A 451,286-nucleotide genomic window follows, 5' to 3' on the forward strand; every position below is an offset into this window, starting at 1 on the left:
CGCAATTTTAAAATTATCAGCAAGAGAGCAAGGAATAACATGTGGAAGAATTTCTTTACTCAGAGTTGTTCGGATTTAGAATGCACTGCCTGGGAGAATGGTGGAAGTGGACTCCGTAAAAGGTTTCAAAGAGAATTGAGTATATATTTGAAATAATGAATTTAGAGAGTGGAGATAGGGCTGGAGAATGGGCCAGCTGAGTATCTCTTTGAGGTGTTGGTACAGACAGGATGAGTCAAATGGCCTCCTTCTGTGCTGTAAAATTCTATGATTCTACAGTTCTATGACTGCTCTCTGGTCAGTTCAAAAATGTGCTCCTCTAAAAAACTATCTTAGAAAGCATTCTATGAACTCCTCTGCCACACTACTACAATCTGATTTTTCCAGTTTATATGTAAAGTCACCCATGATTATTGCCATTGCTTTATCATAAGCACCCAATATTTCATCTTGTATACTTTATCACACATTGTGATTCTGTTAAGGTGCCTGTGGGCCTCTCCCATTAGTTAATTCTTTCTCTAACTAATCCTCAATTTCAGCTAAACTGATGGTATTGACTCTTGTTTTGCTAAGGTTATTTGACAGCACACAAGTCAAGTTTGGCCTTGATGTCAAAGCCTCTCAACCTCAACCCAGGAATTCAGCTTTCTATGTTCGTGATTGTATAGAGTGGCTTCTGCTGTTGGTCAGGTAAGAACAGGATCCAGCTTGGTTGTGAGGCTATAATTGTTACATGGACTCCCAAAACATATCACTGAGTGTGGGACAGCCAATGCCTGTGACTGAATAATGCCAAGAAATACTCATTGTAAAGTGGTGTTGGATTTCACCCAAAGTGACTCCAATTGAAGGTAATACTTTTGAACTGGGAGAGTTATGTGCTTTTGTTGGACGGCTGTTCACGTTCTGCATTAAAGTGCATCACCTCAATGGAAATGTTTTCAGCTGCACATGGTCCCCGTCCAGAGAATCCTGTTCGAGATCACCTAAAGATCCTCTTGCAAACTGGCTCATTGCTGTGACTGAACAAGGCCCTGGGCAGCCTGTGTGAATGGTAACCACGGCAACGCAGCCCGTTACTCCTCCACGCCATCACGTGGCGGCTCAGCCCATGTGACCCGGCTCTTTCGAGCGTCCAATCAGGCTTCCGTTGGTCACGTGACGGGGTGTTGCGCGGCCTCCGCCGATTGGGCGCCGGCCCAGTCGAGGAGGGCCGTGTTCGCCTGCGTGCAGGGCTCCTGGCGTATCCTCTGATCGTCAGGAATAACCACTCATAACATCAAGAATGAAGTAACCGCTCATCAGGCAACGACAACAGCCCCGACTGCATCAAACGTGTGTACGGAGGTGGGGATGTGACTCGGAAGTGATCCTGCCGGAAGTGGGGTTCCGTCTAATCAGCTGATGGTGATGGTGAAGAGGTGGCTGTTATTGTTCGAGGTTTGAGAAGAAGCCAACGGCCCCTAGACGTGGATAAGACCGCCCTCCGCTGCCCCTCACCTTGCGATATCATTCCCGCCGGGGGCACAGTGGCACCCGGGTCCTTCTCCCCGGGACGGATCGGCATCCGACCATTTATACCGGGGACCCAGCAGCTCCCGGGCTCCTGTACCCGGGACAGAGTGGATCCCGGGTCCCTATCCCCGGGGCACAGCGAAAGCCGGCTCCTCCTCCAGCAACGGGACAGCCGGGCCTGGATTCACCCGCCCCCTCGCTTGCAGCCGGGCCAATGCTCGATCTGGAAGTGGTGCCCGAGCGGTCTCTGGGGAACGAACGATGGGAATTCGCTTTAGGTAAATACAATCTGGTGTGCACACTGTGCACTGGACAACAGCTTTGTTCATGTGAGGTACATCTCGCTAGAAGGGGAGAAGTGGAAGGTGAGGGGACATCATCTCTGAGTCATATGGAGAGGAGGGGTCGTATTGTTCTGCAGAGGTACATGCAGAGCGATTGCTTATGTGACGGAGGGAGTAATAGTACACCCCCCGGGGGTTGGGTGGCTGCTGCAATTCCTTTGAAGAATCTGGGGAGATTGTTCCGTATGAAGAGTTTCCAGTTGACGTCGATTATATGGGCGCTAGTGTATTTTTAAAAATTAACTTCATTGTCTATTATAGCACAGCATTTGGCCTCTCTTTCTTCTAGATTTCAGATGTAAATCTATTGTTATATCAGAATTTAGGATAAGACTTTACTGCATTTTCTTGGACAGCACTTCATCAACCAGATGAGTCTATTCTGTGCATTTAGCAGACCATCCTAGAAAATTCCTGAAGAAGGGCTTATCCCTGAAACATCGATTCTCCTGCTCCTTGGATGCTGCGTAGCCTGTTGCGCTTTTCCAGCAACACATTTTTTAGCACTTCATCCTAGAAAATGGACAGGTGCAGAATCCTCTTTGAGACCAGTTGCATCTTGCTGTCTGAGACAGTTATGTGTAACTTGTTGGACTGGCTACAAGTCCTGCCATGTAAAGAGAAATATCTATTTTCTGTTAATTTGCCAACTGCTAATCAATAGCTGTGAAGTACATTTAATTATTGTAATTGTGATAGGATAGTTTAAATTTATTGCTGTTTTGCTGTCTTACTTGGCATCCCTGATGCTGGAATTTAGTGTAATTCACTTTGTTTAATCAGGAGCGCATGTAATCGTGTATTTAGTGGTGCCTTCTGTTGGCCTCTGTGCTATTAGCTGCTGGCCAATTTCTACCCAAAATACATTTGTTCTTTGGAAATTAAATGGAGTGTCTCTTGGGAAATTGGAATGCTTGTTCAGATGATTATATCGTGATTTGAATTGGTGAGCAAAGCAATCGCTGCCTGAGTGGTCTCTGGGGAACATTACAACTGAGCTCAGTGGTTTCAAGAATGGCTGGCTGCTGGAGCAAGTATTGTCATGGTCTCCCAGGATCCATGTTGGACCATAACTATGCCTGGTTAGCGAAATGTGCGATTTGGTCAGTTCTAGGACTACCTCATTACAGGTCAGTGCAAAGGCGGCCAACCACTTTGCTGTTCTTACAGCTGTTATTTTGTATTCCTGACTCTCAAAGTCCGTTACCTTATTATTCCTCACTAAACCACCTCTTTTAAAATTCCCTAAAATCCTTCTTTTATCCTCTGGATCTGCAATCTCCTTGAGTTAAAAGCCCTCTGAAATCTTTGCCTTCATCAACCTGGTGTCTTTTGCTTCCTTTTTTTCTGTTTTGTTTTAACTCGTTTCAACATTGTTGACTTACGAGGTCCAAAGGTCTGAAATTTTCTCTTAAACTTCACCACATTTCCCTTTTTTAAAATGCTGCTTAAAATTTACCACCTTAACCCAGCTTTTTGTCCATATCCTAATGTTTCCTTGTATAACTGTTAAATTTTGTTAATTGCCTTGAAGGTACAACATAAAAGCAAGTCATTGTTAATGGGATTCATTTTTACAGCTGGTATCTGCTCTGTGCTTGAAGTGGGGAGGATGAAAACACTTTTTTCCTATGCATTGAAGTGTCCACCCTCTGAAATATTATGATATTGAAATGAAATTTCCACATGTATTTGCTGCTCCATGCAGCTAATGAATTAACTGGTTGGCCCTGTACAATAGTGGCTTGCATTGGTAACATGTTTGCCTCCCTATTTTATTTAGTTTTCTGACTTTTTTTAAAGTTGATTTATAATATAACTTCTGATCTTTGCCTTTTTATTTCCAGCTGTGACTGTGTTCCAACCAGTTCATATCTATTTTCTTGAGCTATAGTATCTACGAGTTCACAGATCCTTGACTCTTCACTTTATCATCCTTTTAATATTGATCCTGTGCAGTATTGTACTCCTCTTGACAGAAAATAGTTAGTTGTTCAGAAGTACATGGAAGAAACTACTAAAATAAATTTGGTTGAGGTGTTTTTGAAATGATGCAGTGGCTGTGATGAAATCTTCCATCAGTTGTAATGCAAACCCTAGTGTGTGCTCTTTTACCAATCATATTAGTAAAGAAGGTTGACCTTAATTAACCAATTGACTTGTGAAATGTTATGTCTTGCCAAATGTTTAGGCACTTGTCTCTCTCTCTATGTAGTGCTCCAGCTTTGTTACCCTTCTGGGAAATCATTACAGTCTATAATCAGATTTTTGATAGGCTCATTTAATAATGTAAGCATACAAATAAATGCAATGTAATGTGCCAACTTAATTTGTTTTTTAACTGTGCATTTTTAATTTGTTTTCTCAAAATTAGGTGCTGCCTGGGTGAGAACCTTTTAGCTGTTGAAGTTAATAGACTCTGTCTACTCTTGGCTTCCTAATACAGATCCCACATTTCTAATAGGCAAATTCATATGAACATGATTTGCTGCTTATAAGTGGTCCAAATAAAATATATGCAACATATAGTGCTTGATGGTGACCCTGCATCGTATTGAAAGTGTTAGAGTCCATTTGCCTATTGTGTCTGTGCTCACTCTCCAAATGAGCAGCATTACTTAGTGCCATTCACTTGCTTCTTCATCCAACTCTTGTATGTTGGATGGTTACATAAATAGAAACAATACCCTCATGAATGCCTCTGTTGAACTTGTCCATACGCTTCCAGGCAGTGTATTCTAAAGCTGAAAAAGTGTTTTTTTTCTCTCATCCCATTAGCTTTATAAAATTACTTCAAACTTGTGCCCTTTAGCCTTGTAGTGTACTCCTGATACCAGGCACCATGACAGTCAGCACAGAACTGTTTCACTCCTTGTCACCTGCACCACTCCAGTATAGATGACAGCTCAGTTATTTCTGAGCATGATTGAGTACTGCCAGCAAAAGGTTATATTGTTCAGCCACATAGTATGGTAGATTATAATAATGTTATCTTATTCATCAAGTATCTACACTGCCCTGACCTGAAGTTCTTTACTACTGGGTGTTGCAGCAAGGATTTCCAGCTTCACAATGGTAAACTCATCTTGATCGTGGGTACTATGTATTATTAAACTGAAAGAACAAAGTGTAAGACAAAACCCAACCACTTGGGTTGATCCTCTGAAATGTTATGTTAATTTTTTTAAGCTTCAAATTTTATGCTTCAAACATTATGGAAGAGTGTGACCATGGCTGGTTATCTGTTGTGCAGTAAATACCTAGCCGGTGGTGAGATTAATGTCAATGGCACAGTTTTTGATCCCCATTTTGACAGACCGAGCTATATTTGGGTTAACGTCATTACACTACCTGTAGGAAACAAATCGTGATGCTTTTGTTATTCAACAAACAATCGCCAAACACTAATTTTGGACAGAAAACGCAAGGCAGCGGCAGCTTCACAGACATTAGAGATAAGTGAGCACAATTGATTCAGTCCAAAATAGTTATGACCTAGGTGCTAAAATAATTCATTACAAATTACTCTTTAATGGAAAGGATGGTTGTTATTGTGTTTTGACTGATTCAAATGACTGGATGTTTTTAAAATGGGTATTTTAACAGATGGGAATTTGACCATCTTTAGCCAGCTACTACAAACATGTTAACAATCTGGTTTCCTCTTTGCCTCCCAGTTCCCTTGGAGGAACAATCCTAGCTTTTCCTGCTTTACTCTTTTGATCCTTTTCAGTCAGACCTAGTAGATCTTTGGAGTTTGAACAGTGTGAAAATTAGCACTGTATCTGAGTCATTTGCCTGAGTAGCAGTGCCTCTGCTTTTATCCATGCTGTGGGCTATTTTTCTGTACATCATAAATCTGCTCATGTGCCAGTTGTGAACCTAAGGAAAGTATCAGTGATGCTAGCCTGTTGATGGGAATGAAGCTCTGTTTTCAAGTATATTTGCTTTTTCTAATTTTTTTTTATTAAGGCTTCTTTTCAATTAAAACCCAAAACAGAATGACTCAGTTGTTTGTTCACCAATGTTTAACAGGGTAAGTGCGTAGTAAATTGATGCATTATAACCATGCATAAATTCAAAATCTTCTATATTGTGTGGTTTCAAATTTGAGTAAAACTACCATATGAAGCTGTATTGTTTCATTTTTATAATTACTGTCTGTCTGTCTGAAAGACCTTGATTCATTCCTCATGCTAAGTTAACTGACCTTAAATGAGAATGTCCTATCTTTTCTTCAGAGACCTGCATTAGTGTTCAAACTAATAGATTGATGGTTGGCTTCCCATGCTAGTGTGGACCATCATGTGTTTGAGTTTGTAAGATAATAAAGTAGACATTGTGATTTCATTAAGTGATTTCACCAAGATAAGATGGGTGTGTGTGTGAGTGCGCACACATGTTGGACTGGTCTACCATTTGATCGTGGCTGATCTGTTTTCAACCCCATTCTCCTGCTTTCTCCCTGTAACCCTTGATCCCTTTAGTCGAGAACCTATCTATTCTTGTCTTAAATACACTGTGATTTCTCATTCAGAGCCTGCATAGTTCCATAGATTCATTATCCTCTGGCTGAAGAAATTCCTCCCATCTCAGTCTAAAAGGTTCTCCCTTTGCTCTACGGTGTGCCGTAGGGTCCTAGTCTTTCCGAGAGGCAACATCTTCTCCAAATGCACTCTATCCAGTCCTCTCCATTAAACTCCAAGTACAGATCCAGAGTCCTCACCTGTTCCCCTTTGTCTCCAGGATAATTTTTGTAAATCTCTCCTGGACCCCCTCCAAAACCTCAGATATAGGGCCCAAAATTATTCATACTATTCCAAATGCTGTCTGACCAGAGCCTTATTCAACTTCCTTGAAATGAGTGTGAATATTGCATTTGCCTTCCTAACTGCCAATTGCACCTGCATCTCAAACTTATGAGAAGCCTGAACCAGGCCTCCCAAGTCCTCTGTACTTCAGATTCCTGAAGCCTTTAGAAAATAGTCCACACCTGTATTCTGCATAATGTTATGATTTGCTAAATTGTATGCTATCTACTGCTTTGCCCACTCTCCTCTTCTGTCCAAGTCCTTCTGTAGATCCCCGCTTCCTCAACGCTACCTGTCCCTCCACCTATCATTATGCCATCTGCAAGCTTGGTAACAGTATCCTCAGTTCCTTCATCTAGATTGTTAATATAAACCTAAATTGTATTCCCAGCACTGACCCCTGTGGAACTCCCACTCGTCATCAGCTGCCATCCGGAACCACAATTCTTTATCCCCAATTCCTGCCTTCTGTCAGTCAAATCCTCCATCCATGCTAATACCTTGCCCCGAATACCATAGTTATCTTCTATAGCAGCATCCTTACAGCATCTTGTCAAAAGCCTTCTGGAAATCCAAATAGATTGTATCCACTGTCTCTGGTTTGTTTAACTTGCTTGTTACCTCAAAATAATTCTAACAGATGTATCAGACATAACATCTTCTTGAGGCCCCATTTTACCATGCACTCCACAATCTATTATTCTTTATGGACTTCAAAATCTTACTAACAATTGAGGTCAGGCTAACTAATCTATAATTTCCCAAATTCTGTCTTTTTTTTTCCTCCTTCCTTAAATGTGAATGTTACATTAGCCATTCTCCAGTCCCCTGGGGCCCTACTGACTCCAGTGATTCCTGAAAGATCACCATCAATGCCTCCACAATCTCTGAGCTCTGGGATATAGTCCACCTGGTCTGGGTGATATCTCCACCTTTCAACTTTTAATCCAGTAGTCACTGGAGGGGTAGTAATATCCCCCTCCTGAGAGATGTGAAAGATTAGGGAGAAGTCGAATGCCCCTGATGACAATACAGGAACTGTCCACCTGCAACTCCTCTCAGATTGCATGGATCAGTTGGAGTGGTAGCCGGACTCGGGCATCCAGGAGGCAGAAAAGTTGATAGATGGGAATTTCATGGATGTGGTTACAGTAGAGGTTCATCCAGATAGGTGATTCTCCTCTTGAATAAGTATGCCATTTTGTATAATATTCTTTGTGGTGGGGGGGGCGGGTATAGCTGGGTAGAAGTGTAGCTGAGGTAGTAATTGAGGACTTTAGTCATGGCGCACGTGTTTGTGGCCACAAGTGAGGCTCAGGATGATGTGTTCCTTCCCTGGTGCCAGGGTCAAGGATGTCTGAGTTGGCACAACAATCTGAAAATGGAAGGCGAGCAGCCAAAGATCATGGTCCATATTGGTACTAATGACAGGCAGGAAGAGAATTGAGGTGGTGCAAAGGGAATTTAGGGAGGTAAGTAGAAAATGAAAAGCAGGGCCTCCATGATTGTGAACTAGCGATTACGCCTTGAGCTAGTGTGGCTAAATAGCTGAAAATGTGTTGCTGGAAAAGTGCAGCAGGTCAGGCAGCATCCAAAGAGCAGGAGAATCGACGTTTCGGGCATGAGCCCTTCTTCGGGCTCATGCCCAAAACGTCGATTCGCCTGCTCCTTGGATGCTGCCTGACCTGCGCTTTTCCAGCAACACGTTTTCAGCTCTGAACCCCAGCATCTGCAGTCCTCACTTTCTTCTGGCTAAATAGCTGGTCTGGGGGAGGAGCGGAGGGCTTCATTTATCTGATCATTGAGATTTCCTCCAGGACAGGAGACACCTGAACAAGGACACCAATAATCTTATAGGGAGGTTTGCTAGTGCCACTGGGAAGGATTTAAGCTAATATGGTAGGGGGGTATGAACCAAATCAGAAGGCAAGCATGTGGACTGGTTGAGGAGAAGGTACGCTTAAGTCAAGTCTAATAGGGAGAATAGACAAAGCCAGTTTGAATACACTGGGACTGGCAATCTAAAGTGTGTTGATTTTAATGCAAGGCATAGAACAGATGAAGCTGAGAGCCTGGATTAGTATTTGGAACTACCATGTTGTAGGCATTACAGAAACTTGGTTGAGAGACTGCTCTATGGTTTAGATGTTTCAACTCTGATAAAGAGGGATGTAAAAGGAGTGGAGGAGTTGCAATTCTAATTAAGGTGAATGTCACAACTGCCCTAAGAGAGGATGTCTTGAGGGGCTCATTCAGTGAGGTCAAATGGTTAAACTCAAGAATAAGCAAAGTGCACTCACTATGCTAGCATTACACTATAAGTCTCCCAATAGCCAGCAGGAGATGTAAAATCAGCATGGTTGTTGTAATGGGTGCTCTTAATTTCTCCAGTATGGACTGGAACTTACCTAGTGTCAGGAGCTTAGGTGGGCTAAAATCAGGAGGCTTCCTTGAAATAATACAAAAGTTGTCCAACTAGCCTTGTATTGGGGAATGAGCCTGGTCAGGTGATCAAAGTTTCAGTTGGGGAGCGTTTTGGAAACAGTGATCATGTTCTGTGAGTTTTAAGATCGTTATGGTTAAGGATAAGACTGGTCATCAGGTGGAAGTACTAAATTAGGGAAGGCTAATTACAACAATATTAGGCAGGACCTGTGGAAAATTAGATTGGGGAAAGTTGGTTGTGTAGATTCACATCTGATGTGGGCCTTTTTTTTTAAAAAGGCCAGTTGATCAGAGTTCAGGACTGGCATGTTCCTCTGAGGATAGCAAGATTTGGGAGCCATGGTTGACAGCACTTCCTCAATGTTCAGTCAAAGAGAAAATGGAAACATGTGTGAGATTTCGGGAAATCAAATTAGGCAAGGCCCTGGAGGATTTAAAGAAAAAAGTAGGAAAGAACTTAAACAAGGAATTAGGGGCGGCTAAAATGGGCAATGAAATGTTCTTGGCAAGTAGGATTAAGAAGAATCCCAAGGTATTTTATATGTATATTAGGAGTAAGAGGGTGACTTGAGAAAGGGTCAGTCCACTAATAGACAAAAGAAGAAATTTGTGTGGACCTGGAGGAAGTGGGTGTGGTCCTTTTAATGAGTACTTCACAAGAAGGGCACGGTTGATAAATTAGGGAGGGGCATGTTGATATTAAGGAGGTGGTGATGTTGGATGTCTTGGAACAAAACATTAAGTCCCCAAGGCCTGATGGGATCTATCCCAGGATACCAAGGGAGGCAAGGGATGAGATTGTTGGGGCCTTGACAGATCTCTGTATCCTGTTTAGCTACGGATGAGACTGGAGAAAAGCTGATGTTCTTCTTCTGTTTAAGAAGGGCAACAATGATAACCTGGGAAATTATACCCCATACAGCCTGGCATCTGTCATAGGGAAATTATTGGAGAAGACTTAGTGGCAAGATTTATTCACATTTGCAAAAGAATGAACTTATTGGGGATAGTCAGCATGGCTGTGTTGGGGAGTTCTTGTCTCAATTTAATTGAGATTTTTGAGGAAGTGATGAAGATGATTGTGGGTGGGGCAATGGTTGTTGTCTACATGGACTTTGCTGAAGCAGTTGACAATATCTGTCATAGTTGTTTGGTCCAGGAGAGTGTTCCATGGGATCCATGGTGAGTTGGTAAGTTAGATACAAAATTGACTTGGTCGTAGAAGATACATGGACTATGATCTGCAAGGATCAGTTCTGGGCCCTCTGTAATTTATATGCATAAATGATGTGGATGAAAATGTTGATCTAATTAGTGCAGATAACACTGATATTGATGGAGATTTGTGAGGAAGGCTGTAAAACAGCAGAATAAAGATCAGTTGGAAAGTTACGCAGAAAAATGGCGGATGGGGTAAGTGGGAGGTGATGTATTTTGGAAGGTAATAGGGAACCTGTACATAACTCGCATTAGTGTCATTTCCTTTGTAGTTTCTCAGCTCAATCTATACAGGTTCTATGCCTGCTCGTCCCATGTTGCTTCCTGCTATCAATTTAACTTAACTTAATTAAACCCAGCCCCCTATGCCCATCTCTTGATAGAATGTGTACCCTTGGATATTTAATTCCCAGCCACATCTGTGTGGCACGCAACATCATATCCACCAATTTCAACCTGTATTGCATTCACCTTGTTTTGTATACTGTGCACATTTAGGCACAACATCCTCAGTCCTGCATTGACCACCCTATCTTATAGTTTTCCCCATATCTGCTGTAGCTGAAATTGGCTTCCTGACCCTTTCCAGCCACTGTCCTATAATATGTTGTGCCAGCACCCCTCCTGTCTCCCCACTTTAACTTAAAGTATTTGCAACCACCCTGTTTAGTCATTCTAATGGGACCCTGGTCCTAGATGGAACCTGTCCCAATACTGATGCCAGTGTTCCACAAAATGGGATGGATATCTCTTTTTCATTCCTTTAGCTATGCATTTCCTTCCGTAATCTTGTGTCTTTGTCACTGTGCACATGGCTCAGGTAATGATCCAGAGATTACAATCTGAGGTCTGTTTTTTAAGTTTTGTTCCTCAATCCTTATATTCCCAAACAGGACCTGTTTTGATGCCAACAGAGATCACAGCAACTGAATCCTCCCCTTTCTCTCCAGTCTCGTGGTCTGACTTAGGTTGTGGGTAAATTGTTGGAGGTGATGAGAAAAGATTTATGGACATTTTAGAGTAGATAACAATTGGTTAGGGATAGTCAGCACAGTCTTGTGCAAGGAAAATCACATCTCAAATTTGTTTTTGAGGAAGTTACCAAAAAGATTGAGGACAGAGCAGTATATGATGTTTACTTGGACTTTAGTACAGCCTTTAACAAGATTCCACATGGTAAACTAATTATTAAAGTTAGGTCACATGGGATTCAAGGGGTGTGTGTCAATTGGGTACATAAGAGACAGTAATGGTGGAGGATTGCTTTTCAGACTGGAGGCCTGTGACCAACAGTGTTCCACGGATTGGTTCTGAATCCTCTTTTGTTTGTCATTTATATAAATGACTTTGAGAATATAGAAAGCATGGTTAGTAAGTTTGCAGATAACACCAAAATTGGTGGCATCATACAGTGAAGAACGTTTTCTAAGATTACAAAGGGATCTTGATCAAAGGGTCAGTGGGTTGAAAAATGGCAGATGGAGTTCAATCTGGATAAATGCAAGGTATTGCATTTGGTACAACGAGCAAGGGTAGGGCCTATATAACTAATGTTTGGGCCTTGGTTATTGTTGTGGAACAGAAGGGTCTAGGGGCGCAGGTGCATAATTCTTTGAAGTTTGTGTCACAGACAGGGTGGTTGAAAAAGCCTTTTAGATTAGATTAGATTACTTAGTGTGGAAACCGGCCCTTCGGCCCAACAAGTCCACACCGACCCGCCGAAGCGTAACCCACCCATTCCCCTACATTTACCCCTTTACCTAACACTATGGGCAATTTAGCATGGCCAATTCACCTGACGTGCACATTTTTTTTTTTGGACTGTGGGAGGAAACCGGAGCACCTGGAGGAAACCCACGCAGACACGGGGAGAATGTGCAAACTCCACACAGTCAGTCGCCTCAATCGGGAATTGAACCCGGGTCTCTGGCGTTGTGAGGCCGCAGTGCTAACCACTGTGCCACCGTGCCGCCCACTTTGGCATGCTGAACTTCATTGCTCGGTCCTTTTGAGTGTGGGATTTGGCAAGTCATGTTGAGGTTGTACAAGACATTAGTGGAGGCCTCTACTGGAGTACTGTGTCCAGTTGTGGTTGCCCAGTTATCAGAAGATTATTATAAAGCTGGAGAGGGTTCAGATGAGATTTACCAGGGTGTTGCTGGGTATGGAAGGTTTGAGTTAAAGAGGCTGGATAGGCTGGGACTTTTTTCACTGGAGTGTAGGAGGTTGAGAGGTAACCTTACAGAAGTTTATAAGATAATTTGGTGGTATAGTTAATGGTAGTTGTGTTTTCCTGTGTGTGGCCGATTTTGAGATGAGGGATCATGTTTTTAAGGAGAGATTTTAAAAAGACATGAAGTGGTAGATGTCTTTTAAACATTGTAATTGTACCTACATTTGGATAGATACATGAATAGGAAATATTTGGAGGAATGTGGGCCAAGAGCAGGCAGGTAGGGTTAGTTTAGTTTGGGATTGGGTTTGCCATGGACTATTTGGACTGAAGGATCTGTTTCTGTGCTGATGACTCCAGTGCAGCAATAGTTGCTATTCTGAACTTATCCTTTGGCACTGTTGGGCAGAAAACAGGAGCTTTGATCTGCATCTAATATCTGTAAGCAATATGGAAATACTCTGCGTTGCTGAAATGTCATTGTTCAACACTAATAGCCTCAAAAGTTTAAAATATTGACCTTTGATTACCCTCATTCTGTAGTCATGATGAGTAATCATTTCTATTAAATCTCGATCAACAATGGCATTAGTTTTAAGAGAATTCTACTAGATTTTTAGAAATGATAGTGAAAGTGCTGACTTCAGAAATGTGTGGGTTATAAAATGCACATCTATGATTAACTTGCTCTCCATGAGCCTTTTTATTTTGCCTAAATCTGTCGTCTTTCCTGCTCAATCCTTTTGTTTTCTTTTGTCTGTGTTTGCCTCCATAGACCCTTGGACCTGCCTTGCAAACTGACTGGGACTTTGTAATTGGCTGTTAAGATTTGTAAATTATTAATGATTTTCAAAAATAATTTTTATTTTTACTTTTTCCTCTTTGTTCTCTCCTCTCTTTCCACCCCCAACACCACCACCAGCGCTATCTTTCTTTGCCTGGTTGAACTTAACTTGTTCAGTGTACTAAAATAATTTAAGGTTTCATAATGTCTAAATGAAAAGACCTGTTTACAAGCTAATTCTTCTTTTTTTTTAGGAATGCCATTGGCTCAGGGTGTTGCTATTCTCCAAAAGCATTGTCGTATCATCAAAAACGTACAGGTTCTCTACAGCGAACAGGTGAGACACCAATCCCTGTTGCCCATATATTTCTCTCAGTGCAGTTTGTTATCTTACACGCTGTACAGTTATCTTACACATGTACAGTGGCCCCAGATGATTGATACTGAGCAAGTGAGTTTCTGGTGTGAAACTCAGCTTGGTAAACTATCAGCTTTAATTTTGCACTTTGATTGCTGTGGTGGCCAACCACTGATGTATTCACAAGAGGCTGCCAAAGCATTTTTAACAGTGTAAGTTTACACAAGAAAAAGATATATGAAAGCAAATAACTTCAATAAACAACAAAGATTAAATCCTATTTCCCACTAATGTTCTTTATAGACATGCGATTGCACTCCTGTCTGGTCTCTGAAGTTACTTGCTCAACTGACAAGGTTTCAGGCAGTTTCCCTTCTTCAGATGTGATTCTCTGCCGTCTCCTGCCTGTGACACACAGGCATGAGCTAACTTGTCGAATTCTAAGGAAGGTGGACTTTTCCTCGCCCCTTGGATTCCCCAAACAACTTGAGATGCCTTTTCCAGTTCTGTGGCCAGGAGACTGCCAAAACTAAAGTGCCCTTCTGTTAATATGGATTTTTCATTTCTTGAACAAACCAGCTTGTGCAACCTCTCCATCTGTCCTTTGAGTCATAAATCTTAAACTGAGGAACACTTCAGCGATTATCTCACTTCGGTGGTATTTAAACTGTATCATATGATTTATTGGAAAGGCAGCTTTGACCCAAAGCCAGAAGCGTTTTTGATCTTTTAAAGAGTTACCTTACAGAATTAAACCCAAAACCCATTTATCCATTATTTTATGCTCAAATAATAACATTGTAGTATAAATCTTCTTTGCATATCTCCATTAACGCTATCAGGTTTGCTCTAGTTACTAGTCAGTATTTCACATTTGCTGTCCAGCATGATTTAAAATGCCATTCTGAATGAAATGGGAGACAGAGAAACTTCTGTGCAATCCTGTCTGGTTCTTCTCTGCTTAAGAGAGTAGTGGCAAAGACTAACATTCCTCATTGACCTGGCCCACAGTGATGTACTAATGGAATTGCTTTCCAGAACTGGAAGAGCTTGATTTTGGATTTAAAATGTTTGATATTTCCAATTACATTCAGAATGTCCAAGGTTAACAGTTATGTATAAGGAAGCTGCTTTGTATGTTGTTTTCCTGGCATTAGTCCATAAGGATTAGGCTGGAAAGCTAATTTGCTGGCTGACTGCCCAGTAGGTCTTCAGTTGAACTTGTCTAAACCAGTCACTTATTCAAATGGCTGATGAACTGAGATTTTCCCTAGAAGAAATAGCCCCACAAAAATTGTAATAAAGTACAAAAGTTTAACTTGCATATGAGTTCCATAAGTGTCTGTGAAGATATTTTGTGGTTAATGAAACAGTTTAATTAATTTTTCTTTGCGGTTCTGGGAAGATGTGCTGTGTATTCCTGGCAGTTTTCTTGTTGAACTATTGACATTGGTTTGAATGATTTTCATTATTAAAGCTTTCCATGTCTTTCAATGTATCATCCTCGTGACAGTTTCTCCTGAGAGGTGCTGTTTTGACTGGTGTGGGATGGAATATGACAGCTGAGACTAATCCTCCACTGAATACCCAGACATGCTTCTGTGATGAAAACAGTCCTTTTTCCAACAAATTAGGGGAAACAATATTCTATTTTATAATATCTTGGTGCTACTTAAAATGGATGTTTGCTGAATTTTAAGATAGCTGAAGCTGAATTGGCTTTAGGACTGGTCCAGATTTGATCTGTAAACAATTTTTGGAAGCCCTGTTCCAAGCACTAATAAATGAATAGGCAAGATATCAGTGGATATACTCATGTGTTGAAAATGCTATTGTCACCCTATTGATAACCCTTTATTCAAAAAGGTGGTTGGAACTAACATTAAGTATGTGCATACCATTGCAGAGTGGAGAACTCCATGCTATTACACAAGAGAAATGAACTTTTGACAAACTTACTTGAATTACTTTGGAAGCAACTGACTGTCCAGAAGCATTAATGCAAGCTAAATGCACTAAATCCAATCCAGTCCTAGCATTGGACCTTGGTTAGACCTAATTTGGAATGTTGTCTTGTTTTAGCCCTTTGCGAAATTTGAAGAGGCCCAATAGATATATACAACAAAAAAAATTGCAGTTACATCTCTCAATTAATGTAAGAAAATAATTGAGCTCAAATGTTGCATAATCAAATTAAAATCACAAAATATTAAGAGGGATTTAAGCTTGATTTAAAAAGTCATCTTCAACTGAGATGAGAAATGCAGTGTAAATTTGCTCCATCACTAAGCATGCCCACTTGTATCGCCTATAACGTTGCGTATCGCCTATAACGTTGCGTATCGCCTATAACGTTGCGTATCGCCTATAACGTTGCGTATCGCCTATAACGTTGCGTATCGCCTATAACGTTGCGTATCGCCTATAACGTTGCGTATCGCCGACCCTGTCTGAGTTTAATTTCATTTTATATGCCTTAGTTTCCTGTAGATTTAACAATTCCAATGTTTCCTCCTCTAAACAAGAGTCTCTGGATCCAAAACATTAACTCTGCTTTCTCTCCACAAATGTTGCCAGACCTGTGTTTTCCCAGCAACTTCCAATTTTGTTTCTGATTGCCAGTATCTTCAATTTTTTAGCTTTATTTTCCCCCCCCCCCCCATGTTTTCCTGGTTGACTTTCCATTTTTCAACCTCTCCAAAATTGGACAGAGATTTAGATGAGTTAATGTTCTAAGTTTCACCAGATCCTATTTGTCCGTCCACCCCTGTTATCATTGCCCTATGTTGATTCTTGGTCCAGCAATATTAGTATTTACAATTCTTTTCCTTTTCACAAAATCCATAGGTTTACTGCACCCAATCTTAGTACAGCCCTGCAACCCTCTAAGATATCTGGTTTGTTCCAATTCTGACCTTCTGCCCATTACTGGTTTTATTTGCTTCACCATTTGGCTGTTCCTTCAGATGCCCTAATCTTTGGGATTCCTTCCCTGCATCTCTCATTTCCTGTGTTGACACACCTTAAAACCTACCTCTGAATCTTTTATTCACTTGTTTTTATACTTGCTTGTGTGACTCTGTGTCATGGGTTTTGTGAATTGTGCCACTGAGTATTAAGGGTATTATCTAAATGCTTGCTGTTGTAAAGAGTATGGTTTCAATTGTTTTCAACTTGTGTTGTCTGTCTTGCTATGTTGCTGTACACAACCTTCCCCTTGCCCATTTTATTAAATTTTATCAGCATAAGCCTTTTTCTTCATGTACCTATCTAAATTGCCTTTGTGAATCTGGGCTATAGCTAACTGTTGCTTGTGACAGCAAGTTCTACGTCCTAATCATTTTCTCTTTGGCTATGTTAGTGACTGGCTTCTATTTATGGTCTATAGAGGTAGTACTGCACAAAAAGATTGGCCAACAGTATTTCCTATTTTGTGTTTTTTGCCAATCTATCAATTCACCACCTTTTCCTGTTTCAGTTCCCAGATTTATGATTCTGCTTCCAATTTTAATGTCTGCGAATGTAAATGCCTAATCTTCTAGAAACATATCACTGATGTAGAAAGTGATCTTTAAACCATTCCAGAACAGAAATCGTACTGTGTACACACTTCAAAAAAAAATTGCAAATGATTCCTACTATTTCAACCCTTCTAAGCAACTTTGGATCCAGTTTGTTAGTGTTTTCCAAGTTCAAATAGTGTCTTGAATGACCCCAGAGGTATTGTCAGGGTCTTCTGGCAGTTCATATACATTGCATTTCCTCCATATCTGTCACACAAACAGCTCAATTGAGCGATAAATCTGATGGAACAAGTATAACCAGCCCAACGCCAAGCAGGGTACATGCTATAATTCTAATGTGTGCTGCTTTGTACCAAATCAAAGTTTTGAAAGTTTTTAAAAAGCTCAAGGCTTACCACTTCATCTGATCTAATGGATGCATTCAATATTAAGGTTAAAACCTGATTTGTTGACTTTTCTTTTCTACCTCTGGTCTTAAATTTCAATTCTCTATTGCCAAAGGTACAGAGTGTACAATCTTGTGGTTATAGAGCAAGGTTAGTCACTGCACCTAGATAAGTTTAATAGATTTACTCTTGCACCCACTCTGGGACTCATCACTTAAGTGGACGTAAGTGTTTTTATCATGGGAATATCATCTGCAATTTTCCTCCTCTTCAACTCCTGAACCATTCCAGCAGGCTGGTATCTTGAGTCTCTGCCACCTCAGCATGTAGAGACAGGTATTATGTGCTGTCTTGCCACAGTTTGCCACACCAAGTCTGAAAGTAAAAAGAAATACTCATTTATTGCTGCAATGTAGATAGCTGCAGTGATTTGTAACTTTCTAGGTCGTCATGGAGTTCCTGGGTTTTAATGAACAATTATCCAAGAACTTAAATGCAACAATTTGCATGTAATTCCACAAATCTGGTGTATGATGTTGTTATCTCATTGATTAATAGGGTTTTCTTTTCTCTATACAGTCGCCACTCAGCCACGACCTCATCCTTAATCTCACTCAGGACGGAATCAAACTACTCTTTGATGCTTATAACCAGAGACTAAAGGTCAGCGACATGTCTATACTTTGCTTTCCTATGATGGATATTTTGTTTACAAGTTAATTCTAGTGTGAAACATTGATATGACAAGGCATTAGCTGTGTCATAATAAACCAATTGGTTACCATGGTGTAGCATAAAAATAAAGCTGACAGGTAGAAGGGAGTAATTGGGCAATAATTCACAGGCATAACTCATTCCTTCATTTAAAAGTCATCTATGCTTTAATACTAAACTAGAAAATATCCACCACAGAATATGAAAATCTAATTAGGAACTGTTGTCTCCTGAATTGGAAAGGCTGATTTGCATGGCATTAATATTTGAGGAAATGTGCCTGTTATAATTTCAGCATCTTTCATGAAGGGGGTGGTAGCTTCCTAACAACGAACTGTGTTCCATAACAATCTCCTAGATTGACATTCAAGTTTTGTAACCTTGTACTTATTCACTTCTGGACCTAAGTTGATAATATGGCATGCCCTTTTTTGGAGTTGAATGGTGTGGAAGTTTGAAGTTGTTGACTTAGCATGTTTTGAATCAGTGCTGGTGTTTTCTCAAAAACAATTTCTCCAGCTAGCATAACTGCATTCCCTGAACTTTAAGCAGTTTTTGTTCTCCAACTGCCCTTTATTCTGTTGCCAATACCACCTGTTATGTCACTTGTGCCACATGCTCATCCTTCATGTGGCTTAAGTTTGTGATCACATCAGGCATCACTCGCCTGTAAAGGCACCTCACCAACCAACTATCCAACCAATGCCGTGCGGACAAAACTAAATATTACTGTAGTAGCAATGTTTATAGAAATTTGGAAAATAGAGATTGCATCTCAGCAGTGTTTCTCAGCAGTATGTGGGGAGGGGCTAGGAATTGCAAGGCTGATGTGTTACAGCTTCAATTTTGGCAGAAGGGTATAATTACTGTCTGGCAAGTTTACACTACACTATAAGCATGCACATCAGAATTTTGTAATATGGATATTTTTACTTCGTGGGATGTCAGCATTCATTGCCTATCACTAATTGCTCTTGGGAGGTTGTGAAAACCGAATAGTGTCCCTTCCTGAGTCAGACGCTCTGGATTAGAGTTCACCACAGACCTCGTCAAGGAAGCTGTAGCCATCATGACCGCCAACATGCAAATCCTTAGAAAACACATCAATGGCCAACAGTAAGAGTGGGAGCGATTCCTTGTCCACTTTAGATAAAGTAAGTTAGAGCCACGACTATCACTATCCATGGCTTCAGATTGCATATATAAGTTAATGTTGGCACATCAAGTTGTTACAAACCACCAATTGCATTTGAAAATGTGGTACTGAGCTGGTTTGAACTACTGCGTCTGTTGTGTATAGCTGTAGTCTTTTGTAGACTATGAAGGAATGGTGATACAATTCCAAATTAATGGTAACTTGGCAAGCAATTTGCTGGTGTGTTTCTTGTGACTGCTACCTCTTGTCTGCTATCTTATGAGGGGTTAGCAATGGTATTCACCATTCTAATCATTAATGATTATCTTTTCTTCTGATCTTTTTATGATGAAATGTTAATTTGAATCGGTGAAAGATGGTTGCATCTGAGACAATATGCTGAGGAACACCTGGTGGCTGTTATGGTGTGGTAGTGTGCCAACCTCTGGGCCAGAAGACCTGAATTCAAGATCCCACCTGCCCTAGCCACGTTGTCATTGGTCTAAACACATTGATTTAAAAAGATTTACCCTGAGGAACTCCTGTAGTGATGATCTAAAGTTGAGATGATTTTCCTCCAACAGCCAGGGTCAGCTTTCTTTGTGCTGGTTATGACTCAGCTAGTGGTGAGGTTTCCCTCCATTCCCATCAATTTCAGTTATGTTGGGGCTCTTTGTCACGCACTTGGTTAAATGCTATCTTAATGGCAAGGGCGGTCACTTTCATCTCCCCTCTGAAATTCAGCCCAGATACAAAGTTTTTGAATATAACTTGTAAAGATGTAGTGCAGTAATTCTGTTGGATAAATTCTAGATTTTGCTGCAGTCTACAAACAGTATAAAAGCCTACATCATATACTCGGAGGTGAGCACCCTCATTCTTTTTTACTGTGCCACCATATCGTTTTAATAGTGATATTGCCCTTGTTATACTCCTGAAGCTGAAAGCTATGCTATCGATGCCCCTCATAATTTTATAAACCTCTATAAGGTCACCCCTCAGCCTCTGAAGCTCCAGGAAAGTCCTTAGAAATGATCCCAAATAACTGCAGTAATCTTTGTTGAGATGGGGCTGATTGGCTATGGCTGCTGTGGAATGGAATAGGATGGGATTGTGTTCACATTTTAGTTAGGATTGGTTTGAGGCCTGCATCATTGCCATGTCTGCAGCAAAGATATTGGCAGAGTGGATCAGACCTGTCTTCAAGTAGAGAGCCCAAACAGAAGCATCTAGGAAAGCTTTCAATGCTGAGAGGAAATTGTTGACAACTTTGATTCTTTATTAGTCTGGCAGTTACGAAAGTACTGTTAATGTGAATTAAGTTTTCCAGATAGTTGAATGATTTTACTTAATGCTGATGTGTTTGGTGTGAAAAAACCAACTGGATCTTTTGTCTAAGCGCTTTCTGAAGTGTTAATTATCTCTACGGCTCCTTGAATGTCGTAAGCATAGAGGTTAACAGGACAGAGAAAGAAGACTTGAAATAATTGGATGGTTTGTAGTACAGTAGGAAGCCATGTTGAATGTGGTAAGTACCAAGGAAATCTGAAGAGAATCAGGAAGAATGACAGAGCATGAGTAGATTAATGGCTGGAACAAAGCCAAAGCCTTTTATAGATAGACAGCTATTGAAAGGTGGGAACATAAAGGAGGAATTGAATTTCTAGGTCCATTGATATTGGTTTGGAGGGCAGGAATTCTGATGTGTTGGTGGGGGGGAAGCGTTGGGAGGGAAGCCTGATGTCTACCTGTCCCCATGACCTATGGAGTCAGAGATATACAGCACAGAAACAGACCCTTCGGTCCAACTCATCCATGCCAACCAGATATCCTAAATTAATCTACTCCCATTTACCAGCATTTGGCTTGTACCCCTCTAAACCCCTCCTATTCATATATCCATCCAGATTCCTTTTAAGTGCTGTAATTGTACCAGCCTCCACTACTTGCTCTGGTAGCTCACTGCATATGCGCACCACCCTCTGCATGTAAAAGTTGCCCCTTAGGTCCCTTTTAAATCTTTTCCTTCTCACCCTAAACCTCTCGTGTTGAAACCATCCAGGTAAATGATCTTGTCTATTTATCCTATCCATGCCCCTCATAATTTTATAAAGCTCGAGAATGTCACCCCTCAGCCTCTGAAGCTCAAAGAAAAATAGCCCCAGCCTATTCAGCCTCTCCCTACACCACCGACCCTGGCAACGTCCTTGTAAATCTTTTCCAAAGCCTTTCAGGTTTCACAACATCCTTCCTATAGCAAGGAGACCAGAATTGCACACACTATTCCAAAGGTGGCCTAACCAATACACCTGCGATATAATCTCCCAACTCCTAGGTTCAATACACTGTCCAATAAAGGCAAGCATACCAAATGCTGCCTTCACTGTCCTATCTACCTGCGACTCCACTTTCAAGGACATCTGAACCTGCATTCCAAGGTCTCTTTGTCAGCAACGCTCCCCACGGCCTTCTCGTTAAGTGTATAAGTCCTGCTCTGATTTGCCTTTCCAAAATGCAGCACCTCCCATTTGTCTCGATTAAACTCCAGCTGTCACGTCTCAGCCCATTTGCCCATCTGATCAAGATCCCGTTGTACTCTGATGTAACCTTTGCTGTCCACTACATCTCTGTTGCCATGAGTAGACACTTTAATGGCTTATCTGCCCATTAGGCTGCCATTTGAGCCATTCAGTTGTGCAGTTGAGGCTCATAGCTTGCCTTCATGTGCATTTTGTCTTTGTTGGGAGGATCCACAGTCAAACAGAGAGACAAGGAAGAAAAACGATAGTGATCTCCCTTTTGGGGGTTTAATTTATTGGCACTCCATGGATCATAGAAGGGCATACCCCAGCTGCAATGTCTGCACCAGAACAATGGCATTGCTGGAGCCTGACAACAATCCATCATCTCTGGTGCCTGTCAACTTCATGCCTGCTCTCAATAGCCTATTTGCGTCCAAAGTCTCCTTGATATTAAAATCCACTCACCTCCGTGGTGCAACTATTGCAGAAGATGCCATCATTATTGACACAGCTGGGTTGCTGGCCCAAACGGAGGGCTGATTTGCTGTGCACAATTGGAAGATAGCCTTGGTAATTGTTTATTGGCCATTGCCAGCAAAATGTCATCCCAAGGTCCTGCCAAACTGGGGTTGGCTCCCACTTTCTATCTTGTTGATGGTACATCAACATCCCCCAAACTGTGCAGCCAGCAGCATCATGTAGTGGTGGTGTGCACCGCTGAGCTATTCCTCTGTGTTCACTCGATGAAAATAAAGGAAGTATTAATAATTATTGGATAGGGTAAAAATACATAAGAGTTTGGTGCGCAAAGTGGATCAGTCATTTCAATGAGAGTGCACTCTTGTTACTGAATAAAGATAGAGACTTTGAGCCTTCTCGTACATAGACGTGGTGCCAAAGGGCCAGAGGTTTGCAAATGTTGCAGCCTTCTTAAAAATGGCAGGTTGGAGGATTTAACCCTGAACAATTGGTTGGTTGCCCTAACATCAGCAAAAGGGAAGTTTGGCAACAATAATCTGTCATTTAGAGGAGTTTGTTTATGCGTTAGAGCATACGTGAGGGAGTGTTGTCCAAAAGCAGATACTTAGCTCCTTTTTTGCTTCATTCTGAATTGTAAAACATCGATCAGTGAAGATTTGAAAGTGATGTGTGCTATGATTTCTCCATTTTTCATTGGTTTATGGAAAATCAAACTTGTTCAAAGAGCAGCTAGAAGATTTATAAAATGTAATGTAAAATAACCTGTTCTTTCTGAGCATGGATACACATCTCTATTCAGACCTAAAGTAATGGGAAGGTTAACTCCTCCCGCCCTTTCCTCTCGGGCCATCGAAAGTTAAAATGCAGGTATGGTAAGCAATAGGGAGGCAAAAGCAAGTTCCCCTTTTCATGCAAGGGGATAGATGTATCATAAGAGTCTCACTACAGTTATTACAGGGCTTTGGTGAAACCACACCTGACCTACTGTTTGCTCCCAAATCTAAGTAACAATATTGCATTGGAGGTAGTGTAGCAAAGGTTCACTAGACTGGTTACTATGATAGGAGACTTGGTAAATTGATCTTACACGCTCACTGGAGTTTGAATGAGAAATGAGTGGCACATTGGCACAGTGGTTAGCACTGCTGCCTCACACATCCATAGACCCGGGTTCAATTCCTGTCTCAGGCGACTTCGTGTGAAGTTTGCACATTCTCCCCGTGTCTGCGTGGGTTTCCTCCGGGTGCTCTGGTTTCCTCCCACAATCCCAAAATGTGCAGGATAGGTGAATTGGCCATGCCAAATTGTCCGTAGTGTTAGGTGAAGGGGTAAATGTAGGGGAATGGGTCTGGGTGGGTTGTACTTCAGCGGGTCGGTGTGGACTTATTGGGCCGAAGGGCCTGTTTCCACACTAAGTAAGTAATCTAATCTTAAAAAAAAAAGAAGAGCTCGTTGAGCCGTAAGATTCGGAAGGGGTGTGACATGATAGACATTGAGAAATTGCTTATGCTGCATAAGTTCTGTAAAATGTGAGCACATTTCAGCCTACGGTACTGACTCATTAGAACTAAAATGAGGAATTTCCTAACTCGAAATTTTCAGAAATCTCTTCTCCAGAGGTTATAGATCCTCCATCAGTGAATTTAAGGCTGAGGTAGACAGATTTATAGTCTCAGAAATCAGGGATCTGAAGAGCAGGTGAGGAAGTGGAGTTGAGCGAGATTAATGGGTCATATGGTTTTTCTCCTATTTAAGTTCTGGTGTATTGTTATTTCTTTTACTTTTCCGACCTTTTAATAGCAAATGTTGCATTCCTCTAGTATTAACCCTGCAATAGAAAGGACACTTTTAAGTTTATCCAATAGTACTTCTGATTTTAGGAAGGGGTTGTCTGCACTTGTTGTAATGGATGCTCAGAACTAGATTTCATTTTTAAACATTGTCAATGTTTTCTGAATTCTTGCTATCCACCTTTTATCTTCATTTCCCAGCAAAAAAATTTCCTGGAGTTCCAATTTTTGTGTCTCAGCAGACAGGAATTTTGCTGCATTGCCGGCCATGATTTAAAGAATATCAATAAAAAGGCAATGAGTTGAAACGGTTCCACTTCCTTAATGAGATATAGGGCCTACTGATCACAATTGATACATTTCCGGCAGCATTGTGTTTGTGGTTAATTACCTGAGATGTGTAGGCCATCGATTCCACAAGCAGCGTTTGGATGTTTCTTGGAATGATGCCTTGAAAATTTGAACACCTCATCGGAACTTGCCACACCATCTGACAACTAAGCATGGGACTCCTATTGATTTGTAGCTGTTAAATTTGTCTGGCATTGGACTTGGCTGCCTACTGTATTTGTTTAGCTCTTGTAAAATTATGAAATAATTCTTCTCCAGGGAAGGAGAAAACATTATCCTATCCTGAAGTGTCTACTTGTTCTTGCTCAACTCTGCACCCAGATCAGGAGAAAGTGAGGACTGCAGATGTTGGTGATCAGAGTCAAAAAGTGTGGTGCTGGAAAAGCACAGCTGGTCAGGCAGCATCCGAGGAGCAGGAGTCGACATTTCGAACATAAGCTCTTCAGGAATGTTCCATCAGCTTTATCAGCACCCACTTCTCGTGCAGTATAAAACAGTGTCTCTTTCTTTCAAATCTGTTTCTAGCATCCTTGTTCTAATCAAGAAAAAACATCAACTTCTAGTCTTTTTTAAATTTAAATCTGCTCTGTTCCTCAGTATTTATAAAGAACAAGGAACAGGCTGAAGCCATGTCCGTGTCCCTCCCTCAGCTTCCAGTCTTTGTCAACATTACTCTCCTACACAGAGTGAAAACTCAATTTGATTGAAATCACCCATGCACCTCACTCCATGATAACCTGTTAACCCACCTACCTTCCATTTCAGTGCCCTATTTACATCCACATTCCTGAGCAAGATCTACCAGCATTCATCCTTTGGATCAAGGAATGGGAAACGTAGTAAGTCACTAACAAGTTTTCTTGTGACAAACCTTGCCTGCCAAATGGGGGGCTTTGAATTATCTGGGTGTGTGTGTGTCTTTGCTCAGAACAAGTCAGAGCCTCTGTGAAGCCAGCCTCCTCCAGAAGGGCCTCTGTGCACTTGTGAACTAATCATCTTAAATTCTGTCAATGAGGGGACTATTGCTTGAGTTGGGGATTTGCATTCACAACATAATTGTTGAAAGCACTCCCTGAGAAAACAGTTTCAACAAAACTTGGAGTTGAATACTAATATGTAGAAATGACAGGTTACAGAATACTGTAAAGTATGCAATGCCTTTGCATTTTGACAGAAATGAGCTGATGGAATATATATGCAGTATTTAAATTTACATGGTTTTCCAAAGGTTAATGGCAGCAGAATTTAAGAGTTTCCTTTCTCTGCTTGCCCCTTCCTGCCCCACTTATCCCAGTCTCTGGTGTCTTCCCACACTTGCTTTTCAAGCAGAGTAGAGTGGTCTTTACTCTGAACTGCTCCCTCTGAAGAGAAGTGCACACATTGCAGTTTGTGGTGAGGCTTTGTCCTTTTGAGGCAGACAAGCAAATAGTTAATGTGAGCAATCACTCTTAGACCCCAAAGATTACACCAAGTGGGAATCGCTGTGAATGATGACCAACATTTGGGTTGGCAGTATAAAGCGAAAGTCAAGTGTCCTATTGTCAAATAAAATATTACAGCATTTTCTTTAAGTTGTTTTTATAACTTAATTTGATAAAATATATTGTTGACTGTTACTTGCTCTGAACTCTATTGCTGTGATTTTTCAGTGCTACTTGAATGAGCAAATGATTTTTTTTTCCCCCAGAGCTGCAACGCCTGACTACTTTTTGATTGTTAAGTAAATTGTTATTTTCCTCATTTGGACGGCGTGCGAGTTGCACTTCTGGTAGAGTGTGGTGTACTGATAAACCTCATGTAATGGTGTTTCATATATTCAAACCTTTTTGCCTTTGTCATTTCAGCGGAATTGAAAGACAACAGGCATGTCCTGCATTCATGCTATTTTGAGTGTTGATCATGTCTGGGGTGAACTCCATTTGCCCAATTTCGTTGTCAAGTCAAACTGGTAGTGCTGCACATCTCAGAACTGCTAGCCTGAGATTTGAATAATTAGTCCAGACACATGGCTGACTACATTTCTCTCCTATTTTTAAACTAATATCCAGCTTCCACTATTAACCTTTTCTTAAGTGTCAGGTTTAAGGAACCTTGTCAATTTGGGGGGAAAGGGGAGTTTTGGTGTAATAGTCTGGGTAGCTAGTGGTTTTAAGTGTTCAAAAATGAGCAATAATTGTGTACTTTCTACTATTTGTCCTTGAGGTGCCTAAATTTTCCAACAATTGTAAGCTATTCAGCAAACAATAGAAATTGAATAATTAAACTTGTTGGCCCAACAGAGGCAAGTGAAGCCTGCAGCTGCTTCATGAACCAGTTAGTGCTGGGAGTGACACATCAACCTTAACAGTCTATTATCAAGACTGCAAATAGGCAACTTTTGCGAATATGTAAATAATGAGAAAGTGACTCTGCTTTCATGTACATCTTCCTTTTAATAAATTGGAGAATTTTAAAAGGAATTTTCATTTTCTGTCCTTCTCTTGCGGTATCCTCTCCGATTGCCTCAGTCTTTGGTTAGCAGGATTGATTGGAGTTACTGCTGTGCCAGGAATGTGCTTAACTGAAGGGGTGTAGGTGGGAAGCCTAGGGCTGTCTGCACATAGACAGCAGTGAGGTGTTTGTTTTTGGCACTGACTGGTATTTGAAACTGCATTCTCCGATTGAATAGTTTGTTTGCTTTGCCAACTTTTATTGCATTTTGTTGATGTTGCTCAGTAAAGGCTGCTCACTAAAGGCTGATATAATTCTGTTCTAAGGTTTTCTACCAAAACTTATCAGAAAATATTAGGATTCTAAGGTTCACAGTTCAGTCCGGCACATTTCCAGGGATTCAACCTTGGACAATAAGAATCAACATGGATGAAGATTGGCCACTGATCGCTCACACCCATGCTGCAGAAAGCCAACCAAAGCCAAGAGGAAGTTTCACCTTATGACCCTGCAACCAGTGCACAAAAGACTGATAAGTAAAGTTACAATAGTCATATCGTGTGGAAAGAGACACTTCAGCTCGTCCATGGAGACCAAATTTCCTAAACTGAACTAGTCCCATTTGAGTGCATTTTAGAGAAACATGGGGCAACCTTTTTTTTCTAACAATCTGAAGGGAAAAAAATGAGGGAGGCTGGAGTTGTAAAGCCAGACACTTCTGCCCTGATTGAGGAATCGACAGCTAGACTATCAGCAGCAAGGTCCAAGAAAGGAGAGCAGAAATGCAGTGAGAGCCTGCTTGATAGGGAATCATGGGAGCAAATAATAGGTAACTCTGACTGAAGCAGCAAAGCTCCAACTGGGAGACCATTTTCGGCAAGGAATCGTATTACATGTCCGATTTTGGTAGGGTACCACAGGCTGACAACAGGAGGAGCCAACTCTATTCAGACTCTTTGAAAGGCTTAAGCTTTTTCATTGTCAAACTATCATGGAGCTGCTTCGGGTATGTATCATGCTATTTCTAGAATTTGGTGAAATACCTTTTTCATTAGTAATAGTTTTTTTTGTTTTACATTAAAGTGTCAGAAGTCTTCATGACAAGGATAGCTTGGGGACAGAAAATTGAGGGATAGGTCAATTGAATGGAGTGTCGAAGCTTTCATCACATGTTACAGACCTGTGGTTCCCCACTTTGTGTTTATCCATGTGGTTCATTCAGGACTACGTCAGGAGGCGAATCTTTTTTTAGCTTTATGACAAGCAGTGTCATTCAATCTTAGATGAATTGTGACTGTTGTGTTGATTTCTGTTTTGACACTGAAACAATCTTTTTCAATAATCTGAAGTTGATGTGTCAATTTTGTCCTGTTTTTTCAGGATTCAGCTAAGGCATTCAGGAAATTCAACTTTGTTTTTGTCAAATAGCACATTCTGTATTCAAAACAATCTTGTTACATTCCTGGTCTCATGGGGAATGCCACAGTGTCTTTTGTTTGTTTCAACTTGTGCATCTGCCTTTTTGTTTACTCCTTTTTTTGGTTATGAATTGACATTTTAAAGCTTCGAGTTTTGTGCAGACAATGAGAAACCAGCGTCGTCATGGTTCAGCACTAGTGTTCAAGCCTCTGAGTCAAAATCATAGTTTTGAGTTAAATTTGAGTGTATAGTCCAGTGCATCTGTGCCAGAGTTCAGTGCAGTATTGATGCTTTAAACCAAGGCCCTGTCAGCTTCGAATAGTTGGAAAAAGTTTTTTCTTTATTTGAAGAACAGTGGAATTCCCCAGGTGTCCCAGGGAATATTCATCCCTTGTTCAAAATCACAAAACAGATTAAATGTCTTTTAACATTGTGGGAATTTGAACTCTTGTAAATAAGACCAATTTGATAAACAAGATTCTATCCCTGAAATATAGATGCACGATGAGAGGGTGATTTGACAAGAGTGGAGTAGTAGATTACTTTTTTTGCATCAATGAGGAAGTCTCAAGGGAGAATGTTCTTCCCATACTCCTCATTCTCCTGTGGTTGTCTTCCATTTTCTACACTGCTTCCTCCAACCCCCAAACTTCAGCATGTTACCGTCCAGTTATGCAGGAGTAATTGTTATAACTCCCTTGGGCAGTGTGACAAATCAAGCTTCGCTATTCCTGGAATTATCACCAAAAGTCAGATTTTGATAAAGTATACCAAGTTTGCCAATTTACCTTACTTTCTCACCCAAATTAATACAGAGCGTGGATCGGGTTTCTTCACTGAACAAGAATCACTTTTTAAATAAAAAGACTGTAGCAATAGGTAAACAGTTGTAAACCAGTGGCATATAACAATATTTTAATCTCTAATCCTTGATGTCTTCCCAAATGAAGTAAAATAGATTATGGAAGAAGGGGGGAAATAGGAAACACTGCCCTCTATTCTTGGTTCCCAGGTTATATTGTTGAGATGATTCTTATACTGGTTAGCACGTTTCTTCAACTGTCCGGATCCTTTCACTGGTTGCATAGAAACCATAAGTGACTGGTTCACTTGATTTAAATGTCATAGCTGACGACAACCTTTGCAGGAAAGATAAATTTGTTTTGAACATAGACAGCTTCTGAATTGGGAAAGAATTGAACATTTCTCACAGTGTAACTTGTTCTTGGCTCCGAGCTGTCTAGTTACTTGTGAACCAGTTGCAGTTGTTGGTGAACACCATGATCTCTCAGTGGTAACTAGTCACGAACTACTTGTTACCAGCAAAAGCAATATCTGTACACCCCTCAGTCTAAATCATCTGCATCTCAAGCTTCAATTACTGTTTGTTCACACAGTTGTTGACATGACGTTGGCTGGTTACTTTTCAAAACTACAGCCCCTCTATCAACACTGTCATTTGTGGCAAGGCTTGCACTACAAAATAGGCTACAAAGCAAATTCAAATAGAATTGCAGGCAACAGTACGTCCCTACTCGAGTCCAATGCATTCTGTGCTTGCTTTGAAAAGGAAGACTGTGAAACGATATCACCTCTCCCATCAGCCTCTGCACTTGTACTCCTGGTTACTGCTGCAGGCATTAGGTCAGTCGTCTTAAGGGTGAGCTCATGGAAAGTGAATGTCATGAATGGAGTACCTGACTGTGCACTCTGATCCTGTATGGATCAGCTGGCAGGAGAATTTGCAGATATTTTCAACCTCTCCTTGTTATGGCTTGAAGTCCTAATGTGTTTCAAGAAGACCACCGTCATCCTAATGCCAAAGAAAACTCATTGTAGTGTTGCTCAATGATTACCGCTTGGTGGCTCTGACATCCATAAGTATGAAGTGCTTCAAGATGTTGTTCATGGCTCACATCAAGCTGAGTCTTCCAGATTGCCTTGATTCCTTACAATTCACCTACTGGCACAGCAAGTGACCCTACATTCATCCCTGGAGCATCTGTACAACGAGGATACCTACGTCAGGCTCTTACTTATTGACTTCGGTTCTGCCTTTAACACCATCAATCCAAACAAATTCCATGACCTAGGTGTCTGCTCCCACCTCCTAACTGGATTCTCTACTTTGTGACCAGCAGACTGCAGTCCGAAATGATAGACGACAATACCTCCTCCGTGATAATCCTTAACTCCAGTGCCCCGCAAGCTGTGTACTCAGCTCCCTACACTACTGTTGTAGCTCAGATCATCAAACAACGATGAGACAGAGTATTGGGAGGCAATAAAGTGCTTGACAACATGGTTTAAAGGTGACAATCTCTCCAGCATCAGCAATGTAAAGGAGCTGGTCATTCCCTTCAGGAGTAGAGTGAAGGGCACACCCTGTCTGCCTCAATGGTACTGAGATGGAGATGGTCAAGAGCATCAAGTTCCTGAGAGTAGTGATCAACAATCTGTCCTGGTCCACTCACGTTGGCACTACAGTCAAGAAAGCTTAACAATACCTCTACTTTCTCAGGCTAAGGAAATTTGGCACGCCCATAAAGACTCTTAAAAGTTTTTATAGATGCACCATAGAGAGCATCTTATCTGGGTGCATCACACCGTGGTATGGCAACTTCTCTTCCCAAGACCAAAAGTAACAGAGTTGTGAACACAGCCCAGTCCACCATGCAAGCCAGCTGTTCATTTATTGACTTCATCTAAACTGCCTGCTGCATTTGGAAAGCAGCCAACATGATCAAAGACTCCTTCCACCCTCTTCATTTGAGCAGAAGATATGATGTTTGTATGCACGTACAAACAGATTCAAGAGCAGCTTCTTCCCTGCTATTATCAGATTTTGTTAAATAGACCTTTTTTATAGATTTTATTGTAGAATCCCTACAGTGTGGAAACAGGCAGTTTGGCCCAACAAGTTCACCCTGACCCTCCAAGTAGCCCACCCAGACCCATTCCCCTACCCTATTACTTGACATTTTCCCTGACTAATGCACCTAACCTACACATCTCTGAACACTCTGTGCAATTTAGTATGGCCAATTCACCTAACTGGCGCATCTTGGACTGTTTAATGTTGATCTCTCTGCACTTTTTGCCAGCTGTGGTATTGTATTGTATTGTATCCTTCTATGACCCTGACTTGTATGGTACGACCTACCTGTAAAGTACAAGTCAAGTGACACCAGGCTATAGTCCAGCAGATTCAAAACCTGTTGCACTATAATTTGGCGGCTTGTGCCTTCTGACTTTGTCCACCCCAGTCCACACCAGCACCTCCCATGTAAAGCTCATCAGACTACACTTTCACCCTCAGTACATGTGATAGAAATAAATAATTAAGTCCAATCAAATTGTTGGTTTTAAAACAGCTATTTGTCATTTCAGTCCACTTTTTTTTAAAAGACACCAGTTCTTATGTAATCTTTGGCCATCCTGAAGATTTGATCAGTAGTCTTTGTTAATTTCATTGCTATTAATTGCAGTGGTGTCAGTAAAGTATAAAAGAGGTTGTGTACAAATTGCACAGTTGAGCCATGAAAAACACTTGAGTACCGTGCAAATCTCTTTAACCTGTGTTTGGATAAAGTATACACTAATTGGTTGCGAGTATATGAAAAGTATATTACACAACACTAAACAATGGTGCCTTAACTTGATTTGAGACTTCTCCATGCACTGTTATTAATAGACCAATTATGCTGATACCTGCAGAGTTTTTCTGAAAGAGCATCATCCTGTTGTCTTTACTCCAAAAAATGACTATTTTGTTCACTAATTAGTTTGATACTTAATTGTCACATTTTACTAACAATTCATTTTTAATATCCTTAATTTTTCTGTGGCCTACCTACAGCCCCCACCCTACTGCACAAGTTAGATCCCAGAGCAAATAAACTGTTTGCTTAATTTTTGTAATTTGGCTACTGTGGTGGTTAGTTACTGAATATATTCCCACAATTGTTAACTAACTTCTGATGAGATCATAAGTTTATATTAGGAAATAAAGAAAGCTACATATACATGTGACAATTTGGAAAGTCCTTAAAATATACTTCAAAAATATTGAGTAGTTTTCCCAGTAATATCATTTAAAGCAATTTAATCCCAGTGATGTAATGCTTCATGCTTAAATTTCTTACTCATCTGACAGTTGTCAGTAAGTTCCTCTTGGTGAATTTCTCCACTCACACTAAATGTGATTCTCTCCGTGTCTCCCTAAGACATTGGTACAGACACTAATATTTCTCAGTGAATTTAGAAAGATTCGGGCATTTTCCACTTACTTCAACCACCTTCGATGGATTTTTTTTTTTTTTTTTGTTCTTCAACAGGGTGCATTTTTGACCTAAGTCTTGCTTCGATTACTCCAGGATTCATGGCAGATGCTTAAAAGTACAACGTATTTGTTTTCCATGCCCTATTATTTACAACTGGGCAGTAGGGAGGAGTCTAAACAACACAGACATGCAATGCACATGTAGTGCCACCAGAGAGGGATCTCACTCTCCAAATCTAATGTAATGTGTGAGACAATAGTAAAACTGATTTTATTTTTATTTCCCACCCATTTAGGTCATTGAAGTTTATGACTTGAGTAAAGTTAAATTGAAATACTGGTGAGTATTTTTACTGTTTCCCTCATGACAATTTTGCTAGAACCCTATGTTTTGACCACTAAGAGTGATGTTGCCAGTGCTTTTGAAAAATGGTATTCTCTGGTAAAATAATCCCAAGACACAGCACCCTATATTCACATTCACCTTTTACACCCTACCCTTTTTAAAGTTAAAGGTAATTAATTGAATCATTTTTCTCTGGTAAACTAAAACTATTTTTTTTTTTTGTTTTGCATTTATGTTGACTTTAATGGGCCACCATGGTAGCATGTAAGGGCAAAGTAAGGTTTATACTTGGACCGAGCAGAAATTTAACAAGTTGAGCACAGTCAGAGACCAAAACTCAAATCCAACTTCCAAGTCTCTCATTCTCACAACTGGTCATTGTAAATATGTCTAAAGTTTAACAGTTTGAGAAACAGAGACTTTGCATTCCAATTTGATCCTACACTAGCTATTAGTGCAGCACTCCAATTACTCACTCATTGCTATAGACTCTTGCAGATTTTGGAGTTAGTCTTGCAATGCTGATACCATATTTTGTGCCTTTAGAAAGTAAGTTGGTGCTTCTTTCATTTCAAATGAAGACCTATAAAGTTACTGTAATAATTCCTTGAGTACGTTGACAACAGTATCATTCCCTCATCAATTTAGAAGTTCATAGTCATCAAGTTACACAATACTGAAACAGACTTGTCGGTCCAACTCATCCGTGCAGACTAGGTGTCCTAAACTGATCTAGTCCCATTTGCCAGGATTTGGCCATATCCCTCTAAACACTTGCTATTCGTACCTGTCCAGAGCCTTTTTAAATGTTGTAATTGTACCACTTTTCTCTGGCAACTCATTCCATACACGCATAACGCTCTGTATGAAAAGGTTGCCCCCCACATCCCCCTCAAATCTTTTCCCTCTCACCTGAACATACCCCCTCAAGTTTTGGGCTCCTCTATACTGAGGGGAAAAAGACCTTAGCAATTCACCCTATCTATATTCTTGATCTTAAACCTTGAAAAGTTCACCCCTCAGCTTCCTACGCTCCAGGGGAACAAAGCTATAACCTATTTAGCCTTTTCCTAAAACTCAACGCCTCCAAACCCCAGCTACGTCCTTAAATCTTTTCTGAACCCTTTCAAGTTTAACTAAAATCTTCCCTATAGCAGGGAGACCGGAATTGAATGCAGTATTCTAAAAGTGGCATCCCCCAGTGTCTTAAACAGCCTGTATGTGACGTTCTAACCCCTATTCTCAATTCACCTGAGCAATCAAGGCAAGCAAACAGATGCCACCTTAGTCGTCATGTCTATCTGAGAGTCCACTTTTAAGGAACTGTACACTTGCACCCTTAGGTCTCTTAATTCGGGAACACTGCCCAGGGCCCTACCATTAAAGGTGGAAGTCCAGCTCTGCCTTGTCCTACCAAAATGCAGCACCTCACACTTATTTAAAATAAATTCCCTTCTCAATCTTCATTAGCTGTGTACTAAAATGCTTTATTTTAAGCTAAGCTGCTGAGATTTTCCTGCTAAAAAACATTCCAGCTGATTCTTTCATGATCAGTGGAGCTGTGATTTGGATTTCAACTCCGTGGAGCAGGACTTGAACACGTTTTTTTTTTTCTGGCTTATGGCACTTGCCTATCCCATATACCCCTAGCTCGCCAAATCATGGCGGGACTGATTTTTAAGAAACTCTGGAAAATGACACATCAAAACATTGATTTCAAATAAAAATCCAAGCATTAGAATTCATCTGAGGTGTTATGGTTTATTATCCTTCCCCAGTTTCTTTCTTGAAGGATTTTGATATTCTCAATTGCTGGATTGAACATTCTTGATATTTGTATTCCTGTAGCTGTACTTGGCAGTTGGGGTCAGTAGGTTGGCCTTGGTGAATGCTGCTGAGACGTTTCCACCAAGTGATTAGTGAAGAGCACTCAGGATGCTTCAGAGTCTCAGCTCCCACTATGATGCAGCTAAATATAAGATCTCATTTGAAGAATTTGCACTCTGGTAGTATAGCCATGTTAGCATAGTAGTTTTATTGGCCATTTATGTACTGTCTTTATTACAGTTTATTCTCACAACTGTACAGAATATTTATTATGGTAATTTACCAGCATTTGTCACAGATTAATGAACCAAGTCTAATGTAACAAAGATGCCTTATCTCTGATTGGTAATTAGTATTTGCATATCACTGCTATGGGATGAGTATTTCAGTGCATATCCACTGTCAATTGAGGGAAAAGTTTATGGAGTTTTAAGCTGGCAGATGAAAATTTGTGGATGTTGACAAAATGCAATGTATAGAAAAGGCCGGGTGATTCTAATGTTAGTGGTAGTAGAAGTTAAAATATCTGGCAATAACAGATTGGCGAAGAATTGGATAGAGGGAGGAATGACGGCAGAATCAAAAATTGTAGAGAACAAAGGGGAATGTTTTGCAGTCCACAAGGTCTCTGGCTAATTATGGATGAAAGATGAAATATGAGTTTTTAGGGAACCACACTGGATTGTTTGTTTATGCGAGGAGTTATTTCAGGACCTATAATTACTCCACAGATTCAAGACCTTTCAATAGGTTGCACTGAACCTTTTATAAAGCTTTTGATTTAGACCAAATCTGGTGACCACACTTAGCAGGATGTAATGTCCTTGATGCTGGAGAGGAGATTTACCAGAATAGTTGCAGTGGTGAGTGATTTCAGTTACCAGATTAGGTAGAGAAGCTGGGGTTTAGATAAGATAGGAAATAAAACTGTTTGTACTAACTGATAGTACAAGGATAATAGAACTCGGGTAAGTCTTTGGGCAAGTTTTACGGGGTGGTGGTGGAGCGGAGGGGAGCTGCGTTATGAAGCAATTTTAAAGCAAAGTGATTATTTACAGCTGCAAGGGATATGCAACTGGACACTATTGATAACTTCAAAAACATAAATTGTCTAGAAATCTGAAGGAATTGAACTTGCATGGCTACTGGGATAGAATGGGTTTTGACTGAATTCCTCTGCAGACCCCACATGGATTTGATGAACTCATTGGCTACCTTCAGTGCTTAATGACTGATTCAATGGTCACGGTCTCTTTTTCTACCACTTCAAATGTTATAAGCACCCGTATAAGTATGAATAAATCTTGTAAACATAAGAAATGAGAAGAGGAGAAGGCTCGTTGCTACTTTGAGCATAATTCACCATCGCTCAAGATTGCAGCTGATCATCTACTTCAATGCCATTGTCCTACTGAAATAGACTCTTCGATCCAACTAATTTATGCCGACTAGGCTTCTTGAACTGAGCTAGTCCCATTTGCCTGCATTTGGCCCATATCCTTCTAAACCTTTCTTATTCATGTCCATACCAAAATGCCATTTTAAATGTTGCAATTGTACCCACTCTACCACTTCCTCTGGCAGCTCATTCCATACACCACCCTCTGAAAAAGTTGCTCTTCAGGTCCCCTTTTAAATCTTCCCTTCTCACCTTAAATCTATAGCTTCTAGTTTGAGCCCTCTTCTCTTCCTCCCCCCACCTCCAACTCCTTCTCTGCTCTTTCCCCTTTCATCAGGGCTCAATATTATTGAACCAATGCACTTTCTTGAATGCAGATATAATTGGGGATCACGGTATTCTCCATAATCCACCATATGTGAGAGTTTCTGAAAGAAGTTGTGATGTGTGAAAATACTTCAATTGGCTTTCATCATAAGGTCACTTGTTTTCAAGTTAAAAGTCTCAATTTCTCAAACAGTTTTTTTTTTTCAGATCTTGAATGCATGATCTACTCCACCCACAAATGCAATTTGATAAGTTTTCATTCTGGTTGTTCAGTGCTCAGTGACAATTGTGAAAGCGATTTGAGAGCCAACTTCATGGTAACTGATCAGAAATTCTTTTACCGGCCTCCTGGGTGGAGTTTCAACCTCTTAGTTTAACCATTAGACACCTAAACCACCAGGAATGGCCTTGATTGGTGCTAGCTAGTCCCCTCCAAAGCTCTCCATTCATGTTTGCTGTAATTGATCTAATTGCATCTGGATCAGGAAATAGGGAGGAGGGAAGCACATCCATAATCCTGCTTCAAATCATTTAAACAGTGGCTTTTGGAAGCACTAATGTAGGTGCGATACAGAGCATTTAATTCTAAGGGCATCATAATACTCCCCTATAAGCTTTCACAAATATTGGAGCACTTGGAAGTACTGAAATTCAACCATGTCTTTGGGATGACCTTTTAAATTCTGTAAAGCAGAAGCACTGGGAGAAAGCAAGAATTTGCATTCCAATGCAGTACTTTGCCTCTTCACCACAGGGAACTCTTTTTCTCTCTTTCTCCCCCCCCCCCCCCCCCCCCCCATGATGTGGTGGCGAACAGTGTGTAGGCTGTAGAAGGAATGACCATGTCACTGGGAGGAACGAAGAAGTGTCTCTTTACGTTCTCAGTTGGTAGCAAGTGACAAAGCAATAAAGTATTTTTGCTGTCAGTCTGCGTGATTTGTACCTGTAATACTGTACATCGCTTGCTTGAGGTTGATTTTATTTGGTGTGGTGTGGGAGATGGGAAGTCAAGAACATGAAACCATTCCCCCTCCTGAGTTAGTCTGCAACCTGTAATTTTTTTCTAAATCTTTGACTTGTTCTTTATTCCACTGCAGTGGTGTGCACTTCAACTCTCAGGCTATAGCTCCAACCATAGAGCAGATTGACCAGTCATTTGGAGCAACTCACCCTGGAGGTACGTGAGATCTGTGTATTTACAGGAAATTGAATACAAATATTATAAATTCTAAGCCTGAATTAAGTGAGTTGACTAAAGGTGAATATACTTTTCTATACAAAAACGTTGGGAGGGATCTAAGAAGATACTTTGTAGTTTGTATACTTGATCTTAACCTTTATCGTTGTGCTCCCTTTCCCCCTCATTCTAGTGTACAATGCAGCTGAACAACTTTTTCATCTCAATTTCCGCGGGCTTTCCTTTTCATTTCAACTGGACTCATGGAAAGAAGCTCCAAAATTTGAGGTGAGATTATCTCCAAAGGCTGTTTTACCGTCAGGAGAGTAACAACTTTGTTCAAACTTGCGCTGAATTGGCCATTGTTTTCACTGTATCTTTCACTTTTTTCTTGTGCTCAAATCTACAAGTTCCCACCACTCCCACCAATGATGGCTTGGTTGGTAATCTCGCAGCCCAGTTTGGAACTGACATACATCAACCAGGAAGCTCTCAACTTGATCACCAGTTTTGGGTTAAGTTTACATCATGGAGCTACCAAGATAGTGAAAATTCTTTACTTCAATTAGAGAGAAGATCGGCCCAGTTTTCTACTTGCGTTGCTATCCCATTGATTCCTGCTATGACTGTCAGTTAAGGATTTTGGATAAAGCTAACTATCATGCACGCTCAGCCTACAAGCCTGTCATCACTCATTATCTGGAAGAATAGCTATTTTGGGATGAGTGAAACAAAGGATGAGAATTCTTAATGCTCAAAGAGATTAGGAGGATGTGAGAAAATACTGGCAGGCAGCATTAAGGACATCTGAAAGGGGTTTTATAGGCATGTTGGGGCAAGAAAATTGCCAATAAGAGTTGGGTCCATTAGAGACTAAAGTGGCATTGTATTCCAGGCTGTAGTGGGAAGAAAGAGAGGAGAATGTAAAGCTCTGGACATTCATTTTCAAATTCTCTCTTGCCACAGGAGAGATGCCAGAATACTGGAGCACTGCTAGTGTGGTAGTATTAGTCGAAGAGTTGTAAGGATAAAGCAGGCAACTATAGGACTGTGAATTTAACATCTGTGATGGGGAAACTTTTGGATAAAATTGACAAACAGAATTAGCCTCTGTTTGGAGAGGCAAAGATTAATCAAGCTCGTTAGCATGGCTTTGTCAGGGGAGAGTCAAGTCTAACATTTGATTTGATTGTTCCAAAAGGTGACTAGTTGTGTACCTGAGAGAGTGCTGTTTGTAGACTGCATGGATTTAAAGTCTTTTGATAAGGTCTCGCAAGATCGACTGGTTAAGCTAAAACCAATTTAGCAGTTTGAATGCAAAATTGGCTCAGCGGTAGGAAGAAGGTCCTGTTTGAAGGGTGTTTTTGTCACTGAAATCCTGTTAAAGGCAGGTGAATTCAAATCCAAGCTCTCTTTTTTTAACCACTCCTCCCCAGTGAGGTTCTTCCACCGGTTTGCTGTATGTCTGTCTTGGATATGAAACATGTCAAAGTGGTAAGACATGCTTCTTGCTGGTGAACCTGCATTGGTAAGTGCAGTGAGTGGAACCGAAGAAGAGTGATAATCTTTCACCTCGTTCACTTCTAGGTTCAGTATCTTTCCTGGTTTCGCTTCCATTATTGTGCCAACCACCCCTTTGGGAGTATTCTCTGAAGAACCTGAGTAATGCAGAAATAATGAACATCTGGGGTTATGGGTCAATGCCACTTTTACTTTTGTTTTCTCCTAGAAATTAAATGCTTCCTGCAAAAAAGGGGAAGATAAATTCCACATTGACTAAAACTGGGCAGGGCATGAAGGGAATGGGAAATTGTGTCCCAGGGCTGAGATTGAGGTATAACAGATTTAAGGTGTGCAGAGGAGAGACAGTGAGGCAGGATGCATAGTGCTGGAATAATAAGTGAGACCTGCTTTGGATTTTAACACTGGAGAGGCAATCCTGAAGATCATGTTCAAGATCTGCATGGGTGCTACTGGAGGCTGTATGAGGACTGAGAATGATCTCCGTTGTGGATTGGGTGGAAGGAGTGAGTTGTTGTAATTGGGCTTAATACTTGGCTAAGGGGATCAGGGCAGTTTTATTTCCCTTTTGGCTGTTTGCTTTTGCTGATTTTAATAAAACAAATGTTGGACTAATTTGTGTTTACACAGCCCAAATTTGCCCATGGCCTGGCTTCCCTGCAGATTCCCCATGGTGCTACCGTGAAACGCATGTACATATACACTGCAAACAGTCTACAGGATACAAAGTAAGTAAACTGTCCAAGAGATTAATATCCTGTGATTTCTCTGTTTGTTGCCTCTTGTCATACGCTCATTGTGCGACATATTTTGTACACATCTTTCCAATGTACAAGAATCTCTGCTCTACATTAATTATAATGAAGTAGAAAATCAAGTAGCAATTTCAAAACCAGTTCCTAAAGTTGCACTTGTCTGATAATTTCTAGATTGGCTTTGCTTTAGAAACCTGGATTGTATTTAGTAGCCGTTCCCCTTTAATGGGCAGCGCCTTTGTGATTATATTTTATGACTGCCCAAAGCCTTGGGGGGTTAATTAAAGTCTCGGCTTGGTTGGTTGAAGCCACTTGCTGTGTACTTGCATAAGAATTGTTCTGTAAAATATTAGTCTAATTAAAGTCATGCTACACAAAGTATTCTCGTGGTAGAGTTTAATATTATCTCCATGTTGTCCAGACAGTAGTAGTTTATAAAAACGGTGTTGAAATCATATAGCAAGTCTAAGCATCTGAAAGTAATGTATTTAAGTGGTGTTTTTTTTTGTAATCACATTTACTAAGTGCAATAATCTGGCTTTTATAGAGCTCCCATGATGCCACTGAGTTGTTTCTATGGTAACGTGTATGCAGAAACTGTTGAAGTATTAAGCAATATCATGGGACCCCTGGGCCTCCGTCTGCGACTACTGACAGCAGGTAAAACCAAAATCATTCATATCGATGAAGGAAGAGGATATCTGATCCACTTAAGACCCCTAAAATAGTGCTTCGTTAATTCTGTTTAGTGAATTCCTGGGTACAGTAGTGGTGTAGAAGAAAGCCAGGAAATGTCGTCTTTGTCTGTATAGAATGAGTGATAGCATGTACACCCTGCTGATGTTCAGTGCTTGTCATTGGCTGAGGTGAATCTTCCAAGCATTATTCAATGAGGTCAGCCTGATAAACATGTATACTTTTTCTTCTGTGAATGCTATCAACAGTGTTATCTTTCATAAATATTAGTATACACTTGACTCAGTTGGCAATCCTAGTTCTGAGTCACATGTTTGAGTTCAAGCCTCACTGTTGAACTTCTGAATCTAGGCTAATGCTCCAGTGGATTATCATAAGGAGAAGCTGCATTATCATAAGCCTCAAATTGAGACTCTTATCTCTATACTGGTAACTGAGGGGTTTTGAGAGCCAGTTTCTTTAAAGCAGAGCAGGGAAATCTCTTTGAACCTTGCTATCTCATACAATGTTTTTTTTATCTGCAAGTGTTGCTTAGCCTGGACTACTAGTGGCATTTGCTTCAGAAAGTAGTTTGTGTTTGCTACATTTCAAAACCATTCAGTGTCTAGCTTTGACTGCTTTTAGGATGTATTTTTTTCTGATTTCCATGGGTCTGAAATATTTACACTAACTGAGCTTAACACATGGTAATCTGAACACTGGAAATCTCTCCTTGCACAATTGTGAAAATGAGTTAAGACTTTACTAAATGTTTTGATCTATGTCAACATACACTATATTTATAGATCGAGCCATTGGGTCCTTGTTATGACAGGGTGGTGAACACCCCCCCCCACCCCCCAGTTAATTAAACAAAACACCCAGAACAGCTCACCTCATATCGTAATCTGTTGGCTCTCAATGGCAGTTACTCTGACTTTGAAAATGGCTGTTTTTATATCCCCAACATTGGATCTTCTCATTGATTTGATGTTGGCAAACGCAATAAATTCAAACGCTATTGGGTTTTAGTATCCTGGGGCATAATTTACACTGGTTAAATTTTAATCATTGTCAAAACATCAACCAACTCTAGTACCTATTTCACAGCCAAATGTTACACACTATCAATTTTCCAGTACATTCTGGGACTGCCATCGAATGATATACACAGGTGCTTGTCAGTGCAAAACAGCATTCACTGTTTCTAAAGGTACAGTACACACTTCCAAATTCATAACACTTTGCTGAGGCCAGACTTTGATAGACGCAAGTTGTAGCTGTGATGGTTTTCCGACTGAACTCCTGCAGCAACAAAACAGTTTGTCTTTCCAGGGTGGTGCTGTGTGCTTCGTCTTACTGTTCCATCCTGCATGAAGCAAGAAAGGCACCCCAGAACTTTACTGGTATGACAGAATGGCATCAGGAGAGTTTAAGACTGGCAGCTTCTGTAGTTCTGAGTAACTTCAAACTGACAGAAGTTCTTCACCAAAGTAAGAGGACCATATTTTTGAATTTCTGTTGGAATAATGCTCTAGCTCCACCTGCTGGTTCAGCGATTAAATGCACTGTCTAGCTGAGTCCTATTCTGCAGCATTTAAGCTTAGGAATGTTTATTGCCCACTCTACTCAGTTGATTAAACGGTAGCCTGAAGGTACCACAATTGATCTATCCGTAGTTTAGAAGAGGAAAGTTCATTTCTCAATTTTCAACAATTCTGATGATTTGAAAAATGCATATGACCAGCGTATATGGATAAGATTTACTTTGGCTATGGTGATTCATATGGTTAAGCGGTCCATTCCTTCCAACTTGAGCAACTACTTTGGACCAGTGAGGTGGGGAAGTTTCTTCTCACAAGTGGAGCAATGTGCAAGTAAGAATCTTTTATTAACAAGACAAATATGAGAGTATTTGTACAACTATAAATGTAAGTTTAGCTATCTTTGTAGTTTATCTGAAGGGCAATTAGTAAGTGTTGAATTCTTTCGTTTTGAAGAATGCTCAGTGCTTAAACTAGCCATGTTTTGTGATGCCAAATCCTACGAGCCAGGAAGTTTTCACATGACCTTTTGAGGTTTATGAAATAATGAGGGGCATGAATACAATAAATTTCTTTGGGGTGGGGGAGTCCAGAACTAGAGGACATAGGTTTAGGGTGAGAGGGCAAAGATATAAAAGGGACCTATGGGGTGGCAACTTGCAGAGGGTGGTACACGTATGGAATGAGCTGCCAGAGGAAGTGGTGGAGGCTGGTACAATTACAACATTTTAAAAGGCATTTCGATAAGTATATGAATAGGAAGGGTTTGGAGGGATATGGGCCGGGTGCTAGCAGGTAGTACTAGATTGGGTTGGGATATCTGCTCGGCATGGACGGGTTAGACCGAAGGGTGTCTTTCCATGCTGTACAGCTCTATGACTCTACGTAGGCAAGAACTTTCAAAAGTTTATTGGGGGAGGATGTTTGCAAGTAAAGGGATGGCTGGAAAATGGAAAACCTTCAAAAATGAGATAACTAATGTCCGGAGACAGTCTGCTCCTGTCAGGGTGAAGAGCAAGACTGGTAGGTATAGGGAATGCTGGATAACTAGAGAAATTAAGGTTTTGATTAAGAAAAAGAAGGAAGTATATGTCAGGTATAGACAATAGAGATCGAGTGAATCCTTAGCGTATAAAGACAGTAGGAGTATAGTTAAGAGGGAAATCAGGAGGAAAAAAGGGGACATTAAATAACTTTGGCAAGTAGAGTTAAGGAAACTCCAAAAGGATTTTATAAATCCATTAAGGACAAAAGGATTACTAGAGAGAAAAGTGCCTCTCTAAGATCAGCAAGGCAGCCTATGCATGGAACTGCAGGAGATGGGGGGAAATACTAAATGAGTATTTTGCATCAATGTTTCCTGTGGAGAATGATATGGAAGGTATAGAACATAGGGAAATAAATAGCAATATCTTGAAAAATGTCCATATCACAGGAGGTGGTGCTGAACGTCTTAAAATGCATAAAAGTGGATAAATCCCCAGGATCTGATCAGATGGACCTAAACACAGTTGGAAGCTAGGGAAGTGATTGTGGGCCTCTTGCTGAGAGATTTTTGTCATCAATAGCCACAGTTAGAGTGGCGGAAACCTGGAGGTTGGCTAACATGGTGCCACTATTTAAGAAGTTAAGGACAAGCTAGGGGACTATAGCTCGGTGAACCTGACGTGAGTGGTGGATGAGTTGGAGGAAATCCTGAGGGACTGTATTCACATGAATTTGGAAAGGCAAGGACTGATTAGGGGCTGTAGTCATGGCTTTGTGCGTGGGAAATCGTGTCTGACTAGATTGAGTTTTTTTTTAAGTAACTAAGAGGGCACAGTCGTGGATGTGATTTATATGGACTTCGGTAAGGCACTCAACAAGGTTCCTTGTGGTAGACTGGTTAGTAGACATGGAATACAGTGAGAACTAGCATTTGCGTATGCAACTGCCTCAAAGGTAGAAGACAAGGTGATGGTGGAGGTTTGCTTTTCAGACTGGAGGCATGTGATCAATAGTGTGCCGCAAGGATCGATGCTGGCTCTACTGCTTTTTGTAATTTTATATAAATGATTTGGATGTGAATTATAGGAAGTAGGTTTGCAGATGACACCAAAATAGGAGATGTAGTGGACAGCGAAGAAGGCCATTTCAATGTAATGAAACCTTGCTCAGATGAGTCAATGGGCAAGGAGCAAGGGGTGGCAAATGGAGTTTAATTTAAATAAATGTATGGTGCTGCTTTTTGGAAAAGCAAATTAGAGAATGAATTATACACTTGATGGTGAGGTCCTGGGGAGTATTAGTGAGCAAAGAGACCTTGAAAGTGGAGTCACAGGTCGATAGAATAGTGAAGAAAGCATTTGTTATGCTTGCCTTTGGTCAGTGCCTTGAGTAGGAAGGGTTGAGGGATATGGGCCAAATGGTGGCAAATTAGACTAGATTAATTCAGAATATCTGGTCGGCATGGGCGTGGTTGACTGAAGCGTCTGTTTCTGTGCTGTACATGTCTATGACTCTTTGTAAATACTTATTTTGTTGTGAGGATAGTATGAGGGGATATATTATTGTCTCTTGTCCTTGAGCAGTGGGATTGGGCTTGGACTGTGTACAATCAGTGCCTGACTCCCGTGTGCAGGCCCTGTGCTATGGGAGTGTGCAAAAAGAGTTAATGTGAAGAAAGAAAAACAATCAGCACTCATCTATTTAATACTCTGACATACTCCCTGCTATATCTGGTTTTCTGCTCCAATATCCTGGTTTAGAGTATTCTAAACATTTTATCATTTTTGATGTTCTTCCTTAATACTTTGACTTCTCTTACTGCAAAGCAAATGTGGAGAGAATGCATATTTTTCCATCCATATATCACCTTAATATTTTACATCTGAGTGCTTCCCTTTGCCTCTTAATAGATTTAGAGCTCGAGCATCACGAGGGGCAGGAATTAATTTACTATACATCATTAAATATTTAATCTGTTAATAGTAAGGTAGTGCAGAGCCAAGAAATGGAAACTCTATAATTTCTGAACCTTGACAATTCTGGAGCTGACCTCAAAGTTTACAGTTTTATTTTTTTTCTTGATAATTTGTGGACGTTGGATGGACCTAGATTTAGCACTGATACTTCATGGGTAGGTAAATCCTAAATGGAAGCTCCAGTAATTATAACACAATCCTATCCTTCAGCCTTGGAGGGGATGTGTTCATAGCTTACTTTGCTACTTCATATGGTGGTGTTATTCAGTCAACCTGTACTTGTTACTGTATGAGAGTACCACACCACCAGGAAATCTTTTCCTTTTCTGTAAGCTGGAAAGCAATTTGAGTGAGTAATTTTGACAAATTATTCAAAAGCATCTCCTGTCCCTAGTGTGCTTGTATCCCTTTTTGGTTCCTGTGTCTTTCTGCTTGGCCTTCTAACTAGGGCAGAGTATGATCAGTTGTTTGGAAAGAGATAATGTCTTCCTGACGCTACTTCTGAGGTCTAGTCACATGACAGCGTGATAAAACATGGACATCATCGGTTATCAATTAAGCACAGTCTGCCTCTAATTGCTTCTGGTCTCTGCTGGGTACATTAGATGTGCAATGCTTGCTGTCCTTTGGGATTTTGCCCATGCCTTCAATAAATAATCAGCATGTCCACAAATTAGATCCAAATGGAGGTCTTCACTCAAGTAGAAATGTAGCAAAGTCGCTGTGTGCTTCCTGTTGTCCTACGCTTTCTAGTTATTCAGATAGGTATTACTGATAGGATCAGCATTTATTGTGCAGCTGAAGTCTTTTCTGCAAGCACATTCAGTGCTGTAAGGAGTGGGGTGGGGTGCAAGCAGGGAGGGGAGGAAGATGGGATAGAAGCAACTTCGGGGATTTTGACCCAGTGACAGTGAAGGAACAGCAATAATATTCCAAAGTTTGTGAGAAGATTTGTAGCTCGGGTGCTCGTTGTGGTTCTGTTCGCCGAGCTGGGAATTTGTGTTGCAGACGTTTCGTCCCCTGTCTAGGTGACAGCCTCAATGCTTGGGAGCCTCCTGTGAAGCGCTTCTGTGATGTTTCCTCTGGCATTTATTGTGGTTTATACCTGCTGCTTCCGGTTGTCAGTTCCAGCTGCCCGCAGCAGTGGCCGGAATATTGGGTCCAGGTCGATGTGTTTGTTGTTAGAATCTGTGAATGAGTACCATGCCTCTAGGAATTCCCTGGCTGTTCTCTGTTTGGCTTGTCCTATAATAGTAGTGTTGTCCCAGTCGAACTCATGTTGCTTGTCATCTGTGTGTGTGGCTACTAAGGATAGCTGGTCGTGTTGTTTCATGGCTAATTTGTGTTCATGGATACGGATCGTTAGCTGTCTTCCTATTTGTTCTATGTAGTGTTTTGTGCAGTCCTTGCATGGGATTTTGTACACTACGTCGGTTTTGCTCATGCTGGGTATTGGGTCCTTTGTCCTGGTGAGTTGTTGTCTGAGAGTGGCTGTTGGTTTGTGTGCTGTTATGAGTCCTAGTGGTCGTAGTAGTCTGGCTGTCAGTTCAGAAATGTTCTTGATGTATGGTAAAGTGGCTAGTCCTTTTTTGGGTTGTGGCATGTCCTCATTCCGTAGCCGCGTTACCATACATCAAGAACATTTCCGAACTGATAGCCAGACTACTACGACCACTAGGACTCATAACAGCACACAAACCAACATCCACTCTCAGACAGCAACTCACCAGGACAAAGGACCCGATACCCAGCATGTGCAAAACCAACGTAGTGTACAAAATCCCATGCAAGGACTGCACAAAACACTACATAGGACAAACAGGAAGACAGCTAACGATCCGTATCCATGAACACTAACTAGCCACGAAACGACACAACCAGCTATCCTTAGTAGCCACGCAAGCAACAAGAGTTCGACTAGGATAAGCCAAACAGAACAGCCAGGGAGTTCCTAGAGGTATGGCACTCATCCACAGATTCAATCAATAAGCACATCGACCTGGACCCAATATACCGGCCACTGCAGCGGGCAGCTGGAACTGACAACCGGAAGCGGCAGAAACAAACCACTATAAATGCCAGAGGAAAGATCACAGAAGCGCTTCACAGGAGGCTCCCAAGCACTGAGGATGTCACCTACACAGGGGACAAAACGTCTGCAACACAAATTCCCAGCTCGGCGAACAGGACCACAATAATATTCCAAGTTAGGGGTTGTGAGTTGCTTGAAGGGAAACTTGCAGGTTTGCCCATGTGCTGCTCCCTATGTTCTTGGTGTTTGTGGGTTTGGGAGGTGCTGTTGTAAAAGGCCTGGTGAGTTACTACAGTGCATATTATAGGTGGTACACAGTACTGTGACTATGAACCAGTGATTGAGGGATGAATGCATGACATGGTGATTAGGATAACCATCAATGGGCTGCATTCTTTTTGGTGTCAACTTTGAATGTATTGGAACTTCACTTATTCAGGCAAGTGAAGTGTGTTCCACCATACTCCTTGAGCCTTGCAAATGATGGCCAGAGTTTGTGGTACCTGGATGTTTTAGTTATTGCAGGATATCCAACTCTGTCCAACACTAACTAGATTTTTGTGATCTGAGTTTCCAGAAGCTATCCATTGGCGCAGCTTTATCACAGACTTTTTATTATTGAAATTTATGAATTGTCAAAACCTCAATTTTTGACTTATTCCTTTGGCATGTTTCAGAATGAATTCAAGAAACAGGAGAATAATTTAGTTCATGGTAGTTACTTCTATGAAACATGGCGCTGTTAAAAATGGACAAATCGTGCTGTCTGTCTCTTGCCTGCCCTCTCCTCGGTTGTGCCCCCATTTACCCCTGTTTTCTGAAACAATTGACTTTTTTGAGCTGCATCTTCCAATGGCAATTCAGTTTATAGCCTACTGCATGACAGAAGCCATGTGTGTGATCATTGTTATTGACTGGGAATAAGTTGGAAGATGAGAGATTGGCCAAGAGAACGATGGAGTGATTGAATATGGAGGTAACAAAATAATCGGTTGTTTGGGTGAAGATGCTAATTATAACTTATGGGATAGAATTGTATAATCCTTACAACCCAAAAGAAGACAATTGATCTTTTGTATTTGTGATGGCTCACAGCAATTCCAGTGCAGCTCCTCACTACATTCAATTAACTTGGTTCTGACCTTGGTCTTTTTGGCTGTGGTTGTTAAATCAGAGGAGCTCCAAATGTACAGATTGATTACAAACTAGAAATTATCGAAGGCTGCTTAGCACTTTCCAAAGTCTATGGCCACTTCCATCTTGAATGAGGAGGGCAGCAGGTACGAAAGAAGACCACCTGCAAGTTACCCTCGAAGCTGCTTACTACCCTGACTTGGAAAATTGTTACCATTCTTTCACTGCAGTTTCAAAATTCTGGCATTCCCCCTCCAATTGTGCTTCCGGGGTACCTGGACCAAATGGAGTGATTCAAGAAGGTAGCTTGGCACCAACATGTCAAGGACAACTGGGAAAGAGCCATGAATGTCCAACCAGAGAAGCTCGCATTCCCTACTGAAGTTCTTTTTAAACAAAAGATCTTGGGTAATAGAGAGTTGGTGGTGTAGGGTTAATGCCACTGGACGAGGTTTGTCGGTTTTCTATATACGCAGGTTTGTAGTTCTCCGTTGTCCTTTCTTTCGACTGTGACGTCCAGGAATGCGAGTTTGTTGTCGGTTTCTTCCTCCTTGGTGAACTTTATGCCTGTGAGGGTGGTGCTGATGATGTTAAATGTCTCTTCTATTTTGTTTTGTTTTGTGATGACAGTGCATGTTGCAAGTTGCCATCTACGTAGCGGACCCAGATTTTTGGTTTGATGGTTGGTAGGGCTGTTTGTTCTAGTCTTTGCATTACTGCTTCTGCTATGAATCCTGTCATAATAGTCTATGGATAACGATGCTATTGCTATCTCTAAAACTGCAGATCTGCTAGTTGCACCAGAAACATACATGTAACTGCTGAATGCAATGAGCAAAAACACTAGCAATCTTTTGAGTTCCACACAACAAATGAAATTTGGTTTGCTCATTCACTGCATTTATTGGCTTGATTGAAAGAGCAGATTTTCAAGAACAGATTTCTAAAATGCTAGTTAAAAATATTGAATGCCATGTAATGCTTGTGGAATTTAATTTAAATTATGCTGTCTTTAGTGTAACTGAGATTGATTTGCTACAGAATTTATTACTGATTAACACAGTAGCACAGCTATAGAGAATGGGGACTTATTTAGGAGTCTTCCTCCATCTTTAGCATTTGAAGTTAGTCGCTTGTTTGAGAATGTTGACGGGTTTCCCCTCCCCTAATATCTGCAAATGTTTGTTTAAGGCTAGTGCAGTAGCCTTGCATTTTCACTTGCTGAATCCAGCTGAGACCTTGCTTCATTGGGAAGAGGGCAGAGATTGTTTGAAATACAAACATGGACAATTCATGGTGAAAAATGTTGAGGCAAACTGCTTTGTCACTGGGTGCCAATATATTCTTAACTCGAATACATTTTGTTGTCTTTTTCAAAAGCTGCCATATGTTTCCTTTGCTGCTGTCTGCTGAACTGATTCTAAACTGCCTCTGTTTCTGGTTGCAGGTTGTGCCCCTGGAGTATTGGCAGATACAAAGATGCATACATTTGAACGCTGTGTGTATTTTGGGGATTCTTGCCAGGATGTGCTGAGTGCTCTGGGATCGCCACACAAGGTTTTCTACAAGTCAGAGGACAAGGTAATTCTGACTTGGGGATCAGATGCAAATGATGAATATGTCATGGATCAACTTCTATCTTGCATTTGTGAAAGTGCAAATCCTGAGTGTTGTACTCTAAGTTGGGGACTGAGTGTACTTGCTATAGTTCTTTTGAGTTGTAGCATCTGGTACAAATTACTTTTCAAGCAATATCTGCACACTTGATGTCATGTAATTCCCATCTTCTGATTAATACCAGTAACGATTAACCAGTGACAGCACTCTTCTATTCTGTACAGTTTCATTTCACGGCCTGAGACCTGTGAACCCAAATCCGTCATTCTCTGATAAACCAAAAATCTCCTTACTGGTTGTGGAGATTCTAGTTATGAAAGCTGTATGTATTTTACCCAAAATAGCTGTAGGCTTTGTGTAGTGATAATTTTGCTTCTTTTGCAATATTGATTATGCACATTGTGCATATTAATTTGATTTGCTATTGTTTCCACAGATGAAGATCCACTCTCCTTCCCCTCACAAGCAGGTTCCCTCCAAGTGCAATGACTACTTTTTCAACTACTTTACTCTGGGAGTGGTGCGTATCTGCAATCTCACTTGTTGATGAGTTGGGTTTATACTGCTTGCTTTCTACAACTTGTATTCATCTTTTTTGCCTTTGCAGGATGTCCTGTTTGATGCCACCACACACCAAGTGAAGAAATTTGTCCTTCACACTAACTACCCAGGTCATTACAACTTCAATATGTGAGTGTCAACTGCAGCTGTACACCCTGCGATCAGTGAAACTTGTAGACTCAGGATTATACATCACAGAAGGCCACTTTACTGTTTTTAAAAACAGTAATGTTGTTATTTTTAAGTTTAACAAACCTTCATTGTATTTATGTTAAATATTCACATTTGCAATTTCAACAAAGAAAAATTGAAGGTGGATGTGGGAGCATTTGGGTGAGGGTCACCGAGTTGGCACTAACCGAGTAAATATTCAACTGAGACACAAATTAACCATCCAGATTCCTGACTGACATGCAGCCATTTGAAAGAGGTACAGAAACCATCCTGATTCTCATGGAACTGTATATCCTCTACAGAAGGCTTGAGCTGTTGCAAGTGAAATCAAAATGTGTTAGTTGCTGCCATGCTGTCCCACTATTGAAGTGGGCCTGTACAATGAATGTTGGGCAATTTTAGAGTATACTGTGCACACGTGTGCACCTTCATTTTAGTTTAAGAAGGAACTGAGCTATTTTGGTATGAGAAATAAAAAAATGTATTTTTCAGTGTGATGGGCCTGGTAGGAAACTATACAAGGGACGATACTCTTCCAAGTGTCATTTGTGTCAAGACCTAGAGGATAGATACACTATGGGGTCAAACTCATCATTGGGATCATCAGCTCAACCTCCGGCAAATCCAGCTATGAGGATAAGGTGGGAGAATGGTCAAAATTAACCAGTATAGGGTGTATGTTTGCTCGCTGAGCTGTAGGTTTGATATCCAGATGTTTCATTACCTGGCTAGGTAACATCATCAGTGGCGACCTCCAAGTGAAGCGAAGCTGTTGTCTCCTGCTTTCTATTTATATCTTTCTCCTGGATGGGGTTCCTGGGGTTTATGGTGATGTAATTTCCTGTTCGTTTTCTGAGGGGTTGATAGATGGCATCTAGATCTGTGTTTGTTTATGGCGTTGGAGTGCCCGGCCTCTAGGAATTCTCTGCCATGTCTTTGCTTAGCCTGTCCCAGGATAGATGTGTTGTCCCAGTCGAAATGGTGTTTTTTTTCCATCCGTGTGTAGGGCTACAGGGAGAGAGGGTCGTGTCTTTTTGTGGCTAGCTGGTGTTCGTGTATCCTGGTGGCTAACTTTCTTCCTGTTTGTCCTACATGGTGTTTGTGGCAGTCCTTGCATGGAATTTTGTAGATTACATTGGTTTTGTCCATGGGTTGTACTGGGTCTTTTAAGTTTGTTAGTTTTTGTTTGAGTGTGTTGGTGGGTTTGTGTGCTACTAGGATTCCGAGGTTTCTCAGTAGTCTGGCTGTCATTTCTGAAACTTCTTTGTATGGTAAGGTGGTTAGGGTTTCTGGCTGTATTTGGTCTGCTTGTCGTGGTTTGTTCTTGAGGAATCTGCACACTGTATTTTTTGAGTATCCGTTCTTCTTGAATACGTTGTATAGGTGGTTCTCCTCTGTTTTCCAAAGTTCGTCTGTGCTGCAGTGTGTGGTGGCTCATTGGAGTAGTGTTCTGATACAGCTTCGTTTGTGTGTGTTGGGATGAACAAAAACAATACAGCACAGAACAGGCCCTTCGGCCCACGATGAAACGGCCCACGGTTGCTGGTGTAGTTAAGTATTTGGTCAGTGTTTGTCGGTTTTCTGTATACGCAGGTTTGTAGTTCTCCATTGTCCTTTCTTTCGACTGTGACGTCCAGGAATGCGAGTTTGTTGTCAGTTTCTTCCTCCTTGGTGAACTTTATGCCTGTGAGGGTGTTATTGATGATAAATGTCTCTTCTATTTTGTTTCGTTTTGTGATGACAGTGCATGTTGCAAGTTGTCATCTACGTAGGGGACCCAGATTTTTGGTTTGATGGTTGGTAGGGCTGTTTGTTCTAGTCTTTGCATTACTGCTTTTGCTATGAATCCTGATAGTGGAGATCCCATGGGTGTGCCGTTGGTTTGTTTGTAGACTATGTTGTTGAAAGTGAAGTGGGTGGTGAGGCACATGTCTACTAGCTTCATGATGTTTTCGTTGGTAATGTGATTGATGGTGGTTGGTGTGTGTGTGGTCTCTTCTAAAAGTGTGGTAAGTGTTTCCTTTGCCAGGTTGATGTTGATGGAGGTGAATAGTGCCGTTATGTCGAATGAGATCATTGTTTCGTCTTCCTCTATTTTTGTTTTTGATGATTTTTAGGAACTCCTGGGTGGAGTGGATGGAGTACTGTGACTCTTCTACTAGGTATTTCAGTCTTGCGTGTAGTTCTTTGGCCAGTCTGTAAGTTGGTGTTCCGGGTAGTGAGACTATGGGTCTGAGGGGGGCTCCTGGTTTATGGATTTTTGGTAGTCCGTAGAATCGTGGGGTGTTGGTCCCGTCGGGTTTCATTTTCTGGAATTCCGTCTTGTTTAATTGTCCGGAATTGTGTAATTTTCTTAGTAGATATTAGAAAAATTACAAAATTATCTATACAAATTCTGGGTTAACTTGTACACCAAGTAAAAGTGAGCCACCAGAGAAGAACCCTTTTCTGTTCAAATAGTCTGCTGGCTGTTAATGTGCTTTAAGTGACCATGCATTTTCTTGCAATATGGTCTGCATCACCAGCTTAATTCTATGCAAGAGAAGGATTCCTAACCTAACCTGGAATATCAGATATAATACATGTATTTCAGCTGAAAAATTGAGGTCAATTCCTAAAGAGTGAAGCCCTAAATATGCATATTCTGTAAAGTGAAGGGTCAACTTGTACATAAAATATTGGCCTGAACAGGTGCTAAGAAAAGTGCCTTGTACACCAAATCAACATGCACAGTGTAAGCTACAGAATTTATCATACGCTTGAGAAGTGTGGTAGAACTGAGCTTCATGTGGCCACAGGTTTCTACAGACTCACCAGTGTGGATTAATACTGATGCCTTAACTTTCAATGGATACACAAAATGCCACATTAACTGTAGTATTACTGCAGATTGGTGAGATCTGTGCCTGTTACTATTTTTTGTTCAGTTACTGAGCTGTTTTATTAAAATTGAAGTGTGTAGTTTGTTTAAATTAATCCAGCTTGGGAGTGGGGCATTGAACAACAAGTGATTTTACTTCTTTCCACTTGTGCTGCCAAATATATTGCCAACGCTTTTAGCAGATGACAAGTTCATCTAAAGGAATCATAGGCTTTAATCTTCAGGACTAAAGTTATTTGGAATACAACAGTTTTACTGGCACTGTATCTCACTATTGAGTTCATTGTTGAAGCTAGATTCAAAGATTTTATTTCATTGTCCTAGACATCCTACTTTTCTCATTAGTGTTTCTACGCTCCTTGGAGATTTGCTGTTCAAGTTCCTGCTAAAAAAGAAATTCCTTCTTAAATTATCTCTGAAAATAACATGTTAGTAGAAATATTGCCTTGAAAATGGCACTTTTGTTTCTTAAATCTGGTTAGTGATCAGTCAAAAAATTCCCCTGCAAATTACAAAGCAATGTTCATTAGATTCAAGCAATCCTTCATTCATTTGCAGCTTGTTTGAGACTTAACTTTTTTCTTTTTGTATTATATCTGATATTCCAGGTTGGGTTAGGAATCCTTATTCTTAAATGTGAGTTGTGTATAATGAGGTGTTTCAACATCTCTGCAGACATTTTTTGTGTGAATCTTATATTGTCTGAGTTATTGAGTTCAGGAGGGGTGAGAATCTCTCCATTCTATGCAGTGAATGACTCTGGGAAATAATTTTAATTTTTTTTCACAGATACCATCGCTGTGATTTCAAGATCCCACTTGCAGTTAAACAAGGTGAGATCCTTTTCTTTTGGAAAATGTTGGAGAAGGTGCAATTGCTATATTTGTCAAGTAGGTAATTCCAGAATTCATGTCAGTTGTCTTTGGAAGAAAAGGTCGAGCTCCATGATTAAATGATCTGCCAAGTGGGGCACCATGTTCAGAGCTAAAAGTGTAGTTGACCAAATAAATGAGCAATTAGTGCTTGGTTTATCTTTTTATTAGTTTAAACAACTTTAAACTCAGCATTCCATTATAATAGTGTAATTTCACTATTTTGAAAGTTTATTTTTTAAAAAACATGTTTACTTGTCTGTCTAATTGCTGGAACCTCGTGCTCACTTGCAGAATGTTTCATGGATCTGGTGTATATGCTGCTCCTTTAAACTATGATCCAGAATATGAATGAATTGCAGAGTTCCTATCTTCACTCATGAAGTAAATGTGGGATTTATTTGATTGTGATAACATGACACATCTATAGAAGCTGCAAAGGAAGTGGAGAATGCATATTGCCAGAGGAATGCAGAGTACTTGGAATAGAGGGAATGAGAAGTAGGGAGAGGAACAGTTAGATAGGAACACCAACCAACACATGGTTCAATGTTGGTAGACCACAGACTGAGTAATCAAATTTAGAGCTCAAGTTTATGGAAGGTGGGAAATGTGAGACTAACCAGGAAATCATTAAAATAGCCCAGACTAAAGGTGTAATAAGCATTGGAGGAGGGTTTCAGCAGCGTATGGAACGTTGGAATTGCTGAATGGGGCAAGAAAAAGCTTCATCAGGATGACTTTTCATCATCCTGGTAGTTGCACCAAACAACAATAACTATACTGTCGACTAATGATGGTATCAGTTTCAATTAATGTGTCTGCAGCAGAACGTATTAATGCCCTGATATAGGGCTAGAGACAGATTGCACAATGGGTAGTATAAGGGGTTGTAAGCTCACTTTGAGATCGTACAAAAGCCGAGGTTAGGATCATCTTGATACATTAGCAGTTAAATCGGAAGAGGGAGAGGCCTTGGAATGGATTATTTGGGTGAATGCATAATCAGTTGCAGGGTATGCTGTTGCATTTAAAACTGTATTGATCCTTTGAGTAATGTAATTTAAATCACTGTAGTTATAATCTATATAATATTCAGATTGCAGATCTCCAACCTGGTGCTACAGTCAAGTCTTATTCCATCATCTGCATTTGCTGAGTCTTTTAAATAGTGCTGTTATGACAGGGCTCCCTTCACCTCTGGTTATAACATAAAATAAAAATACCAAGATGAACCATTAAATACCTTATCTGTTCAGGCTTTAAACAAAAGATCGGTAGACCAGCTTTCTTGAACACAATTACAGGTTTGTCAAAACAAAACTTAAGATGCAATATTTAGTGAACATGCACAATGGTATGCAAATACGAATAGTTATTTCTATAAATATCCATGAAAAAATGCAAATGCTTGCTGGGGAAGAGTGAAATAAAAACTGATTTCTTGGCACAAATTGTCTTTTCTGACAAAACAAAACTTTTCTTTTGGTTACTGGGTTATTGAAGGCAAAAGAATGACTTATAGAATGTTCCAGATTCTGTTGCTGTGATATTTTGGCATGTGGTGAAGTTGCAAGCATTTGTGTTGTCTCTGTAGTCATGCAGCCAGTTTGCTCAGGAAATATAATTGATCTTTCTATCAGTTATCAAGAGTTCTGATTTCTAGGAAGCCTTTTTTTAATATAAAAAAGCCTCCAATGTACACAATGAAAGAAAATTCAATGACTTCTTCCAAAGTATATCCAAAAATCTTGTAATGAATTCCGGTTTCCACAGTCCTTCAAACACCTGTCCTCATAAAGCAGCTTCATAACAGTACCCACCTCTGTTCAAAGTGACGATACTATTTGTGAATCTTATGTCATTAATTTCATTTGTTTATCACCACTGTGGTTCCTTCTCATAATTTATTTCCTCAATAGTTTAAATTACCATTTTTTGGGGGAAAAAGGATTGTCATTGCCCTATTTTAACATGTCTTACCAAATGGGATAGGAGTGAACTGCAGGATCTTTCTTGCAGTGGCAATTATTTGATTTGGTTAAAATAAGTGGACACTCGTCTCTTACTGAGTTGCATAAAATAAAGACATCTTAATAATTTGTTGAAAATTGGCATCTCTATCTTTTGTGCATTTTCATATTCCATTGAATTTCAATTTTAAGCATTCTAGTAAAGTTAGTTGGAGCTCCGTCCAGTTACACTTTTACTCTATGCTGCAACAACCGATCTAAATGACCACTTAGCAATATTACTAGTTGGAGTACCTTTGCCCAAAGAGATTTGTTTTTCTTTTTAGCAGTCTTAGCAGATGCTAATTATTATCATAACTTTGGCAGTCTGGTAGTACAAAAACCAGGAAATCTTGCTATACTTGAAATTAGCTTTGAAATTTCTTCCCAGTGCCACATGTCAACCCACTGCTTACTTTCAGATGTGTGAATCCCTTCTTGAAGTAGTGGGTAGCAAAAAGCTGGTTAATTGAAAAATATCAATGCAACATAACTCCAATTACTAACTTAAGATATTGGAGCAAGATGCCCAATTGAAATGTTCTGTTCTGTTGTGTAACATTTCAGCCAACATGTATGCAGTTGTCACTAATTTCCTTTTACTATCTGAGTCATGTGCTGCACTGATGTTGGAGAGCTTGTCAAATCTTCCACACTGGGAAATAAGGGACATATAGGACAAAGTAAGTCTGTCTTCTTCTAAAGAAGCAATTTAACTCTCTCTCAGCATCTTAATGTGATGAAATGTGTTGCGTCTAACAGTCAAGCAATATACCCAGGAGAAAGTGAGGATTGCAGATGCTGGAGATGGGTGTTCAGAGTGTGGTGCTGGAAAAGCACAGCAGGTCAAGCAGTATCAGAGGAGCAGGAGAATCAGAAATTCCTGATGAAGGGTTAATGCCTAAAACGTTGATTCTCCTGTTTCTCAGATGCTGCCTGACCTGTGCTTTTCCAGCACCCCACACTCTGCTCAAGAAAAAGACTGTCTAGATTGTACTCATTAAGGCTTCACATAATCAGTGATAGCTGGGTTGTTTAAGTTAATTTGGAAGAACACAGTGTCTGTCTTGTTTATTATTGGATTTGTTTCCACTGTTGCACTGAAAAGGAACAATGATTAAATGGTAGACTGCATCAAAGTCAATCGCAATCATTTTGTGTATTTTTATTCACATTTGATTGGCAATGGTACTTCTCTGCAGCTGGAATCATGAGTGTCAGAAATTCTCAACATCTCTGCTGACATAAATGCATTGCTTAAGATTACTGAGATTGGCCAACTTCATACTAGCTGCAGCCTAGGTGGCAATCACCATAATTTTCTCTTTAGTTTTTCCTGTTACTGATAATTATGTTTTCATCAATAGATGGTGGTGCTGACGGCCATGCACAAACGTGTACTGTAACCACATACAGCAAGGTGAGGAAATGGCTGTGCAATTTCATTCTTTTCCCCTAACCCCTCATTCCTCCTTGCATATGCTGTCTGTTACGAATTAGAATGGAATGCTCATTAATCTATCTTGATTCACATAATGAAAGTTTTAAAACAAAAAAACACTCTTACAAATTCAATTCTTTCTCTTTCACTCCATTCTGCAGACATGTTAAATTGGGGATACAAATTAATTCTGTACGTAACTTGGTGTCAGACTGGTAAAGGACAGTTTTTAAGAGCAAATTCTATAAAGGGCTGGTGCTAAGTGCTCTTCAAGGCTTTATTTAGGATTCTACTCCCAAACATTAAGCGTACCCTTGTGGTGCCATGCAAAAGGATACCAGAAATGTGCTCATTACAAATGTTTGAGTGTAAGCATCAGCAATTGCATTCTGATCAGTTGGTCCCTGATCTGGATCATGAGATTATATGACATTCAGGAAACATGTAGCAAAGATAGGGAATATCTCTGTTCAGTTCCAACAGAGATCTACATTTGAAAAACGATGGATTTAGAACTCTTGACAGTCTTTGAACATTGCTGCAGAGTCTGCAAGCTTTCAGATTCCTGTATGAACACATTTACCTAATGGATGTAAATGCACAGGGTCAATAAACCATAATTCAGTTGCTGCTTATTGACATGGTGATGGAGAAATCACATAGCCATATCCACGTAATTAGCTGTTTTTCTGAAGTTGTGATCTTTTGGATCATATAGGATTTGGGGTAATTTGTTACCCTGGATTGATGACTGGCTGATGAACAGAAGACAGAGTTGGGATAAATTGATTTCTGGATGGCAAAATGTAACTAGTGGGGTGCCAAAGGGTTCAGTCCTTGGACTCCAGCTATTTACAATCTACATTAACGACCAGGATACAGGGATAGAAGGCTCTATATCCAAATTTGCGGGTGACAAAAAAAAGCAGGACTGTAAATTTCAATGAGGAAATGAGAACCTTATAAATGGATATAGATAGGTTAGGAGAGTGGGTCAAAATGTGGTGTTTAACATGGGCATGTGTGAGGTCATGCCATTTTGATCAAAGTAATGGAAAGTCAACCTATCATCTAAATGCGGAGAGACTTTGGGGTGTTCCTGTGCAGAGTGTTCTATGTGTACTCATTCATGAGTCACAGAAAACTAGCATGCAGGTACAGCAGATAATAAAGAACACAAATGAACTGTTAGCTTTTACAGCTAAGGGAATCGAATATAAAGGAAAGGAAGTATTGATGCAACTATACAAGGTATTGGTGAGACTGCACCTGGAGTAGTTTATCAAGTGATCTTGAGCATCAAGAGGGGCAAGAGCTGCAGAAACGAGGCACCATCACTACAGAAATCCTCCAAGTCACATTTCAAAATTTTAAATAAATCATAATTTCTCTTCATTTGGCTCATAAATATTTCAAATCCTACCCAAAAGCATTGTGGGAACATCTTCGAGTCATATATGTGGCAACACAAGGCTGCTTGCAATACTGGGCAACTAAGGATGATCAAATGCCAGTTTCTAAATAATACCCAAACTCCAGGAATCGTTTAGAAATTTAAGGCAGTTTTGAAAGCAAGTAGCAGCACTTAGGTGGAGGGCACATTTTCTCAAAGGTTTTTGGTTTACACTCAGGGCAATTCACCAAGATATACTGAAGTAAAGCAAATCCACCAGAGCAATGATTCCATCAATCAACAGTTCACTTGCTAACCAATCAGCATCCTCTAAAAGTATAACTGATATTTTTCTTATTTATTCTACATTGATAGATGAAAAACTTAAAGCCTCCTTTCAGTAATGCTCAAAAGTTCTGTCTTGCCAAACGGTGAAGACTTCATTCTGAACTAGGAAAGTAGATGTTTCAACACTGCTGCGCTGCCAAGAATGTACCTTTTTTTTTCTGCAATTCAGAAGTCAAAAGTTACAGCTGTGTCATGTTCATTTACTTGTTGCGGAGGTCACTTAACTTTTGGAGAAACTGAATTTGATATTTTTGAGACAGACTGGAACTGGTTACCTTTGGGATGAAAAGCTACCTAGTAACAGCCTTTGGATTTTTAAGTTGCAGGTTTTCAAGATCTGAGATGGGGCAGTTGAACTCCGACCCTCAGAAACCTGACAAGTAAAGTCAGATCTCCCTTTTTCTCACCTGAGTAGAGAAAAAAACAACTCTTCTCAAATGAACATTTAACTTATGAAATGAACTGTTGTACTATGGTTGACAACAGGATGATTGTCATCATTGAAAACAAAGGAATTGAGAGAGTCACATCATTCCATTCTAGTGGCTTGGACTCTTGATCCACTGAATTTGTTCTTCTGTCTACGTTTTGCACCCATGATAGTTCTGCAGAGCTGACAGTCTTATCTGTTTTGTTTGTGAATGAAAGTGTGCATGTTTGAACTTAAAGCCAAATATAGTTTGCATAGGAGTTAATCCATTTTGTACATATTGAATATGTTTAGTTTTGTTTACTGATGAAGCCTGGGAAGTTTCTTCTGTCCTGGATAGCAGTTAATCAGGCAAATTAATTATTTGGTGACTCAGTTGATTTATATATTATATATTTGAGTGTTGGGACTTCAATGTCCATGCGCTCTTCCGATCAGGGTCATGACAAAATGACCTCATGGAAAAAGTGACCTTGTCTCTTTTGAAAACTTCTCTTCACCTTAGACTTAAGAGCTACATTTTCCTTCATTTCCCCTCACTGCAAGTTGTAGTTGATCAGTTTCTTTATTGGTTTTTTTTTTTAAGCCATTTTCAGTTTGTTGAAGTCCTTCAATTATACTTCCTGTTTTATTATTATACATAGGCAGGATATGAGGCAATTGATGTGAAGGAGGGAGAGATGTATTTGGAGTTGGCAGCTGGATTTTCGTTACCACTTTGTGAAGTTCAATAGACAAGGCTCGTTTGGTTTTTTTTATTTCTTGCTCCAGCCCAACTCTGATTTCTGAAAGTGACTGCAGTATGTATTTAACATGAGGCTTTTCAAAACAGCTTACTCAACCTCTGGTCACTAACACTTGCAAAGGGAAAGACTGAGTTGTAGTATTTGAGAATGAAAAGTAACCTTTGCTTTGCCAAGTCCAGGCCTGGTGAAGTTGTGATGCTGCATTAATTAAATCTGCTAGTTATTTATAAACATAACAAAGTATTAGTAAAATGTTGACGGTACTGATATTGATGTTACTATTTTTCAGTGGGATGCAATTCAGGAATTGCTTGGACACCCCATGGAGAAGCCAGTGGTTCTTCACAGGTAGTACATGAGCATATGAACTTAAGTTGTGGCAATAAGGAGGGGGGCCAGAGTCTGAGAAGTAACAGGCAACTTGAGAACTGAGGAAATGATTAAAATTAGAACCTACTATCAAGCCTGACTGTCTGTCTGTTTTTCATTTGAAACATATGCTTGTAGGTTTATAAGTGTAGTGTAACATCAGGTATTATTGTGGTGATATGAATTATCAGCAAGAGTAGGTCACTTGGCATCGTGACATACTTCACCATTCAACAAGGTCATGATCTGATTGCTTGACATTCCTGCCTCACCCTGAAAATCTTTCATCCTTTGCTTAACAAGAATCTAACCCATCTCCAAATATTTAAGGACTCTGCTTCCACTTCCTTTTCAGAAAGGGAGTTCCAAAGATTCAACACCCTCCTTATCTTTGTCTTTAATGGATAGCTCCTTATTAATAAACAGTCAGCACTAGCTCTAGATTCTCTCGCTCTCGCTCTCGCTAACATCCTTTCCATGGGATCTTATCTTTACTCTTCACAACTCCAATGGATACCAGTAAAGCCTGTCCAATGTTTTCCCTGTCAAACCTTTTCCTAGTAAGACAACCCACCTATTCCCAGTATCGATCCAGTAAATGTTCTCTAACTGCTTCCTTGACCACCACCCTTGTCTAAAAACAATCCGGTGCACGGTATTCCAGAGGTAGTCATCCTTTGTAATTGAAGCATCATCTACTGTTGTATTTAATTCCCTTTGTGATAAACAATGACATTCTATCAGCTTTCTTTATTTCTTGCTGTATTTGCATGCTACAATGACACTAAGATTTCTCTGCTTCTCAGACTTTGCAATTTATCATTTTGGAATGCTTTTTACTCATTCTGTCAAAATCAATAATTTCACAAGTTCCCACATTATAATGCATTTGCCTAATCATTGCCCACTTAACCGATCTATAGTCCTGTACACAACTTACATTATTATTTATCTTTATCAAATTTAGTCATCGTACCTTTGGTTTGTTTATCCAAGTGATGTATATAACTGTTGAAAAGTGATGTCCTAGCACTCATCTATGTGATGCAAGACTTATCAAGCAGAACATGTCCCTTTCACGCTTTGTTTCTGATTGGCACAGAAAAATTGGATAACTACTGTTACCAGCTCCATCACATGCTTTTATTTTCTGCAGTAACATTGATGATGGGGGTGTGGGGTACTTTCTGAAATGCTTTCTGGAAATCTAAGTACAGCAGAAGCGCTCGTTCCTTTTTATTCACATCACATGTTACTTTTTCAAGATGTCCAATAAATTGATTAACTATTGTTTCCCTATGATAAATGTTGAACTAGAAGTCTTATTATTTCCTCCTTTGTTGAGCAAAGGAATTACATTAGCTATTTTCCAATCTAAAGAAACTTTCCCTAAATTGAGGAAAGTTTAACAAATTTAAAATCAATGCATCAAATATATCTCTCTCTCTCGGCACTACTTTTAAAACTTCAGGATGAAGTTTGTCAAGTCCTGGGGACCAGTCAGCTCACAGCTCAAATAAATTGCTCAGTAGACATCCCTGCTGATTACTAATTTTAATACCCCTCTGCTAATTTATGGGATGGTAATTGGAACCTCTAGTGAAGACTGAAACCTGTTCATATCCTCTGACATCTTCTTATTTTCTTTATTAATTCCCCAGACACTCATGCTATAAGACCAGCTCTCATATTGTTTATACTTTGAGTATCTGCTATAGGAACATAGAAATGTTACAGCACAGAAAGAAGCTATTCAATTAATTGTCTGTTTTGGCTAAATAAATTAGCCACTTAATCCAATCCCCGTATCCAGCAACTTATCCATCATCTTGCAGATTACAGCACTTCATTTGCAGATCCTGGTAACTTTTTTTAAACAGTTGAAGGTTTCTACCTCAATCACCACAATGTGCAGTGAACTCCTTGTGTTCCCTCTAATCCTTCTACCAATCACCTTAAATCTGTCACCTGATAATTGACCACCTCACTAGGCGAAACACTACTTCCCTGTCCAAGTGGTCTCAGCCCCTCATTATTTTATGCACCTGAATTAAGTCACCACTCGCCCTTGGGTAAAATAGCTATTGCAATCTTTCCTCATACCTGCAATTTTCAAGCCTTCATAGCATTCTTGCAAATCTCCTCTGTGCTTCACTTGTGATTATGGAGATTATAATGAATCTGTTCAAATGTTTTATGACACACCTCTGAAACAAATAGGACTTGAACCCAGACTTAAGGCAGGGGCATTACTTCTGTCAGAAGTTTTCCCTCAAGCATTTGTTTCCTTCCTGTAATGTAAGACCATAAGAGTGCATAAAGTTTCAGCTGTGGCCTAATCAGTGCCTTTTATAGTTCCTCAAATTCAATTAAAACAGTAAGATATGATCTCCTTTTAACATGTTGACTATCTCTGATTAATATGCCTCTCTAATAGCTGCTAATCCTATCTTCCAATATTCATTCCAGTAATTTGCTGCCCACTTTGGTTAGACTGACTAGCCTATGATGTAACCTGTCCCTCGTACCTTTTTTTTGAATAATGTTACGACATTTGCTGACCTCTGGTGTTCTGGTATCTCATCTGTATCTAATGAAGATTGGAAAATGATCCTCAGAGTATCTGCTATTTCCTCCCTAGCTTCCTTTAACAGTCTAGGTTTCAATTCATTCAGCACCCTGGTGTTAGATCCATCCTCCAGTGGGTCACTCCAGTGCTTCCCTTTTCATTATTCTTACTTTATCAAATTGTTTATACTCCTTTTTAAGTAGAATGTCTGCATATTCCATCTCCTGTGAAGTGGGACAAAATACCTGTTTAGATTCCCGCGCCTAAGTTGTGCATGGATATAGAAGACATTTTGTATGTTTGGTGGACCCAACCCTCCCTTGATGCACTGTTAAAGTATCTTTTTTTTTAAAAAAATGCAATGTCACTACCAATTTTTTTTTAATCCATTGTTTTCCTAATTTCTTTTTTACTGCACCCTTGCATTATCTCTGGTGCTTTAACCTTCCGAAATATTACCTTTTATAAAATTGCAATAATCTTTATTTGTTTCTTTTTTCTTGCCCAACATACCTCTGAATAACCTGGGATCTTTAGGTTTTGCATTTATCACCTATTTTTTTCTTTGTGTGGACTTGTCTGCACTCTATAGAATTGACTTTTGAATGCCTTCCACTGCTGTAGCTGTAACCAGTCCACCTTTTTGCTAGCTGCATAAAGTTGGCCTTATCCTTGTTTAGATCTCTTACTCTTCTATCTTTGCCCCTTTGCATAATGTTGAATCTAACTGTTTATAATCATAATCATGATCTCCAAAATGGTCACTTACTGCACTGCTATCCACCTTTTTTACATCTCAAGATAGCTTTGTCTGCACAAATGTATTTGCCTAAAACAAAGGTGCATGATACATATATGGGAAAATGAACAATCAGAATCTACCCATCAACATTGCAGAACACAGTGAGGTTCAATGCTGGAAATGTAGAATTGTTCTGTCATTTGAGTTAAATTAATTTGACTTTTTTTTTGCTGATGTAGGTCCTCTTCAGCAAACAACACAAACCCTTTTGGCTCAACTTTCTGCTTTGGACTGCAGCGCATGATCTTTGAGGTATAGTAAATTGATTTCTGCTCCCCTGGGTTTTCAAATGGAAACCAGTCCTATGTTTCTTGCCTCTGACCTTCAGAGGGGTGTGGCTATTGTCAGACTGGAAAGAGGCGTAACTATGATATTCCTTACAGGTAGATAACTACCAACACCAGCCATCAAACCTTATTGGTTACTAAGTTTGATAGTATGAGGGCAACCAACTTAAAACCATATGCTCAACCCTAAGGAAAAATAAATAGCAAGGGTAACATGGTGTGTGTACCTGTCTCCAGAAACATGTATGTGTGCACAGATTTGTCTACCATATGTGTGCATGTGTGTATATAAATTTCTCGTATTTGAAGTCTGTGTTCCTGTGCTTTCTTTGCAGGTCATGCAGAACAACCACATAGCGTCGGTAACACTTTATGGTCCTCCCAGGCCCAGCAGCCAATCTCGAACCACAGAACTAACCCAGTGAGCCTCAGTCTCATTTGAAACAACCAGGACTCTACCGGTTTAGTACAGTGTGCCTTGATTAGCTGCCACAGTTGTACAGAACAGCATGATCTAGTCAAGACTGCATCCCTGGCCTTACCTGGATTGAGGGGGAGGGGGTTTCTGGTTTGTCACTGGCCTCGTCACTGGTGATTGTCCTTGGCGATGAGGTGTGCAACTCTATGCTTGCATTAAGCCAGTTTCTGTCCTCAAGTGGACAGTGCAGACCAATTGGGTTCTGCCTTGTCATGAGTCTTGTAGAAGTTGAGGAAGCAGGCAGTGGAGCTGCACATACAAAAAGCACAAGTTGTACAAGCCTTGAATGGGCAGTGTTTCAGGTTTCTGTTAATAGGTGTTCCTGTAGTGTTGTGGAACTCCATACACTCATTTCTGTCCCAGCACAGTATGCAGAGGCAGAAGTTTGTCCATGTGTTCAGGCACAGCCTCTAGCTTAGACAGTAGCACGTTTTTATAGAAATGGTTATATCATTTGCACTACATACACTTTAATTACTTGATGTGTTTTATCCACTGAGGAGTGTCAGGGTATAGTGCCAGCTAATTGGGTAAGACTGGGGCGTGGAGAGGAGTCCAGTCCATGCACGCAGCCGGTCCCGCTACTCGGTGGGAGTTTTGGGGGGGGTGGGGGGTGGTGGGCAGCAGTGATGATTTATTCATTTCACCGCACTATATTGGGTTGAAATGCAATCTTCTGCCATGTCTTGAATTGCATGTTGTTAATTTGATGCCAAAGACATATCTTCAATGCGCTTACTTTCCTCATCTCTGTGCTTTTTCCCATGATGGGACTGCACACCCAAGCACGTCATTGGCCATTGACAGGTTTTAGTCAGCAGCAGAGATTGGACACTGCACGCAAGCAGTGTGGAGTCTCTGCTTTACGCAGTATTCACAAGAGGTCTGTTCATAGGAAGATGTGAAGCTACTTGGACTGTTCCCTCATCAAAATATTGAGAGCTTAGTGCTTTTCTTTTTTAATTAAAACTCTTTTAGCCATCACTCATTTTTACATTGTACATTGTAGCAACTTGTAATTAATAGACAAATTTTGTGTTTACACTGTGTATAAATCTGTAAATAATGCATTTTGTAATTTTAACAATGTACAGGGAGTGCCTGTATAGTTTAATGGTGAACAATGAGAAGGATGTATTTTGAATTGTGATCAATGTTTTGACTCTGGACCAGTAGCAGGGATGTGTGATGTGTGTTATGGTGATACTTTGCATTCTGTCTTCCTGTAAACTGTGAGATTGCAAACTGTTGTATCCAACACACGTGGATGTTGTTTAAAGACTATGTTTCCGTTTACTTTGAAACTGAAAGCTGTTCTCTTGTAGCTGTTGATCCTTAACTAAACCTGCTTAGTTTAGTGTTTATTCCTGTGCTCTTTGCTTACATGGGAATTATTTCTGCCTCTTCATTCATTTTTCTTTCTGCACAATCCTCTGACTTTTATTTTTTTTTAAAAAATGCACATTTTAAGAGCATGTATTCTGCCTCGTGAATAAAACTGACTCCAGTTCACTGTTTGAGATAATTGAATTTGACTGGTTTTTTTTGGGGAGTGTGAAGGTTCGGTGGAGAGGGGCTCAGTGAGGAATAATTACCCCATTTTCTAGCAGAGCCTGCACACGGGATTTCACTTCTTGAGATCTGGGCTTACTGTGCAAGAGTTTCTTTTCATTGCCTGGAAATAGCAGAATATTTGACTTCCTTTTAAAACCAATTTGAGGGTTTGGGTGGGGCTCAAAATTTCAGCCAGGATAGGAATGATGATTGAGGAGAAGTTAATGTGAAACACTGTGTAGTGGTTGAATTTTGGTGTTTAGAGGCAAGTAGATGGGAGACCAGCATGGAGTAAGTTAGGGTAAATAGATGCTAGAGAAAAGTATAGCTGTGTATTTTTACAATACTGGAGTGCAGTAAGGTTGGAGGTAATCCTGGTGACTGGCACATGGAATTTAATGCTCTGTCCTGGGATAAGCAGGATGACCAGATTTTGTCTAACTTAACAACCTGAGTGAAGGCTGAAAATGGGATTGGCATTTCACAGTTGCTGGAAAAACAATGGCACAAATCTAATTGGGCAAAATTTTAAATAATTCATTGCCTTTTGTAGTAAGATTGACTGACTAGTTATAAATTAACAACACTGGTATAGAACAGAGTGCTATTTCTATGGTGTATATACGTAAGGAAGCTAGCGACCTGTCTTTAAATTGTCAGTAAGATCCAGTAATAGGTGAAAAGGGAATGGTCAAAACTAAGTTCTTGAATTTGAAGTGAAAGTGAAGAGGTGAACATAATTAAAATATGCCAACTGTGCTAACAAAGATGTGGAATCATGAAAGAATGACCCCATTGCTTGTATACTGAGCAAGAGGAGAATATTCACTTGTGCTGACCATGCTAAACGTGGTTAAAGAGAGATACATAATTGTATTTGTAGTTGAGTATTTTTGGGCAGGATGGTCCCACTAGTGAAAGCTGAGTCAAGCTAGTGAAAAGTGTGGCAGAAAACTTGCTCGTGTTTGACTGAATCTGTCTTAATGGTAGGAGGAAAAGTAGGCTCAAATGCATGTGGATATTGAGGGAATCAATGGAGCTGGCAAAGGAATCATAAATATAAGGTATATATAGACAGGAGAAAGTGAGGTCTGCAGATGCTGGAGATTAGAGCTGAAAATGTGTTGCTGGAAAAACGCAGCAGGTCAGGCAGCACCCAGGGAACAGGAGAATCAACGTTTCGGGCATAAGCCCTTCCTGAAGAAGGGCTTATGCCCGAAACGTCGATTCTCCTGTTCCATATATAGACAGGGCCAGTGAATCAGTATAAAGAAAGCTTGACTATGGAACAGTGGCTAAAATGCTTAGCAGTGATAATGCTTAGACGTGGAAAAGTGACAGAATGCTAGACATTAAAATGAGTTAACTATGCCAATAGCGTGAGGATCTCTCTGAAGCACAAGTTAAATGTTTAGAGATTCTCTTCTCTTTATATACTTCATAATCTACAAGCTCTACATCCATTTGCAACCTACCTTTCCTCCTTCGTCAAACCAGACTAAAGTCAATCTTGATCAAGTTCATGATCTCCTCTTGCTTCTCCCTTGGCATTAGCCAACATGTAACAAGCCCTGGAGCGAGAGGGGATAGAATTCTACATGTGGTCTCAGAAAATGAAGCTGGGCAAGTAGATGAATTTGCAGTACATGACCACTTTGAAGATGGTGAAAATAATTAGATCTAGCATTGTTATGGAAAGAAATAAAGAACAAGAGTAAAAGTTCTAAATTGTGGGTGGGTAAGTATTTTGAAGCTGAGGGGGTGATCTGGCAAATATAGACTTGATACAGCTACTTGAAGGAAAATTGGTGACATACCATTGAGAAGAAATCAAAAGCCAGGTTCTGTGATCACACTGTAGACATGTACCCACAAAAAAAGACTGGCACTGCCAAATTTGGAGCCTCATGATTGTCCAGAAGCATACAGGATAAGGTAAAGAAAGGGAAAAAAAATTGCTGTACAAAGTATGGGGTGAGTGACATCTAAGTGAGATTTGGAAAACAAGGAAAGGATATGACCATATTGGCAGGTACATGGAGAGCCCAAAGATGCTGCCTCAGTACACTAAGAGCAGGAGGATAACTTAAGTAGGGCCCATCACTGATTTACAATATGACTTAGCTGTGCAAGATGTGTGCCAGGTTCTTGATGACTATGTTGTTTCTAGCCTCATAAAGAGGGGTGATGCATACTTTCTTGTGAAAGGGCAGTGTGAAATATTAGGTACTATTGGCATACTGTGAGGGAAAAGTACTGGCGGCACTGGTATCCTTGAAGCTGGATATACAGAAAGAAGGAAATAATGGCGTTCTTAACATCCTTTTTTCAAATTTCACTATATGGAGGTGAGGTACTAGAAGATTAGAGGTCTGTGAATGTTATACCATTGTTGAAAAATGGTGCAAGGAATAGGCCATGTAAATGTACATAACAATCACCTGTTAGATGCAGGAATAGCCATTTGACTCCTTAAACCTACTCCATTATTTAAGATTCAGGCTGATCTGATTATAACCTCCACTGTATGTTCTCTCCTCCACCCTTAACCTTTATTCCCCTTGATCACCAAGAATCTATCAGGCTCTGCCTTAAAGATATTCAAAGACTTTACTTACTTTGCCTTTTGAGGACAAAATTTCCAAAGGTGTTCATTCAAGCCTTAAGAAAAAATACGTATTCTCTGTCTTAAATGAGTGCCCTCTTTATATTAAGACCCCTAATTCTAGATTATCCAAACAGGAACCAATTACAACAAATAATTAGAGACTGACAAATTATTATTAGAATCAGTTCTGGGATATAGGGGAAACTGCCATGTAGAAAGCTATGAATTAATCAAGGACATTGACCGTTTTACTCAGGGAATGTAGTGTTTAACTAAGTTTTAATTTTTTTTCGGAGCAAGTAATGAGGATTAATGAGCAAAGTGCAGTGGATGTTGTCCTATGGATTTTAGTATGGCATCTGAGAAGGATCCACATGGCACTCGGGTCAGAAATGTGAAAATCCGTAAGAAACAAAAGAATGTGGCAAGTTGAGTCTATAATTAGCTAATTGAAAAGAAACAGGGTTCTGGTGAAGCATGAAAATGACTTTCTATTTGCAAAATTAATGGTTCTTCAAAAGGCTGGCAATCGCAGCTGGTCAGGCAGCATCTGTGGCAAGACTGCAAGGTAACGATTTAAGACTAGATGACTCTTCAGAGCTCTAATGAAGCGTCATCTAGAGTCAAAATGTTAGCTTGCTATCCCTTCATGGATGCTGCCTGGACTGCTGTAATTTCCAACTTTTGTTTTGTTGTTTTCAGTACAGATTCTCACATCTGCAGTAATTTGCTCCTAATTTGAGTTCCAAATGGTTCTGGGTTTTCACTTCTTGTATGTAGTGATTTGGACTTAAATGTGGGAAGCCTGATTGGGAAATCAGCAGATGACTGAAAAATTAGCTGTGTAATTGATTTGTGAAGGTCCATAGAGTCATGAAAACAGACCTTTCGGTCCAACCAGTCTATAATGACTATTTATCTCAAACCGCAGCTGGGCCCACCTGCCTGCTTCTGGTCCATGTCCCTCCAAATATTTCTTATTCGTGTACATATCCATTGTCACTGTACCCGCATCAACCACTTCCTCTGGAGGTTCATTTCATACACTAACCACTCTGTAAAAGATAATTGCTCATCATGTCTTTTTAAAGTCTTTCTCCTCTCACCTTTAAAAATATTCCCCTTAGTCTTGAAATCCCCCACCCTAGGGAAAAGACACCTGCAGTTCACCTTATCTGTACCCCTCATGATATTATAAACCTCTAAGTTCGCACCTCAACCACCTATGCTCCAATGACTCATAATAACTTTCCTTGTAACTCAAATCTTTCATTCCCAGCAACATCTGGTAAGTCTTTTCTGAGCCCTCTCTAGCTTAATAATATCCTTCCTATAACAGGGTGACCAGAACTGGACAGTTTCCAGAAGAGGCCTTATCAACATCCTGTACAACCTCAACATAACATTCCAATGCTTATATTTAAAGGTCAGAGCAATGAAGGCAAGTGTGCTAAATAAATAAATAATAAACTAAGAGAATAACTGTCAACTCCAGAATTATATCAATGGTTTGGATGAGTAGGCAAAAACATAGCAAATAGAATTCAATCTGGAGAAGTGCAAGGTAATACATTTGGGACAGACAAAGCTAGCGCAGGAGGGTGTCTCTGGAATTTACTGCCTGGTTTAATGGTAGAGGCCTTCAGCGTGTTTAGAAGGAACTTGGATCTGTACGTGAAGTGCTGTAACCTGCATGGCTATGGGTCAGGTGCTGGAAATTGGGATCAGAATAGGCTAGTTTTTTTTCATCTCAGCCGGTACAGACCTGACTGTCTGTGCGATCTTTCTATGCTGTGACTTTTCTGTAATTCTATACTACGAGCTTTAAAGTTTCTTACATCTGACTTCCACCATTTCTGACCATTAACATGTAACTCCTTCTCTGATTTTCCTATGCATTCAAGCACAAACTAAATGGAAAATGATTGACTCAAGCAGGCAGTATAATATGCACAGATATAGAAACCGTTTCAGGCTATTCATTGTGATCTTGTTCTATGAGAATGGCATGTCTGCATTAAAATGGTCACACTTCAAAATTGATACTTTATGAATTGGGGCATCATAATCAATACAAATCATTCCTAACAAAAGATATTTAGCCTTTTTTGATTGTTCTTGATGTTAGCAAACAAAATAATTCGAGTTACTTGTTGCCCTCCCATATTTTAAAAATTGTGAAATCCAAAATTCCTCTCTAACTGTTAAAGTTTTATTATGAACTAATTGTTTGAGATTCATGCTGGCCCCTTAAGTTACTTCAGGCATATGTGTAACATACTTTAAACTGCTCACAACCTGAAACACATTAGTTGCATGTGGTAGAAGATTTAAAGGATACATTGGTCCCAAATCTGCCTCTGTTCACCATCAGGCCAGGCAACAAGATTTGCACCAAACAAAAAAAATTAATGGAGAGAGGGCAGAATTAACATTGAGTCCAGTAAATCACTGGACTCAAAACTTCAACTCTGCTTTCTCTCCATAAATGCTGCCAGAGTTGCTGAGATTCTCCAGCAATTTCTGTTTTTGTTTCAGATCTTCAGCATCCACTGTTAATTTTAAGATTTGCCCCAAATCCTTTCTTCCAGAGAGATAACTAACAAATAATAATCAAATTACAGGCACTTTCCTTTGTGCAATTGGCAATTATAGGATATTTCATGGCAAACTTTGAACATTTGGCCCAATGTGTAAGGGCAGGCTATCCTCCGTTTGTGCCAAATGTGATTGAAATGGTTTCAAAACCTGTACTTACTGAGATTGACCCTGACTGAAACAGATCAGATCCAAGTATCTGGGGATGAAGTTTATTTATTGGGTTTCCTGATTATGACAGAAGATTTGAGAAATTAGCACATGCTTTGGTTACTAAAGTAACAGGCTCTGAATTCTAATCGCAGCCTGTGGTCAGAACAACTGTTCGAAAAGTTGTTTCTTTCCAGCAGGAAGAAACACAGAGGCTCTCCATGAAGCAGTGTGTGTCAGCTAATTGAAAGGACTGAAACAATGGCTCCTGGCAGAGCTGACCATACTGTTCTAAGACGGTGTTGAGTGCCCAGATGAAGGGGACTTCAGGGAGCAATACAGTCAGAAGTGTTGAGGGAGAGATTCCACCAACGTGTACCTTGGTAATTTTATCTGTGGATATGAGATGAAGTAAAGCAGTTGTTGGAAGCTACTTCAGAATCAGACCTTATGTGAAGAGCAATTGAGCTTTAGAGGAGAACTGGGATAGACAGTAGGACTGCAAATGGTGCCATGTGGATGCTAAGAGTGCTGCCTTTGTTGCATTAGCTATTTAAATTGTAATTTGTAATTTATAATTTATATGTAATTTCCTTGATAAAAATGTTCACTTTTGATTTTGTTGTTGGAATAAAAGCATTTTAAAAAGTGATTTCTTGTCCATTGACGACTTCTGTTGGAGTTATTTGAGAGGTTCAGTTCTTTCACATTATTGGTCTCCAGTGGGATCCTAACAACAGATCTACCGGATGGCTTGCAAGTACAGAATGTCCAAAGAGCAGGCAGATCAGAAAGCCTGCTGTGTAGGAGCTCAGATAATGCTACTGCTACATTTATATAAAACCCAAGGTGTTTTATACGTCATCTAATCTCACCAACGTCACTTCCTCAAAAAGCAGTCTCTTTCCTAGCTCCCGACAAAGTTCTGGGATATACCTGGTCAGGTCCTGGGGATTAATCTACTTTAATGCATTTTAAGACCTCTAGCACCACCTCTTCTGGAATATGAACTCTTTTCATGACATCGTTATTTTTAATCATTATTTCTCAAAGCTCCCTAGCTTCCACGTCCTTCTCCACAGTAAATACTGATGCAAATTATTAGTTTAGTATCTCACCCATCTCCTGTTGTTGCACACATAGATGGCCACATTGATCTTTAAGGGGCTCTATTCTCATGCTAATTAGTCTTTTGCCTTTACTTACAGAATCTCTTTGGATTCTTCTTAACTGTGTTTGCCAAGGCTATCTCGTATTCCTTTTTTGACGACCTCATTTCCCTCTTAAGTATACTCTTACTGCCTGACTTAAGCCTTCTTTTTCTTAACCAGAGCCTTAATTTCTCTAGTCATCCAGCATACCCTACACCTACCAGCCTTACCTTTCACACTAAACAAGGACATACTGTCTCTGAACTCTCATTATTTCATTTTTAAAGACCTTCCACTTCCCAACAGTTCCTTTACCTGCAAATAGCCTCCCCTAAACAACTTTTCAAAGTTCCTGTCTAATACTGTCAAAATTGGCCGCCTTCCAATTTAGAACTTTAACTTTTAGATCAGGTCTATTCTTTTCCATAACTTTTTAAAAACTAATAAAATTATGATCACTTGCCCCAAAGTGCTCCCCCAACGTCACCTTAGTCACTTACCCTGCCTTATTTCTTATCAGAAGGTAAAGTATTTCTCCTGCTCTATTAATTACATCTGCATATTTTTAAAATTTTTATTGAAAAATATTTTCTTTACAAAATTAGAAAGTTACAGAAATATGAAAATATGGCATCATAACATCAAAAACAACAATAAACAATAAACCAACTACTATACTATACAAAAAAAACAAAACTACACTTATTACAAATCAATAAATAATGGAACAAGACCATAGCTCTCAACCTTCAAGAGCATCAATTATTAAACCCACATTTATTTGTAATTTTTCCTCTCATGATCTGAGGTTTATTAAACCAAACCACCATGGCTAGACAAAAGCCCTAATCAAAATGCCGGACAGATTTGCTTCCAAGTAATTCAAATAGAGCTGCCACGTCTCGTAGAAGTTGTCTGTTTTCTGATGCAGCATATTTGTAAGAGAGTCTAAAGAAATGTGTTCTGTAATTAACTTACACCACCCCAACAGACTCGGGGGGTTCTCAGACACCCAACACAGCAGAATGTTCTTCCTCACACAAAAAGTAAGCATGGAAAAAGCTTTTTCCCATGTACCTTTATGTGAGGTAAATTCAGCAAACCCAGGAGCAAAGAGACCAGGTCCCCATGACTTTGGTCCCCATGACCCTCTGTATTACTCCTACCACAGCACTCCAATACACACGGAGCCTGTGGCAGGACCACAAACAATGAGTGAGGGTACTTTTATTTATTTTGGAACACATTGAAGATGCTCCCTGCATGGGTCCTATTACATATCAAAATCCTCTTCCCATTCTACAAATGTCCTCCCAAGTTTCCAAAGTGATCTCAACTCCCTCTCCCAGAGCTCACATAGATGCTCGGTGTCACCCGAGGAACCTACCTCCAACAAATGATAGCACTCTTTCAGTGAGTACTCTCTATTAGCCTGAAGCACCCTTTTTTCTGTATCAGATCTACAACACTCAAGTCAAGAACATAGTCTCCTTTCGAATAAAATCTCTAATCTGAAAGAAACGGAAGAGGTCCCTACTCAACAATCCATATTTCCGAGTTATTTGATCAAAAAACATCAACGCTTCACCTTCAAACAGATCACCCAAGCAAAAGACTCCCCTATCCGCCCAAAGTTTAAACACGGGATCCATTGTCCCTGGCCATAAACCCGACATGCCAAGTATGAAGTAAGAAAAGATGTTTTAGACATATTACCCTCCAGCTACCTCATTGCCCTCCATGCTTTGACCATGTTAGTAACTATCGGATTATGGCAATGTTCCACAACTGTCCTCATTTTGTCTAAAAACAACAGGTTGATAAGGGGACACTTCGTCTGGGAGACCTCAATGTCCAACCATGTAGGCTTTTACTTATTTTGGGGTGGCCCGGTGGCTCACAGCACCAGGGTCCCAGGTTCGATTCCAGCCTCGGGTGACTGTGTGGAGTTTGCACATTCTCCTCGTGTCTGCATAGGTTTCCTCTGGTGCTCCGGTTTCCTCCCACAGTCCAAAGATGTGCAGGTCAGGTGAATTGGCCATGCTAAATTGCCCATAGTGTTACGCGTATTAGTCAGAGGGAAATGGGTCTGTGTGGGTTACTCTTTGGAGGGTCGGTGTGGACTTTTTGGGCCGAAGGGCCTGTTTCCACACTGTAGGGAATCTAATCTAGACACTGAGTCCCCACAGGCCCAATCAGTTACAAAAGATAGGAGGGGAGCTCAGTTGATTTTGTCTAATTACCCGGGGGTCCACTACCCCCAATCCCTGGGGCAATTGCACTTTTGCATGCTTAATAAGGGGCCATTTATAATGCCAAGTAAAAGTACTAAACCAACCATTCAATTTCCGAAATTTTGCCTCGGAAAGAGAGCATCTGCAAAGGGCACGATAAGGGAGGAAGAACATTCACTTTGATAAGAATGACTCAACCCAACCACGATATCTTTGAAGGTCTTGTTTAATCTTGTCAAACAAATAAACAAAATTAGCCTTGAATAACGGATCAAAGCTAGGGGGTAACAGAGAGGCCCAAGTAAAGAAAACCTCCCGGTGCCCACTTAAAGGGGAACCCACCTTCAGCCTCAGGTATTCCCCTAAGACGCCCCGATAAGCATAACCTCCAACTTTGAAAAGTTGAGCTTGTAACCTGAGAAAACCAAATTAATTAGTGCACTGTATCAAACAGGGCACCGAGATTGCCAGGTTCGAGAGAAAAATAAGAACATATAGTGTAAACTAATGCACCTTCAACCCCACCTTTGCGGCAGTTATAACAGGGTCCTCACGAATGGTCTCCGCCAATGGCTCAATCATCAATGTGAAAAGCAAAGGTGAGAGGGGACAGCCTTGCTGACTGCCGCTACCAATGTTAAAATTGTCAGACCTTATACCATTGGTGAGAACCGCCGCCAGAGGATCACTGTGAAGGACCCTTACCCATCTAGTAAACACTTCACCCAGGCCAAGGGTATAAAAAAGATATGGCCATCCACTCAACCAAATGCCTTCTCCATGTCTAAAGAGACCACCAAACCTTGTAATCGATCACTGCTGGCACACTGTAATCATGTTAAGCAACCTCCTAACATTATTCGAGGATCTGCAACCTTTTATAAAGCCCATCTGATCTTCTTTAACAATAGAGGACAACACCTCTTCCAGCCTCAATGCCAAAGTCTGAGACAAAATTTTAAAATCAGCATTTAAGAGCAGTGTTAGAACCACTGTCTTCCAGGACCTTCCCTTTCTTGAGGAAAAGAGAGATATTAGTTCCTCTCAAGGATGGCGGGAGGGAATCCCGACTATATGAAGAGTTATACGTGCCTAGCATGGTCCTGACAGTATGTTTACAAATTCTTTATAAAACTCACTGGGAAGACCATCAGGGCCGGGCGCCTTTCCACTTTGAAGTTGCCTCACTGCCTCCTTATCTGTTGCGCTGTTAATGGAGCACGAAGAAGAGACGCCTGCTCAACAGACACCCCAGGAAGATCCATGTTCCTAAAAATAGACTCCATTTTATCACATCTATCCTCACAACATTCACACTAATACAGTTCAGAACAGAACCTCCGATACACCGCATTGATCTTCTTAGCATTACAAGTAAGAGTTCCATTCCTTTCCCTAATAAAAGCAATAGATTAGGAGGCATTCATCTTCCTAACCAGATATGCCAAATATTTACCCGGCCTATCACCATGTTCAAACAACCTTCGCTTTACAAAGTAAAGTTCCTTCCTGGCTATATGTGTGAGCATGGAGTTTAAGGCGGATCGAAGGGCTGTGATCAGCTGCAGCTTAGTCACTGACGGTCCACTGTAATGTGCTGTCTCAGCTACTATTAATCATGCCTTGGGCAGACGCTGCTGCTCTCCCTACCATCACTTCTGACTGTCTGAGTCTGAGATAATTATCGCTCGAGCATAGGCCTTAGCAGTCTCCCAAAGAATGGACGGATTACTAGCTGTGCCCGGGTTGGTGGCCAAAAATGCTTCAAATTCCCTTGAAAAGTACTCAACAAACTTGCTGTCCTTGAGGATGAAGGGATCCATTTGCCAGTACTGTGAGCCCATTGCATTACACTTAATCTCGACCACTAACTATACTGCTACATGATCAGAGATGGCAATATTCTCAATTCCTCGCCATGTATTAGGGCCTTAAGGATAACAAACTGACCATATTCATCTTTAACACAATCTAGTAAATTAAGTGGAAAATTCTTCCAGATGAGTATGGCCAGACCCCCTGCTGTTAGTGTTAAAGGACAAAGAAAACACCCGATCAAACCCACCCTGCTGTAACTTCAAGTGTTCCTTGTCATTAAATGAGTCTCCTGCAATAGGGCAACACCCACCCTCTCCTTTCTGAGGCTCGACAACACCTTCTTCCTTTTAACTGGCGAATGGATCATTCTAATATTCCAGGTGCACCATTTAAGAAACTGCTCGCCATGATCCTTTACAACCACTTTTGACCTGCCGAGAGGAAGAATTCAACTTACAGCATGCGGGGCCCATACAGAAGACGACTCATGGAGTCTATTTACGAAAAACCAAAACACTAAACTAATTATAAAACACAAAAGGCATTTAATGGGGGACTCCTCCCCTGTCCATAGAGGGTGCTTACACCTCCCACACACATCTCTATTCCCCTGTCCAGCTCGAGCTGCACTCCAGGCCCAAGCAATAGAAGGGAACAGATTAAATATGAGCACTCTGCCCACCCCCAACTATATATCAACACCAATCCTAATGGGGGAAAAAAAACACACCAACAGCAGTTTCTTTAAGAAAAGGGTAACATTACAAGAAACATAGCAAGAGAAAAAAAAGAACCATCAGAATTATTTTAAAGTGTCCAAGAAATTGTTCACTTATTCTGAGGAGTCAAATGACCGCACCGTCTCCTAACATGGGTAATATGAAGCACCGCTGGGTATCTCATCGAATATTGAATACCAAGGTCCCTTCATTTTCTCTTGATCTCATCATTTCCTTTTGATGGATTTCTTGATTTCCTTTTATGGATCACCATCGCAGAAAAGGCCTAAAAAAAATTATCTTAGTTCCCTGATAAGTCAGGGTCTGTGGATCTTTCTCCATCCTTCTAGAAGATTCTAGGACTCCCTGCTTGTCCCTGTAGCTTTGTACGAGGACCGGGTGGGGGCACTGATCCAGACCGGATCTGCGCACCACAACCCGATGAGCTCTGTCAACCTTCATGCAGCCTGCCTCGGCATCCCAGCCAAGACACTATAGCAGCCAGTCTTTAAAAAAACTTACTAGCTGCCCACCTTCCACTCTCCCCGGCACCCCAACAACCTGGATATTTTTTCTCCTTCCTCGATTTTCCAGATCATCGACCTATTCAATCAAGGCCCGAACCTGTTTCTTGAGGGCCTGGATTTGGTCTGCTGAGGACCAACCTCGGTCTCCGACACCGCGGTTCACCGCTCAGCCTCTTCAATTCGTTTCCTGAGCCCTTCCAACTTCTTCTCATGTTTTTGTAGCATGACCGAGATCAGATCCAGCCGATTACGGTTGTCTTCCATCAACTCCTTGATCATCCCTCGGATCACCACGAGTTGTTCAGTGGTGTTCTGCTGCACAGGTACCTCTTTCTCAGCTGCTGAGGGAGTTGCAGCTGCATCCGGAGTCATGGGCCCGCCCGATGCCTTCGGCGAGTGGCCTGTGTGTTGGAGCTTGGCTGTATGCTTTCCTTTCATCATCCTCGCTCACTCAAAAAAGATTTACAGTAGAACCTCAGCTTTCTAAATATCAACTATCCGAATCCTGGACCATCCGACCAAGATCCCAAGGCCCTGCAAAAACAGCACCAAGCAACCCAACATTCAGTTATCAGCTAACCGGCATTATGGCGTGCGTTACTAGGTAATTGAGAGATGTTCAATAACAGGCAGCTCTTGGTTAATCGGCATTATGGCATGCGTTACTAGATAATTGAGAGATGTTCGATAACAGGCAGCTCTTGGTTAATCGGCATTATGGCGTGCGTTACTAGATAATTGAGAGATGTTCAATAACAGGCAGCTCTTGTTTAACCGGCATTATGGTGTGCATTGCTCCGAGAAATGCTCTGATAGATTACCGTTTGTTTCCGGCCACCCAAGCAATCAATCCTCCAAACAAAATACTCCCCGCCCGAGTCGTTCAGACAATTGTGGCTCCACCGCAAATGAGTTTAAACGGTATCACAACTGCTTAACATCAATTTTTTCAAAAATAAGGCAAGGTGGGGAGGTAAAAATATAATTACTGCTGGGCTGGGGTGCAGAGCTCAGCAAGGCAAACCTACTCAGATCGTTGCCATCTTGGATTTCCCCCCATCCACATATTTAATAAGAAAGTTTTCTTGTACACACTTAACAAATTCCTCACCATCCAAGCTCTTAGCACTATGACAATCCCAGTCTATGTTTGGAAAGTTAAAATCTCCTAATATTACAACCCTATTATTCTTACAGATATACGAGATCTCCTGCAATATTTGCTTTTCATTTTCCAATGCTTACCGGGGGGGGGGATGGCTACAAAACATGATGATAATCATTTTCTTATTTCACAGTTCCACCCATATGATTTCACAATCTCCCAGGAACATCCTCCCTAACCGCAATGTTACCTCTCACCAAGACTGCCACTAACCCTCCTTTCTTACCTCCCTTTCTATCTTTTCCATAGCTTCTATACCCAGAATATTAAGTTGCTAGTCCTGTCCATCCCTGAGCCACATATCTGTAATAGCTATGATATCCCAGTCTCATGTTCCCAAACATCACTTCTGCTCTTTCCTCCCCTCCTGCTTTTTCCTGAATTTGTGCTTGCTTAAAACATTTTAAATCTCTAACTTTGAAAGGTGATTGACTTAAAATGTTGATTGAATTCATAGATACTGCCAGACATAGAGTATTTCCATCATTTTCAGTTTTTATTTCAGATTTCCAGCATCCACAATATTTTATTTTTCTAATACAGATTCAAAACTGATCAGGATTGATCCCTGAATGCTCAGAGCTATAACATGGCAGCACACACTGGCATCCTGTGGCTTATAAGGCTGTCTATTTTCCATTATAGTTGCTTGGCAGTACTGAACTTAAGAAAAGAGACATGTTGTTAAAGATTTTTGTCTACGCTCATCAGGACAGATACAAGAATGCCAAATAAAACCATAATTTATACTGCATGTGAAAAAGTTGCAAATTGATTGTCAATTAGTTGCTGTTTGGGGTTCAGGTGATGCCATGGAAAATGCACCAAGGAATTATTGTCCCAACATGCTTTTGTTTAATCCAGAGAAGGTTGTATCCAGAAATGTTCCTTTGTTCCACATAGGCATATCTCTGATGTGGCTTCTAGCCAGCAAAACTGAGTCATGTTATGAGACTGACTAATCATCTTAAATTGATTCTTTCTGTAATTCATAGTGGACTTGGGACAGTTCAGTACACCACCAAATGTGTATAATCACAAATAACATCTGACTTTATATTCCCATTTTTTCTAGAAAGAGTGGATTGAGCTGATCAACAACCTGCTTATAATGACTATCTGGATGCAGGTCTTGTTTGATGTGTTTACACTCCCTTACATTTGCTCAAAGTTGCCAATATTCATATTGCAGAGACCTGCCCTCTGCAGGGGAAAGGAATATGAACAGGCATTGTGCCTTTTTTGAGTTAAACAAATGCATGAAGGACAACATGGCAATGCCTCAACCAATCAGAGCAGGCTTGTCAGCCAAACAGCATCCTGTTGTCATGCAAGATTAATTGTTACCTCCCTTAAAATTTTACATTCTTTCATCTGTTCTTAGTATAAGCTAAGAAGTATTGACCGTGTCTTTTGTTTACAGCAATTTTCAATCTTGTATCTGCCTCTAAACCCACTTGGGAAGTTGAGATTCAGATGTTTCTTAAATGGCCATTGTTGGTGGGTGATGTGGCTGTGGTCATACTGTCCAAAGTCCAATTTTTAAACGTTTTTGAATTGCATCAAAAAGATTTGTAATAAATGTGTCTGATTTCTGATGAACTGGGGTGGAGGGGGTAACAAGGTGGAATGGTGGGAGACGAGCAAGGAGCCACTATCCAAGGCAAACATCTGCAATGACTCATACGTACTGAAAATCATTCCAAAATAAATACTGAATATTGTTAAGTGGCTCCTTGCCATTTATAGCAGCAGCAGTGGGTCACAGCGGAGAATGTAAATGGCCAGTTCCTCTAACAAGCTACTCATTTTAACTATAAACTAAACATTGCACCTTCTCTCAGTTTGTCTGCTGTGAATTCTGGGATATTCCTATGTTCCCAACAATGTTCCCTGGCCTTCCATCACCAAGAGGAGCAATTGAATTTGTGTTTGCATTGATGACATAATCCTGTAAAGTACAGGGTCATTAGTAAGCTGTAGAACTAACAGTACAATATTGTACTCTATTGGGTGAGTGTCTTTGCCTATTCCTGATTGAGGGTTGTGTAAGAGTTGGTATGGCATAGCATAAGTGCCCCTCTAAACAGGCTTGTACATTGTTCCCCAAAATGAAAGAATATTTGTACTTTGATGAGAAGCTGATTTTTTTAAAAATGGGGTCTTGTGAATTTGAACTTCGAGAAATGAGCAAACTGACCTGCTTTAACCAAGTGCATGGTAGACTAGTGAAGAGATTTCTCTTCCACTGATATGTGAGCAATTGAGGTAATTCCAAGTTATGAAACTCTGATTTATCCACACATATTTAAGACAATTCTATTATCACAATTTCCAGGCTAGGCACATTTGGGCATAACAAATATAATAAGTCGCTTTCCCCATCGGTTAACCTGTTGACAAAAGGTTAATGCTGAGTCAGGTTATTGACCATCGCAAATTTAGGACACTTTGTAAATGCTTTTGACATGATACAGGTGGAGAAAGTAATTAAATATACAATCTGATTATTAAAAAGATACTAGAATTACAGTTAATCCAGATTCTAAAACTGGTATTTATTGAGGGGAGGCAAAGTACAAAAATTCAGTTATTTTGAAATATTATATTTACAGAAATGGGACTGTTTAGACTAGTTTGAAGTGCCTTAACATTTATATTGGCTAGGCACTATCAATACTATTAACTAGCCTGTCACATTAGTAAGGACAGAAGTTTACAAATGTGTATGATTTATGCCTTCTAGAAGGCATAAATTGTACATATTGATTATCTTAAGTTGGCTGTTAATGCAGCTGTCACTTGGGATCGTTAGTTATTTTAACTAAGTAACAGAAAAGATTGATGAAGTGAATGCAATGCATGTTGTCTCTATGAATTTTAAGAAAACATTTAACAAAGTACCACATAAAAAGATTAGTTAATGAAATTAAAACTCATTAAATAGGTCAGTGTCAGCTTGGATTAAAAAAACCATAATACAGAAAGTAGCAAGTTGTGTTAAATGCTTTTCAGGCTGGAGGATGGTAGTCAATGGAGTTCCTCAAGGTTTAGCTTAAATACTTGAAGCACTTTTTTCTCTGATATAATTAAATTTTGAGATACAGAGCAAAATTTCAAAATTTGCTGATGATTTCAAAGTTGGCATTGAGGCAAAACAGTGAGGATGATACCTACTGACTACCAGGATATGGATAGGTAAACAGAATGGGCTGATTAGTACCACCGATGGTATTTAGCACAGAAAAGAGTGAAATGACGCATTTGGCATGGTTAGGGAGAGGCACAATTCAAAATAGTACACACAAACAAAGGTTCATTCACATAGATCTTTGAAGGAGCTAAGACATATTAAGAGACAAGTTAGAACAGCAAATGGGATAATGAGGTATTGAGTTAAAATACGCCAGAAAGTTCCAGGGATAGGAAATTTTAGCTACAGGAGAAACTAGGATTGTTCTCCTTGCATCAAAGGAGGCTGAGTGAGCTCTAATAATGACCTACAGGATTGAGATGAGATGGTCAAAGAAAAGGTGTTCCCATTAGATATTGCCAAAAGGAGAAAGAAGTCAGAACTAGGAGGCAAGAAATAGATTTGAGAAAAGGGACACTCAGTATTTGCTGATGCCAAAAGGATGAGGAGATGGATTTAAATACTCTGGGAAAAGATATAAGGATAATGTAAAGAAGAAACTGTTTTGAATACAATGAGTGATTATGACCTGGAATTCACTACTTGGGAGGATGGTGCAGATCAACTTCAAACCCCTAACAGTGAGTATGAATAATTTCAAAATGAAATTGGATGGGCACTTTTCACAATTTCAGGGCAATGGGGATTGAAGGGGAATGAGATGACTGAATTGTTCTGTTGGCAGCTGATAAGGACCGGTTGGGCCACATTGCCTCCTGTGCACATCGATGGGTTACATTTTCACTTTGTAAGCAGCAAACAGGAATGGGTTTGTTTTGTTTTTGTTTGGACAGGGCTTGGGTCTGCAGGACCTCACCATCCCAATGCTGGGCAGTGTCAGTATGTTCAGCACCTCCCCACTGTTCCTGACTTTGGGGTGTCTGAAAGATCAGTCTATAAGACACGAAATGGCAGATCTGAGTGAAACCATTGATGATGGTGAGGAAGTGGCTGTGTGTGGATTTAGATAAACCCACTTGCTGTGCTTAATACTTAAGCTAATGTGCTGGGGAGGTGCAGGTATCTGTTGCCATGGGTGACTTTAAATAATAATATTACAAAAGAGACATTTATAAACATTGAAAGTACAAATTTCCAAAGGTAATGACTGAGGGCATTGTCTCCAGATAATGGTAGAGATCTTCCCCTTTTGTCCTCTGTCAGTGTTTGAATTTTCGGACTGTGGTGGGCTTGGATTTCTGCTTGACTCTCCACCTGAATGGATGCTTCATGGACCCTTTGCGAGCACAGTCCAGTTTCGGGTCATGAAGGAGGCTCCACATCAGCCAGATTTCAGGCACCTTTAGGCTGTGGACCACCATCAGCTCCTTGTAGAAGCACGGATCAAACGTCTGCAAGTGGGGTGCAGCTGAGGGGCGGACGATGCCAAACGTTCGAAATCCTTCATGAGTCAGGGGCTCGAGGCCAATCCGCAGCAAGCACATCCCCAGAAAGACATCGTCGATAGGGAAGAGGTCTACCTCCTTGCTGGCTTGGTACAGCCTCCTCGCAGTGTGCCCGGACATGAGGAAGCCTCCACCTCCCGCATACACGGGGTAAACCCCTGGACCATACATCATCTCTGGGATAAAATATTTGCTCTTGTTGGATCTGATGGGCAGCGCTTGGTAGATGATGTGGCCCACGAATAGGTCACCCTTGGGGTCAGCATCCCCAAGGAAATCTGCAATGTTCTCCACGTTGACAAAGACATCATCGTCCCCTTTGAAGACAAACTCTGCGGAGGGGCAGAACTGATCCAGCCACTTCAGAAAGTGGATCTCCTTCAGTGTGAGGTTGAAGAAGGTGTCCTGGAAATCCCACAGGAGGATGTCCTGGTAGGTCTGGCTCTCCTGCTCCAGCAGGCCACTCCAGGAAGCCAGGGAGCTCTGGTTGGCCGGGATTCCCAGCAGGAAGAGCCTGCGAACCTGCAGGTGGCGGACACCTCTTTCCTGGGCCCAGGTTTTCCGAGCTACCTCACGCCTCTCAAACTCCTCCACCCTGGACTTGATGGAAAGCAGCAGCAGTTGTTCCCCTGTCACCTTCTGGCACTTGTCCTCCTGGTTAATGATCTGCTGGAACTCCCGACAGTCCTTTTGCCAGAGGTACTGGCGGTAGTTCCAGGGCAAAAAGTTGGAGGGCGGTGATGTTTTCCACTGTTCCTGGGCAGTCTCTGGCTGTTGGGCCGGCTGACAGACTCGCCCTGACTCTGCCGTACTGCTGGTCAACGCCAGAGGGGTTGCTGCCTTGGTGCTTCCCAGCAGAATGTATCTCTCGGTTCCTGGCTGCTGTTGTTGCTCACGTTTGTCCAGCCACAGGGTATCTGAGCGCATTTGGATATAGAGCAAAATACAAAATGCTGTTAGGAGGAGGAATGTACAGAGAAGATCGCCTTTACGCCGCAGTCTCATGGTCCCAGAAAAGCAGGTGTAGACCTGGCCAATGGTCGGTCAATGGGTGTTCTGCACAGTTGTATACTGTTCTTAAAAAAGATCTCAGTTGGGCAGGGTTTATACGGACTGGAAGTTCCGTATCATGTTATTTGGTGATTTTATACATTGTTGAAGTTCAATGCAGGGCTGGCTCTGGTTGGTTTTATACAGATCTGGAGTTCACACCCTAGCACTGGAGTGATTTTCTTCAGGCGTAGAATTCACAGTCTGCTACTGGGTGATTTTAATTCAGGTCTAGAGTTCACAGTCTTACATTGGGGGGATTTTACTCAGGTCTGCAGTTCACAGTCTTACATTGGGGGGACTTTACTCAGGTCTGGAGTTCACAGTCTTACATTAGGATGATTTTATTCAGGTCTAGAGTTCACAGTCTGCCACTGGAGTGATTTTATTCAGGACTAGAATTCACAGTCTTACATTGGGGGATTTTATTCACATCGAGAATACACAGTCTGCCACTGGGGTGATTTTATTTGGGTCTAGAGTTCACAGTTTTGAATTGGGATGATATTATTCAAGCCTGGAGGTCACAGTCTTATATCGAGATGATTTTACTCAGATCTGGAGTGCACACTTTTCCACTCCGGTGCTCTTATCCTAGGCAGGAGCTCACAGTCTGGCAGTGGGAAAGTTTGTTTTACATTATCATATCTGTAGAACAAAGACAAAGGCACAGTTAAATGAAACAGCTGTCCAGCCTGCCACGTGGAACATTTACTGCTGGATACTGAGGCAGTCCTGGAAACTAGGTCTGGCAAGAAACAGTAACTTCAGAGAAAAAATATAGACTTTAATAAACCTTACAGTTTCGGCAATTTTATATTTGCTCCGTCATATTTCTCTCTCTTACTCTATTAGTCGTAAAACACCTAAACTGAGATTAACAGATATTTTAATAATAGATTTACAGCAGACACAAGTGTATGTGCAGATATTGCTCTATAGCTAATACTGAATGAATACACTTGGCTGTGAATACTACACACATTCTTTTCTGCAAACTGCAACATTAATTGTGTAATTCGAACAAGACCCTGCGCTGTTCTGATCGTGTGATCTGATGACAATAGTGTAAGAACTAAACCTTTCTGATGTACTTGACCGTTACACAGAATGGTCGTTTTAACCATTTAACGTATATTCAGCCCTTTTCCTGCTTGCATAATCTTTTAAGATTTGGAATTTAGGCTTGGAAAATATCGCAGCCAAATGAAATGGAATTTCGAACAAATACAGAAATTGCTGGGGAAAGTCAGCATCAGTTTGGCGGCATACGTGGAGAGAGAGAAGCAGAGTTAATATTGCGGGTTCTGTGATATGTTGTTTCCACTGCCCACATCATGAATTTCTGCCTCCTGGATTTCCGTCAGGTTTCAGAGAAACAGCAACCCACTCCCCAACTGCTTCTCTTGTTTAGAAATGTTTCTGACTATATTGTAATATTTGCACGTCCAGCGTACCACAGTACACCTCACAATTAAAAATCAACTCATAAACCTCACTTAATCTCACAACTAATCCACAATACACATCTATAGCCCATCCCACCCCTAATCCCCAACATCCACCCCCATTCTGTACCCAATCCCCATCACACACCTATCCCATTCTTGATCACCAACATACAACCCCATCTCGCACCAATCCCCAACACACACCCCATCCTATCCTTAATCCCTAACACCCACCCTTATCCCGTACCCAATCTCCAACACCCACCCCTATCCCACTCCATAACCCAACACCCACCCCCAAACTGTACCCATTCTCCAGCACACAACCCCACCCCATTCCTAATCCCCAACACCCACCCTGACCCATACCCAATCCCAACACAGATCCTCATCCTGTACCCAATTCTCAACACCCTTGCCCATCCAATCCATAATCCTCAACATCCACCCACATCCCATTCCTAATCCCCGACACCCACCCTTATCCCATCCCTAACCTCAATTCCCACCCCATCCTGTACCCAATCCCCAAGAGCCACCCTTATCCCATCCCTAATCCCCAATATCCAGCCCATCCCATCCCTAATCATCAAAACACACCCCCATCCCATCCCTAATCCCCAACAGCCATGCCATCCTATGCCTAATCCCCAACACCCATCCTCATCCCATCCCTAATCCCCAACCCCAACACCCCATCCTATCCCTAATTCCCAACACTTACCCCCATCCCATACCCAATCCCCAACACACACCCCCATCCCAAATCACCAATACCCACCCTCATCCTGTACCCAATTTGCAACAGACACCCCCCATCTAGTACCCAATCCCCAACCATCTTCATCCCATCCCTAATTCCAAACACCCATCCCATTCCATCACTGATCACCAACACCTACCACCACCCCGTACCCAATTTGCAACAGACACCCTCAACACACACCGTCATCCTATCCTTCATCCCCAACACCCACCTCCATTCTGTACCCAATTTGCAACAGACACCCCCCATCCTATCACCAATCCCGAACACCCACACCATCCCGTACCCAATCTCCAACACACATCCTCAACCCATCCCTAATTCCCAACACCCGTCCCATTCCATCCCTGATCACAAACATCTACCCCATCCAATCTGAAATCCTCAACACACACCGTCATCCTATCCTTCATCCCCAACTCCCACCCCCATCCTGTACCCAATCCCCAACACTCACCCTCATCCCATCCTTATTCCCCCCCCACCCACCCTCATCCCATCCCTAATCCCCAAAACCCACACCATCCCGTACCCAATCCCCAAAACCCACCCCATCCCATCCCACTCTAAATCCCCAACACCACTCTCATCCCATCCGTAATCCCTAACACCTACACCATTCCATATCCAATCCCCAACACCCATCCTCATCCTATCCCTAATCCCCAACACCCATCCCCATCCCGTACCCAATCCCCAACACACACTCCCATCCCATCCCTAATTCCCAACACCTGTCCCATTCCGTGCCTGATCACCAACACCCACCCCCATCCAATCTGTAATCCTCAACACATACTGTCACCCTATCCCTCATCCCCAACACCCACCCCCATCCCATCCCAAATCCCCAACACCAATCTCATCCCAGTCCTAATCTTCAACACCCACCCCCACCCCATACCCAATCCCCAACACACACCCCTATCCCATCCCGAATCCCCAGTACACACACATATCACACACACATCCCTTCCTATATCTAATGGGCAGGACACACATAACACACTCCTATCCCATACCGAATACCTCAAATAATCCATCTCATACCTGAAGGGCAATACACTACCATTTCATACTTAATCCCTGGCACGCAGAATCACACTTATCAACCATTCCTAATAATCAATGCACACGTATTCCCCACCCCATGACAAATCTCCAAAGACATATCAACTGCCCCCCAATGCATTCCTAATCTCTGTAGACATGAAAACATCCAGTAGAGGGAGAGGCCGAATAGGCTGGGGCTGTTTTCCCTGAAGTATTGAAGGCTGAGGGGCGCTCTTACAGAGGTTTATAAAGTTATGAGGTGCATGGATAGAGTTGGAGGAGTCCATAACAAGAGGGCATAGGTTTAGGGTGGGAGAAGAAAGATTTAAAAGGGACCTACGGGGCAACTTTTTCACCTAAGGTCCAACTCATCCGCTTTATCTCAATAGACACATTCACCCAAATCATACCTGATCCATAATATGCACACACACCCATCCAATACCAGATCCATAATACAGGCACACATCCATCCCAAATCTAATCACTTACACACAAACATATTCCACATTTAATCTGAAAATGCATGCTGTTCAAATACCCAATCCCTAATATGGATAACCATCACAGAGCTAATCCCCAAAATATGCACATGCCATACTAAAATACACAAATATGCCCTTCCTAATTCCCAATATGCACAAGCACCCAACACCAAATGCCTAGTACAGACTCCCCCATCCCAAATCTCTGGTCCAGATACCTACGTTCCATACCTAATATCCCACACTCAAACTATATCTCATACCAATTACCCAATAAACATATCCTCCCACTCCAAATCACAGAATCCCTACTGTGTGGAAGCAGGCCATTCGGCCCATTGAGCCCACACTGTCCCTCCAAAGAGCATCCCCCCAGACCCACTCCCCTACTCTATAACTCTGCATTTATCATGGTTCCTGATGAAGGGCCTTTGCCCAAAACATCGATTTTCATGCTCCTCAGATGCTGCCTGACCTGCTGTGCTTTACCAGCTCCACTGTCATCTAAACATTTATCATGGTTAACCCACCTAACCTGTATATCCCTGGATACTGTGGGCAATTTAGTATGGCCAATCCACCCAACCTGCACATTTGTAGACTGCCAATGGCCTGTCAATAATAGACAGGAGTGTCAACAAAATAAATATTGCCTGTATTACATAATCATTAGCATAAACATAATATGTTTAGTATACCACACAGTGGAGTCTTAGAGTTGTACAGCACCTTGGTCCAACTCATCCATGCCGACCAGATATCTAGTCCCATTTGCCAACCTTTGGCCTATATTCCTCTAAACCCTTCCTATTCATATACCCATCCAGATGCCTTTTAAATGATGTAATTGTACCAGCCACCACCACTTCCTCTGGCAGCTCATTCCATCCATGCAACATCAAATGTGTGAAAATATTGCCCCTTAGATCTCTTTTAAATCTTTCCCCTTTCACCATAAACCTATGCCCTCTAGTTCTGGAGTCCCCTGCCCTGGGGAAAAAAACCTTGACTTTTCACCTAATCACACTCCTCATGATGTTATAAACCTCTGTAAGGTCATCCCTCAGCCTCTGATGCTCCAGGGAAATAGCCCCAGCCTATTCAGCCTCTCCCTATAGCTCAACCCCACCAACCCTGGCAACATCATTGTAAATTTCTTCTGAAACCTTTCAAGTTTAACAATGCAGAATTCCAAAAGTGGCCTAACCAATGTCTCGTACAGCCGCAACATGACCTCCTAACTCCTATACTCAATGCACTGACCAATAAAGGCAAGCATACCAAACACCTTCTTCACTATCCTATCAACCTGAGACTCCACTTTCAAGGAGCTATGAACCTGCACTCCAAGGTCTCTTTGTTTGGCAACAGTCCCCAAGACCTTACCATTAAGTGTATAAGTCTTGCTCTGATTTGCCCTACCAAAATGTAGCACCTGACATTTATCTAGATTAACCTTCATCTGTCAGTCATTGGCCCATAGCCCATCTAAGGTAACCTTCGCTGTCCACTACACCACCTATTTTGGCATCATCTGCAAACTAACTAACCACACCTCCTATAGTCACATCCAAATCATTTATGTAAATGTCAAAAAGTAGTGAACCCAGCACTGATCTTTGTGGCACACCATTAGCACAGGCCTCCAGTCTGAAAAGCAACCCCTCACTAGTACCCTCTGCCTCCACCTTCAAACCAACTTGTATTCAACTGGCTATTTCTCCATGTGATCTAACCTTGTTAATCAGTCTACCAGGCGGCAGTAATTCCTTAACAATCTGATCAGCTGTGAAGCCCAGGGGTATCAAAGGTGTTTTCCGAATCTTCTGAATGCTCCTCTCTGGTGCTCCCCATTTGTTGCCAGCTGCAGTAGAGGCAGATTCTTGACCAAGCACCCTGACACCTGTGGTGACCTTGGTGCTGCCTGAGGCCTAGAAAACCCAGCACTCTGAGGGGTTCCTGTATGAATGCCCTTCTGCCCTTACAAGGTGCATTTGTAATTCCAGGCTGGCTAGACAATAAGGGGGACCAGTGGAGAATCAAGGTGTTAATCCTCTTCTCACGCTCCTTGGAGGTCAGAAACAAGGACTGGCATGCACGTTTTTCCAGCAGCCACAGACTGGTCTGCTGCACCTGCTTCTTGGTGACAAAGCATTTTTTTTTGCTGGAGATGACCTTGCAAAGCAAACAAGAGGGAGATTGCAGCATCCACCGCCTGGATGAACACTTACATGGGGTCTGGATATGCTCTAAGAGCTCTGCTAAACTCTCATGCACTTCAAGATTTCCAGCACTTACCACTTTACTGACAATACCAGAAGCAGGTCTTTGGGCTGAGGGCATGTTCAATAATGACATGGCTTTCTGCACTCCTCTGTGCATCAATAGCCTCAGCTGTCATACCCTCTGACAGTCACTCAGGGGTACGTGTGACTCTCTCATTAGGTTGTGATCCTGAATTTTTGTGTGAATGTATATTCACTGACACGTTATTATCTATGCTGGTGCAGGGTCCAGGGAAATTGTGCAAGGTGGGAGTCCATGGGGCATCCTCCACCTCCTAGGGGTGGAAGTTGTCCCCTCATGATGACAGCTCTCTATTTTTACTGGATTAAGTCCCCAATACACACATCCATCCCCAGTATGCACACACATTCCATACCAATACCACAATAACCACCACCATCAGTGGAGCTCCATTATGAATTGACACTTAGGAAGTGCTCCGATGGTTCCACACTGAGATGTTGAGGTTCCACCTGAGGGTCTTCTTAGAAGAATGGGAAAGGAACAATGGAACCGGTGGGTGGAGTGTGTGGCAACAGACACACATGGAAAATCAAAGAAATTCAAAACTAATCAAAAACTATCTCTAGGCATTGATCACTTCAGGATGTTTCTCCCAGTGGCCGGCAGGCTGGAGTGGGGAGGCTGGTGGTTAGTGGGCTAGGGGCTTGGAGTGGGGAGGTTGGTGGTCAGTGGGCTGGGGGCCTGGAGTGGGGAGGTTGGTGGTCAGTGAGCTGGGAGCCTGAAGTGGGGAGGCTGGTGGTTAGTGAGCTGGGAGCCTGGAGTGGGAAGGCTGGTGGTTAGTGAGCTGGGGGCCTGGAGTGGGGAGGTTGGTGGTTAGTGAGCTGGGGGCCTGGAGTGGGGAGGTTGGTGGTTAGTGAGCTGGGGGCCTGGAGTGGGGAGGTTGGTGGTCAGTGGGCTGGGGGCCTGGAGTGGGGAGGTTGGTGGTCAGTGAGCTGGGAGCCTGAAGTGGGGAGGCTGGTGGTTAGTGAGCTGGGGGCCTGGAGTGGGAAGGCTGGTGGTTAGTGAGCTGGGGGCCTGGAGTGGGGAGGTTGGTGGTTAGTGAGCTGGGGGCCTGGAGTGGGGAGGTTGGTGGTCAGTGGGCTGGGGGCCTGGAGTGGGGAGGTTGGTGGTCAGTGGGCTGGGGGCCTGGAGTGGGGAGGTTGGTGGTTAGTGAGCTGGGGGCTTGGAGTGGGGAGGTTGGTGGTTAGTGAGCTGGAGGTCCAGTGCAGGCGATCTATCAAAGATGGCAGTCAGCATCTTGCGACCCCAGCTGGGGTCAGTCCAGTGTGGGGGAGAGTGAGATCACAAGGGAAAAGCCCCTAACCTGGAGCAACTGCAGGATACAGAAGACCATAATGTCTATCTTATAAGTTTATTTCTTTATTTTCCTAATTTATACTATGAAGAACTGTAATGTAGAACTTTTAGCTTTTCTCTTTATTTCTCTATTTTGGCATTCAAACTATTTTAGTATCTAAGATTTATACCTATGTACCTTGTACATAAGATGGCACTGTGAGTGATGATATTGCACACTTTTCACTGTATTCCTCTACTTTTGTACTTAAGTGCATGTCAAAATAAATCTTTATTGTAATTCTAATATGCTCACCTATCCAATATCTATCCCTCCATATGCACAGTCAGCCAATGCCTAATCACCAATCCCATACCCTAATCACCAAAATGTACACCCATCCCATAACCCTGATTACCAAAATGTACACCCATCCTATACCCTGATCACCAAAATGTACACCCATCCCATACCCTGATCACCAAAATGAATACCCACCCTGCACTCTAATCACCAAAACACACATCCATCCTGTACCCTAATTCCCAAAATGCACATCTATCTGATCCCTGAGTCACCAAAACACACATCCATCCTAAGTCCCAAAACACACACTCCATAGGCACACCCATCCTCCACCCTAATCCCCAAAATGCACTCATCCCATACTCTAGTCACCAAAATGCACATCTGATACCCTAATCACCAAAATGCACATGTATCCTATAACCTTATCACGAAAATACACACCCCTTTCTTACCCAATCACCAAAGTGCACACCCATTCCATATCTAACTGCTAAAATGCACACCCAATCCATACCTAATGAACATGCATACCCAGTCCATACCCAACCCCAAACACATACCCAACCCATACCTAATCTCAAACAGAGAAGCTAAATCATACCTAATATCAAATGCACATACCCACCCACGTGCTTAACAAACGCACCCACTTCCTGTATCTATTTCCCAATGCCCACATACTCACACATCCCATAGACCCCAATACGCACACACATACCCAATGGGTGCGTATACCCCATTCCATACCTAATCCACAGTGCACCCACACCAGTCTCATATCTATTCCCTAACACATACACACATCCTGTAGCTAATTCCCAACATCCAATCCCATTGCATAACTAATGCCCACTACACACACCAATCCCATATGTATTGCGGAATATCTCTCTGCCACCCTATTCATTCCAGCATCAATACTTGTTCTGCAATGAAAAGAAACATCAGACTCCAGCACAGGGCCGGGATGGTGTACACTTTCTACCACACACATTCCCATTATAAAATGCCTCTGGTAGAAAGCCGACAGTGGGCCGGAAGAAGCTATACTTGCCACGACAGAAGGCAGTTAATGTAAACCCTGAGTTTGGCCTTATGCTGGGATCCTGTCTGTGGCAGGCAGAGGGGGAGAGCTGCCAACTCAAATCACTGCCGCCGCCCGCAATCTGATCATAGCATCTGGAATCCCGCAGAAACCCCGTCCAGCAGATTTAAGGAGGCGGTTGGGAGAGAGTAGAGACATTACAGCTCTCCCCCTATCCCTCCCTGCTGCTGTAATCCAGCTTGTTTCACCTTTTAAGAAGGGAATTGTTAGTGACTGGGAGGCAGTCAGCAGATATCTAAGACCAGTACTTTCCAGAAGCATATCTTCCCTTACCTGAGGAGAGTCAGTGCCGAGTTTAAAACCAGCAGCTTGGAGGTTAGCAAGCTGGCTGTAAGGGGCAAAGAGAAGGAGCCGCTCGCCAGGAATCCGTGGGAGCCAAGGAAAGCACATCTGGATTGCATTATATAGTGGGAGTTGCCTGAGCACAGAGGCTAGCCATCGGGAACAGGGGGATGGGATAGGAGAAGGTGCAATTCCCAAAACAGCGCCGCAGCTCAGGCAACATCAACCCTGTTTCACCTTTGAAACTTGGCGCTGACAAATGACCAGAACATGCTCTCCCTTCAGTCCAGGCGTTGACCTCCTCCCTGCGTTAATTCAGACCTCATTAACCTCAACAGAGAGTTACACAACTACTCAGAGGCGGGGACGGTCCAAGAATGCAGTGTGTGACTAGAATACCAGTGGCACTCAGGGACTGCACAGTACCAGAAAGGCACTCCTTCAAAGGTCTTATTGTTGGTTCCGTGATTACAGATTTAGGTTCTGCTCCAGAAACCTCAGTACACATTCTATGTGGAAGGAATGTTATTCTTTTGAAGATGATGCCCTCTAGCTCAGATGTTACAACTGTGGTTTCGTGGACTGAAGCTTCACTGCCTGTTCAGAAGACTGTACAGCTAAGCCCCTTGGCTTGTTTTGCAGAAGAGATAGGAATTTCTCTTAGTTCCCTGGCTAATTTCTATCGTCCCAACAACAGCAGTAATAGATTATCTGATCATGACCATATTTGTGTTTGTGGGAGCTTGTTGTGTACAAATTGTCTGCCACGTTTTAGTTACATCAGTGGCTTTAAGAGTATTTGATTGGCTGAAAAGTGCTTTGGGATGTCCTCAGGCGGTGAAGATGCTATATAAATGCACCAGTTCTTTCTTTTGAAAGGTAGGCGTGGGAGAACAAAAGCAAAGTTACATATTTCGTGTAATGACATTGTTATGATTATCATAGAGACTGCAAGCATTCAAAGAGAAATAAAAGCATCTAGTAATGAACAGAGCTCAAAGTTGAAGTTCTAAATTGGAGAAAGGCCAATTTTGACGGTATTAGGCAAGAACTTTCGAAAGCTGATTGGAGGTAGACGTTCACAGGTAAAGGGATGGCTGGAAAATAGGAAGCCTTCAGAAATGAGATAACAAGAATCCAGAGAAAGTATATTCCTGTCAGGGTGAAAGGGAAGGCTGGTAGGTATAGGGAATGCTGGATGACTAAAGAAATTGAGGGTTTGGATAAGAAAAAGAAGGAAGTATATGTCAGGTATAAACAGGATAGATCGAGTGAATCCTTAGAAGAGTATAAAGGAAGTGGGAGTATACTGAAGAGGGAAATCAGGAGGGCAAAAAGGGGACATGAGATAGCTTTGGCAAATAGAATTAAGGAGAATCCAAAGGGTTTTTACAAATATATTAAGGACAAAAGGGTAACTAGGGAGAGAATAGGGCCCCTCAAAGATCAATAAGGAGGCCTTTGTGTGGAGCCACAGAAAGTGGGGGAGATACTAAATGAATATTTTGCATCAGTATTTACTGTGGAAAAGGATATGGAAGATATAGACTGAAGGGAAATAGATGGTGACATCATGCAAAAAGTCCACATTACAGAGGAGGAAGTGCTGGATGTCTTGAAACGGTTAAAGGTGGATAAATCCCTAGGAGCTGATCAGGTGTACCCGAGAACTCTGTGGGAAGCTAGAGAAGTGATTACTGGACCTCTTGCTGAGATATTTGTATCATCGATAGTCACAGGTGAGGTGACGGAAGACTGGAGGTTGGCTAACGTGGTGCCACTGTTTAAAAAGGTGAGCCTGATGTTGGTGGTGGGCAAGCTGTTGGAGGGAATCCTGAGGGACAGGATGTACATGTATTTGGAAAGGCAAGGACTGATTAGGGATAGTCAACATGGCTTTGTGCTTGGGAAATCATGTCTCACAAACTTGATTGAGTTTTTTGAAGAAGTAACAAAGAGGATTGATGAGGGCAGAGTATTTGACGATATCTATATGGACTTCAGTAAGATGTTCGACAAGGTGCCCCATGGGAGACTGATTAGCAAGGTTAGAGACTAGTCATTTGGTTACAGAACTGGCTCAAACTGGCTCAGAGGGTGGTGGTGGAGGGTTGTTTTTCAGATTGGAGGCCTGTGACCAGTGGAGTGCCACAAGAATTGGTGCTGGGTCCTCTACTTTTTGTCATTTACATAAATGATTTGGATGCGAGCATAAGAGGTACAGTTAGTAAGTTTGCAGATGACACCAAAAGTGGAGGTGTAGTGGACAGCAAAGAGTATTACCTCAGATTACAACAGGATCTTGACCAGATGGGCTAATGGGCTGAGAAGTGGCAGATGGAGTTTTATTCAGATAAATACAAGGTGCTGTATTTTGGGAAAGCAAATCTTAGCAGGACTTATACACTTAATGGTAAGGACCTAGGGAGTGTTGCTGAACAAAGAGACCTTGAAGTGCAGGTTCATAACTCCTTGAAAGTGGAGTCGCAGGTAGATAGGATAATGAAGAAGGCATTTGGTATGATTTCCTTTATTGGTCAGAGTATTGAGTACAGGAGTCGGGAGGTCATATTGCGGCTGTACGGACATTGGTTAGGCCACTGTTGGAATATTGCATGCAATTCTGATCTCCTTCCTATCGGAAAGATGTTGTGAAACTTGAAAGGGTTCAGAAAAGATTTACAAGAATGTTGCCAGGGTTGGAGGATTTGAGCTCTACGGAGAGGCTCAACAGGCTGGGGCTGTTTTCCCTACAGCGTCAAAGGCTGAGGGGTGACCATATCGAGGTTTAAACAAATTGTGAGGGGAATGGATAGGATAAATAGACAAAGTGTTTTCCCTGGGGTTGGGGAGTCCAGAACTAGAGGGCATAGGTTTAGGGTGAGAGGGGAAAGATATAAAAAAGACCTAAGGGGCAACATTTTCACGCAGAGGGTGGTACATGTATGGAATGAGCTGCCAGAGGAAGTGATGGAGGCTGGTACAATTGCAACATTTAAAAGGCATTTGGATGGGTACATGAATAGGAAGGGTTTGGAGGGATATGGGCCAGGTGCTGGCAGGTGGGACTAGATTGGGTTGGGATAAAAGGTTGGCATGGATGGGTTGGACCAAAGGATCTGTTTCCAGGCTGTACATCTCTATGACTCTATGATCACAAACTGAACTGCTTGTTTTGTGTGCAAAACACACAAATAAACCTTACTGAAAGAGCTGCTTCTTGAAATATATCTCCAGGGTAACATATCTAGGATGTTCCAAACTAAAATTAATTTTAAATGTAAGGTTAGAAACCAAACCTGTGATTCTGTGACCCAAATGAATAACTTATATCTCTAACCAAGTTAACAATCATTTCTCAAACTTGTCCGTCTCACCAAGGAACTCCCCTGAGAAGCTGCTTTTAGCTTTTCATCTGGGAGTTATATAAATAGTTTCATTTTTTAAAATTGAGATATATTTAGGTCTCTTGACTCCATCACAAGCATCGAGGTAGCCTGAGCAATGGGAAACCGTTCTCACTTCCAACCCTGACCAACCATTGAACTGCCATTACTTGAGATGTTCTTGCAATTTCTAAAGTCCAGAATTTTAATTATCTCAACTGTAACGAATGTAATCTTCCTCACACTAAATGCTACTTCTCAAAATATTAATATAAACCATAAAACTAGATGTTTATAACACGTTGCATTTAATTGGATGCATGATACAAAGGTGGAGTATTTTGATGAAAATCTATCTTTGCATTTTTTTTTGACCAGTAAGGTAATTAGGTAACAATGTAAGTAATGGCAATCTCAACTCAAAACAAAAACTAAATAGAGCAATTCAGTCAGCATCTGTGGAGAGAACAGGCAACTTAATGTTTTAAATTCAGATTCTATTTCAAATTAGAAAAGTAATTTGCCCAAACACAATTGTTGGAAGATTAATCCCTTAACTAACCAGCATAGTAAATCCAACTACATTATGTCATGACAATAATCAGAAATAGGCAAACAGTTATTTTACATTGGGAAATCACTAAACAGAAAGTTGATGTAGTCCTTTCACATGAGTTCTGAGCTGCAAGTTCTGAGACAAACTAATTGCACAAAATAAAATTTGTGTCAGGGATTGTGAAATCTGACTGAAATTTTGGGAAGATTAAAATGTCCCTGAATTTCAAGAAAAGTACCACTGGACAAATGGTTCAATTCCCAATGTCAATAGGTTCAAAGGGAAAGCGAAGTCATAACAGTAATTGATCAATATGTTCCAAGATTTTTCTCATGATCATGTTAATATTATGTAGAATTTTCAAGACCAGTGAAACTTGCATCTTTATCTTTTAGTTGAAATAAAGATTAATATTAAAAATTTTAACACATCAAGCTGAGAAAAGACTTGTCACAAATGATGAAGAGAGATAAATTGGAGCTACTTTGACAAACACTGTACTGAGGGGAGGTGGAGAGGGTGTCACTGTACTGAGGGGAGGGTGTCTCTGTACTGAGTGGAGGGGGGAGGGTACACTGTACTGAGGGGAGGGGGGAGGGTGTCACTGTACTGAGGGTAGAGGGGGGAGGGTGTCTCTGTACTGAGGGGAGAGGGGGGAGGGTGTCTCTGTACTGGGGGGGAGGGTGTCACTGTACTGAGGGTAGAGGTGGAGGATGCACTGTACTGAGGGGAGAGGGGGTCACTGCACTGAGGGGGCGAGGGTGTCACTGTACTGAGGGGAGAGGGGGAGGGTGTCACTGTACTGAGGGGAGAGGGGGAGGGTGTCACTGTACTGAGGGGAGGATGTCACTGTACTGAGGGAAGGGGGGAGGGTGTCACTGTACTGAGGGGAGGGGGGTGTCTCTGTACTGGGGGGAGGGTGTCACTGTACTGGGGGGGGGAGGGTGTCACTGTACTGAGGGGAGAGGGGGAGGATGTCACTGTACTGAGGGGAGGGGGGTGTCTCTGTACTGACGGGAGGAGGGGTGTCTCTGTACTGGGGGGGGGGAGGGTGTCACTGTCAGATGGACACCGTGCCCCTCCCCGCGCCTGCGCACTGAGCCCGGCTCTGGCGTGAGGAAGATGGCGGCGCCGCTCTGGGCCGGGCGTTGTGCTGGAGTCCTCCCTGGGCCGCGGTGACCCTCTCCTCTCGGCGCCATGAAGACCTTCTGCGGGCGGGCGAACCCCACGACCGGCGCAATCGAGTGGGAGGAGGAAGACGAGGACTATGACTATCACCAGGAGATCGCCCGGTACGGAGCCGCCTCCGGGTTTGACACACGAGGCTCGGGTGCCGCCAGGCCGCTGCCATGGAGACCGGGCCCGGGCTGCCATGGAGACCGGGCCCGGGCCGCCATGGAGACCGGGCCCGGGCCGCCCGGGCTCCCACACCTCCCTCCACTTAGGGAGGAGAAGTTCTTGCTTCAGTTTAGCATTTGTCTGCCTTGTGTATAGCGCCCGTGGAGGGGCACTGTCACTGTCTGTAGGTACTCCACGTGTAACACGGTAACAGGACCCGCGTGTGAAATAAAAGGCGCTGTCAGTGTGTGGCTCAGCAATGACAGGCGGTGTATGGACCAGGTCAAGCGTGCTGCAGCTATCCACTCACAGTGTATAGCTAATGAGGCAAAAGTGAGGACTGCAGATGCTGGAAATCAGAGTCTAGATTAGAGTGGGGTGCTGGAGAAGCACAGCAGGTCAGGCAGCGTCCGAGGAGCAGGAAAAAAAATCGACGTTTCGGACAAAAGCCCTTCATCAGGAAGAGCTCATCAAAAAAGCCCTCCTGATGAAGGGCTTTTGCCCAAAACGTGGATTTTCATGCTCCTCAGACACTGCCTGACCCGCTGTGCTTTTCCAATACCACTCCAATCTAGACAGCGTACAGTTCTTTCCTGAAGAAGGGCTTATGCCCGAAACGTTGATTCTCCTGTTCCTTTGATGCTGCCTGACCTGCTGCGCTTTTCCAGCAACACATTTTTAAGCAGTGTACAGTTAATGCCCTGCCCTCCCCGTCACGGGCAGCAAACGTCACTGTCCTGGTGGTAAATTGCCTGTGACCTTATCCTGCATGCTCCACACATAACTTATACTATTTTAAAGCTGTAACTATTCTGAAATGATTCAAAATAACTGTGCGTACTTTGTTTTCACAACATGTAAGGTGGCTAGGTATAATTCTATTGCTCCAAAATGTAGGTTGCAGCACCCTTACATTTCTAGGATAATTCAATACTTGGGTGGATTGGAGAAGTATTTTGGTTCCCTAGTTTCAACTCTGGCACATGCTGGTGTGTAGCTTGTTTGTTGTTGTAAGTTAGCTCGCTGAGCTGGAAGGTTTGTTTTCAGACGTTTTGTCACCATGCTAGGTAACGTCATCAGTGAGCCTTTGCTGAAACACTGGTGTTATGACCTGCTTTTGGCAGAAGAACCTCAGTTATCCAAACATCAGTTGTCTGAATTTTGGATTATCTGAAAAAATCTCAAGGTTCCTGCTGTTGCCGCTGCCACGGGAACCCTGTTCCTGCTGTTGCCGCTGCCACGGGAACCCTGATCACTTATCCAAAGAAAATACTCCATGCCTGTCTCGTTCAGATAATCGAGATTGTTCTGTATTTATTTCTCGCGTAAATAGAAAGTGGGATATAACCCCAGCGCTTCACCGGAGGCTCATTGATGATGTTACCTAGCATGATAACGAAATGTCTGAAAACAAATCTTCCAGCTCACTGAGCAAACTTATAGCCTGAACCGCAATCTGAGCTACAAATCTTCTCAAGAATTGCAAGCTGACTAGTCTTTGAGAGTGAGTGACATATAATAAACCAGCCTGTACTTTCTCTCCTTGTGAGGAAACCATAGCTAGTTACTGTTTCATTGCTATGGATTGTGATAATTTGCTGCTTTGTTTTTTAATGTTCAATGTTAATTTTAGTCATAGTACTGCTGGAGCTTGAATCTAGTCACTGATAGTAAATTGGAGAGTGTGAGGCAAAGGTGATGGGAGCCTGTAATGCTTGTAGGAATAGAAAGTGAGTTCCTCGGTAATGCATAAGGAAATGAACACTGTTTACAGAATAAATAGCAATATCACAAATTGGAAGTTGCAAATTTTGCATTTTATCCCTTGGCGTTTCAATGGTGTCTATGCTTGATAGTCGGCATCCAGATCAGTTCATGGAAATAAATACAAGCTACTTGATGTTTGAACATCAGGCGAAGTCTTCTCATGAGATCATAGTCTCTACCTCATTGCTAGACATCCAGTATTCTAAATATACACTTTGTGATTGAGTAAATTAACTTAGAACCTATATGGATTCTCAGACATCTATTAATCTGCATGTCAGCTGAACTTTTCAGTTAGATCACAACTGGCAAATTACTCTGAGCTAGTTTATCAATTGAATGTTACACTTGTCAGAATTAATTGACCCGTTTTTCTTTATCTTTCAATCAGGTCATCTTATGCAGATATGCTGCATGATAAAGACAGGGTAAGCATTTGACATAAAATGAAGTATTACTTGAAACCAATAAATGTGTATTTGTTTAGAAGTTTACTGGAACAGGATCCTTAGTCCATCTGGTACTGTTTTGGCAAATGACAGTGAATGTAGCACAGATTAAGAATTGAGTTTATATTTTAAACCTTGTTCAGGCTGTGTGCTATTTGCAGCAGCTTAAGCTCATCTGAACCACACAAAGAGAACAGTACTGAAGATCTCTATTCAGCAGTCTGCATCCATATTTAAAAACAAATGCTTTTTATAATCAGCCTTATATCTCTCAGTGGCATCTTTCAGAGTAATTCTGCTGGAGACCTGACTTGCCATCTGTTCCCTGTGAGTACCTCAAAGATATAGTTTTGTGAAATTAGGAACATTTTTCATAAGAATGAAATGTAGAATACTTATTATTTGAACTGATTGGGGAATCATTGTGTCAGTACCACACTATTGCCAGGAGATCTGTCATGGTATGACATGTCTTGTACTACCTGCATATCCATTAGCTCATCTGCAACCACTCTGTGATATCCTTCACCTAGCTACATCTGTTGCTCTTCAATTTCTAGAAGAGAAATCTCAGGGCCAATTAAATGGCTAAGATATTGACGTGTACCTTTATAGGTGTCATTGTTATGAGTTCTTTAAGCCCCTTCAGTTTCAAGTACCTCTTCATATCTTGTGTGTATATGAAACTTTTAGCTTCACAAAAGACCATAAGACATAGAAGCAGAATTAGGCCACTCATCCATCTACTCTGCTCTGCCATTTCATCATGGCTGATATGTTTCTCAAACCTATTCTTTTGCCTTCTCCTCGTAACCTTTGATTCCTTTACTAATTAAGAACCTTTTATCTCTGTCTTAAATACACTCAACAACTTGGCCTCCAAAGCTTTTATGTCAGTGAGTTCCACAGATTCAACACCCTTACATCACCTCTTTCCACCCTTATTTTCTTGCATAGATCTTTTCATTAATATTCAAGTTTCTGATACATTCAGTAAAATGATTAGAATGTAAATTGTTTTGAGCTCTTATTGCAAACTTCAGTTGTCTTGTCAATAGCAACAGATGATAACCCTGTGAAATGATGCTTGCAGAATGAAAAGTATGACAGTGGAATCCAGGCTGCGGTCTCCAGGGTGAAAGAGCGTGGCCAGAGGGCAATTGTCCTGGACATTGGAACTGGTACAGGCCTGCTGTCTATGATGGCAGTAAGAGCTGGTGCTGATTATTGTTATGCAGTAGAGGTGAGATTTCATAGGGATACAAGGGTGTATTAAACCTCAGATTTTCACTTTGTATTGTTGTATTTCAGTTTATAAGCTTCCAGTAAAGCGATTTCAGTTTTGTTGATTCTACAAACTAAGTCAAATAGTTTTGAAGACCAGGTGCTGCTGCAACAATTTGATTGCTTTATTAAACAGTGCTATAAAGTACAAAAGGAGTCATTGAATCCAGAAAAGCTGTTATCAGAATTTTCCTAATGTGGAAATGGTCTGTTAGTTGCATGTGATGTACATATTTTTATAACATTTTATAGATTGATTCTGAACACTCCATCTGTCTCAAACACCTGATAACTTGTTGTAATTAATCATGGGAAAATATGATACACGCTGTCCGACTGTAATTGCCTTTGAGAAGTTGAAAGTGGGCCACTGCCTTGAATCACTGCATTCCACATGATGCAGATAACGCCACAAAAAATAGGAACAGGAGTAGACTGATCAGCCCCTTGAACCTGCTGAGCCATTCAGTTGGATCATGGCTGATCTGACAGTCCCTGTGTTAACTTTCCTGCCCTTTCCCCATAACTCTTGATTTTCATATTGATCAAGAATCTATCTCCGCCTTAAATATACATAAAGACTCTATTCCCACAGCTCTTCAGGGAAACAAAAAGATATATCTTCACAAATGAGGCAGCTGAGGATGATTGAAACCAGGACTCTACACTGAGGAGAAAGTGAGGACTGCAGATGCTGGAGATCAGAGCTGAAAAATGTGTTGCTGGAAAAGCACAGCAGGTCAGGCAGCATCCAAGGAGCAGGAGAATCGATGTTCCTGACGAAGGGCTTATGCCCGAAACGTCGATTCTCCTGCTCCTTGGATGCTGCCTGACCTGCTGTGCTTTTCCAGCAACACATTTTTCAGCTCTACACTGAGGAACTCTTCCACTGATGTCGCAGGAGTAAGACGATTGGTCTGCAGCATTCAGAATTGTAATCCATTGTGCTACTAATGATCCCAATTTGTGGAGATTTAGCTATCAATTCCCACTGATATCAATTTTAGTTGGGTTCCTTAATGCCTTACTAGGTCAAATACATGTTTTCCATTTGGACCATAAACTAAGGAAGTTGTCTCTGCTACGTAATTAAAATTTTGCAGCTTAAACATAAAGTGGAATTGTGGTGATATCAGTTTTTAGCTGCACAAGACTGTGTGCTTTTGGAGAAGTGAAGTTGTTGCGTTGAGATACAGTGGCATCAGGAGCTTTTGAGTTAAGGAAAATCTTCCGGATCACTGCCCTTGGATTGGTCTAGCTGCAGTTTGTTGCCGATTTATGAGTACAGTGCAGTCTGAGATGTTCAGAGCTGTCAAAAAGAAAACAGCTCTCTTTCTCCTTTCTCTGCATGAATGAAAAGACAGAAATCTTAAAGACTAAAATGAAAAAAAACGTAATATCAAATTTGACTTTGGCCTACATGATCAGTTGTTAAATTGAAGAGTGCCTAATGCTCTGCAGATAACTTTTAATCATCATTGCTAAAATCAAAAGAACTGTGAGAAATAATTATTCATGTTATGGTCTGTACTTTTGATCTACAGAAATTGTTTCTTTGTCTGTATTTTTCTGCCTACAATGTGTCAAACTGTCTGTCTTTTGTGAGGGGCAGGCCATGCCTCTCAAACCTTATTGAATTCTTTGATGATGTGATAAAACACATTGATGAAGGGGAGAGCAGAGAGTGTGGTGTACATGGATTTCAGCAAGACATTTGATAATGTTCTCCATGGTACACTTATTCAGAAAGTAAGGAGGCATGGGATACAGAGCAATCTAGCTGTCTAGGTACAGAATTGGCTGGCTCATAAAAGACAGAGGGTGGTGGTAGATGGAATATATTCAGCCTGGAGCTTGGTGACCAGTGGTGTTCCCCAGGTATCGGTTCTGGGACCTCTGCTCTTTGTGATTTTTACAAATGACTTGGATGAGGAAGTGGGTTAGTAAGTTTGCCGATTACATAAAGGTTGATGGAGTTGTGGATAGTGTGGAGTTCTGTTGTAGGTTGCAATGGGACATAGATAGGATGCAGAACTGGGCTGGTAAGTGGCAGATGGAGTTCAACCTGGAAAAGTGTGAGGTCGAATTTGAATGCAGAATACAGGGTTAAAGGCAGAATTCTTGGCAGTGTGGAGGAACAGAGGGATATTGGGGTCCACGTCCATAGATCCCTCAAACTTGCCATGCATATTGATAAGGTTGTTAAGAAGATGTATAGTGTTTTGGCATTCATTAGCAGGGGTATTGAGTTTAAGAGCCGTGAGGTTATGCTGCAGCTCTGTAGTGCACTGGTTAGACCACATTTGGAATATTGTGTTCAGTTCTGGTCGCCTCATTCTAGAAAAGATGTGGAAGCTTTAGAGAGGGTGCAGAGGCGATTTGCCAGGATGCTACCTGGACTCGAGGGCATATCTTATGAAGAAAGGTTGAAGGAGCTAGGGCTTTTCTTCTCTGAGAAGGATAAGGAGTGACTTGATCGAGGTGTAAAAGATGTTGAGAAGCATAGATAGAGTGGATAGCCATAGACTTTTTCCCAGGGCAGAAATGCCTATCACAAGAGGGCATAACTTTAAGGTAATGGGAGGAAGGTTAGGGGAGATGTCTGAAGTAGGTTCTTTACGACCACTGCTGGTAGTGCATTCCACGCACCCACTGCGCCCTGTGTAGAGGCAGATACATTACGGACATTAAACAACTCTTGGATAGGCACATGGATGATAGTAAAATGACGGGTATGTAGGATAGTCTGATCTTAGGAGTACGATAAAAGACCATCGAGGGCTGAAGGGCCTGTACTGTGCTGTATTGTTCAATGTTCTCTCTCTCATAGAGTCATAGAGATGTACAGTACAGAAACAGACCCTTTGGTCCAACTCGTCCATGCTGACCAGATATTCCAACCCAATCTAGTCCCACCTGCCAGCACCCGGCCCATATCCCTTCAAAGCCTTCCTATTCATATATCTATCCAGATGCCTTTTAAATGTTCTGATCGTACCAGCCTCCATCACTTCCTCTGGCAGCTCGTTCCATACACGTACCACCCTCTGCATGAAAAATTTGCCCCTTAGGTCCCTTTTATATCTTTTCCCCTCTCACCCTAAATCTATGCCCTCTAGTTCTGGACTCCCCCATCTGAGGGAAGAGACTTTGTCTATTTATCGTATCCATTCCCCTCATGATTTTATAAACCTCTATAAGGCCACCCCTCAGCCTCTGATGCTCTAGGGAAAACAGCCCTAGCCTATTCAACCTCTCCCTAGAGCTCAAAACCTCCAACCCTGGCAACATCCTTGTAAATCTTTTCTGAATGCTTTCAAGTTTCACAACATGCTTCCGATAAGAAGGAGACCAGATTTGCACGCAATATTCCAACAGCGGCCTAACCAATGTCCTATACAGCGGCATCATGACTTCCCAACTCCTGGGGTACTCAATACTCTGACCAGTAAAGGAAAGCATACTGAATGCCTTCTTCACTGTCTTATCTACTTGCAACTTCACTTTCAAGGAACTATAAACCTGCACCTCAAGGTCTCTTTATTCAGTAACACTCCCCAGGACCTTACCGTTAAGTGTATAAGTCCTGCTAAGATTTGCTTTCCCAAGATGCAGCACCTCACATTTATCTAAATTAAACCCCATCTGCCCCTTCTCATATCATTGGCCCATCTGATCAAGATTCCATTGTAATTAGAGGTAACCTTCTTCGCTGTCCTCTACACCTCCAATTTTGGTGTTATCTGCAAACTTACCAACTATACCTCATATGCTTACATCCAAATCATTTATGTAAATGATGAAAAGTAGAGAATCCAGCACCGATCCTTGTGGCACTCCAATGGTCACAGGCCTTCAGTCTGGAAAAACAACCCTCTGTCCTCTTCCTTCAAGCCAGTTCTATATCTAATTGACAAGTTCTCCCTGTATTCCATGAGATCTAACCTTGCTAACCAATCTCACATGGGGAACCTTGTCGAATGTCTTACTGAAGTCCATATAGATATCGCCCACTGCTCTGCCCTCATCAATCCTCTTTGTTACTTCAAAAAACTCAATCAAGTTTGTGAGACATGATTTCCTGTGCTTCCTGAAGAAGGGCCTGTGCCCGAAACGTCGAATCTCCTGTTCCCTGGATGCTGCCTGACCTGCTGTGCTGTTCCAGCAATAAAGTTTCAACTTTGATCTCCAGCATCTGCAGACCTCACTTTCTCCTCGATGATTTCCTGTGCACAAAGCCATGTTGACTATCCCTAATCAGCCCTTGCCTTTCCAAATACATGTACATCCTGTCCCGCAGGATTCCCTCCCAACAGCTTTCTCACCACCGACGTCAGGCTCACTGCTCTATAGTTCCCTGGCTTGTTCTTACCACCCTTCTTAAACAGTGGCACCATGTTAGCCAACCTTCAGTTTTCCGGCACCTCACCTGTGACTATCGATGATACAAATATCTCAGCAAGGGGCCTAGCAATCACTTCCCTAGCTTCCCACAGAGTTCTAGGGTACACTGGATCAGGTCTTGGGGATTTATCCACTTTTATGCGTTTCAAGACATCCAGCACTACCTCCTCTATAATATGGATGTTTTTCAAGGTGTCACCATCTATTTTCCTACATTCTATATCTTCCATGTCCTTTTCCACAGTAAACACTGATGCAAAAGACTCGTTTAGTATCTCCCCCATCTCCTTGGCTCCACACAGAGGCAGCCTTGCTGATCTTTGAGAGGCCCTATCTCTCCCTAGTTACCCTTTTGTCCTTAATGTATTTGTAAAATCCCTTTGGGTTCTTCTTAACTCTATTTGCCAAAGCTATCTCATGTCCCCTTTTTGCCCTCTTTATTTCCCTCTTAAGTATACTCCTACTGCCTTTATTCTCTTCTAAGGATTCATTTGATCTATCCTGTCTATACCTGACATATACTTCCAGCCTTCCCTTTCACCCTAACAGGAATATACTGTCTTTGGACTCTCGTTATCACATTTCTGAAGACTTCGCATTTTCCAGCTGTCCCTTTATCTGCGAACATCTTCCCCCAATCAGCTTTTGAAAGTTCTTGCCTAATACTGTCAAAATTAGCCTTCCTCCGATTTAGAACTTCAACTTTTAGAACTGGTCTATCCTTTTCCATCACTATTTTAAAACTAATAGAATTATGGTCGCTGGCCCCAAAGTACTCCCCCACTGACCCCAGTCACTTGCCCTGCCTTATTTCCCAAGAGTAACTAAAGTTTTGCACCTTCTCTCGTAGGTACATCCATATTGAATCAGAAAATTTTCTTTTACACACTTAACAAATTCTTCTCCATCTAAACCTTTAACACTAAGACTGGAACTGCCAATGTTTGGAAAATTAAAATCCCCCACCATAACAACCCTATTATTCTTATAGATAACGGAGATCTCTTTACAAATTGGTTTCTCAATTTCCCTCTGACTATTAGGCGATGTATAATACAACACAATAAGGTGATCATCCCCCTCTTGTTCATGAATGAATGTGTGTTTGTGGTTATAATTGAGTGTGAGTTAAGTTGAATCGCAGTAGTTTTTATTTCTCTTCCATTATTAAAAAAAAAGCTTGTTTAAAGTTTATAGAGATGTTTTTCTGTTAATAATGAAACCTGGCATGAATGAATTTTGTCCTGAATTGCAGTCAGACAAATTGATTATCTTGGTGGTTGAATTGGGTGTTTATACACTTGTGGTTTTTGGAATAGCATGGCTGGATTAATTGGCGGATTCATCGTGATAGAGTTGTAATTTCGCCTCCTCTCAAGTTTAGTTGTTTGTTCAAAAATATTGAAAAAAATTTGACTAGAAGAGACATTGTGGCTCATGCGTGATCTTCCTCTTGTTATTCTTGCAGGTTTTTAAGCCAATGGCTGATATTGCACAGAAGATTGTGGATAAAAATGGATTCAGCAACAAAATTAAAATTATCAATAAACACTCGACTGAGGTGACAGTGGGGCCAAGTAAGTGACCTGAAATGGATAGGATGGTTGGAGGCTGTTGGTAGGAAACACTGAAACTGCTAAGTGATTACTCAGTTAGTGCACCCTGTTGAAACAATTGCTTGAATTGTTTTGTGAGTGCTACATTTTACTGTTTGATTGGGATGTTATGTAACCAGCGCAGTGGTAATTGATGCAGTTTCTCTTTAGTAGAATGTTAAATTTGGTGGAAGTTGATTTCTAAGAACTTCTAATAAAGGTCACCTGTCATATACAGTCACAATAGTTGTGGCTAGAAGCTTGTCACATGAGAAATTACTTTTTATACCTGACTCAATCACACCCAGGCTCTAGACAGCAGTGACTGAATACAGTAAGTAAAAAATTCTTAGCAGTATTTCTGCATTGGGAATTTGTAAAGTGGAGGAAACTGACAATAGCATTTTTGGTGGCATCTTATTTGCATATTGTGTTTCGAGGCTGTGATTGAAGATTCATCCAAATTGTTCAGTACTAATGTGGAGATTCTGGTGTAAATAATTCTGGTACAAATTTACCAAAGAACGAGTTCAGCTTGAAATCTTTTCTGATCACTTCTTTACAGTTCAATGAGCTGTAGTAAGTATTGAGATTCCACTGTGGAATGAAGTCACCATTACTAGGCATTGAGGAGCAATTAGATCACTAGTTCATACTGCCATGAACAAAGTGGATTCTGAATGGTCTGAAACTCATGAAATAACGTATGTAGTGTAAAAGCCACGACACGATCTGTCTCCATATGGGCTTATGTGGCCAAGGTCAAAGCAGACCTGTTTCTGCAGCAGTGCGGGATACTACACCTCAGCAACTACTGGAAATGGTCAAGCTTGTGGGCTATAGGTCATCAGTTTGGTGGTGAGGGGTGGGGAGTAAAGATTGCTATTCCTCTGGCCTAGGTACTTTGCTGCAAGGAGGCAATTTCTCCATTTTTAGAAATGCTCCCATGAGACTATTGAAAGGGTGAGCGGCCAGTAGTCCTTTGGCAGCCCCCACTACTGCTGACAATATCTTGGTTAGTCATTCTTGCTGGTGACCAACCACATCATTGCAGCTGGACGATCTGGAGGGGCTGACAGCAAACTGGATGTCACATCTAAATTCCTCATGAAAACAGTTAAAGATGCCAAACTACATGATGTCTTCAGACCCTGTGGACAGATCATTGCATGGATGCACCTCGTTATGATAGATGAGTCTAATCCTTCAAGGATAGGTTTCCTGTTTGTGTCCTGAGCGTTCTCGTTCAGATCCACCAGCATCAAGCCGTTGTTCTCCTCTGACTACTGCCTTCTGCTGGCTGATTGTCATCCTTAGGATAACCAGCGGGCCAGCAAGGAAATGTGCAAGCTGAATATGACTTTGTTGATCCTGGAACTCAAAAGGAATTGCACAGTTGGAGAACTGTGAAACCCCTCTTTGAGTCTGGTGTGGACTGGTGGGAAATAATCAAGGGGAACGTCAAGAAGTTCTTCATCCTCAAGAGTGTTTAGACAGTGAGAGAGAGATGCGTAAACCTTTCCAAACTCCAGAACAGTGTGCGAAACTGACGACTAGCTGCAAGCAATGGGGGTTGATGTCAAGGAGGATCTCCAGGAGGTGAAGAGCCAGCAAGCTCCACTTTTTGCCCCCAAGGTAATAGAGTCATAGAGATGTACAGCACAAAAGCAGACTCTTTGGTCCAACTGGATATCCCAGCCTAATCTACTCCCACTTGCCAGCACTTAACCCATATCCCTCTAATTCCTTCGTATTCATATACCCATCTTTTAAATGCTGTAATGTACCAGCATCCACCACTTCCTCTGGCAGCTCATTCCATACACACAATACCCTTTGTGTGAAAAAGTTGCCCATTAGGTCCCTTATATCTTTCCCCTCACCCTGAACCTTATGCCCTCTTGTTCTGGATTCCTCCACCCCAGGCAATCCTATTCATGCTCCACATGGTTTTGTAGACCTCTATAAGATCACCCCTCAGCCTCCAAAGTGGGTCACTGCTTGGAGCAGGATAAGACGTGCTTGCATTTCTTCTTCCAGAAGATGCACAGGGAAAGCTTTGTGATCGGCAGCCTGAAGAAAGAAGATGGCTTGGTAATGTCATCTCAGTCTGACATTCTGAAGATCAGCAAATCCTTTTATGCAAGACTGTGTGAGACAGAGCCCACAGACAGCATGACTTCCCAGTCGTTCCTGACTTTTATCATGCAGGTTTTGGATGATAGCACGTGGGGGAGGGTGGACCAGTCATTATCTCTAGAAAGCCCTTAAGTTTTTCGAGAAGAGTAAAACTTCATGAACGATGCTTACCAGCTGAGTTGTGTTTGGTTCTGTGGGATTTGATTGGCCAGGACTTGCTGGAGGCAAATTACTGTGTGCTTCTGGCACGTAACGTGTGTGAATCCATAAGAAAAAGTATCATCGCCCTATCTACAAGCAAAAAGGGGAGAGGTGATAATTAGAAATTGGCAAACAATTTCAGTGATGAATGTGGATTATAAAATCCTATCCAAGGTCATTGCCAGTTGGGTCGGGTCTGCTCTGTATTCATGATTCACCTGACCAAAACTGTGCTGTATCAGGCACAAAGATTTCGGAGAGTCTCGCACTCCTCAGGGATGCAGAACAAGGGAGTGGACGCCTGCTCCATTAGCCTAGACCATGAGAAAACCTTTGACATCCTATGCACACCTACATAAAAATGTAGTCAGACAGAGCTGTTCACACTGTTCTGCCTTGTTTTATGGCATATGGAACCTTTTGTCGAGTCCATCATGAAGGATGCAAGCCTGAGAGCTGTGACTATTCCAGGCAGTGAAGGTCTGCAGGTCAAAACATCCCTGTTCCTGGATGATATTTTTTCTGCTTAAATTCACTGTCAGTGAGCAGACTCTTGAGCATCTGCAATCAGTGTGAACTGGTCTTGGGAAACAAGGTAAATTGACGCAAAAGCAAGGCTATGTTCTTTGGGATCTGAGCCAACCAATCCTTTATCCCCATCGCCGTCAGGTCAGATTATCTGCAGGTGCTGGGAACATAGTTCAGAGGGACCATGGCATGCGCATAATACTTTGGAGGAGCACATTACTAAGGTGAGGCAGAAACCAGATTAAAAAAAAGATCCCACTCTATGGGGGGGTGTCATACCCAATGCCACCCTCATCCTGAGCAGTGGGATTATTCTGTACCAACTGTTCCTCATGGAAAAATTTGCAAAGGAAACCGCCTTTGACCACAAGTTCTTGAGACCCTCTGGGAAAAGGTGAGGGTTGATCCTGTCAGGTGGTTCTCCAAGCAGACTGTTGAAGTCATTTGGCAGAACGTCGCATCCCCAGACCTTTCTAGCAAGCACCAAGACATATCTTGGTTGGTTGAAAAGGGTCTTGAGATCCTTTGTGTGCTCTTTCCATACACTTTCCACCACTGCATGCTGCCCTTGAAACAGTTGCAGGGGATGAAACTGTCACACATCTCCTTCTCGTATGTGCCTTTGCAAAGAGGTGTGGAGAAAGATCAGTGGTTTTTGTTGAGGTTTGTCCCAAGTGGCTTCATGATGCAGGTTCTGTGGGTTGTTTCCCAGGATGCACACTGAGACAAACATCGACTGTGTCTGGAAGACGGTCAATTCTGTGAAATTCTCTCTTTAGTCTATCCAAAAGTTGTTGATCTTAGTGTACAGAGTATTGTGACTGAATATTGCAGACTGGCACATTGCAAGATCCAGGACTACATGCTGAGGGACACACTAAAGCTTGGGGCAGCTCTGCCAAGGCTCAGTGGTGACAAAAACACCTTCTAAGGTCTTTCTGTCTAAGTATAATGGAGGTCCGTTTTGTTCTCCGATCTCCACCACCAGCCTGGTTCTCTCAAAACATATGTAATTAGTTTCCTGCATGAAACTAATTACATATGCCTCTGTTTTTGCAACTGCAGGGCATATTTGAGGGATGTCAAATTCCAGTGTGTTATTTCTCTCTGCAAAGACTCTATAGAACTGTTTCAGGGTCATTAGCATGTACGTAACTTTTTAAGAATAAAGTGTATCTTTGCAATAAAAAATATCAGTAGTATTGGATACTTAGACGATCCAGCTTGTTTTTCTGTCGTTCGTTGTATGTAAGGAATTTATCAAAAGAATATTGCTGACCACACAACATACCAGTGAGAGAGAACAGCGTTTCAGTAACCAAACCTCAGTTAAGATTCTATTAAGTGATTAAATGATATATATTATATTGCTTTTTGTGCAGTCACTTGCAGGTTCAATTCATCTCATGTTGTTGTGGAGACACATTGATGTTTAATGAAATCCTTATTTCGCTGAATACTCTGTGTATTTTCCTTACTGATTTCCATTCTTTTAGATGGTGACATGTCCAGTCGAGCTAATATCCTGGTTACAGAGTTGTTTGACACTGAACTTATAGGAGAGGGAGCACTGCCAAGTTATGAACATGCTCACAAATACCTTGTTCAGGTGAGTTAGCTCCTGAGTGAATGGAAGCTTGACGCATTGCAGTCCTCACACTTTTTATAGGCTCTCTAATCAAGAAAAACATTAACATGGTTGATATGTAATAGCACAATAAATATCTGTTCTCAATTACAGAATTTTGTCAGAAACTATTCAGAGGGTATAATTACAACATTTTAAAAGGCATCTGGATGGATATGTGAATAGGATGGGTTTAGAGGATTAGGGGCTAAATGTTGGCAAATGGGACTGGATCAGTTTTGGATATCGGGTCGATGTGGTCAAATTGGATCGAAGGGTGTGTTTCCTTGCTGTGTAACTATAATTATACAATCAATTCCAAAAAGAAGGGTATCCTGTCAAGTCTAAGTGCTGTGTTTCCTTCTATCCATCCCAAACATGGTTTGACAGGAAGAATGTGAGGCAGTTCCACACAAAGCCACAGTTTATGCGCAGGTGGTGGAGTCAAAGCACATGTGGGCCTGGAATAAGGTGTTGCCAATACACATCCAACTGGACGGAAGCAAGGGCGAGAGGGTCATTGTACCGCCAAGGGACATGCAGGTGTGTGCTGGGTCTCCCTGTGTCTATGATATCCAGCTGAACCAGGTGAACAGGAACCACTTCACAACCCTCACAGAGGTCATAGAGATATTCAGGTACAGTATGGTGTCTTTAGTGGGAACATGAGTACTTGTGGGTTGCTAACATAAGAATGTACAAAAAAGGAGCAGGAGTACACAGTTTGGCTCCTCCAGCCTGTTCTGCTGTTCATGATTCATCTACTTCAAGTGTACTCCTTATGTTCTTGATTCTGAGAGTGATCCAAAATCCATGATCTCCGTCTTCAAATGTATTCAGTGGTGGAGCATCCGTAACATCTAAAGGTGGATAATTGCAAATCCTCTGTGGTAAATATTTCCAGTGGTGCACTTAACCCTGGGGTATATAATTCCAAAGATGCCTAGTCCTCTGGGTTAGAAAATTCCAAAGATTCATTGTCTTCTGGGACAGACAGTTCTTAAAGATTCACTGTCGGAGAGACTGTTCCAAAGATTCACAGTCCTCTGAAGAAATTTCAACTCATGTCAGTCCTAAATGATTGTTCCCTGTGCTTCTGTGTTGATTCCCTAGAAAAGGGAATCAATATTGAAGTAACTACCCTGTCAAGCTCCTTCAGAATCTTGCACATTTCAAATTGATCATCCCTTATTCTTTTTACATTCCTAATAGTGTAAGCTCAGTTTAGTCATCTTCTCCTCTGAGAACAATCCTCTGATCTTAGGAGCCAAACCAGTGAGCCTCTGGGATTCATCCAATGCACTGACATTATTTCTGAATTATAGAGACTGAAACTAGCTTGCTGTGCTGTTGCAGTCACACCAAATCTCAATGCAATCATGGTAGAAGTTCTTAATGCTTTATACTTCAGTCCTCTTCCAACCTACATCAACGTGCCATTTGCCTTCTCAATTGCTTGCTGAGTCTACATGCTAATTTTTTTTTCTCAATTCATTTGGGGTATATGGGCTTTGTCTGGTCCTTATTGTCCATTCCATATTACCCTAAGAGGGTGTTCTTTGAATGAGCGCACTCGTATCTTGCTAAACATCACCATTTAAAAGCTTTTCATGTTAAAAAAAAAATTCTGTTTTCTATTCTAATAACCAAAGTGAATAACTTCACATGAGGAAGAATTTTTTCCCTTGAAGATTGAGAGTGGAACCCTCTTCCCCAGAGAGTGGTGAAGATTAGGTCATTGAATACTTTTAAGGCAGAGGTAACACATTATTGATTAGAGTAGCTGGGGATGTGGAATTGAGGCTACAATTAGATCAGCCATGATCTTATTGAATATGGAGCAAGCTAGAGGAGCTGATTGGCCTACTTCTGCTCCTAATTCATATGTTTGTTCATTCCCTTACATTATACTTAGTCTGCTAACTTGTTGCCACTCACCTCACCTGTCCATATCTCTTTACAGCTCCTTGCAGCCTTGCAGCTTGCATTTCCATCTTGCATTGTAACTTTGAAAACCTAACATATGTTGCTCATGGTCATGTATTATAAATCATTAATATAGATTGTAATAGCTGAGGCTTAAACACTGATCTTGCAGCAATTCACTAATTTCAGCCTGCCATCTTGAAAATGCCCTGCTTGTTCTTTGCTTCCTGTCTAATTAACCATTCCTCTGTCCATACTAATATATCACCTCCCAACTCCATGAGCTCTTACCTTGAAGATAACCTTTTGTATGATGTCTTAATTAATCCTTTTAGGAAGCTAACAATTCCATAGCTACTGGTTCACCTTTTATCTTAAAGGTTACATCCTGAAAAATCTTCAATAAATTTTTCAAAAATCTCTGCCTTTGATTTTGTAAGTACATTGTTAAGATTTCACAAGTATTGATTTTGGCATCTTCCTGACAACTGATGTCAGCCTATAAGGCCTGTAGTTCCTTGTTTTCTCTCTCGTTCCTTTCTTGAATATTGGTGTTACACTTGCTAACTTGCAATCCACTGGGACCATTCCAGAATCTTGGATGTTTGGGAAAATCAGAACCAATGTATCCACCATCGCTGCAATCGTCTCTTTCAGAACTTTGAATGTAGGCCTTCGCATAGGGATTGAGGAATCAAAATTCCCATCATTTGTCCAGTGAACTGCTTGTTTGGAACTTTATTTGTATTGCTGAAGCTATTGATGCTTAGAAACAGAAGACTTTCTATTTAGGCATTTAATATTTGTATACAATGATTAGGCAGATATGTTCCAAGTAATTATGCTTGACCTAAGAATGTACTAAATGGAGAAAGGTGGAGAGCTGGTGAATTATGCAGGTGCTTTCATTATATTTCCTGAAGAAGGGCTTATGCCCGAAACATCGATTCTCCTGTTCCTTGGATGCTGCCTGACCTGCTGTGCTTTTCCAGCAGCATATTTTCGACTTTCATTATATTGCTTCACTTCATCTGAATGTAAATGGAGCCTTGATTTTATGTGTCTTAACTTTCTGCAGGGTGGATTTCAGTAAAGCAGTGAGCAGTTTGCCAGCCCGACATACTGTGCAGGCCAAAGCAACTGCCAGTGGACAGGCTCAGGTTGTACTGTCTTGGTGGGACATAGACATGGATCCTGAAGGGAGTATCAAATGTACCATGGCACCGTATTGGGTTCATCCAACTCCAAAGAATATTCAGGTAGGGCAGCTTCCTGGTTCCTGTTCCATAAAAAGGGTCACTGATAACAGGACAGATATTGTTTCCTTTGTCTTAGGAGACTTCTATAAATCTGGGAGAAGGGTCATTAAAACAGAAATAGTACAAATTTCAAAGCATATAGTTTGAGAAGTACAAACTACCAGGAAACACCAAAATTGTTTTTTTGTTAATAATAAGGAGAATGGAGAGGTTGAACCATAGATTCACTAAATGACCAAATTGTAACCCATTCTAACAACAGTTGATAAGGTGTTTTAAAATATTTCACTTTGTAAGTTGGATGCGAGCACATTTTTTTTCGTTACCCAGTTATCTTACATCTTTGACGTGTGGTATCCTAGGAGAATTTATAAGAGCAGTTTTAACAGATTGAGAGCTTCTACTTTCCTGCAGATGTCTGTTATGTGTGCAGCTACAAGTGTTGATTTGTCACTTTAACACAAATAAGTTTTTGTGCCCACATTTTCATTGCTTGGTCTCTGAGATAAAGGCCGGTTTGAAACTGCTATTTTTGTATTCACAGTGGCGGGATCACTGGATGCAGTGTGTGTACTTCTTACCAAAGGAATTACCGGTTGAAGAGGGTGAATGCTTACATATTTCAGTAATGCATGATGATTACTCTGTGTGGTATAGTCTGGAACGTAGCAGGTACGAAATGTGAAATAAGTGCTATAGGTACACAAATTCTTCATTATGCAGGGAAGTGTTGAGATGCACATGGGATTATGGTTCAAATAATTTTCTCCCTAATCACATCTGCTAACTTGGTGCACTTATACAGGAACACAGGTAAACACATGAAAGGAACAGGAGTAAACAGCTTGAATCGCTGAACCTGTCTTGTCATTCATTACGATCTTGGCTGATCTGGGATTTTATTTTTCCACCAACTCCTCATACCCCCAATTACCTGAGAGGTGTTTATTTCATCCTTAATAATACTCAGTGATGAAGCATCCATAACCTTAGGAGTTTAGGATTACAAATATTTGACAGTCCTTTGAGTGATGAAGTTTCTTATCTTAGTCTGAAATAATAAGCCCCTTATCCTGAAGCTGTTTCCCTATATTTTAGATTTTCAGCCAGCAGAATTCCGTCTATTGAGAATCTTATTTGTTTAATGAGATAACTTCTCATTCTAGTAAACTCCAAAGAAAATAGATCCAATTTACACAGCTTATTATCATAGCACAACCCTCTCATCCCAGAGATCATTCCAGTGAACCATCACTTTACTGATTTTATTCAAGCGTATCCTTCCTTAAACATGGAGACCAAAATTGCAAATGGTATTTCAAGTGTGGTCTCACGAAAGCCCTGCACAATTTCAGCAAGACTACTTTGTACCTGTACTCTGTTTGCCATTCAATAAAACATGCCCATACACCTTCCGAATTGCTTGCTGTACTTGCATGCTATCTTTTGAGCATATTTAAATCTCTTACAACATTTAGAAATATCATGCTTTTTGAAAAAGTATTCTGCTTTCAATTAGTCATGGAGATGTACAGCACGGAAACACTCTTCGGTCCCACTCGTCCTTGCCGACCAGACATCCTAAATAAATGTAGTCTCATTTGTCAACATTTGGCCCACATCCCTTTCAATCCTTCCTACTCATATACATATCCAGATGCTTTTTAAATATTGTGCTACCATCCACCACTTCCCTGGCAGCCCATTTTATACATGTACCACCCTCTGCCCCTTAAATGCCTTTTTCAAATAGACCTATGCCCTCTGGTTTTGGACTCCCCCACCTGGGGCTAAGACATTGTCTATTTACCCTATCCATGCCCTTCATAATTTTATAAACACTATAAGTTCACCCCTCAGCCTCTGAAGCTCCAGGCAAGAAAGCCCCAGTCTTAAACTCAAAGGTCCAATCCTGGCAACTTCCTTGTAAATCCTTTCTGAGCACTTTCTGGTTTCACAACATCTTGTCTACAGCAGGGAGAGCAGAATTGCATGCAACATTCCAACAGTGGCCTGTACAGCTGCAATGTGACCTTCCAACTCATTTACTCTATGCACTGACCAGTAAAAGCAAGCATACCAAGTGCATCCTTCACTGTCCTATTTACCTGTGACTACACGCCAAGGTGTCTTTGTTCAGCAACACTTCCCAGGACCTCAGTGTATAAATCCTTCCCTGATTTGTCTTTCCAAAATGCAGCACCTCACATTTATCTAAATTAAGCTCCATTTGCCACTCCTGTGCCCATTGGCCCATCTGATCAAGATCATGTTGTCCACTACACCTCCAATTTTGGTGTATTCTGAAAATTTGTTAACCATACCTTTTATGTTCACATCCAACTCATTTGTATAAATGACGAAAAGCAGTGGACCTAGCATGATCCTTGTGGCACACCACAGGTCACAGGCTTCCAGTCTGAAAAGCAACCCTCCGCTTTCTTCTACTTTGGAGCCAGTTCTGTATCCAAATAGCTAGTTCTGCCTGTATTCCATGTGACTTAACCTTATAACCAGTCTACCATGAGGAACCTTGTCGATTGCCTTACTGACGTCCATATAGATCACGTCGACTGCTCTGCCCTCATCAATCCTCTTTGTTACTGCTTCAAAAAACTCAGTCAAGTTAGTGAAACATAATTTCCCACACACAGTCATGTTGACTATCCTTTATCAGTCCTTGCCTTTCCAAATACATGTAAATCCTGTCCCCCAGGATCCTCCAAACAACTTGCCCACCACTGATGTCTTGCTCACTGATCTATAGATCCCTGGCTTTTCCTTACCACCTTTTTTAAGTAGTGGCATGTTAGCCAACCTCCAGTGTTCTGGCACCTCACCTGTGGCTATCAATGATGCAAATATGTAAGCAAAGGACCCTGCAATCACTTCCCTAGCTTCCCACAGAGTTCTCGGGTACATCTGATCGGATCCTGGGGATTTATCCACCTTTATGCATTTTAAGACATCCAGTACCACCATCACTGTATTATGGACATTTTTCAAGATGTCACTGTCTATTTCCCCATGTTCTTGATCTTCCATGTACTCCTTCATAGTAAACACTGATGCAAAATACTTGTTTAGTATCTTCCCCATCTCCTACAGTTCCACACATAAGCAGCCTGGCTGATCTTTGAGGGACCCTATTCTCTCCCTAGTTATCCTTTTGTCCTTAATGTATTTGTAGAATTCTCCTTAACACTGTTTGGTAAAGCTATGTCATGTCCCTTTTTGCCCTCTTAATTTTCATCTGAAGTATAGTCCTATTGTCTTTATACTCTTCTTGGGATTCGCTCGATCTCTGCTGTCTGTACCTGACGTGCTTCCTTCTTATTCTTAAGCAAAACCTCAATTTCTCTCGGATCCAGCAATCCCGACACCTGCCAGCCTTGCCCTTCATTCTAATAAGATCATACTCTCTTTGGGCTCTCATTATCTCATTCGAAGGCTTCCCAATTTTCAGCCATCCCTTTCCCTGTAAACATCCGTGCACCTCCAACTTCCAAACCACCCCCCCCCCCCCCCCCAAAAAAGAAAATCAAGGTTAGAAAGTTCTTGGCTGAAAATGGGCCTTCCTTGAATTTAAAACTTTAGCTTTTCGATCCAGTCTACCCTTTTCCATCATTATTTGAAAACTGATAGAATTATTGTCAATGGCCCCAGAATGCTTCTCCACTGATACCTCAATAACCTGCCCTGTCTTATTTCCCAAGAGTGGATCAAATTTTGCACTTTCTCTAGTAGGTACATCCACATACTTAATCAGAAATTTTTCTTGTACACACTTAACAGATTTCTCTCCACCCAAGCCCTTAATACAATTGCGTCCCTGTCTATGTTTGGAAAGTCAAATCTCCTACAATAACCACCCTATGATTACAACTGAGATCTCCTTACAAATTTGTTTCTCAGTTTCCTGCTGATTATTGGGGGATCTACAGTACAATCCCAATAAGTTAATCATCCCTTTCTTATTTCTCAGTTCTACCCAAATAAAATCCCTGGACGTATTCTCAGGAATATCTTCCCTAAGTACAGTTGTAATGTTATCCTAATCAAAAATGCCACTACCCCCTCCTGTGTCGTTTCCCCTCCTAATCCTTCCTTTTGCATTTATATCCAGGAATATTAAGCTGCCAGTCCCGTACATCCCTGAGCCATCTCTGTAAATGTCCCAGTCCCATGTTTCCAACCATGCCCTGCGTTCATCTATCTTACCTGTTGGGCCTCTTGCATTGAAATAAATGCAATTTAATTTATCAGTTCTATCTCGTTCTCTGCTTTGTCCTTGACTGTCCTGATTGTTTGACTTACTCCTTTTCCCAACTGTACCTGTCTCAGACTGACCTCTTTCCTCATTATCACCTTGGGTTGCACACCCCCTTACTAGTTTAAATCCTCCTGAACAGCTGTAGCAAATCTCCCTGCCAGTATATTAGTCCCCTTCTAATTTAGGTGCAATCTGTGCTCCCTATATAGGTCATATCTCCCCTAGAAAATTCCAGTGATCAAAAGATGTGAATCCTTCTCCCCAATAGGTATTCATATGTCCTCTTATTGTGACTCTTACTAGCTCATAGCACCAGGAGTAATCCTGATAATACTAATCTCAAGGACCTACTTTTTAAATTTATGCCTAACCTATATTCTCTCATCAGAATCTCGTCCTTTTCTCTTCCTATGTCATTAGTTCTAATGTGTACAATGACCTCTTGCTGGTCCCTCTCCCGTTTTGAGAGTATTCTGCACCCACTCCGGGATGTCCTTGATCCTGGCTCTCGGGAGGCATAGCATCATTCTGATATCTCTCTGTCAGGCGCGGAAACATCTGTCTGTACCTCTGACTAGAGGGCCCCCCTATCACAATTGATCACTTGGAACTTGGCTTCCCCTCATTACATTCGAGCAAGTCTCAGTACCAGAAATCTGGCTGTTAGTGTTACATTTTCCTGAGAGTCCATCACTCCCTACATTTTCCAGAACAGCATATTTGTTTGAGATGAAGATAGCAACAGGAGACTCCTGCACTACCTACCTCTCCTACCTTCCCTGGAGCTCACCCATCTGCCTGACTGGATCTTTGGTTTATCTCCCTTCTTGCAACTGCTATTGCACCATGTCCCCAAGTTCCTGTAAATTTCTCATTCCTCTAACTGCAGCTTCAACCAATCCATGTGATCTGATAGGATTTGCAACCTGCAGTTTTAATAATCAGTAATGTGGAACTTTCCCTAATTTTACACATCCAACAGGAAGAGCATATCACTCTACTAAAGGCCATCTCTGCACCTTAACAATCTATCGATCCCGAAATTAGCACAGTCGTATTGCTCTAAAAACACTGCTCCAGGCTAAGGTTGTACCAATGTTTTTATATTTTTAATATTTAATCAAGAGACAGATGTGAATAAAAATATATAATTAAAAAGCCCCCACTCTACCCACTATTGTAGATTTACTAAAAAAGTAAGGTTACACATTAAAAGAAGCTACTTAGCTGCTCCCCCGCACGGGTTTCTCCAGATCAGCTGTGACTTTCACTTTTGTTTATTTTTCTTGGACTAACTCTGATGTCCAGAGATACTTTAAACCAAACAGCAAAGGCAGCTCCTGTGCAGATTCACTGCTGGGTCAGACAATAGTGTAGATTTCTTTTTCCATTTGAATCACTTCCCATGTGGTTACTGCCTTTGTTTGTCTTTTTCCTTTTTTAAAGTGCCGTTGTTTTGAAGTTTCTTTTCCCCCAAAGTTGCAAAACAATGCAACAGCTTATAAAACAGTAATTACTGCTCCTGGAATTCGATGAAATCAGCTCCAGCACACAAAAAAAAAGTAGCACCTCCTACAGCTACATTTTTCCCATCCTCCATTCTTAGTATGAAAGTGAATAACTTCACGTTTTCCCATATTTTATACCATTTTCCATCATTTTACATGCATACTAAACCTGTCTATATTAGTTGCAGCCTGTGTCCTCCTCATAGCTCACATTTTTACCTAACCTTGTATTATAAACAAAGTTAGAAACAGTAAGTGTAAGACATGAGTAGTAAATAGCTGAGGCTTGAGCACTGATCCTTGTAGCACTCCACCAATTACAGCCTGCCAACTTGAAAATGCTTGTCCATTTGGCTTCTTTTGTTAACCAGTCCCTTATCCAGGCTAATATGTTACCCAAACCCTGTGAACCCTTGCCTTGAATGTTAACTTGTATGAAATCTTATTGAATGACTTTTGGAAATCAGGCTGTACTGCATCTACTTTCCTTCTCTGTCTACTGTATTAGTTACAGCCTTAAAAAAAAAGTTCTTTATTTGTCAAACACTATTTCCCTTCGTAGAACTATGACTTTCTCTGATCACACTGATCTTGTGTGTATTGGTAAGATTTCCTCAATAGATTCCGACACTTGCTTGATGGTTGATGTCAGGTTAATTGCTCCATAGATCCCTATTTTTTATCTCTCCTTTTAAATATTGGTGTTCAATTTGCTAACTTCCTGTCTAGTGGAAGTGGAGTTTATTACATTGATATTCTGACTGGGCTGTAGTATGAACACTTGTCTCTGTATACATACTGTTTTATGTGTAAACAATTTACTGTTCAGTATCTTTATTGTGCATGAACAGTTTGCTCTCTAATCTTATATTTTGTGTACCTACTCGAATGTATCTGGTTGTTCTCATTTGTGTCTCTTGTATCTTGTCTGGGAACTTAACATCATTTGAAGAAAACTAAGTAGTAATGTTTCTACTTTAATTTTGTGCTTTACAGTGTTACTTGTGAACCTGATATACTGAGCGAGCGCCCTCTCTGCTCATGTCAGGCCCATCTCATGTGTAACAGGCAGCGCTTTGGAGAACTAAATGACCAACATAGGAATGAGATTTACATCAAGGCCTTGAAAACAGTGAGTACTTTGAAATATTTCACAACAGTAGTAGTTAATGTTGTAATCAAGATACAAAATTGCTAAGTTAGGGTAACTTGATGTGAGTGAAAGTATTATGATTATCCCAAGAAAATGTACAATAATGAGTTTTGTGAAGCAAATCTAATTTGAGAGAGATCTTGAGACCAGGAACTGTTTACCATCTAAATATATAAGGTTAAGAAACAGCGTAGAGGTAGTAGAAATTGGAGAAGGTGTAACTTTCAATAATCATAATCTGAGCTAAATTGCAAACCAATAATGAAATATTTCATAACATGAATTTAATATTGTTATGACGTAGCTAGGAGGGGTGAATGCATTCGTCTAATTGTCCCACTGTGCTGGAAGGTGTTTTTAAATATCTATTCTAGAGTTTGGAGTTTGAACTAATGACTTGTGGGTTTTGGCTTCTGTGTATGAGGGGGTTTATTGTTTGGCTTGTCAGTATTTCTGGAGCCATGATTATCTTTTATGTCAATTACTGGAATTGTGATGGGAATTGTTTGTCTTATGGGTTTTGACCTCAGACATAAAAAAGAGTTGCGTATATGTACTTAGGCTACAAATCAACCAGAATCCCATTAAATGGTGGAACAGGCTGAGTGTTGGTGGTAGAGTGTGTAAATGTGGGCTGCTTTATCCAGGATTGTGTTAGGCTTCTTGAACATTTTTGGAGCTCCACTCGTGCAGGCAAGTGGGGAGTGTTCTATCACATTCTTAACTTGAGGATGAGGTGATGGTGGACAGGCTTTGGGGAATCAGGAGATGAGTTGTACACCACAGGATTTCTCTCCTCTGATGTGCTATTTTATCCACTCTTTTAATCTGGCTAATCCAATTCAATTTATGGTCAGTGGTAATCTCCAGGATGTTGATTGGGTAAAGATTCAGTGATGAAAATGTTCGCAAGACATCATATGCATAGCCAATGATATTGGAAGTATTTCAGATAACTGGATAAAAATATTATAATACCCAACATTATTAACATAAGGAAATTGAGTTACAGTGGAAAGTTTAACTTGCACTTTGATAATATGGGGTGAAGGGAATAATTAAAGTGTTGTCCTAAGAAGGCAGTGTGTAGCTGTGACCTCATTGAAACCTGCTGCATAGAGAAATTTTGAAGATAAAGGAGATGATGTCCAATGTGTACACTGAAGAATAGATCTGGATTTCTCTTATTTTCCCTACAAAGGAAGGTATGGTGGTTACAGGAGTCACTTAGTAAAATGTAGTGATTTTCTTTGCAGGAGCTGGGGGGATGTAGAAGGACTTTATTTTTCCCCATCTGGGCCTTTGCTATGCCATCCAGCTTTTTTTTCACATGGGCTGAAGCAGGTAACTCTCTTTTTGTGGGCTCCTATTGAGATTTTCTTGAGGGTTACATTTTGATATTAAGTTTTGTTTTTCAGGACCTATATTTTCATTCTTCTGATTCCTTTGTAAGGTGGTGCAGTCATGTCATAATATTATTTTTTATATTTGTATTGATGTATGGGTTACGTGGATGTGTACAAAAGTGAGTTAGAAGAATTCATCCATTAAATTTGAAACCACAATACAGAAGGAAAATATACATTTCCACAGCATTAAATTGGCACAACACCACAGGCAACAAAGGTTGTTTATCAGAATAACCGATACACACTTCAGCCAACAAAAAAAAAATCACCTTAAATTAATCTTTTAGATGGTAAGGTCAAAGCTGTGTATTTCTATTGAATATACACTAGACTAGAATATTTTAACTAGGTGTTACTGTCCTTTTTACTTCATTCTGGATCTAAGTCTCTCCGATTTGAATTTAACAACTGACATAGTATTCCTCACAATAGCATCCTACAGCTTCCTGTTTCATAGCAACTGAGCATATGCAGCCTTAAGCTACAGACTCCACATTATTTCAAGTAATTAATTAACTAATTTTAAGCTTTTTAGGTTCCCAGTTAAGTGTTTCTTTGTTAACAGGTTTGCAACAGTTCTCTTCTTTGCAGCCTCCAGCTCTTTGCCACACCATACAGCCTCCCTCTCTCACTCCTTTGCAGCCATCATGTCTCTTCCAGCCCTCTTGTAGACTTCCTTTCTTCCCCCAGCATCCTTGCAAGCTCCTTTTCTTACCTGCACCCTCTGAAACTTCCCTTTTCATCATTCTCTTTTCAGTTTCCATCTTGATCATCAAACCTTTGTAATCTCACTTTCTCCTTCCCCAAGCCCCTCCCTGTCTCCAACTCCCAGCGTCTCAGCTTCCCTGTGTCTCCCACCACCAGCTTCCTTGTTTCCTTACTCCTATTGTAGCCTCCCTGTCTTCCACCCCATCTTCCATGTCTCCCTCTTTGCTGACCACCTCACCTAAGAAGGCTGTACCCACCTCGGCAAAGTCACAGCTCGCCTCCTACTGTTGGTCATTGTCGTGCCGCAGTCACAGCCCCAGTGATTCTCTCAGTGCCAGTACTTAACCCTGCTTGCTGCTCCTCCAGTCACAGGCTGCACCTCTCCCACTTTTGGTTTTGATAGGTTCATCAGCAGCAAAAAATGGGGGAGAGCCAGCTTGTGATTGGTTGAGCAGCTGCTGTCTTTTTCCTTCCAGTCTTTTCAAGGAATGACTTTTCTTCTATTGATTGCCCAGTGAGTGAACTTTCCCAGGTGATTTGTGGACTCTCACAAGCACAATCCCTGTGATTTGAGTGTTGGGCTGCATGTGTAGCAGGGGTCACTGCTTGATATTGCTACAGTCTACGGGTATATAGTGCCTTTAAGGTTACATAATATGACGAGAATCATCCTTTGCGTTGGTTCCTTCAAGGAAAATATTCAAAATGCGCTTCATATTCCATACTTTCATTATAAGGGAGCATTTAGTCAATATAGTGAACTGCTCGCTTTGACTGAATTTAAGTGAACATCTAATTCATATCCTACACTTAATTGAACGCATTTTAGGGCAGGTGATCTGAACTGCAAATTAATGTTAGCTGTGAAAGGAGCCATCAGGACTTCTGTTATTACTGTGTGAATATGTTGCTTACAGATTTACTGTTATCTGTTGTGTTCTCCTCCTACAGGTTGTGAAACCAGATAGCATGTGTGTGGCCATAAGTGATGGAAGCCTGCTCTCTGTCTTTGCTTATTTGCTGGGTGCCGCACAGGTATGGGCGAAGGCTAGAAGTTGAATTTGTCGGTGTGATTTGACTGGTAGTGGTTGTTTCTTTCCCTCTCCCTGCCAAATGTTCTTCCTTATGTCCTTTTCGAAGTAGAGGTAACACTTGACTCTTGGGAGATAATCCCTCTGATAACCTAGCTGTTATTTATATGTGAATGAAGATGGTGAACAACAGGCTATTTGACCACAGAAGTAGCATGAGGGATTGGATCCTGTTTTTGCATGCATAACCAGTGATTTTTGATTACTTGTGATTTTTGGCAGGCACCTTGGCTGATTTCCTTTCCTAGTGTTCTGAGAGTCTGTCCAGCTGACATTCCGTAGAGACCACTCCCTCCGCGACTCCCTTGTCAGATCCACACCCCCTACCGACCCAACCTCCACTCCCGGCACCTTCCCTTGCAACCGCAGGAGGTGCAACACTTGCGCTCACACCTCCCCCCTCACTTCTCTCCAAGGCCCCAAAGGAAACTTCCATATCCGCCACAGATTCACCTGCACCTCCACCCACATCATCTACTGCATCCGCTGCAGCCGGTGTGGCCTCCTCTATATTGGGGAGACAGGCCGCCTACTTGCGGAGCGATTCAGAGAGCACCTCTGGGCCACCCGGACGAACCAACCCAACCAACCTGTAGCACAGCATTTCAACTCCCCCTCCCACTCCACCGAGGATATGCAGGTCATTGGACTCATCCACCGCCAAACCACAACAACCCGTCGGTCGGAGGAGGAGCGTCTTATCTTCCGACTGGGAACCCTCCAACCGCAGGGGATGAACTTGGACTTCACCAGTTTCTTCATCCCCCCTCCCCCCACCTTGTCTCAGCCGGATCCCTCCAGCCCGGCACCGCCTTCCTGACCTGCAGTCTTCTTCTTGACCTCTCCGCCTCCATCCTACTCCGACCTATCACCCTCACCTTGACCTCTTTCCACCTATCACATTTCCAACGCCCCTCCTCCCTACCTTTTATCTTCTCCTGCTGAACACTCTCTGCTCATTCCTGAAGAAGGGCCTGTGCCCGAAACGTTGAATCTCCTGTTCCCTGGATGCTGCCTGACCTGCTGTGCTGTTCCAGCAATAAAGTTTCTCCAGCATCTGCAGACCTCACTTTCTCCTCAGCTGACATTAGCTGAGGAGGAAGATGATCAGCTGACATTAGCATTGAATCTGGCACCTTCGTGGTCTGTATGCCTCACTACTCACTGCTTTAACCAGCTGATGCATTTGATGCTCAGTTAAATAGGGTTTCCTCTCTTTCATAAGCAACATTGATTGTTCACTGCCAATGCTTCGCTACGTAAGCAAACAAATCCAGGGCTGGTTTTAGGCTCCTGCTGAAACTTGGATTCCTTGATGTGCTCTTGAAAGTGCAGCTTCAACCTAAATAACATTAAGTAAGGTAAATTTTCTCACAATGTATAACTGTTAGGTAGATTCTTTTGGATGTATCCCATCAGAAAAAAAATGTTATCTGTATACTCCTAAATGAAATGATATTTAAAGTGAAAGTTATTTATAAATATTAAAAAAAAGTGGTGTTGGTGGCTGAAACAGTTCATTGTTGTCATGGTAGACTACAATAGCTCGCTGGAAAGGGTTCTTGACTCCCCTGTGTATTATATTGTTGTATCAGCTCTGACACACAGGAAGATGATAAAACGTTGACTTGACCACAGGGCCCAGGATATCTCATGGTTGTTCTAATGGTGACTTGAGAATGGAATGTCAGAGATCATTCAGATCAGTAGCTGGTGAGCAGACTGTAAGAGCTGTAGAGGGCTGTAGTTTCTGCTGGCTGCACTTTAATCCTGGCTGATGGGGAACAGAGACCACTTTACAACTGATAAATCTGCCAGGCTGCAACACGTCTGCTCTCTGCACCCATGATAGTAGCCAAGCTGAAGGGGTGCTGAAGGATATTGGAGCCAACTAGGTTGAACATTGGCGATTCTGTTTGGGAGACAAATCAAACCATCAAATTGAGCTGGATTTAAGGTTACCGTTTGCAGGTACTTTGTGAGCTTATTAGTCAAAGTAAATCTCAAACCTTCAGCTTGTGATATATTGGCCATGGAGAGCTTCTCTGGAAAATTGTTATTATGCAAATCATGATATTAAGTGGGTAGATGTCATTCTTCATTTTATCAGTGACTTAATGAAGCATTGTTAAAGCAAGACAATGTTGACTGAATCAATGTGAAGTAGGGAATTACTGTGTTAGAAATCTGTTGCTTCACCTCTGAAACCTGGGTTACAGGAAGCAGTGGGATATGGACTGGCTCAGAATGAGGAGCTTTGCAGGTGCAAGTTCAGGCCTATCATAGCGAAAGTGGAAGGAAAGGAACTACTGTCAGCATTTGATTTATGCTGCATTTGTTTAGAAACATTCTGTGAAAGAGGGAAAAGCTTAGGTTTTGATGCTGCTGTCCCTCTTATATTGGGCACAGCACTCAACAGAACCAGGCCATCATGATTAAACTGCCCCAAAGCTGTTTGTTCTCAGTTTTTTTGGGAAAATAGAGAGAGAATGGTTGCTTGCTCAATTACTGTAAGAAACCAGTGCAGCCTATAATGTTCACCAAATAGCTACATTGGGGATTGATACTGATGTGTCCAGTACTCCATATTGTTGGTGCGATTCCACTAATAAATTGTGGAACTTAATAATCCCAAATGTTTGCAGTGTGATGGAGTTAATTGTCCACTTTCGTTTTCAAATGATCTTTTGCCTCAGCGTGCCTCTTCATTAAGCTGTTCTGGTATTTTGCATGTATTGCAAACTTTGTGCTATGCTGAACTGGATGATGTATGATTGTGACTGTAAAATTTACCAGGCTACAATTCAACTTCCTGTAAACATGTGGGTGTACTTAAATTGATTTGCTAACTTGTTACTCAATGAATTTGTTGTTTTGTAGGTTCACAGTCTGGAGATTTCTGCCGTGTCCAGAAGAGTAATGGAGAAAGTGAGTTTGTACTCAGAGCTGATATTTTTAACAAAGTAGGCTGAATTCCAGAGGTGAAGTTATAGTCATTCCCTGCACAAAGGAAGATGGATGTAGTTGTTTGATGCTAACAAGCTCAGCCCTAAAATGTTGCTGCAGGAGTTCTTCAAGGCAGGGTCCGAGACATAACTACAATCAGCTGCAGCTTTAATGACATTACCTCCGTTCTAAAGTAAGAATTTTAGTTCTACTGATTTCAGAGTGTTCAGTCCTATTGCTTAGACCTTAACTAATCAAACCCGTCTGTGCTATAATACTTAATAAAAGTAGTCATAGAGATATACAGCATGGAAACAGACTCTTCGATCCAACCTGTCCATGCCGACCAGATATCCCAACCCAATCTAGTCCCACCTGCCAGCACCCGGCCCATATCCCTCCAAACCCTTCCTATTCATATACCCATCCAAATGCCTCTTAAATGTTGCAATTGTACCAGCCTCCACCACTTCCTCTGGCAGTTCATTCCATACACGTACCACCCTCTGCATGAAAAAGTTGCCTCTTAGGTCTCTCTTATATCTTTCCTCTCTCGCCTTAAACCTGTGCCCTCTAATTTTGGACTCCCCGACCCCAGGGAAAAGACTTTGTCTATTTACCTATCCATTCCCCTCATAATTTTGTAAACCTCTATAAGGTCACCCCTCAGTCTCCGACGCTCCAGGGAAAACAGCCCCATCCTATTCAGCCTCTCCTTGTAGCTCAAATCCTCCAACCCTGGCAACATCCTTGTAAATCTTTTCTGAACCCTTTCAAGTTTCACAACATCTTTCTGATAGGAAGGAGACCAGATTGCACGCAATATTCCAACAGTGGCCTAACCAATGTCCTGTACAGCCGCAACATGACCTCCTGACTCCTGTACTCAATACTCTGACCAATAAAGGACTCCACTTTCAAGGAGCTGTGACCGTGCACTTCAAGATCTCTTTGTTCAGCAACACTCCCTAGAACCTTACCATTAAGTGTATAAGTCCTGCTAAGATTTGCTTTCCCAAAATGCAGCACCTCGCATTTATTGGAATTAAACTCCATCTGCCACTTCTCAGCCCATTGACCCATCTGGTCAAGATCCTGTTGTGATCTGAGGTAAGCCTTTTCGCTGTCCACTACACCTCCAATTTTGGTGTCATTTGCAAATTTACTAACTGTATCTCTTATGCTCGCATCCAAATCATTTTATATAAATGACAAAAAGAAGAGGACCCAGCACCGATCCTTGTGGCACTCCACTAGTCACAGGCCTCTAGTCTGAACCTCCACAACCCTCCACTACCACCCTCTGTCTTCTACCTTTGAGCCAGTTCTGTATCCAGATGGCTCGTTCTCCCTGTATTCCATGAGATCTAACCTTGCTAATCAGTCTCCCATGGGAATCCTTGTCGAACGCCTTACTGAAGTCCATATAGATCACATCTACTGCTCTGTTCTCATCAATCCTCTTTGTTACTTCTTCAAAAAACTCAATCAAGTTTGAGAGACATGATTTCCCACACGCAAAGCCATGTTTACTATCCCTAATCTGTCCTTGCCTTTCCAAATACATGAACAGCCTACCCCTGAGGATTCCCTCCAACAACTTGCCCACCAGCGAGGTCAGGCTCACCGGTCTATAGTTCCCTGGCCTGTCCTTACCGCCCATCTTAAACAGTCGATCTTCAACCAATTTCACAGGAATGTACTTGCTAGCTGTTCATCCTTGCAGTTTATGGGACCTTTCTGTGTGATAATTAGCCTAGAATGTAGTCACTATATTGCAAAAGTAATCCACCAGTGTCGTTTTCTGAGGGCATTATGAAGTGTTTTGTAAATCACAGCTTTTTTCTCACTAGCTGTGATTTGACCAGAGTTAGCCTGTTAAAACATTTATTCACATCCTTCAGATTTTAGCAGCTAATGGCCTGACTGGAAAGGTGATAATTTCTGAGAGACGTCCAGAGCAGCTGACATCTGTGGAAGTGGGCAACAAGCAGGTAACACTTTGTGCCTGGATAAGTAACAGGCTAAGTGTAATTTAACCATGAATGTGTATCCTGTCATTGTACCATTTGTATTCCTAGTTCATTCGATTAGTGTTTAAGCTCCAAACCCACAGCATCTCTGGAACTCTCCAGCTTGCGTGATCACCCCTCTCTTGATTGATATTCTCTGCCAGACTCAGGAGCTTAAGAGACCTATGGCAACATTCCTAGTGTGTCCCAATACAGTGCCAGATGATGTGCTGTCTCCCCTTGAGGACATTGAGGAAGTTTCTTGTTACATTGTCAATTTCAGACTTGCATGAAAATAAGGACAAGGATTAGTATATTCCATCACTGGACATACATATGTTAAGGGAAAGTGAGGACTGCAGAATCTGGAGATCAGAGTCGAGTATGTGCTGCTGGAAAAGCACAGCAGGTCAGGCAGCATCTGAGGATCCGCAGAAACTACGTTTTGGCATGAGCCCTTCATCAGGAGTGAGGCTTGTGAGCTGAGATAAATGGATGGGGGTAAGGTCGTGGTAATGGTGATAGGTCAGAGAGTAGGGTGGATCAGAGTAGGTGGAAAGGAAGATGGACAGGTAGGGACAGGTCATGAGGCTGATACAGAGTTAGAAGGTTGGAACTGGGATGAGTGGGTGGTGGGGGGGAGGGGAAATGAGGTGAAATCCACATAGTCGGAGTGCAGAAGATGAAGCGTTATTCTTCCAGGCGCTGGGTGGTTTGGGTGTGGCGATGGAGGAGGCCCAGGACCTGCATCTCCTTGGCAGAGTGGGAGGGGAAGTTGAAGTGTTCAGCCTTGGGGAGGTGGGGTTCGTTAGTGCGGGTGTCCCAGAGATGTTCTCTGAAGCATTCTGCAATTAGGTGTACTGTCTCCCCACTGTAGGGGAGACCGCATTGGGTGCAACATATGGAAATGTAGGTAAAACTGATGGATATGACCGGCTCCTTTTGGGTGGAGGTGAGAGGGGTGGTATGGGCACAGGTTTTGCAATTCCTGTGGTGGCAGGGAAAGGTGCCAGGAGGGAAGGGTGGATTGGTGGTGGGGGGAGGAGCGGGGGGGATGTGGACCTAACAAGACAGTCGCGGAGAGAATGGTTTTTACGAAACACAGATGGGGTGGGGAGGGAAATATATCTCTCGTGGTGAGGTCCATTTATACGTGATGGAAATGGCTGAGCATGATGCAATGTATACGGAGGTTGATGGGTTGGAAGGTGAGGATCGGGGCGTTCTGTCCTTGTTGCGGTTGGAGGGGTGAAGTTCAAGGGCGGAGGTGTGGGAAGTGGATAAGGTGTGCTGGAGAGTATCATCAACTACGTGGGAGGGGAAATTGCAGTCTTTGAAGAAGGAGGCCATCTGGTGCGTTCTGTGGTGGAACTGGTCCACCTAGGAGCAAATGCAGTGGAGGGATTGGGAGAGTGTTTTTACAGGAGGCAGGGTGGGAAGAGATGTAGTCCAAATACCTATGGGAGTCAGTGGGTTTGTAGAAGATGTCCGTGTTGAGTCAGTCACCGTTGATGGAGTTGGAGAGGTCCAGGAAGGGACGGTGTCTGCGATGGTCCAGGTGAACTTAAGTTTGGGGTGGAATGTGTTGATGAAGTTGATGAACTGTTCAACCTCCTTGTGGGAGCACAAGATGTTGCCAAAACAGTCATCATTGTAGCGGAGGAAAAGGTTGGGAATGGTGCCGGTATAACTGCGGAAGATTGACCATTCCACGTAACCAACAAAGAGACAGTCGTAGCCGGGGCCCATGCAGGTGCCCATGGCCACTCCTTTTGTCTGGAGGAAGTGGGAGAATTCCAAGGAGAAATTATTGAGGGTGAGGACTAGTTCAGCCAAACAAATTGGAGTGTCAGTGGAGGGGTACTGGTGGGGCGTCAGGAGAGTAAGAAATGGAGGGCTTGGAGGCCCTCGTCATGGTGGATAGAGGTGTATAGTGACTGGATGTCCATGGTAAAGATGAGGTGTTGGGCGCCAGGGAAACGGAAGTCTTGGAAGTGGTGGTGGGCATGTATGGTGTTCTGAACGTATGTGGGGAATTCCTGGACCGAGGGGATAGGACAGTATCAAGGTATGTGGAGATGAGTTTGCGGCAGGAGCAGGCAGAGGTGATGGTTGACTGGGGCAGTCAGGCTTGTGAATCTAGGGTAAGAGATAGAACCAGGCAGATGCAGGGTTCCCGGACTATGAGATTGGAAGATCCACTTGGGTGGAGATCCCCTGAGGTAATGAGGTTGTGTATCATCTGGGAGATGACTTTCCTGAAGAAGGGCTTATGCCCAAAACGTCAATTCTCCTGTTCCCTGGATGCTGCCTGACCTGCTGCGCTTTTCCAGCAACACATTTTCGGCTCTGGGAGATGATGGTTTGGTGATGGGGGTTGAGGTCATGGTCAGGAGGACGATGGGAGGAAGTGTCTTCGAGTTGGCACTTGGCTTCAGCGGTGTAGAGGTCAGTGAGCACGTGGCTTCAGCGGTGTGGAGGTCAGTGGACACCCGGCTTCAACGCTGTAGAGGTCAGTGGGTGCCTGGCATTGTTCCTGATGCGGTCTCCTCTTCATTGGGGAGACAGGATGCCTACTTGCAGAGCGCATCAGAGAACATCTCCGGGACACCCGCACAAACCTACCCCACCGACCCATGGCCGAGCACTTCACCTCCCCCTCCCACTTCGCAAAGGACATGCAGGTTCTGGGCCTCCTCCATTGCCACACCCTAACCACCTGACGCCTGGAGGAAGAACGCCTCATCTTCTGCCTTGGGACTCTCCAGCCACATGGCGTCAATGTGGATTTCACCAGTTTCCTCAATTCCCCCGTCCCGACCTTATCCCAGTTCCAACCCTTCCAATCCAATCGCCCTCATGACCTGTCGTACCTGTCCATCTTCCTTCCCACCTATGTTATCCACCCTCCTCTCTGACCTATCACCATTACCGTCGACTCTAACTACCAATTGCACTGTCAGCTACCCCCCCAACCCCGTTTATCTCTCCAACCCCTTGGCTCACAAGCCTCAATGCTGATGAAGGGCTTATGCCCGAAACATCGATTCTCCTCCTCCTCAGCTGCTGCCAGACCTGCTGTGCTTTTCCAGCATTACATGCTCGACACATGGTATTTTCATTGATGAAAGTAAAAACATAGGCTATGCCACAGCATAGCTTCACCCTGCAGAGAATATGACAAGATTATTCAGCAACATTACTCTCACTGTCCCATGAATTAACCCAGCTGGCCCCAAGCATCTCAGTATCTTTTTCTTTCTTTTTTTTTTCTCTCTCTCTCTCTCTTTCTCTCACTCACTCACTCACTCTCACATGCACACATGCACTCACACAATCTCTCTCTCTTTCTCTTTCTCTCTCTCTCTCTCTCTCTCTCTCTCTCTCTCTCTCTCCTGCTCTGCCAGTATCTCCCCTGCTCTTCCACCTCCAGGGAAACTCTCTCGATAGGATTCTGACCCTGCTGCTTAGAAGGGAAGGGGGAAGAGGAGCAGAGCAGTAGTCATTGGGGACTCCACAGTTAGGGGGACAGATAGGTTCTGTGGGGACGAGAGACTCACGGTTGGTGTGTTGCCTCCCAGATGCCAGGGTTCGTGATGTCTCTGATCGTGTTTTTGGGATCCTTAAGGGGGAGGGGGAGCAGCCCCAACTCGTGGTCCACATAGGCATCAACGACATAGGTAGGAAGAGAGATGGGGATTTAAGGCAGAAATTCAGGGAGCTAGGACGAACAGAGTTGTTGTCTCTGGTTTGTTGTCCGTGCCACATGCTAGTGAGGCAAGGAATAGGGAGAGAGCGGAGTTGAACGTGTGGCTACAGGGATGGTGCAGGAGGGAGGGTTTTGGATTCTTGGATAATTGGGGCTCTTTCTGGGGTAGATGGGACCTCTACAAGCGGGATGAACCAGAGGGGTACCAATATCCTGGGGGGGAAATTCGCTAAGGCTATTGAGGTGGGTTTAAACTAATCCAGCAGAGGGTTGGGAACCAAAATTGTAGTTCGATATAGAAAAGGTTGAGAGTAGGGAAGTCCGAAATCCAAGTTTCAGGGACGCAAGATGGCACCAGCAAGCAAGAAGTTGGTTTGAAGTGTGTCTACTTCAGCGCCAGGAGCATCCGGAATAAGGTGGGCGAACTTGCAGCATGGGTTGGTACCTGGGACTTCGATGTTGTGGCTATTTCGGAGACATGGATAGAGCAGGGACAGGAATGTTTGTTGCAGGTTCCAGGATTTAGATGTTTCAGTAAGAACAGAGAAAATGGTAAAAGGGTGGTGGGGGGGAAAGGGGGGGTGGCATTGTTGGTCAAGGACAGTATTACAGTTGCCGAAAGGATGTTAGAGAACTTATCAACTGAGGTAGTATGGGCTGAGGTTAGAAACAGGAAAGGAGAGGTCACCCTGTTGGGAGTTTTCTATCGGCCTCCGAAAAGTTCCAGAGATGTAGAGAAAAGGATAGCAAAGATGATTCTCGATAGGAGTGGGCGATCCAGGGTAGTTGTCATGGGGGACTTCAACTTTCCAAATATTGACTGGGAACACTATATCATGAGTACTATAGATGGATCAGTTTTTGTCCAGTGTGTGCAGGAGGACTTCCTGACACAGTATGTAGACAGGCCAACAAGGGGCGAAGCCACATTAGATTTGGCACTGGGTAATGAGCCCGGCCAGGTGTTAGACTTGGAAGTAGGTGAGCACTTTGATGATAGTGATCACAATTCTGTAATGTTTACTTTAGTGATAGAAAGGGATAGGTGTACACCACTGGGCAAGAGTTACAGCTGGGGGAAAGGCAATTATGATGCGATTAGGCAAGATTTAGAAAGCATAGGATGGGGAAGGAAATTGCAGGGGATGGGTACATTAGAAATGTGGAGCTTATTCAAGGAAAAGCTCCTGTGTGTCCTAGATAAGTATGTACCTGTCAGGCAGGGAGGAAGCAGTAGGGCGCGGGAGCCGTGTTTATGAAGGAAGTGGAATCTCTGGTCAAGAGAAAGAAGTAGTCTGATGTTAGGATGAGATGTGAAGGCTCAGTTAGGGCGCTTGAGGGTTACAAGGTAGCCAGGAGAAATCTCAAGAGAGAGCTCAGAAGAGCCAGGAAGAGACATGAGAAGTTGTTGGCGGATAGGATCAGGGTAAACCCTAAAGTTTTCTATAGGTATTTAAGGAATAAAATATTGACGAGAATAAGATTAGGGCTGAAAATGTGTTGCTGGAAAGCGCAGCAGGCCAGGCAGCATCCAAGGAACAGGAGAATCGACGTTTCGGGCATAAGCCCTTCTTCAAGCTTACGCCCGAAACGTCGATTCTCCTGTTCCTTGGATGCTGCCTGGCCTGCTGCACTTTTCCAGCAACACATTTTCAGCTCTGATCTCCAGCATCTGCAGCCCTCACTTTCTGTCAAAGAGAGTAAGATTAGGGCCATCAAGGATAGTAGTGGGAAGTTGTGTGTGGAGTCAGAGGAGATAGGAGGAGCATTTAATGAATATTTTTAGACAGTATTCACTCTAGAAAACGACAATGTAGTCGAGGAGAATACTGAGATACAGGCTACTAGACTAGGTGGGATTGAGGTTCACAAGGAAGAGGTATTAGAAGTCCTGCAGAGTGTGAAAATAGATAAGTCCCCTGGGCCAGATGGGATTTATCCTAGGATCCTCTGGGAAGCTAGGGTGGAGATTGCCGAGCCATTGGCATTGATCTTTAAATCGTTATTGTCTACAGGAACAGTGCCAGAAGACTGGAGGATAGCAAATGTGGTTCCCCTGTTCAAGAAGGGGAGTAGAGACAACCCTGGTAATTATAGACCAGTGAGCCTTACTTCAGTTGTTGATAAAATGTTGGAAAAGGTTATAAGAGATAGGATTTATAATCATCTAGAAAAGAATAATTTGATTAGGGATAGTCAGCATGGTTTTGTGAAGGGTAGGTCGTGCCTCACAAATCTTATTGAGTTCTTTGAGAAGGTGACCAAACAGGTAGATGAGAGTAAACCGGTTGATGTGGTGTATATGGATTTCAGCAAGGCATTCGGTAAAGTTCCCCACAGTAGGCTACTATAGGAATGGGATTGTGGGAGATATAGCAGTTTGGATCAGTAATTGGCTTGCTGAAAGAAGACAGAGGGTGGTGGTTGATGGTAAATGTTCATCCTGGAGTCCAGTTACCAGTGGTGTACCGCAAGGGTCTGTGTTGGGTCCACTGCTGTTCATCATTTTTATAAACGACCTGGATGAGGGCGTAGAAGGGTGGGTTAGTAAATTTGCAGACGACACTAAAGTTGGTGGAGTTGTGGATAGTGACAAAGGATGTCGTAGGTTACAGAGAGACATAGATAAGCTGCAGAGCTGGGCTGAGAGGTGGCAAATGGAGTTAATGTGGGCAAGTGTGAGGTGATTCACTTTGGTTGGAGTAACTGGAATGCAAAGTATTGGGCTAATGGTAAGATTCCTGGTAGTGTAGATGAGCAGAGAAATCTCTGTGTCCAGGTACACAGATCCTTGAAAGTTGCCACCCAGGTTGACAGGGTTGTTAAGAAGGCATACAGTGTTTTAGCTTTTATTAATAGAGGGATCAAGTTCCGGAACCATGAGGTTTGCTACAGCTGTACAAAACTCTGGTGCGGCCGCACTTGGAGTATTGTGTACAGTTCTGGTCACCGCATTATAAGAAGAATGTGGAAGCTTTGGAAAGGGTGCATTGGAGATTTACTAGGACGTTGCCTGATATGGAAGGAAGGTCTTACGAGGAACTTGAGGCTGTTTTTGTTAGAGAGAAGAAGGTTGAGAGGTGACTTAATAGAGACATATAAGATAACCAGAGGGTTAGATAGGGTGGACAGGGAGAGCCTTTTCCCAAGTATGGTGACGGTGAGCACAAGGGGCCATAGCTTTAAATTGAGGAGTGATAGATATAGGACAGATGTCAGAGGTAGTTTCTTTACTCAGAGAGTAGTAAGGATATGAAATGCTTTGCTTGCAACGGTAGTAGATTCGCCAACTTTAAATACATTTAAGTCGTCATTGGACGAAACATATGGACGTACATGGAATAGTGTAGGTTAGATGGGCTTCAGATTGGTATGACAGGTTGGTGCAACATCGAGGGCTGAAGGGCCTGTACTGCGCTGTAATGTTCTATATTCTATGAAATTTGCTGAATCAAGCAACAGACCAAATACAAACACTACTCGCAACGAATTCCAGTCACAAAGACAAATGTAACCAGCTGAATGAATGTTGGTCTCATTGTGATGAGAGTACAAATTATATTTGCATGAGGAATGAACAGATTGAATCTGGAATACTGTGATAGGTTTCTGACACCATATCTTGAAGATAACATTCACCTTGGAGCAGGTGCAATGCAGATCTATCAGAATGATACCAGGGCCAAAAGGTTAAATTGAGGACAAGTTTCAGAGAGCATATTCACATTCACTGAGTGTAGGGGATAAAGGGAGACTTAAATGTTTAAAATAGTTGTTTATGATTTGATAGGGTAAATAGAGAGCCTCGAATAAAAGAGCATCGACTGAGATCACACAAAGGTGATGTCAGGAAACACTTCACAAAAAGATTAGTGGAAATCTACCCTCTAAAATGTTACTGAGCGGTAAAAATTCAATGATGTAAATATATTGGAGGGTGGGGGCTGAAGAAGATTAGAGATAGCAAGAGAAAGATTTGAAAATATGAGAATTTTAAAATACTGGTGTTTCTTGTCCACAAGTCACTCTCTATCAGGATGCTGAATGCATAGTACTTGCTGTGATGTGAGACACGGGCAGCAGAATTTTGGATGATGTTGTGTACAGATGGGGGAAGGTGGACACCAGCCAGGAATGGGTTTGAGAAGTCAGGCTTTCAGATAAGAAAGGCAATGACAACAGACTCTGTGTGTTTGTGGGGGTGGAGAAGTCGGGTGAGGGTGCAAGTGTGGCCAGAAGCACATCTCTGGCTGGGGAATGAGCTGGCTTATTCACAGATATTTGCCAGGTAAGAAGGATGGAATCAGAGTTGAAGGAGTGAAGTTTGGAGTTGGAGTGAATATCTGCTCATCCACTATTGGTTGTCATATGAGAAGTCTGATAATAAAAGTGGAGAAATTGAGAGATGTGCTGGTGAAGTAGAATTAGGTGTCATCAGCAAACTTGTAAAAACTGAAGCTATACCTTTAAACAATACTGCCAAGTGGCAGCATGTAAATCCTAAATAGGATGGGTCAATGATTAGGGGTCACTGAAGCTAGAAGAATCAGAGAACGCATTGCAAGCATAGATAGAGGTGACATCTCACCTGGACAATGGTGGAGAGGTTTTAGTGTGATCAATTATGTCAAAGGCTGCAGAAAAAGTAAAAGGGAAAGTTTATCTATATCACAGTCACATGACATTGTAAGGACTACATGGATTTTGTATTCGAGAGGGCATGAAAGGATTGGGAAATAAACCAAAGAAAACTGAGTTCAGGCTAGGTACAAGGAGATGCTACTTATGAGCCGATGGAAACGAAAGATTTTCTACCGAGGCAGCTGAATGGATGATCTCAATCGTAGTGACAGAGGTTCATAAGCGCAATTCGCTTATTTTGAAAAGTGAGGGTGTAGGGGACAGGAAAGTGTACTTTTAAAAAGTCAGCTCAAAGAAAAGACGTTGAGCTTATCTTAGGATGATCATTGAATATTGAGCATTTGTTCCTTTATGCCGGAGAAATAATATTGTGTATTTGGGGAGGCTATTGGCATTGCCTCAAACGTTCTGAGCCCACCTCATCACCACAGCAGTTGACTAATCCTTGCTGTTTCTGGATAGCCCACCATCCAGTGTGGTCACACATACTGGTGCCTGACCAGCTTTTTTTAAACTGCGAGATGCTGAGAATTCTGTCTGGGTGGAACATGTTGTTGCATGGTGAATGAGAAATCTTTGCTCAGTTGCTGGTCTTGCCCTCAGTGTGTTTCCTTTCTTGTCTGAACCTGTTATTTCCTTGCTTGGGTCACTGTTTTAGGGCACCATGGATGGGTTTATCCTCTTGAGGAAGGGGCACATGCCAATGAATTTCAAATCATGATCTTTCTGGTGTTCAAAGATGTGCATTTAAACCCTTCCCCTGTGTCTATCTCCACAGCCAGTACTATGATTTTCTGAGAACACTGTTACTCTAATTCTGGCATCTTGTGCATGCTGTACATCCTTTACCCCACCATCAGCAGTCATGACTTAAGCTTTTTAGCTGTTAAGTTTTGTAATTCCCTCTCTATTCTTCAGGATGCTTTGTAAAACCCACCTATATGACCAAACTGTGGCAACATTTATGCGCAGCTTAAATGTTCATGGTTTTTAATCTGAAGGTGAAGCAGGTGAGTAAGTCGTGTTTTATTATAGTGCAGCTTTCTTTGCATCACTGATTCATTTTGGTTGTTTCTGTTTTCGCAGGTATCACTATTGATTGGAGAACCGTTCTTCACCACCAGCCTCCTTCCCTGGCACAACCTTTATTTCTGGTATGCAAGGACATACCTTGCTAAGGTCCTGAGTAGTGAGTTGACTGTTTTGCCACAGTCTGCCATACTCTTAGTGATGGCTGTGGAGTTTGAGGTGAGTGAAAGAAAAGCAGTATCATGGTGTAAAGGGTATAGTCTGACACTAGAATTTGGAGAAACACAAGAATAGAGTAGATAGACCATTCTGCGTCATCCATCATTCAGTTAATTCATGGTTTAACTGTATCATAACTCCCAACTTCTCATGTTAGGCCTATATTCATTAACATCCTTTCCCAACATATACTGAAGAAAGACATGTTTTGTTGACATCTTTTAACTTGCAGTCATCAGGGCAATTCATAAGAAATATCAATAAAAAAGGATAGCCAGCGTATATACCATATGAGAGAAAATTGATTGGTTAACCAGTAGATTCTGGTATCCAGCCTACATCCAAATGCACTGGAAGGTAAGATTTCTCAACTGTTTGAACAACCACAAATAAGATGCTGTCATCAAACCGAAAGATTGTTCTATTTATCATGTAAGCAAGTATGTGGAGTATGACTTTCAGTGCAGTTGTGATGCTAGGAATGAAGGCTGGACGTCACAAAGACTGTCAGAACATATCAAATAACATGTCCCTTTGTTTGCAGCAAGTGAGAAACCCAACCAATCTGTGGTAGCAAAATTCTTAACACAGTGTCCAACATTAGATGTGATTCTACAATTGGACATTATCTGCTAAGTAATTCCGAGTGTGCAAATAATTATGTTTACAGCCAATGCATGATTGTCATTTGGTCTTATAATGTGACATACTTGTATATTGGAAGCTATGTATATTAATGCACAGGCACCTATTCTTTTGAGACAAGAAGAACATACACACGCTGCGCACATTTCAACTTAAGGTAGTCATAACCATTTTCTGTTTGATCTCAGGAAATACCATGACCAGTCAGAGTTAACGTGCCTGGTATAAAATTTAGATAAAAGTTTGCAGTTAACTATCCGTTGTTACCTAATTGGTGCATTCTCCTTGCAACAATACTACCAGTCAGAGTCCACTTGCCAACCAACTAGCATGCTCCACTCAATATAAGTGTTGTTTTCCCTTTACAGTGGTACTTCATCCAAATCATAGAATCATAGAATAGCAAGCCATTAAGCCCAACAAGTCCACACTGACTCTCTGAAGAGTAACCTACCCTGACCCATTGCCCTAACCTATTACTCTACATTTACATCTAACCCACACATCCCTGAACACCATGGGCAATTTAGCATAGCCAATTCACCTAACCTACACATTTTTGGATTGTGAGAGGAAACCGGAGCACCCAGAGGAAACCCACACAGACGCGAGGAGAATGTGCAAACTCCAGGCAGTCATTTGCCAGAGGCTGGCATCTAACCCAGGTCCCTTGCGCTGTGAGGCAGCAGTGCTAACCACTGAGAGATTCTGATGAGCACAAGACACTGTGTTCTCTGTCAACAACACTCAAAGTTCTCTTCTACCAAAAGACCTTTTCTTAACAAATCTTATCCCCAGTTTTGAAATTTGTATTTGATCCACCCTCAACAACATTTTGGAGGATAGATTTCAACTAATCTGTTTCTGAAGAAGTGTTTCCTGAAATTATCCTTGTGTGGTCTATGCTTATGCTCCTTTGTTGTAGACTGTTACTTTTACTATTTACCCTATCAAATCCTATAATTGTTTTGAACACTTGACTTAAGTCCCCGTATCCTCTATACTCAGAGTCTGCTCTATGCGACATGTCCTCACTTTAACTTTTTGGTCCTGGTACCATTCTGATAGATCAGCATTGCACCTGTTCCAAGGTAAATGCAATCTTCCAAAGATATGCCAAAAACCTATCACAATTTTCCAGATTTAATCTGTTCATTGCTCTATGCAAGTATAATTTGTGTCCTTATCATGATGTGAGACACTACCAATGTTCATTTAGCTGTTTACATTTATTTTTGTGACTGGAATTCATGGAGGGCAGTGTTTGTATTAGGTCTGTTGCTTGATTCAGCAAATTTCAGAAACTAAAAACACCACGGTTATTTCATTTGAGTTTTGAAGTAGTTTATGACCTTGCATAGTTCACCAGGCCAGTCCACTACTTGTTTGCTCTCTCCTACCTCCAATTCTGAGACCACGGATTACTATGCTCCGTGCATGTGATCTTGGAGTCAGGATCTGTCAATAGTGAAATAGCCAGAATTACGATTATTGTTTTCAATCAACACCAGACAGGGTTTTTTTGCATATAAAGTATTTTTAAAAAAATATTTTAAATGCTGTGTATTTTTGTGGAACCAATGAAAATCCTATTTTGAGAGGGGATCTCTGGAGCTGGGAGAGAAGGGGAGACACTGGACTGACCACTGGCAGAGCAAGGCCAGCTAGAGAGAGAGAGAGAAATAGGTTCTCTGTGAGTTGCTTGGGACCAGCTGGGCTACTTGGTGGGACGTTGGGGCAGTGTTGTTGAATAGCTTTATTATATCTTTTGCAGGGTGAAACCATGCTGTGGCATAGTCAATATGTTTATGCCTTCACCAGTGAACATATCATATGTGTCCAATGATAGAATGTTATAATCCTTATCCTTATTTTCATGCAAATCTGAAATTTGATATTGCAACAAGAAGCCCCCTTAGTGTCCTCAAGGGGAGACAGCACATCATATGGCATAGTATTGGAGTGTTGCAGTAGGTCTGTAGGTTTGGGAGAGGATATCAATCAAGAGTGGGATGATCACAATCCTGTGATCATACATGTGTCAGTGTTGATCAGGAACCAAGTCTTGGTGTTCTCAGCATCAGGGTGGAAGAAGCCCGATCCAGTACCATTGCTGAGCACTTAACAAGAAGGACAGTAAAGCTCAATTGTTAACTTTATTTCTATCGTTATATTCTGTGTCTTGGTTTATTTTAGGTGTTGTAAAATGGCACCTGAGAGTGGTGACATTATACAGTGCTTTTCACTGTATTTGTGACAAATACATCTACAAGTACATAAATAAATTGAGTCCTCTTGTTTGATTTCATGGGTTGAGAAACTAGCTCATATTCATTATCTTGTTTGATCAGTAAGGTAGCGGGCAGCAAATTGCGATATCTCTGGAACAACATTCCGGAAACTTGGTTTGAAGTCTGTGGGTGGGTGTTTATTTTAAGTTCACAGTCCCTTTTAATTTTTTCTGGCGCAGCAATTTAAAGAGGCTAAATTATGTCCACCCTGTGTGGGAACTGGCGCAGCCTTGTGACTTGGAGCAATACTATGGAACTGCATCCCAGTAACATAGGATCCCAAGACAGTATTGGACACAGTCAGTTCATTCTCCTTCTACCATGATGCTTGTCACATGATTCAGTGGCAATGCATAGGGCTCTTGTGCTGCAATGGTAGTGTCCATACCTTTGGGCCAGGAGGTCTGGGTTCAAGCCGCACTTGCTCCAGAGGTGTGTCATAATATGTGTGAACAGGTTGTTTAAAAATATCTACAATGACATTGCATTTGTCGATTATTCAATGCAATGACACTCTTACCAGTTAATTTTAAAAAGACAATGATGTCAGAAAAAAGTTCTCAGAGGTGGAGAGCTCTTGGAACTTCAAGTCTGAAATAACTTGCTCCTCCAAAACATGGGACTTAATCTGATCATGTCTCAAATGATTGTTACTCCATTGCAAAATATCACATTCTCAGAGGAAAATAAACTTATCTCCTGGGCCAAATCAAGTCCATCCTTGGACATTGTCAGAGGCTAAAGAAGAAATTGTACATGCCCTTGCAGAGGTTTTTGCTTTATCTTTAGCCACTGGTGAAGTCCCATAAGACGAGAGATTGGCTAATGTCATTCCATTACTTAAGAAAGGGAGCAAGACAAGGCAGGGAACTACATGCCAGTGAGCCTGACATCAGAGGTAGACAATTTGTTGGAGATGATACTGAGGGACAGGATCAACCAATATTTGGATAGTCAAGGTCTGATTGGGGATAGTCAGTATAGATTTATGTGCAGGAAGGCATTCTGACAAATCTTTTGAGTTTTTCGAAGACATAACCAAGAGGATAGATGAGGGTAGGGTAGTGGATGTTATCCATATGGACTTTTGTAAGGCCTTTGACAAGACCTTGAACGGCAGTCTAGCCATGAAGGTTAGGTTGCATGGGATCCTGGGAGAGCTAGCTATTTGGATTCAAAATTAGCTCGATGGTAGGAAGCAGAGGGTGATGATTGAAGGTTGTTTCTTTGACTGGAGGCCTGTAATGATTGATGTGTTCCAGGGGTCAGTGCTGGAACCTTTGTTATTTACGATCTGGATGTAAATGTACAAGTCATGATTAGTAAGATTGCGGATGATGCAAAATTAGGAGTTATCGTTGATAGTGACTAAGGTTGTCAAAAATTACAGAGGGGTCCTGATCAGGTGGGGAATTGGTCTGAGGATTAGCAAATGCAATTCAATACAGATAAGTGTGAGGTGTTGCACTTGGGAAAGTCAAACCAAGATATGATTTATACAGCAGATAATAAAGTCCTGAGGAATGTTTTGGAACAGAGGGACTTAGGAGTACAAGTACACAGTTTGTTGAAAGCAGCACCACAGGGTAGACAGGGTGGTGAAGAAGGTAAAAACAAGGACTGCAGATGCTGGAAACCAGAGTCAAGATTAGAGTGGTGCTGGAAAGGTACAGCAGGTCAGGCAGCATCCGAGGAGCAAGAAAATCAACATTTCGGGCAAAAGTCACCATGGACATCCAGTCCCTATACACCTCCATCCCCCATCATGAAGGCCTAAAAGCCCTCCGCTTCTTCCTTTCCCGCCGAACCAACTAGTACCCTTCCACTGACACCCTCCTTCGGCTGACTGAACTATTCCTGATGAAGGGCTTTTGTCCGAAATGTCGATTTTCCTGCTCCTTGGATGCTGCCTGACCTGCTGTGCTTTTCCAGCACCACTCTAATCTAGGGTGGTGAAGAAGGCATTTAGTATGGTGGCCTTCATCGGACGATGCATTGAGTATAGGAGTTGAGATATTATGTTACAGTTGTATAAGTTGTTGGTGAGGGCCGCACATGGAGTATTGTGTACAGTTTTGGTCACCCTGTTATAGGAAAGAGTGCAAAAAAGCTTTATAAGGATGTTGCTAGAACCAGTAGGCCTGAGTTACAGGGAGAGGTTGGCCAGGATAGGACTTTATTCCTTGGAACTTAGGAGAATGAGGGGCGACCATAATGAGGCGTTTAATATCATGAGGAGCATCGATAGGATGAATGCATGTAGTCTTTTTCTCAGAGTTAGAGAACTGAAAACGAGATGACATAGGTTTAAGGTGAGGGGAAAAATTTAACAAGGACCTGAGAGGCAACTTCATCACTCAGAGTGGTACGGAGATGGAATGGGCTGCCAGAGAAAGTGGTTGAGGCGGGTACATTGGCAGCATTTAAAAAATATTTGAATAGGTAAATGGATGGGAAAGGTTTAGAGGGATATGGACCAAATGCAGGCAGTTGGAACCAGCTGAGTTGACACCATGTTCACCATGTTACTTGAGTAGAAACAATGTGCAAGGGTACAGGAAATGAGGGGATAGTGATGATGTTCTAATGCTCATTTGAGAGCTGGTGCAGTCACGTTGGGCCAAATGACGACCTCCTGTACCATTGCACTTCTGTGATTCTGTGCATTTTCACTTGAAGCAGAGAAAGTTTATAATTTGTGCAGTGGAAAATGTGAATTATTTTATATTTTCTTCAATCGTCTGCATATCTTAATATCTTGTTTTTGGATAAGCAACCAGCGCAATCTGTTTAAACTGATCCCATTTACTCTTTATCTCTGTAGAACCTCTGGCGTATCCGTGCTCCCTGTGGAGTATGTGAAGGCTTTAACGTCAGCCTTATGGACGAGATGATCCAGGTGAGAGGTTGTTCTAATGCATAAACCTTGATCCGTTTGTACAACAGGTTGCACCCATAACTGGCCACCATTGCTTTCTTAGTCTAGTCACTTGAAAATTTCAGCTGCGAGGATGCTGCTGTGAAATGCTGTGTTGACGTAGTGTCCAAAGATTTGGGGGATTCATTTCGTGGTAAGCTATTAATACTTGGTTGTGCATTGTGTGGGAGTATCTAAAAGGAAAACCAGTGGTGTGATCTGGGAGAAGGTCTAAATATATGATACAGTTATATTGCCTAGGATTTTCTTGAGACAGAGGAGAAAAAAATGAACTAATGATCTTTCAGATCACGCAGCATATGATGCTTGGCTGTCTGGGAAATATTTTCTGGGCCTTGAAAACCTCATGAGGTCTTGCATGGATTTTCAGCAAACATCAATCTTCATATATAACTGTATATCTTCAGAAACTGTCTTAACGTGGGCTTTTTGATCAGAAAATTCTGAGCCTGTGTGCTTGTCAAAAAGTGATAAAATCTTCAGTCATTGTGATGCTTGATTAAAAAGTACCAATTAAATTTCACATTCTTTTGGACAGTATTTTTAAGTATGCACTTGAGTTGTGGAGAAAAGGTGGCAAGAAGTTAAACCATTAGAGAGGATTAGCTTCAAATACCAAGAAAACTGTTTACCAGGAGACATGTATTCAGTTTTGCATGCTGTGAATAGATTAATTTGTTGACATTTTATCAGTTCATGTCTCTATAAAATGCAAAATTGTTCAACCGTGTAGATACAGGCAGGATGTTTTCTTTGACTGGTAGTCCAGAACAATCAGGACTGATAAGATGAGAAATCTCTTCACTCAATGGTGAGTCTTTGGGATTCAGAGGACTGTGAGCGCTCACTTATTGACTGTGTTCAAGACTGAGATTGATTAAGTTTCTAGATAGTTGTCTTGTAGTACAGGATACAGGAATTGAATATTGCTGAAAAGAGGCATATTTTGTTACAGCTTTTCGGGACATTCTGCAAGATTACAAATTCAACGGAAAAGCAACATTTATACTGCATGAGAGGAGAGTGCTGAATGATTGATAAGTTGACTGTGGTTAGTGGAAACACTACTATTGAAAATGCACTCATTAATGCTAATTAATGCCTCTACCAATCAGATCCATTTGCCATCCTTATGCATTATAAATGTTGATTTTGCTCTTGTATTCTTTGAAAACCTTCTGATGAATGCAAAGTTAAAAGCTTTTTAGATATTAAATGCTAATCATAGTTCGTGGAAGCCCTACAGTGTGGAAGCAGGCCGTTCAGCCCATCGCGTCCACACTGCCCCTCCCAAGAGCATCCTATCCAGACCCACTCCTTCCCTGTAGCCCTACATTCACCATGGCTAAGCCACCTAGCCTGCACATCTTTGGACTCTGGAGGCAACCCACATGGGGAGTATATGCAAAGTCTACACAGTCGCCCAAGAGTGGAATCAAACCCTGGGTCCCTGGCACTGTGAGGCAGCAGTGCTAACCACTGAGCCACCCCTTTGATATGAGAAAAGTATGGGAAAATGGTTGAGGGGGATGATCTGGTTGAATAGCAGAGCAGGTTTGAAAGGCTGAATAGTCTTTCCCTCCTATTTCCAATCCTCCTGTGCTCCGACATTACTGAAACTCTTGAAATACTTGCATTTATCCAGCATCCATTATGACATTTGAATATCCCAAAGCACCTCACTGCTAATGGAGTACTGGCGATCAGAAAATGTAATCACTATTGTAATGTAGGAAATGCCACAGCCATTCTACAAAGCAATGAGCAGATAATCTGTTTTAATGATCGTGATTGATGGTCCATTGTTGGCCAGGTGACCGGGGAGAATTCTGGTCCTCTTCAAATAGCACAGAGAGTGTTTTAATGTTCACCTGAGTACCTAGATAGGGTCTAGGTTCTTTGTCTTACTGCAGCATTCCTTCAGTACACCTCTGAAGTGTCAACCTAAATTGTGTCATTGAGGCACTGGATTGGGATTTGAACCTTCTCACACAGGCAGCTGGACTACTTTCGAACCATTGCTGACTCTTACCAACAGTGTATGCATTTGACTTCATGTATGTTGGACATGTTCAGCCACAACTTTATCTTGGTTTTTTAAAGTTGGAATGTCGATAGCTGTTTCAAATTCACTCATTCCACACATGAACCCCCACTTACATTCTTTACATGTCAGTGTTCCTCTCATTTCTCTTGTGCCATTGTTTTGCAGAATTCATTGAATTTCCGTGAATGTCAGGAGGCTGAACCCCACCCACTTTGGGAATACCCGTGTCGGGCACTCAGTGACCCTTGCCAGGTCCTCTGCTTTGATTTTCGCCAGGAGGTACCAGAGCAGCCAATTTACTCCACAGGATCACTGAAGTTATTGAGGTATATTTCCTGCAGCTAATATTAAACAGAAAAGAGTTGGAATGATTTTTGGTCAGTAGATGCTTGGGTATATGAGAGAGAGGCACATATTTAAATCTCTCTGCAGTCAAAATAACTTATTCTCATGAATTCTGTATTAATTTATCAATATCTGTTTAGATGATTTGGTTAAATTAATGTCTTGTGTTTAATCCCTGAGCTCTAGATGAGCCCTTCAATGTTAAATTGTGATTTATTATTACCATTTTCCTAATGAAGGGCTCCTGATGACGGGCTTTTGCCCGAAACGTCGATTTTCCTGCTCCTCGGATGCTGCCTGGCCTGCTGTGCTTTTCCAGCACCACTCTGGTTTCCAGAATCTGCAGTCCTTGTTTTTACTTACCTGACCATTTTCCTAACCTGTCTTTAGTTACTGTGTTGTTGGTTTGTGTGACCGTCTTACTAGTTACAGAGGTAACTGGTTGCTATTGGATACTGATTCACAACTAACTAGATTTAGGTCCACAAGTCAGGAAGAACATCTGAGGAACTATAGTTGCTCTCAAAGTTCAAATCATTTGTTACTGCCCTGGTGGAGGTGGACAATTGCTATCGCTTTGTCCTAGTTTTCTGTCTGTCAATTCATTGTCTGTCTGTTAGTTATCAGTCAATTGCAGAGGGCTTTGTCTGTTGGTTTCATTAGTCTTTGTCTCCCAGAATCATATGGTGCTGCATTGTACATCTCAGCTGTTTGTTAGGTATTCATTCAGTCCTATGTTGAATTTCTCAAGTGTATTTTTCTCTTATTCACCAGTGCGTTTTCTCTGTACAGTCAGTGAAATAGTTAGCATTGAAGCTGTCTGTTCACCTTCTCTTTGCTACCCTGCAGCCCCATGTTCCCCTGTTCTTCTGCGGTTGGTGATGAATTAATGCTCTATTTATTGTATACACTAGAAATTTAACTTGTAATATTTCTGATTTTAATTGTTGGAAAATGGTGAATTTTCTAGATCAGGCATTTGCCATGGAGTGGTGCTTTGGATGGACTATTCCTTAACTGAAGACATCAGCATCAGCACAGGGTTAACCAAACCCTACTCTCACACGGTAATCCTTTGTTTGTTTCACAGTGAGTTGAGCACAGCAAGTCATGGGGGTCAGGTGCTCAATTAGGAAGCAAACTTCTTTTGCAATCAATTTAAACAATGAGGGAATGGAATAGAAACGGGACATTGAAACTGTTATATTGATGTACTGGAGCATCGATAATTGTGCAGGGGAAAGCAAGTTAATTTGCTGAGTTTGGTGACTCCATAGAGGTCAAAACTGTGATTGCCAAGCCTTCCAGTTAATGCCTCCCCAGATGCTGCTCACTGTGCTCCATGTGGTTGTAGCTGTGAAATAGTGTACAAGTGGCCTTAAAACTTTTAACAGCCAGTGACATTGTACAGCAGAAAGGTTATGATAAAGGAAGAAGGGGGAGATAAGGGCAGAGGGGGACCTGCAGCAGGAAATTTAAATTCTGATGACCCATGCTACTGGGAGGCACAGCTTGTAGGATATGCGTTTAATAGCAGAAAACTGTCCAGTTATTCCAGGAGGATTTGATTGTGACTGGGGCAGACAGTGAGTCAGCCCCTGGGTTGTCACCGGTGTGGGGAGTTGGACATATCTTCAGTTGCCGATACTCTAGGCTGTGTGACTTCCTTCCTAAACTTCTCTGCCTATCTCATTTTCCTCCTTTAAGGTTCTTGTTAAAGCTTGCTCCTTTGACTAAGCTTTGGTCATCTGCTCTGCTATCTCCTTGACTTGTTTAATATTTTTTATATTATATTATATTATATTGATGTACTTTGTTAAAGGTGCTGTAAGAACGCATGTTGTGATCATTCCTGAACTACTTCTGTTATGCTGTTGACAGGATGACTGTAACTGGAACCCACACTGCAAGCAAGGTGTCTACTTCCTTAGTTCAGTGACTAATCACAAGAGCTCAACAGATGGACTGAATTCAGTAGCTTACAATGTGATCTTTCACCCAGAGAGTGGTGAGCTAGCCATGGATTTCAGGTTGGCCCCATGACCAGCCAAAGCTTTATGGAGGAAGAGAGAGAGTGCATCTTTGTCTCTGGGTGATATCAGTAACTACTACAGGAAAACTGAATGCCTGAAACTAGACTCAAATATTGCTCTTGGGAATCCTTTGGACACTCAGAAAACAAAAAGTTTTGTTTCACCCTGTTTCTTCTGACATTGAATTTTTGGTACAAGCAAAATTGGTTATTTAATCATTGCACTCAACATCAAAGCAGTGTAGAATTAGCTGTGATAAGGAAAAGAGGCGAGAGTCGAGTACACTGTTTGGCTCAGTCAGCATTTTCAACATGGTCAGGGGGTTCTAGCTTCACTCCAGGAAAGAACATGCAATCTAGGTTGACACTGCAGTGTAGTACAGAGCCAGTGCTGTGTTGTGTATTTGTACAGAGCAATAAACGAATCTGGAGATTTTTCCTAGTTTACAGTTTTAGAGTAATCCTCTTTCATTACATAGGGGACTACACTACTTTCTTTAAATTTTAGGCCTGTTTTTGAATCATTTATCTTGATTCAGAGTTAAGTACCTGTGCAGACTTTGCAGCATGTCATACAAGCTGATACTCTGCTGTACTGAGAACATGCTGCATTGCCAGGTGTTTTTGGTAAACTGATACATAACGGACCCTATGGAGAAATCTTCCTGTGCACTTGGCTGCCAGGCTTATCTTTGTGGCAGTGGTGATTGTCACTACACATATCAGTGTGTGAAATATTTGGGGTACAGGAGGAACCATTATGTAGCGATTGTTTTTCTTTCCATACTGGATATTTAAGGATGTTCGTCTTTCACTGGATGTGACTGAAGATTGAATGTCAGTTTACTGGAGGGAGGATGGTGATGTCAATCACTATGTTGTATTGTACTGTATTGTCCATTACCACTGTTAGGACATCTGACCCTGGTTAAAGGAAGTATGTAAATTGTTTCTGTGCAGTCCCTTAGCAATGTGCTTTACCTCATGGCCCTGCATCTCATCTAGAACAAGCTGGCTTATCACAAAAGGCACCACTAATGCCTTGTGCTCCATTGTTGAGTGTAATCCTAGACTGTTCTAGTAGCCATGGTTAGTATAAACCCAATGAGTTATCCTGGCTCTATGTGACTTATGCTTTTTGTTCAGCCAGTCTTGCTGGAGTTTATTTAATAAGTGTCAGGAACTGTGTGGAATGTATTTGGTCCAGTTGTCTTGTTTGAGATTATGTGCAGGTGCCGTAGACTTGCATGAGGTATGATTTTGCTGTCCTAAGCGCTTTTAGAATGTACTAATCACAGACTCGGCTTCTGCTGTTTGTAAACCACGTGCTGATAAAATAAAATGAGCAGGCTCCATCTGGTGGCAGTTTCATTCTCTTGCACTGGTCCTATTAGATAATGGTCTGCTTCACACTGCAGATGCAGTGACCTGTGCTGGAATATGTGTGGCATGGGAATATTGGTCTCTCCTGGGATGCCCTGAGGTTGAGGGAAGTCTCTGCAATCTCAACTAACATGCTAGAGGGGGTTACCACACTTCAGGAGAGAAGAGACATATATAACCCTCGTCAGATAGTTTGACAAACTACTGTCAGTGAGTTTCAGCTCTATTATCTTCCACAGGTACACCATCGATCTCACTGACTTCAGATTTTAAATCCCAAATCAACACAGTATTGCAGAGGGTGCTGCTGTTTCTTACCACAGGTGTATCTACCAATGCATAAAACTGAAAGCTGCAGGCACTATGTTGTTAAGGAACTTGGTCTGCACACACCATGGATTAGATTGCCACTAGAAAATGGGGTTGCTCCAACTAATTTCTCTTACAAATGGAGTATGCATGTCCTCATGCATAATGTATATGTTTATTAAAATTGAACTTGATTAGATAAATTCATGATTGATTATTGCTCTAAATTAACATCTGCCCAAAAGAAAGTTATCATACGTGGCTCTACAGTTTCTAATTAGATTACTGTATGTGATAAATATGGTCTTTAAGGATGGGGAATAAATACTGACCTTGTCCAGCATGCTGAAGTCCCAAAAATCAATGTATATCAAAATATATATATTTAGAAAGAAAATGACCCACATGTCCCTTCTCACTCAACTTCACACACTTACTGTCAGTTTGGTTCCTTTGCTAGTTTCATTACTGGACATGTAATGGCAAAAGGTGCTGAAGAAAAAGGACTGCTGACACTGAGTCGTGGCTAACAATTGTGCTTCTCTTTACTGGTAAAACAGGTTGAATACACTTGGAAAAGATCGTGACAGATTACAAAAAGAATATTAAAACTATTTATTAGATTCTAGTGAAAGCAGAAGAGAGGAGGAAAGTTACAAAAGTGTAATCTGGATAGAGTAGAAAATAGCGCAGTACGAGGTCAGATTGGAACTGTTCTACAAAGAGGGCCCCTTGTGTCATTGTTAACCTGAGGATCATTCCTCTCTCGGGAGATGTCGGGGAGGGGCTTCTTCTGTAAATTGTGTAAGAAATAGATCATCAGAGTTAATGAAGAGAGTTGTTACTTTACTCCTCTTCTTTCCTGTTTCCACTGCAAGTGTTCATCTTTTAGTCATCAGTTAGGATAAGGACTCTATCATGCTTGTCTCTTAATATAAACAGACTCACTTCTGCATCCCACCCCTCCATTTGTATATCATTCTATCTGGAACCTAGAACTGTTTGCCATCATCACCAGCAATTCACAGTCTAAGCACGTCACCCTTTCAGATAGGATGGCACATTATTTGCTGCTGTCTGTAATTCCACAATTTCTTTTTTCACTTGCTTCCCTATTCCATGCCACATGAAGTTAACAGAGAGTTCACCCAATGTTTCATTGAATAATGGAACAGGCACTAGGCTGCTCCTATGTGTCTATTCATTGCTTTAGCTAGGCTGCAGAAGAGTGCTGGAAAATATAATATGTTCAATTTTTTTTGATTTTGAGAGAATCTTTAAGTTTTGCCTTAAGAATACAAACAATCCATCAAATTGAGTCAGAAGCTTTGTTTCAGACAACATGTCAAGATTGTATTTCAAGAAGAAAAGGCAAATTTCTTTCATGGAAAAAGATTTCAAATGTGCCATTGTGATCCACCTTCCATTAATTGTGAGGGACATAGGATCTCATAGAATTGCTTGTCTTTACCTTACCTCCTACAGAATGTTGGAACTCAAGAAAAATGATACAGGCATTCACACCAACATATTGTGAATTCTGGAGTACATCTGGCACAGTCCTGAAAATATTCATAAGAATTAGTTGTAACAATTGATTTGATAATTATTTGAAATGCTCCTATTTACACATGATCCCAATTCGTTCTTGAAAGCTACAATTGAATCTGCCTCCAATATGCTCTTGGGCAGTGAATGCATTCCAGATTCCAACCACTCATTGCATAAAAAGCACTATTCTTCACGTCTGTCATTGTAGGAATATATTGATGTATGATTTTAGTTGCTTAAAGTACCCCTGGACTGTTTAGCAAGTAATTGTCATCAGTGTGTACACCTGTACTCTGATCAATCCTGATAAAGTTGAAGATAAATTACCTGATGACGTTAACTCCTTGATTGCTATTATGTACAAGTCTGACAGGCTGATCATTCATTCTTGATGACTTCAGTGGAAGATTTGATGCAAATCTCCTGGGTGGGAATGGGTCATCTGAGAAAAGGGGGTTCACAATTTTCTTTTTGAAGATGTGTGCTAAACATTAGCTTTTAATCAACATTTTTCACCTTATTAATTTCAAAAGATCTCTTAGATGCACCCTCATTTTATTCATTGGCATCTAACTGACTGATTGTGTCCATCACCAGGCAGAGGGATAGGAGATGGTATGTCAACAATAAAAAAAATCATGTCACCATTGCATCTTTTGCCTGTCACCATAAATCTGTGTCCTCAAACTCTTAATCCTTCCAGTAAAGGAGCATTATCTCCCAGTCAACTTTGTCCAGACCCCTCATGATATCTCTTAACCTTTGCTTCTCTCAGGAGAACAGCCCTCCCCCAACCCCCAGCCTCCAATCTATCCATGTAACAAAAATTCCTTGTTGCTGAGACCATTCTTTTTATATGTTCTCCACTCTAGTATTGGGCCTCTGGGGAGCCTAGGGTGGGGTAGGGGGGAGGGTGGGCGGATCTGGAATTAAGTGTGAAGCGTGGCTATGAAAGATAAACACCAAAACCTGCCCAGCATTCCCCAGAGTTTACTGTGCCACAGGTAGTACTCTTGTTACTTGTTCAACATCTTGCATAGCTGGTCGTAAGATGTACAGGCTGTAACAGTTCTGACATTGTCAGATCAAGATAATCTGCTGTTGAATATTTTAAAACTGAGGCCTCTTATCCTCTCTGGTAGATGTAAAAGATCCCACAAAGAGGAGCATAGGTGTGCTCCACATCTTGGCCAATGTGCTTCAACGAAAATTACAAAAATTGATTATTTGAACATTATTGCCTTATTTGTGGGATATTGCTTGCATTAACTTTGGACTGTACTGATGTCCGGAATGGCTTTATATCAATGCAAGATTTTCTCTATGAATAATATGTACATAGGGTTCCTAGTGTTGGAGATTCAAAGCTTTAAACAATTGAGGAAAGCAGATAAAACCAATATAGGTTGCAAGAGGATTGAGTTCTACAAGTCTGAAGATTGTTGGAGGAAGGAAAGATGAAAGGGAGGAGTCATATCACATTGGAGTCCTGGAACACAGTCAGTGAAGAAAAGACGGCACGATGATATCTTGCTGATTTAAAGACAAATAAAGAACGCTTAACAGCTGGTGAAGCAGTTGGTGCTGAGTCCCAGGGAGTGTGTTTTCCTTCAAGAGGCCAATGTGCCAGATGCTCACCTCAAGCTGTTCCTTGGGAACTGAACTACAGGACAAGCTGCTGATATGGCTGAGATTGACATTTAACAGAATTGTGTCTGTTCAGCAGGTCTCTTTCACACAGAGCTACTTGTGGATAATGATGGGAAACCATTTCCAGCACTCCATTAGTTCTTTAATTCCATTTAATTCCAGTTAAAGGAGCTGTTCACAGCCTTTAAGGCAATGAGGGCTCAATCAGTAAATACCACACAGATTCTGTACCTTCTCGACAAACCAGTCCTATACAATAGACATGCTTCACCCCACAAAGACTATTATCCAGGTAAGATGAGAAACTGCTTATGGTAATGAAGAGCATTTGAAGGTAGCATTTCCTTGGGTCAAACAATCCACTCGTCAGTGCTACAGAATGCAGTCCATTTATAGTGGAGTGCTATGGCAGGAAACTCCACAACCGTAACTCCTCAACTAAGTGGTGAATTAATTGACCTGAAACTGGATGAACTGCCTAATATAAAGGGTGTCAGATTTTCCATTTATTTATCTCTGGAATCAATTGTTGACACAGATTTCACAAAGCTGTGAAAACTTGAGAAACCCATGGTGCACTGCTGCTATGTTGGGGGTTGACACATTGGCAATAGGATCCTTCCTGTAATACAGGAACAGTATTAAGCTTCAATCATTTCAGTTTTTGTTGATGATTCCTTTCATAATCCCCTTTATTCATTCATGGGAATATGTATGTTTGTTGACTGGTTCAAAATTTATTACCTATACCTAATTGCCTTTGAGAAGGTGACAGTGAGAGTCTTCTTCCTAAATCACTACAATCTTTGGGTTACAGATGCACTTACAGTGCTATGAAGGAGAGCGTTCTAGGATTTTGATCCAGTGATGGTGAAGAAACAGCTATATAATTCTAAGTCAAGGTGGTTTGAGATTTGAGGGGAACTTGCAGGTATTGGTGTTGCAGCATCTACTCCATTTGTCCTTCGAGGTGGTGAACCTGTGGGTTTGAAGGGTGGTGTCAAAAGAGCTTCAGTAAATTGCTGTATTGTATCTTGAAGATGATACATATTGCTGCCACTGTGCGTCAGTGGTGGAGGGAATTAACGTTGAAAATGATGGATGTGTTTTCATCATCAGCTGCTTGGTCCTGTATAGTGTAAAGTTTCTTGAGTGCTGTTGGAGCTGCATTCATCCAGGCAAATGGAGAGTACTCCATCACACTGCTGAGTTGTGCCTTGTCAATGATGGACAGGCTTCATGGAGACAGGAGGTGTTACCACAGAATTGGCTTGAATGCTGGATTACTGGTCCAATGACATGATCAGTACACCACTGACTTAGTCATAGAGATGTACAGCATGGAAACAGACCCTTTGGTCCAACCTGTCCATGCCGACCAGATATCCCAACCCAATCTAGTCCCACCTGCCAGCACCCGGCCCATATCCCTCCAAACCCTTCCTATTCATATACCCATCCAAATGCCTCTTAAGTGTTGCAATTGTACCAGCCTCCACCATTTCCTCTGGCAGCTCATTCCATACACGTACCACCCTCTGCATGAAAAAGTTGCCCCTTAGGTCTCTTTTATATCTTTACCCTCTCCCTAAACCTATGCCCTCTACTTCTGGACTCCCCAACCCCAGGGAAAAGACTTTGCCTATTTACCCTATCCATGCCCCTCATAACTTTGTAAACCTCTATAAGGTCACCCCTCAGCCTCCGACACTCCAGGGAAAACAGCCCCAGCCTGTTCAGTCTCTCCCCATAGTTCAAATACTCCAACCCTGGCAACATCCTTGTAAATCTTTCCTGAACCCTTTCAAGTTTCACAACATCTTTCCGATAGGAAGGAGACCAGAATTGCACACAATATTCCAACAGTGGCCTAACCAATGTCCTGTACAGCTGCAACATGACTTCCCAACCCCTGTACTCAATACTCTGACCAATAAAGGAAAGCATACCAAACGCCTTCTTCACTATTCTATCTACCTGCGACTCTACTTTCAAGGAGCTTTGAACCTGCACTCCAAGGTCTCTTTGTTCAGCAACACTCTAGGACCTTACCATTAAGTGTGCAAGTCCTGCTAAGATTTACTTTCCCAAAATGCAGCACCTCGCATTTCTTTGAATTAAACTCCATCTGGTCAAGATCCTGTTGTAATCTGAAGTAACCCTCTTCGCTGTCCACTACACCTTCAATTTTGGTGTCATCTGCAAACTTATTAACTGTACCTCTTATGCTCGCATCCAAATCATTTTATATAAATGACAAAAAGTAGAGGACATAGCACCGATCTTTGTGGCACTCCACTGGTCACAGGCCTCCAGTCTGAAAAGCAAACCTCCACCACCACCCTCTGTCTTCCACCTTTGAGCCAGTTCTGTATCCAAATGGCTAGTTCTCCCTGTATTCCGTGAGATCTAACCTTGCTAATCAGTCTCCTTTGGGGAACCTTGTCGAACGTTTTACTGAAGTCCATATAGATCACATCTACCGCTTTGCCCTCATCAATCCTCTTTGTTACTTCCTCAAAAAAACTCAATCAAGTTTGTGAGACATGATTTCCCATGCACAAAACCATGTTGACTATCCCGAATCAGTCCTTGCCTTTCCAAATACATGACTTCTTGGACAAATGTCTTTGATGTCAGCCAGTCAATCTGTCCTTGTTTCTGATGTTCAGCACTTTTGTCCCAATGTTTGAACTAAGGATATAATAAGGTCTGGAGCTAAGGGACCTTTAGGGACCCAAAATTGTCAAAGAGTAGATTATTGTAGTACAAGTGTCACTTGACTCATGGGTCTGCAATTGGCTTGATTGGATTTTTGCTATTTTTTTGTGAACAGGACATACCAGAGAAGTTTTCCAAATTGTAGTGTAGCTGCAAGTGTTGTGGCTGTAACAACGTGGTTAGAGTAACATCTAGTTCTGAAACACAAGTCTTCAGCGTTGTTATCAGAATGTTGCCAGAGCCCAAAGCCTTTACAATATCCAGTGCCTTGATCTCATGTCGATTGAATTGATCGACGAATAGCATTTGTGAAGCTGGATCCTCAAGAGGAGGCTAAGATGGATCACTCACATGGAATTTGTGGCTAAAGATTTCTGCGAGTCCATCAGCCTTTGCTTTTGTACTGATGTGCTGGGCTACCCCCTCACTGAGTGTGGGGATTTTTGTGGAGTCGCTGCTCCAGTCATTCAAATGTCTACTACCATTCTACACAGGGCAAAAACTACAGAGGTTGGAGCTGTTTTCTGCACAAGGACTAACAATACTCCTTTTAGGAATGTTTCATTATTTTCAATGGTGCTACAACCAACGTGCACGCGCACACACAATTGTGTTTTATGTTTGGATTGTTGTACAATGTTATTACTTTACAGAGTCCTAGCATTGACCACAAGAAAGAGTTTTCTGGTGCAATGTCTGTGTCTTAGTGTCAGTCAAAGGGCATTACATAGCTCTCAGAGGTTACATGAAGGGGGAAGAATAAGGAGAAAAATAATGAACATGCTCATCTGACAAAGTATTATGCATGTCATGTGAGCTGTGTTGTAATTGGGATGTTTGACTTACTTTGGATAGGGTTGAAGTGTTAACTGTATATCCATCAGGTAGTATGGCCCATGATTACTGGCATACCCCTCACACAGGGTCAGCAGTGCTCAATGTCATCCTCCCAAGAAGAGGTTGTATTCACTTTTGACAATGTTGGCAATGCTCCCTGTCATAGCCCTCACTCCCTTAACTGCTGATAGATCAAGGATGCAATTCTTGAAAAGTGAAAGACATGGCTTAAAATTAAGTTGCAAAAGTTTGCACTAAATACTCAGCACTGCAAATGGGTGGTGGTGATAGAAGTGGGGTTTTAGAGCTGGTAACTTCCTGTTGGAGCAACAGTGACCAGACAGGATTGATTATCAGCCCCCAGTCAAAACATACAATACTGAAGGCTGGAAATCTGAATAAAAACAGAATATGTTGGAAACACTCAGCAAGTAGGCCTAAAATGTTAATTCTGTTTCTCCCCATAAGCTGTTATAACTTGCAGCATTTTCTGTTTTTATTTCTGATTATCTTCCTGTATCTGTTTATTAGACCAAAGGTGGGACAGCTCCCTACCTCCATCCTTCCTCTTCTACCTTCTCCTACCTCTCAGCTTAATAAGAATGCTGCTAGTCTCAACAGTTTGTACAGAAGCCACAAGATGAAGCTGATATTTAGACTGAGCTTCTGTTGTGAACTGGTCTTGAGTGCGGATTACATTAAACCAGACAAAATTCAGCATAATCATTTTTTGATTGGTGATGACAGTCAGTTTCCCACCCTTGCTGACCCTGTTTGAGGGGTTTTTCATGAGACTGTATGTCAAAGGTCACATGACATCCACACCTGAAATACCAGCAAGGGTGGGTTTTGAGTGACTGTGATCAGAGTAACAATTGACAGAAGGGTCTAGACCTGTGACTGCAGCTAATTGCATCTGCCTGCTGACTCTTGGCTTTAAGATATATGTAGATAAATACACACACACACACACATACTGTCAGAGAGGGGACATGCACTAAAGCTGTTAGGAATGCGGCACAAACTAACACTGACTGTGTCGGTGCCATGTAGCCATGCTTATTGAAAGGCAAAAAAGTGACAGCTTGGTTGAAAGTTATACAAAGGATTATGCAAAAAAAGGAACATCAAACACATTTACAGACTGGTCACAAACTAAGTTGTGCTGGGCATTTAGAAAAAAGAACACCTCAAGAATGGCACTAGTCCAAGGCAGTGAGGAATATCTAAGTCATTTTTCATACTCCACTATTCTGGGAGTCCATAGCAAGGCCTCAACCTCCTGGAGTAGAACATGGAAACAACCATCTTTGATCATTGCCCACGATACCTTCTTCTAAAATAATTTCTATAAACAAATCGAGTGGGAGGCCTTGGGCTAGGTTTGATCAGGTGTCATCCATATCTGTGCACCTGAAATGCAAACTACCCTTGTTCCCACGTGGATAACATTTTCCCGAATGGTTTTTGCTGCCTCCTGAAGTCAAGGGTCCTCTTCTCCAGTTGATACTGAGAGACGCATGGCCACGGCTAGATGATCAGTCAGGCCAGCCAGCTGGGTGACAAAGCTGAACTCCTCCACTTCCTGCATGTAAACCAACAACAGTTAACAGTGATATGTCAATCAACAAGAATTTCAACCCTTTATCTAGTTGGACCCTTACTCATCAAATACTTCACTATTAAATGCCCCAGTTATGTTTTTATACATTTATATCTCAAATATATATTTTCGAACCCTCCCAAACTGTTTCCTTAGGTTCCAGGGGCCTCAATGATAGTTCGGTAAAGTTTCTAATGACAAACAGGAAACCTTTGTATAAACTGCTTCAGCTGCTGGAACAAAGGAAGCAGTTGAGCATCACACCATCAGACTTTTAAATAATGAATAAAATATTAAACAATAAGTGAACTAGTGAATGTATAAGAACAGAATAAATGATGAGAACCATTTTTATACAATATGTCAATATCGAGAGTGTACTGTCTGAAAGGGTGATAGAAGTAGATTTCTTGATTTCGAAAAGGAATGAGAAGGCAAAATATTTCAAGAGTTTGGGAAAAGACCAAGGTGGTGAGACTGATTGGATATTTTATTTGAAGAACAGGCACAATGGCTGAACAGCCTTCTTCTCCACAAAAGATTTCAATAAATATATTTTTAATGGATAGATCAAACAGTTCCCGGAACTGGAAAGAAAATAATAAGGGTCCCAATCTTTGCTGTCCACTGGCAGCCTTGACTTTCATGAGATGAAGACTTGAACATTGGTGGTCAACTCTGTTAAATATCATTATAGTCTGGCTCAGAAGCCCCTGTCTGTCAGAGAAGTTTCTACTGACAATAGGCTGAAAAGATGCATGAATCACTGCCTTCCATTTTGTCTAGGCCTCTTCTTAATCAGCTGAGCTTCCCATTTCTCATTGCCTCTTCTGGTGACCCTCTGAGCAGCCGACCTTCAGGTGTCACAGGTATCAGTGGTTGTCTCCTAGTTCTCTGGGTTGATTTCACACATTCTTATAACTCACTTGCAGGTGTCTTTGTAGTGGACATACAGCTGTCCCTCAGGTTACAGAATCAATATGTTTCAGGACCCAAAGGTTGGTAACCTTGTCCCACTAAAAGATGCTGGAGTTAAGTCTGAGACAGTGAAGATGATGACTGTTTAGCCTTTCCTGCTGCCTACCATATGTAGAGGAGTGCACTGAGGAAACAGACTTTGAAGATTGGTGTTCTTGGTCACGTTGCTATTGTTCCAAATTTCTTACCCAGTTTGGACATAATGGTTGAAGCTTTTGTAATGCATGAATTGATTTTAGCTTCAAATGACAATTGCTAGTGGAGCCTATATATGTGAAATTAACTCTGCACTAAGTTATTATCTCATGCATTTGTTTATTCTTTTTGTATACACTTCAGCTGGGAGCCTATTCCCTTTTGTTGAACATTCTAAACTATTTCAATGATTTGAAGAATCTGGTGACTAACAGTGGACTATATTAACAACTTTAAGTCCAGTTTGGACGTTTCATTAACTTCCTTTAGGATCTTTATGTCTCTTTCCAACAAGTCTTTCCACTGTTACAGTGCTGGACAAATTTCACTATTTTTAATATCTGCAGCTGTGCAAATATCCATATTCCTTTCTGTTCCCCACACCATCTCTGCATGATATTTTCAATGAGAATTCATTTACCCACCTCAACACTCTCTTCTGCAGGAACATGGCATGATGCAGCACATTTGACATAAAGACATTGCTTCAAAAGAGATATCAAGATAATCACACTCCCCTGCTCTTTTCCCAAAAGGCATGGTGTCATCTCAATCTAATTTAGGATGACACTATTCATTACCACTCATACTGGACACTTTGTGCAGTGTCCATGTCAGATGGGGACAGCTACATGAACCGTACCACTTTCCAGTCAGGGTTGAGGCCTTCCTCAGAGTACAACGCATAGTCGATCCTCCTTCCACAGTTCTTCTGTGGTACTTTTCTTCCTTTCTGACAAGATGGTTGATTCCTGCTGTTGGAGAAGACCATGTACTCCCTGCGCCCTTCTTCGCTCTCCAGCACCCTGCGAAGAAGGTCAAAGGTTACATTTCAGTCTGATCACTTGTCATAGTTGGGTCTTTTCCAAGGTCTGATGCTGCTGTGAGACCCATCACATTTGATGGGCCAAAGTCTGGGATAAGAGATTTACTTGTCCAGTACCTATCCTACAACAATATTTGTGGCCAAATGTCAAGAATCCAACCCCTGCTAATAGTTCCCAGGATTCTGCTATTCAGAAAGCCAAACGGAATTGTCAGCAGGAAGGAAACTGATACAGTAACCAAAGTCAGTGAAGTCAATGCAGGAGCTGATAGTCATTGCGTCGAAGACTGTGGTGCTGGCAAAGCATAGCAGGTCAGGCAGCATCTGAACAGCAGGAGAATCAATGTTTTGAGCATAAGCTGTTCATCAGGAATGAGGTGGTGGCCCAACAGGGCTGAGAGATAAATGGGAGGGGGGAGTCTGGGGGGAAGGGAGCTGGGAATGCACAAGGTAGATGAAGTAGGTGGTGAAGGTGATAGGTTGGAGAGGAGGGTGGAGTGGATAGGTGGAAGGAAGATGGGCAAGTCAAGAGGGTGGTGCCGGGTTGGAAGGTTTGATCTGGGATAAGGTGGGGGGAGGGGAAATGAGGAAACTGGTGAAATCCACATTGACCCCGTGTGGTTGGAAGGTCCCAAGGTGGAAGATGAGACATTTTTTCCTGCAGGCATTGGGTGGTAAGGGTTTGGCGGTGGAGGAGGCCTAGGACTTCATGTTCTTGGCTGAGTGGGAGGGTGAGTTAAAGTGTTTGGCCATGGGACGGTGGGGTTGTTTCGTGTATGTGTCCCAGAGATGTTCCCTGATCCATAATTGGTTCTTTTCTGGTTGACAATTTGTAATGAGCGCCACAGGAATTAATGCTAGAGCTGCAATTTATATAAATGCCTTGAAAGAAGGGTGCAGAAGTATGGTTGCTAAATTTGCTAATGACATGATTGGTCATAAATGTGAAGCAGGCATAGGAAGGATAGAAAGGAATTATCAGTAGGGGGAGGCAATGGCCTAGTGGCATTGTTACTAGAATCTCAGCTAATGTTCCAGCGACCTAGTTTTGAATCCCACCACAGCAGATGATGAATTTTGAATTCAATTTTAAAACAAGAAATCTGAAATTAAGAATCTACTGATGACCATGAAACCATTGTCAGAATGGTTTCAATGTCAGCCATTGTCTAGCTCACTAATATTCTTAAGGGAAGGAAATCTGTCAACCTTGCCTGGTCTGGCCTACATGTGAGTCCAGACTGACAGCAACGTGGTTGACTCTCAACTACCCTCTGAACTGGTCTAGCAAGCCAGGCAGTTTGAGGGCAGCCAGGGGCAGGCAATAAATGCTGGCCAGTTAGCAACAGCCACGTACCACAAGTGAATAAAAACCAAATAGGTTAAATGAGTGGGCAAATAGCTGGCAGATGGAGTACTATGTGGGAAAATATGAATTATCAATTTTGGCAGGAATAATGAAAAAGAAGCATATATTCTAAATGCTCAGAGATTGCAGAATTCTGAGATACAGACGAATCTGGGTGGTCCATTGCATGCATCAAAAACAGTTACTATGTTGACATCAAGAAATCAAGAAAGCTATAGAATGTTACCATGTATTGCAAGGGAAACTGATTACAAAAGTAGGAACGTAATGCTTCAGTTATACAGGGTATTGGTGAGATCACATCTGGGATATTATTTTCAGCATTGGTCTCCTCAGTTAAGAAACATTATAAATTCATTAGAAGCAGTTCATAGTAAGGTTACTCGAATAATACCTGGAATGGGCAGGTTGTCTTATGAAGAAAGGTTAGCTGGACTTGTGTCAGGTTTTAGGATGAAGGCTGGATTACAAGGAAGGTTGTGGTGCAGTGATAATATCAGTAGACTGGTAACCAGAATCCTAAGCTAATATTTTGGGCATTACAGATTCCAGTATCATGGCAGCTGGTGAAATTTGTATCGATTAGAAATCTGGCTTAAAAAGCTAGCCTAATGTCAGCCATGTAATCACTGTTGACTCATTAAGTTCACTAATATCCTTACCTGGTAATTAGGGATCAACAGTCAATGCTCACTGGGCTAGCACTGTTCACCTCCCACGAACAAATCTAATTTTAAAATGTGGAAATAATGTTTCCCCTGTATTGGATGAGTCCAGACTAGAGGGAGTTAATTTTTCAAAATAAAGAGTTCTCCAATTAAGACAGAGGAAAAGACATTTTTTTTCTCTCTAGGGGTCATAAATATTTGGAGCTCACTTCCTGAAAAGCTGGTGCAAAACATGTATTTTAATATTTTTAAGGTAGAGGTGGATTGACTACTGACAATCAAAAGGACAAAAGGCTATTGGGGATCGGGAAAACTGGGATAATCAGACCAGCCATGATCTTATTGAACAGCAGAGCAGACTAAAGGATCTTAAGGAAACATGTTTATATGCTTTGAGAATTTCAAAGATTGCATTTAGTCTGTTTCTTGTACTGAGAAAAGATCTCTAAATCAGAAAACTTTGAGAACGTGAAGTCTTACTTCTGCAGATTATCTGGTGTGATAGTATCTTCATCATATAGTCCCTCTGGATCCATTAAGGTACCTGTCATGGAGACACATTTCATGTATTAAAGCCAATGCAAACTGCTCTGAGCAACGGAAAGATGATGGCATTGTGCTAATGTTACTGGACTAGTCCAGAGGCCAGGTTAATACTCAGGGGACATGCATACAATTCCCATCATGGCAGATGGTGGACTTTAATTAATAAAACTCCAGAATTGAAAGCTAAACTTAGCAATGATGTCCATGAAACTATCATTAATTGTTATTAAAAACCCATCAGGTTCCTGACATGCTTTGAGGAAAAACCTTTGCTTACCAGGCCTGGTCTCCACATGACTCTGGACCCATGGCGATGTGGTTGACTCTTGCCCTCTGAATGGCCTAGCAAGATCCTTTTTAGGAATGGGAAACAAATGCTGGACTTTCTAAATACATTCACAACCTAATGCAGAATGAAGAGAGCTCCCTGATAAGGAACTAAATACAGAAGCCATGATATATTCTGACAGACAGATACATCGTGACGACAATAGCAGGTTAGCGCTGACAATTCTTCAGTGAGTAACTCATCTCCTGACTCCTAAAATCTGTACACTGTCGATAGGGCACCAGTCTGCTGTGTGAAGGAATACTCTCCACTGGCCTGAATAAGTCATCATTATCATGATTCAAAGATGATAATGTTTAGTTACAAGATTCTGCTAGGAATCCTTGTCTGACTGCACAGGTCACTCCTTAACCCAAAGATCTTTGGGCACACAGGACAGGATATCCCAATGTAATATGACTTGCTTCCTTTCCTTTCCTTCAACGCAATTATTTTGCCTTATTGTTAAAGACTCTGGCAGATATATGCATGCGCCTTTGTTGAACATGCTGACATTGAACTGCCGTCACTGTACTCATGAGCTTGATGAATTGGTGGTCAGATTTTGGTGAATTCCAATGTCTGGGAGTACCTTGTTGCTGCAGTCCTCTCTTGCTTTCACAATCAGTGATACACATAGTCTTCCTTCATCTGTTCTGCCATTAAGAACACCCTACACCCCCACCTTGCTGCAATTGATGGCCTGACCAGAAGCAGGATGGCATCATTTAAGGACTTGTCAATGTGCAATAGCCTCTGTACCAAATCAAGATGGTTCTCCATGGAGCCTGGATGACTACAGCTCCAACAACACTCAAGAAGCTTGACATAATCCAGGACAAAGCAGTTCACTTAGCTGGCATTTCACCACCAGTTTATAATACTACATCAACAAAATGCACTGCAGCAACTCACCAAAGACCCTTTGACAATACCTTCCAAACCTGTGATGTACAGCACTTGAAGGACAAGGGAAGCGGACAACCATCTGCAAATTCTCTGAAAGCTACATACTATCTTGACTTGGAAATATATCAACATTCATCACTATGACTGGGTCAAAGTTCAAGTGCTGTCTTACCAATACAATCATAGGTGAACCTGCACCAGAGAGACTGTGTAGTTCAGGAAAACAGCTCAGCATCACCTTCTCAAGGATAATTGGGGATGGGTAAATATTCCTGGCCTTGAATGTGTTTTACATAGAGTTAGCAAAACTCAGCTTTTATGGATTATGTGATTGTTTATAAAGCCCATTGAAAGTTACATTTGCAGTATGATATATTTTATAACCATAATTTTGTCAGACAATTCTACACAACCTGATTGTTCATATTATGCAATCTGCTCCTTTGAAATTAGCCCAATGCAATATTTGGAAAACAACAACATCCAAAACACTGAAATCTAAAAACAAGTAATAATCCCATGTATAAACAATAATGCCTGGAACTAACTGTTAAACTTTACATTATTACAGGATTTCTGTATTCACTTGTTAGTTGAAAAATGGTAAAATCCTTCAAGCTAAGTTAGCACCAACCCATTCACCTGCAATAATGTACCAATTCTATCCACAAAAGAGACCTATGATAACAGAAAACATATGCTTTGTAACTGTGATAAATATTTTCTCATAATAAATTTAAACTAACCACACTTACAAATACATGTTATAGAGTGAATAATAAAATAAAATATTGCAGGTGCTGGAAAAGGAGCATAATTTTGTATGGGGCGGGCCAATTTTTTGTTGTCATTAATTTATTTGTTCGATGATGCAGTCACATATGAACATTACCTTCTGTATTTGCATTAACATGTCTGATATTCAGATTCACACAGAGTTAGAAAATTTAGCAATATCTCAAAACTCATACCACCCCACTCCAATTTCTCTGATTAGTTAACCCCATGCTTGAATGTTTCTCAGTCATGGTTTGGGGCCTTATGGGAGATCTGAGCACCTATGACATCTGTTGTCATTTACTGGGTCATGCTTGAGCAGCAGGAAGAATGGCCAATCTCAACTATATCACCCAGAATGCATCTTAGCTGTCCAAACTGATGGCCACATGGACTTCGGCGCTCACTCCAGGACAATTGGATCTTGAGCACTGAGTCCTTGTCCCAGATTGGACTGCTCACTGCATGCTGGTTTGCAAATGTACTGAGACTATTGCAAGAGAAACAGTGCTACAAGCTCAGAGTATTCTGAAGGCATGGACTCTGGTGATTAATGCAGCATGCAGCCAGTCTCCCAGACCATGGTCATGAGCATCAGATACATACTGAAAGTGTATCCATTTGTTTTGCTAATTGTTACAATGAGATAACCCCCCCCCCCCCCCCCCCATCCCTCCCAGTCATGGGTCCCAAAGCCCACACCAGCTACTCCATTGTTCCCAACTTCCTGAACGGGTCTACTGTCTCTGAGGTATGTATCATTCATCTTGTCCACATCTTTATTGTGTGCCTACCTTCCATCACCCTTTATCCTCCCTTTCAATTGTGTCCCACATTCTCACTGAGAACCTCATATCATCCAATCTCGCTATTACCAAGTCCAAAATTTCTTTCTCCCTTATTGTTAACTCTGTCCCTCACTGAGCTACCAGTCCCCTACCTGTCATCCACATCTCTCATCCTCACTAAAATCACCATATTATCGACCTTCATGGAGTCTCGTGTGTCTCATTGTAAAATTAAGTAATACCAGTTGTTGCTATGGGGTTGCACTCACCGATGACCCAGGGCTGTTCTTCTCCAGGGCCTAGACGGCAGGGATCCTTGTAATGGGTGAATAATGAATGTTGCTGTTCTAATTTGTCCTCTGAAAAATGAATTAGGTGAGAAGTCAAAGTTGCATATAGTCTATATATTGAATAACCATACCCATACTCCCCATGTGACTTCATATATCCACCATATTCCCAATGCATCCTCCATGTCTGTTCACTAGCATCCACAAGGTATAAAATTCACGCTGCATTTAGCATAGACTAATCTTTGTACATAAAATAAACAAAAAACAGTCATTTAACATTTCCTGTGCAAATAAACATGTCCATTTAATCTCTTTATTAAAAACCACCAATGAAAGTCCCATTAAAGAAACCTTTACTTCTCTCCACTGTTTTGAAAAGCCACTTCAAAGAAAATTCAGGCTACTACAACTTAATAAAATTGTCAAGTAAATAAAGCTAGCAGTCCCTTTTGCAACTAAGTAACCAGCCCTCGCAGGGCTGAGTCCACTGGTTGTTCTTGGAGTTCAGGCAAGAATTCATAATGAGGTCATCTGGGCAACTGTGTGTAAAGAAGCATGTTAAACAGATGACCATTGTTTTGCCAGATGGCCTCATTATCAATGCTTCATTGAGTTTCAAGAACCACTAATACATTGAACCTTCAATGTCTGCCTTACTAATACTTGGAGGCTTTTGCCACAATTTGGAGAGCTGTGACACAGACTAGTTAAGCAAAGGCCTGATATAGTCATACTCATGGAATCATACCTTATACCACAATCACCATCAAGTCCTGTCACACCAGCTAGACACACTCACCAGAGGTTATGATATACAGGAGCACACAGACAGGAGGGAGTTGGAATGGTGGTCCTCAGCACTGGGTTCAGACCCAATGAGATTTCACGGCATTGGGTCAAACATGGGAAAGGAAGCCTCCTTTGATTACCACCAATTGATTACCACCAAATGATTTCCCTCACATGCCACATCCCTGCAATCCCTACCACACCCTGCCAAAACCTTCACTAATTACTCAGTTGTACTTCCTATTGGACATCACCAGGAGCCATTGAGTTAGTAAGGACACAGAATGTACTGTGGATTGGTGACATATTCATCACCAAGAGTGGCTTGGTAGCACGATTATTTACTGAACATGTTGAGTCCTAAAGAGCATAGATATTAGCTTGGGTCTATAATAGGTTGGAAGGATACCAACAAGAGGGAATAATCTATTTGACCTCATTCTCACCAATCCACCTGTCTCAGATGTCTGTCCATGACATTATTGGTAGAAGTGACCACCAACACACAGGCATTATGGAGACAAAACCCTCACTATCTACATTGAGGATAGGCTTCATTGAGGTGAGTAGCTACTGTTGTGCTAAATAGGACTGATCTTGAAAACATTTAGCAACTAAAAGCTAGGCATGTATAAGGCCCTGTGTGTGCAATCAGCAGCATTAGAATTTCAACTTGATCTATAACATCATTGCTTCGGCATATCCACTAAACTACCTTTGCCATCAAGTCAGGAGATCAACCTTGATCCAGTTAAGACTGCAGCAGGACATGTCAGGAATAACACCAGACATATCTAAAAGTGAGGTGGCACACTGGTGAAGCTACATCAGAGGCTCCAGACTTCATTACAGCCTTGGGTCCAAACAAGAACAAAAGAGTTGTGTGCTAGAGATGAGGTGAGTGACTGCCCTTGACAGCAAGATAGCATGTGCTGAGTGTGGCTTCAAGGAACCTTAGCAAGACTTGAGTCCATGGGAATTGGGGTAAATTCTCAACACATAGCTTGAATAAAGGAAGATGGTTGCTGTTGTGGGAGGTCAATCATCTCAGCCCCAGGATATTGTTGCAGGAAATGCTAAACATTTCCAGCTGTTTTATCAATGACTCTCCTTTCATCATAAGATCAGAAATAGGGATGTTCATTGACAAAGTTCAGCAGCATTCACAACTCCTCAGATATTGAAGCAGTCTTTGTCTAAATGCAGTAAGTTCTGGACACATCCATTGGATGCTAAATTGCATGTAAAAATTCACACCACACGATGACAACCAACAACAAGGAAGAACCTAACCATTGGCTCTTTAGGTTCAATGGCATTACCCTAGATCATCTCCCATCAACCTTCTATTACCAATGATCAGAAACTGAACTGTACTAATCCTTTACTGTAGGTTACAACAGCAGGTCAAATACCAAGCATTCTGTGGTGTGTAATGAAATAACTCCAGAGAGGCCAGTATCCTGTCACCAAGTCACCCTTTATTTACATGGAGAGAGTCCTTGACCCTATTCCACCTCTCAGGGCTCTGTGATGAGACCAGACTAAAGCCCCAATCTATGATGTCCACCTTGCTGTGACCTCATTACAATCACTCCAAGTAATTTACATTCTGTCTGCCTAATGCCTTTCCACCACCTACAAGGCACAAGTCAGGAGTGTGATGGAATAAACTCCATTGCCTGTACATGGGCAGCTCTAGCAACACTCAAGAAGCTTGGCACCATCCAGCAGTCTACTTGAATAGCACCTTTGTCACCACCTTCAACATTCACTTGCTCCACCAGTGATGCACAGAAGCAACAGTGTCTGCATCAATTACAAGATGCACTGCAACAACTCAGCAAAGTCTCTTTGACAGCACCTTCCAAACTTATAACTTCTACCACCCAGAAATACTACAGATTTATAGGAACACAGCCACCTGCCAGTACCCATCCAAGACACATGCCATCCTGACTTGGAAATGTGTCACTGCCTTTTCTCTGTCACAGAGTTTAAATACATGAAACCACACCCCACCCCTCCAACAGTACTGTGGATGCACCTAAATCTCAAAGTCTGCAGGGATTCAAAAAAGTAGGTCACCATCACCTTCTCTAGTCCAGCAGTGTACTACAAGGATCAGTACTGGAACCTTTACGGTTTGTTATATACATAAATGATGTATATGAAAATGTGGGGGGTTAAGCTAATTTACAGATGACACCAAGATTGAATGGCTTATCCTGACTACAAAATAATCACTGAGTCTGAATAAGATGAGTTTGGGATCTCCACCACTCAGTGCAAGTTGAATCTGAGGAACAGCCAACTGGATGAGACCAGAATGTGCATTCATCTCACAGTCGGGGTAGGGAGCAGTTGGTGATGCTGCAATTGGCAAAATTGGTCAAACCCTAATATGTTCAGAAAGTCTCCTCTAGATGGCAGCAAACAACAGTTAAAATGCTTCAAGTTGCTTGGACTGACCTGGCAGGGAAACTGGTAATGACCGGATTCAGGGGCTGATAGCACTGGGCTCAGCTGCAGTGACCAGATGCTGGGTAGCTGATATCACTGGGCCAGACTGCAATGATCTGATGGCGCTAACAGCATTGGACTCTGCTGCAGTGGCCTGACGGCAAGGGACTGACCACACTGGGTGCACCTGCAGTGAATTGATGACAGGGAGCAATGCTGAGGCCACAATTACTTATAGTATATATTAACGAGTTAGATGATGGAAGTGAATGTACTATTGCCAAGTTTACGGATGTCACAAAAAGTTAAAGACTGCATTAGGTCAAAGTAAGTTGTCTATTAGGATGCTAGGAAAATGATAAACCTGAGAAGTGCAATCAATTTAGAACCCACCTAAGGAAGACGAAGAAGCCAACCAAGAAAGAGAAAAAAAACATGAATGCAAATTAGTGATGAACATACAAGCAGATTGTAAAAGCTTCTCAGATTTGTGAAAAGGAAAAGATTAGGAAGAACAAAGATAGGCTTTTACAAATAGGAGAATTTATAATGGAAAACAGAGGACTTTAATAATGGAGTGATAGTGTCCCTACCTCTGAGCAAGAAAGCCTGTATTCAAGGCCCACCTTCTCTAGGGGTGTGTCATAATATGTTCGAATGGGTTAATTAAAAATATCTACAGTCGAGAACAGGGAAATGGCAGAAAAAAAACTAAACCAGGTGTATTCCTTCATGGAAGAAGTTACAGGAAATCTCCCAGAAATACTAGAGGGACTCGCTTAACTGAGAAACTAAAATAAATTAGTATTCATAAAGGTTAATTGAATCATAACATCTCCTCATTAATAGATTCCAGTACTGTCTCAGAGACTGACGTCAGGCTAACTGGCCTATACGTCCTGGCTTTCTCTCCCTCCTTTCATCAATTTGATTCACTCCAAATGATATCAAGATGCACCTGAAGGCACTGGGCACAGGGAATAGCAAAGAATTTACAATATAGAAAAAGACCAATCAGCACTGTTGCTGCTTATATTTTATTTCACCTTACCTTACTCTGAAGGAATGTGATTGTATCCTTAGCTAAACAGGGATGTGGAAGTAGTTCAGAGGAGATTTGCTAGATTGTTTCCAGAGGTGAGGGGTTTGTCTTATGAAGAGAGATGAAGCAGTTTAGGCCTATACTGTCTGGTGTTTAGAAGAATGAGAGGAGATCCAATTGAGGTATGTATAAAATGCTGAAGGGGATTGACAAAGTAGATGTAGAGAGGATGTTTCCCTTTTTAGAGCAATCTAGAATGAGGAGATAAGCATACCTTTAGATACGTAATTGTATGAGATCCTGTGGCCCTCACAATTAATGGAAGGCGGACCCCACAATGGCACATGTGAAATCTTTTTCCATGAAAGAAATTTGACTTTTCTTCTTGAAATATAATCTTGACATGTTGTCTGAAATTAGGATAAGGGTAGCACGTTTAAAACAGAGATTTGGAGAAATTATTTCTCTCAAAGTGAATCTGTGGAATTTACTACCTCAGAGTGCGATGGATGCCTGAACATTGAGTAAATTTAGGGGAAAGATAGACAAATTTTTAATTAGTAATAGTTGAAGAGTTATGAAGAGCGTGCAGGAAGTGGAGTTCAGTCCAAGGTGAGATCAGCCAAGATCGCAGCAAATGCAGAGCAGGCTTGAGGAGTTGAATTGCCTACTCTTGCTACTAATTTGTATGTTCTTATATAAGCCTCCTTGAAGTTCTCTTCATCAGGGTATCCTTCTATTTCTCTCTCTCTCTGTGTTTATACAGCTTCCCCTTAAAGAATCTGTGTTATTTTCAACCTCTCCTTGTGGTTGTGAAGTCTATGAAGCTTGGTATTGACGATTGTGCTTCAGAACAGGCCATACCCTTACGGCAAGCTGTTCCAATACAGCCAACACTGGTATCAACATTACAAAGTGTGACATCAAGAACCCCAGGTAAAACTGAAATCAATGGAAATTGAGAGGAAAACTCTCTGCTGCTTAAAGATATAAAAAGGCAGAAAAATAGGTGGTGTGGTTGTTCGAGCCAATCATCTCAGCCCAGGACTTAAGGAGTTCTTCAGGGCAGTGTCTTTGATAGAATAGATTGTTTGACCTATGACCTTCCCCTCCATCATAAGGTCACCAGTAAGGTGCTTCATTGAAGATTGCACAGTGTTCAGTCCCCTTTGTAACTCCTGAGATACTGAAGCAGTCCACGACTGAATGCATTAAGACCTAAACAATGTTCAGACTTAGGCTGATAAATGACAAGTAACATTTTCATCATACAAGTGCCAGGCAAATGGCAATTTCCAATAAGAGAGAATCTAACCATCCCTGATGGACATTTAATAACATTTCTATTATTGTTTCTATCACCATCAACTTCCTGGAGGTTACCATTGACCAGAAACTTAATTCAGTAAGGCATATAAATTCTGTGGCTACAAGAGCAGGTAATTCTGGGGCAAGTAACTCACCTTCTTATCATGCCCTTTACAGAAATCCAGTTAGACTGTTAATGCTCAATGCATGAAAACAATGTGAAAGAACCAAATCTATTACTAGAGTAACTGAATTAAATAATTGAATAACAGATCCATTAATTCCACACAGAATGTCCTTAAGGCACTAATGTCCTGCAATGGGATTAATGTTAAACCAACTCAGTTCAAAGCTAATTCTCACATTTACATGTGATGTTCAGTTATTGATACAGTTGCTTGCTGGAGCAAATAAAGATACTGAGGTTCTAGCCAAGAATAAAAGAGAATCTTGTTTTAGATATTGACAACTTGGTTTGATTGAATCTCTTAATCAATATAAAGAATGTAGGGACATTCTTAAGAGAAATCTGTAAGGCAAAGAGGGGATATGAGATAGCATTGGCAGGAAAGGTTGAGTATAATCCAAAGATTTTCTACAAATACATTAAGAGCAAGAGGGTAACTAGAGAGAGGGTAGGGCCTCTTAAAGATCAAAGAGATCATCTTTGTGTTGAAACCCAGGAGATGAGAGAGATTAATATTTCGTGTCAGTTTTTACTGTGGAGAAAGAAGTGGAGTCTAGAGAATGCAGAGAAATAAAGTTTGATGTTTTAAAAACAGTTCACATTACAGAAGAGGAACTTCAGGAGGTCTCAGAGAATATAAAGGTGGATAAATCTCTGGGTCCTGATCTAAGGTATCCCACAATGTTGTGGGAATAAGACAGGAAATTACGAGACCCCTTGAAGAAATATTTGCATAATCTATAACTATGGGTGAGGTGCCTGATTACTGGAGAGTGGCTAATGTTGTACCATTGTTTAAGAAAGGTTGTAAGGAGAAACCGGGAAACAATAGACCTGTGAGTCTAACTTCAGTTGTGAGTAAACGTTAGAGGTGGTTATAAAAGATAGGATTTATGGACATTTAAAGAGGCAATTAAGAATAGTCAGCATCGTTTTGTGCAAGGAAAATGATGTCTCACAAACGTGATTGAGTTTTTTGAGGTAGTTACCAAAAAGATTGATGATGGCTGAGCAGTAGACATTGCTTACTTGGATTTTAATAAAGCCTTTCACAAGGTTCCAATTGGTAGACTAATTTATTAAAGTTAGTCACATGGGATTCAGGGTGAGCTTGCCTATTGGATACATAATAGGCTTAACAGCAGGAGACAGAGAGGAGGGTTGCTTTTCGGACTGGAGGCCTGTGACCAGCAGTGTTCCGCAGGGATCGGTTCTGGGTCCTCTTTAGTTTGTCATTTATAGAAATGATTTGGGAGAGAATATAGAAGGCAAGGTTAGTAAGTTTGTGGACGACACCAAAATTGGTGGCGTTGTAGACAGTGAAGGAGGTTTTCTAAGATTACAAAGGGATCTTGATCAAATGGATCAATAGGCGGAAAAATGGCAGATCGAGTTAAATCTGGATAAATGTGAGGTATTGCATTTGGTATAACAAGGGAAGGGCTTACACAATTAATGGTAGGGCCTTGGATAGTGTTGTAGAACAGAGAGTCCTAGGGGTACAGGTACATTATTCTTTGAAATTTGTGTCAAATATAGACAGAGTGTTTAAAAGGACGTTTGGCACACTTGCCTTCATTGCTCAGTACTTTGAGTATAGGAGTTGGGAGGTCATGTTCAGGTAGTACAGGACATTTGTGAGGCCTCTTCTGGAATACTGTGTGCAGTTCTGGTCACCCAGTTATAGTAAGGATATTATCAAGCTGGCGAGGGTTCAGAAGAGATTTACCAGCATGTTACCGAATATGGAAGATTCGAGTTATACAGAAAAGCTAGATAGGCTGGGACTTTTTTCACTGGAGCGTAGGAGGGTGAGAGGTGATCTTATAGAAGATTTTAAAATAATGAGAGGTATGGATAGAGTTAGTGGTTAGTTGTGTTTTCCCAAGTAAAGGGGATTTCAAGATTAGGGGACACAGTTTTAAGGTGAGAGAAGAGAGATTTTAAAAAGACAAATGAGGAAATCTTTTACACAGAGGATTGTTTACATGTGGAATGAACTTCCTGAGAAAGTGATGGATCTGGATACAATTAAAACATCTAAAATACATTTGAATAGATACATGAATAGGAAAGGTTTGGAGGGATTTGGGACAGAAGTAGGCAGGTGGGATTAATGTAGTCTGGTATTATATCTGGCATGGACTGGTTGGACTGAAGGGTCTGTTTCCTTGCTGTATGACTCTTATGACTCAGGGACATTTTCCCGCTCAGTCTGCAGGCTGCAGTAGTATCATCTCAGAAACTGCACATGTACTCTCCCACTCACACTCAAAAGCTCCACTTCATTGTGGGGTTACCAATGAATTACCTTCTTGGAGATTCTCCCAGATTGCATGGATTGAGTAGAGGAAAGAGTCTAATAAACTCTGTGGAGTCACTACAATAGTCTAAGAGAGGGAGGCTGGCTAACAAGCCACAACCCTTAAATTGACAGCCAGATATTATGGTTTGTGTTTCTCAGAGATATCTCAAAACATCTTAATAAATTGATTTATTTTCATTAAGGTTGTTATGCAGACAATAGAACAATCATTTTACATGTAGAACCATCTCACAAACTGTAGCATAATGACCACTTAACTGTTTAAAGTGTTGTTATTTGAACAAAAAATGTGCTTGAACACATCATTATCAATACCACCAACATACAACTCAAAAGGTAGGGGGTTTAATGGGGCTTTAATGTCTCCTCTGACAATGTAGGCTTCTCTCTATTATATAAGAATCTGGAATATACACACTTTTGGAAAACACACACATATCTCCGTAACCATATGAATTGAAATTATTCCTTGAAAGCTGCAGTTTAGAGTAGATTCTCTACAGTGTGGAAACAAGCCCCTCAGCTCATATCGACCCTTCAAAGAGTAACCCACCCAGACTCAGTTCCCCCTGACTAATACACCTAACACTATGGGCAATTTAGCAGGGCCAATTCACCTAACTTGCACATTTTTGGATTGTGGGAGGAAACTGGAGCACCCAGAGAAAACCAACACAGTTACAGAGAGAACGTGCAAACTCCACATATCCAGTCGCCCGAGGCTAGAATCGAACCCGGATCCCTGGTGCTGTGAGGCAGCAGTGCTAAACACTGACACAATGCCACCCCAGTTTAAAACCAGTCCAGTTTCCATCAGCTGTAGTGAATGCAAGGGAGCTGTTAACTACCCAATCTTGAGAGTTGAGGATGCCATGCCATTAGCACTCTTGCTCAGTGTTCAAAGCCTGCGTGTTAAAGTTGCATTCCAGTAGAGTCATAGAGATGTACAGCATGGAAACAGACCCTTCGGTCGAACTCGTCCATGCCATCCAGATATCCCAATCCAATCTAGTCCCACCTGCCAGCACCCGGCCCATATCCCTCCAAACCCTTCCTATTCATATACCCATCCAAATGCCATTTAAATGTTGCAATTGTACCAGCCTCCACCACTTCCTCTGGCATCTCATTCCATACACATATCACCCTCTGTGTGAAAACTTTGCCCCTTAGGTCTCTTTTATATCTTTCCCCTCTCACCCTAAACCTATACCCTCTCATTCTGGACTCCGACCCCAGGGAAAAGACTTTGCCTATTTATCCTATCCATGCCCCTCATGATTTTGTAAGCCTCCATAAGGTCACCCCTCAACCTCTGATGCTCCAGGGAAAACAGACCCAGCCTGTTCAGTTTCTCCCTATAGCTCAAATCCTCCAACCCTGGCAACATCCTTGTAAATCTTTTCTGAACCCTTTCAAGTTTCACAACATCTTTCCGATAGGAAGGAGACCAGAATTGCACTGGATTGTCAGAGGGTCAGTGTTAAGACACCACTGTAATTTTGGTGAGTCAGTTCTGAGTGCTACATTCTCGAAGGATTAGTGCTGAGGGTCTATAAATATATAAACAAACAAAATAAGAACAGAAGTAGAGCATTCAGCCCCTTGAGCCTTCTCCACCATTCAACCAGATCATGGCTGGTCTGTTTGTGTTTTGGAATTTCACATTCTCATGTATTCCCATTAACCCTTGATTTCTCTGCCTAATAAGAAATCTATCCACCTCGACCAAAGTTTCACAATCTTCAAAGAAAAAAATAGTTCTCCTCAGCTCTGTCTTGGAATAGCAACCTCTAGTTTGAAACTTCCCTTAGATCTGGACTGACCCTCCAACCTTTTCCATGTTCACTTTATCAAAGAATTTAGGACTGCAAGAAATTACAGAAAGTTGTGAACGCAGCCCAGTCCATCATGAAAACCAACCTTCCTTCCAATGACTCCATCTATACCTCCTGCTGCCTCTGGACAGCAACCAATGTAATCAAAGACTCCGTCCCCCGGCCCCAATTATACTCTCTTTCACCCTCTTCCATCAGGCAGAAGATTTAAAACATGTACCAACAGATTTAAGAACAGCTTCTTCCCTGCTGTTACTAGACTCATGAACTGACCTTTCATATGTTAGAGTTGATCTTTCTCTGCACCTTCCCTGGTAGCTGTAACACTATACTCTGCATTCTGTTCTATTACCCTGAAATACTTATGTAAGGTATGATTTGTCTGGATAGCACACAAAATAAACCAAATCAAATCAAACCAAAATTAGATCACTTCAATCAAGGCACCCCTCAATCTTCTAAACACTGGTGGAAAGAAGCTTCGTCTGTCCAACCATTCCTCGTAAGACAACCTGCTAATTCAAGGTATCAAGCAGTAACCTTCTTTAGAACTGCTCACACAACATTTACATGCTTCTTTAAATAAGGAAACTAAAACTGCACACAGTATTTGAGATATGGTGTCAAATCTGCCCTGTATAATTGAAGTGTAACACCCTTAGTTCTATGTTCGATTCCTCCCATAATAAGGATGGAATCCTATTAGACTTCATGATTATATGCTGTAGCTGCATACTAACTTTTGTGACTGCAATACTGTCAGGTGGGAGGTACTAAGGAAGTGCCTCACTGCCAAAGACTGATGGTGTGTTGTGTGATTGAAGAGCAGTACTGGGGGAGTACTACACTGTCAGATGTTATCTACTGAGGGAGCAACTGAATGTAAAGTATTAAAGGAGTGCTGCACCATCAGAGGATCAGTTCTGTAGGACCACTATGGTATCAGATGGTCAGTAGTGAGGGAGTGCTGTATGATTAGAGGGATAGTATTGAGGGAGCTCTGCGCTGTCAGAGAATAAAACCTATGGACCACTACACTATTGAATGTATCAGTACAGAGGAAGTGCTCTCTTTTTAAATTCAGATGTGGGATGTGGGTATTGCTTGCTGGCCAGCATTTATTGCCCATCTCCAACTGCCCTTAAGAAGGTGGCAACTGGCTGCCCTCCTGAACTGCTGCAGTTTGTGCCTGTACTATTAAAGATGTAAAACTGAGGGAGCGCCCCATTTACAGATGGTCAGTACTGAAGGAGTGCTATGTGATTAGATGGGCAGTATTGAGATAGTGCTACTTTCTCAGAGGTAAAATTCAGTGATTTCTGCACTATTAGATGGTCAGTACTCAGGGAATGTTGCATGTTTAGAGGAGCAAATTGACCCTTCAAAATTCTGAAGAAGAATCACTGCACTCAAAATATTAACTCTGCTTTCTCTCCACAGATGCTGCTACACCTGCTGAGTTTCTTCAGCAATTTCTGATTTTGTTTCAGATCTTCAGCAAGCACAGTTCTTTGTTTTATTTTGATAATTAACTACTGTTTGGTTTATGCGTGGGATCTAATAAGTAGCACTGGGGTGGTTGTAATGCTGACTATTGTCAACTATAACTGTGCTTTGGATCGCTGAGCAAATCAGGGATGCCAGGAACAGTTGGTACTAGAAAGATTAATACTCCAACTGCCATGACTGTCCCTCAGATAGTGCTGAAGCAGGGACTCACCTGAGGAGCAGTTGTCAAAGTTAAGATCTCCCAGCAAGACATCAAACGCCAGCAGATCCTCTGGATTGGTGGGACTTGATGAAGAGGTAGATTTTTGGAACTCAGCCAGCCAGTCCAGCAGGTGGTCCATCTGTTCACAGCGAATGGCAGCATCTCCTGAGTGAGAGGCAGATGTTAACAACATTGCAGCATTTTCTTAATTAAATACAGTGTTTGATGTAGTGGAAACTGAGCAAGCAGCCACATGACATCTTCAGCACAGAGGTGCACAGCAAAGTACATTAACAACTAGCACTGGGACTGCCTGACTCTCAGACATTTGTACTCGGTCCCAACACTTCTATTTCATTTGTGTTATGTTCATTGGACAATACCTAATCTTGGCTTACACATCCTCAACCATGAAGATGCAATGAATTAGGTGGGAGTATCTGCAAGTTACATCTATTCAGAAAGTCCTTCCAATAATACAAGCTGAAAACAAATTTTAAACATTTGAAGAATGATCCAGAACATGAAAAGGAAGAGGTACAGTTCAGGGAAAATAACTGCCTTGTGCATTTCTGAAAGTTCAAAGTGAGCTATCAGACATCCTATTGCTAAACAGTTGGTCAATCATCTATGTTGAAACTGGGGATAAAACAACATTAACTGGCTTCTACATACTTAATCCAGAAGAAAAACACTTCATGCTCCATCATGTCACTTGTATGCATTCAGTTGGAAAGCAAAAGGAGCTGGGAAGTTGATGATGATGTGGAGAACTAGTGGGATACTTGTCCAGGATGGTGTAGGTTAAGGGTGATTGCTGGCCAGGGCAAGTTGGGAATTTGACAAAGGGAATTTGCATGGATGTGAGGAGTTGGTGGGATAGTTGGACAGGAGAGTTGGTAAAGGTAGGAGGAGTTGGTAGGGGGGGAGACAGGTGGGAGGAGGGGCCAGAATGAGGGTAATTGATGTAATTGTTTTTTGAGAAAGGGAAGTTAAGACATGGAGGGCTCACGATTGTGGGATGTTGACATGGTCAAGGGGAGTCAAGAAAGGCAGGGAGCATTAGCAAAGATAGGAGTTGTTGTGAAGTATGGGGACTTTGCAAAAAAGATAGTGAAGACAGGGCAAATTCTCTTGAAAGATGGTGAATTCAGTAGCATTGGAGAGGAAAAGAGTGCTTGGAGAGAGTTGTGTTGTTGATGGCTTGGGCAGTTGGATTGGATAGCATAGTGATTAGATTACTTACAGTGTGGAAACAGGCCTTTCGGCCCAACAAGTCCACACCGACCTGCCACCCACCCATTCCCCTACATTTACCCCTTTACCTAATACTATGGGCAATTTAGCATGGCCAATTCACCAGACCTGCACATCTTTGGACTGTGGGAGGAAACCGGAGCACCCGGAGGAAACCCACGCAGACACAAGGAGAATGTGCAAACTCCTCACAGTCAGTCGCCTGAGTCGCGAATTCAACCCGGGTCTCTGGCGCTGTGAGGCAGCAGTGCTAACCACTGAGCCTCCATGCCGCCCATATTGGGGTTGTGTGGATTTAATTAGGGAAGGTGGGGAGAGTGGGGCATGCTGGGATAGCTGGAAGTGTAAGGATGGCAAAGGAAGTTGGTGAGGATGGAAGTAGTTGGGGAAGGGAGGAAAGCTTGGAGTGGGCAACTTTGAAAGGGTCAGGACAGCTTGCTAATATGGGAAAAGTTGCTTTCTGGAGAAATATGCTGGTTGACTGTTCTATTCTGATGAGAAAGATCTAACAAATTAAATGGAGAGGAACAAAGTTCTTGAAGTTAAGCAAAGTCCGGGACTAGAGATGAATGACCTAATTGATCTGACCAAAGTAGCTTTACCTGCCAGAGCTTGCAAATGAGTGCAGGAAACGTAACCCACAATCCTTTGGTCCTGAGGCGTAGTTCCAACTTGTACCTTTGGAAATCATGGAAGAATAATTAGAAGGGTCTCACTGCTAACAGTTCTATCTCCGTTAATTAAGTTGCCTGCAGAAGGAGATAGTCATTAGAGCATGTAATCTGATGTAAAATTTTTATTTTGTTCATTCTCAGGCTGGAGGGATCATTAACTATGCCAGCATTTATTGCCCTTGAGAAGATGGCAGTGAGCTGACTTCTTGAACTGTAGAATATCCCCAGAATGCTGGAAAGAAGGGAATTCTACGACCTTGACTCAGTATCAGGTGAAGGAAAGGCAAAATAGCTCCAGGTCAGAATGGGATCTTGCAGGAAGTGCTGTTGCAATGCATCTGCTACTCTTGTCCTGCTAAGTGGCAGAGGTCATAGGTTTGGAAGGTATAAACAGAGGAACATTGTTGAGTATATCTTGTAGATTATACACTTCGCTGCCACTGTACATCAATGTGAGGGAGTGTATATTAAGGCAAGCAGTATGGGACCACCCCATAAAATCCATCCTGATAATAAAACATTATCTAAACACAAATTGACTTGTTGAAACTATTAGGGCTCTTTAAAAAGAAGTGGAGTTTTTCCACTAGTCTAGATCCAGCATATTGTTAAATACAGTACATAAACTAGATGCATTTCACTCAATAATAGAAAATACTAATCAGTTTATTGATGTGGCAGGTATCAGTCCCAAGATGTTATGAGATGGTGTTTTGGAACTCCAAGCCGTGGCAGTATTGTTCAATATTATTCAACTTCAGCGATGTCTGTTAGCACATTGTACTTGAAAAGATAAAGATATAAGAGAATAGGGCCAGAACTTTCTCAACTCACTTTTGATGACTATGGTACGAAGTAAAATTGCCCACCCTCATTACATAACTAATGTCTGAGACAAAAAGAAAGCATTAAATCCCAGCAAATATTATCAAACTAAACATTCTCTATTGCTTCACACTACACCTTAACAGGCCCAGTGATATTTGCTTGGAGTTGTGGGGTGTCTGAAATCCTCTGTATTGTTTGAATTGATAGGAACATCCCAGGACATGAACTCTGCATGAAATCCTAATGGAAGTGATGTGAGGGAGAGGATTGCCATTCAGTGTGTAGAAATATTTTGCCCCAAGTCACATAAGATCTAATGGTTCACTACTCATGAGACAGATTACGCTTTCCAAACATAATGGCTAAAATTGATGCTTACTTTAAATTTTCCTAGTGATTACTGATGTATTTATAAGGGCTAAAAAGCATCACTAATATTTCTCAGTGCATTTCCGTTGTAATGGGCTGGAGTTTTGTTACCAGAAGAACAGGATTCCAATCACCTGAAGGCAGAACGACTGAACATTTGGAGTTGCTTGATTTTTGGTTAATATTTAATCCAGTCTGTACTTTGCCTCAGGCCTGTATACCTTCCCCTCCCCCCTGTATTTGTCATGCATACAATGTACACAAATCTCCACACAGGGCCAAATGTAAGTAATTTTTCAAGTTTTGTATGCTTGTTAAATGGTAGCAAAAAAATCATTATTATCTCCTCCAAAAGTACAGGCTGACAGGTCTCTTTAGCAGAGTAAAGGCAACTCACTACATAGCTGCTCAACAGCATTTAGGTTTATTACTGTATAACTATATAGAGTTGCTGTTTATTCAATAGTATTAGTGTATTAATTACTGGGTGACAGAATCATTTACCAGAGTGTTTATTGTTCAGCTAGGCAATGATTTGCTCTTGCCTCTAACTGATGATATTAGCCCAGAAAAAAGTGTTGCTAGATATCTGTTTTGCTGGATATTTGTTAAATAAATATTAATGTGTCTATTCTGAAGAAGGGTGCATTGTTCCCTTGTTAACAGTACATCAAGTCACTGTTTTTCCCAATCTGGAGTTGGATTCTCTTTGATTCAAAGCTGATGTGATTGGTTCAGTTGCTGCTATACCACTGGACGATGAAGACATGTGCAGGAGCAACTGAGTAAAAGAGGGAAGAAGTGAGCATTCTGCAGAAAGCTGGACTTATATTCAGGAATCATTTCCCCTCCCTGAACTTCACTGAGGAACAATGTCTCAGTCACTTTTGCTTACATGGGTGGTTGTTACCAAATTATTCCAATGGTAGCTCCCATTGCATCAGTATAGATAGCATCGTCTGTGGACGTTAAGGTCACCTAGCCAATGTTCTCTTTCCCACCATAGCCACCTAAGGGTATTGCATGGACTCAAAGTATTAGGAAGGATCTGATGGGGAGGGCCTTTCTCATCAGCCAAGCTAAGTCTTGGTGCTAGTTTGTAAGTTCTGGAAATGAGGCATTCTATCAACAGCAGTTGATAATCTGGATGGGAAAACCATAGACAGGATTAGAATAACTGAGGAAACCGGAAGGAAAGGAATATTGTTTCATCTTGAACATCAAAATAAAGCCATCACTCATGGTATATGTAGGCTAGTGTCAGCCAGGGACAGATAGTTCTGCAAACCCATCCCTGTGTCTGCTTTATTTCCTATATCCAGAAGAGCTCTTACATACAACTGAACATTTTTTTCCCATCAACAAATCACTGTGACATTTTTGCTATGTTTTTACTATTAACTGACACCCATGCAGCCAATTAAGTATTTACATGCAAAGCACATTCTGGGCAATGTAACCCATCAAAAGTGAAGTGGGTGTTGTTAGGAGATAGGGAAAGGAACAAATCAAAATGGAGTTGGAGGGGGAAGTAAAGTACTGTATCCCTTGAGGTGTCCATCTCTCTATAAAGGCACTGAGAGCATTGATAGATGCCTCGTGCTCCCTCTCCAAGGACAGTTGGGCACAAATGTAATCGCAGAAGAGGGGCAGAAAGTTGTCAGACATGAACCCTCCATAGCACTGCCTGGACCTGTTTATAGCTAGCTTAGACAGGCACAAACCCATGAGGAGCTCCTACAAACTCCCCACATCCTTCAGTATTGAATGCCTAAAGACCAGGAGCATGGGGCTGAAGTGCAAACAAAAACACAACAAAAGATTTTTCAAATATCTAAACAATCACCTGGAGTGGTTAGACTGCTTCTTACTGGAGTTGGTCATTGCTTGGCATTTGTGTGGCATGAATATTACTTGCCACTTGTCATCCCAAGCCTGGACATTGTCCAGATCATGTTGCATTTGACTTAGACTGCTTCAGTATCTGAGGAATCGCAAATGGCGTTGAATGTTACACAATCATGGTTGAACATAGCCATTTCTGACCTTTATCCTAAGGGAAGGTTATTAATGAAGCCGCAGAAGATGGCCTGAACCTAGGACACTACCCTAAGGAACTGCTGCAGAGATGTCCTAGAACTGAGATAACTGACCTCCAACAACTACAATGACCATCCCAAATGCCAAGTCTGACTCCAACCGATGGGATGTTTTCTGCCTGATTCCAATTAATTTCAGTTTTGCTCGGGCTTCTAAATTCAGCTCTCTACAATGGTGTATTGAGGTCAGAGTTACGTGTCCTTGATAAGTATATACCTATCAGGCAGGGAGGGAGTTGTCGAGAGAGGGACCCATGGTTTACTAAAGAAGTTTAAGCTCTTGTCAAGAGGAAGAAGAAGGCTTATGTGAGGATGAGGCGTGAAGGCTCAGTTAGGGGCTTGAGAGTTATAGGTTAGCCAGAAAAGATTTAAGAAGAGCCAGGAGGGGCCATGAGAAGTTGTTGGTGGATAGGATCAAGGAAAACCCTAAGGCCTTCTATAATTATATCAGGAATAAAAGAATGACTAGAGTACGATTAGAGCCAATCAAAGATAGTAATGGAAAGTTATGTGTGTAATCTGAGGATAGAGAGGAAGTGCTTAATGAATACTTTTCGTCAGTATTCACATTGGAAAAGGGGAGTGTTCGTGAGAATACGGAGATACAGGCTACAAGATTAGATGGAATTGCGGTAGACAATGAGGAGGTTTTAGCAATTTTGGAAGATCTGAAAATAGATAAGGCCCCTGGGCTGGATGGATTTATCCTCAGATTCTCTGGGAAGCCAGGGAGGAGATTGCGGAACCTTTGGCTTTGATCTTTTTGTCATTATTGTCTACAGGCATAGTGCCAGAAGACTGGAGGATAGCAAATGCTGTTCCCTTGTTTAAGAAGGGGAATCGAGACAACCCTGGTATTTATAGGCCAGTAAGCCTTACTTCAGTTGTGGGTAAGGTGTTGGAAAAGGTTATAAAAGATAGGATTTATAATCTTCTGGAAAGGAATAATTTGATTAGAGATAGTCAACACGGTTTGGTGAAGAGTAGGTCATGCATTACTAACCTTACTGAGCTCTTCAAAAAGATGAAAAAACAGGTGGATGAAGGTAAAGTAGTTGATGTGGTGTATATGGACTTCAGTAAGACATTTGATAAGGTTCCATATGGTAGGCTATTGCACAAAATACAGAGTTCCAGGATTGAAAATGATTTAGTGAATTGGATCAGAAACTGGCTAGCTGAAAGAAGACAGAGGGTGGTGGTTGACTGGAAATGTTCATCCTGGAACTCCTTACCAGTGGTCTGCTGCAAGGATATGTTTTGGGGCTACTGCTGTTTGTCATTTTTATAAATGATCTGGATGTGGGCATACAAGGATGGATTAGTAGATTTGCAGATGACACTAAGGTAGGCAGAGGTGAGATAGTGCCGAAGGATGTTGTAGGTTACAGAGGGACATTGATAAGATGCAGAGTTGGGCTGAGAAGTGGCCAGTGGGGTTGATTGTGGAAAAGTGTGAGATAGTTCACTTCAGAAGTAATAACAGGAATGCAGAGTACTGGGCTAATGGTAAAATTCTTGGCAGCGTAGATGAACATAGAGATCTCAGTGTCCAGGTGCATAAATCCCAGAAAGTTGCCCTCTAGGCTGCTAGCATTGTTATGATGGCATATAATGTGTTGGTGTTTATTGGTAGAGGATCGAAGTCATGCTTCAGCTGTATAACACACTGGTGCGGCCGCACCTGGAGTATAGCATGCAGTTCTGGACACCACATTATAGGAAGGATATGAAGCTTTGGAAAGGGTTCAGAGGATATTTACTAGATTGTTGACTGGTATGGAAGGGCGGTCTTATGAGGAAAGGCTGAGGGAACTGAGGCTGTTTTCATTGGAGAGAAGAAGGTTGAGAAGTGAATTAATTGAGACGAATAAGAGGGTTAGATAGGGTGGATAGTGAGAGCCTTTTTCCTTGGATGGTGAAAGCTAACACGAGGGGACATTGTTTTAAATTGAGGGGTGATAGATTTACGGCAGATATCAGGGGTAGTTCCTTTACTCAGAGAGTGGTAGGCACGTGGAACGGCCTGCATGCAACAGTAGTAGGCTCGTCGATGTTAAGGGCATTTAAATTGGCAGGGGACATACATATTGATAATAATGGAACGGTGTAGGTTAGATGGGCATCAGAATAATTTCACAGGTCGGCACAACATTGAGGGCCGACGGACCTGTATTGTGCTGTAAAAGTTCTATGTTCTATGTTCTTCCTGGTGGAACCCAAACTAGGCATCACTGAACAGGTTGTTACAGAGCAGAAGCTGCTTGAATTGATTTGATTTGATTTATTGTTGTCACGTACCTAAGTATGGTGAAAAGTTTTATTTAGCAAGCAGTACAGACAGATCATAGCAATTAAGGACATACAGATAATTGGGTGCTTAGACAGAGTGAGGCTTACAAGGTTACAACTGCACAGGAGGTGCACAAAAGCAAGGTCAACAGTAAACTTGACATGAGAGAGGGCCATTCAGCTGTCTAATAACAGAAGGGAAGAAGCTGTTCTTGAACCCATTGATGTGTGTGTTCAAGCTTCTGTGTTTTCAGTCTGATGGAAGAGGTTGGAAGACAGTATTACTAGGGTGGGAGGCAACTTTGATGATGTTGTCTTTCTGGGGCAACGAGAAATGTAGCTGGAGCCCATGGATGGGAGGTTGACTTCCATGAAGGTCAGGGCTGTGGACACAACTTTCTATGGTTTTTAACAGTCCTGGGCAGAGCAGTTGCTGTACCCAGCCATGATGCACCCTGACAGAACAGTTCTTACATGCATCTGTAAAAGTTGGTGAAGGTCCTGAACTTCATAAGCAGCCGAAGGAAGAAGAGGCATTGTTGTGCTTTCTTGACTGTCACATCTATGTGGGAGGTCTAGGACAGTTTGCTGGTTATTGTCATTCCTAGGAACTTAATGTTCTTGACCCTCTCCACCTCAGCTCCATTGATATGGATAGGGGCATGTTCTCCTCTTTTCTTCTTGAAGTCAATGATCAGTTCTTTTATTTTGCTTACATTGAGAGATTGTTATCATTGCACCATGACACCAAGCTTCTTTCTGTATTCTGACTCATCATTGTTTGATATCTGGCTGACATCGGTGGAGTTGTCAGCAAACTTGTGGATGACATTCATATGAAATGTGACTACATGGTTGTGGGTATATGGGGAATACAGTAGGAGGCTGAGTGCCCATCTTTGTGAGGTGCCAATATTGAGGATTATTGTGGAGAAGGTGCTGATGTTAATCTTCACTGATTGAGGTTTGTGGGTCAGGAAACTAATGATTCAGTTGCAGAGAGCAGAGCAGAGACCTAGGTCTTGGGAGTTTTGAGAATAGTCTGGCATGGATTATGGAATTGAAGACGGAGCTGTAATTGATGAGTGAGAGCCTGATGTAGATGTCCTTGTTATCCAGGTGTTCTAGGAATGAATGTAGGGCTGCAGAAAGGCATCCACTGTGGACCTGTTTCACTGGTAGGCAAATTTTTGGGGATTGCAGATGCACTGCAGAAATTCACCAAAGATCCTCAGAAAACACCTTCCAAACCCATAACCACTTCCAACATTTTTAGGTATAATGGTTAAATGGAGGATATGCCAGCCCATGGTGTTGTAGATTACGCTGAAATACGATTCTGCTGCTATTGATGGCCTGTAGTGCCTCATGGATGTTCAGCCCTGAGTTACTAGATTTGTTCAAAGCCTGTCCCATTTAGCACAGTGACAGTACCACACAACATGATAGAGGATATCATCAGGGTGGGACTTCATGTCCACAAGGATTGTGGAGTAGTCACTTTTACTGATACAATCATGGACAGATATATCCCCACCTGGCAAATTAGCAAGAATGAAATTAAGTATGTTTTTCCCTCTTGTTGGTTTCCCTACCATCTGCCGAAATTCCAGTCTAGCAGTTATGTGCTTTAGGATCAATTATCTCAATCAGTAGCTATTGGTGGTTGATCTCGACCTTGAAATCCCCAGCCCAGAGTCTGTTTTATGCTCTTGCCATCCTCTGTCTTCCTCCGAGTGTTGTTCAACATGGAAGAGTATCGAATCATTAGCAGGAGGTCTCCTGATGCCAGGAGACGTCATGATGTTTGTATTCAATGTTGAGGACTCTCAGGGCAACTTCCTTCTGGATTTAGACCAGTGTGCTGCCACCTCTGCAGGGTCTGTCCTGCCAGTGGGACAGGACATATCCAGGATGGTGATGGCTGGGACAAGCTTTGTAAGGTATGATTCCATGAGTGTGAAAATGTCAGACTATTGCTTGACTGGTCCTCCAATTTCGGTTCTGGCCCCAGATGTTAGTAAGGAGCGCTTCGCGAGGTCAACAAGGCTGCTTCTGCCATTGTCATTTCTGGTGACTAGTTCGATGCAAGATGATCTGCCTGGTTTAATTTCGTTGTTAAAAATTCTTAGCGACAGTTACAACTGAGTGACTTGCTAGGCCATCTCAGAGGGCAGATGAGAGTCAGCTACATTGTTGAGAGTCTGGAGTTGTAGGCCAGACCAGGTGAGGATGGCAGATTTGCTTTAGGTATTTTCCAATTTTAAATGTATTGCTCATGGGCTATAAACCTGACATGGAATGTATTTTGTAAATGAATGTATTATGATTATTATAAATGCATTGAGTCGATCATGTTATTTGGGAACAAGTTGAATTATATTGCTTGTTCTGTATTATTTAAGTCAAAATGTTTTATAATATATTGTCTCAAATTTTAAGAACAAAATATATTTTTGGAAAAAAAAGTTAAGATCATCTTGGCCTTTAATTTTGTTATGAAGGTGCTTTCCAGGATGCAGCTGATGTTCTAATCGACATGTTTAAAATTAGAGTCATTGTTCCATCAGGATGATGGCCAAAGTACTGTATGTGAGGAGGATTCCCTGTATCTCCACAGCTTAATACAAAGGAAAACTATTCTGGTCAAAACTCCCCCTTCAGCCAATTACATGAAAAACAAATCATCTGATGCTCATTGAATTGAGAAGTTAACTCTTTTCTCTCTCTGAAGACTTTAAATAACCAATTGAATGTTTCCACTATGTTCTGATTTTATATTTAATCCTTGGAACTAGTGTTTGAAAAATGCCTGTTATATTTCCCTCTATAGTCACAGTGATTGCACCTGATTGTGTATTATAGAGTCAAAGAGTGATAATGGCAGAGATAGAGGCCATTCAACCCATCAGATCCATGCTCTACCTAGAGATGTAATCAGTCCCATTAGCACATTCTATCACCATAGCCCTAGAAGTTTATTTCCCCCAAATGACCACTCATTTTTCTTTTGAAATCATAAATTATTCCTGCTTCCAGGCCATTACAGGTTCTGTGTAAAAAGGTTCTTCTTCTCAGTCCACTTCAACCTTTTAATCAAAACATTTCAGGTGTGTTCTGTAATCCTTGTAAAATTAGCTAATCGAACAATTTCTCTTTATCGACCCATTATAATTTTGCATGCCTTTTAACAAATTTCTCCTCAATCTGCTTTGCTCAAGGAACTTAACTGTGGATCCTCCAACGTTGCCTTTTATCTACAGGACCATTGTTTCTCTGTGTAAATTTAATTTGCCATTTGTCTGCATATATTCTGCCTATGACCCACCTCGCTGATGGAATCATCTCACTGTTTGCCACACATTCAATTTTAATGTCATTGGTAAATTTTAAAATCGTATATGTGTGTGTGTGTATGTAATTGAAGAAAACAGTGATTCTAGAAGTGAACGCCACTATATGTTATTCTCCCATGTTTTTTTTCTATCAGTAATCCAATATTTTTTCCCAAGTTGATACTAATCTTCTATTCTATTTCCCTCAGTTTTGATAATACAGGAAATGGCAATATCCATTATAACTTTATGACTTCACCAAAAAATTCAATTAGTCAATCAAATCCACATAAGATTTGTTTAATTAATTTAAAACTTTCCAAATGTCTATTGATTTCCTCCTTCCTGATTATTGTTTTTAAAATCTTACCCACCACTGATTTTTAACTGACCAACCTGGAGTTGCCAGGAATGTGCATATATCCTTTCTTGAATAAGGATCCATTTGTGACCATTTGCAACTTTTTAATCCTTTAGAATCTCCATGTGTATCTAAGGAAAATTGGAAGACTGTAGCAAGCTATTTTGCTGTCACCATATGCATATATTTCAGCAACTGTGCGATGTCCGAAGGTGCTATACAGGCAATTCTTTCAAATGCAAAAATCATTGATTTAGCAGAGTAATTATTGGCAATTATTGTATAATTGTTTAGATTTATATTTTTTATTAGAAGAGAGGGATAATTTTATTTCACCATTGAATATTCTTGAAGTCTGACATGCTTCAGCAATCTCAAAGCTTTTGCTTCACTATTAACTGCTGAAATGATAACTTATCCTTTATGTAAGAGGCATGAATTCAGAAAACCCAATATTCCAGCTCACAATTCTGGTCCCTAGCAACTAATTCCATTTTCTCATTAAGGAGCAATTGAATGCGTCATTTCCATCACCAAATGTAATGAGGCGCACAGAAGCACAAAACTTCAAATGTCAGATTGATTCTTGCCAGATGAGTCTGTGTCGTGACCTTCTCTTTCTCATTTCAGAGAATGCTGCCAATCACAGATTAATTATAGCCCATTGTGAAGAAGGAGGTAGGGGTCAGACTAGAATCTGGCTGTTGCACAGCTACAGTCCGATGTCTCAATCAAAACAGTGGTGAGGAGAGAAAATCCAAAGCGGAGGAAATGGTCATTTGCTCGCCTTTCTCTTTTAAAATTGGAAGAGATTGTGCAGTTGTGTGACTGCATGCATTCTTTAACAATTTGCAAGTATACAACGTGTTGTGTGTTTGTATGTGTGTGTATGTTTATGTGGTATTTTGATGCCAGCACGTACGCAAGTTCTTTCAAAGGTGTCAAATTTGAAAGTGTCACATATCTACAGTGCAAAATGCTTGGGCAAAACAAGAAATAGCCTGTTAAATAAAATGCCCAATTATTTAAAAATAGACAAATAAGATCTGTTCCATACTCTTCCCAGCCCTGGAATTTTAGATCCTTGGTTTTCATACTCAGGAACTTAATCTTAACTTTATTTTGTTGAAACACCATTCCTCCAATTGTCAGCGCTCTTAAGGAATTGCTCAAGTGCTCTCAGACTCCGCACACCCCATTCACATCTCTCATACGTGAGCCAGCTTCACATTCAGTCCTCTGAACGTCCCCATTATTCTAGTAATTGCAGTATCCCAACCCCAAACTTCCTGTGTCCTCACAGATCTTCTTAAATGCCCTCAAGTTTTCACAGTTCCTGACTCTAAAGTGCACACATAATGTTAGCCCATCCTATAAATTCTGTTTAAACGTTGTCAGCCTCAGGCAGTGCTGTTGTATTCTATGATAATCAACTTTCTTTCCACCATTCCTTCTCAGGTTGTTTCTCCAATTCCAACATCTTCCACTTTCCAATCCTAAATCCCATTCTCAATTCTGTCCAGTTTCTCCTGCTGCAACTCTTATACCCTAGGAATGCTTCTCCAAATATGCGATTTCTCGATAGATATGTATTTACAAAAGCCATGTTAAGTCATGAGAGACATACAAGAGAGGAAGGAGAAACTAACAGAACGTTTGAGACTAAAGTAGCAAGAAAAACTGAGTAACATAATGTTGTCGCAAGCAGAAGCAAGATCCCTGGGTGATTTCCATCCCTTTTGTTTCAGTGATAACAAAGTAACAAGCTTAGTTTTAAGCTGTTTGGCAGAAAGTATAGAGGGGATGTCAGAGATGGGTTCTTTACGCAGAGAGTTGTGAGAGCATGGAATGCGTTGCCAACAGCAGTTGCGGAAGCGAGGTCATTGGGGATATTTAAGAGACTGCTGGACATGCATATGGTCACAGAAATTTGAGAGTTCATACATGAGGTTTACCTCACATGAGAATCAATGGTGAGCACAACATCGTGGGCTGACGGGCCTGTTCTGTGCTGTACTGTTCTATGTTCTATGTTCTAAGATAGAAAATGGTGGAACTACACAGCAGGTTCTTCAGAGTCTGGAAAACGTCACTGTTTTCTTTGGGATGTAAGAAGAATGCCGAAGTATGTTGTCATACTCCAATTATAAGGAGAGAGTGACGACTGCAGATGCTGGAGTCAGAGTCGACAGTGTGGTGCTGGAAAAACTCAGCATCCTAATCATGAGCAGAATTGAACTTGTGCCCTCTGTGATTGACATAACTCAGTATTACACTAGATGAGCATTAATTTACTAAGTCACATCTGGATATGGGGTGATATAGAAAATGCATTCAAGCCTGTGACCCCCTACCTATACATAAGTGTCTTATGTACATTTTTCACAGCATAGAAGTACAAGTGAAATTAACATTGGTGGTGCCTGATCTAAAAGAGTTAATTGGATGCTTGAAACATGTAACATTTCCAGCGTACATTACCAAACAACGTAGTGCAAAGACCCACGGAGCACTGAAGGAAATTACCAAAAGTGGTGATACAGAACCACGTCAGACATATCAATCCAAAGAGTGATGCAGCAAAGAAGTAGGCCATGAAGCATATCGAGGTTGTTGCAGTGGGGTGGGTGGGAGGTGGAGTGGGTGGCGTTGAGTGGGGGCTGAGTCGGGTTAGGTGCAGGGAGCGGGAGAGCAGGGGCTGCTGAAAGCCACCACCTACACCTTCCTGCTGATCCTCAGCAACCTGCTTTCCTTGTGATCATCATCTTATGAGCTCCTTAACACTATGACTCACCTGTACCTGTGCTCCTTCTCATAGGGTGGAGTGCTGGGGGTGTAGTACATTCTCAGCCACAGCATCACCTGAAGCGCTGCTGTGTACAGAAGAACTGCCAGCCTCTAACAGAGGAGCAGCTCTTGGTAACCTGATTCCAAACTACCCGGGATCTTTGATCATGGTCTGCCAGCTGCCTGACTATCTTTAGATGTGGCTTGCCCTAAAAATTGCGAGATGTGCCTCTCGCCAGTAACTCAGCTAGTGGTTAAAATCCTCATCACCGCCACATGATTCTACTTGAGAATAGATTTATACAGCCAATTAACAGATATAAAATGGACATAAAGTGATTGACTAGAAAAATAAGCAGCAATTTTAATATGCTAGCAAAATGAAACCCAATTAGTGTTCAGTTTTCAGTTAAGTTTTGCATTGGACTTTGAGAAGCACATTGGTTTCCAGTCACAGACATCCACACAAGTTACTGGTATACCATTAGCTCCTAACACCATCAGGTACCAATATCATCTGACTAAATTAGGACCTATTTTCTCTCTGATGCCAATAGATCTTTTGCAATGCAGAACTAGCTGCTGCTGCCTCAGTTCTAGTATATACTCAGCTCCTCACTGTACTCCTCATATGAATACACCCCAGGCTTCTCTTCAGTGCTTATATTTCAACACTCTGTCCCAGTGCTGCCACCTGTAATGATAAACCTGATGCTTCTTCTTGTATTTAATGTATCGAGAGTCATGCATCCTCTTGACTGCAGCCTCTTACATAATAACCAGACTTAATCACTGGTTTGGCCCCAAGATATTTAAACTCTGCATTTATGGTCCAGTGCTGTTAGGCCATTTATTTGTTGAAGTATGTTATACATTTTGCACTATCCCCTGCATGTGGACACAAATTTTCCCACTTGTATTGATCTTTAAAGTCAGAAATAAAATGTGGTCATAGAACTAGATGTTCAAAGCACCGAATAAAGAACTAAATAAAATAATTAATTACAGAATTGTATAAAAATGGTATTGGACTTATTCAGTCAACATCGACCTGATTATACAAGATTATGACCCTCCATTGTTATAAAAGAGTATTTCCTGACTCATCATAAGCAAGTCCATGGCAGCTCCACGAGCAACAGTAATTAAAATTTGATACATAAATTATAAGTGGGGTTTAGCGCTTTTAACACCATTTTATATTCATGTAATTATCTATTTTAACATGCTGACATTTTCCTCTGGGTGTTTGATCATGATAATGGAGTCACTTTTTTTGTGAGAGACTGCTGGAAAAGCTGAGCAAAACACTGGCATATTTGCTTCTGTTGCTGGGATTCTTCAGACTAGGCCACTTTATCTTCTCTAGATTATTTTAATGTAATACTGTGCTGTACCTGCCACTTACAATTAATCAGTTTGTGACAGACGCTAAAGACCAACTCACTGGCAGATGGATGGATCTTTCAAGGATTGTAGCTTTGAGTCACATGAGAGTTAACCTGCACTTGCTTCTCCCAGTGGTGTACAGCACTATTTTACTTGCTGGCTTTTTGACTGTGTACTCTGAGGAGGGGAAATGATAATCTAATAAAGCTTCTGATTTCCCTCAGATAGCTCAAGATTCATTCACCGTGCAATGATTGAATGTTGGGTCTCATTAGACTGAGAAACGACAATGTTCACAATGGCTCTGTTCAATGTACTGTAATCTCAAACCCTCTGAGGTGAGTTAATGTAAGTTGAGCCATCATAGTGATGCTCAAGAGAAAGGTGATCAATTAGAGAATATCTATTCAGCAATCACAGACTGAATGATTAGAATACTTTGTTCCCTCTGTACTGCTCTTAACATTTGAGAAGTTACAGGAATTAATAGGAACTTTGAAATAACTCATTGTTCATTGAACAAGACTTAGTCCCCCACAAACAATTCTTATTCGGACTCCCATGTTCCTTTGAAGGGACATGTGCTCTCTTGAAAATCTATGCCATTTCACAATTGTTCATGAATAAAAAGTGGTAATTGCATTGATATTGATCATTTTACCATTACCTTGTTGGTACCAATGTGTTGAAAATGAGTGCATGAAAATAATATACTTTTCCTTCACCTCAAAAAAAGTTACCCTTATGTTTAACTATGGTGCTAAAGTGACACATACAAAAACTTTCACTATAGGGTCACTTTCAACTCATCTCCTGCAGTTCATGGGTTCTCTTTTTCTTTCATCCTCACAATCTCTTCCTTGCCCTCATTCTTTCTACAATTTTGTATTTTGTTCCCACTCTTGTCCCCATGTTCTCTTGCTTTATTTCTTCCTATTATTTTGCTATTTCTGTTTTATCTTACTCATCTGTTTATGTTTCACACAAGTCAACTTAAATCCATCCTCATTTAAATATATCAACATACTTGTCTATTGCTTTTGCACTCATGCTTATCCAGCTTGCTCTAAATATGTCAATGCAATTCACCTCAACCATTCTGTGGTAATGAATCCCATGTTCTTACCACTCTCTGGCTAAAGCAGTTTCTCCTAAATTCTTTTTGATTTGTTGATCACTTTTTAATGTTAATGGCCACTAGTTTTGGTGCCTTCCACAAATGGAAACATTACTGTGTCTACTCTACCATGCTTTGAAGTAAATTTAAAGATTTGTATCACATCACTACTCAGTCTTTCCCTTCCAGAGGGAAGAGCCCCAACCTGTCCACTTTTATTCACACTCTCACCTGTATGCTCTTGCAATTTTTCATGTTCTCATAGTTTTCCAACCTCATCTTTATTGGTTCACACTTCCTCTACCCCTTCCTTCAAGCCATGTTTAGGCCAGTTAGTACTTATTTTGAAAGATAGGAGGCCATATTTTAGCCTCAGCCTCTTACCACAATTAGGACGAGTTAATTAAATATCTGTTGCATAACCAGGTAAGGTGTAAAATGAAAACACAAGCCATGTACCAAACAGAAAAAGATATCAATCAGGACAAGGGCCTCTCTGCCCAAGGCTGGTATTAATCCTTCAAGCTTAAAACATGGGATCAGGATTTGGGGCTGGAAATCTCCATAGAAATGTGGAATGACATTTGGGAAAATGGCAGAAAAATCTCCATCTGCAACAGAAACCAGGCCATTCAATTGAAGATACTTCACGGGGCCCATATAGCACCGGACCGATTGGCAAAATTTAAGGCAGGAGCATCTCCAATGTGTCCCAAATGTAAAACAGAGGTGGGCACTCTTGTACACTGTTTATGGACTTGTCATAAGATCTGTAAATATTGGACTAAAGTAGCAAATGCCCTGACAGAAATCTTGGGAACGGAAATTAGAGTGGATCCTTTTGGGCTTTTCGAGCTTACCTTCTCTGGATGTGCATGGGAAGAGATTATTTTCCATTCTCTCTTTCTGTGCAAGGAAAAATATTTTGGTAAACTGGGTGGCTGGGGGCCCTCCTGGACTTTCGAATTGGCACAGATTAATCATGGAATATATTCCCCTTGACTTCCTCACAAACATGGTGCATCATAAAACCGAATTATTCTATAAAATATGGCAGCCCTTCTTGTATTACACAGATACAGATATTTCGGCCATTCTATCAAGGGCTTTTATCTAATTGAGACAATGACCCTGGTTGGTCCGGGGCCGCTTGGGAGAGGAATCCTGCATGAATACGGGTTTTGTTACGATCTGATGTTAACACATTCCGAGCATGTACTTTACTACTCAATTTCTGTGTTATCCGTCGTTTTTTCTTTTCTTGAGTAATGTAAGAGATTTAATCATACACTCTGGTTAGTTGTAGGTTAGATTAGTAGTTAGTTGAGTTTTGTCTTTTTTTTCTATTCAGTATCTCTTCTTTTGTTTAATAGATTTCGGCTATTATTTATTTAAGATTTAATTGTATATCAATGTTTATGCTTGGGGATTTTTTTATTTGTAAACTTGTAAAAACATGTTAAATTTTCAATAAAAATATCTATTTAAAAAAATCCTTCAAGCTAACTAATTGCATTCGTTACCAAGGATGGGTTGGAGATCTTATGGTTCCTGCAAAACATGGACAGTGATTTAATTAGGTTGAAGCTGATACTTTGTTCTTCTGATGGTGGATTAAGCCTCATGCCATTCTCTGCAAGCGACAAAAAAAAAAACTGCAGATGCTGGAATCCAAAGTAGACAAGCAGGAGGCTGGAAGAACACAGCAAGCCAGGCAGCATCAGGGGGTGGAGAAGTTAACATTTCGGGTATAACCATTCTTCAGGCTGCTGGCTTGCTGTGTTCATGCCATTCCCTGGCAGGTTCTCACTTGTAACACATGTGCATGCCATAAAAGCCCAATATATCAAAATTGTTTGCAATTACATCCTATCTTAAAGATTAAGTGAGTGATGCATGAGAATCTCTTGGCACCTGATTCACTTTTGTTTAAAGATGGAATGCAACAGTTGGCTTTGTGCAGTTGTGTCGAAAAGCAGTGGTTTTCTTTGTCAAACTCTGCAGCACAACGTGTAGGGAATAAGAAGATGACAGCTTGTAGGGAGGCTTGGGACCAGCAAAGATGAGTCAGATGTAAAAAAACTATGGAATGGCATCAAGGACATGGAGGAGTGGAAGAAGAATCAAGGGAGGAGAGAGGATGGGGTAGGGGGTTCATAGAATTGTAAAGTGGAAAAGGCCTGGTGTCCTAAATATGTTGGAGGAGGATAATGGTAGGATAGGAAAATGAGGGGCCTAAAAGGTTTGATCAGTGCTGTCCAATTGTGGGTACACAGCGGGTCCACCTCTGGTGATTGACAGAGTCTTCGTAATGTTTTGAGTTCACTTACAACATTTCATTTATTCCCACTAAGACTGATCTGAGACAATCTTCTCGACTATGCAGAGAAGGGAGGGCCAGTGAGCCTTTCATTCAACACAATATTACACAGTGTAATTGAAATAACTCCACAGAGCCCAGTATCCTGTCAACTAGTCACCTTTTATTTATATGTGTACAGTACTTGTCACTGGTACGGTTTCCTTAGAGCCAGCTCTGAGTAAACAGAACCTCTGACTCTCCTGTTTATATCTGTCAGCCAGGACTCCCTGATTGGACCAGGTTAACAGCCCCAATCAGGAAATTCATATTCCATGAGGTCCATCTGGCTGACCTTCTTACACTCATTACATCCTTCTCCCTCTAGGTTTAAGGATGTCTTTTTCTTGTAGCCACTTCGGGGGCATTTTTGCTCTGGTCTAGTTCCTCCGACTCAGCCTTGGATTTGGGTGATGTGTACTGGACTGTTGCCTACCTCCTGTCCTCAGAGCATCTCGCAAGCAATTCATCTTTTTCTTCAGGTGGCAAAGGCTGTGACATCTACTATGTCCAACTCAGACTCCGAGGTTTCTTCGACACTAGATAGAGTGACCTAACGTCAATCATACCTCTTACCCATGCAGGGCCATTTCTGTTGTTTTTAGCACTAAACTTTGTTACCTTAAGTAAACTGCCTCTCCAGCTTAGAGGAGTCTTGTGTCCATCATTCCTGATACTGTTTCACCCTGCTGCCTGCCCAATCCAGAAAGATCAGATTTAACCTGGTGCAGAGTCTTCTTCCCATCAGCAACTCTTCTGGAGCTATGCCTGTCGTTGTATGAGGGGTGATCCAATACTCAAACAGGAACCGGGACAGTTTGATACTGAGCGAAGTTGTAGTCTGTTTCTTTAAGCCTGCCTTCAAAGTTTGGACTGCTCTTTCTGCAAAACCATTGGATGATGGACGGTATGCAGCTGTCCTTATATGCTGAATAACATTTGACTTTAGGAAATACTCGAATTCTCTGCTGGTAACTGATGGCCTGTTGTCTGTGACCAACACTTCCTGGAGTCTGTATATTGCAAAAGATGCGGCTTTTCTGTCATCATCCCTGTATTTGATGAATGAACTCTATTCACGTCCAACCACTTTGAGTGGGCAGCCACAATAACTAAGAGTGTTGAGCCCATGAAAGGGCTGGCACAGTTGATATGTAACTAAGTCCACGGTTTACCCAGCCTTTCATCCAACTATTAGGGAGCTGCTGGCAGTAAATTTAGTCCTTGTTGGTACTCTGGGCACACAGCAATGTCTGCATCCAATCCTGGCTACCAGATATAACTAGGAGAAAGTGAGGACTGCAGATGCTGGAGATCAGAGCTGAAAATGTGTTGCTGGAAAAGCGCAGCAGGTCAGGCAGCATCCAAGGAACAGGAGAATCAACGTTTCGGGCATGAGCCCTTCTTCTGGAAGGTCCTCTTTAAGTAGCCCTAGCAGGGGTTTGTTTTCTGTTACTGTTAGTTCACGAAGGTATGAGTGAAACTTTCTCACACCAAAGATGACCATGAAACCTTCTTGCTCCCCATAATAACATGCTGTCCTTTACAGTGATCTGGTCTCACTCAGTCCAGAAAGGCTTCAATTCTTGTTTCTATGGCCCTTTTGCTTCCCCCATCACCACCAACTGTTTTATTTCTGCCACGACCAGATCTTTTTGCATCCACAGTCAGCGGTGACCAGAAGGGTGTCCAGGAAGTTTAAAGCCAGAATGGACTCTTCCAGTGGTGGCACCACCAGTGGTGTATTGCCAGTGGGAGCCCACTGCTGAATTTGACCTGAAGCTGAGACGGGATAGCCTTGTCCTCTTTGAGTAGCCCTAGCAGGGGTTTGTTTTCTGTTACTATTAGTTCACGAAGGTATTAGTGAAACTTTCTCACACCAAAGATGACCACCAAACCTTCTTGCCTATTTGGGAGTATTTGTCCTTGGCATCAGCATAGTCCCAGAAGCATACACTATCGGGTATTGCTCTCCATTAAGCCAATGCTATCCCGATACTGTACAGGAAACATCCATCAGCACAAGATCTTGCTTGGGATCATAATGTGCCAATACCTTAGACAATGATAGCTGCTTCTTCATTTCTCTAAAGGATACATCTTGGTTCTGAGACCATTTCCAAGGCTGACCCTTTTTTAATAACAGATGCAAAGGTGCCAGGATGGAGGCCAGGTTATATATGAACTTTCCATAATAATTCACCATGGGGCACCTTTGATCACCCGGACTTTATCTTTCAACGGTTATAACCTGGTCTTGTCGACTCTGTCGCCCAAGTGGGTCACATTTTTCTACTCAGTTCAAGATATGTCTGGCTCAGGAGTTAGCACTGTTGCCTCACAGCGCCAGGGACCCAGGTTCGATTCCAGCCTCGGCCGTCTGTCTGTGTGGAATTTGTACATTCTCCCTGTGTCTGCGTGGGTTTCCTCCGGGTGCTCCCGTTTCCTCCCACAGTCCAAAGATGTACAGGTCAGGTGAATTGGCCATGCTAAATTGCCCATAGTGGTAGGTGCATTAGTCAGAGGGAAATGGGTCTGGGTGGGTTACTCTTCGTAGGGTTGGTGTAGACTTGTTGGGCCGAAGGGCCTGTTTCCATACTGTAGGGAATCTAATCTAATCTAATCTAATATGTCCTGAATGAGGCTAAGCAAATGCCTTCACTTAAGTAGTATCACCCAATCTCAGTTGGCCTGGGAGAGTATCCACGTCCATAGTCTTACCCTGTAACTTATGTGCTCCATTGGTCACATTTTCTAAGGACAAAGCCAGTTGTAGTGCCTTTTTGAAGTCCAGTTGGGTTTCAGCTAGTAGGCACTTTTGCATGGTTACATGATTATCCAACATACCAAATGGTCTCTCTGCATTTCATTAAGGGTTAAACCAAAATCACATGCCCTGCCAGTCATCTTAACCTTGTCAAAATTCCCAACATGGATTCCCCTGCTTCTAGAACTGTCGAGTAAACCTGATAGCATCTCAGAATTAAAGAGGGTTAGGGTTGTAATATTCATTAACTAAACCCATCAACTCTTGAAAAGTTTTAATATCTGGTGCCTCAGGAAATGTTAGGCTCCTAGTAACTGAAAAGCTGCGGGTCCACAAGCTGTCAGGAGAACTACTCATTAATGATTCATCTGCCCTAATGTTATTTGCCCAGAAAAAATAACACGTTGTTTCTACATATTGGAGTCAGTTTTTGACAGCAGGATTAAATGGGTCAAGTTTTCCAAATAACGATATGACACCAGAAAATGCTTACCCCAACTCGAAGCAAATAAAGAAATGTCCCTTACTCTCCATAACCATTAATACCTTTGAGTCACGAGGCTTGCCAACATATTTAGTTCTCTGACTCAGCAAGTGTCAGCAAATAATGATAATACACAACTGAATAGAGTGAAACCATTGCAATGTGAAATACTTTCAAGAGAAATTCATATTTGCAAGTCACTCATGTTCCTTGTGCTCTTAATAAATCTTATGTTAATGGGAATGGAGTTGGGTAGGAAAGTTGTGGCCATGAGGCAGAGCTTCCCCATTTGTCCAATAGGCTTTTTTATACCTTACGCATACTTCTGGTTTCACCTCTGAAGTAGAAGTGTGGAAACAGTGTCATCTGTAGTTTTGCCATGAGGAATACTGTGTCAGAATTAAATTTCCTCTCCAAGCTTCTGTTCCAAATATCTACTCTAACAATTACAAGGAGAATAGAGTGGCCAATTGTGAATAGTATATTCCTAGAGGTTTCATCACATGCCTTGCTTCCATGCACCGGCCATTAGCCAGCTAACACGTCCATCCTTGTAATGTATTGCCTTTGTCAATTGCATAGCAAAAGGAATCAATACCCAATTGGGTAATGCTTCACTGTCAAACATTTCCCCCCATTTTGAATACTTTTGCATCTGCTAAAGGGAAATGTTTTAACAAATGACCAAAAGGTAGCTTTTGTAATGACACTGTGACTTTTCTCTGGCAATGATACAGCTGTGTCGTGGAGATTGAGCTTCAATTCCTGGAGGGCTAGAAATCCTGAAGGATGGATTTAGAAACTATACAAGGAACTTGGCTGACTAAAAGCAACAATGTATGCAATTTGAATGCTTTCTCTCTCTCTCTCTCTTTGACAAAGATATTTAATTCATGCAACATAAAGCACCAACACAATGAATTATTGGGACTTCCAACTGAGCAGGAGGCCTCTCGAAAAACAGATCTGCATTTAGTTTCTGACATTTGTAACTCCATCCTGAACCCAGAAGCCAAGATAAAAAGAGGCTTTCTGTTTCATTATTTATAACAGACAGCAAAGCAGCTTAGAGGTCTCACGCAGATGTGATTATTTAGTAAATCCTTCATCTGCGCAGAGGTCAGGTTACCAGTGATCACACTATTAAACTCCACACATCTGGTAACAGGAACCCAGCATAACAGAGCAGAGAAGCAAGGCCTTTCGAGATCTCTTCATGAAAATCATTTATCTAATTCCAGCCAAGACCTCAGCTTTGATTGGGTTCAGTCATGTTGCTAAGAGCACTTAAGGTGCAATGGTTGAAAATTATTCAATAACAGGAAAGAATAGATTTTCAGGCTCTGGTGAGGTTTGAACAATGAACAATGGAGCAAACCAGGTCAAGAGTACAGTGTGTTCCCTGCACCCAATCTTCCTGATTGCCTTATGTATACTATTGTTCACAAGCACCAATGGTAATCATTTGGAAGATTTGAAAAATTCCAATTAAAGTGAAACTCCTTAATCCTTACATCTTTAGAAAGAATGAAACAAAATTTCAACCTAATATAAGGGAAAGAGGTCTCAGGCAAAACTAAACCAAGCTGTTAGTAGTGGCTTCATTGGTAACATTGCTGTCTCTGAGTTTTAACCCTTCTCTAGAAACTTGTCCAAAATTCATGCTGACTCTACAATTGCACTATTGGAGCTGCTGACTTTCAAATCTCGCATTATACCAGACTTCATCTTCTAACTCAGATGGACATGTAAGATCGAATGGTACCTTTCAAAGAAGAGTCATTTTGATTAATACCTATCCCTCAACCAATATCACTAAAGCACAGCATCTCATTTTTGTTTGTGGGACCGTGTTCATTTATCCAGATTCAAGTTAATGGGGATTTTGCCACTATTTAAAACAGCAACACAAACTGTTCCTGGTCACTCTTGAGTGAAATCCTGAAGGAGTTCACAAACAAACATAAATACCTAAAAGGTCACAGTAGGTTCTATCAAATATGTCTCAAGAAACCATCAGCAGGTTGACATCCTGCCTATTTCTATCTTGCTGTCCCAATGTAATTGTCCAATAAACACCTTAAAAGGCTTCTAGTTGAAGAGGAGCTTGAAATATTAGATAAAATCAGCACAATGAGAAGGCAAGTTCTGGAGGGACTGACCCCCTTGAAGATGGATAAATCGCTAGGGCTGGATGAATTGTAACCTCAGCTGTTAAAGGATGCCAAGGAGGAAATAACAAATGCTTTGAAGATCATTTTGCAATGCTCACTGGATATAGGCAAGAAGACTGGAGGTATGAAAATATTGTACCATTATTCAAAAAGGTTGCAAAAGATAATTAGAGCTCAGTCTGTATGACCACAGTGGAGGTCAGATCACTGAAATCAATGTTGAGATAGAATTAACTGTTATTTGGTGAGACATTGATTAATTAGAGTAGTTCGCAACGTTTTGTTAGGAGACAGTTGTATCTAACTAACTTAATTGAGTAAGAAGGAAGATTCTAGAGTTAGCACAGGGAATGCAGTCTACATGGATTTTTATACATCATTGATAAGGTCCCACATGGTAGGCTGTTCAGAAAATTAATAAGCAGTACGGGGCAACCAAATTGTCTCAGTGCCATAAAGAAAGATGTTAAGGTGAATGGAAAGTGGTTTCCAGTGTTGCCCACAGGTCTCAGTTTTGGGTTCTTTGCTGTTTGCAGTATATATTAATGATTTAGCCTTAATTGTGGGAGGTATGATTGGGAGATTTGCAGATGACACAAAAATTGATTGGATAATTGATAGTGAACATAATGGTTGTCGACTGCAGGAAAGTGTCAAAGATTTGGTTGAGTGGGTGGAAAGGTAGCTAAGGAAATTCAGTCAGGAGATATGCAAAGTTATGCACTAGGGGAGAGAAAACAAAGGAAGAAATACACAATAAACATGAAGGTACTAAGATGGGTGGAGGAAATGAGAAATCTTGGAGTAATTTAAAGTGGCAAGACAGGAGATAAGGTGATAAAGACGGCATAAGGGATGCCTTCCTTCATTGGATGAGCATTGAAGAAGAGCAGTGATATAATGCTGGAATTTTTAAGACACTGATTAGGCCACAGCTGCAGTTTTGTGTACAGCTCTGAGCATCATATTACAGGAATGACTTTACTGCTCAAGAAAAGGTATACAGGAGATTTGCGTATGTGTTGCTAGGGGTTAAAAATTGTTGATATGAGGAAACATTGGATAGACTATTGCTGTTTTCCCTAGCAGATAAGAGTGAGCTGTGATAATTGAGGTGGACAAAAAATTGATGAACTTAGATGAAGTGGTCCTAATGGAGAGGTAAGGTAGAAGGACAAGAGGGACAGGAGGAGAAATTATTTTCACCAAGAAGGTGGTGAGTGTCTTGCATTCACTGTTCAGTTTGGTGGTGGAGGTGGAAACCCTTAATTTATTAAAAAGGAATCTTGATCTGTACCTGAAGCATTGTAATCTGCAAGGTTATGCCGTTCCACCTTAACAATGTTGGACTGTATAACCTTAAGCTATATGTTACTGACTTTCTGTAACTGTAGATTAATTCCTTAAGAGCACGGACTTGCAGCAACTGTTCTGCAAAACTGTGCTTATCTATTAACAAACAGGAGCTCTTCCAGCTATCTGTACTATACTGACTTTGTATTCCAACTCAAAAATGCACGTCAGCCTCAGTTTTCTCTCTTTTAATAAGGCAATCTTAGAAAATTTTTTATCTTGAAAGAACCTACCTACTAATCAAACAGAAATCAGTCTTGTTTTCTTGATGGTTGACATTTTGTGTGCGTCTACACTGCTAGAAACTGATACTGCTAAAGGGTGAGGAATTCTCCCTTTGAACAAATTCTCTGTTATTCAAAGCTGTTATCTGGTTATTTTTTTCCAAATATTTGCCATCAAATTACTGAAGTATTTTTAAATGGCCTAGTAGTGTGAATTTGACTCCTGCAGTACTTTAACTGATTGGTAAATAACTGGACACGGATATCAGCCTATTTTTTTCCCTTATTCATTTGGGGATGTGGGCATCACGGTTGGGCCAGCATTTATTGCTCATTCCTAGTTGCCCTTGAGAAGGGGGTGTTGAGCTGCCTTCTAGAACTGTTAGGGTCCACTTGCTGTGGTTTGACCCACGATACCATTATGGAGGGAATTCCAGGATTTTGACCCAGCGACAGTGAAGGAATGGTGACATATTTCCAAGCCAGGATGGGGAGTGGCTTGGAGTGGAACTTGAAGGTGGTGGTGTTTCCATGTATTTGCTGCCTTTTTCCTTCTGAGATGGAATTAGTCTTGGGTTTGGAAGGTACTGTCTGAGGATCTTTGGTGAATTTCCATTGAAGCACCCAACAGATATTTACTACAACTAACTATCATGTGCAAACATTACATTCCTTAGACATGTAAGTGCCTGGGCTAATGGTAAACCATTAGATTACAATAGAGGACCATGCCTCCAGCAGAGTCATGCATCATGAGATCTGAAGTAAGACAGATAATGAAATCTTTATACCCTCAGGTCACATACTATGATACAATGATAATATCATGAAAATGTCTCTTAAAGACATCAAGTCTTATTGACTGTGAGACATAACACAACATTCACCACACAGTGTCGACATTTCTCCTCTTGTTAGTCCTAAATGGCTGCTTCCTTATTCCAATGCTATCACTATTAGCCTGCTGATTCTGTGGTACACCATATTTACAAGTTAGTGCAATGAAATGGCTCTGGTAATCCATGCCAAGAGTCTCGCCCTGAGGACCTGAATGCAGCACAGGAAAACGTTCAATGACCTGGGCAGGGCCAGTGATTGTATCTTTAAATGCAATGTTACACTATCTGCACCAATGACCCCATGCATTTTCCCAAAGCATGTATCACTTACAATAGCGATCCTGGATCATACCTCATGTTCACCACACAGAGCTTGCAAAAACTTGCAGTTATTCAAGGATTCACCTCTTGTGTTATCCATTCCCCTTCACTAGAACCATACCCATGTGGCTTTTTCCTTTCAGAAAACTAAGAATTGTCACCCAGTCAAACAGTGATGGAATGCAGGGGTAGGAAAGAAAATTGAATATTGGCACTTGCTCTTACACTCGCTGTCCCCCAATTCAGATACTGATACTCCATGTAACTTAGAGGCAGATTCACCATGCAAGAGTGGTCCGAATAAAGGCAAGGGACAATAACAAGTTCCCAGAGGGTGACTTGCACAGGCATTCTCAGTGCACTCCCTTTAAAATTCACGTACCATGTACAAGATACACTGCAGCAACTCACCAAGACTCCTTCAAATCATGCACTCCATCATCTTTAAGTTCTCCATTTGCACTCAGAACTATTGTCACCATTCCCTCACTGGTGCTGGGTTAAAATCCTGATATCCCCTTCTTAACAGCATTGTGTGTGTGTCAACAACACATGGATTTAAGCAGTCCAAGAAGACTGCCTGTCTTCTCGCGGGCAATTAGGGACAGGCAATATATGCTAGTTTAGTTTGTAATTCCCACATCCCACAAACAATTAAAAAGGAAACACATGCAGTTGTGGCATGGTAGCTCACTGGTAGTGTGACATGGTGGCTCAGTGGTTAGCACTGCTTACACCCCAGCGCCAGGGACCCGGTTCAATTCCAGCTTTGGGTGACTGTCTGTGTGGAGTTTGCACATTCTCCCCGTGTCTTCGTGAGTTTCTTCCAGCTGCTCCAGTTTCCACCCACAATCCAAAGATGTGCAGATTAGGTGAATTGGCCAGGCTAAATTGCCCATACTGCTCAGGGATGTGTAGGTTAGGTGCATTAGTTAGGGGTAAATGTACAGTAATAGGGTAGGGGTATGAGTCTGGGTGGGTTACTCTTTGGAGGGTCGTTAAGGACCCTTGGGCCTAATGGCCCTGTTTCCACATTGTAGGGATTATATGATGCTGGTGTCTCAGCTTCCATTGGCGCACCAATAGAAGTTGCAGTACAACAGTAGAAGTTCAGCCTTCTGCAATGCAAAATCAGCTTGCTGCCATACAAACCCACAGATTGTTGTCATCGTGGATGCAAATACCAATGTTCAAGGGGCTTACGGTATATCAGAGAAATCTCGTAGTCCTTCAACAGGCTACCTATATTGTAGATCTGTCACAATAGGGTAGTAATGCTTGATTTATGGAACATGGTTTGCTTTCATCTGTCAACAATATGTAGTCACTCTCACTGAGAGACAGGAGCTTTCCCCCCACCATGTTGTGGCAATTGAAGCACTAGGTTAAGCAAAGGCACACAGTAGATTGCAATTAGTTCACTTTTGTATTCAAATTGGCATGCTTGCATTTATAAAATAGGTTTGGAATGTTTATTTTGTGCGAGCTTTTATTTTGCTTTGTGTCCAAGAGGATGGTTGTGACAGTCAGTGACAGAGAAAAGGTTAAATGTGGGACTGATGATGAACAAGAAATTAAGGTTGTGTTTACTAATATTGCAATTGGATAGTGGATTCACCAGAAAGATAAAAACATTTCCATAATTGAAAATACGGCCAGCAGAAATTAGAGTCATAGAGTCAAACAGCATGGAAACCGAATCTTTGGTCCAACTCATCCATCCTGACCAGACATCCCATTCTGACCAAGTTCCATTTGCCAGCATTTGGCCCATATTGGAGTCGAAAAGTGTAGCACTGGAAAGGCACAGTAGGTCAGGCAGCATCCGAAGAATGGGAGAGTTGATGTTTCGGGCATAAGCCCTTCATCAGGAATGTCGAGTAGAGAGGGGGGTAAGGAGGCTGAGAGATAAATAGGAAGGTGGGGCTGGAGGGAAGGTAGATGCTTTGGCCTATATCCTTCTAACCCCTTCCTATTTACTGTATATACCCATCCAGAAGCCTTTTAAATTTTGTAATTGTACCCGCCTCCACCACTTCCTCTGGCAGCTTGTTCCTTACATACACCATCATCTGTGTTACTCCTCAGGTCCTTTTTAAATCTTTCCCTGTCACATTAAACCCATGTCCTCCAGTTTTGGATTCCCTACCCTAGCAAAAAGACCTTGGCTATTCTCCCTATCAATGTCCCTTGTGATTTTATAAACCTCAATAAGCTCACCTCTCAGTCTCTGGTGCATCAGGGAAAAAAGCCCCAGTGTATTCAGCCTCTCCCTATAGCTCAAACCCTCCAGTCACAGCAACATCCTTGTAAATCTTTTCTGCACATTCTCAAGTTTAACAACACCCTTCCTATAGAAGGGTGACCAGAATTGTACACAGTATTGCAAAAGTGGCCTCACCAATGTCCAGTACAACTGCAACATAGCATCCCAACTCTTTTTCTCAATATGCAGCAAATTAATCAGCAACTATCCAAAAATAGCCGATGATCTGTTTAAATAGCTGTGGTGGAGGACTTTTTGGTATTGAACACGTGTTCAGCTGTTTGAGGTTAAGAGAGGGCATTCACTGCTATGTTGATCCCAAATAGCCTCACTGGCACCAAATCATTGCATTGATCACCATCATGGTCTGCCTGCTCTGTATGCTTCAGCGACCTGACGCCATCTATGCACTACAGACTCACTGAAGTAATACCCAGTGTAACTCACACAGAAATGAGACTGTGCTGTGGGTGCTATTTTGGATCAAAAGCTGCACTAAAAGCACCGAAAGATTGAATGCTAAAGAATGCGAAACAGTTTTTGCAGCCCAGAGTGCACAGGAAATCTATAAATATATCACCTCCTCAAACTGCTCTCACACATACTTGTGGAGCAATAGTTAATGTTAGTGAGGAGCTGGTCACAATCAATTTTTAACAATTACAATGTGTTATTGTGTCATGTGGTGAAGCCAGAATGAGTTTCCTAGTGTATAATGGGGGAGAAAATGGCCCAGTGGTATTATCACTAGACTATTAATTCAGAGACCCAAGTAATGATCTGAGGACCCCAGTTCAAATCCCTGCATAGCAGATGGTAGAATTTGGATTCAATTAAAAATCTGGAATTAGGATTTTGAATGATAACCATGAAACCAATGTCGATTGTCAGGAAAAACCCATCCGATTCACTTATGTCCTTGAGGGAAGAAACCTGCTATGCTTATTTGGGCTTTCCTATATGTGTGATTCCAGATTCACAGCAATATAGTCGACTCTCAACTGCTCTCTGGGCAATTAGGGATGGGCAATAAATGCTGGCCTAGTCAGCAACATCTACATCCTATAAGTGATTTTTTAAAAAAAGTACTGACTGGATAAAAATATATATCACTGAAGCCTTGAAAATATGTAGGGATTCTTTTATCTCTGGTATATTCAGCTTGACAACAGTATTACAAATGATGTGTGTTGAATTGGTTCCCACAGACTGCAAACAAAAGTATCTACAGCAAGTCAGCCAATACAACAAAGGCAACTGCGATTTTACCAAACAGCCCTATTTTTATAAAAACGGGCAAAATACATGCACTGCCTTTTGCAGTTACAAATTATCCAAGTTATCCAACATCCATTGTTGCAAAGGAACTCTTACTTCATTAACAAAATTGTTTTTAATTATGGTCAGTTCCATTTTCATCAGTCATAGAGTCATAGAGATGTACAGCATGGGAACAGACCCTTCGGTCCAACTTGTCTACGCCGACCAGATATCCCAACTTAACCTAGTCCCACTTGCCAACACCCAGCCCATATCTTTCCAAACCCTTCCTATTCATATACCCATCAAGATGTCTTTTAAATGTTGCAATTGTACTAGCCTCCACCACTTCCTGTGGCAGCTTATTCCATATACGCACCACCCTCTGCATGAACAAATTGCCCCTTAGGTCTCTTTTATATCTTACCCATCTCACCCTAAACCTATGTCCTCTATTTCTGGACTCCCCTACCCCAGGAAAAAGACTTTGTCTATTTATCTGATATTTACTCATTTTTGGGGTAATGCTGCTTCACCGGCATTTCTAACCCTCCTTAAAAACTCCAATGGCATATTACCATCACCAACTATTAGCTAATTACAATTATAATTATGACTAACTACACCAGAAGCAGATATGCAGTGGAGACCCAGTGTGGTGCCAGCACCAACAGTATTGCTCATGTGGCTAATGCTGTGAGATGATGTGTTGTCTTGAATTTCCCAATCCTATGAAGTAGTTGATTTCTGAATTTGTGAATTGAGGCATCTCAATCTGCTTTCAGGTATTCTGCAATCTCACTGGCAGTCATTAGTGCTGCAAAGTTGGGTGGAGTAATTGTAAATTGGGAGGCAGGAAGTTAGAACTTTGTGTTTGTAAATTTGCAAAAATTGCAAAATGCTTGGGGGAAAGCATTGTGTGGTACCATTAAAAGATGGTACTTAGAGATTAAAATGAATGTCTGTGAGCAGCAGCATGGGGGTTTGCAGGTGCTCAGAGACAGTTGTATCAAAAGCCCATAGAGTTAGTAAACCAAGGAGCAGTTTTTTTCCCCCAAGACACCAGGTTTTGAATTTAGCCAATCAATTTGAACCAGGTATTTAGATACCAAAAACCTATTAATTTTAAATCTCATGGTTTTGACAACAAAGGACTAATCCAATGAAAGAAATATTGTTATGTCATCACAGATATATAAGAAGGGAGTAGTTGGACAAGGATCCCAGAGCTAACTGCCATCTGTCACAGTTAATAGCTCTCAGCTCTCTCGAGAAAAATTGGCTCTATATATTACAGAAAGTACCATCTAAAAACATAATGGTACCGATAATGAAAAAAGGCATTCTTGACAGAAGAATCGGAGGAAGTGTTCCTGACAGAAGACTCGACGGAAAATGGCACAGAACATTCCAGAAGACACATAACCTGGCTGTAATTTTGAGAGATTAAATTCTGTTCTGCAACTTATATTTATTGGAACAGCATACTATTAGAATCATGTTTTATTCAGGAATAGTTTATAGTTAGAAGGGATTTATTCAATTTGTTAATAGTTTAGTTAATTTGTTCACTGTTAGAGTTAGATAAATAAATTGTTACTTGTTGATTTATATTTGCAGAATTATACTTACAAATACATTCTATTTTGCTCAAAAATACACAACTGGTAGGCAGTCAATGCAGACAGTCAATCCATATAATATTTTGTAAATTCCACTTTGGAAATAGAACCAGTCTGAGTCAAGATTGATATACAGACAGACTCTGACCTCATGCATTTAAGGCATTGTCTGAGCTGAGATGTCACTTTTTTTTATAAAATCGTATCTTGAGAATGTGACTTCTGGGATTTACATATTAATAAACCTGTAACCCATTCTAAAAGATGAAAGACTTAACAACAATTAAGGTTTGTTGAATATATCATTTTACTTGCATGACTATAAATTCTGTATCTTATGGTCCCAATTCTCACATGCGATTCTCTTATATGACCTGACAGTCTGAAATTAATCGTGGAATGTGTGGTCATTATGATGGGTAGAATCAGAACAAATAAGTTCTTTTGGCTTTAATGGCATGATATAAGTTCTCAAGAGCAGGCATTTCAAGCTCTTTGATCAGCTGCAATCCGAGCAGTCCCTGTTGGCAAAGCAAACCAGGAGGAGCACTTTAATAGAGGGGGCAATTAGACTGTGTATGTTAAACATTATTACTTAGACTTATGTAATAAATTGCCTTCATTTCATTGTCATTTTCATTCTGTCACCCTCAGGTAATTTCCATCCTTATTAACAACAGTGTGCTATAAAATCAGACAGAAAGCACAGACACACAGGTCACAGATATTAAATGAAGTCTCATGTGAGTCAAAATATATTAGAGAATGGGTAAGTCATCAAATTCTCCACCATATATCTAAAAATGCAAATTCCATCAGTATACAGTAAATAGATTGCAGGATGCAAAATGTGGAAAGGGAGGTGGGTAACTGGACTGTTGGCACTCGGTTTGAAAAAAACTTAAAAGCGCATATGAGTACCTCCAAACACAGTGAAATTGAGGAAATGTCACCTCTCCTCCCCTCGCCAACCTGCTTCATGTAGCTGAATTGTCTCACACAGATGTGCTTGTATGTTTACGTTTACAGTTAACTATGGGGGAGGGTGGGGGGGGGGGGGGGGACTTTCAAGAAACTAAAAGAGAAATTAAACCTTTCAAAGAAAAGTAACAGAGCTGAGTATTCTTTCCTGTCCACCACTTTCCCTCCCTTTGAACTGCAAAAGTTGTTGCTGCCCATGTGTCTGTCTTGTGTTATCACCTAGAGATAGTCCTGCTGCTGACATGCTAAAAGGTGCAGAGTAACCAGGTTTTACAAAAGAATTAGATGGAAATTTTAACATAGAATCAGTTTGTTCCAGGCTTTTGAATAGCTATGGTCTCAATCATAAATGTTTGCTATGTTCCATCTCATTGCTTATATCAGAAGACACCAATCTTTTTAAGCACAGCATCACTTCCTGAATTTAAGCGCAATCCAAGTTCTACTGTAAAGAAAATATATAATGAACAGCTTATTTTTAGTGCTATATAAATCTAAAATCAAACATATATAATTATTCCTTTTGTCCTCCACTCACTCCATGTCAGTGTGACACCTATGACTGTACATTACCTGCCGGTGCACTGAGGTCTGGGTTGTCGTTTGAAACTGCAGTCAAAAGCACATCAAATGGATATCTGTGAGCTGGGTGCAATATCAGGACTTGATTAACTTAATTTGGGACAAGGCTGCCTCACAAAAGTATGTGAAGCCAACATAAGTTTTTATTTTAAAAACACAGGATGTATTTATTTGCTTACAAGTCCCCCAAGCATTGCTGTCCCATGCTCTGTCTTTCAGCTAAATACAATTTTGCATAATAATTAGGCTACATTGACTGACACCCCATAAAGGTTCACATTGTGCAGTCAAGTTTTGCACATGCATTCTGACACCTTTAATTGGGATGTCAGCAGACATTCTTGAGTAATTATTTCCATATCAATGCCAGCTCTCTGTGAATCAAACATGTTTAGAAACTTGGTAGCTAACTCATCCTTATCTACTGGAAGGAATGGATTTGAGACAAGTTTGACAACAAGTTGTTACATCATACCTAATTCCTGAAATTCTCTGTTGAGTGCAGCTTGCTTTGGGTGGCATGGTGGCTGAGTGGTTAACACTGCTTACCTCACAGCACTAGGGACCTTGGTTCAATTCCAGCCTTGGGCAACTGCCTGTGTGGAGTCTATACATTCTCCCCATGTCTGTGTGGGTTTCTACAGAGTGCTCTGGTTTCCTCCTGCAGGCCAAAGATGCTCAGATTAGGTGGATTTGCTATGCTAAATTGTCCAGGGATACGTAGGTGGCTTGGGGTTTGGATGGGATGCTCTTTGGAGGGTCAGTTCAAACGTGATGGGCTGAATGGCCTCTTTTCACAGTGTAGGAACCCTATGGTTTGCTTTACACAGAGGTTTTTGGGATAGAACCCCTTAACTTTGTCCTTTTTTTCTCATATTTTCTCCAGATTCAGGAAGTAGTGGATTTTAATTTTTAATTAGGAGGTCAACAGATCTAGTTTCAATTTAAACAAATTCACAGCATTGACCATATGTGCTATATTTCAAAATTCACAGTTCATAGGAACATAAGAAATAGGAGTGATGCTAAGACATTCAGTCCCGCAAGCCTGCCTTGTCATTCAACAAGATCATGACTGATCTTCCCCATACCTCAATTCCTCTGTCAGTTCATTCAGTTTTGACGTTATGTCAATAAGGAATCTAAATTCGGAATGAAGTGCCTAACATGGAGTACCCCTCCACCTGTATGGGAGGAAGGGCTCCCCTCTCCTGTTATAGGCTGTCTTCTCTTGTAAAGGGAGACTGGGAGAATTGAGTGTGATGAAAGTCCATGGCACAGGCGTCAGTCTTGGTTTAGGTTGGCAAAAGATAGTGAGGTATTCCAAGGGGGTAAGCAGGGTTATTGGTGTGTGAGATGAGGACAACTGAGAGGAGATGTCGCAGACAATAGTGAGAATAGCAGAGCATGAATTTTGGTGGAAAGTGGGTGCAGCAGAGATAGCATGAATGTGAGGTGGCAGAGAGAAGAGTCTGTCACATACTCTGGTGCAGCCAGAGTAGCTCATTGATCTAGTTATGTCACTGCTGGCAATTTGCAGAATAGAAACTGACAAGGGTGGTGACGATGGATCTGGCTGCCATGATTTGATGATCTGGCCTCCTTTGCCAGTCCTCTGGGAAGAGGACTACTTTCCTTTGCACCACTCCCTTGACCAGGGCCTTCAAGTTACTGTTGGAACTGTTGATGCCATCTTCCTCTTCTCTGATAGCTTTTGGAAACTTCTTTAAGTGAGCAGAGCAGCTTTGGAATTCCAGTGCTTGTCCAGGTGCATAACTAGCCTTTTAAAGGAGCACAGACACAAGCGATGCTGGTTGTTGAGCAGATATCTGCTGAATGGCAAATTATTTTAGGATCTGAAACAGACATGACGGACATCATGGGGTAGCGTAATTAGTTAATGTAGCAGGTTTGGAAGATATGGCAAGAAAACTCATGAGGTTTTGCAATGGAAATCCCTCCATAATCTCAACAGACTTCAGACTCTGCCAATAAGATTCCACCCAAAATCTGAGAGTGTAATTTTTCAGGTTTTTTCTTTATTTTTTCATGGGATTTAGCATTGTTGGCTGGGCAGAAAGCTGCAATAGGATGTGTATTTGACAAAGCTTGCACATAAATGATGCCCAGGGTCTCAAAATTCTTCAACCTTTCATAGAAAATGCCAACTCTGAGGCTCAATGTTACAATCACATGGAGCAATCTATTTGCTTTTGGCCTTCGTCTTCGAAGATGCTATTTTTGAGGTTTTGGTCACTTGACAAATGTATTATGACAAATGATATATTCTTTTATATTATACGATTATCATTTCATTATAAAAAAATTCTGATTTAATATGTGGATATACCTACTAGAGAAGATGCAAAACTTGATCTACTCTTGGGAAATAAGGCAAAGCAGCTTATTGAGGTGTCAATGGGGGAGTACTTTGGGGCCAGTGACCATAATTCTATTAGTTTTAAAATAGTGATGGAAAAGGGTAGGCCGGATCTAAAAGTTAAAGTTCTAAATTCGAGGAAAGCCAATTTGAGGTATTAGGCAAGAATTTTCAAAAGTTGATTGTAGGCAGATGTTCGAGGGTAAAGGGACAAGTGGAAAATGGGAAGGCTTCAAAAATGAGATAACAAGAGTCCAGAGACACTATGTTCCTGTTCAGGTAAAGGGCAAGACTGGTAGGTGTAAAAATACCCGATAACTGGAAAAATTGAGATTTTAGTCAAGTGTATTGTCAGGTTTAGACTGCAAAAATTGAGTGATCCCTAGAAGAGAATAAAGGCAATAGGAGTATACTTAAGAGGGAAATCAGGAGGGTAAAAAGAAGACATGAGATAGCTTTGCCAAAAGCTTAAGGAGAATCTAGAGGGATTCTACAAATACATTACGGACAAAAGGGTAACTAGGGAGAGAATAGGGCCCTTAAAGATCAGCAAGACCACCTATGTGTGGAACCGCAGGAGAAGGGGGAGATACTAAACAAGTATTCTGCATCAGTGTTTACTGTGGAGAAGGATATGGAAGATAGACAACATTGGGAAATAAATAGCGACCTCTTGAAAATGTCCATATTATGGAGGCGGTGGTGCTGGACGTCTTAAAATGCATCAAGTTGGATAACTTCCCAGGACCTGATCAGGTGCTCCATAGAACTCTATGGGAAGCTAAGGAAGTGATTGCGGAGTCCCTTGCTGAGATAGGAGAAAATGAGGCACTGGAAAAGCACAGGAGGTCAGGCAGCATCCGAGCAGCAGGAGAGTCGATGTTTCCGGCATAAGCCCTTCATCAGGAATGTGGAGGTGGAAGGGGGCTGAGAAATAAACAATCTCACCTCCCTGTGGCTGACCACTTCAACTCCCCTTCCCATACCCCCAAGGGCATGCAAAAACTGGGCATCCTTCACCGCCAAATCAAAGTCACCTGCCAACTGAGGGAAGAATGCCTCATCTTCCGCTTTGGGACTCTTCAACCACAGGGCATCAACATCAACATCAACTTCACTAGTTTCCAAATGTCCCCTCTCCACCTCATCTCAGATCCAACCTTCTAACTCGGCACCATCCTCTTGAACTGCCCTACATGTCCACCTTCCTTCCCATCTATCCGCTCTACCTCCCCACCAACTAATCATAATTACCTGCCACCTATGTCCACCTATCGCTTCCCAGCTACCTTTCCCCCAGCCTCACCCCACCCCCATTTATCTCTCAGCCTACTTCCCCCTCCACATTCCTGAAGAAGGGCTTAGGCCCGAAATGTTGACTCTCCTGCTTCTTGGATGCCGCCTGACCTGTGCTTTTCCAGCGCCACACTTTTCGACCCTTGCTGAGATATTTGTATCATCAATAGCCACAGGCAAGGTAACAGAAGACTGGAGGTTGGCTAACGTGGTGTCACTATTTAGGAAAGGTGTTAAGGAAAAGCCAGGAAACTATGGAACGGTGAGCCTGACATCAGTGGTGGGCAAGCTGTTGGAGGGAATCCTGAGGGACAGAATTTGGAAAGACAAGGACTGATTAAGGATAGTCAACATGGCTTTGTGCATGGGAAATCATATCTCATTAACTTGACTGTGTTTTTTGAAGAAGTAACAACGAGTACTGATGAGGGCAGAACAGTGGACGTGATCTATATGGACTTCAGTAAGACATTCGATAAGGTAGTAACTGGTAGTAATGGTAGACTGGTTAGTAAAGCTAGGGAGAACTAGCTATTTGGATACATAACTGGCTCGAAGGTAAGAGATAGAGGATAGTAGTGGAGGGTTGTTTTTCAGATTGGAGGCGTGTGAGCAGTGGTTTGCCACAAGGATCAGTTCTGGGTCCACTGTTTTTCATCATTTATATAAATAATTTGGATGTGAACACAGCAGGGATGGTTAGTAAGTTTGCAGATGACACCAAAATTGGGGAATGTTGCTGAACAAAGACTTTGGAGTGCAGTTCATAGCTCCTTGAAAGTGGAGTCACAGATGGATAGGATAGAGAAGAAGGCATTTCGTATGCTTACCTTTATCGGTCAGTGCATGGAGTGTAGGGGTTGGGAAGTCATGTTGTGGCTGTACATAATATTGGTTCGGCCACTTTTGGACTACTGTGTCCACTTCTGGTCTCCCTCCTTTAAGAAGGATGTTGTGAAACTTGAAAGGGTTAAGAAAAGATTTACAAGGATGTTGCCAGGGTTGGAGGATTTGAGCTACAGGGAGAGGCTGAATAGATTGGTGCTATTATCCCTGGAGCATCAGAGGTTGAGGGGTGACCTTATAGAGGTTTATAAAATCATGAGGTGCATGGATAGGGTAAATAGACAAGGTCTTTTCCCTAGAGTGACGGAGTCCAAAACTGGAAGGCATAGGTTTAAGGTGAGTGGGGAAAGATTTAAAAGGCACCGGAGGGGCAACTTTTTCACTCAGAGGGTGGAGCAAATACGGAAATGAGCTGCCAGAGAAAGTGGTGTACGCTGGTACAATTAAAACATTTAAAAGGCATTTGGATAGGTATATGAATAGAAAGGCGGAAGTGGGTACTGCAGATGCTGGAGAGTGGAATCAAGATTAGAGTGGTGCTGGAAAAGCACAGCAGGTCAGGCAGCATCCGAGCAGCAGGAAAATTAATGTATTGGGCAAAAGCCCTTCATTAGGAATGAGGCTGGGAGCCTCGAGGGTGGAGAGATAAATGGGAGGGGGCTGGGGCTGGGGAGAAAGTAGCTGACAGTTCAATAGGAAAAGGTGATAGGTCAGAGAGGAGGGTGGAGCGGATAGGGAGGGAAGATTGACAGGTGGGACAGGTCTTGAGGATGGTGCTGAGCTGGAAGGTTGGAACTGGGATAAGATGGGGGGAGGAGAAATGAGAAAACTGGTGGAGTCTAGAAAGAGTTTAGAGGGATATTGTCCAAATGCAGGCAAATTGGACTAGGATCATTTAGGCAATCTGGTCACATGGATGAGTTGGACCGAAGGGTCAGTTTCTGTGCTGTACATCTCTATGACTATGATTCTAAATAATCTGACTCATCCACATCACACAGCATCATCCATCTTTTTGCCAATGTCCTGCCATTTTATCAGCATCCCTTATGGTTGTTATGGTCATCAGAATTAAAGAACAATGAACAATGAACACTGCAGCACAGGAACAGGCCCTTTGGCTCTCCAAGTCTGTGCTATTCCCTTCCAATTCATGTATTCATCCAGGTGTTTCTTGAATGCTGCTATTGTGCCTGCTTCCATCACCTCTTCTGGCACGTTCCAGACACTCACCACCTTTTGAGTGAAAAACCTGCCTTGCACATCTCTTTTAAACATCCCCCCCACCCGCACTTTGAATCTTTGTCCCCTAATAATTGACCCCTCCAGCCTGGAGAAAGGCCTCATACATTCCAATCTATCCATGCCATTCACAATCTTATAAACTTCTATCACATTGCCCCTCAATCTCCTGCGTTCCAGTGAAAAGAAATCCAATCTACCCAACCTTTCTTCACAGCTAAAAACCCCCATACCAGGCAACATCCTGGTAAACCTTTTCTGTATCCTCTCCAATGCATCCATGTCTTTCTAGTAGCAAGGTGACCAGAACTGAATGCAATATTCCAAGTGTGGTCCAACTAAAGTTCTGTAAAGCTGTAGCATAACTTGCCTATACTAATAGACAATGTCCTTTCCAACGAAGGCAAGCATGCGATAGACCTTTTTTACTACCTTAACTGCCTGCACTGCCACCTTCAATAATCTGTGCAACTGTACATCCAGATCCCTCTGCATATCAATACTCTTAAAGGTTCTGCCATTCACTGTATAATTTCCACCTGCACTTGTCCTTCCAAAATGCATCACCTCATATTTGTCCGGATTAAACTCTATGTACCATTTTTCTGCACATGCCTTCAACTATATCCTGCTGTGTCTTCTGACAATCCTCACTACAGTACCACAACTCCACCAATCTTTGTATTGTCAGCAAACTTATTAATTAGACCAGTTACATTTTCCTCCAAATCATTTATGTAGACCATGAACAACAGTAGTCCCTGAACTGGTTTCTGTGGAAAACCACTAGTCACAACCCTTCATTCCAAAAAGCACACTTCCACCACTACATTCTGTTTCTTATGACTAAGTCAGTTCTGTATCCATCTTGCCAGTTCCCCCCGATACCGTGTGACTTCACTTTTCGTACCAGTCTGCCATGAGGGACTTGTCAAAGGTCTTTACTGAAGTCCATGTAGACAACACCAACCACTTTTCCCTCATCAATCATCTTTGTCACCTCCTCAAAAAACTCAATCAAGTCAGTAAGCATGACCTCCCTTATTCTTCCAAACATTCATGCTGTCTATCATTAAAAGGTTTATTTGCTTTGAAATGTGTATAGATTTTGTCCCTGAGAATCTTTTCCAATAATTTCCCTACCACCAATGTGAGGCTCATAGGTGTGTAATTTTCTGGATTATCCCTGCTACCCTTCCTAAATAATGGGACAACATTGGCTATTCTCCTGTCCTCTGGGATCACAGCTGGGGCCAAAGAGGATACAAAGATGTTTGTTAAATTATTTACTCAGTGTGCAGGTTTTTGTGGTCCCAATCTTTCCCTCCCAGGGAGAACATAACATCAAGTGGGATGTAAATGTAGTATTCAAGTCAATTTGGGTCCATTCTCTCTGGTGGATTCAGCTAAAGTCAAGATAGGTATTCTCGGCAGTGTTGTATATATCAAAGATTTGTACACAATGAACAGAAGCAGTTCCATAATAGAACCTTGTAGGACACTGCCAGCCAATTATAATGCCAAACATATACGAAAAACTACTCCTAAATCCTATTTTCACTCTCCCAATCAAGTTTCAATTCAATTTGCTACTCTCCCCTAATTGCGTACCATTTAATCCTCTCTTATAGTTTCCTGTATGTTGCCATGTTAGAGGATTTTTGAAAAAATATTTAATACACATAATTGCAATTCCCACCCCGGATTTTGTCACTACCTTCTCATTTCTGATGAAGTTATTGGAACTGTGCACAGTTTTGCTTTCTCACCTTTTGTTATTTTCCATGTGATACATTTAATATTCTAAATGCTAGCAATGAGCATCACAATTTAGCTGCAGGAAAGTTTTTCATTGTTGAAACTTGCTGTCAACTGAAAATGCAGCTTCTATTAAACAGACTCCTGTTGAATCAGAGAGTGTCACTACCACAGTCTTTGGAGAAACATGTGACTACCAAAGCAGACTAGTTCCATGGTTCATTGATATCTTTCATTATGTTCACAGTCAGGTGTAGGGAAAGGAGGGAGGTGACCTTTTCTGAAAATGGCATCAAATGGCTCTCCTGCCAGGTCAATGAGGTCTGGACAGAGGTGACACAGGAAATGAACTATGTGTCATGTCCTGAACCTGGGTCCAATACAAGAAACAGGTCAATGATCTGCTATAATTCACAAAAGCAAATACCAGCAACATGTTACACAGGAGTCTCTTGTGTGATCACCAACAATGCATATGTGCAAATGAGCAGCGATGCCAGAGAATGAATGTGTGGTCACCCTTACTGGTACATTGCAGCCAAAGCATATGGACATTTGCCTTTTATATGTACTTGGATGCAACATATTAATGAAAAATATGTTGATTTGTGTTGGAGATGCGTTCAGGCAAGGAGGTTAGGTGCCACTTAACATGTCACTAGTTCTGTACTTGGTCATGCCAGAGAGAAAGAAAAACGCAAAGGAGAAGGGGTTGGTGACCTGAGGCTTCTCACAACAGCTGAGATGGATGTGTTGGAATTTGCTGGGTAAGAGGGAATGTAATCAGCTGTAGATGGCAAGCTGGACCAGCCAGGACTAGGGAAGATGAAGGAACTATCTTGGTGGTGGTATATGGGCTCAGAGGATGCGCACAATGAAATGTGTAGTGCCCAAACTGAGATGATTTTGAACATGATTCTTGTGGTTCTCCATTACAGATCATCTCCAAGGGAGGACCAGACCACAGTCAACGCAGGAGCCCGAAGACTCGGCCTCTGGAGGAGGAGCAGCCAGTGCCCCAAACGATATTCCATTACCTGCCTCATTTTGATTTATGGCCTCCTCATCATACTCCAATAAATTCTCATCATTGGAGAAGGGCTGATCTTCCTGTTGTTCTTCCCCTTGCAACATCTATCTGTTTTGCAGATTCAAATCAAGTGGTGGACAGCAGACCACTACTATCTGTGAATGCCTCTGGACTGTGAATTATAGAGCCATCTCCCAATCTCCCACCCAGACCAAAAAAGGTAACACAAACATGCTTTAAGAAACGTAATGGTCTGCTTGTTGATGGCTTCTGAGTATTCCAGTAGCCAGGCATGAAGATACAGTCCTGACACGGCAGTCTCATCCTTGCTTCAGATGTGGCTACTGGTTATTTTGAACAGTGGAGCGTGGAGGTCTTGTCCTGCCGTGGCAATGTTGGCCTGGCCCTGCACGATGGTTTCGGCCTGGTTTTCCAGCGTACCCTGAACCCAGGAGTCGTTATTTGAAATGTGATGAACTTTTAGTTTCTTTTACTTCTTATTTATGACTTCTGTCATTAATTTAGGTGCCGTGGTTTAGCGATTTATAAAGTTTTCACTTTTTTTTGGAAAAGTACATGTGACAACAAATTGCTATTCTATTCTAAATTTGAGAAGTCACATATAAAACAGATTGATCAAGTTCTGTGAAGTTATTTTCAATAAATCATTGCTTGCTATTTGAAGCAAGAGAAAGACAATAGATGAAAATGCTGAGTATTGATTAGTACTTTCAACACACAAGCTGTCTCTGTTGGCCTGACCCCTAACCCCCTATAATCCACATAAGGCCTTCTCAATTTTTCTGCTTCTGAAGTTTCCTGGCCATGTTGTAAAAATTCTACAGACCATCCTTAGTATAGCAGTGCTTTTATCTAAATAAACATTAGTCTTACAATTATGAAAACAACATTGCTTGTCCTTTCATTTTTCATGCTTGATAACTATATGCATCTGTAATTTGAAGGATTCCAAAGATTCATTGTTCAGTTTTAGTACATAAATTACACAAGGTATATTTCACAATCGAAACTGAAATTCTGGTAGCTATCTTTGTACTTCCTTTCTTTAATTGTAACTTTCTGTTTTTTTCACTCATACCTTAATGCTGTTTTTCAGCTGCTATGGTTAAACTTGAGGAAGGGCAGTTCTGCATCACTACTCTGTGAATTTTGTTGTTTAGAAGTTGATGATTGAATTAAAAATGTACTCATGTCTGCTATTTACTTTGTGTTTACAATGGTTTTTCATGTTCTTTGGATTTTATTTTCTTTTGCCGAAATACCTTGATGGCATCTGAACTTTGATAGAACATATTTGTTCAAGACAGATTATGTTTGACTAACTTGATTGTGTTTTTTGATGACATAACAATGCATTGATGAAGAAATAACAATGGATTGATGAGGCTATTCATGTGGTCTGTATGGACTTTCAAAATGGCCTCTGAATAACGTCTATCCAAGAAGTAAAGAGGCACTTTTAGCATGGATACAAAATTGGATAAAGGACAGAAATAAGATTGAATGGTTATATTCTAGACTGGAGGAAGATATACAATAGAATTCCCCAGGGGTCAGTAACAGGACTCAGAGCCTATCATGCTCTATATTAATGGCTTAGATTTAGATATACAAGACACAATTACAAAATTTGACAGAAGCTGTCCAACCACAAAAGTACAATCATATCAATAGAAATCTCATGTGGATGAGCAAAAGATTGAGTGCCCCAGCTGGATTAGCAAAAGTTCAGAAAGCTCAGCTACATAAACTAAGGAGTCTGCTCATCCCGTAGATGATAATTGAATGGATGTTCTACAGTAGCTATACTATAATTTGCTTATTACTCCTTATGAAGGGCTAATTTGATAAATCTTACTGTGCCCCTACACTATATTAACTCTTGGTTCTACAGACAAACTGAGCAATGGGTTTAGGACCTGATCTCTTGCCTCATTTGTTGTCTTGCTCGGTTGTTTCTAGCCTGTTTACTCTCGCTCAACTGTCAAGCTCTCTTTCAGTTAAATGTTGGGAGAACCAAAGCCATTGACTTTGGCCTCTATTACAAACCGCATTTCCAAGTAACCAACTCTATCGCTCGCCCTAGCAATTCTCATAGACTGAACCAGATTAGTTTCATGCTGTGTGAAATATTTGATCCCGAGATGAGCTTTCAAACATACTACACCATCTCTAAGGCTACCTATTTCCAATTCATTAACACCACAGGACTCCCACCTCTCAGAAGGTACTGAAACATTCATCCATTCCATTGTAGCTCTAAACTTTACTATTCCAACATAATCTTGACACGCCTCCCATATTCTACCTTTGGTAACTTTGAGGTCATTCCAAAATCTGCTGCCCAAGTCAGGCTCACCCAGCAATCCCATTTCACTGACCTACAAGAGGTCCTGGTCAACACAATTTTAAACTCTTAGCCTTGTCTTCAAATCTTTCTATGGCTTTGCCCTCTTTCTCTATAACTTACTCCAACCCCACAACACTGAGATATCTGCACTCATTTAATTCTGTTCTCTTCAGCATCCATAATTGTCATCTCTGCACTATTGGTGATCCCTGCATGCAGCTGTGTAGGCCCTAAGCTCTAGAATTCTTTTGCTAAATCTCTGAATTCACTAGCTCATTTCCCGTTTTTTAAGATTGTCTCTTAAAATCTATATCTTTGAGCAAGCTTTTGAAATTCTATCCTAAAACCTTCTTAGATGACTCAGTATCAAATTTTGTTTCATCATGCCTCTGTGAAGTGTCTTGATGTTTTATTACGTAAAGATGCTATATAAATGCAGATTGTTGTCAGTTATTCCTCCATGTGTCATCTTCCTCAGCATTAGTTTAGTTTTAACATTTCATTTTAATTTAAATAATAATAAACATTTTCAACAGTTGTGGCCTACCTTCACAAACAGGGCACCCTTGTCTGCCAGCGAATCATCTCCTTTCCCATTAGGATAACATTTAAATTCAACATCTAAAATTGGGTAACGGCTTGCAAAAAATAGCCCGCTGTTCAAAAACTTGAAGCTGCAGCAGCTGTGCCAAGCATACCTCCCCACATCATACAGTATGTATTGAAAGTAGGGGTTTAATTGTGCTTTCAACTTCTCTGCTGCTCGCTTGTCGAACACCTCCTGTAGGCAGAGGAAGTCCAGATTAGCAGGGAAGAAAGCTGAAAGCTCATGGTCAAATGTGTCACCCAGGTGCCTCCTTTTCTTCAGTGATGCTTTCTTCATGACTGAGGCTTTGTAGACAAATTTGTTATTGGTGGCACCACTGCTGTCCATTGCACCATCAGCGATCTTAAACTTGATCAGAGATTCTCTGGAAGTGGTGTTGCTATCTAAACTGACACCATCTCCTTCTCTATGTTTATGGTTGGAGTTTTGGAACTTCTCATCTTCAGTCTCAGCTTCTCCTAGCTGTTCTGAAGGTTCAGTTATGGTGACCTGCACACCAGAAATATCCACCTCCTTGTCAGGAAAGTGGACTGCCTCATCGCCAGCAACGCGAACAATGCAGGAATTGCTGTCTCCATCACTTTGTTCCTCTCCAGACTTGCAGTCCTTGCCCTCATCACTGTAGTTGCCAATGAAGTTGTCTCCTTTGTAGTCCATAGAGGAAGTTCGTTTGATGCCTACACTGTTTGCACGATTGGCATTATCTCCGCCATGAGGGCATGCCAGGCTGCTCCAACTTGCTGCACTTATGGATGTGTTGGTCGGGGAGTCAATGTAAATTTTGATTTGAGGTCGGCTGGCGCCATTTCGTATTCTTTTGCCAACCTCAGAGGATCTAATTTGGGTATTGGAGAGGTTGGTGAAGCGGGCCAAGGAATCGGGCAATAGACAAACGTTGGCCGTGGCAAAGCAGAAGCTTCTCCCACCTACTGCTTTCCAATAGCCAGGCCCTGTTGCTGTGCTGGCATCACAATTCTCCTCAAATCTTGAGTAAATGTACGGTCTACGAGCAGATTGGAGAGGGGCCCAGACCACAAAGCCTATCAATGCAAATGGCAGAGAAGCAATCAGTAATGCCAGGCAAATGGGAATGATAATTGCAAGACAGAGCACCCGCAGGTAACATGGATCATCTCCCCTTTGATGCTTCTCATAGGTCGTAGGCAGAAAGGAAACCAACAGTCGATCGGTCAACCAATAGCAGGGAAATATAAATGTCCAGGCTAGGGAATGGAGAGTTTGTAGGAAGGAGTTTGGAAAAGCGGATGTGTACAAAACCATGGCAACTGAATGATGGCTACAGTCTACAAACTCCTACATCATGCCACAGTCATTGTTGCATTAAGAAAGTTGACAGGTATCTCAGATGGCTCTAGGTTTAATCAATAAAAAGACAATTCCACCATTTTCTTATTAAGGAAAGTGAAGACGTATAAGGGATGTATTTAATGAAGACCTTCTCAAAAATTAGAGACTGTACTGGTCTGGTCTGGTCTGTGGAGATCAATTCAAATCCCATTGGAAATAGTTCAACTTAATTTTTCCGCAAAATGGCACCCGGAAATGACCTATAGGAAAAGCACAAAGAAAACTGTTATTGCTAGCATGAACTGGAATTTGCACTGTACTGACAAGAATGTACACTGCAGAGTCTGTAATTGATGCTATTTATTAAATATGTAAATTAACTGTTTAGATTAGATTAGATTAGATTAGATTATTTACAGTGTGGAAACAGGCCCTTCGGCCCAATAAGCCCACACTGACCCGCCGAAGCGCAACCCACCCATACCCCTACATTTACCTTTAACCTAACACTACGGGCACTTTAGCATGGCCAATTCACCTGACCCGCACATCTTTGTGACTGTGGGAGGAAACCGGAGCACCCGGAGGAAACCCACGCAGACACGGGGAGAATGTGCAAACTCCACACAGTCAGTCGCCTGTTGTTCAATTGCACAACAGATGCACTGAAAGCTTACTTTCCTATTCTCCAGAGGCCTGTAGAGAAGATGAGCTGTGTCTGCGCAGTCCTCCTGCAGTGAGTTCTAATATAACTTTTTAACAAATATCAATTTCTTAATACTATTCCATTTTTAGTATGCCATGGCAGAATTAAATAATTTCACATCATGCATATATCATTAGCAACAGGTGTAATCAACATCTTCTTTCTCCAAAAGCCAATCTCCATAGTATTACAGCTGTTCTCCTGACTTTTACAGGTCAAACAAATAAAATTACAGTCACTTTGGATCTTCCATAGCCATGTGAGATAGGAAAGCATCCACAATCAATAACCTTTTGAGCCAATGATCCCAGGTGGCACTTATTTTCCGATAACATGCTCACCAACACTCAGTCTGGGTTTAGCCATGAAAATCAGTGACATAATTCATTGCAACTTTGGCACAAACATCAACAGATGAGCTGAATCTTGAAGTTGAAATGAGAGACACTACTCCTGACAACAATGCTTGACCAAATGTGGCATTAAGGAACCCAAACAAAATTAAAGTAAATGGAAATTTATGGTTGTGGGGTGTGGGGAGGGGGAGTACTCTCCACTGGCTGCAGTCATAACTAGCATAAAGGAAGATGTTACAATTGTTTGAGACACATCATTTCAATCCTAGAATTTTGTTGCAGGAGTTCCTCAGGATTGTTTCCTTGGCACAACCATTTACAGCTGCTTCATCAATGACCTTTACTTCATCTTAACGTTAGTAGTAGAAAAGTTACTGATGGTTACATGTTATTTAGTTCCATTCACAACTCATCAAATGTAAAAGAAGCCAACGCCCAAAGACAGCAAGACTGCACAACATTCGGATTTGCATTGATAAGTGACAAGTAACCAATTTGTTTTGTAGAAGTGAATCCAAAGGTTTTACATATACGTTAAGGACAAAACAGTAACTAGGGAGAGAATAGAGCCCCTCAAAGATCAGCAAGGTGGCCTTTGTGTAGAGCCACAGGGGATGGGGGAGATACTAAAAAAGTATCTCAGCGTCAGTATTTACTGTGGAAAAGGACATGGAAGATATAGAATGTAGGGAAATAGATGGTGACATCTTGAAAAATGTCCCGTATTACAGAGGAGGAAGTGCTGGATGTCTTGAAACACATAAAAGTGGATAAATCCCCAGGATCTTATCAGGTGTACCCATGAACTCTGTGAAGCTAGGGAAGTGATTGCTGGGCCTCTTGCTGAGATATTTGTGTCATCAATAGTCACAGGTGAGGTGCCGGAAGACTGGAGGTTGGTAACGTGGTGCCACTGTTTAAGAAGGGTGGTAAGGACAAGCCATGGAACTATAGACCAGTGAGCCTGACGTCGGTGGTGGGCAAGTTGTTGGAGGGAGCCCTGAGGGACAGGATGTACATGTATTTGGAAAGGCAAGGACTGTTTAGGGATAGTCAACATGGCTTTGTGCGTGGGAAATCATATCTCACAAACTTGATTGACTTTTCTGAAGAAGTAACGAAGAGGATTGATGAGGGCAGAGCGGTAGATGTGATCTATATGGAATTCAGTAAGCCATTCGACAAGGTTCCTCATGGGAGACTGGTTAGCAAGGTTAGATCTCATGGAATACAGGCAGAACTAGCCATTTGGACACAGAACCGGCTCGAAGGTAGAAGACAGAGGGGTGGTGGTGGAGGATTGCTTTTCAGACTGGAGGCCTGTGACCAATGGTATGCCACAAGGATTGGTGCTGGATCCACTGCTTTTCGTCACATATATAAATGATTTGAATGTGAACATAGGGGGTATAGATAGCAAGTTTGCAGATGACAAAATTAGAGGTGTAGTGGATAGCGAAGAAGGTTACCTCAGAGTACAATGGCATCTTGATCAGATGAGCCAATGGGCTGAAGAGTGGCAGATGGAGTTTAATTTAGATAAAAGTTAGGTGCTGCATTTTGGAAAAGCAAGTCAAAGCAGGACTTATACACTTAATGGTAAGGTCCTAGGGAGTGTTGCTGAACAAAGAGACCTTGGAGTGCAGGTTCATAGTTCCTTGAAAGTAGAGTCGCAGGTAGATAGAATAATGAAGAAGGCTTTGGTATACTTTCCTTTATTGGTCAGAGCATTGAGTATTGGAGTTGGGAGGTCATGTTGCACCTGTCCAGTGGTTAGGCCACTTTTGGAATACTGCATGCAATTCTGATCTCCCTTCCTATCGGAAGGATGTTCTGCAACTTGAAAAAGTTCAGAAAAGATTTGCAAGGATGTTGTCAGGGTTGGAGGATTTGAGCTATAGGGAGAGACTTAATAGGCTGGGTCTGTTTTTCCTGGAGCATCGGAGACTGAGGGGTGACCTTATAGAGGTTGATGAAGTCATGAGGGGCATGAATAGGATAAATAGACAAGGTATTTTCCCTGGAGTGGGGGACTTCAGAACTAGAGGGCATAGGTTTAGGGTGAGGGGGGAAAGATATAAAAGGGGCATACTGGGCAACCTTTTCATACAGAGGGTGGTGCATGTATGGAATGAGCTGCCAGAGAAAGTGGTGAAGGCTGGTATAATTACAGCATTTAAAAGGCTGTGGGTATATGAATAGGAAGGGTTTAGAGGGGCATGGGCTAAGTGCTGGCAAATGAGACTAGATTAGGTTGGAATATCTGGTCAGCATGGAAGAGTTGGACCGAAGGGTCTGTTTCTGTGCTGTACATCTCTCTGACTCTATGACTCCACCTAGCCCACAATAACTGCCTACAATAAGACAGCATCTCCCCATGAAATTCAATGGCATTATTATCGCTGAAGCTACCATATCCACATCTTAGGGATTATCTTTGAGCAGAAACTGAACAGGACCCGCCATATAAATACATTGAAAACAAGTGAAGGTTAGAGGCTGGATATTCTGCGGTAAGGAACTTAACTTCTGATTTCCCCAAAACCTATGTGCAATCTACAAAGTATAATTTAAGCATGTGGTGGAATACTGTCCACTTGCCTGGATAAGTATCAGTTCAATAATACTCAAGTAGGTCAACAACATTTAGGACAAAGCAATTCATTTGATCGGCTTCCAATCGATTATCAGCATATGGTGACAGTAGTGTGTATCATTTATAAAATGCACTTAAGAATTTGCCAAGGCTCATTAACATCGTCTAAATCTCCCACTACCCTGATCCCTATCACTTAATAAAGCAAGGGCAGGAGATACAAGGGAACGCAAACCACAGCATGAATCTGTCCAAGACACACACCATCCTGACTTGGAAATATGTAACCATTCCTTCATTGTCACTGTCACTGACTCAACATCCTGGAAGTCCCTCACTAACAGCTCTGCGGATCCATCAGATGAAGTGCATTCATTCAGGAAGATGTCTTATGTGGCATTGGGAATGGGCAATAAATGCAAATTCTTAGAGAGGCACCAATATGCCATGAATGAACACAAAAATCAATAAGAAGTTCACTACCAACTACCATCAGAAACATGAGCATCAACCCCATAAATGGCACAGAGAACCTCATCTACTCACAACCAAATAGAATTGTAGAATGGCTGCAGTGCAGAAGGTGGATATTCTGTCTGCCATATCTGTGCCACGCTCTGTAAGAGCTATTCAGCTGGACCCATTTCACCTTTCTGTGTTCTGCAAATTTTGTCTCTTTCTATGTTTATCCAATTCACGTTTGAAAGTCATGACTGAATATGCCACCATCAAATTCACATGCAGTGCATTATATCTCCTAAGATTCACTCCATAAAATACTTTTTCTTTATGTCTTCTCTGGCTCTTTTGCCAATTGATTTAAATTCATCTTGGACTCTTTTGGTTCTTGACCCCCTACCAATGGGAATAGTTTCCCTGATCTACTACCTACTCTGTCAAGACCCCCATGATTTTGAACACCTCGATCAAATCATCTCCCAGAGCTATCTTCTCTAACTCTTACTTCACCAATCTTTTTCACAATTAGTGTCTTGTTCTCAGAACCATTGTCATAAATTTGCCATATTGTAGCAGTGTAATATGGCACTGTTATGCTCCACCATTAGTGTTCAGCACTGTAATACAGCGTTATTACATAAAATAATGCTCCTTTGTGCTGCAACTATTCTATGATCGTTACTGGGTGAGGTTCTCCTGTCACTGATGATGTTGATGTTCTTGTTTCTGATGTATAGATAATGAACATCCTGTAGTTCTTTGTATTCATTCATGGGATATGGGAATTGTTCTAAAAACCTGCATTTATTGCCAATACTCCTTGAGAAGATGATGCCAAGTTCTCTTGTCGAACCTGATGTGCTCCATTGTGTTGCATCTTGATATTCTCAAGCTTCTTGACTGTTGTTGGACCTACACACATCCAAGCAAGTCGAAAACTCTCTACTGTAATATATTATAATAATGCTGGAAAACAATACTACTATTTCACTACAATGTTTACCATTGGTGTGTCACACTATAATAAAGCATTACTTTATCAATGTACTGTATCAAATTTTATGACATAAAAGTTAACTGTACTCTTAAAAAGCTTGCTTCATTAAAGATATTAAAAACACAAGAAACATAAGCTTATATTTCAATACAAAACAGTAGCACAATATCATTAGTATAGCACTTTGTAATATGCCATCACTATTTAATTAGCAACTACAGTACTCCTATACTGCTAGTGTATTCATATAACATTTTGCATTGTTATTGCATTGCATTTCTTTCTCAGATTATTATATAGCATGCTTTCTTCTAGCAATTAGTTGGTGTACTGCAAACTTCTATCAAATAATAATAAGCCCATGTGACTTACAGTAAGTGCCAGTTTTTTAACAGTAAGTTTTTCAGATTGCTACCCTGATGGCTCACTGAGCTCTTCATTATTCCATGCCCTGAGGCCAAAGTTCAGACATGATTCTGTTATGAGATAGGTAGTCTGGCACTACTAACAAGTGTTGTGTGGCAAACGTACTATAGCTTCAAGTGCAGAGATCCAGTCAGCACTTATGTCTCAATCAAAATGAGTGAAAATACCTTTTCAGAAAAAAACAAGTGTCGGTATCAGAGTGGGTTTGAGGAGGGGATAAAATATTTGGATTTCTTTTACAAAGTATTAATGAGAAAAAGGATTTTTCAACAATAATTACATATGTTAGACTGAAGGAGAAGTGGTATTTTATTATTTAATCATTACCTGATGCAAACCTTCAAGTTTCTAGTGGAAACATGTGAGCTGTCTTGTTATCTGTACCAAGCCTACAGTTGTAGAGAAGATCATAATGTCAAATCTATCCACAGTCTCTTTCCTTCTGTAACTCAGAGATACGTTCTTTCTCTAAATTACGCTTTGTTCATTTATGCTGAACATGGGCTCCTGGCTTTGCTTCTAGATTTGAGTTATCACCATTCTCTTGAATCCTATGCATTTTTCACCAGTAAATTCAATTGTTGACAGGAAAGAAAACTGAGAGGGAAAGATTTTTTCTTTTTTGCAAACTGTTTTAATATTTCATCAATTAATCCAATTCCCTGCTTCCACACATCTCTTTTTTGGGAAAGTAAATCGTTCACAGGGGCCATTAATTCCATGCTTTGGTAACTCATTGTAATTTGTGATACTGTGATATTGGAAGGGAAAAACTCATCCCACAACCTAACCCTTACTGATACCACCAAAATATATCCTTCAATAAGACAGATAAAGCAGCAGCCTGATGCTATGTTGGGTCAGGGCTGGAGATGGATCTTAACGAACTGATGGGTAGAGATAGGGATAGTCAATGAACCATTACCAGGACGACCAAATGAACACATGTTTGTTGGTGAAATGGAAAACCACCATCTTCAAGACCAATAAAAAAACCTAACTGCTTAATATGCAGACTCACCTGCAGCAAGTATTAGAGCTAATTGAAGCAAGATACATAAATGCGAAATGACTGTTCTCTATAAATGCAAGCACATACAGTGTGATAAGGATTGTGTTTTGACAGCTGCACAGTTTGCAACAGCTTCATTAATAATTTTGTACTCTGGTTCTGAAATAACTGAATAGAGACCAATATCCCATCACCAAGTCACCCTTTATTTACTTGTGCAGTCGCCTGAACTGAAGAGATTCTCACCTCCTGGTTATATTAGTCAGCCAGGGTTTCCCAATCAATGACTTCATAGTCAACGAGGTCAACCCTGATTCCAATCACTATATCCCTCCCCCACTAGGTCCGGCGATTTAGGCCTGGTCTTTGCCCTGTCGCTTTCCCTGCAAAATATTTGCTCCAAGTCCAGTTCCTCTGATTCGGACTCTGACATGAGTGGTGTGTACCGAAACGTGGCAAGTCTCTTGTATCAGGAGTGTCGTGGGAGAGTTTCCTCTCTTCTTCTAATGGTAATAGTATCAAGATTGCATCCATCTCGGACTCTGAGGTTTGCTTGACACTAGACGGAGGAGGAGAACCTATGGTTTCTGACAGGCATTTTGGCTGCTCAGAGGGGCCAAGTACAATTTATTCCTATTCCACTTGAAAGGTAACAGCTTTCAGCTGATCCACACATTTGTTCGGAACTATATCACTTACCCAAACTTTGTAAGTGACAGGACCTGATCTCGTGCCAACATCGCCCTCAACCTTTGCAGGACTATTTCTATGGTTCCGGTACCATAAATTGTCCCCTGAATTAAATTGTCTCTTGCTTAGAGGCAGCCTATGGCCGGCATTGACGTTTCTGCTGCCATTTCAACTTCTCCCCCACGGATCTGAGAATATCAGGTTTAACCTGATGTTGAGTCTATGCGCAATCAGCAACTGTGCTGAAGCTATCCTATTGTTGCATGTGTGGTGGTTCTAAAATGGACCAGGAACCAGTAGAATTTGGCATCAATTGACACGGTGAGCTGCTTCTTTAAGCCGGCCTTCAACATTTTGACTGCTCTTTCCACCAGACCATTGGTGTTATCCTTACATACCGAATTCTATTTGACTTGAGGAAATATTTGGATTCCCTGCTGATAAATGACGTCCCATTATCCATGACTAATACTTCTGAGAGTCCATGTATTGCAAATATTTTGCTCCAAGCTTCTCAATCATCATCCCTGAGTTTGCTAAACAAACTTTATGCACATCCAACCACTTTAAATGGATGTCCACAATGACCAGAAACATTGAGCCCATGAAAGAACAAGCACAGACAACATGCAACCGAGTCCAGGAGTTTCCCGACCATTCCCACGAATGTGGGGGCATTGCTGGTGGCAATTTCTGTCCTTGTTAGTACTCTGGGCATTAGCTCACCAATGCAAGTATGTCAGCATTCAACCCCGGCCACCAGACATCACTTCTTGCTAGCATCTTCATCTTGGAAACCCCTGGATGACCCTGATTAGTTTAGCCAGCATCTGGTGGTGACCTTTACTTGCTATCCTCTATGGTGATCTGGTCTCACCGAGTCCAGAAAGATTTCAATTCGGGTTGCAATGGCCATTTCCCCTATTACCACCAGCTGTTTTAGTTGCACTAGGTCAGGATCCTGTTGTGTCCACAGTCAGATGTTGTCAGTGGTGATTGGAGAGTGTCCAGGAAATTTAAAATTAAAATGGACTCTTCCAGGGGAGGCACCACTGGTGGAGTGTCTGCCAGTGGGAGACAGCTCAAGGCATCCACATTAGCCACTTGGCTTCCTAGATGGTGTTGTAATTTGTATTTGAATATTCTGAGAATGAGGGCCTAATGCTGAATTCTATCGGAAGCTATGGATGCACTGCCTTGTCTTCCTTCGGTAGCTTTAGCAGGGATTTGTGATCTGTTACCATGACAAATTCCCATCCATAAAGGTACTGATGGAACTTTCTCAGACCAAAGCTGACCACCAAACCTTCCTTTTCTATCTGGGCATATCTGTGTTCTGCATCAGCTAAAGTCTGGGAAGCATATGCTGTCAGATGTTCCTCTTCATTGGGCCAACACTTATCTAGGGAGACATTGCATGTCAGCACTACCTCTCATTTTAGATGGTAGTGGGCCAACACCTTAGATGATGATAACTGTCTTTTCACTTCCCTAAAGACTACTTCTGGGCTACGTGACCATATCAAAGGCTGATCCTTTTTCATTAGCAGGTGTAAGAATGCCAAGATGGAGGCCAGGTTATGTATTAATTTTCTCTTGTAATTCACTAACCTATGGAAAGACCTAAGCTCTGGTTCAGACTTGGGTGCCTGGGCATCTTTGATTGCCCTCACTTCCTCTTCCAATGGGTGTTACCCAGTTTTGTTGTCTCTGTAAGCCAAGTTGGTCACTTTAGGTGCCTGGAACATGCATTTTTCTCTTCTAAGGTGTATGCCCACCTGGGAGAAACATTCAAGCACTATGTCCAAGTTCTCCAAGTGCTCTTTATTGGTCTTCCCTGTTATTAGTATGTCATCCAGATAAATTTTAACCTGGGGAAGCCCTTGTAAAATGTTTTCAATAGTCCGCTGGAAAAGGGTACAGGCTGACAACCCACCAAATGGCAGTCTTGTATGTTGATATAAACCCTTATGGGAATTAATTTTAGCGTATCTCTGGGACTCCTCGTCTAGTTGCAATTGCAAACAAGTATGGCTCATGTCCAGCTTTGTATACAATAAGGCCCCATCCAACTTTGTGTACAAGTCCTCTTTGCGAGGCATTGGGTATTTATCCAGCTTTGAGAAGCATTTTACAGTTTGCTTAAAATCCCCACAAAGGTGAACTGAGCCAAGAGGCTTCACAATCAGTACAACTGGAGCTGCCCATTCTGCTAACTGCACTGGTTTGATGATTCCTTCACTGTCCAGCCTCCTGATTTCCACCTCAACCTTTGCCTGCAAGACAAATGGCAACAGATGGGCCTTGCAAAATCTCAGAATTGCTTCCTGGTCAACATGTAAAGTGGCTTTGGCCCCTTCGACACACAAGCCCTTTCTGAAGTACTCTTAGGTATTTCACTACGACTTCACTGAGAAAGCCATTTTCTAATCGAAGAATGTTGAGCCAATCCAGGTGAGTCTTTCTCAACCAATTCCGCCTCGATAGGCTTGGGCCCGAGCCTTTTACTACCATCAGTGGTAACTGCACCAACTGCTTCTCACAGGAGACTGGAACCGAAGTCATATACTTGATCTGCAACGATTCTCCAGTAAATGTTCTCAGTCTGGCTGAGCTCTTGTGCAAACTTAAAGGTGGGAGTCCAGAGCAAATCTTGTTAAAGACCAATTCTGCAACCACCGAGACAGCTGTGTCAGTATCGACCCCCATAGGAACAGGATGAACATTTAACCAAACATTCATTTTAATTGGTTCCAATTTGGATGTCACTAAACAATTTAATTGTTCCAATTCATGTGTAGGGGGACTTTCCTATGAGTTTTCTTACTCGATTCAGGTCTTGTAGAACTCCTTTGCTGTGTCAAGTCCACACACCGGCAGCAACTATAATGGTTTGCTGGCCCTGATCCTGAGAACTTTTTAGCCACTTGGCCAAGGCTCAGCTTTGTTGTGGGGTTCTGTGTGGGCTGGCCTAGGGTCCTTCTGTTCAGGATATACCCTGTGTGAGGCTCTGTGATTGCCTACACTTAAGTGGTGTTCCCCAAATTCAGTCAGAGAGGTGAGGGACTCCACTTCCATTGGGATGCCCTACAGTTCCCATGCTCCATTTGCTGCATTTTCTAATGACAACGCCAGTTGTAATGCCTGTTTGAAATCCAGTTGAGCTTCAGCCAGTAGGCACTTCTGCATGGCTATGTCATTAATCCCACATATCAAACAGTCTCTCAGCTTCTCATTCAGTGGTAATCCAAAATCACTTGCCTCTGCCATCATCTCAACCCCATCAAAAATCCTGATACGACCGCTCCGGTTCCCTAAGAGCCGAATGAAACCAATTAGAATTGGAGGAGGTTTGGGGTCGTAATATTCCTTAACAGCTCTGTCAACTCTTGGAAGGTTTTTGTGTCTGTGCCTCTGGAAAAGGTAAGCTCCATATAACTGAGAATGCTGTGGGTCCTCAAGCAGTCAGAACAATTGCTCATTGCTTTTCATCTGCCCCAATGTCTTTTGCCCAGAAAAAAATATTGCATTCTTTCCACATACTGGGCCCAGTCTTTGACAAGGATCAAATGAGTCAAGCTACCCAAATAAGGGCATGATGCCAGAAATGATTTACCCCAACTCTAAGATGACTGTAGCAAATTAATGTTCTTCAAGTACGTCCTGTTTTCTCTCATTGCCACTGAAATAGCCACACAGAAGACGGTATCCCGTCACCAGGTCATCCTTTATTTACTCGTGCGCCGTACATTAGTTGTGGCCAGCCAGCTCGGAGTCAGCTGCCTGAACTGAGGAGATTCTCATCCTGGTTACAGAACAACCTCTATTATCCGAACAAGACAGGCGGGGAGTATTTTGTTTGGATAACTGATTGTTCAGATAACTGATCTGATCATAAACAAAGGAAGCCATACTAAACACAATTACGTTAAAAAAATTGTTTACAGGTTTTTATTTCATTCAAATGATAAAATGTGCACAAACACTGGATATTGCTTAAAAATACATGATATTTTACAAATAAAATCACTTTTTGGCTCGAGTTGGACTGAAGTCTGTGAAATATTTTGCTGACATTTTCTTTGGTTCTATCTTGGTCCTTGACAGCAGCCACCATCTTACTGTTCAGTATCATCCTGCTGTCCAGACTAACCAAGTGTTGTCCCTCCCTCCTCAGTGACTGCCGAGCCATTAGAGAGAGACAGAGCACAAAATACAGCGGAACACATGAGAGAGGCAAGATTTTTTCACTGATTTCAGTTTCTGTCCTCTTACCAATTTTTTAAGGGGGTATTGTTTTCCTCATGTTTCCTCCCGTCAATTTTCCTCCTGTTTATTTTCGCGCGTGCTAACTCACTACAATTTGCTCTCCCTCATCAAAAAAAAGTTACATTAAATTTTTTTGTCAGCTGAAAGATATTGAACTACTTTTTGTTTGGACAAAAAGAGTCGTCAAGGGATAATTGGAGGAAAAAGCAACGGAAACGAAAAGTGCAAGTGCATTTTTGACTTAACTCTTCGGAGAATGAGCTGAGGAAAAATGTTGTTGGGTTTGCAAAATAGAGCGAGTCAATGTTGAGAGGGAATCTTGCTGTTAGAGCGCACAGCTTGAACTTGCACATATGTTGTCCTTGTGTGTTCACAGTCACAAACCTTTGTCCTCAGGAGAATAAGTATCGGAGAGCCTTTTTATCAAAAGTGTAAGACTCAACTCTAACGTCACATTTCGAGTACATATTTGAAGTTAATTATTTATTAAAGTTTACTTGCTTCTGTATTCCAGTTAAAATTTACAAAATGTTGCATTAAGTGAATGAGGAATAGAATTTTCCTACTTCAGGTGAAATGCATGTACAGGGACCTTGAAATCTTGTTCGGATAATCCAAAATTTGGATAATTGATGTTCGGATAACCGAGGTTGTTCATATATCAATCAGCCAGGGCTTTCCTCATTGGTCCTGGTTAACAACTTCAATCAATGACCTCAAAGTCAATGAGATCAACCTGGTTCCAATGACTACAGATTCATTACTGCAATATTTATATTGCCATCTTTCACTGATTCCAAAACTTATTTCAGTCACACATATTTCCTCCAAGCAAAGAGAGTGGTTCTCTCTTTCTCTCTCAAACAATGACAGCAGTACAGATCTCTCCAACTTTACAACCCTTCCAAAATCTGTGTTCCTCCAATTTGTGTAGAGATAAATTCTTACTGCATAATACACTAATCAAACGTAGCGTATGTCATACAGGAAATGGTGCAATATATCACATGATCTTGCTGTCTTTCTCATATACAAAACCACATGGTAAGATGTAGCCCACAGTTCCAGTAAAGCTACAATTTTCTTTACTTCAGCTGACTGTAAATATTCTGTATTAGTCAACAAACAAAGCAATAAAGTAATTATTTTTAATTAAACTGTTCAGGCATATTATCTTTAACCCCCAGGTCAGATAGGACTTGAACCCAGACTTTCTGGCTCAGAGCTGTAGACACTACCACTGTGCCACAAGATCCACTACCAAGACTACCTATGATGGCAGTGAGGAAAGGACAATTATAAATTCTCTACCATTACTATCTTAACAAGTGGACATCTATAAGATTTACCAGACGTTGAACTAGGTTAGGCCTTACTGCAAAGGAAAGCAATGAGTAGATCAACATGTTATTTTATTTGATGAGTGGCTGCACAGATGATATCCTAGTTTGGTAGGGTAAATATCTTTGAGGAGAAAGTGAGGTCTGCAGATGCTGGAGATCAGAGATGGACATTTCCATCTCAGGGTAAATGTCTTGTACAAGGAAGTAATTAAAGCACTTGACATCTACTTCAATCTGAAAAATAATAGTATTGTTAAACGTTAACAAGCCTCCCCAGTGCCAAGGTGAAACTGTTGATGTATTTATGAATGACTCACAGAGAACTGGATATGGCAGTTTGAAAGATTAACTAGTCAGAGACAGAAATATTGTTGGACTGTTGGTCAAAGCCTTGTCTGACCACCTGCAGTCGAGAGATGATCTAAATTTAATGAAGGCAATTAACTGAACAAACAAACTGAGATCCGAAAACAAAATTGATTGGTGATTCGAGCTGATGGGTGGATCCCTACGTGGCAAAAGTGAGGACTGCAGATACTGGAAACCAGAGTTTAGATTAGAGTGGTGCTGGAGGCTTCCAGCTTCTATTCCTGATGAAGGGCTTTTGCCCGAAACATCAATTTTCCTGCTCCTCGGATGCTGCCTGACTTGCTGTGCTTTTCCAAGACCACTCTAATCTAAAAACAGATGGCTCCCTACCGCAAACGCAGCTGATTCATTAGAATATGATCAATTTAAAAACAGAGAAGCAGCCATGAAAAAGCAAGAGAGACAGGAAGAATGTTCATCTCTCGCCCCAATTAACAATGTTTGGTATGGTGGGGAAAAAAATCATTGGGCAGAAAATACCTTCCAGAAAGGCTGGATGCCATTTATGCTGAAAGAAGGGTCAAGTTCAGGCTGCAATCCATAGCAAGAAGCCTGTAGTCAAAACATACAAAGAGAAAGACTTTGACAAGTGGCAAGATCCATGAAGGAAATGATACCCGTGATATTGAAAAGACTTTCCTTGGAGTCATCCAGGAACCAACTGGAAGCTGCTGAAGCGCTGACATCCTAGATGAAGAAAACAAATCTCTTTTTTTAAAGCCAGACACAGATACAGTACATTTACTCTTTCCAATGCTGATTATGGTTGGAGAAAATTTCTCTTCAGTCATTATGTGCTAAAATCAAAATGTGTCTGGAGGTTTAGAACTCAAGGTCATCAGACAACCAAATGCAACCTTCTAATATCATGAGAGAAAAGTCACTAAAACATCATATAAAATATAGTACTGGAGTTGTTCAGTCTTAAGCTGGAAAGACTGTATGGACTTGCATCTAATTTGCAATGTGGAAGAACTAGAAAGCTGAGAAAATCAATCTAAAAATTTCAGAGCTGAATTTCCACAAATATTTTAGAAAAACTGAACACAGCATGTAAGAATTCTAGAAACATAGTCAAAGTCAGTGTGTCTCTTTAAACTGAGAAAACTCTTGGCAAAGGGAAAAGAAGGAAATTGAATATAAAAAGGGTTATTTCCCCAGTGACAGCAACAACATGCAACTGCTTAGGTGTGATCCTTGTACTGAAGACTCATAATATATCACGATTTGCATAGCTCTTACACAGCTTAATAAAAGTGTTAAACACAAAGTTCACCCCATAACATTTGTGGACGACAACTTAGCTATAAAATTTAATTGGAGAAGAGTTCAATTTTCAAACCACGAGATGCAAATAGTGGTTTTTGGCAACTACCTCTCAATGGGAAGTTTAAGTTGCTTACTGTAGTCTGCCATGTTCTCAGAACTTTGCATCATCCTTTGTCTGACAAGTTGCTTATTATCTTCATTACACCATTTGGGAAATTTTGCTTCAACAGATTGTCCTTCAGCATCACATCAGCAGCAGAAACCTTCCAGAGGGCAAGTCAAGCTCCAGAAGCACTGGACGGAGTTATATGTTGCATGGATTAGTTTATTGATGATGTCCTCATCCATGAATCAATTCATACAGAGCTTGACACTTGAGTATGAATTGTGCTGATGAAGGACTTTTGCCTAAAATGTTGATTTTCCTGCTCCTCAGATACTGCCTGACCTGCTGTGCTTTTTCAGCACCACTCTAATCTTGACTCTAATCTCCAGCATCTGCTGTTCCCACTTTCACCTATGAACTGTACTGCCGCATTTATGGAAAGCAGGACTTACATCCAACAACAATGTGAATTCTTGCAGCAGAATGTCAATTTCTTTGGGTATTTTGTGGACACATCAGGTGTCAGAGTTACTCCAAGAAGACATTGGTAATTCCAAGGAGCTTCCAGTTCTTTGGAACATAAAAGAATCATTGATGTAGGGAACCAAGTACGGAGTTCTATATCACTTGTGAGAGGGACAATATAGTCATAGAAATCAGAGAGAAGGTCTGTGATACATTTAAAGAAATTAGCACAGAGAAGAGGTTCTAAGTGTTCTCGCAGGCTTAAGAGTACTTAGATCTATAAGGTCAGAAGGTCAGTTGTTGAAGTGAGGCAAAGGAGGAAATAGTAGTGGCACTTGTGAAAATTTTCAATTCCTCCTATGGCCACAGGAGAGGTGCAGTAGAACTGGAGAATAGCAAATGCGGTACCATTATCCAAGAAGGGAGCAAGGGATATACCAGGAAACTACAGTCTGGTGAGGAACCTTACTTACTGACTTCCCAAAGCCTGTCCACCATCTACAAGACACAAGTCAGGCGTTTGTTGGAATACTCCCTACTTGCCTGGATGACTTCAGCTTCAACAACACTCGAGAAGCTTGACACCATCCAGGACAAAGCAGCTCGCTTGGTTAGCACTACATCAACAAGCATCCACTCTCTCCACCACTGATGCTCAGTAGCAGCAGTGTGTACTATTTACAAGATGCATTGCAGAAATTCACCAAAGATCCTCAGCCAGTTCCTTTCAAACCCATGACCACTTCCATTTAGAAGGACAAGGGCAGCAGCTACTTGGGGACACCACCACCTGCAAGTTCCTCTTCAATCCACTCACCATCCTGACTTGGAAACTCTGCCATTTCTTCATTGTTGCTGGATCAAAATCATGGAATTCCTTCCGTTATGACATTGTGGGTCTACCTATAGCTCACAGCCTGCAATGGTTCAAGAAGGCAGCTCACCACCACCCTGTCAAAGCTATCTAGGGACAGGCAAAGCCAACTAGTGACAGGCAATGAATGCTGGCCTGTCAGCAATGTCAATGTGTCCCACAAATAAACAAAAAGATTGAATTTAAAAAGAAACATTCACAGGATGAGGTCATCACTAATTAGGCCATCATTTATTGCCCATTCCTAATTGTCCAGAGGGCAGTTAAGGGTCAATCACATTGCATGGATCCAGAGTCATATGTCAGTAAGGATGGCAGTTTCCTTCCGTAAAGGACATTAATGAACCAGATGGGTTTTTCCAACAATTGACAATGAGTTCATGGACATCCTTAGATTCTTTAATTCTAGATACTTATTGAATTCAATTCAATTGAATTCTACCATGGCAGGATTTGAACCTGGGTCTTCAGAGCATTACTTGTGTCTCTGGATTAACAATCCAGCAATAATACCACTGGTCCATTGCCACCCATAAATGTTCTAGATGTTTCCCTCTACCAAAGTTAAACTGACTGGTATATAATTGCTGAACTAATTTTTACATCATGGGATTTTTTTACTCCATTATTTTTATAAACAAGTACTTCCCATTGTAAAACTGATGAGACAAATAATCCAGTGCATTTTTCTGCTTTACTGACTGTAAATCATAAGTCAAAAAAATTAACAAAATGCATTGTGCTCAAAGCAGAAGATCCAAGAATAAATTGAGGAATAGGATTTTGATCATTGGCAAATGCATATTTATCATTAAAGCTATATCAAGTCAATTGCAGTTCATTTTCCTGTTACTGTACTGTGGACAGGAGTGTGGTTGGTGAAAGTGGGGTTTGTGTGAAAGAGGATTGAGCCTACATTCACATTCAACCAATTGGTCTGATATTGGAATCAAGTCAAAATTCAGTTTCAGACCTATCTGTTATACTTCCAACCAAATACCATGGATCTCCTCATTAAAATATATCACAAGGAAAGTGAAATGTCACAGATATGATCTGACCCACAGAGCACACATTTTTTAACAACACCATGCAAGACCATTGAGATTCTGTTGTTGTGGTGAAGTTAAAATTCATATTTATACATTGATGAGCATTTCCATAAATCAATCCCTTTTCCAGATTTACAGAAGTTGTGTCCGAAAGTCCAGAGAGCTGGTGTCTTTATTCATTCTAGAGATTAATTCACAATCAATCTACTTTGAAAGAAGCCTTTTTGGAATTCAAGGCTTTAAACATTTAATTGGATGTCACCATGAAACTATACTCTTAATTTATTCACTGACAAAAGTTTGCCAACTCTACTTTATTTTAATTAATGATTCAATATTAGGCATTATATACATTACTGTACTGTATATAATCATTAATAATATTATTGGTTTGATTTAAAATTGCTGATAAAGAAACATACACTAGGAATGCAGCATTTTAGATTTCAAGTGCTGTCAATCTTAGCTTTAACATGTCACTGATCAGCTCTGCCATCATACAGTGTACCTGCTGAGTTGTAAGCAAATGCAGCTCAGCAGATAATATCCCTGGTTTCCAGATTATCCTCAATTCATAATATCAGCTTTATTTGCAACATCACTGAACCAACCACTGTCTGCAGGAATAGCCATGCAATGAAGAAAGGGTTCAACATTGTTAATCCTTAAAAGATTAAAGTGGAATTGATGCTCTGGGAGCTCAGCTTGCAACAACTTGTGGTCGCACATTAGTTATGGCAGCCTTTATATTACAGCTTAGCATTGAAGACATGCAAAATTTCTCCTTCATAGCTGTATAAATCTGGAGGGAGGGACAACCTGTCCAGGGAGAAGCTGTGTGGGAAAGAGGACTCATCTCGTAGGTTTGATGTTGCATGGAGATGCAAATCCAATCAAACAACAACCAAATATCTCTGTTAACATTGTAAAACATTCAAAGGCACTTCAACAGGACCATGATCAGGTAAATTTTGATACCAACTTACATTAGGAGGTAACAAGATAGACATTTTTTTAATATTCAATTGTGAGATGTGGATGTAGCTGGCTGGGCCAGCAATAATTATCCATTCCTAGTTGTGCTTGAGGTGGTGAGCTAACTTCTTGAACCACTGCAGTCCACCTGCTGTGTGTCCACAATGTCATTTTGACCCATCGATAGTGAAGGAATGGCAATATATTTCCAAATCAGAATGATGTGGTTTGGAGGGGAACTTGCAGGTGATAGTGCTCCCATGTATTTGCTGCCCTTGTCCTTCTAAATGGAAGTGGCCATGGATTTGGAAGGTGCTGTCTGAGAATCTTTGGTGACTTTCTGCAGTGCATCTTGTACATATTAGACACTGCTGTTCCGAAGCATCGGTGGTGGAAAGAGTGGATACTTTTAGATGTGGTGCCAATCAAGTGAGCTGCTTTGTCCTGGATGGTGTCAAGCTTCTTGTGTGTTATCATTGATGTAGGTCTTAAAGACCACCCCAAAATGCAGTGGTAGAGAGATGGGAGGTTTATGGGGAGAACTTGTGAGCTCACAGCTGCAGAAAAGGAGTTTGTTGAGGAGGGTTTGTCTACTGAGTCAGTATGTGGAAGTCGTAACAGGAAAGGACCAGTCACTTTATTGGGTTTTTTCTATAGATCCCCCAAGAGCAGCAGAGAGATAGAAGAACGGATTAGACAGCAGATCTTGGAAACGTGTAGATGTAAAAGAGTTGTTGTTATGTGTGACTTCAACTTCCCAATATTGATTGGAAACTCCTTGGTGCAGATGGTCTGGATGGAACTGTTTTTGTTAGGTGTGGCCAGGAAGGATTTCTGACTCAATATGTAGATAGGCCAACTCCAAAAAAAATGTGCAGGTTAGGTGAATTGGCCATGCTAAATTGCCCGTAGTGTTAAGTGAAGGAGTAAATGTAGGGGAATGGGTCTGGGTGGGTTGCTCTTCGGAGGGTCGGTATGGACTTGTTGGGCCGAAAGGCCTGTTCCCACAGTAAGTAATCTAACCTAATCTAAACTAAGGGGGGGAGGCATATTGGATTTGGTGCTAGGCAACAAGCCAGGCCAGGTATCAGATCTCTCAGTGAGAGAACATTTCAGTGACAGAGACCATAACAATCTCACTTTTACCATAGCCATGGAGCAGTATAGGAACAGACAGAATGGGAAGGTATTTAATTGGGGGAGGGGAAATTATACTGCTATCGGACAGGAACTGTGGAGTAAAAACTGGGAACAATTGTTCTATGGGAAATGCACAACAGAAATGTGGAGGCTTTTTCAGGAGCACTTGCTGCAAGTGTTGGACAACTTTGTCCCACTGAGACAGGCAAGGAATGGTAAGGTGAAGGAGGCATGGATGAGAAGAGCAGAGGAGTTTCTCATCAAAAGAAAGAAAGAAGCTTACTTAAGGTTGAGGAAGCAAGGATTTGGCACAGCTTTAAAGGATCACAGGGTGGCTAGGAAAGAACTCAAAAATGCACAAAGGAGAGCTAGGAGGGGGTGCAAAAAGCCTTGGTGAGAAGGATTAGGGAAAACCCAAAGGTGTTCTACACATACGTGAGGAATAAGAGAATGATCAGAGAGAAGGTAAAGTCGATCAGGGATAGTGGAGGGAACTTGTGTCTGGAGTCTGAAGAGGTAGGGGAGGCCATAGATGAGTTTTTGCTTCAGTATTCACTAGAGAGAGGGACCTTGGTGATAGTGAGATCACCATGGACCAGGTTAATAGGCTTGAACAGATTGATATTAGGGAAATGGATGTGCTGGAAATTCTGGGAACCATCAAGATAGGTAAGAGCCCAAGGGTGAACCAGATGTATCCAAGGTTACTACAGGAAGTGGGCAATGAGATTGCTGCATCTCTGGTGATGATCTTTGCATCCTCACTCTCCACGAGAGTAGTACCAGATGATTGGAGGGAGGCGAATGTTGTTCCTCTGTTCAAGAAAGGGAAATCCCTTGGAATTATAGACCAATCAGTCTTACATCTGTGGTAAGCAAGGTACTGGAAAGGATTCTGTGAGATAGAATTTATGACTATTCGGAAAAACATAAATTGATAAAAGATAGTCAGCATGGCATTGTGAGGGGCAGGTCATGCCTCACAAGCCTTAATGAGTTCTTTGAGGATGTGACAAGACAAGTTGATGAAGATCGACCAGTGGGTGTGGTGTATATGGATTTCAGTAAGGCATTTGCCAGGGTTCCCCATGGTAGGCTTTTTCAGAAAGTTAGGAGGAATGCAATACAGGGAAATTTGGCTGCCTGGATACAGAATTGGCTCACTAAAAGAAGACAGCGAATGATAGTGGATGGAAAGTATTCCACCTGCAGGTCAATGACCAATGGTATCCTGCAGGGATCTGTTTTTGGGCCTCTCTTCTTTGTAGTTTTTATAAATTACTTAGATGAAGAAGTGGAAGAGTGGGTTAGTAAGTTGGCTAATGACACAAAGGTCGGTGGTGTTGTTGTGTTGAAGGCTTTTGCAGGCTACATCAAGACATTGACAGGATGCAGAGCTGGGCTGAGAAGTGGAAGATGGAGTTTAACCTGAATAAGTGTGAAGTGTTTAATCTTGGAAGGTCGCATCTGAATGCTGAATACAGGATTAAAGACAGGATTCTTGGGAGTGTGGAGGAACAGAGGGATCTTGGGGTCCACATACATTGATCCCTCAAAGGTGCCACCCACGTTGATAGGATTGCTAAGAAGGCATATGGTGTTGTGGCTTTCATTAACAGGGGGATTAAGTTTAAGAACCCCGATGTTTTGCTGAAGCTCTCTAAAACCCTAGTTAAACCACACTTGAAATATTATGTCTAGTTCTGGTTGCCTCAGGAAGGATGTAGATGTTTCAGAGAGGGTGCAGAGGAGATTTACCAGGATGCTGCCTGGATTGGAGGGCTTGTCTTATGAAGAGAGGTTGAGTGAGCTCGGGCTTTTTACATTGGAGAGAAGAAGGAAGAGACGTGACTTGATAGAGGTATACAAGATAATGAGAGGCATAGATAGAGTAGATAGCCAGAGACTTTTCCCCAGGGCAGAAATGGCTGTCACAAGGGGTCATAATTTTAAGGTGATTGGAGGACAGTTTAGGGGAGATGTCAGAGGTAGGTTCTTTATGCAGAGAGAGTGGTGGAGGGGTGAAATGCACTGCCAGTGGTGGTAGCAGAGTCAGAGACATTAGGGACATTTAAGCGACTGCTAGACAAGCACTTGGTCAGCAGTAAATTGAGAGGTGTGCCGGTTAGGTTGGTCTTAGATTAAGATAATTGTTCAGCGCAACATCGTGGGATGAAGGGCCTGTACTGAGCTGAACTGTTCTATGTTCTATGTTATCACCCTGACAACTGCAAACACAGCCACTAATGGTGCAGCAACGGAAATAGGGAATGTGCATGATGTTCAATTAGTGAAGTTCAGAGATCTCAAAGGATTGTTGGGCTAGAGGAAGTCACATAATAAAGACAAAACTAAAGAGGAATTTGAAAGCAAGGATGATAACTTTAAAATTTAATTGGAATTTTGAAATTGAAGCATGATCTATGGATTGCCCAATCTCTCAGCAGGCCACTTTTTCAACCCATCTGTGGCTAAATTAAGTATTAAGCACTATTTTCACAAACATTTAATTTTGAACAATTTGGATAAAGAGTCCTGCTTCTCTCCGGGGGAAGAGAATAACAGTTAAAACCCTTAATGGGTTTTTTGAAGCTCAGTTGTATGAAGACTCAAGGAAGAGGCTATCAGACCCTTGTGACTGGGAATTGAAACCACAATTTGATTAGAACCAATAGAGGTGATAGAGAAGAGAATTCTCTCAGGTGTGAACACCTTTAGGGAGCACATTTGGGATTAATGGGATTATTTGTAATCTAGCAGCATCTGTGGAGAGAGAAACAGAGTTAATGTTTTGATCCTGATATGACTGTTCTTCAGCACTCCCACAGAATTTATTTTAGTGATGTTAATTGAAGGATAGTATTGGCCAAGGCATCAGGGAAAACTTGAAATAAAAGCAGGAAGTGCTGGAGAAACTCAGCAATCTGACAGCATAATTCCAAAGAAGAGTGATATTTTACTCCAAATGTTAACTCTGTTTCTCTCTTCATGTATGTTATCAAGCCTGCCTAGTTCCTCCAAGACTTTCTGTTTCTAGTTCAGATTTCCAGCTTTCAATATATTTTGCTTTTATAGGGAAAATATATCCTGTTCTTTAAATAGTCACAAGGAATCATTAACATTAATCTGAGAGGGCAGACTGGCTTCAAATGAGACCACATTAAACTTATTGCTGCACTAGAGCTTGGACCCACTGTTGGGAATACACATTTTTATTTATGGAACAGAGGAACTTGAATATGAAACAGTTTGGAAATTCCAGATTATGAGAGTTGTGCTGAGCATCACTGATAGGAACATCAAAATTTGAAGAGCACTGTGGTTCACCTTCTGTTTACAAAGAGTCAACTGATTTTGTGTTAATCAAATCTTTTAAAGAGGAATAAAAGATGGGTTTTATTATTTTAATTGCAAAACAAACTGTGCTGGAAGTCTCCGAGCAACAGCTCTGAACAAAAGATGCTGTTTCAATACACACTTAGGGTGTCAATTAAAGGGAAACCGCCCCTCAAAAGGCCTGCAGCAAAAAAAATAAATTCTCTCTCTTGTTAAAGAAGCAATCTTCCAGGACAAGCTACACAGTAGTTTCTCAGCAAAGTACCTTCTTGAAACCTGAGAAATCTGCAGAGATCAGTAACTTTATTCTCCTTTTAAACTCTGAAAGCTGACTGCTACTTCTATTCAAAGACCCAAATCTAACTGACTTTCCATCTGAACTGAAGTCTGATTTGAAGATCCTCTCCAATTCTACAGCTGTCAGCCTTGAGATTCCACTGTCAAGAAATTGACTAGACCATGAGATATCTTCCCTTTTTTTAATCCTATGAGCTCAGACCCTTGGCCCCACCAGGGCATTTTCCCATTTACCTTTTTTCTAAAAACATATCATCTGTACAGAGTTGCCTTGTCTGTCATTTGATTATGTGTGCTTGGTTTAAGGGGATATAGCTAAACTCCACATGGTATCTCAGTTATTAGCCAGGTTTTCCAATTATTGTAAAAATAGTTGCTTATAATTTACACTTTGGTCTAGTTCATAGAGTAGTGGGACGAGATTTACAACACACTACTCCAGTTTGAGTCATAATGTGAGTACTACAACTGAACTAAAACAGACACTGAGAATGATCATTTACATGTGGGGATAAAGAGAGATGAAAATATGAGAAAATCTGTTATAGAACTAAGTTTTTTGTTTGAAATTTATTTGTCAATCACTTTGCTCTGTGTTTTCATTTCCAAGGATGGGTGCAGAATTGGGAAATCCAAGGGAATAGTTCACTACACTCAGGAAAAGGTGCCCCAAATGGCAGGATCTCCATTTCAGGTTGGGGGTACAGAATGGAGTTTGGCCCGTCACCCCGGATATGGATTAAAGATGGCCCCAGGGGATGTTGAGTGTTGAGGCAGGCTGGTTAAAAGGACCACCTTAGTTATCTGGGACTCAGTGCCCCACATATTCTAAATGATTGCATCCTCTAGACCTCATATCTACTGACCTCCCAACCCATTTCCAATACTCATACATTCCACCTTTGGATTACTGTCTTTGTGCAGTTTGCACATTCTCCCCAGGTCTGTGTGAGTTTCCTCCGGGTGCTCCGGTTTCCTCCCATATTCAACATTGTGCAGGTTACGTGGATTGGCCATGTGAATTGCCCATAATGTCCAGGGATGTGCAGGTTAGGTGGACTAGTCATGGGAAATGCAGGGTTACAGGGTTAGGTGCTCTTTGGAGGATTGATGTCAACTTGATGGACTGAATGGCCTGTTTTCACACTGTAGGGATTCTATGATTCCAGCTTATATCAACCCATGCCGATAACACAGTCCCGAGGCCCTTTAAATCTCCCATATTAATTTTGTGCTAACTTGTGATCCCCAGCCATCATGCTTTGTCTTTAAAAACTCCATGACAGCTCATTCAGAGCTACTGTGGGCAGACCTCAGGGATCCAAGTTGAGATTATATAAAAGTCTAAAAATCTATTATTATCTTCAGTATGTAAGAAATATGGATTCTTGAAAGCGCATTTAGTAGATTTAAATGTTCCAGTACTTAATTACCCCCCAAAAACAAACATGGCTTTCCAAGGTTTACCTGAAATGGTGAACAATGGGAACTTCTTGGGTTTGCTGGAGTTACTCAGAAAGTATTGACAGATAATGAAGGAGCTTTTCATAATTTTGAGCGAGGTAATAGATCACAACTGCAAAATGAATCCAGCATGAGATAATCGAATTATTGATGAAGAAAATATTTTGAAAAATTGTGAAAAGATAGAGGAGCACAAAACATTACTCCGTGGTATTGGACTGAAATTCAGAAGCAAGTCATTCTGGAAATATGTCTCACACTGTTAAGTTCCTTAGCACTTCAAATGGTGAATATTATTTTTAAAACAGTGGGTAATCCAAGATGGAGATCGGAAAACATTTCTGGCTGTAAGAGCTGCTCCTTTTTTTGAGGATTTTAGGTGCTGGAGGTGATTTCCTTGAATCCCAGGAGCAGCAATTACTGTTTTATATGCTGTTGCATTGTTTTGGGATTTTGGGGAAAAAAAAGTCAAAACAACAGCAGTTTAAAAGGGAGAAGAACAGACAAAGGAAGCACATGGTGAGGACAGTGCAGGAGAGAGAGAGAGAGAACCTGCACAGTTACTGCCTTTGCTGTTTTTGAATTCATGTATCACTGGACATCGGAGTGCGTCTGGGAAAATTAACAAACAGTGAATTTCACAACTAATCTTGGAGGAACCTTATTGGGTGAGGTTCACAGCACAGAATCAGATAAGTTTATCATTGTTTTAAGTCTGTCCAATAGAAAGGCTGCATTAGTGAGTACAGTGAGTTCTTTCTTGATTATATGTTTTTGGAGATAAGCCTCTTAATTAAACTTAAAATATAAGCCATAATTATTAATTTAACCTGGTGCAGTGTTTTGTAGAGGAATAAGACGGTGTTATTTTCTGGATCTGTAGATTGTGAAGGAGCAAAAATGGCCTTTGCAGTGATATGTATTTCTTGTCAGATGTGGGAGTTTAAAGAGAGTTTAAGGGTTACTGCGGATTATATCTGCCATAAATGCTGTTGGATGCGAATCTTATCAGATCGAACGGATCTGTTGGAGAGACAGTTAGAAGCAATGAGGAATTTGCAACAGCAACAGTATGTGATGGATGGCAGTTATAGGAAGGGGAGAAAGTCTCAGACACAGTGACATAGATGGGTTAACTCCAGGAAGGGTAAGAGAGGTAGGCACCTAGGGCAGGAGTCTTTTGTGAATATACCCATTTCAAACAGGTATGCTGCTTTGGAAAATGTAGGGGGTGATGGATTCTCAGGGGAACGTAGCACGGACAGCCAGGTTTCTGGTATTGAGACTGGCTCTAATGCCATGAGGGGTACGTCGGCTTCCAAGAGATCAATTGTGTTAGGGGATTCTGTAGTCCGAGGTACAGACAGATGTTTCTGTGGCCAGCAGAGAAAAAGCAGAATGGTGTGTTGTTTCCCTGGTGCCAGGATCAAGGATGTCTCAGAGAGGGTGCAGAATGTTCTCACGGGGGAGAGGGCCAGCAAGAGGTCATTGTCCACATTGGAACGATATAGGAAGGGAAAAGGTTGAGATTCTGAAGGGAGATTACAGAGAGTTAGGCAGAAATTTAAAAAGGAGATCCTCAAGGGTAGTAATATCTGTATTACTCCCAGTGCTACGAGCTAGTGAGGGCAAGAATAGGAGGATAGAGCAGATGAATGCATGGCTGAGGAGCTGGTGTATGGAAGAAGGATTCACATTTTTGGATCATTGGAATCTCTTTTGGGGTAGAAGTGACCTGTACAAGAAGGACGGATTGCACCTAAATTGGAAGGGGACTAATATACTGGCAGGGAAAGTTGCTAGAACTGATCAGGAGGATTTAAACTAGTAAGGTGGAGGGATGGGACCCAGGGAGACAGTGAGAAAAGAGATCAATCTGAGACAGGTACAGTTGAGAACAGAAGTGAATCAAACAGTCAAGGAACGGCAGGGACAAGGTAGGACTAATAAATTAAATCACATTTATTTCAATGCAAGGGGTCTAACAGGGAAGGCAGATGAATTCAGGGCATGGTTAGGAACATGGGACTGGGATATCATAGCAATTACAGAAACATGGCTCAGGGGTGGGCAGGACTGGCAGCTTAATGTTCCAGGATACAAATGCTACAGGAAGGATAGAAAGGGAGGCAAAAGAGGAGGGGGAGTAGCATTTTTGATAAGGGATAGCATTACAACTGTGCTGAGGAGGATATTCCCGGAAATACATCCAGGGATGTTATTTGGGTGGAATTGAGAAATAAGAAAGGGATGACCACCTTATTGGGATTGTATTATAGACCCTCTAATAGTCAGAGGGAAATTGAGAAACAAACTTGCAAGGCGATCTCAGCTATCTGTAAGAATAATAGCGTAGTTATGGTCAGGGATTTTAACTTTCCAAACATCAACTGGGACTACCATAGTGTTAAAGGCTTAGATGGAATGGAATTTCTTAAGTGCATACAAGACAATTTTCTGATTCAGTATGTGGATGTACCTACTAGAGAAGGTGCAAAATTTGACCTACTCTTGGGAAATAATGCAGGACAGGTGACTGAGGTGTCAGTGGGGGAACACTTTGGGACCAGCAACCATAATTCTATTCGTTTTAAAATAGTGATGGAAAAAGTTAGGCCAGATCTAAAAGTTGAAGTTCTAAATTGGAGAAAGGCCAAGTTTGATGGTATTAGGCAAGAACTTTCGAAAGCTGATTGGAGGCAGATGTTCGCAGATAAAGGGACGGCTGGAAAATGGGAAGCCTTCAAAAATGAGATAACAAAAATCCAGAGAAAGTATATTCCCGTCAGGGTGAAAGGAAAGGCTGGTAGGTATAGGGAATGCTGGATGACTAAAGAAATTGAGGGTTTGGTTAAGAAAAAGAAGGAAGCATATGTCAGGTATAGACAGGATAGATTGAGTGAATCCTTGGAAGAGTATAAAGGAAGTAGGAGTATACTTAAGAGAGAAATCAGGAAGGCTAAAAGGGGACATGAGATAGCTTTGGCAAATAGAATTAAGGAGAATCCAAAGGGTTTTTACAAATATATTAAGGACAAAAGGGTAACTAGGGAGAGAATAGGGCCCCTCAAAGATCAGCAAGGCGGCCTTTGTGTGGAGCCACAGAAAATGGGGGAGATATTAAATTAATATTTTGCATCAGTATTTACTGTGGAAAAGGACCTGGAAAATATAGACTGTAGGGAAAAAGATGGTGACATCTTTCAAAATGTCCACATTACAGAGGAGGAAGTGCTGGATGTCTTGAAACGGGTAAAAGTGGATAAATCCCTGGGACCTGATCAGGTGTACCCTCGAACTCTGTGGGAAGCTAGAGAAGTGATTGCTGGGCCTCTAGCTGAGATATTTGTATCATCCATAGTCAAGGTGAGGTGCCGGAAGACTGGAAGTTGGCAAACGTGGTGCCACTGTTTAAGAAGAGCGGTAAAGACAAATCAGGGAACTATAGACCGGTGAGTCTGACCTCGGTGGTGGGCAAGTTGTTGGAGGGAATCCTGAGGGACAGGATGTACATGTATTTGGAAAGGCAAGGACTGATTAGGAATAGTCAACATGGCTTTGTGCGTGGGAAATCATGTCTCACAAACTTGATTAAGTTTTTTGAAGAAATAACAAAGAAGATTGATGAGGGCAGAGCAGTATTTGTGATCTATATGGACTTCAGTAAGGTGTTCGACAAGGTTCCCCATGGGAGACTGATTAGCAAGGTTAGATCTCATGGAATACAGCGAGAACTAGCCATTTGGATACAGAACTGGCTCAAAGGTAGAAGACAGAGGGGGGTGGTGGAGGGTTGTTTTTCTGACTGGAGGTCTGTGACCAGTGGAGTGTCACAAGGATCGGTGCTGGGTCCTCTACTTTTTGTCATTTACATAAATGATTTGGATGCGAGCATAAGTGGTACAGTTAGTAAATTTGCAGCTAACACCAAAATTGGAGGTGTAGTGGACAGCGAAGAGGGTTACCTCAGATTACAACAGGATCTGGACCAGATGGGCCAATGGGCTGAGAAGTGGCAGATGGAGTTTGATTCAGATAAATGCGAGGTGCTGCATTTTGGGAAAGCAAATCTTAGCAGGACTTATACACTTAATGGTAAGGTCCAAGGGAGTGTTGCTGAACAAAGAGACCTTGGAGTGCAGGTTCATAGCTCCTTGAAAGTGGATTCGCAGGTAGATAGAATAGTGAAGAAGTCATTTGGTATGCTTTCCTTTATTGAGCAGAATATTGAGTACATGAGTTGGGAGGTCATGTTGCAGCTGTACAGGACATTGGTTAGGCCACTGTTGGAATATTGCGTGCAATTATGGTCTCCTTCCTATCGGAAAGATGTTGTGAAACTTAAAAGGGTTCAGAAAATATATACAAGGATGTTGCCAGGGTTGGAAGATTTGCCCTATAGGGAGAGGCTGAATAGGCTGTGGCTGGTTTCCCTGGAGCGTCGGAGGCTGAGGGGTGACCTTATAGAGGTTTATAAAATTATGAGGGGCATGGATAGGGTAAATAGGCAAAGTCTTTTCCCTGGGGTCAGGGAGTCCAGAACTAGAGGGCATAGGTTTAGGGTGAGAGGGGAAAGATATAAAAGAGACCTAAGGGGCAACCTTTTCACACAGAGGGTGGTACGTGTATGGAATGAGCTGCCAGAGGAAGTGGTGGAGGGCTGGTACAATTGCAACATTTAAGAGGCATTTGGATGGGTATATGAATAGGAAGGGTTTGGAGGATATGGGCTGGGTGCTGGCAGATGGGACTAGATTGGGTTGGGATATCTGGTCGGCATGGATGGGTTGGACCGAAGGGCCTGTTTCCATGCTGTACTCTATGACTCTATGAGTCCGGGGGAGGGACTGAGTATTCAGAAAGAATATAACATAACGCTGTCAGACTGCCAAAGTTATGACAGTACAGAAGTGTGAATGCAGGAAAACAAAGGGTGTACAGACCAGAAATTCTTACCCAAATCTCGAGTGTTTTTTCTCATTCCATATGGATGGTAATCACTCAAGCTTGTGATGGGACTTGACATCTTCAACAGAACCCATTTCCTTTTTTGGGATTCTGCAAAAATCTATATCTCGTTTCTCATTAAAAAGCTCAGTTTAGCTACAGCTATCAAGATGAAACTGTTAACAATTCAGAAGTCAAGTTGCAACATTGAATTTTTCAACCAGCTTTCAAATACATCAAAGTCACTATGAAAGAACTGCATCTGCCAGTGAATCAGCTTGTGAATTTTTAGGGTTTTCATCATAATATGACACAACTCCCTGACAAGAAAACTTCACCGAGAGGGCCATCATTGTGCATTGGCAGAGAGCTCTGACAATAAAGGGGTGGCCTCTGTGAGGAACTTGACTATCTGCTTCTAACTCACTCCAGTGCTCCTCAACAGTACTACAATTTATTGGTGTCAACAAATTTCATGACCATTTCCCAAACACATGGACAATACTCAAAAACCTGGTAACCTTATCATTATCGGTGGCAAGCAGCAAACAGAGCTTCTCAAGGTTGAAGCTCATAAAAACATATTTGTAGCCACTGCACATGGCAGGCTATCTTTCCTGGCCACCCAGTCTAATAAGAATGCTGTGGATCAACATGTGGACCAGTCAAAATCAATTTACAGTTTTATAACAGCATCTTCTTCTAATTCTTGTAAACGTGGTGAACCAAATTATTTTAAACTTGTTATTGTGTTTAAAGTAATTAGTTTGTTTGTCACACAGTTAAAACGTTTTTATGACATACAGTATTTACTATTTGAATAAAATTGGATTGAATTGAATTTTGTGATTTCCTTTTGTACTATATTTAGTAAACTGTATTTTACAGAAATTGTATTTGTGGTTTTCATTTCTGAAACCTTTACTACACTACAACATGCGTAAACTCAAAAGATGCCAAGATACAAGTATGCCCAGGCATCAATTTCCTTAAAGCTGACATTGCTTTTATGTGTGGCAGCAGTTCTTGAGAAATACAAGTCTTAAGGTGCTACCTTAGAATGTAGCCTTGCCATACTTGACTAGCTGGGATCTGCAATATGCTTCCTGTTAAATAACAGATTGAAGCAGGGGAGGAAGTAAGTGAAAAACAAACAAAACACACACACAGAACCCACTGAGAGATAAACACACAAGGCTTTCTAATTGGTTGGTTGGTAGTAGCTGATTTGTTATTTACATAAAGTAAATTAGTTACACAAATAAATTAAAATTTCTGCCTTGTTTACCATTGGAAGCCGTGATGATGTTAATCCCCAATTAATTTTAGTAGTCGATGGAAGATTGTGGTAGGCATGTCAGGAATTGCACTAGACATCCCAAAAAATGAAATGTCAACCTGTTGGTGCAACAAAACAGGATTGCTTACATGTCAAAAAGCACAAGCAGCAAATGATAAACAGAGGTTTACAATTCAACAACCAACAGATCAGATCTAAGCCTTGTAGACCTGCCACGCCCAGTTATGAATGGAGGTGGATAATTAAACAACTTCCTGAAGGAGGAGGAGGCTCCACAAATATCTTACAAATTACTCATCCAGTAACACTACCGCTTTGCTATCATTCCCACTTGATGTTACAGCTTTTGTAGAAACCTGCTTTTGCTGTTGGCCCGAGCACCTCATGGCTGCCCAGTGTTGAGCTGTTAGATCAATGCTGAAATTATTCCATTTGCTATGGGGTGATGCCTTACAATATATTGTCAACATCTGAAGAAGGGTGTTCATCTCTACAAAGTTAAAAATCATGCAACACCAGGTTATAGTCCAGCAGGTTTATTTGGAAGCACTAGCTTTTGGAGTGCTGCTCCTTCATCTGATGAAGGTGACAACCACCTGATGAAGGAGCAGAGCTCCGAAAGCTAGTGCTTCCAAATAAACCTGTTGGGCGATAACCTGGTGTTGTGTGATTTTTAACTTTGTACACCCCAGTCCGACACCAGCACCTCCAAATCAATTCCACGAGGATTGTGCAGCAGTTACCCGTACCAATACTGACATGGTAAGACGCAGCTAGATCAAGTTCCATTACACACTTCTAATGTGTTTGCTCTTTGACCATGTTTAACAAGCCCAGTCTACCAGTTATATCCGAGAGAATGCAGCCAGTTTACAGTCAGTAATGCTGCGACCAAAGTCACTCTTGGTGATTGTTTTAAAGTTTTAAAAGACATTTTAAGGTGAATTTTTTTTGCTCATTAAGATGAGGATCCAAAATCCAATGTTACAATTTTACATTTCGAGTTTCGGTGCCCATTGCTTAGAAATCACTGGTCTGGAGCACCAGACACTATGATCAAAGAGTACATCTTATCCTGGCACTAGCCTCATAGGAGCGTCCACTACTCAACCAGCATAATCATACAGTGGTCTCCTTGGATGACACTGCAAATTTAATACCAAATTCATTCCTAGTTTAAATTATAAGCTGCTTGTGATGTGACAAGCAGATCATAGTGTTGCAATAAAAACAAAATTGTATTTGCATCATAACAATTTGTCTGAGAAACACTAAAGAGAGTGATATTTAAAATTGATGTTTAATTTAGAGCAGAAACCTAAAGAATCTAGAATGTTCCATCTTCAGCTGTTTCCCTCCATCATAAGATCTGAAAAGGTACATTCATTGATGATTGTGCAATATCCAGCACTATTCACAACTCCTGAGACACTGATCTATTTATGGACATGGATAACATTTGAGTTTTTGCTGTTAAATAGTAAGTAACATTCACAACATACAAATGCTAAGCAGTGACCATCTCCAACAAAAGACAATTTAACCAACACCACTTGACGATCAATGACAATTAACCTTTGCTGAAGGCTCCACATCACTACCCTGAGGGTTACCATTGACAGAAATGGAACTAGACCAACCAGTATACTTTCAAGAGCAGATCAGTGATTGAGAATTCTTGCCACGGTAACTTGCCACCTGACCTCCCAATGCTTGCCCATCATCAACAAGAAAGCGTGATGCAATACATTTCTCTTACCTGGTTCAGAATAACTTCAATAACATTCAAGATGCTCAGCATTTCGAGGAGAAAGCTGCCTCCTTGATCGGTGCCAATCACCTTCTTAGCTATTCGCACCCACTATCACCCATGCATAGTGGCTGGAGTGTGTACAATTTACAAGATACACTGTAGCAACTCACCATAGCACCTTGAACAGCATTTTCCAAAGTGTGATCTCGATCATTTCAAGGGACAAGGGAAACAGTTGCATGGTGACTTCACCACCTACAAATTCCTTTCCAAGTTGTACACCATCTGATTTGGAACAACTGTCCCTGTTTCAAAGTATTGGAATTTCTTTCCTAATAGCACTGTGTGTGAATACTGTAACAGTTTGAGAAGATCCCTCAGCAACACTTTCTCAAGGGAAATTTTGGATGAACAATAACTTTTGTCAATGACGCCCACATCCCTGAATGAATTTTTTAAAAAATTCTTATTAAGTGCCTGGCTGGCTGATTGATAGAACCAGCTCTGTCACAGTGCTTCAATTCATAACACTACTGGTGCTGTTGATGAAACTTGTGGTAATCAATGACGGTATGCTCTAATTTTCAATCAGTCTTTTGTTAGATGAATGCTTTCATTGTTTTGTCATGAAATGAAAATCTTTAAAATGCTCCTACCAGCTACCTCGCTGATTAGTGTCATTTAGGTAAGTACGTTGCTCTGATGTCTTGGTATAGATCCTTTACTTATTCTAGTCGGGAATGAAAACATGAAGAAATATTCATTATCTCTGTCTCCTGAATACATGCATACACGTACATCAGCAACAAATAAGTGCAATTACAAGTTGCCATTAAATAGTAAAATGTCTTAACATGCTTCAGAAGAGGATAATCAGGCAAAATGGGAAAGGTGACCAATAGTTTGCTCAAAGACTTTTTAAGAAGTGACTTAAGGGAGAAGAGTGTGCATACAGAGGGAGGTTTAGGGAGGGAGTCAATCTTGGGTCCTAGGCTGGTCAAAGCCAATTGCGGATTGAAGAATATAGATTCATGCACACACAGAGGGATAATAGCATTGTAGATGCATGTATACAGTCACATAAAAGGTAAACTCAGATAGTCTTGACAAACAATTGGACTACAGAGAGAGAGAAAGAGAGAGAGAGACATAACTGATGGTCTAACATAAAGGTTACCACATCTCAACAAGGGGAGGTTGAGAAGGAGAGTATTTCATGGTAACCTCAGTCAGTGCAGGAATTGAACCCACGTTGTTGGCATCATTCTGGATCATAAACCAGCCAACTGAACTAACTACCACGCAACAGTCACATAGGATATGTAGCTATACACAAATACAGACATGTACACATACAACACATTATGCACAGACATACAAAAAGTGATAAGTGGAAGTGTAGGAGAACACAATTTACTTTTTCCAATGTGGACTCATTTTGCAAAGGACCACACACACTTCTGTGACTCACCAAATTCCAAACGTGAGAAACAAACAAAAATAGGAAAATAATGTTGTCATTGTAGAAAACATATTTATTCTTACATAGAAATGAAATCACATATGATAAGACCATCAACCACTCAAATATACTGAATTGTAGCTGCAATTGAAATCTGATAATGAATTTTGAGAAGATTTGTAGCTCAGGTTGAGGTTCTGGATGTAGATTTGCTCACTGAGCTGGAAGTTTCGTTTTCAGACATTTCGTGTTGTGAGGCTCATCCGGAGGCTCACTGAAGATGTTACCTAGTAGGGTGATGAAACGTCTGAAAAGGAACCTTCCAACTCAGCGAGCAAACCTACATCCAGAAATCTGACAACTCTTGGATTATTCATGCAGATCTCAATTTGAAACATGTGGTTTTGAAATATAGCCATAAAGATGGTTTACCCTTATACATCATATAGAATAATATATGTAAATGATTATTACCTGCCATCCTTTTTCACTGTTGAATCAATATTCCTCAACATTAAACACCACTTGGAAAAAAATACTAAAGATGGCAAAACACTAGACTGTCTCAAGCCACCATTAATCACTGAGCCCCAAAAGACATATCTACCAGACTAGGCATGTGGCATGAGGCGACAGAACCTCCAAAAATTTATCTGTCATAGCTGCATCTGTCCAAGATGGGAAAGGTAAGAGAACACACAGAACAATCATTGTAAAAGACAAAGTCCTATCTCCATATCAAACAAATCATCCATCGTGTTATGTGGCACCACCACTGTGTTGAATGGAAGAGATTTAAAACAGATCCAACAACTTAAAACTGAGCATCCATAAGGCACTGTGGGCCAGCAGCAGCAAAATTGTATTCAACTGTAATATCATATCTCAGCATATCCCTTTTACTCTACAATAATAATCAAGCCTAGTGATCAACTCTAGTTAAATACTATTACAGAAAGGTATGTCAGGATCAGTACCAGCACACCTAAAAAGATGTCAACCTGTTGCAGTTACGTGGCAGAACTACCTGACTGCCAAAGAGCAGAGGCAATATATGATAAATCAAGCTAGGCAATCCCACAACAAATGGATCAGGTCAAAGCCTAGCCTGCCCAATCTTTTCTTATGAGTTCATCCATCCATTCTAGATGGAACGAGCCTTTGTCATATCTGTATCTGGATCTCTACATCTGTTTGCTCTTCATTCCCCTTTGTCTTTATTTTTTGTTTTTGAGTCCCGTTCCTCTGACTCCTTGCTGAGGTTCCCATCCCCAGCCAATTTAGTTTATGTGCTCCCCAACCAGTCTAGCAAATACTCCCCCAACGGTATCAGTTCTGGAGCTACCCAGGTGTAATCCATTCCAAACTGTTACACCGGGTTTGGGTTAACAAATGAAACACAGTGCCAGTCATTGCAACTGATTCTCAGTTTTCAGACCCACAGACCATGATCAGTGAAGACAGACAACTGCACCTCCTCAATGATAACTCTCAACACTGGAGGCCTCCTAGGGTGTACTCTCTGCACATCCACAGCTGTGTTGCCAAATTCTGAATGAATGCCATCTACAAGTTGCTGATGTCACCACCATGGTAGGACGGATATCTAACAATGGCGGCTCAGAATCCAGAAAGAAGATACTGAGCTTGGTGATGTGATGAAATGAAAACAACTTCTCTCTTAGTGTCAGCAAAACTAAAGAACTGATCATTGACATCAGAAAGAAAGGTGGAGAACACGTCCCTATCTACATCAACGAACTGAGATTGAGAGAGTGGAGAGCAGCAAGTTCCTAGGAGTGACAATAACCAAGAACCTGTCTTGGACTTGCAAGTTGACATGACGGTCAAGAACGCATAACAATGCCTCTTTTTCCTCAGTGGCTCAAGAAATTTGGCATGTCCATAAGGATCCTCATCAACTTTTACAGATGCACCATTGAAAACATACTGTCCAGGCCTGGTAAGGTAACTGCTCTGCTGAGGACCGTAACAAACTACAGCAGGTTGTGTGCACAGACCAGACCATCATGGAAACCAACCTTTCATCCGTGGACTCCATTTACATGGCTCACTGCCACAGAAAGTTTGCCAACATCATCAAAGGCCCATCTCATCCCAGTAATGTTCTCCTACAGCCTCTTCCATCAGGCAGAAGTTACAGAAACTTGAACACACGCACCTGCAGGTTCAGGAACAGCTTCTTCTCAGCTATTACTAAACTGTTGAATGGATTGTCTAACTTCAAATAATGCTGATCTTGCTAATGTTGATTTTGCCCAGTGCACGCCCTGTGTGACATAACCTGTATGCTTCTGTCTAACCCTATCTTGCTCCCTATGATCTGGATGTCCTTGCTTACTACTGTACTGCTCATAAACAAAGCTTTTCACTGTATTTAGGTACAGATGACAATAAAAAAATCAAAAAGATACATTGACCATCTCTAATAAAAGAGAATCTAACCATCATTCCCAACTCTGTCATTATCAGCATCCTGTGTGTTACCAATGACCAGAAACTGAATTTGACTTATAAGTTACTAAGAACACAAGAATGAGTCTGAGGCTGGGAAATCTGAGATGAGTCCTGGTTGTGCACGCTTTATATTGAGCTCGCTCCTTTATTCGTCCCACTGATTTTGGAACTGCTTCTGAAATGGTTGTCTTAAGTGGTTAGGTTGATGGGTGAACTTATTGCTCTCAGCCACAATTGCTGCCCCTCTAAAATCCTGAGGGAAAGGATGTACATGTATTTGGAAAGGCAAGGACTGATTAGGGATAGTCAACATGGCTTTGTGCGTGGGAAATCATGTCTCACAAACTTGATTGAGTTTTTTGAAGAAATAACAAAGAAGATTGATGAGGGCAGAGCAGTAGATGTGATCTATATGGACTTTAGTAAGGCATTCGACAAGGTTCCCCATGGGAAACTGATTAGCAAGGTTAGATCTCATGGAATACAGGGAGAACTAGCCATTTGGATACAGAACTGGCTCAAAGGTAGAAGACAGAGGGTGGTGGTGGAGGGTTGTTTTTCTGACTGTGACCAGTGGGATGTCACAAGGATCGGTGCTGGGTTCTCTACTTTTTGTCATTTACATAAATGATTTGGATGTGAGCATAAGTGGTACAGTTAGTAAATTTGCAGCTAACACCAAAATTGGAGGTGTAGTGGACAGCGAAGAGGGTTACCTCAGATTACAACAGGATCTGGACCAGATGGGCCAATGGGCTGAGAAGTGGCAGATGGAGTTTGATTCAGATAAATGCGAGGTGCTGCATTTTGGGAAAGCAAATATTAGCAGACTTTTCCACTTAATGGTAAGGTCCAAGGGAGTGTTGCTGAACAAAGAGACCTTGGAGTGCAGGTTCATAGCTCCTTGAAAGTGGATTCGCAGGTAGATAGGATAGTGATGAAGGCGTTTGGTATGCTTTCCTTTATTGGTCAGAGTATTGAGTACAGGAGTTAGGAGGTCATGTTGTGGCTGTACAGGACATTGGTTAGGCCACTGTTGGAATATTGCGTGCAATTCTGGTCTCCTTCCTATCAGGAAGAAGTTGTGAAACTTGAAAGGGTTCAGAAAAGCTTGACAAGGATGTTGCCAGGGTTGGAGGATTTGAGCTATAGGGAGAGGCTAAACAGGCTGGGGCTGTTTTCGCTGGAGCATTGGAGGCTGAGGGGTGACCTTATAGAGGTTTACAAAATTATGAGGGGGCATGGATAGGATAAATAGACTTTTCCCTGAACTAGAGGGCATAGGTTTAGAGTGAGAGGGGAAAGATATAAAAAAGACCTAAGGGGCAACTTTTTCACCCAGAGGACGGTACGTGTATGGAATGAGCTGCCAAAGGATGTGGTGGAGGCTGGTACAATTGCAACATTTAAGAGGCATTTGGATGGGTATAGGAATAGGAAGGGTTTGGAGGGATATTGGCTGGGTGCTGGCAGATGGGACTAGATTGGGTTGGGATATCTGGTCAGCATGGACAGGTTGGACCGAAGGGTCTGTTTCCATGCTGTACATCTCTAGGACTCTGTGACTTTAGTTCTAAGGATCCTATGTTCCTCTAAGTGCATTTTAGATTTGTGTGTAGGTAATTTAGTTACTCAATATAAATGTGCATATTTTTATGGAGCAGACCCACCTGTCCAAAATAGTTTACTTTTGTCTTTCGAATTCTAGATAGCTCTGCATGAGTTTCTTTTAAGCATTCCAGAAATGCTTGTGATATTCCCTGGGGGTCAGCCCATAAGCTCATGACATGGCAACTTTTGTCTCTTCATAATTAACAGACATTTTGGTTATCAGTATGGAATATACTGCTTGATCATTCCTGTTATCTGACCCTGAATCACTCGAGACCATATTATTAGAGACCATGGTAACTATCCTGCAACTTTTTCAAAAGTAGCAAAGAAGAGATCCACATTACCCTCTTCAAATGTAGAAATGAACGTAGTGTATCTGAGGACTTTGAAGCTTGATTCTGTGGCTTGGAGATTTGGACTGTTACAAGTTTAACCAGAGGCCCAAAATTGGCCATTCTAAATTGACCCACAACTGGAGAAATTTGAGTCTGACAGAAAATAGGCCAAACTAAATTAAACAGCTGCCAGTAATATCAACTACAGAGAATAGTGGAAACTAAGGTCAAAGATCTGAGCTCCCTAAGGGGAGGTGATGGCCTCGTGGTATTGTCGCTGGACTGTTATCTCAGAGACCCAGATAATGTTCTGGGGGACCCAGGTTCAACTCCTGCCATGGCAGATTATGGAATTTGAATTCAACAAATATCTGGAATTAAGAATCTAATGATGACAATGAATCGATTGTTGGAAAAACTCATCTGGTTCACTAATGCCCTTTAGGGAAGGAAACTGCCATCCTTATCTGCTCAGGCCTATATTTGACTCCTGAACCTCAGCAAGTTGGTGACCCTTAACTGCCCTCTGGGCAATAAATGCTACCTAGCCAGCAATGCCCTCATCCCATGAATGAATTTTTTAAAAAGGGTCATGTGGAACCAGTTACAACCAGCCCACAAGTTAGTATTAGAGAAGTATCGATCAGATTTTCTGGCTTCTTTGATTTCAAGCTAGTGCCTGAGGATGTGCACTTTACACCCCTCTGGCATGGCAACAGTGACGGATGTCGGCACGACTGATTGGATGCTTTGAGCACAGCTCATGACCCCATTGGCCAAAGAACATTCAGGAAAGTTTGGAGTGAGGGGGATAAAAACAACACTTGGAAGCCATCCCTCAGTGAAGATTTACTGTAAAGATTTACAGCAAAGCTTGTGTTGGAAGACTGCAGCAACCCAGGAAGCCCCAGGAGAAGACTTGCCCTGACATGTGAGATGCGCCTTCGTGGAAGAGAGACAATGCTACATCAGAGAAAAAGGAGATTCCAACTAGACAGCTTAAACACTTGGATTGTTGCAGGTAATATCCTTTCTCAGACAAATAGAGCTAGATAAATAGTACATATTGTGGGTATTGGGAAATGCTTACTTGGTGATTTTATTAAGAAATATTTTGTTCATAAATTCAAGTTGAACTGGAAACTGAATTCTGTGTCCCTTTGTCTGCCTTACTGACAAGAGCACTTGGGTAACATGCTTTTAATCATAAACTGGTCGCAGTGTCCAAAGCACAGACCACACTCAATGGAGGAGGCATTTCCCTTTGGAATTAGAAAGCACTCTCCTCTCTCTCTCTCTTCCTTCCCATTCTCTTTATCTTTCCTAACCTCTATCCATTTTCTAGGTGTTTCCAGTTCGAGTTGGGTGACATGATGTTGATAGGTTTCTGGTCCTAATTCCACATTTAGATATTCTAATTGTGCACCAGGCCTAGGTGTTCAGATGGCACTTTAATTATTGTATTTCTTTTACTTTGCTGGGTAGTTTCACTTGTAATTTCTCAACTATAATACTGGTGTGCACTCAGAATACCTAACATTTTGGCAGTTAAACAATCCTGATATATGAACAACTTTGAATTAAAACATGCCATTTTCTAATGTTCGAGTGAGAAGGTTTTGTTGTGGCTACTTATTTTGTTTCATCAATTTTCTCTTTTTGGTTTCCAATCAATCAGTTTATTTTGGTTTGTTTCTCCATCTCAGACATTGGTCGCATTGCTGGCTTGTTTTATTGAATCAATCTCAGTAAGTCCACACAATTTCCATGGTGGACATATTGAGAGTTTTAAAGCAATCTTTCTCCTCATTCTCATCATCTATCCATAAAAAGATTGTGATTTTTTTTTACGATTTGTAACAGTGGAGGTGCATTTCACCCATTCCCTCTGCTTGTGCTCTCTGTCACAGAGTTAATCCCTTTTTTTCTCTAAAAGCTGTTCCTTGGCTCAAGGACACTCTGTCCTTGATATTTTTCAGAGGGGTAATACACCAGGCCGGGCTCCGATCAGTCTGGTTTGGTACAGAGATGAAAAGCATTTTGAGAGACCTTTTATTTATATGTAAACAGATGAGACTTCAGGTCAAAGTGGTCATGTTTTAGGAGTGACCTGTATAAAGAAAGGAGAGTGGTCAGCTGTCTAGCTGAGCAGTTTAGTTTAGTCTGAACTAGTAAGGAGTTCAACAGTGAGCTCTGTGGAAATTCTCTCTCTCTCTTTCTGCCCTTCAACCTCAACCTGTAAGTATGTGTTCCATTTATACTGGGGGTTTAAAGGGAGTTTGCTTTTCGGGACTGTTGTGTACATTTGGAACAGCATAATTAAGTCTAGTTTGGCTAAGCCCTACATAACTCAGTTTATTTATTCTGTTCTTTGTATTTCATTGCGTAATTTTGTTAATAAATATTTGTCTGTTTAAAATCTAGTAGTCAACTTAGCTAACTTACTCCGAGTAATGTTCACTGTACACTTATCGAAACAAATTGCAAACTTATGGTCTGGGGCTGCCTGCTTAAAAATGGTTTGAGTGGTCTAGCCTTGTCCATAACACCTCTGACTTGTAAAGACTGTAATAATACCATGCTAAAAGTAAAATAGAAGTAGGATGTTCCTCATATATCTGTACTGTTGAATGTATGGGTGAGGGCAATATTCTTTGCAACATAAACATGCTTACATATATACAGAGGAACCTCCATTATGCAAATATCAATTATTCAAATTTCGGATTATCCGAAGAAGATCTCAAGGTCCCCATAGAAACTTTACATCAAAGAGGCGTTTCCAATGATTAAAAACGAACCCGGCTTACTGAAATGCTGCCAAGAACAGTCCTGGACATCGAAGGGAGCTTAGGCACTGTCTCAAATGACTGACTGCCCGCCCTCTCTCTTTCTTCCCACACTTTCCCTGGAGTTCTACACAGGGGTGTACCCGAAACCCCCCCTCCCCAGATAATTTCTCCAACAAAGGTATAGGGCAAAGGTAGAACTTGCCAAAAAGTTACAATAAAAAGTTGTGCATGGCTGCATGTGCATGTGTGTGTGTGCACACTAGGATCTTTTCTCGAAGATAATTATTTCTGTCTGTAGATTCTGAAACAATAACTAGCATTCCAGACGCAGGATGTATCTGGGTGTTGAGGTATGAATGATGGTGACTTTGGAGAAATTCCCTGAACATTTTGCCAAGTTCAGTCACATGATTATTGTAGTCAGCTTTGTTGAGCTGTTTACTATGTTCTTAAATCAGTCACAAAATGTATATATTAACATGTATTAACATTTGGCTTTTACTCTACTTAAGACATCAGTAATGAACCTTACTTTGTCAATGATGGTGTTTCTACAGTGAGAGCAGAATAGGTTTGTGGGTCTGAACAAATTATGTGAACACATAATTTGTTCACATAATTTGTCTTTTACAGCAGCATTAGAGCAAGCGAATACAGTGTATTCAAACATAGGAGAGCACATGGAATAGCTTGAAATTGGATAAATGTATAAAATAGGCTATCTGATTCAACCACTGTACTGTACCACACTTCTAATTTTATTTTCCAATGGTTCCTTGAGAAAAAATTAAATGGACATGCAGTTGTGTTTAGTCATTCCTATTAACTCCGGAAACTAATTTTGTGAAAGCGACAACTAAGAAGGTGAAGTAAAATATTGATGTGAAGGTGCCAGTGTTGGACTGGAGTGGACAAAGTTAAAAATCACACAACACCAGGTTTATTTGGAACTACGAGCTTCATCAGGTAGGTTTGTAGCACGATCATAAGACACAGAATTTATAGCAAAAGATCATAGTGCTATGCATGCTACTGATGCGATATATTGAACAAACCTAGACTGCTGTTAAGTCTTTCATCTTCTAGAATGGGTTGCAGGTTTTGGTTCATTAATATGTAAATTCCCAGAATGTCTTTTCAGTCAAATTTTTGAGATAACTTAAGGTTTTATATTAAAAAAAATGACATCTCAGCTCAGACAATGCATTAAAGTGCAGGTTTTGGTTCATTATTGATAGGGTCTAAATCCAGAGTATTAGTGTGAGAGGTCTAATGCATAGTGTGGTGATAATATCAGCATGCTCTACATTGGCTTAATGAAGAAGAGGAAATGGACAATCATTTGAGATGGACAGAGAAGCATGAAGCAAAGAGTCAGATCTTCAACTATTTGGTACCTCTCCTTAATCATTGTGTTTGCTGTGGTTCTGACAGGGTAGATCTGCAGTTTATTTCTGCATTCCTCCAATTTTGGTCTCCTGTTTGTTCTCCCATTGGTGGAAATGCCATCAACTGCCTAGGCTTCAAGTGGCCCAAATTACACTATACACACCTCCTTTAAGGAAAATCGATAAAAGTTACCTTAATCTTGTCCCAAATCTGCCCTATTAGTTCCTTATATGGATCATTGTCAAATTTTGATAAACAACTCTTCAGTGAAATAAAATGAGAAATATTACTTTGTTAAAGATGCTCTATAAATACAAGTTGCATGCAATAATGCATATTTGCTAACAGTACTGCAAGAGAACAATAAATTGAGATGCTCAAAGAAAATGAAAACACTTTCTGAAATGAGAACCCCTATTACTTCTCTTCTGGGATGTTCACAGTAGTTCAGGTCGTTCTGTTATGACACGTGTTTCATCAGCACAATTGGTTATAATGCAATTGACAAATTGTGAATGTCGTTTAGATAATGTGAACTTTCTACTGAACTGGTAGCACGATGTTCTATAGCGGTTTTCCACAGTGCAAATTTGTATAGTGTGAGATTGCAGAGGAACACAACTGTCATGTTATAGCAGAACGACCTGCTCCGACGGTTTAATCTTTAGTTCCTGCAGACCCAAGAACAATTGAATTGATTTGAATTTATTGTCACATGTACCGAGGTACAGTGAAAAGCTTTGTCTTGAGAGCAATACAGGCAGATCACACAGTTAAAAGGCATAGATAACTAAATAATAGGCAAACAGCAGCACAAACAAAAACACAGGTACAGGCGAATGTTACGAGTTTGAGTCCATTCAATATTCTAACAGTAGGGTAGAAACTGTTTCAAAACTGGCTGATGCGTGTGTTCAGTCTTCTGTACCTTCTTCCCGATGGTACAGATTGTTGAAAAAAACATTGCCAGGGTGGGATGGATCTTTGAGAATGCTGGCAGCCTTTCCTTGACAGCAGGCCTGGTAGATGGATTTAAAAGATGGGAGCTTGGCCTTTGTGATTGTCCAGGCCGAATTCACCACTCTCTGTAACCATCTCCGATCTTGAATGGCACAGTTGCCATACCAGGTGGTGATAAATTCAGACAGAATGCTCTTGATGGCACATCTATAAAAGTTACCAAGGGTATTCACCGTGCTGCCAAATTTCCTCAGCTGCCTGAGGAAGAGGAGACGTTGTTGGGCCTTTGTAACCAGTGCATCCATATGAAGAGTTCAAGAAAGCTTGTTGTGAATGTCCACTCCCAGGTGCTTGACACTCTCCACTCATTCCACCTCTGTGCTGTTAATGTTTAGGGGGGCATGAGTAACATCCTGCCGAAAGTCAATAATGAGTTCCTTGGTTTTGCTGGCATTGAGAGTTAGGTTGTTCTCAATGCACAATTTTTTCCAGGTCTTCCACCTCCCATCTGTAGTCTGTTTCGTCGCCATCTGAGATTTTACTGACTATGGTGGTATCATCAGTGAACTTGTAAATGGCATTAGCCTTGTATTTCGCGACGCAGTCACGGGTATAGAGGGAGTACAGAACGGGGCTGAGTACGCACCCCTGGGGGGGCTCCAGTGTTGAGTGTTACGGAGGATAAAATATTGTCCCCAATCTTCACTGATTGTGGCCTGTGGGTCTGGAAACTGAGGATCCAGTTGCAGAGAGTAGGGCTTAGTCTGAGATCACCAAGTTTGACAATTAGTCTTGAGGGGATAATAGTGTTGAAGGCTAACTGTAGTCAATGAGTAGGATTCTTACATGGCTGTTCTTGGTGTCAAGATATTCTAGGGAAGAGGGAAGGGCGAGTGTGAAGGGTTGGTAATCCTAACTACATATGTGAGTGAATGACAACCTGGAAAACAGGTTCCATACTGATCTGCTCTCTCATCAGATTTTCTCTTATTGATGAAAGTGCTCTCTGACACAGATAATATCTGACATGTGTGACAATTCTGACTATACTGCTTCTGGTTGGTTCGGGTAAAATAACTAAAGCAAAAACTGCCTCCTTTATGCCCATATTCAGCACCCTTTACATTGTTTGTGCTGTTTGATAGTAACAGATGCAAACAGTTGGCAAGAGGAAGATGCAGTTATTCCTGACTCTGGTTTGGGTGCCAAAACATCATCTGCCTCAAATCGCTAGAGGATAAAAGCTCAGTGACATGATAAGCTTCTTTCCAACTCACGAGGTTCTTTCAACCAAATTAATTTCAACCACTAATGGGCAGGGCATATCGGGGTTCTACTTGCAGTTATTTCCTGGAGAGCCAGAGCTGACTGAAATATTCATCAGAGAACTTGATTCCACGTTATCTGTTCAGGCATAAGAAATTCCAGAAAGGGGCACATACACAACCTGGCGGCTGAGCGACCTAACATAGCAATGCTGTAACAATAATTGTAGGACTTGATTGTGTCAAGAACAGCATGTCACATATACCGGGATAAAGAGGACACTTACATAGTAATTGCATCTTCTCACAAATACTGACACACAGTTGAAGTATTTGGAAATGAAAATGACAGTTAAACTCTAGGACCAGAAGTAGCCCCTCCAGTACCTTGAAACATTTAGTTAGATCATGTCTGATCTTAATATCAACTTCATTTACCCACTTTAGTTCTTAATAGACTTGTATAACAAAATCTATCAACGTGGTTTTGAAATTTTCAATTGTCTCTTCACCTCAACAGCTTTTTTGGGAAAGCATTCAAGATTTCCATATGACTTATGCTTCCTGACAGCTTTCTGTATGGTTTAGCTTTAAGCCTAAGGTCAAATCTCCTTGTGATAGATTCTATTCAATCAACTTAATTAATCACCTTCCACACACAAAACAAACCCTGAACTTTCCATACTCAAGAGAATAAAAGCCTTGTCCTCATATTTTAACCCTTTTAGTCGCTGTATTAAAAATGTCATCTCATCTCAAATCCAGACCGACCTTTCCCACAATTCCTTGTTTGGATTCCTCCCCATCAGAAACAAAAGTAGGTCATTTGACACTTCAAACCTGTACCACCGATCAATACGGTCATGATTAATCTCGTTGTGGTCTTCACTTTCCTGTCTGCATCTTATAAACTTTGACTCCTTTATCTATCAAAAATCTTTTTAACTGAACCTTGAATAAATTCAAAGGCACAGCCTCTTCTACCTTTTGAAGAAGAAATTTTCATGCATAGATTTATAAATTAGGAGCAGGCGTTGACCACTCAGCATCTTGAGCCTGCTCCTCCACTCAATAAGATCATAGCTGATATGATCACTCCATTTTGTCACCTTTCCCTAATAACCATTCACTACTTTGCTTAGCATGAATCTATCTACCTTTACCTTTAAAAGTGTTCAAGCACTCTGTTTCCACCATCTTTTGAGGAAGACAGTTCCAAAAATTTATTGCCCTCTGTGAGAAAAGTTTTCTTCTTAACTGTTTTAAATGTTCAATTCCTTATTTTTAAACAGTGATCCCTAGTTCTAGTTCACCCAGAAGTGGAAAAAAAATCTATATCTATCAAAATCCCATGGGATCTTATACATTTCAACCAAGTTGCCTAAAGTTCAGTGGGTACATGTCTAGACCCTACTACACTGTATACTCTCTCACACACATGCACACTCTTGCATGCTCTCACAGACCCTCGCTCTTAGACATGCTCTCTCTCAGACACACACACACACACACTCCTGAGGTGCACACACAAACACACTCTCACATGCACTCACTCAGATCTCTTCCACACACACTCTCTCTCCCTCACATGTAAGTCTATGGGTGAATTTGCATTTGCAGAATATTGCAGATACATTTTATTTTGTTCAAAAAGCACACAATCTGCAGGCAATCAATGCAGGCAGTCAATCCATGTAACATTTTATAAATTCCTACTTTGGAAATAGAACCAATCTCACTCAAGATTGGGATACAGACAGACTCTAACCTCATACCTTTAAGGCATTGTCTGAGCTGAGATGCCACCTTTTTTTATAAAACCATAAATTATCTCAAGAATGTGATTTGAAAGAAGTTCTGGGATTTACACATTAATGAACCGAAACCTGAACCCATTCTAAAAGATGAAAGACTTAGCAGCAACCTAGGTTTGTTCAACATATCATATCATTAGCATGCATGACACTGTGATCTTTTGCTATAAAAGCTGTGTCTTACGATCTTGCTCCACCGCTACCTGATGAAGGAGCAGCATTCCAAAAGCTAGTACTTCCAAATAAACCTATTGGACTATAACCTGGTGTGTGATTTTTAAACTTTGTCCACCCCAGTCCATCACCAGCAACTCCACATCATAAGCTTTCTTCACAAGACAACCTTCCATTCCTGGTGTAAGACTAGTAATAATCGTCTCTGAACTGCCTCCAATGCATTCCTATACTTTTTTTAAATAAGGAGATTAATATTCTAGAGTATGCACCAATGCTTTGTACATCTGAAGCATAAACTCCCTAGTTCTGTGTTCAATTTCCTTCACAATAAATTATAACATTCCATTAATTTGCCTAACTACTTGCTTTACTTTCATCCAACCTTTTGCGATTTATACACTAGGGCACAGGAGTTCTTTGCATTTCAGAACCCTGCAATTTCTCACCACTAAAACAATGTTCTCCTTTTTTATTCTTTTAGCCAAAATGGACAATTTTACATTTTCCCACACTATACTCCATTTGCCACATCTTTGCTCATTCACTTAACCTATCTACTTTTGTTGGCATCTTGCGTCCTCTTCACAACTTATTTTTTTACCTATCTTTGTGTCATCAGCAAATTTAGTAATCAAACCTTTGGCCTCTTCATCCAAATCATGTAAATAAAAAGGCCCTGGCACTGATCTGTGTGGCACGCCACACATTACGAATTGCCAACCAGCAAAATGATCCATTTATGCCTACAATGTGCTTTCTGCAAGCCAACCATTTTTCTATACCTATACTATGAGGTTTTATTTTCACAGCAACCTTTGATGTGGCACCTTCTCATACATCTTCTAGAAATCTAAATACAGTACATCCACATCACACATTGCTTTCTAAAAATCATGTTTCTAAAAACTTTGCCACATCATCTTGAACATATCTAAGTGCTCTGCTATGTTATCTTTAGTAATAATTTCTAACATGTTTCTTATGACAGGTGTTAAGCTACTGGTCTGTACTTTCCTGTTTTCTGTCTGCCTTCATTTTTGAATAAGCAGTTACGTTTGCTTACTTTACAAGCAAAAGGAACTTCCACTAAATCTAGGGAATTTTGAAAAATTAAAATCAACATGTTAACTATCTCACCAGCCACTTCTTTAAGACCCTAATATCCAATTTTTCTCTTCTTATTGCTAAACTAGGGAACAGTTTGCTCACTCACTTGACTGGTTTACATCCCGAGACAACTCCCTAAATAAAAGCAAAATACTAAAGGATGCCAGAAATCTAAACAAAAACCACAAAGAATGCTGGAGAAATTCAGCAGGTCTGGCAGCAAAGAAGAGAAACAGAGTTAACATTTTGAGTCTGACATGATTCTTCAGATTTCACTTGTGAGTGGTGACTACTAGAAGCATGTAAAGACCACTTTTTTTGGACTGTAGACAAAATATCAGAAAAAATACTGCTTTAAATTGAGGAAACCACATAAGAAAATGTTTGTCATTTTAAAAACAACTTACTGCAACACATTGTCAATTGTACCTACGCCTTTGCCTAAGTCAAGCTGTGAACAAGAATTTTACATAGAATGTGTGTATAGGACAATTTGCCCGGAGACAGAGACAGTCTTTTGATTGGAAGAAGTTGTTGTGGACTCGGGAGGGCTCGGCATAGTAAAAACCAATTGATCTGTTTCTGGGCCGGTAGCTGCAGCAATGGGTGTGACCAACACAGCAGAAATATCCAGCCTACAAAGAGAAAACATCTATCTCTCATTTCTGCATAAGTTGTTTTGTTTTTGCAAATCCATTGTTGTAAGGAAAGGGAAAAGTCACCAGAGACGCAGGAAGGATCTATCCTCAACCAGTGACTGATAGTTTGAAAAATTGATGTATCTGCAAGGCCTCCAACCCCTCCATTTCTTCCTCTCCTGCTTACCCAACCAGTACCCTTCCATTGACACATTCATTTGATTGGCTGAACTGGCCCTAACCCTCAACAATTTCTCCTTCGAATTCTCCCACTTCCTACAGACCAAAAGGGGTAGCCATGGGCACCTGCATGGGCCCCAGCTATGCCTGCCTCTTTGTTGGGTATGTGGAACAGTCCATCTTCTGCAGTTACACCAGCAACATTCTCCACCTTCTACTACCCTACATCGATAACTGTATTGGCACCATTTCGTGCTCCCTGAGGAGGTTGAACAGTTCATTAACTTCCACTCTGACCTCAAGTTCACCTGGACCATCTCGGACACCTCCCTCTCCTTTCTGGACCTCTCCATCTCCATTTCCTGTGACTGTCTCAACACGGACATCTACTTCAAACCCACCGACTCTCACAGCTACCTGGACTACACCTTCTCCCACCACCCCACTCCTGTAAAAATGCTATTACATACTCCTAATTCATGTGCCTCTGCTGCATCTGCTTCCAGGATTATTAATTCCACTCCAAAACACCTCAGATGGCCTCCTACTTCAAGCACTACAATTTTTCCTCTCACATAGTCAACAATGCCCTCCAGCAGATCTCCACCACTTCCTGCATCTCGGTCCTTGAACCCCACCCCTCCAAGTGCAACAAGCACGGATCCCCCTTCCACCCACCAATCTCCAAATACAATGCATCATCCTCTGCCATTTCCACCACTTACAGTCAGACCCCACTACCAGAGATATATTTCCCTCCCCACCACTTTCAGCATTCCGAGGAGATCATTCCCTCCACCGCTCCCTCATTAGGTCTACACCCCCCACCAACCAACCCTCCCCTCCCAGTATCTTCCCTTGCCACTGCAAGAGATGTAAAATCTGTGGCCGTGCTTCCCCTCTCACCTCCATCCAAGGCCTCAAAGGATCCTCCCACAACTGGTAGAAATCTTCCTGCACATCCAAACACCTACTGACTCTGTTGCTCTCAATGTGATTTCCTTTACATTGGGGAGACAGGACATCAACTTGCGGAACATTTCAGAGAACATCTCTGGGACACAGACACCAAACAACCCTATCACCCTGTGGCTGACCACTTCAACTCCCTCTCCCACTCCAGCAAAGACATGCAAGTCCTGGGCCTCCTCCATTGCCAAATCCTAGCCACCCAATGACTGGAAGAAGAAAACCTCATCTTCCGCCTTGGGACCCTCCAGTCACTGGAATCAATGCCAAATTCACCAGTTTCCTCATTTCCCCTCCCCGCACCTTATCCCAGATCCAACCCTCCAACTTGGCACTGCCCTCCTTCCTTCCCACCTATCTGCTCTACCCTCCACTCCAATCTATCACCTTCATCTATCTATCGCATTCCTAGCTACCTTCCCCCCATCCTCACTCCTTCCCATTTATCTCTCAGCCCCCTTGGGTCCCTAACACATTTGTGATGAAGAGCTTACGCTTGAAACATTGACTCTCCTGCTCCTCAGATGCTGCCTGACCTGCTGCGCATTTCCAGTGCCACACGTTTTGACTCTGATCTCCAGTGCTCACTTTCTCCAAGAACCTATGTCTACTTTGAAAACATTAAAGGATTCTGATGGCAACTTCTTTTCAGGAAAAGAGTTCCAAAGACTCATTGAAAGAGTCTTTTTTTTCTCTTATGACCCTCTGAAGAGAAAAAAAAGTCTCCTAATCTCAGTTTCAAACGAATGATCCCTGATTTTTAAACAGTGATACCTGGTTCTAATTCTCCCATAAGAGGAAATATCCTTTCCACATCTATCCTGTGAAGACTCTTCAGGATTTGATATGTTTCAATCAAGTCATCTCTTATTCTTTTGAACTGCAGTGGATTCAAGCCTAACCTGCCCAATATTTCCTCATAAGTCCATCCATCCATTCCAGAAATAACTTTGCATGATATCTGTACCTGGATCTCTAATTCTTTCTGCCCTCCCATTGTTCCTAGCCTCTCGCCATTTAGAAACTGCTCTTAAATCAATAGTGGACAGTTTCACACTTCACTGCATTGTTAATTCCAAATTCAATTTAAGTTTGCAACTCCAAATTTGACAGGGCTTACAATTTCCTAATTCAATAAATTTCTCATTCTTCTGTATATAATTCATCCTTCTAATTTGGCAAGCCAGATTTTGCAGTAATAACAATAATGAAACTAACAGCATTTGTCTTTGTTACCCTTATGAAAATGAAAGCAATGTCTTGAGCCTGCACACACACAGTTCAATTGGAAATCCAAGTCAGCAATGAGCTGAGTTGTGTCACCACTAATTACAAATCCGAGCAAATGGATGTCTAGATTTCAAATTCAGTAGGTGTACAGGATCTTCACCAAATTATTGTACAGAATCCTAATTCAATGAGTGACCTTTGGTGACTCCAGAGATACATACTTGGTCCTATTTTTTATTCATAATTTCACATTGAATTGAGTTAGCTTTATTATCACATGTACTCACACGAGTACAGTGAAAAGTTTACACATTGTCACTTCTGGCACCATCTTGGGTACAAAGGTACCTTGGCACAGATTGTTAAGGACAAATTCTTAGGAAAAAAATTAGAAAAGTAAAGAAATAAACAGTCCGGTACTATAGACCTTCACACCAGTTTAGGTATAAGAGTACAAAATCATAGGAATAAATTACAAAAATAAAGAAATATAATAACAGAATTACTGTCCTTCGAACGCAGTCCATGCCAACACCTAGCCTCCAAACCGCGCCTGGCATTGCCTTCAGTCTATGCTTGCCCTTGCCTCTAGACAATGCTGGGTTTCAATTCAAGGCTCTCAAGACTAGGAGTGCTGGGAATCCGCTTTGGATTTACTTTCAGGCCAGAAGTCAACGCTGAGGCTGCGATTCCCCAAAGACTTCACTGGAGGGTCAAGGACGGGAAGTAAAGAGAAAGCAAGAAATAAAACACAAGAAGAGGGAAAAAAACGAAAAGAAACAGACAGAGTGGACAAGCCTCTATGATTATCATACTGTTTATCTGATATCCAGTGCTGAAGTAACATAACTTCTCCACTTAAATATTGGGGAAACTGAAGCTATCTTCCTTGCCCCCCCCCCCAGAAAAATCTCCATTCCCTAGTGACTGACTTCAATACTTTTCCTGGGAACTATCTCAGACTGTACCACACTACCCGTAATCTTGGTGTCATGAAAATGAACGTCTGATCATATACCTGCTCCACCATCAAGACTGCTTATTTCCACCTTCATAACATTGTCCAACTCTGCTCTTGTCTGAGTTTATAGGCTGTTGAAATCTTCACCCGTTCCATTGTTACCTCTGGAGTTGACTATTTCAACTCACTATTGGCTACTCTCTATAAACTGGAAGTATCCAAACCTCTAATGCTCATGACTTATCTCATACAAAGTCCAGTTCAAATATCTCTCCTGTGCTCATTGAGTTCCATTAGCTGCAGTTTAAGGAACATGGAAAAAACATAGAAACATTGAAGATCGGAGCACAACAATGCAGTTTGGCCCTTTGAGTCTGCTTCATCATTCAACATGGTCATGGTTATCATTCTGGTACTCTGTTCCTGCTTTCTCTGTGCCCTTTGATCCCTTTAGCCATAAGAACTGTATCTAACTCCTTGAAAGCATTCAATGTTTTGGCCTCAACAGCCCAATGGCATGATTTCTAAATGCTCAACCTCATTTTATTTCCCTCATTGCTTTGTTGTTCTCTGACCTCCTCCAGCTCCAAGGTCCTCTGAGATACTTGTAGTCCTCTAACTTTGATCTTTTGAGCAAGCCTAATTTTAGTTACTCCGCCACTACATTGTAAGTTCTTCAATTCCCTTCCTAAACCTTTCCACATCTCATCGTCCTTTAACAAGTTTCCTAAAACCTACCTCCATAATCAAGTTTTTGATCATTTATCTAATATTCCCTATCTGTCTTGGTGTCATATTTTGCTCATAATGCAGTAAAGCACCTTGGAACTTTTGATTATGTTAACAATGTTACATTAATATAAGTTGTTGTGGTATTGACCTGCTGCTATGACATCTCATGATGTCCAGAGTCAATGTTAAAGACTCCTGAAGCAATTCCCTCCCAATCATGTAGCAGCCATCTCAACTGGCTAGATGCCAGAATAAGCTAGACCCAGGGATGGTGGTGAAAGTATGATCAATAGTAACTTGCAAAAGGGACTGGGATAAATACTTGAAGGGGAAAACTTAAGATTTTGAGGGAATTCTTGAAGAGGTGCCAAAGTTGATTGATGAGGGAAGGGATGTAGATGTTATATACGTGGACTTCAGTAAAGCGTTTGATAAGGTTCCCCACGGTAGCCTGATGAAGAAGATGAAGTCGCATGTGTTCTAGCTAGATGGATAGAGAACTGGTTGGGCAATAGGAGACAGTAGTAGTGGAAGGGAGCTTCTCAAAATGGAGACCTGTGACCAGTTGTGTTCCACAGGGATCCATGCTGGGACCACTGTTGTTTGTGATAAACATAAATGATTTGGAAGAAGGTGTAGGTTGCCTCATTAGTAAATTTGCAGATGACACTAAGATTAAAAATCACACAACACCAGGTTATAGTCCAACAGGTTTAATTGGAAGCACACTAGCTTTCGGAGCGACGCTCCTTCATCACCTGACTATAACCTTGTGTTGTGTGATTTTTAACTTTGTACACCCCAGTCCAACACCGGCATCTCCGAATCATGACACTAAGATTGGTGGAGTAGCAGATAGTGAAGGGGACTGTCAGAGAATGCAGCAGAATATAGATAGATTGGAGAGTTGGGCATTGAAATGACAGATGGAATTCAATCCAGACAAATGCAAGGTGATGCATTTTGGAAGATCCAATTCAAAAGCGAACTGTACAGGAAATGGAAAAGTCCTGGGGAAAACTGATGTACAGAGAGACCTGGGTGTTCAGTTTTATTGTTTCCTGCAGGTGGCAACGCAGGTCAGTAGAGTGTCAAGATGGCATACAGCATGCTTTCCTTCATCTGACGGGGTATTGAGTACAAGAGTTGTCAGGTCATGTTACAGTTGTATAAGACTTTGGTTCGGCCACATTTGGAATATAGCGTACAGTTCTGGTCACCACATTACCAAAAGGATGTGGATGCTTTGGAGAGGGTGCAGAGGAGGTTCACCAGGATGTTGCCTGGTATGGAGGGTGTCAGCTATGAGGAAGGGTTGAGTAGATTAGGATTATTTTGCTGATGTCTCTATCACGTGTTGACTGGAAAGGTATCAGAAACAGTTGTGCAGTAGTATGGGCCGAGTGCACATTTTGGCAGAAACTTTGCAGCAACTGTATAATGATAGGATGGGAGTGTGGAATGGGAACTGTGAGGCAGCACCTACCACTGTCACAGGATGTCAAAGGTAATTTACAGTCATTGGAATACTTTTGGAGTGTAGTCACTGTTGTAATGCAGGAATTGTGACAAAGACTTGTGCATAGTAAGCTCCCATAAAACAATAATGGAATAAACAACGATATCATCTGCAATTGGTGTTGTGAAATAAACATTGGTCAGAATAAATGCTCCCACTAAGTTACCTATGTTATGCGTGGCCTGTTTGTTTTGCATTGTTTAGCAGCCTATGCTTAAGGGACCACTTCTTATACATACCCTTTTTGTCCACTGTAGGGTAATCACTCCTACATAACTTCGAGGAGATGTTGACCACTATACTGTGAAACACTCTCCTGTTGTTTTTCAAAGAGTACTTCGAGTCTGATCTGCCTTTCTGAGAGAGAGGATGAAGCCTTGGTTTAATGTCGCACCTGAGAGATAGTGACCCTGACAGGATTGCACAGGACAATGTTAACCCAAACCTTTGGAATGTGGCTAGAACCAATTTTCTGACTTAGAAGTAAGAGAGTGGTATCACCATGTATGACACCTTACAGAGGTCAATGTATGTGGCTTCATAAACAAGAATATTTGAGACAGCTTACTTGAGAAGGTGAAAGATGACAATGAAAGATCCTCAGCTCACCTCATTCAAAATGTGTCCAGTGTCTGCACACATTCTCTTGCTCTTTAGACTGCAAGCAACATACTCTGTCCACATAATGTCCAACCAACCCAGCTCAAACACCTCAATCTTCCAACCCCAACAATTCTAATACTCTTCCATTATCTCTGCTCAGTAACCTCACGACCCACAATGCAAACATAGCCACGACTGTTACTCATGTAATACTCGCAAGTAAGGCAAGCTCAGAAATGGAATATTACCTGCACCTGCAGTTGTCGGTGTCTGACCACAGCATAATTTCCACGTCCCTGAAATGATCATGGAAATCTTCAAACTGTGCAAGCAAAAACCAGCAGAATTTTCAGTGTGAAAACAAATCAGAGGTTCTTTTCTGAATCTTAGTAGGTGCTGATATTGTCCATTTTTGTAAACGACATCCTCTTGAAGTGGTGCCAGTAATTGTTGATTAATATTCTGCATTGAACATGCATAATTACCAAGTTGTACGTAGAAATACCTGATCTGAAATACTACAAGTGTCAGTAGAGTGATCTTGCAGGAGACTGGAAGTTATTTCTAATCATATCTTGCCTGGAAATACTGTTACCATCGTGAACAGAAAGCTGTTTTGAGAACGGATGTACTTGTTTTACTTTTCATTTCCTGCTTGCTAAGAGACAGGCACAGTGCTGTTACCGCACAACCCACACAGGGTTGAACATGTACCTGCCCTACACCCACTGCAGACCTCAGCTCAGCATTTTCAGTCACCACTGTAAATACCACCACAAGGAAGTGGCAGCATGTAGCCTGCTAAAATGGCCAGCTCCAGAGAAACAAGCTGCTGATAATCAGGAACAACTGGTGGGTTATCAGGCAGTGAAATAACTCTACGATCAATCTGATTGATAAATTAAAATAAACTGTGTCATGCACAATGTTCTATGATCTTAACAACAGCATATTCTTCACTTTGGGAAGAATAACAAAAAGATGGGGTACTGGGCTAATGGTCGGATACTTGGTAGTGTGGATGAGCAGAGGGATCTTGGTGTCCATGTACACAGATCTCTGAAAGTTGCCACCCAGGTAAATAGTGCGGTGAGGAAGGCATATGGCGTACTGGCTTTTATTGGTAGAGGAATTGAGTTCCGGAGTCCTGAGGTCATGATGCAGTTGTATAAGACTCTGGTGCGGCCGCATCTGGAATATTGTGTGCAGTTTTGGTCGCCATACTATAGGAAGGATGTGGAGGCACTGGAACGGGTGCAGAGGAGGTTTACCAGGATGTTGCCTGGTATGGAAGGAAGATCGTATGAGGAAAGACTGAGACACTTGGGGCTGTTTTCATTAGAGAAAAGAAGGTTTAGGGGTGACTTGATTGAGGTGTACAAGATGATTAGGGGGTTAGATAGGGTTGACAGTGTGAACCTTTTCCCGCGTATGGAGTCGGGTATTACAAGGGGGCATAGCTTTAAATTAAGGGGGGGTAGATATAGGACTGAAGTTAGGGGTAGGTTCTTTACTCAGCGAGTCGTAAGTTCATGGAATGCCCTGCCAGTAGCAGTGGTGGACTCTCCCTCTTTATGGGCATTTAAGCGGGCATTGGATAGGTATATGGAGGATAGTGGGTTAGTATAGGTTAGGTGTGCTTGGATCGGCGCAACATCGAGGGCCAAAGGGCCTGTACTGCGCTGTATTCTTCTATGTTCTATGTTCTATAAATAAGCCATTAATAAGACAGCTTGGATCCCGTGTTCTTCCTCTTTCTCTCCCTTCTTGAAGACATTGACTCCTTGTTGGAACTTGATTGTACAGATATTGCCTATCCCCTTGATTATTTAGTATAAGTGAATTTAACAATGAGCTTTTCAGCAAACAGGAGCATCATAGCGAAGCCTGACCTAACTCCATCTTGGCATACATCTTTTTATTGGGGATCGCAAGTTAACAATGAGGCATAAGGTGATAGTGGAATTGAAGTTTGTTGTTCAAGGTAATGATTCTGAATGAGTTAATGCTGACTCTACATTATGCTCCACTTAATCTGATAATGCCAGCTGGTCTTGTCTAAGGAAAAATATTATAGCACCTAAAAGACGACTGACTAATAATCCCAAGTTTACCAATAATCTTAGTAAAAATGTCTATCACATCAATTAACTTGTATCTCATTGCTATCATTGTGATAAACTTCATCTTGTTTAAGAAAAGAACCTCTTCTCATTGTACTATTTAGTACTTTTCTTCTCCCACATGAGACCAAGCAGGGCCTGTGGCCAATCAGAAAAAGGGATGGCCAAGCTCGTGTTGGCAATGCTTAGAATTGCATGCTAAAATGATATGGTAAGCAGCAATGTGGATTGGAATTTAGTTTAACTATGTAGATCAAATTCCAGCAAATCCAGAAGAAATTTCCAGTTAAAGCTTTTACAGCAACTTCGGCAGATAGTCTGCAGCACAAGAAATTGAACAATTACGTAGACTGCAGGAAACAAACTCATAGCAAGTTTCAACCAGGCAGAAATTACAGTCAAGGGAAAAAGCACTTCAGACCTGGTAAGAGAAGCACATAAGCAACTGTGAACTAAAAGCTAAATGGACCCACGCAGGTATTTACAGATTGCAATGGTACCTATGAAGAGTAGAAATAGTCTAAATTGGAGAGAGCAAAAACACATTGGAGCAAAAAGACATTGGAGCAAAGTTTAATGCCCTATTTGAGAGCAAAGTTAAAATACCTGGTGAGCAAGGGGAAAACTTAAAGAAAAGTGAAGTTATAGGCTGAAAAGCCTTGAGATAAAAGAAAAGAAGACATCCATGTCACACCAATCAAGTAAATATCATTCTTTGTCCACTGTAACTCCCACAATAACTGCACTGTCATTGTGATTTATTGTATACCAATCAAACGATTGGCCACCATGCCTTCTCTCTCATTTGACTTGCAGGTACCAGGGGATGTCTCCAACCCCCACACAGAAGTGGCTAATGACACATGATGCAGGCATGAGTTTGCTGTACAGCAAAGTATATGCCCCTTTGACTGAAGACACCTAATCAGCAAGGCAAGCTGCTTGTTGTGTGATTGCACTAACTGGAACAACATGGCAAAGCAAGGCAGAGATCCTGTGAGCATCCAGGTAGACGATAGGTGAGTGAGTACAAAGAGAACAATTCAGCAGCCTTGAGATGTAGCCTGGTCCAATCCACGAACTGAGTGTCTGTCTGTGCGCTTTCAGTATCCTTGCAACAGTCTTCCCTTGACAGTTGCAGGGTAACATGAATTGCGGGTCGGCACACTTTAAGTGTTCTACAAGTTGATTGGAAAGGTGCCAAGACAATCGTGAGGGGCAAGCAAAAGCCAGATGCCAATGTTCATGGATGCTGGGTGTGGGTAGCTGATGTCTGTGGATTGTGCCTTGAGATGCTGTGTGTTACTGAGGGAACTTCTTCACAGCCAGCAGCAAGGTCCTCGCTCTGACTTCCATTATGAAAAATCTCAACACCTAGCTTGTCAGTATAAATTTGTTAGATATGAAGCTCAATATTATTGACGCAAGTTGTACCATTAATAGGGCATTAAGCAAGCTATAATCCTCCTTAAAGAGCAACTCGCCACTGCCTAGTGAGAAACTCACCTTGCTTAAAACATACAGTGAGTTGCTCCTAACATCAAAGTAGGCCTTGCTGGACTCCTTGCAAAATTGTTTCACAAATCTAGCCCATCTAGAACTAAGGGACATAGTCTGAGAATTAGGGCCAGATCATTCAGGTGAGATATTAGGAAGCACTTCTGCACACAAATTATGGTAGATGTTTGGCACACTTTTCCACAAATGGCAGTGGATGCTCAATCAGTTGTTAATGTTAAATCTGAGATAGATTAATTTTTATTAAGCAAGGTTGTTAAAGGATATGAGCCAAAGGCAGGTGTGTGGAGTTAACCTAGAGATCAATGCATACTCTCAATGAATGGTGAAACAGACTCAAGGAGCTGAATGGCCTACTCCTATTCCTATATGCCTACATCATTCAGGCCCATTTAAAATGCTGTCCAACTTGCCAATGTACTTTGCCCCTGATTTCTATCATTGCAATAAACTGCATCTTGTTTAACACAAGTGCTTCTTGTCATTAAAGTTCCCAGTGGGTTTTCTCCACCATTTTAGATTAAGTAGGCTTGTAGACCGAGTAAGGAGAGGGGATTGTGGCATCAATCTACTCAAGCACACCTTGGCAGTGGTTGGCAACACATGCTGGTACAATAAACTTATTCCTGCAAAAGCAGAGTACTCTCATTTCTGATTTGTATATTGTAGATGGTGAAAAGATATTGGTGAGTCAGGAGGTGAGTGACACACTGCAAAACAGACTTTGACTTAGGATGGACCAACAAGCCAGAGGACTCCTCATTCTCAACTAGTTTAATTCCTTCCTTGTTTCTTTCTTAAATAAAACTCTTTATTTAATCCTTTGTGTCTTGTGTGTTTGCTCCCACATTTTTGGTTAATACTGACTCCAAGAATGTTGATGTTGGGGAAATTTGGCAATGACAATGACTTTAAATAACATGGGACAATATTTAGATATTACATAGAACATAGAACATAGAAGAATACAGCGCAGTACAGGCCCTTTGGCCCTCGATGTTGCGCCGATCCAAGCCCACCTAACCTATACTAACCCACTATCCTCCATATACCTATCCAATGCCCGCTTAAATGCCCATAAAGAGGGAGAGTCCACCACTGCTACTGGCAGGGCATTCCATGAACTTACGACTCGCTGAGTGAAGAACCTACCCCTAACTTCAGTCCTATATCTACCCCCCCTTAATTTAAAGCTATGCCCCCTTGTAATACCCGACTCCATATGCGGGAAAAGGTTCACACTGTCAACCCTATCTAACCCCCTAATCATCTTGTACACCTCAATCAAGTCACCCCAAACCTTCTTTTCTCTAATGAAAACAGCCCCAAGTGTCTCAGTCTTTCCTCATACGATCTTCCTTCCATACCAGGCAACATCCTGGTAAACCTCCTCTGCACCCGTTCCAGTGCCTCCACATCCTTCCTATAGTATGGCGACCAAAACTGCACACAATATTCCAGATGCGGCCGCACCAGAGTCTTATACAACTGCATCATGACCTCAGGACTCCGGAACTCAATTCCTCTCCCAATAAAAGCCAGTACGCCATATGCCTTCCTCACCGCACTATTTACCTGGGTGGCAACTTTCAGAGATCTGTGTACATGGACACCAAGGTCCCTCTGCTCATCCACACTACCAAGTATCCGACCATTAGCCCAGTACCCCATCTTTTTGTTATTCTTCCCAAAGTGAATCACCTCACACTTAGCTACATTGAATTCCATTTGCCACCTTTCTGCCCAGCTCTGCAGCTTCTCTATATCCTGCTGTAACCTGCCACATCCTTCCTCACTGTCAACAACTCCTCCGACTTTCGTATCATCCGCAAACTTGATCACCCAACCTTCTAACCCCTCTTCCAGGTCATTTATAAAAATGACAAACAGCAATGGTCCCAAAACAGATCCTTGCGGAACACCGCTAGTAACTGCACTCCAAGATGAACCTTTACCATCAACTACTACCCTCTGTCTTCTTCCATCCAGCCAATTCCTAATCCAAACCTCCAACTCACCCTCAATGCCATACCTCCGTATTTTTTGCAGCAGTCTACCATGGGGAACCTTATCAAACGCCTTACTAAAATCCATATATACCACATCTACCGCTTTCCCCTCATCAACCTCCTTCGTCACCTTTTCAAAGAATTCAATAAGGTTTGTGAGGCACGACCTGCCCTTCACAAAACCATGCTGACTATCCTTGATCACATTATTCCTATCCAGATGTGCATAAATCCTATCCCTTACAATTCTCTCTAAGACTTTGCCCACAACAGAAGTGAGACTCACCGGCCTATAGTTACTAGGGTTATCCCTACTCCCCTTTTTGAACAAGGGAACCACATTTGCTATCCTCCAGTCTTCTGGCACTACTCCTGTAGACAAAGAGGACATAAAAATCAAGGCCAATGGCTCTGCAATCTCCTCCCTTGCTTCCCAGAGAATCCTAGGATAAATGCCATCAGGCCCAGGGGACTTATCTATTTTCACCTTTTCCAGGATTTCCAACACCTCTTCTCTACATACCTCAAAGCCATCCATTCTACTTATTTGTGACTCAGTATTCACATCGACGACAATGCCCTGTTCCTGAGTAAATACTGAAGAAAAGTATTCATTCAGTGTCTCCCCAATCTCTTCCGCCTCCACACGCAACTTCCCACTACTATCCTTGACTGAACCTATTCCTACCCTAGTCATTCTTTTATTCCTAACATACCTATAGAAAGCCTTAGGGTTTTCCCTAATCCTACCGACTAAGGACCTTTCATGTCCCCTCCTTGCTGCTCTTAGCTCTCTCTTCAGGTCCTTCCTGGCTACCCTATAACTCTCAATCGCCCCAATTGAACCTTCACGTCTCATCTTGAGATAGGCCGCCCTCTTCCATTTAACAAGGGATTCCAATTCCTTATTAAACCACGGCTCCCTCGCACGAACCTTTCCTCCCTGCCTGACAGGTACATAATTAACAAGGACACTCAATAGTTGCTCCTTGAACAAGCTCCACATATCATTTACACTCTTGCCTTGGAGTCTACTTTTCCAAGCCACACATCCTAAGTCATGCCTCACCGCATCATAATTTCCCTGACCCCAGCTATAACTCTTGCCCTGTAGTACACACTTATCCCTCTCCATCACGAGAGTAAAAATCACCGAATTATGGTCACTATTCCCAAAGTGCTCACCTACCTCTAATTCTAACACCTGGCCTGGTTCGTTACCCAGAACCAAATCCAGTATGGCCTCACCTATTGTTGGCCTGTCTACATATTGTGTCAGGAAACTCTCCTGCACACATTGAACAAACACTGACCCATCTAATGAACTTGAGCTATAGCTTTCCCAATCAATATCAGGAAAGTTAAAGTCCCCCATAACAACCACCCTATTACTTTCACTCTTCTCCTGAATCACCTTCCCTATCCTTTCTTCAATGATTCTAGGACTATTAGGAAGCCTGTAAAAGACTCCTAACAGGGTGACCTCACCTTTCCTATTCCTAACCTCAGCCCAAACTACCTCAGATGCCAAGTCCTCATCCATCGTCCTTTCCACCACTGTAATACTATCTTTGACAAGCAATGCCACACCTCCCCCTCTTTTACCCCCACCTCTGACCCTACTAAAACATTTAAATCCTGGAACCTGCAACAGCCAATCCTGTCCCTGTTCTAGCCATGTCTCCGTAATAGCCACAACATCGAAGTCCCAGGTGCCAACCCACGCTGCAAGTTCACCTACCTTATTTCGTATCCTTCTTGCATTGAAGTATACACACTTCAAGCCACTTTCCTGTTTACAGGCACCCTCCTTTGAAATTGATGCCATGTTCCTAACCTCCCTACACTCCAGGCCCTGCACCCTGAAGCTACAATCTGGGTTCCCATGCCCCATATTGTTTGGAGATGGTCACTGTCTGTCAATTGTGAGGCATTAATGCTACTTGCTACTTATCAGCTGAAGCCCGAAAGATGCCCGGTTCTTGTTGAATGTAGGCAGTTTCAGTAACTGAGGGCTTGCGAATGGAATTGAACACTTAAGTAATTATTAGCTAAACTTTCTCTCCTCTGACCTTGTGGTCATTGATTACAGCACGAGTAATTCTCAGTAAGAATAATATTCAGTACCAGCAAGTGATGTTCATTAACATTTTTAAGCATTAATAATAATCAGTGACCGCAGTCTTTAAAGAATGAGTTTTCTCTCAGAAGAACATAAGACGTAGGAACAGGATTAAGCAATTCAGCTCCTTGAGCCTGCTCTGCCATTCAGTGCAATCAAGGTGGATCTCATTTCAGCCTGAACTTCACTTCCCTGCACACTGCCCATAATCCTTCAACCCATACCACTATTATAGACAATAGACAATAGGTGCAGGAGTAGGCCATTCTGCCCTTCGAGCCTGCATCACCATTCAATATGATCATGGCTGATCATCCTTAATCAGTATCCTGTTCCTGCCTTATCTCCATAACCCTTGATTCCACTATCCTTGAGAGCTCTCTCCAACTCTTTCTTAAATGAATCTGGAGACTGGGTCTCCACTGCCCTCTGAGGCAGAGCATTCCACACAGCCACCACCCTCTGGGTGAAGACGTTTCTCCTCATCTCTGTCCTAAATGGTCTGCCCCGTATTTTTAAGCTGTGCCCTCTGCTTCGGCACTCACCCATCAGCGGAAACATGTTTCCTGCCTCCAGAGTGTCCAATCCTTTAATAATCTTATATGTTTCAATCAGATCCCCACTCAGTCGTGTAAACTCAAAGGTATACAAGCCCAGTCGCTCCAGTCTTTCAGCGTAAGGTAATCCCGCCATTCCAGGAATTGACCTCGTGAACCTACACTGCACTCCCTCAATAGCCAGAATGTCTTTCCTCAAATTTGGAGACCAGAACTGCACACAGTACTCCAGGTGTGGTCTCACCAGGGCCCTGTACAGCTGCAGAAGAACCTCTTTGATTCTATACTCAATCCCTCTTGTTATGAAGGCCAGCATGCTATTAGCCTTCTTCACTACCTGCTGTACCTGCATGCTTACCTTCATTGACTGGTGTACAAGAACACCCAGATCTCTCTGTACTGCCCCTTTACCTAAATTGATTCCATTTAGGTAGTAATCTGCCTTTCTGTTCTTGCCACCAAAGTGGATAACCATACATTTATCCACATTAAACTGCAACTGCCATGCATCTGACCACTCACCTAACTTGTTCAGGTCACCCTGTAATCTCCTAACATCCTCATCACATTTCACCCTGCCACCCAGCTTAGTATCATCAGCAAATTTGCTAATGTTATTACTAATACCATCTTCTATATCATTGATATATATTGTAAAAAGCTGTGGTCCCAGCACGAATCCCTGCGGTACCCCACTGGTCACTGCCTGCCATTCTGAAATTGAGCCGTTTATCACTACTCTTTGTTTCCTATTAGCCAAACAACTTTCAATCCAAGTTAGTACTTTGCCCCCAATACCACACACCCTAATTTTGCTCACTAACCTCCTATGTGGGACTTTATCAAAAGCTTTCTGAAAGTCCAGGTACACTGCATCTACTGGATCTCCCTCGTTCATCTTCAGAGTTACATCCTCAAAAAATTCCAGATGATTAGTCAAGCATGATTTCCCCTTCATAAATCCATGCTGACTCTGACCTATCCTGTTACTACTATCAGATGTGTCGTAATTTCATCCTTTATAATAGACTCCAGCATCTTTCCCACCACTGAGGTCAGACTAACTGGTCTATAATTTCCTGCTTTCTCTCTCCCACCTTTCTTAAAAAGTGGTATAACATTAGCCACCCTCCAATCTGCAGGAACTGATCCCGAATCTATCGAACTCTGAAAAAAAATCACCAACGCATCCACGATTTCTCGAGTCACGTCCTTCAGTACCCTGGGATGTAGACCATCAGGTCCAGGGGACTTATCAACCTTCAGACCTAGCAGTCTCTCCAACACCAATTCCTGGCAAATATAAATTCCCTTCAGTTCAGGTCCTTCAGCCACTGTTACCTCAGGGAGATTGCTTGTGTCTTCCCCAGTGAACACAGATCTGAAGTACCAATTCAATTCTTCTGCCATTTCTTTGTTCCCCATAATATATTCTTCTGTTTCTGTCTTCAAGGGCCCAATTTTAGTCTTAACCATTTTTTTGCCTTTCACATACCTAAAAAAACTTTGACTATCCTCCTTTATATTATTGGCCAGTTTACCTTCGTACCTCATTTTTTCTCTGCATATTTCCTTCTTAGTAATCCTCTGTTGTTCTTTAAAAACTTCCCAGTCCTCTGTTTTCCCACTTATCTTTGCTATGTTATACTTTTTCTCTTTTAACTTTATATGTTTCTTAACTTCCCTCGTCAGCCACGGCCACCCGTGCCTCCTCCTAGGATCTTTCTTCCTTTTTGGAATGAACTGATCCTGCATCTTCTGCATTATACACAGAAATATCCACCATTGTTCCTCCACTGTCATCCCTGCTAAGGTATTGCACCATTGAACTTTGGCCAGCTCCTCCCTCATAGCTCCATAGTTCCCTTTATTCAACAGAAATATTGTCACTTCCGATTGTACCCTCTCCCTCTCAAATTGCAGATTGAAGCTTATTGTATTATGGTCACTACTTCCCAATGGCTCCTTCACTTCGAGGTCCCTGACCAATTCTGGTTCATTGCACAATACCAGATCCAGAATTGCCTTCTCCCTGGTCAGCTCCAGCACCAGTTGTTCTAAGAATCCATCTCTGAGGCAGTCCACAAAGTCTCTTTCTTGAGGTCCAATACCATCCTGATTCTCCCAGTCTACGTGCATGTTGAAATCCCCCATAACAACTGTAGTAACATCTTTGCGCCAGGCCAATTTCAGCTCCTGATTTAACTTACATCCGACATCCAGACTACTGTTCGGGGGCCTGTAGATAACTCCCAAGAGGGTCTTTTTACCCTTAGTATTCCTCAGCTCTATCCACACTGACTCTACATCCCCTGATTCTAGGCCCCCCCGCGCAAGGGACTGAATATCATCCCTTACCAACAAGGCCACCCCACCCCCTCTGTCCATCAGTCTGTCCTTACGATAGCATGTGTAGCCTTGAATATTCATTTCCCAGGCCCTGTCCACTTGTAGCCACGTCTCAGTTATCCCCACAATATCGTATCTGCCAATTTCATCTTATTTCTAATGCTTTGTGCATTCATGTATAGTATTTTTTAATTTGTTCCTGCCCTCACCCTTCCCATCAACTCCTATTTCACTCAAATTGATAGACAACTTACTCTCAAGTCTAATCAGAATACTGGAGGGATTGCACTGGGAATGCCTAGGCTGACCACTCGGACAGCAAATAGGGGGAGAGACACCCAGATTCATCAAGGGAATAGGAACTTCAAAAGGAGAATTCAATGGAAGCACTGTAGAAAATGTAGGTTTTGCAATATCTTTTTGAATAAACACTGAAAATGTCAACTAATGAGAGGGATTTGGAGAGAAAAGTTCAATTTATTCTGTAAACCAAAACTTCTCATTTGCACCTGTATTGATTTGCTGTTTGAAAATGGTGAAGGTTGTATACTTTTGACAACTTGGCCACAGGATCGCAAATAGAATTTGGCCCCACGATGCAAAAGCCACCCCTTCACATTCACAAATGACAGAATATCTCTGAGGGAACACTGGTGAGAATCAATGGATGAAGGAATGAACAAAACCAATGGAGACATGAAGAAAGATGGAGCAGGCAGCTGGTTTAAAAGTGTACGATTTATCTCTATATTCAAGTTGGTATGGGATAGATTGGGGGAGAACGCATTCTGTGTCAGTAACATGAGAAAGGCCCATATGAAAGGAAATATCAAAGAGAATAATAGCTTTTCCTCCGTGGTTCCCTCCAAATCAGTGGTATTGTCTAATTTATTAAGTGTATGAGATGGTTTATGTTTAACAACAAAATTAGGAAGCAAGAAAATATTTTTATTTTATAAGCCATTTGATCATCATTTTCTTACTAGCAGCATCTGTCACTTTGAGCTTAAAAACAAGAATTAAAATGCCAGGATTTTCAGTCCTGATCTGCACATAGTAGTGTCAGCAAAATTCTGATATTACTCTGCCCTCTTTAGGCACAGCCTGGTGCAGACATTAGAAAGTACAGTCGGGGTGGTTTTAGTATATTGCAATAATCAAGGTAGTGGTGTGTAAAGTATCTACACTACTAACCTGGAGGGATTAGTGCATATGCAAGTCACTTTATCATCAACACTAATTTACACAAAACTGTGTCCATTATGACTCAGTGGTTGCACTCTTATCTCAGTATCAGAATGTGTCGGTCTCGTGGTCCCACTCTCGAGACATGACCAAAGGTATCCACTCTAGCTCTCCAAATTAATACTGGGGGAGCACTGCATCATCAGAAGTGCTGACTATAGTTTCAATGTTAAACTGAGAACCTGAGTCCTCACAGGGGAACTTAAAATGTCTCATGGCACTACTTCAAAGAAGAACATGAGAGCTATTTCTGTTGGCCTGGCCAATATGCAATGTGCAGTATCATTGAAATAAGTTGTCTAGTTGTCACTATTGCTGGGAATTTGCTGTGCACAAACTGGCCACTGAATTTTTAAATTTCAACTGTGACTACGATTCAAAAACACTTCATTAGCTGTAAAGGGCTTTGGGATATCCTGAGATAGTGAGAGGCAGGATGAAAATGGAAGCCTCAGTAGATTACCCAAGTTCAAACTCTGCTGTCTTCAGAAAGTGGGGATGCTTGTCTAAAGACCAAAAGGCTGTAAGATGTTTTAACCCTGAGGACCACCCTTTGGGGCAAATTATTGTCATAGACACTTCTCAACTCCTCAACCCATGGCATATTTGGGTATTTACATATTGAAGTAGCATTACATGATTTATTTTCTAATGTCTGCACAAGGCTGTGCCTAAAGAGGGCAGAATAATATCAGAATCATTACATTACCAAAAGGATGTGGATGCTTTGGAGAAGGTGCATGGAAGGTTTACGAGGATGTTGCCTGGTATGGAAGGTGCTAGCTATGAAGAGAGGTTGAGTAGGTTGGGTTTATTTTCATTAGAAAAAAAGGAGATTGAGGGGGGACCTGATTGAGGTTTACAAAATCATGAAGGGTATAGAGAGGGTGGATAGAGAAAAGCCTTTTCCCAGGGTGAAGGATTCAATAATGAGAGGTCACGCTTTCAAGGTGAGAGGTGGAAACTTCAAGGGGGATACACACGGCAAGTACTTCACACAGAGGGTGGTAGGCGTTTGGAACACTTTGCCAGCAGAGGTGGTAGAGGCGGGCACGGTAGATTCATTTAAGATGCATCTGGACAGATGTATGAGTAGGTGGGGAGCAGAGGGATACAGTAGTTTAGGAATTGACCAACAGGTTTAGACAGTGGATTTGGATCGGCTCAGGCTTGGAAGGCCAAAGGGCCTGTTCCTGGGCTGTAAATTTTCTTTGTTCACCTGCAATTGTTCATATCAAAGTAGGTGAGGCACCAAATTCATTGAAACATCACTGCTGAATGATTTGGCCACTAACTGCTGCTTTTTCTTTCTCAACATTGCTACATACACAAGAGCTGCAGACCATGAAATACAAGCAAGCTGTTCTTTCTTAAAGGCACAATGCTTTTTAAAGCAGAGCTGCACTAAAAAATGCTATAATGGAATTCCATGTAACGTTTTCATCAAGGTAGATGTAGGGATTCAGAATGTTGGATTATGCACTTCAGGTACTATTGTTGAGGAGAGATATAATGGTCCCACAGGAAGTCAAGAGACTCATAAGAACCACTCTCTCAAGGAAATGGGAGTAAGTGGCTACGAAAGTCAACTCCCAGAACTGGATCCTAGGATCCAACAGAAGTGCAATAAGATGTCTACTGGCTTAAATGGCAGTCAAGGTTAGTAAATGGATCTTTGAATAACATTTCCTAACCACCACACCACCAACCATTTATGTTGCTCAATGCACAATTTCTCCACCACTCAATAGTATTCTCTGACATTCAGGACTCACACCCTACATGCTGATTCTCACTCTTAAACAAAACGAAATTCTGCAAGCTTCACATCTATCTCTCCCCACCTCCACATACATGCAACCAGTCACCTAGGGTAAACATATCTTTTAGACCTAGTGCAACAAAAGCAGACACTCTGCTTTCTCTCTTGCAGGGCAAGGTGCAAGTTATAGAGGGGAAATGACCAATACAGAATGGAGATAAGAATGCATGAAAAACAACATGGAGAAGATGACTGTCAGAATACCATGACAATGGATGAGGACCCCAAATGATTTATGGATATGTTGAAATTTTAATTACACCATGTAATTTTTAAAAACAGGACATATAGCCTAACATGATGTGAATGTAACTTCTATGACTCTGGTGAGGAACCCTTTAATATTACACCTGAAGGGAACCTCAAGCAGCAACTTTTCAAAAGAAAAAAGAAAAGGTATCATCAAACATGAATCAATTACAACTAAATGATGATGAAAAATTATTAATTTACCAGCTTGCCACAGAATGAGATTTTGGAAAACAACACTGATGGGTTGGCATACACATGAATACTGGTAAGGATACATCAGATGCATTGGCTGGGTTGTCAGTCAGTCCGACTGGAGACTCGTCACTATACATGATCACGGAGTTCAGTTCCAATTTCACAGAGAACAATGGCATGCAATTTGTCCTCATGTTTATTTTTCCAAAAGGAACCATACAGATGTTGCCAGCACCTGCATTCAAATATGGAACGCTAGTGGCACATCAGCTTGTTGTAAGTGCAAGCACTGAGAAATATTCTAATGGTGTTTTTACACTGAAGTAGTTCAGGCAATGTTGCTACACAGAAGAAGCCTTAATTCTAAGACACACAGCTCAGGTCCTCAACAATACTGTGCAGCCACCTGAATCCTGTTCCTGTCTGAAAACAATGTGGCTTCAACCACTGAACTCTCGTGTAGACTGTTATTAATTGATAAAACCTGAGCATCAACCAGGCCTGGAAATTTATCCATGTCCAAATTAAGGTGTGACCTCAGTGCTGTACTGTTGCACCTGTCTACTGAGGCCAATGGCAAAGTCACAACAAATTGATCTGTCAGAAACAATTGTTGGCTCATTGGGTCACACACCGAGGAGCACACAATGAGAAGCTGGCTCTGAGGCTAGCAAGGCCAATTGGAGATCCGGGTATATACACGCCAATTAGTTGATGAGGTTGGGCGGTATGTGCCAATCAACGATGGCCCTTAAGTTTTATGTGGAGCTCAGAGCAACACAAGTGCTAGATTGTTGTACAAAAGATCAATAATTCCTGATAACCAATTGCTTAGCAGTAAGAATAATGGGTCTGTTGTTGCCTGGGTCTGTTCTGGCTTCCTTTTAAATATGGACAACTGAATTCTTTTCTTCTGTGACCAATTGATAGCTCCCCAGAGTCTAACAACCTTTTCATAATGATTGCCAGTTCCTGACTAGTTTTTCTCACCACTCTGGGACAAATACCATCAGACTCATGGGATTGATTTACCTTCCACTTTCAACATCTGTATTGTTTATAATGAAATTTTAAATCATGCTGTGGAACTCTTTTGTCGGATTGCATGTTCTTTGTTCTTTCCCTTGTGAATACATAGATGAAGCTTTTATTCAGAACATTCTTAACATGCATATCTCAGTTTCAAGGACAGTTGCATCTTTTAATGTTCTTACCTTTTCTAAGACTATCCTCTTACTATTGCAAATAGTATTATTGAGAAATTATAGTTATGGTGCTTTGCCTCTGCATTTGTCTAGGTCTGTCAAGATTCATCTGTTGAATTTGGTTTTGAATAATTTGTAAAGACCACAAGGAGACTGTAGCAAGAGATGGCTGCAATTTTAAAAATCATGTTTGCCAGAACTTAGGATTTAAATACAATGTTGCTTTCCCTTGGAACTGTGAGAGCAAAGGTAGACAGCATAAAGCAATTGGACAATTTATTGACAACAATGTTTTTTATTGGATCTTGACCAGGTGACCATGGATTATGTGCAGCCAGAAACATATAGTATGCAGAGAAAGCATCAACAATCTTTGTATCTCGCTCCAGTGTGAAGGTATCAGAAAATATCTCGTACAGGGATCTGGCTTTCACTCACCTTTCTCTACAAGTTTGCTTTTTAAAAGGAAAGTAACAATGAAAAACATTACCTTCAAAGATTCCGAAAGGAGCAAATTCTCAACCTGTGAATGAAAGACAGTATTGGTATACAAACAGCCATGTTTCATTGGCAAATATTAAAAAAGAATAGAAAGAAATTGAAAGAAAACAATTCATCAACTTCTTTGGTCCAGACTTGTACTAATGAACAATTTTCCTTGATATTTTTTCTTTTTCTACTGTTAATCTTGTTTATCTCTTTTTGTGTAGAAGGAAATTAGATCAATTTGTCTTCTATTTACATGTCAACAAACATCATCTTCCAATCTATCTGTTTCAATTCTTCCCTTATCCCTTTGAATTTAGTTACAAAATTGACTTTGAATGATTGGCATAATTGAGTCCCAAATTATGTTAAACTTGATCATTCTGTGTTCATTGCTGCAAACTCATTTCTGAAATTTTATTTAGTATAAATGTGAATACCAGATCACATCCGGTAGCTATTCAGATAGCTATCAATCTATTCCATGAGCAGTTATAAACTTGAGCAGGCATCAGATCTGGTCTCCATACAATGGTAATGTTATTTACAAAAAGTATAATTTGAGTGTTATGCATGTGCATGTGAATATGTTTTCGTGACTGTCTGCCTCAATCCATGGCATGTGCAGGGATGCAATTATGTGTGTCAGTAAATCTGCATTTAGTTTGTTTGAATTAATGTGTCAGTTCAGAATGTTTGCACGTGTAAGTCCATGTGCATGCAATGTGTATATAAGTGTGTATTGATGTTTGAAGGTTGGTTTGTGTATCCCTGTGTGCAAATAACTATACATGTTTATCTGTAGTGGACATAGTGAGTGAAATGTCTACATAAGCATCTGTATAAACATGTTTATGTGAATGCAGAATGGAAATATGAAGTTGTTAGTGAGGGCGTGTTTCTATGTAAGTGTTAAAATGGAAATGTGTATATGACCATTTTCATGAACATGTTTTTAAGTGTATCAAAATGAAAATGTACGAGGAATTGTGTGTATTTTGTGTGGCCTATGTGACTAAGTGAAACTGAATAAAGAGAACCTTTTTGAAAGTGAGAGTGAACAAAAGTATGGAGCACTGAGTGTGAATGCACTTGAGTGAGAAGTGAACATAGTAGCATATTTACTGAGTCTGAGTGCACATGAGAATTTTAGATGGCAGTGGTGCTTGTGCATGTATGAGCATTTATGAGATTGGCATGGTGAAAACATACTTCTGTAACTATATAGGAGAGTCAGGATGAGTGAGGATATGAGACTGAGTGCATGTGCAAATGGTTTTGCGAATGAGCAAGGTATTTTAATAAATGTGTGTGGATGCATGTAGTTGAATATTTGACAGTGATTGTGTGAGTGAGGAACTGTGTTAACTGCCATATAGACTCTGGATTACATAATTAAGCTTTCTTGCCGGTACCACAAGAGCCCTACGCTCAAGTCCCACTTGCTGCAGATGTGTTTAATAACATCTTTGAACAGGTTGATTATCTCCATGGCCTAAAATCCCAGTCTTTAAATTTGAGTCAATTGTAACATTGAGTATAAATTCTGGTTTACATCTGACATGTTTGCAGAATGTCAATGAACCTAGACTGAGTGCTGAGTTTGAACCCATCTGTGAATGAGGCTGCACACCAGCCTTGTGTATCTGCTTATTAAAAAGCTTGCTATCACACACTGCTATCTGTTTACCTCCTACCAATTGATCCCTAAAGAAATACTTAAAAATGAAAAGAAGTGCCCTCAAAGCTAATGCCTTTTGGTCCTTGAACCCACACACATCTAGCAAATGAGCAGCACTGAGTATCCCACTGGCAGCTAGCAAGCACTCAATTCCACACAGCTATTTCCTTTACAGGGTTACCATGGTAATACTGGATGCCTGCTCAAATATCTATTTGGTTTGTTTCAGCAAAAGAGTGAAGTTCACTGTAGTAGATATTGTGCCAGCAAAGCATAAGATATCAATAAGCCATGATAGATGAGAAGTGTTCATTGATTCACAGAGCACACTACGGAGTGATATAGATTACATTTCCAGGGAGAGATTTATCTCAATTACTTTGTTTAATATCAGAAATACAGAGAATTTCTGAATCAAGGAGGGCCATACACTCAGGAGCACTAGAGTGCACACTTCTGTTAGTTTCGGCTCAGTGGGAACAATTTTACCTCTGTGGCCAAAAAAATGATGAATTGCCACCGCAGTCCAGAGATTTGAGCACATAATTAAGGTGCAATGTACATGCAATGATGATGGACTGCTGCACTGTCTGAAATGCTGAATTTTGGATGAGATGTTAAAATGGGGTCTAACATTTTCTTTTAAGAGTAGAAAATTCATTGTTACAACTGAGGACCTTTTTAAAAAGTTATTATATTATTGGTCTCCTCTGAACCTTTTCCAGGCCCTCAGATCAGGAATGGACTAAAGTAAACCATGCCATTATTCTAAAAGAGGCCAATCCTCTTCTATATGAACAATGTGTAGATTTTTGATTTGTCAAACAATATAATGTCATTTGTTTGTTATTGCTACAGACTCACAGCTCCAGTTATAAATGTGGAAAGATTTAGGTTCGTATCGCTGCAGAGCCACATGATTGGCATTAGATCTACTCTTCCATACATTTAACTGCAGTAAATGATTGTTATTCATTTGGGACCCATTCCACCACTTAATCTAGACCTGTTTGTGTCCTACTTCTCTCACTGAAGTCCTAACACCTCTGCAAATTTTCATATCATCTGCAGACTAACAGACAGTTCTCCTGACCTCATTTATGATTTAAGTTTTAAGGTGTTTTCTTTGATTACATTTTTTTGATTCTTTTTAAAAGTAGAGATAATTAAATTCTGATAGGTTGCTGTTTCACATAATTTGATTTATTTATTGGATTTGGAAATCACTGGCAACATAATTTATTGTCAATTTTTAACTGCTTTTAAAGATGTTATAGTGCACCACCTTCTTCAAACACCGCAGTCCGTGTAAAATAATCACGGTGTGATTAAAGAAGAAAGAAAGTCTTCCAAAGCTGCATAATAGAGCAGCAACATGAAAGTTCCTATGCATGGCACATGCACATCATCCATATTAAGTGGACTTTAACTAGGCAGTTAATCAGGAAGTAACCTTTTTCTTGACAGCAATTTTATTCTCTTGCATGCAGTCTTGTTGATCTACCACCTACCATGTCCCAGTTTTCCACTTTTGGGGAGATCTAGTAAACAAATTAATTAACTTAGCTAGTTACTAATTAATTCTGCCACTCCACAATACCAAGAAACATTCTTGTGGTGCAGTTGTAGTGTCCCTACCCCTGAAACAGGAGGCCTGGGTTCAAGTCTCACCTGTTCTAGGGGTGTGTAAAATCATCTGTGAACAGGTTGATTAGAAAAACAGGCTAATTAAAAAAAAACACAAGATCAAGACTAATACATTTGGTTTTCTAGTCAGTTCCATAACATTCTCCTCTAAGCAATTACTCCAAAAACATTCTGCAACCTCCTTATTCAAGCGACTACTATCACTATGATTTTTCTAATTTATATATGAATCAAAGTCATCCATTACTGTTGATCTCATCTGTTTTTCATAAACTCTCAATATTTCTTGTATACTTTATCCCACATTGTGGTTATTGTTAGTACCTTGTAGATCACTCCCACTAGTGACTTCTTTTCCCTACTCTTCCTCATTTCCTTCCAACCTGATTCTAATCCTGATCTGCTGAACCAAGGTCATCACTAACCATTTCACAAATGCTATCTTTGATTAACATAGCTTTCAATTATTCTTGAATGTAATGTGCCCTCAATATTCAGGGTCTACTCTTTGCTATCCTGTAAGCATATTTCTACAAGGGCTGCCATATCATAATGAATTACTGCAACGTGTGGTATCAATTTATTTGTTTTGTAATGAATGTATCACAAATGACTGAATTGCTATGAATGATAGCTTGGTGAGATTGTTCACTTAATTTTGCTTTGCCAGTCACTTGACATGGGTCCAACCTTCTGTATTAAGCCAATTAATCAGCAATTTTGTTATTGAAAAACTGGTGTTGATGGACATTGAAATTCATCAACCAAAGTACATTCCTACTTTCAACTTAAACTGAGTGGTTTCACTGTGAAGGATTATGGACACAGTGGCTGGGGAAGGAAAGCTAGATGGTAATCAATAGGAGGTTTCCTTGCCCCTGTTTGACAAAATGCTTTAGACTTCATGAGATATAGAATCAACATTGAGAATTCCAAGGGCCATGTCCTCCAAACAGTCTGCCATTGTGCTGCCACTTCAGGTGGTGATGGAGGATTCTGGGATGTTGACTGATAAGTATGCTACAGTTATTATCAATCTGTCAGACTGTTGCTTGACGATTTTGTGGGTCAGCTTGTCTAATATTGGCCTAGATCCTTAAATGTTAATGAGGGATTTGCAGGATTAACTGGGCTTAATGTGCTTTGTTTGGTTAGTGCTGGATAGTCTACGGATCTTTTTCTTATTATACATTTTCATAGCTTTTTAATAAAATTGAGTGGCTTACTAGATCGTTTCAGAGGGCAGTTAAGATTCAACCATATCATTGGAGTCATATAAAGACCAGGCTGGGTGAGTGCAGCAGACCTCCTTCTTCAGCAGAAACAGATGGGCTTTTGCAACAACCTTATGGTTTCCTGATCACAATTATCAACATTACCTGACTAGCTTTTTATTACAGATTTATTTAATTAACCGAATTTAAATTCCCCAACTGCCACAGTGGGATTTGAATTAATTTCTCCGAATCATCAGTTCAGGTCTCTGGAAAATTAGTCCAGTAATACAATCACAATGTTGCCACTGCCGACTGGTGATACACTGTTTGTGTGTTATTGTGGATGATGATGGTGTAATATTCTAATAGCATAGTCAGATTTTGATCTTAATGCCTGGAAAACATGTGATACATCATATTGTATTTTGTCTGTAGACATGTGAAATGCTACGCCCTGATATTAGAACTGTCTTTGTTGCAAATAACAAGTAATTCTTTGATTGGGTTGAATTAAGACAATGGATTAGTAGAGGTAAAATTGGAAGTCATATATCTATTTCATTCATGCTTGATACCTTTGCATCCTAACTACAAATGTGCAATATTTAACCTGCACAGTATTTGCCTTAAATGCCTGACCTTCTTTCACAAGTTCATTTCATATGATGTGTTATCACAGTTTGTGCTGGCAGTAGTTTAGTGTGGCCGTGTTGAGCAGAGGGTAGTCTTTGACTCGAGTCAAAGCTGAATCTGGGAAATTATGGTAAAGGACTCTTGTTTATGCTCTCTCATCACAGCCTTTCACTAACATGTTGTTGGAGAAATTTTCCACAGAAGGGAATGGAAACATTACCAGTTCATGGACAGAGCTTAATAAATGTCCTGCAGGCCTACTTAATTCAGCTATCATTACTGAGACTGTTTTTGCTGCTGCAAATAGAACTGGCTCAGCATGATATCCAACTAGTGGCCACATATTATGGACTAACGCACAATTGTGTAGTATCTCAATGTTTGATCTACAGATTAAAGGTTTTATAGCTCTTTCAATAATCAAATCTAGTAAATTTCCAGGAGCAGCATACGTCTTGGGAAATGCTGACATCAGAGAGCCTGCTGATTGAGCCTGTTGATCAACAGTTGATGCTGTGTTCAAACTGTGTTTCATTTCACAACTTAACAAAAATGTTTTTTTCAGCATCAGCTAGATGTGCGGTATCATGTTTTCACCCAAGGCCTACCAGAGAAGTGGAGCTGTAATAGCCCTTCAACTTAGACATGGTAAAAATGGTGTATCTTAGGGAGCAGCAATACACGTTCTTCCCTGCACAAGGCAGGTGCACATAAGAAAAACACATAATGCTGGATCCAATCATCAGGCCAGGCAGAGAGGTAGTGAAACAAAGTAGAAGTTTGGAGTTATCCTATCAGAAACCTTCCTTTTTTTCTTTTTCAATCTTCCCATATTTCACCTGCTTAAAACCTAATATATTTCTAATTTTTCCCAGTTCTGATGAAAGATCTTTGGCTTGAAACATTAGCCCTCCATAGATTTTGCCTGAGCTGCTGAATATTATATTTTCCATTTTTAATTTCAGATTTCCAGCATCTGCAATAGTTTGCTTCTGTTAGAAAGTATATATTTTGTTTTGGGGTTTGTAGCCTCCTTTATTTTGCAGAGACCAGCAGTAGTAAAAGCTGATCACTGAAGATATCAGCCAGTATGGCAGTTCTGACCACTTAATGAAACAATTATGATTTATGAGGTTTAAAACCAGAGTTGGACTATGGCCAAACCAGTCTGAAAATGCCCAATCTTGTCTAACCTTGAAAGCTAACAGACTCAGGCCTGGTTGGGATTTGGAGGGGGGAATGCATGAGAATACCAGGTGCGGTAGACTTTAAAGAGGGTGCTTGTAAGTGTGGTGATAGTGGCCCTACCTCTGTGCCAGGTGGCTCAGGTTCAGGTCCTACCTGCTCCAAAGGTGTACAACAACATATCAGAATTGGTTGGACAGAAAATATCTATAAAAACCAGTGTTCCATCGATACCATCGATAATTTTGTTTCCATTTCACATCAAAAGTCTGTGGATGTCTCACATCATTGTTCATTGGAGAGAGCTGGCAGAGAACCTTCTCCCAAACTGACCAGTTATCTCTTGGTCAGTTCACTAACAGTGAATAATATACCCTCAGATATCATGCCAGTTATCCTTCAATTTGAGAATGATGTTTACATTAGGTCACGAATTTCCACCATTGGTCTTTCTGTGAAAGTAACAGGACAATTCATAACCTACAGATCTGAGAGCAAAAGAGCAGGGCTTCCCTTCAGGTAACAGAATCTGGAGTACAGGATTCTTTTCCTTTTCTTTCCTCTGTTGGCACTCTGTCTCATCCTAAGGGAGTTGGGATTTAAGATGTTTTGGATTTTAAAAATATACCACTTTTTGACTGCTTTATCCATGAAAGCTTAAGTAAGCTATCTTTGAAGTAACATGTGAATTCCTGATTATTTTGTTACCCTGACATAGGATTAGGTAAACCGGCAATAGATAATTTTAAGATGGTGTACATCAACTTATTTTAATTGAAAAGTGTAGATGAATCAACTGTTTTAAAAGGCTTTGCTAAAGCTCCTTTAAAAGTTGTCTTTTAAAGAAATACATAAGCTAGCAATTTTGAAGAATAAAAACTGCTGTTAAATTCAGCAAATTACATGTAATCTCATGGAGATATACCAGTACCATCAGAATGTCATTTAAAGAAAAGAAATTAATTCACTCAGCTTTAAATTTCAGTAATGCATATGAAAGATTAACAATAATTATTAGTTAAATTATAAGGACTGACTTTAAACTCACATGTTTATGTTAGATGTCTCTTCATAAAAGTGTTTTATGTTCAAAAATAATGCAAAGCCTTCAAACATACTTTAACCTAAGAACGTGGACACAAAATGACGACAAAGAATGGATCAAAATCAAGTTAGAATAAAACTTAGAAAGTAAGTTTATATAAATTACACAATGAGGTGTATCTGAAATAAGATTAAAGAAACACATTAATCAGTTCATTGTTCCAATATGAAGATTAATTACATATGAAGGCAAGACCAGTGAAGCTAAATTAAAGTGTTGGCCAATCAAAGGACAACAAATATATTAATACCTGGAGAAGGAGGGTCTTTTAACTTCTCCAAGCTTTTCAAGTCTCAAGAAATAATGTTAAGTAGCTGTATTCCAACTGAATGATAGTTGTTCAAAACAAGAAAGAGGACACAGACTTTTTAGTGGAACTGATCACTCCATTGAAAGCTGTGGAGTCTTTCGGATGAGATAAGTATGCTCATTATTTCAGGCTACATAATTAAAAATTAGACCAATGTAGAAAGAAGACAGTAAATATTTTTAATTACAGACATATACTTTGTATATTAAAACTGATATAATTTATATCTGATGCTTATACATTTGATCATAGAGAACAGAAGAACATAAGAACTAGGAGCAGAAGTAGGCCGTTCGGCCCTTCAAGCCTGCTCCGCCACTCAATAAGATCATGGCCAATCTTTTCATGGACTCAGCTCCACTTACACGCATTTTAACCTTATTCCTTTATTTTTCAAAAAGGTTTAAAAGCCATTACTGAAGTAGCATCAATTACTTCCCTGGGCAAGGAATTCAAATGATTTACAGCCCTCTGGGTGAAAAAGTTCCTTCTCAGTTCAGTTCTAAACCTGCTTCCTCTAACCTTGAGGACATGCCCTCTTGTCCTAGTCTCACCCATCAATGGAAACATCCTATTTATTTGTATTTTATCAATTCCCTTCATAATTTTGTAAGTTTCTATAAGATCCCCCCATTCTTCTGAATTCCAGTGAATATAATCCAAATTCGCTCAGCATCTCCTCATAAGCCAACCCCGTCAACTCCAGAATCAACCTAGTGAACCTCCTCTGCACCCCATCCAGTGCCAGTACATCCTTTCTTAAGTAAGGAGACCAAATCTGCACACAGTACTCCAGGTGTGGCCTCACCAGCATCTTGTACAGCTGTAACTTTACCTCTCTGCTTTTAAACTCAACCCCTTTAGCAATGAAGGACAAAATTCCAGTTGCCTTCCTAATTACTTGTTGTATCTGCAGACCAACCTTCTGCGATTCATGTACAAGGTCACCCAGGATCCTCTGCAAATCAGCATGCTGCAACGTTTTACCATTCAAGTAATAATCTATTTTGCTGTTACTCCTAAATGTATGACTTCACATTTATGAACATTGTATTCCATCTGCCAGACCTTTGCCTACTCCTCAATGTATCTATGTTCCTCTGCAAAGTTTCACAGTCCTCTGCACACTTTGCTCTGCCACTCATCTTAGTGTCATTGGCAAAGTTTGACACCATACGCGTGGTCCCCAACTCCAAATCATCTATATAATTTGTAAATAATTGCAGTCCCAACACCGATGCCTGAGGCACACAACTAGTCACTGATTGCCAGCCAGAATAACACTTATTTATCCCCACTTTTTGCTTCCTGTAATTCTACAGGACAACTCTGTACTAATTTATAGTTTTATTTAAAAGAAAACTTCTTTAAGTTTTTGAATAGTCTCATGATACTCTGTGGGTCTAAATTCTTGTTCAGACCTGAGAATTTTAAAAAATGTTGGTGAATTGGGTTGATTCCCATTGGGCATCCATCGAAAAATCCTTAGAAAAATCAAAGAGTGATGCACCTTGATGGACAAGTTGGTACCCTTCTGAAAGATTGGTAACAAGTTCCTTCAGGTCCGCAAGGTCAAAGTCACTATGTTTCAAGGAGAGATTCAGAATGTCTTTGATGTTTCTTTGTGGTTATCCACCTTGAGGATTGGGCATTTGAGACTTGACAGAAAAGGAACTAGTAGGGGTACAGTTTTTGACCACACAGATAGTGTTCAGTCTGTTGAAATTGATATTGATGAGTTTTGTCTAAATAGTCAGGAAGGACTCCAGCACACGTTGAATTCCATGGTGGGGGGGGGAGGCTGGCGGGGGGTAGGTGGGTGGTAGGTGGGTGGCAGAAATCAATTAATCTAGATGTGGTAGAGAAATTGATGATGACATTTCTCTAGTGCTCTTATGTGCTGCTGACTCAGAGTCCCGGTCAAATATTGGAAAGGCTTGTGGTGTCAACAATTGCTCGATACACTCGAACTTTATTGACTTCTGGAGGTTTTTGTAGCATCTACCTATTGCCTTCTGTGGTAATAAAGTTTGTGTTGTGAGATGCACTTTCTTGAGTTTGTATGTATTTGCTTGTTCTTAGAATGTAGGATGAATCTATAAATGACAGTCTATACAGCAGATTACTATTTTTTGGAATGACTAGGTGTGTTTAGGACTATGCCTGCATGAAGTAAATATATTTATTAATAATTAATATATACTTCAGTTAATTTAATATCTTTATAAATTAAACAATAATTAATAAATTCCTCTTAAAAGAAACAACAACAAGATGGCAGGGATTTAAAGTGATGTGCAAAAGAATTAAGGGTGATGTGAGAAGCAACATTTTTACACAGTGAGGATTTAGGGTATGGAAAGCACTGCCTGAACATGTGGTGGAGGCAGATTCAATTGAGGCATTTCAGGGGAAATAAGTGAATATCTGAACAGAAATAGTGTGGAAGGTTGGGAGAAAATGGGAGATCAGACTAGGTAATGATGCTTGTTCGATGAGATGGTACAGATACAATGGACTGAATGGCCTCCTTCAGGGCCATCACAATTCTGTGATTCCGTGAAATGTATTTTAATTAATGTGTGTGTTTTGATGTGCACATATTGAATTAATTTACATATTCTGCTGCACATATGCAATATTGCCAATATGTGTTCCTGAAATAATTATGTTTTCCTAAATGCATGAATGTGATTAGATCTTGCATATCAACCTTTATTCAATGGTAGCATTCTCATCTCTTATAGTTCTTTAAACCCCATTATAGATGTTTCAATGCATAATTTAGATATGCACATTTTATATAACATATATAATAAATAGTACATATATTCAATGCTGTACGCAAAGAGTTTTCATTGTCACAAGTGCCACTTTTCAGATGAGATGTTAAAATAAGGGCCTCATCTATCTCCCCCCCAAAAAAAGACTGGACATAAAAGCTACATTTTATATATAGCTGTATAAATTACTCCACTTTTGTTCGTTTGTATCTCTTACGATTTTAAACATCCAGAGGTAGTGCAAGATGACACCAGCTGGAGTTAGTTATTTGGCACCTGATGGTTAATTAGATGCCTTTATATACATCTGCTGTGATTCTGTTTGCTGAGCTGGAAGTTTTTGTTGCAAACGTTTTGTCCCCTGTCTAGGTGACATCCTCAGTGCTTGGGAGCCTCCTGTGAAGCGCTTCTGTGGTGTTTCCTCCGGCATTTATAGTGGCCTGTCCCTGCCGCTTCTGGTTGTCAGTTTCAGCTGTCCGCTGTAGTGGCCGGTATATTGGGTCCAGGTCGATGTGTTTGTTGATGGCCATCAACAAACACATCGACCTGGACCCAATATACCGGCCACTACAGTGGACAGCTGAAACTGACAACCGGAAGCGGCAGGGACAGGCCACTATAAATGCCAGAGGAAACACCACAGAAGCGCTTCATAGGAGGCTCCCAAGCACTGAGGATGTCACCTAGACAGGGGACGAAACGTTTGCAACAAAAACTTCCAGCTCGGCGAACAGAACCACAGCAACGAGCACCCGAGCTACAAATCTTCTCACAAACTTTATATACATCTGAATAACATAACAAGTATTCATTTGAAACCAAAGGCTCTGTTTTAGATTGGCCAGTTTCATTGAATGGATGACAAATCTATATCTTTAAGATGATTAGCTATTAAGTTTTTACCTGCTGGTAGTTTCATTCATATCTCGGTCACTAAAATATACATAAATGAAATATGAAGATGATGGACATCAAAACAAGCAACTGGGAGACAGTTGCCAACAGCTGGACTTCTAAAGGCTTACTGTCAGAATGAGAAAGGCAAAGAGAAACTGAAAGCTCAAGTAGCTGAGAAGAAGGTCAGGAGAAAATAGTAGCTAGTAATTCCTGCATCTTCTCAGCCTATTGCAACAGATGCCACTGTTGTGGGTCTCTTGAACCACAGCTATTGCTATTTAACAAGACAGATGGTCATCAAAAAAGAAAGAATAATATAAAAAACATGAAGGCTAATCGTTCACAATTTCACAGAACAATGCACACAAGTAACTCAATTCTTAAAACACTAGAAAAGGTCATAGAATATAATAAAATAAAATAAAATATAATTGTACTTGGTCCCTGGAATTCAGTCAACTTGACCTGGTCACCTCCATCATCATCATTATTTATAAAGAGTGTATTTACCGACTCAGTGTTAGGTCTACTATTAATAGAATAAAAATTGTGACCTGTTTGTAGCTGCCTGAAATCTTTCAAAGATACATCAAATAAATGGAGAATAATGTGTGAAATGTAGTACATGATTTTATAGATTCACAACATTAGGAATAACTTCTGAACATCTGTAACTTTCCTTATTAGTCTAGTTTCCCAGATATTCTAGTGATCCTTGGGAATTTTCCTTTCACTATAAACTCTCTGATCTTATACACATACCGCTCCCACACTAGCAGAATGTTACATGAAATGCATTGTACTTAAAGACATGGCCTCTGAAAGCAATAGACACACGTTGCTGCCAGTGAAGAGCAGATTAGAATCACAGAGTCATAGAGTTGTACAGCATGGAAACAGACCCTTCGGACCAAGTCGTCCATGCCGACCAGATATCCCACCGCAATCTAGTCCCACCTCTCAGCACCCAGCCCATATCCAAACCCTTCCTGTCCATACACCCATCCAGATGTCGTTTAAATCTTACCTATCATGTCTCAGTATCATGACACCCAAAGTGCAGCACTGAATGCTGGAAATGTAAAAGTTCTCGACATGGATAGAGATGAAAAGAAGCAACAGCAACTTATATTTACCTGTATATGGCACCTTAATGTAGAAAAACAGCTGAAGGCACTTCAAAGGAACACAATAATTCAAAATCCAAAGAAAGATATTGGGAAGTATGACCAAATGTTTGGACAAAAAAATGGGTTTTAAGCATGGTTTGAAAATATTGACACAGTAAAAAGAGAAAATCTGGCTAAAAAAAGATTGGTAAGAATGGATCCAAATAAAAACAACATTACTGAGCTGAATTATGGAAAACATGTTAGAGGAGGATGTGTAGTTAACTGTCAAGATCTGAAGAGAAGTTGAAGACACATCTGGTCAATATGCAACAAGCACAGAGCACATTAATTGTGATTTTAGCTGTTTCAGTACTGTGGCATGGAGGTTGAGTTGGGGGAATAAAGGATTTGAAACATTTAAATATAAAATTCCAAGAAAAATGGGCATAAATTTTGGAAGTGAGATAAATGACTGGAAGAGTAGAGTAAAACCGTGTCGAACTGTGTGATTCTTAGGTGTTCTTGATGCTGGTACATAATTCACAAGAAAGTAACATTCCTGTAGAATGGTCAACGAAGAAACAATTGAAACATTCCCACTTCAATCTTGATGAACAAGGTCTGAGCCTGACTCCATTAATTGTATTCTCACCAATGAGATTCAATGTATTTTGGAAAACAAGAGACCAGTAAAGGGAAAAACATTTATCGTGAACAAATATAAACTACTGTCAAATGTCAGCAAGAAGAATCACATTAGGTTTTTGGAACCAAAGGATGTTGGAGTGTGAACTGTGCCATACTTAAGAAGCCCAATAATTGCAAAACATTTGGAGAGAATCAATATGGGTGCTTGTTCCCACTGAGAGAATTTCCAAAAAGGTGAGTGGCATGATAACTTTATATTTTATTATTTTTATTTTTTATTTTTACTTCTCCCATTACTGGCTGGTTGACGATTGAGAAAGACTATCATTGGGAATCCACACCTTGGCAGGTAGGGAGGGAGAAATCACAGATAAGTGAAGAAAAGTATATCGGTTGAGGAATCATGAGTTGTGGTGCAGGATTGTGGGTCAGGTACAAGGTCAATGATTTTGTAAGATTGTGATGAATGGGTCATTATGGGATTGAGGAGACTGTGGATGGGAGATCATAGATTAGGAGAGATGAATGAGAAGAGTGGAATATGAATTGGGGAGATTGTGGATTGGGAGGAGATTGTGGGTTAGGGGTTGAAATGATTATTAAAGAAGTTTAAAGATAACGTGAGGGGAGAGTTGAATACATGATGGGAAGATTGTGAATAGAGAAGGTCATTACTTTGGGACAGAGATTATGAGTTGTGGAAGATTGCTGGTCAAACAGTGTGGAGATAGTGGTTCAAGAAGATTTGACAGGGTCTGGTAAAATCTGAGACTCGTGATCTTACGAACACATTTAAATAAATCACCTGTCTCTAGAAAGCCAGGTATTTGTCTAACCACCAACCCGCCATTAAAGACTGGAGCAGATTTGTCTAGAGTGGGTTAGGATGTGCTGCAGATGTTTGAAATTTTACCTCTAATGCTACTGAAGTACAAATCTTTTAATATCCATGGCTTCCTGTCGACTAACACTCTCAATAAATTTGCCTTCTCAACAGTTTAGCTGTTACTATCGTTACTGCTCTCAGACTTCTGATAAACTGTAATCCAAAAACTACAATCTACTGAATATTAGCTTGTAGTTGTGCTTTCTTGGAAAGGCTGAGTTACAGTTTGCTCCATGAAGATTGATTAAGAAATCAGACAATTCAGAGTAGATTCCAACTCCATCTGAACCCCAGTTGTGAAATGTGGCAAGATCACAGGATAGTACTTGCTGATTTAAGCACTGAAATAAATCACCAAAGTCCCACTCTCTCATTAGAGAGGGATGACTGCTGGTGGCTTTAACACAAGAGTCACTACACCTCAGGTAAAGGGAGAGGAGGAATCTTCATGTTGCTGTCTCTATGCATTGCAAGCCAGCTATCCAGCCAACCAACTGATCTAACTGACCTCATCAATAAGACCAACAGATAAAGAAATAGAATGTCTTCCTATATCCAGCTGTGGTGAAACCACCACTATTTTCATTCTTACTCTTTGCTAAAATGCAGTAGTTATTTCATTGATAATGTTTAACCACAGAAGCCTGATGAAATGGCTCAACATATTTATTTTAATAAAGCAAACAGGATACTGATCAGGACTAGGAAATTTCACTGCCTTGGAGTTGAATTAATACTAAGACATGCAGAGGTGGAAAATTAAACAACTGTAAGTTAATGTATTTACCAGTTTTTCCTTCCTCAACAATGCTACCCCAGTTTAGCTGTCTACACTGTTTAGTATAACTAAACTCCTGCATTACATTCCACATTGTGTTCACTTATTTTAAATATTGCATACTTAACTTTTATTTGAATGGAAAATTAATTGAAATAACTGTGAATAGTTGTACAAAGTCATGGATTTTGTAATACAGGAAATGATGAACTAAAAATAATTGCTACTTTTGTAACATTTTATGAGATGAAGAAATTAGAATAAATATTACACCCACATAAAATAGCTAAATTACTTTCTCATCGGCAGATGCATACCAGTACTGCGAGAACAGCACTGTCCTATCATTTTACCCTGCTGGGAAGATGCAGTTAAGTGCTGCCACCAGTTTAAAGGAACACTCATGGACAGTCATTGTAAAAACAGAAATAAAATTGGAGATTGAAGTCCAGATGATATTCCTTCCATCTTTGTTTTACTTCTTTCTTGACATCTTGTGGTTTTTGCCAAAGCTAACATTTTATTGTCTAGCCTTTATTGACATTAAAAAGGTAGTGGTAACTATTATGTGCAAACCAATGCCATCAACATTGTGAAGGTACTCCCAGCAACAATGAAAGAACAGCAGTAAATATCTACTGACTTGTAATTTGGAGATGAAGGTGTTCCAATACATCTGCTGGCCTTAGTCCTTCTACATGGTAGAGTTAGCAGATTTATCAAGAGTTTTGAATGCTTAAGTTGTTGGATGGAGATGCCGATCAAGTGGATTATTTTTTGTCCTGAATGTGACAACAAAACTCATTGTTTGTGGATGCTGCTGAAGAAACTACAGCTGTGCCTTCTGACAGACTGAATTTGAGCATTAAGATATTAATATGTGAATATTGTCATTTTATAATGTTACCTACTGGGATATGCAGGAAAGAGTGAAGAAGATCACTTAGTAAAAAGGGGCTGAGATATAGGAATGTGATTACTAGAAGAATTACTTCTTTCTTGATATTTAGAATTCAATATCTCTGCTATGGCTTGAGAACAATGGGACCCAATGCACATCTTTGGGATATAAGGGTGTTACAAATTTCAGGTGGCCTTTAGATGTTCTTTAAATATTCAATTATGATGGTCAAAACCAAAAGAGGTTCTGGTACTGTTTGCAATTAAGTTATTGGATTGCATTGTTCAATAATGAGTTACATGGTAGTCTGATGGGCTGACTAAGATTTGCCTATCCATATTTCTGTGTGTTTTCATATATGTGTGTGACTTGGGTGTAACACTTGGAACACATTGGAATTACAAGTTAACCATGCTTTACATGGCTTCAGACAGAATGACATTTTTCTGCTTGGTTAAAGAGATAGACTTTAAGGAGTGTCTTAAAAGAAGAAAGTGAGATAAAGAGGCAGAGAGGTATATAGACACTATTTCATTGTTTAGGTCCTAGGCAACTGAAAGCACAGCCGTCAGTTGCGGAGTTATTAAAATAAAAAATGCTCAAGAGGCCTGATGGAGGTTGCGGGGTGGAGGAGATTACAGAAATAGAGAAGGAAAAGACCACAGAAGATTTTAAAACAAGGATGACAATCTTTAAAATAAAGATGTTGGTTGACCAAGAATTAATGTTATTTGATGATGGATAAACAGGACTTGGTGCGAGTTAAAAAATAAGTAGCAGATGGTTGGCTATCCTCAACCTTGTGGAAGGCAGAATGAGTGAAACTGGCTGGAAATTGTGAAGTGGTGATAAAGGCAGGAAAGATGATTTCAACAGCAGATGAAATGAGAGAGGGGTGAAGTTAGGCCAAGTTACTGATGTGGCTATAAGCAGTCTCAGTGCTGATGTGAGTAGGTGATCAGAAGTTTCTTTAGGGTTCAAATATATCATTAAGGTTATGAGTAAATTGAATTCAACCTGTGCTGACTCATTTAATTTAAAATTCACACAATTTAATCTCATTACAAAATCTTGACAGTGAGGAAAAATTGTTCAAAAAGACTGAAACATGACTTGGAGCTTGGTTAGAATTTATTGAAAGATTTTTAATTTTTTTTACAGTGTTGGTAGAATACATTCTGGTTTGGATGTCAGCCCACTTTTCTGCTGGTAGAATGTTTCTACTTATAATTAATGTTTATATTTAGAAAGAGTAACTCCAACCACTGAGCTAGCATCTTCTCTCACTATATCTTTAACAATTTCTCATCAGTGACTTCAAGGTACATTTGAACATGTACAGTGATGATACTCAGGTCACTTCTCTAACATCTCTCTAAGTCCCTGTACCGTCTCTGCTGTCAAAATGATTGTCCAATACACAGTTTTAGATCAGTCACATCTTTGACCAGTTACCCATAGCCATCACCTTTGGCACTAAACATGAAATTCATACCCTTATGTTAGAACCCACATCAAGTTTTCATTTTTTAAAAAACAATTTTGGTTCGAAGCTGTGAACTAAATACTGAAAGGTGCCTTTTGGACTGTGGGTAGCAGCTTGTGTTAAAAAAAAGATCAAACAAGTTACTATTTGTTCATGAGGTCAATGCTGAAAGTTAATTGCAGTTTGTTTCATGTTAAAAACAGTGCTCTATAGGCACTTCGACTTTGGAGAGGCCTTATGTTCAAGCTGATGACAGATGCTGAATGTTAACTGGGATCTCATGGGAGACCATCAGGGGAGGCCTGAGTTTGAATTGGTTTTTGGTCTGTGTTTTTAGATGAGAAGGATTGTACCTGCAAAAGCTATGGGATAGAGATTTGATTGCTCCCTGGTTGCCCTCTCATTATCAACTTATTGAAGGTTCAGAGAATAGAATCTCAGTTACAAGTAATAAATGAATATTCCTCAGTATACTGGAAGCTATCTGCATAGATCTGTGTGATCAGAAACAAAGCAAAAATAATCCCACGTGTTGATGATGCTATAGTTCGTAGAGACTGCTTAAGTGAACTGGCTAGTTACATCTCATTTATTTATTTTTCTTTTGATTTATCCCTTTACTGTGTCTGTTTGTCTATTTGTCTTTGTGTGAGACTGGGTGGCTAGAATTAAAGACAATTGGATTTAAATCATAAACATTAATTAGATTACCTCCAGGTTTAACTTTAACTAAAGCTGCTGTATTATTGATAAATTGTTGCATCTTTTGTTTATGCTCAAAATCTGGTGGCTAGTATTGGTTTTCACAAAATATGATAATAGTTATTCAAAAAGTCTAGTTAGGAACAATTTTGGCCAATTTTAAGGGATATTAATTATTTTAATTTTATTTTGTTGTGAATACCGAGGTTGGGGGGTTGGAGGGGCGGGGGGGGGGGGGGGGGGGGGGCGGAGTGGGTTGATTTGATTTGGTAGTCTGCCTCCATGTTGTAATACATGCCATTAATTCCAACCTATTGGCTCTGAGCTGATAATCTGATCCCACAGCTTCTCTATCACAAAGGTCACCAACTGTGACCTCTGTAACCTGACCTGCATTTGACTCTGCCTCAATGCATTGGCTGTTCAAGCGCTTACCTGTGCTTTTTACACCTCCTCACAACTATTCCAATGTTTCTCATGCTCCATATTCCATAAATGTCAGCTTATCCAAGATTTTACTACTTCCATACTATTGATTATTTTTTATTCAGTCGTAGGATATGGGCATTGCTGGCTGGCCAGCATTTATGTGCACCAAATCCTGCCCACCTATCGCTTTGCCCTAATTGACCAACATTGACTTATTGTTCCTCAATTGTCAAGCTTAAAATTTTCACCATATTTAAAGGTATCCATAGCTTCTCTAACTTCCCCCATAACATTTAGCTCCACTGTTGATAGACATGTCCTTAGCCATCCAGCCACTGGCTTTGAAATTCCCTTCCTAAATCTCTACATTTTATGGCTTATCACTCTTGCCACAATACCCATCTTTTGACCAAGCTTTTGGTCATTCCTTTCTAATATCACTTATTTTAACCTGGCCTCAATGGAAGTATGTTTCTATATATTAAAAGGCACAACGTGGCTAAAGAGGAGCCGAAAGACATGCCTTACCTGAATTTCCAAAAGGCATTTGACAAGGTTTTCTATTTTTGTTTATGTGATCTGGGCATTGCTGATTAGCATCTCTAATGGACCTGGAAAAGGTGATAGCTAGTTGCTTTCCTAAACAACTACAATTCTCAGCATGTAGGAACCTCTACTGTTAAGAAGGGAATTCTTAGATTCTGTCCCAGTGACAGTGGAGGAATGATAATGTATTCCTAAACCAGGATGTTGTGTGACTTGAAGGTGGCTTGGTGAATTATGGTAGTGCATCTTGCAAGTGAATTATGTTGTTGTCCCTATGCATCGGTGATAGAGTGAGTTAATGATGAAGGTAGTCAGTGGGGTGCCAATCAAGCCGTTTCACTCTGAATGGTGGCATTCTTCTTGAATATTCCTGTAGCTGCACTCATTCGGAAAAATTGCATTCTTCACTTGTGCCTGATAGGCTTTGGGAAGTTAGGAGGTGAGGTGAGGTGCTTTTGCCACAGAATTTCGAACCTCTGACTTGCTTTTGTGGTACAGGATTTATATGGCTGGTCCAGATCAGTTTCTGGTCAATGGTAACTTCTAGGATATTGTTTCTGGGGGATTCAGTGATGGTAATGCTGTCAAACATCACAAGGTGATAGTTCGATTCCCTCTTGTTGGAGACGGTTATTGTCTGGCACTTGTGTGGCCCGAAGGTTACTTGTCATTCATCAGTACATTGCTCGAAGTTGTCAAGTTTGCTGTATTTGGGCAGTATCAAAGGTGCTGCATATCAAACATCAGCAAACATTCAACTTCTGACCCATTGATGGAAGGAAGGTCATTGTTGAAGCTGCGGAAGATGACTGGGACTGGGAAAATATCCCAAGGAACTCCTGTTATGATGTCCTGGGGCTGAGAACACTGACCTCCAACAATCATTACCATTTTCCTTTGTGTTGAGTATCTTCTCCTGCTTCCCACTACATAGTGTTGCTCATGCTTCTTTGATGTCAAGGGCAGACACTCTCATCTCATCTCTGCAGTTCAGCTCTTTTGTGGTGAGAAGCTGAGTGGTCCTGGTGAAATTCAAACTGAGTATGTGTGAGTAGGTTATTGTTAAGCAAGTACTTCTTGATGGCACTGTTGATGCTTCCCATCATTTTGTTTATGATAGAGAGTACATAGAAAAAATTGGATTGGGTTTGCCCTGCTTTTTGAGGACATGTCATGCCCATTTACCATTGTCAGATAAATGCCACTGTTGTAGCTGCAGTGGAACAGTATGGTTTGGAGTGTGGCTAGTCCTGGAGGACAATTCTTCAGCACTATTGCCACAATGTTGTCAGGGGCCATAGCCTTTGCAGTATCCATTGTTTTCAGCTGTTACTTGATGTCACAAGAAGTGAATCAAATTGGTTGAACACTTGCATCTGTGATGTTGGAGACCTTATTACAGAGGGCTGCATGTGTGATATAAAAATTTATTGAGCAAAGTAAGAGCTTAAGTTGTAAGGGATAACATAAGGGCATAGATCGAAGATTGACCTGCTAAAAGAAAATAGAGAGCATGCATAAATGGGTCTTTCTCTTATTGGCAGAATTCAATGAGTTATGTTCTACAGGGCTCAGAGCGGGTGCCTCAGCTTTAATTTGAGAAGAAATGAACATGAAAGCAAGAATTTTAGGTTTCAATTGTACACAGAATTAGTGAGACCACATCTTGAATATTGTGTGCAATTTTGATCTCATTTGAGAGAGGATGCAAATTTTATTGGAGATGGTTCAGAGGGCGATTACTAGTTTTATGGGGATTGGATTGTTTTATGAGGAAACATTGAGCAGAATTTTTCCGTAAAGTTCAGGAGAGAGGTAACTTTACTGAAGTGTTTAAGAGTTGTAGTCCTGAGTATTCCTGACAAGGTGGACCTGGAAAGAATATTTTCACTTGTGGGTAGGTAGAGAACAATGTACATAGTTTTAAAAGTAGAGGTTGCCCTTTCAGGACATAAATGAGGATTTTTTTAAAACTCAAAGTTGAATAATATTTAGAACTCTGCCTCAGAATGAACTGGAGGCAAGGACATTGGGTTTCTTATGATGGAACTAGGTAGATTCTTGTTAGGCAAGACAGAAGGTAAATGGAAATGTGGAATTTGAAACACAAGCAGATCAGTCATAATCTTATTGAATGGCACAGCAGGTTCGAGAGGCCAAAATGCCAACTTCTGCTTCTGATTCATACTTTTGAATGTTGAAATGAATGGTGGCGGTGACTGACAGCACTGGCTCAGTAGTTTACGTAGTTTCAAAGGAAATTTGTCAAAAAGCAAGGAAAACAGTTACAGGGTGGATAAAACAGGTTTGCATAAGTCTCTGGGTGTAAAAGGAAATCTAATAAGTATAATGACCTGGCAGTAAGGCCATCAAAATGCAGTCAGTATGTGTGCAATTTAAATAAAGCAGAACATTTCAGAATGTTTGTCAATTGAGTTGACCGTTGCAGCATAACAACATCACAGATCAGTTGGAATGATCTGTTTCTCTGCAGTAGATTTAATTCAATTTACAAATTTTTTGCTACAGTATGAAAATACATGTATCATTTTGTAGAACTCCAAGACACCGTGTAGGCACATTTTTTATTTTAAATTTCTTATTTATCCTAAACAAAATCCTCACAATACTTGGAATTGCAAGACTAGCAATTAAGGATGGCAAAGAATGCCATGAACAAACAGAAATAAAGATATACACTTAATCTGGTGTTAAAACAGGACATTATCTAGCTAACAGTGATCAAAATAAATCTCAAGTTACAGTAATTATGAAAGGATACCAGACATTATCCAATGTAAAAATGCTCAACTAAGGAAAAGTTAATTTTAGTGTTTAAGAGGGTACAGATGGATTGAATTAAGTGATTGCAGGATAAAGCTGTAATGGATGTAAGAACACTCTGGATATAAGAAATGGGCATTGCCCTTAATGGTCTTTCCACTTAATTAATCAATTGAAAAACACAGCTGATTTACTGGTGGTGGTTAATATATGAAAAAAGAATACCATGGGTGATTTGGCGACTGGAAAACATACAGTTTGGATGTGTATAAGAGCACTTCTGTATATAAAGAAAGGGAAAAAAAGAAGCAATGGAGTAATGGAAAACATTCAGGGAAGAAATAGATTGGGTACAAATTAGGCACACTCCTTAAAGGGAAAAGGTAGGGCATTCTGGCCTGAATGACAAAGAAACTAAATGATTAAATTAAACAGCTTATGGTAAATATCAAGAGCAAGATTCAATTAATAAACAATAAAATTAGGCAAAATAATGAAGAACATTGATAAAGTTAATATGCAAGGCAAAGAGAAGTAATGAAGAAAGCTTGGCAAATATCAGTAAGTTGAACACAAAACCATTTTATAAAGAATTAAGGTTTTGCTGGGGAAAGAGTTGAACCTATTAAGGAGTTAAAGGGAAATCTCCATGTTGAAGCAGAGGACATGGCTAAAGTATTAAATGAATACATGCATCTGTCTTCTCAAAAGAGAGAGATATCAGCATCACACCAAACAGGAGAGGAACATTGTGGACAGGATGACTCTTGTGATGATGCTGTTCCTTTAAGAAAGGTATGTGCCTTTTTTCAGAGAGGTCGTAAAAGCAGCAATTCCAAAAAGTCTGGCTTGTATGGGTTTTAGGGCCAATTTGATTATAGCTAACAGACACTGCCTCAGGAAAAAGACTTTTAACTTTGAAAAAAACTTGCCAAAGGTTGTTTATGGACCATAACACATTGGAGGCTCTTTGCAGGATTTGTTCTATAGTTCCGATTTGGGATTAGGGTTGCTGGTCTTGAAGGCAGTGAATGGTAGGTGTTAGTGTCTTTTGTTCTGGGTGTTGAATTTGGCTGGTTTATCAGTGCTTCACATACCAATGACTCTTTCAGGTGGAATGCCTACTCAGTTGGTCTAAAAATGCAAAGTTAAAAGAGCAGAGGCATGGGTCTGAAAATCACAAGAAATCTTACGGTGACCTGCTTGTCCAATGCAAGCCCGTTTCGCCCACTTGCAATACATGGAAGTAATTGCCTCTGCCAGGATGTCCTGGGATCCCTAGCACCATATGTAAAGGTCATTCTGCACTGGTAAGAGCTAGAAGCCCAGAGTTGCCCTGCATTGTTTGAGGCATTTGTCCTGGTCATGGCAGACAAGAGGAAATTGATGCCCTGTTTTGTGGGAAGGAACTTGAAGTCATGGTGTGGGGGGGTGGTGGTGGGGGGGGGGGGGGGGGAGGTTGTGGATGGTGCAGAAAATGGACACCCATTTTCCCAGGACTTAATAGTGGAGGCCAAAACACCAGATCATGCCAATCTGTCAGTGCAATATCAGTCATGCAGGGGAACAACCAGCATTGACATGAAGGTCAATGACTTTCTCTGCTCCACCAATCTTCTTTCTGTTACCTTAGCTACTGCAGCAGTTCCCACAAAGGCACATTCTCTACCACTCTTATTACTACATGTAGCATCTTCGCTCAATGGCTCTCACCCATCTCTCCCTTGCAAACTACCAATCCTGCATGGCCTCTCCGCTGCCTACTCACTTATCTGGGAAACCCAACCTCCACCAGAAGTAACCGCTGAGCCATCTGCTTTCATCTCACCAATCTCTCCCTTTCTCTCATTCCAGGAGTAAAGAGGCCAAAAATTGGGCAGAAAGCATTAGGACAGATGGCAGGGTGTCATCAGGTGCCTATAAGTTGAGGTGCCTATAAAGTAAGGATCTTGGCCATTGCTAGTGAGAATTAGACTTGTTCTGTGGATACTTGGAGATATCAATGTTCCAGTAACCAAATAAGATAAATCATCCTTCCCTGTGCTATTCTCTGATTACACCCACGAATGTATTATCAATGTACCACAACGTCTATCACTTGTCCATACCCTCTTCTTTCTTTATCTTCATGCAGGTACCAGCAGCATTACCATAGTCTGATTGTCACAGTGGTGCAAAACACTTTTGGAATATTGTTTGCAATTCTGGTCTTCCTCCTATAGCAAGGATGTTGAGAAACCTGAAAGGGTACAGAAAAGATTTACAAGGATCTTGCCTGGGTTGAAGGGTTTGAGCTATAGGGAAAGGTTGAATAGGCTGGGTCTGTTTTCCCTGGAGCGTTGGAGGCTGAAGGGTGACCTTATAAAATCATGAGGGGCACAGATAGGGTAAATAAACAGTCTTTTCCCTGGGAAGGGGAGTCCAGAAGTGGAGGGCATAGGTTTAAGGTGAGGGGGAAAAAATTTAAAAGGGACCAAAGGGGCAACCTTTTCATGCAGAGGGTGGTGCATGTATGGAATGAGCTGCCAGAGGAAGTGGTGGAGGCTGGTATATTATATCATTTAAAAGACATCTGGATGGGTATGTGAATAAGAAGGGTTTTGAGGGATATGGGCCAAGTACTGGCAAATGGGACTAGATTAGTTTAGGATATGTGGTCACCATGGACGAGTTGAACAGAAGGGTCTTTTCCGTGCTGTACATCTCTATGAATACAACTCTATATCCTTTTCCACTTCTGACGAACAGAGTATAGTTGTTCGGCTGCCTCCTAAACCCTGCACCACTTTGAATGTTGACATTTCAGTGGGCACTTCAATTCAAATGTGGAACAGCCTGCTTTAGCATCCTGTGGGTCTCTGCAGCTCATAAAGGAAGACATGTTCCAGATAACTGGAACTCGGAGGATCACAGACAACTAGGTACCTGCTCAGCTCCAAGTAGGAGATGACTCCATGCTGTCGATAATTTGTGACTTTATCGACAGCACAGACACATTACAGCAAACAGATTTGTCAGGAACATTGGACAATCTGATACAAAGGCTGCAGGAATGCCATGAATGGATCCTTCTATGAGGCATGTCAGGTCTTGTCTATTGGTTAGTAGGTGCCATGGAGAGCCAAAGCTAGCTATCTAAGAGTCTTCTGAATATTTGAATAGACCTGCACTTTATCTCACTGGTGCTCAGTAGCAACAGCGAGGCAGCGGAGGTGCAGAGGCAGATGCAAATGTCAGTTTCCAGGACTGTGTCAGTGAACACCTCGCTGGATAAGAAACCAGAAGTTTCCAGGCATTCCACCATCACCCTACCTATCGGCCTCAGCCTGTAGGAATTCAAGTTGAGGAGTGTCCACCTGCATCTGAGTAGGACACCTTAATCATGTCTGAGCACTTTAGACACAAATGCCACTGGGGCTGCCCAGCCAAAAACTTCAAGGCCAGTAGAGTTCAATGTAGGGCTGGGTCACTCCACCCCACCTGCAGAATCTGGGACTACACTGAGACATAATGGGGGTGAAACAAAGAAGAAGATGTTTTAAGAGCACATAGATGACACATCATTGTAAATATATTATGACGTTTTAAAGTACATGTTCACTTTCTTCATCAGCTGTGTTTGCAAATGTCTGTCCAGCTGTAATTGTAACATTGAAGGTGTAGCCATCAGATACTACACAATGCTTAATGGACCATCACCATTCACCATCTCTGAATAAACCACTATCAAAATCCTGGGGAATTACCATTGATCAGAAATTGAACTGGACTAGCCATAGAAGTAAAGTGGCTACAAGTGGAGGTCAGAGGCTCAGAATCTTGCAGCAAGTAACACACTTCCTGACTGTCCAAAGCCAGTCAATCAACTACAACGCACAAGTGAGGAGTGTGATGAAATATTCTTCACTTGCCTAGACGAGTGCAGCTCCAATACCACTCAAGGTACTTGACATCGTCCAGGATAAAGTAGCTTACTTCATTGGAACCACATCCACAAACATGCATTTGGTCCACCGATGCTCAACAGTGTGTACCAACTATTAGATGTATTGCAACAACTCACCCAGGCTCCTCAGAGAGCACATTCCAAAGCCACAACCACTGCCATCCAGAAGGGCAAGGGCAACAAATAGATAGGAACACCTCATGTTCCCCTCCAAGTGACTCACCAGCCTGACTTAGAAATATGTCACTGTTCCATCAGTGTAGTCGGTATAAAACCTGGAACTCCCTCCCTAATGGGATGTGTCTACCTACAGCAAATGGACTGCAGTTTTTCAATATGAGTTTCATCACTGCCCTCATAAATGCAACTACTGATGGATATTAAATGCTGGTCTCGCTAGTTATGGCCACAATACATGAATAAATAAATAAAAAATGAAAAGGTATGAAGTGAGGAGCTTCTGCACCATTTGTAGGTACTGGGTAAGTAGTAAATGATTGTCACCTTGGCAAAGAGAGTCAATCTTTCCAGATAGCAAAACATTGCTAGTGTATCATAGCCATTTGTAGGATTGATTTGTAGTGTTGCATCATTTGGTCGGGAATGCTTGGGGCTAGGAGTTGGATGCCAGACAACAATCCTATGGTTGACAAAGCATGCAGTAACCACAGGTGTCTTTCAGGCATACTGTATTGGCGTTTGTGTAATGCTATGGCTGTTGAAGGGCTTCACATTGCTCGCAAATGAAGTCCCCTATCTCACAGAATGTAATACTTAACCCCCAACTCTAGATGTGATCACAGCAATTTTCATTTCTAATGTGCATTTGTTATTTTCAGCATGATGGAAGGAAACTGCAATTGGTCCTCAAGCTGAGAGTTTCAGGCTCAGCCTCTTAAGTTTTGTGAGACCTCAAATGTAAACATTCCCTTCTTGTTATCCCTCCCTGGGATTTGAACTTCCCCAAATCTCTACCCAATCTTCAACTTCCAACATTACACTTCCAACCCCAGGCATATTGAGTAAAAATACCACATTGAGTAAGTACACTGTCCCCTGCATTGAAGCCAGAGTGCTGCTGTCAATTTCATGCTTCTCCCACATTCAACCTTTCGCTTCAATTCTGTATCTTTCACCTTCTTAAATTTTGTATTCTTCATGATTGTAATCCCCTCTGCAACTCAGCATTCTGACTTCAATCGTCACAATTAAGTTCCCATGCTCCCCTCCTACAGCAGTGACCCATAATAGACAATATGACAATAGACAATAGGTGCAGAAGTAGGCCATTCTGCCCTTCGAGCCTGCACCACCATTCAATATGATCATGGCTGATCATCCTTAATCAGTATCCTGTTCCTGCCTTATCTCCATAACCCTTGATTCCACTATCCTTGAGAGCTCTATCCAACTCTTTCTTAAATGAATCCAGAGACTGGTCCTCCACAGCCCTCTGGGGCAGAGCATTCCACACAGCCATCACTCTCTGGGTGAAGAAGTGTCTCCTCATCTCTGTCCTAAATGGTCTACCCCATATTTTTAAGCTGTGTCCTCTGCTTCGGCACTCACCCATCAGCGGAAACATGTTTCCTGCCTCCAGAGTTTCCAATCCTTTAATAATCTTATATGTCTCAATCAGATCCCCTCTCAGTCTCCTAAACTCAAGGGTATACAAGCCCAGTCGCTCCAGTCTTTCAGCGTAAGGTAGTCCTGTCATTCCAGGAATTGACCTTGTGAATCTATGCTGCACTCCCTCAATAGCCAGAATGTCTTTCCTCAAATTTGGAGACCAGAACTGCACACAGTACTCCAGGTGTGGTCTCACCAGGGCCCTGTACAGCTGCAGAAGAACCTCTTTGCTTCTATACTCAATCCCTCTTGTTATTGAAGGCCAGCATACTATTAGCCTTCTTCACTACCTGCTGTACCTGCATGCTTACCTTCATTGACTGGTGTACAAGAATATCCAGATCTCTTTGTACTGCCCCTTTACCTAAATTGATTCCATTTAGGTAGTAATCTACCTTCCTGTTCTTGCCACCAAAGTGGATAAACATACACTTATCCACATTAAACTGCATCTGCCATGCATCTGACCACTCACCTAACCTGTCCAGGTCACCCTGCAATCTCCTAACATCCTCATCACATTTCACCCTGCCACCCAGCTTTGTATCATCAGCAAATTTGCTAATGTTATTACTAATACCATCTTCTATATCATTAACATATATTGTAAAAAGCTGCGGTCCCAGCACTGATCCCTGCGGTACCCCACTGGTCACTGCCTGCCATTCCGAAATGGAGCCATTTATCACTACTCTTTGTTTCCTGTCAGCCAACCAACTTTCAATCCAAGTTAATACTTTGCCCCCAATACCACGCACCCTAATTTTGCTCACTAACCTCCTATGTGGGACTTTATCAAAAGCTTTCTGAAAGTCCAGGTACACTACATCTACTGGATCTCCCTTGTCCATCTTCAGAGTTACATCCTCAAAAAATTCCAGATGATTATTCGAGCATGATTTCCCCTTCATAAATCCATGCTGACTCTGACCTATCCTGTTACTACTATCCAGATGTGTCGTAATTTCATTCTTTATAATAGACTCCAGCATCTTTCCCACCACTGAGGTCAGACTAACTGGTCTATAATTTCCTGCTTTCTCTCTCCCACCTTTCTTAAAAAGTGGTCCAACATTAGCCACCTTCCAATCCGCAGGAACTGATCCCGAATCTATCGAACTCTGGAAAATAATCACCAATGCATCCACGATTTCTCGAGCCACCTCCTTCAGTACCCTGGGATGTAGACCATCAGGCCCCGGGGACTTATCAACCTTCAGACCTAGCAGTCTCTCCAACACCAATTCCTGGCAAATATAAATTCCCTTCAGTTCAGGTCCTTCAGCCACTGTTACCTCAGGGAGATTGCTTGTGTCTTCCCCAGTGAACACAGATCTGAAGTACCCATTCAATTCTTCTGCCATTTCTTTGTTCCCCATAATATATTCTCCTGTTTCTGTCTTCAAGGGCCCAATTTTAGTCTTAACCATTTTTTTGCCTTTCACATATCATCTAAAAAAGCTTTTACTATTCTCCTTTATATTTTTGGCCAGTTTACCTTCGTACCTCATTTTTTTCTCTGCATATTTCCTTCTTCTTAATCCTCTGTTGTTCTTTAAAAACTTCCCAGTCCTCCGTTTTCCCACTTATCTTTGCTATGTTATACTTTTTCTCTTTTAACTTTATATGTTTCTTAACTTCCCTCGTCAGCCACGGCCACCCATGCCTCCTCCTAGGATCTTTCTTCCTTTTTGGAATGAACTGATCCTGCATCTTGTGCATTATACACAGAAATATCCGCCATTGTTCCTCCACTGTCATCCCTGCTAAGGTATTGCACCATTGAACTTTGGCCAGCTCCTCCCTCATAGCTCCAAAGTTCCCTTTATTCAACTGAAATATTGTCACTTCTGATTGTACCCTCTCCCTCTCAAATTGCAGATTGAAGCTTATTGTATTATGGTCACTACTTCCCAATGGCTCCTTCACTTCGAGGTCCCTGACCAATTCTGGTTCGTTGCACAATATCAGATCCAGAATTGCCTTCTCCCTGGTAGGCTCCAGCACCAGCTGTTCTAAGAATCCATCTCGGAGGCACTCCACAAAGTCTCTTTCTTGCTTAACTTTAGCGAATTAGCAGGACAACATCAACTGAGTGACCAGATTCATGACTGACATCTACACAGCTCCCTAACTTTCAGCCTGTGATCCTCTTGACTGGTTGCACTGGATCTACAGGGCTAACAATGGTCCACACCCTTGACTGCAGAGATACAACCCCAGACTCTGACCATCCTGAATGGTGCCTGACCATCCTGAATGGCGTCTGACTACGCCCTAGACTGATATCGGAGCCTGCTCTTAATATTCCGTATTCCCCTGTCCTGCCAAACAACAGAAGAGGTATGCAATAGATAGGGCTATGTAATCCCACAGACAACAGTTTAGATTTAAAGTCTACAGTCCTGTCATATCCAGATGTTAACAGTGGTGGAAAATGAAACAACTAATTGAAGAGAAGGCTCCAGAAATATTCCGATCCTCAAAGGTCTGGCAGTCCAGGAGCAAGGCTGGAGCATTTACACCCATCTTCAGCCAGAAATGCTGAGCAGACAATCTATTTCAGCTTGCTCCTATGGACTCATACAGATGCCAGCCTTTAGCAAAAATGACCCTCCATTTAATATCATGAAATAAAACAAGGCATAGAATACAATAGAAGCTATGGGCCATGACAACATTGTGCCAATTGTACTGAAGAAATGTGTCTCAGAACTCATTGTGCCACAAGCCAAACTGATTCAGTCATTGACAACACAGGCATATGCCAGCCATATGGAAAATAGCCCAGGAATTTCCTGTTCATGAAAAGCTGGATAACTGCAATCCAGCTAATTTCTGTCCTATCGGTCTACTCTCAATCATTGGCCAAGTGATTGAAGGGGTCATTGACAACAGTATTAAATGGCACTTACTCATAAATAACCTGTCACTGACGCTCAGTTTTGGTTCTGGCAAGGCAACTAATCTGTTGACCTCATTACAGTCTGTTGTGGGCACAATTACAACATTTAAAAGACATTTGGATGGATACATGAATAGGAAAGATTTGGAGGGATATGCGCCAACAGCAGGCAGGTGGGACTAGTTTAGTTTCAGATTATGTTTAGCATGGTCTGGTTGGACCGAAGGGTCTGTTTCTGTGCTATATGACTCGATGACCCTACGTATGAAAGAGTTGAACTCCAGAGATAAAAGAGACAGCTCTTGACATCAAAGCAGCATTTGAACAATTATGGCAACAGGGAGCCCAAGAAAAGTCAAAATATAATATCCAACATTAGATGTGATTCTGTTATTGTGAACACTGAATAAATAATGCTGACTGTACTAATAATTACACCAGAATCTAATTTAAGTATATCAGGCTGGGATGACAGTGTTATTCACGTTTGCATACTAGAAATTACATTTCTTCATACACAGGACCATGTTTGATGTCCATGTTAACCAATCTTCACCCTCTTCTTATATTCTGTAAATTGTTGCTTCCTTTCTACTGTTGTTCTCCTCCTATTTTGGTTCTAACAAGTGTGCCAAGAAAGTTGTGGACCTCATTTTCTTTTTTAGCAATGTTTAAGTAATTAATGTGTCCACTCACAGGCCTAATCCTTCCACCACCAGTCACTGGTATTCCTCCAATAGCAGGTGGAGGACTCACCATAAAGGAAGCCCAAAAGCCACACCCTGTCAGAGTTGCTTGCTTTTGGGGTTTGGTCCCTTGTACTCAGTTCCCAAATGAGGAAATTGGCATGAACTGGGGGACCTGATGACAACTGTCCCACCACTGCCAAACCCCTCCATCCCTACTCACCCCAATGGCCATGCCCACTCTATCACTCACCCAAAGCAATCCTATGGCTTTGGTGGGTGCATTACTAGCAACAGCCCCACCTCTCTGGTGGCACTGCTGAGCAATGAAGAGTTGCTGGCATTTTACAAACAGATTTTCTGTTTCCTGAATCCTTGATCATGGGGATAACCCATAGCTATCCAGTTAAAGATTGATTGGCAATTAATGTGGTAGACCTTCCTAAGAAAGGAAACTACGTTTTGAAACATGTGTCTTCTGCCATTTACTTCCCCTTGGTCAATTAACTTTTAGTCTTAATATTAGGTCTGTAACACACAAAACAAATTATAAAGCAATGACATTATAACTAAACATAACTGAGAAATTGTATTGAGTGTATACATGGCCTTTGCCTCTCAGAAACCCAACTTATGGACTTTATTTTCCTCAGAGTTACGAATATGTTAATTGAAGAATAATGGTTTGGTCTGGGCATGTGGAATGTGCACTACATTTAACCTCTTTTTTCGACCCAACTAGAAAATTGTTTCCTCTTAATAGGAGAAAAGAAAGAGTTTACAAGTTTCAATAGTATTATTCGAGTTGAATGTATGGTAAGTTGATGTGATTCACCTTGAAGAAACTATTTCAGAAACGATCAGAGAGGTCGATCCAACCTGGTAATTTGCTATTAATACAAAATCCCAGATACTATGAAGATTTTGTTTTAATATAGTGACTTTACAACGAAGAATTTTGCTGTCAGATTTTTATTTGAACACTATTTTAGAAATCTTATTAAAATGAGTTCTGGAAATGTTCATAACAGAGGGTTTTATTGCCAAACTCAAACCCCTTCCCACTCATTTCACAACAGGCACAAAAATGGCTGACTAAACAACTCTTAGGTTTCAACTCAATATGTTCTGGGTTCAAGTCCCACATGCCCTAGAAGTACCTTACAAGAGTCTGAACAAGTTAATTAAAATATAGTTTAAACTTTCTTGCCTTAAGTGAACAGACCAGGTTAAAAATAGTTTAACTTAAGTAGCATGATATTTGCTTTACATGGTTTAATACTCTTTTCATTATAAAGCAATCCATCATCCAAATTACCATGACCAACAATGTTATATAAAAATCTCGACATTACAAGTACACATTCTTATCCCTATACTGTAATTCCAACAGGAAAAAGAAGCCATCTTCTAATTGAACACAGAAGGTGCCTAGAAATAATTAATTTACAGCCAATCTCAGAATGTGTCTGGCAGGACTCTCTCAGGAGTGCTCTCAAAATATGTCAATTTGCAAAATCATAGAATGGTTTACAGCACAGAAGGAGACTATTTAGTTAACCTTGTTTGTGCTGGATCTCTGCAGAACAACTCAACTAGTGGCACACCTTCTCATTTCCCTTTTGCCTTTCTCTTCAGATAATTACCTAATTCTCTTTTAAAAGCAACCATTGAATCCATTCAGGCACTAAATTCTATATGCTAGCCACTCCATGCATAAAAAGGTTTTCCTTGGATTTTCTTTTTGTTTTTTTTTGCCATTCACTTTAAATCAATAACTTCTTAACCGTTGTCAATGGAAACAGTTTCTCTTTATTCTGTCTAGCCATTCATGATATTGATCTGTCAAACTTCCTCTAAACCTTCTCTTTTCTAAGGGGAACATATGCAAGCCCTGGAAAGTGTCCAGGCTTGAGCTGATAAGATACAAATCATATTCACGCCTACACAAATGCCCGGCAATGACCATCTCAAAACAAGAGAGTAATCTCCCCTGACATTCAATGGCATTGCCATTACAGAATCCCCACAATCAATATCCTTGGGCTACCAGAAATGCAACTATATCAGCGACATAAATACAGTGGCTACAAGAACAGGTCAAAGGTTGGAATTCTGTAGCAAGTAACTCACCTTCTGATTCCAAAAAGTCTATTAAGCATTTACAAGGCACAAATCAGGAGTGTAATGAAATAGTCTATAGTCTATAGTTCCCTAAATGTATATGTATATAGCTCTAATAATAGGGCGGCACGGTGGCAAAGTGGTTATCACTGCTGCCTCACAGCGCCAGAGACCCGGGTTCAATTCCCGCCTCAGGCGACTGACTGTGTGGAGTTTGCACGTTCTCCCCGTGTCTGCGTGGGTTTCCTCCGGGTGCTCCGGTTTCCTCCCACAGTCCAAAGATGTGCAGGGCAGGTGAATTGGCCATGCTAAATTGCCCGTAGTGTTAGGTAAGGGTTAAATGTAGGGGTATGGGTGGGTTGCGCTTCGGCGGGTCGGTGTGGACTTGTTGGGCCGAAGGGCCTGTTTCCACACTGTAATGTAATCTAATCTAAATCTAATCTAATCTAATGATACTCAAAAGTTTAACACCATTCAGTACAAAGTAACCCATTTGACTGACAGTCCATTTGCTGTCTTAAATATTTACTCCAGCCATCATCAGGTCTGCAGCACCTGAAGAGAGAAAGCTGGGTTAATGTTTCAAATCCAGTGACCCTTCTTCAGAACTGATAGCAATCGAAATGTTAACTCTGCTTTCTTTCCACAGATCTGACAGACCTGTTGAGTTTCCCCAAGAATTTTTGTTTTTGTTTCAAATTTCCAACAACTGCAGTTTCTTTGTTTGTTTTAGTGAGCAACTCTCCACCTATAATAGTAGTGTTGTCCCAGTCGAATTCATGTTGCTTGTCATCTGCGTGTGTGGCTACTACTATTATAGGACAAGCCAAACAGAGAACAGCCAGGGAATTCCTAGAGGCATGGCACTCATCCACAGATTCAATCAATAAGCACATCGACCTGGACCCAGTATACCGACCACTGCAGCGGACAGCTGGAACTGACAACCGGAAGCGGCAGATTCAAACCACTACAAATGCCGGAGGAAAGATCACAGAAGCGCTTCACACGAGGCTCCCAAGGATGTCACCTAGACAGGGGACGAAACGTCTGCAACACAAATTCCCAGCTCAGCGGACACAACCACAACAACGAGCACCCGAGCTACAAATCTTCTCACAAACTTTGAAGACTGTAGTAGAACTGCAGTTGGTTCACTATCACCTCTCAGAGCTAGTGATGCTCACATTCTGTGAAAGAATTAAAAAGAAAGTAACCTCAGCTTTGCAATCTACCTGAGTCACTTAAATCCTTTATTCCTGGAATAATACTCATAAATGTTTTCAACACCTTTTTTTCAATGCATTCTTATCCTTCCTAAAGTAATATACCCAGAATTGAACACATCGCATAGGCTCAGGCAGAACCAGTGGTTTGCAAATGATAACAATAATTTTTTTTGATATTTTACTCCATTGACAGAATTCTGCACAGATAGCAGGAATTACATTGCCAGGTCTGAAAGTGGTACTTTGATGGGTAACAGGACCCAGAGTTACATTTTAACAGTGGTAGCCATGGACTGCTGTCAATGCTGGCATCCTATTAAGGACAGGAACTTTCGCCAAGAGCTGAGGCCTGACAACTTTAAAGCCTCAGCAGCATCTGGAGGATGAGGAATCTTCTGTGGTAATATGCTCTCAAAGATAAATAAATTAGGTTTGCATAAAGATTTGTAGTTTTGTTGTGGGTTGTCATATAATATGGGTTTAATTTTGCTGAAAAGCCTTTATGTGGTACTTTATCAAATACTTTTTCAAACTGTATATCCACCACATTATCTTCATTAATTCTCTTTGTTACCTCATCAAAAACTCAATAGAGTAAATTAAACATGATTTGTCCCTAACAAGCCTGTGCTGGCTTTCTGTAATATATCCACATTTGTACAAGTGACTATTCTTTAAAGAAATTGGAATATGCAGACTTAAAAATACATATCAGTACACACCACCTTCATAGTAGAAGAGTATATTACATTTTAAATGCTGTACTGTTGTTGTCCTGTTCAAAGCACACATTTGCTTACCCTCTGTAAGCAAAGCTAAAAAGAGTCAGTTCATGTTTTAAAATTGAACTTCAGAGACAGATTACTCACTGGAATAGCAATCTGACCTTTCATGCCGAGGCCACTTTATTTGCACAGTGCTCAATAAACATTTTATTATAATGCAATATATGGCATGTTAAGGAAAGAATGATACATTTGAATGTTGCCACAAGAAAAGCCTGACATTTGCACGCAGATGGGATTAGAATGTGTGTACAGCCTTTAGGGTAGAATTGTTACCATAGCACACTTTACTTACCGTAGGTGAATCTCATATTCAGCATCCAAACAATAGAGTCATAGTCTTAGAGACATAAAGTAATACAGCATGGAAATAGGACCCTCGGCCCAAACTGGTCCATGGTGACCATGTACCCATTCAGCTAGTTCCAATTCCCCCATATGTTCCATATCCCAATAAACCATTCCCATTCACGTGCCTATCCAAATGTTTTTAAAATATTGCTATTGTACCTACTTCAAGCAATTTCTCTGGCAGCCCATTCCATATACACGCCACAGTCTACATGAAGAAATTGTCCCTCAGGTCCTTCTTAAATTTTTCCCCTCTCACCTTCAACCTATGCCCTCTCGTTTTCAATTCCTCATCCCTGGGAAAAAGACTACATGCATTCATCCTACCCATGTTCCTCATGATTTTATACATCTCAGTAAGGTCACTCTTTACTCTCCTATGTTCCAAGGAATAAAGTCCTATCCTGGCCAACCTCTCCCTGTAACTCAGGCTTACTAGTCCTGGCAACATCCTCATAAATCTTCTTTGTACTCTTTCCAGTTTAACTATGTCTTTCCTATGACAGTGTGACCAAAGCTGTACGTAATACTCCAAGTGCAGCCTCACTAATGACTTATACAATTGTAATGTAATGTCCCAATTCCTGTATTCAACGCCTTGACCGATGAAGGCCAGCATACTAAAGGCTTTCTTTACCTCCCTGTCTACTTGTGAAGCCACTTTTAAAGAACTATGTGCTTGTACTCCTAGGTCCACAACACTCCTCAGGACTTTACCATTTAGTTAAGTCCTATCTTGGTTTGACTTCCAAAGTGCAACACCTCACACTTATCTGTATTGAACTGCATTTGCCAATCCTCAGTCCAATTCCCCATCTGATCAAGATCCCTCTGTAATTTTTGATAACAATCTTCGCTATCAATTAAAACCTCCTAATTTTGTATAAAATGCAAACTTACTAACCATGCCTTGTACATTCACATCCAGATCATTTATGTAAATAACAAATAACAAAGGTCCCAGCACTGACCCCTGTGGAACACCACTAGTCATAGGCCTCCAGCTCGAGAAACAACGTTCAACCACCACGCTTTGCTTCCTACCATTGAGCCAATTTTGAATCCAATTAGCTAGCTCTCCCTGGATCACATGCAACCTAACCACAATGACTACAAAGACTAGTACAGAATAAAAACAGCAAGTGATTGAAAAACTCACTAAATCTGGCCTCACCTATTGAGACAGAAACCGAGTTAACATTTTGGGTCCAATATGACTATTCTGAAGAAGTGTCTTTTGTACACAAAATATTAACACTACTTCTCTTTCCATTGATGCAGTCAGGCCTAATGGGTTTCTCCATCACCTTCTGTACAATGCTTTTAAGTTACTAGCATGGGTTAGAGATACTGTATTATTGAATAGATTCCGAACTAGATTGGCAGTGTACATTTAAGACAGTTACATAACATCACAACATGCAATGTTTTTGTATAAAGGTCTACCTTATCTTTAGACAGACTCTCAGTACAATGGGGTCAGTGCAGTGTGTTCAGTGAGTCATTTATGTATAGGTAACCTTCTTCGCTATCAACATTACCGCCTAATTTTGTATAATCCGCAAACTTACTAATCATGCCTTGTACATTCACATCCAGATTAGTGGGCGGCACAGTGGCACAGTGGTTAACACTGCTGCCTCACAGCGCCAGAGACCTGGGTTCAATACCCACCTCAGGCAACTGTCTGTGTGGAGTTTGCACATTCTCCCTGTGTCTGCATGGGCCTCCTCCAGGAGCTCTGGTTTCCTTCCACAGTCCAAAAATGCACAGGTTAGGTGAATTGGCCATGCTAAATAGCCCATAGTGTTAGGTGAAGGGGTAAATGTAGGGGAATGGGTCTGGGTGGGCTGTTCTTCGGAGGGTCGGCGTGGATTTGTTGGGCCGAAGGGCCTGTTTCCACACTGTAAGTAAGTAATCTAATCATTTATGTAAATAACAAAGGTCCCAGCATTGACCCCTGTGGAACACCAGACTATGTTTCAGATTGTAATATTATAGCAGTGTAAATAGTGTTAATAAACTTCAAGGCATCTGTCTCAATAAGAAACCAATTTTTGTGGGATATATTACATAAACTGAGGTATTGTGTAGAACTCTGACCATATTGTATTGGCAGCAGTGTTTGAGCAAAGAAACTACATCAAAGGCCCATGCAGGGAGAAAGTGCAGCTATCATGAGAATCACTCTTCATTCATCCCCAAACTACAGCTAGAAGCATACAGCAGCAGAATCATGAGAAACATAATCTGTTATGTCTGTGCCCAATCTCATGTAACGTTGACAGGACTTTTAGTTTTCTAATCAAATTATTCAGGGAAATTATTCCACACCTTTGGAGCAAGTGGGATTTGAATCCAGATGTCCTACCTCAGAGGTACTCTGCCACAAGATTCCTGACAGGAATTTTAAATTGAGCAGTACTATTACAGAGCAATGCTATCAGTATGGAAATATCAGCAATCATTTTATTACTGACAACCTGCCATCTGCTCTCTTCATTAGTGAAGAAAATCATAAATTGGCAAGAAGCTGTTGTATGCAAGAAAGAGGAATTGCCCAGTAGTAATTTAGAACATGGTTTTGGGAACTCAATAATCGGAACATTAGAGAGACTCAGAGGACATTTCAAGGGACCTCCTTGTAGATATATTAGGGAAAAGGATGTTTCATCTTGTAATGTTGCAGGAATATATTGGTTTGAATAGTCCACAAAATATGTAGCCAGAACAGCTGCACCCACTGTAAGCATTATGTGTTTTAGATTCAAAATCCAGGAAGCTCTTAAAGCTGGTTACAATAACTCCGAAGGAAGGAGTTTAAGATCTTAAAGATATGTTGGTCATGGAACAGAAAAGCCCATTTCCCTCATGAAGGTGGGTTCTGCTGTAGTAGCACAGTAGGCACTGGTTCATGCTCATTTCAAATAACCTCACTTCCCTTCCCCGATCCTCTTCTGAGCACCTCTCCCTCCCTCCACTCCTCCCATCCACCCATCGGACTCATTCCTCCCACTGACCAACCACATCATACTCTCTGCCTGTCTTCACCTATCCCTACTTCACCACCCTGCTCCCATCATTCCCTTTATCTGCACCTCCCCTTACACCCACCAACAGTCCTGAAGAAGGGTTACACCCAAAACATTGACTTCTCCACCTCCTGATGCTGCTTGGCTTGCTATGTTCTTCCAGCCTCCTGCTTGTCTACTAATCTGTTATGATCTTAGCTGGTAATACTGGACAAGCCAGATTCCAGAGTGAACACCGACTTCATAGAGTTTTATTTCCACGATTTGGTTGTCTTGGTGGTCAGTCACTGAATACGTTCACCAGAGGGGACCAAAATACTTTTAACAAAATAATGCAAAGTTATTACATGAAATAACAAAAACAAAGTTCCCTGCAAATTAATATTGATCTGACCATAAATAGCAAAAAGCAAGATTCAACCATTTTACTCAGCAATATCCTTTATAGATATTCAATCCCAATAAGTATCACTGCTATCTTCATTGATTAATTTCTTACTCAACTAATGAGGTTTCAAGTGTTTCCTTTCAATTATTTTCTGCACGTTCACCACTTGTGATTTTCCCTACCCCTCCCTGAGTCACACAGATAGACCAACTCACTGACTTTTATCTGACTTCGTTACTTACAGCTGAAGATGTGTTGCTGGAAAAGCGCAGCACGTCAGGCAGCATCCAAGGAGCAGGAGAATTGACGTTTCGGGCATGAGCCCTTCTTCAGGAATGAGGAGAGTGTGCCAAGCAGGTTAAGATAAAAGGTAGGGCGGAGGGACTTGGGGGAGGGACCTTGGAAATGCGATAGGTGGAAGGAGGTTAAGGTGAGGGTGATAGGCCGGAGTGGGGGTGGGGGCGGAGAGGTCAGGAATAAGATTGCAGGTTAGGAAGGTGGTGCTGAGTTTGAGGGTTGGGACTGAGACAAGGTGGGGGGAGAGGAAATGAGGAAACTGGAGAAATCTGAGTTCATCCCTTGTGGTTGGAGGGTTCCTAGGCGGAAGATGAGGCGCTCTTCCTCCAGCCATCATGTTGCTATGGTCTGGAGATGGAGGAGTCCAAGGACCTGCATGTCCTTGGTGGAGTGGGAGGGGGAGTTGAAGTGTTGAGCCACGGGGTGGTTGGGTTGGTTGGTCCGGGTGTCCCAGAAGTGTTCTCTGAAATGTTCCGCAAGTAGGCGGCCTGGCTCCCCAATATAGAGGAGGCCACATCGGGTGCAGCGGATGCAGTAAATGATGTGTGTGGAGGTGCAGGTGAATTTGTGGCGGATATGGAAGGATCCCTTGGGGCCTTGGAGGGAAGTAAAGGGGGGGAGGTGTGGGCGCAAGTTTTGCATTTCTTGTGGTTGCAGGGGAAGGTGCCGGGAGTGGAGGTTGGGTTAGTGGGGGGTGTGGACCTGACAAGGGAGTCACAGAGGGAGCGGTCTTTTTGGAACACTGATAGGGGAGGGGAGGGAAATATATCCCTAGTGGTGGGGTCCGTTTGGAGGTGGCGGAAATGACGACGGATGATATGATGTATATGGAGGTTGGTGGGGTGGTAGGTGAGGACCAGTGGGGTTCTGTCCTGGTGGCGATTGGAGGGGCAGGGCTAAAGGGCGGAGGAGCGGGAAGTGGAGGAGATGCGGTGGAGAGCATCGTTGATCACGTCTGGGGGGAAATTGCGGTCTTTGAAGAAGGAGGCCATCTGGGTTGTTCGGTATTGGAATTGGTCCTCCTGGGAGCAGATGTGGCGGAGACGAAGGAATTGGGATGGCCTCCTTCCCCCCAGATGTGATCGACGATGCTCTCCACCGCATCTCCTCCACTTCCCGCTCCTCCGCCCTTGAGCCCCACCCCTCCAATCACCACCAGGACAGAACCCCATTGGTCCTCACCTACCACCCCACCAACCTCCATATACATTTTTCCTTGGATGCTGCCTGACCTGCTGCACTTTTCCAGCAACACATCTTCAGCTCTGATCTCCAGCATCTGGAGTCCTCTCTTTCTCCTTTGGTTACTTACAGCCTGCTAAACGGTATATATCTGCCAGTATGGATATTTTCTTCCAAAATCTGCTTCTGGCCTCTGACTCCTCTTTCTTTAGATCACAAAAGCTCAATGTAGTGAACACTTCAGCAATTTATCACCAAGTAGTCTTTTAGTATTAGCTACATGATTGGTCGCAAAGATTGTTATGACCTCATGCTAAAGCAAATGAGTTCCTGACCCTTGAAAAAGTCACCTTCACTGAAATTAAAACCAAAAGCTATTTATCTCAACTTTATAATCTAAGCTCCCGAAAAATAAAGATAATCATAAACTTTATCACAATTTGTTAAAACTTAGAGCAAAACACAATTATATGTGAGACGTACTATGGAAAAAAGTGGTGTATGCCAATAAGGGAAGTTTCTGATGGGTGTTGGTTCACCTGAGTTGTTATCACCCAAAACTATGAGCTATTAACTGTAAGTGTAGTGCTTTACAGCCACATCCTTAATATTTCTTCTGGAAGAGGAACACATGTAGATAGGACTCCATAAGCAACTGTTAAATGTGTTCTCACAGTTGCAGGGCATAGAAGATGGTTGAACAGAGCAAATGTGTATTAGCTTCATTTATTTCAGTGTGATTAAGGACAAAACAAGTTCCCTTCAGATAGTGAACAGTGAATCTGAATTAGTTGGAAATTAATTTACCTGCATTGATTTGTCAATTGAGCCTTGCAAAGAAATAGTTGTGGATGGGGAAATCAATGGTTAACAGTGTCATCTTAAGTGTTTTCAGTTACAGCTAAATTGTTAACTTCAATTTGTATTTTTATTATAACATGCAGGACTGGACTTTCCTTCACTAGCTTATCCTATGAATGGGGCAGTTTGGTATCGAGTGCTTGACCATCTTTGATCAAGGTTTCTGTCACCATGCCAGTCTGTGCTGCCAGTGAATGCCCTATGTCACTACACAACCTCACCTCATCCCTCTAATACATATATCTTTGGAGTGAAACAGGGCCTGGTTTCCCAGACAATTTCTTCTTGCCTGTATCCCTTAACCATCCTCCCACGAGTCATAATGATGGAAGGAGGCAGCTGACCTTGAACTAACAGTAGCAATGCTTTGGCTGTCTGCTAAATGAAAGAAAGGGAGCCTAGTAGAGGTTTCATCTCCATCCATATCAACATGTTAAAGCCTCAACACATGAAAGACTAAGGGCAAGGTCTCGACTAGAAGCAGAAACATTTTCATCCGCTCTTTGGGGCTCTTCTGTTCCTCCAAATCTTCTCCAGTTGATGGCCCCACTCCAGCACCACTGGATGCTTCCTTTGTAGTGAGTCTGGGAGGGACAAGAGTTGTTGCAAGGTATCAGTCTTCATAGTCAATGACCCTAAACCACACAAATTAGCCAAAGTGATCATCAGAGGTTAGAGGATTTATTGGAGATCTTACCATTGATGCTACCTTATTATGAAAAGGATAATCCAGCTATAATTCACATTTGCGCTTGCTTGTACAATTAACAGGCAAAGAGACATTTAAGTGGCTTACTCTTGAAGAAGGATTGGTTAGAAGTGAAGTTTCCTTCGATGACATCTCCCTACTTATGTCCAGCAGCTCCTTTTCCCATCACCCTCGAAATACTGGAGTTGCATACATGGAAAGTGTAGGGGGTAAGCTGTCTTGAATATGGGACTGTGCCATAAAAACAGCTGGTACAGGAAAGTTGGCAAGAGATAGGAGGCAGAGTCAATGGTGGGTGCTTGGAGGATCAAGTTGAACCACAATGCTAATTAAAATGAACTTAGTGGATCTGAAGGAAGCTGCCAAATTAAATTTTCAGAAGAGCTTTCTGTGGCTATAGCTGCCAGGCCACTAATTGCTCTAATTATTCCAAAACTTCTTCTGTGCAGTTAGCCAAATGATTACCATCCATTGTAATATTGAATCAAGACACAAAAGTAAGCGGAGTCTTGATATTGGTAACTTCAGTTCCAGTGAAATTCTGATGAGATTTCAGATGGCAAACAAGCTGGTGTCAGAAACCTACCTATTTCCTGTCAAGCAGTATGGGTCAGATGCCTGTCTCTATGGTGCTTCACAAACATTCAACATCTCAACATACTTTGAGGATGACACACAATCAATGAATACACTGAAGCTACAATCTGTTGAATCTCTTTTATGATACTGTATTGGACATAACTGATCATAAAAATATTAAAAACCCAGGAATGATAAGTCGAGAGTTGTCACATGCTCTGAAAGAATATGACCTTATGGGTATTATGCATCGCTCCTTTACTCACTCACAGACCACCAGTCACATAGTTAAGCATAAAAATAAGACTCAAAATGAATTGCAACTTACAACATCAGCCTTTTGGGGACAGTATTATGTCAGATGTTTCGTACGCCTAAAAGAACAGATTACCTACTCAGCCAGCATCAATGAGCTTCCTGATGTAAAACTATATTATTTTTTTACTGTATAAAGCCAAAATATTGTGGAAAATTGGGAATTTAAAATAAATACAGAAAATGTTGGAATTATTCAGCAGGTCTTGTGACATCTGTGGAGAGAGAGAACAATTTACTGTTTCGGGTTTGTGACCTTTTATCAGAATAGGAAAAGTTAGAGCCATTAGGTTTTAAGCAGATGAAATGGGGGAGTGGGGAAAATGAAAAAAATGAGAAAATCTGCATTAGCGTGGAAGACAGGAGATATTAAATGACAAAAGACTTAGTTACAAAGAGAGAGTACTGATGGGACAAAAAAAGAAATAAAAGGAAAAATGATGCACCGGGAGTAGGTGTGAATTGTAAAATGATAAACAGATGCCATTCAAAAACAAAGATGAAAGATAAATTAAGGTGAGGTGGGCAGATGAGAATCAAGTTTATTTTGTAGTAGATCTTCATTTAATTGCCTTTCAAACTTCAATTTTACCATTGTTTTTGTCTTGCCTTTTCTTTCAAATGGCAAGCTGAAATCATGCCAAACACACCTTGCCTTTTGTCGCCTTTCAGCAACAATAGTCCACTCCTAAGGTACCCAAAATTCCTCTCCGTTCCACAGCATCTTAACTATGCAAGCATACAAGATATTATACCTGTCTTTTTAGATCCTTTCTCCTCAAGATCCTAAACACTCCTTCTAAGTTGCAAGGATTTACTAGTACTGTGTTAAATTCACAACATGGTTTGCTCTATATTTGACAGTACAAACATAAATTACATAACAGCTTTGCAGAGCATCTCCATTCTGCCTGCAAGCATGACCCCCAGCTTCTGGTTGCCAGTCATTTTAATTCTCTACTGTGTTTGTATGTTCACTTCTCTATCTTTGGCCTGCTATAGTATTCCAACATTGCAAACTTCATGCTAACTTGTGAAACAGCAGCCCATGCTGGACTCATCTTGAGTTTAGTAATTTCAGAGATTAATCTCTGCTTCCATTTTATTTCTCATTGTTTCTCTATCTCAGAGCTATTCTTGTTTATCCCTTATTTTTGCTTTCAGATGGCAACTATGATGGCAGATTTCACCATTCTGCAATTCACACGTTCCCTTGGCACATCTATTGTTTCATGATTTTTTGTTTTTTTGTGGTTGACCTTTTCATTCTTTTCTGTAGTTGATTCTTAACTTTCCTCTAAAATGACTGAGTAAACCATTCAGGAGAATTATGGATGGGCCATAAAAGCTTGCTAGTGACTTTCACATCACATAAAAGAATAACGAAAAAGAAGTTGTAATGGTTGTAATGAGGTTAACCAAGACTATGCGTTCCCTGATTGGGGCTGTTAATCTAGTCCAACCAGGGAGCCCTAGCTGACTGATATAAACAGGGATGTCAGAGGATCTGATCACTCTGAGAGCTGGCTCGGATGGAGCTGAATCAGTATCAAGGACTTTCCATGTGTAAATAAAGATGGGATACTGCAAATTTTGTCGCTATATTTGTGGCAATGAAAGAAAATAGGTTCCTGAAGAAATTCACTTGTAACAGTCATCTTTGAAGTGAGGTAAGCATTTTTGGCATCATGCTGTTATTTGGAAAGGTTAACTTTTCGATCCTGTTATCTAGGACTAGGCCCAGTATGCAGAAAGAATACATTATTTTGTCTGGGTAAGTGACACAGAAAAAACTTGAGTACAGCACCAGATAAGGATTATTCTTAAGCATTCATTATAGCAACACATATTGCAAAAGGAAGATATTCAAAAAGAGAAAATCAAAGAATAATGGAAATTTATGACACATAAGGGAACTATTTGTCCATGCTAGTTGAAAAATTACTGAGCAGCTCAATCCCACTTTCTAGTTACTGATCTGTAGGGCTGTAGATTACACCATTTCAAATGTATATCCAAGTATTATTTAAAAATGGCACATGGATTTCTGCCTCTAGCACCCTTTCTTGCAGTGAAATGCAGACTTTCACCACCATCTGGGTGAAAAACAAATGCCTCAACTCTCTTCTAATCCTTTTACGAATGAGCTTAAATCTGTGTCCCTTGATTATTGAAAACTCTGCGAAGGGAAATAGGTCCTTTTCCAACACTCCATCCAGGCCCTTCATTCTTTCATGCACCTCAAGTAAATTTGCCTCAGATTTTTCTATTCCAAAGAAAACAACAACAGCAGTTCTAATCTAGTTGCACACTAAATATTCTCTAGTCCTGGCAATATCCTCATAAATCTTTTCTGCACCCACTTAAGCATAATCAAATCCTTCCCGTAATGTAGACATCAGTAATCTAAATAGTACAGTAGATGCACCTTAACCAGGACTAGAGTAAGAAATTAATGGGCCTTCTGCTTTTCTTGCTCACAATCCTATTATTCCATGCCTCCTTTTAACCCTCAACAGCTTCTGTTAAGCCCCATTACAATGTGCTAGAGTTCTGTAGCATAGAACAATACCATATAGAAGGAGGTCATTCACCCATTAAAACTGGGCCAGTTCTTTCAAAACAGAAATTCAGTCAGCCATAGAGTAACAGAGTCACACAGCATGAAAATAGACCCTTTGGTCCAACCAGTTCATGCCGAACATAATCCCAAACTAAACTAGTCCCACCTGCCTGCTCCTGGCTCATATCCCTCCAAACCTTGCCCATTCATGGACTTATCCAAATGTCTTTTAAACGTTGTAACTGTATCTACATCCACCACTTCCTCAGGAAGTTCATTCCACATGCAAACCACCCTTTCTCCTCATGTCTTTCCCCTCATGTCTTTTTTAAATCTCTCTCCTCTCACCTTGAAAATGTGCCCCCATTCTTGAAATCCCTCATTCTAGGGAAAAGACAACCACTATTAACTCTATCTATACTCCTCATTATTTTATAAACTTCTATAAGATTGCCTCTCAACCTCCTATGTTACAGTGAAAAATGTTCCAGCCTATCCAGCCTTTCTCTATAACTCAAATCTTCCATACCCAGTAACATCCTGGTAAATCTCTTCTGAACCTTCACCAGCTTAATAATATCCTTCCTATAAACGGGTGACCAGAACTGGACATAGTATTCCAAAGAGCCCTCACTGTCTGGCACCTACCACCTCGCCCATTTGTTTCTTTTTTTTTCTCGAGATGTTTATTTAATTTTCCTTGGAGAACTAATTTAAATCTGTATACACTACAATATTGGGGAAAGAATGCTCTCCAAGTCACAGTTTGTTGTCATACCTCACTGGTATAGTGTACAGGAAATCAAGACATACTGTTTCTGGAAAATGCTATTCATCACAAAAGTTAGAGATTTTTAAGAGTATGCAAAGATCCCCCAATTTACTTGTTTTTAGACCCAAATTGACAGAAAACATGGACTAGGTTTCTGCACTTAACAAAAATTTTTTACAAGTAATCATATTCTAGCTATAGGTTAACAATTATGAACCATTGGCATGTAATTCTACTAGTTAAAACTGTAATCCTGTTACAAACTTCCCTTATAAAAGCTCAGCAAAAAGGTGCATGTTGAAAATGGAGGGAAAGGCTGGGAAGACAGTTCAGTGGTTCCTGTTCATGAGGTTACTAAGGTGATTCTTTTGATTTTTATTATGGTCAGAACACTGCTTCTTGGTCTTCTTTCTCTGGAGGATTTCACTGATTTACAGGAGGCACAGGAGGTAATTCAAACTTATTAGTTAGAAGTCACAGCTTACAGTAACTGCTGAAGGAAAGATAAACTGGTTTTCTTCAGACTTAAAATAACTTTTACTACTTAGAACAGAGAGCGCTTGTGAGATGGTGAATGTCTGAAGACTTCTCTATAAATTGTTCACAATCCCAAGCTGTTCAACCACCCTCCATTCCTGTATCCATTCTTCCTCCCAAACCCTCCCTGACCACCCAATACAAACATACACATTTTAGCATTTCTTAAACCTTGAGCCTATTCCACCAATTCACTCTCAGGGCAATATATTGGCAATTGCATTATCTTTTGCAGTAATGTAGCCAGTAGATTAATTAATGTAAATTTTCATTTCATTGTTAGCATGTTAGATATGGACTTCAAAGTGTTGAAGTGCTGACAACAATCCTCAAGTCTCTTTTTCTATGGTAGAGTAGTTCTTCTGATGCCAGTTCAGTTTCTTAGAAAAGTACTTTACTGGCTCCTCTACTTCAAGCTCATCATCCTGTAACAAGACTGCACCTATACCCTCAAGTCAATAGCGTGAATTGACATTTTGAAAGGTCTGGAAAAATCAGGAGCAGCCAACATTTCTTCATTTATTAGGATTGCCTTCGGCTTCTCAAAGGCTGCTTGAAATTCTGCTGACCACACCACTTTTCCTTTTCTCTTTAACAAATTCATTAAATGCACAACCGTGCACAAGTGTCCAGGAAAAGTCACACATTCCTCAAAACCTCATGATTTCCCATCTAGTTTTAGTACCAGAAAATTCTGTAAGAGCCTTTGCTTTTGCCGTACTTAGTGGAACTTGTCCTTGTCTGACATAATGTCTCAAGTAACTTGCTCTTGCTTTTTCAATTCACTTTTAGCCAAAATTATTACGAACCCAGATGACAGTAACTGTTTCCTGTCTTGTGTGCTCTTTCCATATGCAACAACATCATCTAAGTAAATTACAGTTATGAACTCCAGCTACGACACTATTCATAAGCCTCTGGAAGGTAGCTGGGGTATTCTTTAAACCAAATGGTATCACTCGATGTTAGTATACCCATTTGGTATAATGAAGGCAATATTTCTTTGGCCTTTGATGTAAATGGCACTTGAAAGTACCTTTCAACAGACAAATCTTAGAAAGGAATGAAGCACTGCTAGACATTTTAATGCAATTTACCAACCAAGCGGGGACATATGACTAGCCCCAAAAACAAGGAAAAACAAAAATATTTAGAGCCTAGAAATGGATCCAGCAGGCTACGACAAGAGCAGTATAATGGCATTACTATCGCTGAATCCCTCATTATCAACATTCTGGGGATTACTATTGACCAGAAACTGAACCGGGCTAACCATATAAATGCTGTAGCTACGTCAGTATTATAAAAGCTAGGAATCATGCAGTGATTAAGTCATTTCCTGACTCTCCACACCCTCTCTACCATCTACAAGACACAAGTCAGGAATGTGATGTAATGATTCCCACTTGCCTAGATGAGTGCAACTCTAACAACACTCAAGAAGCTTAATACTATCCCGTACAACCCACATGATTTGCACCACATCCAAAAACATTCGCTCCCTCTACCTTTGTTGCAGAGTAGCACTAGCATGTACCATCTACAAGATGCACTGCAGAAATTCACCGAAGCTTCTGAGACAGGACAATCGAAACCCATGAGCATTACCATCTAGAAGGACAAACAGTAGGTACATGGGAACATTACCCACCTGCAAGTTCCCCTCCAAATCACTCACCATCCTTATTTGAAAATGTATTGCCATTCCTCACGTTGCTGGGTCAAAATTCTGGAACTCCCTCTCTAACAGCTTTGTGGGTGTACCTACAGCAAATGAATGACAACAGATCAAGAAGGTAGATCACCACCACTTTCTCTCAGATTTAATTGTCTGGAAATTAATGCAAACAACATTATCAAATACCCACTTGACTGTTTATTTCAAGCGAGTTACCACTGGACGCAGAACTTGAAGTTTGAAAACACTTTACATGTTTGCATGAGAGCATCACTCATTGAAATTCCCAGCCTACTACTATACTTGTAAACTGAGACACGGCTGCACAGTTTTCTCAATACATGGGCCAAATCTGGTGAAGGAAATTTAAAACTAACATTGCTTAGTTGCTGGGAGTCAATAGAGGAAAGATTCAGCAGGTAGCCAACGTTCATTCAGGACACAAAAGTCCTTTATTTCTCTCAGGGCAATTCTAGCTATTTATGGTAGAACCACTCTCAGCAGAAATGTGTTCATGATTTTGTAATGAACAAATTACAATTCCTGTGGGAGAAAAGACGGATAAGGTGTGATGTTAAATGGAATTTACATAAATAATTTATGTAATTCATTCTATGCAGCTTAATGCATAAAAAAATTTCTTCAGTTCTCTGTTGAGTCCAGGTTCAGAATGAACATTCCCTATGTTTTTCTTTAAAATAATATCCCTGGCATTTATTAATACTGTGCCCTAACTGACCCCTTATTGCAGTTAGCAAAAGAGAACCAGATATTTCACATCAGTGTCCTGAACATGTGAGTTGGAGAAAGGAAAAAATATTGCTAGTGCTGAAAATCTGAAACAACAAATACAAAACGTCATGGAGACACTCAGTAGATCAAACAGCATCCATGGAAAAAATACTATTCGCTAATGTTCCAGATATAAACCTTTTCTCTAAACTGTGAAAAGGTGCAACACCAGATAATACGGGCCTGCAACATGAACATCATGATATGTAATGAGATGGAGTGGCACAGGAAACAACTTACAATGGAGCACAGATAGTAATAAAACTAACATTAAAATGTCTACGGCTAGGACATTTTGTGTGCATGAACAGACACCCAGCTCATGATCGGACCAGGTTGCATCTCAAGGTTGCTCAATTGCTTTCTTAGTTCTCATTTGCCTCGCACTTAACTGCATGCCTTGCCTTGTCATGCCACGCCAATTAGGGCAGCCACACAACCAGGCAGCTTGCTTTGTTGGTCAGCAGTTGTCAGTGAACTGCATGTACATCCTGCTGTTCTGCTTTGTGTTATTCAATTTCACTCTTGCACCACTTGCCAGCAGTTTACACAACAAAAACTGTGTGTGCAGCAAGCAAGCAGCCATGTCCCAGAGTCTTAAAGAAGCAGAGTTACAGAGTTTTACAGTATAGAAAGAGGCCCTTTGGCTCTTTTGATTACACTGGTCATCAAACACCTATTACAGTCATCCCATTTCTCAGTACTTGGCCCATAGCCTTGTGTATACTTCTTAAATGCTGTGGTAGTTCTTGCCTCTACCATCCTTTTTGACAGTGAGTTCCAAATATCCACCATCCTCGAGGTGTAAAATGTCTTCCTTAAATTCTCTCTAAACCTCATGCCCTAGTGTAATCAAATACTTCTTATATTGTGACAAACAGAACTGCACACAGTGATCCAGCTGCTGAAACGCACATTATATATAGACTCATCATAACCACCTTGCTTTTGTATTCAATGCCTCAAGTGATAAAGGCAAGTATCCCATGTCCTTATTAACTACCTTATCGACCTGTCTTGATGTCCACAAAGATCTGTGGACGTGGACATGGACATCAGCATCCCTCTCTGATCCTTTGTAGTTCCCAGAGTCCTAGCAAGGCCAAGCGGTATACCACAGGGATTGGTGTTGGGTCCACTGCTTTTTGTCATTTATGTAAATAATTTGGATGTGAACATAGAAGGTATAGTTAGTGAATTTTCAGATGACACCAAAATTGTAGGGTGTCATGGACAGTGAAGAAGGTTACCTCAGAATACAATGGGATCTTGATCAGATAGGCCAAAAGTCTGAGGAGTGGCAGATGGAGTTTAATTTAGCTAAGTGTGACGTGCTGCATTTTGGAAAGGCAAATCAGAGCAGGACTTATACACTTAATGGTAAGGTCCTGCGGAGTGTTGCTGAACAAAGAGACCTTGGAGTGCAGGTACATAGTTCCTTGAAAGTGGGGTCTCAGGTAAATAGGATAGTGAAAAAAGTGTTTGGTATGCTTTTCTTTATTGGTCAGAGCACTGAGTATAGGAGTTGGGAGGTAATGTTGTGGCTGTACAGGACATTGGTCATGCCACTTTTAGAATATTGTGTTCAATTCTGATCTCCCTTCCTTGGAAGGATATTGTGAAACTTGAAACGGTTCGGAAAAGATTTACAAGGATGTTGCCAGGGTTGGAGAGTTTGAGCTATAGGGAGAGGCTGAATAAGCTGGGGCTGTTTTCCCTGGAGTGGCAGAAGTTGAGGGGTGACCTTATTGAGGTTTATAAAATCATGAGAGGCATAGACAGGGTAAATAGACAAAGTCTTTTCCCTGGGGTGAGGGAGTTCAGAACTAAAGGGTATAGGTTTAAGGTGAGAGGGGAAAGATTTAAAAGGGATCTAAGGGGCAACTTTTTCATGCAGAGGGTGGTGTGTGCATGGAATGAGTTGCCAGAGGAAGTGGTGGAGGCTGGTATAATTACAACATTTAAAAGGCAACTGGATGGGTATGTGAATAGGAAGGGTTTAGAGGGATATGGACCAAGTGCTGGTAAATAGAACTAGATTAATTTAGGATATCTGGTCAGCATGCACCAGTTGGATTGAAGGGTCTGTTTCTGTGCTGTACGTCTTATGACTCTATTCATCATATATTCCTTTGCCTTTTTAGTCCTCTCAAAATACATGACTGTAGGTATTGTCAATATGGACTTCAGTAAGGTTCTGTATGGTAGACTGGTAAGTAAGGTTAGATCATATGGGATCCGGGGGAGCTAGCCAATTAGATACAAAATTGGCTTGAAGGTAGGAGACGAAGGGTGGTGATGGAGGGTTGTTTTTTTGGACTGGAGGCCTGTGGTGTGCCACAAGGATCATCTGGGTCCAAAGCATTTTGTCATTTAAATGATTTGAATGTGAATACAGGAGGCATGGTTAGTAAATTTGAAGATGTCACCAAAATTGGTGGGATAGTGCACATTGAAAAAAATTATCTCAGAGTACAACAGGTCTTCGAACAGATGGGCCAATGGGCCAAGGAATGGCAGATGAAGTTTAATTTCGACAAATGTGAGGTATTGCATTTTGGTAAGGCAAACCAGGGCAGGACTTATACAGTTCATGATAGGGCCCTGGGGAGTGTTGCCAGTTCCTTGAAAGTCAAGTTGCAGGTAGACAGGGTGGCGAAAGTGTTTGGCATACTTGTCTTCATTGGTCAGAACATTGAGTATAAGAGTTGGGATGTCATGTTGCACCTATACAGGACATTGGTGAGGTCACTTTTGGAAAACAGCGCACAGTTCTGGCCAGCCTTCCACAGGTAGACGTTAATAAACTTGAGAGGGTGCAGAAATGATTTACATGGATGTTGCCAGAACTGTAGGATTTGAGTTATAAGGAGAGGCTGAATAGGCTGGGGCTTTGTTTCTCTGGAGCTTCTAGGGGTGACCTTATCAAGGTTTATCAAGGGGTGCATGGATAAGTTGAATACCAAGGTCATTTTTCAGGGGGCGGTGGTCCAAAACTAGAGGACATAGATTTAAGGTGAGAAGGGAAAGATTTGAAAAAGAAAGGAGAGGTAATTTTTACATGCTGAGGGTAGTGCATGTATGGAATGAACTGTCCAGAGGAAGTGGTGGAGGTGGTTACAGTTACAACATTTAAAAGGCATCTGGACGTATACATGAAGAGGAAGGGTTTAGAGGGATATGGGCCAAATACTGGCAAATGTGACAGAGTAGGGTTGGCTTGGTCTATCCTGTTTACCTCCCAAATGTCCAGCCTGACATCAACACACAAATATCATTAAACAATATTTTGTGGTACAGTCTGTATTTGAAGAGTCATAGTGGAAACAGTTGTTCCTAACATCTGTTTAGCCTGGAGCATGCCAGGTCTGGAACAGCAGTTTGCCTGAGACCCAGAAGAGACTTATGGGTATTGAATGTGTCATACTCCTAGGAATCACAATTACAGGTATGCATCGTGAAGGACAGCACCTTCTGCCAGTTTTGTATATCAATACTCTAGTTAGTATTAGTTTGAAATCGTTGTTGAAACTTTATTGCTGGAACAGCACAGCAGGTCAGGCAGCATCCAGGGAACAGGAGATTCGACGTTTCGGGCACAGGCCCTTCTTCAGGAATGAGCAGAGAGTGTTCAGCAGGAGAAGATAAAAGGTAGGGAGGAGGGACTTGGAGGAGGGGAGTTGGAAATGTGATAGGTGGAAAGAGGTCAAGGTGAGGGTGATAGGTCGGAGTAGGGTGGAGGCGGAGAGGTCAAGAAGAAGACTGCAGGTCAGGAAGGCGGTGCCGGGCTGGAAGGATCCGGCTGAGACAAGGTGGGGGGAGGGGGGATGAAGAAACTGGTGAAGTCCAAGTTCATCCCCTGCGGTTGGAGGGTTCCCAGTCGGAAGATAAGACGCTCCTCCTCCGACCGTCGGGTTGTTGTGGTTTGGCGGTGGATGAGTCCAATGACCTGCATATCCTCGGTGGAGTGGGAGGGGGAGTTGAAATGCTGTGCCACAGGTTGGTTGGGTTGGTTCGTCCGGGTGGCCCAGAGGTGCTCCCTGAATCGCTCCGCAAGTAGGCGGCCTGTCTCCCCAATATAGAGGAGGCCACACCGGCTGCAGCGGATGCAGTAGATGATGTGGGTGGAGGTGCAGGTGAATCTGTGGCGGATATGGAAGTTTCCCTTGGGGCCTTGGAGAGAAGTGAGGGGGGAGGTGTGGGCGCAAGTGTTGCACCTCCTGCGGTTGCAAGGGAAGGTGCCGGGAGTGGTGGTTGGGTCGGTGGGGGGTGTGGATCTGACAAGGGAGTCGCGGAGGGAGTGGTCTCTACGGAAAGCTGATAGGGGAGGGGAGGGAAATATATCCTTGGTGCTGGGGTCTGTTTGGAGGTGGCGGAAGTGACGGCGGATGATGCGCTGTACATGGAGATTGGTGGGGTGGTAGGTGAGGACCAGTGGGGTTCTGTCCTGGTGGCGGTTGGAGGGGCGGGGCTCAAGGGCGGAGGAGCGGGAAGTGGAGGCCTCCTTCTTCAACACAGATGGCCTCCTTCTTCAAGGACCGCAATTTCCCCCCCGACGTGGTCGACGGTGCCCTCCACCGCATCTCCTCCACTTCCCGCTCCTCCGCCCTTGAGCCCCGCCCCTCCAACCGCCACCAGGACAGAACCCCACTGGTCCTCACCTACCACCCCACCAATCTCCATGTACAGCGCATCATCCGCCGTCACTTCCGCCACCTCCAAACAGACCCCAGCACCAAGGATATATTTCCCTCCCCTCCCCTATCAGCTTTCCGTAGAGACCACTCCCTCCGCGACTCCCTTGTCAGATCCACACCCCCCACCGACCCAACCACCACTCCCGGCACCTTCCCTTGCAACCGCAGGAGGTGCAACACTTGCGCCCACACCTCCCCCCTCACTTCTCTCCAAGGCCCCAAGGGAAACTTCCATATCCGCCACAGATTCACCTGCACCTCCACCCACATCATCTACTGCATCCGCTGCAGCCGGTGTGGCCTCCTCTATATTGGGGAGACAGGCCGCCTACTTGCGGAGCGATTCAGGGAGCACCTCTGGGCCACCCGGACGAACCAACCCAACCAACCTGTGGCACAGCATTTCAACTCCCCCTCCCACTCCACTGAGGATATGCAGGTCATTGGACTCATCCACCGCCAAACCACAACAACCCGACGGTCGGAGGAGGAGCGTCTTATCTTCCGACTGGGAACCCTCCAACCGCAGGGGATGAACTTGGACTTCACCAGTTTCTTCATCCCCCCTCCCCCCACCTTGTCTCAGCCGGATCCTTCCAGCCCGGCACCGCCTTCCTGACCTGCAGTCTTCTTCTTGACCTCTCCGCCTCCACCCTACTCCGACCTATCACCCTCACCTTGACCTCTTTCCACCTATCACATTTCCAACTCCCCTCCTCCAAGTCCCTCCTCCCTACCTTTTATCTTCTCCTGCTGAACACTCTCTGCTCATTCCTGAAGAAGGGCCTGTGCCCGAAACGTCGAATCTCCTGTTCCCTGGATGCTGCCTGACCTGCTCTGCTGTTCCAGCAATAAAGTTTCAACTTTGATCTCCAGCATCTGCAGACCTCACTTTCTCCTCTTAGTTTGAAATCCCCACATTTGCAAACTGGCCTGTAGGGGTTCATAATCGGTACGACTGGTGCTGTCCATTCTGCAAACTGGACTGGTTTGATGATTCCTTTGCTCTCCAGCCTCCTAATTTCTGCCTCTACTTTTGCACATAAGGCAAATGGCACTAGACAGGCCTTGCAGAATCGTGGAATTGCTACCTGGTCAATATGCAATGTGGCCTTGGCTCCTTCTTGAAAATGTCCCAGTATTTAAATAGGAGTTCCCTCAGGCAGCCATTCTCTAATCGAAAAATATTGAGCCAATTGAGTTCACTCTTTTTCAACCAACTTTGCCCTAATAAGCATAAAAGCCTGAGCCTTTTACTACAATCAGAACTAGCTGCTTCTCATAAGAAACCAGTTTCTTTAAAGGTTCCCCAGTACAGATTTAAGGGTTGGAGTCCAGGGTGAATTTTGGTAATGTCTGGTTTTCCAATCACTGATACAGTTGTGCTGGTATCAACCTCCATGAGAACTGGGTGACCCTTTCACCAGACATTTATTTTCATTTGTTCTGATTTGGATGTTGTTAAGCAATTTAACTGTTCTAACCAGATCTAAGTGGATTTCTAGGTTATGCATTCTCCTGGACATGGCCTATGAGTTTTCCTACTCAATTCAGGCCTAGTGGGACTCTTTTGCTTCTTGAATCTACACACGGACACCAACTACAATGGCCTGCCAGCCCGAATTCTCGAGAAAATTTTAACCACTTGACCGAGGCTTGACTTTATTATGGGGGCTTACTGTGGGTTGACTAGAGTATCCCTGTTCAGGATATGTCCTGAGTGAGACTATATAATTGCATTTACTCAAGTGGTGTTCCAAGATTCGGTCGGCTTGGCAAGGATGTCCACTTTCGTTGGAATACATTATAGCTCATAAGCTCCACATTTTCTAGTGACAAAGCCAGTTGCAGTAACTGTTGGAAGTCCAACTGGACTTCAGCTATTAGGTGCTTTTGCATGGTCCCATCATTAATCCCACTCTTGTCGCCACTGAAATGACTCATGAAGGCCGGTATCCTATCACTAAGTCACACTTTATTTACACATGTAGTACATGACACTGACCTAGCTAACTTAGAGACAGCCCCGAAAGTGAACAGAACCTCTGACACTCCTGCTTTTTTTTTAGTGTGTGTGTGTGTGCGCAGGTGTGAGACACAGTGAAAGACACAAAGTGCACGAATCTTTATTCAAATTCCACCACCAGGAAGATAGGAAAACACCCGGGTGGCCAGTGACAAACACTGCCCTTCACATCAAAGGACAGTGCTGTGTGATCAAAAACAGTGAGGGGGAGGGTAGGGAGACACCCCTGCTTATTTTTCTTTCTTTTTTTTTTTTTTTCTTTTTTTTTTCCCCTTTAACCCCCACACTACCACCTAAGTGCGGTAGTGCTTATTTTTTCCCCAGCACCCATGGTGTGTGTGTGCAGGTGGGAGACACAGTGAAAGACACAAGGTGCACGAATCTTTATTCAATTTCCACCACCAGGAAGATAGGAAAACACCCGGGTGGCCAGTGACAAACACTGCCCTTCACATCAAAGGACAGTGCTGTGTGATCAAAAACAGTGAGGGGGAGGGTAGGGAGACACCCCTGCTTATAGCTGTCAGACAGGGCTCTCTGATTGGACCGGGTTAACAGCCTCAATCAGGGAATTCATATACTATGATGTCCACCTGGCTGACCTCATTACAATCACTACATTATGCATTTCTCCAGCCACATACACTTTGCTCTATGTGCATTATCGACCACATAGTATTGAAAACATACCCTAGCATGTCCTAACATTTAATCCTGAATATGAAACACTATACATAATGAAGCAGGTGTGTCCCTGAATATTGCTCATAAAGTAAACCACAAATTCTGCAAATATCACCACAGTTGGACGGCACTCAGCCCTTCATTTTCCCTACATGACGATTGGTCCCAAGTTAGGAACCCCAGTTTGTTACAATTCTAGGCAGGACACCCCAAAAGGTTATGCTAATATGTGAGGATGAAAGAACAGGCTCCTTTTGTAATTCAACCCCTTCCTCATTCACGACAAGGTTAATTTAAAATGGATTCTTATCCTTGCGGATACCTTTTCTCAATCCAAAATTACTTGTGGACTGAATCTTTACATTTTTTTATATTTGCATCAAGTATTTTGGAGGGTTTTATCTTTTTGAGGCCTCACAAGATTTCTCACCGTGTTTTACCAAAATCACCTCATTTAGCTTCTTAATGCACACTTATGCCATCCATAAGACCATAAGACATAACTGCAGAAATTAGGCCATTCAGCCCATCAGGTCTGCTCCGCCATTCAATCATGGCTGCTGAGTTTCTCAACCCCAATCCCTACTTTCTCCCCTTAAACTTTGATCCCCTTGACAATCAGGAACCTATCTATCTCCGTCTTAAATATATTCAATGGCTGGCCTCCACAGCCTTCTGTGGCAGTGAATTCCATAGATTCACCATTCTCTGGCTGAAGAAGTTTCTCCTTATCTCTGGTCTAAAAGGTCTTCCCTTTACTTTAAGGCTGTGCCCTCACATCCTTGTCTCTCCTACCCATGGAAACATCTTCCCAACATCCACACTGTCCAGGTCATTCTGCATTCTGTAAGGTTCAACTAGGTCACCTCTCATCCTTCTAAACTCCATTGAGTATAGACCCAGTGTCCTCAAATGTTCCTCATATGCTAAGCTGTTCATTCCTGGGAGCATTTTCGTGAATCTCCTCTGAACATGCTCCAGGGCCAGTGTATTCTTCCTGAGATATGGGGCCTAAAACTGTGCACAATACTCCAAATGTGGTCTGACCAGAGTCTTATACAGCCTCAGAAGTACATCCTGCTTTTATGTTCAAATCCTTGAAAAATAAATGTTGTCATTGCATTTGCTTTCCTCACTACTGACTCAACTTGCAAGTTTACCTTGACAGCTTCCTGGACTAGAACTCCCAAGTCTCTTTGCACTTCAGACTTCTGAATTTTCTTCCCATTTAGAAATAGTCCATGCCTTTGTTCTTCCTACCAAGGTGCATGACCCCACACTTTCCCACGTTATAGTCCATCTGCCACTTCTTTGCTCACTCTCATAACCTGGCTAAATCCTGCTGCAGCCTCCTAGCCTCCTCAATGCTACCTGTCCCTCTAAAACCTATCCAGAATTCCCTCAGTTCCTTCACCAAGATCGTTAATGTCTGAAGTGAAAAGTTGTGGTCCCAACACTGAGCCTTGCAGAACACCACTTGTCGCCTGCTGCCACCCTGAGAAGGACTCTTTTATCTCAACTCTCTGCTTTCTGCCAGATAGCCAAGCTTCTATCCATGCCAGCACTTGCCTCTAACACCATGGGCCCTTACCTTACTCAGCAGCCTCCTGTGTGGTACCTTGTCAAAGGTCTTCTTGACGTCCAGAATGATAATATCCACTGGTTCTCCCTGGTCTAATCTGCTCGTTATTTCCTCAAAAAATTCTAGCAGATTTGTCAGGCATGGCCTACCCTTGATGAAACCATGTTGACTTTGCCCTATTTTATCATATACTTCCAAGTATGCAGAAATCTCATTCTTCACAATAGATTCCAGGATCTTACCCACAACCGAGGTTCGGCTAATTGGTCTGTAATTTTGCATCTTCTGCATTACTCCCTTTTTAAACAGGTGAGTTACGTTAGAAATTTTCCAGTCCTCTCATCTGAGTCTAGCCCCAACTTAACAAGAGCTGTTGCTAGAAGAACTCACCACTTAGCAGATATCCACCAAAAGACCTGCATCCCTGCTGCTGGCACTATCTTTAAAGTCCATTGTGAATCTGGTCAAGTACTGGCATTCTGAAGCTGCCTCGTTTGGATGGACAGTCTTTCTGAAGATGTTGGTAAAAGGGAAGATGGTGCTGCAATTCTCTGACAGGGCCTGGAGGTCCTGTTGAACAGGGTGATCCATAGGACAGACATCCATTCCCTGAAGGACTAACAGAGAAAGCCACAACAGAGCCTCTAGCCTGGTCTGAAGTTGCTGTCCCAATCAGTGTTATTTCCATGATGTGGAGGAATGCCCAGCAGTTCAAGAAAGTAAATGACCTTCTCTGTTCTGCCAGGGTTAGTGCCACAGTCTTTTATCTACCACCTCACACTCACTCTATTTCTGCACTGAACCCACCTGCCATCAAAGCTCATGCTCTGTCACTCTCACTATCATCTGAAGCATCTTCCCTCACTCACTTCCATGCCACACAACCTCCCACACTCTAACCTTGCATTGCCTCTGCATTGTCTACTCACTTGTCTTGACACCTCACTGCCTTTCAATTATCTGTGTCAGCGCTAACATCTGTACCACCTAGTTTCACCTCAGTCATTCACTCCATTTCTCTCATTTCAGGGTAAGAGACCAGCCTCCCTTCCCCAAACAAAGGGCAGAAAAGGCCCAGACAGGAGGAGGGGAGCTTAATATCTGGCTCATCCTCCTGTATGAGGAGAGAATCTGTTTCTTGTAGGAGAAGACCGGAACCAGGACTGGTCCTGCAGGGATGCCGAGACATCTATGGCTTGTCAACTGAGTAACTTCGACTCTTCATTCCACTTCAACTCTCACAGTAATCGTGCTGTCAGTGCCATTCATTGCACATTGTTTTGAATCTTTGGTTGTGATACCTTCTCTCCCTTGTGTCATGCATATTTTGAGGTTACATTCAGTGTATGTGCTGTTTTCTATGTTTTTATGAGATCATAGGATAACTACTGATGAATACATATCATTTGACACATCCATCCACTACCAATACTACCATCCACTATCCATCCATCCACTAACATCCTCCACTACGTAGCAACATTTAATTGTTTAAATATTTCCAGGATTTTGCTACCATTACTCTACCTGGAAGTGCATTCACACATTAACTACTCTGCACAGAGAGGAATTTCCCAATGTCAGTCCTAAAATTAAATACAACCAGTTATAACAAGTTGTAGGTGGCAAGAAACAAGAGAGATATTATTGTACTGGAACTCATGGGATCTAAGGCAATTTGGCACATTAGATCCAAAATTGCCTTAGTGGTAAGAAGCAGAGGATGATGGTTGAAGGGTGTTTTGTGACTGAAAACCTGTTTCTGGTGGTGTACCACAGGGTTCAGTGCCGCATCCATTGCTGTTTGTTGTATACATTAACAATTTGGATATATATGCAGAAGATATGATCAGCAAGTTCGCAGATGAGACAAAAACTGGTGGTATGGTAAATGGCAAAAAGAAAATCTTCAGACAACAATATAAAATAGACAGGTTGGTGAAATGGGCTGAACGGTGACAAATAGAATTTAATCCTGAAAAGTGTGAGGTAAAGCATTTTGAGTGGATTAAAAAGGCAAGGGAATACGTGTTAAATGGAGGGCCCCAGAAAATATAAAATACAGAAGATCAGAGGAGCCTTGGTGCGCATGTCCATACCTTGGAGGTAGCAGGACAGTTAGTTAAGAAGGCATATGGGATACTTGCCTTTATTAGTCAGGGCATTGAACACAAGAGCAAGGAGGCTATGGTGGTGGTGTATATGACATTACTTAGGCCACAACTGGAATACTGTGTGCAGTTCTGGAGGCTACACTATAGGAAGGATGTGATTGCATTAGAGAGGGAGCAGAAGAGAGTGATCAGGATGTTGCCTGGGCTTGAACAATTCAGCTATGAAGAGAGATTAGGTAGGCTGGGATTATTTTCCTGAGTGCAGAGAAAACTGAGGGGAAATTGGGGGGTACAAAGTTCTGAGGGGCATAAACAGGGTAAATAGGACGAAACCTTTTCCCTTAGTGAAGGAGTCAACAAGCGGGGGCATAGTCTTAAGGTAAGGCACAGGTGGTTTAGAGGGGGTTTGAGGAAAAACAAAATCACCCAAAAGGTTATGGGTACTTGAATTCATTGCTTGAAAGGATAATGGAGATGGAAAGCCTCAAGACATTTAATAGCTATTTAGATGAGTACTTGAAATGCCAAAGCATACAAGGCTTGGAAAATATGACTTGAACAGATGGGTACTTGATGACCACACAGATCTGATGGACTGAAGACCCCTGTACTGTAAAAAATCTATTATTTTATGACTCATACAGACAGCCATGGAGCTGATCCCTAGAATCTGAGATCTGAATTACAAGCCTTTCAGCTATGAAAAGAGGTGTCTGAGAGGTACTCTTGTAAAAGTCAATAACATTGTTAAAATGAAGGGAAAATGACATTAGAACTATCTGCACTAGCCTTTTTTCAATTAACTGGTACCTCCTAGTGTCTTTATAAAACAGCCTGTTCATCACTCAGCCTTCTCCCTTGTCTCCCAGCACTCTGGAAAAAATACCATCAATCCCAATTGAATTTGCTTATTTTGAACCCATTCGGCCTATTCAGAATATACACATTGTGTACTCATTGATTTTACTTGGAATCTCTTTGCCTGGGAATGATATTGCTAATCTCTTCCTTCATTAGTTGGAGGAAGATTTCACTTCAAATATTTACTATTTTGTGCTCATTCAAGTACATTTATATTTTTCTGGATTTTGCTTTATCTCTAGCAACTCTTACTAACACCTTGTTGTTGATAATATTGTAAAAGCTGTTGAAGAAATTGGATTTCTCCAGGAAATGGGAATTGTGAAAGAACAAATCAGTTTTGTATTGAATGAACGGAATATTAATATGGGGACAGAATCTTATGTTTATTTAGCTAAGTGAGTTGCATTGAGTTTTTTGGAGAGACTTACACCAAGACCTAGTGCAATTTCTTGTTGCACCTTACCAACAAGGACATTAACAATCCACCCCACTCCTATGCTGTCCCTCATGCCCAATTCTGAGGTCACCTCACCACATGCTGTTCCCACAACAATTGCCACTCAGTGGATATTCTAGAATTCATGGGCATTCCTTGAGTACATTTCATATTAACAGCCTGTTGTACACCCAGATAAGCAGTCAGTATGGAGTTGCTCTGCATAGTTCCTGACATTTACTCCAGGTTCCTCTTCACTTGAGTGGTGTTCTAGAAACTAAACCAGCTAATCCTGGAGTTGTCACAAAAGTTAAAGATTTTTTAAAATATACAGACTTTCCCAATTTAACTGACTGTTAAACCCAGGTTGACAGAAAACACAAACCAGTTTTCTCTACATAAAAAAATTACTATTTATTATAGATAATCAAATTCTAACTGCGGTAAACAATTATGAACAGCTGACATATAGTTCTTCTAGTTAAAGCTCAAAACAAGTTATAAAACTCCTCATCAACACACAATTACAGACGGACACAAAAAATGTGGTTCTATAGGTGGAGTGAAAAACTAGAATGGCAATTCAGTGGTTCCATTCCATAGCATTTTCTGATAGGATTTTTTTGCTATTTGGAATGCTGTTTGTTTCTCAATCTTCCTTCTCTAGGTACTTTCATTTGTTACCAGGAGGTAGAGAGTGACTGGTTCACATCAATAACCATCTCTGACTTAATAATTAAAAGTCATAGTTTACTGCAACTAATAAGGGGAAATAAACTAACTCTCTTAAGGCTCAAGATGCTTTTCACTGCAGTGTAAAAACAGCTTCTTCCTTTCCAGAGACCCGATGGTTTCTGACCCAAATATTCACATCCCAAAGCTGTTCAGCTACCTGGGAGCCAATCACATAGTTGTCGTCAGACACGAGGCCTTTCTCTTCGATACTGGTCCCCATTTAACAGATCAATCAGCTATTTGTTATTGCCAAATATCCACTTGCAGGAGAAAGTGAGGACTGCAGATGCTGGAGACCAGAGTTGAAAAATGTGGTGCTGGAGAAACACAGCAGGCCAGGCAGCATCCGAGGAGCAGGAGAATCGACGTTTCGGGCATAAGCCCTTTTTCAGGAATGAGGTTGGTGTGCCAAGTGGGCTGAGATAAAAGGTAGCGGGGAGGGAATTTGGGGGAGGGGCCCCTGCCTCCAGCTTATCTGGAATTAAGCTTTCCCCACTGCATGAACCAACAGCTGTTTAAACAACACTTACAGTGAGTGTCAGGCAATTTGCTTTTTTTAAAAGTGCAGCAGTCCTTCAATAATTCTTGCTTTAAATCAGTTCCTCTCCCACTTCAGCTCACAATTCAAACTACTAGAAAAATTGAATAATATGAACTTTATACCCAGAAAAGGCAGACAGGGAAAATTGGTGCCCCACAGTACAGGCAGAAACTTGGAGGTTCCACTGAATGGGATGGTGCAGGGACAGGACTTCCTCTTCCCCCAGGCCCAGCAGTGAGATCACAACACCAGGCCAGGCCATAGAGGTCTAAGGTTGCCACTTGGGACAGTGTGGTCTCAGCCATCTGGAGGAATGTATATCACCATAGGAGGAAAGTCAGTGGCTTTCTCTACACCATTAGCATATGTGTCACCATCCTCTCTGCAATGCCACCAAATCACTCTGTCCTTGCTATTGTACAATCTCCCACTGAGCTCATCCTCTATCCTTCTTACCAATGCTTGGAACATCTTCCTTTATTCATTGTTGCCCACCCCAACCCCCAATGGCACTAACCCTGCATGCCCTCTGTGCACCTAATCACACACTTGGGACATTCCCACCATCATTTTCACCTTCTTTAATACGTCCCTCTCTCTCATTTCAGAATGAAAGCAACCTCCCAGTACAGCAGGAAGAGCCAAGCCAGTTGGTGGGTTTCCTGACATTCAGTTCTTTATCCCTTCTGTCAGGAACATTTGACTGACCCGAATGTCTGACAACCACTTCCAAATCTTTAGATGGCTGTTGGAGGCTGTCCTTGACTTACCGTTTAGACAGTCCCTGAGCAAAGGTCATCTTCTTTGAATTAACTGAGAACTACTGACAGCCAATACAAACTTCCTTACTTTGTGACTGCTTGAAATAGCAAGGTAAGATAGAAGTAACATGAGCTTCATGTCTCTGTGCAGGGGCAAAGCACAAGGCAATGCTGTGAACTTCGAAGTAGAGTCAAAGTGAGTGAGTGCTATGACCATGAACAAGGAGCCTAGAGATGCAGCCTGTGCCGGTCTGTGAGTTGGTTATGTGTCCTTAAGCGTAAAATGTCCTTGATTCAGTATTGCAAGAATAGTTGCAGGTGCAGCCCAAGATGCAGCACTGAAGTGCAAAGTGTAAGTGGATGAGAGATGTGTCAGGAAAATTCTTAGAGACATATATCTGTGGGGTTCGAGTAACTGGTGCCCATGGAGCAGGCTCTACGATGTTGGTGCCCAATATCCAATGTAGAGCTTGTTCAAGACAATGACGAGCCGAATTTACTAGGTACCAATGCTGATTTTCAAATCAAGCAATTTTGACATTTAGCTTGTTTGGTGAGAGAAAAAGCTGAATTCTAATGAGGTGAGTTGGCCTGCCAGCAAAGTGTTTAATAAGCAATGATCCCCTTAATTGGCAACTCACCACTGCCTAGTGAGAAACTCCCCATGCCACCTGTGGAAAACATGAAAGACGGAGCAAGATGTTGCCAAGGAGAAGATCAGCCTCTCTGGACTTCATGTCCAAAACTACCATAAATCTTGCCATAGCCGCACATGCCTTTCAGCTCCTTAATAGGTTTAGCCCATGATGACAGTCTGACTCTTGTTTTAGTATGTTGATGAGCAGCAGCTCAACATGGTAGCAGAGGATTAACTTCAATCTCTTCAGGTAGGAAGGTAAATAAGAATTCTATTTCTGACAAATGTAATGCTTTTGAAAGCTTCAGATGTGAAATGGCTGAGTCACATTGCAAATTGCCAAGGTATGATTACTCACCAGTTTCTGGAATTTTAACTGTACAAACAATGAAAAAAAAGGTAAAAAGTTATGTTTAGGTACAGTATTTTCAGAACTAGATATAAGTGATTTATAAATGACTGCTGTAGAAGGATTGGCAATTCTATTCCAATTTATGAACAAAAGTTACGAGAAAGATGATTTTGTAAATCAGTGAGATGTGATCAACCTTTGATAAAGTTAAGAAGCCAGATAGTGAGTTGATGGAAGAATATTTATGAATTTTGATCAGATATATTAAAGACTTATTGATCTACAAATTCCTGAATCTCAGTTTGTGCTCAGATTAGTAGATTGTGTACAAATCTCTCATATGTATTGACTTTTGATTTTGACAACAGCTCAATTTTATTACAACGATTCTCTTTTGGAACAAATCATTGCTGCCCTGAAGATATTTTGGGGAAAACAATTGTTTCCTGCTACCTTTATCTGATAAACTGGAAATTAAGCAATAAAACAGAAAGTGTAGGACTCTATGATTACTGACATTTAGACATGTCAGGGGCCTAGTCATAGGCACTTGTTCAAAGAAGGAGTTGCTGAAAGATGTTTTGAGGTGGGTCATACACCTAGTAGATTTATGGATCAAGACAAAATGTTAGATTGGAATGGTAATTGAAAGAAAATCTTCTTTAGAAATGTACAGGGAATGTCTAGCAGGTATGTTGGGTATAAATCAAGATATCATTACACAGGAATTATCTGAAATCCAGGAATCAAGTATTTGAAATAACTCATATTGCAGAATGTTCTAAGTACAATGAGAATGAACAGCATGAAAATATTGTATTAGTTGCCGAAAACCTAAGTTGGGCCATATGCATCTTGGACACTGATTCATTGAGTTGTTCTGTAATAGATAGTAGCTGCACCTCAATAATGATTGATTGGCTAAATTGTTACTTGGAAACTCTCCGCAAGACAAGATGTAAAGTTAAAGAAGATGAAAGTGCTACCTGCTTTAAGTTTTGAGGTGATAATTCATCAATATCTTTAAAGAGTGGGATCCTTCTATGTGACGTAGCAAGAATGCATAATTGAACAACACTGATGTGGTCCTGAGTTAAAGAGAAAATAGAAGCAGGAGTAGGCCATTTGGCCCAATGGTCAACTTTGCCATTCAACATGATCATGTTTGAATCTTTACCACAATGCCATATTCTTACTCTCTCTCTCTATACCCCTTGACAACTTTAGCCTCAAGAAATCCATTTCTTTCTCAAACATATTCAGTAACTTGGCCTCCACAACCTTCTGTAATAGAGAATTCCACAAGTTTACCTCATGACCTAGGGCCATAAACCCACGACCGTTTTTGAATGCTGCCGACCTGGAGAAATGTCATCCTTGCATCAACTTGTTCAGTCTATTTATATGTTCATTGAGATCCCCTCTCATTCTTCTAAATTCTGGTTAATACAAGCCCAGTTGTCCCAATCTCTTCTCATCAGGCAAGCCCATCATCCCTAGAATGAGTCTAGTGAAGCTTCACTTCACTCCTTCTATGGCAAGTACTTCTTTCCATGAGTAAAGAGATAACACACAATGCTCCAAATGTGGCCTATACAACTGCAGTAAGAGTTCCTTGCAAACCTTCTTGCAATAAAAGACAACTGTCATTTGCCTTCTTAACTCACACTTGAATGACCGGCATACAAGGACATCGAGGTTCCTTTGTACATGAACATTTTCCAATCTATCACCATTTAGATAATGAAACAAAAACAGGAACTGCTGGAAAACCTCAGCAGGTCTGGCAGCAATTCAACAGGTCTGGAGAGAAAGCAGAGTAAACATTTTAGATCAAAACATTACTGTTTTACCTCCACAGACGTTGCCAGACCTGCTCAGTTTCTCCAGCAGTTTCTGTTTTTGTTTCAAATTTTCAGCATCCACAGTTCTTTGTTTTATATTATCAATAAAATAATAATCTTTCACTCTGTTTCTCCTACAATAGTGAACAGCTTTACACTTATCTACGTTATACTGTACTGTTCTACTCATTCACTCAACTTCTCTAAATTGTTCTGAAGACTCTTTATACCTTTTCATCACTCAATCTGACCTAATTTTGTGTCATCAGGATAGTTGAGAATATTATGTTTGATTCTGACACCCAAACTGTTGATCTACATCTGGACATGCAGTGAATAGCTGGGATATAAGTACTGATCCCCTGCAGTGCATCACTTGTCTTTCACTCTATAAAAGATCCATTTACTCCTGTTTCCTGTCTGCTAACCATTCTCAATCCATGTCTGTAGGTTACCAATTCTTTGTGTTTTGATTTTGCACACTAACCTCTTAGGTAGGGCTTTATCAAAACATACCATATCAGTAAGTAGTTCATTGATTTGGGGAAAAAAATAAGATTAGATGTGGAGAATGATGAAGTATTTGTCATTGGTGAAGCATAAATTTACAACTCACCAGAGCATGACATAATTGTATTCAATTGTAGAGCTTCTGCTGAGAAATTTGAGATATGTTATTGATGTCTGGCGACAAAAATTTGGCTAACAGAGATTATCTGGGAGTTGCATATACAATTTGCCCACCAGTCATCACACAAATTTAAACTACTGCTGAAGGATGCTGAAGTTATGAATAAGGAAAATGAATCTCCAATGGAACAAATCATGTCTTGATGTCAAATATCGATTAAATATTGAGGATACTACTACATCTGGCTGTAGGTGCCCAGGGATACCGTGAAATGGTGGCTATGGACTTAACAGGAGGAGACAAGGATCAACATATTTACTTGTTAAATTTTGTAGATATGGCTGCGAGGTTTAGCATTTACAGAGTCACAAAGTCTTACAGCATGGAAACAGACCCTTTGGTCGAGTCTTACCTGCCTGCATTTGGCCCATATCCTTCCAAACTGTTCCTACTCATGTGCTTATCCATTAAAATAGTCAACAAGGACGAACAGAAAATAGTAAATAAAGTTACGCAAATGTGGATTGGCTCAGCTTTGAAAATGCAAAGAAAATTCCTAACAGAAAATAGAGGAGAATTTGCAAATGATGGGTTTAGGGTCATGTCTAAGGACTTGAATATAGCAGTTATGCTGCAGGAAGTGCATTTGCCAATGATCTGTGTGAAATAAATCATGCAATTGTTATTGCAATACTACATAAAATACAATTTGGCAGATCTGCTGTGAGCTGCATTTGGCTGTTGCAAGGGAAATACATGCCAAATATTCTTCACGAACTGTTGGAGAGTATAGCCTATATCAATTGATATGTGGCCATAAACCAAAATTGCCTTCCATGTTATGTGATGGTCATCTGGCCCTAGAGGGGAAAACAATTAGTTCCACTTTCTCCATCCACCTAAATGTGATATATGCTAGCATGAGAGCCTTTATCAAAGCTGAAGCATCAGAAAAGATAAAGAAAGCATTAAAGTGTCATGTAAGAGTGCCTAGGAGAGAATTCTGTTCTGGTGACCATTTATCATAAGAGATAGGTGGGGGAAATGGAGTGGTCTGGGAAAAGTTATAAGGTGTGAATTGAAGGCTCTATTACAAGATAGGAATCGAACTATAAAAGCATATTCTTTACATGTAATTGGGATGTACTGAATTTTCAAATACTGAGAATGTTGAAGAAGGTGATTATGATGAAGCAAGTCATACTTCACATATCTGACTATTTTAAGGCTTGATGGGCCGAATGGCCTGCTTCCACACCATGGAGATTCTGATTTTATGAAATATCTACCACCCTTTGCATGTAGAAGTGCTTCCCAACATTCTGACCCTTACTCTAGTTATAATTCAGTCTAGCCCCAATTCTGCCTACTAGTTCTAGAATCCTCAACCAGTGGAAATTGTTTATTTTTATCTATCCTGCCTTTTCCTGTCAATATAGAGTCATGGATATGTACAGCACGGAAACAGACCCTTCGGTCCAACTGGTCCATGCCAACTAGACATCCCAACCCAATCTAGTCCCACCTGCCAGCACCCGGCCCATATCCCTCCAAACCCTTCCTATTTCATATACTCATCCAGATGCCTTTTAAATGTTGCAATTATACTTGTCTCCTTAATTTGGCAGCCTATTCCACACATGACCCCCTCCTCTGCGTGAAAAGGTTGCCCCTTAGATCTCTTTTATATCTTTCCCCTCTCACCCTAACCCTATGTCCTCTATGTCCTATGTTCTGGACTCCCCCATCCCAGAGAAAAGACCTTGTCTATTTACGCTATCCATGCACCTCATGATTTTATAAACCTCTACAAAGGTCACCCCTCAGCCTCCGACGCTCCAGGGAAAACAGCCTGAGCCTATTCAACCTCTCCCTATAGCTCAAATCCCCCGACCCTGGCAACATCCTTGTAAATATTTTCTGAACCCTTTCAAGTTTCACAACATCCTTCCGATAGGAAGGAGACCAGAATTGCATGCAATATTCCAACAGTGGCCTAACCAATGTTCTGTACAGCAGCAACGTGCCCTCCCAACTCCTGTACTCAATACTCTGAACAATAAAGGAAAGTATACCAAACGCCTTCTTCACTATCCTATCTACCTGCAACTCTACTTTCAAGGAGCTATGAACCTGCACTCCAAGGTCTCTTTGTTCAGCAATACTCCCTTGGACCTTACCATTAAGTGTATAAGTCCTGCTAAGGTTTCCTTTCCCAAAATGCAACACCTCACATTTATGTAAATTAACCTCCATCTGCCACTCCTCAGCCCACTGGACCGTCTGACCAAGATCCCGTTGTAATTCGAGGTAATCTTCTTCGCTGTCCACTACACCTGCAATTTTGGTGTCATCTGCAAACTCAATAACAATATCTCTTAAGCTCACATCCAAATCATTGATATAAATGACAAAAAGTAGTGGACCCAACACCGATCCTTGTGGCACTCCACTGGTCACAGGCCTCCAATCTGAAAAACAACCCTCTACCACCACCCTCTGTCATCTATCTTTGAGCCAGCACTGTATCCAAATGGCGTGTCCTCCCTGTATTCCATGAGATCTAACCTTGCCAATCAGTCTCCCATGGGGATCCTTGTCGAATGCCTTACTGAAGTCCATTTGGATCACATCTACCGCTCTGCCCTCATCAGTGATCTTTGTTACTTCTTCAAAAAACTCAATCAAGTTTGTGAGACATGATTTCCCATGCACAAAGCCTTGCTGACTATCCCTAATCAGTCCTTGCCTTTCCAAATACATGTACATCCTATCCCTCAGGAGTCCTTCCAACAACTTGTCCACCACCGACACCAGGCTCACTGGTCTATAGTTCCCTGGCTTGTCCTTACCACTCTTCTTAAACAGTGGCACCACATTAGCCAACCTCCAGTCTTCCAGCACCTCATCTGTGACTATCGATGATACAAATATCTGAGCAAGAGGACCAGCAATCACTTCCCTCGCTCCCATAGAGTTCTAGGGTACACCTGATCAGGTCCTGGGGATTTATCCACTTTTATGCATTTCAAGACATCCAGCACTTCCTCCTCTGTGATATGGACATTTTTCAAGATGTCACCAATTATTTCCCTCCATTCTATATCTTCCCTGTCCTAAAATACTCATTTAGTATCTGCCCCATCTCCTGCAGGTCCACACAAAGGCCACCTTGCTGATCTTTGAGGGGCCCTATTCTCTCCCTAGTTACATTTTTGTCCTTAATGTATTTGTAAAAACCCTTTGGATTCTCCTGAACTCTATTTACCAAAGCTATCTCATGTCCCCTTTTTGCCCTCCTGATTTCCTTCTTAAGTATACTCCTACTGCCTTTATATTCTTCTAAGGATTCACGATCTATCCTGTCTATACCTGACGTATGCTTCCTTCTTCTTCTTAACCAATCCCTCAATTTCTTTAGTCATCCAGCATTCCCTATACCTACCAGCCTTCCCTTTCACCCTAACAGGAATATACTTTCTCTGGATTCTCGTTATCTCACTTCTGAAGGCTTCCCATTTTCCAGCCATCCCTTTACCTGTGAACATCTGTCTTCAATCACCTTTTGAAAGTTCTTGCCTGATACTGTCAAAATTGGCCTTCCTCCAATTTAGAACTTCAACTTTTAGATCTGATCTATTCTTTTCCATCACTATTTTAAAATTAATAGAATTATGGTTGCTGGCCCCAAAGTGCTTCCCCAACTGAAACCTCAGTCACCTGCCTTGCCTTATTTTCCAAGAGTCTACTTTTGCAATTTCTCCAGTAGGTACATCCACATAATTGAATCAGAAAATTTTATTGGATGCACTTAATAAATTCCTCTTCATCTAAACCCTTAACACTATGGCAGTCCCCAGTCTATATTTGGAAAGTTAAAATCCTCTACTATAACCACTCTATTGTTCTTACAGATAACTGAGATCTCCTTACAAATTTGTTTCTCAAATTCCCTCTGACTATTAGGGGATCTGTAATACAATCCCAATAAGGTGATCATCCCTTTCTTATTTCTCAGTTCCACCCAAATAACCTCCCTGTTTGCATTTCTGGAAATATTCTCCCTAAGTATCGCTGTAATGCTATCCCTTATCAGAAACACCACTCTCCCTCCTCTCTTGCCTCCCTTTCTATCCTTCCTATAGCATTTGTATCCTGGAACATTACATTGCCAGTCCTGTCCATCCCTGAGCCACGTTTCTGTAATTGCTATGATATCCCAGTCCCATGTTCCTAATCATGCCCTAACTTCATCTGCCTTCCCTGTTAGGCCTCCTGCATTGAAATAAATTCAGTTTAATTTATCAGTCCTACCAGTTCTCTGCTTTGTCCCAGCCTGCCCTGACTGTTTGACTCGTCTTTGTTCTCAACTGTATCAGACTGAGATTGATCTCTTTCCTCACTATCTCCCTGGGTCCCACCCCCCCACCTTACTGGTTTAAATTCTCCCAAGCAAATCTTCTAGCAAATCTTCCTGCCAATATATTAGTCCCCTTCTAGTTCATGTGCAATGTGCAATCCGTCCTTCTTGTACAAGTCACTTCTACCCCAAAACAGCTTACAATGATCCGAAAATGTGAATCCCTCTCCTGTACACCAGCTCCTCAGCCATGCATTCATCTGCTCTATCCTCCTATTCCTGCCCTCACTAGTTTGTACCACTGGGAGTAATCCAGATATTACAACTCTCAAGGTCCTCCTTTTTAAATTCCTGCCTAACTCTCTGTAATCTCCCTTCAGAATATCAACCTTTTCCCTTTCTATGTCATTGGTTCCAATGTGTAAAATGACCTCCTGCTGGCCCCTCTCCCCCTTGAGAACATTCTGCACCCATTGCTGTGGTTCTGTTCGCCGAGCTGGAAGTTTTTGTTGCAAACGTTTCATCCCCTGGCTAGGCGACATCATCAGTGCTTGGGAGCCTCCTGCGAAGCGCTTCTTTGATGTTTCCTCCGATGTTTATAGTGGTCTGTCCCTGCCGCTTCCGGTTGTCAGTTTCAGCTGTCCGCTGTAGTGGTTGGTATATTGGGTCCAGGTCGATGTGTTTGTTGATGGAGTTTGTGGATGAATGCCATGCCTCTAGGAATTCCCTGGCTGTTCTCTGTCTGACTTGCCCTATGATAGTAGTGTTGTCCCAGTCGAATTCATGAGACATCCTTGATCCTGGCACCAGGGAAGCATCACACCATTCTGATTTTTTTTGCTGCTGGCCACAGAAACGTCAGTCTGTACCTCAGACTAGAGAGTCCCCTAACACAATCAATAACTTGGAACCTGACATACCTCTCATTACATTAGAGCCAGTCTCAATACCAGAAACTTGGCTGTTCCTGCTACATTCCCCTGAGAATCCATCACCCTCTACATTTTCCAAAACAGCATACTTGTTTGAAATGGGGATAGCCACAGAAGACTCCTGCACTACCTGTCTACCTCTCTTACCTTTCCTTGAGTTAACCCATCTATGTGACTGTATCTGAGACTTTCCCCCCTTCCAATAATTGCCATCCATCACATCCCCTTGCTCTTATAAATTCCTCAATGCCTCCTACTGCCTCTCCAACTGATCCATTTGATCTGATAGGATTTGCAATCAATGGCATTTATTGCAGATATAATTCTCAGTAACCCATAACCTCTCCCTAAACTCCCACATCTGACAAGAAGAGCATATCACTCTACTAAGGGCCATATTTGCTTCTTTCAATCTACAGACCCAGAAAATAGCACTGTCTTATTCCTCTACAAAACACTGCTCCAGATTAAATTAATACTTAAATTAATAATATTTTAAGTTCAAGAGACATAGCTCAATAAAGCAAATAATCATGAAAGAATCCACTCTACTCACTACTGCAGACTTATTTTGAGGCCACACATAGAATCCACTTATCTGTTTCTGTACTGTGACCGCTCCCAGACAGGTTCCTCCAAGATCAGTTGTGAAGTTCACTTTTTTAAAAATTTTCCCAGACGCACTTCGATGTCCAGCGATACATGAATTCAACAGCAAAGGCAGTAACTGCTAACTTTGTCTTTCTCTCTCTCTCTTTCTCTCCTGCACTGACCTCACCATGTGCTTCCTTTGTCTGTTCTTCTCCTTTTTAAAAGTGCTGTTGTTTTGACTTTTTTTTAATTCAAAGTTCCAAAACAATGCAACAGCATATAAACAGTAATTGCTGCTCTTGGAATTTGAGGAAATCACCTCCAAAAAAGAGCAGATGTTCCAGCCAAAAATTGTTCCCATCCTCCATCTTGGATTACCCATAATAAGATCAGACTTTTTTTTAAAATGAAGACTTCCATCTCAAATACCAAACTGGGCAATGAATTCTAGATTCCCACCACCCTCCAGGTGTGAAAATATTTCCTCTTGCCCCCTCTGATCCTTCTACCTGTCACCTTAAATTTCTATCTCTAATAATTGACCTCTCCGCTATGGGAATCAGATCTTCCCCGTTCACTCTATCCAAGGTCATCATTATATGGTACACTTCAATTAAGTCACACCTCTCAATCTCCTCTTTCTCTGCTGTTAGGCCACTGGAAGATGATTTACACCTACTGTTGGCGAGCAGAAGCATTTAAAAGGTGCTTTCTTGGATTAGTTGTTTGCTTAGTCAATGGCTTAAATTCAGCATAAAACATTTAAACTGTTAGAGATAAGGAAACTGTGGTGCAGCCTATAAACTGAGTTCAGCCTACATACTTAAAAGCCAAAAATATTGAAAACACACAACAGGGCTGGCAGCATCAACAGGGAGAAACTGAGTTAACCTTTCAAGCTTGTGAACCGCATCAGAACTTGGAAAGTTTCCAAATGTAACAGACTTTTTGCAAGTGAGGGTTAGAAAAAGGTCTACAATAGAGTGGAAGACAAGGGAGACTAAATGTCAAAAGGCCAAAGGAAGTTGTAATGGAATAAATAAATAAAACACAAAAGATGTCTGGAGGAGGTGTGAATAAAGTCATATGAGTTTATTCTGTATCTTCTGATTTTATTTTAGATTTCCAACTTCCGAGTTTTTACATTAGAGTTCAGCCTGTAGATTTGGCATCAGTGTAGCTGCAACCATTGAATGTCAAAGAGCTTGGCTGTCTCACTTGATCCTTGGACTCTCAGATTTCATCAATCATCTGAAATCTTTCAAGAATCTCTACAGCAATCATTGAGAGCAAGCAGCCAAACAAATCAACATAGTATAGTGCTTAGGCACAGAAGGAAACAGAAGCTTGCTCACTCCTCCTGGCACTAAATTAAAACTAATGGTTACATGGTAGCCTGTTTTTCAATCTTGCTCAGACAACAACCTGAATGCAGGATAATTCTGGTGTCAGCATCCAAGCTAACTGATCTACATAGTGTATTTTAAATGGTGCATTGGCTTTTGGTGCACTGGCTTTTGGTACACAGTCTACATCCCTGCCCCATCAAATTTTGCTTGATCCTCTTCAACTTTTGTTTGGCATGTCAGTTTACAGTGAATCCTAATTTCTCAATGCTGCTTTTATTCTAAACAGGATGCCTTTGAGTCTGATCTGTCAATGACAAGTATAATTTCTCTGCGAATCAGTGATTGTGGTATCCACACCTCTTTTAAAAAACGACTTGCTCATTCTTGCTCAGTGCTGACTGAAATATCCATGTCTAACTGAACCTCACCCAAGTCCTATGCACATGGGGGTGGGTGAAAGATGTGCTCAACAACTGTACCCTGCACTGCATTGACTGATTACGATTATCAAAGGAGGACAATGCAATTCAGATTTGTCACCATACATGTTATTAGCAACCTTCAAATAATAACAGCAAACGTATTATTTGGAAACAAAACACATCATTTAAATGATTTGAATTCAATATGAGACAGCCCTTGTAAAATGTCATTTGATACTGAGTAAATTACATCCTGGGTTCACAGTCTCAACAGAGTGAATTTAAAACTAATCCACATCATCCTCTTGATTTATTACACAAACCAGATCATAGGATCAGGCACAAAGATTTTGTCAATCATAAAATAAAAGATCAAACAACTGACAGTTGGCAATGCTTAGAGCTCATTACAGAAGCTTCCAGTAATCTGTTTGGTGCCCCAGGGAAGCCAAGTAACCTTTGGCCTATGTCCAAAATTTAATGATGTCAGAACATTAAATAAAGTACATGCCTACACAACATGATTCTAATTGTGCATGTACAAAAAAGGCCAAATTATTCATACATAGAATGGATTCGTTTGCATATCCCAGGATCAAAAATGTAACAGTCACAATCTGTACATTTCCTATTTGATTATTAAAATTACTGAAATCATAGTTTGATCAAAAGAGATTGTTCACCAAAAGGGGATTAGAACTCCTTGTCAATCAAAAGCCATGGTCATTCAAAATTTATAAAGCACCAGGGACTCCTGGATACATCTGTAATTCTCCCTGCCCTGCCACCTGTCCAACCCCATACCCAACCCTCCCTCCTCCTCAGGAACCCAAAAACATGCCTGGAAAATAGAACACAGAAATGGGCCGTTCAGGCCAACTGATTTATGTCAATGTTATATAAAAACCTTTTCCCATCTAACTTTACTTGACCTTATCAGCATAATATCTAATATCCTTAAATACATTATTATTTGCATCAACTACTCCATATGGAAGCTAATTTCACTCTTGAGATAAAGTTGATAAGAGCTTTCAATATTAGGCAGATGCACCATTTCAAAGAAACACTGAACAAAACTTTCACATGGAGAAGGGAAAAACTTACATTTTAAGTACTGGATTGTTTGTCCCTAGTTTTCCTGAGATACATGTCTTGTCCTTGAATGTAATTGCAGACAGATGTACTTGCAGCTCAGGAAGGGTTTGTGGGGTAGCTTCATTTCAGAATATAAATCTCATGTCCTATTTTGAATAGGTGATAGTCAAGTATGTAGCTTGCTCCTCCATTTAGATCTGTAGAACATTTGACAGAGGCTTAGTAAATCTGGTGAAGGACCAGCATTCCAAAAAGGGGAAGTTATGATGGTAACAAAGTTGGCTAATTGTACATTAATGGAACAAAGCCAGTTTCTGTCCTACAGTTTACTCAGTTAAAGAATGCTCTGTCACTGAGTATACTTCTGGATGGATTAACTGTCAAAAGGATTGTTTTTGGTTGCCTGGGAAAGTGCATATGGATGAACATGAACAAAAAGTCAAAAAACTAATTTTAAAGTACGGACAGCATTAGCCCCATAATCTTGACTATATAATTGTAGGCTTCAACAGCTACAAACATCACATCAAATACCTTCACTAGCACTAGGGAGCATAGCCTCAAAATAAGGGGGACCAGATTAGGACTGAGTTGAGGAGGAAATTCTTCACCCAAAAGGTTGTGAATCTGTTGAATTCCCTGCCCAGTGAAATAGTTGAGGATACCTCACTGAATGTTTTTAAGGCAAAAATAGATATATTTTTGAATGGTAAAGGAATTAAGGGTTATGGTGCGTGGGTGGGTAAGTAGAGCTGAATCCATGAGAAGACTAGCCATGATGTTATTGAATGGCAGAGCAGGTTCAATGGGCCAGATGACCTACTCTTGCTCTTATGTTTTTATATTTTTATGTTCAGTACCATTGTTTCTTCAGCATTTATGTACATTATGAACAAAAGATTCTAACACTGAATTCCTGACTTGTGGTAATTTATCAGGTACTTGAAAGAAATGCGAATAGAAAGAGATGTACAAATGGTCCAGAATAAAACAAACTGCAAAACTGCATGAAATACATGTGGTTGCATCCATATCCTCAATGTAGAACCAGTGAGCCACAGTGTGAACTCATGGAATGAAAGACACACATGAGCATTTCTGGTTTCAAGGTATTATAACAGTCTAATAGCAGTATCCTGTCCCAAGCCAATATGCTCAGCGTCGAGGTGTTAATGACTCAAAACCAGCTCCGCTGGGTAGGACATGTCATTTTTGTACCTAACACCAGATTCTTTAAGCAGCAGTTCCCCTTGGATTTGCAGAAAGAAAGTGGAAATGCTTTAGAGATGTTTGTGAAGGAGAGATGTCTTTGAAGAAGTAAAAAATCTTCACCAATTCAAAGATCATGGGAGTCTCTGACTTGTGACTGACCAAAACAGAGAAGATTTACTTTGAGAAGGCACCAAATACATTGAGAGACATTGTAAGGACACACACAGGTGAAGCTGAGACATTCGTTAAAGCTCACAAACTAATTTACCCTACCCTCCAAGCATCACCTACCTCATATATCGCACAATATTCAGATTCCACATTGGACTTATCAACCAATTCAGAATCTATCAAACTGGAGTGGAAGCAAGTCATCCTTGACTCTGTGTAACTCCCCAAGAAGAGAAGGAAAACCAATGTGGTGCCACCCTTACAAAGTGTTTGAGCTCAGCTGGTTCTGCTCAAACATCCCTGATATTTACTTGTGACTTTCCAGAATGTTCAATTTCATTGCGCCTTTCCAATAACTTGGGATCTTATAATCTGTACAGAGTATACAAACAACACGCGCCCATCTCTGGCTCAAATAAACTCTGAGGAACAGCTATTTTCTTTTTATAGGATGTGAGCCTTCTAGCTTGGTCAATATTTGATACCATTTCCTAATTGTCCTTGAAGTCAGTGATTAGCAGCACTCTTAAACAACTGCAGTTCAGTTGGTATGGGTATGTTGTTAAGAAAGGACTCAACAACAGTGAAAGAATGATGATACGATTCCCAGTTAGGATGGTGCTTGACCTTGAGGGGAACTCAGAGGTGACAGTATTCCTATGCATCATGCTGTCCTTGTCCATCTTGCTGGTGGGAATCATGGATCTGGACGGCTTTTGCCTGAAACATCGATTTTCCTGCTCCTCGGATGCTGCCTGACCTGTTGTGCTTTTCCTGCACCACTCTAATCTAGACTCTGATTTCCAGCATCTGCAGTCCTCACTTTTGCCCATCATGGATCTGGAACCTTGCACTGCATCTTGTATATCACACACACTACTCTACATTGGTGTGGAGTAGTTGAATGTTGAATATAGCGGATAGAATGCTGATCAAATGAACTGCTTTTTCCTGAATGGTGTTCAGCTTCTCAACTGTTGCTGTAGTCACACTCATCCAGGCAATTGGGAGTATTCCAAAACACCTGCTTGTGTCTTATAAATGTTGGACATATAAACATATGAAACAATAGCAGGCCATTCTGCCCCTCAGGCTTGCTCCTCTATTCAATAAGATCATGGTTGATCTGCATTCTCACCCTAAATCCACACTATTACCTATCCTGATAACTTTTCAATGCCATGGATAGGCTTTGTGGAGTCAGCTGACTCACTGCAGAATTCCTAGCTCTGTAGCCACAGCCCATATAAGGCTAGTCAAGTTTCAGGTGGTAACCCCAAGGATGTTGATGGTGACACATTCAGCAATGTTAACGTCAATGACTGCGCCAAAGACATTTGCTCTTGTTGGAGATGGTCACTGCGTGGTTACTTGTATAACTTGAATATTACTTGCCACTCAATAGCCCAAAGCTGAATGTTGCTGTACACGGACACAAACTAAACCTGAGGAGTCATAAATGGTGCTGAACATTGTACAATCATCATGAACATTATCACTTTTGATTTCATGATGGAAGGAAAATCATTGACAAAACCGGTGAAAATGGTTGGACCTAGGACATTATCCTGTAGAACTCCTTCACTGATGTTCTGGGACTGAGATGATAGGCTTTGCAGGATGAATAAAGAAACTAGCATTTCATGATTTACGTTGTATAGTTATAATCACACAAGGTAACAGCAGCCAATGCAAATCTTAGTACTGGGGCGGTACGGTGGCACAGTGGTTAGCACTGCTGCCTCACAGCACCTGAGACCCGGGTTCATTTCCCGCCTCAGGCGACTGACTGTGTGGAGTTTGCACGTTCTCCCCGTGTCTGCGTGGGTTTCCTCCGGGTGCTCCGGTTTCCTCCCACCGTCCAAAGATGTGCAGGTCAAGTGAATTGGTCATGCTAAATTGCCCGTAGTGTTAGGTAAGGGGTAAATTTAGGGGTATGGGTGGGTTGCGCTTCGGCGGGTCGGTGTGGACTTGTTGGGCCGAAGGGCCTGTTTTCACACTGTAATGTAATCTAAAAATCTAATCTAATCTAATTTTTTGACCAAGTGTAACCTATGATTTAGAGTTAACTTTGTAAAGTTTGTAACTATATGATCCTTTAGATTTTCATCATTCAGACTTCACTGAATAGTATTTCATTATTTCACACTTTTTATATAATGTATTTGTGTTAATATTTTCTGATCTTCTGTGTTAGTTTTTATATAGCTTTGAAGTCATAAGCAACATTTTATAATATATCCCGTCCTGTAAAATGTGAAGGTTAATATAAACTGTTTCCAAGTATTCAAATACAGTAGAAATAGCTAACACATGGCTCCAAGGAAAAGCAAATGGTCAGTGACAAGTGGATGTCTGATTTGATGGGAACTAAGTAAAGAAAATTTTAAACTATCCTCTTAGTGGAATGTTCTAAGATGATAATAGTGAAACTTAATGAATAGGATGAACCCAGGATAATTGACAGCTTAAGGAACCAGTCAGAAGATAGCGAGAGATGACATCAATCAATGTTCATTGCCCTTAAGAGTCATTCAGAGATTGATTATGCATCCCATAAACTAATTAGCATTGAGTCTCACCTAACCTAGGCCAAACAGAATATAATAACGTAATTGATCATGCTGTGTGTTGTGACTTGGAAAAAGTTAATGAGCAAATTTTCAGTGACCAAAGCATGCAAGAGGTTTGAAAGTGAAGGTATCTACTGTGCAATTGGAAGTAGAAGATGCTGGGGAGAGACCGGGTGTCAACCTACACACTAAGCTAAACTGAAAGGCATTATATGCCCATAAAGTTACTGCCTTGTCTTAATGGCATTACTCGCCACCAAAGTAAAATTTCCCGAGTTACTGCATTAGATTCTCAAATTAACAAATTAATATTGGGATTTGTGCTTAAATGACAAGATCTAAAATTTACAGCCTCCAACAACAAAAATCATTTTCTTCATGCAAGTGAGACTCCAACTAATAGAGTTTTCAACTTTCCCCTTCCATATTCCAATTAATTTCAGTTTTACTATTTTTGACATCAAAAGCAGTCATTATCGTCCCATTTCTTGAGTTCAGCTTTTTTTGTTCATTTTTAGAAAAGGTCAGGAGCTGGGCTGTGAACCCAAACTAAGTGTCACTGAGCTGGTTATTGCTAAACAAGTGCTGCTCGATAACACTGCTACTGACATCCTCTATCATTTTTGCTGGCAAGGCAATAACTGGGTGAAATGGTTTGTCCTGTGATTTATGAACAGGCCACGCCCAGGCAATTTTTCACAATGCCAGATAGATGCTGTTGTTGAATCTGTACTAGAAAATTTGACTAGGGGTGAAGCTGGTTCTGGAGCTCAAGTACTTGAGGATCTGAAATCTGAATACAGGCTGAAGTAATTAGTTGTAGTCAGAAACAACCATTTAATACATGCTCTTACTAACATAGGCAGTAATAAAATGGCTTCTTAATGCAAAAAACATATCAAAATGGCTTCTAGGCTGCAAATTGACAATTCTGCTTAAAAATGGCATAAAATGGGTTTTATCCCTGCTAAAAGTTGCAATCCTGAACTAACCATAGTGTGCCTCAACAAGGATTAGCAGACAATCCTTCCCTTACAGCATAGAAATAACTAGACTCGATAAGACATTACTAGCCATCCTAACTGACCTTGCAAGTGCAGGTGCAAAGAATAGTTTTGCGAGATAGGTGTGCTTGGATGTGGGAAGTAAGGTTGGTTCCCAGGCAATACCACTGGACTAAGCTGCTGTCAGTAAAGCCATTTTATTCAATTTGATTGGTAATTGTTTGAATTTGCTTTGCAATTATGTCTGTGCCCCTTTTCAAAAAGGTATAAAAAATGTCTTTGTCTTAACCCATGCGCGCAGTTTCTCTGGGGGACACAGAAGTGTTTAACCCCTGTGTCTGGCTGTAAATAAAGTGTGAAATCTTACAGAAACAGACTGAATTGCTAGTGTTTATTGACTGATCGCAAAACCGAGAGACCCCTCCCGTGGGTTGAGATCTTCATATTCAGTACTTTTACTAGAATGTTGTCAGGGCCCATAGCCTTTGCAGGATACAGAGTCTCCAGCTGTTTTTTTTATCATATGGCATGAATAGAATTGGCAAAACTATGGCGAGGGCCTCAGGAGGAGAAAAAGATGAAACATTCACTCAGCAGAAGGTATCATTGTCAAATATGGTCCAGATGTCATCAGACATCATGTGTTCTGGAGTCGTTGAGGACTTCCAAGGCAACTCCCTCCTGACTCTATCACTGTGCTGTCAACTCTGGTGGATTTGTCATGCTGGTGGAACATGACATATCCAGGAATGGTGATGTTGGTATTTTGGACATTGTCATACTTAGGAATCATACCTGAAAAACAATGTCAGACTGTTGCTTAGCTAGTATGTTGGACAAATCTCTCAATATTTGCATCGCAGATTCACTTATGGAAATATGCATTGCTGACTTGGCCAGCATTTTACTTGCCCATTCCCTAGTCACCATTGAGAAGGTGCTGGTGAGCTGCCTTCTTGAACTGCTGCAGTCCATGTGCTATAGGTTAAACCCAAAATACTATTAGGGAGGGAATTCTAGGATTTTGTTCCAATGACACTGAAGAAACAGCGATATAATTCCACGTCAGAGTGGCTTGAAGGGGAATTTGCAAGTGGTAGTGTTACCATATATTTGCTAGTTTGGTGTCAGCTGGTCCACTTTCTTTTATTCCTTTCTAACTTTGCAATGTTACAATCGAGTGGTATGCCAGGCCGTTTCAGAGTCAGTAACACTGCTTGGATTCTAGAGTTAGACAGACTTTCTTCCCTAAAGTGTATCAGTGAACTACTTTTTTTTTATGACAATTGATAATGTTCAAATTGGGACTACAGCTTTTAACTCGTGATTCATAAATTGCATTTAAATTCCACTGACTACTGTTATGGCATTTGAATCAATGTCCCCAGAGTGTTAGATTGGGTCTCTAGGATTGCAAGTTCAAAGCCAATACCACCAGCTTACTGCAAATTTATTTATAATTTCCCGATAACTCATAACATTTCATAGCAATTTTGACATTGCAACAGTTAATTGGTATATTTTTATTCAATAGCTCATGCAATATCTTTTATAAATAAACTGCAAGATAAAAACTCTTCAACTATATGTTGGAAATTCCTGCCAGGCAAAGTGTTTACACCCACTCTGAGCAATTTTCCTGACTTGATCTTCTACCAGTATTTGTACACTCAGAGGATATTTAAGAGCTTATTTTCCAATGTTAATTAAATGTAAATATGATCAAGAAGGAGTCTGTGGAAATCCTCTTTTTACCAGATAGCAATTGTCTTTAAAATGCAGGTCCAGTTCTATTCACTGGGAAGGCACTTTCTATGCAGTACTCTAGTTTTGCCTGCCTACATCATGTATAAATGTAGCAAGACTTCCCTAATTTTATACTTTCATTCCCTTGCAAGAAAGGCCAACAATTCTTTTGCTTTTCTATTTACTTGGTATATCTTTGTGCTAAACTTCGTATTCCATGCACAAGGACACATAGATACCCCTGATTCACAGCATTCTGTGATTTCACTATACTTCAATAAAATTTTTCCTTCCTATCCTTGCTTCCAATGTGGATAAACTTACATTTTGCCACATTATAACCATGTGCATCTCACTTAACCAATCTCCAGAATTTTGCAGATTTGTCATGTCCTCCTCACAATTTGCTTTCCACCTACCTTTTGGATCATCAGCAAATTTAGCTATAATATATTCAGTCTCTTCGACCAAGTCATTAATAGAGATTGGAAACAGTTGAGAATTCAGCTCTGATCCCTGTCATACTGTGTCAATTAAAGTTTATTAACCCAAGAATGACACATTTATTCTGACTCCCGATGCCCTGTTAATTTGCCAATCTTCTATTCAATCTCATAGTGTTATTAAGGTGTGAGTGTACTTTAAGAGAGTTAAATGCAGTAGAACTACAGGACACCGCACCAAGTGTTTTCAATAAGGCAACTATGTAACACTTGCTTGAACAACGAGATTAGCTCGTTGCCTGGAGTCAAAAACAAATTCAAGTTCTGTAAATTATACCCCGAAAAATATCAAACTCCAATGCAGTTTGAATTTAATGTTTTGACAATCTTAAAAGCTAATGACACAATCCGATGCTTTGGTGTTTAAGATCGAGGAACATTGAACAGTTGAGAGGAGAACTGCCAAGTCCAGCCTGCAAACAAACTGCTTGAAAAATAGCTCTCTTAAAATTATCTTTTCGATCAGTAACCTGTGACGCAGAAATTCCAAAGAAGAAGAAAAGAAGACATAAGAAGATTCAAATAGAAGAACGAAAGCTGCCTAGTTTTGAGATAAGAAGATGTTTTTTGTAAATCTTGATTAGGAGTTTTATTGGACTAGTATTATAAAAGGGAAGGTAAAAGATATGTTAGAGGAAGAAATTGTAAATAGAGGTTAGTTAATTATTCTCTGTTATACTTTAAGAAATAAAGTTGTTAATTTTTCCTTTAAATAGTTCTTGGCCACTCGAATTTTTACAGATTACTACACGGGATTAATCTTTTCTGTGTTGCTGGTTTTAAATTTGACAGGAAGATTTACCATGTGTCGTAACAATAGTATACTACTCCCAACACCCTGAGTTCTTTTGCAGGAAGATTTAATAGGATACCTTATCTAATACATTTTGGAAATCTAAATACATTACATTTCCTGATTCATTCCATCTCAAAGTACACTAATGAATTTGTCAAGCACCATTTCTTTTGCATAAACCATTTTAACTCCGCTTGATTAAATGATGATTTTCTAAACATCTGCTAATAGTTCCTGAATTAATTCCAACATTTTCCCAATGACCTATACCAGTCTAATTGGGTTGTAGTTTCCTGAGTTGTGTCTCCTTTCTTGAACAAGAGAGTTACATTTGAGGATTTCTAATCGACTAAAACTTTTCCAGAATATGAAAAGTTTTAAAAATCACAAACAATGCTATCTCCATCTCTGCAGCTACTTCTTTTAAAACTTTAGGGTCCCAGGCATTAAATCCAGGAAATTTGCCAAGCTTTAGTCCCCTACAAGCCTGGAACACAGTTTTGTGAGAAATGAATGGTTTAAATGCCTCTTTCCTATTTGCCTCCATGATTTTCTATTACTGTATTAGATATTTTTAAATATCTTCTACAATGAAGATAACATAAAAGATTTGTTCAAAGTCTCTAAATTTTCCTTGCTTCCCATTGTTAATTCCTCACTCTCATCCTTTAAGGGACTAACATTTAATTTGCCTGTGCTCTTGTATTTGATCTACTTGAGCTGAAAATGTGTTGCTGGAAAAGCGCAGCAGGTCAGACAGCATTCAAGGAGCAGGAGAATCGACGTTTCGGGCATGAGCCCTTCTTCAGGAATGAGGAAAGTGTGCCAAGCAGGCTAAGATAAAAGGTAGGGAGGAGGGACTTGGGGGAGGGGCGTTGGAAATGCGATAGGTGGAAGGAGGTTAAGGTGAGGGTGATAGGCCGGAGTGGGGTGGGGGCGGAGAGGTCAGGAGGAAGATTGCAGGTTAGGAAGGTGGTGCTGAGTTCGAGGGTTGGGACTGAGACAAGGTGGGGAGAGGAAAATGAGGAAACTGGAGAAATCTGAGTTCATCCCTTGTGGTTGGAGGGTTCCTTGGCGGAAGATGAGGCGCTTTTCCTCCAGCCGTCGTGTTGCTATGATCTGGCGATGGAGGAGTCTAAGGACCTGCATGTCCTTGGTGGAGTGGGAGGGGGTATTGAAGTGTTGAGCCACGGGGTGGTTGGGTTGGTTGGTCCGGGTGTCCCAGAGGTGTTCTCCGAAACGTTCTGCAAGTAGGTGGCCATTCTCCCCAATAGAGAGGAGGCCACATCGGGTGCAGCGGATGCAGTAAATGATGTGTGTGGAGGTGCAGGTGAATTTGTGGTGGATATGGAAGGATCTCTTGGGGCCTTGGAGGGAAGTAAGGGGGGAGGTGTGGGCGCAGGTTTTGCATTTCTTGCGGTTGCAGGGGAAGGTGCCGGGAGTGGAGGTTGGGTTGGTGGGGGGTGTGGACCTGACGAGGAAGTCACGGAGGGAATGGTCTTTTCAGAACGCTGATAGGGGAGGGGAGGGAAATATATCCCTAGTGGTGGGGTCTGTTTGGAGGTGGCGGAAATGACGACAATGATACGATGTATATGGAGGTTGGTGGGGTTGTACGTGAGGACCAGTGGGGTTCTGTCCTGATGGCGATTGGAGGGGTGGGGCTCAAGGGCGGAGGAGCGGGAAGTGGAGGAGATGCGGTGGAGAGCATCATCGATCACGTCTGGGGGGACATTGCGGTCTTTGAAGAGGAGGCCATCTGGGTTGTTCAGTATTGGAATTGGTCCTCCTGGGAGCAGATGCGGCAGAGACGAAGGAATTGGGAATATGGGATGGCGTTTTTACAGGGGGCAGGGTGGGAGGAGGTGTAGTCTAGGTAGCTGTGGGAGTCGGTCGGTTTATAGTAAATGTCTGTGTTGATTCGGTCGCCCGAGATAGAAATGGAGAGGTCCAGGAAGGGGAGGGAGGATTCTGAGACGGTCCAGGTAAATTTGAGGTCGGGGTGGAAGGTGTTGGTAAAGTGGATGAACTGTTCAGCCTCCTTGTGGGAGCACGAGGCAGCGCCGATACAGCCATCGATGTAGCGGAGGAAAAGGTGGGGGTGGTGCCAGTGTAGCTGTGGAAGATGGACTGTTCCACATATCCTACAAAGAGGCAGGCATAGCTGGGGCCCATGCGGGTGCCCATGGCTACTCCTTTGGTTTGGAGGAAGTGGGAGGATTGGAAAGAGATTGTTCAGAGTGAGGACCAGTTCAGTCAGTCGAAGGAGGGTGTCAGTGGAAGGGTACTGGTTGGTACGGCGGGAAAGGAAGAAGCGGAGGGCTTTGAGTCCTTCGTGATGGGGGATGGAGATATACAGGGAATGGATGTCCATGGTGAAGATAAGGCGCTGGGGACCAGGGAAGCAAAAATCATGGAGGAGGTGGAGGGCGTGGGTGGTGTCCCGAACGTAGGTGGGGAGTTCTTGGACTAAGGGGGACAGGACCATGTTGAGGTATGCAGAGATGAGTTCGGTGGGGCAGGAGCAGGCTGAGACAATGGATCAGCCGGGGCAGTCAGGTTTGTGGATTTTAGGCAGGAGGTAGAAACGGGCGGTGCGGTGTTGTGGGACTATGAGGTTGGAGGAGGTGGATGGGAGATCCTCTGAGGTGATGAGGTTGTCGATGGTCTGGGAGATGATGGTTTGGTGGTGGGAGGTGGGGTTATGGTCAAGATGGCAGTAGGAGGAGGTGTCCGCGAGCTGGCGTTTAGCCTCAGCGGTGTAAAGGTCGGTGTGTCAAACTACTACCGCGCCTCCCTTGTCTGCCGGTTTGATAGTGAGGTTGGGGTTGGAACGGAGGGAGTGGAGGGCTGCACGTTCCGAGGGTGAGAAGTTGGAGTGGGTGAGAGGGGTGGAGAGGATGAGGCGGTTAATGTTGCGGCGGCAGTTGGCTACAAAGAGATTGAGGGCAGGTAAGAGGCCAGCACGGGGTGTCCAGATGGATGGGGTGTGTTGGAGGCGGGAGAAGGGGTCATCAGAGGGTGAGCGAGAATCCTGGTTGAAGAAGTAGGCGCGGAGGCGAATGCGGCGGAAGAATTGTTCGATGTCTCGCTGCGTGTTGAACTCGTTAATCCGAGAGCATAGGGGAATGAAGGTGAGGCCTCTGCCGAGGACTGATCTTTCATCCTCAGAGAGGGGTAGTTCTGGAGGGATGGTGATAACACGGCAGTGCTGGGAGCTAGGACCTGGTGTGGGGCTGGAGCTGGGAGTGGGGTCGGGTTTAGGCGTGGGGGCGGGAATCGGGGCGGGGACGGAGATTGGGGCGGGGGTGGGGATCAGCGTGGGATCCCCTCCTTCGACTGACTGAACTGGTCCTCACTCTGAACAATCTCTTTCCAATCCTCCCACTTCCTCCAATCCAAAGGACTAGCCATGGGCACCCACCTGGGTCCCAGCTACGCCTGCCTCTTCGTAGGATATGTGGAACAGTCCATCTTCCACAGCTACACTGGCACCACCCCCCACCTTTTCCTCCACTACATCGATGACTGTATCGGCGCTGCCTCGTGCTCCCACGAGAAGGTTGAACAGTTCATCCAATTTACCAACACCTTCCACCCCGACCTCAAATTTACCTGGACCATCTCAGAATCCTCCCTCCCCTTCCTAGTCCTCTCCATTTCTATCTCGGGCGACCGAATCAACACGGACAGCTACTATAAACTGACCGACTCCCACAGCTACCTAGACTACACCTACTCCCACCCTGCCCCCTGAAAAAATTCCCAATTCCTTCGTCTCCGCCGCATCTGCTCTCAGGAGGACCAGTTCCAATACCAACAACCCAGATGGCCTCCTTCTTCAAAGACCCAATTTCCCCTCAGACGTGATCGACGATGCTCTCCACCGCATCTCCTCCACTTCCCGCTCCTTTGCCCTTGAGCCCCACCCCTCTAATCGCCACCAGGACAGAACCCCATTGGTCCTCACCTACCACCCCACCAACCTCCATATACATCGTATCATCCGTCGTCATTTCCGCCACCTCCAAACGGACCCCACCACCAGGGATTTCTTTCCCTCCCCTCCCCTATCAGCGTTCCGAAAAGACCACTCCCTCCGTGACTCCCTCGTCAGGTCCACACGCCCCACAAACCCAACCTCCACTCCCGGCAACTTCCCCTGCAACCGCAAGAAATGCAAAACTTGCACCCTTTACTTCACTCCAAGGCCCCAAGGAATCCTTCCATATCCACCAGAAATTCACCTGCACCTCCACACACATCATTTACTGCATCCACTGCACCCGATGTGGCCTCCTCTATATTGGGGAGACAGGCCGCCTACTTGCGGAACGTTTCAGAGAACACCTCTGGGACACCCAGACCAACCAACCCAACCACCCTGTGGCTCAACACTTCAACTCCCCCTCCCACTCCACTAAGGACATGCAGGTCCTTGGACTCCTCCATCGCCAGATCATAGCTCCTCGGATGCTGCCTGGCCTGCTGTGTTTTTCTAGCACCACATTTTTCAACACCCCTTAGATTAACTACCTTGAATTTGGTCAGTGGTCAGGGACAGGAGGATATAATTATGAATAAGGCAGGTAGAGGGATCCAGGAGATAGTGTTGAAGGAGCCTCAACCTTTCAGCCTATCTAAAAAGCTTAAGATTCTTGTTCCTTCTGTGGAAGAGAGTGGGGCTTTAGGGAGGATGAGCAAACTGACCATAGCACCATGATACAGAATGCCATTCAAGGGAGTAGAGAGAAAATATAAATGTAGGTGTAATTTGGGATTGTGTAGTCAGTGGCCAAGATCAAGGGTCCCAAAGACTGTGTTGCCTGCCTAGTGCCCAGTTTCAGTACGTCTCATCTGGACTGCAGAGGAACTTGGAGTAGGAGGGGAAAGACCTAGTTGTCTTGGACAATGTAGGTACAATAATATAGATAGTATGAGGAAACAGGTTCTGCTGAGAGAATAAGAGGAGCTAGGAGCTAAATTGAAAAGCAGAACAAACAAGGTAACGATCTCTGGATTGCTACCTGAACCACAAGCAAGTTGGTGCAGAGTCAACAAAGAGGTAATTATGTAGCTTAAAGATAGATGTGGGAGAAACGGGTTCAAATTCATGGGACATTGGCCCCAGTGCTAGGAAAGGAGAAATCTCTTCCTATTGGTCGAGCTCCATTTGAATCATGCTGGGACCAGAGTCCTGGCAAATCACATAACTAGGCTGTGGATAAGGCTTTAAACTAAATTGTGGGGGTGGGGTGAGGAGTTCAATTTCATGAAATATTACAGGAAAGGTTAAAGTTGAAGTGGGAGGATTCAGCAGAGTTTATTAAAGTTTCCAGAACAAGCAATAAGACAGATAGTATAGAAAGGGTCAGAAATCTAACTTGAGGCACAGCAGATAGGGGGACTGCTATGAGAAGGAGAGACAGTCAACACAGGACTAAGAGTGGATTGCGGCAGTGTACAAAATAGTGGATTGCAGCAGTACGTACACAGTATACAAAACAAGATGAGTGATCTATAGCACAGGTACAATGTTGTAGGTATCACAGAGATGTATCTGCAAGGGGATCAGGGCTGGGAACTAAATATCTAAGGATGCACATCTTATTGAAAGGACAGGCAGATGGACAGAGGGAATGGGGTTACCTTGTTAATAAGAAATGAAATTAAACCAACGGCAAGAAGTGATATGGAGTTGGAAGACGTAGAATCTGTATGTGCAGAGTTGAGGAACCAATAAGGAAAAACGTTGTCTTGGTCCAAGCCAACTGGATTATTCCTCTCCTACTCCAAGTTCCTCTGCAGCCCAGCTGAAAGTTGTGGACAGGCGTCCGAGCAGTAATCAGGACGAAAAAGGCACTATTATAGTAATCATGGGAGAATTCAATATGAAGGTGGACTGGGAAAATCATGTTGGGAGCAGATCTCAAAAAAAGGAATATCAATAAAAGGGATCCATAATGCACTGGTGTAGTCATCAAAACATCTCTGACCCATCAACTTTCACAAACATGAAAGGCTACCATTCCATGTCAGTTTGCACATTTAACACTAGTGCTTTAGGCTGTGCCAAAGAGCTGTACTGGGTGAGAGGGCTTTTCAGTTTCAATCAATTACAGTGATAGTAATGTGCTATTTGCAATTTCACTGTGTCCACTTGTTTCCCAGGCTTCCACTCCATCACTGTGCAGCAGATATGCAACCACCATTTCGAACTTTATGCAGATATGCACAAGATTCTCATGCAGCTTTCATAATAGTTTTGTCCTGCAGCAATCCACTTTTCCTGACCTCAAAGGTGGATTAATAAGTGTCAGCATGGAAATAGGGGAAATGGGGTGCTGTGGGCAAGTGATTGGACTAGTAATACACAGGCCCAGGCTAGATGTTTGAGTACATGAGTTCAAATCTCATCACAGCATCTGGTGGAATTTAAATTGAAACTATCAAATCTGGAACTGAAAGCTAGTGATCAGCAATGATAATGAAACAATTGTTCACTAATGTGGTGTGTGCTTCAGAGATCTGAATAAGTAAAAGGAGTAAAGTGAAGAATAAAGAGCACTAACAAAAAGCAGTTCTGCAAACAACAAATCATCACTTTGCAGCCTCCTGTTGCTCAGTGTCAATTCAAATCTTACTTCCATTACAAGAGAAAAGGCCACTTATTAAGCAGCAACCCAAAATGGACAACATTGGAAAGTTGTGGAATCAAATAATATTGATGGTTCAAAAATTAAGTAGACACTGCAGTACACAATCTAACATTGAAAAACACATTTACATGTATACCCTTGTACAACTGCAAATCATTTTCTCATCTTCCTTACATATCTATGAAGTGTACACCTTGTAGCTTTAGCAGAGGTGGAGGTAGGTTGCTCAGAGCCTCCATCTGACTGCTGAGATGTCTTGGCTGATGTGTTCTGGATTTTGGAGTATCAATGCTCCACTAAAGACAGTACTGAAAAAGGACCACAGATGGTTTTCTAACTGCACTGCACTGCCAGTTGACCTTTTAAGTGGGCACTTAAGAGCCTGATATTAAACCCAACAGCAGATAAGGAGCTCGTGCAGAAAACAACAAGTACATCCATGTGGAGTAGTTAGTGGCTGCCAAATGGATGTGCCTTGTTTAAAGGCATTTAATGCCCTATTGGAGAACCTGGTTTGGGAATGTCACCGATCGGCTGCAGAGCATTCTAAAAGGGGAGGGTGAACAGCCAATTGTCTTGGTGCATATAGGCACCAGCGATATAAGTAGAAAACGAGATGAGGGCCTGAAAGAAGAATTCAGGGAGCTAGGAGAGAAGTTAAAGAGGAGGATCTCAAAGGTAGTGGTCGTGGGATTACTACAGTGCCACGTGCTAGCCAGCGTAGAAATGAAAATATAGGCAGGATGAACACGTGGCTTAAGAGATGGTGTAGGAGGGAGGGGTTCAGATTTGCTGGACAGTAGAACTGGTTCTGGGGAAGGTGGACTATTACAAAATGTACGGTCTACATCTGAACCAGACTGGAACCAATGTCCTTCGGGGAGTTTTTGCTACTGCTGTTGGGGAGGTTTTAAACTAATGTGCCAGGGGACTGGGAACCAGAAGAGAAAACAAGTAAGCAGCGAGGTGGAGACTGAAGACTGTAAGAATCATGAAGATAGCACTAATAAAGGGAAGAGTAGGCAGAGAGCAAATAAGTACAAACGAACTGGTGGCCTGAAATGCATCAACTTTAATGCAAGGAGTATAGTGTTTAAGGCAGATGAACTTAGGGCTTGGATTGGTGCCTGGGAGTATGATGTTATTGCAAATCACAGAGACTTGGTTGAAGGAAGGGCATGATGATTGGCAACTAAATGTTCCAGGATATAGATACTTCAGACAAGACAGGGAGGGAAATAAAACAGGGGGTGGAGTTGCATTGCTGGTCAGGGACGATATCATGGCTGTGCTAAAGGAGGACATTATGGAGGTCGTGGGTAGTGAGGCATTATGGGTGGAGCTGAGAAATAAGAAAGGTGCAGTTACATTGTTGGGGCTGTATTATAGGCCTCCTAACAGTGAGTGTGAGGTAGAAGAACAAATAGGTAAACAGATTATGGAAAGATGTAGAGGCAATTGGGTAGTGGTGATGGGAGATTTTAATTTTCCCAACATTGACTGGGATACGCCTAGCATCAGGTGGGGTAGAATTTGTAAGAAGCATCCAGGAGAGTTTTCTAGAGCAATATGTCAACAATCCGATGAGGGAAAGGGCCATTTTGGACCTGGTACTGGGGATTGAGCCAGGGCAGATGGTAGAAGTTGCGGTGGGGGATTTCTTTGGGAACAGTGACCACAATTCTTTAAGTTTTAGAATACTCATAGATAAAGATGAGAGTGGCCCTATGGGAAGAGTACTAAACTGGGCCAAGGCCAATTATATCAAAATTAGGCAGGAGCTCGGAAATGTGGATTAGGCACAGCTATTTGAAGGGAAGTCCACATTTGATATTTGCGAGGCTTTCAAAGATAGATTAAAGATAGTGCAGGATAGGCATGTCCCATTGAAGGCAAAGGATAGGAAGGACAAGATTCATGAACCGTGGATGACAGGAGAAATTGTACGACTAGCCAAGAGGAAAAGGGAAGCGTACATAAGGTCTAGGCAGCTAAGAACAGAATAGGCCCTGGAGGAATATCAGAAGTGTAGGACAAGTCTTAAACGAGGAAACAAGCGGGCTAAAAGGGGTTATGAAACAGCTTTAGCAAGCAGAATTAAGGAGAATCCCAAAGCATTTTATTCTTACATAAGAAGCAAGTAGGTAACTAGAGAAAGGATTGGTCCACAAAAGGATAATGAAGGAAGGCTGTGAGAATGGGTGAGATTCTGAATGATTCCTTTGCATCAGTGTTCACTGAGGAGAGGAACATGAATCTTGAGATTAGAGATAGAAGTTTGATTAGTCTGGATCACTTTGACGTAAGTAGGGAAGATGTGTTAAGTATGCTAGAGGTTATTAAGGTGGACTAATCCCCAGGACCGGATGTGATCTATCCCAGGTTGCTGAGGGAGGTGAGAGAGGAAATAGCTGACAGATATCTTTGTGGCATCCTTAAACACAGGTGAGGTGCTGGAGGACTGGAAGGTTGCTCACGTTATTCCCCCTGTACAAGAAGGGTAGTAGGGATATTCTGGGTAACTACAGACCAGTGAGCCTGAAAGTTGCTGGGGAGGGTACTGAGGGATAGGAGCTACTTATATGTAAAAAGGAATGGGCTTATCAGTGATAGGCAACATGGTTTTGTACGGGGGAGATCGTACCTTACCAACTTAATAGAGTTCTTCGAGGAAGTGACCAAGTAATAGATGAAGGAATGGCTGTTGATGTCATATACATGGACTTCAGTAAGGCATTTGATAAGGTTCCCCATGGTAGACTAATGGAGAAAGTGAAGTCACATGGTGTGCAGGGTGTTCTAGCTAGGTGGATAAAGAACTAGTTGAGCAACAGGAGACAGAGAGTAATAGTTGAAGGGAGTTTCTCGAACTGGAGAAAGGTGACCAGTGGTGTTCCACAGGGGTCAGTTTTGGGGCCACTGTTGTTTGTGATATACATAAATGATCTGGAAGAGGGCACTGTTGGTATGCTCAGCATGTTTGCAGACGACACGAAGATTGGTGGAGCAGCAGAAAGCATAAAGGACTGTCAAGGAATATAGGAGGATGTAGATAGACTGGAGAGTTGGGCAGAAAAGTGGCAGATGGATTTCAATCCAGACAAATGTGAGGTGATGCATTTAGGCAAGACTAATTCTATAGCGAATTATACAATGAATGGAAGAGCCTTTGGAAAAGTTGATGGGCAGAGAGATCTGGGAGTGCAGGTCCATTGTACCCTGAAGGTTGCTGCACAGGTGGATAGAGTGGTCAAGAAGGCATATAGTATGCTTGCCTTCATTGGACAGGGTGTTGAGTATAAGAGCTGGCAAGTCATGTTAAAATTGGACAGGACGTTGGTTCGGCCGCATTTGGAATACTGTGTACAGTTCTGGTCGCCAGATTACCAAAAGGATGTGGACGCTTTGGAGAGGGTGCAGAGAAGGTTTACGAGGATGTTGCCTGGTATAGAAGGCGCTAGTATGAAGAGAAGTTGAATAGGTTAGGTTTATTTCCATTGGAAAAAAGGAGATTGAGGGGGGATCTGATTGAGGTTTACAAAATCATGAAGGGTATAGACAGGGTGAAGGATTCAATAACATGAGGTCACACTTTCAAGGTGAGAGGTAGAAAGTTTAAGGGGGATACACGCGGCAAGTACTTCATACAGAGGGTGGTGGGCATTTGGAATGCATTGCCAGCAGAGGTGGTAGAGGCAGGCACAGTGGATTCATTTAAGATGCATCTGGACAGATACATGAGTAGGTAGGGAGCAGAGGGATACAGATGCCTAGGAATTGGGTGACAGGTTTAGACAGTACATTTGGACCGGCCCAGGCTTGGAGGACCTGGTCCTGGCTGTAAATTTTCTTTGTTCTTTGTAATGAGGGGAAATCTTATAGAAACATACAAAATTATGAAGGAATAGATAAGATAGATGTAGAGAAGATGTTTCCAGTGGCAGGTGAAACTAAGACAAGAGGGCACAGCCTCAAAATTAGGGGCAGCAGATTTAGGACGGAACTGAGAAGGAACTTCTTCACTCACAGGGTTGTGAATCAAAGGAATTCCCTGCCCAGTGAAGTAGTTGATGCTACTTCAGTAAATGTTTTTAAAGCTAAGATAGATATCTTTTTGAACAATAAATAAAATAAGGGTTACGTTGAGAGGACGAGTAAGTGGAGCTGAGGCTACGAAAAGATCAGCCATGATCTTATTGAATGGTGGAGCAGGCTCGATGGCCTACTCCTGCTCCTTGTTCTTATGTTCTTATGTTATGACACAAGAGAAATGGTGCAATCCATTGTTTAGGCGCAATTGTGGGGGCCCATCCGAGATACTAAAGGAGGATGCTATTTAATTGGAATTGAGTTCCTAATAATTGGAAAGGAGAAAAAAAAAATCTGAACTAAAGGAGGAGTCATCATGTTAGACTATGTATCTATTTTCCAGGAGTGGCTCTCAGGAGTCAGAAAAGCAGGTCAAGAACACTTTAGATCATCATAAACAACTATGAAACAATGGTTCAACTAGCATGTCAAACCCCAAAAATTTCAACCCAGTGATGAGGTGTTCATATGACAGCATTTACAACAATTGAAAACAGAATTCAATAATACAGGACACTCAAAAAGGATTGGTAAAGGTACTTCTCAAATTAACACTCCAGATTGTCAGGAAATAATCAGTTGTGTCACATCAATATGTTGAAAATTATCAGTTAGGAGGAGCATAACTAAGTATAGGTTTTTCAGGTAGTAAGGGCAATTATGGATGAAACGGAGAGTAAGGATTAAATTGAACGAGCTCCAAATTGAACCACCTAGTACCTGGTTAGCTAACACTGAAGCGTTTGTGAAGTTAGACACAATACTTTAATATTTAAAGGTAGTGGAAGAACAACAAGAGTTAATGTGATTGCTCGCCAATTTAAAGGAGCCTGTAGGGACAAATCAGATACAACTTTAGACATAAAGGTTATGGAAATAGGAGAATTCTCTTTTACAAAACTGTATCCTTATCATTTCTGTTTAGAGAGACAAGCGCAGGTGAAAGCAAAAATCCAAAACATGTTGGAAAAACTGTATAACTCAGTCTAGTCAAGGAAGCTGGAATTCTCCAGTAGTATTAGTACCTAAGCCTGATGGTTTGATCCAGTTCTGCATTGACATTGTAAAGGTCAATGTTGTAAAAAAAGGTAGACCCCTGCACAATTCCTTGCTTGGAAGAATACAATGACAAGGTTGGCACTTCCAGATTTATTATCAAAATAGATATTTTAAAAAGAATACTGACAAGTTCCTTTAATCCAGAGAGCTATAGGGTCTTTATCACCTGGCCAGTCTTTTCCAATGCTCAGTTATCTATTCACGCTAAACAATACTCTAACAACTTTACAAAGATTGATGAACCAAGCGGTAGACAGTGTTTCTTTATTGTGCTTTTTACCTTGGAGATGCATTAGTTTACAGTAACACTTGGGCGGACCACTTGGAACAATTGGTAGTTTTAGAGTTCTTGAGAAGATTTGTAGCTCTGGCAGTGGATAAAGTCATGGATTTGTTTGCCGAGCCAATATGTTTTTCTGCAAACATTTTGTTGCATCGCTAGGTGACATCATCAATGCCTCTTTGATAGCCGGTTGGTGGTCTGTCCCACCTAGTATTTATACGTCTCTGTTTGTTGGTACTTCCAGTTCTGTATCTCAGTGATTTGTATACAGGGTCCAGTTCAATGTGTCTATTGACTGAGTTCCGGTTGGACTGCCAGGCTTCAAGGAATTCTCTGGTGTGTCTCTGTTTTACTTGTTACATCGTCCCAGTTGAATCTGTGTCCTTCATTGTCTATGTGGTTGGAAATAAGAGAATGCTAGTTGTGTCTGGCAGTGGTGAGTTGATGTTCGCGCCCTCATGTGGTCAGTTTTCTTCCTGTTTGTCCTACGTAGTGTTTTCCACAGTCTTTGCAGAGTATCCTGTAGATAATATTTCATCCTGTTGGATGTGGATGTTGGGTCTTTAACCTTTGCGAGGAGCTGGGGGAAAGTGTTTTCTGATTTGTGGGCCACTAAGATTCCTAGGGGACTGAGTAGTCGGGTAGTTATCTCTGATGTTTTTGATGTATGGTATGGTTACTATCATGTCTGGTCATGTAGTGTTTTCTTCTTTGGGTCTGTCCTGCCATTACCGGAGCACATTGCTAGACACGACCAGCACTCTCTCATTTCTAAAAACAGGGACAATGAAGGACACAAATTCAACTGGGATGACATAATGGTGGAGGTATGCTTTTTGGACTGGAGGCCTGTGACCAGCAGTGTTCCACAGGGATAGTTCACGGTTCTCTTTTGTTTGTCACTTATATAAATGGTTTGGATGAGAATATAGAAGGCAAGGTTAGTAAGTTTGTGGATGACACAAAATTGGTGGCATTGTAGACAGTGAAAAAGGTTTTCTAAGGGATCTTGATCAAAGGATCAATGGGCTGAGAAATGGCAGATAGAGTTCAATCTGGATAAATGCGAGGTATTGCATTTTGGTATAACAAGGGTAGGGCTTACACAATTAATTGTAGGGCCTTGGCTAATGTTGAAGAACAAAGGGAGCTAGGGGTGCAGGTACATAATTCTTTGAAGTAGGCGTCACATACACAGTGTGGTTAAAAGGGTGTTTGGCATGCTGGCCTTCATTATTCAGTGCTTTGAGTATAGGAGTTGGGAAGTCAGGTTGAGGTTATACAGACATTGATGAGGTCTCTTCAGTAATACTGTGTCCAGTTCTGGTCGCCTAGTTATAGGAAGGATATTATCAAGTTGGAGAGGATTCAGAAGAGATTTATCAGGATGTTGCCGGGTATGGAAAGTTTGAGTTATAAAGAAAGGCTGGGATGTTTTTCACTGGAGCTTAGGAGGTTGAGAGACGAACTGAAAGAAGTTTATAAAGTAATGAGAGGTACAGATAAAGTTATTGGTAATTGTGTTTTCCCTAGGATGGGGGATTTCAAGAGTATGGGGCACATTTTTAAGGTGAGAGGAGAGAGATTTAAGAAAGACGTGAGAGGCAAATTTCACGGAAATGATTGCTGAATGAGGAAGTTTTCTTATGAAGAAAGGTCTGTTTCAATGGAGCTTAGAACAATGAGAGGTGATCTAAATGAGAAATATAAGATCCTAAAGGGATTTAACAGAGTCATAGTCATAGAGTCATAGAGATGTACAGCACGGAAACAGACCCTTTGGTCCAACCCGTCCATGCCAACCAGATATCCTAACCTCCTTGAAAGTGGAGTCGCAGGTAGATAGGATAGTGAAGAAGGTGCTTGGTATGCTTTCCTTTATCGGTCAGAGTATTGAGTACAGGAATTGGGAGGTCACGTTGTGGCTGTACAGGACAATGGTTAGGCCACTGTTGGAATATTGCATGCAATTCTGGTCTCCTTCCTATCGGAAAGATGTTGTGAAACTTGAAAGGGTTCAGAAAAGATTTATCAAGTTGGAGAGGATTCAGAAGAGATTTATCAGGATGTTGCCGGGTATAGAAAGTTTGAGTTATAAAGAAAGGCTGGGATGTTTTTCACTGGAGCTTAGGAGGTTGAGACGAGCTGAAAGAAGTTTATAAAGTAATGAGAGGTACAGATAAACTTATTGGTAATTGTGTTTTCCCTATGATGGGGGATTTCAAGAGTATGGGGCACATTTTTAAGGTGAGAGGAGAGAGATTTAAGAAAGACGTGAGAGACAAATTTCATGGAAATGATTGCTGAATGAGGAAGTTTTCTTATGAAGAAAGGTCTGTTTCAATGGAGCTTAGAACAATGAGAGGATTTGAGCTATAGGGAGAGGCTGAACAGGCTGGGGCTGTTTTCCCTGGAGTGTCGGAGGCTGAGGGGTGACCTTATAGAGGTTTACAAAATTATGAGGGGCATGGATAGGATAAATAGACAAAGTCTTCTCCGTGGGGTGGGGGAGTCCAGAACTGGAATGCATAGATTTAGGGTGAGATGGAAAAGATATAAAAGAGACCTTAGGGGCAACATTTCACGCAGAGGGTGGTACGTGTATGGAATGAGCTGCCAGAGGAAGTGGTGGAGGCTGGTACAATTGCAACATTTAAAAGGCATTTGGATGGTGTGTGAATAGGAAAGGCTTAGAGGGAAATGGGCCGGATGCTGAAGAGATGTTGCCCTTGTGGGAGACACAACACATAGGGTACATATTAAAAATAAGGAGGCTCCCAATTAGTCCAAGAATCATATTGTACAGAAGAGGCTCTTCAAATCTGCTCTGACAAAACCTATTTTAAATCTACACTAGTCCCATTTGCCAGCACTTGGCCCATAACCCTGAATATTAAAGTCAAAATGGGGAATCTGTGAGAGTGGGGTGGGGGGGGAGGTGGAAGCAAGGGCACGAACATTTTCAAAGCAGAGGTGGTTATATTCTTGACTGGCAAGGGAGTCAAAGGCTGTGCAGGCAAGTGAAGTTGAAGCTACAATCACATCAGCCATGATCTTGCTGAATGGCATAGTAAACTCATGAGGATGAATGATTTGCATCTGCTCCTAATGCATATGTTTGTGCATCCTCCCTTATTTCAACTTCACAGCAGAAGAAATAGCCTTTCTGAAAATAGTCTGCAAAATCACTTAATCACTTACATCACCTGAAAAAAATCACGCCTTAAATTTAAATATTAAAGGGAATACAAACTCTCCTCTCAGTATCCTGTCCTCATTGTTTTAACCCTTTAGTTCATTTTCAAATAACACACTATTCTTTGATACCATGGAAAGACATGTTTGAATTTCCAAAGAAAATCCGCACAAGTTAACCCACCATTGCATCCATGAATATATTTTGGGTAGATTGGAAAGTTATAGAAGAACAGATAGCTGAAAGGAGACTAAAAGGTGTACATAGAAATTACACATATTATTGTTCAAAATGCAGGCTTAATTGGACTGGTATTAACAAAGAACATCACAAATATACATTTAGAAGCAGGAGGTAATTACTTTACATTGAAAGTGTTCCCCCACAGGCATTATACTGAAATGTCACTAAATTGTAAAACTGGCAACTGGAAGGGCCTAGAAACAGCTGCTGTTTAACTAATGGCCTCAGTATTACTGGAGAATACAGTGCTTTCATCTTCTGAGTGTTCTGAGACAATATAGTTTTATTCTGAGGCACAATAAACCACAAGTAGAATACATTTCTAAATATTCATAACTAACCGATAGGAGAAATCAAACTTCAAGGTTTTTTTGTATGGAGCCTATAGTGAAATCACTAACCATGTAAGAAGCATCTAATCAATGAATGAGAGCATAGATATTTAACTGGAATGAATTAAATGGTTCATTTTATCACAAAAAGAAACAAGTAACCTACTGGCTAGATACCACATGGGGTTAATTGGTCACAGCAGCACAGAATTGAGCATTAATATGTTGCACTCACATGGTGCTGAATGGCATGCTTCAATCTTGCCAAATGGCCCAAACATGCAGTTGATTCCGGCACTTTTAGTTAGCAATCATAAAAATCGTTCTGAATGTGTGCACTGGACACTTAAAACAGTAACACAAAAAAGCCAGGAGCAGAAGTAATATTCTCTTGTGACATTCTACTGGCACATTCACATTAAAGACATCTGTGGGCAGAATATCAATTATTTCAATCTTTTCTCACTTCTTAATTTTTGAGAAATGAAATTTGAATGTGTTCCCAATATCAAAAACATGGACCTCTTCTACAATGTTACTCACAATAAATTGAGAATATGCTGCTTTATAAGAACAAAGAAGAAATAATTTTTTTAAGATCCTGTCTTTCATTACATCTGGGCATCTCAAAGCATATTTTAGTCAATTAAGTATCTTGAAATATCTTACAATGTGGGAAATGCAGCGCTCAATTTGCATATGGTAAACTGGTCCATCCAGCAGTGAAACACTTCCTCATTATCTCATTGGAGGTTTTGCCTAGATATTATGCTCATGCCTCTGAATAGGAACTTGAGTTCACAACCTGCACAAGTAAGAATCCTGACAGGTGCATTAACTTTTACCATATAACACAAACGACATTTCTTTTGCTAATTTGGAACTGATAGTTTAACTGTTGTAAATACAGCATGCTCAATTGGACCTGTGGTTATAATCGGTTTGATATTAGCATACAACATAAACAATATGATTGGCTTAGAAACTAAACTTATGTGGAGAAACTTGAGCAGGATTATTTACATTGAAGCAAGGGAGACAACAGTGAGATTTAGTACAGATTTCTAAATTGTGAAACTTTTGTTGGGGTGAACAAAATAACAGCGTTTCCTCTGATTGAAGAGCCAGATCAAAATATTATCAACTTAAAATTATCACTGAGACAATGATGGCTGGAGCTGGGAGAAATGTCTTTACAAAGTTTTGCTGGAATATGGAATGGTTTGCTTCAGTAAGTAGTGAAAACAGAACCTGTTGTGAATTTTAAACGAACAGCAGATAAACAATTCAAGTTGAGGAATAGGGAGGTTGTGTCGGCAAGAGAGAGAGCAGGGTACTAGGATTAGTTTCAGTTACACTGGCATGGACATGATAGATAGAATGTAGTTGTTCCATGTTGACAACCTCCATGATTCTTTATTACACGATCTGGGAGATAGCAATGTACTGGATTCTCTGATAAAGTGTGGTCACAATATCCCAAAGTTCTTTTACAATGCTCTGAAGTACAGTCACTTTTGTAACGTAGGAATGCCATGTCGTGTACCATGTCTACCATATGGTAACTGGTTAGTAAGGTGAGATCACATGGCATTCAGGGAGAGCTAGCTAATTGGATACAAAATTGGTTTGATGGTAGGAGACAGGGGATGATGGTAAAAGGTTCATTCAGACTGGAGACGTGTGATCAGCGATGTGCCACAAGTATGTGCCATAAATGATTTGGATGAGCATATAGAAGGCATAGTTAATAAGCTTGTGAATGGCACCAAAATTGGTACCATGGTGCACAGTGAAGAAGGTTATCTAAGAGTACACCAGGATCTTGCTCTACCGGACCAGTAGGCCAAGGAATGGGGAAATGGAGTTTAATGCAGGTAAATGAGAAGTGTTGAATTTTGATAAGGTAAACCAAGGCAGGACTTATACAATTTACAGTAGGGCACTGGGAAATGTAACAGCAAGACCCAGGGGTATAGTTACATTGTTCCTTGAAAGTGGTAACACAGGTAGACAGGATCATGAAGAAGGCATTTGGTATACTTGCCTTCATCAGTCACAGCAACGAGTTCAGAACTTGGGGCATCATGTTATAGCTGTACAGGTCATTGTAAGGACACATTTGGAGTACTGCATACAACTCTTGTCGACCTGCTATAGGAAGGATGTTATTAAACTGAAAAGGATGGGGAAATTCAAGGTGGCAGTGATCTAACAGCTCTGCCTTGCCGAACTCTGCACCATAGCTCAGGCAAAGTGGTGCTTTTACCCTCCACATTTTAGCTATTCTGGGAAAAATCAGTAATTTTAAGTGATTATAATCGCTATATATCTTTTTTAGTGAACTGGAAAGACTAAAGGCAAAGGGCCGCATGGGTCACAACAAGCAGAAAACCCCCCTGCAGTAATGGGCGCATCCACGGCCACAGCGTTGACCTCCATGGAAGCCCCTCTGGGCTTACCTGCTCAGCAAGGCCTGGCTTCGGTGTTCTTTAAACTCCGAGAAAAGATTGAGTCAGTGAGGAAAAAACCCAGGCCAGGCTGGAACCAATCTCGGCCATGCTGCAAAAGCATGAGCAGGAAATACAGTCTCTCCGGAAGCATGTGGAGGAAGTCGAGTGGCGGACTGTGGCATCGGAGACCGCGGCCAAATCTTCGGCGGGATGGATCTACACTCTGAAAAGCAGGTACAGGCCTCAGTGGAGCTGGTTGATAACCTCAAAAATTGAGGTCGGAGAAAGAACATTCATATTATTGGGCTGCCGGAGCAAGAAGAAGAGGATCGGCCAGCTTTTTTGAACAATGGCAGTTGCAGTTTCTGGGATGGGAAGCTGAGGCAGGCCGGGTGCAAATCGATTGAGCTCACTGGCTCACGATGCACAGGCCCATGTTGGACCAGCACCCCCACCTTGTCCTAGTGGGGGTGATTCCCATCTTGATAGTGATTCCAGTCTTGATAGAGACAAGCAAAAGGTGTTGGAAGCTTCCAGAATGCTGGGGAAGGGTCCACAGACTCTGATTTACATGGGATCAAAGATTATGTTTTTTTTCAGGTCTTTTCTGTGGCCGTGATCAGTAAGAGGAAGACCTTTGATGAGGTAAAGAAAAGGCTGAGGGATCTACATATCCAATATGTAGGGTGCCTTGCAGTGCTCTGTTTCAGCCACAGAGATCCATACACGTCTTTGACTCATCAGAGAAAGCAAAGAACTTTTTCAACACTTTAAAATAGACTGACTGGCTCAAGCAATATGGATAATACTGGTTCTCCTTTGTTGTTGTTTTTTTCATTTTGTTTCATCCCTTTAAGTTTTTTTTCTTCTCTTTTCCCTTTTCACTTTCCTGGAGTTTGAGAAGCGTTATTGGAAGTTTTGATTTGTTTTCTTCCAGCAATAATGGAGGTCAATTTATGGCTGGGATGGGTGAAATGCCCACTTTTAATTGCGGTGCTTATAAGATTTATGTATTCTTTACTCTTGTTTTGCCTGGGCACAGCTTCAGCTAGAAGAAGTCATGGAGGTGTGTGTGGATAGTTCAGTGCCCCTCTGTGGGCAAAGGGGGAAAGTCGCCTATTATTTGTTTTTTGTACTGGTTTACTGTAGTTGTAGTTTTTAAAAGTTTTGTTTTGGTAATTTTTGTAGATGTGTTCTTCAGGCTCTATGAGTCTTTAACTGTTTCCACTCAGTGTGTCGTGAGTAAGGTTCTTCCTCTCGGGGGTTCCAGGACTGTTTTAGATGACTATGGATAGTTGTTCGCTCAAATGGTGCACCTGGAATATTAAGGGGAGTCACTCACCGATTAAGAGAAAGAAAGTACTTTCAAATCTTAGAAAGGAGATGGTGGATGCTGCTTGTTACAAGAAACATACCTTGATGACAAGGACCATCTAACGTTGCAGTAGGAGAAGTTTGACTGGGTGCTCTTTTCATCTTTTAACACTACAAGTAAGAGTTGGCTATACTTGTTCAGAAGAATCTCCCATTCCAGTTGTTAGACCAAATTGATAATAAATATAGGCAGTTTGTGATTCTCAAAGCTTTAATACATGGTGAGGAGTACAATATGCTGAATGTGTACTGTCCCCTGGCACACCCCCTTAAATTTCTGACAGATGTGTTCTCTTGGTTGATTGCCCTTGGGATGCACCATACTATTATAGGGGGAGACTTTAACAGCCTCAGTGGATAGGATGACGAGAGGTTCTCCGGGTAACTCCCCACAATCTAAATAATTGGTGGACTGAAGTGTGGAATTGGGATTGGCGGATGTATGGAGATGTCTTCACCCGGCGGGTGGGGATTTCATCTTTTTCTCCAATCCGCACAAGTGTTACACAAGGATTGATTTGTTTGTTATTCCATTGGCTTTTTTGGATTTGGTATTGCCCTGTAAAATTGGGAACAAAGCCATTTCTTATCTCTCGGCAGTGTATTTTGGAGGGTAAGGTCAGGGGTAATGGGGTAGGTTCTTGGCACTGGCGCATGGATCCTTTTCTCTTTAAGGATAGTAAGTTTATCAAGTAATTTTCATGGGAGTTTAAAGCGTTCTTGGATATCAACTTGGGCACAGCCAGTAACCCACCTGTGCTTTGGGAGACTGCCAAGACCTATGCAAGGGGTATAATCATCTCTTATTTAGTGAATCAGAAATGATAGAGGGGAGAGCAGCAACATTTGCTTGAGGTCCAGCTTAAGGTAGCCGAGACCACATATTTTGAAAGGCCATCCATGATTAAGTTACAGCGAATCACAACTCTCTGAGCTGCTCTGAATTCCACGCTTACTCAAACAATGAAGAGAGGGATCTCTTTCGCGAAACAAAGTTATTTGAGTATGGTGATAGGCCAGGTAAATACCTGGTATATTTGGCTAGGAAAAAGAGCGCCACCCCACCACTCCCCCACCCCCCCACCACCATTCTATCACATCTATCAGAGAGGGCACTGGGACTCTTACTTGCTACTTCAAAAGGGTTAATATGACTTTTAGGAAATTTTACTCCGAGCTGTATCGGTCAGAGGGCTGTGAGGACAGGTTGGCAAAGATAGAGTCCTTCCAGAATCGAGACTTTCCAAGCGTGATTCCAGAGCAGGCACCCTTCTTGAATGCTCCCTTGACAGCGTAAGAGATACAGGAGGCAGTAAGATAGCTCCAAAGTGGTAAGGCACCCGGCCCAGATGCATTCCGAGTGAATATTCTCAGGAATTTATGAATATGTTGGCCGGGTCAATGCTGGACATTTACAATTATTTGTACAGTCAGACCGCCTCCTGCCCTCTCTGAAAGAAGCTAATATTTCTCTCATCCTCAAGAGAGGGAAGGCCCCAAAGGATGGTGCTTTGTACAGGCCCATTTTGCTGCTAAACTTGGATTTCAAAATTTTACCTAAGACACTTGCGTTGAGATTGGAGGAGGTGTTGCTCTGTATTGTAAAGGAGGACCAGTCAGATTTTATTAAGAGCCGTAGATCCTCTACTTACATTGGAAGAGTCCTGAATACGGTGCAGGTATGTCAGTAGAGGTCAATTCCAGGTTTGGTGGTCTCCCTTGACACAGAGAAGGCACTTGACTGTTTGGAGTGTTTGTATCTTTATTATGTTCTGGAGCAGTTTGGTCTTGGTGGGGTCTTTACCAGATGGGTGGAAGTGCTATATAGTGATCCTATGGCAGTGGTCCTTACTAATGGCATAAGATCTAATAATTTTAGTATCGCTAGAGGCAGCTGACAAGATTGTCCCTTCTCATCGCTGTTGTTCATACTGGTGATTGAGCCATTGGCGGAGACTATCTGGAGGGACCCCAATATAGTTGCCCCGGAGTTGGGATCAGGGCGCATAAGATCACATTCTGTGCAGATGATGTTCTCCTTTCCTATCAAATCCGGCAAAGTCTGTATTACTTAATACAATATATTAATTTATTTGGCTCTTCCTCAGGATATAAGATTAATTTTTTGAAGTCGGAGGCCATGCCCCGTGGGGATCTTCGGGGAATACCCGATCTTGAAGGTGAAATCCAATTCCCTTTCAGGTGATCACAGGGACATTTTCTGTAGCTAGGCATTTTTATTACTCCCACCTTTGAGTCAAAAAGGGAGGCTATTTTCCCTGGAGTGTAGGAGGCTGAAAAGTCACCTTATTGAGATTTATAAAATCACAAGGGCATGGATAGGGGAATAGCCAAGGTCTTTTCCACATGGTAGAAGAATCCAAAACTAGAAGGCATAAGTCTAACGTGAGAGGAGAAATATTTAAGAGGAACCTGAAAGGCAACTTTTTCAGAGAGGGTGGTGCATGTATGGAACAAGCTGCCAGAAGAAGTGGTGGAAGTGGATATAATCACAACATTTAAAACACATGTGAACAGGTATTTGGATAGGAAAGATTTAGAGGGATATGGGCCAAACACAGGCAAATGGGACTAGTTCAGTTTAGGAAACCTGTTTGGCATGTACAAGTTAAGTCAAGGGGCGTGTTTACATGTTGTATGACTTTATGACTCTAAATATTGCAGTTAATGTATGTACATCAAGATTCCCAAACAGCTACTGGAATCTGATGAGATAATCTGTTTACGTGATATTGGTTGAGGGATAAATATTGACCAGGGCATTGGAGAGAACTATCATCCTCTTCTTTGAATAATGCCATCTGATCTCTTTATGTCCACTTGAATCAGCAAGTAGAGTCTCAGCTTAACATTTTAATCATTTGATCTGTGATATGGGTGGGTGGGAAAGGGAGGTAAAATGTGGTTTAACCTGGGGAGTGGATGTGCATTCTACATTTGCTATTGAGGTATGTTTTCCGTATGTGTTCAGTATTATGCCTCTAAGATTTTGTGTGGTGCTGAAATAATGTCAGTATTATCGTACTCAATACAACACTGTCAAGTACATCTCAACACAATTCCAGGTAAAATAGTCCATTAAGAACAGAATAATGACCTATAATTGTAGCTATTCATATATATATACATAACTGCCAATGTGAAATGTTCTTAAATCTTCTGCTCGTCATGTATCTGCACACATTGTCTATAGTATGGTTAAAACCTTTCTTGCTTAATGTAACCCAATTCTTTTTGCTTTTCAGAATTCAGCCCATTAAGAACAGAAACTATTTCCTCCGTCGTACATATCCTATTGTATAAATTGAAAGGCTGTTGCCTAGTAACAACTTTTAACACAAAGCTGTACAATGACTGTATTCATAGTTTCCAGGGTTTCTTTAGCCAGTGGCATCTGTAATGCTTGTGTGTCCTTGGATTCTAGATGTCATTAGGTGGCATTCACAAAGTAACCATACTGGCAGGGTGAAGATGTTTGCATCAACACTGCAGTACAATGTTAACAAAGCCCAAATCATGCACCCAGGGCTTCATTTGAAAGCAGAGTCAAGCAAAGGGAAAATCTGTGAAGACAAATGCACTCTGCTTTGCTGCAAAGTCAGTCTGGGCTTTGACATCACATCTAATTCCAGATTAGTGTCAGTTTGAAGTAGCTTTGCCTGAATCTGCAGAATATGAATACACTATAATAGATTTCCTGTTAGGGTGATGGACTGTTATATTTCCTATGTTTTTTTAAACCTTGCTTCTTTCACTCATTGGTCTTTCTGATCTTACCATGGTTGGTAAAGCCCTAGAGGTTTGGACAATACAATAAATGTACTGACTATACTGTGTTGTAGCATTACATTTCTTGAGATATTTGATTCCCTACAATGTGGAAGTTCAAACAAATGTGCAGAACGTTTTTCAGCTTACGATAATTGAAGCTACATAAACTTCTTGAGGCGTAAATGATCTTGCGGTGCAATGTATTATGAGTGACAGCAAATCAGCTGGCTTCTTTACGTTCCACCCGAGTGTCATCTCACATCTGATTTGCTACCAACCATTTTCACCTCTGTTTTCTTTTGTTAAAGTAAATGGGGTTTGCAGTATTTGAATATAATTAATACTGTTTACAAATTATATTACCATAACTTCCCTGTTAGCTCCCTGGATAAAGATGCTTCTTTGTCACCAAACATAACATGCACCCCAGTTGATTTTCAATTGTTGCTAAATCAGCTGACCTTTGTTCAATTTAAGCTGCTTGATGCAATTAACTTTAGAATCGCTTGGTTTAGGAATCGCCAAACATTAACCAGTGCTTAATGATAAACAATACTTTCAATGCTGACATAAACAGTATCAGAATTGGCTCTCTTGTCCCACCCTATATTTATCTTCTGATACTGTCTAGTTCACACGAGGGGATACATAATTCAGTTGAGGTAAAAACCATCTCACCTACTTACGAAACTACTACCATTTGCTTTCAGATCAAGTTAACCTTGCCGAGATATTGGAGTGCTCCCAACTGAAGCTCTTTCAACCCTTTCACAGAGACAAATTTAATTTGAATACAATCTTTACTACCTAGTAAATAGAAAGTATGGAATAGAGGCCACGAAGGAATGCACCACTCTAACAGCAGGGTAAAAATGGTACTCAAATTTCCAGGAGAAACAGGTGACAATTTGACTTGGCTTCAAGAACCTGAGGCCTGCTTTGACGACCAGTCTTATTTCTTTTCTGCAAGTTGCAGGTGCAAGATGGAGAGGAATTTCTTAAGTGTGTACAAGACAATTTTCTGATTCAGGAGAAAGTGAGGACTGCAGATGATGGAGATCAGAGCTTAAAAGTGTGTTGCTGGAAAAGCGCAGCAGGTCAGGCAGCATCAAAGGAACAGGAGAATCGACGTTTCGGGCATAAGCTTATGCCCGAAACGTCGATTCTCCTGTTCCTTTGATGCTGCCTGACCTGCTGCGCTTTTCCAGCAACACATTTTTAAGCTCCAATTTTCTGATTCAGTATGTGGATGTACCAACTAGAGAAGGTGCAAAACTTGACCTACTCTTGGGAAATAAGGCAGTGCAGGTGACTGAGGTGTCAGTGGGGGAGCACTTTGGGGCCAGCGACTATAATTGTATTCGTTTTAAAGTAATGATGGAAAAGGATAGACCAGATCTAAAAGTTGAAGTTCTAAATTGGAGAAAGGCAAATTTTGACGGTATTAGGCAAGAACTTTCGAAAGGTGATTGAAGACAGATGTTCATAGGTAAAGGGACGGCTGGAAAATGGGAAGCCTTCAGAAATGAGATAACAAGAATCCAGAGAAAGTATATTCCTGTCAGGGTGAAAGGAAAGGCTGGTAGTTATAGGGAATGCTGGATGACTAAAGAAATTGAGGGTTTGGTTAAGAAAAAGAAGGAAGCATATGTTAGGTATAGACAGGATAGATCGAGTGAATCCTTAGAAGAGTATAAAGAAAGTAGGAGTATACTTAAGAGGGAAATCAGGAGGGCAAAATGGGGACATGAGATAGCTTTGGCAAACAGAATTAAGGAGAATCCAAAGGGTTTTTACAAATATATTAAGGACAAAAGGGCAACTAGGGAGAGAATAGGGCCCCTCAAAGATCAGCAAGGCGGCCTTTGTGTGGAGCCACAGAAAATGGGAGAGATACTAAATTAATATTTTGCATCAGTATTTACTGTGGAAAAGGATATGGAAGATATAGACTGTAGGGAAATAAATGGTGACATCTTGCAAAATGTCCACATTACAGAGGAGGTAGAGCTAGATGTCTTGAAATGGTTAAAAGTGGATAAATCCCCAGGACCTGATCAGGTGTATCTGAGAACTCTGTGGGAAGCTAGAGAAGTGATTGCTGGGCCTCTTGCTGAGATATTTGTATCATCGATAGGCACAGACGAGGTGCCGGAAGACTGCAGGTTGGCAAACATGGTGCCACTGTTTAAGAAGGGCGGTAAGGACAAGCCAGGGAACTATAGACCAGTGAGCCTGACCTCAGTGGTGGGCAAGTTGTTGGAGGGAATCCTGAGGGACAGGGCGTTCATGTATTTGGAAAGGCAAGGACTGATTCGGGATAGTCAACATGGCTTTGTGTGTGGGAAATCATGTCTCACAAACTTGATTGAGTTTTGAAGAATAACAAAGAAGATTGATGAGGGCAGAGTAGTAGATGTGATCTATATAGACTTCTGTAAGGCATTCGATAAGGTTCCCCTTGGGAGACTGATTAGCAAGGTTAGATCTCATGGAATACAGGCAGAACTAGCCATTTGGATACAGAACTGGCTCAAGGGTAGAAGACAGAGGGTGGTGGTGGAGGGTTGTTTTTCAGACTGGAGGCCTGTGACCAGTGGAGTGCCACAAGGATCGGTGCTGGGTCCTCTACTTTTTGTCATTTACATAAATGATTTGGATGCGAGCATAAGAGATAAAGTTAGTAAGTTTGTAGATGACACCAAAATTGGACGTGTAGTGGACAGCGAAGAGGATTACCTCAGATTACAACAGGATCTGGACCAGATGGGCCAATGGGCTGAGAAGTGGCAGATGGAGTTTAATTCAGATAAATGTGAGGTGCTGCATTTTGGGAAAGCAAATCTTACCAGAACTTATACACTTAATGGTAAGGTCCTAGGGAGTGTTGCTGAACAAAGAGACCTTGGAGTGCAGGTTCATAGCTCCTTGAAAGTGGAGTCACAGGTAGATAGGATAGTGAAGAAGGCGTTTGGTATGCTTTCCTTTATTGGTCAGAGTATTGAGTACAGGAGTTGGGAGGTCATGTTGCGGCTGTACAGGACATTGGTTAGGCCACTGTTGGAATATTGCATGCAACTCTGGTCTCCTTCCTATCAGAAAGATGTTGTGAAACTTGAAGGAGTTCAGAAAAGATTTACAAGGATGTTGCCAAGGTTGGAGGATCTGAGCTACAGGGAGAGGCTGAACAGGCTGGGGCTGTTTTCCCTGGAGCGTCGGAGGCTGAGGGGTGACCTTATAGAGGTTTACAAAATTATGAGGGCATGGATAGGATAAATAGACAAAGTCTTTTCCCTGGGATCAGGGAGTCCAGAACTAGAGGTCATAGGTTTAGGGTGAGAGGGGAAAGATATAAAAGAGACCTAAGGGGCAACTTTTTCACGCAGAGGGTGGTACGTGTATGGAATGAGCGGCCAAAGGAAGTGGTGGAGGCTGGTACAATTGCAACATTTAAGAGGCATTTGGATGGGTATATGTATAGGAAGGGTTTGGAGGGATATGGGCTGGGTGCTGGCAGGTGGGACTAGATTGGGTTGGAATGTTTGGTTGGCATGGAGGGGTTGGATCGAAGGGTCTGTTTCCGTCCTGTACATCTCTATGACTCTATGACATGTAGAAACAACATCAACTTATTCTTCTGAAACCAACTATCCATTCACCACCTGTACACCCCATTCACTCAGTAGCACAGGCAAAGCCCATCCATCCTCTTTCCAGTAAGCATATATATCACTGGTGCAATTTCATCAACCCAAAATTACATGCACAATTTATCCAACTCCAGCACCAACTGAACAAGCAAAATGTATTTAATCACATGAATCAGGCCTAGTTCTGTCATCTTATCAACTTAGCAACAGAAGCAACATTGGCTGACAAAGCTTTTAACTGTGTCCATTCCATTTCCCACACCTACAACCATCAAACATTGTACACATCAGTCACTGTAGCAAACGGGTCCCCTTTTGGTGTTTCTAACACCTCCAACATGATACACCATCAAATACATTGTATACCAAATCCCCCACCACCCTTTTCAGCATTCCGAAGAGACCACTCTCGCTATGACACCCTAGAGTTCCTTCCTGAACACAACCTTCCTTTTTATATGATGGTATCCTGTGAAGTTCAGTACTGCAACAGCTTTACTTTTATTTCCTCTCACCTCACCATCAAACGCCCCATTTTCTTTCGAGTGAAACTGCAATTTATGTATACTTCTTTCAATTTTATTATGCTGAATTTTCTGTTTACAATATGGTCTCCTCTTCATCAGGAAGGCTAAATGTGCATAGCTAATTGTTTTGCAGAACATACAATTCAGGCCGCAAACATAATCCTGAGCTTCTTATTGCCTGGCATTTTAATTATCAACCTAATATCTACTCTGATCTCTCAATCTGTTCCAATAAAGTATTGTTTGAATTCAACTGAACAAAATAGGTGACAGGCATTCTCTGGTTCAATTCTCAGCACAAATGCCTTGACAAATCAGATTCGATCTGTCTGGCAAATGTTTAAACGAAGCTTGGCATTTAACTGTCAATCATAATTTAACTGGTGCATTCTTTGTGGAAACATCTCGACTCCAGTCCACTTGCCAACCAATCAGCAGGTTCTTCTCATACAGTATAGGAATGTTGTTTCCCCTTTACATAGATATTTCTTGTGAATAGTCCTGATAAATGTAAGACAAAAAGTTTTGACAAAGTGTCTTTTTTCAGCAAGACTCAAGTTCTGCTTTTGGTTCAGAGAGAAAAATTTTAACTTGTGAGGAGGGACTAAGTAGTTTAGTCCTGTACTCTCTGAAGTTTGGGAGAATGACAAGAGAGCTATTTGAGATATATGAAACGCTAACGGGAATTGACAAAGTAAACATAGAGAGGTTATGTCCCCTTGTGAAGCAAACTAGAATGAGATGTCATTGTTTGGGGAGGCTGTGTATCGGATATTGCACATACAGAGAGGTTGTCATTTTACCTGCTAAAATTCTATAGCCAGAGAGGAAATGGATGACCACCAGATGGAGAAAGAAGATGAGGTGAGCAATGCATTAATCCTTTCTGACAACACTCCTGTAAAAAAGATATACAGTTTTGGATACTTTTTTTTGGGGGGGGGTGGTCTCTCAGAAGAAGATAGCAACAGTCACATTTGTTACATCATGGTTGGCTCTGCTGCGGGGGGGGGGGGGGGGAATTAATGAGTGTGGAAAGGCTATTTTAATAGGAGATTCAATTATAAGGGGAATAAATAGACATTTCTAAGGCCACAAACGAGACTTCAGGACGGTATACTACCACCTGGGTGCTCAGGTAAATGATGTCTTAGTACGATTACAGGACATTATGGAGTGGGAGTGTAAACAGCCAGTGATCGTCATACACTTCCCTTCCTACCCTCCTTGGTTCCCTGTGCACTCCCATGTTCTGCCTAAGCATCCTGCTGTGGGGCTCCTGACTGTTCCTGGTCCAGATTTACTATATCAATTATTCACTACTCTTGGAAAATTCCTTTCTCTCCCTTAGCTCTTTTAGTATCACAGCTTATAGCAAGGACTGACGTCGGGGTTTGTACAGGGTTGTAATGTTAAACATACTCACTTGATTAGGACTCCCATAATCGGTTGCAGACCAGTGTAGTATTCTGTTCGCAGTGCCAATTGTTGGAGAGGGAATCTAAAGAGGAGTCTTGAGTCCCATGTTCAGCAGCACAAGTCGATCTTTATTTGGAGCTCCTTACTAACGCAGAATATGAGGGTTCTCTGGAGATAAGCTCCATGATGCTTCCCCTCACCCAATAAAATACAGGATACTTCTACATTCTGTGTCACAATAATTACACGCAACATTGACATCAGCACTTACCCCTTCCCTTCTGACACACATTCAAGTCCTGTGACTGTATAATCAATTATGGATAACTCTATAAACAAATCTAGATCAGTGAGCAAACCTGTATCCAAAATGTAGATCCTCCCATGATTTCATGATTCCCACGATGTTTTCCAATGTCCTTACCCTGTGACCTTGGGCTTTTACAATACATTTTACATTGCACTCTTTATTCAATTCTCTCTGCAATCAGGCATATTCCAACATTGACAGTATTCAATCCTCCCTTCTAGCAGGATGGGGGTTTCTCCCCACTGTCTAAGGTTGTCTGTCCAGAGGAATTTAGTTAAATCCCCTGATGTTCGTTTGTTGACTTCATTTATAATTCCAACATATTATTGTGGGATCAAACTCTTTTACAAAATTTGAACTAGCTGGTGAAAGAACTTCTATCAAGGTTTTTCCAGGTGTTTCCTATCAGAACCAGTCTCTATCTCCAAAGCTGGTTCTCTATTGAAATCTAATTAAATTCTCGATGTTTAACAGACTAAAGCTGAAGTTACCACGATTATTTTGTGTGTGTGTGTACACGTTTATGCACTTATAATTACCTAAAGGTCTTAATTAATGTTAGTTTGGTTTCTCCCTTTCTATCCACACTAAATAAGTTTTAGATTAATTTGTTACAAGGCTTCCATCTGAACTTCCCTGATCAGAAATGTCTGTTTATATTTTTGCTTCTTCCCATCTCATTTCTATGAGGCACTTCCTTATCTTATCTGGTTACCATGAGTATGAAGGTTACAAATCTGACTGGGTAAACTATTGTCTCAGCTATCAATTCTCTTTAACCCATCTTACATCAGGTAAAAACCACAGACAAACATTTTATGTTACATTCAGCCAGGGCAACTCATGAATAGTATCAATGACATAAGTAAGAAAAGGGATGAGGTTCTGAAATAATATAGTAAGTTAGGAAGCAAGTTTAAAAGTAGGACCTCAAAAGTAGTGATCTCAGGATTGCCATGTGCTAGTCAGAATAGAAATAATATGATATTATCAGCTGAATATGTGGTGATGAGATGGTGTGAGGAAGAGGATTTCAGATCCCTGGGGCATTGAGATAGATTCTAGGGAAGATGGGACCAGTACAAACTAGTTGTAGCTGGACAGGAACAGAACTAGGGGGAGTTATCTGAGGGGGATTATTTGTTAGCACTGTTGGGAGGGTTTAAGAGGATGAGAATCTATACAAGGAGACCAGGAGAGAAGGAAACAAGGAGAAACATAAAGAACACAATCAGAAATGAGAAAGCGTGAGATCAGAGAATTCAAGCCACAGTGCAAAAGAATGTGATCGGGATTAATAATGTTAAGACGATAATACTTAAGGTCTTGTGTTTACTGCACAGACCATTCACAATAAAGTGAACAAATTAGTTGTGCACATAGATATAAATGGATATGACATAGATGGGGTTACGGAGACTGGCTACAGGATAACCAGGGTTGGGAAGTGAATATCCAGGGGTATTTGATTTTTGGGAAAGACAGACAGAGAAAGGGAGGTAGATAGGTAGCACGGCTGGTTAGAGAGGACTTTAATGCAATTGTTAGGAAGGATATTAGCATGGGTTTAGAAACACCAAGGGACAGAAAATGATATTGGGGATTTTATGTAGTCCACAAACTGCAGTTGTAATATTGTGGAAAACATTAGATGGTAAATTAGAAATGCAAACATTAAAGGTATTGACAAAATTATGGGCAACTTTAATTTGAAGATAGATTGGGCAAGTAAAATTAGCAATAATACTGTAGAACAGGAATTCCTGCAGTATGTACTAGATAGTTTTCAATACGTTGAGGAACCAAATAGAGGACAGGCCATCCTGGACTGGTTATTGTGTAATGAGAAAGGAATAATTGGCAACCTTGCTGTGAGAACCCTCGTGGAAACGAGTGACCATAATAAGGTACTACTCTTCATTAAAATGGAGGGTGATATAGTTGATTCTGAGATTAGGGTCCTGACTCTAAATAAAGAATACTAAAATGATCTAATTTTAGTTGGCTTACAATAAATAAGTAAGCTTTAGTGAAAGAGATGATGGTGGACAGGCAATGGCAAACACAGAGTGCATAGAGTAACTGCAAAAATTCCTGTCTGACACAAAATGGGAGAAGTGGCCCAGCCATGCGTAACAAAGGAAATTAGGGGTAATGTTAGTTCCAAGCAAGGGGTATACAAATTGTTCAAAAGGAGCAGCTGACCTGAGGATTAACAACAGTTTACACTTCTGCAAAGCAGGACAAAGGGACTGATTAAGAGCGAAAAATAGAGTACGAGAGTAAGCTCATAGAGAACATTCCAACTGACTGTAAAAGATTTTATATGTATGTGAAGAGAAAAAGATTAGTCAAGACAATTTTTGTCCCTTACAATCAGAAACTGGGGAAGTTATATGGGGAACAGAGATGGCAAACCCAATAAATACATAGTTTGATACTGTATTCACAAAGGAGGATGCAATATCCCAAAAATGTTGGGGAACACATGGTTTAGTGAACAAGCAAAAAGAACTGAAGGAAATCAGGTTTCATAGGGAAATGGTGTTGGGGAAATTGATAGGAATAAAGGCCAACAAATCCCCAGCACCCGATTAATCTATATCTCAAAGTACTTAAGGAAATGGCACTAGACACAGCGAATGCATTGCTGGTCATTGTTCATGATTCTATAAACTCTCATATGGTTCCTTGGCTTGGAGGATAGCTAAAGTAACCCCACTATTTACAAAAGGAGATAGAGAGAAAACAGAATTATAAATCAGTTAGCATGACATTAGTAGTGGGGAAATACGAGAATCTACTATTAAAAAAATTAATAGCAGAGCACTTGGAAAACAATGACAGGATTGGATAGAGTCAGCATAGGTTTATGAAATGGAAATCATGCATGGCGAATCTACAGGTAGTTCTGCTATAATGCGCATTTCATCAACGCAAATTGGCTGTAATGCTACTTACGGATTGCATACGCTGTTTGGATAACACAAACTTTCTGTTGAACAGGTACAGTGATTTTCTGTAGCGGTTTCCCATAGCGTGATTTTCTATAGAGCGAGGTTGCAGAAGAATGCAACTGTTGTGTTCTAGCAGAATGACCTGTATTTGAATATTTTTGAGAATGTAGCTAGTAGAGTTGAAAAGGGAAAACCTCTGGATGTGGTTTACTTAGACTATCAGAAAATGTTTAACAAGGAACCACATAAAAGATTAGCAAGTAAAATCAAAATACATGGGATTGGGAGTACTTTACTGACATGAAGAAAGGACTGTTTGGCATACAGGATACAAAGAGCAGGAATAAATGTGTAATTTGCTACATTGCAGCCAGTGACAAATGGACTGTAACAGGGATTAGTGTTTGGACCCCTAGTTGTTCACAATATATATTAATGATTTAGATGAGGGAACTGAATATAATATCTCCCATGTTGGTAAGGGATGATATTCAGTCCCTTGCACAGGGGGACCTAGACTCAGGGGATGTAGAGTCAGTATGGATAGAGCTGAGAAATTCTAAGGGTAAAAAGACCCTCTTGAGAGTCATCTACAGGCCCCCAAACAGTAGTCTGGATGTCGGATGTAAATTGAGTCAAGAGCTGAAATTCGCCTGTCGCAAAGATGTTACTACAGTTGTTATGGGGGATTTCAACATGCAGGTAGACTGTGAGAATCAGTATTGGATCTCAAGAAAGAGACTTTGTGGAGTGCCTCAGAGATGGATTCTTAGAACAGCTGGTGTTGGAGCTTACCCAGGGAGAAGGCAATTCTGGATCTGGTATTGTGCAACGAACCAGAATTGATCAGGGACCTCGAAGTGAAGGAGCCATTGGGAAGTAGTGACCATAATACAATAAGCTTCAATCTGCAATTGGAGAGGGAGAGGGTACAATCAGAAGTGACAATATTTCAGTTGAATAAAGGGAACTATGGAGCTATGAGGGAGGAGCTGGCCAAAGTTCAATGGTGCAATACCTTAGCAGGGATGACAGTGGAGGAACAATGGCAGATATTTCTATGTATAATGCAGAAGATGCAGGATCAGTTCATTCCAAAAAGGAAGAAAGATCCTAGGAGGAGGCATGGGTGGCCGTGGCTGACGAGGGAAGTTAAGAAACATATAAAGTTAAAAGAGAAAAAGTATAACATAGCAAAGATAAGTGGGAAAACGCAGGACTGGGAAGCTTTTAAAGAACAACAGAGGATTACTAAGAAGGAAATACGCACAGAAAAAATGAGGTACGAAGGTAAACTGGCCAATAATATAAAGGACGATAGTCAAAGCTTTTTTAGGTATGTGAAAGGCAAAAAAATGGTTAAGACTAAAATTGGGCCCTCAAAGACAGAAACAGGGGAATATATTATGGGGAACAAAGAAGTGGCAGAAGAATTGAATTGGTACTTCAGATCTATGTTCACTGGGGAAGACACAAGCAATCTCCCTGAGGTAACAGTGGCTGAAGGACCTGAACTGAAGGGAATTTATATTTGCCAGGAATTGGTGTTGGAGAGACTGTTAGGTCTGAAGGTTGATAAGTCCCCGGGGCCTGATGGTTTACATCCCAGGGTACTGAAGGAGGTGGCTCGAGAAATCGTGGATGCATTGGTGATTATTTTCCAGAGTTCGATACATTCGGGATCAGTTCCTGCGGATTGGAGGGTGGCTAATGTTGTACCACTTTTTAAAAAAGGTGGGAGAGAGAAAGCAGGAAATTATAGACCAGTTAGTCTGACCTCAGTGTTGGGAAAGATGCTGGAGTCTATTATAAAGGATGAAATTACGACACATCTGGATAGTAGTAACAGGATAGGTCAGAGTCAGCATGAATTTATGAAGGAGAAACCATGCTTGAATAATCTTCTAGAGACCACACCCTCCGCGACTCCCTTGTCAGATCCACACCCCCCACCGACCCAACCACCACTCCCGGCACCTTCCCTTGCAACCGCAGGAGGTGCAACACTTGCGCCCACACCTCCCCCCTCACTTCTCTCCAAGGCCCCAAGGGAAACTTCCATATCCGCCACAGATTCACCTGCACCTCCACCCACACCATCTACTGCATCCGCTGCAGCCGGTGTGGCCTCCTCTATATTGGGGAGACAGGCCGCCTACTTGCGGAGCGATTCAGGGAGCACCTCTGGGCCACCCGGACGAACCAACCCAACCAACCTGTGGCACAGCATTTCAACTCCCCCTCCCACTCCACCGAGGATATGCAGGTCATTGGACTCATCCACCGCCAAACCACAACAACCCGACGGTCGGAGGAGGAGCGTCTTATCTTCCGACTGGGAACCCTCCAACCGCAGGGGATGAACTTGGACTTCACCAGCTTCTTCATCCCCCCTCCCCCCACCTTGTCTCAGCCGGATCCTTCCAGCCCGGCACCGCCTTCCTGACCTGCAGTCTTCTTCTTGACCTCTCCGCCTCCACCCTACTCCGACCTATCACCCTCACCTTGACCTCTTTCCACCTATCACATTTCCAACTCCCCTCCTCCAAGTCCCTCCTCCCTACCTTTTATCTTCTCCTGCTGAACACTCTCTGCTCATTCCTGAAGAAGGGCCTGTGCCCGAAACGTCGAAACTCCTGTTCCCTGGATGCTGCCTGACCTGCTGTGCTGTTCCAGCAATAAAGTTTCAGTATGGTATTGGGGCAAAGTACTAACTTGGATTGAAAGTTGGTTGGCTGACAGGAAACAAAGAGTAGTGATAAACGGCTCCATTTCGGAATGGCAGGCAGTGACCAGTGGGGTACCGCAGGGATCAATGCTGGGACCGCAGCTTTTTACAATATATGTTAATGATATAGAAGATGGTATTAATAATAACATTAGCAAATTTGCTGATGATACTAAGCTGGGTGGCAGGGTGAAATGTGAGGAGGATGTTAGGAGATTACAGGGTGACCTGGACAGGTTAGGTGAGTGGTCAGATGCATGGCAGATGCAGTTTTATGTGGATAAATGTATGGTTATCCACTTTGGTGGCAAGAACAGGAAGGCAGATTACTACCTAAATGGAATCAATTTATGTAAAGGGGCAGTACAGAGAGATCTGGGTGTTCTTGTACACCAGTCAATGAAGGTAAGCATGCAGGTACAGCAGGTAGTGAAGAAGGCTAATAGCATGCTGGCCCTCATAACAAGAGGGATTGAGTATAGAAGCAAAGAGGTTCTTCTGCAGCTGTACAGGGCCCTGGTGTGACCACACCTGGAGTATTGTGTGCAGTTCTGGTCTCCAAATTTGAGGAAAGACATTCTGGCTATTGAGAGAGTGCAGCATAGATTCACGAGGTCAATTCCTGGAATGGCGGGACTACCTTACGCTGAAATACTGGAGCAACTGGGCTTGTATACCCTTGAGTTTAGAAGACTGAGAGGGGATCTGATTGAGACATATAAGATTATTAAAGGATTGGACACTCTGGAGGCAGGAAACATGTTTCTGCTGATGGGTGAGTGCCGAACCAGAGGAAACAGCTTAAAAATATGGGGTTGACCATTTAGGACAGAGATGAGGAGAAACTTCTTCACCCAGAGAGTGGTGGCTGTGTGGAATGCTTTGCCCAGAGGGCAGTGGAGGCCCAGTCTCTGGATTCATTTAAGAAAGAGTTGGATAGAGCTCTCAAGGATAGTGGAATCAAGGGTTATGGAGATAAGGCAGGAACAGGATACTGATTAAGGATGATCAGCCATGATCATATTGAATGGTGGTGCAGGCGCGAAGGGCTGAATGGCCTACTCTGCACCTATTGTCTCTATTGTCTATTGTCTATTATCTCCACATTTGCAGACAACACAATGTTGGGTGGGAGGTGGAACTGTGAGGAAAGTGCAGAGATGCTTCAGTGTGAATTGAACAAAATTAGTGGGTGGGTAAATGCATAGCAAATGAAGTATAATATAAACAAACATGAGGTTATCCACAAAAGTAGCAAAATCAGGAAGTTGAATTTTTATCTGAATGGCAACAGATTGGGAAGGGGTAGGTTCAATGAGACTAGGGTGTCCTTGTATATGAGTCAGCGAAAGTAAGCATGCAGGTGCAGCAGGCAGTGAAGAAGGCAAATGTAATATTGATCTTCGTAGGAAAAGGAATTGAGGACAGGAACAGGGATGTCATGCTACAATTGTACAGGGCCTTGGTGAGACCACACTAGAGGATTGTGTGTAGGCTTGGTCTCTTTATCTGTAAAAAGATGTTCTATTCTATGGAAGGAGAGCAGACTGAATCTTGGCTTGGCAGGTCTGAAGTATGAAGAGAGACTAGATTTGTTAGAAATATAATTAAATAAATAACTGCATTTGCTGAATATCTGGAACAAAAACAGAAGTTGCTGGAGAAACTCAGCAGGTCCAGCAGCATCTGTGGAGAGAAAGAAGAGTTAGCATTTCGAATCCAATCACTCTTGAATCTGACATGTTAAATCTTCTTTTTCTCTACAGAAACTGTCAGGCCTGCTGAGTTTCTTCAGCAATTTTTGTTTTTGTTTCAGTTAGAAAAATATTCACTGGAGTTAACAAGAATGACAGAGGATCGCAAAGATATCTATAAAATTCTAACAAGACAAGACTGAGAAAATGCAGTAAGGATGATTCTGATGACTGGAGGTGGGGGCTCCAGAATCAGGGTCACAGTTTAGGGATATGAGATAGTCTCTTTATTACTGAGATGAGGAACAATTTCTTCACCCACAGAGTGACGACCTGTTGAATTCACTGCTGTAGAAAGCAGTGGAGGCCAAAACTTTTAATCTTTAAGGGGGAAATACACATAGTTTTTAGGACTAACAAAATCAAAAGATAAGGGGCCACAATGGGAACTAAGTACCGAATAGGATAATCAGCCATAATCATATCAAACAGTAGAGCAAGCTTGATGGGCTGAAAAGCCTACGCCTGTAGCTATTTTCTATGTTTTTATGTTTCTATGATTCACAGACTAAAAAATGCAAGATGTCCTTAACAAATAACATGCTTGATGTACCTTTAAATCATACATTAAGCAATATCAAACAGAGACATATTGTGTAGCCACGTAATTACAGTATATTATTTAAATGCAAGTAGAAAACATAAATATACCATGCCAAAATATGTGCATAGATGTTCAAAGAAATATTTATGCTCTATTACAAACATGCAGATATGGAGACTCTGTGTGCCTGTTGAAGCCAATCATCAATAACCTCTTTCTAACATTTGTTGTGCTTGCATATACCATCAGTGGAAAATGTATTTTGAATTAAGTTTTCCACCATGTGCAAAGAGCATCCCATGCTGGCATAATTTGGTTTGTCAATTGAGTTTTCAGTGCTAATTTAATCTAGCTTTTCACGAAACTGGTAAAATGGAAACTGATGCAGATACAATGCAAGTGCTGCCCTTGGAAGCATATGTTATTGGCATGCTGTTGGCAGGCATATTCTGATTAACATCCCTCATTCAAAATTGCAAGTTTAAATTACTTATAGCTTCCATGAATTGAACCATCAGCCCAGCAATTACAAACAGGGACTGGGAAGCAAATACTATTTATTTCTGGAAATTAAAGTTTTGACATTTGAGCTGTCACTTCCATAGTTTATTTCTTAATGGACAGGAAATAAGGAAGCAGCCAGCCTGGGAACCGGTGTTCAGGAAGCATACAATGCTATTTTTCATCAAATCATGCTGCACTTCATCCAGGTCAACTCAAACAGGTACTAGAACCCTTGCTGATTTTTCATTAGTTTTACTTTATTCTTTTATCAATTTTATTCTGGAGCTGTGAACTGAGAACTCTAAGTTGAAAATGACTTTTGGATGCTGGGTAACAGCTTGTGTTAAAAGGAAAACAGACCAAACAAGGTCTGTTTATTCCGGACGCCAGGCTTGGAAGTTAATTGCTGGTTTGTTGCTGATCAGAAAGTTCTGCAGAGACTTCATCACCAGGGTAGAAAATTATATTTTAAAAGAGAGCAGAAGTTGACAATTAATGAGGTTAGTATCTGGGAACTGGTTCCATCAAGTCTGGAAAAGATCTTATGCTCAAGCAGATGGCAGATATTAATGGTAACTGGGACCCCGTGGAGGAGGCGATTAGTCTGTCCAGGATTGGTCAGTGTTTGAATTGGGCTTTGGATTGTGAGAAGGAATCTGGCTGTTGATGCTATAACTTGAAAATCTGAAAGCTCCCTGCCTAACCCCATCCCCACTTACTGTCGTGCACAGAATAGAAAACTAAGTTATAAGTATTATAGCCTTTATCTGAGTGAACTGTAAAGGTAACTCTGATATCTCAGAAAATCAACCAAGAAACCATCACCTCTGCCCATGGAATAGTGCATTGTGAAAATCACTTAAGTAATCTGATCAGTTTCATTTTTTTTTATTTATCCTTAATTGTGTTTGTTTCACTGTCTTTTGTGTGAAAGGGACCAAAACAAAGGATTTTGAATTTAAACATAGTCCAATTAGTTTACGATGTTTAATTTTTTTGCTCTGCTAAAATTACTGTACTGCTAAAGTTAGCGTATTGTTAATGAATTGCACGTCTTTTGTTTAAACTACAGACTTGGTGACGAGATTGGACTATTTGCAAAGTCTGGGATTGGTTATTCAAAAGGCCTGTTTTAGAAACACTGGGATCAATTTGAGAGTCTCCGAAAGCTTTAGTTTTACTGTGTCATGAGTAGGGAAGCAGAAAGGCTGATTTGGTCAGGCTGTTGTATGTGTTGTAGAACAGGACTGAGAGAAGCATGAAATGAAGTGAAAGGAAGAGGGGAATTAACAAAAAAAGAGTAAAAATGTCAAGAGCATTTAAAGAAGACTGTGATCAGGAGACAGTGCAAACAAAAGGAAAAGATCAAAGAGGCAGACCAAAAGAAATTAACAAAAGGATAAAGAAAGAGGGGAGCAATGAATGAGACAGACAGAAATTAATTGAGTAAGGGAAGTAAATGAAAAGGTTTACACATTGGGATAATTTCTGCTTTCTTTAAAGTGTTAATTTCAGTTTATTAACAAAGAATGACCTGATACTAAGTGAATGTTTGCTTCAAGGCCATTGTTTGGTTTCATAATGCTGAGAAAACCATTCAGCCTTCTAAAGAAACCACTGGAAGGAAGGAAAAAGTGAAACAACACTTCAACACAATCAACTTATTTATTCTACAGCTGTGTGCAAAGCTGAGAAAAAGCACATCAGCAATCTAAAAACTTCATTTGTTAATGAGTAGTATGCAATTGGGAGCTGAACAGTCAGGTGTGTGAATAAGATGGTTTGTGGGCAAGTATCATGTTTTTTATACATGTAAAAGATTAATGTAAACTATCTAAAGTTTTAAATTGTCTGCTGATTGTGCATTTAAAAGATCCTTTTCCCTGCTGGGGATGAACCTGTCGGTCTGAATCCTTGCTTGTTGTAGCTGTGAAGGAGAAATGTAACTCCTCAGCTAAGTCATCCAATGCTTCACCTTAGAACGCTTCATACCAAGAAAGAAAGTTTTTCTTTAATTCAGCACTGACATCACTCACCTTCAAGAACATACTGTAAGTCAATAAAATCAAGCATGAAAAAATGAGAAATTGGTAAAGATGTTTGACAAGAACATCAAATATTTCATTAGTGTGTGATCTTTACCCATTTCTCCCCCTCTCACTCCAGGAATTTTCCCATCCTACTTGGTCATCCTGAAACCTGTTTAATGATTCATTAATCTTTCCACCTGTCTGTATCTAAATCTCAATTAGACCACCGGGAACATGCTGACAGCACTTCCTGTGATCTGGGATCAAAGAATGTTGCAAGGGGGAAATCAGAGGGTAGCATTATCTATATAGTCTTGAAAAATAAATGAAGTGTTTTATTTACAATATACTTCACTCAATAAAACTGAATGAATGTACGGTAACTGATCTCCTATCCTGGCGGAACACCAATACTTTCACCAGCTGCACATATGCTGCCATAAGTATGTCAGCATTCTTGCAAAGCAAACGTTGCCTTTTCCCCAGTCTCAGCAGTCATCACCAAAGAAATTAAAGAGACCAATCCTTTGGAGAGCTGTATGCAGTAAGGAATGGGCAGACTCCCAGTTAGATCCGCACTGAAAAATTCATGAACAGCAGAAAGTAGGCCACAACAGCAGCTTCTACTCAAGGACTGGTTGGAGAATTAGATCGGTGGCTGCTATAGAAATGGTGTAGTTTGCATTTATATTTATGCTGTCCAGAGTTTCCTGTTGTGATGCAGCAGTGTCTCACTGACCATATGTCAGCATTCACAGCTGAGGAACAGGATAATATGCTTGACAATTGGGGAATCAAGGAATAGCGCTCACTAAACGTAAGCATGAAAACAATAATGGCACTAAAGATTGACAAATCCTCCTGACCTTTTGAATGAAAGCAGGTGTGGAACCTTAAGATGCTTTAACTAAAATCTTCTAAAGCTCTCTCTATTCAGGAATTGTCCCTTTAGATCAGAAAGTTGCAAATAAAACTCAAACGTTTTTTAAAAAATGACAGGACAAAAATAACCCACAGAAAACTCAGTCTATTTTCTAAAGTGATTCTTGATACCTGTATGGCTCAAGAATTCTAGATCTGACCAGCAGTGCGGGTGAAACATCTTCATCAAGCCATTGTGTGGCCCTAAAATAAATAATAATGACCACTGTAATAAAGACACAGAAATGAATGATCGTACACCCCTTTCAGTCAATGTGAGACATGGGAAAAGTAATGTTCAGAGCAGCAACTATTTGCATTGTTAGTGACTCCAAAATAAAAAGAAGCAGACATTCATACCTCTGGTATTGGACAGTGGACAGACAAGGTGAAACCCAGACGAATGACATTTGCTCTTTCAAAACTTTTAGAATCTCTAGTTAGGGGCAGGGTGGATGAGCTTTTAAAGATATTAGAGCTAATTAGACAACATGGATTTGTATATGTTAGATATGTCTTCTAATTTGATGTTTGCAGGAATTAATCTAAAGTAGTACATAGGTGAATGTCTAGGGTGTAGCTTATGGACACTTTCTGAGGGCTCTACCAGCAGGCCAGATTCAAGTCCCACTCGCTTTAGCGTTGTGTCACAACATCTGGACAGGTTAAAAAGAGCGACATGCATTTCCAAGTGGAGTTTTATAAATTTCCACACAAGAGACTGTTACGTTGAAAATAAAGCTGGTGAAACTGAAAGCAATTTATTGACTGGTTTAGGTTAGGAAATTGGTTAAATGGTAGAAGATGCTACGTTCGATTTTCCACAAAGTTAGCCATTTTATTTGAAGGAGCTGGTTATCATTGCCAATACCTGAGATATCATTGCAAGAAACAGACTCATCTTTCTGTCCAAGAATGCACAGAGGCTCTGGGATAGACGACAGAAGCTCATACATTTCCATTGCTGCTGTAAATGCCCTAAAGTATGACTTTTGATGCTCTGCATCTGTGCCCACCAGAGCTGAGTTTGAAGTGCCGTGTGCTCACTGCCAGAGATTGTCCACTGTTGTCCCTTCTGCAGCACCAGATCATATGTGATTTGCTCCTTACCAGGTATCTCTGCAAAATTCAACCCAGACTGACGTGTGTATCTGTGCTGAAAGAGGATATTCAGAGTATCTGATGGTGCAGCCTTAGAATGCTGGTCCCTCCTCTGAGGACTCCTTGGGCTCATTGCTCATCACCCCTTGCACTGATATTGCACCCATGAGATATGAAAGATGTCTATTTCACTTACGTTCAGCACAAAATAGAGTTCTAACTTAGCACACTGCAGCTCATGCCATTAGTGTATGAGTGAAATTGATAACTGACAATTAAAGGCAAAGTGGCAGTGTGATATCTGGAGTTATCACCAGTTGACCGTATCAGCTATATGTTAATCATTAATGGCTTCTACAGGTATCAACGTGGCACTCACTAGGGCTTTCTTCTCCATCGAGGTCAGTATGACACTAGTTGCAGCTCCATACCCAGCTCTCTGTCTCCCTGGAACTGTGTGCTCTGTTTTCCTGCACTAGACACTGAGGAATTAACTGAGTGCTGAGATAGAGTGTTAAAATATTTTAAGAGGGTGACTGTGAATATGTCTGAAATTTGAGGAGGAGACTCGTTGGAAAAGAGTGCATGTGACAGTGTGGTTATCAATTAGACTTGAGTAGTGCAAAATACTTGCAGCGAGGTAACAGTGATGGCTGCCTAATGATAGGCCTTCCTGATGAAGGGCTTTGGCCCGAAACGTTGATTTTCCTGCTCCTTGAGTGCTGCCTGACCTGCTGTACTTTTCCAGCACTACTCTAATCTTGCCTAATGATACTGGCAGGACACTCGTCTTGCTTGTCATTGAACCTTTTCCAGCACTGCATCCAATTTCTGGCTACTCTAGTTACTGACAGCCTTGGCCTTAACAACCTGAAGTTGCATCAGTTTGGGGAGGATGGCTAGCCTCCTTCTACAATCATCAGGAAAAAGGATTTCTCTCCCTTCCCCCATTACCTCAAGGAACAAGGCTGTGAACTGGGCACTGATTCCATTGAGTCCTGCCATAATCCTCTCATTGCAGCTTCTGGTGCATGAGCCTGTCTGGCCTCCTCTCCCAGGAACCTGGTGGCAGCTGATAGTTGGCTTAGTTTGGGAAAGAGCAACCACAAGGCAGAGCATTAGGTTCCTGACCAAAATTTGGTTTCATCAGTCTGCCAGGAACTAATAAGAGAACATTCCACCTATGATCTCAATGTTCATAAGAATAAAGTCCATGAGCTTCTGACACTTACTGGATGTATTTGGAGATTATTATATGATCTCTTAACAGTACCTTTCAAATAGAAGCAAGCAATCTCTTTTTCCATCTCTAATATTTTATGAATAACAAATATGTTCAAAAATGGATAAGAATCACATATTTTCTAATGTCATAATACTCACAGCAGTGTCTTTAAAAGTAATGTTTAACTGCTAGAGACTCTAGGCAATCCTGGAGGATTTCAACCATACTTCACCCCAAGGCTCATTATTCTCTGCCCAAGCACAAAGCAACATTGTGAGAGTGTAATCTGTAATTAATTGTACTGCTGGGTATATTTCACGACCAAAATGAACACAGCAAGAAATTTTCACACATCTGCCATTTGTCTCCATTGAAACACCAGTAGGTGGTCAACAATTTCTACCAGTCTACAGCCATCAGCAGCAAGAAATCTAAGATTTAGAAAATAGCTAACTTACAGGATTATATGGCTGCTGCTCCAGTTTTAACCATTTTTACTCTTTTCCCTACCATGCATGTGAATGTTTTCATTAACTTAGTAATTTTGCATCTGCCTTCATTTATGTAATTCAGACTAGAGCATCTAAATTTTAGTTTCCTGCTGCTAAGTCCAGGAAAATGACTTGTCCCACATAATGATTCTGTTTTGAACTCCAGCACTGTTACTGTATGATAGTTAGATTTATTGAAAGAATACAATTTAAAGTCATAGAGCCATAGAGATGTACAGCACGGAAACAGACCCTTCGGTCCAACTAATCCAATCTCGTCCCATTTGCCAGCACTTGTCCCATATTCCTCTAAACCCTTCATGTACCCATCCAGATGCCTTTTAAATGCTTAATTGTACCAGCCTCCACCACTTTCTCTGGCGGTCATTCCATACACACACCACCCTCTGTGTGAAAAGGTTGCCCTTTAGGTCCCTTTTATATCTTTCCCCTCTCACCCTAAACCTATACCCTCTAGTTCTGGACCCTCCCCTGCCCTCATCCCAGGGAAAAGACCTTGTCTAATGATCCTATCCATGATTTTATAAACTTCCACAAGGTCACCCCTCAGCCTCTGATGCTCCAGGGAAAATAGCCCCAGCCTATTCAGCCTCTCCTATAGCTCAAATCCTCCAACCCTGGCAACATCCTTGTAAATCTTTTCTGAACCCTTTCAAGTTTCACAACATCCTTCTGATAGAAAGGAGACCAAAATTGCACGCAATATTCCAAAAGTGGCCTAAACAATGTCCTTTAGCCGCAACATGACCTCCCAACTTCTATACTCAATGCTCTCACCAATAAAGGAAAGCATACCAAATGCTTTCTTCAATATCCTATCTACCTGCGACTCCACTTTCAAGGAACTGTGAACCTGCACTCCAATGTCTCTTTATCAGTAACACTCCCCAGGACCTTCCCATTAAGTATATGAAAATCCTGCTCTGATTTGATTTTTCAAAATGTTGCATCTCGCATTTATCCAAATTAAATTCCATCTGCCACTCCTCAGCCATTGGCCCATCAAATCAAGATCCCGTTGTACTCTGAGGTAACCTTCTTCACTGTCCACTACACTTCCAGTTTTGGTGCAAACTTTCTGACTCCTATGTTCACATTCCAAATCATTTACATAAATGTCAAAATGCGGTGGACCCAACTTCTCTGCTCTAAATTCCAATATGACATTCAGCATTACAGATTTTTTAACCTATAACTTAGCCTCCTCCCGAGGTCTCCAAAATCTCACATGTCAGCCTTCAGCTAATTTAATTAACTCTATGTGATAACAAGAAATGGTTGAATGAACTGCATATTGCAAAGAATTTGTGTCCTGGCAACATTCCAGCAATAGTATAAAAGACTGATGGGTATAGAACCAGCTGTGTCCTTAGCCAAGCTATTCTAGCACAGGTATGGCACTGGTATTGACCAGTCAACGAGATTCATATGATAAACTCTCCATTGATTGGAGTCAAACATAGCACAATGAAATATGGTTGTGGTTATTCGAAATCAATGTCTCAGTCACAGGGCATCAATACAGGAGTTCCTCAGACTAATATCCTGGGCTCAGCCATCTTCAGTTGCTTCATTAATGACCTTCCTTCCATTCTAAGGTAAAAGGCGGGTATGTTCATTGATGTTGCACTATGTTCAGCTCCATAGTGACTCCTCAGCTACCAAAGCAATCGATATCCAAATGCAATAAGACCTGGACAACATTTAAACTTGTCAGATGAGTAATATTCACATGACAAAGTTCCGGCCAATAACTACCTCCAAAAAGAGAGAATTCAACCACCATCCATGACATTCAAAGTCATTACCATCACTGAATCCCCCAATAACAACATCCAGGTGGTTACCATTGATCATATCATGTGTATGTCATGATATAAGGACGTCAGAGGCTGAGATTTCTACAGCACATAACTCACCTCCTAACTCCCAAAATCTGTTCACCATCTACAAGGCACGACTCAGGAGAGTGATGGAATACTCTCCACTTGTCTGAATGTGTGCAGTTCCAACACTCAAAAAGCTCAACACAACCCAGGACTATGTAGCCCATTTGACTGAAACCCTATTTAACACCTTTAGCATTCACTCCTTCCTCGGCTGATGCAGAATGGCAACAATTTATGCCATCTATGAGGTGCACTGCGCTATACTGAATGAGGCTCCATAGCATTTCCATACCTGAGATGTCTACCAACTAGAAGAACGAGCACTGCAAATACATGGGACCACCACCACATGCAAGTTCCCTCCAAGCCTCACACCATCTTGACTTGGAACTATATTGGCATTGCTTCACTGTCATTGGGTCAAAATGCTGAAATGCCATCCCTAACCATATTGAGTTTATCTACATCACATGGAGTGCAGTGGTTCAAGAAAGCAGTTCCACCAACTTCTTAAGGACAATTAGAGACATGCAAAATGCTGTTCCAGCCAACGACAACTACATCCATCTCATGAATAAATTTAAATAAATTATTGAATTCAAAGCTAGTTTACAATATGGAAATCACAGAAGGTAGCAAAACTATAGATTTATCCATATCAAGCCAGCATTAACTAAAATAAAAGAAAATACTGAGAGAATTGTGACAAATTCCACATTAAACAGAAAAAAGCAACATACAAAATAAAATTTGAGAACATGCACATCTTTCATTTTATCCTGATTATTCACAATTCTACACACCCTAAGACTATTTTACTCAGTCTGTCCCAGTCACTCCTGAATTTTGAGCTAGAACACTTCATATCTTCATCAGTCTAGGACTCTAAACCAGTCCCACTCAATCTATCCAGGTATCTGCAGACTTCTGTTACCAGTGCATTGAACAATGTAACCCAGTCTCACCCAGACTCTATGAACTGGTTCATCTAGTAGTGAATTCCAAGCAGTCCTAGACACTGTGAATCAGTACACCTCCTAGACTATCACAATTCATCTGAACCAGTTTCATTAGTAATAACCAAATCTTTCTCGGAATCTGTAATTCAGTCCAGTTTTCAATGAATCATAGAATTCCCACAGTGTAGAAACAGGCCATTTGGCCCATCAGGTCCACACCAACCCTCTGAAGAGCATTTCACCCAGACAAATCCCCCTACCCTATCCCTGTAACCCTGCATTTCCCATGGTTAATCCACCTAGCATGCACATCCCAAGACACTATGGGCAATTCAGCACGGCCAATTCATCTAACCTGAACATCTTTGGAGTATGGGACGAAACTGGAATACCCAGAGGAAACCATGCAGGGGAGGGGAGAATGTACAAATTTCACACAGACAGTTTCCCAAGGATGGAATTGAATGTGGGGCTCTGTGAGGCAGCAGTGCTAACCACTGAACCACGGTGCCGCCCTTAATATCTTCAGACAGAGCACGTGCAATTTAATGCTGATTTTCTTCCATAAAGGCAATAAGAAACTAATGTAACTCCACAGATGCCAAGGTGGGGGCAGAGCATAGTGTGGTCCATGACTGCCTCATTTGACCGAACTTTGTATGTCACGGCACCTGACCTCATGTTAACCATGCCTTTTACCTGTGCAGGACCATTTCCGTGGTTTCGGCACCAAACTTCGTCCCCTGAAGTAAACTGTCTCTCTCGCTTAGAGGAGTCTTGTGTCCATCATTGGTATTCTTAGTGCTGTTTCACTCTCATGCCCCCAAGTCTGGGTAGATCAGATTTAACCTGGTGCAGAACCTTCTACCCATTAGCAACACCACTGGAGCTATCCCTGTATTTGTACAAATAGGAACCAGAACAGTTTGGTATAAGTGAAGCTTTAGGCTGTTTCTTTAAGCCTGCCTTCAAAGTTTGGACTGCTATTTCTGCCATGGTGGTATGGAACTGTCCTTATATGCTGAATGCCATTTGACATTGGGAAATACTCAACATCCCTGCTGGTAAATGATGGGCCATTGTTGGTGACCAATACTTCCGGGAGACTGCAGTTTTTCTGTCATCCATGTTCGAAGGATGAACTTTATGCATGTCCAACCACTTGGAGGAGGAATTCATCATGATTAAGGAGATTCAGCACATGAAAGGACCGGCATAGTTGATATGAAAGGGTTTACTGGCTATTCACATGAATGTATGGGATTTTTTTGTCCTTCCTGGCACTTTGGCACTTACCCACCAATGCAGCTATGACTGCATCCAATCGTGGCCACCAGACATAATGTCTCACTAACATCTTCATTTTGGACACCCCTGAATGACCCTAGTGGAGTTCAGTCAGTATCTGATGGTGACCATTGCTCAGGGCAATCACTCTTGCTCCCCAAAATAAAATGCCATTCTCTACAGTGATCTGGTTAGATTAGATTAGATTAGATTACAGTGTGGAAACAGGCCCTTCGGCCCAACAAGTCCACACCGACCCGCCGAAGCGAAACCCACCCATACCCCTACATTTACCCCTTACCTAAAACTACGGGCAATTTAGTATGGCCAATTCACCTAACCTGCACATCTTTGGACTGTGGGAGGAAACCGGAGCACCCGGAGGAAACCCACGCAGACACGGGGAGAACGTGCAAACTCCACACAGTCAGTCGCCTGAGTCGGGAATTGAACCCGGGTCTCTGGCGCTGCGAGGCAGCAGTGCTAACCACTGTGCCACAGTGCCGCCCGTTAAATTGAAACCTGGTCTTGCCAGGTTTCAATTCTGATTGTGATGGCCCTTATGTTCCACATCACCAGGAGCTGTTTTAGTTTTGCCAGCACCAGATATTTTTGTGTCCACAATCTGATATTTTAAGTGGTGACTGGCAGGGTATCCAGAAAGTTTAAAACTCAAACAGGCTGTTCCAGTGGCAGCATCATGGGTGGTGTATCTGTCAGCGGGAGGCAGCCCAAGGCATCCGTAATTGCTACTTGACCTCCAGATTGTGGTCCAACTTGTAACTGTGCACACTTAGAATGAGAGCTCACCACTGAGTTCGACCTGAAGCTATAAGGCAGCAATGGCTTATCCTTTTTGAGTAGCCCTAGCAAGGGTTTGTGGTCTGTTACTATGGCAAATTTACATCCATAAAGATATTGGTGGAACTCTCTAACACCCAAAGATGACCACCAACCTTCCTTCTCAATTTGGGCGTATTTGCACTCTGCATCAGCCAAAGTCTGGGAAGCATACAATATCAGGTGTTCTTCTCCACTGGGCCATGTGTGGGACTACTCTGATACTATATGGGGAGGCATTGCATGTTAGCACCAGATCTCACTTGGGATCATACAGTATCAACACTCTAACACCTCTTCACTTCGATATAGCCTTCGTCTTCGCTATGAGACCATTTCCAAGGCTGATCCTTTTTCAATAGCTGATGTAAAGGTGCCAGGATGTCAGTCGGTTTACGTATAAACATTCCATTATAATTTACCAATCCAAGAAAGACCTAAGCTCCTGTACCAATATGGGAACCAAATAACCTTTGATCACCCTCTCTTTATCTTCCAATGGGCGTCTTTTTGATTCAGTAGCCCAAGGAGATCACTTGGGGTGCCCGGAACACACAGGTTTCCTTTCTGAGGTGTACGCCTACCTTGGAGAAACATCGAAAGACTATGTCCAAATTCTCTCAATGCTTTTTATTGGTCTTCCCTGTTTTTAGCATGTCATTCAGATAAATGGTGACCTGGGATAAAACTTGTCAAATGTTCTTCATCATCTGCTGAAATGTGGCACAGGCTGATGATACCTCAAATGGCAGTCATGTATATTGGCACAAACCGGAATAGATATTAATTGTAACATACTTCTGGGAACCCTCATCTAACCACAATTACAAGTATGCATAGCTCATGTCCAACTGTGTCCTCCCTCCCTCACACTCCCTCCACTCCTAATTAGCTTTACATGTAAATCCTCTACGCAAGGAATTGTGTATTTATCCAGGTTCAAGAAGCGGTTTACCGAACACTTAAAATTCCCATAAAGGCAAACTGACCCAATGTTGAGCTAATCAAGGTGAATCTTTCTCAACCAATTATTCCCCACCAAGCTTGGGCCTGTGCCTTTTATTAGAATCAATAGTAACTAAACTAACTGCTTATCAAATGAGACTGAAACCGAAGTAGTACCCTTAATCTGTAAGGCTCCCTGATATATGTTCTCAGTCTAGTTAAGGCCTTACGCAAACTCAAGGTTTGGAGTACAGAGTGAATTTTGTTAAAGACTGGTTCTGCGATCAATGATACAGCTGCGCCAGTGTCAACCTCTGTTAGAACTGATGGTCATTTAAACAGACATTTGTTTTGATTGGCTCTAATTTGGGTATTGCTAAGCAATTTAACTGTTCCAAGCCTGGTGTAGGTGGGCCATCCAGGGTGTGCGCTCTTCTGATACTGGCCTTTGAGTTCTCTTACTCAATTTTGGCTTTGTCGAAGTCTTTTGCTGTCTCAAGTCCGTAAACTACAATGGCCTGCCAGCCTGAATTCTGAATAAAATGTTAACAATTTGGTCAAGTCATGGATTTCTTTTGGGTTTTGCTGTGGGCTGACCTAGAATCCCTCTGTTCAGGATATATTCTGAGTGAGGCTATGCAATTGCCTTCAGTCAAGTGGTGTCCCCCAAGCTAAGTGATCCTGGCAAGGGTGTCCACTTACATTGGCATACCCTGCAACTCACATGCTTCACTTGTCTCATTTTCTAATAACAAAGCCAGTTGTAGTGCCTGTTTGAAGTTGAGCTGGACTTTAATTAGTATATGCTTTTACATGGTTACATCATTAATCCCACATACCAAACACAATCTCTCAACATCTCGTTAAGTGTTGAACCAAAGGCCTGTGCCTCTGCCAGTTGATTCGACCTGGTCAAAAATCCCAACATGGATTCCCCTGGTTCTCAAACTGCTGAATAAAACAGAGAGTGTCTCAGAATTAGAGGAGGCTTGGGGTCATAACATGTCTTAACTAAATCTGTAAATTCTTGAAAGTTTTTCATATCTAGTGTCTCAGGAAACAGGGAGATAATGGACTTGAACGTGTGGTTGGGGAACTGGTGCAGGAAGCAAGGATTTAAGTTCTTGGATCACTGGGGTATATTTTGTGGTAAGCATAAATTCTACAAGAGAGACGGTTTGCACATTAATAGGTTAGGGACCAGCATTCTGGCAGGCAGGTTTTCTACTGCAACACCGCTACATTTAAACTAAATAGTGGGGGGGAGGGGAAAAACTGGATGTTTAAAAAGGAAATTGAAGGGAAAGTTAGAACAAGAGGAGTCAAGAAAGACAACTGTATCAATGAGGCAGAAAACTCGGAAAGGGATCATGCTGTAAAGTTGAGTGAAATAGGGGTTGATGGGAAGGGTGAGAGCAGTAACAAATTAAAAATACTATACATGAATGCACGAAGCATTAGACATAAGATGGATGAGCTTGAGGCTCTTTTGGAAATTGGCAGATACGATATTGTGGGGATAACTGAGACGTGGCTTCTAGTGGATAGGGCCTGGGAAATGAATATTCAAGGCTACACATGCTATCGTAAGGACAGACTGACGGGCAAAGGGGGTGGAGTGGCCTTGTTGGTAAGGGAGGATATTCAGTCCCTTGCGTGGGGGGACCTAGAGTCAGGGGATGTAGAGTCAGTATGGATAGAGCTGCGAAATACTAAGGGTAAAAAGATCCTCTTGGGAGTCATCTACAGGCCCCCAAACAGTAGTCTGGATGTCGGATGTAAGTTGAATCAGGAGCTGAAATTGGCCTGTCGCAAAGATGTTACTACAGTTGTTATGGGGGATTTTAACATGCAGGTAGACTGGGAGAATCAGGATGGTATTGGACCTCAAGAAAGAGACTTTGTGGAGTGCCTCAGAGATGGATTCTTCGAGCAGCTGGTGCTGGAGCCGACCAGGGAGAAGGCAATTCTGGATCTGGTATTGTGTAACGAACCAGAATTGGTCAGAGACCTCGAAATGAAGGAGCCATTGGGAAGTAGTGACCATGATACATTAAGCTTCAATCTGCAATTTGAGAGGGAGAGGGTACAGTCGGAGGTGACAGTACTTCTGTTGAATAAAGGGAACTATGGAGCTATGAGGGAGGAGCTGGCCAAAGTTCAATGGTGCAATATCTTAGCAGGGATGACTGTGGAGGAACAATGGCGGATATTTCTGTGTATAATGCAGAAGTTGCAGGAACAGTTCATCCCTAAAAGGAAGAAAGATCCTAGGAGGAGGCATGGGGGACCGTGGCTGACAAGGGAAGTTAAGACACATATAAAGTTAAAAGAGAAAAAGTATAACATAGCAAAGATAAGTGGGGAAACTGGGGACTGGGAAGCTTTTAAAGAGCAACAGAGGATTACTAAGAAGGAAATACGCACAGAAAAAATGAGGTACGAAGGTAAACTGGCCAATAATATAAAGGAGGATAGTAAAAGCTTTTTTAAGTATGTGCAAGGCAAAAAAATGGTTAGGACTAAAATTGGGCCCTCAAAGACAGAAACAGGGGAATATATTACGGGGAACAAAGAAATGGCAGAAGAATTAAATGGGTACTTCAGATCTGTGTTCACTGGGGAAGACACAAGCAATCTCCCTGAGGTAACAGTGGCTGAAGGACCTGAACTGAAGGGAATTTATATTTGCCAGGATTTGGTGTTGGAGAGACTGTTAGGTCTGAAGGTCGATAAGTCTCTGGGACCTGATGGTCTACATCCCAGGGTACTGAAGGAGGTGGCTCGGGAAATCGTGGATGCGTTGGTGATTATTTTCCAGAGTTCGATAGATTCGGGGTCGGTTCCTGAGGATTGGAGGGTGGCTAATGTTATACCACTTTTTAAGAAAGGTGGGAGAGAGAAAGCAGGAAATTATAGACCAGTTAGTCTGACTTCAGTGGTGGGAAAGATGCTGGAGTCTATTATAAAGGATGAAATTATGACACATCTGGATAGTAGTAACAGGATAGGACAGAGTCAGCATGGATTTATGAAGGGGAAACCATGCTTGACTAATCTTCTTGAATTTTTTGAGGATGTAACTCTGAAGATGGACGAGGGAGATCCAGTAGATGTAGTGTACCTGGACTTTCAGAAAGCTTTTGATAAAGTCCCACACAAGAGGTTAGTGAGTAAAATTAGGGGGTATGGTATTGGGGGCAAAGTACTAGATTGGATTAAAAATTGGTTGGCTGATAGGAAACAAAGAGTAGTGATAAACAGCTCCATTTCGGAATGGCAGGCAGTGACCAGTGGGGTACTGCAGGGATCCGTGCTGGGACCGCAGCTTTTTACAATATATGTTAATGATATAGAAGATGGTATTAGTAATAACATTAGCAAATTTGCTGATGATACAAAGCTGGGTGGCAGGGTGAAATGCGATGAGGATGTTAGGAGATTACAGGGTGACCTGGACAAGTTAGGTGAATGGGCAGATGCATGGCAGATGCAGTTTAATGTGGATAAATGTATGGTTATCCACTTTGGTGGCAAGAACAGGAAGGCAGATTACTACCTCAATGGAATCAATTTAGGTAAAGGGCAGTACAGAGAGATCTGGGTGTTCTTGTACACCAGTCAATGAAGGCAAGCATGCAAGTACAGCAGGTAGTAAAGAAGGCTAATAGCATGCTGGCCTTCATAATAAGAGGAATTGAGTATAGAAGCAGAGAGGTGCTTCTGCAGCTGTACGGGGCCCTGGTGAGACCACACCTAGAGTACTGTGTGCAGTTCTGGTCTCCAAATTTGAGGAAAGACATTCTGGCTATTGAGGGAGTGCAGCGTAGGTTCATGAGGTCAATTCCTGGAATGGCGGGATTACCTTACACTGAAAGACTGAAGCGACTGGGCTTGTATACCCTTGAGTTTAGAAGACTGAGAGGGGATCTGATTGAGACATATAAGATTATGAAAGGATTGGACACTCTGTCAGCAGGAAACATGTTTCCGCTGATGGGTGAGTGCCAAACCAGAGGACACAGCTTAAAAATACGAGGTTGACCATTTAGGACAGAGATGAGGAGAAATGTCTTCACCCAGAGAGTGGTGGCTCTGTGGAATGCTCTGCCCCAGAGGGCAGTGGAGGCCCAGTCTCTGGATTCATTTAAGAAAGAGTTGGATAGAGCTCTCAAAGATAGTGGAATCAAGGGTTATGGAGATAAGGCAGGAAGAGGATACTGATTAGGAATGATCAGCCATGATCATATTGAATGGCGGTGCAGGCTCGAAGGGCTGAATGGCCTACCCCTGCACCTATTGTCTATTGTCTATTGAAACATTAGGCTCTTAATGACCAAAAACATTGTGGATGCAAATGTTATCAGGAGAATTATGCATTATGTTTCAACTGCCCTAATGTAATTTGCCCACGAAAAAATGTCTTTCCACATACTGATGAAGAGTTACTAGAATCGACATGTTAACTCTAGTCTCTTGCTGAACTTGCCGAGTTTCACCACCAATTTCTGTTTTAGTTTCCAGCATCTGCAGTTCTTTTATTAAATTTAAAGTCCACTGCTTCAGATCCTACTCGATTCTGAAACATGTAAATGGCTCCAAATTATAAGGCCTCTGGAATGTTTACCAAACAATATAAGCACTTTTGTTGTACCCCTGGAGTGGTGAAGTTTAAATGGAAATTTAATAAAATTGTTTTGCATTGTGAAGGGTTCTGCTAGGATAAATTAGGAAAGATTACTTCCTATGGTTGAGGAATTAATGATCATGAGAAATCAACAATTTGAAATAGTTGCGAAGCAGGTGAAAAAAGTAGGGGGAGAAAACTATTGTGTATTATAACACCAGCGATTGTTAGGGCAGAAGTCGTGTAATACTTTATAGAATCATAGAATCCATACAGTGCAGATAAAGAACATTTGGCCCATCAAGTCTGAACCGAACCTCTGAAGAGATTTCCACCCAGAACTGCCATCACCCCACCCCCACAACCCCACACCTACCATGGCTATTCCACTTAGCCTGCACATCCCTGGACATTACGAGGCTATTTAGCATGGCCATTCCACTTAGCCGAATCGCCCAGCAGAATCCCACACAGAGATAGGGAGAATGTGAGTTGCCGAGGTTAGAATCAAACCCGGGGCTTAGCGCAGTGAGGCAACAGTGCTAACCATTATTTCACTGTGCTGTCCAAAAAAGAGAAAAGAAAATTGAATAAATATTTTAAGCAGAAGGACTCACAAGGTAACTAGTGAGAGCAGGAGGATTAGTTTTGGATCTTGCAAAGACCTGGTATAGACTGTATGGTCTGATTGGCCTCCCTCAATGGTCTATGATGAAAATGTTCACAGTTAGTAAGTCAATAGAAGTGGATAGTAGATTCTTTGGATATTTTGGTTCTATCCTTTTCAGCTCTCAACATCAGAGAACTATATATTGGTCAAACAACATTTGCAAAAGCTTCTTCTCAGTCTATCCGTTCTAAAAAAGGATATGACTTATCTGGAAGGGCAATATGAGCTCAGAACAGAACATTCTATAACAATAATGCAATTTTGCACTTTCCACCTGTAACAAAAACATAAATTGCTGGAAAAGATCAGCAGGTCTGGCAGCACCTTTGCAGACAATTCAGTGTTAACATTTCAGGTCCAGTGACCCTTCTTCAGAACTCCTGCTAGAACTTCCAGTGTCAGTCATCCTTTGTTTTCTAGCATGTTCATCACTTTGTCTTAGTTTTGTTTTTATTCACCTCTGTTAATGTGAGTCACTGAAAGTGATTCCACATGCAGTGCAGTTTATCCTGCCCCCTTTGCAACTACCTTAAACATCAACTGCTTCTGTTGTCCATGATAACAAGAATACATTATTTTGGGTGCAAAGTAGAAAATATGTTCTAAAAACCATACAAAATACAAACCATACAATGCCAGATATGAAAAACAGGAAAATCAAAATTTTAAAACAGCTTGAAGTCTCATCTCTAAGCCTTTTTCCATGGTGTAGTCCTGGAACATGCCTTATAATAGATTGCCACTAAATCACAGACCTGTAAGAATTTCTAAAGGAACTGATCATATTTACTAGTCCAGTACTCATATTTACAATAGAGTTTGTGGTTTATTTGAACAATCTATGGAACCTATTGATTTCTCACAGTTTTGGTGCTTTGCTTAGTAAGTGGCTGTAAAAGAAGAAGGTCTTAAATCATACAAAGGTTCCATTTCACAAATAACAAAAATCCATATTTAGGCATTGCTGAAAATTTGTGATGTTGCACAGGATAGAGATGAGAGGACAGGTTCTTTAGAAGTGAAGGTGAATGATTATGCCATTTTATTTCCTGGAATTTTTAAAGCACAATGGCAGGTCTCTACATCACTGAAATCAATCAATAGAACAAACCATTTTCATTGTACAATTCATATTCATTGTCATAAAAGTTTCAAAGCTGAACGACATTTTAAAGATTAGTATCTCATAAATATTAGGATTCCACACATTGATTTTGTTTAGAAAAGTAAAAGCTTTAAGTAATGCCTGATTAAATGTCTTGTGACATCTAAAAGTTTAATGTACAATGAATTACTTTAAAATACAAAACTCCCACATTAAGAAACGCAACAGCCATCTTGTACAGCACGATCTAACATTTAGCAATGCAATCAATGATCAATTAATTTGTTTTTGATGGAAAAGAAAGAGTGTTGGCTAAATCGCGAGGAGAATTAAGTGTTCAACTTTGGTGCTTTGATGTCTGTATGTTGCAGTAACCCCTACAGATTCCTCTAGTGTGTTGACAACAAGCTATGTATGTACTACATATAAATATATAGATATATATGAATATAGGCTTACTAAGCTTGTAACTGAGAAGATCCATTAAAAATCACTGGGTTTTTTAAATGATCAGTCTTGTGAAGTCTTGGCATTTTACATTGACCAGTATTTTGGAAACTAACTTACAGACATAAAAGCAGGTTTTAAAACTGCTATAGAGTCTTTAATGTTCACCTAAATGAATAGATAGGGCTTTAATTTGACATCACATGCCAAAAATGATGTCTCTGACAATAATCTACTCAACCAGTCCTGCACCAAAGTATCAGTGTACAGTTAAGTGCTCATTTTATAGAGTGGGACTTGTAATCATCATAGCATAACAGCCGTTTTTGATGAGGAAGGTCACCTTAGCTCATCCTTCCAGTATGATCCTGTAATTCCCCACCAAAGAAATTATTCAATTATTTCCTAAATTATTTCAGTATTTTCATTGACACTACCCTTCCTGGAAATTTAATGCATGGGTTCATTTTCCATATGGAAAACTCCTACTTTTAATCTTCAAAGTTTTGACTAGCATGAACCAGTAACCTCTTATTCTACTGAAAGTTTAGTTTGAAGTAATTTTCTGAATCTACATTACCTATACTGATGCTATTTCATATACCTCAATATGGTCATCTCACTTTAAGTTGGAATGCACCAAAATTCTGGTCTCTCCTTATAACTGTCACCTGATGTCAAAAATCAGCCTTGTGCTTTACGTCTTAACTGTCTTCATGATATTCAAAGTGTGGAGAAACCAGAACACTGTATATTGAAGCTTTTTTTTATATGAGCTTTTTTTTCATTTTATTTTCTATTCCAATTCAATTATTCAACAGTCTATTGGTTTTGTTGATTGAATAATTGTGGAGCAGCAATGTCAGATATACTAAATGCCCAGAATCTCCTTTCAATTTCAAACTTGGTTCACCATTCACAAGATAACTTGCACTGGCCATTTTGTTCTACGACATATGACAATTTACTCTTATTTATATGAAATTTCATTCATCATAATTCCACTCCTGTACATATTTTCCAGTTCTCAAGGTTTTTCTTTAAATTGCTGTCCTAATTAGCATAATATACAGATGTCACCAATTTACATTATTTACTTGGATTAAATCAATATAAATTTTAAAGGAAAAAACAGAATCCCAGCAATTGCTAGAACATCCAATGATGGTGTTTCCAAACAGCTGCGGCCCTTGAACTTTTACGTTGGTAGAGGTTATAGATTTGAAGGTACTGTTGAAGGTGTTGTTGGCAAGTTGCTGCTGTGTAACTTTGTAGTTGATGTATTCTCCTAACATATTGTGTGGTAGAGGGAGTGAACGAGTTTAAGGTGGATAGGGTGCCAATCAAGATTTTGGCTAGGATGCTGCAAGCCTTTTAAGTATTGTTTGAGGTGGATTCATCCAGAGTATTCTATCACAGAAAAAGTAGAATAGTAGAGGAATTCTATCTCACATGTGTGCCTTGGCGATGAAGGACAGTTTTGGGGGAGTCAGGGGGAAATTTACGCATCTCAGAGTTCCCAATCTCTAACCTGCTCTTGTAGCCACAGTATTTATATGGCTTTTTCAACTAAGTTTCTGATCGGGGTAACATTAACAATCTCAATTGTGGTAGCAACGTAATGTTGGCAAATATCATGGGAAGATAGTTATCCTTTCTTAGTTCAGAAGAAGGGTCGTTGGAACTGAAACATTAATTAATTCTGATTTCTCTCCACAGATGTTACCACACCTGCTGAGATGTTCCAGCAATTTCTGTTTTTCTTTCTGATTTCTGCATCAGCAGTTCTTTCACTTTTTTTTCTTTTCTCTTCTTGGAGATAGTCACTCGCTGGTACAGGTGTAGCATGAATGCTGCTGCCCACTTCTTGTCTGCTCAAGTCCAAATGCTGTCTAAGTATTGTAGCTGCAGATGCATATTGCTTCAACATCTGAAGAGTTGCACAAATAGTGCTGAAGATTGTGAATTCATCAGCAATATCCCCACTTCTGATCTGATGTTAAAAGAATTTTATTGATGAAGCAGAAGAAGATAGTTGGGTCAAGGACACAATGATGAGGAACTCCTGCAAGGATGTTCTGGGGCTATGATGTTTGGCCTTAGCAACACAACTGTCTCCTTTGTGTTAGATATGTCACAACATAACTAATGGCGAGATCCCCCACTCCCCTAATTCTCACTGATGTTCATTTTTGCTAGGGATCCTTGATATCCCAGTCAGCTGTTTTGACCATGTTTGACCTCGGCATATAATGAATCCTGGAGCTGTGGGGCCCTGGCAGAATTCAAACTGAGCACCATTAAGTAAGTTATTGCCAAGTATGTGGTGCTTGATGTCTTTCATCATTTTGCTGGAAATTGAGAGTAAACTGATTTGTGGGTAATTGGCCGTATTGGATTTCTTTTTTTGTGTGGACAGGATATAGCTGGGAAATTTTCTACTTTGTTAGGTGCATATTAGTGCTGTAGCTGTATTTGAATAGCTTGACTAGGTATGTGGCTTGTTCTGAGCATAGCTGAAGACTTGCATCTGTGATCTTGGGGAGGTGTCCAAAATAGATCATCCACTGACAGTTTTAGCTGAAGATTGTTGCAAATGTTTCAGACATGTCTTTTGCACTGAGGTGCTAGGAATCCTTTTCATTTAAAGTTGGATATTTTATAGGACCACTTCCAGTTAAGTGTTAAATTCATCTTCTTTCAAGACTGCAGTATTGCAGAATTTTATTCTGATCCCTTGACTGTGGGATCATTTAAAACAGACAATAGCAAATTTACTCTGCTTTTTAGTATGCAAGTAGACTTTTAGCTTCATCAGATTGGCATCTGATTTTTGGATTAGACTGGTGCTGCTCCTGGCATTGTCTCCTTCTTTCTCATTGAATGAAGAAAATATTTCAGGATTTGGTTCGAATTGAACATAGTTGATTTTCAGTTAAACAAATCTCAAAAGGAAAGAAAAGCACACACTGGAAATATCATAGATTCACTTACTTAGTTTCCATAGATTTCTATCTACATCTATTGCCTCTTTGTATGGTTTTAGATAGACTTTTCTCCAAAAGTTACTATTCTGCAGAATACACTCATGTCTATTGATGTACATTCTCATTAAAAGGCCAAAAAAAGTTAAAAAGATTCAGTGATTATTTTTGCAACTGTGGGAGGGTGCACATTAATATCTGTATCACCCACCGTCTCTGTCAAGCCCACAGCACCTAGCCTTGCTTTAGCATTGTAAATCCAATCTGCAAGCCTATTTTGAGTACAAATTCAACTATATGGTACCTCAGAATAAACTCCAAACTTTCTTCAATAACATAACTCCCTTTGTTTTGGCTCTTATTATTTTATGTTATCAGTGTATTGGCAACCACAAATAGTCATGAGGACGTCTAGCTCTAGTATTATTCCGAATCTATTTGTGGCCTTCATTTCTTCTACCTGCTGGTCTAAGGATTAAGATTGACAGTTAACTGTTCTTGTTACATCTCCATGCGAATATGGTTTGACCAGTCAGAATCCTCTTCTCATGTTTTATAAAGTGGTGCATTTTTTTCAAGTCTGTTTATTGCATCCTAGTCTGGTGAGTACAAGATGAATAGCTTCAAATTATTGTCTCCTTTTAGCAATATTAGAGTCTGGATTTTGTAATTAATTCTTACTAATCATGAGGAATTAAATAGTTTGATTTCTATATTTGATGAGTACTGTGTTACTACAGTGACAGTCAGCTTTCTGTTCCATCACTGTCTTTTATAGTACACCAAATTCCCTTTTTGAATTAAATTCTCTCTCCAATGGTCTCATGATACCCTCTGAATCTATTGAGCTGTCACCTTTGAGGAAAACCTGCTCCCCGTATTTAAAGTGTCAAATGTTCCAAAAAGAAATGGAACTAACTGAAGAACTTTCTACATCAGGAGGACCATCACACAGCATAAAAGGCAATTTGGCATTTTGTCCATCAGCTAATTGATAGAGACTATATTGTCCAGCCATCTGGAATGAATCATTTGCAGTAATAAATTCCCCTCTACAGACTTTGCTAATTGTCCAGTTCTGGTCCCTGTCCATTTTCCATAATTTTGTCTTTAATAACCATTTTATGAAAAAAGGAAATCTGATCACACATCTACAAAATGTGGACTGAAAATATTTCCATCCGTCTTTAAACTTGTTGAAACCACCCCATTAAAATCAATTCATTGGAAGAGGCATTGAGTACAAGGATAGGCAAGTTATGCATCAGCTTTATAAAACTTTAGTTAAGCCACACTTGCAATATTGCATACAGTTTTGGTCACCACAATACCAGAAAGATGTGGATGCTTTGAAGAAGGTACAGAAAAGGTTTGCCAGGGTGTTGCCTGGTTGTGGAATTTTAGCTATGAAGAAAGGTTGGATAGACTGGGTTTGTTTTCACTGGAATGCAGAAGGTTGAAGGGCGATATGATATAAGTTTATAAGATTGTAAATGGCATGGATAGAGTGGAAAGTATGAGGCTTTTCCCATGGTGGAGGGGTCAACTACTAGGGGGCACAGATTCAAGGTGAGGGGCACCATTTAAAAGAGATGTGTGAGCCTGGTTTTTCACACAAAGGGTGGTGAGTGTCTTGAATGTGCTGCCAGAGGAGATAGTGGAAGCAGACACAATAGCAGCATTCACGAAGCAACCAAATTAATTCATTAATATAAAGGGGATAGAGGGATACAGATCCTGTAAGTGAAGATTGGTAAGGATGAGGTCAAGTTAGCTTTTCCCTCTTGTTGCTTCCCTCACTACCTGACACAGACTCAGTCCTTTAGGACCCGGCCAGCTCGATCAGTAGGACTGCTGCCAAGCCACTCTTGGTGGTGGCCATTGAAATCCCCCACTCTGATGGTGGTCATTGTCTGGGACATAGTCATACCTTACAGATAACATCAAGCTGTTGCTTGACTAGTCTTTGAGACAGCTCTCTCAATTTTGGCACTAGCCCCCAGATGTTAGTGAGGAGAACTTTGCAGGGTTGGCAGGACTTTTTCTGCTATTGTCTGTTCCGGTGCCTAGGTCAATGCCAGATGATTTGTCTGGTTTCATTTCTTTGAGACTTTATAGTAATTGGTACAACTGAATGGTTTGCTAGGCCATTTCAGAGGGCAATTGAAAGTCAATCACATTTCTGTGGGTCTGGAGTCACATGTAAGCCTGACCAGGTAAGGATGGCAGATTTCCTTCCCTGAAGGTCATTAATCAACCAGATGGATTTTTCCAACAATTGGCAGTGATTTGATGGTCATCAGGAGATCCTCAATACCAGATTTTTACTGGATTCAAATTCTATAATCTGCCATGGCAGGCTTCAAAGACAGAAGTGGGAAGTGGTGTGTGCACCTTGTAGAGATTGGAGAGGTGCTAAACGAATATTTCTCATCGATTTTCACTCAGGAAACGGAGAATATCGTAGAGGCAAAGAATGAGATAGGAGATATTAGATTAGATTAGATTACATTACATTACAGTGTGGAAACAGGCCCTTCGGCCCAACAAGTCCACACCGACCCGCCGAAGCACAACCCACCCATACCCCTACATTTACCCCTTACCTAACACTACGGGCAATTTAGCATGGTCAATTCACCTTACCTGCACATCTTTGGACTGTGGGAGGAAACCATTAGACTAGAAAAAAATCAAGGTTAGTAAGGAAGAGGTGTTATCAATTTTCGAAGGAGTGCAAGTAGACAAGTCTCCTGGGACGGGTGGGATTTATCTGAGCAATCTCTGGGAAGCTAGGGAGGAGGTGTTGGAACCTTTGGCTTTGATCTTTGAGTCGTCATTGTCTACAGGTTTAGTACCAGAGGACCTCGCAAATGTTATGCCCCTGTTCAAGAAGGACAATAGAGATGACCCAGGTAATTATAGACCAGTGAGTCTTACGTATGTTGTAGGAAAAGGTTTGGAAAAAATTATGAGAGACAGGATTTATAATAATCCAGCAAGCAACAATTTGATTGCAGATAGTCAACATGGTTTCGTCAAGGGCAGGTCATGTCTCAGAAACCTCATTGAGTTTTTTGAGAAGGTGACCAAGCATGTGGATGAGGGTAGGGCAGTTGACGTGGTGCACATAGACTTCAGTAAGGTCTTTGATAAGGTCCCATCATCACTTGCTGCCTTCTTACAGAAAGCCAGTTTCTAATCCATCTGCTAAATCACCCTCAATCCCAACAGCTTTGGAGAAAATACAGAGGCATGGGATTGAGGGTGATATAGCAGTTGGATTAGAAACAGGCTTTCTGTAAGAAGGCAGTAAGTCATGGTCGATGGAAAATATTCAGCCTGGAGTCCAGTTACTGGTGGTGTGCCACAAGGATCTGTTTTAGGACCACTGCTGTTTGTCGTTTTTATAAATGACTTAGATGCAGGCATAGGTGGATGGGTTAGTAAGTTTGCAGATGACATTAATATTGGTGGAGTAGTGGACAGAGTGGAAGAATGTTGCAGGTTATAGGGGGACTTGGATAAACTGCAGAATTGGGCTGAGAGGTGGCAAATGGAGTTCTGTGCAGATAAATGTGAGGTGATTCACTTTGGTAAGAATAACAGGAAGGCAGAATACTGGGTCAATGGAAAGATTCTTAGTAGTGTGGATGTGCAGAGGGATCTTGGAGTTCATGGACATAGATCCCTGAAAGTTGCCACCCAGGTTGATAGTGCTGTTGAGAAGGCATACGGTGTGTTAGGTTTTATTGGTAGAGGGAATGAGTTCCAGAGCAGTAATGTCATGCTGCAACTATACAAAACACTAGGAATATTGTATACAGTTCTGGTCACCCCATTACAGGAAGGATATGGAAGCATTAGAAAAGGTGGAGAGGAGATTTACCAGGATGTTGCCTGGTCTGAAGCGAAGGTCTTATGAGGAAAGGCTGAGAGACTTGGATCTGGTGTCATTGGAAAGAAGAAGGCTAAGAGGGGATTTGATAGAAACATACAAGATGATCAGAGGATTAGGTAGGTAGACAGTGAAAGTCTTTTTCCTAGGATGATGACATCAGCTTGTATGAGGGGTCATAGCTACAAATTGAGGGGTGATAAATTTAAGACAGATGTCAGAGGCAGGTTCTTTACTCAGAGAGTGGTAAGGGCATGGAATGCCCTGTCTGCCAATGTAGTTAACTCAGCCACATTGGGGAGATTTAAACAATCTTTGGATAAGCACATGGATGATGATGGGATAGTGTAGGGTGATGGGTTTAAATTAGTTCACAGGTCAGCGCAACATCAAGGGCCAAAGGGCCTGTTCAGCGCTGTATTGTTTTATGTTCTAACCCGGATCCGCAGAACATTACCTGGGTCTCTGGTTAGTGGTCTAGCAATAATACCACAAAGCCATCACCTTCCCTTATCTAAGTATTGACCATGCTCAATTAGCTCCACTGGTCAGGCCACATCATCCACACAAGGCTCTTGAAACAAACAGGATTTCATATGAGCCCCAGGAAGGAAGAAGAAATGCTTTGGACACACCCTCAAAGCCTCCCTGAAAAGATGCACTATCCTCATCTACATCTGGGAATCCCTTGCCCAAAACTATATGAAGTGGAGAGAGATTTCTTGGGGAAAATCTGAGCACTTTTGAGTCTCATTACTGATTGCAAACACAAGTCAGGCATGACAGACAGAGTGGTGTGTGGCAACGTGGACATTCTACCCTACTATTCACTCCACCACTATCTGCCTCACCTGTGACAGAGATTCTTCAGTCACCTGAGATCTCATTTTTAGTACATAATCAAGCCATCTTCATTCATGAGGGACTGCCTAAGGAGACCACTTTCGTACAATTAAACTGAATTAATACATAATTAAAAACAACCTTCCCATCCTGACATGATTTCTTCAATAGTATATCCTTCGATCGATTTATAATCCACTTCCATAATTTATCTCGAATACATTCTATCATGACATGGATAGAACATTCAATGATCGTCAGGATTTTTTTCTTTATTTTCTGAAATAGTTTATTTGTTCTGCCCTTTAATTTGATAGCTTTTATTGTAAAATGCTTTTTGAATGGTGCCTTCTATATTTGTCAAGCATATCGAACACGATCCAGTATCGTTATAAAGGCAGAGTATTATCACTCGTGCAAGATAGAAACATTTCATCATTCAAAGCAAGATTTCGTTTACAATCATTACTTTAAATGGCATTAGATCTTCAGCAATTGATACACCTAGGAACACTTCTCATTTCTTTAGCACCATACCTACAGGAAATTGCTAAGACTCATCGAAATTCCTGTTTCTAGCTCACTTCTCACGCTTTGTCCTCCCCTTGCAACCACCATCGCCTCATTCATGGATCTTTCTTGGAGTAAATGAGGAATCACCAGCCGAATTATGGGTGAGGGAGTGGCGAAGACAGAGAAATGTGGGGGAGAAACGAGACAGACGAGGAAACAAAAAACACAAAGCAAAAATACAGCCAGCCACTACAGGCAAACAATGCAGATGATCAGAGCGTTCATTCTTCAACCTCTTAACCCTCTTCCTTCTCCCTTCTGTCGGCAACAAAGCCACAAAGAAGGTGTGACCAAGTGGCAGCAAACAGTACTAAGGAAACGCACGAAGGGTGAGAAAGCAAACGGAGGTCAGGAACATTTCACGTAGCTTCGCAGAAGAGTCCGATTGTACCTCCACGTCCTCGGGACCAGGTCCAGGTTCAGCGAGGTCCGAATGTCGAAACAGCGCTTGGGTCAAAGGGCAGTAGAAATCAGTGCATCTCCGGATAAAACAGTATGTCAGGATCGTCAGCGTTAGTAATTTTGTCACATTAGCAGGGCAATCAAATCACAGTGGTGGTGATAAAATAACTAATAGTGTTGGTGCTAATTGCGGTAATCATCACTAACACAATTATTAATTTTCTTAGAGCAGCACTGTTTCTCGAAAATTGCGTACAATGGTAGTTTGAGACCAGGTTCTGGTCCTTTGGGGCCAATAAAAAACAGTCACTCTGGGGCAGGAAAGATCCCAAGTACTTTACAGAACAGGCGTGACTCAAAGAAGCTGCTGCTTCCGAGAAAACCCCAAAGCAGGTATTGCATAATTTGACAGCGATAGTAATAGGATGGCCTGTGGACAACACTGATCAATAAAATACTGGTATCAAATCAATTTCAAGTGTTGAGGGAAAACATCTCCGCGGCACCCAGATGCAGGGGGAAAACATAACACCGAGGGGGAGGGCGGGGATAAAGGAGAGAGCAGAGGTGGAGAGAGGAATGGGGAGGGGAGGGGAGCGGGGAGGGGATGGGGAGGGAGAGGAAAACTGGTAAGGGAACTGGAGGGAGGGGAATAGAAAAGGTAAGCTTACAAAGGGGCGGGGGCGCAAGTAAGGCGAAAGAGAAGGCATGGGGAGGAGGACAAGAGGATGGGTGGAGTAGGCAAAGGGAGGAAGGGTAGTGAGGGGTTTGAAATGTACACACTTGTAGAAATAATAGTAGTCAGTCGGCAGGTATGATATAGAACGAATACAGATCTCGAGAGGTGAGGAATAGAAACAAATTACAAACATAAAATGAGTGAGGAACAAAGGGAGAACAGAGTGAGAAATACCAAAGAATAGGGTGTGCGTGTATGGAAGCTATGGTGGTGAGCAGAGAGAATGAGGGAGACAGAAAGTAGGCAAGCATTAACATTAACACTATTAGTTCCCTGACTCTTGAAACTGACAACTCGTCCCGGAGACCTATACTGTAGTGATGCCCTCATCCAATGTTCCTCCAGGTCGCTACTGAAGAATGGTCATTACTAATTCTCCATTCTGCCCCTCTATTTGACAAACAGAATTTTTCAGGGACCGGATCAGAGAACTACGCGTACACAAACGCAATTGACCAAGATACCCAGGGACCAACAGACACACCCTAATCGCTACGTATCTTAAACATTATGTTGGATATCGCACGTAAGGTAACTACTACACTGCACATGACAGTCTTCCGCCTACTGAACATGGAGCAGTCCTGGATTCCCGCTGTCTAAAGCAAACATTTCATTTGCCACGTCCTAACATAGCAGTAAAATGGAAATCGCACTAGATATTGATCTTTTTTATTTAATAACATACGCGGGAGGGAAATTCGGGAAGTAGTATTTGCATTCTGGATGCAGATCTGCCATTTCTCCAGAAACAATAGGACAATTTTACGGGGATTTATTATAAATCAAAACTGTAGTCTGAAAAGATAGACTTTTTACAGTGCTCCAAACCTCCGTTAACACAATTTCAGAAAGACGTTACTTCAATCTTTAATTCCAATCTCTCAGTTACGTGTATGTGCCCAAGGTTTCAAAAAATGTATTCTAGTAAATGCAAATAAGTGTTTTAAAGGTGCTCGATTACTTGTCCTTATGGAGAAAGTGAGGACTGCAGATACTGGAGATCAGAGCTGAAAATGTGTTGCTGGAAAAGCGCAGCAGGTCAGGCAGCTTCCAAGGAGCAGGAGAATCGACGTTTCGGGCATAAGCCTGAAGAAGGGCTTATGCCCGAAACGTCGATTCTCCTGCTCCTTGGATGCTGCCTGACCTGCTGCGCTTTTCCAGCAACACATTTTCAGCTACTTGTCCTTATGGACAATAAAAACTGTATCAGATACTATCTGAGCAGTATTATCCTCTTTATCTAAGCGATTACAATGAAAAGTAATAGGCAGGTTAGAAGAGTATACATTAAGTTATAAGTATGACAGTACCTTGTGAAAAACTCATCTTTGGTCCAGCTACCGTGCAATAAAACCCTAGAAGGAATCTTAACGCTAAGTATACGTTTGACAAGAGGTAGACAGTTGTACTTACTAATTCGAAATCCAGCCTTTACCGATTTATTTGTTCCGACTCACCAGCTGAGTCAATCCCTGATGCTCGTATTTACTGTGGCTGCAGCTGTCAGGTTTGCATTTATTTCCTCGACCGAGGTCCTTGGTATGTTTGGCGGGATTGTAACTGCCAGTCCCTGATGCAACTTAGAGGCTGAACCAATGCTGGTATATTATCTGTGGCTGTATTCAGTCAGTCCTATCTGTAATTTCTGTGATTGAATGCAGCTAGTGATTCGCACATTAGTAGTGGTTGACCCAGTCCTTGCTTTCATTCTCTGGGTGTGTGCAACCGGATCCTATATATATTTTTTGTGGTTGCATACAACAAGTCTCTGGTTTAGTTTCCTGGGTGGAAAATAGATACGTTCTACTGCGGCTGAACAAAGCCAATGTCTCATACAGCTTTATCCTTCTAGTAATGCTGCTTCTCCCACTGTCAGCTTATGCATTGCTCTCTCTCTCTCTGTCGGTCTCTTTCTCTCCAATTACAGCACCACCCAGCTGCTGAACAGCTCCGCGTCCAGACGTCATCACAACCAATCACCAAGCGGGATCCCATATTATTCAACTGCGCCTGCGCTCAGACTTCCAGGCTATTGTTCGAGTTGTCAGAGTCGCTGTTGATTTTTCCTGCACAGAGATCTGAAATGTATGGTTTTGTGTGTGTGATGTGTGGGAGGAGTGGTGGATGGGCAGTGCAATATTTCCTTTTTAATGAAGTTAATGAACTGCGATAGTTTATCAGCGAACATTCGTTACTAAAATGGCTTGTCTAAGAATCATATCATCGTAAAGTGGGGACATCTCAGAAAGAGGTCATGTCCATTCTGACTCTCTGCAAGGGGTATCTCATCTAGTCCTACTACCTTCACTCCCTCCCCCCCCCAAATAAGGCCCTGCAAGTATTTCTCTTGAGATAATTATCCAATTTCCTATTCACCTCCAAACAGAATACCATGACTTGGAACTATGTTGCTGTTCTTTCCCTAACACTGGATCAAATTCCTGGAAAACCCCAACAGCACTGTGGGCACAGTTAACGCCAAAGCTGCAGTTCAAGATGACAGCTCACTACTATCTTCTCAAGGGCAATTAGTAATGGATAATAAATGGTGGCCTAGCCAGTGACACTCTCATCAATTAATTTAAAAAAAAATCCAATTCTTAATTAAAAGTCATAATTTAGTCTGCCTCCGCTACATTTTCAGGCAGTGCATTTCAGATCCTTTAAAAACTGGAAATGTTTGTTCTTATGTTACATTTGCTTAGTTCACCATAAGTCAATATCCTCTATGACTCTTCTGCCACTGGGAACGGTTTCTCTCTATTTCCTTCATACAGATCCCTTATGATTTTGAATGTCTATATCAAATTTCCTCTCAATCTCTAAGTGGAACACTTTCAACTTCTCCAATGTATTCATGTAATTCTTGGGGAAAAAATCATAAATTGTTTCTGCAATTTACATTCTTCCTTCCTGATGTGTGACATTCAGAGTTGTGCACAATTAACTCAACAGACATTTAATCAAGGTTCAACAAAACCTCCTGGCTTTTAAACTCTATAACCCTATGTATGAAGCTTGTGATCACTTATTCCTTTTTAATCAATTTAACAACTAGCATTGCTACCTTCAGTAATCTGCACACATATTACCCATTCTGTATCTCTTTGAAACTGTATCTCAAATCTTTGTTCTCCCTTTTCTTTCTGAGAACATGTATCACTTCATGCTCTGCATTAATATTTACCTACTGCATGTTGCCTTTTACACCAAGCAAAGTCCTTTTGAGGTGTATCTCTATCCTCACAGTTCAAAACAATTCAAAATTTTGTATTATCAATAAAATTTTAAAATTGTGCTCTGTATACACAAATTAGACTTTTTAAAAAAAGATCAAGTAAAGCAGTGATT

The 451,286-nt window shown here is 41.4% G+C and overlaps 4 protein-coding genes across 15 annotated transcripts; 2 read left to right on the forward strand and 2 right to left on the reverse strand.

Annotated features, from left to right (window-relative positions):
- The first annotated feature begins 1,098 nt into the window (after nt 1-1,098).
- Nucleotides 1,099-72,926, forward strand: phaf1 (phagosome assembly factor 1). 2 transcript variants are annotated; one of them, XM_043707225.2, is made up of 16 exons: nt 1,099-1,796; nt 13,548-13,630; nt 18,141-18,224; nt 32,981-33,024; nt 37,681-37,760; nt 37,954-38,048; nt 39,912-40,009; nt 40,584-40,696; nt 49,832-49,965; nt 50,438-50,521; nt 50,609-50,691; nt 54,407-54,450; nt 57,869-57,921; nt 61,149-61,207; nt 64,779-64,851; nt 65,222-72,926. In XM_043707225.2, exons 1-16 carry the CDS (start codon nt 1,733-1,735, stop codon nt 65,309-65,311), a joined length of 1,281 nt encoding a protein of 426 aa, XP_043563160.1. In that variant the 5' UTR covers nt 1,099-1,732; the 3' UTR covers nt 65,312-72,926. The 2 variants fall into 2 exon arrangements, with proteins under 2 accessions (XP_043563160.1, XP_087852142.1); XM_087996016.1 differs by lacking the exon at nt 1,099-1,796 and adding an exon at nt 1,906-2,992.
- A 7,442-nt stretch (nt 72,927-80,368) lies between these two features.
- On the reverse strand, nt 80,369-95,105 carry b3gnt9 (UDP-GlcNAc:betaGal beta-1,3-N-acetylglucosaminyltransferase 9). The gene is made up of 2 exons (XM_043707226.2): nt 94,566-95,105; nt 80,369-86,185 (listed from the first exon to the last, which is right to left on the reverse strand). The coding sequence occupies exon 2, from the start codon at nt 85,490-85,492 to the stop codon at nt 84,242-84,244; it is 1,251 nt and encodes a 416-aa protein (XP_043563161.2). The 5' UTR covers nt 85,493-86,185; nt 94,566-95,105; the 3' UTR covers nt 80,369-84,241.
- A 4,532-nt stretch (nt 95,106-99,637) lies between these two features.
- On the forward strand, nt 99,638-153,384 carry prmt7 (protein arginine methyltransferase 7). 4 transcript variants are annotated; one of them, XM_043707227.2, is made up of 17 exons: nt 99,638-99,808; nt 102,013-102,049; nt 103,164-103,313; nt 109,227-109,335; nt 113,718-113,830; nt 114,239-114,486; nt 116,853-117,033; nt 117,578-117,705; nt 123,811-123,946; nt 127,036-127,119; nt 130,056-130,103; nt 132,026-132,115; nt 141,570-141,731; nt 147,492-147,566; nt 149,818-149,978; nt 150,968-151,064; nt 151,879-153,384. In XM_043707227.2, exons 1-17 carry the CDS (start codon nt 99,714-99,716, stop codon nt 152,038-152,040), a joined length of 2,076 nt encoding a protein of 691 aa, XP_043563162.2. In that variant the 5' UTR covers nt 99,638-99,713; the 3' UTR covers nt 152,041-153,384. The 4 variants fall into 4 exon arrangements, with proteins under 4 accessions (XP_043563162.2, XP_087852145.1, XP_087852144.1 ...); XM_087996019.1 differs by lacking the exon at nt 150,968-151,064; XM_087996018.1 differs by lacking the exon at nt 103,164-103,313.
- A 482-nt stretch (nt 153,385-153,866) lies between these two features.
- Nucleotides 153,867-449,770, reverse strand: smpd3 (sphingomyelin phosphodiesterase 3). 8 transcript variants are annotated; one of them, XM_087996023.1, is made up of 10 exons: nt 449,349-449,770; nt 305,723-305,798; nt 298,316-298,348; nt 226,635-228,262; nt 183,284-183,359; nt 181,434-181,589; nt 169,737-169,826; nt 166,600-166,663; nt 163,900-164,062; nt 153,867-162,065 (listed from the first exon to the last, which is right to left on the reverse strand). In XM_087996023.1, the coding sequence occupies exons 4-10, from the start codon at nt 227,973-227,975 to the stop codon at nt 161,964-161,966; spliced, it is 1,992 nt and encodes a 663-aa protein (XP_087852149.1). In that variant the 5' UTR covers nt 227,976-228,262; nt 298,316-298,348; nt 305,723-305,798; nt 449,349-449,770; the 3' UTR covers nt 153,867-161,963. The 8 variants fall into 8 exon arrangements, with proteins under 8 accessions (XP_087852149.1, XP_087852151.1, XP_043563167.2 ...); XM_087996025.1 differs by lacking the exons at nt 298,316-298,348; nt 305,723-305,798 and adding an exon at nt 346,583-346,695 and having other exon boundaries at nt 449,393-449,770; XM_043707232.2 differs by lacking the exon at nt 305,723-305,798.
- Between the last annotated feature and the right edge of the window lie 1,516 nt (nt 449,771-451,286).

Source organism: Chiloscyllium plagiosum, unplaced genomic scaffold (assembly GCF_037043375.1).
Source record: "Chiloscyllium plagiosum isolate Xiang-an unplaced genomic scaffold, Cpla_swu_hap1 HiC_scaffold_17, whole genome shotgun sequence".
Lineage (NCBI taxonomy): Eukaryota > Metazoa > Chordata > Chondrichthyes > Orectolobiformes > Hemiscylliidae > Chiloscyllium > Chiloscyllium plagiosum.

Bases quoted from the DNA above. Each gene is read 5' to 3' on its own strand.
- b3gnt9 (XM_043707226.2), bottom strand. From the start codon at position 85,492: ATGAGACTGCGGCGTAAAGGCGATCTTCTCTGTACATTCCTCCTCCTA.
- phaf1 (XM_043707225.2), top strand. From the start codon at position 1,733: ATGCTCGATCTGGAAGTGGTGCCCGAGCGGTCTCTGGGGAACGAACGA. The intron at 37,761-37,953 runs GTACGTGAGATC...CCCTCATTCTAG, and splicing joins TGGAGCAACTCACCCTGGAG to TGTACAATGCAGCTGAACAA. The intron at 40,697-49,831 runs GTAAAACCAAAA...TTCTGGTTGCAG, and splicing joins TCTGCGACTACTGACAGCAG to GTTGTGCCCCTGGAGTATTG.
- prmt7 (XM_043707227.2), top strand. From the start codon at position 99,714: ATGAAGACCTTCTGCGGGCGGGCGAACCCCACGACCGGCGCAATCGAG. The intron at 109,336-113,717 runs GTAAGTGACCTG...CCATTCTTTTAG, and splicing joins TGAGGTGACAGTGGGGCCAA to ATGGTGACATGTCCAGTCGA. The intron at 117,034-117,577 runs GTAGGGCAGCTT...TTGTATTCACAG, and splicing joins CAACTCCAAAGAATATTCAG to TGGCGGGATCACTGGATGCA.
- smpd3 (XM_087996025.1), bottom strand. From the start codon at position 227,975: ATGGTTTTGTACACATCCGCTTTTCCAAACTCCTTCCTACAAACTCTC. The intron at 183,360-226,634 runs GTAGGCCACAAC...TGATTTCCAAAG, and splicing joins AGGGTGCCCTGTTTGTGAAG to GTACAAGTTGGAACTACGCC. The intron at 162,066-163,899 runs GTACGGTTCATG...GTTTACATGCAG, and splicing joins TCAACCCTGACTGGAAAGTG to GAAGTGGAGGAGTTCAGCTT.